The sequence below is a fragment of the Oncorhynchus nerka genome, linkage group LG9a (genome assembly GCF_034236695.1).
Source record: "Oncorhynchus nerka isolate Pitt River linkage group LG9a, Oner_Uvic_2.0, whole genome shotgun sequence".
In the NCBI taxonomy this organism is placed as follows: Eukaryota; Metazoa; Chordata; class Actinopteri; order Salmoniformes; family Salmonidae; genus Oncorhynchus; species Oncorhynchus nerka.
In genome coordinates, this window is record NC_088404.1 from 62,642,497 (window position 1) to 63,219,212 (window position 576,716).

The window sequence follows — 576,716 nt, forward strand, 5'->3', positions numbered from 1 at the left end:
AGTCCTCTTCTGGCTGTGCCGGGTGGAGATTATAACAGAACATGGCCAAAATGTTCAAATGTTCATAAATGACCAGCATGGTCAAATAATAATAATCACAGGCAGAACAGTTGAAACTGGAGCAGCAGCACGGCCAGATGGACTGGGGACAGCAAGGAGTTATCATGCCCGATAGTCCTGAGGCATGGTCCTAGGGCTCAGGTCCTCCGAGAGAGAGAAAGAAAGAGAGACAGAGAGAATTAGAGAGAGCATACTTAAATCGCCCAACATCAGTGCCCGACCTCACTAATGCTCTCGTGGCTGAATGGAAGCAAGTCCTTGCAGCAATGTTTCAACATCTACTGGAAAGCCTTCCCAGAAGAGTGGAGACTGTTATAGCAGCAAAGGGGGGGGGGGGGGCATCTCCATAGGAATAAGATGTTCGATGATCAGGTGTCCACATACTTTTTGTAATGTAGTATCTATCTGTCTGTCTGTCCGTCCATCCATCCATCCAGCTATCCATCTCTCTATCTACGTATCTATCTATCTATCTATCTACATCTACCTATATATTTTTGGCCATGTAGTGTATATAGTGTATGTATTCCAATAAGGCCTAGATGAGGGACGAATATATAAGCATTTAATTTACTTCCTGGTTTTTGTTGTAAGATTATTGGTAAATCTACTGTGAGAGGGAATTACGCTTTGTGGAATAACCTCTTTTCATTGGCCAAATACAAAGATGGACTGATGAGAGGTCAGTGGTTACATTTTTAGGGCAAACCCTTGCCCTATTGTCCCCTGTTTGGGCAGACTGGATTGCCTTCCCAGTTTATGGGCAACACTGATAACCGCTGGGAAAAAACATGATAAGAATGTAGCCTACTTATCCCTGATGGTTAACAATAACATATCCTGACATAATTGTAAACATTATTATTACTCTCTCTCCCTCTGTGAAAGGAATAAGTATATTTCATGATTTCATATGTCAAGAAATCAGAACCCACCAGCTTATGGGCTACACTGATAACCTCTGGAAAAAAAACATCACAAGAATGTAACCTACTTATTACCAAGACACACAAGCAAAGAAATGGTCATATAGACAGACAGACAGAGAGACAGAGAAAGAGACAAACACTGACATAGATAGATGCGTGCACACCACCCACCTCTTCTGAGTATATTACTTGCTAATGTCCAGTCCCTAGTTAACAAAGTCGACGAAATTAGGGCAAGAGTTGCTTTCCAAAGAGATATACGGGATTGTAACATGCTTTGTTTCACGGAGACATGGCTAGCTGGGGACATGCTGTCGGAGTCTGTACAGCCAATGGGATTTTCAGTGCATCGAGCCAACAGGAACAAACATCTCTCTGGTAAGAAGGGGGTTTATGTTTAATGATTAATGACTCAAGGTGTAATTGTTACAACATACAAGAACTCAAGTCCTTTTGTTCACCTGACCTAGAATTTATCACAATCAAATGCCGACCATATTGTCTCCCAAGAGAACTCTCCTCAGTCACAGCCATGTACCAAGACGGCCATCAAGGAACTTCACTGGACTTAATGCGAACTGGAAACCATATATCCTGAGGCTGCATTTATTGTAACTGTGGATTTTAACAAAGCTAATCTGAAAACAAGGCTACCTAAATTCTATCAGCATATCGATTGCAGTACACGAGCGAGTAACACACTGCTACTCTAACTTCCACAATGCATACAAGGCCCTCCCCTGCCCTCCTTTTGGCAAATCTGACCATGACTCCATCTTATTGCTCCCCTCCTATAGGCAGAAACTAAAACAGGAAGCACCTGTGCTTAGGTCTATCCAACGCTGGTCTGATCAATCGGATTCCACACTTCAAGATTGCTTCGATCACGTGGACTGGGATATGTTCCGGGTGGCCTCAGACAATAACATTGACGTATAGGCTGAGTCTGTGAGTGAGTTTATAAGGAAGTGTTTAGGAGATGTTGTAACCACTGTGACTATTAAAACCTTCCCTAACCATAAACTGTGTATTGATGGCAGCATTCTCGCAAAACTGAAAGCACATACAACCACCGCATATAATCATGGCAAGGCGACTGGAAACATGACCGAATACAAACAGTGTAGTTATTCCTCCGTAAGGCAATCAAATCGCAAAGCGTCAGTATAGAGACAAAGTGGAGTTGCAATTCAACGGCTCAAACACAAGACATATGTGGCAGGGTCTACAGAAAATCACGTATTGCAAAAAGATAACCAGGCCCATCGCGGACATCGACGTCTTGCTCCCAGACAAATTAAACAACTTCTTTGCTCACTTTGAGGACAACACAGTGCCACTGACACGGCCAGCTACCAAAGACTGTGGGCTCTTCTTCTCCGTGGCAGACGTGAGTAAAACATTTAAACGTGTTAACCCTCGCAAGGCTGCCGGCCCAGATGTCATCCCTAACCACGTCCTCCGGCAATGCTCATACCAGCTGGCTGGTGTGTTTACGGACATATTCAATCAAACCCTATCCCAGTCTGCTGTCCCCACATGCTTCAAGTTGGCCTCCATTGTTCCTGTTCCCAAGAAAGCTAAGGTAACGGAACTAAATGACTATTGCCCTGTAGCACTCACTTCTGTCATCATGAAGTGCTTTGAGAGACTACTCAAGCATCATATCACCTCCACCTTACCTGTTACCCTAGACCTACTCCAATTTGCTTACCACCCCAATAAGTCCACAGACGATGCAATCGCCATCACACTGCACACTGCCCTATCCCATCTGGACAAGAGGAATACCTATGTAAGAATGCTGTTCATTGACTACAGCTCAGCATTCAACATAATAGTACCCTTCAAACTCATCATTAAGCTGTGCAACTGGGTCCTGGACTTCCTGACGGGCATCCAGGTCGTGAAGGTAGGGAAACAACATCCGCTGACCCTCAAAACTGGGGACCCACAAGGGTGCGTTCTCAGCCCTCTCCCATACTCCCTGTTCACCCACAACTGCGTGGCCATGCACGACTCCAACTCAATCATTAAGTTTGCAGACGACACTACAGTGGTATTCTTGATAACCAACAACGACGAGACAGCCTACAGGGAGGAGGTGAGGGCGATGTCAGGACAATAACCTCACTCAATGTCAGCAAAACAAAAGAGATGATCGTGGACTTCAGGAAACAGCAAAGGGAGCATCCCTCTATCCACATCGACGGGACAGCAGTGGAGAAGGTGGAAAGTTTTAAGTTCCTCTGTGTACATATCCCTGACAAACTGAAATGGTCCACGCACACAGACAGTGTGGTGTAGAAGGCGCAACAGTGCTTCTTCAACCTCAGGAGGCTGAAAAAATGTGGCTTGTCACCAAAAACCCTCACTAACTTCTACAGGTGCGAGAGCATCGTGTCGGGTTGTATCACCGTTGTATGGCGACTGCACCGCTCACTCGCAGGGCTCTCCAGAGGGTGGTACGGTCTGCACAACACATCACCGGGGGCATTTCAAGGCATTTCAAGGTCCTGGAGTGGCCTAGCCAGTCTCCAGATCTCAACCCCATAGAAAATATTTGTGTTGCCCAGCAACAGCCCCAAAACATCACTGCTCTAGAGGAGATCTGCATGGAGGAATGGGCCAAAATACCAGCAACCGTGTGTGAAAACCTTGTGAAGACTTACAGAAAACGTTTGACCTCTGTCATTGCCAACAAAGGGTATATAACAAAGTATAACTTTTGTTATTGACCAAATACTTATTTTCCACCATAATTTGCAAATAAATCCATAAAAAATCCTACAATGTGATTTTCTGGATTTTTGTCTGTCATAGTTGAAGTGTACCCATGATGAAAATTACAGGCCTCTCTCATCTTTTTAATTGGGAGAACTTGCACAATTGGTGGCTGACTAAATACTTTTTTGCCCCACTGTGTATATAGTATACTGTATCCTTCACTATCAATTCTTTACCATTTATTGTACGTTAGCCACTCTGTCACTGCTCATCCATATATTTTATACTTGTGTATATATATTCTCATCCCATTCCTTTACCAGATTGTGTGTATTAGGTTTTGTTGTGGAATTAGTTAGATATTAGGTTTTGTTGTGGAATTGTTAGATATTACCGGTTAGATACTGCTGCACTGTAAGATCTAGAAGCATAATCCTTTTGCTACACTCGTAACAACATCTGCTATTTGATTTGATAGATTTGTTATGCTTCACCCCTATGTATCATTGTGATCATTTTCTGTTTAGGATCTACTGTAGAATTATAGAACACCTCGGGGCAAATGAACTGCCCAGTGTACATAGTTCTGAAAACAGCGCAAACACATTAGGCCTTCAAACCCTACCACACAATCAGTTGTAATGATAGTATTGACGAAATTATTTACACTATTTGAAACGGGTTTCAAAGTCTGTATGCTCAGTTTCCTGTTACATTTCAAGTGGGTATTTTTGTTCTGACCAAAAGGCGGCACTCAAGGGCGCATCTTGGAGTGTCTATCTCCAAAGCAGCATCACCTGTGAGCGTGGACTGTCTTGCCTTGCCTTGCCTTGGACGGTGTATTATGACTTTTGGACAGGACACGCTACTTACTTTGGACGCCACATCACGGGGTAGGATTTACATGCAATAGACCTGACCCGATTTAAAACCACATTAAAAAAATAAGCTGATAGTCGAGCTATGTAGAACTGTTTTCCATGCTAGATAACGAGTCACTACAATATTTACCATTCTCATCATTGGGAAAAGACGACGACGTCTAATGGCCAATGTCGTCATCCCACCTCCCACGAGCGCAGGCTCCGGTTGGATACCGGACCTGTCGATCACGGGCTCTCCCAAGTTCGGTTGCCCAGCAGCGTTTCTGATGCCCAATTTTATGGACGAAGAGGAGTAGTCTCAAAAACCAGATCATAGGCAACAGCCGAAGCGTTTAAAAATTGTGGAAGACTAGAAGAGGAGTATATAGATAACATGGGCAAGGGAGAATAGCCTCTGCCTGTGCTTTACTAGGGTATAGCATTTCTTTAATATTATGTATTATTATTTATAATATTATAAATATCTCCATATTCTGCGACACCTTGCATTGAGCAAGGGTTCATTTCGACATGATGCGCCATGTAAGGGCAGAGGAGGACGATGTTATTACGGTGTAATAACGAAGAAGAGCTCACTAATGGACTAACACTGCTAGCCAGTGCATCGCAGATAGCAACATTGTAGCGTTCATCCATACTGCATCTCTCCTGAATGTGGATGTTATTTTTTTCGCGAGAGCTTGCGTTTCGCTTGCACCGGGAACGCTGACAAGGGTTGGGACCTGTTCGGGAGCATTTTGGTCAAATGCAGCGACTGAGAGAGCAGCAGTACCGACGACCGGGGCACGTGAAGGTGCACATGGACCTCTGAGAGGAATCCCGTGGATCTCGAAACGAACCGGCACATTTAACGTTTCATGTTTAGTCTAGGCCTCCTCCTCTCACCTGGCACCCAGCGCGCTGTTCTGTTCTCAACGCAGGTGTTTTGTTGATAGCGTTTTATATTTCTCAACTGGGTCTTTAAATGAGCCAGAATAGGTTATGAGGATGATGCCAGCTGATATCGAATCACTTCTCTGGGGAATATAGGAAATCGGTCCATCTGATCCATTATCATTAGCCAAATGACTTCTCCAGATTACGGTTTCATCAGTGTTTAACGATTAGGAACGGAACGCGTGGAGTTTAGATATGACAGTTGGTTATTACGGAGTAAGGTGGATCAGGCCATTTCTACAGTGCCACATAATAAACAGAGAGCACACGAGAGCAACCCTATAATGCTACGTACGACGCGCGGGTGTTGATTTGGATAGATCAAACCCTCTAGTCTATTTGGAAATGCGCATGTACAATCTAGAACTGTGACTCGCTCTGTTTAGTGTTTACTATGTCATGGAAACTCACTGCACGCTGTCGTGGGAGCGAAAGTAGTAGGATACTTATTTAGCCGTGAATTGGCAGCCTTTAGAATAGAAACACGTCTATTTTACAATTGTACGTTTTCTGATTTTTTCTGTGGAAAGCCGCTCAGCTGTGCCCTCGAATTCGCCTTAATCTGGGGCATGATCCTCGTGTGAGAAATCGTTGAAATAATCAGCGTCTGGGTGTCAACGAGGCTAGAGCGAATAGGAGATTTGGCTAGATTATCGCTGGACTGCTATTTTGTTCCCTTGGTCGAACACTGACCGAACCGTGGCTTCTGATCTGCCGCCTTTTCCCTGCCCAAACTGCCACCGCAGAGCGCCTGGAATGCGACTTGGGGACCCTTTCTTCGTTTTTTCTAGGAGTTTGTCTCCGTGGACAACGGTTCTCTTGCAGAGTAAGAACGCAAATAATAGCTCATTTACAATTGATAAAGTTAGTCTATAGCAATGATATGAAGCGAGTCTGGAGCGCTATTTTACGGTCAAATTTGGAGCATCAGAGAATGCGTTTTTTTCATTTAGAACTCAACTAAATTCACTGTTGGCTTTAGTGTCGGACAATGGATACACCACGGATGGACTAGGGGACTACACCTCGATCTCATCCAAGGAGTACCGGTTAGACACGATTACTTCAGTAACCTACTCCTCCAGAACCGCGGACGGTTAGTTCGGTTAACGAGCATCAGGCATTCTCCCCATTCTGCAGCCGGTAAACGGATGATGTTTGAGCGAGGATGCTGCGCTTCCCCGTGAAGAAAATTCGGAAGCAGTTCAAACTCCTTCTGCTGCTTGTGCTGCTCACCTTTGCCGTGTGGTTCACCTACCTACACATCAATCAAGGCAAAGCTATCAAACTCCACTTCAACTACGGCAAAGGTATGATGCATTTAAAAATGCCTTTCATGTGTGATGTTGTGTTTTTGAGTGAAGTGGTAAGTGAAGTCATGTTTCACAGGGTTTGGCTTTTTATGAACTTTGTCCAATGTGAATTGGAAATATGTATTTTTGATTTATAAACAATATCCAGTGCTGCTGGTGTTGTGACTTCTGTGGTTGTTTTTCCCTAATATCCTGGTTGCTTGGTTGTTTGTCACTTAGTGTTGAAGAAGTATCATTTTGCAGGAGTAGAAATAGTAGCGAGAACAACATCTCCTCAATAATGACCAATACACAGTCAAATCGCAAGAGATAATTCAACTCGTATAGGGTCAAATGTAACATTATTTGGGGGTTTAATATGGTCCCACCCCCATTTTGTGTTAACACTACTCTGGTCACGGCATGGATATTTTGGGAGTTAAAACTACACTAGGCCTAAATGGAGTAAATATCAAACTGACAGAGTTGCTTAATTTAATACACTGACCTGCCATTTTATTATTTTCAGTGTTGCTTTTAATCAACTTCCTTGCCATTTTACACTTTTCTGTGTTGTTCTGAATTAACAATCAACTCCAGCAGAGTTCACGTCTCTTTCAATTTACTTCCTTCGAGTTAATAGGGTGTAAAGTCTTATTTTAATATTTCTTAATGTTTTACATTGTGGTCGTTTGCAATGTGATATCCAATGTCTATTAGATTCAACTTGCAGGAAAACATGCAGCACTTTTATACAGCCCACAACGTGCAATTAGAATGCCTGTCAGAGTAGGGAAGAAATACAGTACATGGAGACCACCTACACCAGTGGCGGGTTTCGGTATAGGCGACATGGGCAGACGCCCAGGGCGGCACCTTGCCGGGGCTGGCACGGGGCGCCCACACAAAAAACAATCAGGATGGTAACATTTGCACGATCGGTTTTCTATATCTTATTTGCACGTCACGTCAATGATATTATGTCACTGTGTGGGACTATGGGTCAATTAACCTCATCGGAGTGGGCGCCCTGATTCTAGTCTGTGAGCGAGGCAGGCTACCGCCTGGGAAGGTCTCCCACTCAGAGGTACGAGATGGGAAGGGGGGCGGGGGGGTAGGGGGGGGGTAGGTTGATCTCAGGTCTCCCCACTGGAAGCCCGAGGTAGGGGTAGTGGGGGAGTCTATCAAATAGCGCACCTCTAACTTTGTACAGTACTAATGCAATTAGTCAAATCAGTCACACTACGAAATGCCCAGGGAGCCATACAAGCTAGAACCACCACCCGACCTACACCATGTAAACTGGAACAACTATCTCACTAATGGTTGCTATAAATCCAACCACTTACAGATTGGATTACTTTCTTATCTTTGTGTAGCATCAATGGACATGCGAAAACCCAGATATTGAAACCAACAATAAAAAACATTCAACCTGCAGCATGCTGGGATATACAGTTTTTACAATGAGGCCCCTCCCAGCCTCACTGAATACAAAGTATTCTGGATGGAGTGAAAAATACTCCGTCCCAATCAACTCACAGTTATCAACACTAACTCCAGGGAGCGTATCACTCTCTTGAGGGTTAAGATAACTCCCAGTAGAGTCAATTTAACCCTAACACTGTGATTTGAACTATCCTTGATTTACTGTGTACCTTTCCTCTCTCTCCAACCTCACCTATGGGCCCTGGTCAAAAGTAGTGCACTAAATAGGGGAATATAGTGCCATTTGGGACGCATCATGGCTGCGTAGCGAGGCCAAGCCAAAGTGCAATGTGCTGCAGCCAGGTCGAAATAAGAGGCTGTAGTCTCATTAATAATGAACAGGCGGATCATGGAAGCGGCTACAGAGGTCATGCCAATCACATGGGAAAATGTGGGAAAAACACCACAAACTCTTTTTCAGTCACCCAACTATAAATCTAAATCCAATGACAGGGTTCAAATTGTTGTTGATTTCAAGTTGAGTTCACGTTAGTTGGCAACTTGATCTAATGTAAATCAAAACGACATGTTGAACTCACATCTGTACCCAGTGGAAACCGCTGGGTTCTTAAAAGGCTTGTCACAGCTGTGTACTTTGCTTTTGGTGGCTTGACATGTTCCTTGTGAATGATGTAAAGTGACACCTTGTGATTATTGAGTTCTTGACATGTGTGTAACCCCCGTATTGGTATAGGCTAAGTGCAGTGGAGACCCTTTCCTTCTGATGTTCTCTGGCTGAGCGAGGCTTTTTCCCTGCGCTAGAGCCTACTGATGATGACAGGGCTGCGAGTGTGTGTGTGTGTGTGTGTGTATGTCGCGTGTGTTTGAAAGGTGTTGCCCCAGCTTGTTGCTGCCTTACTGAAGGTGAGTGGGCTTTAGTTAAATGACAGGGGTTGGAGGGGCTTAAATTGTTCAAACAGATTTTGCATTATTGCTATACTTACAGTGCCATATTCACAACACTTGACTTTTTTCAAATGTTGTTGTGTTACAGCCTGAATTTAGATTTTGTGTCACTGGGTTACACACAATACCCGATAATGTCAAAGTGGAATTATGTTTTTAGAAACAATGTGAAATGTCTTCAGTCTAAGTATTCAACCCCTTTGTTTTGGCAAGCTTAAACAAGTCGGGACAAAAAATGTGCTTAACAAGTCACATAATAAGTTGAATGGACTCACTCTGTGAGAAATAAGTGTTTAACATGATTTTTGAATTACTACTTAATCTCTGTACAACACACGTACAATTATCTTTAAGTTCCCTCAGTGGAGCAGTGAATTTTAAACATAGATACAACCACAAAGACCAGGGAAGTTTTCCAATGCCTCGCAACGAAAGGCACCTATTGGTAGATGGGTAAAAAAAAGCAGACACTGAATATCCTTTTGATCATGTTGTAATTATCAATACAGCCAGTCACTACAAGGATATAGGCGTCCATCCTAACTCAGTTGCCAGAGAGGGAAAAAAACGCTCAGGGATTTCACCATGACGCCAATGGTGACTTTAAAACAGCTACAGAGTTTAATCGCTGTGATAGGAGAAAACTGAGGATCAGGGCCTAAAGTGAACACCCGCCACCCACCAAATGCGGGTAGATTTTGGTAATGGCGGGTAAGAATGTCTAACTCACCAGCCACGTTGGCGGGTGGTCACACACAGGGCTCTACAATGCAAGCATTTCTTACAAATAGTCAAAAGTCAAGTGTGAGCCATGTGTGAGTAGTGATTTATAGCAAGATAAATGCTGCAGTAGATGTTTTCAAATGATTTCTACCGTTTTGCTTCATATCTGGTGATGCACAAAGAAATAGGACTGCTACTGTTATAGCTATCCCACCTCGCGCAGCAACACTGCCTGCTGGGGGACTTTGTTCACTGTGAATGAAATGTTGAAAGATTTGTTTTTGGAAGCAATGCGCACAGGCATAAAAGTTGGTCTAACTACTGAAGTGAGATATTATCCTCATGTTTCTTGGATATTTACATTATTTTGCTCAAAAGTTAGGTTGTTTTTAAATGTTTGAATTCGTTTCCACTGCTAGCGAAGAGAAGAGATGTCGTCGCCCTCTACTAGTGAGATTCTCACAGACACCTGTGAAGACTGGAATGGCCACGTTACCAAGGTAACCTTAAAGAGGCAGCTGAACATTTGTCTCTGTGATATTTTGGTTTAATGACTCAGGTCTAAAAATACATAAATAATACATTCCTTGTATTAGAAACATTACTTAACATGCATTTTTGTGTTTTTTTTGTGTAGTTAATGCAGCAAAAAATATTTTGGCAGGTAAAAAAAATATGAGTGTCTGGTAGATTATTATTTTTTTTTTATCTACATGCCACAGTGGCTGGTAGACAAAGTTAGTTTTAGGCCCTGTTGAGGCTGGATCAACAACATTGTAGTTACTCCACAATAATAACATAAATGACAGAGTGAAAAGAAAGAAGCCTGTACAAAATAAAATATTCCAAAACATGCATCCTCTTTGCAATAAGGCACTAAAGCAAAATTGCAAAAAAAATTGCCAAAGAAATTAATGTCTTGAATTCAAAAGTGAGTACAAAAGAGAGTACCACTCTTCATGTTTTCAAGCATGGTGGTGGTTGCGCCATGTTATGGGTATGTGTGTCATTGTCAAGGACTAGGGAATAGAGTTAAGTACAGGCAACATCCTGGAGGAAAACCTGGTTCAGTCTGCTTTTCCTACAGAAACAAATTCACCTTTCAGCAGGACAATAACATAAAACATAGGGCCAAATATACACTGGAATTGCTTACCAAGACGACATTGAATGTTCCTGAGTGGCTTAGTTAAAAATGTGATTTAAATCGACTTGAAAATCTATGGCAAGACTTAAAGATAGCTCTCTAGCAATGATCAATAACCAGCTTGAAGAATTTTCTAAGAATAATATGCAAATATTGTACAATCCAGGTATGCCAAGCTCTTAGAGACTTACCCAGAAAGACTCACAGGTGTAATCATTGCCAAAGGTGATTCTAATATGTATGGACTCAGGCGGGTGAACATTTTTTCTTCCAATTTGACATGATAGAGTATTTTGTATAGCACGTTGACAAAAAAATGACAATGAAATATTAGTCCTATCTTGTAACACAACAAAATGTGGAAAAAGTCAAGAGATGTCAATACTTTCTGAAAGCACTGTACATTAGTGTGTCTGAAACACACACACACACACACACACACACACACACGGAAATGATGGGTTGTGCTTTTTGAGTTTGTTGGTAATTTTTTCTCTCTCCGTGCTTGTGTTAAGTCCATTATTAACCTGGGACAATTCTAGCTGGAAAGCACACGTTGAGGTAAACCCCCATTTCTGCTTGTGCCTTAGATTCATTTTGGCTAAACAAATCAAATTTACTCATACAGTGCCCCCTACCCAGCTATGCCAAACAACTGTTACCAAGTCAACTTCAAATTGAAAATGGAGTTGAAAATTTCTAACGTAATTATCCAGGGTGGTCAGGTTTCTTCTCATTATCCTACATTAAATACGGAATTGGGATTACATTTTTAAAATTTTTGTATTTAACCTTTATTTACGGATAGAATAGGGCAATTCCAGCCTTACGGATGTGACATTAGTGCACAAAATCACAAACTATGCTGACCAAAAATATAAACGCAACATGCAACAAAATGCAAAAATGTAAACGATTTTACTGAGTTACAGTTTTATATAAGGAAATCAGTCAATTGAAATGAATAAATTAGGCCCTAATCTATGGATTTCACATGACTGGACAGGGGCGCAGCAATAGGTGGGCCTCGGAGGACATAGGCCTACCCACTTGAGAGCCAGGTCCATCCAACCAATCAGAATGAGTTTTCCCCCACAAAAAGGCTTTATTACAGACAGAAATACACCTCAGCTTTTTTGGGAAACTGAACTTATTCGTGAAACTCTGTAAGTTTGTGAGTCTTAAGGTAAAACATGGATATCCATTTAGAAGGAAAAGCTTGGCTCAAAACAAAAACGATAATTTTGAAAAGACTGTCATTTTCATTACTACTTTAGAGAGGAAAAATGACCGTTATGGATGTTACTCCCTCCATTATGGATGTCTAAAACACAGAAACAAATCTTTTCATCATTCAATCTAAACAACACTACTGCCATGTTTGAGAAATGCATTTCTGCGTATATTTTCTATGATATCACGTTTTTCAAGATATCGACAATTGCTTCTCTAAAAGTCTAAAGAATACGTCTCAGAACAAGCACACAAAATGTGGTGAAATTACATACTTCTGAAGCTAAGTTGGTTGCGTTTACACAGGCAGCATCAGTTATGATATGTTTTCCACTAATTGGTCTTTTGACCAATCAGATCAGCTCTGAAAAAGATCTAATGTGAAAAGATCTGATCTGATTGGTCAAAACACAAATTAATGGAAAAATATCAGAATTGGGCTGCCTGTGTAAACACAGCTCATATGAACCATCACATTCACAACTGTTATGGATGTCACAAATATCACAACACTGAAAAGGGATATTGACAATATAAAAAGAGAAACCAATTATAGACTATATTAAACCTTGATGAAATCAAATGTTATTTGTCAGATGCGCCGAATATGACCTTACAATGAAATGCTTACTTACAAGCCCTTAACCAACAATGCAGTTTGAAGAAAGATAAGTGTTAAGTTAAAAATAACAAATAGTTAAAGAGCAGCAGTAAAATAACAGCAGCGAGGCTATATACAGGGTGTACCGGTACTGAGTCAATGTGCGGGGGCACAGGTTAGAAAAGTTAGCTCTGCAGGTTAAGATGCATGTTTTACAAAAACGTTTCCTAAAATACTGTACGTACGTAATGGATTTTACATTGCTACTCCCCTGAAAGACACTACCCAAGGGCCCCCCAGGCCTGAGCTTTCGCTACCTCCACAAGACCATTGGGAATTCCATTAAGTCCTGAAGTGACCCAGCTACTCACCAGAACTACATCACTCCAGGTCCCCCTGGCTGAAACCTACGTTGTATTTACCAGAGCGTTGGGATCGCCACTCCCCCCCCGAGGTGGCCCAGCTGCTCTCCTGACCGACATCCATCTAGGCCCACCCAGGCAAGCCCCCAGAGCAGCCTAGCTCACCAGCAGATCATCACAATTCCGCAGTGCACAGTCCACAACACCAAGGTCTGCACCCCCTTCATCCAGAGTCTCGACTAGCCATAGATAAGGAGGCTTCTGCTTCAGTTGTGGAGCTACAGCCAGCTGCTGACACGGGGCCTGTTCTGGCTGCCGTTGTTCTGGCTGGCTGCCGTTGTTCTGGCTGCCATCCTCTATTCCCTGTGACGATCCCCTATTGGTCGAGGCAGATGCTCGTCTGCCCGAGGTTTGACCGTCTGCTACCCTGGAACCTTAAGCCACGTCTCCACCCCTGCCAGCTTCTGGCACAGACTCCTGCTCCCCCGGTAGGCTCCAAGTTTCCGGATATACCAGACCCTTAGTCTCTGGCCCTAGTTGCAGGCTCACACTTCTGGCTTAGGCCCCTGGACTGCTGTCTTAGTACTAGGACCTCAGTCCAGAGTCCCCTGCACTAGCAGCCTCTAAGTATCCTACCCAGCTAGGCCCTACATTCATTTGCAGGTCTGCAGTCTCCTGCCCTTCTCAGATCACAGCCCCTGCCTTAGTTGGTAGGCAGTTGCCTAGTCTGCCAGGTTTAGAGCCTCCTGCCCTACTAGGCCATAAGTTAGCTGCCCCATTTGCGGGTCTGCAGTCTCCTGCCCTGCTCAGATCGCAGCCCCCTGCCTTAGTTGGTAGGCAGTTGCCTAACCCGCCAGACTTAGATCCTCCTGCCCCGCTAGGCCACAAGATACCTATGCTAGGCTCTCAGTCCTTAGCCCTCTTCGGCTCTCAGTCCATAGCACTAGGTCTGCTGTCTCCAGCACTAGTCGGCCCTTTGTCCCTTCCCCAGGTGGGTAATCAGGCTCCTGCCTGGCTGGGCTCAGAGTTACCTTTCCTCTAGTAGGCCCAAAGCTCTATTGCTCTCCTAGCACTTAATTGTTTTCCCTGTCAGTTCCAGCACCATTTTCCCTGTCAGCTCCAGAGTCAGTTTCCCTGTCAGGTCCAGAGTCAGTTTCAGTTTCCCTGTCAGGTCCAGAGTCAGTTTCCCTCTCAGGCCCAGAGTCAGTATCCCTGTAAGTTCCAGAGTCAGTTTCCCTGCCAGGCACAGAGTCATTCTCTCTATCAGGTCCAGAATCGTTCTCACTGTCAGGCCCAATGTTACCAGCACCAGACTCCCAGCCTTCAAGCGTCCTAGGTGCACTGTCCCCAGACCTAGTCGACCTTCAGTCTCCTGCTCTGCCAGGCTTTAGGTTCTGTGCCCGACTAGGTCTGTGATCTCTGCCCTCAGTTGGTCCACAGCCACCCCTCCTAGTGCTACAAGCTAAATCTCCTGCACTAGTTCCTGGCCCTGGGTTTCATGTCCTGTTCAGCCCTGAGTTATCTGTCTTTCTAGGTCTGCAGTCCTTGCTGCTAGCCAGTTCACAATCCCCAGTTTCAGCCGGTGCCCAGCCGCCTGTCCTAAACTCCCAAGTTCCCTTCTCAGGTAGGTTCTCAGTCTCCTCTAACACCTGGCCTGCAGTCTTCGGTCATATTTTTAGGTTGTATGTTTCCTGCCCTGCTAGGCCCTCAGCCCACTGACCTGGGGGACCCACTGTTCTCTGACCCAGGGGGCCTGCTGTCTCCAGTTCTAGGGGGCAGCCCACCTCCCGCAATGGAAGACCCTCCAGCCCTTGCACCTGGGGAATCACCTGACCTCGTCTCTGGGGACCAGTTGGCCCCTGCGTTTGAATCCCTGATGAGCCTCATCCAGGTGTCCCCACTTGCTCCAACATGGGAGCCATCGCCGTCAGTAGTGGTGAGAGAGTCACCAACCCCAGCAGAAGCCAGCGAGCTGTCAACAACAGCTGTGGCAGGCTTGCCACATTCCTCTGCCGTATGATCCTCTGCCACACCTTAGCGTTCTATGGCGCAGCCCAGAACTGTCCCTCCCTCATGGGGTGGCCCCTAAGCCTCTTACATGCACTGGAGCCGGCATCCTACTAGCCCCCATGGTCCTCTAAGAAACACCCGCAACCAGCTACCCTTCTACGGCCAGATGCACACAAGGACCCCAGCTAGTCTGGTCCCTTCACTGCTCTGCCCCTCTGTCCTGCCAGATAGGACTAGGCTCTTCCAGGACTAACCCCCCTATTGAGGCCTTTCAGGATGTGTGGATTTCCAACAGAAAATCCAGGGGCAGCTGTAAAAAAAAGTCTGACCCTCTCAATCTGATTGGCCTTTAGGTCTGTCGATCACCTGCCTATTCCAACCAATCAGGACGCTTGGAGACACTCCAGGGCCCTGACACCTTACGTTAGTGAGTGTTTACATGCTGTCGCAAGAAGAAGGAAGTGCACTAAATAGCGTAGAGGACGGGGAAGGATCAAGGCAGAAGTGGATGCCAAGTCTGAATCGAGTAAAGTTGAATATGATGAATGGAAAACTATAGTGTCCAAGAATAAAACAAAAAGGGAAATTGCCAAAAATTGTAATGGATGGTGAGTGTAGGTCAGATAAGGATTTGTTTCCTGTTGGGATTAGTTTTTTGAATAAGGACATTTATCTGAGAAACCCATTTGAGGTATCGAAGGAGGTGAAGTATGTGTAGGGAAAAGTGGAATCAATCAGATTGACCAGGAGTGGGCTTGTTCTGGTTAATTGTGTTTCTGAAGAGCAAAAGAAGGAGGCTTTGGGAACCACAAGATTTCAAAATTCTGAATTATAATACTTTGAACTGCGAAGTAGAGCACGGGGGTGTCGATAATGGTAGATATTGAATACTTCAAGAGAATCCAACCTGAACTGCCTGGTGAATGGAGAAAAGGAGGAAAATCAGCCAGTTCTTTTGTTTTTTGATAAAGATCACATCCCTACGCATGTAAAGTTAGGTTATGTAAAGTATGCAGTAAGTGCATTTGTCCACAAGCCACTACAATGCAATAACTGTAAAGGATGTTGCAAATGTTTGCAGACAGTATGAGTATATTGAAGATCGAATTGAAGAATGTCTGTGTTGCAGCTGTGGTGGGGATCATAATTGAGAACACAAGTGACGCTAGTGTTGATGATAGGGTAGTGGATACACCCCAGCCATTAGTAAATATTTGTCAACCAAGAAAACCAGACACGCTTTGTGTGAAAAAGGTGGATTTTGTGGTGTTTATTGCAACGGTTATTAAGTGTCCCCCAAAAAAATTGCATTGTGATTTTAACAGAAGCAGCGTGAATTGTGTTAGTGTTTTTTGGTAGTTAGTATGAATTTGTTCATCCACAACATATTTAGTTTTTGGGAATGTTTGACTATCCACTACACTAAGTGGCGGAAATACACTTTGAGTGTAGTCTGCCAATAAACCTCAAAGAAGAAGAAGAAGACAGACTGTTCACATGCCGTTTTCCAATGTGTGTGTCCATTAAAATAAGTAATTGTTGGAAATGCTACTGGGATAAGTTTGAGTATAATATTAGTGAGTGAAGGTTATCGTGTAATGTAACTGTGTAGATAAGTTTGTAAGTAAGAAGTTTCAAGTGTTGTTTGCTAGCTCTGAGCTAATTCTAGAATTGTCTGTTAGTGCGTACTCTTAGTTATTCCTTAGTCCAAGGACCTTACATGTTCTGTTTAAAGGGAGAATTGGCTATGGAAGACAAAACAGCCAAATACTCCATCGAAATGTGAATTGTTTTTCAATTGCGGTACAGTTCTGTCACATCCTGACCTTAGTTCTTTTTTTCTGTGTTTGCACCATACGGGACTGTTTCGATTTTCATTTCTTTCCTGCACTTTGTTCTTTTTTTTTTCTCGTTGTTCCGAGTTATTAAAGTTATCATGGACACGTACCATGCTGCATTTTGGTCCGATCCTTTTCATTCCTCATCAGAAGAAGAAGACAATCGTTACAAGTTCTAGAAACATAAATCCCTCTTACTTTCATATCACATCAAAGTAATTTAACAAATTCAAAATACACACTTCCTGTCAACTGTTTCAACCGGTTTTAACACAGTTGCAGCTGACAGTATTTTTCAGTGACAATCTGTCTTCCGTTTACACACTGGATGCAGAGAGCTAATTAGCACGTAAACAAGTGCTGTAACATTGAAATATGGCTGTGTGTGAACCCTAACCCTCTAAAAGGTATGTATCAATTTAAGCTTTTGTTTTTTGTGATTTCTCACTGATATGAAAGACAAGGTCCTTATGCTTCCAAAACCGTACCGCAAACGATGTGTTTAAATGCTCTGACTGAACATTGCTGCTTTTAACAAAACTCCCCCTACAGAAGACGCCTTTGTCCAATGACTCTTGTGTAATGTAATGGAACTGAAAGTCAATATCAAGGATTTGTGTACTCTGTACATGAGATCTAATTTAGTTCATATTGTTATATATTGCTACAGGTGTGTTTTAAGTGCAACTAGCCTACTCACTACTATTTTATTAGCAATGTTTATCTCAAGCTGAGCACCATCTTTTGATGGACCCTTGGTGATTTAAGATTTATTTCAAAGTGGTCTCACGAGCCAAACCCTTTATCAATAGACTTGATTACTTGCCGAATACATTGGGTATGACAAGAAAACTGCCTTCATTGAGAGGCTATGCTTAGTTTTTAATCAAATTAAACAAAATGAGGAAAAAAACATTAGTTTATGTGTCTAAAGGTTTACGGGCACAAAAAGCACATCTTTCTTGTGCCATGTGCATGTGGCTGCTGTGCGTCACATCTGGATAGGCTGCGCTTCCGCTGTAAAACCATAACCAACCGCAAGCGAACTCATTTGTGATTATTGTGTCGAGACAGGTAAATTACCAATACTGGCACTAGGGTTTGAAAATAGAAACGCGTTAAAAGGTCAAATTTGCAAACAATCCTGTGTTTGACAATTGCGCTGGCTTAACGCCAGCCGAAAATAGAGCCCATTGATCGTTTCACTCGATCAAAATAATAAGTGGAGTAAATGCTTGCGTTCCTATCACATTTTTCATCACGTCTTCAAGCATTTGATGTAGTATGAGCCAGGGTTGTCACGGTACCAGTATCCCGATACTACAATGCTGATACTTTCCCATGGCAAAAAGAAAAAGAAGAAGCAGACTCCACTGTATAGTCCTGTAGAAACCTGCATGTATAATAGTGTGTGCTTTTGCTTAAAAAAAACTAAAACAAATGTGACAACATATGGGTGACAACAAAAGGTTTGTTTGTTTCCAACAAGTTTGCCTCATGGTTTGCCATAATATCGATAGTATTGTGACAACCCTAGTATAATGGATAAGTCACCGCTATTCACCATTAATTGTAATGCGATCTTATCATTTCTCAGAGCTACAGTATATGTGAGTAGTTCCTTATTTAGCCTGGACCATGATCACACGGAGAGTGTATACTGCACACACTGATGTTATCTCCTAGCATGTTTTGCACAGATCAGTCCCTGTGTGCTGCTGTGTATGGTTTACAACTTGCCTACGTATTATGGCATTCGAAAAGTATTCAGACCCCTTGACTTTTTCCACATTTTATTAAGTTAAAGCCTTATTCTAAAATGGATTAAATAAATAGGAATCCTCATTAATCTACACACAATACCCCATAATGACAATACAAAAACAGGTATTTAGAAATGTTTACAAATGCATTAAAAATAAAAACAGAAGTACCTTATTTACATAAGTATTCAGACCCTTTGCTATGGGACTCGAAATTGAGCTCAGGTACATCCTATTTCCATTGATCGTCCTTGAGATGTTTCTACAACTTGATTGGAGTCGACCTGTGGTAAATTCAATTGACTGGACATGATTTGGAAAGGCACGTGTCTATATAAGGTCCCACAGTTGACAGTGCATGTCAGAGCAAAATATCAAGCCATGACGACAAAGGAATTGTCCATAGAGGTCTGAGACAGGATTGTGTCGAGGCACACATCTGGGGAAGGGTACCAAAAAGTTTGAATGCCAAGCGTCACGTCTGGAGGAAATTTAGCTCCATCCCTACGGTGAAGCATGGTGGTAGCAGCATCATGCTGTGGGGATGTTTTTCAGGGACAGGGACTGGGAATCTAGTCAGGATCGAGGGAAAGATGAACGGAGCTACTGTAAGTACAGAGAGATCCTTGATGAAAACTTGCTCCAGAGCGCTCAGGACCTCCAACTGGGGCGAAGTTTCACCATCCAACAGGACAACGACCCTAAGCACACAGCCAAGACAACGCAGGAGTGTTTTCAGGACAAGTCTCTGAAAGTCCTTGAGTGGCCCAGCCAGAGCCCGGTCTTGAACCCGATCTAATATCTCTGGAGAGACCTGAAAATAGCTGTGTAACAATGCTCCCATCCAACCTGACAGAGCTTGAGAGGATCTGCAGAGAATAATGGGAGGAACTCCAAGTACAGGTGTGCCAAGCCTGTAGCATCATACCCAAGAAGACTTGAATACTTATGTAAATGTGATATTTAAGTTTTTTTATTTTTAATACATTTGCAAAAATGTCTAAAAACCTGTTTTTGCTTTGTCATAATGGTGTATTGTGTGTAGATTGATTAGATTATTATTATTTTTTAAATCAATTTTAGAATAAGGCTGTAACGTAACAAAAATGTAGAAAAAGGGTCTGAGTCCTTTCTGTGAGTGTTTGCATGCAGGCAAGCAGGCAGGGAGAAACACAGGGAGGCAAGCACACACGCAAGCACACACGCAGACACACGTGCACGCACACACGCTCGCAAGCAAGCACGCAGGCCGACACACATGTGCACAGATTCCTGCTTTAAAAGCACTCACTCATGTACTGTGGTGGTAGCTTAGGCAGTTATAGACTGATTGATGGTGGTTTTGTATCAGCCTCTGGTTGCTCGAGAACAACTGAACTCCGAACAACTTGTGTGTGTGGTTGTATTGTGAGTAAAATCATATGATACGGACTGGACAAATGAGGTGAAACATGATTTCCGTTTTTTTGGGGGGGAGCAAAGTCACTTTGGTTTGGTTGAAGTTCGTGGAGTCGGTGGATTTTGGAACAGAGTTTATTTAATCTGAATTTGAATGAGGAAGAGTGTTGGTCGGCAGGCAGCGGTGCATTTTAGATGAGGGACATGTCAGCCAGCAGCACAACAGACACCCTGTTCCCCATCAACAGGTCCATTGAGGGGCTGGATGGGGGAGGATGGAGGATGGAGCTGGGCCGGCTGAGAGAGATGTCTGGGGAATAGAGAGCTCTTTTGATTGACCACAATCGCACACACATGCGTGCGTACACAGACGGGAATATGCCCACCACACACACACACACTTGCACAGTTGTGTAGTGGTTTTTCCTGTGTTATACACACTCTCACCACTCGACCAGCTTGACATCACACCTCTAGGGGACAGGAAGGCAGTAACAGGAAGTCCCAGAAGTCCGGACAGATTGGCTGCTGGTTTGCCCAGGGAGACGACATATGGAAGAGGGCGTAGTGTTATAGAATGCCCAAACATTCCTTAGCTGAACCAGACCCCCTGATTGGAGGAAAAGCATTGTGAATCTGGATTCTAGAACTAGTAGAGAACATGTTCATTTTCGTCATGAGACAAAGCAGGCTCATGTTCAAAAGTGCACACCGTGGAAAACCGTTTTGCAATAAATAAAAAAAAATACATTTACAGCATACTGGAGTGTCATGAAAACAGTATTTGGCAGTGAAACACAATGGTGGTGCAGGTGAAAACTGAAGCAGATATGACTGGCTTAGTCCATGTAATGTGTATACACACACACACACACACACACACACACACACACACACACACACACACACACACACACACACACACACACAGAGATCTCTAATGAGTTGTATCTGCATTGTTGTTCTCTTGCCTCGTCAATACCCACAGGCCTCTCTGCTGTCATGGCAACCATGCACTCCGATGTCACCTCTCTAAATTTAGCCGTGGCGGTTGTCACGGTCGTACACACTTAAATTCTCTTGCTAACACATGCTAACACACACACACACATGATAACACATGTTGACACACAAACACTAGTACACACACTAACACACACTTACACGCATGCACGCTAACACACACAGACGCTAACACGCTGCATTATTCATTATTTCTGTTGCTGCTATTGTGCTTTAGCAACAATTGTCTGTAGACTCTGAACTGCTAATCTCACTCTCCAAACCAATTTCAATGTTTCCATGTGGTACTATTGTTATGTGTTACCAGAAACCACAGTGCTACGATAGACGAGCCATTTCCAACTCATGTACAGTGTACAAACTCATGTACTTTCATTTGAAAATCTGAAAGATGTTCAAGGCAAGCCAGGTTAAATTATACTACTCTGAAGGGAGCAGTTTGTGATTTGTAAGTGTGTTAGCCAATGCCAAACGCAAGTCACAAGTGAACCCAGTTGGTCGGTTTAGTTGAACAGATTGCAGATCATTTAGAAATGCAGCGAGATTCCAACCATACATGAACAGGTGCTACAACACTGCCTGGAAAACGCCCTCCATTCACCTGTTATGGTATCAAAAACGCCCTCATTTGTTGTATAATTTAGTCATGTTGGAACTGGGCCATGTCAGTTTCTAAAAGAAAGCAGAATGGCAAATTTGATAGTATTTCTTTAGAGGTGTGGGCAGAATGTTTTAATCTTTTGCAATGACTTTTTCAAACAAAAAATGGATAGCGAATGCCGAACACTATATCTACTGTAGGATACTGAAAAAAAAGGAAAGTAGGCTACATACAGTAGTAGGCTACTTCAAAGTAAAATATCAGCTGTCTGCATGTTTACCTGTTAAATTCGACTGTAGGTGATGTTATAAACTGTGCCACCTATGGGATTACGTACAGCAAAACTTGAAATACCTAGCCTATCTATTTATCAGGGTGCCTACAGTTTCTATAGTAAAGAAAGCATAGGCCTCTCCAACCCAGTTAAATGTAAAATGTCTCATTTTTTGTGCAATTCTTGGAAGAAAACCACATCTGCTGACAATAAGTGTTTGAGCACCTTATATTTTTTTCTCCATCATGGAGCCTGTGCACATTCTAGGTTAACTATCGTTGACGAACCAAGTAAAAATATTTTATCAGACATATGAGGGTGGTGGGCATTCAATGGGAGGATCGTAGTATAAATACATAGTTGTTGTATACATTACTTATATAGTGTATGTGGGCTGATCAGACATCTAACAAAAAACACATAACAAAGCAAATTACGTCTTTGTACCTTGCCTTTTCAAGGTTTCTTAGCCCCAACTCCTCTCCTAATTTAAGATTTAAAAAAAGGAGTGGACTCATACATTGTACATACATTTGAAAAAAGACTGTCACGATCGTTATAATGAGTGGACCAAGATGCAGCGTGGTTGGTTCCATCCTCTTTATTAGGTAGTGAAACTCAAAGAACAAAAACAATAAAGCGAACAAACAAACCGTGAAACTCAGAGTAGTGCTCGCAGGCAACTATACCTAGACAAGATCCCACAAAGCACAATGGGGAAATGGCTACCTAAATATGATCCCCAATCAGAGACAACGATAAACAGCTGCCTCTGATTGGGAACCATACCGGTCCAACATAGATATATAATTCACCTAGATAAACCACCGTAGTCACTGTCAGGCACCAACCAACATAGAGAATAAACAGCTCTCTATGGTCAGGACGTGACAAAGACTACCACTTAAGTACTGTGGTTGATTTGTATTACCTAATAATGAAAGTGGCTGGTCAGTGGGCCCTCAAAGAGAATGAAATGTGATGATTATAAATATCATTAAAATTCCTCACCTTTTCTTTCCGTGATGGCTTCATATTGTCAAAGTAGCCATAGGCTACAAAAAATGACAGTGCGCATATCTCATTTTGTTGGACATAGTAGCCTAGTAAATAGAAAGGTACACCCTTTTTCCTTATATCCGAGCGCATGGACCAAGAAGGCCGTTTTCTAATATTGAATCGTACCTTACATGGTGAAAAACACACATTGATTTCATTGTATATCTCACCAGGGGCAAATCTGGTGTTTTTAGATTTAAGCTATATTAGATCAAATCCAGACAGGAACTATTATTTTATCAGGTGACCTCAATTTTGATCTGTTTCAGGAAACTAGGCATATGTCACGGGTCACTACTTCACAGGGGAGCCGTTTGAACGTAAACTTTTTTTTAAATTATCAAAATGCGTTTTTTTTGTCAGAAATGCCCACTTCACCTCTAGGCACTCTTTCTCAACAGTAGATTACTTTTTTACTCTGGGTATCAGCTTTCAGTTTATGTACATGATGGGGTGCTCCTCCCCATTGTGTACCTGGGACAGTCCCGTGTCGCATGCGTCGGTCTGGACCAACATCGGTACCTGGAAATCGGGCGTATCGAGAATCGGATGGGAGAACAGCACTTCCTTCAGGCACCTGAATGCCGCTTCAGTCTCACCCGTCCATTTCACTGTTTTCGGGAGGCGGGCCCTGGTTAGATAGGTCAGGGGGAATAAGCAGGCTGTTGTATCCTGCCAGTCCCAGGAAGGACTTAACCTGTGTCTTGGTGCGTGGCACGGGTCAGTTACGTACCGTGTGGACCTTCCTCAAAACCACAGGTACTCCACCTCCTCGAACCCTAGCTTGCATTTTTGGGGTTTGCTGTCAACCCAGCTTGCCTGAGCGTGTCCAGCACCGCCTGGAGGCGTGGCAGACGCTCTTCCCAACCCTGGCTGTGAATAATGATATCATCCAATTAACTTGCTAGGTACTGTTGGTGGGGTCAGAGGACTCAGTCCATCAGGCGCTGGAATGTGGGAGGGGGCTCCATAAGCCATTCGGTGTTGAAAACGTACTCTTCTACCTGGAGGAGGCTGCCAAAGGTACCTGTGAATATCCTTTAGTCAGGTCAACTGTGCTGATGTACCAGGCCTTTCCCAATTGGCCGATGAGCTCGTCCACCCTCAGCATGGGGTAGGTTTGGGAACCAACACAATGGGGCTGCATTATGCGCTGTGGGACTCTTCGATGACCCCCATCCTCAGCATAGCCTCCACTTCCTGCTTCTTGGCTTTCCTCGGGATCCGATATGGCCTCTTTTGTACCGTTTCCCTGGAGAACACTGCCATATTCTGATCGACAAGCTGGGCCCGGGTCGAGGTCCTAATTGCTCGCGACCACCACTGGTACCATTGGCGTCCTGGGTCCTGACCATAACATGGCCAAAACTGTCCTCTCGTGCCACATCTTCAATAGGTTCAAGTGGTAAATCTGCTGGGGCTGCCGTACGCGGTATTTGACGGATCCCAGCTTCGCTATCACCTCGTACGGCCCGAGCCATGTTGCCAGGAATTTACTTTCGGCCGTGGGGATTAAGACCAGCACCTTGTCTCCCACCTTGAATTCTCGGTGCTGTGTTCCCTGATTGCAGACCTGAGCTTGAGCGCGTTGGGCCTTCTCAATATGTTCCCTTACCACTGGCCATATGGCTATCATCCGTTCCGTCATCGTCTCCACGTGTTCTACCATGCTGCGTAACGGGGTCGGTTGAGCTTCCCACACTTCCTTGGCGAGGTCCACTAAGCCGCGTGGCCCCCTCCCATAGAGGAGATCGAAAGGGGAAAACCCGGTGGATGACTGGGGCACTTCTCAGACAGAGAACATTAGGTGGAATAGTAGCTCATCCCAGTTCTCTCCGTCCTGCTCGATGACCTTCCGCAGCATTTGTTTGAGCGTTTTATTGAACCGCTCAATGAGCCCATTCGTCTGCAGGTGAAAGACAGAGATCCGGATCTGCTTGATCTGCAGGAGAGCACACAAATCTTTCATTAGGCGGGACATGAACTCGGTAGCTTGGTCAGTCAGGATGACCGCCCTGCTAAATAGGTAGAACAGCTCCCGGGTGATTCCCTTAAACACCGCCTGCTATCACATATTATGCATGATAGAAAACATAAAGCAAAACTGATTTAAGATGTCTTTTGTACATAATCGATCTAGCCTATACTCCAAAATTAAACACGTTTGAGTGTGGACTGTATTATTATGCATACTGGATGGACTGGTTACCTTATGTTACCCTCCATGATTGTTGGAGAGAACATATACTGTAGGTGGTGATATAGTAGGTGATGCTTTTAGTTAATTTATTGTGTAGGGCGGCTTACAGTTAGCCTACAATTAGTGAATTTGTATTTGGTTTTGAATAGCCTAGTAATAGGGATTGAAAAAAAATATTTTCATAATTAATTGGGTGACACATTACCTACCAGTAGCTTTAACTACAGTATGTATACATCAGTATATATCTCAACACCATGTGTTTCCATCTCCTCCTGTCTCTCCTTTATTTACTTCTCGAGCGTGCAGGCTGTCAACAGTTTGGTGAAATACCTTTTGTTGCGAAAACATGTTACTAGCAATGTTCCCGAACAGATTTTACTTGATTTCCCAAATGAAGCACTCGGTAGCTGCTGGAACAGGGTTGGAGAGCCCATGGCATACAGAGTTTGGGCGGAATATCCCGTAGGGCAGCGAGAGCATGCTCCTTAAACAGTGGTTGATGCTTGGAGGGAAGAGTGTTCTTATATTTATTTCCCAGCTGACCACATTAAGCACATGCTATGCTATAAAACCAAAGAAGTCTACAGAACAGACCGGCGGGAAAGTGCGCGGCCTCCATTCGCTATGCATTCATATGACGGCTTTTCCCCCCTGTCCCTGTTCTTGCCCATTTGATAATGGGCCGTTCTAAATCGAAACTAATTTGACATATTAGTAAAGACAAGATTAAGTTGAGAGTAGTCTGATGGGTGAACATACTTATTGAGAGAACAGATGTGCAGTCTGAAGCAAGGAACAGTGCAAGCTTTTTTAACTACTCTCTCAAATGGCCTATGCACCATGCAGCCCATATATGTTTCATTTCTTAGACATTCTTATGGTTGTATCATTAACAACTAAAGTTGCCAAATAACTCTAAATCTAGCATATCACCTGTTTCCAATGATCACTTTTACGTTCAACATAGCCACTTCCTATGCACACTCACTCTTTAATGGGGAAAATATTCTTTCTATTTTTGTCATCTATGTTAACCTCATAGTCCGACCCATCCCGGATCCGGTATCGTGACTACGGCTCAAGCTCATTAGCATAACGCACAATGCGAAAAAATATTCCTAAAAATATTTAACCTCCACACATTAACAAGTAAAATAGCTCAAATGAAACAAGTTGTTTATCTACCCAGCAAGTCAGATTTCTAAAATGTTTTACGGCGAAAACATAGCACATATTTATATTAGATCACCACCGAAACAAAAGGCAAGCGGCGGCCATTTTGTCCCAGAAAAAATAAAATTTAAAAGTAGGATTAAAAAATAAATAATTCACTAACCTTTTGAAAATCTTCATCAGATGACAGTAATATTACATGTTACACAGTACATGTAATTTTTTTTCAATAATATGCTATATAATATCCATAAATCTCGGTTGACGACATTTAAAAAAAAAACATGCTACTCAAATGTCAGGAGAAATGATGATAGCTCCGACAGATAACGTCAGATAACAAGCAATAAACATGACTAAATATACATGTTCTACATATATTTACAAAGATACACTTCTTCTTAATGCAACCGCTGTATTACATTTATTTTTAACGTTACAGACATCGTTCACTTGGCTATACTAGGAGTCGGCGCTCAGATATTAGCAGTACGTTTGGAGTCCACAGAAACCCAAAATAACCACATAAATATTCCCTTACCTTTGATGTTCTTTCATCAGAAGACGTAGAAGGAGTCATACTTACCCAATAAATCGTTTGGTTTCACGTTGCGTGTCCCTGTATTAGCATATGCTAACTGCTTCAGCTGAAATGCATTAAAAATGACTTCTGGTCCAGCACTCTTGCGCACCAAAACAATTTACATATTATATGTCGATTAAACTGGTCAAACGATGTGCAAAATCGAGCTTTATGCTGTTGTTAGCATGTAGAACAAAGGACAGCCCAAAAGACAAACCGGCTTCAAATGCTGCAAGTTGGAAAAAGACGTACTCCAAATCGGCCACGCGCAATAGAGTGCCCGGTTTTGAGAGGGACACACGCAATTTCGCGCGCCAAAGGTGCAGGGCTCGTGCGATTCTCACAGTGAACGCGCCATTTGAAAGCAGACATCGCGCTGAACTGATAGAGACTGTTCCTGGATCCGTAGCTGCCTGGGAAGGGTGTTGGCGATGACGTCAAAGTAGACTTTTCTATTGTTGACAGAGTGTTTGGGAGAATGGCTCTCCAGACATAATTTAAACATAATAATTTAAACGGTTTTAAACGGTTTTAGAAACTTTAGAGTGTTTTCTATTCAATAATAATGTTTATATGCATATATTAGCAATTTTGGGAAAAAATATTTTCAGTTTACTATGGGTACGCACTTTCTCCAACAGGGGCAGTATAGAGCGAGGTTAAAACCTCTTGATACTAGCCATCCCGGATCCGGGATCGTGAATACAGCCTCAAGCTCATTACCATAACGCAACGTTAACTATTCATGAAAATCGCAAATGAAATTAAATTAATATGCTAACTCTCAAGCTTAGCCTTTTGTTAACAACACTGTCATCTCAGATTTTCAAAATATGCTTCTCAACCATAGCAAAACAAGCATTTGTGTAACAGTATTGATAGCTAGCGTAGCATTTAGCGTTAGCATCCGCAGGCAACATTTTCACAAAAACCAGAAAAACATTCAAATAAATAATTTACCTTTGAAGAACTTCGGATGTTTTCAATGAGGAGACTCTCAGTTAGATAGCAAATGTTCAGTTTTTCCTGAAAGATTATTTGTTTAGGAGAAATCGCTCCGTTTGGTGCGTCACGTTCGGCTACCAAAAAAAAAAAGAAAATTCAGTCATCAAAACGCCAAACTTTTTTCCAAATTAACTCTATAATATCGACTGAAACATGGTAAACGTTGTTTAGAATCAATCCTCAACGTGTTTTTCACATATCTCTTCGATGATATATCGTTCGTGGAAGTGTGTGTTCTCCTCTGAATCTCAATGGAAAATGTCTCCAGTTGAAGATTACGCACCAATTAAGACAAAGGACACCGGGCGGACCCCTGGCAAATGTAGTCTCTTATGGCCAATCTTCCAATGATATGCCTACAAATACGTCACAATGCTGCAGACACCTTGGGCAAACGGCAGAAAGCTTAGGCTCGTTCATGGCACATTCACAGCCATATTAGGAGACAATGGAAAACAGAGCCTCAAAAATTCTGCTCATTTCTGTTTGAAGTTTCATCTTGGTTTCGCCTGTAGCATGAGTTCTGTGGCACTCACAGATAATATCTTTGCAGTTTTGGAAAGTCAGAGTGTTTTCTTTCCAAAGCTGCCAATTATATGCATAGTCGAGCATCTTTTCGTGACAAAATATTGCGCTTAAAACGGGCACGTTTTTTTATCCAATAATGAAATACTGCCCCTAGAGTCAAATTATATTATTTTTACTATACAATCATATAAATCATATGAAATATAACAATGGCACAGGACTTATAAGCATATTGTCAGCTAAATGAACAAGCCTACAGCCTATGGCATGGAGCATAGTCAAGATAATATAGTGCAACGGAGACGCTGGGAGTCAAGAAGCGCAAGGGGTGGGTTTAATAATACAATAACCATAGACTGGTACAAACCATGCATCACATCTGGACATGAAACACATAACCAATACTCTCTGGGGAATGGAACTAAGGGAGTGACAGATATAGGGTAGGTAATCAGTGAAGTGATGGAGTCCAGGTGTGTCTCATGATGAGGCGCAGCTGCGCGTAATAATGGTGGCAGGTGTGCGTAATGATGGTAGTCAGAACCAGTGATTAGGAAACCGGTGATGTCTAGCTCTGGAAAGGGGAAGCCGACATAGACATGGCACATAGGCCTACAGACAGCCAACTCATATTCTGTTCTTCTGAAATACATGTTCTTCATATCATAATGTTTCTTGACTAACATAAATAATTGATGTATTGTGATGGTGTATATTACATTTATTTATTAGATTTTTTAAAATGTAGCTGTTCCAAAGGCGTGCATCAGTGGCTTTAAACTTAGAGGTCTGGAGATGCTAAAAATGTTTATGTTAATTAACGTTCAATTACTGTGAGACCGGCAGTCTTTTGCAAAATGTTATGACCGCCACAGCCCTAGGTGTGTGCGCGTATTATGAATTAGCAGCGTGGAAGTTTTCCCAAAGTTTGGTGTATCTAACTGTCTATAATATAAGAAAATTGTAGGTACATCATTGGCTTTAATTTGGCAGAAATGTGCACGTGAGAGCGGTAAATTGTGAACTTAATCAAAACTGTTGCACCCACAAACTTATTCAGTCCGAATGGATCAAAGTCTAATGGTCACCTTATGGACACTGTAGTCTTGTTTTAATCCGAGGTCTATAATTTGAGCTAGGTTTGGGCAACAACAAAAAAATGTCTGCTGGCCCTAATGCTAATGACCCTGTCAAAAATCTGGTAAAGTGGTTCTTGGTAACGGCCGGATGGATCACGATGAGCAGCGGGAAGAGTGTTGTGTACAGTGGTTCCTCCTTTAAAAGTTGCGAGCTTACACCGCTGGAGTTAGAGGTATCCAGCGTCATGGCTTCATTATTCCAGACCCCCGCAAGAGGGAGTTAGAGCACTCATACATATGGGTACCAAGGTTTTCATATGACCAATCATATCGAGTGGTTCCAATGACGAATTTGACGTGAGCCATCCGTTGCTGGTGACTTTCTTCAGCAAAGGTAGCTGACAAAACATTATGGTGGAAGCAAATGTAAGTAATTATAACATCATAACGAGTCAAGCAAATATTGTACAATTGAGAGGAATATGTTAGTTAATGTAGAGACAAACGATTGTGCATATTTTTTGTCTAAAGTTAATTTACGAAAATCGGTATTTAGCAAGTTAGCTGACAAGCTAATATTAGCCAGCTAGCTAGCTTGTGTTATGACATGAGTATGAAATTGTAATTTGTGTTGTTTAATGTTTAGGGTTTCCTGAGAAAACCAGCAAACCAGGCTGTCGTCTTGTGTAACAGTGGATGTAAGGAATCTAGCTGGCTGAAGAATTTGCTGCAAATTGAATGTACAATTGTGTTAGCTTGCCTTGCTTATATTTGTCATGCAATGCAGCTGAAGTAACATAACTATCTAACTATTTATTTGCTTATTGTGTAGTGGAGGATAAATATAACTGTATGCCTATGGATGTGTAGCTAGCTACAGTATGTAGCCCATCTGTGCATGGACCTTAAAACGTTTGAATATTAGTTCAGAACCTATGAACCTCAGCTATCATAGTTGTTGTATCGACTTCAAGTCTGAATGGCATTAATGATGCCTATGGACAGAGTAGAATAGAATAACTTTATTGTGCCAAGGATGCAAGTCCTATATGCATGTACTGTGGTTATTACCACGCATGAGATCCCCACATTGTAGCCTGTACGTTGAATATATGTACTGTGTATGAAAAAACATTATTTTTCAGTCATATCCAATACCAGGTGTATCAAACTCCATACTTTGAATAATGCTCTGTCTGCATGCATGTATTACAATTATACACTTCAACAGTGTTGACCACTCCTGCTCCTGGGAGATCAATCATTACACATTGTAACTATGCAATAGACTAGAAACATGATTTAAGTAAAGGCTGATTTGTAATTCATATATACAGAAGAAGAAAAAACAGTACACTACACTTCCTATGCATATCTAACTCCCTTCATCTGCATTAACCTGAGGACACAGGATAGGTGTAGTGCTTTAATGAGACACTTAATTTCAACCAGTGGAGAATGTGAAATGCTTTATTGAAAGTTCATTATCCAGGTGTTATAAATACATAATACATGCATTATAGATATTATAGTTGTAATATTATATTATAAATACTAGTTCAATCTGTACTTCAATGCACACATGGTGTGCATTATAAAAAAGAGAAAGAAAGAGGAGGTGGGGAAAGAGGTGTAGAAGACAGAAAAGGAAAGAGGTAAAACAGAGGATCAGGGAAGACAGCATATGATTAATGAATTACAGTGCTGCCCTAATATTCTCTCAGTTCATCACAATTACATAGTGTCTCTAGCGGTGTCTCCTAACCAGCCTTGGGCTCCCAGTCAGCCCGAAGGTTATCTTAAGAACTGGTGAGGTGGCGATGACGGGACTGGCTTCGTCTCTCACATCAAAACATCTCTGCAGACGAGAGACAGATGGATAGAGAGAGAGCATGATTAAGCTTTTTTAAATGTATTCTAACATGGTCAGTCATCATAATAAATAGGAAGTGAAATGCAAAACTGACCTTGGATCATTAACTCTGGGACTACTACATCTCTATTTATATTTCAATGTAAAGCATCTCTTTAATAATAATTCCTGTTGAGCCGACCAAGTGACCTCTCACCTATGATCATGCTGTGTCCTCTTTGTCAGCCAGTTCAGATGCGGGAGGGGTTCACCAACACAGCTGATATAACTGTGTGTGTGTAGTCTCCCCTGGTGTCCACACTAAGTGGCTACAGAGTACTTTATGCTTTAAAACAGACACATGAGGACAAACAATAGAAGATAATGTCATTATTAGACTTTTACATTACCAGATCACAAATTAATACATAAATACCACAGAAAGCTTGATGATGACTTGATCATTTGAATCAGTGTAGTGCTAAGGCAACAGCTGGTGAGGTGTCAGGTTTGCCCCTGTACTTAAAGGGGGATTATTCCAACTCTCCGTGTAATGCTGCAGATCTGCCCGCAGATGAGGTAGGAACACATTTCCCACACAGAAGCGGTGGATAGAATTCGACAGGTCAAGGTAGCCTTCGTCCTCCAAACTGTGCAGCAAGTTGTAGTACTGACATGTCACAGCACTCCAAACATCTCTCCATAAGCGTTCCACCTTAACAGAGAGAAATAAAAGGTTTTGTGGGGGAGGACCCTAATCTCTGTGGTCCTGTGGTCTTCCTCCATCAATAATGAACACTGAGGTGGGTCCGCGGTTATAGAAATGCAAGTTGTGTGTACCTCTGTGATTGGTTACTGACTGTATGTGATGCAGACACCTATCTGAGTATACCGGAAACATTTAAATATAGAGGGCGTTGTGTCTCACCACTTGGTTATTGCAAGGCTAACCCCCAGGGAAATCATGACTTGGCAGCAACAGGGGCTTGATAGTCCAGTTCATGTGGTGTAAATCTGAAAATGAGTAGCTGACATCTTACATTTTTTAAAATTAATGCATGTGAGACAGGTTTAATGTACAACAAGACAGGCAGAGAGGAAGAGAGAAAAATAACACAGAACAGTTTAATTACTTCTGGTTATGGACACTTTTGCCAGCAATAAAGCCTCCACTGCCTGTTCCTCAGACAGTGAACATACATCTGGCAATATCTACATTTTTGACCCTTTGATCAGATCGCACTCGGAAAGTAAAGAACATAGCTTATTTTTTGTAGATATGAAAACAATAACTGAGATATGACTGTTCAATCTGAAGCAGCAGATGTCATTTTCAGGATATGTCAATACAGCACAGAAAGCTGAACACCAGACTGGTATTGTGGTTGTTCATTAGGTGAAGGGAAATATGCTAAATGCATACAAAAGAATATTACTTACCTTCCTTGAAAATCCATCAATACCGCCAAAGATGACAATGTTATATCTTGTAAAAAAGCATTGGAATTAAAAGTGAAATGTTTAACCTATTAACCTGCTTCATTATTTATCTATTACCAGTTGATGAAGAACAACTACACTTTCACACATAAATTAAAATGTGTCTACGAATAAGTAAGAATAAAAAAGTTTAAATAACTTCTTATATTTGATGGAGACATTATACATCTTAGTACACAGCTCTTAGCCATTTCCTTCTGCAGGATGAAGGCATACACCACAGCAATGTCATTGAAATAATAGAAAAATGTCTTGTACCATTTCATGGTCTTGTGGAGAACATTGTAGTATCCTATCAGCGCATATGACAGATCCACACCTCCCATGCTCTTGTTGTAATGGGGAAATTTTTTGTGGTCCATGCCCCGGCACGGTCCTTCACATGCCTGACGACGTATCTATCTATTTCCTCTATAATTTGGGTTAAATCTGTATACCTAGACTTTGTTTGAGCTTTTCCTGATTTATTCGCCATATTTTAAATATATAAACTTTTTGAAAATGCTATTGAATATGTACTGCTATGCGTAACACCCGTGGCTCCGTCAAGTAGGATTTGCAATGGTGAATGAACCTCTTTTACGCCAGAGTTTACGACAAAGGCTGGTCTTCAAACGTATAACCATTACATATTGCCGTTTACCTCAGCTCATTGGCTATCTTCCAAGCTAGATTTCAAGATGATCATTGGGCCAAAATACAGTCAATCAACGATAGACCGGTCCTACCATTGGTGCGCAATGATGTCATTGATTGGTGTCTTCAAATCGGTTTGTTTCGGTCAATATGTCCCGGGAAAAGAACCATCAAGTATGGTTGTGTTAGTGACAACCAGAGGATTGCAATGAAACCAACCAATGCTGGATAAACGTTTGTTTAGTGTGTGTAATTACCACGAACACATCTTCCAAAGTTGAATGAGACGGAAATCATGACGCAAGCGGTTTACAAATGTTTCGTGATAGGCTATAAAAATTGATTTTATCAAACAAAACGAACATTCGCTGTGTAGTTAGGACACTTGGCATTGCCACCAGAGGAAGATCTTCAATGGTAAGCAATTTATTTTATTGTTATTTCTGACTTTCATGACGCTAATGCTTGTTTGGAAAATGCTAGTAATACTTGTGTGTGCGTGGCGCCGTCCTCAGAAAATAGCATGTTTGCTTTCACAGTAACGGCTTTTTGAAATCTGACACAGCGGATGGATTAATAAGACATTTATCTTTTAAACGATGTAAGATACATGTATTGTCAGTCAACACTGACAGCATTTATGCCCTACATTCAAACATCAAACATCAAAAAGACAAAGACATCACACATGCTATTATGCATTGCATTTCTAAAGACAGGCTACTAATTAGCACTGGTAAAAAGGAAGGTTTCAAGAGGCTTATCATTTTAATTGACCCCAGGTACGTGCTCCTTGGCTGCAAACATGGAACAATTTTCCTTAAAGTATAATTTTATGTGTAGCTCACATAATTAAAAATAAAGGTTAAAAATGTAACCTTTATTTAACTAGGCAAGTCAGTTAAGAACAACTTCTTATTTACCATGACGGCCTATCGGGGAACAGTGGGGTTACTGCCTTGTTCAGGGGTAGAACAACAGATTTGTATCTTTTCAGCTCGGGGATTCAATCTAGCACCTTTTGGTTATTGGCCCAACGCTCTAACCACCAAGCTACCTGTCTAGTGGTTTGTTCAGGCATTAGGTATTCTTGAGTCTGAAGCAGATATGCACCTTTTAAACATTATTTGATTATCGTGATCATTATCGTTATCGGATGAAAAAATATATATTGATATCGTGATAATTGATTTGTCATATCGCCCAGCACTAGGATTGAGGTCAAGACTTTGTGATGGCCACTCCAATACCTTGACTTTGTTGTCCTTAAGCCATTTTGCCACAACTTTGGAAGTATGCTTGGGGTCATTGTCCAGTTTGCGACCAAGCTTTAACTTCCTGACTGATGTCTTGAGATGTTGTTTCAATATATCCACAGAATTTTCCGTCCTCATGATGCCATCTATTTTGTGAAGCGCACCAGTCCCTCCTGCAGCAAAGCACCCTCACAACATGATGCTGCCACCCCCGTGCTTCACGGTTGGGATGGTGTTCTTCGGCTTCAAGTCTAACCTTTTTTCCTCAAATCATAACAATGGTCATTATGGCCAAACAGTTCTTACTGAACTTAGTGTATGTAAACTTCTGACCCACTGGAATTGTGATACAGTGAATTATAAGTGAAATAGTCTGTAAACAATTGTTGGAAAAATTACTTGTGTAATGCACAAAGTAGATGTCCTAACCGACTTGCTAAAACTATAGTTTGTTAACAAGAAATTTGTGGAGTGTTTGAAAACCGAGTTTTAATGACATTGACCTAAGTGTATGTAAACTTCCGACTTCAACTGTATGTATCTATGTAATATTGTAGAATGTTATGAACCGACACTGAATCGTAGGAGCTAACTACTAGCTATGTAGAAGTTGGACGGAAGAACACCCAGTGCTGCTTACCTGAGATGCCATCATCACACAGTCCTTCGTGGGTATCCGCTATGACTTCCTTTGTGTTGGAACGAAAGGCTGAACAGTATTGGTTGTAGCCAAACTGACACTCAAAAAATGTGCCAAAATGGAGGGTGGTTGATAGCGTAATTACATTTGAGTTTTGTTGTCAAATACATTTTTTGTTCTCTAAAAAGTTGTTGGGATAAAATGCATAAAAAATATTTGATTGCAAAAAATGTTTTACTTTGAAGCCTCGTTTTTGCTTTCAGAACAATCATTTTTGATTGAAAATTTAAAAAGTTGCTTTCAAGATCAATTATTTTTGATTGAATAGAAAAAGATTTTGCTTTTGACAAAAAGGCACAAATGTACCTCCATAGCATATAGCAATTTGCCTGTGAATGACCTGATCTTCATACAAATTTGCTATGCAGAATTCTTGACGCACAACTGAAGGTGCTGACATATCCTGTCAGCACGCCCACAAGCGAATTACGCAGGCGGAGAATGGCGTGTGGAAGAGGGCGAGGAATGCAACTATTTTTATTGCAAGTTGGGGAGGGGGGCTAATAGCTGAATAATCGACTATTCAACCTTTACTAAAGAATAGTCTAATAGCCGAGCTAGGTGTGAAAAAATAAACTCCTATCACAGACCAGATTTGCCCTAACGACCAAGGGGGAGTTAGAGCACAGATTATGCTTTTGGGTCCCATAGCACTACTGTGTCTCTAACTGACAATGAATGGGCAATATAAACCAAATAATAAACTGATAATTGTGCACGACTTCAAATGAAACAAACAGTGAGCAGGTTTCTAACCCTCAACCTTCTTGCCCGAAGCCCAGCTTGCTATCGACTGTGCACCAAAAGCATGCTCAAGCCGCAGAGTGGATAGAGTGCATCCTCGCGGTAGCTTGCTATTCAATGTAATAAAGTAATGACTTTTCAAATTATGTTGGCTGACAATTTGTTAGCTACGCTGTCCTTATGAACCACATAGCATATCATTACAGCAATTTGTACCGGTATGTTAGCTATCTATCTAACATTAGTAGTTATACATCAATCTTGCCAGTATATTAACTATAGGCTATCTAACTAGCCAATCTTTATTGACTTGATTACTCCCGTCATTCTTAGTTTAGCTAAATGGTATAGTCGTTGTGCGTTCTTAATGGACATTCGGGTGCTTTCGTAAATTCGCTCTTGCTATCTACTCTGAGCACTCTCATCTGAGTGCAGAATAATGAATTTACAAGTGCTCAACACCCGTTGGATATGGCCAGTGTCAGTAAAGGTCGGCAAAAAAGCATAATTCTATTGTTTCCAGCAGCACAGTTACAGTCACTAATGCTCTGGTTAACACAAAAACTACCTAACCAGCTCTGCTAGGGCAAGTAAAATGGTCAGAGTGGTCTCATTCTCGGAATAGAAACAGCATATATTAATCAAATAAATTAAGCCCAATTTCTTAAAATCAATCCCATATACTATGATATTACAAAAAAGGTTTTTACATTATCTGGTAATGCCAATATGGAAGACTATCAAATACTGCAGCAGCCCGCAAGGTGTGCTGCAGTATGACACAACTTTTAAAGGAGCAACCACTGTACCTCCAAGTTGATTTGCGAATTTTCATTGACATTGGTGTCATTGGCTTACATATGATGGTAGGGAGATTTTAATTTAACATTGAGCTTCAACCAGTGCATACTATAGTTGCGCCAACCAGCACAACACAATTTTAGTGTTTTAGGAACCTATCTCTTGTCATATCCCCACAATGTTCCCAAAACCTAAAGAAATGGTTTAGGAACTTTTAAAGAAGATACAAATGTGTTCTGGGAACATTCTTGTAACATCAGTTGAATGTTTTCTGCACCCTAAAATAAACATTTTATAATCTTCCGCACAACTGGACAGTATATCTTTTGTGATAACCCCACAATGTTCCCACCAGACCTAATGAAACGTTCTGGCAAACATTAAAGGACAGACGAAATGTGTTCTGGGAACATTCTTGCAACATCAGGAGAATGTTTTATGCAAACACTGTATAATCATCAGCACGACTGGACAGCTTTTGTGTTATGCCAACAGTTTCCGCAACCTAACAAACTTAAACAGAACCAATTTTGGTTTGCTGGGAACATTTGAGTGAATGTTAGGAAAACATTCCAACGATATTTCATTTTAAACTTGGAATGTTTTTGGGATGTTATCATACTAATATTAGATAAAACCCTACCTAGAACTTAACTTCTTACGTTTTCTTAAGTTTTTATGCTACCGAATGATGTTAACACTGTCCTGACACGTCAAGGAATAGAAGTAGATGGGGTACTTGATTGACCTTCAGGAGAATGTAATTGTCACTCACAGCATGGACAAGAGCATGGACAAGAGCATGGACAAAAGCATGGACAAGAGCATGGACAACAGCATGGACAACAGCATGGACAAGAGCCAGAAAGTTACCAGCCCTCTGGTGGCATTTTCTAAACGATGCAAAATATGGGAATCTTAGCTAATGTTTTGGGAATGTTCCTGGTTTGCTGGGTAGTTTATTTGTGTGTGTTATAGATTGTATTTTGTGACAAGAAACCGTAATGCAACAGGTGACAGATGGGTAAAAAAATGGCCTTTTCAAACGAAAATGTCCAGTTATGTGCACCAGCCTCGGTCAAATCGGTCATCAATGCAGTGATGTGAAAGTGCGTATCATATTAGTAATGCATGCACATCTCAAGTGAGGATTCAACCCAACATTTTATTTTTAACTTTGTAGCGGGTGGTGGTCAGTTCCCTGAATACATAGGTGTCGTATAACCAACTTGAGTAATATTTATAATGGTTGTAAAATGTAAATCGCTCCCCCACAGTACACCCTGAGTTTTATCTCTGTGGAGGCCGGCCCCTCACTTCCCTGTATGTAACAGTAGGTGTTATGTCCATATTGATTCTAGAATTTATTGTGGATGCAAAGTACCCCTGCTTCCCCTCCCCTCAAGTAGGCTGCCTCCCTATAGTAGTGCACTACTTGTACTACTGTAGGGTCCCCTATAGGGCTCTGTTCAAAATACATACATGATGTCCCACTAATAGGGTGCCATTTGGGACTCAACCATAGTCTGCCAGTACATTTGGCTGGACATCTCATCCAGTATATCGACTGTGTGGGAAAAACAGATGAAGACTGAGGGGATTGATGGGAGCAAGCTGAGGGGGGGCCAAAAAAACTGAAACTCAGAGTGTTTTAACCATGGGGCTAATGCAATTTGTGTTGGCCTGCCTAACAAGCCACCTTCAAGGTACTAACTAATGCCTACGCAAATTAGGGTAGTTGGACACCTGCCATGGCTCTCCTGATGGGGGCTGTGTGTGTGTTGCCGTGTGTCCCTGTGTATCCCTGTGTGTGTGTGCATGTGTTACATGGTTGAAGAGTTACTTATACAAAAGAACACAGTGTTATTCAATGGAAGCTTCTCTAACATTAGATTTGTACAGTGTGGTGTCCATCAGGGCAGTTGCCTTGTGCTGTTACTGTTCTTCATATATATAAGCTATACAGTATATATATATCTTAAAATAAGCTAAAATATCTTCCAATATCTTTCCACACACTGCATGTCAGCAAAGAAAGACCTAGCAAAGCTGTAGCTGGCTCAAAACAGAGCAGCACAACCTGTCCTTAACTGCACACACACAACTAACGTACACAGCATGCATGCTCCTTCCTGGTTTATGCTTAAAGAGAGTTTGAGTACTTCTCTTTTAGTCATAAGAAACATTTGTGTGTTGAAAATTCCTAACCACTTGTATAATCTATTTGCATAGACTTCAAACAGACATACAGTGTAACAGCTTTCTTCCTGGGAAGGAGAGGAGGACCAAAACGCAGCGTGGTTGAAGTTCATGGTTCTTTAATAAGAGACACTTAACATTAACAAACTACAAAACAATAAACGTGGCAAAACCGAAACAGCCCTATCTGGTGCAGAAAACACAAAGACAGGAAACAACCTAGTAACCCTAGTAACCCTAACAAAGGGCCCCACTGGACTGAGGGGCAGCTCGGGACTGAGGGGCAGCTCGGGACTGAGGTAGCTCATGACTGAGGGTTAGCTCAGGCTGGTTGACGGCTCTGGCAGCTTCTGGCTGAATGGCGGCTCTGGCAGATCCTTGCTGAATGGCGGCTCTGGCAGATCCTGGCTGAATGGCGGCTCTGGTAGATCCTGACTGACTGGCAGCTCTTGGCTGAATGGCAGCTCTGGCAGATCCTGGCTGAATGGCAGATCCTGGCTGAATGGCGGCTCTGGCGGATCCTGGCTGAATGGCGGCTCTGGAGGATCCTGGCTGAATGGCGGCTCTGGAGGATCCTGGCTGAATGGCGGCTCTGGAGGATCCTGGCTGACTGGCGGCTCTGGCGGCTCCCTGCAGACTGGCGGCTCTGGCAGCTTCCCTGCAGACTGGCGGCTCTGGCGGCTCCCTGCAGACTGGCGGCTCTGGCGGCTCCCTGCAGACTGGCGGCTCTCTGCAGACTGGCGGCTCTGGCAGCTCTGGACAGACGGGAGACTCTGACAGCGCTGGACAGGCGAGGCGCACTGTAGGCCTGGTGCGTGGTGCCGGCATTGGTGGTACTGGGCCGAGGACACGCACCTCAGGGTGCTGCAGACTGAGTGCGGGGAGCTGCCATGGGAGGGCTGGTGCATTGAGGTGGTACTGGATAGACCGGACCGTGCAGGCGCACTGGAGCTCTTGAGCACCGAGCCTGCCCAACCTTACCTGGTTGAATGCTCCCGGTCGCCCTGCCAGTGCGGCGAGGTGGAATAGCCCGCACTGGACTGTGCAGGCGAACCAGGGACACCAAGCGCAAGCTGGTGCCATGTACGCCGGCCCAAGGAGACGCACTGGAGACCAGATGCGTAGAGCCGGCTTCATGGCACCTTGCTCGATGCCCACTCTAGCCCGGCCAATCCGAGGAGCTGGTATGTACCGCACCGGGCTATGCACCCGCACTGGGGACACCGTGCGCTCCACAGCATAACACGGTGCCTGACCGGTCTCTCTCGCCCTCCGGTAAGCACAGGAAGTTGGCGCAGGTCTCCTACCTGGCTTCCCCACACTTCCTGTGTGCGCCCCCCCAATAACTTTTTGGGGCTGACTCTCAGGCTTCCATCCACGCCGCCGTGCTGCCTCCTCATACCAGCGCCTCTCCGCCTTCGCTGCCTCCAGCTCTTCCTTGGGGCGGCGATAATCTCCTGTGCACAGGGTCCTTTCCCGTCTAGGATCTCCTCCCAAATCCAGGAGTCCTGTGATGCTGGCCGCTGCCTGTCACCACGCCGCTTGGTCCTGTTGTGGTGGGTGGTTCTGTAACGGCTTTCTTCCTGGGAAGGAGAGGAGGACCAAAACGCAGCGTTGTTGAAGTTCATGGGTCTTTAATAAGAGACACTTAACATGATCGAACTACAAAACAATAAACGTGGCAAAACCGAAACAGCCCTATCTGGTGCAGAAAACACAAAGACAGGAAACAACCACCCACAAAACCCAACACAAAACAGGCTACCTAAATATGGTTCCCAATCAGAGACAATGACTAACACCTGTCTCTGATTGAGAACCATATCAGGCCAAACATAGAAATACACAAACTAGACATACAACATAGAATGCCCACCCAGCTCACGTCCTGACCAACACTAAAACAAGGAAAACACAAAAGAACTATGGTCAGAACGTGACATACAGCACATACCCCACCAGACACGCCACTATCTTCACCGTTCTTCACCGTTTCTACCCAAACGTTTCTACCCAAACCAAAAATTGATTTATATAGAGCCATGTCATTGTGGAATGCTCTGCCACCGGAGGTTACTCAGGGAAAATGCAACATTAGCTTGTATCACAGTCCCTCTTTCTTTTTCTTTCTTTCTTTTTAAAAATTATTTTTACCCCCTTTTTCGTAGTATCCAATTGTTAGTAGTTACTGTCTTGTCTCATCGCTACAACTCCCGTACGGGCTCAGGAGAGATGAAGGTCGAGAGCCATGCATCCTCCGAAACACAACCCAACCAAGCCGCACTGCTTCTTAACACAGCGCGCATCCAGCCCGCAAGCCAACCGCACCAATGTGTCGGAGGAAACACTGTGCACCTGGCGACCTGGTCAGCGTGCACTGCGCCCGGACCGCCACAGGAGTCACTCGAGTCACTCAAGGATATCCCTACCGGCCAAACCCTCCCTAACCCGGACGACGCTAGGCCAATTGTGCGTCGGCCCATGGACCTCCCGGTAGCGGCCGGCTGCGACAGAGCCTGGGCTCAAACCCAGAGTCTCAGGTGGCACAGCTAGCACTGCGATGCAGTGCCTTACATTTACATTTACATTTAAGTCATTTAGCAGACGCTCTTATCCAGAGCGACTTACAAATTGGTGCGTTCACCTTAAGACATCCAGTGGAACAGCCACTTTACAATAGTGCATCTAAATCTTTTAAGGGGGGTGAGAAGGATTACTTTATCCTATCCTAGGTATTCCTGAAAGAGGTGGGGTTTCAGGTGTCTCCGGAAGGTGGTGATTGACTCCGCTGTCCTGGCGTCGTGAGGGAGTTTGTTCCACCATTGGGGGGCCAGAGCAGCGAACAGTTTTGACTGGGCTACGCGGGAACTGTACTTCCTCAGTGGTAGGGAGGCGAGCAGGCCAGAGGTGGATGAACGCAGTGCCCTTGTTTGGGTGTAGGGCCTGATCAGAGCCTGGAGGTACTGAGGTGCCGTTCCCCTCACAGCTCCGTAGGCAAGCACCATGGTCTTGTAGCGGATTCGAGCTTCAACTGGAAGCCAGTGGAGAGAGCGGAGGAGCGGGGTGACGTGAGAGAACTTGGGAAGGTTGAACACCAGACGGGCTGCGGCGTTCTGGATGAGTTGTAGGGGTTTAATGGCACAGGCAGGGAGCCCAGCCAACAGCGAGTTGCAGTAATCCAGACGGGAGATGACAAGTGCCTGGATTAGGACCTGCGCCGCTTCCTGTGTGAGGCAGGGTCGTACTCTGCGGATGTTGTAGAGCATGAACCTACAAGAACGGGCCACCGCCTTGATGTTAGTTGAGAACGACAGGGTGTTGTCCAGGATCACGCCAAGGTTCTTAGCGCTCTGGGAGGAGGACACAATGGAGTTGTCAACCGTGATGGCGAGATCATGGAACGGGCAGTCCTTCCCCGGGAGGAAGAGCAGCTCCGTCTTGCCGAGGTTCAGCTTGAGGTGGTGATCCGTCATCCACACTGATATGTCTGCCAGACATGCAGAGATGCGATTCGCCACCTGGTCATCAGAAGGGGGAAAGGAGAAGATTAATTGTGTGTCGTCTGCATAGCAATGATAGGAGAGACCATGTGAGGTTATGACAGAGCCAAGTGACTTGGTGTATAGCGAGAATAGGAGAGGGCCTAGAACAGAGCCCTGGGGACGCCAGTGGTGAGAGCGCGTGGTGAGGAGACAGATTCTCGCCACGCCACCTGGTAGGAGCGACCTGTCAGTTAGGACGCAATCCAAGCGTGGGCCGCGCCGGAGATGCCCAACTCGGAGAGGGTGGAGAGGAGGATCTGATGGTTCACAGTATCGAAGGCAGCCGATAGGTCTAGAAGGATGAGAGCAGAGGAGAGAGAGTTAGCTTTAGCAGTGCGGAGGGCCTCCGTGATACAGAGAAGAGCAGTCTCAGTTGAATGACTAGTCTTGAAACCTGACTGATTTGGATTAAGAAGGTCATTCTGAGAGAGATAGCGGGAGAGCTGGCCAAGGACGGCACGTTCAAGAGTTTTGGAGAGAAAAGAAAGAAGGGATACTGGTCTGTAGTTGTTGACATCGGAGGGATCGAGTGTAGGTTTTTTCAGAAGGGGTGCAACTCTCGCTCTCTTGAAGACAGAAGGGACGTAGCCAGCGGTCAGGGATGAGTTGATGAGCGAGGTGAGGTAAGGAAGAAGGTCTCCGGAAATGGTCTGGAGAAGAGAGGAGGGAATAGGGTCAAGCGGGCAGGTTGTTGGGCGGCCGGCCGTCACAAGACGCGAGATTTCATCTGGAGAGAGAGGGGAGAAAGAGGTCAGAGCACAGGGTAGGGCAGTGTGAGCAGAACCAGCGGTGTCGTTTGACTTAGCAAACGGGGATCGGATGTCGTCAACCTTCTTTTCAAAATGGTTGACGAAGTCATCTGCAGAGAGGGAGGAGGGGGGAGGGGGAGGAGGATTCAGGAGGGAGGAGAAGGTGGCAAAGAGCTTCCTAGGGTTAGAGGCAGATGCTTGGACTTTAGAGTGGTAGAAAGTGGCTTTAGCAGCAGAGACAGAAGAGGAAAATGTAGAGAGGAGGGAGTGAAAGGATGCCAGGTCCGCAGGGAGGCGAGTTTTCCTCCATTTCCGCTCGGCTGCCCGGAGCCCTGTTCTGTGAGCTCGCAATGAGTCGTCGAGCCACGGAGCAGGAGGGGAGGACCGAGCCGGCCTGGAGGATAGGGGACATAGAGAATCAAAGGATGCAGAAAGGGAGGAGAGGAGGGTTGAGGAGGCAGAATCAGGAGATAGGTTGGAGAAGGTTTGAGCAGAGGGAAGAGATGATAGGATGGAAGAGGAGAGAGTAGCTGGGGAGAGAGAGCGAAGATTGGGACGGCGCGATACCATCCGAGTAGGGGCAGTGTGGGAAGTGTTGGATGAGAGCATGAGGGAAAAGGATACAAGGTAGTGGTCGGAGACTTGGAGGGGAGTTGCAGTGAGGTTAGTGGAAGAACAGCATCTAGTAAAGATGAGGTCGAGCGTATTGCCTGCCTTGTGAGTAGGGGGGAAGGTGAGAGGGTGAGGTCAAAAGAGGAGAGGAGTGGAAAGAAGGAGGCAGAGAGGAATGAGTCAAAGGTAGACGTGGGGAGGTTAAAGTCGCCCAGAACTGTGAGAGGTGAGCCGTCCTCAGGAAAGGAGCTTATCAAGGCATCAAGCTCATTGATGAACTCTCCGAGGGAACCTGGAGGGCGATAAATGATAAGGATGTTAAGCTTGAAAGGGCTGGTAACTGTGACATCATGGAATTCAAAGGAGGCGATAGACAGATGGGTAAGGGGAGAAAGAGAGAATGACCACTTGGGAGAGATGAGGATCCCAGTGCCACCACCCCGCTGACCAGAAGCTCTCGGGGTGTGCGAGAACACGTGGGCGGACGAAGAGAGAGCAGTAGGAGTAGCAGTGTTATCTGTGGTGATCCATGTTTCCGTCAGTGCCAAGAAGTCGAGGGACTGGAGGGAGGCATAGGCTGAGATGAACTCTGCCTTGTTGGCCGCAGATCGGCAGTTCCAGAGGCTACCGGAGACCTGGAAATCCACGTGGGTCGTGCGCGCTGGGACCACCAGATTAGAGTGGCCGCGGCCACGCGGTGTGGAGCGTTTGTATGGTCTGTGCAGAGAGGAGAGAACAGGGATAGACAGACACATAGTTGAAGGCTACAGAAGAGGCTACGCTAATGCAAAGGAGATTGGAATGACAAGTGGACTACACGTCTCGAATGTTCAGAAAGTTAAGCTTACGTAGCAGGAATCTTATTGACTAAAATAATTCAAATGATACAGTACTGCTGAAGTAGGCTAGCTGGCAGTGGCTGCGTTGTTGTTGTTCTATCTCTCTATAGTGCTGTTTCTTGTATTATGGTCTCTTGTTTCTTTAGAGGTTTCACTTTGTTGTCCTTTTTCTTTTCCTTTTTCTTCTGTCCTTATTTTGTCTTCCTTTCTTCTGTTAACTAGATATTTTTTGTTGTTATTCTTTGTAAGCTAGCTAGCTTCTTCCAGGAGAGTCCCTAGCAACTGCTTAGCAACAAGTAAACAATTCAGCTAGCAATTCAGCTAGCTAAGATAACTGTACAATTTTATGAAAAATAGTTACTTCTTCAAAAGCCTGTCTTTTTGGTTTGTTCCTTGTTTTGTCTTCTATTGAGTCTTGCAGTTTTCTCTTGATTTTTTCGATGTACTTCACTCTAAAAAACCATTTAAATCTCAATATATACAGGAGCTCATTTTTCAGCAGCTGCTCAATTTGGAACTCCGGAACACACCTTAGACCACTATGCCACCCAGGAGGCCCCCACAGTACCTCTTTCTAAAGATATAATTTAAGTGTACTGATATAATAATATGAATATGTATATATGAATTGTGTGTGAATAGTATTTAATTTAATTTAAATTTTATGTAATAGTTTCTCATGTTGTTCTTGTCTATAACTGTCTGGTACTTTAATGTGGACCCCAGGAAGATTAGCTGCTGCATGTGAAATTGCTAATTGCTCTCTCATTTTCGTTGTCTCACTTTGAATTGTTCAGAACTGGTGAAGGAAGGGGATGGAAAAAGGGAGGAAGCAAGAAGGAAGAGAGAGACTATGAAATGACGGAGGAAAGGGATAGCGAGAAAATTGTGGAGAGCATAGGGGGAGATGATGGAAGCCTAAAACACTACGTATTTATACCTTAAACATACCAGGGCCCATGGCCTCAGCAACTAGGGGTATTGCATGTGCTGCATCACCCACTGAAAAATCTATATACATTTAAAAAAATATATGTATATTTTTTATAAGCTATACAGTATATACATATATACTCTGGCGGCTCCCTGCAGACTGGCGGCTCTGGCGGCTTCCCTGCAGACTGGCGGCTCTGGCGGCTCCCTGCAGACTGGCGGCTCTGGCGGCTCCCTGCAGACTGGCGGCTCTCTGCAGACTGGCGGCTCTATATATATATATTTTTTTTTTGTTGCTACATTTGTGCCTTTAATAATCCTGTATTAACGGACCGATATAGCCGTCTGCAGCAACATTGCAGGCAACCCCCCCCAAATTTTTTTTTTATTGGTAGTCTCCCCTGGTTCTGTGTGTTTTGGTGCCTAATGAAGGCGACCCAGGTAGATATGAGGAGGGATACACAGTACCCAGCTCAAACATCAGGGGTAATCACATGGCAATCATAGTGTTTAACCGTGCCATCAACTCCTAATGAATCCCAATTTACTCAGCAGAGGGTTTCCTAACCATCCAGTTATAAGCCTACAAATTGGACCATTTAGTGAGAATGAAAGAGCAGGAGAAGGAGAGAGAGAGACACTGACAGACAGACATAGATAGACAGACAGACTAACAGATAGATGGACAAGCAGGCTGACTGGCTGGTTAGCAGAGAGACAGTGGGACTGGACTGAGACAGACAGGATCTTCACTCCTGATAAGATCTATCATGGGTTTCCCAGTAGCTCTGCTCAATGCGGCTCTCCTTACACAGCCCAAATACTCCTTGCAGTAAGAGTGCAGCTCAGTATCGGCCCTGGTGTAACCTTACAGTAAGTGATCCAGACCTAGCAGGGTTTCAATCAATCATCAAAGAGCGAGCCGTGTTGGAGTTCTCCAACTGCTCCATGAATCAGCCTTTGTAGTGGTGGTTATTGGGAAAGGTCACCTTTCCAAAGAGTCGTGTCGCCTTTCGGTAGGCACTTGCGTGATGAAGCGATGAGGGAGGGGGAGGAGAACTGAAGACATGAGAGGGATAGTGATAGTCAGCGATAGTGTTTTTTAAACATGGGAAGGTTGGTTTGGCTGGTGTCAGTGTAACGCTGTTGTGTCTCTTGTAAACATTGAAAAAGAGGAAGAAGGAAATTGGCTAGATAATGATTAGACCCCCCTGAGATGAAAGCTTTATCTCATTCACTAATCTCTCTCTCTCTTTTTTCTCTATCTCTCTTTCTCTCACTCATTTTTTTCTTTGCCTACGTATTTCTCACTGTTTCTCTCTCACTGCCTCTCTCTTTGCCCATCTCTCATTACATAGGCCCGAATCACCTTTATTTGCCAAGCACATTTACATATACTCCGAATTTTCCTTGATGACATGGGGCTGCTAGTGATATACAACATTTAGAGACATAATACAGACCGAGGAGTTCAAAAAGTTTACATACAGTACCAGTCAAAAGTTTGGACACACCTACTCATTCAAAGGTTTATCTATATTTTTTGTATTTTATACGTTGTAGAATAATAGTGACGACATCAAAACTATGAATTAACACATCGAATTATGTAGTAACCCAAAAAGTGTTATATTTGCGATTCTTCAAAGTTGCCACCCTTTGCCTTGATGACAGCTTTGCACACTCTTGGCATTCTCTCAACTAATTTCATGAGGAAGTCACCTGGAATGCATTTCAATTAACAGGTGTGACTTGTTAAAAGTTAATTTGTGGGAATTTCTTTCCTTCTTAATGCATATGAGACAATCAGTTATGTTGTAACAAGGTAGGGGTGGTATACAGAAGATAGCCCTATTTGGTAAAAGACCAAGTCCATATTATGGCAAGAACAGCTCAAATAAGCAAAGAGAAACGACAGTCCACCATTACTTTAAGACATGAAGGTCAGTCAAAAAACCATTGAGCGCTATGATGAAACTGGATCTCATGAGGACCGCCACATGAATGGAAGACCCAGAGATACCTCTGCAGCAGAGGATATGTTAATTAGAGTTGCCAACCTCAGAAATTGCAGCCTAAATAAATGCTTCACAGATTTCAAGTGACAGACACACCTCAACATCAACTGTTCAGAGGAGACTGCATTCAGGCCTTCATGGTCTAATTGCTTCAAAGAAACCACTATTAAAGGACACCAATAAGAGGAAGAGACTTTTTTGGGCCAAGAAACATGAGCAATGGACATTAGCCCGGTGGAAATCTGTCCTTTGGTCTGATGAGTCCAAATTTCCAAATTTTTGGTTCCAACCCCCAGTTCTTTGTGAGACGCAGAGTAGGTGAACAGATAATCTCCGCATGTGTTGTTCCAACCATGAAGCACACAGAGTAGGTGAACAGATAATCTCCGCATGTGTTGTTCCAACCATGAAGCACACAGAGTAGGTGAACAGATAATCTCCGCATGTGTTGTACCAACCATGAAGCATGGAGGAGGAGGTGTCTACTTGGAAGAATCTCAAATATATAATATATTTTGATTTGTTTAACACTTTTTTGGTTACTGCATGATTCCATATGTGTTATTTCATGGTTTTGATGTCTTCACTATTATTCTACAATGTAGAAAATAGTCAAAATAAAGAAAAACCCTGGAATAAGTAAAAAATCTTGCGTATCTTAATTTCCACAATTAACATATAATAAGCGTAATAATTTAGGCAGTGTCACAGCTGCTCCTGCTCTCCCTCCCTGGCACTCGACGGCGCCAGGTTGCCCTGCATTACACACTCCTGCCACTATCATTACGCACACCTGCTTCCCTCGTCATGCGCATCATCGATCATTTGGACTCACCTGGACTCAATCACCTGTGTTATTTCCTTCGCTATTTCTGTCCGTCCCCCAGCTCTGTTCCCCGCTTCCGCAGTAATGTTCATTTATTATTGTTACCTTGTTCTGACGCTGTTCCTGTCCTGTTCCATGTCTCTGCTATATTACATGTTTAACCTCTTCAGTCGACCCTCTACTTTTTTGAAAATTTTGTTAAAAATCGCGCAACATTTCAGCGCCCTGCTACTCATGCCAGGAATATAGTACGTTCATATGGTTAGAATGTGTGGATAGGAAACCCTCGGACGTTTTTAAAACTGGTTAAATCACGACTGTGGCTATTACATAACGTGCGTTACATCGGAAAGCGCAGGAAAACCTGATCACAGAAAATGGAAATAAATATCCTTGCGCCACTTCCAGCAATTGTTAACAGTGAGCCGAATTAGATAAGACCGAGCATTCAACTCCCACAGCATCCCCATGTTGTCTAGAGTCTTGTGAATTGAATCATCTTTGATTCTTGGTTGAACCGAAAGAGGGGCACGACTTACCTCCGGTCTCCGCCCAGATCATTCCGGAAGAGCTCTCTCCTGAAATTTTTTCCAAGACGACAGCTAATGATATTTACATCGCCTACGGATGATTTTTATCGCTTATTAACGTTTACTAATACCTAAAGTAGCATTACAAACGTATTTCGAAGTGTTTTGTGAAAGTTTATCGTCTACTTTTTGAATTTTAAAAAATGACGTTACGTTGTGAAATCGCTGTTTTTTTCGTTTATCACACAGTCTACATATAACGATATCTTGGCTTTATATGGCCCGATTTAATCGAAATAAAGACTCAATAGTGTTTATGGGACATCTAGGAGTGCCAACAAAGAAGATGGTGAAAGGTAATGACTGTTTTCTATTTTATTGTGCGGTTTGTGTAACGCCGAAATGCTAATTATTTTGTTTACGTCCCCTGCTGTGCTTTTCTGTTGTAGTGTATTGGTGCATGCTATCAGATAATAGCTTCTCATGCTGTCGCCGAAAAGCATTTTAAAAATCGGACTTGTTGCCTGGATTCACAACGAGTGTAGCTTTAATTTGATACCCTGCATGTGTATTTTAATGAACTTTTGAGTTTTAACTAATACTATTAGCATTTAGCGTAGCGCATTTGCATTTCCAGAGCTCTAGTTGGGACGCAAGCGTCCCAAGTAGAGGCAAGAGGTTAACTCCCTATACCTGCTTCTCATCTCCAGCGCTGGTCCTTACAGGCAGTTCATGCAAAGGATTGTTACCTATAACCAGGATTGCCATTACAAAAATTACATTTTTGGCAAGCAAATATTATTTTAGCAAACAGTTTTTGTGATTCATCCTGTATTGTCCCTAACATAACTTTCCCATAGCAACAGATATGGGTTACATACACACACATACACACTCCCTACCCTTCCCCACAAACAACCACAAGCTCAAATGTTCAACAGTTGTTCCATCCCCAAGCCCAACTCAAGAAAGTACTTGATGTGCAAAACATAAACAGTTGTAGCTGTTTGAGAAGGCATGCAAAATTGAGCAAGAATGGGGAGATTTGACTAACCAATGTCAAGTCCTAGCTGATGGATCTCAGATACACCCCTTTCCCCTGAAACACAGACACGCTGGTCCCCCGTTGTGACCATTTTCCCAATATCTCAGTGCAGTCATATCATTCATTATTTTGTGCCAACAGGGCCACAATAATTTGCCCCCTCTCTGATTGTCTGTGTGTGACCCGCTCCCCATGGGTTGCTGCAGCTAGTGTTGCCAGCACTGCCACTACCAGGTTGGGGGTACCCCACTGGAATCCCCACTGGCTCGGTACAAGGTCGTCAAGGTTCTCATTAGCAGATTTGAGAAATTCCTTGTATATTATGCTCTCCCATCCGGGGACTTTGTAGGACCAACCCTGCCAGGCAGGCTCAGAATCTTGAGGTGGCGGTGCTGCTTTAGTGGGTCTCTGACCGAATGTATCTTTCTGTCTTGGCTGCGTATAGGCTACTTGCAGTAGGACTATAAAGCAGATAAGAACTTCTCCTTAATGTATGGGTCACTCAGGTGGGTGTCTAGAATATAGGGTTGGGGCCTCTTCATGATAGGACAATAAATAAACTATATATACAAATTATTTAAAAATATATGTCCCATATCTGCACAAAAGTGAACACTCTTCTCTGTCACAACTCCTGCTTTCCCTTTTCACTCCCTTAACCTTCCCAAACACAAAGACACACCACCACCTTCCATTACAATGAACCATGCACATACCCAGATATCGTACCTTCAATGTCCTCTGTTTGCTGTCTTTTTATCACTACCATGTTGATTCCAACCTCATTTTTGAGTGCTTTCGTGTTCCATTTCCTTATATTTATAACGACCCAGGTTTATAAGCGCTTGAGCAGGCTTTTGCGGCATGGTCGATAGCGCGCCGGACCTCGGGCTAGAAGGTCGAGGGTTCGAGACCTGCTCCCTGCCTGTTTCATTACATTAAAAAGCATGCTCGTGCGGCTTATAAACCAAGGGTCGTTATAATACTATAAATAGAAAGTCGAATACTAATTATTTTATATCATCCCTATCTTGATTGGTATAGCGCATTTGTAGTTTATTTCTTTATCAATTGTTGTATTTGATTATTTTCCTGTTTTTGAATTACAATACCTACCATGTATAGTGTTAGGTGTTCCATTATTCGACTCCTCTATGGGAACTTTGTAAAATGTATAATAGCCATGGAGTAGTCTTGGTGTCTCGGAGCAATTGGTTATCAATATGTAGTTCATTGACTACAAGAGCAACACTTTTCCCTTTTAATCTATTCATCTTGAAGAGTGGGTACAGAACTTTGCGCCGTTCTGCAATTTCCTTTGGGAACTGATCATTCATGCCTATTTTGTGCCAGCGAGTCTTTACGCAGGCATTTAACCATTCTTTTTATCTTCAAAGAATGCAAATTTGGCAACGATTGGGCTCTCATATCACAATTTCAGGATCTTCACCCTCTTTTTCTTTGATACCAGTCTTTATTTCAAGTAAGGCTTCTCTCAGAAACATGTTCTCCTTTTTAAAGTTATTTAACGTCTATTTCCATTGTATTGACTGCACTTTTTTAACTTGTTTGTTTCTTTCTCCATTGTCGCAGCTTTTTTGTCACTCCTCTCGAGGCTCGCCTTCAACTCCTTTATATCTTTACTGACTTGTTCAAGTATGCCCAGTTTATCATTTATCAACTTCAGCAAGTCGGTTTATACACTTACCATTCCCGGTGGTGAAAACAATAAATTGTCTGTGTTCGTCGAGGAGTCTCGTTTTCTTTTGGGGATTGGTTCTCCATGCTTACTCTCCGACATGTTTGGGTTTGTATTGTTTTAAAAAAAAAATGGTCAATAAATTTCTCTTGCCTCATAATTTGTTTTCTGTTGTTACCCAGATTGAAGGTTATTACCCACGAGTACGTGGAGTGAAGTGCTAATATTTAGTCAAAATTAAAGATATTGAATATTACGTTTTTTTTAAATCTTGAGGCATTCTGCACCTCCGTGTTCAGTCTGCCATGACACCGCTAACTGGGCTCTTTGGTCTTCCTTTGTTTTCTCTTTGAATGCTCTGTCCTGGGGGTTGATTAGGGCATGGGGACGATGTTTCTGGTGAAACCGAAAGACTTTGTCTCAATCCCAATAGCCCCCCATTAGCCCTCCCCCTCGTTTCGAGTGTCCCTCGTTGGGGGATTGGCACTTGAAAAAGGAGCAACTTTGTGGTAGGTGGAGATAAGTAACCCTAGGGAATGGGACATCTCTACATCACTCGTGCACATCAGAAGCCGCCAACAGAAACCAGTCAATTCCTTGACAACGAGCAATATGTTTTTCACACTTGTACTGGCGGCAGTAATAGCTTTCTTTATGCTTCTAATGCAACAAAAACAGACTTATCATATGAGTGTAACGGATGTGAAATAGCTAGCTAGTTAGCGGTGGTGCGCGCTAATAGCGGTTCAATCGGTGACGTCACTTGCTCTGAGACCTTGAAGTAGTGGTTCCCCTTGCTCTGCAAGAGCCGCAGCTTTTGTGGAGCGATGGGTAACGATGCTTCGTGGGTGACTGTTGTTGATGTGTGCAGAGGGTCCCTGGTTCGAGCCCGGGTTTGGGCGAGTGCACAGTCTAAAGTTATACTGTTACATGAGCAACGCAGCAACACTACAATGTGCCCGTAACGTACCTGCATCGTCTGACTGTGGTTGAATGTGGAGTCGTGAAACAGGACTTTCATTCCAAAATAGCAGCTTGACGTGCCAGTCGCATTTCTTTCACTCAGGTATTTTCTGCAATTAATTGTGGTAGTAGCCCTTCGCTATTTATAATGGAACATTTTTGGATTGCGTAAACAATAACTGTAATTGTGTGATGGTGGAGACGTGGGGCTGTGTTTCAAACAAGAAACTGCAAGTGTGCTCCAAAAAGTTACAGTTGAAAGCTCTTTCCTTTAGTCATAAGTGCATTGAAATTACTTAGGAACAGTGCACAGTTTTGGAGAGCTCTGTGGCCACTTGGTAACACCAGTTAGACCTCACAGTGAACCCTTATAATATATTTGTTCTTATCTTACACATACTCCAAAATATAAATGGATATTTGTATTATGTTACTGAATGTATCCAGAGTATTTTCAGATTTAGTTATTGACAAATTCTGTGAAAAGTACAGTAAATGTAAAATGCAACAGTGTGATGTCTGGATTCAGTCTTGTGTCAGATGAACTGTTGTGTCCTCAACGTTGGTCTGATCATATCACCTCCACCTTACCTGACACCCTAGATACCCATTGCAATTTCCATACTGCCACAATAGCTTCACGGATGATGCAATCGCCATCACACTGCACACTGCCCTATCCCATCTGGACAAGATGAATACCTATGTAGGAATGCTGTTCATTGCTACAGCTCAGCCTTCTACACCATAGTACCCTCCAAGCTCATCATTAAGCTTGGGACCCTGGGTCTGAACTAGAGGTTGACCGATTATGATTTTTCAACGCCGTTACCGATTATTGGAGGACCGATTAATAATGACAATTACAACAATACTGAATTAACACTTATTTTAACTTAATATAAAAACATGAATAAAATTTAGCCTCAAATAAATAATGAAACATGTTCAATTTGGTTTAATTAATGCAAAAACAAAGTGTTGGAGAAGAAAGTAATATGTGCCATGTAAAAATGTGTGCCATGTAAAATATGGGCCATGTAAAAAAGTTAACGTTTAAGTTCCTTGCTCAGAACATGAGAACATATGAAAGTTGGTGGTTCCTTTTAACATGAGACTTCAATATTCCAAGGTAAGAGGTTTTAGGTTGTAGTTAATATAGTATTTATAGGACTATTTCTCTCTATACCATTTGTATTTCATGTACCTTTGACTATTGGATGTTCTTATAGGCACTATAGTATTGCCAGTGTAACAGTATAGCTTCCGCCCCCCTTCTCGACCCTACCTGGGCTCGAACCAGGAACACATCGACAACAGCCACACTCGAAACATCGTTACCCATCGCTCCACAAAAGCCGCGCTTGCAGCGCAAGGGGAATAACTACTACAAATCTAAAAGCGAGTGACGTTTGAAACAGTATTAGCACACACCCAGCTAACTAGCTAGCCTTTTCACATTGGTTACATTGGTTAATAAACAGGCCATTAGACTGTTAAATAGCCATCACTAGCTAGCCTCCACCCAGTACCCTGCCCTGAACTGTCACTAGCCGGCCAAAACCCAGGTACTGCCCTATGTACATGGACATGGAACACTGGTCTTTTTAATAATATTTATGTACTGTTTTACCCATTTCAAATGTATGTACTGTATTCTAGTCAAGGCCAACCTATTCAATTATTATTGTTCATGTACTATTCTATTCACGTATTCTTCAGATACTACATGTTTTAGCTACATACTGTCCATCATTTCTATACATCCCATCACATATATATATATTTATACTCGCAGGATCGCGCAAAACAGAGGGGAGGGCTAAGGAAGGGTATTGGGATTGAGCCTTTCTTTTTCTCTGAGGGCTGTCAAACACATCTTCTACCAATTTTTTATGACCAGTTATGGAAAAAAGAAAGATTGGCACGCTATTCTCTATATAGTGCACTACTTGAGCTCTGATGAAAAGTAGTGCACTATGTAGGGAATATGGTGCCATTTAGGACAAACTTAAGATATCAGGGAGGGGAAAAAATGTCTTTGTTTTCTGTTGGGCTTTGAGTGTAGGGAACCAAGTCGCTGTATGTACTGTGAATTTTAACATCAGCTGGGATTTTTTTCTATAATCGACTAGATTGTTTTAATATTCACTGTGGCATCCTTTTTATGCGATCCAGTCTAGCAGCTTTCATCAGAACATTTCCATCAGTTCAACTGCAGTTCAGAATCTCGAAAGTTAACTGACATGTTGCACAGACTCTTACCCAGTTGGCCCAACTGGTTGCTTCATCATAACATTTTGTGACTTGGTGTAAAGGTTGTGTACTTCTTGTACAGGGACGTTTTGTTAACCCTAAAAGCACCAACATATTTCGACCCCTAAAAGAAGGGCATTTCCATCGCGAAGACCCATGAGAACCCACATGTGTAGTTCATAGGAGCATATCAAATTGGGTGTCAAATGGAATCTAAGAGTCTATATTTCTTGGAAGTGAAGGTATACATACATTTCCAACCATTCATCTGAAAAATTTGGCATAAGTAAAGGCTGTGATTTCTGGATAAACAGGTGGAAAAGGGGTCTTAGAAAAGGGGTCTTAGAAAAGTCAGAAATACATCAAAACACAATAATTTTTAGAGAAATTGTTTACCTTCTGTAAGTTTAAGAAATATTGCCCTGTGCCTTGTAATTACGTAACTGAATTGGCTACAATCTAAGTTTGAACCATTGTTTTGTGCTTTGAAAATCCATTACCAAAAACCGACATATCGTTCAAGGTCCAATGCAGCCATTTTTATCTCAATACTAAATAATTTCTGGGTAAGAATGAAGTACCTTACTGTGATTTTTTTCAATGAAAATTGTATATTTAAAAAAAAAAAAAAACCTTGGCAAAGAGCAATTTCTCAAGCAATAATTTTGCTAGGACTGTGTGGGAGTGGTCTGAGTGGAGAGGGAAAAAACGAAAACTAGCTCTTATTGGCAGAGTTTGTAACTCTCTTTCTTATTGTTCAATTAATTAATTTACCACCCGGTGATGTCACCAGGGAGGCCAAAATTCCATACCACCAAAAAATGCTGAAATTTTAGGTGGTCTTTTCTAAAATATCCTACAAGGGCATTATCATAATTTTCACAGTTTCGCTGTATTATTCCAACTGCATAGTGTTGAAATATATACAGTATATTTAAAACACAGGTAAATCACATTTTCTACATTTCTCTCCCTCATGAGGATATACATTTTGGTTTATGAATTATTAAGTGATTAAAACGTTTAATTCTGTTACCAAATCTGTAACAGAATTACTGAAAAATCCATACCAGAATGACTGGAACTGAAGTGGGAAATCATAGTGGTCACGAACCACAGTTGGGTCACCTGCTGTTGTCCTCTCTTCTACTAGCATTACTGTTATATTCAGCTCATAACAGTTGTCTTTCTCTTTCTGTTGTCTGGTGGTCAAAGCGAGGGTGTGAAAACAGTCTGGACACAACCCCTCCCTCTCTCTGCTTCTCTCTTCTCTCTCTCTCTAGTTAATGTTACCTCTCCCGGCTCTTACTGACACCTACCCATGAGCCCTCTCTCTTTCCATTTACTGTAACCAGCATCCTCACCCACTGAGCACCGACTGACAACGGACGTCCATGGACTTTGAACAATTGTTGAAATTTGGTCAGTTCGCCCTGGCCTTGATGTTAACGTCCACAGACTTCGTTTCTTGGGCTGGTCCGGACCGGCCTTGATTTGACCCAAATCTGAACCAATCATAGACTTCTATGTTTCACAAGTTTGGACAGCACAGTAAGTAAATGTAGAGTACAGTACAGTATAGTATATCATACTAGAGTACAATATAATGTACTGTACTTTACTGAACTATATGTTACTGTACTAAACTATCCTTTACTGTGCTCTACTGTGCTGAACTGTGATGTTGAAACTTGTGAAACGTAGACGTCTGATTGTTTAAGATTTGGTCCGGTCCGGACCAACCACACTTGGTCTTATTTTGGGGTGGAGCTCATTGGAATAATAGCCCGTGTGTAGAATAGTAGCCAAATATGCAAAGGATTATATTGCATATTTCTACTTTTGTGTATACATCACCATTAAGAGAATGAATTTCATATACATAATTATGCATTTCTGTGTAGTGCAGATCAGGGACCCGTAGAATTGCCCTCAGTCAGTTCAACACCTTTTATAAACTAGTCAATACTTACTGTTTGCCCAGACTGTTCCATATGAAAATGCATCCAATCCCGGAATGCTCTCATTCATATGGTCTGGGAGTGCCCTGAGGTATCCCAATTCTGGAGATTTTCTCCCGGGACCTGATTGATCTTCCGGCGCCGACAGAGATGGCCGCCTCGCTTCGCGTTCCTAGGAAACTATGCAGTTTTTAGTTTTTTTACGTGTTATTTCTTACATTAGTACCCCAGGTCATCTTAGGTTTCATTACATACAGTCGAGAAGAACTACTGAACATAAGAGCAGCGTCAACTCACCATCAGTACGACCAAGAATATGACTTTCGCGAAGCGGATCCTGTGTTCTGCCTTTCACCCAGGACGCTGGTCCGACCAATCTAATTCCACACTCTGGAAGACTGCTTCCATCACGTGGACTGGGATATGTTTCGTATTGCGTCAGACAACAACCTTGACGAATACGCTGATTCGGTGAGCGAGTTCATTAGAACGTGCGTTGAAGATGTCGTTCCCATAGCAACGATTAAAACATTCCCAAACCAGAAACCGTGGATTGATGGTGGATTGATGGCAGCATTCGCGTGAAACTGAAAGCCCGAACCACTGCTTTTAATCAGGGCAAGGTGACCGGAAACATGACCGAATACAAACAGTGTAACTATTCCCTCCGCAAGGCAATCAAACAAGCTAAGCGTCAGTATAGAGACAAAGTAGAATCTCAATTCAACGGCTCAGACACAAGAGGTATGTGGCAGGGTCTACAGTCAATCACGGATTACAAAAAGAAAACCAGCCCAGTCACGGACCAGGATGTCTTGCTCCCAGGCAGACTAAATAACTTTTTTGCCCGCTTTGAGGACAATACAGTGCCACTGACACGGCCCGCAACTAAAACATGCGGACTCTCCTTCACTGCAGCCGACGTGAGGAAAACATTTAAACGTGTCAACCCTCGCAAGGCTGCAGGCCCAGACGGCATCCCCAGCCGCGCCCTCAGAGCATGCGCAGACCAGCTGGCTGGTGTGTTTACGGACATATTCAATCAATCCCTATCCCAGTCTGTTGTTCCCACATGCTTCAAGAGGGCCACCATTGTTCCTGTTCCCAAGAAAGCTAAGGTAACTGAGTTAAACGACTACCGCCCCGTAGCACTCACTTCCGTCATCATGAAGTGCTTTGAGAGACTAGTCAAGGACCATATCACCTCCACCCTACCTGACACCCTAGACCCACTCCAATTTGCTTACCGCCCAAATAGGTTCACAGACGATGCAATCTCAACCGCACTGCACACTGCCCTAACCCATCTGGACAAGAGGAATACCTATGTGAGAATGCTGTTCATCGACTACAGCTCAGCATTTAACACCATAGTGCCCTCCAAGCTCGTCATCAAGCTCGAGACCCTGGGTCTCGACCCCGCCCTGTGCAACTGGGTACTGGACTTCCTGACGGGCCGCCCCCCAGGTGGTGAGGGTAGGCAACAACATTTCCACCCCGCTGATCCTCAACACTGGGGCCCCACAAGGGTGCGTTCTGAGCCCTCTCCTGTACTCCCTGTTCACCCACGACTGCGTGGCCACGCACGCCTCCAACTCAATCATCAAGTTTGCGGACGACACAACAGTGGTAGGCTTGATTACCAACAACGACGAGACGGCCTACAGGGAGGAGGTGAGGGCCCTCGGAGTGTGGTGTCAGGAAAATAACCTCACACTCAACGTCAACAAAACTAAGGAGATGATTGTGGACTTCAGGCAACAGCAGAGGGAACACCCCCCTATCCACATTGATGGAACAGTAGTGGAGAGGGTAGTAAGTTTTAAGTTCCTCGGCGTACACATCACAGACAAATTGAATTGGTCCACCCACACAGACAGCATCGTGAAGAAGGCGCAGCAGCGCCTCTTCAACCTCAGGAGGCTGAAGAAATTCGGCTTGTCACCAAAAGCACTCACAAACTTCTACAGATGCACAATCGAGAGCATCCCGTCGGGCTGTATCACCGCCTGGTACGGCAACTGCTCCGCCCACAACCGTAAGGCTCTCCAGAGGCTCTCCAGAGGGTAGTGAGGTCTGCACAACGCATCACCGGGGGCAAACTACCTGCCCTCCAGGACACCTACACCACCCGATGTCACAGGAAGGCCATAAAGATCATCAAGTACAACAACCACCCGAGCCACTGCCTGTTCACCCCGCTATCATCCAGAAGGCGAGGTCAGTACAGGTGCATCAAAGCTGGGACCGAGAGACTGAAAAACAGCTTCTATCTCAAGGCAATCAGACTGTTAAACAGCCACCACTAACATTGAGTGGCTGCTGCCAACACACTGACTCAACTCCAGCCACTTTAATACTGGGAATTGATGGGACATTATGGAAAATATATCACTAGCCACTTTAAACAATGCTACCTAATATAATGTTTACATACCCTACATTATTCATCTCATATGTATATGTATATACTGTACTCTATATCATCTACTGCATCTTTATGTAATACATGTATCACTAGCCACTTTAACTATGCCACTTTGTTTACACACTCATCTCATATGTATATACTGCACTCAATACCATCTACTGTATCTTGCCTTTGCCGCTCTGTACCATCACTACTAATATATCTTTATGTACATATTCTTTATCCCCTTACACTTGTGTCTATAAGGTAGTAGTTTTGGAATTGTTAGCTAGATTACTTGTTGGTTATTACTGCATTGTCGGAACTAGAAGCACAATTATTTCGCTACACTCGCATTAACATCTGCTAACCATGTGTATGTGACAAATAACATTTGATTTGATTTGATGTATAGTCTGGGAGTGCCCTGAGGTATCCCAATTCTGGAGACTTTCTCCCGGGACCTTCATTCATATGGTCTGGGAGTGCCCTGAGGTATCCTCATTCTGGAGACTAGTCTCCAATATGTTCCAATATGTTCCACTGTTTTCTTCACAATTCTCTCACCGCAGATTATACTCCTCAATGACACATCCAAATTGGATTTTTGCAGGAAAAGCGATTATGGTTGCCTGTCAATGGAAACCTCCCCATTCACTGTCTAAACATGAATTGTTCCTTTCTTTTATTGACCTAGCTCAATTAGAGCTTTCGGTGGTGCAAAAAGCCCTAACATTCACTATTGGAGTTCTGTGGGGCTTAAGATGAAATCATACCTTTAATTACCTTGAGTACCTGTAGCGGTCCTGTGGGTGGTTGGGTGGGTACACTTTACACTTTCTTTTCTGCATCTTATTGAATTTTGCTGCTCGGCCGTCTATGAAAGCGGTCTGAATACTTATGTAAATGGCATATTTCGTGTTTTAAAATTCGTAATAAATGTGCAAACATTTCTAAAAACTTGTTTTTGCTTTGTCATTATGGGGTGTGTATACATTGATTAGGGGAAAAAAACTATTTAATACATTTTAGAATACAATTTCTTTGGAAAAAGTAAAGGGGTCTGAATACTTTCCAAATGCACTGTATGCTTAAATCATTGGAATCATTTTTGTGTGCTCTAGAAAACAATATATACTTTGTTTTCTCCACATTCAATACTCATTCCAGGTCAATAAAGGTTGTCTGTAAAACAATGAAAGCAGACTGTAGTTCAGACAGAACCTGATCAACAATGGGGGCAGTAGAATTAACAACAGTATCGTCCACATACAGGTGCAGGGTCCAATTATTTCCCTACAAACCAATATTTTTTTTATGTATACAGTAAAAAGTTCTGGACCCAGAACTGACCCCTGTTGGACACCATTCGTTATATATAGAAAACTGGATATAACATTGAGTTCTATCACACACATTGAGTTCTATCTGTCAAGTAGCTTTTAAACCAGTTACACGCAGCCTGGTCTAGGTCAGTTGAGGAATAAATCTGAATTATCAGTGAGTGATCAACAGTATTGAAGGCCTTTGACAGGTCTATGAAGAGGGCAGCACACTGTTGCCTGTTATCCAAACAGTTAACTACGTAATTTATAACAAGGGATGCAGCAGAGACAGTTCTATGACCTGGTCTATGGCCAGACTGATGAACATTCAGGATACAAACCATAAATATGAAAGATCTTAGCTGAGAACTAATCACAGATTCTAATATTTTTAGACAAGAGAGTTTTGCAATAGGGCGATAGTTATCTAGGTCACAAGGGTCACCATTTTTGTGAAGGGGGAGTACATGTATTTGGGGAGTTTCTCCCATGCTCCACGCTCTGGAGCAGGTTTTCCTCAAGGATCTCTCTGTACTTTGCTCTGTTCATCGTTCCTTCGTTCCTGACTAGTCTCCCAGTCCCTGCCGCTGAAAAACATCCCCACAGCTTGATGCTGCCACCACCATGCTTCACCATAGGGATGGTGCCAGGTTTCCTCCAGATGTGACGCTTGGCATTTATGCCAAAGAGCTCAATCTTGGTTTCATCAGACCAGAGAATCTAGTTTCTCATGGTCTGAGAGTCCTTTAGGTGCATTTTGGCAACCTCCAAGTGGGCTGTCATGTGCCTTTTACTGAGGAGTGATTTTTGTCTGGCCACTCTCCCATAAAGGCCTTGGTGGAGTGCTGCAGAGATGGTTGTCCTTCTGGAAGGTTCTCTCATATCCACAGAGGAACTCTGGATCTCTGTCAAAATGACCATCGGGTTCTTGGTCACCTCCCTGGAAGATGGAAGATGATTGGTAGTTCAAAACTTCTTCCATTTAAGAATGATAGAGGCCACTGTGTTCTTGGAGACCTTGAATGCTGCAGATAATTTTTGGTACCCTTCCCCAGATCTCTGTCTCAACACAATCCTGTCTCGGAGCTCTACGGACAATTCCGTCAACCTCATGGCTTGGTTTTTGCTCTGGCATGCACTGTCAAGTGTGGGACCTTATATAGACAGGTGTGTGCCTATCCAAATCATGTCCATTCCATTGAATTTACTACAAGTGGACTCCAGTCAAGTTGTAGAAACATCTCAAGAATGATCAATGGAAACAGGATACGCCTGAGCTCAATTTCGAGTCTCATAGCAAAGGGTCTGAATACTTATGTAAATACATTATTTCTGTTTTTTTATTATGATAATTTTGCAAAAAAATCTAAAAAAACTTTTTCAATTTGTCATTATCGGTTATTGTGTGTAGATTGATGAGGACATTCTTTTTATTTAATCCATTTTAGAATAAGGCTCTAATATATCAAAATTGGGAAAAAGTCAAAGGGTCTGAATACTTTCCGAATGCACTGTATGTACCTTGGATGGTGCCCACATTGATCGTGACCCTGCTGACAAATATCTGTGCATTTGGATACATGATAAGCTCTCTTTGAAAAAGCATATTGATGAGTTAACTAAGAAGTTCAGAGTTAAAATGTGCTTTACCAATAGACATAAGCCATGCATCTCACTAAACAGTAGAATGCAGATCATTCAGTCAATGTTCCTTCCTGTCCTAGACTATGGCGACATCATCTACGTGATGCAGTTGGTCATAGTGCACTTAATTTTTCTCACAGGTGACAGGTTTTGCACTAATCACTGCTTGCTCTATCAGAAAGTAGAATGGCCCTCTGCTACCTCACATATTTCATTCATTTTTAAAGCCCTTTTGCAAAAACTCTCACAGTACCTGACATCTTTATGGCAAGCCTAATAAGTTCAGGAGCAAACATTTGCTCAAAACGTCATGTAATAAGTTGCATGGACTCACTCTGTGTGCAATAATAGTGTTTAATATGATTTTTTAATGACTACCCCACACACCTCTGTACCCCACACATACAGTGGGGCAAAAAGTATTTAGTCAGCCACCAATTGTGCATGTTCTCCCACTTAAAAAGATGAGAGAGGCCTCTAAATGGCTGACTAAATACTTTTTTGCCCTACTGTACAATTATCTGTAAAGTCCCTCAGTTGAGCAGTGAATTTCAAACACAGAGGGAGGGTTTCCAAGAAGGGCACCTATTGGTAGATTTTTTTTAAAGTAAAGCAATCCTGCAAAAACTGTGGCAAAACAATTCGCTTTTTGTCCTGAATACAGTGTTACAGTATATTTGTGTTTTATTTTTCATGAATATGTTTTACACTTGGACATATTTTGACTAATAATGACAATTAAATCAATTTTAATCCCACTTTGTAACACAACAAAATGTGTAAAAGGTCAAGGGGTGGGTCTATACTTTCTGAAGGCATTTTATGGACAGTGGTGGAAAAAGTACCCAATTGTCATACTTGAGTTAAAGTATAGATACTAATAGAAAGTTATTCAAGTAAAAGTGAATGTCACCCAGTTTAAAAAAAATATATTTGACCTTTATTTAACCAGGTAGGCAAGTTGAGAACAAGTTCTCATTTACAATTGCGACCTGGCCAAGATAAAGCAAAGCAGTTTGACAGATACAACGACACAGAGTTACACATGGAGTAAAACAAACATACAGTCAGTTAAACACTTAGTTAAATACTACTTGAGTAAAAGTCTAACACGTATTTGGTTTAAAATATACTTAAGTATCAAAAGTAAAAGTATAAATAATCATTCATTATGTATTGCAAAGCAGACGGCACACATTTCTTGTTTTTAAACTGTATTATTTACAAAAGATGCATGTGTTTAGTGAGTCCGCCAGATCATATCTTGATATGATATCTTGTTGTCAGGGAAAATGTATGGAGTAAAATATTTTCTTTAGAAATGTAGTGAAGTAAAAGTTGTCAAAAATATAAGTAGTAAAGTAAAGTACAGATACCCCACAAAACGACTTAAATAGTACTTTAAAGTATTTTTACTTAATACACCACTGTGTATGGAACCATCTTCAGAGATCCCTAAAAATGAATGCATTGGTGCCTTTCGGGCAGTTCAGAGTGTTGCTTGACTACCTCTTCGCTGAGAAATTAGATAGTTTTTCATAAATGTGTTTTATTACATTTTTTGTATTCTCTTTTTTTCTATTACATTTTTCTGGTGTATTTCTGGTGTCTCAATAGGACTTCCTGCTAAAATAACTAAGTGATAATGCACGAGAAGCCAGTGTTTGGAGGATATATTTGCACGGGTGTTGTTAGGCCTGAGACTAACACCGACTTCGAGGGCATTATCACTTTTTTACAACGTGTTACCAACATATTCTAATAATGATTGACATATTTTCATTAAATCCTTTATGTTGATAAATGTGTTCATACCATTTTATCCTTCCACTAGATATTGTCCTGACACAAATCTAGGGTTGCTACCCAAGCTGCCGTTCGTTGTTCTATTGGTTCAGTTGCCAGAGACTCTACCCAGTTGTTAAGTCTTTTTGTTCTGTATCTATGGACGCAACCCAGTCGTTTCATCTAAATGTTCTATTTCTATATGTTCTTATCCCTTTTGCTTACAGTCACTTCAAACAGTGCAGCCAGAATAACAGAAAAGTAGCTGCATTTGCATTTGTTTATGCTCTTTTCTAGTGACATTTATTTGGATATATTCATAAGAATGAGCTAATGATCAGCGATTTCACCTGGCAGAGAAAATGTGCGCATTCATCAGGACGCTGTTGTTCAGAGGAGCTAGCCAACAACACAGCTAACACAAGGAGGGCCAAGCACGCCCCCATTCTCATCGACGGGGCTGTAGTGGAGCAGGTTGAGAGCTTCAAGTTCCTTGGTGTCCACATCACTAACAAACTGTCATGGATGCAGATGAATGCGTGCGTATCTGTGTCCGCTCAAAAAGGTTATCGCATATGGGTAGCATTTCATTCTTATCATCTATCTGCTGTAGTCGCATCTAGCTATGGTAATGTAACACCACATAGATGTTTTCTGGCCTTTAATTGGGTGTAGTGAATAGGACTAGGGTGAAGTTGCCCCTATAGACACTGATCTTGAGTCAATTAGGATTGGGGGGAGGAGTAGCTGATTCTAGATCTGTACTAGGGGAAACTTCCCCCCAGAGCTAGTGAATAGTAGCCTGTCTGATGCGACCAACGTGGTACAGGAGGACATCGAGTTCGGTAGTAGCCAGACTAAGTGTATAGGTGTGTGAGTTGGAGAACTCTATTCTAGACTGTATATTGTATCCGTATGTCACAGTCAGTTTATTTCTTATTCTTATTTCTTTTTCTCCCTTCTTATTGTTCCCTTCCTTTTTTTGTTTATCCATATTCACAGTAAGTCGTATCAAATACTCAAGCTCTCTCCTTTGCTCTATTTTTTCTTATACATTTTTCTCCCTCTCTCTCATTCCCTCTTTTCCCCTCCCTTTCTCTTTCCCCCAACTTCTCTTTCATACTTTCCCTGCCCATATATCTCTCTCAGTCAAGCTCTCTCCTTTCTTCTATCACTGTCCTCTTTTTGTTGTCTCTATTTCCCTCTCTCCTTCCCTCCCTCCTTACTTCCTTCTCCTCGCTCTCTGTTTCTGATCTCCCTGTGCAATTTGACAATTTTGAGTTCTGTTCCGTCTCTCTTTCTGGGTTAGGTTTCATCTGGCCTGCTATTCACTCTCTCTCTCTCTTGGTTTATCTCAGTCTCTCTTTCTATCGTCCTGGGTTTCTGTCCGTTTCCTTAGAGCTCTTAAAGCTCTCGTATTCTTTCTCTCTCTCTCTTTCATTCATTCATGCTCAGTCATATTTCCGAGGAAGCTCTGCTCTGCTGCCTAATCAGCACAGCCAGTGTCTTAGCACCTGTGTGTGTTGCACACACACACACACACACACACACACACACACACACACACACACACACACACACACACACACACACACACACACACACACACACACACACACACACACACACGCCGAGGAGAGATCAGTCTGTTTAATTTATTTTATACTGTCTATAAAGCGCCGACAGGGAGGAGAAAATAACAGAGCAATTATAGTATAATTTATGTCAAACCTGCCGTGTGATATTGCATGATAACACTTTCTCTGAAGTAAGCATTACCAAAGTCATGACAGTGGAGATTCCACTTGTGGTTTAATTCGTATATGATTCATGCTAAACATTGAGTTACACAAGCTCATTTAAGTTTCGATTAAACACAGAAATGAGACTGAATAACTGTGGTTTCTCCTGTCGTACGTTCAGTGAACAGCTTCACCCGACATCTCTTTTCCAGGTGCTTTGGTGGTAATTCTGTCAGACACCTGCAGTGGCCTGTGGGAACGGCTGAGTGAGAAACCTGAAGGACGAGAGAAGGAGGGTGTTGGATACATATGTACTGTCACTGTGAATTAGGAGGGATATCATGTTGGAGACAAATCATAAGTGTGTGTGTGCTAGAGTGAGATTGTGTGAAATAGTGACTTGTGAGAGTGTGTGTGTGGGTGTGACTCTGCGTGAGAAAGAGATCATATGTGTGTGTGTGAGTGAGTAATATAAATGACAGTGGAGACACCTAAAACGGGCATCAGTACAGCTCTCTACCTCCACACTCTCTCTCCCGTTAGCAGTCTGAATCACTCAGCCACTCAGCGTTAGTTGCCAAGTGTGTGACACTATGCCCCTACATACACACACACACCTCTGCACCTACCTCTGTGAGTGAGATACATGTGCCAGCCCTCACTGCCCCATCGTCAAAGCTGTGCGGACACTGCCGTGAGTCGAGCTGACATCAGTTACACTCCGGCTAAAAATGGCAGTCACCTGTCCAGCCCCCCGAAAACCACTCGCATTGTTTGTGCTCGACTGAGCATCTCTCCGAATCCTCGGATATACTACATGCATGCGTGGCCAATTGGAGGAGACGCAGGAGCAACTCCAGCGATTTCTTCAGGTCAGGGGAAAACGCAACCCCTTTCTGAGAGCCTTTTCCTCCCTTCAGACAACACAGCCTTGGATCTCACCAAGCAGAATGCTGCTGCTTTAGGGAGCCTCAGCTCACCGAGAACTGTGTCTTCGCAAGCTTTCGCTATCTGTTTACCCCTAGTAAGATCTATTAATGATTAAATGTTCTTACAACTCTTTATGGATACATTTTGCTTGTTGACTTACTCAGCTAAGGACCAGTTCATAGCGTCTTCACATCAGGGTTGGAGTCAATTCAATAAAAATGTTGTCAATTCTGGAAGTTAATTGAAAAAAAGGGAAAATAAAGTTTAATTCCAGAATTGACACCAACCCTGGTTCACATGTAATTTACACTAAATTGATAATGTCAGCAAAATATGCTGAAATATGCACTGAACATCTGTGGCCGGTTGCACCAGTTGGGCGTAAAAAAGTTGGTCTTAAATGCTAATCAGTCGTTGCTACGTCCGACTTTGTGATCCAAGTTTACACCTGTTGCACCAACCAAAAACAAGATTAGTCGTAGCAGGGTCCGGCGTGAGCAATGTACCTTCATGAGATTAGACGCCTCATAATGATGGTTGCTAGGCAGCGCCCGTTACTAAGCTGTTACCATGCTTGTGGCAGGTCTGAACTTTGTCAGGCATGTACATCGCTCATCACTTCGCATAGCCCACCACTATGCATGCACGTTTTCTCAACCACAACTGGATGGATCCATAAAGAATTACTGTGGGAATAAATATCACTGAATGATGAAAATATTGAAATAAAAGGCTAATGCAATTCAAGGTATTTAATTAACAATTTAAAATGGTTGCTTAATGAAACTTACAGTCATTCAACTGTTATAATAAATGTAAAGCAATAGCCATGTGCAGTTTAGATGATCATTTCAGTACCGTTTTGAGTGTTTGAGACAAGCATGGACTCGTCTTGATAAATCAATCAATGTCAGATTTTTGTTTTAACTGAATCTTCGTTTGGATATTAGGCTGGGAATTATTAATTAATTAATTGTTAAGGTGAGTGTTCATGATCATTAGTCTAGTTTGCTCATCTATTAGCAGGACTGATAACATTTTGCTAGCATGGTAGGCTATGTAATTTAGTTTTTCTCGGATTTGAGTTTTACTTGAATAGTTTTAATTTAGCCTAAAAAGTTTATTATTTTATTATTAATTCACACATTTAGGCAACTCCAAAATGAAGCAGAGGTTGTAAAATATGAACATGAAACGTGCATGCTTTTGAAAATATAGATTGCTATTATTTTCTATGAATATCATGATGAAGATCATCCCAATTTAACACCCTATGCCTGCTCCCCACTACAGTGGCTTGCGAAAGTATTCACCCCCTTGGCATTTGTCCTATTTTGTTGCCTTACAACCTGGAATGAACATAGAGTTTTTTGGGGTTTGTATCATTTGATTTACACAACATGCCTATCACTTTGAAGATGTAAAATATGTTTAATTGTGAAACAAACTTGAAATAAGACTAAAAAACAGAAAACTTGAGCGTGCATAACTATTCACCCCCACCCCCCCAAAGTCAATACTTTGTAGACCCACCTTTTGCAGCAATTACAGCTGCAAGTCTCTTTTGGTATGTCTCTATAAGCTTGGCACATCTAGCCACTGGGATTTTTGCCCGTTATTTAAGGCAAAACTGCTCCAGCTCCTTCAAGTTGGATGGGTTCTGCTGGTATACAGCAATCTTTAAGTCATTCCACATATTTTCAATTGGATTGAGGTCTGGGTTTTGACTAGGCCATTCCAAGACATTTACATTTTTCCACTTAAACCACTTGAGTGTTGCTTTAGCAGTATTCTTAGGGTCATTGTCCTGCTGGAAGGTGAACCTCTGTCCGAGTCTCAAATCTCTGGAAGACTGAAACAGGTTTCCCTCAAGAATTTCCCTGTATTTAGCACCATCCATTATTTCTTCAATTCTGACCAGTTTCCCAGTCCCTGCCGATGGAAAAACATCCCCACAGCATGATGGTTTTCTCAGGGTGAGGAGAGGTGTTGGGTTTGCGCCAGACATAGCATTTTCCTTGATGGCCAGAGTACCTTCTTCCATATGTTTGGGGATTCTCCCACATGCCTTTTGGCAAACACCAAACATGTTTGCTTATTTTTTTCTTTAAGCAATGGCTTTTTTCTAGCCACTCTTTTGTAAAGCCCAGTTCTATGGAGTGTACGGCTTAAAGTAGTACTATGGACAGATACTCCAATCACCTATGTGGAGCTTTGCAGCTCCTTCAGGGTTATCTTTGGTCTCTTTGTTGCCTCTCTGATTAATGCCCTCCTTGCCTGGTCCGTGAGTTTTGGTGGGCGGCCCTCTCTTTGCAGTTTTATTGTGGTGCCATATTCTTTCCACTTTTTAATAATGTATTTAATGGAGCTCTGTGGGATGTTCAAAGTTTCTGATCATTTTTTATAACCCAACTCTGATCTGTATTTCTCCACAACTTTATCATTGACCTGTTTGGAGAGCTCCTTGGTCTTCATGGTGTCACTTGCTTGGTGGTGCCACTGCCTTAGGTCCGGCGTAGAGCGCATTTTACGTCGGACGTAGAGTTACAACCAATTTACGACCAACTGGTGCCCTTAACGATTTTAAGTACCCCAGTTCGCTCATTTACCCCTTAGAGAAGGGGTGTCAAACTCATTCTACGGAGGGCTGAGTGTCTGCGTGTTTTTGCTTTTTCCTTTCAATTAAGACCGAGACAACCATGTGAGGGGAGTTCCTTACTAATTAGTGACCTTAATTCACCAATCAAGTAAATGGTGGAGCAAAAACCCGCAGACACTCTTATCCCTACGTGGAATGAGTTTGACACGTGCCTTAAAGCATGTGTTCCCCAGGTGGTAGTATCCCATGCAGTTTGTCAATCACCTAGAACACAGTAACTGTCTACATCTCTGTTCCTTCCTCTTCCTCTAACACAGTCCCTGTGATGTTCTTGTTCTGCTGCTGTTTTCTCCGTGTGTAAAAGTCGTTGTTGAATTTATTGAGATGTCTAGGCGGATTGAGGTGTCATCGCGTGTTGCCATGGTTCTCAGGCTGACGTCATCTTTTGCCCGTGGTGGCAGGCAAGTGCGTCGTGCTACCGCCCGCCACCCGTTGCCTTCTCCCCCTCGCAGCAAGGCAGGCAGGGAAAGGAGGCGTCGAGACGTATTCAAGCCCCGCCAAGTCATTGCTTAATTAGATGGTTCTTGTACTTTGTGTGTGTGTGTTGGTGTGTATGTCTCTGTGTGTCTGTGTTGGTGTGTCTGTCTCTCTCTCTGTGTCTGTGAGGTGTGTTTGTGTGAATGTTACAGAATAATTCATGGTTAAGTGTTCTTCTCAACAATTCTTCTTTCGCTTGACTGTCAGTGAGTTGGCTTTGTTTATTTAGTCAGTCACTCACACATCAAAGAGGAAACCAGGCCAGCTGTGATTTACAACCTGATTGCAATATTTTTTGGACAACCAAGAAATGTATTGGTGAAATATATTACTCATGCATTGAACTGCATCCATCCATTCTGCCAACAATTCCTTACGGGACCTTATGGAACCATGGACCGCACCTGCGGAAACTGGACAACAGGGAGAAGCAGAGGAGCTACCTATCATAGACTTCTCCCAGCTGACGCTTGACATACCACCTACGCCACCTCCAGTGGTAGAAACAACTAGCTGGTATGATTGAGTAGAATAAGCCAACAGTAACACGGAAGCAGCAATGTGAGAGTCAGTAGTGCATGAGCTTAAAGGGTAATAATAGGAAGCTTCCGTTTAACACACAGGCCTAAGGTTACGTAGGTCTACAGCACCAGTGGGAACTTCCCCTGTAAAAAGGTATATAAAGAGAACAGAGATCATAAGGCAGTATGATCCTCACTAACATATGAAACAGACTTCATATGGAGAATCATCATAGGTAAATTTGCTATTGCACTATACGCTTTTTGATAGAGTAAAACAATATTTTGAGAACCGGATAATTGTGCTTAAGTACTTATTGGGTCATACTCTGAAGAATCTGGTTGAATCTTGTGAACCCGACTGAGTCTCCGAAAAACAGAGGTCTAACCACCTCTTGATCACACAGGCAAAGCGGGCGTTCGCATTTTTGACACCAGAAACCAGATGTGATTAGCAATTCAAGGAAAAATAGCCAAGTACCAGTTACAATATATTGAGTCCATACACAGAGTTGGAAGTGTATAGAGATACTGGAATTCGGAATCTAGCGTCATAGCTGCGAGAGTACCGATTACGGGAAAGTGACCAAGGGGCTGAGCATTTAAGGTAATTGAACTATTTTTGCTATTTAGTCAATATTGTTAGAAGTGTTAACGCATTTAAAGTTTTGTAATATTATCTGGCATAGCTTAAAGCATTAAGGATTGATTGAGCATTATTGTTGTATTGAGAAACTGTATAACCATTGAATTGTAATGATGTGTATAAGACAAAAAACAGAGTGACTTAACTAACCTCCAGACGAGCTTCAATGCCATACAACTCTCCTTCCGTGGCCTCCAACTGCTCTTAAACGCAAATAAAACTAAATGCATGCTTTTCAACCGATCATTGCCCTCATCTGCCCGCCCTCCAGCATCACCTCTCTGGACGGCTCTGACTTAGAATACGTGGATAACTACAAATACCTAGGTGTCTGGCTAGACTGTAAACTCTCCTTCCAGACTCACATTAACCATCTCCAATCAAAAATTTAATCCAGAATCGGCTTCCTATTTCGCAACAAAGCTTCCTTCACTCATGCTGCCAAACATACCCTCGTAAAAGTGACCATCCTACCGATCCATGACTTCGCCGATGTCATCTATAAAACAGCCTCCAACACTCTACTCAGCAAACTGGATGTAGTCTATCACAGTGCCATCCGTTTTGTCACCAAAGCCCCATATACTACCCACCACTGCGACCTGTACGCTCTCGTTGGCTGGCCCTTGCTTCATACTCGTTGCCAAACCCACTGGCTACAGGTTATCTACAAGTCTCTGCTAGGTAAAGCCCCACCCTATCTCAGCTCGCTGGTCACCATAGCAGCACCCACTCGTAGCACACGCTCCAGCAGGTATATCTCACTGGTCACCCCCAAAGCCAATTCCTCCTTTGGTCGCCTTTCCTTCCAGTTATCTGCTGCCACTGACTGGAACGAACTGCAAAAATCACTGAAGCTGGAGATTCCCATCTCCCTCACAAGCTGTAAGAACCAGCTGTCAGAGCAGCTCACAGATCACTGCACCTGTTCATAGCCCATCTGTATACAGCCCATCTATCTACCTCATTCCCATACTGTATTTATTTATTTAGCTCCTTTTGCACCACAGTATGTCTACTTGCACATCCATCTTTTGCACATCTACCATTCCAGTGTTTAATTGCCAAATTGTAATGACTTCGCCACCATGGCTTATTTATTGCCTTAAACTCCCTTAATTTACCTTATTTGCACTCAGTGTATATAGACTTTGTTTTCTTTTTTTCTACTGTATTATTGACTGTATGTTTTGTTCATTTCATGTGTAACTCTGTGTTGTTGTATGTGTCGAACTGCTATGCTTTATCTTGGCCAGGTCGCAGTTGCAAATGAGAACTTGTTCTCAACTAGCTTACCTGGTTAAATAAAGGTGAAATAAAATAAAAGGTGAAACAGTTTTGTAAAGAGGAATGGTCCAAAATTCTTCCTGACTGTTGCGCAGGCCTGATCCGCAACTACAGAAAACGTTTGGTTATTGCTGCCAAAGGAGGGTCAACCAGTTATTAAATCCAGGGGTTCACATACTTTTCCCACCCTGCACTGTGAATGTTTACACAGTGTGTTCAATAAAGACATGAAAACTGTATAATTGTTTGTGTTATTAGTTTAAGCAGACTGTGTTTGTCTTATCGTTGTGACCTAGATGAAGATCAGATCACATTTTATGACCACTTTATGCAGAAATCCAGGTATTTCTAAAGGGTTCACATACTTTTTCTTGCCACTGTATGCACGCTAACACACACACTTTACACACACGTACATTATAATGTTGTATTTTTGTTTTATTGTGGTATTATACATTTTGTGTTGTAAATTGGTAGTGGTGTATGACATACAGTTTTTTAATGTAATTGCCTTAATCTTGTTTGGACCCCAGGCCTTGGCAGCAGCTAATGTCATTCCTTAATAAATACAAATATCGGGAATATGGTGCCATTTTGGATGCAGCCTTCAGCCCTATTCGCATGTTTTCCACCACAATATTTCCCTTCAATACACTGTGTTGAACAGGGAAAAGACTTGCAGAGAATTCCCAATCTCGAAATCCCATTTCATGATTCAAAATTCCCTTTACGTACACGCTCACTTAGCAGAGGGGAACGGCATCATAGAGGGATATGTGCACTGACATGAATGTTTACCCGTATTAGAGGCCTGGTATTCATTGGTTGCTGTACCGAGTTGCCTGAGGCCTGAACAGATTAACAATAATGCTTTTTTTTATTTCTTGGGTGAGTAGACAGCCTTTAGCTTAATGGGCTAAAGCAGTCTAAGGAGTTCGGTCTGATCTGAGGTGGCAGGCTTCAATAATAGCTTATAGCATTACTGTAGATAGAGTACACAGAGTTTGGCAAGCTAGATTCCATTGGAACTACAGCTATCATGACAATAACATTTTAGATTGTATTGATTATCAGTGAAATGTAACATGTAACTTTGTGTTGGTGCAATTTTCCATTCTCTCTCTCACATTCACCAATCGCTCCCCAAATGCCCTTGGTTCCCTCTTTGCTCCATTCTTTAGCTGTGTACTCGGACATGTTGGCGTCCATTCACAAGCACACAAGCGTGATATCGAATCACACAAAGAGCTCTGGTCATGTCCCTGCAGCGTTGTGCCCCACTGTGTTGGGTGGGACAGGGGCATAGAGAGAGAGGGAGAGGGAGAGAGGAGAGGATGGAAAAACACTCATGTCCACATGGTTGATGTAACTCTGTTTGCACATTCTTCTACTCTTCCTTTTGTCATCGCTGTAACACTTCTGGTTGTTATTAGATGCATGTAGGTCATTTCCATGTCAAAAAAGGACCCATGAGCACCAGTATGTGAAGTTCATAGGAGCATGTCAAATTAGAGGACAAATGAATGCTGAGTTTATTTATTTATAAATTAAAGCATAAATAGATTTTTCATCCATTTGCCATCCTAAAAAAAATGGAATAAGCAAAGGCAGCAAAAGCAGATTGAAAAGAGTCTTCGAAAACTTGTGCCAGAAAAAGTCTTATAAGGTATTAAAAATACATCAAAACACAATAATGTTGTGTTAATAATAAGACCGCTGCCAACTAATATCAACACTTACGGTATATTTAGTTTTAGAGACATTGTTCTGCCCTCTGTAAGTTTAAGAAGCATTGCCTTGTGCCTTAAGATTATGTGACCAAATGCCCACATATCTTTAAGATAGTTTCTAATTTCAAGTAAATGTAGACCATATTTATTCATTATAGTGTTTTTACTGATATACATTTTGTTTAGGAATCGTTAACGGAATGTCTGCAATTGAATTTGCTACAACAGGAAATCACAGTATTCACAAACCAGAGTTTGGTTCACAATTTTGGGCAGCACAGTACAGTACAGTAAAGAAGTACAGCACAGTAGAGTACAGTGCAGTAAAGAAAAGTACAGTACACAGTACACAGTACACAGTCATGCGCACTAGAGTTGAGTACACTATATTGTACTGTATTATACTGTACTGAACTATAAATCTTCTCTACTGTACTTTACAATCATAGACATCTATGTTTCGAAAGCCTGGACATCAAAATACAGCACAGTAGAGCTCACTAAAGTAGAGTAGAGTACAATACAGTAAGCACAGCACAGAACAGTAGAGTTCAGTAGTACAGTACAGTAAAGTAGAGTTCAGTATTGTAGAGTATAGTATAGCACAGAACAAGTACAGTAGAGCTCACTAAAGTAGAGTAGAGTACAATACAGTAAAGCACAGCACAGAACAGTAGAGTTCAGTAGTACAGTACAGTAAAGTAGAGTTCAGTGTTGTAGAGTATAGTATAGCACAGAACAAGTAGAGTAGAGTACAGTGGAGATACAGCTTCAGATTTGGTCCGGTTCGGACCAACCACATTTGGTTTTGTTTGGGGGCAGAGCTCATTAATATAATAACCAGTGTGTAAAATAATACCCAACTATGCAAAGGAGGACAATGCATAATTCTACCTGTTGTGTACCTATTTAGGATACATCGCCATGAAGAGAATGACGTTACCGGGTGTAAATCCACTCCACTTACTGTAGTTGAATAAGTCAAAGTGTCATGTCATAGTCGACACCCCATTTCTTTCTGCAGACATCGTTGAATCTTATTTCGGAGCAGATATTTAAGAGTTTTTGGAAAACGTGGACACTTAAAACTCTGAGGGAGCTTTTAAAGAGATCCCATTACCAAACAGTTCCTCCGGTAAATGTGTTTTTGTGAAAATGTCAGTGAAAATGGTTAAAAGTAGTCATTGTGCATGGTTGTGTGTGCATAGTCATTGTGTGTGCATAGTCATTGTGTGAGTTGTATGGTTTGATAAACTTATACCACAGTTGCCAAAGAAAACAATACTAAGAACACATTTACCGGTAGAAAAAAATATATATATGTTGATATTTTAGGAAAGATAATTCAGACTTTCTCATATTTTGGTTACTAAAGATGCCACCCAGTCGTTTGTTTGATTATTTATGGACACGACCCAGTTGTTCGTTCTTCATGTTCCGTTGCCATGCTTGCTGGAAATGTTCTTATCCTTTGCTTGTTAGCTAGCTACGGCTATCAAAGTCACAACCTCTACAGCCAGAATAACAACAAAGTAGCTGTATTCTATTGACATTCATTTAGATACATCCATAACAATGAGCTGTTGATTCATGATTTTGCCTGGCATAGCTAGAAAAGTCTGCCTTCTCGTCAGGACAATTGTCAACACTGACTGTTAATTATGAGGAGATTGCATTGCATATCAAACACTAGGCTACTAAACTGTTTATTGCCAGCAAACCTGCCAAAATGACAATAATAATAATACCCGTTGCTGAAAACAGCTGGTCCAACTAGAATTTGATAGCATATTGGCAGGTTTGAAAGCATATTCATGTTCATCACTCACCACGTTAGATCATAATCAGATGCAAAATAATAATTTGGACCTGCGTTGACAATGTATTCAATTTAATTTTGTGTAGTTGTCTGTTTAGCATTCTGTAACTTTGCAGCAAGTACGCATGTGTGTAGGCGCATATTGCATCATGATTGCAAGGTGTCCCGTTATCTTTTCCAACTGTTATCTACTTTTAATGTCCATTCTATAATGCCCTTCTAGTCAATCAGAAACAAGTATTAAAACTTGTCTTCATAGAATAATATTCTGTCATATTTATTTGAATAATAGATAAATATCAAGTATTTCTATGAAAATGCCTTTACTGCAAGTCTTACCAGTACCATACACATCTTCTGATAAAGAACAAGCTCTTGTACTGTCGCAGGTAAATGCATTATACAAAATGAACACAGGTCTCATTAACATAATCTTATAGTAGTTGTGGCAATACAAACAGCTAGTGACAACATTAGTGTTGGGGTTAATTGACTAACAGGCTTGGGGTGGTATATTGATCTGATTCTGTTTAATCTGGCACCTCAGTTAGGTTAATGACTGGGTCAGTCAAAACACAGACCTCAACTGCAGCCTGAGGCTTCCTGAACCAAATACATAGACCTGGGTCGTATTCATTAGAGCACAACGTAGCAAAAATGTTTGCAATGGAAAAGGAAAACTTGCATTTCATAATGGACAAGTTCAGGTAGTCCCTCCCTTCTTCAGGGCATTTTCTTCAATTTGGTGTTCAATGAATATGACACTGCTGGTTTGCCAGTATGTGTTGTATCCAGCCCTTTTCTCCACACCTATATACAGTATCAGTCAAAAGTTTGGACAAGCCTACTCATTCCATTTTTTTATAATAGTGAAGATATCAAAACTATGGAATAGCACATGTGGAATCATGTAGTAACCAAAAAAGTGTTAACCACTTGAACCTCTGGGGGCAGTATTTCATTTTTGGATGAAAAACGTTCCCGTTTTAAACAAGATATTTTGTCACGAAAAGATGCTCGACTATGCATGTAATTGACAGCTTTGGAAAGAAAACACTCTGACGTTTCCAAAACTGCAAAGATATTGTCTGTGAGTGCCACAGAACTAATGCTACAGGCGAAACCAAGATGAAACTTCAAACAGGAAGTGAGCCAGATTTTTGAGGCGCTGTGTTCCAATGTCTCCTTATATGGCTGTGAATGCGCCAGGAACGAGCCTACACTTTCGGTCGTTTCCCCAAGGTGTCTGCAGCATTGTGACGTATTTGTAGGCATATCATTGGAAGATTGACCATAAGAGACTACATTTACCAGGTGTCCGCCTGGTGTCCTCCGTCGAAATTGGAGCGTAATCTCCAGCTGCATGTATTTTTCCATGTGATTCAGAGGAGAAACCAAACTGCCACGAATGACTTATCATCGAATAGATATGTGAAAAACACCTTGAGAATTGATTCTAAACAACGTTTGCCATGTTTCTGTCGATTATATGGAGTTAATTTGGAAAAAAGTTTGGCATTTTGATGACTGAATTTTCGGGTTTTTTTCTTAGCCAAACGTGATGAACAAAACGGAGCGATTTCTCCTACACAAATAATATTTTTGGAAAAACTGAACATTTGCTATCTGAGAGTCTCCTCAATTGAAAACATCCGAAGTTCTTCAAAGGTAAATTATTTTATTTGAATGCTTTTCTTGTTTTTGTGAAAATGTTGCCTGCTGAATGCTAGGCTTAATGCTATGCTAGCTATCAATACTCTTACACAAATGCTTGTTTTGCTATGGTTGAAAAGCATATTTTGAAAATCTGAGATGACAGTGTTGTTAACAAAAGGCTAAGCTTGAGAGCTAATATATTTATTTCATTTCATTTGCGATTTTCATGAATAGTTAACGTTGCGTTATGGTAATGAGCTTGAGGCTATAATTACGATCCCAGATACGGGATTGCTCGTCGCAACAGGTTAAACATACAGTGGGGAGAACTAGTATTTGATACACTGTCGATTATTGCATGACATAAGTATTTGATACATCAGAAAAGCAGAACATAATATTTCGGCAGTGTATCAAATACTTACTCTCCTCACTGTATATAATATTTGAGATTCTTCAATGTAGCCACCCTTTTCCTTGATGACAGATTTGCACACTCTTGGCATTCTCTCAACCAGCTTCATGAGGTATGGAATGCATGTCAATTAATTTGTGGAATTTCTTTCCTTCTTAATGCGTTTGTATCAATCAGTTATGTTGTGACAAGGTAGGGGTGGTATACAGAAGATAGCCCTATTTGGTAAAAAACCAAGTCCATATTATGGCAACACCAGCTCAAATAAGCAAAGAGAAATGACAGTCCATCATTACTATAAGAAAATTGGTTAGAGCCAGTCTCCGAAAGGTTACTGGATTGAATCCCCAAGCTGACAAGGTAAAACAAATCTGTTGTTCTGCCCCTGAACAAGGCAGTTAACCCACTGTTCCCTGTTAGGCCATCATTGTAAATAAGAATTTGTTCTTACCTGACTTGCCTAGTTAAATATATATTTTTTAATGCATAACATTACATGAACTTTGTGCAGTCGCAAAAACCATCAAGTGCTATGATGAAACTGGCTCTCATGAGGACTGCCACAGGAAAGGAAGACCCAGAGTTACCTCTGCTGCAGAGTATGAGCCTCAGAAATCGGCAATTACAGTGGTTCGTCCTTTAAAAGTTGCGCCGCAGCTTGTATGGTGCCACATAATTCAATGGAACGTTATTTAAGTGTGAATCACTGGTACCATTAATGCTAGTTAGTGCTAATTTGACCACCAGTGGGCAGCTTTGAGAAGCATTTGATATAGTTCAATAGTGGCTGTACTGGAGAATGCAGGCACGCAAGAGACCGGAGTTCAATTCCCCGATGGGGAGGAAGGAGTAGGCTGTCCTTGTAAATAATATTTTTTTCTTAACTGATTCCATGTGTGTTATTTCATAGTTGTGTCTTCACTATTATTCTACAATGTAGAAAATAGTAAAAATAAAGAAAAAATCCTGGAATGAGTAGGTGTGTCTAAAATGTTGACTGGTACTTTCTTAATTAATTAGATTAATATTATGGTGTTTCTTTTACAATAAAAACTAAAAACCCTCTGGGGTTCCGTCAGGATGGTACGAAAAATATGGCCCTGTACAACGTGACAGTCGGGCGTACAGTACTGGGCTATTTAGCTAAAGAATTACTGTGTCGTGCGGGCCCGTGGGAGACCGGGGTTCAATTCCCTGACGGGAAGGAAGGAGTAGGCTGTCCTTGTAAATAAGAATTTGTTCTTAACTGACTTGCCTAGTTAAATAAAGGTTACACTAAGAGCATAACATTTATACACCCTAGTTTTCTAATTCTAGTCTAACCAATACCCAAATCTCTTGATTTGTCAAGACCAGTCCCCATGCTTGTCTCAGAGCAGCGCAAAACGGTGCTAAAGTAGTTGTAGGCTATTGCTTCAAATCCTATTGCTTCTAACTTCAATATGCTCTTTAAATAAGTAAGATCTACACCACTTTTAACAGCACCTTACTCATGGTAGGCCTCACAGTAGGCCTACAGTATATCGAAATATATGACATGACTCTCTGCCAAAAATTACATATAGAGGATTGGAGGATATTTCTGTAATTCAGTGATATTTATTTCCATAGTATTTCATTATGGATCCATAACTAAATAAAATCGGCATTATTATTTATCATTATTTTATTAACGAAAGCATAAAGATGCCATTACTAGTTACATTGTTTTAGTTTGAACGTGCAGACTGGCACTAAGTACAGAACATCAGGAATGTTTCCCTAGTAAACGCCATTATTTGTGCAATGCCCCTCGAAGTGTTGCCAGTGTGGCGGGGTGGGGATCCACTCCCCCTCCCCCTTCCTCTTCCTCCACAGTTCCCACTGTGAAGTATGGCAGAGGTGTGATTATGTGGGGGTGCTTTGCTGGTGACACTGTCTGTGATTTATTTAGAATTCAAGGCACACTTAACCAGCATGGCTACCACAGCATTCTGCAGCGATACGCCATTAGTGGGACTATCGTTTGTTTTTCAACAGGGGAATGACCTAAGCTGTGTTTCAGGGTTATTTGACCAAAAAGGAGAGTGATGGAGTGCTGCATCAGATGACCTGGCCTCCAAAATCACCCAACCTTACCCCATGAGAGATGGTTTTGAATTAAAAGCAGCCAACAAGTGCTCAGAATATGTGGGAACTCCTTCAAGTCTGGAAAAGCATTCCAGGTGACTACCTCATGAAGCTGGTTGAGAGAATGCCAAGAGTGTGCAAAGCTGTCATAAAGGGAAAGGGTGGCTGCTTTGAAGAATCTCAAATGTAAAATATATTTTGATTTGTTTAACACTTTTTTGGTTACTATATAATTCCATATGTGTTATTTCATAGTTTTAATGTCTCCACTATTATTCTACAATGTAGAAAATAGTAAAAATAAAAACCCTTGAATGAGTAGGCGTGTCCAAACTTTTGACTGGAACTGTATTCCTATCACACTTTCTCTTTACCAGGTTAAGGTTAAGGGGCAGATCACCCTAAACTGAAAGTTGTTCCAATGTTTTCAAAACTCCATAGTACACAGCCGTCTGTTGTGTAGATCCTGCTAAAAGCATTATGAGGGTTCAATCCCAAATTAATTGGAAAGATTGGGATAGTCTAATTTCCGGCTAAATCCATCTAATTAGATGTTTTTAATATTTACCATTAATTTCATTTATGATTTGAGGCCTGAATATTTCTCCTGACACATACATTGCATCCCAAATGGCACGCTTATGTCAGTAGGCGAGACCCAAATGCAGACACAGGAGACAGATGTTTGGAGTTTAAGATGTTTAATAAATCCAAAGGGAATAGGCAAGAGAATGGTCGCGGACAGGTAAAAGAGAGACCGGGGTTCAGATCAGGGGCCATAGGGTTCTGGTCAAAAGTAGTGCACTGTGTAGTGAATAGGATGCGATTTGGAAAGCATAAGTCATATAGTTGGAACTCTCTATTAACTGACTAATGGTTTGGAATATAATCTCATACCTACTTTAGATGGCATTGGACATGTGCAAATATCTGACAAACTTAGATTTTGGGCTGATCTATCCTTTCAAAGCTTGATCCTCATTGACTGGGTTGCCATATTGCCTCGGTGGCCATATGTATCAAGCGTCTCAGAGTAGGAGTGGTGATTTAGGATCAGGGCACGTGTTCATAAAATGTTTCAGAGTAGAAGTGCTGATCTTAGGATCAGGTCCCCCAAGTCTATGTAACTTTTGTATTCTGATCTTAGATCAGCACTTCTTCTCTGAGAAGCTGTATGAATATGGAGCTAGGTTCCCCTGTCCATGTAACCCTATTCATTGTGATCTAAAAGGCTAAATTAATCCTAAATCAGCTCTCCTACTCTGAGACCCAGGGCCTTTCTTGCTTTCCGTCTTTCACTCCTCGTAACCAGATCTCTACTGGCTAGGTTCCCAGGGTTCCTTGTCTTGAAGGTCGACTTGACCGAAACGTCAACAAATAATTGATAAAAGGAGAAAATGTGTTACCTAGTGGGAGTTCATTTCCATATCTTGATGGCTTGAAGGGATCCCCACTGTCACCACAGATGGTTAGCCAGGACAGTCACACTGTCCCTGCATCCCATTGGCTCCCTACTGGTTCTTTTAATGCCAGAAATCAATAGGGAGTTGTTTCCGGGCCTTTTTTTGGGAGGCACTGGTGCCACTGTGCAAATCAATGGCTTTGAACTCAGATGAACAGCGATTCATCCGGGGCCTAACAGTTAATGAAATTCTTCTCTCTAGAGAGGCGCAGAGGGCAAAACTCTCAACCTCTTTAATGCAGAACAAAATTGTGATTTAGCCTTTAAAAAAGTTAAGAAAGTTGGTTGCATTGACCTGACCATTGGTAAAGGAAAGAGGGTTAGAGGAGATAGAGGAGGGACATGGTTGTTTGGTTGAGAACGGGATTAGGGGTAGAGGAGGAGATGGCGTCTCATTCTCATTTTATCACTAGTTAAACAGTGTGAGGTAGATTAGCCTGAGGAGAGGGCAAGAGGAAGGGGCAATCTTTACATAGAACACACACAGAAATGTTTAATTAAGCAATGATGAATGCTGAGGGTCACAGGGTCAGCAGGTGGGAATCTCTCTTGTTTTGTCCTTTTTTTCTATCCATCCCGAATAGTGGGGGAAGATACTGCACCAGTCAAAAGTTTGGGCACACCTACTCATTCAATGGTTTTGCTTTATTTTTACTATTTTCTACAGTAGTGAATAGTGAAGTCAGCAAAACTACGAAATAACGTATATGGAATCAGGTAGTAACAAAACAGTGTTAAACAAATCAAAATATATACAATATTTTAGATTCTTAAAAATAGCCAACCTACTTTGAAGGCAGCTTTGCACACACTTGGTATTCTCTCAACCAACTTCACCTGGAATGCTTTTCCAACAGTCTTGAAGGAATTCCCACATATGCTGAGCACTTGTTGGCTGCTTTTCCTTCACTCTGCGGTCCAACTCATCCCGAACCATCTCAATTGGGTTGAAGTCGGGTAATTGTGGAGGCCAGGTCTTCTGATGCAGAACACCATCACTCCCCTTCTTGGTGAAATAGCCCTTTACACAGCCTGGCGGTGTGTTGGGTCATTGTCCTGTTGAAAAACAAATGATAGTCCCACTAAGCACAAACCAGATGGCATGGCGTATCAAAGAAAAATGCTGTGGTAGCCATGCTGGTTAAGTGTGCCTTAAATTCTAAATAAATCACAGACAGTGTCACCAGCAAAGCACCCCCACACCATCACACCTCCTCCTTCATGCTTCACATTGGGAACCACACATGTGGAGATTATCCGTTCACCTACTCTGCGTCTCACAAAGACATGGCAGTTGGAACCAAAAATCTCCAATTTGGACTCCAGACCAAAGGACAAATTTCCACCAGTCTAATGTCCATGGACCATGCAAGTCTCTTCCTCTTATTGGTGTCCTTCAGTAGTGGTTTCTTTGCAGCAATTCGACCATGAAGGCCTGATTCACACAGTCTCCTCTGAACAGTTGATGTTGTGATGTGTCTGTTACTTGAACTCTGTGAAGCATTTATTTGGGTTGCAATTTCTGAGGCTGGTAACTCTAATGAACTTATCCTCTGCAGCAGAAGTAACTATGGGTCTTCCATTCCTGTGGTGGTCCTCATGAGAGCCAGTTTTATCATAGCTTGATGGTTTTTGCGACTGCACTTGATGAAACTTTCAAAGTTCTTGAAATTTTCCAGATTGATTGACCTTCATGTCTTAAAGTGATGATGGACTGTCATTACTCTTTGCTTATTTGAGCTGTTCTTGCCATGATATGGACTTGGTCTTTCACCAAATAGGGCTATCTTCTGTATACCACCCCTACCTTGTCACAACACAACTGATTGGCTCAAACGCATTAAGAAGGAAATAAATTCCACAAATTCCCTTTTAAGAAGGCACACCACACCTCATAGTCCGACCCATCCCGGATCCGGTATCGTGACTACTGCCTCAAAAGCTCATTACCATAACGCAACGTTAACGATTTCTAAAAATCGCAAATGAAATGAAATAAATATGCCTGCTCTCAAGCTTAGCCTTTTCTTAACAACACTGTCATCTCAGATTTTCAAAATATGCTTTTGAACCATAGAAAATCAATCATTTGTGTAAGAGTGTTGATGGCTAGCTTAGCATTTAGCGTAGCACGCAACATATTCACAAAAACCAGCAAAGGAATAAAATAAAATAATTTACCTTTGAAGAACTTCAGATGTTTCAATGAGGAGACTCTCAGTTACATAGAAGATTCTTTGTGTAGGACAAATCGCTCCGTTTTGTAACTACACATTTGGCTACCGAAACGAACCGAAAATTCGGTCACCAAAACGTCAAACTTTTTTCCGAATTAACTCCATAATATCGACCGAAACATGGCCAACGTTGTTTGAATCAATCCTCAAGGTGTTTTGTCAAATATCTCTTCATTGATATGCCGTTCGTGGAAGCATGGTTTTTCTCAAAACCCCCATGGAAAAATACCAGCAGCTGAGTTTTGCGCACCAATTTCAACGCAGGACACCGTGCCGACACTTGGCAAATGTAGTCTCTTATGGTCAATCTTCCAATGATATGCCTGCAAATACGTCACAATGCTCCAGACCCCTTGGGGAAACGATAGAAAGGGTAGGCTCATTCCTGTCGCATTCACAGCCATATAAGGAGATAATGCAAAACGTAGCCTCAGAAATCCTGCTCATTTCCTGGGTGCAGAAACATCTTGGTTTTCCCTGAAGCTTTTGTTCTAGGGCACTCACAGTGAAAATCTTTGCAGTTCTGGAAACGTCAGAGTGTTTTCTTTCCAAAGCTATCAATTCCATGCATAGTCGAGCATCTTTTCGTGACAAAATATTGCGCTTAAAACGGGCACGTCTTTTTATCCAAAAATGAAATACTGCCCCTAGAGTCTTAAGAGGTTAATTGAAATGTATTCCAGGTGACTTCCTCATGAAGCTGGTTGAGAGAATCCCAAAAGTGTGCAAAACTGTTATCAAGGCAAAGGGTGGCTATTTGAAGAATGTCAAATATAAAATATATTTTGATTTGTTTAACACTTTTTTGTTTACTACCTGATTCCATGTGTATTTCATAATTCTGACGCCTTCACTAATATTCTACAATGTAGAAAATAGGTAATATAAAGAAAAACCCTTAAATGACTGTCCAGACTTTTGACCTGTAGTGTACACACACACACACACACACACACACACACACACACACACACACACACACACACACACACACACACACAGTGTGCAGGACGTGCAGGAAGGGTGACTTATATTGGCATAAGTGTACAGTCACAGTGCAGTTGGCAGCATTGGTAACAGGTTATATACTGTACATACGTACAGGAGAATAAAGAAGAAATTAGAATACATATCAAAGTAGGGAAAGGGTAGTCAGTTGCACAACTGAATGCATTCAACCGAAACGTGTCTTCCGTGTTTAACCCAAACCCTCTTAATCAGAGAGGTGCTGCCTTAATTAACCTCCACAGCACCTAAGGAGCAGCTGTTGTTGGGGGTTAACTGCCTTGCTCAAGGGTAGGCAAAAGATTTCTACACCTTGCCGGCTCAGGGATTCAAACCAGCAACCTTTTGGTTACTGGCCCAACGCTCTTAACCACTAAGCAGATGTTGTATGCTTTAGCAATGAAGAATGTTTACACTGTGAAGTAATGTGCATGGTTTCCATTAGACGGAAATTGCTGGCTTTTGGCCCCCCCCCATACTTAATTGTTATAAACCTACATGTTTTACTTCATATTAGGAGGCATGTCTTACCTTGCTTCAAAGTGGCTTTTTTGCTAAATCCGACCATGGAAACGCGGAGGCAATGATTTTATAAAGACTTCATAAGCAGTGAGGGAGTTTTAAGTTTGCGGAAACTTACAATTTATCCCTCCATTTCTACCAATCTTCATGCCATTTAAGATTTTCATATGCAGATTTTCGTGGAACAGTTTCATTTGAATAATACAGTTTTCGTTGTCATTGTCACGTGGTTAATCATACAAATCATACGAATTAAAATGCCCCAAAAAATCTAAAAGTTAAAATTCAACTAATGTGAGAGCACCTGTATCATACATTGATACACCGTGAACCATTGGCAGATAAATAAACGAGTGCATGGAACACATAGCCTATAGGCCAATGTAGCAGTAGGCCTATAACTTCCATTGTCAAGTAAAAATACATCAAGCTGACAAATAATAACTGTCTTGACTTGAGCTATCGCTATAGTGAAGTGCAACATTGTATCAAATCAATCAACTGTGTCAGGCCCGCTAGCGAACTTGCAACATCTTATCAACTAGCCCGTTCCCATGCCAGTGAGCTCAAGACAGACAGCTGTTTTTGCCCAATGGAAAAGTGTTCATATATTTTATGATGTTTCCACTGCATAGTGCATTTGGAAATTATTCAGACCCATTGACTTTTTCCAAATTTTGTTACGTTACAGCCTTATTCTAAAATTGATTAAATATCACATTTACACATTTACACTCTCTACTGTTGAAGCACCTTTGGCAGCGATTGCAGCCTCAAGTTTTCTTGGGTATGACGCTACAAGCTTGGCACACCTGTATTTGGGGAGTTTCTCCCATTCTTCTCTGCTGATCCTCTCAAGCTCTGTTAGGTTGGATGGGGAGGGTCACTGCACAGCTAATTTCAGGTCTCTCCAGAGATCTTTGATCGGGCTCTGGCTGGGCCACTCAAGGACATTCAGAGACTTGTCCCGAAACCATTCCTGTGTTGTCTTGGCTGTGTGCTTAGGGTCATTGTCCTGTTGGAAGGTGAACCTTTACCCCAGTCTGAGGTCCTGAGTGCTCTGGAGCAGGTTTTCATCAAGGATCTCTTTGTATTTATTTATCTTCCCTCAATCCTGACTAGTCTCCCAGTCCCTGCCGCTGATAATCCTCCCCACAGCATGATGCAGCCACCACCATGCTTCACCGTAGGGATGGTGCCAAAGAGTTCATTCTCTGTTTCATCAAACCAGATAACCTTGTTTCTCATGGTCTGAGTCCTTTATGTGCCTTTTGGCAAACTCCAAGCAGGCTGTCATGTGCCTTTTAATGAGGAGTGGCTTCTGTCTGGCCACTCTACCTTAAAGGCTTGATTGGTGGGGTGCTCAGTTTGACCGGCAGCCAGCGCTAGGAAGAGTCTTGATGGTTCCAAACTTCTTCTATTTATGAATGATGGAGGCCACTCTGTTCTTGGGTACCTTCAATGCTGCATAACAAACCTGTCTCTGAGCTCTACGGACAATTCCTTTGACCTCCTGGCTTGGTTTTTGCTCTGACATGCACTGTCAACTGAGGGACCTTATATAGACAGGTGTGTGCCTTCCCAAATCATGTCTGATCAATAGAATTTACCACAGGTGGACTCCAATCAAGTTGTAGAAACATCAAGGATGATCAATGGAAACAGGATGCACCTGAGATCAATTTCAATACCTTAAATAAATAAGGTATTTTTGACAACAGTGGTTGTCGAGAGTGCAACAGGTCAGCACCTCAGGAGTAAATGTCAGTTGGCTTTTCATAGCCGATCATTCAGAGTATCTCTACCGCTCCTGCTGTCTCTAGAGAGTTGAAAACAGCAGGTCTGGGACAGGTAGCATGTCAGTTGAATAGGTCAGCGTTCCATAGCCGCAGGCAGAACAGTTGAAACTGGAGCAGCAGAACGGCTAGGTGGACAACAAGGAGTCACCATGCCAGGTAGTCCTGAGGCATGAGAGAAGAGAGAGAGAGAGAGAGAGAGAGAGAGAGAGAGAGAGAGAGAGACGGACAGGAAGATCACTTCAGTGACGCACCCCTCCTAGGGACGGCATGGAAGAGCACCAGTAAGCCAGTGACTCAGCCCCTGTATTAGGGTTAGAGGCAGAGAATCCCAGTGGAAAGAGGGGAACCGGCCAGGCAGAGACAGCAAAGTAGTTCTATGCCTGCTCAGGCGGGTGCACTCCCTCAACAACAGGACAGAGAAACCAGACACATACTCATTGCTCACATGGTGCACTCCAAACAAATGACAATGAAAACATTGACAAAACTCATAAATGATGGTTATGAAATATAGCAACATTTGTTTCTCATAAGTGTAGCAGGTTGTGAACTCTGCAAACAACATTTCCACTCTGAGAATGAGAACGGTAAATGACTGAAATTAACACATACATACAGTAACAGAAATTAATGTAACCAAATGACGCGAATTCATGGCACATTTACTACTGGTGCTTCGGCATCACTGTGCCTTCTTCAGGGTAATGTGATGAATACTTAAACCAGGTTATGTAGACAAACAGTGCAATTAGTGCAACCAATGGCAACAGTGAAGTGTGTGTCATAATGATTAAGTTAATTAGAACGAATGAGTGAAACTGTTAAAAAACAATAGTTTATGGCATATTAAATATATTAGGCTATTGTTATCATATGGAAACATCACTAAATATTGTACATCATATTAGCATCAACATACATGATTGTTTAATTAAATTTCACATATTTCATTGTTTTGTATTTCATTTCATATTTGTCGCATGTAGTATTGTGGTTCAACCTTAATGTATAATGAGCATCATCAACAGGGGGAACATATTAGGTGTACGCTAATGATGCCGAAACGTTGGTAAGCACCCAATAAATTACTGGGAGTTTATACATGGAGTGTGCGACTTTCTTTGTTTTGATAGTTTATAGTTTATTCGCCGTTAGTCAGCACCTCCACGCCAACACATTTTTCTGAGTGTGCGCCAGCTCATGTTTTTTAATCTACTATTATCTCTCACTGACAACACCGCAATAAATCAACTCCCTTGCCAACATGGGAACTTAACCAAATTCAAACGATGCTCAATGGAGCCTTTTTGAATACAGCCAACAACAACGAGACAACATTTTAGTAACAGTGTCTCTATTTGTTCTTTTTAAAGAATTCCAAGACTGTTCATTCAAGAAAACTAGAACCCACCTGTACATCGTCACTTTGAGTATGTTAGAAACGGAGTTATCCCACACGGACTACGTTGGCAAAAATAGCCTTCACTTGGCCAACACACTGAAGAGTTGTGTGAACGATGGTGTGCTATAGTTAATATATGTTCATTGGACCTGATGATTCTGATCATCAAATACCTGGATTTATGGATTATCAAAAAGAATGATGCATTACACACAGACTTATACACAAAGCCCACAGACCGCAATACCCTGCTATGTGCAGATTGTATGCATCCCCTTCCCCTCAAGAACCGTCTACCATATAGCCAGTTATGCAGGACTAAACGAATCTGTGGTCACCAGACAGATTTTGAGAGCAATGCAAAACAAACGACAGATAAATCCAAACTGAGAGGCTACAAGCACAAACTCTTGATGCTGCAATGATGAAAATATCTCAAAAAGCAAGAGAGGAATTACTAAAAACTCAGCCTAAGAAGAAAAACAACGCAACCGTCTTTTGCACTAAGTACACCAAGGGTTCGGAGAAAATGAAAGCAATCCTGAAAAAGCACTGGCATATTCTGCAATCAGACAAAAATTGCACAACTCTTCAAGGAACTCCCACTGGTGTTCTATATGCGTGGTCGCAATATTGGAGATACCTTGGTGAGACCTGACCTGCCCCCTGAGCCCACTCAGACACTCTTGACACCTATGCCAAATGGGAACTACAAATGTGGCTCATGCGCACAGTGCAATATCACTATTATTTATTTATTTCACTTTTATTTAACCAGGAAGGGCTCATTGAGATTAAAATCTATTTTTCAAGAGCACCCTGGCCAAGATAGGCAGCACCAAGTCATTACAAAAAAATGACAGACAGACAACATGAAAAACTACAAGTAATCTAGTAAAAACCATTGAATTCACAAGAGCAGCAAATTAAAAACATTGATAGGTCAGGGAATCAGCCTCAAAATCATTCATCAGTGATTTAAAAACACCAATCGGGACAAGTTCTTCCAGTTTAAAAGTATTTTGTTAGCAGTATAAAGTCCAGCGAACGAAGAGTACCCACCACATTTCTGAACAATAAAAATGCACAAATAAAAAGGTAGTAAACCCAAAATGGCTTTGTAAATAAAAGTATACCAGTGACTGAGCCTACGAGTGACTAGAGAAGGCCAGCCAACCCTGGTATAGAAAGTGCAGTGGTGCGTAAGGGTTTAGCAGTTTAAAATAAATCTCAAAGTGCCATGGTAAAGAGTGTCAATTGATCTCAAACACTGAGCGGAAACATTCATATATATATATATATATATAGCCTAGTAAAGGCATAAATGTAGCTGATACTAGCCTCCTTCTGGCTTCAAAATAAAAACAGGCCTTATTCCTAAAATAAAATCCCAATTTCAGCTGAAATTTTCTTTGTAAATTGTTGAATATGCAATTTAAAAGAGAGGCCGTCATCAATTAAAATTCCAAGATATTTATGAGGTTACAACCTCAATCTCCTTGCCCTGACAGGTAGTAATAGGTGAAAGGTTCAGAGGTCTATTTCCTGCATTAGAAAACACCATTAGTTTAGTTTTGTCAGTATTGAGGATAAGCTTCAATTGACACAAGGTATGTTGAACAGTATAAAAAGCAGTTTGCATGTTCTGGAAAGCTATAAAAACATCCTTCTTCAGACACCCACATACAGGTCGAAAAATCCCTGTTAGAAGTATCATCTCATGCAAGACCAAGGGAGTAATCTATCTCATCACCTGTTCATGTGGAAAAGCTTACAAAGGGAGAATTACTAGATATCCTATCTAAAAACATTGACCCCTAGTGGTCTAAATATTGACTTTGATCTCAGGCCCTTCTTATGAACAATTGTTTATTTTATGAACAAGTCTTATAAATGGATATATTCTTTCTAGAGCCTATCGTACAACGCATTGATGATGCTCATTATGCATTAAGGTTGAACCAAAAGATAGACAAATATGAAATGAATTACGAAATAATTAAATATGTGAAATTTAATTGAACAATAATGTATGTTGATGCTAATATTATGTACAATATTCAATGATGTTTCCATATAATAACAATAGGCTAATATATTTAATATGCCATAAACTATAGTTGCTTTTAACAGTTTCACTAATTTGTTCTAATTAACTTAATTATTATGACACACACTTCACTATTGTCATTGGTTGCACTAATTTCACTGTTTTTCTACATAACCTGGTTCAAGTATTCATGACATTACCCTGAAGAAGGCACAGTGATGCCGAAACGTTGGTTAATACACATTAAATTACTGGTAGTTTATGTGGAGTGTGTGACTTTATTTTGATAGTTTGTAGTTTATTCGCCGTTAGTCAGCACCTCCACACAATTTACATGTACTACTGGTGACATATGTAATGGGGAATTGATCAAAATATACAATCATTGGGCAAACAATTCAACATTTAAAAATATACTCAACATATTTTTGAGTGTGTCCTAGCCTTGTCTGAATCCTGGCTTAGGAAGGCTACCAAAAAACCTGAAATGTCCATCCCTAACTATAACATTTTCCAACTAGATAGAACTGCCAAAGGGGGTGGAGTTGCAATCTACTGCCGAGATAGCTTGTCTTACGATCCAGGTCTGTGCCCAAACAATTTGAATTTGCATCCTACAGCACAAACTCCAAAAAGTTCTGGGACACTGTAAAGTCCATGGATAATAAGAGCACCTCCTTCAAGCTACCTACTGCAATGAGGCTAGGAAACACTGTCACCACCGATAAATCCACAATAATTGAGAATTTCAATAAGCATTTTTCTACGGCTGGCCATGCTTTCCACCTGGCCACCCCTACCCTGGTCAACAGCCCTGTACCCCCCACAGCAACTTGCCCAAGCCTCCCCATTCTCCTTCACCCAAATCCAGATAGCTGATGTTCTGAAAGAGCTGCAAAATCTGGAACCCTACAAATCAGCAGGGCTAGACAATCTGGACCCTCTCTTTCTAAAATGATCAGCCCGAAATTGTTGCAACCCCTATTACTAGCTTGTTCAATCTCTCTTTCGTATCGTCTGAGATCCCCAAAGATTGGAAAGCTGCCGCGATCATCCCCCTCTTCAAAGGGGGAGACACTCTAGACCCAAACTGCTACATACCTATATCTATCCTACCCTGTCTTTCTAAGGTCTTTGAAATCCAAGTTAACAAACAGATCACCGACCATTTTGAATCCCACCGTTCCTTCTCTGCTTTGCAATCTGGTTTCCGAGCTGGTCATGAGTGCACCTCAGCCACGCTCAAGGTCCTAAATGATGTCATAATCGCCATCGACAAGAAACAATACTGTGCAGCTGTATTCATCGACCTGGCCAAGGCTTTCGACTCTGTCAATCACCGTATCCTTATCGGCAGACTCAACAGCCTTGGTTTCTCAAATGACTGCCTCGCCTGGTTCACCAACTACTTCTCAGACAGAGTTCAGTGTGTCAAATCGGAGGGCCTGTTGTCCGGACCTCTGGCAGTCTCTATGGGTGTGCCACAGGGTTCATTTCTCCGGCAGACTCTTTTCTCTGTATACATCAATGATGTCGCTCTTGCTGCTGGTGATTCTCTGGTCCACCTCTACGCAGGCGACACCATTCTTTATACTTCTGGCCCTTCTTTGGGTACTGTGTTAACTAACCTCCAGACGAGCTTCAATGCCATACAACTCTCCTTCCGTGGCCTCCAACTGCTCTTAAATGCAAGTAAAATTAAATGCATGCTCTTCTACCGATCACTGCCTGCACCCACCCGCCCGTCCAACATCACTACTCTGGATGGTTCGGACTTAGAATATGTGGACAACTACAAATACCTAGGTGTCTGGTTAGACTGTAAACTGTCCTTCCAAACTCAAATTAAGCATCTCCAATCCAAAATTAAATCTAGAATCGGCTTCCTATTTCGCAACAAAGCACCCTTTACTCATGCTGCCAAACATACCCTCGTAAAACTGACCATCCTGCCGATCCTTGACTTCTGCGATGTAATTTACAAAATAGCCTCCAACACTCTACTCAGCAAATTGGATGCAGTCTATCACAGTGCCATCCGTTTTGTCACCAAACCTCCATATACTACCCACCACTGTGACCTGTATGCTCTCGCTGGCTGGCCCTCGCTTCATATACATCACCAAACCCACTGACTCCAGGTCATCTATAAGTTCTTGCTAGGTAAATCCCTGCCTTAACTTAGCTCACTGGTCACCATAGCAGCACCCACCCACAGCACGCGCTCCATCATCTATATTTCACTAGTCACCCTGTCGTGGAAATTCAGTACTGAGAGAGACTTGGTCTTGGTCATTTCTTCAAACAATCATCTTTATTTAATATCGATTAAATATTGCAATAATGAGACAGCCAGCCCACCAGTCTTGACTGACTGTTAGGCTGAGAGTCTAGCCTTTACAGACGATGCACAGTTTTTGTATAGCTGATACCAAGATTGCTTAGTCAGTCACCTATAACCTTCCCATAAGCCACCTTGGTTATCTACACAGGATGGTATTTTACTTAGTTTCCCAGATGCCAGGAAGATGAGACAATGAGGCATTGTTCTTAACTCTTCCAGGCTATCTCTATCTCGAGTCACACACCACATCTTGTCTATAGAATGCTAGCTTTTAGGTTTTTATCACCAACACAAATCAATTGTCAGCTTCAAAGTATCTCTAGTAGAACCCATGTCCTCAACACACAGAGCCGCCTGCTGCCAATGAATGGAACGAATTGCAAAAATCACTGAACCTGGAGACCCATATCTCCCTCCCTAATGAGAACTTGTTCTCAACTAGCCTACCTAGCCACCTTTAAAAAAAGGTGAAATACATTTAAAAAAATTAAATGGCGGCGAGCTTTACACCGCTCCAGCCGACACTTGGCATTGCACGTTGTGGTCTTAGGCTTGTGTGTGGCTGCTCGGCCTTGGAAACAAATTTTATGAAGCTCTTGATGAAAAGTTATTGTGATGCTTCCTGAGAAAATTTGGAACTCAGTAGTGAGTGTTGCAACCGAGGACAAACTATTTTTTACATGCTTTGCGCTTCAGCACTCGCCAGTTCCGTTCTGTGAGCTTGTGTGGCCTACCCCTTCGATGCTGAGCTGTTGAACCTAGACGTTTCCACTTCACAACACCAGCAGCTCTAGCAGGGCACAGATTTGACAAACTAACTTGTTGGAAAGCTGGCACCCTATGACGGTGCCACATTGAAAGTCACTGAGCTCTTCAATACTGCCTATGTTTGTCTATGGAGATTGCATGGCGGTGTACTCGATTTTATAAACCTGTCAGCAATGTGTGTGGCTGAAATAGCCGAATCCAGTCATTTGAAGGGGTGTCCACACACTTTTGTATGTATAGTGTACCTTTCATACACACAGAGAGCTCTACAGAACCATAGAAACAGTCCCTTATGTACTACTATGTACTATAACACAAATATCATGTTTGTATTTACCACTGAAAATGAATACATGAAGGTTTAATACTGTATATGCACACACACACACACACACACACACACACACACACACACACACACACACACACACACACACACACACACACACACACACATACAGAGTCACACGCACACACAGACAGTCACACACACCTGTTTGAAACCAAAATAGAAAATGTATTTTCATTTGAAGTAATTGTATAGAATGAACACAGCTTTATAAACTGCCCCCCTGGACTGCAATGCTCCTTGTATCCTCTCCTCTCACTGGTGGATTTGATTACATGCCCAGAGCAGTCTTGGTTTTTCCTACTCTGTTGTTGTCTCCTGTTTACCATGCATTAATACAGATTTGGTTGTGTTCCCCTTGGCTGGGTAAGTATAGTGAGCAATGGTGCATCCTCCCTCTTTCTGTAACCTTGAAGACTGATGTGAGCCATAGTGGGCCGTCTCTCTTTCTGTGACCCTAGTTTGATTCAGCCTATGACACTAGTTTGATTCAGCCTAGTTTTCTAGTGTAGTGAGGAATAGTATGCCCTCTCTCTTTCTTTGACTCTTGACAGCCCAGTGATCTGGAGGGTTTGGTGTAGTGAGTAATAGTGCATTCTCGTTCTTTCTGTGACCCTTGAATTGCCCCATGAAATGTTTCGATGAGTTTGGTGTTGTGAGCAGTAGTTCTCCCATTTCTTTTTCTATAACGCTTGTCTTGACCTAAAGTGTGCTTTTAGGGAATATGCTCTTTCTCTCCAAACCCAGAGTAGTCTCCATTTTCCTCTTCCCCTCTCTTCAGTCTCTCCTTCATCTCCCTTCTTCAGGTCACACCTTTTCCTCTTTCTCTGCCTCTCTTCTTCACCTGCCTCTTTTCTCTTTCACCACATCCCTCCTTCTCTCCTTCTCCCTCCAGTTTTTACCCTCTCACTCACTCTTGCTCACCATCCTTCTCATCTTGCCTTCTAATCCAGTTTCGGTTCTTTCCTTCTAATATTCCTCTCCAAACAAGGAGTAGTCTTTCCCCTTTCCCTGTCTGTGTATTAGGCTGACGAAATAGAGTGCTAATGAAAGAGAGTAGCACTAGGCAAACAAGAGGTCCACTAGGTCTTATAGTGTGTGTGTGTGTGTGTGTGTGTGTGTGTGTGTGTGTGTGTGTGTGTGTGTGTGTGTGTGTGTGTGTGTGTGTGTGTGTGCTTGATGGATGTGCATGTGTGTGTGAGACAGACAGAGAGCCTAGTCAGTCTGACTAGTCTGACTCTGTTCTCTACTGTTCTCTCCTGTCCTTCGTTTGCCTATTTTTCTCTCCTTTACCCTCCACTATATCTATCTCCTGTTCAGCCAGGTCACCCGTGATACAAGTCAGTATTCGACATCCATCCATGTCTGAGGACGTCGGCAGATAACGTGGAAGCCACTAGGGGCAATATTGAGCACTGTTACCTTCAAGTAGGTTTCGGTTTTGCTAGGGCCTTGTGGACAGGGATGGCAGATGGCTGTAATTATCTGCCTCCAAAGGTTTTGGAAGATATTTTTGAATCCCAAAGCGACCCTTAGATTCAAGTTGTCTTTTTGATATCTTAATTTTTTGAGACTTTGGGGGCTCTTTTAAACTCTTCCCCATTCTTGATATTGCCATTTATGCATGCATACATGTTTTCACCTGGCACCCCACCGCCCCCTTTTCTCTATCTCTTTCTATGTTCTGTTTGAAATGTGAAAATACTGCTGACTGTTTGCCTTTAACCTGGTGCTCACAGACACGGTGAACATTGGGGACTCCAATGGAGGTAGTTGTTGCTAGAGGCAACAGTTTGAAATGTGAAAATACTGCTGCTTTGCCTTTACCTGGTGCTCCGGTCAGCCCCGTTGCCCACAGCGAACGTTTCCCCACATTAAACCTGTTACGGATTTTTTGGTAATTCTGTTTTCAATTTGGTAACAGAAATACGAATTTGAATCACATTTTTAATTCAACAAAATTGATATCAGTAAAATCACTATTACTCATTGGTAGGTCGACCAATACTTTCATTATCCTCTCTCCTCATGAGGGAGAGAAATTAGAACATGTCTTGAAGATTTGTGGGGTTTTGGTAACGTAAGAAGAACGTAAACAATTTCTCCAAAACAAAATAAGTGTTGATGTTAGTTGGCAGGGGTCTTTACATCGCAGCGTGATTGGAAACTAACAAAATAACAAAACGAACGTGAAGCTATGACACACGAGTGCTGACATGCAACTACACATAGACAATAACCCACGAAATACCCAAGGAATATGGCTACCTAAATATGGTCCCCAATCAGAGACAACGATAAACAGCTGCCTCTGATTGGGAACCAATCTCGGCAACCATAGACATATAAACACCTAGATATACAAAAACCCCTAGATGATACAAAAACTGCACAAACCACCCTCGTCACACCCTGACCTAACCAAAATAATAAAGAAAATAAAGATAACTAAGGTCAGGGTGTGACAACGTCAACATTATTGTGACTGGGCACCCTCGCTGCGGGCCCCGGACTGGGCACCCTCGTTGCAGGTCCCGGACTGGGCACCCTCATTGCGGGCCCCGGACTGGGCACCCTCGTTGCGGGCCCCGAACTGGGGACCTCCATTCCATTCTCCGGTATCCCTCCTCGTACTGCTCAATTGAATCCCAGGCGGGCTCTAGCACTTTCTCTGGGTCGACCGACCACCTCGCTACCTCCTCCCAGGTTGTCTCATACTCCTGGCCACGCTGCTCGGTCCTTTTGTGGTGGGTAGTTCTGTCACGGCCGTTGCTGGAAGAAATCCAAGGTGCAGCGTGGTGAGCGTACATTTTCTTTTATTTAAAATGAAATACAAAACATAGAAAATAGAACATAGAATGCCCACCCAACATCACACCCTGACCTAACCAAATAGAGAAATAAAACGGCTCTCTAAGGTCAGGGCGTGACACACTCACCATCAAATCATTGGGCATATCAGTCAAAAAATTATTTGTCAGCTCAATATGCTCTCACCATTCTACTCGACTTTTCTCTTCTTCTCTTCTGTCTCCTATGTCCTCCTCTCTTCTGTCTCCTATGTCCTCATCTCTTCTGTCTCCTATGTCCTCCTCTCTTCCCCTTGATCCTGTTGGCCTCGTTGGTAGAGAGAAGAGCCACCCTGTGGTAGGCAGGAGACTTCCACAGCATGCATATATACATCTATAAATATTTACGCTTGAGTTTATTCAAAGATAACAGTCTTGGTGAGCTTGAAACAAACACTACAGAAGCTATGGGAAGGTGCTGTGCACACTACAGGGAAGGGAGATCGCTCAAGATTGACTTGGATGATGTAGGAAAATGCCTTCGAAATCAACCGCTAGGGGTAACAGTGAGCGCTACTACCATCAAGTAGGCTTGACTCCGGATCCGAAGGCCACGTGAGCCTGACAGCTGCTGTCCAAAGGTGAAGAGAGGAATCAGACACACACGCACACACACACCCATCAGTTAGTGTGTGTGTCTGTGTGCATGGCCAGACACTTATGTGTGTCATTGAGAATATAATTTATGGGCTTGCTTATGCTGTATGGTTTTGTTTTGGAGCCAAGCATACATTGCTTGCCTTTCTGTGTGTGTGTTTGTGTCTGTGTATCTGTGTGTCTGTGTGTTAGGAATAATATATTTTGTGTGGAAAATGCTGAACCCAAAGATATGGCGAACGACTGCTGTATTTAAAGGTTTAGTAATAGACGAACAATAGGCAGGCATATGCATATGGGGAGGCAGATTTTAAAGGGCCTTCAGTTGAATTACAGCCATCGACCTTAGCCCCAGGAATGTCACTTAGGACCATAAATGCTGTCTAAGTGCTGTTTTATGGTGACCCTTATCCTCAGAGAGTGTTTAAAATGCAGCTAGAATTTAGAAACGATCAGTCTGTGTCTGTGTGTGTGTGTGTGTGTGTGTGTGTGTGTGTGTGTGTGTGTGTGTGTGTGTGTGTGTGTGTGTGTGTGTGTGCGCAGGTGTGCGTGCGTGTGTGTGTGAGAGAGGTGTGTGTGTGGGTGCTTTTGTATCTGCTTCACGTTCTCGCCTGATCTTGTTACTCTACCTCTCTCTCATTTCTAATTCCCCATTCAATCCGTCGATCAATCCATCATCCTCGACACTTCCACACATTTCTTTATCCGCTTCGTTTGGAGAATACATCAATGAATGATTTAATCCGAGCAGGAATACATAAATGGGTAAACAGACAGATGAAACAAAATGCTAACTATTGCAGCATGCATAAATTAAAAGAGCAAGATAGTTTCTCTGAACCTTAGTTGGCCTGTTACCGTTGTGTCCTTATAAACTGCTTCAGTGTCTGTTTTTATACAGTAATACTGGTGTAGGCAGGGTGAGGGTAGACAAACCTGGTCTGGAATCAAGTGTTCAATCATTGCATGCAATGTAGCATAGCAGTTAGATATTACATTCATAGAATCTATGAAGCACAGTAGAATAGCGGACTGTGCCTGTATTACCATGCGGGTAATATTTGGTTGAGAAGTTGATCAATGAGATTTCAAACTTTATTCACCCAACCAGAAGTGTGGGAGTTAAACAATGTGTTATCGCTGTGCTTCCAAGTAGGGGTGTGAACGTTTAAACAAAGTTGTGATGCTTAACGTTAAGAAAAATCCCCACTTTATATAAATCACATTTTAGTTATCACAAATGATATTGTTTTCTGTGTACATTATAGGCTATAAAGGGAAGATGTGTAATTAAAATAAAACCAGAGAGAAAGAGGCAAACTTTAGGCTACTTGGTAAAGTCATGCAAGACAAGACATTGCGAGATGCAGATTGCCAAAACATATGAGCAGTTTTCTGCCTCTCACTCCCTCACACTGGCCTGCCTACTCTGTCTCTTTGCTAATGATGCATGTGTGTGTTCAGTCTTCGTTCTGTTGCATGTGGAATAGCCTAGTCTAATTCATGGCACCAATGCCGGTCTTGTGAGCATGGGGCAGCCTACTCTTCGTTTTTGCCTCATATGAAATACAATAGGCTACCGGTAACCTGTATCGATTTACGCTTTTCAGACATAAAGGAATCTTGCCTCTTGAAAGCGCCTCGTACTATAGCATATTTGTCTTGTCTGTTAGGGTAGGCTAAAAATTCACACCACGAAACCTTCTCGGGTGATATGAACAGAGATAGAGATTTTACTTGTCTGGACTAAAATCCATCACTAGGCAACCAGAACTGTCAATCAAATAACTGGAGCAGCTTGCCTGCTGTATGCACGCAGACCACTCTCTCCTAAATACTGTGACTTACCAACACATTTAGTCAGTGTTGTGTTCAAGACCACCTAAAGCGAGTCCGATTCAAGACCAAGACCGGATCAAATCGTGTCCTGAGTCAAGACCAAGACCAGAAAAATCCATTTCAAGACCATGATTGTAATTTTGTCTAATCACCACCATAATACGAGTTCAAAATGTCCAGTATTTCTGTGTTCATATTTCAGACCAACATATGTTATGTACATATCTACCTCAATTACCTCGTATCCCTGCACAGCAAGTCAATACTCAATGTATATATAGCCAAGTTATCGTTACTCATTGTATATTTATTATTACATGTTATCACTTTTCTATTATTTCTCCATTTTCTCTCTCTCTGCGTTGTTGGGATCGGCCCATTATTAAGCATTTCACTGTTAGTCTACACCTGTTTATGAAGCATGTGACAAATACAATTTGATTTGATTTGTGTAGAGCACAGGACAGTACAATACAATACATTACTTAAGCAATAAGGCACAAACGGTTGTTTGGCCCGACGCAATAGCTTTTATAAAACTGTTACCAACATATTTAAATAACAATGACATATTTGCATTCAAATGTAAAGTCAATTCATACAATTTCATTCTTACACCAGAAGATATAGTTCTTTTGGTCATGTTGCTACAGACGCGACCCAGTTGTATAGTTGCTATACAAAGGGACCGGTTGTCCGTTCCAAACAAAATGGTTGCTATGCAGGCTAACATTCTTGTCACTTGCTAGCGACCTAGCCAACATATTACACACTGAACCTGGAATGACAGTACAATAGCTGCATTTTCATTTAAAAAAAAAAAAATAATTTATATTGGCATTTACTTGGATATGTCCATGAAAATGACGTTGATGCGTGATTTCAACTGGCTCAGAAAAAGTGTTCTCATCTAGGTACTAGAGAAATGAAAATTCAAAGTGACACATTGAGTACGGTGACATGCACACAATAATGAGATTCTTGTGGATAGTCAGATTAATATAACAGTTTGATAAAAACGTTTACATCTTTTGCAAGAAGAACGATTTCCCTAATAAGCCTGTCGACAGGCTACCTGATGGCACTCTGATAAATGCAGAAAATCACCAATTAAAATAAACATTCTACCATTTTATTTTTGGGAAGCATATTTGATTCTGAGTTCGGACATATGAAGGTTTTATGTGGAAGCTGTTAAGGTGTTTACTCAGAAAACCAGGTGTTTTAATCGGCGTCAGCTTTCTTTTATGGCGATTAAGATAGGCAGAGTAAGGTGTTTACAGGACTATTGCATAATCTGCAAACTGCCATAGTCAGTTTAATATAGAATTATTACTGTGCATGTAAACACACTACATTTTCCGAGGTCGGACAAGCAGACAGCAAGGAAACCCCGCTGAACACTGAATGAAAAAACAACAAAAGAGAATCAACGAAACCGAAACAGTTCTGTCTGGTACAAAATACAAAAACAGAAATCAACTACCCACAAACACAGGTGGGAACAGGCTACCTAAGTATGGTTCTCAATCAGAGGCAACGATTGACAGCGGCCTCTGATTGGGAACCATACCAGGTCAAACACATAGAAATACAACACAGAGAGCAAAACCTAGAATGCCCACCCCAACTCACGCCCTGACCAAACCAAAATAGAGACATAAAAAAGGAACTAAGGTCTGGATGTGACAGATTATGCTTTGTGGATGGGGGGAAAGACAGTGCTGCGCTGAGACAAGCATGGGGACCGGTCTTGATTAATCAATGAGATTTTTATTTTCACTGAATCTCCGTTTGGGTATTGGTTAGACTACAATTAGGGTGTGGAAATGTTAGGATTATTTTGCTCTTACTGTAGTACTGTAGCCTACTCCCAACCAGTCATGTCATACAGTGCCATTATGGGCTATTAGCAGGACAATAAGTAGGGCAGGGGGAGAATTGTATCGTCAAATGTATTTCTTAGGTAGGTTGGCTGTATCACAACCGGCCGTGGTTGGGAGTCCCATAGGGCCGCACACAATTGGCCCAGTGTCGTCGAGGTTTGGCCGGTGTAGGTGGTCATTGTAAATAAGAATTTGTTCTTAGCTGACTTGTCTAGTTAAATAAAAGTTCAATAAAAATAATGTTGCAATTTTGTTTTGTGTTTTGTTTGGTAAATGGTAAAACATGGTAAAACACAATTTGCAGATCTCACTTAAGACTTTTCAGCAAAACTCTAAACACATTCTCATTCTCAAAACACATTCTGCACTCTAATGCCCATGTCATCCATACTGGTAAACACAAGTGGCAACAATCAAATACAAATAGAGAACATATGTAATTGATTGAACACAACCACTCAAAATTGATTTAACCTGTTTCAAATGATGCGACACAACCAATATAAGCCAGTTCAGAGAGCAAACAGATTGTTGAAGGTGGGAAGGAGAAAGTTTGAGAATGGATACTGTAGTACAGTGCATTGTAGGCTGTATACTGTACAATGGACATTGTGCTTTCCATTTATTAACAGTACTGACTGCTGAATAGATTTTGACCCATTTGCGACCAAGCTTTATCTTCCTGACTGATGTCCTGAGATGTTGCTTCAATATATCCACATAATTGTCCTTTCTCATGATTCCATCTATTTTGTGAAGTGCACCAGTCCCTCCTGCAGCAAAGCACCCCCACAACATGATGCTGCCACCCCCGTGCTTCACAGTTGGGATGGTGTTCTTCGGCTTGCAAGCCTCCCCCTTTTTCCTCCAAACATAACGATGGTCATTATGGCCAAACAGTTATATTTTTGTTTCATCAGACCAGAGGACATTTCTCCAAAAAGTACGATCTTTGTCCCCATGTGCAGTTGCAAACCTTAGTCTGGCTTTTTTATGGCAGTTTGGAGCAGTGGCTTCTTCCTTGCTGATTGGCCTTTAAGGTTATGACGATATAGGATTAGTTTTACTGTGGATATAGATAATTTTGTACCTGTTTCATCCTGCATCTTCACAAGGTCCTTTGCTGTTGTTCTGATATTGATTTGTACTTTTCGCGGTAAAGTACGTTCATCTCTAGGAGACAGAACGCATCTCCTTCCTGAGCGGTATGACGGCTGCGTGGTCCCATGATGTTTATACTTGTGTACTATTGCTTGTACAGATGAATGTGGTACCTTCAGGCATTTGGAAATTGCTCCCAAGGATGAACCAGACTTGTGGAGGTCTACACATTTTTTTCTGAGGTCTTGGCTGATTTCTTTTGATTTTTCCATGATGTCAAGCAAAGAGGCACTGAGTTTGAAGGTAGGCCTTGAAATACATCCACAGGTACACCTCCAATTGACACAGATGATGTCAATTAGCCTTTCAGAAGCTTCCAAAGCCATGACATACTTTTCTGGGATTTTCCAAGCTGTTTAAAGGCACAGTCAACTTTCTGTATGTAAACTTCTGACCCACTGGAATTGTGATACAGTGTGTGAAATATATGTGAAATTATCTGTCTGTAAACAATTATTGGAAAAATGACTTGTGTCATGCACAAAGTAGATGTCCTAACCGACTTGCCAAAACTATAGTTTGTTAGCAATAAATTTGTGGATTGGTTGAAAAATGTGTTTTACTAACTCCAACCTAAGTGTATGTAAACTTCCGACTTCAACTGTATGTTACCCATTGGCAATGTTATCAGATACCACACCACTGTCCCCATAAAAAGCTGTCAGTTTAATAGAGATATCTTCTGCATCTGAAGTAAACGGTGTCGAACGGTTTGACCTACAAACTATTATGACCCCTCTATGGAAAGATGAGACTCTCACAAACACAATGTTTTACCTTTTGCTCTATGACCCACACAAGCATCTTGGGACTCGTCTGAAGTCGGTACAGCATTCCAGGTGAAGCTGGTTGAGAGAATGCCAAGAGTGTGCAAAGCTGTCATCAAGGTGGCTATTTGAAGAATCTGTTTAACACTTTTTTGATAACTACATGATTCCGTATGTGTTGTTTCATAGTTATGATGTCTTCACTATTATTATACAGTGTAGAAAATAGTAAAAATAAAGAAAAACCCTTGAATGATTTAGGTGTGTCTAAACCTTTGACTGGTACTGTGCAGGCCTCACAAGACTTGTCTGAAGGGCTCCTGGTATCAGATGAAAAGATTTATGGAAATACAGTATACTGTGCCTTCGGAAAGTATTTAGACCGCTTTGTTATGCTACAGCCTTATTCTAAAGGCTATATATTAGATATTTTTCCCCCTCATCAATCTACACACAATAACCCATAATGACAAAGCAAAAACAGGTTTTTAGAAAGTTTTGCTCATTTATAAAAAAATATATATATCATACTTACATATTATGTAAATATGATAGACCCTTGACTAGTACTTTCTTGAAGCACCTTTGCCAGTGATTACGGATTTGAGTCTTCTTGGGTATGACGATACAAGGTTGGCACACCTGTATTTAGGGAGTTTCTCCCATTCTTCTCTGCAGATCCTCTCAAGCTCTGTCAGGTTGTATGGGGAGCGTCGCTGCACAGCTATTTTCAGGCCTTTCCAGAGATGTTTGATCATGTTCAAGTCTGGGCTCTGGCTGGGCCACTCAAGGACATTCAGAGACTTGTCCCGAAGCCACTCCTGCGTTGTCTTGGCTGTGTGCTTAGGGTCATTGTCCTGTTGGAAGGTGAACCTTCGCCCCAGCCTGAGGTACTTTGTACTTTGTACTTTGCTCCGTTCATCTTTCCTCCGATCCTGACTAGTCTTCCAGTCCCTGCCGCTGAAAAACATCCCCACAGCTTGATGCTGCCACCACCATGCTTCACCGTAGGGATGGTGCCAGGTTTCCTCCAGATGTGACGCTTGGCATTCAGACCAAAGAGTTCAATCTTGGTTTCATCAGACCAGAGAATCTAGTTTCTCATGGTCTGAGAGTCCTTTAGGTGCCTTTTGGTCAACTCCAAGCGGGCTGTCATGTGCCTTTTACTGAGGAGTGTCTTCCGTCTGGCCACTCTACCATAAAGGCCTGATTGGTGGAGTGCCGCAGAGATGGTTGTCCTTCTGGAAGGTTCTCCCATCTCCACAGAGGAACTCTGGAGCTCATTATGGCCGTTATGGCCGTTATGGCCGTGCGTCCAGCTCTAGGAAGAGTCTTGGTGGTTCCAATCTTCTTCCATTTAAGAATTATGGAGAATTATGGAGGCCACTGTGTTCTTGGAGACCTTCGATGCTGCATATATTTTTTGGTACCCTTTCCCATATCTGTGCCTCAACACAATCCTATGTTGGTTTTTGCTCTGACATGCATTGTCAACTGTGGTAGCCTATGTGTGACTTAAGGCCTTGATTCGGGTCTTATGTAGCAACATTTGAAATTGTGTTTTTTAGATTGGATAAAAGTGGAGACACAGAGCTTCAAAATGTTATATCATACACTGCATTTGAGGAACAATGGGTAAGTAGTTCTGCTTTGAAAGTTCATAAACTTGTAACCTCCCTTTTGAGGAAATGGCCTTTGAATGTTTTGGTACCTACTGGAGAGCTCATCTTTGTTCAGTATCATTCACACCCTCTTAAGCTTTAGCCCCCACCCAAGCTCTGACCATTTTACTCGCCCTAGCAAAGCTGGTTAGGCTGTTTTCATGTTATCCAGAGCATTGGTGACTGTAACTGTGCTGCTGGCAACAATCAAATTACTTACTTGCCGACGTTTACTGACACCAGCCATATTCAACGGCTGTTGAGCGTTCGTAAATATATCATTTATTCTGAGCTCACTCTGAAACCAACGTCTTTTTTGACAAGACATGTAACTAGCTAGCGAGCTAAACAATGAACCATAATCCCAACTCATGATGTTACTACCTTGCATGAATCTGCAGCTAGCTAACCAACCAGGTTCAATGTTAGCTAGCTAACATTAGGCTATAACTAGCCATGCAAATGGCTCTGAGATACAAATAATAAGATCATGCACATAACGTTAGCTAGTGAGCCAGCCAGCTAATGTTAGCTATCTAACAGTATACTTTAACTTAAAATTAAACCTCTTTCTGTCAAAATCAGAAATGTGTAATATCTGAAAATGTAGCTAGCTCGACTATCTTACCTGTATACATAATGGATGGATGCGTCTCCTGTCAGATTCCATGGTTGCCCTTAGTTTGAAGATGTAATCTGGAGACAGGTGTTTTCCTCATCTCTTTAGCTATCATACTCAAATTACACTGATTTTAAAACTCGGTTCTCCTGAAAGTGGAGAGCAACACTTATGTAGTTTTACTATGCAATATATTAAAATAAAAAAGCTGTGTTAGACAGGACTATCTAGACATACTTACCAGATCAAATAGACAGACACGTGCTACATGGCAGAACAATCCAAACTCATCTCTTGGCATGTCCAGCCCACTCATTTGCTCAGCCAATCATTGCCAACGGGAAGGTTGCTCACTTTTTCGGTGGCTAAACCAACTAGGCTCATGATTTAACAATTTTATTCGCATTTACAGATGGCATACAAGTTTGTATGTTCGAGAAAGCATTTCTGCCAAAAAATGCATTTAGATTTTAAAAAAAGTTTACGTTCAAACGTAGTGACTCACAACATACGCATTTACCTCTGGGTCTCCATTACACCTTGCTGCACACCAAAACATGTGATTCGTGATTAGAGTGTATTCATGGACATAAGGCCTTATTCCCACACTTCTTGGCCTTTAGCAGAAGTTTCTTTTGGAAGACTGTTTGAAAGAAATATCTGACTGACCATTCAACGTTTGTAAATAACACATTAATCATGTATTCTTGATACTAGGTCAGAAAGCAGTGTGTACAATTTCTGATACCATATAAATAGTCTTGTTAGGTTGGATTCTGCAGTACTAATCTTCCAGTGTATGCCACACAATGAGTTCATGATGGTTGTCAGAGAAGAGCTCCCTCATCATCTTTCGACTAGATGGGGAACTGTCAGTTGTGACCCCACCCATGTCCAACCGCTCTGTCAGGGCCAGCTTGAAGCCAATTACCTGCATCGCTACAGAGCAGGATGCCTCCGTAACCTGTAACAGGCAAAGTAAAACAGAATTACAACCAGTCACCAGGTGTGATAACACAACATGTCATTGACCGTCATACTATAAACTGTATTCATTGTACTGTACCTGGATCAGTTCGCTCTGCACATTCTCGTTGGTGTCATCAGGAAATAGGTGGTGTATTTGCCGCTATAGTAAGAGAGTAGAATAGAGAGTAGTACTTTATTGATCCCAACTTGGGAAATTGTTTTACCACTTAGCATCACTATAAAAAATGACAAAGACAAGACCCGAATCAATGAAAGCACATGATAAGAAACACATACTAACACACATAAGAAGGCACCTGCACACTAAATAGCAATAAAAAGATAGAGGACTGGACTGTCGCTGCGTGCATCCCCAGATAGCTGCACTTCAACACAATTGTCCTCCTGATCCAGGAACAGTCTTGACAAAATAGCCAATCTTCATTCCCCATACACTGCATTTATGACTGGAAAAATTTAGGAATTTTGAATGCCATAGAAGGTGGAGTTGCCAAACCAAGAATTTCTAGCCTACTACCAACAATAACAACAAGACACAGACCATGTTTATGCCTAGCTCCAGTATATTTATTAGCTCATCATGGAGTCATGGAAATATTTAGCAAAGGTGACTTACACCAGTTCCTGGTGATGAGCTTGATGTTGATGCGGCTGGAGATGTTGATGGGATCGGTATCCGTGAAGAAACATATAGTCACGGTAGTTAGTTAGCTAAAACTAGGTAACGGTTAGATACGGTCTGGTAGGCTGTAGCTAACGTAACCTAACGTTAGCTTGCAAGGTTACAAATCACATCGCCGTGTAGCAGCTGGCAAATTACATTGTTTGCTTTGGAATGTCTAGCCAGCGTATTATGAAAGCTAGCTAGTTAGATTTTGATTTAGATAAACAAATGTACTGTCGTTCGCTAGCTAGTTAGTTAGCTACGTTACCTAAGCTCAACTTATTATCTGCTGCGCTGAAGTTGGCTGATTGGATGCCTTCCTCTTTGTTGTGAATAGCATCACTTTTCAACGTTCGACGACCTGGCAAACCCCATCAGTTAAAGCTTCAGGTCTGTTTCCAATTCCTCTGTCTGAAACTGCTGGCTACAAACATGGACATTTGGATATTTTCCCCCGGGAATATTCACATCATAGGCACCAGTATTTGTTGCCGCCAGCCACTGTCGGCACTGAGGAATACCTCCGGCAGGTAACCAAAGAAATGCTACTCCAACAGCCTGTGCTTGCATGTAGTTTGGACGTCCAGGTACTGTGCACCACACCATGGCTAAACTTTACAGCTGTTGTCAATAAAACATAAATAGTTATTTGCAATCTGATGTTTTGTGAACAAGTGGCTAACGTTGGTTATAGTTGGGAGGTGTGTTGGATAGTACAGTAGTGAGCTACCTGTTGATGCCCATTCTCTACTGGATCCACCTCCAACGTGGTGGTATTACGTCCTGGAATCCCTATGAATTCTGGATATTTTGGTTTACTTACAACCAGGAAATGTAGATGGCCTGTTTCTATTAGTGAGATGCGGAAACGCTTGAATTTGCGTGCAGTGAAGAAATTCTAAATTGTTATGTTTATGTTAATAACATATTAATGTACATATACAGTGAAATATAAGCAGTGAAATTTCCCTTTAAGGTTACGATTGGGGGAGGGGAAGCTGATCCCAGATCTGTACATAGTGGAAACTTTGTCTTAGAGCGGTGGGTGGATGGTAGACTGAGACAAAGTGATCCATTTGAATTTGTCACTTCGTCTCAGGAATGATGACACGCTGTGGGGATGGAAGGCGACACTGGTCTTGTTGGACTGCCCAGTCAAACTGCCTGATCATAAATAGCTGGTATGGTGTGGGAGGAAGGAAATTTGTCATCAGGCAATCTATTAGGCCTACCCTACTCCACAGCCAGACCCCGATTCTCCAATGAGATGGGAATTTATCACTGCAGAGCTATAGGACAAGGCTATTATTGTTCCTGTCTTTCTCCCTCCTCCATCCTCCTCCCTCGCTTTCTCATTACTCCTCTCCAAGTTCCTCTCCTCTGCCTCCCTCCCGTGCTTGTAACAGATCTCCTTCCCTTCCTCCTTCTCCTCCTCTTCTTTTCGCATTCCTCTCCTTCATTGCCTACATCCTTCCTCTTTGTCCATCTCCCTACTTCACAAATTCCCTCTTCTTTCTTCCTATTTTTTCTTCATCCTTCTTCACTTTGCTTGTTCTCCCTCCCTCCCCTGCTCCTCCTGCCCCTATATCCTCCTCTTTTCTTCACCCCCTTTTCTTGTTCGGTTCTATTGTCTTGTTCTCTTCTCTCTTTTTTCATCCTCTCCTCTTCCTTCCTTCCCCCGGCTCACACCTGATCCTATCAGATACTTAATTACTGTTGGTGGTGATTGTAATCAGATATGCACGCAGGATAATCACTACCTTGGGAATGTAAGGAGCAGCCGTAATCACACACTAATCGCTGCCACCATGTCTGGTAGTGGGAGAGGGAGAAAGCGAGTGAAAAGGATGTAACAGTAAATGCAGGGATAGAGGGAAAAGAGAGAGACATTTCACAGTATTTTTTCAACATCATAGTTTGGAAATATATATAAAACAAAGGTTAATCAAATTTTTGACTTTTAAGGGATAGAAGGAAAATATAGAGAAAAGGAAGTAGTGGTAAATTAAGGGATAGAGGGAAAAGGGAGAAAAGGAGAGAAAATAAAGTAATAGTTAATAAAAGGATAGAGGGAAAAGAGATAAAAAAAGGAAGTAACAGTAAACTATAAGAATATAGGGAGGTATTGGGTGTGTCCTCTCCAGACAATCCTCATCACACAAATCTGATAGCAGGGGAGAGCGAAAATGGATGGTGGCAGGTCCAGACTATACCCTCATCAGATACGCACACACCTCTCCTGTCATCTTCTGACACGGTGTCAGACTGAAACAAAAAGACACCTTGCTTTCTTTGTCTCTGTTCTGTGGATGTTCTTTCCTCCTCTTTCTCCATCTATTTTCTGCTTATCCCTTTTTGTCCTTGATTGGTGTAGGAGTCCTGATGCGTCTGATGTTGTTGTTGTTGTTGTTCGTGAAACATAGGCATCAGTGCAAGCAGAAGGTCATGGTCAAGGTTTCATCTCCATAGTTGCCTACATGGTTGAATGTTCTTTTTCTCCACACATGATAGGAAATTGTATTGACTGTATCAGTATCGGTATTGATTGACTACCAGGGTTTGAGTTAAACCCTTAAGGTTGATGTCCGCGCCCCCACGGAAATCTAATTATGATAATTAAAAAATCCCCATAAAAATCTGTTATTTTAAGCTAGAGATATGTTTTTTTTGTTGCATTGGATGCGTCTCCATCCACCACATTCGTCTATGTCGCAGTTCCACATCTGTGGTGAAAGGTGACAGAGCTAGAGCAATGTTTGTCATACAATGAGACATCCCGAAAATAAATCTTCTCACAAAATCGTCTGTAGCGTCCAAACGATTTGGCCATCTACAAACCCCTCTGTGGAAAGATGAGCCTCTCAATAACACAATGGGGTTCTCCATTTTGCTTTACGACCCTCACAAGCGCCAGGGAACTCGTCTGATGTCGGTACCGCAGATCTGCCATCTTCTGTCTGTAGCGTTGGAACAGTTATGGGTACACACTAATATAACCCCACCATTGAAAGGTGAGTCTCACGAACAAGTACATTTCAGTTGTTTTGCTCTAGGACACCCACCTCAAAAGACTTGCCTCAAAAGACTCGTCTGAAGGCAGTATATTATGGAAGTACTTTTGTGCCAAAAAAGGGGTTAAATATGTGTAAAATATAAACACAACATGTAAGCGTTGGTCCATACGCTTTTTTCTCTAAAATGTTTTCCACAAACTTGTGTACATGCCTGTTAGTCAGCCTTTCTCCTTTGCCAAGAACATCCATCCACCTGACAGGTGTGGCATATCAAGAAACTGATTAAACATTATGATCATTACACAGGTGCACCTTGTGCTGAGGACTGTAAAAGGCCACTCTAAAATGTGAAGTTTTGTCACACAACAAAATGCCACAGATGTCTCAAGTTTTATGGGAGCGTGCAATTGGCATGCTGACTGCAGGAATGTCCAACAGGGCTGTTGCCAGATATTTAAATGTTATTTTCTCGACCATAAACCACCTCCAACCTCGTTTTAGAAAATTTGGCAGTATGCCCAACCGGCCTTACGACCGCAGACCACATATAACCATTCCAGCCCAGGACCTCCAAATCCGGCTTCTTCACTTGCGGAGGGGAGGGGAGGTGCTGAGGAGTATTTCTGTCTGTAATAAAGCCCTTTGTGGGGAAAAACTCATTCTGAATGCCTGGGCCTGGCTCCCCAGTGGTTGGACTCGCCCCCCCAATGGCTGCGCCCCGGCCCAATCATGTGAAATCCATAGATTAGGACCTAATCTATCTCTCTCAAATATAGGACAGCCACTTCAAAACATACTTCCTTTTGTCACATTTTTTGACTACCTGTTTTTACAAATGTTTTATATACGCTAGATGACTGACAGGGGGCGCTGTTTTGTGTGGGGGCTGACGCTAATGAGGATGGGGGCTCGGAGAACATATTACCTCTCTGCGCACGCTCTAATTCCTTCCCCAGTGACACAGAGACTGTGGTTTGTACTAGTTCTGTGTCGGCAGCACAGGAAAGCTTATCTTTTTTGCTGTGATTAGAGTGGCCGCTCCTGTGTGTCGGAGGCAGCTGTGGGATCGTTCAGAAGGGTGTGTGTGTTTGTATGATTGCACAGGGAGGCATGATTAACCTCCTACAGATGGATTAGGACAGCTGACACACATCAAATGTTGATTTTACTGAACACAGGCATTGGAATGACCTACAGTTGAAGTCGGAAGTTTGCATACACTTAGGTCAAAGTCATTAAAACTCGTTTTTCAACCACTCCACAAATTTCTTGTTAACAAATTATAGTTTTAGCAAATCGGTTAGGACATCTACTTTGTGCATGACACAAGTAATTTTTCCAACAATTGTTTACAGACAGATTATTTCACTTATAATTCACTGTATCACAATTCAAGTGGGTCAGAAGTTTACATACACTAAGTTGACTGTGCCTGTAAACAGCTTGGAAAATTCCAGAAAATGATGTCATGGCTTTAGAAGCTTCTGATAGGCTAATCGACATCATTTGAGTCAATTGGAGATGTACCTGTAGATGTATTTCAAGGCCTTACCGTCAAACTCAGTGCCTCTATGCTTGACATCATGGGAAAATCAAAAGAAAACATCCAAGACCTCGATTTTTTTTTTATACCTCCACAAGTCTGTTTCATCCTTGGGAGCAATTTCCAAATGCCTGAAGGTACCACGTTCATCTGTACAAACAATAGTATGCAAGTATAAACACCATGGGACCACGCAGCTGTCATACCGCCCAGGCAGGAGACAGGTTTGCAACTGCACATGGGGACAAAGATCATACTTTTTTGTGAGAAATGTCCTCTGGTCTGATGAAACAAAAATATAACTGTTTGGCCATAATGACCATCGTTATGTTTGGAGGAAAAAGGGGGAGGCTTGCAAGCCGAAGAACAGCATCCCAACCGTGAAGCACACGGGTGGTAGCATCATGTTGTGGAGGTGCTTTGCTGCAGGAGGGACTGGTGCACTTCACAAAATAGATGGCAATAATGAGAAAGGAAAATTGCGTGGATATATTGAAGCAACATCTCAAGACATTCAGGAAGTTAAAGCTTGGTCGCAAATGGGTCTTCCAAATGGACAATGACCCCAAGCATACTTCCAAAGTTGTGACAACATGGCTTAAGGACAACAAAGTCAAGGTATTGGAGTGGCCGTCACAAAGCCCTGACCTCAATCCTGTAGAAAATGTGTGGGCAGAACTGAAAAGGCGTGTTTGAGCAAGGAGGCCTACAAACCTGACTCAGTTACACCAGCTCTGTCAGGAGGAATGGACCAAAATTCAACCAACTTATTGTGGGAAGCTCTTGGAAGGCTACCCAAAACGTTTGACCCAAGTTAAACAATTTAAAGGCAATGCTACCAAATACTAATTGTAACTAAATACTAACTAAATACTAAAGACATGGAATTCTTACTAGGATTAAATGTCAGGAATTGTGAAAAACTGAGTTTAACCTTTCTAGCGCAGGCGTTCCGCTAGCAGAGCCCCTCGACAACATTCTGCTGAAAAGTGCGCAAAATTCAATACAGCAAATGAAAAATAAAAATGTTAATCTACCCATCGTTTCTGATTTCAAAAATGATTTACAGCGAAAGCACAACATATGATTATGTTAGGTCATAGCCAAGTCAAAAAAACACACAGCCATTTTTCCAGCCAAAGATAGGAGTCACAAAATGCAGAAATATCTTTAAATTAATCACTAACCTTTGATGATCTTCATCAGACGACACTCATAGGACATCATGTTACACAATATATGTGTGTTTTGTTCGATAATGTGCATATTTATATCCCAAAATCTCAGTTTACATTGGCACGTTACATGCAGTAATGTTTTGATTCCAAAACATCCGGTGATTTTGCAGAAATACTCATAATAAACATTGATAAAAGATACAAGTGTTATTCACAGAATTAAAGATAGACTTCTCCTTAATGCAACCGCTGTGTCAGATTTTAAAAAACTTTACGGAAAAAGCATTATCTGAGAACGGCGCTCAGACCCTAAAACAGCCAGAGGATTATCCGCCATTTTGGAGTCAACAAAGTTAGAAATAACACCATAAATATTCACTTACCTGATGATCTTAATCAGAAGGCACTCCCAGGAATCCCAGTTCGACAATAAATGACTGAGTTGTTCCATTAAGTTCCATAAAGACCATCATTTATGTCCAAATATCCACTTGTTGTTAGCATGTTCAGCCCAGTAATCCATCTTCATGAGGTGCAGGCACTTCGTCCAGACAAGAACTCGAGGAGTTCCGTTACAGTCCTTTAGAAACATGTCAAACGATATATGGAATCAATCTTTAGGATGTTTTTAACCTCTCTAGGGTATGTGGGACGCTAGCGTCCCATCTGGCCAACATCCAGTGAGGTTGCAGAGCGCCAAATTCAATTACAGAAATGCTCATTTTAAAAATTCAGAAAACAAAACATTTTCCATAGGTTTAAAGATTAACTTCTTGTTAAACCAACCACAGTGTCATATTTATAAAATGCTTTTCGGCAAAAGCATACCTAGCCCAGAACATACCTAGCCCAGAACATAGTCCAGTTGATAAATTATTACAAACAGTAACCATCCAAGCAGAAGCGTTACAAAACTCAGAAATAGAGATAAAATTAATCCCTTACCTTTGATTATCTTCATATGGTGGTAATCAGAAGACATTCATTTACTCAATAAATGTTCCTTTTGTTCGATGAAGTCTCGTTATATCCAAAAACCTCTGTTTTGTTAGCGCGTTTTCTTCAGTAATCCACAGGCTCAAATAATCCAAATTGTATCCGTAAAGTTCATAGAAACATGTCAAACGATGTTTATATTCGATCCTCAGGTTGTTTTTTAGCCTAAATGATCTATAATATTTCAACCAGACAATAACGTTGTCAATATAAAAGGTAAACAAGAAATGCACATGCGCCTGAAAAAACTGCGTCACGTTAGGGTCCACTCGTTCAGAATGGTCTTACTCCCTCATTTGTAAGAGTACAAGCCTGAAACGATTTCTAAAGACTGTTGACATCTAGTGGAAGGCATAGGAACTGCAAATGGAGTCCTAAGTCAATGGATACTGTAATGCCATGCCATTAAATAGAAAACTACAAAACCAAAAACTTCCTGAATGGATTTTTCTCAGGTTTTCGCCTGCTAAATCAGTTCTGTTATACTCACAGACACTATTCTAACAGTTTTGGAAACTTTAGAGTGTTTTCTATCCAAAAGTTATATGCATATCATATCTTCTGGGCCCGAGTAGCAGGCCGTTTAATTTGGGCATGCTTTTCATCCAAAATTCCGAATGCTGCCCCCTACCCTAGAGAGGTTAACATAAAACATCAATAATGTTCCAACCGGAGAATTCCTTTGTCTGAAGAAAAGCACTGGAACGAGAGGTAACTCTGTCGGGAGCACGCGTCATGAGACCAAGGCACTCTGCCAGGCCACTGACTCAAAGAGGCCCCTCCTTTATAGTAGAATCCTCATTCAAGTTTCTAAAGACGGTTGACATCTAGTGGAAGCCGTAGGAAGTGCAACTTTATCCATATCTCAATGTGTATTCGGTAGGCCACTTTTTGAAAAACTACAAACCTCAGATGTCCCACTTCCTGGTTGGATTTTTCTCAGGTTTTTCGCCTGCCATATGAGTTCTGTTATACTCACAGACATTCAAACAGTTTTAGAAACTTCAGAGTGTTTTCTATCCAATACTAATAATAATATGCACATATTAGCATCTGGGACAGAGTAGAAGGCAGTTCACTCTGGGCACGCTATTCATCCAAATGTGAAAATGCTGCCCCCTATTCCAAAAAGGTTAAATGTATTTGGCTAAGGTGTATGTGAACTTCCGACTTCAACTGTATCCCTCTACTCTGTACCTCACTCTCTCTCTCTCTTAGATACACACATGTTTCGGTACTGTATAGATACACATAAAGGTAGATACACCCATAACATCATAATTTCCTGCTTTGGCTTGCTACACTTTTCTGCCCATGGGGCTTTACTGTGCCACGCTCATGTCACACATTTACACACACGCAGACACACATGTACACACAGACACATTTTCCCCACTCCTGCCTTTTTTCACTGTAGATGTACAGTATCAGTCAAAAGTTTGGGCACACCTAATCATTCCAGAGTTTTTCTTTAAGTTTTACTATTTTCTACATTGTATAATATTGAAGACATCAAAACTATGAAATAACACATATGTAATCATGTAGTAACCGAAAAAGTGATAAACAAATCAAAATATATTTTATATTTGAGATTCCTCAAAGTAGCCACCCTTTGCCTTGAATACATTTTTGCAGCTTTGCAGACTCTTGATTACATATGTGGGGATATGCTGGGATAGGAGCCGTGCCCTCTCAGCGCTCAGGTACACCACCGAAGCTCCGCCCCTGTGCCTTCTTCTCGAAGAAGCTCAGCCCGACGGAGCGAAACTATGACGTAGGGTACCGGGAGCTGTTGGCTGTCATAAAGGCTCTGAAGGTGTGGAGACATTGACTGGAGGGGGCTAAACACCCTTTTCTCATCTGGACTGACCACCTCAATCTGGAGTACATCGGGCAGCGAGGCAAGGTGGGCCATGTTTTTCTCCCGTTTTGTGTTCACCTTTCCTACAGACCAGGCTCCCAGAATGTTAAAGTCAGAAGCATTGTCCCAGCTGTATGACACAGAGGAGCGGCCCATGGATCCCACTCCCTTACTCCCGGCCTCCTGCCTGGTGGCGCTGGTAGTGTGGGAGCTAGACGCGGACATTGTGCAGGCGTTACGTGCAGAGCCCGCTCCCGTCCAGTGTCCCGCTGGGCATCTGTACGTCCCGTCTGCTGTCCGTAACCGGTTGATCTATTGGGCCCACACGTCACTCTGCTCTGGTCATCCTGGGATCGGTCGGACAGTGCGCAGTTTGAGCAGGAGGTCCTGGTGGCCTACCTTGGCTAAGGACGTGAGAGTTTATGTTTCCTCCTGCTCGGTGTGCGCCCAGTGTAAGGCTCCTAGGCACCTGCACAGAGGGAAGCTACCCCTCTTACCCATTCCACAACGGCCTTGGTCGCACCTGTCGGTGGATTTTCTTACCGATCTCCCCACCTCACAGGGTAACACCACGATCCTGGTCGTTGTGGATCGGTTCTCTAAGTCCTGTCACCTCCTCCCTCTGCCTCCTCCCTACGACCCTAAAGACTGCGGAGGCCTTGTTTATGCACGTCTTACGGCACTACGGGATGCCTGAGGATATAGTGTCTGATCGAGGTCCCCTGTCCACGTCTAGGGTCTGGAAGGAGTTCATGGAACATCTGGGGGTCTCGATCAGCCTTACTTTGGGGTTTCACCCCGACAGTAATGGGCAGGTGGAGAGAGTAAACCAGGATGTGGGCAGGTTTCTGCGGTCTTATTGGAGGTGTTGGACCCTTCAATGCTGCAAGAGTTTCACCGTCTTCATCCAGATCGCCCTGCGCCTCGCCCTCCGGGTCATCCCCGAGTCCGGTGTCGGCACGCAACTGTCACAACTTCCGCCGAAGTTGGTTCCTCTCCTTTGTTCGGGCGGCGTCACCGGTCTTCTAGCCATCATCGTTCCACTTTTCATTTTCCATTTGTTTTGTCTTGTCTTCCCACACACCTGGTTTCAATTCCATCATTACATTTAGTGTATTTAACCCTCTGTTCCCCCCATGTCCTTGTCCGGAATTGTTTATTGTGAGATCTTGTGCACATTTATCTGGTGTGTGACGGGTTTTGTACCCATTTGATTGTTTGTTCTGATTCCGGTGGTTTTTATTATGCTCTGTTGTAAATACACAGTTTTTGCTCTCCTGCGCCTGACTTCTCTGCCGTCAGTACACACTCCTTACAGCAGCTCAGCAGCTCAGTGACCCATGATGTAACGTGGTTCTGTAACAGCTTTCTTCTGTGGACGAAGGAGAGGAACAAAGCGCAGCGTGGTTAGTGTTCATCATATTTAAAAAAGACGATAAACGTGAACACTACAAAATACAAAACAACAAATGTGAAGAAAACGAAACAGTTCTCTCTGGTGCAGACACACGAAGACAGAAGACAACCACCCACAAAACCCAACACAAAACAGGCTACCTAAATAAGGTTCCCAATCAGAGACAATGACTAACACCTGCCTCTGATTGAGAACCATATCAGGCCAAACATAGAAACGGAAAAACTAGACATACAACATAGAATGCCCACTCAGCTCACGTCCTGACCAACACTAAAACAAAGAAAACACAAAATAACTATGGTCAGAACGTGACAAGTTCAATAATCAAAATTGTTATTTTTTAAACTCAAGGTGCCGATTCTCGATTCTTTCTGCAGACATCTTTGAATCTTAATTCAGGGCAGAGTTTTTGGAAAATGTGGTCACATAAAAACTGAGGGAGATTTTACTGTAATTCTGAGTCAAAATGTAATTCCATTAGAATTGCCCTTTATAGTAGCTGTGTTTGTGTGGCATGGGCCATGGGCTGGGAGTTTGGGGGCTGTGTCATGTGTGCGGAGGTACAAACATCCCTCTGTGTGGTACACACAAACTCAAACACATTCATGCTCATATACGCACACACACCTCTGTGTAAAAGTCAGGGGCGGACAGACATTCATTCAGCCTATGCGTTTGGAGGTGGGCCCAGACACAAGTCCCCTCACATCTACCCCCCCCCCCCCCTCGAACAAAGTCTACATTCATCACAACCCCCCTAACGCAACCTGCTGGACCTAAAGCTATGGAAGTGCACCTCCCTTTTTCTTCCAGCCTCCCCATTGTCACAAACAAACTCATTTTCTCCCACTCGCCAGCTCGCTCTCTGCTTTGTTTGTCGAGCATGTGTGTATGTGTTTCTGTATACATCCGCCTGAAGCCCTCTATCAAATCAAAACAAAAAAACAATTAGAAATGAACACAAAACATTGCACTCAAAAATTTCAAAAAGATATAGCCATTTCAAATGTTACATTATCAGCTGTGTACAGTGTTTTAACAATCTCACTTTCTCTCATGTCCTGTTTTATTGAGCATGATGGGAATGTTTTCCTTTCGCTCCCGCCCATTGCTCTGGCAACCAAGCCCTGAGGCCGAGGAGGGCCCTAGAAAGGCAAACAGACACTCAAGCTAGCTAATGTGGATGGTTAAACCTCTATGCTACCTACCCGGTGGGGATTCGTTACGCTAGGGTGGTATGATGAGAAATGTATTGACCGTAGTAGCGCTACCAGCAAAACACACACACACACACACACACACACACACACACACACACACACACACACACACACACACACACACACACACACACACACACACACACACACACACACGCAGGGTGTGTAGAAAAGGACAGGCTTTTATTTTTAGATTTCCCTATGCACCCCTAGTTTGTCCCCTTAATTAGAATGCCCAACAGTTCATCAGTCAATCACCCCTAACTTTCGACATTCTTTTTAGCCTGCGCATTGTAAATTCTGCATCCAGCCAGTGAGTTGTGGTTGTATTCATTTGTATTTCATTCAACCTTTATTTAATTTGGCAAGTAAGTTAAGAACAAATTATTATTTACCCCGCCACCTGCGGGGACGGGAGCTGAGATTTAAAGAAAATAGGACAAAACACATCACGACGAGGCAACACAACACAAAAATAGACCTAAGACAACATAGCATGGTAGCAACACAACATGATAATAACATGGTAGCAACACAAAACATGGTATAAACACTATTGCGCACAGACAACAGCACGAAGGGCAAGAAGATGGATACAACAATACATCACGCAAAGCAACCACAACTATCAGTAAGAGTGTCCATGATTGAATCTTTGAATGAAGAGATTCTCACGCTGTTATAAAGGATTTGGAGACAGGTGCAGGAATACATAATAGTGGTTTTTAATATACCCAAAACAAACACGTATACAAAACACTGGGATGTACCCAAACAAAAGAGTGAGGGAAAACATCGTAGAACGACACGGGACGAGATCCGTAATACACAAAAGCTGAAACAATGCATAGGTACTCACACGACCAACGGACATGGGAACAGTAACTGACAAGAACAATGGGGAACAGAGGGCACATACAGTGGGGCAAAAAAGTATTTAGTCAGCCACCAATTGTGCAAGTTCTCCCACTTAAAAAGATGAGAGAGGCCTGTAATTTTCATCATAAGTACACTTCAACTATGACAGACAAAATTAGAAAAAGAAATCCAGAAAATCACATTGTCTGATTTTTTATGAATTTATTTGCAAATTATGGTGGAAAATAAGTATTTGGTCACCTACAAACAAGCAAGATTTCTGGCTCTCACAGACCTGTAACTTCTTCTTTAAGAGGCTCCTCTGTCCTCCACTCGTTACCTGTATTAATGGCACCTGTTTGAACTTGTTATCAGTATAAAAGACACCTGTCCACAATCTCAAACAGTCACACTCCAAACTCCACTATGGCCAAGACCAAAGAGCTGTCAAAGGACACCAGAAACAGAATTGTAGACCTGCACCAGGCTGGGAAGACTGATATATGCTGAGAGAAGGACAGTGTACTGTCTAGCCCAGGGATGGGCAATTCCAGTCCTCGAGGGCCTGATTGGTGCCACAGTTTTTCCCCAGCCCCAGGTAACACACCTGACTCCAATAATCACCTAATCATGATCTTCAGTTTAGAATGCAATTTGATTAATCAGCTGTGTTTGCTAGAGATGGAATTAAAAGTGTGACACCAATCAGGCCCTCGAGGACTGGATTTGCCCACCCCTGGTCAAGCCATACTCCCAAGTCAAAGTCTAAACCCTCAAAGGTAGTAATCACACCTGTGGGGAGAGGGGCATTCTCCTTATCAAATCACATTACTTTTGCTTTAGAGCTGTTCATAACAAGGTTAAGGGCAGAAAAAGCTGGTTGGACACTAAGAAAGCTTTGTTGTAGAGCGTTTAACACAATATCCGGGCAGGGGCCAGAAGAGTATAAGACTTTATCATCTGCATATAAATGGATGAGAGAGCTTCCTACTGCCTGAGCTATGTTGGTGTTGCAAATTTAGAAGAGCGTGGGGCCTAGGATCGAGCCTTGGGGTACTCCCTTGGTGACAGGCTGTGGCTGAGACAGCAGATGTTCTGACTTTACACACTGCACTCTTTGAGAGAGGTAGTTAGTAAACCAGGCCAAAGACCCCTCAGAGAAACCAATACTCCTTAGCCGGCCCACAATAATGGAATGGTCTACCATATCAAAAACGTTGGCCAAGTTAATAAAAATAGCATAACAACATTGCTAGAATCAAGAGCAATGGTGACATCATTGAGGACCTTTAAGGTTGCAGTGACACATTCATATCCTGAGTGGAAACCAGATTGCATACCAAAGAGAATACTATAGACATCAAGAAAGTCAGTCAGTTGATTGTTTACAAGTTTTTCCAACACCTTTGATAAACAGGGCAAAATAGAAATAGGCCAATAACAGTTATGATCAGCTTGATCAGCTTAAAATCAGTTTAAAATAAAGGACAAACTGTGGCTGCCTTCCACGCAATGGGAACCTTCCCAGAGAGGAGAGACAGGTTAAAAAGGTCAGAGAAAGGCTTGACGATGATAGGGGCAGCAACTTTAAAGAAGAAAGGGTCTAAACCATTTGACACAGATGTTTTTTTGGGGTCAAGTTTAAGGAGCTTCTTTAGCACCTCGGACTCAGTGACTGCCTGCAGGGGGAAACTTTGTCGCGGGGCAGGGAAAAAGAGGGAGGAGTATCGGGGCTAGTCACATTAGAAAAGGGTGGGGGATGAGGAAATGTTGAGGCAAGGAGCAAGGAGGCATGGCTGAGTCAAATAGGAATCCTGACTTAATGAAGTGTTTATTAAAGAGCTCGGTGACGACAGAGAATGGACAGTTTATAATTTACTGTCAATGTATGCATACTAGAACTGTATTTTGTTGCAGTGTATAGACTGATGCTGTATTCTGCTATTGTAATTCAAGTTCTCTTATACTGCCTATTAAATAATAGAAGCCTATTACGTACAATATATACAGTACCAGTCAAAGGTTTTGACAAACCTACTCATTCGAGGGTTTATTCTTTATTCTTGACTCTTTTATACATTGTATAATAATAGTGAAGACTTCAAAACTATGAAATAGCATATATGGAATATATAGTGTTACTGTAATTTAATTATTCCAATGTATTTTCATTAATTGAATTCCCTTAATCTATTTTATGAGAATTTGTAAGATTCTTGTTTGCATAAAATAGACGGAGACCAGTCTTATCAATAATAGGTAACAGAATTTATTCTCGGAGCGCGCTGCCACGTTACCACGAGCAACAGTTTATATACAATAACATGACGTCATTTCATTGCTTCTAGAATGAATCCCCTCCTCCCGACCTCGAATTAAGTGAGTTAAAAAGTTCATTCCAACTCACTAACACACAACATAACTGAATTAACTTTTGACTCCTCACCATTATCGATCACCACTTAGCTGACAGTTCTAATTAACAGAAAACCTAGGAATGCACTCACTGCCTTATCTAAAACACCCCAGAGCTCAGTTTCGTTGGTTCAACCATAGGTTAACGACCCTACCTGCTTACTTAATCCACAACCCATTCCTCCCTGCCTAGTTGGAATGGTGTTCATTAACTTTAATTACTCCTTGTCCGTGTCACACAATCCCTTCTTATGAACTCATATTGTTAAACAGATATAATAAAACAGAGTATAAGTTTACTTAGTTGCAGTTCTATTTAAAATGAGGATATTGTTTCGTCATTTATTCATAATATTCCTAACAATAGTCACCAAAACAGTGTTAAACAAACAGATTATTGAAAGTAGCCACGCCTTGATGACAGCTTGCACACTCTTGGCATGCTCTCAACCAGCTTCATGAGGTAGTCACCTGGAATGCATTTCAATTAACAGGTGTGCCTTTTTAAAAGTTAATTTGTGGAATTTCGTTCCTTCTTAATGCATTTGAGCCAATCAGTTGTGTTGTAACAAGGTAGGGGTGGTATTTAGAAGATGGCCCTATTTGGTAAAAGACCAAGTCCATATTATGGCAAGAACAACTCAAATAAGCAAAAAAACGACAGTCTATCGTTACTTTAAATTTCAAGAACTTTTAACGTTTCTTCAAGTGCAGTCGCAAAAACCTTCAAGCGCTAAGATGAAACTGGCTCTCAAAGATGAAACTGGCTCTCATGAGCACCGTCACAGGAAAGGAAGACCCAGAGTCACCTCTGTTGCAGAGGATAATTTCATTAGAGTTAACTGCACCTCAGAAATGGCAGAGTTCAAGTAACAGACACATCTCAACATCAACTGTTCAGAGGAGACTGCATGAATCAGGACTTTATGGTCGAATTGCTGTAAAGAAACAACTACTAAAGGACACCAATAAGAAGAAGAGGCTTGCTTGGGCCAAGAAACACGAGCAATAGACATTAGACAGGTGGAAATCTGTCCTTTGGTTTGATGAATCCACATTTGCGATTTTTGGTTCCAACCACTGTGTCTTTGTGAGACGCAGAGTAGTGAAAGCATTATCTCCTCATGTGTGGTTCCCACTGTGCAGCATGGAGGAGAAGGTGTGATGGTGTGGGGTGCTTTGCTGGTGACACGGTCAGTGATTTATTTAGAATTCAAGGCTCTCTAAACCAGCATGGCTACCACAGCATTCTGCAGTGATACGCCATCCCATCTGGTTTGCGCTTAGTGGGACTATCATTTGTTTTTCAACAGGACAATGACCCAACCCACCTCTAGGCTGTGTAAGGGCTATTTGACCAAGGATGAGAGTGATGGAGTGCTGCATCAGATGATCTCCCAACCTCAACCCAATTGAGATGGTTTGGGATGAGTTGGACGGCAGAGTGAATGAAAAGCAGCCAACAACTGCTCAGCATAAGTGGGAAGTCCTTCAAGACTTTGGAAAAAGTATACCAGGTGAAGCTGGTTGAGAGAATGCCAAGAGTCCTTAAGGCAAAGGATATCTACTTGAAGAATATAAAATATATTTTGATTTGTTTAACACTTTTTTTGTTACTACATGATTCCATATGTGTTATTTCATAGTTTTGATTTCTTCACTATTATTCTACAATGTAGACAATAGTACAAAATAAAGAAAAACCATTGAGTATGTGTTTTTCCAAACTATTGGCAGGTACTGTACATAATACAATGCAAAATACAATACAAAATGCATACATGTCTGTGTGTCTTTTTACTGACCCCGTTGTACCATAAGGTGTTCTTTTTTTATCTGCTTTTATTGCTAGCTTGAGTTAACTGGGTGTGTTTTCCCAGCCTCTGTTCTGTACCTCGGTAACATCGACACCTCGCACAAAGACAATAGAGTTGCAGTCAGCTTTGAGCCAGGGGAGATTGACATGCATGTCATTGACATATGCCCTCTGTGTACATCTAAGTGCAGTACATGCTGCTCAGATTTGGACCAACTGCAAGTTGTCTATGTCCTTATTTTCCGCACCCGACCACACAACTGCACAGTAATCCAAGTCCTTATTGGATAGGTAACTGTTGATCCATGAATAGACAGAAGTTTTTTCAGTTGCTGACAGGTGCTGACAGGTGTATAAAATCGAGCACTCTCCATAGAAAACATTGGCAGTAGAATGGCCTTTTTGAAGAGCTCTGTGACTTTCAATGTGGCACTATCATAGGATGCCAACTTTCCAAAAAGTCAGTTCGTCAAATATCTGCCCCGGTCAACTGTAGGTGCTGTTATTGTGAAGTGGAATTGTCTTGGAGCAACAATGGCACAGCCAAAAAAAGTGATAGGCCACTCAAGCTCACAGAATGGGACCGCCGAGTGCTGAAGCACATAAAAACGGTCTGTCCTCGGTTGCAACACTCACTACCAAGTTTCAAACTGCCTCTGGAAGCAACGTCAGCACAATAACGGTTCTTCGGGAGCTTCATGAAATGGAAATGGCCGAGCAGCCACACACAAGTCTAAGATCACCATGCGGACTGCCAAGCATCGGTGGAGTGGCGTAAAGCTCGCCGCCAGTGGACTACAGAGCAGTGGAAACGTGTTCTCTGGAGTGATGAATCCTGCTTCACCATCTGGCAGTCGGTCAGACAAATCTGGCTTTAGCGGATGCCAGGAGAACGCTACCTGCCCGAATGCATAGTGTCAACTGTAAAGTTTGGTGGAGGAGGAATAATGGTCTGGGGCTGTTTTAGTTCCAGTGAAGGGAAATCTTAATGCTACAGCATACAATGACATTTTAAATGTTTCTGTGCTTCCAAATGTGTGGCAATAGTTTGGGGAAGGCCCATTCCTTTTTTCAGCATGACAATGCCCCTGTGCACAAAGCGAGATCCATACAGAAATGGTTTATTGAGATCGGTGTGTAAGAACTTGGCTGGCCTGCACAACCCCATTGAACACCTTTGGGATGAATTGGAAGGCTAAATGCGAGCCAGGCCTAATCGCCCATCATCAGTGCCCGACCTCACTAATGCTCTTGTGGCTGAATGGAAGCAAGTCCCCGCAGCAATGTTCCAACTTCTAGTGGAAAGCCTTCCCAGAAGAGTGGAGCAGCAGGGGGGAACCAACTCCATATTAATGCCTATCATTTTTTAACAAGATTTTTGATGAGCAGGCTTCCACTTACTTCTGTGATGTAGTGTAAGTAAGAAAGGGAGAGATGACGAAGCCAACTTTTAGAAATGGAGTGATAATCAATGTGTGAGGCATTGATAAATAGAGATAGACAGAGGGCTCTATTTTAACAAACCTAACGCAATGGCAAATCTCATCGCTGGCGGTAGCGCTATAGGTCTGGGTATGTCAGAAATAGTTTTTCTGATTTTACAGTAGAAATAATGGGCACAGTGGTGCAAAAGGCCTGGGTTTTGATGAATACATACGTCGTAGGTGTGTCAAAGCTTGACACCTCCCTGGCCAATCAGAACATGTTCCATGGCTAAATATATGGTTGTTTCAAGTTGTGTATATACAGCTTTTTATGTATTGCGTTGTCATCAACTCCAATTCAAAGGTTTGTCCATGATAAATGAAACGCCAACTTGTTATAAATAGGCCATGTCTAAATACAGTTACAGGCACCATAATCGCTCCCCATGGGAATATAATATTCAGGCAATGTAGAATATGGACAGTTTTACACACATCCAAACTTTTCACAGGAGCTGGACAAAGATCCTATGCCCGAATGCATAGTTACAACTGTAAAGTTTGGAAGAGAAATAATGGTCTGGGGCTGTTATTCATGGTTCGGGCTAGGCCCCTTAGTTCCAGTAAAGGAACACAGCATACAATGACATTCTAGACAATTCTGTGCTTCCAACTTTGTGGCAACAGTTTGGGGGAGGCCCTTTCCTGTTCAGCATGACAATGACCCGGTGCACAAAGTGAGGTCCATACATAAATGGTTTGTCAAGACCGGTGTGGAAGAACTTGACTGAACTGCACAAAGCCCTGACCTCAACCCCATCGAACACATATGGAATGAATTGGAATGCCCCACTACGAGACAGGCCTAATCGCCCAACATTAGTGCCCGACCTCACTAATGCTCTTGTGGCAGCAAGTCCAAAATCTAGTGGAGTGAAGGCTGTTATTGCAGCAAAGGGGAAACCAACTCCATATTAATGCCCATAATTTTTAGAATGAGATATTTGACGAGCTGTTGTCCACGTAGTGTATGTGAAAAAAAATTTAAGCTCAAGACGGTACTCTCAGTAGAGAATTTATAATGTAGGTTAACTTGCATAAACTCAATTCTATGATAATATGAGTGAGATATCTCACTTTATGGTGATTTGCTCAGGAAGTACCAATCAGCGTCTGTTGGAGACATACAGGTCGGGTGTCGAATGAGGTGAGCCCTTCTCCTCTTCACAAGACTCCACTCGCCTCGCCTTTGGTCATTCACAAGCATGCCTAGCTTCCTTGCGCTCTTGCAAGCAGGGAAAAGTGGTGAGATATGTCACTCATATTATCAAAACACCCCTCAAGAGGCCCCAACACTGAGGAAGTATGTGCTGATGAAAGTGCAGTGACAGTCGGTAAAGCCATAGTGCAAATCTCCTGTTAAAGGAGATGCCCTTGAAAAGCGCCCAAGTGGTGTCAGCCCTCTGGTGGAATAAGCCCATCTGGCCTGCAACCCTTTGCTTTCCAATATACCAGTTGATGAGAGAGGGGCCTTCCTTGCAGGGAGGCGCCCAAGAAACAAAGAGGTTGTTTCTAGCTCTTGTGCAATACTCTCACTCTATCCAAGTAAAATACAAAAGCGCATACCGGATACAAGCAGAGGAAAAGCTTCTGTCCTGTTTCACAGGGAGAGTGACAGCTGAGAAACCACAAGCTCTATGGTGAAGCAAAGCAGTTGCTGCTGAAAGTGGGGTCAGGTAACAAAGGTGGCATCAAAGGTGGGGTCAGGTAACAAGGTTCCTACGAGATCCTTGTGCAACTGGAGGCACAAATGGCTCGCTCACTCCTTTTACGATGCATTCTATGGCCGAATGAATCGATTTAAAGGATGAAAAAAAGTTGCATGAAAAGACATGCCCTCTGCTCTGTTACTTGCGCAGGCTGCACACATTTCATCAGTATCTCATTCACAATTTGACAAGCACTTGATGATATTCTCACCCATCAGACTATTCACAATGTAATCTGGTCTTTAAATATAGCCTACTAATATATGTGTGGAATATTTTGTTATTTAGAATGTCCCACCAAAAAATCGCTAATGGAATAGCGCTTCCCACGGTTACATTTTTAATATGCCAGGTAGGCAACAACCGGTTGTAAAGTGGATTAATGTGCTTCATTTGAAGAATTGAGCATTACATATAGAGCATGAGAAAGCTGGGTTCCTCTTTTCAATAGAGTCCAGTCAAAACTCTGTTTTCACAAGCAATTGCATGACTGGGCTTATAAGAACACGTTTCACTAGGTTCTGAAGGCTATGGGCTAATCCAACACTGTTCCAGGGGTCTAATCCAACCCTGTTCCAGGGGTCCTAGGGCTATATGTTACACTTAGAGCTATCTAGCCACTTTTGGTGTGATACAAACCGTATCAAAACATATAGGGCTATGTGCTAGGCTACATGATGCATGCGACTACGATTTGATAATGTTGCCAAAAAATGCATGTACTCTTTTTATATTAGAATGCTCATGCCTACTCATTCAAGGGTTTTTCTTTATTTTTGCTATTGTTTACATTGTAGAATAATAGTGAAAACATCAACACGATGAAATAACACATGGAATCATGTAGTAACCAAAAACAAACAACCAAACAACAAATCAACATATATTTTAGATTTTAGATTCTTCAAAGTAGCCACCCTTTGCATTGATGGCAGCTTTTCACACTCTTGGCATTCTCTCAACCAGCTTCACCTGGAATGCTTTTCTAACATGCTTGAAGGATTGTTTGCTGCTTTTGCTTCACTCTATGGTCCAACTCATCCCAAACCATCTCAATTGGGATGAGGTCGGGTGATTGCGGAGGCAAGGTCATCTGATTCTTCTTATTCTTCTTATTGGTACAACAATTTGACCATGATGGCCTGATTCACACGGTCTCCTGTGAACAGTTGATGTTGAGATGTGAAGCATTTATTAGGGCTGCAATTTCTGAGGCTGGTAACTGTAATGAACATATCGTCTACAGCAGAGGTAACTCTGGGTCTTTCATTCCTGTGGCGGTCCTCATGAGAACCAGTTTCATCATAGCGCTTGATGTTTTTTTGTGACTGCACTTGAAGAAACTTTCAAAGTTCTTGAAATTTTATAGATTGACTGACCTTCATGTCTTAAAGTAATGATGGACTGTCATTTCTCTTTGCTTATTTGAGCTGTTCTTATAAATGTTTTATACATTTGCCCCCCCAAAAATCTAAAAACCAGTTTACGCTTCGTCATTATGGGGCATTGTGTGTACAAATCTATTTTAGAATAAGTATCAAAATGTGGAAAAGGTCAAGGGGTCTAAATACTTTCCGAAGGCACATTTACAGTAGCTCTTTGCTTAGGCCGCTACTTGGCCACAATGGCAACTATAGAACATGTTATGGGTATTTGGTATTTTATTAGGATCCCCATTAGCTGCTGAAAAAGCAGCAGTTACTCTTCCTGGGTTCCACACAAAACATGAAACATAATACCGCCACAGGAGTTGCTGGTGCGTGATGGGACAAGGATATCCCTACCGGCCAAGATGGTGGAAGAGCGGTTTCTTCACCCTCCATGTCATTTTCAAAGTCGAGGAGACCCAACGGGATGAATCCCATCATTGTCTCCCATCATTGTCTTAGCTTGCCATCCCCTGACATCAAGTTGTCAGACAGTAGAATAGAATCGAGGCTATCCATAATATTCTACCTTCCCCCGCAATCATAGAACCGCAAACACAAGAACGTGGTGGTTACATTTACATTTACATTTAAGTCATTTAGCAGACGCTCTTATCCAGAGCGACTTACAGATTGGTGCATTCACCTTATGACATCCAGTGGAACAGCCACTTTACAATAGTGCATCTAAATCTTTTAAGGGGGGGTGAGAAGGATTACTTTATCCTATCCTAGGTATTCCTTAAAGAGGTGGAGTTTCAGGTGTCTCCGGAAGGTGGTGATTGACTCCGCTGTCCTGGCGTCGTGAGGGAGTTTGTTCCACCATTGGGGGGCCAGAGCAGCGAACAGTTTTGACTGGGCTGAGCGGGAACTGTACTTCCTCAGTGGTAGGGAGGCGAGCAGGCCAGAGGTGGATGAACGCAGTGCCCTTGTTTGGGTGTAGGGCCTGATCAGAGCCTGGAGGTACTGAGGTGCCGTTCCCCTCACAGCTCCGTAGGCAAGCACCATGGTCTTGTAGCGGATGCGAGCTTCAACTGGAAGCCAGTGGAGAGAGCGGAGGAGCGGGGTGACGTGAGAGAACTTGGGAAGGTTGAACACCAGACGGGCTGCGGCGTTCTGGATGAGTTGTAGGGGTTTAATGGCACAGGCAGGGAGCCCAGCCAACAGCGAGTTGCAGTAATCAAGACGGGAGATGACAAGTGCCTGGATTAGGACCTGCGCCGCTTCCTGTGTGAGGCAGGGTCGTACTCTGCGGATGTTGTAGAGCATGAACCTACAGGAACGGGCCACCGCCTTGATGTTATTTGAGAACGACAGGGTGTTGTCCAGGATCACGCCAAGGTTCTTAGCGCTCTGGGAGGAGGACACAATGGAGTTGTCAACCGTGATGGCGAGATCATGGAACGGGCAGTCCTTCCCCGGGAGGAAGAGCAGCTCCGTCTTGCCGAGGTTCAGCTTGAGGTGGTGATCCGTCATCCACACTGATATGTCTGCCAGACATGCAGAGATGCGATTCGCCACCTGGTCATCAGAAGGGGGAAAGGAGAAGATTAATTGTGTGTCGTCTGCATAGCAATGATAGGAGAGACCATGTGAGGTTATGACAGAGCCAAGTGACTTGGTGTATAGCGAGAATAGGAGAGGGCCTAGAACAGAGCCCTGGGGGACACCAGTGGTGAGAGCACGTGGTGAGGAGACAGATTCTCGCCACGCCACCTGGTAGGAGCGACCTGTCAGGTAGGACGCAATCCAAGCGTGGGCCGCGCCGGAGATGCCCAACTCGGAGAGGGTGGAGAGGAGGATCTGATGGTTCACAGTATCGAAGGCAGCCGATAGGTCTAGAAGGATGAGAGCAGAGGAGAGAGAGTTAGCTTTAGCAGTGCGGAGCGCCTCCGTGATACAGAGAAGAGCAGTCTCAGTTGAATGACTAGTCTTGAAACCTGACTGATTTGGATCAAGAAGGTCATTCTGAGAGAGATAGCGGGAGAGCTGGCCAAGGACGGCACGTTCAAGAGTTTTGGAGAGAAAAGAAAGAAGGGATACTGGTCTGTAGTTGTTGACATCGGAGGGATCGAGTGTAGGTTTTTTCAGAAGGGGTGCAACTCTCGCTCTCTTGAAGACGGAAGGGACGTAGCCAGCGGTCAGGGATGAGTTGATGAGCGAGGTGAGGTAAGGGAGAAGGTCTCCGGAAATGGTCTGGAGAAGAGAGGAGGGGATAGGGTCAAGCGGGCAGGTTGTTGGGCGGCCGGCCGTCACAAGACGCGATATTTCATCTGGAGAGAGGGGAGAAAGAGGTCAGAGCACAGGGTAGGGCAGTGTGAGCAGAACCAGCGGTGTCGTTTGACTTAGCAAACGAGGATCGGATGTCGTCGACCTTCTTTTCAAAATGGTTGACGAAGTCATCTGCAGAGAGGGAGGAGGGGGAGGATTCAGGAGGGAGGAGAAGGTGGCAAAGAGCTTCCTAGGGTTAGAGGCAGAAGCTTGGAATTTAGAGTGGTAGAAAGTGGCTTTAGCAGCAGAGACAGAAGAGGAAAATGTAGAGAGGAGGGAGTGAAAGGATGCCAGGTCCGCAGGGAGGCAAGTTTTCCTCCATTTCCGCTCGGCTGCCCGGAGCCCTGTTCTGTGAGCTCGCAATGAGTCGTTGAGCCACGGAGCAGGAGGGGAGGACCGAGCCGGCCTGGAGGATAGGGGACATAGAGAATCAAAGGATGCAGAAAGGGAGGAGAGGAGGGTTGAGGAGGCAGAATCAGGAGATAGGTTGGAGAAGGTTTGAGCAGAGGGAAGAGATGATAGGATGGAAGAGGAGAGAGTAGCGGGGAGAGAGAGCGAAGGTTGGGACGGCGCGATACCATCCGAGTAGGGGCAGTGTGGGAAGTGTTGGATGAGAGCGAGAGGGAAAAGGATACAAGGTAGTGGTCGGAGACTTGGAGGGGAGTTGCAATGAGGTTAGTGGAAGAACAGCATCTAGTAAAGATGAGGTCGAGCGTATTGCCTGCCTTGTGAGTAGGGGGAAGGTGAGAGGGTGAGGTCAAAAGAGGAGAGGAGTGGAAAGAAGGAGGCAGAGAGGAATGAGTCAAAGGTAGACGTGGGGAGGTTAAAGTCGCCCAGAACTGTGAGAGGTGAGCCGTCCTCAGGAAAGGAGCTTATCAAGGCATCAAGCTCATTGATGAACTCTCCGAGGGAACCTGGAGGGCGATAAATGATAAGGATGTTAAGCTTGAAAGGGCTGGTAACTGTGACAGCATGGAATTCAAAGGAGGCGATAGACAGATGGGTAAGGGGAGAAAGAGAGAATGACCACTTGGGAGAGATGAGGATCCCGGTGCCACCACCCCGCTGACCAGAAGCTCTCGGGTGTGCGAGAACACGTGGGCGGACGAAGAGAGAGCAGTAGGAGTAGCAGTGTTATCTGTGGTGATCCATGTTTCCGTCAGTGCCAAGAAGTCGAGGGACTGGAGGGAGGCATAGGCTGAGATGAACTCTGCCTTGTTGGCCGCAGATCGGCAGTTCCAGAGGCTACCGGAGACCTGGAACTCCACGTGGGTCGTGCGCGCTGGGACCACCAGATTAGGTGGCCGCGGCCACGCGGTGTGGAGCGTTTGTATGGTCTGTGCAGAGAGGAGAGAACAGGGATAGACAGACACATAGTTGACAGGCTACAGAAGAGGCTACGCTAATGCAAAGGAGATTGGAATGACAAGTGGACTACACGTCTCGAATGTTCAGAAAGTTAAGCTTACGTAGCAAGAATCTTATTGACTAAAATGATTAAAATGATACAGTACTGCTGAAGTAGGCTAGCTGGCAGTGGCTGCGTTGTTGACTTTGTAGGCTAGCTGGCAGTGGCTACAGTGCTGCTATTCGGGGGCTAGCTGGCTAGCTAGCAGTGTTGATTACGTTACGTTGCGTTAAAAGAACGACAATAGCTGGCTAGCTAACCTAGAAAATCGCTCTAGACTACACAATTATCTTTGATACAAAGACGGCTATGTAGCTAGCTACGATCAAACAAGTCAAACCGTTGTACTGTAATGAAATGAAATGAAAATGTGATACTACCTGTGGTTCCAGTGCCTGGCTTGGTTCGCCTTGGGAAGGGGCAGCAGTGGCTATAATATTAGTAGGGCTTGATCATATGCGGTGGTGTAAAGTACTTAATAAGTTAAAATACTTTAAAGTACTACTTAAGTCGTTTTTGGTTTATATTTTTTGACAACTTTTACTTTTACTTCACTACATTCCTAAATAAAAGAATGTACTTTTTACTCCATACATTATACCTGACACCCAAAAGTACTTGTTACATTTTGACAGGAAAATGGTCCAATTCACACACTTATCAAGAGAACATCCCTGGTCATCCCAACTGCCTCTGATCTGGCGGACTCACTAAACAAAAATGCTTTGTTTGTAAATTATTGTCAGGGCGTTGTAGTGTGCCCCTGGTTATCCGTAATAAAAAAATAATAATAAAAAAGTAATTGTGCTGTCTGTTTTGCATAATATAAGGAATTTGAAATGATGAATTATTTTACTTTTGATTCTTAATTACATTTGAGCAATTCCATTTATTTTTGATTCTTAAGTATATTTAAAACCAAATACTTTTAGACTTTTTCTCAAGTAATATTTTACTGGGTGACTTTCACTTTTACTTGAGTCATTTTCTTTTAAGGTATCAAAAATATGACTTTTGAGTACTTTTTCCACCAGTGATGATATGAAGGCACCTGCTGTTGAGCTAGCTAGTCAGAAGCCTTGCGGCTCATTCCAGCTAGGGTGAGCACCGTGTGAATGCTAAACCGTAAAGCTAAAGATTCGTTAGCTAGCTAGCAGATGCCTCTTGGCCAAGATGTGCTGTAGCTAGCCGAAGTGAACTGCGTGCGGGCAGTTCCCGAGACCTTAGAGCCATGAGGCAACCAGTCAGTCGAATTAACACAAACTAGTAAAAATAGGTGAAAATAAGACGAGAGAAGGGATCCAGCAATATTACTGTTTCAAGTAGTGATGCTGGTGTGGTTAGCTAGCTTCCCAGCTAGTTTGCCAAGTCAATAAAGCCTTCCTAAAGCCTTCCTGTGAAGGCTCACCAAGTCAATAAAGCTAGCCTGTGATGCTAGCTACCAACTGGAGACTGAAGAGGAGAAAATGAATTGTACTCGAAGCAAAACGTTCCTATCGGTCAGTACTCTTTCCTTTCTATCAAACACTATTGACAGGAGCTGGGGTCCTACGTCCGGAAGCGTCAACCTCGTGGTTCGCCAGAGAACAGTTCAGTAGAAAGACAGAATCTAGTAGTGCTGAGGAGAGCTTCAGGAGTTAGAGAGAACTCTTCACAAGGATGTCTCCAACAGACGCTCCGATTAGTACTTCCGTTAGAGAATCCAGCTGAGCGAATCCCCATAAAGTGAGATATTGAGATGATATATTTGAAATGGAACCCCTTTATTGATAGGTTACTTGGCTGATGCATGGCCAGGATAAAAAAGACACACCTATGTTAAGCTGCTAAACCAGCCTTGATTTAGGGGAGGGGAGGCTGTGCTTGATTTTTAATCAAATTAATCTAAATGAGGGAAAATCTATATTTTTTTATGTTTCTAAATTTGAGGTTCACTGGCACAAAAGACACATCTCATTCCATGGGCACTGTGCATCACTGCTGGATAGGCAGCACTTCCGCTCTCAAAATCCATGCCATAACCAACTGCCTTACTGCTAAGACCAGCTTTTGGTTGGTTTAAATATCCCAACCAGCGTTTCCTGAAATTGTCACTTTGGCACAAGTTTTTAAGCACACACCTAAGATATTGCCACACCTCCCACCTCAGCGCAACGGAGCACATATAGAACAGGTAAATTACCAATCCTGGCGCAAGGGTTAGAAAATTATAGAGCGCTGGCTTTAACAGGTCAATATTGCCAACGAGCATGCATTTGACTAATTGTGCAGATTTAATAGCAGACAAAAATAGAGCCCAGAGAGGGACATGGAGGAGGGAAGACACAGAGAGATGACAACAGACAAAGAGAGAGAGAGGAATGACAGACATAGTTATGAAGAGCCAGAAAGATGGAAAGAGTACACAGAGAGCTGAGACAGGAAAACGGACGGTAACACGAAACAAATAAAGAACAAAAGTTGGATAGAGCGGGTAAGGAGGAGTAGCAGTAGAGTGCATAGTTGGAAAAGGAGGGTTAATATTAGGCTCATGCAGCCACAATAAGATGAGTCTTTTTAACCTTGTCATATATTAGCCAAGTCACACTAAAGGCCAAAGTTTTTGCACTTTTCACACTACCAGAATCAACTTTTTTTGAGAGAGAGTTTTGAGAATCCGAGAGGAGGAAAGAATGGGCAGAGCGGACTGCTATAGCCCACTGCCTGGCTCCCAGCCTCTGTACCCCTGACCTAGATTACAGCATATAATTAAACAGATCTCTACAGCATTTCTACTTTAATCTGCACTGATCTGAAAGAACGGACTATGTTGTTTTGTTTTCACCTCTCAGGTCCTGAGAGGAGACGAGGGAGGAAGAGTTTCTTTCTACAAAACACTGTCCATGTCCACAATTCAGTCTCTTTTGCTCTCTCTCTCACACACACACACACACACACACACACACACACACACACACACACACACACACACACACACACACACACACACACACACACACACACACACACACACACTGTCTCGTTCATTAAGTGTGGTGAGGCGGCCCACCTCGGGCTCTGCTGGGATGGGCAATTGGGGTTGGCTAATTATAGCAAATAAACTGCACTGATCTGTGCAATTAACATGCAGTAATCGAGCCCAGTGCTGCTGTGACACTGATTAATAGCCCAGTAGTCTGAGTGTGCTGCCCTTTTGCTCAGCCTCACTCCACAGCCTTCAATAACGAAGAGAAGGGGGACGGAGGAGGATGCTCTGGTAATAGACATTGATGTTGAGTAGCCGATGTCAAGACGTCAAGTCACAGGTGATAGGCTCATAACTAGTCACATGTGCTTTCTCTCCCTGAAGTTGTCATCTAATAAGTGTATAAGTTTGTGCTTGGAAATGTCGCTTTGTCTTGAGAGTTGATACTTATAATATAGCAACCTCACATAGCAGACCTGGTACTGTAGGCTATCGAGATTCACTGCTGTGTGTGGGTGAGAGAGAAAGAGATGGAGAGAGAGATGGGGAGATTATTCTTTCCCTCCTCTTCTCTGATATTAGCCATTCTCTCTGATGGTCAGCTCTCTCCAAGGTGCATTGCCTGTGGCAAAATAGTTTTCATTCCTTTTTGCGCATCTCTTCATTTTCTCTTTTTCTTCCTCTCTCTTTCCTCTATTCCACAGCTCCTGTTTGTAAAAGCTCAGGGCTTGTTTCTGCACCATATGTCTTTTATATCTTTATTACACCGAGTGCAATATTCAGCAAGTTTCGGGAGCACTGTCAGAGCACAGTTAAAGCACAGTCAGCCGCATAGTCAGAGCACAGTTAAAGCACAGTCAGCAGCATAGTCAGAGCACAGTTACAGCACAGTCAGAGCACAGTTAAAGCACAGTCAGAGCACAGTTAAAGCACAGTCAGCAGCATAGTCAGAGCACAGTTAAAGCACGGTTAGGAGCACAGTCAGAGAACAGTTAAAGCACAGTCAGGAGCATAGTCAGAGCACAGTCAGAGCACAGTTAAAGCACAGTCAGCAGCATAGTCAGAGCACAGTTAAAGCATAGTCAGGAGCAAAGTCAGAGCACAGTTCAAGCACAGTCAGGAGCACAGTCAGAGCACAGTTAAAGCACAGTCAGCAGTATAGTCAGAGCACAGTCGGCAGCATAGTCAGGCACAGTCAGCAGCATAGTCAGAGCACAGTCAGCCGCATAGTCAGAGCACAGTCAGTAGCACAGTCAGCAGCATAGTCAGAGCACAGTCAGGAGCACAGTCAGCAGCATAGTCAGAGCACAGTCAGGAGCACAGTCAGCAGCATAGTCAGACCATAGTCAGAGGACAGTAAGAAGCACAGTCAGCAGCATAGTCAGAGTACAGTCAGCAGCATAGTCAGAGCACAGTCAGAGCACAGTTAAAGCACAGTCAGCAGCATAGTCAGAGCACAGTCAGGAGCACAGTCAGGAGCATAGTCAGAGCACAGTCAGGAGCACAGTCAGGAGCACAGTCAGGAGCACAGTCAGGAGCATAGTCAGGAGCATAGTCATCAGCATAATCAGAGCACCGTCAGGAGCACAGTCAGCAGCATAGTCAGAGCACAGTCAGAGCACAGTTAAAGCACAGTCAGCAGCATAGTCAGAGCACAGTCAGGAGCACAGTCAGAGCACAGTCAGGAGCACAGTCAGGAGCATAGTCAGAGCACAGTCAGCAGCATAGTCAGAGCACAGTCAGGAGCACAGTCAGGAGCACAGTCAGTGTTACCTCTGACAGTTTTCCCAATGCGAGGAGACAAACCGTGTCAATAACTTCCTCTATGGTAGTCCCTCGCTATCCCAACTTCTGATTCCTTGTCTAACTCCCTGTCTCTCCCTATCTCTCTCGCTAACAGCTTGTATCTCCCGGTCTCTTCTTCTCATAACCTATAGTTGTGGCCATTAAAAATTTAGGTTGTGTGCAACACAACACTTTTGCATATTCAATCAGTAGTTGGTCACAAAAACCTATACCGTGGAGCAGGACTCTTAAAAATAAGGTTTTAATGTCCACAACTGTATTGCTCCATATTTAACCTGTTTCCCATTTTTTCTAGACCCTTGCCTCAGTACCTCAAACTTCCCTCTCTCTTTTTCACTTACCCATCCTTTCTTGTATTTGCTCTCAATTCTCCACTTTCTCTCCCCACCTCTCGCTCAACCACCCCTTCTCGTCTCTCTTTGTGCTCTAGTAATGCTACACCTCTTTGATTTGTATTCTGTTGTCTTCCCCTTTCTATCGACTACTGTCTGTAACTGATGACTGTCTGGGGCAGATTTGCAGTGTAACTTTAGCCCGGCTGTTTGTCAATGTCTGTGAAAGGCTGGACAAGGAAGATGGTAACCCGAGCCTCATAGGGATGCAAGTAACCCGAGCCTCGTAGGGATGCAAGTAACCCGAACCTCATAGGGTTGCTAGTAAGCTAAGACTAATTTCAGTAAGGGCCAGCAAACGGAATATTATCGTTGATAAAAGGCAGCTGTGCCAAATACTTAAACGTTTCCCATATACTCAATCCTTGTTTGAATCTCTTCGGGGTATGCCCTTATCAACTGTTGATAAGACTTTTGTTTTTGTGGTTCTTAATACTTTCTGTCATCGACTTTGCCCTAAAACCCCTCTCTAAAGAACTCACTATCTCTGTCCCGTAGAGGACAAAGCTCTGTCTCTCTTATCTCCATACCAACCAGCCTTGGTGTTTTTAGAACCGTGGGACAGGAACAGATTAGGCTGTCTGGAACTGCAGTGTGTAATATCGGAGTGCTTTTTTATTCTGCCCTTGGTTCCCATGGTGATGGGCCTGCTGGTGTAGCACACACTCGATTGGCTCCCATTAACCTGCCGGTCGGACTTTAATGATTTCATTAGAATCGTCATGGTGGGGCGTAGCATGGCGAGGAGGGGAGGCCCAGTCGCAGGAGAGGGACTGGGTCAGCCACTTCTCTCTCAGCAATTATCTGGGAGCTAGCGGTTCGACTTGTCCCCTGCCCCGTTATGTCATCAGCCATGATCACGCTTGCACTATCCCACTGGATACAGATGTCCGTTCAACATCTAGTTTTAATTTACATTTGGTTGAGTTGTCAAGTCACTTGAATTCAATGTGAAAGCAACAAAACATTTCACCATGTCATTGGATTTTGGTTCAAATGTGAAATGCCCTTATGTTGATGACTTTTTGCATATCCTATCAGGTTTCCATGTTGAGTCAACATCATCACATATATTTTGGGGTGAAATGATGTGAAAACAACGTTGATTCAACCAGTTCTTGCCCAGTGGGATAGTGCTACTTGGAAAATGAATTTTCTTTAGGGCTGTTGTATTTATACAGATCCAAATCCTAATTTGTGATACGAGCATATCCCTCACATTTTTTTATGGACATAAATTATTAATACAAAACTCCAAGTAGCCTGTGTCGTGTTTCTCAAGGATTCAGCCTGTGTGGATTAAAGTTTGGATGTGAGTGTCCTTGTTTTATGGAGCTGTGCATATCTTGGTTTGGATTAAACCAGTTTAAACTAGTTAGTCTGTGGAATCCCATTCCGGTTGCTTTTTCTCTCATTGTGGGATTTGTCCCACAAACCTCTGCATCCTCCCCGTCGGGGAGCCTGTCCTAGCATTATTCACGACTCAAGTCTTAATTTAACTCCACTACTTTCCCAGATAACTAGATACGGTACCGCTCTTTGGAACACGGAGACAGTTCTCACTCCAGGTCCCTGAGGGAGTGTCGATTATGATGTTAGAAGAGAATGTTCCTCTGAAAATGATCAGAATGCATTTATCCAAATGAAAATGTTGTTAAATGTACTGTAGGCGGAAAGCGTTCCACTTGCGTCACATTTCACCCGTCAAGGAACATCCCTCTGCAGTTTTGGGAATGAGGCCGGGCTGTTTGTGTAACTTTTGTGATGGAACGCTTCCGGAACATTCCAACACACAAAACTGGATGCACAGATGTTAGATCTAAATGTTGGAGCAACGTTCTTCCAACCTGGTCCTGGAGCCCACCCAGTACTAACCCACCTGATGCAACCAATCAAGGGCTTGATGATTCATTCATTAGTTCAATCCGTGTGTTAAGTAGCACGAGGCTGGAATAAAGACCTGGACACAGTGGATCCTCTCCTTTCATCCCTCCCTTTCCTTGGAGAGACAATGCCCCTCATATTTTGCAATCATGTTATTCCATCCCAAAGGATTTTACTAATCCGGTCAAACCGACAACCCAATTCTTTACTGGTTCTTGTTTCGGTACGGATGATGCTCTTAATCTCTCATCTCTATTTATGGAAGTTGTTAAGTAAAGCTCAGTTTGGGCACGTACTGTACAGTGCAGTCCAATGATTAATTCCTTCAGTAAATCAAACACTTAGCATCACCAGCCTCTGTGTGAATGCTTGAGAATGGGGCAAGGTCTTTGAATCCCAAAGCTTCGGCTGCTGCATGGTGGATTTTAGGATTACAAGCCCTATCTGTTGTTCACCTTCTCTTTCTGCAGTCTCAGATATTATCTGAAGTATACATTTGCTTCGCATCAAGAAGTTTTGGGAGATCTGTGTGTCAGAGTCTTCGTTCACTCATACATATTTGAAGATCAGGGTTTGGTTACATAAGGGAGGTGGATGAGAAATGCACCTCTATAGTTTGTTCTTTGTTAATGTATGCTGTAGTTCATTAACTATGAACTTTATCCTTGAAGTCACTTTGGAGTACAAAGCCTTATGTTCAATATGTATCAGTTTACAAGTCCTTGTAATACATTATTTATGTAATCTACAGATGTTTTGTAAGAATTTTCAACAAGATATTACAAAACCCTGGTGTTTTGCATCTAAAGGTCAATGTGCCGTATACAGTGCCTTCGGAAAGTATCCAGACTTTTTTCCACATTTTGTTACGTTACAGCCTTATTCTAAAATTTATTAAATAAACAAAAATCCTCAGGCATCTACACACAATAACCCATAATGACAAAGCGAAAACATGTTTACATTTTTTTGGTGCAACTTTATTAAATATAAAAAATAGATACCTTATTCACATAAATATTCAGACCCTTTTCTATGAGACTCGAAATTGAGCTCAGGTCCATCCTGTTTCTCTTGATAATACTTGAAATGTTCATACAACCTGATTGGAGTCCAGCTGTGGTAAATTCAATTGATTGGATATGATTTGGAATGGCACATAAGGTCCCACAGTTGACAGTGCATGTCAGATAAAAAACCAAGCCATGAGGTCGAAGGAATTGTCCGTAGAGCTCCGAGACAGGGTTGTGTCTAGGCACAGATCTAGGGAAGGGTACCAAAACATTTCTGCTGCATTGAAGGTCCACAAGAACACAGTGGCCTCCATCATTTTTAAATGGAAGAAGTTTAGAATTTGTCAAAAGGCAGCTAAAGACTCTCAGAACATGAGAAAAAAGATTATCTGGTCTGATGAAACCAAGCCTGAATGCCAAGGGTGCGTGCCCAGATTTATATATACACTACCATTCAAAAGATGGGGGTTTGGGGGGGTAATGCAAATAGTCTGTTTAGCCATTTGATTAGCTGTTTAAGAGTCTTATGGCTTGGGGTAGAAGCTGTTAAGAGCCTTTTGGACCTGGACTTGGCGCTCCCGTAGCACTTGCCGTGCGGTACCGTTTGCCATAGTCATAGAACAGTCTATGACTAGGGTGGCTGGCATTTTTTACCATTTTTAGGGCCTTCCTCCTGGTATAGAGGTCCTGGATGGCAGGAAGCTTGGCCCTAGTGATGTATTGGGCCATACGCACTACCCTCTGTAGTGCCTTGTGGTCTGAGGCCGAGCAGTTGCCACACGAGGCAGTGATGCAACCACTCAGGATGCTCTCGCAGCTGTAGACCTTTTTGAGGATCTGAGGACCCATGCCAAATTCAGTCTCCTGAGGGTGAATAGGCTTTGTCGTACCCTCTTCACGACTGTCTTGGTGTGTTTGGACCATAATAGTTTGTTGGTGATGTGGATACCAAGGAACTTGAAGCTCTCAACCTGCTCCACTACAGCCCTTTGGTGGGAATGGGGGCGTGTTCTGTCCTCCTCTTCCTGTAGTTCACAATCATCTCCTTTGTCTTGATCACTTTGAGGGAGAGGTTGTTATCCTGGCACCACATGGCCAGGTCTCTGACCTCCTCCCTATAGGCTGTCTCATCGTTGTCGGTGATCAGGCTGTTGTGTCGTCGGCACACTTAATGATGGTGTAGGAGTCGTGACTGACCATGCAGTTATGAGTGAACAGGGAGTACAGGAGGGGACTGAGCACGCACCCCTAAGGGGCCCCCGTGTTGAAGGTCAGTGTGGCAGATGTGTTGTTACCTACCCTTACCACCCTTACCACCTGGGGATGGCCCGTCAGGAAGTCCAGGATCCAGTTGCAGAGGGAGGTGTTTAGTCCCAGGGTTCTTAGCTTACTGATGAGCTTTGAGGGCACTATAGTGTTGAACACTGAGCTGCAGTCAAAGAATAGCATTCTCACATAGGTGTTCCCTTTGTCCAGGTAGGAAAGGACAGTGTGCAGATCAATAGAGATCTGTGGATCTTTTGGGGCGGGCGGTATGCAAATTGAGTGGGTCTAGGGTTTCTGTGATAACGGTGTTGACGTGAGCCATGATCGGCCTTTCAATGCGCTTCACGGCTACAGGCAGGTTACCTTTGTGTTCTTGTGCAATAGAGATCTGTGGATCTTTTGGGGTGGAATGCAAATTGGAGTGGGTCTAGGGTTTCTGGGATAATGGTGTTGACGTGAGCCATGACCAACCTTTCAAAGCACTTCATGACTACAGGCAGGTTACCTTTGTGTTCTTGGGCACAGGGACTATGGTGGTCTGCTTGAAACATGTTGGTATTACAGACTCAGTCAGGGACAGGTTGAAAATATTAGTGAAGACACTTGCCAGTTGGTCAGCGCATGCTTGAAGAACACGTACTGGTAATCCGTCTGACCATGCGGCCTTGTGAATGTTGACCTGTTTAAAGTTCTTACTCACATCGGCTACGGAGAGCATTATCACACAGTCATTCAGAACAGCTGATGCTCTCATGCATGCTTCAGTGTTGCTTGCCTCGAAGTGAGCATAGAAGTAATTTAGCTCGTCTGGTAGGCTCGTGTCACTGGGCAGCTCACGGCTGTGCTTTCTTTTGTAGTCTTTAATAGTTTGCAAGCCCTGCCACATTCGAAGAGCGTAGGAGCCGGTGTAGTACGTTCAATCTTAGTCCTGTATTAACGGTTTGCCTGTTTGATGGTTCGTCGGATGGGATTTCTTATAAGCTTCAGTGCCTTAGACCGCTGCGCCACTCGGGAGCCCAAAGGGTTTTGCCCAGTACGGGTAGGTATGTCTTGTCTGTTTAATGAACAAAATAATGAACTATTGATTTCATTCATTTGGATGTAACATAATGAAACTCAAACTATGCTATTCTATTATTTTGAAAATACATTTTATTTTATTAGTGTTATAAATTCATAGTGGATTTTAGTTCTGATGGTGTATAGCCACTGGATTTATTAAAATGGACTCCCACCCACATCTGCACATGACTACTACCACTCTTAACCGGCATGCGCATGGGAGGTATAAAAAGTATATGCAGGCAAGAATGTGGTAAAAAAGAAAAATACCAAGAATCCTAAGTGAAATCTCTCTCTCTCTCTCTCTCTCTCTCTCTCTCTCTCTCTCTAATGCAAGAAAGGATGGGTGAGTCGTAATACACTCTTCCCCCCCACTCCATCTCTCCTCCCTGGTGCTCAGGCGTCCCTACATAAACCCCAGTCAGCCACTCATTCAGTGTTTAGAGGACGTATTGGAAAACCATTACCTCAATTTATGCTTTATGGCTGCTTTCTCTCCACGCATGCTCCCATTTAATCACTGCCGCGCCTTCTGCTAGCTCACACACTCAGCCAGTGTGTGTTTTTGTTTGTGTGAAAGAGAAATACAATATTTTGTATTTTGCACACAGCATTTAGGAATTATTTTATTGCTACTGAGTAAGTGTGATAAGAGTTTGAGTATATGTGCATTTGTGTGTGTGTGTGTGTGTGTACGTGCATGCATACGTGTGTGTGTATATATGAGTGTGTGTGTGAGTGTGCCAATCTACTCTGTGTGCAGTGATGAGCCACTTTCACAGTAATTGCATTGTGGGACCACAAAAAGTTATCCTCAGATTTTTATGATGGAGTCGATGACCCAGGCGCCATCCTTTTATTATACCCCTCTCCAAACCTTGGCAATGTTATGCATTTCTGAACAGGCACCTGAATAAGACCCTATATAGTGCAATACAAATAAAAGGAGATTGAACTGAATAGGATATAGATGGCATTTTATGTGAACTCCACCTGAAGATATAGTGAAACACATTGAGGCCTGTCCAGTAACTGGTATCTGCAAATAACTAAAGCCTTCATATAGTGTTAAAAACCCTGTTACTGATTGGAATTGAATTGGGTCCGTACTCCATCTTCCATTGTGTTTGTCTGGTGTTTTTTTTTCAGGAAGAATGGAGAGATGGGGATCATAATGGTTCCCCTGTGATATGGTGACACACGCACAAACACAAACATACACACAAACAAATAATAATGCACCTTTCAAAGGTATCAGAAATGCATCAAAACACAATGATGTTGACGTAAGGACCCGTGCCAACTAATATCAACACTTATATTTAGTTTTGGAGCAACTTCTGTAAGTTTAAAAAATATTGACTTGTGCCTTATAATAATTAATAGAGGTAATGGTAGACCTACCAATGAGTGATTTTACTGATATACATTTTGTTTCTTCATTATTAAGTGATTATTGGTTTCGTTACCAAATTGGTAATGGTATTAACAAGAAATCAAATAGAATTACTAAAATTGAATGGCTAAAATGGGAAATTATAATATTCACAAACCACAATTGGGTCACCTGCTACGGTCCTCGCATCCACTGGCATATTGTTATGTTCAGCTCATAACTATATTATTTGTCTTTGTGTTGTCTGCTAGTCAAACCAAGAGTGTTAACAGCCTGAGTCTGGAAAACACTCCCTCTTCCCCCTCCCCCGAGTCTCTCTCTCGCTACCTCTATCTCTCGCTCTCCAGTTATTGCCACCTCTACCAGCTCTTACTGACACCTACCCATGAGCCTCCTCTCTTTCCATTTACTGTAGCATCATCTTCACCCACTGAGCACCGAATGACTCCGGACGTCCAAATTTGGTCAGTCCACCCTGGCCTTGATGTTAACGTCCACAGACGGACCGGACTGGACCAAATCTGTACCTATCATAGACATACACTACCGTTCAAAAGTAATTTAGAAATCTCCTCGTTTTCGAAAGAAAAGCACATTTTTGCCCATTAAAATCAAATCAAATCAAAGTTTATTTGTCACGTGCGCCGAATACAACAGGTATTACAGCGAAATGCTTACTTACAGGCTCGAGCCAATAGTGCAAAAAAGTGCAAAAAAGGTATTAGGTGAACAATAGGTAGGTAAAGAAATAAAACAGCAGTAAAAATAATATGGCTGGTGTCAGTAAACGTCGGCAAAAAAGCGTAAATAATTTTGTTTCCAGGAGCAAAGTTACAGTCACCAACGCTCTGGTTAACACGAAAACTGTCTAACCAGCTCTGCTAGAGTGGTCTCATTTGTGTCTGGAAGTAGCTAGCAAGCTAGCCAACGTTAGCTTGGGTGTTTGACTGTCGTTGTAAGGCCAGAACGCTCAAATCAACCCTACTCCTCGGCCCCGAACGTCCAGTGTGTGCTCCGAGTGTGAAACTGACAATCTGACAACTCTCTGAATTTATGAGCGTCACATTGTACAGCGCCATATTTTCTGTTCCATCCTGACGGAAACCCAGAGGGTTTTTCATTTTTCATGGAATAGAAACACAATAATATTAATCAAATGAATTAAGCAAGTACCAGTCAAAAGTTTGGACACACCTACTCATTCCACAATATTTCTTTATTTTTACTATTTTCTACATTGTATATTTTCTACAGAATAATAGTGAAGATATCACAACTATGAAATAACATCGGTCTCCCGCGTGCCCCACATTCTGTAGTACAAACATGGCCTGCTCTCCCTTATGTAAGGAATTAGTCACTTTCCCATGTTTACTACAGTATGTATTGTAGCCTAATAAACAAAACACATTTTGTTAATAAAATAATGATAAAACAAATACTCAAATTTTAAATTGCAGATGATGATTTAGATATGGATCCATAACAAATTACTATGGGAATAAATATCACTGATTTACAGAAAATTGGAACAAAATTCTCATGAAGACAAGCAATTTAGAATCCTCCGATCCTGTACGCTACTCCCGACCGTCACTTTGTACAGCTCCATATTTTCCATTCCATCCTAACTGAAACCCTGAGGGTTTAATAAAAAAAAAAAAAATATTAATCAAATTAATTAAGCCAAATTTCTTAAAGTCAATCCCATATACTATGTTATTACAAAAAAGGTTTTAAATTCTCTAGTTATGACAATACAGAATATTATCAAATGCTTCTCAAATATGCCCTCTGGTGGTCAAACTAGCAATAACTTGCAGTAACAGAAAAAATGGCTGACAATTTAATGACGTGCCACAGAATTTTGCGGCAGCACGCAAGGTGTGCCGCAGCATGACACAACTTTTAAAGGAGCAACCACTGTATGTAGACTACGTATGCCATTTTTAGATTGATGTAGTTCTGTCCTTGAACTGTTCTTGTCTATTAATCTTCCGTATTATGTCATTATCCTATTATGGCTGCTGTCCCTGTACAGGGATCAACATCAGCGGAAATTTCAGAGTGACAACTAATAGTACTCAATTAAAGCTACACTCGTTGTGAATCTAGCCAACATGTCAGACTTTTAAAATGCTTTTCGGCGAAAGCATGAGAAGCTATTATCTGATAGCATGCAACCCCCGAAATACCCAAAGGGGACGTAAACAAAATAATTAGCGTAGCCGGCGCTACACAAAACGCAGAAATAAAATATAAAACATTCATTACCTTTGACGAGCTTCTTTGTTGGCACTCCTATATGTCCCATAAACATCACATTTGGGTCTTTTTTCGATTAAATCCATCCATGTATACCCAAAATGTCCATTTATGAAGCCCGTCTGATCCAGGAAAAAACTGCTTTCCAAAATGCAACGTCATTTTTTTAAATAAAAAAGTTGCCTATAAACTTTGACAAAACACTTCAAACTACTTTTGTAATCCAACTTTAGGTATTAGTAAACGTTAATAATCGATCAAATTGATCACGGGGCGATCTGTATTCAATAGCAGCAAGTCTTGAAATCATGGTCCATATTCTCCCTTTCATAACTTCCTCCGGTGTACTCGACGACAGGAAGTGCCTATTTCTCATTTCACCAAGGATAAACTTCAACCCAATTGCCAAGACCGGCGACATCGTGTGGAAGCTGTAGGAACTGTAAACTGGACACTATCTATTTTCCCTTGCCATAGACAATACAGAGACTGGCGGAGGGATATTTTTGTTGTGTTTTTTGTGAACAGTTTTCCTTGGGATTTTGCCTCCTACACACGTTCTGTTATAGTCACAGACATGAACCCCAGGAAGAGTAGCTGCTACTTTCGCAAAAGCTAATGAGGATCCTAATAAAATACCAAGTATAGTACATTACAATACTGTACAGTGAGTAGAGCACTGTAGAGTATAGTACAATACGGTACAGTATGTTGTATGGTACTCTATTGTACTGAATTATACGCTACTTTACTCTACTGCACTTTATTGAACTTTGCTGTGCTGCACTGTGATGTCCAAAGTTGTGAAACATGAGGAGAATGACATTCATGTCCATATCTCACAGTGCCAGGTCATAGATGACACACGGTTCTTTCTGCAGACATCTTTGAATCTTAATTCGGACGTGATATTTTGTTTTTGGAAAACAGTGTCGCATAAAAACCTGAGGGAGATTTTACTATAATTCGGTCACCAAAGTTTGCATCTGCACAGTTCTTCCACTAGATACGTTTTTTTGTAAAAGTTTTAGTGGAAATTGTTGAAAGTAGTTATTGTGCATAGAGTATTGTTAGTTACACTTTGAAGTAAATAGTTTTATTTGGCATACATTTTAAAGAAAGAAAACGGTGTCAAAGTATAATTCCGTTACCGTAGACTTGCCCTGGGTTTAAATCCTGGTCTCCCTTGGCCAACCCAGCAGTCATCATCACACCAAAAAGCTCCCGTAATTCATCTGCAGCATGACAGAGGCCCAGCCTTCTCTGTTCCTCACAAGATAAACCTCTCCTTCTCTCCCTCTTTTTGTCCCTATTTTTTATTTCTCTCTTTCCCTCCTTTTTCTTTCTCTTCCTCAGCTGGCTGCTGTTTCTCTCTCTCTCACTTATTGTGTAAGATATTTGACATTATATTTGATGAGGATGGCACCAATGTAACGGCGTTCTTCGTTTGTGGAAAGAGAGTCGGACCAAAATGCAGCGTGTTGGTTACTCATGACTTAAATGAATGAAATGCGGTACATGAAATAACTCAGAATACAAAACAACAAACAGAACGTGAAACTAATTACAGCCTATCTGGTGACTACAACACAGAGACAGGAACAAACACCCACGAAATACCAAGCGAAACTCAGGCTGCCTAAATACGGTTCCCAATCAGAGACAACGAAAGCACCTGACTCTAATTGAGAATCGCCTCAGGCAGCCAAGCCTATACCACACCCCTAATCAGCCGCAATCCCAAATAATACAAACCCCAATACGAAACATCACATATAAACCCATGTCACACCCTGGCCTACCCAAACATATGACAAAAACACAAAATACAATGACCAAGGCGTGACAACCAATGGTAATGACTACTGATGACGAATGTTATACTGACGATGATGATGGTGGTGGTGGTGATGATGATGACAATGATAATAATGACACTGCTAACGACAGAGAGGATGATGTAATGATGGGGATGATTATGATGATGAGGATGATAATCATGATGATACTACTAATTACAATGATGTTGCTGCCAAAGATGATGGCAATGATGATGATGTTGATGATGAAGGCTCTCCCTCTGACCCTGCTGTCTCTGTGTTGCTTCCAGATGGGGAGAGGCAGTTGGAGGGGACAGACGCCAGCCGGAAGAGGGACGCTCGCTCCTCAGCCGGCCACCACAAGACAGAGGACACCAGCGACAGTCACGAGGACGATGCTCGGGTGAGTCCATGACTCTCTCTCTACTCTCACTCTCCGTTTTTTTCTATATCATATATTTTTTACCTCTCTCATTTACTGTACATAGTCTGTTGAGGTGACATAGGGTCATAATATTTGGGTATGGTTAGCTGTTTTTGGTGCCTTGTAAGGAGAGGGACTGAGTACGGGCTTTGGCCAACGTGTAGGTGTTTTCCGTCCACTTCCGTCATTTCAGATTTGAACTCCATAGCCTCAACTTGCTAGCTAGCTATAGCACCCAATATCTGCTGTTGGTTTTCGAGATGGCTGTACATATAGTGGACAACATGCCTTTCTCTCGTTCTCCCTCTCTCTTTCTCTTGTTTGTTCTTATTCCTCTTACTCTCAGTCTTAGAATAGTAGTCAAATGCCCTGTGGGCAGTCTGTTAGTTATGAATAAGATACTATAACTCCTATTGCTGAGCTCTAGGCTGACTATTACATCAGATCCTCTTCATCATAGATCACCATGTACAATGCACATACTCTTTCGACTCATTACATTACACTGCTGATGCTGTTTATTATCTATCCTGTTGCCTACTCACTTTACCCCTACTTATATGTATATACACACTACCGTTCAAAAGTTTGGGGTCACTTAGAAATGTCCTCGTTTTTGAAAGAAAAGCACATTTTTTTGTCGATTAAAATCAAATCAAATTAATCAGAAATATAGTGTAGACTTTGTTAATGTTGTAAATGACTATTGTAGTTGTTAACAGCAGATTTTTTATGGAATATCTACATAGGCGTACAGAGGCCCATTATCATCAACCATCACTCCTGTGTTCCAATGGCATGTTGTGTTAGCTAATTCAAGTTCCTAATTTTAAAAGGCTAATTGATCATTAGAAAACCCTCTCGCAATTATGTTAGCACAGCTGAAAACTGTTGTGCTAGTTAAAGAAGCAATAAAACAGACTTTCTTTAGACTAGTTGATTATCTGTAGCATCAGCATTTGTGGGTTTGATTACAGGCTCAAAATGGCCAGAAATAAATACCTTTCTTCTGAACCTCGTTAGTCTTTTCTTGTTCTGAGAAATGAAGGCTATTCCATGCGCGAAATTGCCAAGAAAATGAAGATATGGTACAACGCTGTGTACTTCTCCCTTCACAGAACAGCACAAACTGTCTCTAACCAGAATAGAAAGAGGAGTGAGAGGCCCCGGTACACAACTGAGCAAGAGGACAAGTACATTAGAGTGTCTAGTTTGAGAAACAGACCCCTCTCAAGTCCTCAACAAATTGACAAAAATAATGCCAAATGTCTGCAAGGCTGTAATTGCTGCAAATGATTTAATTATTTGATTATTTGACGAAAGCAAAGTTTGAAGGACACAATTATTATTTCAATTAAAAATCTTTATTTATAACCTTGTCAACTTCTTGACTATATTGCCTATTAATTTTGCAACTCATTTCATGTGTTTTCATGGAAAACAAGGACATTTCGAAGTGACCCCAAATTTTTGAACGGGAGTGTATCTACCTCAATTACCTTGTACCTCTCTCTGCACATCGACTCGGTAGAGGTACCCTGTGTATATAGCCAAGTTATTGTTACTCATTTGTGTATTTATTCCTCTTGTTATTATTTTTTCTATATTTCACTGTTAGTTTACACCTGTTTTTTACGAAAGCATGTGACAAATACAATTTGATTTGATTTGACACACCCCATCTCTCCTCTCTGTCTCAAACACTACATCTCGCTCTCCCTATCTCTTTCTTAAAACTGTAATAGTCTGAGCCCCTCAAAAAGTATAGTGTTGACATGTTTAGGGAGCGACTTGGTAAAGTTGACTAATCACCTGTGCTGACTAGTGTGAGCATTGATGGACCCTGGGAGGCTTTCAAGAGTAGGTTCCTCTGGACAAATCTTCTGGATTGTTAACACTGTGGGTCCCATTAGACAAGTTAGAGTAAAGCAGAGATCCAACCCTTGGTTTAATCATGAAATCACTGAAGCCATTGAATCAAGGAACAAGGCCTTTAAGAAATATATCCTTGTCTCGTCGCGCACTAGCGACTCCTGTGGCGGGCTGGGTGCAGTGCACGTCGACCAAGTCACTAGGTGTACGGTGTTTCCTCCATCACATTGGTGCGGCTGGCTTCCGGGTTGGATGTGCATTGTGTCAAGAAGCAGTGCGGCTTGGTTGGGTTGTGTTTCGGAGGACGCATGGCTCTCGACCTTCGCCTCTCCCGAGTCTGTGTGGGAGTTGCAGCGATGAGACAAGACAGTAACTACTACCAATTGAATACCACGAAATTGGGGAGAAAAAAAAGGGTAATTTTTGAATATAAAAAAATAAAAATATATATTTTTAAAACTCTCTCGATCAAGGTACATTTCCAAAGGATATGAAAATGGCCAGTCAATCCTTTGCACCAGAAGGGGAGTAAGACCGTCCCTGGGAACTACAGGCCAGTCTCTATCCTCAGTGTCATGACCAAGATATTGGAGAGAGTGTTTCATGTGCAGCTCTGAGTATGTAAACAAACAATCTCATGTTTGAATTTCAGTCAGGGTTCAGAAAATCATAATCTACTGACTCATGCCCCCTATACTTAAATTACCACAATTGATGAATATTATCAGCGCCAACTCACCATCAGTACGACCGAATATGTTTTTCTTCCAAGAGCGATTATAATCACATCCGTATTCTGCCTTCAACAGTAGCTAAGGAAGGAGATTGATAATAGTAACTTATGTGGAATTGTGCTGCTTGACCTCCAGAAGGCTTTTGATACAGTTAATCGTGCAATCCTACTTGCCAAGCTAGAGGCTCTGGGATTGGGCAGTACCACTCTTGAATGGGCTAAATCCTACTTGTTGGTTGGGAACAAGTGGTTCATGTAAATTATTTGCCTTCCAGAGGCTAAACCCATAAGCTGTGGCGTGCTATGAAGGATGCTTGCTCATGTCACTTGTTTCTTTATGGAGATGACTCTGCACTTCTGTTGTCTCAAAAAAAAAAAAACATACTGGAGAGTATAATGAGTGCAGAGCTCACTAACATCAATGCATGGCTCATAGACAACAAGCTATCTCTGCACCTCAGCAAAACAGAAGCAATTATGTTCGGGTACAAAATGAAAGTAAGTCCAAAAGGGTACAGCTACCAAGAGAAGTACTCACAGACCCAAAACAACAGTTAATTTCTTGGGATGTACACTAGATGGAAAACTACTGGAAGGGGTGTACACTAGATGGTTTAGTTCATTGTCTAGCTAGCTAGATAGTTATTGTCATGAACTGAAGTTCGATTTCAGTAGAACAACAAGTGGCTAAATCAATCTAGTCATTGTTTGTTTTCAGGCTAGTTGCATTGGTGCTAGCTAGGTACCAAGCTAAAGCTAGCTCGACCAAAAGCTGCTAAAAACATCTATTTTATTTCACGAGGCAAGTCAGTTAAGAACAAATTCTTATTTACAATGACGGCCTACCGGGAAACAGCAGGTGTACTGCCTTGTTCAGGGGTAGAACGACAGGTTTTTACCTTATCAGCTCAGTGATTCGATCCAGGAACCTTTCAGGTATTGGCCCAATGCTCTAACCACTAGGCTACCTGCCGCCCCTACCTGTATCAAATCAAGTCACATGCTTCGTAACAACAGGTGTGGACTAACAGCGAAATTAAATACTTACGGCCCTTATCAACAATGCAGAGAGATAGAAAATAGATAATAGAAAGTAAAACACGTAATAATAAAAGTAATAATAGATACACAATGAGTAATGATAACTTGGCTATATACATATGGAGTACCAGTACTGAGTCAATGAGTAATGATAACTTGGCTATATACAAGGGGTTCCTCTACCGAGTCGATGTGCAGGGGTACGAGGTAATCACAATATCAAAGATATTTGAGTGACTGTCATTCTGCATACTGAAGTCAGCGTAGTAGGGAGACAACTTAGCTCTAGTTTCCAAACTGTCGTCAATGTAGATTATATAAAAAAAAGTTTTACAGCTTTGGCAGTGCTACTAACCATAGTGGTGGGGCTTGGCTTGAGGATGCAAATTCAGCACACACAACATTTTAAAATATAATTTTGTTATTTAACGCGTCAAATTATGTTAAATAGTGTTATTTGACTTTTTTTTTTTACAAGCAAAGACCCAAACAATGTTCCATAGCTAACATGGTTGTGTGCATAGATTTAGAAGCATAACAGGGAAAGGTACTTTTTTATATTCAGGAGCCTCTGAGTGGAATGGTCTGCCTCTGTCTGTTAAAATTTATTCCCAGTCTGAGTAGCTTTAAAAGGAAGGTCAAAGCCTGGTTAATAGATAGTGTGCATCTGTGAACAATCCCTCCTAGCCGTTGATGATGACCAAATAGCATCTCTTTGTGTATAGTATGTACATATATGTTATTGTGTTTTTATATGACTAAATAAACCAAATTGACTTGCCATTTTAGCTTCTGTTTTTTTATCCTACCACATATGGGTCTATAAATAATGGAGCCGATGTGTGACATTGGGAACAACATTTCAAAATGGTTTGAATCAAAAATAAAAAAGATTTGTATGCAGTTCCACATGTGTACTTAGAGGAATATATGCAAATTGGCCCATAACTCTACCTACAGTGCCTTCAGAAAGTATTCACAACCCTTGACTTTTTCCAAATTATGTTGTGTTACAGCCTGAAATGTAAATGGATTAAATATAGATGTTTTTGTCACTGGCCTAAACACTCCTTAATGTGAAAGTATAATTATGTGTTTAGAATTTTTACAAATTAATTGAAAATGAACAGCTGAAATGTCATCAAATCAAATTGTTTTGGTCACATACACATGGTTAGCAGATGTTATTGTGAGTGTAGCGAAATGCTTGTGCTTCTAGTTCCGACATAGCAGTAATCTAACAATTCCCCAACAACTACCTAATACACACAAATCTAAGTAAAGGAATGGAATATGAATATATACATATAAATATATGGGTGAGCAATGACAGACCGGCATAGGCAAGATGCAATAGATGGTATAAAATACAGTATATACATATGAGATAAGTAATGTAAGATATGTAAACATTAGTAGAGTGGCATTATTAATGTGACTAGTGATCCATTTATTAGTGGCCAAGGATTTCAAGTCTGTATGTAGGCAGCAGCCTCACTGTGTTAGTGATGGCTGTTTAACAGTCTGGTGGCCTTAAGATAGAAGTTATTTTTCAGTCTCTCGGTCCCAGCTTTGATGCACCTGTACTGACCTTCTGGATGGTAGCGGGGTGAACATGGCTCGGGTGGTTGTTGTCCTTGATGATCTTTTTGGCCTTCCTGTGACATTGGGTGTTGTAGGTATCCTAGAGGGTAGATAGTTTGCCATCTGTGATGCGTTGTGAGACCGCACCACCCTCTGGAGAGCCCTCCGGTTATGGGTGGTGCAGTTGCCATTCCAGGCGGTGATGCAGCCTGACAGGATGCTCTCAATTGTGCATCTGTAAAAGTTTGTGAGGGTGTTAGGTGACAAGCCAAATTTCTTCAGCCTCCTGAGGTTGAAGAGGCGTTGTTGCGCCTTCTCTACCACACTGTCTGTATGGGTGATCCATTTCAGTTTGTACACCTTCTCCACTGCTGTCCCATCGATGTGGATAAAGGGGTGCTCCCTCTGCTGTTTCCTGAAGTCCATGATCATCTCCTTTGTTTTGTTGACATTGAGTGAGGTTGTTTTCCTGACACCACACTCTGAGTGCCCTCACCTCCTCCCTATAGGCGGTCTCATCATTGTTGGTAATCAAGCATACTACTGTTGTGTCGTCTGCAAACTTGATGATTGAGTTGGAGGCATGCATCGCCACGCAGTCATGGGTGAACAGGGAGCACAGGAGAGGGCTGAGCACGCACCCTTGTGGGGCCCCAGTGTTGAGGATCTGTGAAGTGGAGATGTTGTTTTCTACCTTCACCACTTGGGGGTGCCCCAATCCAGGACCCAATTACACAGGGCGGGGTACTATGGTGTTGAAATCTGTAGTCAATGAGTCAATAAGTATTCAACCCATTTGTTATGGAAAGCCTAAATAAGTAAAAATGTGCTTAAAAAGTAACGTAATAAGTTGCTTGGACTCACTCTGTGTGCAATAATAGTGTTTAACATTATTTTTGAATGCCTACCTCACACCCTACACATACAATTATCTGTAAGGACCCTCAGTCGAGCAGTGAATTTAAAAAACAGATTCTACTGCAAAGAAATTAACTTAGTGTCCAGAATATGAAGTGTTATGTTTGGGGCAAATGCAATACAACACATTACTGAGTACCACTATCCATATTTTCAAGCATAGTGGTGGCTGCATTACAGTATGTTGTGCGTATGCTTGTATTAGTTAAGGACTGGGAGTTTTTCAGGATAAAAAGGAAAGTAATGGAGCTAAGCACATACAAAATCCTAGAGGAAAACCTGGTTCAATCTGCTTTGAACCAAATACCTTTCAGCAGGCCAAATCTACAGTGGAGATGCTTACCAAAAATACACTGAAAGTTCCTGAGTGCCCGAGGTACAGTTTTGACAAATCAGCTTGAAAATCTATGGCAAAAAAAAAATCTATGGTTCTCAATTAGAGGCAGCTGTTTATCGTTGTCTCTGATTTGGGAACCATATTTAGGCAGCCATCTTCTTTGGGTATTTTGTGTATTATTGTCTATGTGATGTTGCATGTTGGCACGGTCGTCTTGTTATTTTGTTTGGTTAGTGTACTTTGTGTTTTTTCGTCTTTCATTAAAAAATGTATTCACATCACGCTGCGCTTTGGTCTCCTCACTATGACGATCGTGACAGTTGATGTCTTCAATGTTATTCTACAATGTAGAAGATAGTAAAACTTAATATAAACCCTTGAATGAGTAGGTGTGTCCAAACCTTTGACTGATTCTGTATATATTTGAAACATTTTATTTATCCTTACTGCTATCAGCCCATAGAAACACATTGAGTAACAGATTCACTACATGGAACAACAGATAGTCCCCCCCAAAAAAACATGCTGACTGCAGGAATGTCCAACAGAGCTGTTGCCAGATAATTGAGTTTTCAATTATCGACAGTAAGCCACTTCCATCTTTGTTTTATATAATTTGGCAGGTCATCCAACCGGCCTCACAATTGTTGAGCACTTGTAGCCACGCCACCCCAAGACCTCCACATCCGGCTTCTTTACCTGTGGGATTGTCTGAGGAGGGGGAGGATGCTGAGGAATATTTCTGTCTGTAATAAATCCCTTTTTTGGGGAAAAACTATTCATGATTGGCTGGGCAGTCTACTTCCGGCGCCGACAGAGATGGCCGCCTCGCTTCGCGTTCCTAGGAAACTATGCAGTTTTTTGTTTTTTATTTCTTACATTAGTACCCCATGTCATCTTAGGTTTCATTACATACAGTCGAGAAGAACTACTGAATATAAGAGCAGCGTCAACTCACCATCAGTACGACCAAGAATATGACTTTCGCGAAGCGGATCCTGCGTTCTGCCTTTCACCCAGGACAACGGAATGGATCCCAGCCGGCGACCCTGGGTCTCGACCCCGCCCTGTGCAACTGGGTACTGGAATTCCTGACGGGCCGCCCCCAGGTGGTGAGGGTAGGCAACAACTTCTCCACCCCGCTGATCCTCAACACTGGGGCCCCACAAGGGTGCGTTCTGAGCCCTCTCCTGTACTCCCTGTTCACCCACGACTGCGTGGCCACGCACGCCTCCAACTCAATCATCAAGTTCGCGGACGACACAACAGTGGTAGGCTTGATTACCAACAACGACGAGACGGCCTACAGGGAGGAGGTGAGGGCCCTCGGAGTGTGGTGTCAGGAAAATAACCTCACACTCAACGTCAACAAAACTAAGGAGATGATTGTGGACTTCAGGAAACAGCAGAGGGAACACCCCCCTATCCACATCGATGGAACAGTAGTGGCGAGGGTAGCAAGTTAAGTTCCTCGGCGTACACATCACAGACAAACTGAATTGGTCCACCCACACAGACAGCATCGTGAAGAAGGCGCAGCAGCGCCTCTTCAACCTCAGGAGGCTGAAGAAATTTGGCTTGTCACCAAAAGCACTCAAACTTCTACAGTTGCACAATCGAGAGCATCCTGGCGGGCTGTATCACCGCCTGGTACAGCAACTGCTCTGCCCACAACCGTAAGGCTCTCCAGAGGGTAGTGAGACTACCTGCCCTCCAGGACACCTACACCTCCCGATGTTACAGGAAGGCCATAAAGATCATCAAGGACAACAACCACCCGAGCCACTGCCTGTTCACCCCGCTATCATCCAGAAGGCGAGGTCAGTACAGGTGCATCAAAGCTGGGACCGAGAGACTGAAAAACAGCTTCTATCTCAAGGCCATCAGACTGTTAAACAGCCACCACTAACATTGAGTGGCTGCTGCCAACACACTGACTCAACTCCAGCCACTTTAATAATGGGAAATGTAAAATATATCACTAGCCACTTTAAACAATGCTACCTAATATAATGTTTACATACCCTACATTATTCATCTCATATGTATACATTTACATTTAAGTCATTTAGCAGACGCTCTTATCCAGAGCGACTTACAGATTGGATACGTATATACTGTACTCTATATCATACTGCATCTTTATGTAATACATGTATCACTAGCCACTTTAACTATGCCACTTTGTTTACATACTCATCTCATATGTATATACTGTACTCGATACCATCTACTGTATCTTGCCTATGCCGCTCTGTACCATCACTCATTCATATATCTTTATGTACATATTCTTTATCCCCCTACACTTGTGTGTATAAGACAGTAGTTTTGGAATTGTTAGTTAGATTACTTGTTGGTTATTATTATTATTTGCTAACCATGTGTATGTGACAAATAAAATTTGATTTGATTTGGGCCTAGCTCCCCAGTGGGTGGGCCTATGCCCTGCATGGCACACCCATGTCTGTGCCCCTGCCGAGTCATGTGAAATCCATAGATTAGGGACACATTTCAATTGACTGATTTCCTTCTATGAACTGTAACTCTGTCAAATCTTTGAAATGGTTCCATGTAGGGTTTATGTTTTTGTTCATTATATTATGCATAATTATTGAAAAACTACGTTAATGACAGGATCATTTAGGTTTTAATTATCACATGTAAAGGTGACTCTTTCAGTTGTGCCCGTGTAAACCGTTTTCACCTCAAAACATAAGGAGACAAAATGTTGCATTTCTGAGATCTCTATACAGAAAAACGTCTGACAGTTCGATCCAGGATTCTTGCAGGGTTCTTACAAGTGTAATGTCTAATTCAACTGCCTAATGCTTGATATATAATATAACAACAATTTACCCTGCCATAAATGCAAGGACAAAAAAAGTTATGTTTTATGTCACATGATTTTGGACAAATCTGTCAACCTTGAAAAAGGTTTAATTAAATATATGTTTTAAATTAACTTGTGAATTTGATTGAATATACAACAGCTGTGATGATGGCACATTGTCTTCCTAATGTAATCCCACCCCTTCACTTTTTCCACATTCTGTTGTTACAAAGTGGGATTAAAGTGGATTTAATGATTTAGTCTGTAACGTCAAAGTGAATAAAAAAATTATACATATCAGTAACTCCCCATCCCGGGTCCGGGAGCGTAATCAATGACTGACACTAATTATTATAACGCAACGGACATAAATATTCCTAGAAAATATTCCTATTCATGAAAATCACAAGTGAAATATATTGAGACACAGCTTAGCCTTTTGTTAATCACCCTGTCATCTCAGATTTTCAAAATATGCTTTCCAGCCAAAGCTAGACAAGCATTTGTGTAAGTTTATCGATAGCCTAGCATAGCATTTTGTCCAGCTAGCAGCAGGTAACTTGGTCACGGAAATCAGAATAGCAATCAAATTAAATCGTTTACCTTTGATGAGCTTCAGATGTTTTCACTCACGAGACTCCCAGTTAGATAGCCAATGTTCCTTTTTTACAAAAATATTATTTTTGTAGGCAAAATAGCTCCGTTTGTTCTTCACGTTTAGCTGAGAAATCGCCTGGAAATTGCAGTCAAGAAAACGCCGAAAAATATTCCAAATTAGCTCCATAATATCGACAGAAACATGGCAAACGTTGTTTATAATCAATCCTCAAGGTGTTTTTCAAATATCTATTCGATAATATATCCACCGGGACAATTGGTTTTTCATTAGGACAGATTGGAATAATGGCTACCTTTGTATTTTACGCGAGAATCACTCTGAGAGCCATCAGGTGACCACTTGCGCAATGTAGCCGCTTAAGGGTATTCTTCAACATAAATGCGTAAAACCACGTCACAATGCTGTAGACACCTTGGGGAATACGGAGAAAAAGTAATCTGGTTGATAGCCCATTCACTGCTCAATAAGGACGCATTGGAACGCAGCGCTTTCAAAACATGAGGCACTTCCGGATTGGATTTTTCTCAGGCTTTCGTCTGCAATATCAGTTCTGTTATACTCAGACAATATTTTTACAGTTTTGGAAACTTTAGAGTGTTTTCTATCCTAAGCTGTCAATTATATGCATATTCTGGCATCTTGTCCTGACAAAATATCCCGTTTACTATGGGAATGTTATTTTTCCAAAAATGAAAATACTGCCCCCTAGTCACAAAAGGTTATTAAATGGAAAATAAACAAATATATCCTGATTAGATAAGTATTCAACCCCATGAGTCAATACATGTCAGAATCACCTTTGGCAGCAATTACAGCTGTGAGTCTTTCTGGGTAATGTGTCAAGCTCGGTCCTCTGACAAGGAGAAGTAGTAGGAAGGATCGGAGGACCAATGCGCAGCGTTGTAGGTGTTCATATTGTATTTAATACAAATACTTGAACAAAAACAAACAGTCCTGAATGTTGCAGCAAAACACAGAACAGAAAATAATCACCCACAACTCAAGGGTGAAAACAGGCTACCTAAGTATGGTTCTCAATCAGGGACAACGATTGACAGCTGCCTCTGATTGAGAACCATACCAGGCCAAACACAGAAATCCCAAATCATTGAAAAAAGAACATAGACTGCCCACCCCAACTCACGCCCTGACCATTCTAAAACAAAGACAAAACAAGGGAACTAAGGTCAGAACGTGACATCCAGTGTATATTTGGCCTGTTTTGGGTTATTGTCCTGCTGAAAGGTAAATGTGTCTCTCAGTGTCTGTTGAAAGCTAACTGAACCATGTTTTCCTCCTGGATTTTGACTGTGCTTCGATCTATTCCATTGATTTTTATCCTAAAAAAATCTCCCTTTTCCTTAATCATAGCTTGATGCAGCCATCACCATTCCTGAAAATATGAAAAAGAGTGGTACTTGGTGACGTATTGGTTGGATTTTCCCCAAACACTTTGAATTATGCACAGGCTTCCTTCTTGTCATTTATGCTAGTATTTTTGAGTAACTACAACGTTGTTGAACCATCCTCAGTTATGTCCTATCACAGCCATTCAATTCTGTTACTGTTTTAAAATCACCATTGGCCTCATGGTGAAATCGCTGATCGGTTTTCTTCCTCTCCGACAACTTATTCAGGAAGGGCACCTGTATCTTTGTAGTGACTAGGTGTATTGACACACCATCCAAAGTGTAACATTAATAACTGCACCATGATCAAAGGGATATTCAATGTCTGTTGTTTTTTACCCATCTACCAATATACAGTGGGGAGAACAAGTATTTGATACACTGCCAATTTTGCAGGTTTTCCTACTTATGTAGATGTAGAGGTCTGTAATTTTTATCATAGGTACACTTCAACTGTGAGAGATGGAATCTAAAACAAAAATCCAGAAAATCACATTGTATTTAACCCTCTGCTTCCCCCATGTTTTTGTGCGTGATAGTTTCAATGTTCATTTCGGTTGATGATGGCTGGTTTTTCGACGGGTGCTGTTTTTCACCCGTGCGTAATATTCACCGTTTGTATTTGGTCAAGTGTACTTGTTTACCTTGTGCCTTTATTTTTGAGTAAAGTACGTTGCTCACTCATTTTGCTCTCCTGCGCCTGACTTCATGCACCAGCTACTTTTCTCTCTCTCTCTCTCTCTCTCTCTCTCTCTCTCTCTCTCTCTCTCTCTCTCTCTCTCTCTCATGCATTAATGCAGAATGATGCTGTGGTGGATTTACATACCATACACGTTATATCATGAGTCTGTGATGAAGCACACAGCCTACACCTCCCTTTGGGTATCTATGCACCTCTCAGGTTTCTCACTCGGGGCAGGTAGAGCTCATTAGCTCAGTGGAGTGACTGACTGATGTGCCTCTATAGCCTTAGGCTCCATACAGAGGTACTACTACTTTATCCACTTCTGAGAGCTCTCTTGTATCAAGTATCACACCTACCTTACGTCAGCTCTTTCTCACTCCCTCTGTCTCTCCCCTCCTTCTTTCTTTTTTTCTCTCTCTCCCTTCTACTTCTTTCTTTTTCTCTCTCTCTCTCAATTCAATGCAATGTGCTTTATTGGCATGACGTAACAATGTACATATTGCCAAAGCTTATTTTGGATATTTACAATATAAAAATGAGAATCAAAATTGTCAACGGGACAACAGTAACAACAATAACCAAGTGATAAAATAACCATACATTCAACAATAACAATAAGCATACAGTAGAGTACATGTGCAGGTTGATTGGTCTGTCAGACACTGTCGCTCAACTTATGGCAGGCAGCAATGTAGTGCGCTGCCAACCCACAGCTCTCTGCGTCCTACCCCAAAAGGATGGGTAGCCTATCCTCATTAGAGAGGTCTTTGAAAGCTTGAATAAGAGTTTCAAATTTGGGAAAATGACACTCTCTAATTGTTTTATATTTTTGACATTTTGTCAGGAAATGCAGCTCCGTCTCAGGTTCTGCTGTTGTGCAGTGGTTGCACAGCCTTTCCTCTACAGGGAGCCAGGTTTTCCTGTGTCTACCCTTCTCAATGGCAAGGCTGTGCTCACTGAGCCTGTACTTTGTCAAGGTTTTTCTAAGGTTTTGATCAGTAACCATGGTCAAATATTTAGCCACGGTGTACTGTCGATTTAGGGCCAGATCTCTCTCTCTCTCTCTCTCTCTCTCTCTCTCTCTCTCTCTCTCTCTCTCTCTCTCTCTCTCTCTCAATTATTCGTTTTTTTTCAATCCAATACACTTTATTGACATGGCAAGTTAAATTCATTTATTTTCAAAGTACACATATAACAACAATGATTGATCTAACAGTAATAATCATAATAATAGTAGTAGTAGTGGTGATGATATTAACATTAACAGCAATTACAACAACAATATTGAGGAGAAGAGTAAAGAAGAAAAGTAATAGTAGCAGGATACTTTTAACATGACTGAAAAGCCACATGGCTTGGTATGAAAGCCAAAACAAAACAAACTTACATACTACTGTTACATTGTATTTTTCACTGGATGTCGCTCAGGTTGTGGCAGGATGCCACATAATTGGCTGCCAAAACTGCACATTTTGGTTTTTCACCCAATAAATATATATTTTTTCTTCAAATGTTATAGTTTCAAATTCTTTGTAATGAATGCTAATTTTGTGAAAGAAAGATTATCTTAGGTCTGAGTATTTTTAACAGTGTAATTGGAAATGCAGCTCTCTCTCTCTCTCCTCTCAAATCCTCTCTAACTCTCTCTTCTCCTCTCCCTCCTTCTCTGCCTCTCCCTCTCCATCAGAATTGTACAGGAATGATTATGGTCAATGATGATGATGGTGGATGATGCTGATAATGATGGTGTCATCACCACAGTCTTGGGTGAAAGTTCTAATGTCTAATACACCTTGCTACCTCTCAGAAAGACTGGAGTCTGCTCAACTGCTTTTCTTCACTCATGTTTTCCATCTGAAATGTTTCCTTTCTCCCTATCCGACCTCTCTCCTCATCGCTCTCAGACAATTGGACGTGTCATAAAACCGCTATGCCATCTGGGAAGGCGCCGCTCCACATCTCACCGCTCTCTCATCTCTCTTCTCTCTCTCTCTCTCTCCCTCCCCTTTTCATTTTCATCTCTAACTAATGCTCTCATGAAGTTTGCTGTTCACCCAAGTACAGGGAATGTCATCAGGACTCAGCAATCACGAGTCCAGATCTTAATTGTCGTGAAACAGTTCCGCTCTGTTCTCTGTATACCTTCCTATAACCACTTATTTTTGATGTACCACCAAGTAGAGGGGGGCTTCAGTCTTTTGCCATGGTAAAAAAAAATATATATATATATATATGTAAAAGGGTGATTCTGAATGTTAAAACCGCATTCAGTGTCTATTTCACAAGTTACCACTGGCTAAATCAAATCAAATCAAATAGTATTGGTCACATACACATATTTAGCAGATGTTATTGCGGCTGTAGTGAAATGCTTGTGTTCCTAGCTCCAACAGTGCAGTAGTATCTAACAATTCACAACAATGCACACATCTAAAAGTAAAAGAATGGAATTAAGATAAATTAGGATGACCAATGTTGGAGTGGCACTGACTAAAATACAGTAGAATAGAATACTATATATACATAAGAGATGAGTAAAGCAGTATGTAAATATTATTAAAGTGACTATTGTTCCATTATTAAAGTGACCAGTGATTCCTTGTCTGTATATAGGGAAGAAAATATATGGTGTTAAAAAGCCTATTTACTCTGTTCCATCTGACTGCACCATCCACTGTCTCATCAGCCCAGCCATTCAATTTATAAACTTGATCTCCACCATAAAAAGCATCTAGACATTATCTCCCATTTCTTTAAGACTAGCATTTGGTTTTCAACAGCGGATATTTGTATAAATCTTGCTGTCTGCTCCTCCGAAATTTACACATTTTTATTCAAATTTGAAATTCGATCCCGTCTCCAGCTGACCGATAATAATGAATGTGTTGGGATATATACAAAGAAATGTCAATAGAAAACATGTACAACGAAACAAAATACAGCTAGTTTGCTCTCTTTCCAGCTTCAGTTTGAAGTGATTGTGTTAGCTGTGTTGTTGGCTAGTTCCTCTAAACAACAGTGTCCTGATGAGAGAGCACATTTTCTATGCCAGGCGAAATCGAGCATCATTAGCACATTGTTATGGATGTATCTAAATAAATGTCACTAGAAAACAGCTTAAACAAATGCAAATGCAGCTACTTTGCTGTTATTGTGGCTGCACTGTTTGAAGTGACTGTACAGTGAGTTAACCGTAGTTGGCTAGCTAGCAAGCAAGGGATAAGAATGTTGACAGCCAGTATGGCAATAGAACATTTCGAACGAACAACTGGGTCGCGTCCATAGATACAGAACAAAAAGACTTAACAACTGTGTCACCTCTCTGGCAACCGAACCAATAGAACGATCGAGCAGCCGGCTTACCTTAGATTTGTGTCAAAATCGAAATAACATTTTTCATTAACATTTGTAAATAATTGGAATATGTTTGTAACCCGTTGAATACAAGTGACAATGCCCTCGAAGCTGACTTTTGGAGGATATATTGGCACGGTTTGCCACCCGTTCCAATGTATCCTCCAAACATCAGCTTCGAGGGCATTGTCACTTAACTATGTTTCTATCTGCTCTGAGTAGATATCCGAGATTGGTTCTTGGTAGTGTAGCTCACAAACAATTTTGTGCTTTGACCTTGACCTTGAAAGCCAATGTTTCTGAGCTTCCATTAGGGAAACACTGCACTGTATTAATGTTCATTCATTGTAATCAATAAATATTGTACATTACAGTATTGCGATACATCTCTTGACCCCTGCTTGTAATTGACGTCTGGCGTCACAGACATAATCCATAGATAAAAGTCAGACTTCTGAAATCATGGACATAAGTCATAAATGGAAGTCACACACTACAGGAGTCACAGACGGAGGTCACAGACGGAGGTCACAGACGGAGATCACAGACGGAGGTCACAGACGGAGATCACAGATGGAGGTCACAGACGACGCAAGTCAGAGATGGAGGTCACAGACGACGGAAGTCAGAGACAGAGGTCACAGACGGAGGTCACAGACGACAGAAGTCAGAGACGGAGGTCACAGACGACGGAAGTCCTAGACTACTGAAGTCTGACATAAATCACAGACTACCACTTCACACACCTGAAGTTGCAGACATAAGTCAAAATGTGTAAATCACAGACTACTGAGGTTACTGACAAAGTCACATACTACTAGGGTCACAGACAGAAGTCACAAATGGAAATCACGTACCGTTAAAGTCATATACTGAGGTGTCATACTATTGAGTGGGAACAGTTCATGAGCTAGGGCACATGGTTTAAATAGAAGTGAAAATTACGTCATTTGATGCCTGGGCTCACATCTAGCACAGGGGAATAGTGACTGAGGGACTGTAGTAAAGGAGAGAGAAAATTATACACTCACTTCCTAAAATCAATTTAACTCAAAGCTTTTGGAAATACGCTTGAAGTGATAAGTACTGGAGGAGTGGAAGGTTTTTCTCTAAGAGTTTTTCTCTATTCTAAACCTGACTTTTTTTATACTGTTCTTCTATGTTGCAATCAAGTAGAGTTTTCAGCACGACTCATACAGTACGCTTTAACTGAAGACATCCTTCACTACTGTACTTAACATACTTTACAGTATGTGCTGTATATACTGTATGAGTCTAATGCATTTAAGTGCACTGAATTACATGAATTTAGATGAGTAAAACACCATAACCAGCTGAGACATAAAAGCAATGTTCCCCGTGTAGAGTACATTACACCAAACCAACAGCAATGATTTATTATTGTGTACATCTTCCTTTGCAAGAGGACAAAGGTCATTCTGATTCATGCATTTTACTGTATATCACTCTGTTCTATTTGGAGACATCACGATTAAGAGTGCACATGTAGGAGGCATTATGTACTCCGTGGGGATGTGTCTGTGCGTGTGAGTGTGTGTATGTCTATATACTGTGTGTGTGCATGCATATGTGTGTGCATATGTGTGTGCATATTTGTGTGTGTGTGTGTGTGTGGTATGTGTGCATGCGTAAGTTAGTGCGTGTGTGTGTGTGTGTGTGTGTGTGTGTGTGTGTGTGAGAAGCAGTCACATTTAACTAGGAGGGATGCGTGAGTGTGTGTAAGTGTGTGCGTGTGCATGCGTGCTGTGCGTCAGTGAGGTTTACCCTTAGGACTCAAGCTCTGCTGAACAACTGCAGGCTCATCTCTCCCATCTATTATTAACACACCCATTTACCAGCTCTTTGTTCTAGCTACACTTCATCTTGGTGTGTGCATGTGTTTGTGCCTGCGTTAGTGCGTGCGTGTGTTTGGATGTGTGTGTGTGCATGTGTGTGTTTCTGAGGAAAGCACACACACATGCACACTGATGAACTTTTGTTACCCCCCTATTCTAAGTTTCTTATTCAGTCAAGTGAACAAGAAAACAATATTCAATCAATAACAGGGGAAACAACGCATCATTTATTCTTACACACGTTGCCATAAGAAAGGAAGAATGCTTCATCCTTACCTCTACCAATGTGTGGAATGATCCAGATCCAGACTTTTAAAAAAGGCTTCTAATATAACAATAGAATAGTGGGGAGGCTTATGCTGCCTACAAATGCTCCTATGAATATTGTATTTCCCATTTGTGAAGTCGTAAATACAACACAATTGTGCTCAAGTGCTTTTGAAGTTGGAACGATTCTTCAGCCAATGAGGATTTAGCTATTTGGATGAGCTAGCTAACATTGCTAAAAACAAGTTAGCTAGCTTGCTAATATTGAAATTATGTTCTAACTAGCTACATTACCCACACTGTAAAAATGTGATATTGTCAAAAATGTACTCAAAACAGTGATGGGTCAGTGACGAACATGAAATCAGATTTTCCCACTTGTAATTCTAGCTCGGAGGGTCATGCAGGCGGTTATCTCTGAACCTGAATTTCCACATTTCTGACTGCACTTGAAGGCAACACACAGTGATGAGTCAACACTGTCATGAATATGTTGGTTAGAGAGTGGCTCATGCATTCCAAAGGATTCTTCTTAAGAACTGATTTCAATTAATTGGAGGGGTCTTAAACTGTACATACCAGACACTTTCTAAGAACAGATATTCTGATCGGACATTCCGATTAGTTAGAGAGCGTCTGACGCATTCCAAGGGACATTGTTTTTAGGAAAGGACATTCTAATTGGTTTGAGTAACCAGTGACACAAGTTAACCCAACATTCTTTTTAGTTGGTGCACACTGATCTCATAGGCTAGACGTAGCAGAACTCCCAAATCAGTACGATATGTTACGTTTGTTAGGGTTACATAAGACAGACGATTACATAAGGCAAATATGAAAGAACGGTGGTTGGTTAGGGTGGATGGCTGGACATATAACACGAACGTAGCAACTTTGAAGTACTTACTACTTTTTAGCTACATTGCAACTACCTAGCATGTTAGCTAACTCCTAACCCAAACCTTAACCCCTAACCCCAGCCCATAGCCACCTAGCTAATGGTAGTGTTAGCCATCAAGCCACCTAACTAACATTAACAACAACAAATTGGAATTCGTAACATATTATACCTATTGAAAATTGGTAACATATTGTACGAATTGCAATTCATAAAATATCATAAAAATGGTAATTCGTGGCATATCATATCATACAAAAACCAGCTTCAATCCCATCTGTCTTCCAATCAGCTGTACAACGTTTTTCAGTCTGGCTTCCGGCCCTTGCACAGTGCTGAAACGTCTCTGGTGAAAGTTACCAATGACCTACTAGTGACTGAAGAATCTGGATCACCTAACCTCCTCCTCCTCCTAGATCTCAGTGCTGCTTTTGAAACTGTTGACCACAACATCCTCCTGGGGCATCTCCGAGAGCACACTGCAGTTTCTGGAACTGCTCTAAACTGGTTCTCCTCCTACCTCTCCAATAGGAAGCAGTACATCACGATTGGAGAGTCAAGATCAGAGGAGTCCACAATCACATTGCGGTGTCCCACAAGGGTCAGTGCTGGGCCCTGTTATGTTCCTAATCTACATGCTCCCTCTCGGCCAAATCATCAGAGACTATAACATCAACTTCCACTGCTGCGCTGGCAATACCCAAGTATATATTAACACCAAACCAGACACCATATCAGCGCTAGCAAAACTTGACAGCTGCCTAGATGACATCAGGGCATGGATGAAAGCAAACTTCCTTCAGCTGAACAGCAGCAAGACTGAGGCTATGCTTGTTGGGACACACAAGCAGGTCATCTGCTCTACCATTGACAGTCAAGCCTAAGGTCAATCATGGTGGTGGCACCATCATGCTGTGTGAATTTAACAAAATGTGGAAAAAGCCAAGGAGTCAGAATACTTTCCGAATGCACTGTATATTTTTTTGCCAATGTAGAGTTTTGAGATAACACAAATGAAAAACGCTATACAAATTTTATGTGTTATTATTCAATTGTAATTTGTAACATATCATACGAAATGGATGATGGACATCCACAAACTAATACATACCATACCAAACTCAACATATCATACTAATTTGAGTGTCCCAGTTTTTTGTTTACTGTGCCACGTCTAGTCCAGGTTGGTTGGAGAATGGCTGATGCATGTTTATTCCTACCACCTCTCTTACCATTCCAATATACGTTTGTCAAAACCGTCAATTCCTATTGGTACTATAGTGACTCATTCAATTTTATAGGTATTATTTTGGTTTGAGAGTGATCAGTGCCTTCCCATGGGCCTTAGAAAAGTCATTTAATAGAAAAGTCATTTCTTAAAAAGTTCACAGGGTTCTTCGGGCTGGCATAGGAGAAACCTTTGAAGAACCCCTTTTGGTTCCAGGTATAACCCTATTGGGTTCCATGTAAAACCCTTTCCAACAAGAGTTCTACATGGAACCCAAAGGGTTCTACCTGGAACCAAAAAGGGTTCTCCTATGGGGACAGCCAAAGAACCCTTTTGGATCCCTTTTTTTAATGTGTGTACGCTTCCTTCCTTCCTTCCCTGTCATCTCCTTACTCCTCCCCAATCTTCCCTACCGCCTCTCTCCCATTTTCCCTTTACTCAAAATGTCATACTCCCTCCCCTGTCATCGTCCTCTCCCCTCATCCCTCTCCTCCCCCCAGTCTCTCATCAGGTATGTGTGATGAGGTGCAGCCTCATGGGACAGATCTGCCACATTCCCTGGGAGAGAAAGGCACACAGTCACTTTGTCTCATCCATATTCATAACACACACAAAACTGACACAACACACACACACACACACACACACACACACAGCTTAGTGGATCTTTAAGTAGTGTAGTGTGTCAGTTAGGGCCACCTGGAAAGTCCCTAGGAAGGGGTGAAAGGGTCAGGGGGATAGTAAAGTCACTCCTGGGGATGGAATTTAATTGCAACAAGGGAGATCGTCAGATAACCTAGTTGTAAAGTAAATGATAATTTTTCCAGTTACACTCTGGGTTTTGAGGCAATGCAAAGCCGTTAAAACCTTAGCTATGATTTTAGGAGGGAGATAAAGGTGCATTTTCTCGCGGTGGAGGACGACCCATTTCCCAGGTTCTCAGGCGTGTGATAGAAGTAGAGAAGTGTGTAATTATTTGTGCTACAGAAATTACTCAAAGGAACATCCCTTCTTCTTCTCTCCCTCTTTTCTCCTCCCTCTCCCCACTCCTCCCCACTCTCTCCTCTAAACACAAGTAAAAGCTTTTAGAACAGGAGAGCACTTTAGCGTGGGTCTTTTAACTGCTTCCCAAATGGTACCCTATTCCCTACATAGTGCACAACTTTTGAACAGAGCCCTATGGGGCTTGTTTCAAAGTAGTGCATTAAATAGGGATTAGGGTGCCATTTGGTATGCAACCTTAGTAAAAGCTAATATCCATTGGGATGCAGAATTAGTAAAAGCTCATTTCCATACTCTCACCTACCCTTTAGACATTGGTAACACCATCTCTCATGTCTTTCTCCCTATATATCCAAATGCCCTCTTACTTAGACATAGGTAACGCCTTCCATCCACCCTCTCAACTTCCATCCACCCTCTCTACCAATTCAAGACATAGGTAACAGCATTTGTCCTTTCGTTCACCCTCCCTCCACTAGTCTTTCTCTGTTCTCACCTCGTTACCTACATTATACATGGGTAACACCAGCCCTCATATCCTCGCCCTTCCCTTAGACATGTAGCCTAATGTCCTTTCTCTGACCCTAACTCTCCCATTCACAGTTAACATAATTTATCCATTCTCTCACCCTATTTATACCTCCATTAGATACAGGTAACACCACCTGTCCACCCTCTAAGCCCTACCTCTTTTAGAAGTACTGTAGGTACAGTAACACCTCCTCTCACCCTACTGTACTTCACTAAATACACATCTCCTTTCCACCTACATGATTTGGATATCGAGCCCAATGTCCTCACTTTCAGACTCAGGTAACACTGTATTTAAGAGAAAGAAGAATAGAGAAAGTGCATAAGCGAGATAAGTAGAGGAAGGAAAGGAAACAAAGAGAGGAAGCCTCTCAAGACTATTGGAACACAGCACAACGCTCTAATAGTGGCAACGGGGCGGTATAATGACACAGAGAGGCCCCAGTAAATAAGGTCACGGCGAGCCACAGATTTACAACACGCTCCCGTTTGAAGCCGATTTTAATCATACTGGCGGGATTACAGCCGCTCGTAAAGCCAAGCAGTCAGCCTCATTGTTAACCTCCGATTGCTTTCAGAGCAGTAAATATGGCCGTCGAGGCCTTGCCAGATGCTTTATGGGAGAAGGGGGCGGAGCCCGCCACGTCCAGCGCCCATCCTTGGCGTGATGGATAACAGAGAGGATGGAGCAGCTAGTAAATAAACGTATGGTTCCCAGACAGAACGCAGACGGAATAGACTGACTGGACTGGGTGGAGTTCACAATGGCTTCCATTGATGTGGAGATCTGGGTCCTAAGCTCCACCTTTTTAGGTCCTTTAATCTGTGATAGAATACAATGCACAGTTACACTTTGCAATTTGCTAGGTGATTCAACACAAACCGAACACAAGAAAACAAAAACATCAGCTTACTTTTGTTCCTACCCCCAGGACATTAGCTAACTTATGTTCCTACACCTTTCCCACAAACTAATGAAATGTTAACAGAGCATTCACAATGCTGGTTTGTGGATTTATTAATGTCTTATTGGTTTATTTATGTCGAGCTATTACAGCGGTGGCCTAAACTTGACCTAAATGTCTGAATGAAAGGAATGAATGAACAAGTGCCTCCATATAGAGCTGGGTTTTGTTATCGATCAGCTGATTGGCTTGTTGGTTAAGTGGATGTAGATCTCCCATGAGGCATTTGGCACAGAGGTTCTACAGTACATAGTCTAGCCTTGAGTGTGTGTGTGACACAGGGTTTGCTTTGTGTCAATTTTCCACAAGTGTGTCATCAAGCCCATTTAGGGCTCTGGGTTTGTTCAGTCTTCTGTGATTTGAAGTAAAGCACTTGTTCAGTTGCCAAGGCAAGGCTAGAAGCTATTATAGCCAGTCCATTCCCCGTTTTGGCTAAATGATATAACATGTATTTAAAATGGGACTTTCCTCAAGTGTTCCTTCAGCCAACACCTCATTTGGCTGGCTTTCGTTCCAGTTCTCTGCTGCCTGTGACTGGAACGAATTGCAAAAATCGCAAAAGTTGGAGACTTTTATCTCCCTCACCAACTTCAAACATCTGCTATCTGAGCAGCTAACCGATCGCTGCCGCTGTCTATCGGTAAATAGCCCACCCATTTTTACCTACCTCATCCCCATACTGTTTTTATTTATTTTATTTTCTGCTCTTTTGCACACCAATATCTCTACCTGTACATGACCATCTGATCATTTATCACTCCAGTGTTAATCTGCAAAATTGTAATTATTCGCCTACCTCCTCATGCCTTTTGCACACAATGTATATAGACTCTCCTTTTTTCTACTGTGTTATTGACTTGTTAATTGTTTACTCCATGTGTAACTCTGTGTTGTCTGTTCACACTGCTATGCTTTATCTTGGCCAGGTCGCAGTTGCAAATGAGAACTTGTTCTCAACTAGCCTACCTGGTTAAATAAAGGTGAAAAAAATAAATAAATGTAAAAGCCACGCAACCAGAATAGGGCTCAGGGTCCATCTAGACGTCTGTGATTTAGATTCAGTATAACAGTGATTTTGAGGCACCCTGGACTTGTTTAAAAAAAGCACAAGGCTGTACCGGTAGAGCTATTGTACCGCTGGGTCTTCCTACCTCTGGTTTATGGAGGTGTTAGTGAGACTGTCAAATCCCTCCCCAGGCAGTTCTAAAGATTACTTCTCCATATTAAATACAAAACCGTAAGTAGGTGAGCTCTCCTCATAGACAGAAAGGGACAGAAAGACAAAGAGAGGGTGTGGGAGAGAGTTGATAAACATTTCTTCTCCATATGACAAACGCACAACACCGTCAGTAGGTGAGCTCTCCTCAGAGACAGAGAGGGAGTGAGAGTGGGAGAGCGGAGGAGAGTGACTGAAAGAGAGATGGACAGAAAGACATGGCGAGAGAGTGAGGAAGATAATGAGAGAGGGTTGAAGATGTATCATCCATATTAAATATGACAACTTCAGTCTATGCAAAGACATAGATGTAGATAGAGTGGGATAGTGAGTGAAAGAGAGATGGAGCTACAGATGCAGGGAGAGAAAGAGTTGATAAAGATTTCCACTTCATATTACACGGAACACAAAGATTCATGTAACATGTAAAGTGTTGGTCTCATGTTTCATGAGCCGAAATTAAAGATCCCAGACATTTTTTAAATGCACTAAAAAGCGTATTTCTCTCAAATGTTGTGCTTAAATTAGCTTACATCCCTGTTAGGGACAATTTCTCCTTTGCCAAGATAATCCATCCAGCTGACAGGTGTGGCATATCAAAAAGCTGATTAATCAGCATGATCATTACACAGGTGCACCTTGTGCTGGGGACAGTAAAAGGCCACTCTAAAATGTGAAGTTTTGTCACCCAACACAATGCCACAAATGTCCCAAATTTTGAGGGAGAATGCTGACTGCAGTCATGTCCACCAGAGCTTTTGCCAAATAATTTTAGGTTTAGAGAAATTGGCAGTACGTCCAACTGGCCTCACAATCGCAGACCACGTGTATGGTCTCTTGTCGGCGAGCGTTTTGCTGATGTCAACGTTGTGAACAGAGTACCCCATGGTGGCAGTGGAGTTATGGTATGGGCAGACATAAGCTACAGACAACGAACACAATGGCATTTTATCAATTGCAATTTGAATGCACAGAGATACCGTGACGAGATCCTGAGTCCATTCATCTGCCGCCATCACCTCATGTTTCAGCATAGTAATTCAAGCCCCATCTCGCAAGGATCTGTACACAATCCCTGGAAACTGAAAATGTCCCAGTTCTTCCATGGCCTGCATACTCACCAGCCATGTCACCCATTGAGCATGTTTGGGATTCTCTGGATCAACGTGTATGACAGCATGGTTCAGTTCCCACCAATATCCAGCAACTTCGCACAGTCATTGAAGAGGAGTGGGACAACAGTCTACAGGCCACAATCCACAGCCTAATCAACTGTATGCGAAGGAGTTATGTCGCACTGCATGAGGCAAACGGTGGTCAGTCCAGGTACTGACTGGTTTTCTGATGGTGTCTGTGATGCATATCTGTATACCCAGTCATGTTAAATCCATAGATTGGGGCCTAATTAATTTTATTTCAATTGACTGATTTCCTTATATGTTGCGTTTATTTGTGACCCGATTCAGGAAACTAGGCGTATATCGCAGGTCATGACTTCACAAGAGAGCCTTTTGAACTTTTTACATTTATTTTTTATCAAAATACATTTTTGGGGGCAGAAATGCCATCTCGAGCATGTGAACTTTCATGTGCCTTAATATCAAACTTGTATGTCATCTGTAAATACGAATAAAATTGTTAAATTACGGGCCTAGTTGGTTTAACCACAGAGAAAGGGAGCAACCTTCCCGCTAACCATGATTGGCTGAGATAATGAGTGGGCTGGACATGCCGAGAGATGAGTTCGGATAGGCCTTTCTACTGCAGTATTTTTTAAAGATATAATGTTAGCCATGGAGAACTGCAAATATATTGCTACTGCTCTCAATAACATTGCTGCCCTGAATTTATCAGGCGCTATTGACAAAGGTGAGAAAAAGTTGTGATGGACTTCTTTCTGAACGAGGAATGCTGGCTCTCTCACTCTGAAATTAACATGTTTTGAAATTAGTGGAACACAACGGGCCAAACAAGCTGTGCAAACTAAATGGAAACAACACAGGAACTCTTATAAAAGGGATTGCAGTCTGCCATGAAGCTTTCATCCATGTATACAGGTAAGAATCCAGCTACAGATATTATACATTTCTAATTTAGGCAGAAAGCAGTTTTCATTGCAAGCTAATGCTTGCTGTTAGCTAGCCAGTTGGAGTTCGATGGCTGGCTTGCTAGCTAATGTTTAACCTATTTGGTTAACTTTAGCCTGCTATGACAAACGGTTTGTATTGCTAGTAATGTTACTCTATGGATTAGGATTATAGTTCATTTCTTAGCTAGCTAACGTTAACGTGACCTGTCTAAACAAAAGATCCCAAGTTAAAGCTTGCTGTTAGCTAGTTAACTTTAGCTGAGGTTAGATGGCTGGCTTGCTAGCTAACATTAACGTATGTGTATGACACGTGTGTAATGTTAGTGATGTTTTCTCAGAATGCCATTTTGCATTGCTAGTTATAGCCTAATATTAGCTAGCTAACTAGCTAACATTGAACCTATTGGTTAACTCTAGCTATGACGATCGCTTTGTACTGCTAGTTAAAGCTTGCTGTTAGATGGCCGGCTAGCTACAGTAGCTAACATTACCTGTATGAACTGTGTGTAGTGATGTTCTCAGAATGCCATTTCGCATGTATTGCATAATAATGCTAAAATATTTCTATCTGGAATTTCTTTCAGCTTCAATCAGTAGAACACACCTGACTCTAAGCCACCAGCCATACAGTCATCAAAAAGAGAGCTAGCAAGCAAAGGCAGCAGCGCAGTCATCGACTACAAGCACCATTTCTTCACCAACGACCGAGTTGAAAAAACAGCTGTGGACCTGAATTGTGATAACTGCAGTGGCCAAAACAAGAACAAGTTTGTGCTCTGGTATTGTGCCTGGTGGACCACCAGAATCTGGACCTTCACTTCCTGATCACAGACCACACCAAGTTTGCCCCCGACTGGTGCTTCGGCCTCATCAAGCAGTGCTTCAAAAAGAGTGAACACTGAGATTGCTGGTGTTGTGAAGGACAGCACTGTGACAGGGGTCAACATCCCACAGCTGGTTGGACTGGAGGATGGAACAGTGCCGGTGGAAAGCCATGGCTGGCAACAACACCTTACTCTGTACTCCAGGCCTCTGCCACAGATCAAGCAGTATCAGCACTTCAGGTAAAAAAAATAATTTTTAAATCATTGTATGAGGTTACTCTTATCTAAACCTGGGAGGTGAATTGATGTTGTGGAGGGTTGTAATGTTTTCAGATGTTTGTTGTTGTTGTTATTCTCTGTTTTACAGCTTCGTTGCTCTGGAGCCTGGTGTTGTCGCCAAGGAGTGTTCGGACTGTTGGGACCAGGTTTCAGCTGCTGCGCAACGCTGACATCCTTCCTCCCATAGATGGTCTGCCTGTAAAAGCACCACCTGGACTGGACACAGCTAGACAAACTCTATTTTTGACAAGATCAGGGAGTTTTGCGATGAAGAGACTATGGACATCACATGCCCTGTACCAAAGTCAAGGACAGGACAGAAGCAGGCTCCCTGCTTGGGAATATAGATTCCCTTTGTTCATGCGTGGTTTGTACGGACCAGACATGAGCTCTATCTGTAGTGCCTCTATTCACATGACTCTCTCCTAACACACACGCCATATGTTGCTGATACTATTGTTTACCCTGCTGCTCAGCCACTTTACCTCTGATTGTATGTATTTAATTACCTCGTCTGTCACTGATATTGATATTGTTTTTTTTACATACTGTATATTTGATCTATATTGACACTATCTATTTATGATATTGCTACTATGCAAGTAACCATTTGGCTGTATCATTTACACCTTCTGTAGAGACCATCCACTTAGCAAGACTTAGCAAAATATTGATATATAAAATCAATATTGATGTGTGGTCGTAACATGATTTTATGGCATACCACAATAATATCTTGTGACTGTATCCAGTGTCCACCACATAAATATATGGAGCATGCATCAGTTTATGTACTGTAAAAAAAACTCACTCAGGTTGTAAGGCCTTAATTTAGGTATGGAATACTATGTGATAAGTGCGTGTGTAACAGTATATAAAGTATGCTACTGTAGTGCTGTGAAGGTATTTGGGCAGTGGTATAAAGTACTTCTGTAAAAATACTTTAAAGTATTACTTAAGTAGTTTTTTGTGGTATCTGTACATTACTTTCCTATTTATACTTTCCTACCCTATTGAACTTTTACTTCGCTACATTCGTAAGGAAAATAATGTACTTTTTACTCCATACATTTTCATTGACACCCAAAAGTACTTGTTACATTTTGACAGGAAAATTGTCCAATTCACACACTAATCAAGAGAGCATCCCTGGTCATCCCTGCGGCGTCTGATCTGGCAGACTCACTAAACACAAATGCTTTGTTTGTAAATTATGTCTGAGTGTTGGAGTGTGCCCCTGGCTCTCCGTCAAGAAAAATTATGAAATTGTGCAATCTGATTTGCTTAATATAAGGAATTTGAAATGGTTTATATTTCAACTTTTACTTTTGATACTTAAGTACATTGTGCCCCTGGCTATCCGTCAAATAATTTTTAAAAAAATCGAATTTTAAGCGTCATCTAATATTTATTAAATATTTGTATCTGTTTACCTGGAATGTTTCCTTATTGTAGGCTACTACCACTTTTAGTCTTTTAGTCTGGCTTAAGAGGGTGGGAACAATGCTGAATGGGTGTAGACAAAGGAGAGCTCTCTAGTTGGTACCAAAACATTCTAAAGCCCTTTTCTCAAAAGTGAGATTACAAGTTAATCAACTTTCAAAGCAGAAATACTTTCCCATTATTCCTCAACTGTAGTGTATGACATTCCATTTAGTAGCTCTGACTCTCTATTTTTATCCAACGTAAAAAAACAAAAAAAACAATTCCAAATGTTGCTACCTAAGACCGAATCCAGGTGGTGAGTCACATTTGTGTTCAGTATAGATACACCAAAGTGTCTAAAGGTTCCCTGGAGGGCTTCCTGAACACGTTCTTAGCCCCACTCGCCACATCTGTAGGTCTGGCTCTCAATCTATTAAAAACAAGTGTTATAAAGCCCAGCTGAAGGTCTACAACAACAATGTTGGGTTTTTGTAAGATCCATTCAAAAAGTGGAGCATCAGAATGCTAGTGTGCTGTTTTATCTTGGCTGTGGGATGCATAACTGACAAAGGATAAATCAAATGGAGAAAAGGAATAGCCACCATTTTGCAAGACACAAAAAAAATATGTAGGGCATTCTTCATGGCATTATTATTAGTTAGAATTCTAACTTCTAGAAATACAGCCAATACTATTATGACCGCTCCATACACATCCAATACTAATTTGACTGCTCCATACAGTATATAAATCAATTCGCCACAGACACAACTCTGGCTGTTGTTGTGTGGTCAGTAAAGCTGGCCCTCAAGTATTTCACAGGCCAGTGTTGGTCCACACTGTCCACACACAGCCCTGGTGTGAGTCTGGATGTTCCTAAATACATCAGGCATGGCTACAGGGGCCTGTCCTTACATCCACACCTCACCACCAGGGGCTATTTCTGGGACAGCAGGAATCCTCTTTACTCTCATACTAACACGTTTTCCGCCAACTTTACAATTTCGTCAACCTTTTCCGCTTTTTCCTTATATCTGAACGTTTTTGCCAGTATCAAAGCTGAAACGGTTATTTCCGCCTGCCGACCTACAGTGGTTCTTCCTTTAAAAGTTACAAGCTTATGCTGCGACCGTTAGTGGTATGGTATGGTTCCCAATCGTTGTCTCTGATTGGGGATCATATTTAGGCAGCCTTTTCCCACTGAGTTTTTGTGGGATCTTGTTTTTGTGTAGTGCATGTGAGCACTGCATTGACTTCACGTTTCGTTTGTTCTGTATTGTTTTGGTGAGTTTAATTTATTAAACATGTGGAACTCTATGCACGCTGCGCCTTGGTCCATTTATTCTTTAGACGATCGTGACATTAATCCACCAGAAAAGACAGAAGTAAGGAACTTGTCTGTCGGCACTGCATTAAAGACCAAAATTGGTTGAAGAAAATTGTGATAAATAAAAATCTAGGTTGCTGGCCAATATTAAAAACAGTCAAATGCATTTGTGAATTCAATCGCTTTATTGATTAATTATTTAAGGCTCCTTTCTCTTCTCTGTGCTGGATATATTTTAAGAATAAAGTAGGCTAATAAAGGTGGCTTACTGGCATACCCAAAGTCATTGTTATAATAGGATTTGAAGCAATAGCCTACCCGCGTGTGGTCGACTATTTCAGCTATTTCTGCACTGAGACAAGCATGAGGACTGGTCTTGATAAATCAATTAGATTTTTAGTTTCACTGAATCTCCATGTGGGTATTGATAAACCTACAATTAGGATGTGGAGATGCTAGGATTATTTTGCTCTTCACTTGCAGTCACTTAGTAGCCTACTCCCAACCGGTCACGTTGTACAGCGCCAACTTTTGAAAGCAAGTCAACGCTTCCCCCCCCCCCCATGTTAACAAAACTTTTTATCGCTTTTTTATTCTCCTATTTTCTTCTCGCCACCTTTCCCTCAGCTATACATCCATGGCTCTTCCTATAACATCTGTCTCCATCTAATCCTTGTTTAGTGTTACTGAATCAGGTGCTGTCTGTCAGATATATACTTTTTTGTTTTTCTTGGAATAGAAACACCATCATTGTAATCAAATGAATTAAGCTACATTTCTTAAAATCAATCCTATATACTATGTTCTTAAAAAAAAGCTTTTTAAATTCTCTAGTACAGCCAATATTAATTAACAGTCAAAAGCTTCTCAATGATGCCCTCTGGTGGTCAAACTAGCACTAACTAGCATTAATGGCAGCAATGGCTGACACTTAAATAACGTGCCATAGAATTCTGCAGCAGCTGGCAAACTGTGCTGCAGTATGACGCAACTTTTAAAGGAAGAACCACTGAAGTAATACTTTCTGTAAACTTCTGCCTACAGCATAGTATGAAATGTAGCCGTAATGTTGAGGCAGCATTGGCACACACTACACTTTTAAGCTGTTTATGATTGCTAGGCAGTGCCAGTTAACCATCCTCGTGCCAGTCCTAAACGTTGCTAGACATGTCACTTCTCCCATCTCTTCACATATCCCACCACTAAGCATGCATGCAATGTTTTCTTTACCACAACTGGGTGGGTCAATAAAGTATTACTTCGGGAATAAATATCACTGAATATTGGAATAAAGTAGGCTTATGCAATTAAAGGCATGTCTGAAATTGTTGCTTCCTCAAACTCTCAAAGTTATCCAATCGTTGTAGTAAATTTTAATCAGTAGCCTATCCACATGTAGTCAACTAGATGATCATTTCAGAACCATTTGGATTGGGACAGCGCCATTGCAATGCTTTGAGACAAGCGTCTGACCTTGTCTTGATAAATCAATCAATGTCAGATTTTTGTTTTCACTGAATCTCCGCAGCCTACAATTATATGGGGGAAATGTTAGCTAAGTTGAGGTGAGTGCTGCTCTTGTCTAGTTGGCTCATTTATTAGAACATTTTGGCAGCATTTTATGTAGTTTAAAACCTCTTGGCGCACCGATCCATTTAGCGGGATCATTTTTGTCAACATGCTGAATTGCAGAGAGCCAAATTCAAATTAAATTACTAAAAATATTAAATGTTCATTAAATCACAAGTGCAATATACTAAAACACAGCTTAGCTTGTTGTTAATCTGACACCTGGCAAGTAAAAAAAAAAGCTTTACAGTGAAAGCAAACCAAGCGTTTATGTTAGGACAGCTCTCTCAGCAGACAAAACATTACAAACAGCTAGCAGCAAAGAAGATTGGTCACGAAAGTCAGAAAAGCAATAAGATTAATCGCTTACCTTTGATGATCTTAGGATGTTTGCACTCACGAGACTCCCAGTTACACAATAAATGTTTGTTTTGTTCGATAAAGATTATTTTTATAACCAAATGGTTGGCGCATTTTGTTGTTTGTTGTTGTTGAGTAATCCACAGGCAGGTCACGACGGGCAGACGAAAATTCCAAATAGTATCCGTAAAGTTCGTAGAAACATGTCAAACGTTTTTTATGATCAATCCTCAGGTTGTTTTTACAAGAAATAATCGATAATATTTCAACCAGGCGGCAGCCTTTTCAAAAGGAGAGAGAGAGAAAAGGTCTGCTCCAAGCTGCTCGCGCATGCAAAACTCTGGGGACACAGCCATCCACCGACGCGATGTGATCATTCTCGACTCATTTTTCAGAATAAAAACCTGAAACTATGTCTAAAGACTGTTCACACCTTGTGGAAGCTATAGGGAAATGAATTTAGTTGATATACCTTTAAATGGTGGACAGGCTTGCAATTATTTCAAAATAACAGCATTTCCTGGTTGGATTTTCCTCAGGTTTTCGCCTGCAATATCAGTTCTGTTATACTCACAGACAGTATTTTGACAGTTCTGGAAACTTTAGAGTGTTTTCTATCCTAATCTGCCAATTATATGCATATTCTAGCTTCTGGGCCTGATAAATAGGCAGTTTCATTTGGGTACGTTATTCATCCAAACATCGAAGCCCCCTAGTCTTAAGAGGTTATTAACAAGTGGATTATTTTGCTCTTCATTCAAAGTCACTAGTAGCCTAGTCCTACTCCCGACCAAAAGCCTGTGACTTCACTGACTTGTCTCAATCAATGTGCTTTTGTTCAACTGAATCTCCATCTGTGTAGGCTATTTGGTTAATTGGTTTCTGGCTGGGCAAATAAGTGGAGGTGGTATAGCTCGAGACTCAGATGCTTTTGAAAATCAAATTGGTTTTAATTGATTTCATTTATTTGGATTTTATTTTTGATGGTGTATATTCAATGGATTTATCAAAATAGATGCCCATCGGCACACCACTACTACCACTCGTCATCGGTATGCTAGCATGCACACGGGAGGTGCAGTTGAAGTTGGAGGTTTACATACACCTTAGCCAAATACATTTAAACTCAGTTTTTCACAATTCCTGACATTTAATCATAGTAAAAATTCCCTGTAAATTAGGATCAACACTTTATTTTAAGAATGTGAAATGTCAGCATAAATGTAGAGATAATGATATATTTCAGCTTTTATTTCTTTCATCACGTTCCCAGTGGGTCAGAAGTTTCCATAAACTAAATTAATATTTGGTAACATTGCTTGGGTCAAACGTTTTGGTTAGCCTTCCACCAAGCTTCCCACAATAAGTTGGGTGAATTTTGGCCCATTCCTCCTGACAGAGCTGGTGTAACTGAGTCAGGATTGTAGGCCTTCTTGCTCGCACACACTTTTTCAGTTCTGCCTACACATTTTCTATAGGATTGAGGTCAGGGCTTTGTGATGGCCACTCCAATACCTTGACTTTGTTGTCCTGAAGCCATTTTGTCACAACTTTGGAAGTATGCTTGGGGTCATTGTCCATTTGGAAGACCCATTTGCGACCAGGCTTTAACTTCCTGACTGATATATTGAGATGTTGCTTCAATATATCCACCTAATTTTCCGTTCTCAATGTGCCATCTATTTTGTGAAGTGCACCAGTCCCTCCTGCAGCAAAGCACCCCCACAACATGATGCTGCTACCCCTGTGCTTCACAGTTGGGATGGTGTTTTTCAGCTTGCAAGCTTCCCCTTTTTTCCTCCAAACTTAATGATAGTCATTATGGCCAAACAGTTCTATTTTTGTTTCATCAGACCAGAGGACATTTCTCCAAAAAGTACGATCTTTGTCCCCATGTGCAGTTACAAACGGTAGTCTGGCTTTTTTTATGGTGGTTTTGGAGCAGTGGCTTCTTCCTTGCTGAGCTGCCTTTCAGGTTATGTCGTTATAGGACTTGTTTTACTGTGGATATTGATACTTTTGTACCTGTCTCCTCCAGCATCTTCACAAGGTCCTTTGCTGTTGTTCAGGGATTTATTTGCACTTTTCGCACCAAAATATGTTCAGAACACGTCTCCTTCCTGAGCGTTATGACAGCTGCGTGGTCCCATGGTGTTTATACTTGCATACTGTTGTTTGTACAGATGAATGTGGTACCTTCAGGCATTTGTAAATTGCTCCCAATGATGAACCAGACTTGTGGAGGTCTCACATTTTTGGGGTAGGAATTTCCTGAATTATTTTTATTTCCCCATGATGTCAAGCAAAGAGGCACTGAGTTTGAAGGTAGGCCTTGAAATACATCCATAGGTACACCTCCAATTGACTCAAATTATGTCAATTAGCCTATCAGAAGCTTCTAAAGCCATGACATAATTTTCTGGAATTTTCCAAGCTGTTTAAAGGCACAGTCAACTTAGTGTACGTAAACTTCTGACCCACTGGAATTGTGATACAGTAAATTATAAGTTAAATAATCTGTCTGTAAACAATTGTTGGAAAAATTACTTGTGTCATTCACAAAGTAGATGTCCTAACCGACTTGCCAAAACTATAGTTTGTTAACAAGACATTTGTGGAGTGAAAAACAAGTTTTGTCAACAAGTCAACAAGTTTAACTCCAACCTAAGTGTATGTAAACTTCCAACTTCAACTGTAATTGTAGGCAAGAATGTGGAAAAAATGGGCCTGTTTGTGAGGGGGTGATATAAACAATATGCCAAAAAATTACAGCTAAAATATCGTAAACCCTATGTGAACGCAGGATTTTTGAGACGAATCAGAGAGAGGGAGAGAGACCTGCCTACACAATGGTGTCTGTGCCTCTCATCCTAACTCCTAGCCAGGGTTGGGTAGGTTACTTTCTAAATATAATCTGTTACAGTTACTAGTTAGTTACCTGTCCAAAAATTGTAATCAGTATCTTAACTTTTAGATCCCCAAACTCAGTAATGTAATTTGATTACTTTAATTTTGGATTACTTTCCCTTAATAGTCAATAGAAGAAGACAAAAAGGGTCCATCAAACACATCTGGTGTGTCATCATAGTGGTCTCTGACTTGGTCAGACTCGCTCAGGGGGAACAAACTTAAACTTGCGCCTTTTTTCAATGCTGAATTGAACTCATGGATACCGTTTTTAGCAGCTTCCTTCAAACTGCACAGTGACATACACATGGTATCAACCAGTTCAGTTCATCTGACTCTGGGGAAGTAGAAAAAGGGCCCGATGTTTTCCTTTAATGCCGTCGTGAAACAGTTGTGGACTTATTGACGCAGTCGTGAAATCCCTTTGTAGTGTTGATTAACGTTTACACTCGTGGGAATTGGTCTATATGGATAGGGATAAATTGAAATGTTTCTTACAGAATAAATCTGAAAGCATAATGCATAACCATGGTACCAATTGAAAGGGAACAGTTTAGAGATAATGGGAAAATGATTAGACCAAAGGTGAGGAGGACACAACAGTTCATCTGACACAAGACTGAATATATGACTAAAATATGACTGATTTTATGTGCCTTTTACATTTACTGTACTTTTTGCCTCGTTTGTTGATAAATACATCTGAAAATACTCTGGATACGTTCAGTAACATGATAAGAATATTCCTGGAAAATGTGGGGTAGGTGCAACATGAAAAAATAATTACAAGGGTTTGAGTGTTATCTCCAATTGGCCACACATCTCACTGAAGTGTGCACGGTTCCTAAGTCACTTTTTAATGCACTTTATGACTCAAATAATAGTCTTTAACTATAAGGGGCTTTTTTGAGCTCTCTTAGCTGTGCCGTTGAGGAACTAGAGCAAGAACACTTGGACTTGTTGTATTTGGATCCCTGCGTCCCCGCCATCACACAATTACTGTTGTTGTTTACGCAATCCAAAAAACGGTCCATTATAAATCACAACCTGGGTCAGGTGGGTATACGGTTGTTCTATTGCCAACAGTGTTGGGCTTTCACAATGCAATTCAGGGAAACCAATCATCATTTTGATGCGCATAGAAAGGAGTCATGAGTGCATTTAGGTGCGTGTAAGACAGAACATAGGCTCATTCCGTTCAGAACAACCCAGGGTATGACGCCACGTCATCTTGTAACTGTACATCAAACAAATCAAATCCAATCAAATTTTATTTGTCACATACACATGGTTAGCAGATGTTAATGCGAGTGTAGCGAAATGCTTGTGCTTCTAGTTCCGACAATGCAGTGATAACCAACAAGTAATCTAACTAACAATTCCAAAACTACTCTCTTATACACAGTGTAAGGGGATAAAGAATATGTACATAAGGATATATGAATGAGTGATGGTACAGAGCAGCATACAGTAGATGGTATCGAGTACAGTATATACATATGAGATGAGTATGTAGACAAAGTAAACAAAGTGGCATAGTTAAAGTGGCTAGTGATACATGTATTACATAAGGATGCAGTCGATGATGTAGAGTACAGTATATACGTATGCATATGAGATGAATAATGTAGGGTAAGTAACATTATATAAGGTAGCATTGTTTAAAGTGGCTAGTGATATATTTACATCATTTCCCATCAATTCCCATTATTAAAGTGGCTGGAGTTGGGTCAGTGTCAATGACAGTGTGTTGGCAACAGCCACTCAATGTTAGTGGTGGCTGTTTAACAGTCTGATGGCCTTGAGATAGAAGCTGTTTTTCAGTCTCTCGGTCCCAGCTTTGATGCACCTGTACTGACCTCGCCTTCTGGATGATAGCGGGGTGAACAGGCAGTGGTTCGGGTGGTTGATGTCCTTGATGATCTTTATGGCCTTCCTGTAACATCGGGTGGTGTAGGTGTCCTGGAGGGCAGGTAGTTTGCCCCCGGTGATGCGTTGTGCAGACATCACTACCCTCTGGAGAGCCTTACGGTTGAGGGCGGAGCAGTTGCCGTACCAGGCGGTGATACAGCCCGCCAGGATGCTCTCGATTGTGCATCTGTAGAAGTTTGTGAGTGCTTTTGGTGACAAGCCGAATTTCTTCAGCCTCCTGAGGTTGAAGAGGCGCTGCTGCGCCTTCTTCACGACGCTGTCAGTGTGAGTGGACCAATTCAGTTTGTCTGTGATGTGTATGCCGAGGAACTTAAAACTTGATACCCTCTCCACTACTGTTCCATCGATGTGGATAGGGGGGTTTTCCCTCTGCTGTTTCCTGAAGTCCACAATCATCTCCTTAGTTTTGTTGACGTTGAGTGTGAGGTTATTTTCCTGACACCACACTCCGAGGGCCCTCACCTCCTCCCTGTAGGCCGTCTCGTCGTTGTTGGTAATCAAGCCTACCACTGTTGTGTCGTCCGCAAACTTGATGATTGAGTTGGAGGCGTGCGTGGCCACGCAGTCGTGGGTGAACAGGGAGTACAGGAGAGGGCTCAGAACGCACCCTTGTGGGGCCCCCGTGTTGAGGATCAGCGGGGAGGAGATGTTGTTGCCTACCCTCACCACCTGGGGGCGGCCCGTCAGGAAGTCCAGTGCCCAGTTGCACAGGGCGGGGTCGAGACCCAGGGTCTCGAGCTTGATGACGAGCTTGGAGTGTACTATGGTGTTGAATGCCGAGCTGTAGTCGATGAACAGCATTCTCACATAGGTATTCCTCTTGTCCAGGTGGGTTAGGGCAGTGTGCAGTGTGGTTGAGATTGCATCGTCTGTGGACCTATTTGGGCGGTAAGCAAATTGGAGTGGGTCTAGGGTGTCAGGTAGGGTGGAGGTGATATGGTCCTTGACTAGTCTCTCAAAGCACTTCATGATGACGGAAGTGAGTGCTACGGGGCGGTAGTCGTTTAGCTCAGTTACCTTAGCTTTCTTGGGAACAGGAACAATGGTGGCCCTCTTGAAGCATGTGGGAACAGCAGACTGGTATAGGGATTGATTGAATATGTCCGTAAACACACCGGCCAGCTGGTCTGCGCATGCTCTGAGGGCGCGGCTGGGGATGCCGTCTGGGCTTGCAGCCTTGCGAGGGTTAACACGTTTAAATGTCTTACTCACCTCGGCTGCAGTGAAGGAGAGACTGCATGTTTTCGTTGCAGTCCGTGTCAGTGGCACTGTATTGTCCTCAAAGCGGGCAAAAAAGTTATTTAGTCTGCCTGGGAGCAAGACATCCTGGTCCGTGACTGGGCTGGGTTTCTTCTTGTAGTCCGTGATTGACTGTAGACCCTGCCACATGCCTCTTGTGTCTGAGCCGTTGAATTGGGATTGTACTTTGTCTCTGTACTGACGCTTAGCTTGTTTAATAGCCTTGCGGAGGGAATAGCTGCACTGTTTGTATTCGGTCATGTTGCCAGACACCTTGCCCTGATTAAAAGCAGTGGTTCGCGCTTTCAGTTTCACGCGAATGCTGCCATCAATCCACGGTTTCTGGTTAGGGAATGTTTTTATCGTTGCTATGGGAACGACATCTTCAACGCACGTTCTAATGAACTCGCACACCGAATCAGCGTATTCGTCAATATTTTTATCTGACGCAATACGAAACATGTCCCAGTCCACGTGATGGAAGCAGTCTTGGAGTGTGGAGTCAGCTTGGTCTGACCAGCGTTGGACAGACCTCAGCGTGGGAGCCTCTTGTTTCAGTTTCTGCCTGTAGGCAGGGATCAACAAAATGGAGTCGTGGTCAGCTTTTCCGAAAGGGGGGCGGGGCAGGGCCTTATATGCGTCGCGGAAGTTAGAGTAACAGTGATCCAAGGTTTTACCACCCCTGGTTGCGCAATCGATATGCTGATAAAATTTAGGGAGTCTTGTTTTCAGATTAGCTTTGTTAAAATCCCCAGCTACAATGAATGCAGCCTCCGGATAAATGGTTTCCAGTTTGCAAAGAGTTAAATAAAGTTCGTTCAGAGCCATCGACGTGTCTGCTTGGGGGGGATATATACGGCTGTGATTATAATCGAAGAGAAATCTCTTGGAAGATAATGCGGTCTACATTTGATTGTGAGGAATTCTAAATCAGGTGAACAGAAGGATTTGAGTTCCTGTATGTTTCCTTCATCACACCATGTCTCGTTAGTCATGAGGCATACGCCCCCGCCACTCTTCTTACCAGAAAGATGTTTGTTTCTGTCCGCGCGATGCGTGGAGAAACCCGTTGGCTGCACCGCATCGGATAGCGTCTTCCCAGTAAGCCATGTTTCCGTGAAGCAGAGAACGTTGCAGTCTCTGATGTCCCTCTGGAATGCTACCCTTGCTCGGATTTCATCAACCTTGTTGTCAAGAGACTGGACATTGGCAAGAAGAATGCTGGGGAGTGGTGCGCGATGTGCCCTTTTTCAGAGTCTGCCCAGAAGACCGCTACGTTTCCCTCTTTTTCGGAAAACATATTCTTGGTCGTACTGATGGTGAGTTGACGCTGATCTTATATTCAGTAGTTCTTCTCGACTGTATGTAATGAAACCTAAGATGACCTGGGGTACTAATGTAAGAAATAACACGTAAAAAAACAAAAAACTGCATAGTTTCCTAGGAACGCGAAGCGAGGCGGCCATCTCTGTCGGCGCCGTAATAGGCAGTGATGTCAGTCATTTTATACGTTAGGCGTTAATCAGCCAAATCTGACATTTTTCAACCCGTATACTACGAGTGTAAAGTGTTAAGTCGTGCAGCTACTTTGTACTGTTGTGAAGCCGTTCTGCACTATTCGTGCAGTTACAGTGAGCTCCAAAAGTATTGGGACTGTTGGCGCTGTACTCCAGCATTTTGGATTTGAAATGACACAATGAGGTTAAAGTACAGACTGTCAGCTTTAATTTGAGGGTATTTTCATATCGGGTGAACCGTTTACCGCACTTTTTGTACATAGTCACCCCCATTTTGTGGACCTAAAGTATTGGGACAAATTCACTTATACTGTATGTGTATTAAAGTAGTAAAAATGTAAACATTTAGTTCCATATTCCTAGCATGCAATGACTACATTAAGCTTGTGCCTGTACAAACGTGTTGGATGCATTTGCTGTTTGTTTTGGTGTTTCAGATGATTTTGTGTCTAATAGAAATTAATGGTAAATAATGTATTGTATCATTTTGGAGTCACTTTTATTGTAAATAAGAATATAATATGGTTCTAAACACTTCTACATTAATGTGGATGTTACCATGATTAGGGATAATCCTGAATGAATTGTGAATAATGATGAGTGAGAAAGTTACAGACACACAATATCATACCCCAAAGACATGCTATCCTCTCACCTTTACAATAACGGGAGGTTAGTATTTTTTGGGAGGGTATGATATTTATGCCTCTAACTTTCTCACTCATCATTATTCACGATTCATTTATCCCTAATCATGGTAGCATCCACATTAATGTTGAAGTGATTAGAAACATATTCTATTCTTATTTACAATAAAAGTGACTCCAAAATAACATACATTATTACATTATTTACCATTATTTACCAATAATCTGAAACACAACCAAAACAAACAGCAAATGCAAAATACCCTCAAATTAAAGCTCACAGTGTCACGTTCTGACCTTAGTTCTTTTGTTATGTCTTTCTTTTAGTATGGTCAGGGCATGAGTTGGGTGTGTTGTCTATGTTCCTTTTTCTATGTGGTGTTTTTGTGTTTGGCCTGATATGGTTCTCAATCAGAGGCAGGTGTCGTTAGTTGTCTCTGATTGAGAATCATACCTAGGTAGCCTTTTCCTACCTGTGTGGTGTGGGTGATTGTTTTCTGTTGAGTGTTTGGAGCTGCACCAGACAGAACTCTTTCGGTTTTGTTCGTTCACTTTGTTGTTTTTGTTCAGGGTTCATTTACTTTATTAAAAAGATGGACACTTACCACGCTGCGCATTGGTCCTCACCTTCTTCCACCACTAACGACCGTTACACACAGTCTGCCCTTTAACCTGATAATCATTGTACAATGTCAAATCCAAAGTTCTAGAGTACAGAGCCAAAACAACAACAAAACTGGTCACTGTCCCAATACTTTGGGAGCTCACCTGTTCCTGTAGCAGTGGTGCAATTCTGAACACCCTTGTATGTACATTTGGACAGCGGGGAGTGTCTTGAACTCAGGGGCCCTGGACCCCCCCCTCACAAGAATTAAGCATCCACAGAGGGCCAGATCACAGTGCGAGAGATACTCAGGGTATACTGAGGGTACTCAGCAGGGAGGGAAACAATAAAAGCGTTCTTCCCTGATAATACCAGTAAGTCTGCTCTGTATCTCCTGTTTCTCTATGGGAGGGTTAGAGGGGGATTCGAGTGGGTGTAGTAAGAGCAGGTGCTGCTGCTCTTGCGCTTGGACAAAGAGAACGTGGTAAAGAAAAAAAAACATCTCTATGTTATTTCCTCTTCTCTACAAACACCCTCCTCTACCAGAGAGATTCAAACAGAGGAATGAGGCCCTACCAATAAAACAAAACAAAACAAAAAGTGTGTTTTTTCACACTCAGGCTCCATCTCCTCTCCCTAATCTCCTATGTCTGAAGCATTTACCTCAAAAGACTAAAGGAGTTAACGAGACATTTGGCAACCTAGCAGCGTGGACGGCTTGAATGCTATGAATTATGAATGCGAAGAGTGAAGTCTCTGGATTTGTGTTTTATTTTTTTCATAGCTTTTTATTCTCTTTAATGTCCTGTATTCACGTGAAAGAGCTGTGCATTCACTGTGGTTCCCGTGGGAGCACCTCCTACTTTGGCTTTCATCATCATGGCTGTTTGTCTGGATCACAGAAAGAGAGGCTGTGCTATATCTCTTTAGACACTGAGGGGGTTTTATGTTTCATTTTTGGTTTCTTTTTTAGAATGTGTATGTCTATTTCTCCCAGGTATTTCTATAGGTGTGAGCAGCAGAGTGGCTCCTATAGAATACTTTCTTTAAAAAAATCTGTGATGAGCAAGGAACATTACAATCTATACCACAACTATACCAAGGCAACATTCTAGTCAGCTTATTACTATTATTACACAAGACCCCAGATTTTCGAGAAGAAAATAAATATACCTACGCTCTCTGCTCCTCTTAAGGTTTCTTGTTGTTTGTCACTTGCTCTGTAAGGGGTTCAGTTCCACTTTGAAACAAATGCATTTTTGGTTGGTTGATTGAGTCGGATGGTTTGCTCCATTATTAACCTCTGGCACCTTCTATTGGCCTGTATGATGTCTGGGAGCTGGTCAAACCACCTTATACATTTTAATTTCATTGATTAATGGGTAAAGGTCAGGGCCTGGCACTAGCACACTCTCTCTCTCTCTCTCTCTCTCTCTCTCTCTCTCTCTCTCTCTCTCTCTCTCTCCTGTCCACTGTCTCTCTCCACTCCCTCCCTCTCACCCTCTCGCACTTCCTCCCACCCTGTCTTCCCCTCCCTCTCCACCTGTCCGTCTTCCTTCATCTCTGTGTAGTCCATAATGTAGTTTCTCCTGTTGATAAAATGCCTGTGGGCCGCACTTGTCATTGATCAGGCTTGATTGATCTCCTCACTGAGCCATTGTTGCCTGCACCCCCAACCCATCCTGGAGCCCCTCACCCCAGAGAACGCTCCAGTGTCCAATGACAGCGAGCTTTACACCACTCCAGCCGACGGTTGGCATTGCGCATGGTGATCTTAGGCTTGTGTTCGGGCCATGGAGACCCATTTCATGAAGCACCCGAAGAAACAGTTATTGTGCTGACGTTGCTTCCAGAGGCAGTTTGGAACTAGTTAGTGAGTGTTGCAATCGAGGACAGATGATTTTTACGTGCTTCAACACTCGACGGTCCAGTTTTGTGTGCTTGTGTGGCCTACCACATCGCGGCTGGCCCGCTGTCGCTCCTAGACATTTCCATTTCACAATAAAAGCACTTTATAGCAGGACAGAGATTTGACGAACTGACTTGTTGGAAAGGTGGCATTCTATGCCACGTTGAAAGTCACAGATCTGTAGTGTATCTCGGTTGTGATGGGATCGGACGACAAATGAAAAATCTATATTTTTAGATGGACACAGAGATATACATTGATTATTTGTGTGTGTGTGTGTGTGTGTGTGTGTGTGTGTGTGTGTGTGTATGTGTGTGTGCTCATGTGCATGTCTGAGAGACTATTTGGATAACAGTCCCAATAAAGAGAAACGGATAAGATTTTATCCCTCCTATTATTTCCCCACTGGGCACTTATGCCAATTTGACGCTGGTTCAAAGTCATTTAATTGAAATGGCGTGGAAACAACGTTGATTCAACGAGTGTGTGCCCAGTGGACCGTCTTCTTTCTCTCCTTTTTCCTATCCCTCTCTCCATTGATCCATGTGTTCCTTGGACTGATTCAACTTATAAACAGATCCACTCCACTCTCCATGACTACAGTAGCGCCACACATCAAGTCAGTCAAGCGGTTTATTCTTTTTGCCAGGTTTTTGATTCCTTTAAGCTTCCTTCTGGATTTATTCTGTCGTTAGACAAGCATTCGGCTTGATTTTCCTCACATGAGGTAGTAGGAGTCCATGATTATTGACGTTCCGGGTCGATACAGCAGGCTTGGAGGCGTGGGATGCATCCCAAAATGGTACCCAATTCCTTATGTAGTACACTTCTGTTGACCAGGGCTTTTGGCCAGGACCCATAGGGCTTTGTCCAAAGTAGTGCATATACATGGAATAGGGTGCCATTTGAGAAGCAGGCATGGCCTGGACTACTGTGACCCTTCTCAGTCTGGAGAGAGATGTGCATTTTGGATTGACAGGGGTGATGCTATGTGTTTATTGCAGTGGGTGCTTCAATATTTTGTGGGAGCATGGAAGCGTGTGCGGGAGTGTGTGTGGGAGTGAGAGAGAGGGAACTGATGCTAGCGTCATGTCAACTAATCAAAACGGTGACTGGCGACTAATCCATGTTCACCCAGGCCAACAAGACCAGCACAGAGACCAGCACTCGCAGGCCAGTCAAACAATCACCACACACAGGACCGATCCCAGCTGTGTACCTTCAGACAATCATTAAGATAAAAAGTTATCTCGTGAGAGATAGGACACATTTTTGTCAACCAAAATGAAGTGCAGAAGGTGATAGTAAAAAATAGCTCTGGTCTTATACAGTGAATGCATGCAGGGTGTTTTTGCACTGTTGGATAATGCATGATCACACACGCACACTGTAAGAGAAGCCCCTGATGAAACATTACAGTTTCAAGTGGAGCGTCGGTTTAGAAGTCGCCTGACAGCAGCTCAGTGACAGGTCTGGGATTAGTTTACCGAACCATAACCCTAACCTTAAACATTAAAGTAAGAGACTTAAGACCTTGGATCAGTGTGTACTTGGAAGCTGGCACTTTTCAAAGTCATCAAGTGGCAACTGTGGTTGGCATATCGATAGGGTGTGTCTGTGAACCAAATGACACCTTATTCCCTACATAGTACACTACTTTAGTAGGTGGGGCCTGGTCAAAGGTATTGCACTATCTAGGGAATAGTGTGCAATTTGGAACGTTGGTAGAGTATGGCTCTCAACACTATGGTGGCCTGACAGGGACATTAAGCACCAAGCTGCAGGTGCATTTTTAATTACTCTCGGTCTGTTGTTGTCATGGAGATGAAGGAGGTGAGGGATGTTTGCAGATGGCTGCTCACAGCACATTGCGAGAGGGGGAGAAGGACAGAGAGAGAGACAGAGAGAGAGAAAAAAGAGAGAGAGCGAAAGAGCGAGACCATACAGGCCCATACCCAATACACTACCATTGTGTGTGTATGCATGCACTGTAGGAGTGTATATTTAGATTTTTCTAGGTCTTTGAAGTGTTATTTTATGTATTTATAAGAACGGGATGAATAAAAGAGAGAGACTGAGACAGGAAGGCAGACATACTGGAAGGCAGACAGACAGGAAGGCAGGCAGACAGACCGGCAGATAGACAAACAAGTGGGCGGACAGACAGACAAAGGGGGCAGATTTGATAATGTCAGTGACATGTCCTACAGTGTGTGTGGAGGAGGGAGTAGTGACTGACACGTGAAGTGATCAAGACACAGTGAGAAAGTGAAAGAAATGCAGAGACAAAGAGATACAGTGGGGCAAAAAAGTATTTAGTCAGCCACCAATTGTGCAAGTTCTCCCAATCTTGCAAAAACAAATTAACATGATTCAATGAAAGAAAATTTGCAGTATATAAAGTTTCAATTTTTGTTCAAGCAATAGTAAAATAAGTTTCACTTTTTATAAACCACAGTCTTACACACCCACAGTAGATATTACAGAGAGAGAGAGAGGACCCATGAGAGGTACACTTCAACTATGACAGACAAAATGAGGGGATAAAATCCAGAAAATCACATTGTAGGAGTTTTAATGAATTTATTTGCAAATTATGGTGGAAAACATAATAATGAAAACCGAAACAGCCCTATCTGGTGCAAACACAAAGACAGGAACAATCACCCACAAAACACTCAAAGAATATGGCTGCTTAAATATGGTTCCCAATCAGAGACAACGATAAACACCTGCCTCTGATTGAGAACCACTCCAGACAGCCATAGACTTTGCTAGATACCCCCACTAAGCCACACACCCAATACCTAACAAAACCCCAAGACAAAACACACCACAATAAACCCATGTCACACCCCGGCCTGACCAAATAAATAAAGACAAACACAATATACTTTGACCAGGGCGTGACAGGGATAAAGAATATGTACATAAAGATATATGAATGGGTGATGGTACAGAGCGGCATAAGCAAGATACAGTAGATGGTGTTGAGTGCAGTATATACATATGAGATGAGTATGTAAACAAAGTGGCATAGTTAAAGTGGCTAGTGATGCATGTGTTACATAAAGATGCAGTAGATGATATAGAGTACAGTATATACATATGCATATGAGATGAATAATGTAGGGTATGTAAACATTATATTAGGTAGCATTGTTTAACCTCTTAAGTCGACCCTCTACTTTTTTGAACATTCTGTTAAAAATCGCGCAACATTTCAGCGCCCTGCTACTCATGCCAGGAATATAGTATATGCATTTGCTTAGTCTGTGTGGATAGAAAACACTCAGACATTATATTAGACGTTTAAAAACTGGTTAAATCACTGCTGTGGCTTTACCAGAACGGCATTTACATCGAAAAGCACAGGAAAAACTGATCACTGAAAATGGGAAAATATATCCATGCGCTACTTTAACCCATTGATAAACGTGAACCACAATTAATTGACTGAGGTTGCAGTACCTACAGCTTCCACACGGTGTCTAGAGTCTTGTCATTTCCCTTCGAGTTTTTTCTTGGTCAAACACATACAGGACACCGTATCTCCTCCGGTCTAGGACCGGATATTTTCGTTGAGTTTCTAGTCGGACATTTTTCCAGACGGACAGCTAATGATCTTTACATCGCCTCCTGATGAATTTTATCGCTTATTAACGTTTACTAATACCTAAAGTTGCATTACAAACGTATTTCGAAGTGTTTTGTGAAAGTTTATCGTCGACTTTTTGAATTTTAAAAAAATGACGTTACGTTTTGAAACAATGTTTTTCGTTTATCACACAGTCTACATATAACGATATCTAGGCTTTATATGGACCGATTTAATCGAAATAAAGACCCAAATAGTGTTTATGGGACATCTAGGAGTGCCAACAAAGAAGATGGTGAAAGGTAATGAATGTTTTCTATTTTATTGTGCGGTTTGTGTAACGCCAAAATGCTAATTATTTTGTTTACGTCCCCTGTGGGTCTTTTGGGGTGTTGCATGCTATCAGATAATAGCTTCTCATGCTTTCGCCGAAAAGCATTTTAAAAATCTGACTTGTTGCCTGGATTCACAACGAGTGTAGCTTTAATTCGATACCCTGCATGTGTATTTTAATGAACTTTTGAGTTTTAACTAATACTATTAGCATTTAGCGAAGCGCATTTGCATTTCCAGAGCTCTAGTTGGGACGCAAGCGTCCCGAGTAGAAGCAACAGGTTAAAGTGGCTAGTGATATATTTTACATCATTTCCCATCAATTCCCATTATTAAAGTGGCTGGAGTTAAGTCAGTGTGTTGGCAGCAGCCACTCAATGTTAGTGGTGGCTGTTTAACAGTCTGATGGCCTTGAGATAGAAGCTGTTTTTCAGTCTCTCGGTCCCAGCTTTGATGCACCTGTAATGACCTCGCCTTCTGGATGATAGCGGGGTGAACAGGCAGTAGCTCGGGTGGTTGTTGTCCTTGATGATCTTTATGGCCTTCCTGTGACATCGGGTGGTGTAGGTGTCCTGGAGGGCAGGTAGTTTGCCCCCGGTGATGCGTTGTGCAGACCTCACTACCCTCTGGAGAGCCTTACGGTTGTGGGCGGAGCAGTTGCCGTACCAGGCGGTGATACAGCCCGACAGGATGCTCTCGATTGTGCATCTGTAGAAGTTTGTGAGTGCTTTTGGTGACAAGCCGAATTCCTTCAGCCTCCTGAGGTTGAAGAGGCGCTGCTGCGCCTTCTTCACAATGCTGTCTGTGTGGGTGGACCAATTCAGTTTGTCTGTGATGTGTACGCCGAGGAACTTAAAACTTACTACCCTCTCCACTACTGTTCCATCGATGTGGATAGGGGGGTGTTCCCTCTGCTGTTTCCTGAAGTCCACAATCATCTCCTTAGTTTTGTTGACGTTGAGTGTGAGGTTATTTTCCTGACACCACACTCCGAGGGCCCTCACCTCCTCCCTGTAGGCCGTCTCGTCGTTGTTGGTAATCAAGCCTACCACTGTTGTGTCGTCCGCAAACTTGATGATTGAGTTGGAGGCGTGCGTGGCCACGCAGTCGTGGGTGAACAGGGAGTACAGGAGAGGGCTCAGAACGCACCCTTGTGGGGCCCCAGTGTTGAGGATCAGCGGGGTGGAAATGTTGTTGCCTACCCTCACCACCTGGGGGCGGCCCGTCAGGAAGTCCAGTACCCAGTTGCACAGGGCGGGGTCGAGACCCAGGGTCTCGAGCTTGATGACGAGCTTGGAGGGCACTATGGTGTTAAATGCCGAGCTGTAGTCGATGAACAGCATTCTCACATAGGTATTCCTCTTGTCCAGATGGGTTAGGGTAGTGTGCAGTGTGGTTGAGATTGCATCGTCTGTGGACCTATTTGGGCGGTAAGCAAATTGGAGTGGGTCTAGGGTGTCAGGTAGGGTGGAGGTGATATGGTCCTTGACTAGTCTCTCAAAGCACTTCATGATGACGGAAGTGAGTGATAGTCGTTAGTCGTAGTCGTTTGGCTCAGTTACCTTAGCTTTCTTGGGAACAGGAACAATGGTGGCCCTCTTGAAGCATGTGGGAACAACAGACTGGGATAGGGATTGATTGAATATGTCCGTAAACACACCAGCCAGCTGGTCTGCGCATGCTCTGAGGGCGCGGCTGGGGATGCCGTCTGGGCCTGCAGCCTTGCGAGAGTTGACACGTTTGAATGTTTTCCTCACGTCGGCTGCAGTGAAGGAGAGTCCGCATGTTTTAGTTGCGGGCCGTGTCAGTGGCACTGTATTGTCCTCAAAGCGGGCAAAAAAGTTATTTAGTCTGCCTGGGAGCAAGACATCCTGGCCCGTGATGTGGCTGGTTTTCGTTTTGTAATCCGTGATTGACTGTAGACCCTGCCACATACCTCTTGTGTCTGAGCCGTTGAATTGAGATTCTACTTTGTCTCTATACTGACGCTTAGCTTGTTTGATTGCCTTGCGGAGGGAATAGTTACACTGTTTGTATTCGGTCATGTTTCCGGTCACCTTGCCCTGATTAAAAGCAGTGCCATCAATCCACGGTTTCTGGTTTGGGAATGTTTTAATCGTTGCTATGCGAACGACATCTTCAACGCACGTTCTAATGAACTCGCTCACCGAATCAGCGTATTCGTCAATGTTGTTGTCTGACGCAATACGAAACATATCCCAGTCCACGTGATGGAAGCAGTCTTGGAGTGTGGAATCAGATTGGTCGGACCAGCGTTGAACAGACCTCAGCGCGGGAGCTTCTTGTTTTAGTTTCTGTCTGTAGGCAGGGATCAACAAAATGGAGTGGTGGTCTGTGTCTAGGACTGTTGCGGTGACCATATTACCGCCACACCGGCAGTCATGAGTCATGAAGGCAGTCAAATTCCTCTTGACCGTTTAGTCAAGGTAATTAGGCTTCTCCAAGCTCTGATGCTGCTGATGGTCAGTAGTGGCCTAACAAACTTGCTAACTACCTCATACTCAGCACTCCATGGTCCCTCTAATCACTATGACATCAATGCAAATGTAATCGAAAATCTAATCAAACACTTCATGAAAGGCCATGAGATTTTAAATGTTGCACAACATTTCTACAGGCTATGCAATTGCACTTGAACACAGAGGGATGGCCTCTATTAACTTCTTGCGTCGAGCCATCCCGGATCCGGGATCGTGAATACAGCCTCAAGCTCATTACCATAACGCAACGTTAACTATTCATGAAAATCGCAAATGAAATGAAATTAATCTATTTGCTCTCAAGCTTAGCCTTTTGTTAACAACACTGTCATCTCAGATTTTCAAAATATGCTTCTCAACCATAGCTAAACAAGCATTTGTGTAACAGTATTGATAGCCTAGCATAGTATTATGCCTCTCTTTCACCATGCAAGATTTTCCACAAAAACCAGAAAATAATTCAAATGAAATCATTTACCTTTGAAGAACTTCAGATGTTTTCAATGAGGAGACTCTGTTAGATAGCAAATGTTCCGTTTTTACAAAAAATATTATTTGTGTCGACTAATTGCTCCATTTTGTTCATCACGTTTGGGTAAGGAAAAAAAAAATATATATATTAAGTCTATATATTAAGTATATATTAAGTATATATATATTTTAAAAAATTCCAAATTAACTCCATAATATCGACAGAAACATGGCAAACCGATGTTTAGAATCAATCCTCAAGGTGTTTTTCACATATCTATCAACGATAAAATCCATCGTGGCAGTTTACTTTCTCTTCTGAAGAAATGGAACGTGCATGGACCTACAGATTACGCACACAGGACACCGGGCGGGACACCAGGTAAATGTAGTCTCTTATGGTCAATCTTCCAATGATATGCCTACAAACACGTCACAATGCTGCAGACACCTCGGGGAATAGACAGAAAGCGCAGGCTCATTCCTGGCGCATTCACAGCCATATAAGGAGACATTGGAACACAGCGCCTTCAGAATCTGGGGCATTTCCTGTATGAAACTTCATCTTGGTTTCGCCTGTAGCATTAGTTCTGGGGCACTCACAGATAATATCTTTGCAGTTTTGAAGACGTCAGAGTTTTGTCTTTCCAAGGCTGTCAATTCCATACATAGTCGAGCATCTTTTCGTGACAAAATATTGCGCTTAAAACGGGCACGTCTTTTTATCCAATAATGACATAGCGCCCCCATAGGTTGAAGAGGAGGATCCCATCAGCTTTCTATATGCTAGGCATACTATATTCATTTCTCAACTTTTCTAATATTAAGCACATTGCTTCTCTTTACAACAGGAGTATAGCCTACCTGGCTGGCATGAAAATAAAGCGTCCTCCATTCGCTATTTAAGTGTATAGATTACATGTATTTTTTACCCTTCCACTGTTTCGAGACAGGTGCATGATAATGGTCCATTCTAAATCAAAACAAATTTCACACATATATTTAGTATTTGTATAGACAAGATTTAATCAAGAATAGTCTAATGTGTGACACTATTAGCCTATCAATTGTGAATGATATATTAGCACTAGGGAATGATCCCCAGCATAAGGCAAGAAACAACATTTGGGTTTGTGGCCAGATAACTTCTTAAAATGAAGCACATTAATCCACATTACAAGGGGTGTAGAGCCTGACTGGCATACATAAGCAACGCATTTCGAGTTTCAAGTTTGGGGAATATAAAATGCATAATCACATTTGCGGTCACTTTTGATAATGGTGTTTCCCCGTTAATGGAACATTTGTGCTTATAGCCTACTGCCGAGTGCACATTGCTGCGCTTAAATTGTGAAGAAATAGCCTAATAGATTTTTTTTTTTTTTTGCGTCAGCCACATTGAGTAAAAAAAACATGTTTTGATGCTAGTTGTTTAGGATCTATAGCATTCCACAACTGTCCCAGACTATGTTTGGAATATTTATTTCTCGCACAGAATAGGTCAACTTTTGTACTATGGGGGATAGTAGATTGACATAGGCCAGTGCTTTTTCTGTTATTTAGGCCTACTCATCTTGTTGGCTAAAGAAAAGTAAATGTGGATAGTTCTTCCAATATCTTCAATATGCACCTTGGAATTGGATAAGGACGCATGCAGTTGCTTCCCCGATGTTTTCTGTCTTCACTTGTAGCCTGTCAGAAAGACCCGATCGCGTGATGGAGAGCCATGTGAGTGAGAGGTGCTTTGGAGCAAGCAGCACTCAGGGAGAAGGGCACAACACAGCACTCTGGGCCAAGGGCACAACGGCCACTTGCAGCAAAAGGCCTGGATTTTTTTAGGGTGCATTACAGCCACATAAAGGGGATGCCACTGTGAAATTCGAGGCATTATCAAATGCTTGTCAAAATGATGTAGTGTGTACAGCCTGCGCAAAAAAACCAAAGCAGAGCTCATGCCTTTCAAGCAACTTTTTTTCAAATCATCATTAGAGGTGCATCATGCAGCCTTACAATGTATTAAAAATCAAAACATATAGCACAACATTTGTAGAACAACTAAAGTTACAATAGTCACTCTAAATTAAGCATATAGGAAGGAGTACCTATTTCTTTATTAACTTCTTGACGCTACCCATCCCTTGAGCAGGATAATTGTCATCAGCAACCGCTGAATAGCATGGAGCCTCAGTCAAATAACATTACTAAAACTATTCATATTCATGAAATCACAAGTGCAATATTGCAAAACACAGCTTAGCCTTTTGTTAATCCACCTGTTGTCTCATATTTTGAAATTATGCTTTACAGCGAAAGCAATCCAAGCTTTTGTGTAAGTTTATCGATAGCATAGCATAACATTATGTACACTAAGCATTAAGTAGCTAGGTCACGAAAATCAGAAAAGCAATCAAATTAATCGTTTACCTTTGATGATCTTCGGATGTTTTCACTCACGAGACTCCCAGTTACACAACACATGTTCCTTTTGTTCCATAAAGATTATTTTTATATCCAAAATACCTCTGTTTGTTTGGCGCATTATGTTCAGAAATCCACAGGAAAGAGCGGTCACGACAACGCAGACAAATTCCAAATAATATCCGTAATGTCCACAGAAACATGTCAAACATTTTTTTATAATCAATCCTCAGCTTGTTTTTAAAATATATAATCGATAATATATCAACCGCAAATGTCTTTCACAGTAGGAGAGGGAAAAACAATAGCTGTCCAAATTCTGTTGCGCGAGCAAAACTCATGTGACCACTTGACGCGATGTTATCGTTCTGGCTAATTTTAAAAAATAAAAGCCTGAGACTATGTCTGAAGACTGTTGACACCTTGAGGAAGCGATAGGAAAATGAATCTGGTTGATATCCCTTTAAATGGAGCAATGGGAGGCTATGGAACATGGAGTTTTCAAAATAGAAGCCACTTCCTGGTTTGATTTTCTCAGTGTTTCGCCGGCAATATCAGTTCTGTTATACTCACAGACAATAGTTTGACAGTTTTGGAAACTTTAGAGTGTTTTCTATCCTAATCTGTCAATTATATGCATATTCTAGCATCTGGTCCTGAGAAATAGGCTGTTTACTTTGGGAACGTTATTTTTCCAAACATAAAAATAGTGCCCCCTAGCTTCAAGAGTTAACCGGCGCTCAACACTGTACAACAATGTACACTCGCCAACCAGAAGCCATGGATTACAGGCAACATCTGCACTGAGCTAAATGTTAGAGCTGCCGCTTTCATGTAGCGGGACTCTAACTTGGACGCTTATAAGAAATTCTGCTATCCCTCAGATGAACCATCAAACAGGCAAAGCGTCAATACAGGACTAAGATTGAATCCTACTACACCGGCTCTGATGCTTGTCGGATGTGGCAGGGCTTGCAGACTATTATGGACTACAATGGGGAGCACATCCACGAGCTGCCCATTGACACGAGCCTACCAGACGAGCTAAATTACTTAAATTAGCGCTTCGAAGCAAGCAACACTGAAGCATGCATTAGAGGACCACCTGTTCCAGACGAATGTGTGATCACGCTCTCCGTAACCGATATGAGTAAGACCTTTAAATAAGCCAACATTCACAAAACCGCAGGGCCAGACTGGTTACCAGGATGTGTACTCAAAGTATGCACTGACCAACTGGTTAGTGTCTTCACTGACATTTTCAACCTGTCCCTTGACTGAATGTGTAATACCTACATGTTTTAAGCAGCCCACCATAGTCCATGTGCCCAAGAACGCCAAGGTAACATGCCTAAATGACCCGTAGCACTCACGTCTGTAGCCATGAAGTGTTTTGAAAGGCTGGTCATGGCTCACATCAACACCATCATTCCAGAAACCCTAGACCCACTCCAATAAACATACCACCCTAACAGATCCACAGATGAGGCAATCTCTATTGCACTCCACACTGCCCTTGCCCACCTGAAAAAAGCAACACCTACAGTGGGGAGAACAAGTATTTGATACACTCCCGATTTTGCAGGTTTCCCTACTTACAAAGCATGAAGAGGTCTGTAATTGTTATCATAGGTACACGGAATCTAAAAAAATCCAGAAAATCACATTGTATGATTTTTAAGTAATTAATTTAGCATTTTATTGCATGACACCTACAACATCGTTTTATAGAATTTGGCAGTGTGTACAACCGGCCTCACAACTGCAGACCACATGTAACCACGCCAGCCCAGAACCTCCACATCCGGCTTCTTCACCTGTGGGATCATCTGATACCAACCACCTGGACAGCTGATGAAACTGTGTTTGCACAAGCAAAGCATTTCTGTCAGAAACCGACACAGGGAACCTTATCTGCGTGCTCGCCGTCCTCACCAGGGTCTAGACCTGACTGCAGTTCGGCATCGTGACCGACTTCAGTATGCAAATGCTCTACTTTGATGGCCACTGGCACGCTGGGTAAGTTGTGTTCTTCACGGATGAATCCCGGTTTTATCTCCACCCAGCAGATGGCAGACGTATGGCGTCATGTGGGTGAGCGGTTTGCTGATGCCAAAGTGTGCCCAATGGTGGCAGTAGGGGTATGGTATGGGCAGGCATAAGCTACGTACAATGAACACGATTGCATTTTTTCAATAGCAATTTCGATGCACAGAGATACCGTGACGAGATCCCGAGGACCATTGTCATACCATTCATCCGCCACCATCACCAGATGTTTCAGCAAGATAATGCATGGCCCCCTGAAAATGTCCCAGTTCTTCCATGGCCTGCATATTCACCAGACATGTCACCCATTGAGCATGTTTGGAATGATCTGGATCGACGTGTACGACAGAGTGTTCCAGTTCCTGCCAATATCCAGCAACTTTGCTTAGCCATTGAAGAGGAGTGGGAAAACATTCCACAGGCCACAATCAACAGCCTGATCAACTCTATGTGAAGATGTGTCACGCTGCATGAGGCAAATGGTGGTCACACCAGATACTGACTGGTTTTCTGATCCACACCCCTAACGTTTTTTAACGTATCTGTGACCAACAGAAACATATCTGTATTTCCAGTCATGTGAAATATATAGTTCAGGGCCTAATCCATTGATTGTTTTCCTTATATGAACTGTATCTCAGTAAAACTGTTGAAATTGTTGCATGTTGTGTTTAAACTTTTGTTCAGTGTAAAATCATCCAAGCACATAAAATACAAAATACAGCACTCTGCTGAAGTAAAATAATAGGCTATAACCATGCTAGGTAGCATCTGTACACTGGAAGGCAAAGGGCTAACATAACTAGCAATGCATAACACAATTATGACAACAGAGCATCATGAGTGCATAACTGTTCTAATAAAATGTGCTAAATGAAATTAAACACTTCCTGCTTCCTGCTTATACTGCTAGTACCACAAAAGGTAACATTAACTATGCAATAAATAAAGAGGTCAGCAGATGGCGCTAAATCTCAAATTGCATACATACCCCAAATGAGAGGCAGAACAGTAATATTAAGTAAAATTTAAAGATGCACTATGAGGAAATAGCTCCGCCATTTCCTGGTTGCTAAAATTCTAATAGTTTGCCTATTTTCAGTTTATCTGACAAAACAAGCAGTCATTGTGTAGCGAATCGTTGTATCATCTAAACCGCTGTGAAATACATGTTCTATAACCATAAATATTGTATTTTCAGCTGTTTGAAGCTAGTGTACAAAACCGAAAGTAAAAGACGCAAAAACAAAACTGAAGAACAGGAAGCATAGAAATAGCACACATACTGTATCTACCGCTTCTTAGACTTGCTAAGTGAATTTTGTCGGGTCACCCAAAAAGTGACATATTGTTGCTTTAAATATCACATTTTCTAAATGTTCTTGAAATGTTCTGAGGACCGCCAAGACAAGGTAAAACAAGGTGACAAAGCCGACAAGGTGACAAATCTGCCCATGTGCTCTTGAGCAAGGAACTTAACCCTAATTTGCTCCAGGGGCGCCATACTCTATGGCTGACCCTTTAAAATAACACATTTCACTGCACCTATCCGGTGTGTTCTGTGCACCCTCATACAAACATTATCTGAATGTCTGCACATCTGGCCAATTTTTGTGTTTTGTCATATCCCCACAATCTAAAGAAACATTCTGGGGGCCTTTTAAAGAACAGGTGAAATGTGTTCTGGGAATGTTCTTGTAAAATCAGGTGAATTCTTTTTTTCCTAAAAAAACATTGTAGAGTCATCCACACAACGGGACCGTTTTTTGTTGTTTTGGGAACATATCTTTCCCACCAGACTGTTTTCACAGCCAGGCTCAATAGTATTCCCACAACCAGGCTCAATACTGTTCCCACAAACAGGCTCAATACTGTTCACACAAACAGGCTCAATACTGTTCCCACAAACAGGCTCAGGGTATGTATTCTTCAAACATGTCAGGGAGTGCCATCCTCCTGCATCTCACACCTGCCTGTGGTTATTGAAGTCTGCCTGCTTGGACCCATGGGCTGAGGTAAACTCTATCAAGGATGGAGTGTCATGCACTCCGCCCCTCCTGCTACCCGACTGCAGCTGTCCATAACCTGTAATACATTACATAGATTGAAAGGACTTCATCACCCACTGGAGACTTGAATACTGAACCTGTGCATGTCAGTGCTGTGCTTGTCAGTGTGTGGATAGACAGCCAAACCCTTAGATTTCCCCAAATAGACATTCTAGTTGCCATTCTAGAATGCCATTCTAGTTCTGGTCAGACAGCTGAAGTTGTACTCTACACACAATTTATTTGTATTTGCTACACAAGGTTTAGCCTACATATAGAACTGAATTAGCTGACCATCTTGAGACTGTGTCAGTCGGGAGGGGAGAAGTCCTCAATTTAAAAATGCTGTTCTCCCCATAGCAAAGCTAGTTTAGCTTACCTCGCTGTACTCACTACTGCCCTTTGTTGTGATTGAATGGAAAAAAACACACCCAAGAAACACCCAAATCAAACCACCCCCCCAGTACAACACTCGTTTTTTTCTTCAGTTATGGCCGCTAGCATTTTTTATGAACATTGATGAAAAACAAGGCCAAATCAAGTGCAATCGGCCTTTAAGGTTTGGGATTGGGTTAAAAAAAAGAGTGTCTACCGCTGGGATTGAACAAACAACCTTTACGTCTATCCGCCAACCACCGTCCACAACACCCTAGCAAAACCAAAGCCTACTCGATGGTAGTAGCGCTCAATGTTGCCCCTAGTGGACATGTTTGAAGCTATTTACTAACGTCCTCAAGACATGGACATATGACAACTTTCAGAGTCAATCTGCAACGATCTGCCTGGTCCTCAGCTCACACACAACTCATCATACAATGTGTGTGTGTGTGTGTGTGTGTGTGTGTGTGTGTGTGTGTGTGTGTGTGTGTGTGTGTGTGTGTGTTTTGCTAGTTGTAATACCAGGGCTTTGGCTCCAGCTGCCAGTGTCTTTACATTCATCTGTGCTGTTCCATTCTTTTGATGAGAATCCTTTTCACTGACATGGAATATTATCGAGTGTGTTTGATTGTGTGCGTGTTTATGTGCAAATGTGTGTGTGCGTCCTAGTTTATACGCTTATGTAAGTGTCTATACGTGAGTGTGTGTGTGTGTGTTTGTTTGTTTGTTTGATGTGTGTATGTGCATGTGTACTCAGAGTTGGCACCACAGGTCCCAGAGTGGTGGGGCATTTTCTTTTCTGGGACCCATAGTTTTTTCTGATCTGGTAACCTAACCAGGTTCAACTCTGGACCTTATACGGTATGACATGATTATTCAGTCTGATTTTTTTTTAAATATTGGCTATGATGGAATCAGAGTTTTTTCTAATCCACATGGTTTTAAAAATCTCCTGGAACAACACCTGGCCTCGGGGAGGATGAAAACCCTGTCAAACTCTCAGCTATTGTGTTTATTAATTAATTCCAGTTAATATATTTGGATTGAAAAAGTATAGGTAGCCTAGTCAACCCCAGTTTGAATATACACCAAATTTGTGACTCGTTTCAGGAAACTAGGCAGATGTAGCGCATCACTACTTCACAGGAGAGCCATTTGAACTTTTATTTATTTATTTATTTATGCATTGTTTTGTGGCAGAAATGCATTCTGGAACGTGAACTTTCCTGTCCCTTAATAACAAACTTGTTTGGCCTCCACTTTTGTACACTTGCTGCTACTCGCTGCTTGTTTGTTACCTATGCATGGTCACTTCGCCCCCACCTACATGTACAGATAACCTCAACTAGCCTGTACCCCTGCACACTGACTCGGTACCGGTGCCCCCTTATATATAGCTTCGTTATTCTTATTGTGTTACTTTTTATTATTACTTTTTATTTTAGTCTACTTGGTAAATATTTTCTTCTTCTTGAACTGCACTGTTGGTTAAGGGCTTGTAAGTAAGCATTTCACAGTAAAGTTTACACGTATGTGACAAAGTTTTAAAAAATTCATTTGAAATTACAAGCCTAGTTGGTTTAACCACAGAAAAAGCTGGCAACCTTCCCGCTAGCCATGATTGGCTGAGATAATGATTGGGCTGGACATGCCGAGAGATGAGTTTGGATTGGTCTGCCATGTAGCACGCTTCTGTCTATAATATGAGGTGGTCAGTATGTGTAGGTCATCTTTTCTAACGCAGATTTTTTGAAAGATATCACGTAGTAGAACTGCATAAGTGTTGCTCTCCACTTTCTGGAGGACAAAGTTTGGAAATCAGTGGAATTAGAGTATGATAGCTAGTTGGAGAAAATTCTGGCGTTTGATTGCAAATATACAGACGGAGTCGAAAAGAGAACAGACTGTTGTAAAACACCTGTCTCTTGATTACATCTTCAAACTAAGGGCAACCATGGCATCTGTGACAGAGAGGGAGAAGTGTCCATCCATGTATACGGGTAAGAGAGTCTAGCTAGCTACATTTTCAGATATTACACGTTTCAAATTTTTTCAGAAAGTCATTTTCAAGTTAAAGTGTACTGTTAGCTAGCTAGCTAACGTTACATGTATGATCTCAGTACCATTTGCATTGCTAGTTATAGCCTAGCCTAGAACCTGGTTGGTTAGCTACCTGCAGATTCATGCAGGGTAGTATCGTTATGAGTTGGGATTATGGTTCATTATTTAGCTAGCCACTTAAATGTCTAAACAAAAGACTACGTTATGCAAGTAACTATTTCAATAGAATGTTTATGATGTCACTCTGACAACTGTCGATAGATGTAGCTGGTAAATTCACTCTGGCTATCTACTTCGATTTCAGAGGACTCTCGTCTTGCAAACGCTCCACACCTGTTGAATATGGCCGGTATCAGCAAACTTTGGCAATTAATTAAATTGTTGCCAGCAGCATAGTTGCAGGCATCAACGCACTGGAAAACATAAAAACAGCCTAACCAGCTCTGCTAGGGTGAGTAAAATGGTGAAAGTGAGCTGTTCTCTCATTTGTGTCTGGAAGTAGCTAGCAAGAATGGCAACATTAGCCAGTTAGCTTGGGTGCTTGACTGCTGTTGTTAGGTCAGAACGCTCGGATCAACCCTACTTTTCAGCCAGAGCGTCCAGTGTGTGCTCTGAATGATCCGAGAGCGAAGCGCTCTGAATTTACGAACGGCCAATCCGACAAACACCCAGAGCACACTCCAGATAAAATGTACCAACACACCTGTAGTATTAGCCCACCTTTAGTCTTGAAATCTTTGGTTGTTTAGTACATAGCCTCACATCTGAATCCTTAAAGAGATGTGTGGGGCTAAAACTTACAAGGGTGTGAACGATGCTGAATGGGTGTAGACAAAGAATAGCCCTCCAGTGAATACCAAAAAATTCAAGGGCCATTTTCTCAAAACTGAGGTGGAGGTTAGAGGAGTTCAACCCCAGCCAGAGGCTCTGGAGTAGCTAATTGTGTTTCCATGTAATTAATCTGCTACTCCCGGCCTATATTTCATTCATTCATAATTTAGCCTCTTTAATATATTCACTGTAATAACCTTCTACAGTATTAGTACAGTGTGGTGTTCTTTGGTTATACAGTTGATCTGTCTTTCTCTGCAGGCTAAATACTTGTTTTTTGTTTGTGTGTTTTTGTGTGTGTGTGCACCATAAGTTATAGCTGAGTTGACCTGGAGTGACCAGCATGGGTGGAGAGAGGCTGATTGATTAATAGCTAATATTACCCTTTGAGATCCACCCATTCTCATTCGGGTTTGAGACACAGGCATTCATAACACACACACACACACACACACACACACACACACACACACACACACACACGCACACGCACACACACAGAAACACACACAGAAATATTTGTTCACATTTTCTTTACTTTAACCTTTATTTAACTAGGCAAGTCGGTTAGGAACAAATTCTTAATTACAATGAGGACCTACCCCCCCGGCCAAACCTTCCCCTAACCCAGGCGATGCTGGGCCAATTGTGCGCCGTCCTATGTGACTTAAATACACATATCAGGCAGGAACGCACACACACAGTCACACTCCTCTCCCTCTCCCTCTCCCTCTCCCTCTCTCTCTCTCTCTCTCTCTCTCTCTCTCAACCCCCCACACACTTCTCTCTCTATACACACACACAACACACACACACAACTGTATTTGATCATTAACCATATATAAGCCACTGATGAGGCCTGAGCTGAGCAGTTAGCAGCAGGCAACCTAGGGCAACCAGAGGAGATTGACAGCTCAGTTTCCCGGCAGGTCTAAATCACAGCCAATCGGAGCTAATCAGAGAGGACACAACGGTTTCTGACACTGATGACGAACTAAACTATGTCCTCTCTACCTCTCCTTCCTTCCTTCTGTTCTTTCTTTCTTTCTCTTTCTTTCTTTCATTCTTTCTTTCCTTCTTTCCTTCTTTCTTTCTTTCTTCCTTCCTTTCTTTCTTTCTTTCGCTTTCGTTCTTCCTTCTCTCCCACTTATCCTCCTTACATCACCACATTCTCAGACTGTATGAAATATCTGGGTCGTGTTCATCAGGCAGCAAAAGGAAGAAAATGGACTGATACAGCGATGGATTACCTGGACTTGTCCAATAAGAAACACTAATTTTCGTCTTAATTTATTTTCAATTGCATTACCTAATAAACAAGACCCAGCTGGTGTTCAGTATGCAGGTTACAGGACAGGGGAGATACAGGCAGTGTCCCAAATGGCAACCCATTCCCTATATATTTTCCTATGTGTTATTGACTGTACGTTTGTGTATGTGTAACTCTGTGTTGCTGTTTTTGTCACACTTCTTTCCTTTGTCTTGGCCAGGTAGCAGTTGTAAATGAGAACTTGTTCTCAACTGGCCTACCTGGTTAAATAAAGGTGAAATAAAAAAATTAAGCCTTAGCCCCACCCATCTCTTTAAGGATTGAGCCAACCGTTCTGTTCTAACTGTCCAGATAGTTCCAGACATCTAAAAGATAGAGAACAGCTCACTGAACATTACTCTTCCTATCGCTCAATCTGTAGCTTCGCTTTCAGAGCGCACACTGGACGCTCTGGCCAATAAGTATTGTTGTTCCGAAAGCTCTGACCTCACATCTACAGTCAAGTACCCAAGCTAACTGACTTACATTGGCTAGTTTCTTCCAGACACATAATTAGAGAACACCCCACTCTGAACATTTGACTCGCCCTAGCAGAGCTGGTTAGACTGTTTCCATGTTATCCAGAGCGTTGGTGACTGGAACTGTGCTGCTGGCAACAATTGAATTACACTGGACATATTCAACGGGTGTGAAGCGTTCAAAAATGTATCAGTTATTCTGCGCTCTGGCACACTAAGACGAAATGTAGCTCGATAGCTAGCTAGATAAATACGAATCCCAACGCATTACGTAACGTTAGTTAGCGAGTCAGCCAGCTAACGTTAGCTAGCTAGCTAACATTACACTTTAACTTGAATTGAAACTTGAGTGGAGTATTTTGTTAAGACATGTAGCTAGCTAGCTAAACAATGGACCATAATCAGAACTCATGACGTTACTACCCTGCATGAATCTGCACGTAGTTAACCAACCAGGTTTTATGGCTATAACTAGTCAAGCAAATGTGTCTGAGATACGAAGAATAAGATCATACACATAACGTTAGCAAGCAACCCAGACAGCTAACGTTAGCTAGCTAAAAGTACATTTGAAATTAAACCACTTTCTGTCAAAATTAGAAACGTGTAATAACTGAAAATCTTACCAGTATACATCATAGTTCGTCTCCTGTCTGATGCCATGCATGGTTGCCTTAGTTTGACGATGTAATCCAGACGGGTGTTTTCTCCATGTCCTTAGCTATCATACTCGAATTCCACTGATTTCAAAACTCGGTCCTGAAAGAAAGTGGAGACACAACGTTAGCTAGCGAGCCAGCCAGCTAAAGTTAGCTAGCTAACAGTACACTTTAACTTGACATTAGGTTTATGCAGTTTTACTACGCGATACATAAAAAAAAGTCAGTGTTCAACACGATTACCTAGACATACTGACTAGCTCCAATAGTCAGACGTGGTAGACCAATCTCAGTTCACTGGTCACGATGGCAACACCCATCCATAGCACACGCTCCAGCAGGTGTATCTCACTGATCATCCCTAAAGCCAACACCTCATTTGGCCGCCTTTCGTTCCAGTACTCTGCTGCCTGTGACTGGAACGAACTGCAAAAATCGCTGAAGTTGGAGACTTTTATCTCCCTCACCAACTTCAAACATCAGCTATCCGAGCAGCTAACCGATCGCTGCAGCTGTACATAGTCTATTGGTAAATAGCCCACCCATTTTCACCTACCTCATCCCCATACTGTTTTTATTTATTTACTTTTCTGCTCTTTTGCACACCAATATCTCTACCTGTACATGACCATCTGATCATTTATCACCCCAGTGTTAATCTGCAAAATTGTATTATTCGCCTACCTCCTCATGCCTTTTGCACACATTGTATATAGACTGCCCATTTTTTTTCTACTGTATTATTGACTTGTTAATTGTTTATTCCATGTGTAACTCTGTGTTGTCTGTTCACACTGCTATGCTTTATCTTGGCCAGGTCGCAGTTGCAAATGAGAACTTGTTCTCAACTAGCCTACCTGGTTAAATAAAGGTGAAATAAAAAAAAATAAAAAAAAAAAAAAATTCAAACTCATCTCTCGGCATGTCCAGTCCACTCACTATCCCAGCCATTCATGGCTAGCGGGAAGGTTGCTCACTTTTTCTGTGGCTGAACCAACTAGGCTTGTAATTTAACAATTGTATTTGTATTTACAGATGGCATACAAGTTTTATTTTAAAGCACATGAAAGTTCACATGTTCAAGAAAGCATTTCTGCCAAAAAACACATTTTGATAAAAACATTTGTTTTACAATCAAACAGCTCTTCTGTGAAGTCGTGACTTGTGACATACGCCTAGTTTCGTGACTCGGGTCACGTATAGTGCACTACTTTTGACAAGAGCCCTATGGGCCCTGGTCAAAAATAGTGTACTAAATAAGAAATGGGGTGCCGTTTGTGACACAGTCCGAGAGAAAGCTGTGTTTCTGTGAATGCTTCCATCGATCTCTAGAGGATTCACTCCAGATATACTCACCTTTGGCTTTAAACGGGAGATATTGACCAAGTCCCAAGGATGACAGTTCAATAGTTCTCCCTTAAAGACGTACTTGCATGTATATCCTTTGTACACACACACACAGACACAAAACATGCACCCCTTTTATCATATGAATCATGTTGCAATCAAGTTCTCCAGATGAAATCTCGCGTCTTGTGACGGCCGGCCGCCCAACAACCTGCCCGCTTGACCCTATTCCCTCCTCTCTTCTCCAGACCATTTCCGGAGACCTTCTCCCTTACCTCACCTCGCTCATCAACTCATCCCTGACCGCTGGCTACGTCCCTTCTGTCTTCAAGAGAGCGAGAGTTGCACCCCTTCTGAAAAAACCTACACTCGATCCCTCCGATGTCAACAACTACAGACCACTATCCCTTCTTTCTTTTCTCTCCAAAACTCTTGAACGTGCCGTCCTTGGCCAGCTCTCCCGCTATCTCTCTCAGAATGACCTTCTTGATCCAAATCAGTCAGGTTTCAAGACTAGTCATTCAACTGAGACTGCTCTTCTCTGTATCACGGAGGCCCTCCGCACTGCTAAAGCTAACTCTCTCTCCTCTGCTCTCATCCTTCTAGACCTATCGGCTGCCTTCGATACTGTGAACCATCAGATCCTCCTCTCCACCCTCTCCGAGTTGGGCATCTCCGGCGCGGCCCACGCTTGGATTGCGTCCTACCTGACAGGTCGCTCCTACCAGGTGGCGTGGCGAGAATCTGTCTCCTCAACACGCGCTCTCACCACTGGCGTCCCCCAGGGCTCTGTTCTAGGCCCTCTCCTATTCTCGCTATACACCAAGTCACTTGGCTCTGTCATAACCTCACATGGTCTCTCCTATCATTGCTATGCAGACGACACACAATTAATCTTCTCCTTTCCCCCTTCTGATGACCAGGTGGCGAATCGCATCTCTGCATGTCTGGCAGACATATCAGTGTGGATGACGGATCACCACCTCAAGCTGAACCTCGGCAAGACGGAGCTGCTCTTCCTCCCGGGAAGGACTGCCCATTCCATGATCTCGCCATCACGGTTGACAACTCCATTGTGTCCTCCTCCCAGAGCGCTAAGAACCTTGGCGTGATCCTGGACAACACCCTGTCGTTCTCAACTAACATCAAGGCGGTGGCCCGTTCTTGTAGGTTCATGCTCTACAACATCCGCAGAGTACGACCCTGCCTCACACAGGAAGCAGCGCAGGTCCTAATCCAGGCACTTGTCATCTCCGTCTGGATTACTGCAACTCGCTGTTGGCTGGGCTCCCTGCCTGTGCCATTAAACCCTACAACTCATCCAGAACGCCGCAGCCCGTCTGGTGTTCAACCTTCCCAAGTTCTCTCACGTCACCCCGCTCCTCTGCTCTCTCCACTGGCTTCCAGTTGAAGCTCGCATCCGCTACAAGACCATGGTGCTTGCCTACGGAGCTGTGAGGGGAACGGCACCTCAGTACCTCCAGGCTCTGATCAGGCCCTACACCCAAACAAGGGCACTGCGTTCATCCACCTCTGGCCTGCTCGCCTCCCTACCACTGAGGAAGTACAGTTCCCGCGCAGCCCAGTCAAAACTGTTCGCTGCTCTGGCCCCCCAATGGTGGAACAAACTCCCTCACGACGCCAGGACAGCGGAGTCAATCACCACCTTCCGGAGACACCTGAAACCCCACCTCTTTCAGGAATACCTAGGATAAAGTAATCCTTCTCACCCCCCCCCCTTAAAATATTTAGATGCACTATTGTAAAGTGGCTGTTCCACTGGATGTCTTAAGGTGAACGCACCAATTTGTAAGTCGCTCTGGATAAGAGTGTCTGCTAAATGACTTAAATGTAATGTAAATGTAAGTCGCTAATTGCTCTTACTTCTCTTCTCTTCTTTCCCTTCTCTCTCCCTCTTTTCCTCCCTTCTCTCTCCCTTGCCCTTCTCTCCCTGCAATGCTTGTACTCACACAAACAAACACAAACACACACAACACACACACACACACACACACACACACACACACACACACACACACACACACACACACACAATCCATAGTGTCTGATTGTCTCACCCCTCATTCTTACTGCTGGCTCATTTATCTTTCAGCAAATGAATCAGAGCCTCTCTATCAGAAGTTTTATCGACTCCAGCTCACTCGTCGTTTGTTAGCTCTCTCCCTCTTCCCCTCTACCTCTCCCTTTTTAGCATCTCTCTCATCTCTCCATCTCTCTATTTCTCTCTTTCTTGCTGTCCTGTCGACGAGTATGAATAATGCAGGAGAAGAGACCAAAACCTCTTCTCTTGGCTTCTAGGTTTTGGTCTGTCACGGTATCGATAGTGTTATGGGCTTCTTTCATCTGAAAACTGCATGTATGATCTTTCACCATGTTAGCCTGCTAGCCCTTTACATGAATTTGACTTGTGTTTCTTGAGCTCTGTGACTTCACACATCATAGATGACCATTGAGACAATGGCAAAGTCAAGCACATAGGACTACAGATGATGATATACTGTAGATTGGTTTGGGTTTAGCCTTCCTTGCAGTGGTATAGTATTCTGGCTTTCACATTGAGAAGTGAAACATGTAGTTATTACATAGCCTCATATTCGAGTATATAACGTACTGTAGATTTATTGTAATGTAGGTGGTTCTGGAGGGATACCAGACTGTGAAGTTCAATGCACTGAATCATTTAGTATTGCTGCTCTTTTTCACACTTGGCAACTTTTGATATTAGAATTAAATATAATTTTTCTCTCAGAAGTGCACTATACAGTGCATTCGGAAAGTATTCAGACCCCTTTATTTTCTCCAAATGTTGTTATGTTACAGCCTTATTCTAAAATTGATGAAATTGTATTTTTTCCTCAATAATCTACACACAATACCCCACAATGACAAAGTAAAAACAGGTTATAGAAATGTTTGAAATTAAAAAACAGAAATATCACATTTACATAAGTATTCAGACCCTTTACTCAGTACTTTGTTGAAGTACTTTTGGCAGTGATTCCAGTCTCAATTCTTCTTGGGTATGACGCTACATGCTTGGCACACCTGCATTTGGGGAGTTAATCCCATTCTTCTTTGCAGATCCTTTCAAGCTCTGTCAGGTTGGATGGGGCGCTCTGGAGCTGGTTTTCATCAAGGATCTCGCTATTATTTGCTCTGTTCATCGTTCCCTCAATACTGACTAGTCTCCCAGTCCCTGAAAAACATCCCCACAGCAAGACGCTGCCACCACCATGATTCACCGTAGGGATGGTGCCATGTTTCGTCCAGACGTGACGCTTGGCATTCAGGCCAAAGAGTTCAATCTTGGTTTCATTGGACCACAGAATATTGAGAGTCCTTTAGGTGCCTTTTGGCAAACTCCAAGCAGGCTGTCATGTGACTTTTACTGAGGAGTTGCTTCCGCCTGGCCACTCTACCATAAAGGCCTGATTGGTGGAGTTCTGCAGAGATGGTTGTCCTTCTGGAAGGTTCTCCCATCTCCACAGAGGAATTCTGAAGCTCTTTCAGAGTGACAGTTGTGTTCTTGGACACCTCCCTGACCAAGGCCCTTCTTTCACGATTGCTCAGTTTGGCCTTGCAGCCAGCTCTAGGAAGGGTCTTTGGGGTTCCAAACTTCTTCCATTGAAGAATGATGGATGGCACTGTGTTCTTGGGGACCTTCAATGCTGCAGCAATTTTTTTGGTACTCTTCCCCAGATCTGTGCCTGTCTCTGAGCTTTACAGACAATTGCGTTGACCTGATTGCTTAGTTATTGCACTGAAATGCACTTTCAACTGTGGGACCTTATGTAGACAGGTGTGTGCCTTTCCAAATCATGTCCAATCAATTGAATTTACCACAGGTGGACTCCAATCAAGTTCTAGAAACACCTCATGGATACTCAATGGAAACAGCATGTACCTGAGCTCAATTTCAAGTCTCATAGGAAAGGGTCTGAATACTTTTGTAAATAAGCTATTTTTGTTTTTTATTTTTAATAATTGTCATTATGGGGTATTTTTATTTTTTATTTTTTATTTCACCTTTATTTAACCAGGTAGGCTAGTTGAGAACAAGTTCTCATTTGCAACTGCGACCTGGCCAAGATAAAGCACAGCAGCATGAACAGATAACACAGAGTTACACATGGAGTAAACAATTAACAAGTCAATAACACAGTAGAAAAAAAAGAGAGTCTATATACATTGTGTGCAAAAGGCATGAGGAGGTAGGCGAATAATTACAATTTAGCAGATTAACACTGGAGTGATAAATGATCAGATGGTCATGTACAGGTAGAGATATTGGTGTGCAAAAGAGCAGAAAAGTAAATATATAAAAACAGTATGGGGATGAGGTAGGTAAAATTGGGTGGGCTATTTACCGATAGACTATGTACAGCTGCAGCGATCAGTTAGCTGCTCAGATATGTTTGAAGTTGGTGAGGGAGATAAAAGTCTCCAACTTCAGCGATTTTTGCAATTTGTTCCAGTCACAGGCAGCAGAGAACTGGAACGAAAGGCGACCAAATGAGGTGTTGGCTTTAGGGATAATCAGTGAGATACACCTGCTGGAGCGCGTGCTACGGGTGGGTGTTGCCATCGTGACCAGTGAACTGAGATATGGCAGAGCTTTACCTAGCATGGACTTGTAGATGACCTGGAGCCAGTGGGTCTGGCGACGAATATGTAGCGAGGGCCAGCCCACTAGAGCATACAGGTCGCAGTGGTGGGTGGTATAAGGTGCTTTAGTGACAAAACGGATGGCACTGTGATAAACTGCATCCAGTTTGCTGAGTAGAGTGTTGGAAGCTATTTTGTAGATGACATCGCCGAAGTCGAGGATCGGTAGTATAGTCAGTTTTACTAGGGTAAGTTTGGCGGCGTGAGTGAAGGAGGCTTTGTTGCGGAATAGAAAGCCGACTCTAGATTTGATTTTCGATTGGAGATGTTTGATATGAGTCTGGAAGGTAGAGTTTACAGTCTAGCCAGACACCTAGGTACTTAAAGATGTCCACATATTCAAGGTCGGAACCATCCAGGGTGGTGATGCTAGTCGGGCGTGCGGGTGCAGGCAGCGAACGGTTGAAAAGCATGCATTTGGTTTTACTAGCGTTTAAGAGCAGTTGGAGGCCACGGAAGGAGTGTTGGATGGCATTGAAGCTCGTTTGGAGGTTAGATAGCACAGTGTCCAAGGACGGGATGGAAGTATATGGTCTGAATACTTTCCAAAATGCATTGTATATCCAAAAGTATCTGGACAGCCCTTCAGATTCGTGGATTTGGTTATTTCAGCCACACCCGTTGCTGACAGATGTTTTAAATTGAGCACACGGCCATGCAATCTCCATAGACAGACATTGGCAGTATAATGGGCTTACTAAAGAGCTCAGTGACTTTCAATGTGGCACTGTCATAGTATGCCACCTTTCCAAATAGTCAGTTCATCAGATTTAAACGTCTAGGAGCAACAACAGCTCAGCCGCGAAGTGGTAGGCCACACAAGCTCACAGAATGGGACCGCTGTGTGCTGGAGCACGTTGTGCGTAAAAATAGTCTGTCCTTGGTTGCAACACTCACTACCGAGTTCCAAACTGCCTCTGGAAGCAACGTCAGCACAAGAACTGTTCGTAGGGAGCTTCATGAAATGGGTTTCCATGGCCGAGCAGCCACAAACAAGCCGTAAGATTACCATGCACAATGCCAAGCGTCGGCTGGAGTGGTGTAAAGCTCACCGACATTGGACACTGGAGCAGTGGAAACTCATTCTCTGGAGTGATGAATCATACATCACCTTTTGGAATTCCAACAGACACATCTGGGTTTGGCAGATGCTAGGAGGAGAATGCTACCTGCCACAATGTATAGTGCCAACTGTAAAGTTTGGTGGATGAGGAATAATAATCTGGTCTCCTTAGTTCCAGTGAAGGAAAATCTTAACGCTACACCATCCAATGACATTCTAGACAATTCTGTGCTACCGACTTTGTGGCAACAGTTTGGGGAAGGTCCTTTCCTGTTTCAGCATGACAATGACCCCATGCACAAAGTGAGGTTCATACAGAAATAGTTTGTCAAGATTGGTGTGGAAGAACTTCACTGGCCTGCACAGAGCCCAGACCTAAATCCCATCGAACAGCTTTGGGATGACCTCACTAATGCCCTTGTGGCTGAATGGAAACAAGTCCCCACATCAATGTTCCAAGCAGCAGAGGACTCAATATTAATGCCCATGATTTTGGAATGAGATGTTTGATGAGCAGATGCCCACATACTTTTTGTCAGGTAGTGAATGTTGTTTTCAAGATATCTTTGTCTGGGCCATCTAACCCCCAACTTGAGAGTAGTGTGTGTGTTTCACATATTCTTTTGTTTTAAGATTAGGACTGTGGTAGGGAATGTTCAAACCATTGAAATGTTATTGGCAGAATGAGGTTCCCATTCAAGTCAATGCCATGTGCTGGATGGAGCCATTAGGAGTAAAATTAGGATGAGATATAAATGTGTTCCCATAAGTTTTCCACTTAAATTGTTGCAGTCTGAAGCACTGTGTCCCATCTAGTAATTATATTTATATGGCTGTTGTTTAGGGAAGGTGGTAAAGTGACCACTGAGGGCTGAATCTCTGAATTACCTGAAATATGCTGATATTGTGACTATTTTAGTAAAAACCTCCAAATGACATTGATGCATGACGGGCTCTATTTTCGTCTGGCGTTAAGCCAGCACAATTGTCAGCACAATTGTCAGACGCGCTCTCTGTGGCAATTTGGACCTGTTAAAGCCAGCGCTCTACTATTTTCCAACCCTTGCACTAGGATTCGTAATGGACCTGTGGCAATATCTCAAATCAAATCAAATCAAATGTATTTATATAGCCCTTCGTACATCAGGTGATATCTCAAAGTGCTGTACAGAAACCCAGCCTAAAACCCAAAACAGCAAGCAATGCAAGTGTAGAAGCACGGTGGCTAGGAAAAACTCCCTAGAAAGGCCAAATATCTGAGGTGTGTCCTAAAGTTCCAAATGAATGCAGCGCTGGTGTGGGTATTTAAGACAAATCAAAAGCTGGTCTTAGAGTTAAGGCAGTTGGTTATGGCATGGATTTTGAGTGCGGAGGTGGAGCCTATCCAGCCGTGACACACTGTGCCAATGGAACGAGAGATGTGCCTTGAACCTCGTATTTAGATACATAAGAAAATATTTAATTTAATAGGTTAATTTGATTTCAAACCAAGCATAGCCTACCGTCCCCTCCCCTAAATCAAGGCTGGTTTAGCAGCTTCACATAGGTGTGTCTTTTTTATCCTGGCCATGCATCAGCCAAGTAAACCTATCAATAAAAGAGTTTTTTTGTCTACTGAAAGTGCCTTAAAAATTTTGGGAGATTTTTACCCCACTGCTTTTTCATGATTCACAATTCAAATACCTGCATACATCTTGTTCAGGTATCCATCCCCATTTTCAAAGAGTGCCCCTCGTCCAATTTCAAAAAACATGCTTCTCCAAATGTATTGAAATTATTCAGTCCTCCTATAATGCCATATCAACGGTAGATGTATCTTGTTTATTGAGATATTGTGCCTCACACATAGGCAATGATAGACTTTACAGGAGCCTAGTAATTTGTGTAGATGTGCGAATGTTATGCGTAAAGACATTTAGGCCTATGTGTGCACATTGCCTTATGCTCATTGAACAATAGATGCGAAATAAAGAAAAAAGGAAAACCTTCCTAATATTGAGTCACCCTTTTATCCTCAGAACAGACTCAGTTCGTCGGGGCATGGACTCTACAAGGTTGTCCAAAGCGTTCCACAGGGATGCTGGCCCATGTTGACTCCAATGCTTTGCACAGTTGTGTCAAGGATGTCCTTTGGGTGATGGAATGGAAACGGTTGAGCGTGAAAAACCCAGAAGCGTTGCAGTTCTTGACACATTCAAACCGGTGCACCTGGTACATACTACTATACCCCTTTCAAAGACACTTAAATATTTTGTCCTGCACATTCATACTCTGAATGGCACACATACACAATCCATGTCTCAACTGTCTCAAGGCTTAAAATCTTCCTGCACTGGGATTACATTCTGCATCATCCCTAACAGTTAGGGATGATGCAGAATGTAATCCCAGTGCAGGAACATCAATCAGCGGAAATTTCAGAGCGCCACCTATAGTTTTCGATAAAACTCAAACTTTCATTAAAACACACATGCAAGGTACTGAATTAAAGCTACACTCGTTGTGAATCTAGCCACCAAGTCAGATTTGTAAAATGCTTTTCGGCAAAAGCATGAGAAGCTATTATCTGATAGCATGCACCCCCCAAAATACCGGAACGTCACCTAAACAACAGATTTTGCGGTAGCCGGCGCTACCCAAAACGCAGAAATAAAATATAAAACATTCATTACCTTTGACGAGCTTCTTTGTTGGCACTCCTATATGTCCCATAAACATCACAATTGGGTCTTTTTCCCGATTAAATCCGTCATTGTATACCCAAAATGTCATTTGCTGGAGACCGGTCTGATCCAGGAAAATGCCCCTTTACAAGACGCAACGTCACTTTTTAAAATTACAAAAGTTCCCTGTAAACCTTTACAAATCACTTCAAACTACTTTTCTAAACCAACTTTAGGTATTAATAAACGTTAATAATCTATAAAATTGATCACGGGGCGATCTGTATTCGATAGCAGCAAGTCTTGAAATCATCGTCCATGTTTTCAATTTCACAACATCCTGTGGTGAGCCCCAAGAAAGGAAGTGCCTATACGTCATCTAACCAAGGATAAAGCAGCCAAAAAATGCCAGTACTGGCGACATCGTGTGGAAGCTGTAGGCATTGTAATGGGGGCCTCGTTTTTTGTCTGTCGCCTTAGACAATACATTGACTGGCGGATGAATATTTTTTTTGTGTTTTTGGAGAACAGTTTTCCCTGGGATTTTTACTCCTAAACACGTTCTGTTATAGCCACAGACACGATTTAACTAGTTTTAGGGACTTCAGAGTGTTTTCTATACACACATACTTATCATATGGATATACTATATTCCTGGCATGAGTAGCAGGACTTTGAAATGTTGCGCGATTTTTTACAAAAAGCTGCGAAAATTCGCATCATCCCTAACAGGTCCTGTCGCCTCGCCTTAATTCACGCTGATTGAAGTGGATTTTCCAACTGACATCATTAAGGGATCATAGCTTTCATCTGGATTCAACTGTTCAGTCTATGTCATGAAAAGAGCAGTGGCACCTAATGTTTAGTACACTCACTTTATATTCGAGCGTGCAAACTTACGTGCATATGCACACACCCCCACACAAAGACACGCACACACACACACACACACACACACACAGACAGACAGACAGACAGACAAAGGCACGCACAGACAGACAGACAGACAGACAGACAGACAGACAGACAGACAGACAGACAGACAGACAGACAGACAGACAGACAGACAAAGACACGCACAGACAGACAGCCAGACAGCCAGACACACAGACACACAGAGAGAGAGCCAATTAGTGTGAAAATGTCTCTAATGAATATGAGTTACAGACAGTTACAAGTCCCGTTAGACTTGTCTCCGTCAATGTGGGAACAAAAAGGTAATTTCTGCGTTGATATGGGAATGTTTTAGCGACGCATGTTCGTGTCGACAGACCCTCTGTTTCCATGGTGAGAGTGTAGATTAGTGAAAATCCACTTCCTCTGAGGATGACAGAGAATTATTGTAGTGGAATATTACCATACTACCAACTGACTCCACTATCATGTGAATGCTAGAGGCCCATAATCATATCTAATGAATCTAGCTAAGGTAGGGAGCCTTGCGCCACTTCTCGGAATACTATAAGATGCACGTGTTTAGGTGTACTGTTATGCAAATATTAAGAGGCAAAGGAACAAGGAGATAATATCTTGCAATCAGTGTCCTAGAATTAAATGATTGAGTTAACCTTAACTCAGAGCTGCATAGTTAAGAGGCCAAGCATATATTGCTATGTGTATTGTTAATAACATTTGCCATAAGACAATACACCAAACAATAATTCAAGGAATATTACTCAGAAATGTAAGGACTACGGTTCGTTTCCATTTAAAAGTAGTCAAATTTATTACAGTTATGCAATAAGAATACAATTATCAAATGGTACATACCAGAAATCTTCAAAAAAATGTTTTACAAATTACTAAAAATCCCCACTACCAATTACCAATGACTCCTTGATCAAAGTTTAAATTCAGGTTTTATTCTTCCATGAGAGCCTGTGTAAATTTAAGGGCCAGCCATGCTGCCCTGTTCTGAGCCAATTGTAATTTTCCTAAGTACCTCTTTGTAGCACTTGACAAAACGACTGGACAGAAGTCCAGGTGCGACAAAACTAGGGCCTCTAGGACCTGCTTTGTTGATAGTGTTGTTAAGAAAGCAGAGCAGCATTTTATCATGGACAAACCTCTTCCCAACTTAGCTACTGTTGCGTCAATATATTTTTTCCATGACAGTTTACAATCCAGGGTTAGTCCAAGCAGTTTACTCTCCTCAACTTGCTAAATGTCCATATCCATTGCAATATTTAGTTGCGGTTTAGGGTTTAGTGAAGGATTTGTCCAAATTACAATGCTTTTATATTTTTTTTATATTTAGGACTATCTTATTTCTTGCCACCCATTCTGAAACTCAGTTGCTGTGGTAGCTGACCTGTATAGTGTTGAGTTATCAGCATACATAGACACACAGGTTTTAGTCAGAGCCAATGGCATTAGTAAAGATTGAATAAAGTAAGGGGCTTAGACAGCTGCCCTGTGGAATGCCTGACTCGACCTGGATTATGTTGATGTTGGAGTGGCTTCCATTACAGAACACCCTCTATGTTCTGTTAGACAGGTAACTCTCGATCCACAATATATCAGGGTATGTAAAGCTTTAACACATGCATTTTTCCAGCAGCAGATTATGATCGATAATTTCAAAAGCTGCACTGAAGTCTAAAAAAACAGCCACCACAATCTTTTTATTATTAATTTATCTTAGCCAAACATCAGTCATTTGTGTAAGTGCTGTACATGTTGAATGTTCTTTCCTGTAAATGTGCTGAAAATCTGTTGTTCATTTGTTTACTCTGAAATAGCATTGTATCAAATTCCAAGCGGGCTGTCATGTGCCTTTTACTAAGAAGTGGCTTCCGTCTGCCCACTCTAACATAAATGCCTGATTGGTGGAGTGCTGCAGAGATGGTTGTCCTTCTGGAAGGTTCTCCCATCTCCACAGAGGAGCTCTGTCAGAGTGACCGTTGGGTCTTTTTCCCCTCCCTGACCAAGGCCTTTCTCCCCCATTGCTCAGTTTGGCCGGGTGGCTTGGTAGTTCCATTAAAGAGTGATGGAGGCCACTGTGTTCTTGGGTTCAATGCTGCAGAATATTTTTGGTACTCTTCCCCACATCTGTGCCTCCATAAAATCGTGTCTTGGAGCTCTATGGACAATTCCGTCGACCTCATGGCTTGGTTTTTGCTCTGACATGCGTTCTCAACTGTGGGACATTTACATTACATTACATTTAAGTCATTTAGCAGACGCTCTTATCCAGAGCGACTTACAAATTGGTGCATTCACCTTATGACATCCAGTGGAACAGTAGTGCATCTAAATCTTTTAAGGGGGGGTGAGAGGGATTACTTTATCCTATCCTAGGTATTCCTTAAAGAGGTGGGGTTTCAGGTGTCTCCGGAAGGTGGTGATTGACTCCGCTGTCCTGGCGTCGTGAGGGAGTTTGTTCCACCATTGGGGGGCCAGAGCAGCGAACAGTTTTGACTGGGCTGAGCGGGAACTGTACTTCCTCAGTGGTAGGGAGGCGAGCAGGCCAGAGGTGGATGAACGCAGTGCCCTTGTTTGGGTGTAGGGCCTGATCAGAGCCTGGAGGTACTGAGGTGCCGTTCCCCTCACAGCTCCGTAGGCAAGCACCATGGTCTTGTAGCGGATGCGAGCTTCAACTGGAAGCCAGTGGAGAGAGCGGAGGAGCGGGGTGACGTGAGAGAACTTGGGAAGGTTGAACACCAGACGGGCTGCGGCGTTCTGGATGAGTTGTAGGGGTTTAATGCCACAGGCAGGAGCCCAGCCAACAGCGAGTTGCAGTAATCCAGACGGGAGATGACAAGTGCCTGGATTAGGACCTGCGCCGCTTCCTGTGTGAGGCAGGGTCGTACTCTGCGGATGTTGTAGAGCATGAACCTACAGGAACGGGCCACCGCCTTGATGTTAGTTGAGAACGACAGGGTGTTGTCCAGGATCACGCCAAGGTTCTTAGCGCTCTGGGAGGAGGACACAATGGAGTTGTCAACCGTGATGGCGAGATCATGGAACGGGCAGTCCTTCCCCGGGAGGAAGAGCAGCTCCGTCTTGCCGAGGTTCAGCTTGAGGTGGTGATCCGTCATCCACACTGATATGTCTGCCAGACATGCAGAGATGCGATTCGCCACCTGGTCATCAGAAGGGGGAAAGGAGAAGATTAATTGTGTGTCGTCTGCATAGCAATGATAGGAGAGACCATGTGAGGTTATGACAGAGCCAAGTGACTTGGTGTATAGCGAGAATAGGAGAGGGCCTAGAACAGAGCCCTGGGGGACACCAGTGGTGAGAGCACGTGGTGTGGAGACGGATTCTCGCCACGCCACCTGGTAGGAGCGACCTGTCAGGTAGGACGCAATCCAAGCGTGGGCCGCGCCGGAGATGCCCAACTCGGAGAGGGTGGAGAGGAGGATCTGATGGTTCACAGTATCGAAGGCAGCCGATAGGTCTAGAAGGATGAGAGCAGAGGAGAGAGAGTTAGCTTTAGCAGTGCGGAGCGCCTCCGTGATACAGAGAAGAGCAGTCTCAGTTGAATGACTAGTCTTGAAACCTGACTGATTTGGATCAAGAAGGTCATTCTGAGAGAGATAGCGGGAGAGCTGGCCAAGGACGGCACGTTCAAGAGTTTTGGAGAGAAAAGAAAGAAGGGATACTGGTCTGTAGTTGTTGACATCGGAGGGATCGAGTGTAGGTTTTTTCAGAAGGGGTGCAAGTCTCGCTCTCTTGAAGACGGAAGGGACGTAGCCAGCGGTCAGGGATGAGTTGATGAGCGAGGTGAGGTAAGGGAGAAGGTCTCCGGAAATGGTCTGGAGAAGAGAGGGGATAGGGTCAAGCGGGCAGGTTGTTGGGCGGCCGGCCGTCACAAGACGCGAGATTTCGTCTGGAGAGAGGGGAGAAAGAGGTCAGAGCACAGGGTAGGGCAGTGTGAGCAGAACCAGCGGTGTCGTTTGACTTAGCAAACGAGGATCGGATGTCGTCGACCTTCTTTTCAAAATGGTTGACGAAGTCATCTGCAGAGAGGGAGGAGGGGGGGAGGGGGAGGAGGATTCAGGAGGGAGGAGAAGGTGGCAAAGAGCTTCCTAGGGTTAGAGGCAGATGCTTGGAATTTAGAGTGGTAGAAAGTGGCTTTAGCAGCAGAGAGAGAAGAGGAAAATGTAGAGAGGAGGGAGTGAAAGGATGCCAGGTCCGCAGGGAGGCGAGTTTTCCTCCATTTCCGCTCGGCTGCCAGGAGCCCTGTTCTCAACTGTGGGACATTTACATTACATTACATTTAAGTCATTTAGCAGACCTTGGGACCTTATATGGACATGTATGTGCCTTTCCAAATCATGTCCAATCAATTGAATTTACCACAGGTGGACTCCAATCAAGTTCTAGAAACACCTCATGGATACTCAATGGAAACAGCATGTACCTGAGTTCAATTTCAAGTCTCATAGGAAAGGGTCTGAATACTTTTGTAAATAAGCTATTTTTGTTTTTTATTTTTAATAATAGTCATTATGGGGTATTGTGGTCTGAATACTTTCCAAAATGCATTGTATATCCAAAAGTATCTGGACAGCCCTTCAGATTCGTGGATGTGGCTATTTCAGCCACACCCGTTGCTGACAGATGTTTTAAATTGAGCACACAGCCATGCAATCTCCATAGACAGACATTGGCAGTATAATGGACTTACTAAAGAGCTCAGTGACTTTCAATGTGGCACTGTCATTTCCAAATAGTCAGTTCATCAGATTTCTGCCATGCCGGAGCTGCCCCGGTCAACTGTAAGTGCTCTTATTGTGGAAGTGGAAACGTCTAGTTGTAGATACATCTAAAGGATGATTATTGGAAACCTCAACTCAATTTCGAGTCTCATAGCAAAGGGCCTGAATACTTATGTAAATAAGGTTTTTATGTTTTGTAGTTTTAATATATTTTCAAACATTAAAAAAAAAGTGTTTTCGCTTCATCATTATGTGGTATTGTGTGTAGATTGCTTAGTTTTTAAAATTGTATTTAATATATTTTATTCAATACATCTGTTACGTAACAAAATGTGGAAAAGGTCAAGGGGTCTGAATACTTTCCGAAAGCTCTGTCAATGGATGTTCTGTTACTAGCAAGTTATCTATTTCATGAACCTTGTTCCTTAAGCTACGCACAGCATGAGTTAGTGGCGCAACAGTCTAAGACACTGCATCTCAGTGCAGGAGGCATACCTGCAGTCTCTGGTTTGAATCCAGGCTGCATCACATCTGGCCATGATTGGGAGTCCCATCGGGGGGCAAACATTTGGCCCAGTGTTGTCCGGGGTAGGCCGTCATTGTAAATAAGAATTTGTTCTTAACTAATGTGGGCAATTTTTTTTTGTACTTTTCAAGAATTCTCCATGGTTTTTATTGCTTTACTGGGAGGCATATCTGAGGTAGACATGACAGTGATATTCATATTTGAGCTGAGAGTGCAGAGTGAGCTGCACACGGTGGACTTCCTACTAGTGCAATCCACCTCAATGCTAACAGTATAACTGCATACAATAGATGTGGGATCAGCAGAGGCATTCGGGGCAGTTATAGGGACTTACGTTAGATTACAAGGTTATTAGGTTATTATTATTAGGTTATTTGTTTATTAGGTTACTTTATGACTGCCAAAGACCCTGGGACAATGTACATTTGCAGCAGCATTAAAACAACTCAGCGACACTATGGTAGGGATTATCTGAGCAGGGCTTGGGTCACTGATCATTAATTGTCACAACATAGCCTTTAAATGTGCTAACAGGGTCCAGGAGCCAAGATGATTTGGATGGACTCTGTCATTCCTGTAGAGCAGCGGTATTCAACTCTTACCTTACAAGGTCCAGAGTTTGCCGGTTTTCTGATCTACCTGATAATTAATTGCACACATCTGGTGTCCCAGGTCTAAATCAGTCCCTGATTAGAGAGGAGCAATAAACACATTTAATGGAACTGGCTTCAAGGTCCAAAGTTGAGTTTGAAGGCTGTAGAGCATCTTTTGTTTCCTAAATGTTTCAAAGTTATCTTTAAAGGTTATGTAAAAAGAGCTACAGTAGTCTTTTAGCCAGGTGTATAATGCCAGTAGCCTGCTGAATCTTTCACAGCAGAGACCCAGCAATGGTACCGGGTCTTTTTGGAATCTTTCAGAGCTAGAATCAGTTCTTCAAAGTCAATTTTCAGCAGTTCCAAGCTGGTGAAATGGCTGATGGCGTCTGGGCATTATTTCGCCTCGAGTGGTTTAGAAGACCAGAGCAGAGAAACGGCCAGTCGGCTGTAGAGAGAGGTGCCGAACACTCCCACCAGGCCAAAGCGGCGTCCAGTTTTGGAGTAGAAGAGAAAGAGAAAATAGGTGGGCGTGGATTCCTCAGTAGCTTGTGTAAATGTTCTACTTGTTTGCTATGAGTAGCCACTTCGACCTTGTAGCAAGCAAACAGTTGCTACATTGATCAGTCCAGACGGATCACCTTGTCCCGGAATAGAGCAAAAATCAACACAGCTCCTGCAGCATTGAACACTGTCATTAGTGACCTCCATTTGAAATTACAGGCTAGCTAGGATAGCATGTCTCTTCTTGACAGGAATTCACAAAAAGTTTGCTATGAGCTACAGTGGGTTCACAAATACATCCCGCACCCCACCTCTCAAAAAAAGATCTGCAAGTGAAATGGCAAACACACAAGCAACACACACCAGTACGGCAAATAGAAGGAAAGAGGATGACTTACTCACTGTATTGGTCCTAGCTGCACATGCACTATACGAGCGGGAGATGACCAACTCGCAAGTTGGTTCTGTAGAAACAAGCAGTAAAATGCAGGGCAGAGAGCCAAAACATTGTCAGCAAGTTAGGGAGAGACAGGTAGCAGGAGCATTCACTAACCAATGAGCAGCGTGAATTACAAGCGTGAATGAGCAGTCCTGGTGATAGCCCACAGATGGCGAGCCATCAATACAATGTTCGGTCTCGGTGACAGCAAGTCGCTCGACGCATCTTCACCACTGGCCTTAATCATCATTCACATTTGTTCACTCTCTATTTTTTGACGACAAGGGGTTGTCAGAATGTGTCTTGATAAATGACAGTAGATACAGTAGATAACTGGTTAATTTGACACCAAAAATCGACCAAACTATTTCTCAAAATGACTGTAGCTGGCTAATTAATTTGATCATGCTTTGTGAAACACCCAGTTTTATCCTGTTTTAGTTGATACAACATGTTGCCCTGTCACCTACAGTAGAACCTGACAAACATCATCAGGGGGAAACAATAAAATTGTCCATGATTCTTTTATCCTACCAGATCTGCGATGAGAAGGTTCTATCTAGTCTATCCCTCTGTCCTTCAACTCCTGTTGGATGTAGTTTTCCGGTTTATCAGGTCCCAGGCTCCTATGACTGTTATTATTATTTATTTTCAAGTTAATTACAATTCATTTTTTGCTTAAGCTCTATCTGACAGCAGATATAGTCAAGTCTAGGTTCCCATCTTCAAACCTAGAGTCACGTGCGGGAGTAAGCCGTCTGGCGAGAGAGACTCATTGGAAGGAGACTAGAGCGCAGCCCCAGAAGTTCTGACTTACTCTGTTCTGTTATATTTTTATGCTCGGGGAAGTTCCACCTCATAGTAAATAACTGGCAACACAATCCAAGCACTGCTCACAAGGCCCCTGCGCCCACAGAGGCGGAGCTGCCACTGCTGGCAGTGACCGAGGGGCAGAGTAGTAACTGAACAGATTGTTTTGAATAATATATTTTTGAAACAGAAAAATGTGCACATTTACCACACCTTGAGCATTTAGAACATAATCCATCAATTATAATATATATATATATATATATATATATATATATATATATATATATATATATATATATATATATAATTAGTTAATAAAAGTATGTTAACGTTTTTTTTACCAATCACTTTTTTGGGGGGGACCAATCACAAGTGGGGCACCACCTCTGCTGGGTAAGAGCTGGGGGAATGAATATGAATAACACAGCATTTTTCTCGCTTTCCCTCTCTCTTCCTCTCTCGTACACATATTTAGCAGATGTTATCACGGGTGGAGTGAAATGCTTTTGTTCCTAGCTCCAACAGTGCAGTAATACCTAACAATACAAAACAATACACGCAAATCCACAAACTAAATAAAACATTGAATTAAGAAATATAGAAATATTAGAATGAGCAATGTCAAATTTTATTGAATCAATTTAGAATAAGGCTGTAATGTAACAACATTTGGAAAAAGTCAAGGGGTCTGAAAACTTTCCAAATTCACTGTATATCCCTTTTTACATATGTTGTTACGTTACAGCCTTATTCTGAAATTGATTACATTTTTCAAAAATCCTCATCAATCTACACACAATACCCCATAATGACAAAGCTTTTAGAAATGTTTGCAAATGTATTAAACTTAAAAACCTTACCTTAGTTATATAAGTATTCTGTTCCACCTCTGGTAAATACAATTGACTGGACATGATATGAAAGGCACACAACTGTCTAAAGTCGAAGGTGCATGTCAGAACAAAAACCAAGCCATGAAGTTGAAGGAATTGTTTGTAGAGCTCAGAGACAGGATTGTGTTGAGGCACAGATCTGGGGAAGTGTACCAAAAAATGTCTTCAGCATTGAAGGTCCCCAGTTTGGCCACCGAAGCCACTCCTCAGTAAAATGCACATGACAGCCCGCTTGGAGTTTGCCAAAAGGCACCTAAAGGCCTCTCAGACCATGAGAAACAAGATTCTCTGGTCTGATGAAACCAAAATTGAACTCTTTTGCCTCAATGCCAAGCGTCACGTCTGGAGGAAACCTGGCACCATCCCTACGGTGAAGCATGTTGGTGGCAGCATCATGCTGTGGGAATGTTTTTCAGCGGCAGGGAGTACAGAGAGACCCTTGATGAAAACATGCTCCAGAGCGCTCAGGACCTCAGACTGGGACTAACGTTCACCTTTGAATAGGGCAATGACCCTAAGTATACAGTCAAGACAACGCAGGAATGGCTTCGGGGAAGTCTCTGAATGTCCTTGAGTGGCACAGCCAGAGCCCGACTTGAGCCCTATCGAACATCTCTTGAGAGACCTGAAAATAGCTGTACAGCGTCGCTCCCCATCCAACCTGACAGCGCTTGAGAGGATCTGCAGAGAAAAGTGGGAGAAACTCCCCAAATACAGGTGTACCAAGCTTGTAGCGTCATACCCAAGAAGAAACAAGGGTGTAATCACTGCCCAAGGTGCTTCAACAAAGTACTGACTAAAGGTTCTGAATACTCATGTAAATGTAATATTTCATTTTATTTATTTTTTAAATGTAAGAAAAACTGTCATTATGGAGTATTGTCTGTAGATTGATGAGGGGAAAAACAATTGAATCAATTTTAGAACAAGGCTGAAACGTAACATAATGTGGAAAAAGTCAAGGTGTCTGAATAATTAGATTGTGTGTATGGACGTAATGAGCAGTATATACATATGAAGTCGGTAAAACAGTATGTAAACATTATTAAAGTGACAATGACTACATTACCAGTCACAAGTTTGAACACACCTACTCATTCCAGGGTTTTCCTTTATTTTTACTATTTTCAACATTGTAGAACAATGGTGATGACATCAAAACTATGAAATAATACATATGGAATCATGTATTAACCAAAAAGTGTTTAACAACACAAAATATATTTTATATTTGAGATTCTTCAAAGTAGCCACCCTTTGCCTTGATGACAGCTTTGCACACTCTTTGCATTCTCTCAACCAGCTTCATGAGGTAGTCACCTGGAAGATTGAGCTGTAGTCAATGAACAGCATTTTTACATAGGTATTCCTCTTGTCCAGATGTCATAGTGCAGTGTGCAGTGCAATTGCGATTGTGATTGCACCACCATCGGTGGATCTGTTGGGGCGGTATACAAATTGAAGTGGGTGTCGGTTAAGGGGGAGGTGATATGATCCTTAACTAGCCTCTCAAAGCACTTCATCATGACAAAAGTGAGAGCTATGGGGCAATAGTCATCTTCACTTTCTTGGGTACAGAAACAATGGTGGACAGACCTGTGATTACTGTATGCCTCGCTGTATGTCTCTCTCAAATGTCAATATGCCTTGTATACTGTTGTTCAGGTTCGTTATTATTGTTCTAGTTTACAATGGAGCCCCTAGTTCCACTCTTCATACCCCTGATACCTCCTTTGTCCCACCTCCCACACATAAGGTGACCTCACCCATTTACAACCAGCATGTCCAGAGATACAACCTCTCTTATCATCACCCAGTGCCTGGGCTTACCTCCGCTGTACCCGCACCCCACCATACCCCTGTCTGCGCATTATGCCCTGAATATATTCTATCATGCCCAGAAATCTGCTCCTTTTATTCTTTGTCCCCAACGCTCTAGGCGACCAGTTTTGATAGCCTTTAGCCGCACCCTCATACTACTCCTCCTCTGTTCCGCGGGTGATGTGGAGGTAAACCCAGGCCCTGCATGTCCCCAGGCACACTCATTTGTTGACTTCTGTGATCGAAAGAGCCTTGGTTTCATGCATGTCAACATCAGAAGCCTCCTCTCTAAGTTTGTTTTACTCACTGCTTTAGCACACTCTGCTAACCCTGATGTCCTTGCCGTGTCTGAATCCTGGCTCAGGAAGGCCACCAAAAATTCTGAGATTTCCATACCCAACTATAACATTTTCCGTCAAGATAGAACTGCCAAAGGGGGAGGAGTTGCAGTCTACTGCAGAGATAGCCTGCAAAGTAATGTCATATTTTCCAGGTCCATACCCAAACAGTTCGAACTACTAATTTTAAAAATTACTCTCTCCAGAAATAAGTCTCTCACTGTTGCCGCCTTCTACCGACCCCCCTCAGCTCCCAGCTGTGCCCTGGACACCATTTGTGAATTGATCGCCCCCCATCCAGCTTCAGAGTTTGTTCTGTTAGGTGACCTAAATTGGGATATGCTTAACACCCCGGCAGGCCTACAATCTAAGCTAGATGCCCTCAATCTCACACAAATCATCAAGGAACCCACCAGGTACAACCCTAAATCTGTAAACAAGGGCACCCTCATAGACGTCATCCTGACCAACTGGCCCTCCAAATACACCTCCGCTGTCTTCAACCAGGATCTCAGCGATCACTGCCTCATTGCCTGTATCCGCTATGGATCCGCAGTCAAACGACCACCCCTCATCACTGTCAAACACTCCCTAAAACACTTCTGTGAGCAGGCCTCTCTAATCGACCTGGCCCGGGTATCCTGGAAGGACATTGACCTCATCCCGTCAGTTGAGGATGCCTGGTCATTCTTTAAAAGTAACTTCCTCACCATTTTAGATAAGCATGCTCCGTTCAAAAAATGCAGAACTAAGAACAGATATAGCCCTTGGTTCACTCCAGACCTGACTGCCCTCGACCAGCACAAAAACATCCTGTGGTGGACTGCAATAGCATCGAATAGTCCCCGCGATATGCAACTGTTCAGGGAAGTCAGGAACCAATACCAGTCAGGAACCAGTCAGTCAGGAAAGCTAAGGCCAGCTTCTTCAGGCAGAAATTTGCATCCTGTAGCTCCAAATCCAAAAAGTTCTGGGACACTGTGAAGTCCATGGAGAACAAGAGCACCTCCTCCCAGCTGCCCACTGCACTGAGGCTAGGTAACACGGTAAATCCATGATTATCGAAAACTTCAACAAGCATTTCTCAACGGCTGGCCATGCCTTCCGCCTGGCTACTCCAATCTCGGCCAACAAACAGCAATCTGTTTCCGAGCCGGTCACGGGTGCACCTCAGCCACGCTCAAGGTACTAAACGATATCATAACCGCCATCGATAAAAGACAGTACTGTGCAGCCGTCTTCATCGACCTTGCCAAGGCTTTCGACTCTGTCAATCACCATATTATTATCGGCAGACTCAGTAGCCTCGGTTTTTCTGATGACTGCCTTGCCTGGTTCACCAACTACTTTGCAGACAGAGTTCAGTGTGTCAAATCGGAGGGCATGCTGTCCGGTCCTCTGGCAGTCTCTATGGGGGTGCCACAGGGTTCAATTCTCGGGCCGACTCTTTTGTCTGTATATATCAATGATGTTGCTCTTGCTGCGGGCGATTCCCTGATCCACCTCTACGCAGACGACACCATTCTGTATACTTCCGGCCCGTCCTTGGACACTGTACTATCTAACCTCCAAACGAGCTTCAATGCCATACAACACTCCTTCCGTGGCCTCCAACTGCTCTTAAACGCTAGTAAAACCAAATGCATGCTTTTCAACTGTTCGCTGCCTGCACCCGCACGCCCGACTAGCATCACCACCCTGGATGGTTCCGACCTTGAATATGTGGACATCTATAAGTACCTAGGTGTCTGGCTAGACTGTAAAACTCTCCTTCCAGACTCATATCAAACATCTCCAATCGAAAATCAAATCTAGAGTCGGCTTTCTATTCTGCAACAAAGTCTCCTTCACACACGCCGCCAAACTTACCCTAGTAAAACTGACTATCCTACCGATCCTCGACTTCGGCGATGTTATCTACAAAATAGCTTCCAACACTCTACTCAGAAAACTGGATGCAGTTTATCACAGTGCCATCCGTTTTGTCACTAAAGCACCTTATACCACCCACCACTGCGACCTGTATGCTCTAGTCGGCTGGCCCTCGCTACATATTCGTCGCCAGACCCACTGGCTCCAGGTCATCTACAAGTCCATGCTAGGTAAAGCTCGGCCTTATCTCAGTTCACTGGTCATGATGGCAACACCCACCCGTAGCACGCGCTCCAGCAGTTGTATCTCACTGATCATCCCTAAAGCCAACACCTCATTTGGCCGCCTTTCGTTCCAGTTCTCTGCTGCCTGTGACTGGAACGAATTTCAAAAATCGCTGAAGTTGGAGACTTTTATCTCCCTCACCAACTTCAAACATCTGCTATCTGAGCAGCTAACCGATCGCTGCAGCTGTACATAGTCTATCGGTAAATAGCCCACCCATTTTTACCTACCTCATCCCCATACTGTTTTTATTTATTTACTTTTCTGCTCTTTTGCACACCTATATCTCTACCTGTACATGACCATCTGATCATTTATCACTCCAGTGTTAATCTGTAAAATTGTAATTATTTGCATACCTCCTCATGCCTTTTGCACACAATGTATATAGACTCTTTTTTTTCTTTTTTCTAATGTGTTATTGACTTGTTAATTGTTTACTCCATGTGTAACTCTGTGTTATCTGTTCACACTGCTATGCTTTATCTTGGCCAGGTCGCAGTTGCAAATGAGAACTTGTTCTCAACTAGCCTACCTGGTTAAAGAAAGGTGAAATATATTTTTTTTAAAGACTGGGATAAGGAGAGATTGAATATGTCCGTAAACAGTCCAGCCAGCTGGTCTGAACATGCTCTGACGACGTGGCTAGGGATGCTGTCTGGACCGGCAGCCCTGTGAAGGTTAACACGCTTAAATGTCTTACTCAAGTTGGCCACAGAGAACGAGCGCTCACAGTCCCCTCTCTCTCTCTCTCTCTGTCTCATTCTCTCGTTCTCTTCCAAGCACTTTGAAAAACATAATGAGTTCCACTCGCTGTGGCTTCTACTGTTTTCCCTGTTAACAATTGAGGTCCATAAAAGTCAACATTCCAAGTACCGCAATTTGTACTCATCACATTTTTCCCTTTCTGTACACAATTACTTTTTATATTTATTTTGTGTTAGCCTCTTTCTAGCAATCTTCAATTGTGCTATCTTCTAATGTGTTTATTTATTCTGCGGTGTAGTTATATCTTTCCGTTAACAGATGTATCAACAGGATGATTTGAATCAGAGTAGTACTTTTATTTTGAGTAGTGTAGGTAGGTTTTTACCCAAATTCCCACAGAACATGTTGTCATACAGGTTTGCTTGCCTTGTTATAAAACCTTCCCTTTCGACAGGTGAAAAAAAAAACATTTAAAACCAACCTGAAGAACCATGACTTTACAACCTGATATTGCAGTGAATTCAAGGGCTAGCCCAGACTGGGATTTGAACCCTGGTCCAATGATTGACTACTAGCTGTTATCCAAACCTCCAGAGGTTGCTATGTGTTGCTATGTGCCACAGCATTATATTATATTATATTATATTATGGAGTATATAGCTGTGTAATAAAGTATTTCCATCATAGAAATAGAATCAATGGATTCTATGGTTTGCATGCAATTCTACCATCATATCATCGAATGGAGAGCATCATTGCTCTAATTTATAACATTGGGTGGCATGGGACATCATGCACTAGAGTAGTACGGTTGTATCATACAGTAATATTGCCTTAGGGAGTTGTGAGCTCACAAGAGTAGTATCTAATTGAGATAATTAACATAGTTATAATTAGCATAGTGTCATGCTGAGGGTCAGGTTTATTTGCCTTCTTTGTAGGAATTTGCCTTACAATTCTTGAGGTCCTTAACAGAACAGTGACAATGGCAAAGATGGGCAGATAGGATCACAGACAGATAGATGAATCCATGACATAACAAAGCCATAAAACGTATAATATATATATATATAAATGTATGTAACCTTTTTTTAACTATGCAAGTCAGTTAAGAAAAAACTCTCATTTACAATGACGGCCTACACCGGCCAAACCCGGACGACGCTGGGCCAATTGTGCGCCGCCCTATGGGACTCCCAATCACGGCTGGTTGTGATACAGCCTGGATTCAAACCAGGGTGTCTGTAGTGATGCCTCAAGCACTGCGATGCAGTGCCTTAGACCGCTGCGCCACTCCTCAACAAAATGAGATTACAAACACAGTGAATTAATAAATGAGTGGTTGAATGGATGAATTAATTAATGAATGAACAAAATAATGAAAATGTATTTATTTACATGTCAAGTCGCCTTAAGCATTCACACACTGGTCCTAGTATTCTGGCCATTTTCTCATTTTCATATCTTACCCCCATATTTCATTGAACCATAGCCAGAGGTAGGTCTCTGATCTGTTCTTAATATTACCTGGCTAAGGCTATTGCAGCCGAAACAGTATCTGCGTTATAATGTAGGTTAAATGACAGTGCTTGTGAGCAGCATATGCCGTTTGTTGTTGAGCACTGGTGTGACACACATACACAATTGTTTTCGGGGACAGTACATTGGGTTAACCAACATGACCTTTGAGTCAGTTGAAATGTGGATCCATAGAGACATATACAGGTAACTGCCAAAATAAAGGAAACACTTGAGTAAATGAGGGATGCAAAGTATATTGAAAGCAGGTGCTTCCACACAAGTGTAGTTCCTGAGTTAATTAAGCAATTAATATCCCATCATGCTTAGGGTCATGTATAAAAATCCACAGTTGCCCAATATTTTGGCTACCATGGCTAGAAGAATGGAGATCACACTGCATCAAATACCCTAGTTTTCAGACTCCTAATTATCATCACACCTCTGAAGACTCTAGCCACTTCCATGCCAGTCGGAAGACCTTAAGTGTTTTATCTCTGAACACTCAAAAGTTGGTTTCTCCGCCGACTGTAGGATATGGGGAACATGGGGTGTTAATAACAACACTTGGTGGAAATTCAAGATCCTGAATGCCAATGTATCCAGCCTGAGACGTGCCATTCATTTATCCTGACACTCACACTTCACAATTGTTACACTCTCCTCAAAAGTGCAATACAAAATTTTAAAAAATTAAAAACAATATCAGGGAATGTATTAAAAAAATTAGTTTAAAGAGGAGGGTAATGTTTGAAAATATATGCACATAATAAGAACATACGGTATAGACCACACCTGTCAAACTCATTCCACTGAGGGCCGAGTGTCTCCGGGTTTTCACTCTTCCCTTGTACTCCGTTGATGAAATAAAGTCAATAATTAGTAAGGAACTCCCATCATCTGGTTGCTATGTCTTCATTGAAAGGAAAAACAAAAAACCTGCAGACACTAGGACCTCCATGTAATGAGCTTGCCACCCCTGGAATAGACTATGAAATGTGCAGCTTATATAAAAAACAATAACTAGCAGCATCAATGATGCATGTGTGTGTGTGTGCATGTGCGTGCATGTGCGTGTGCAGTGGTGTAAAGTACTTAAGTCAAAATCATTTAAAGTACTACTTAAGTAGTTTTTTGGGGTATCTAAACTTTTACTTTTACTTCACTACATTCCTAAAGAAAATATTGTACTTTTTACTCCGTACATTTTACCTGACACACAAAAGTACTCCTTACATTTTGAATGCTTAGCAGGACAGGAAAATGGCCAATTCACGCACGTATCAAAAGAGCCTCCCTGGCATCTTTACTGCCTCCGATGTGACAGATCCACTAAACACAAATGCTTTGTTTGTAAATGATGTAAGTAATGAATTACTTAAAAATCATACAGTGGTGATTTTCAGGATGTTTGTTTTAGATTCCGTCTCTCACAGTTGAAGTGTACCTATGATAAAAAAAAATACAGACCTCTACATGCTTTGTAAGTAGGAAAACCTGCAAAATCGGAAGTGTATCAAATACTTGTTCTCCCCACTGTATATAATGGGACCCATGTCATCCAAAAAGTTTTACTTTAGACTTTTGTCCATGGAACATTCTTCCAAGAGTCTTGATGATCATCCGGGTGCTTCCAGGCGTTTTTTGGCAAACTTGAGCCAACTTTTTGGATGACATGGGTCCCATTACGCCTGGTGAAAACCAAACACTGCATTCCACAGTAACAACCTCATACCAACGGTCAAGCATGGTGGTGGTAGTGTGATGGTTTGGGGATGCTTTGCTGCCTCAGGACCTGGATGACTTGCCTTAACAGAAGGAACCAAATTCTGCTCTGTATCAGATAATTCTACAGGAGAATGTCAGGCCATCCGTCTGTGAGCTGAAGCGTAGCTGGGTCGTGCTGCAAGACAATGATTCAAAATACACAATCAAGTCTATATGAAAATGGTTAAAAAGCAACAAATTTGAAGTTAGTCAAAGTCCAGACCTAATCGTAATTGAGATGTGGCAGGACTTGAAACGAGCAGTTCATGCTTGAAAACCCGCAAATGTTGCTGACTTAAAGCAGTTCTACATGCAAGGGTAGGACAGAATTCCTCCACAGTGATGTGAGAGACTGATCAACAACTTCAGGAAGCATTTGGTTGCAGTCATTGCAGCTAAAGGTGGCACAACCTGTTATTGAGTGTAAGGGGAATTACTTTTTTCACCCAAGGAAATTGAGTGTTGCATAACTTGTTAATTAAATAAAGAAAATAAGTAGATCTATTTTTTGTTATTTGTAAACTCAGATTCCCTTTATCTAATATTAGGTTTTAGTTGAAGATCTAATAACATTCAGTATCAAAAATATGCAAAATTAGAGAAAATCAGAAAGCATTATTATATTATTATAAAACCTCATACGTGTCTATAAAAGTCATAAAGCATTATACCTACAGGCTTTAAGTGTTACCCATAGAAATATAATCATTAGAATAGGCATCCCCATTCACGTCAATTGGCCTGTAATGATGTGATTCTGTTTCTTTGGTGTAACTGACTTTTCTTTGTAAGAACAGTGCAGGTGCCAGGGGTGAATCAATCCATAGCAGCCTCAGATAGTTTGCTTGGCACTCAGGGAGTGTAATCAGTGATTAAGAGTGTTTCCTTTCCCCGTGCCAGTCTGGCGAGATCCCACGATGCCCAGAGGCTGTTTTTAGAGGTTACTTCTCCCTCGCGTCTCTTTGGCTCTCTATCCCTTTATCTTTTTCCCTCAATCGCTCTCTGTCAGTCTGTCTGTCTTTTGGATTGTCTATATGTCTGTTTTTGTTTCCCTTTCTCTCTCTCTCTTACTCCCTCTCTCTCTCTGCTCCTCAGGTGTCTCTGTGCTTATGGAAAGGAGCTGACTGTGCAAGAATATAACAGTATTATTGTACATCCTGGAGTTATTGTATGCCAATTAGGAATGGCTGCTTGAGAGTCTATACCTTATCCTGCTGCCTCTCGCTTCTTGACCAGGGACGTGTTCATTAGGCAACAAATGGAAGAAAGCGGACTGAAACAGGGAGAGACTTTCCAACAAGAAACACATTTTCCGCTGCAAAACACTCTAAACTGTTTTCCGTTGCATGCCCTAATGAACATGACCCTGGTCTCCCTTGAAAAATACACTGCCTCTCTCAATGGGACTTCCAGGTTTAAAAGTAAAATAGAAGGGGGACAATGAGACATAGAGTGAGCACATGGACACACAGAAAGAGAGTTGATATTGTTGACCCGTGTCACTCAAGTTGTTTGGATGACTCTTTGTATGAGTGGGTTTAGACTAGGGCTTGTGTCCTACCCTTACAGCAACAACAAAAAAAACACTAAAAAAACTATGTGGTTTTTCAGACACTTGTATGACCACACGTTTGAACAAATAACAAATCAAATTTCTGAAAATCAATGCATGCAAAATGCTCATAAGATGTCCAGAGATGCCTCAGCACATTTTAAAAGAAAAATATATATTTTTTTGGGGGGGAGTATAGTCACTTGAAATGTGCGAAACATAACCTACATGACCAAATGTATGTGAACACCTGCTTGTCAAACATCTCATTCCAAAATCATGGGCATTAATATGGAGTTGGTACCCCTTTTTCTGCTCTAACAGCCTCCACTCTTCTGGGAAGGCTTTCACCAGATGTTGGAACATTGCTGCGGGGACTTGGGCGATTAGGCCTGGCTCATAGTCAGTATTCCAATTCATCCCAAAGGTGTTTGATGGGGTTGAAGTCAGGGCTCTGTGCAGGCCCGTCAAGTTCTTCCACACCGAACTCGACAAACAATTTATGTATGGACCTCACTTTCTGCATTGGGGCATTGTTAGACTGAAACAGGAAAGGGCCTTCCCCAAACTGTTGCCACAAAGTTGTAAGCACAGAATCGTCTAGAATGTTAAGGTTTTCCTTCACTGAAACTAAGGGAACTGGCCTGAACCATGACAAACAGCCCCAGACTATTAGTCCTCATCCACCAAACTTTACAGTTGGCAGTATGCATTCCTGGCATCTGCCAAACCCAAAATTTGTGTACTGGGCCTTTATTATTCCTGTATGAGCGGACAAAAATAGTCATCAGCAATGCAGGAAAACAAATGATCTTAGCAACCCCACACCTAAACATCTCCACATGGCAATGCGTAGCAACGTCCTTCCCTGACATTTCCTAAATATCTGTATTATATGTTGCTGAGTTGTCAGACTTTTAAAATCAAATCACAAGCAGTGACGTATGTAGATGCCATTGACCTTTTTTCTTTTACAGATATTACTACATTAAGGCCAAGACAAATTATAAGTAAGGCTTTGGAAGCCAGGCGGTAATTTGTCTCTCTCCTCAATAATTCTGCACATGACTTCACGATTGAATTTGAATGAACTGAATAATGAGAATGAAGAGAGGAGGGTGAAGAGGGTATTTTAATTTAGAACAATAGTGTAAGAATTGTGGCAGCAGTGAATCTGGCTCTTCCCGGGAAATAGCTCACACCTGGGAAAAAGACACCTCCTTTTCGTTTCTACTTGATCAGAAGAAGCTGTAACTGGACGATATTACTCACTATAACTCTAGTATTAATAAAATCTACAAATAAAAAGTATCAAATGTATTACACTGTAATGTTTTTATTGTAAGATACATTAAAATAAGTAACGCCTACGTGTTGCAGTATGCCTTTGTAGAATAATGCAAAAGAGCCCTTGACTCAATATGTTTTTATAACTTTTAATGAACGTACACTGAGCAAAAATATACATGTAAAGTGTTGGTGTCACGACTTCCGCCGAAGTTGGTGCCTCTCCTTGTTCTGGCGGCGTTTGGCGGTCGAAGTCACCGACCTTCTAGTCATCGCTGATCCACTTTTAATTTTCCATTGTTTCTGTCTTGTCTTCCATCACACCTGGTTCCAATTCCATTAATTATATGTTTGTTTGTTCCCCCCCCCCCCCCCATGTCCTTGTCGGTAATTGTTTCTTGTAGTGCTTATGCAACGGTATGCTGGTATTTATCGGGTTTTGTTTGACCCATTTATTGTATTGTGCTGTTGACGGTGGTTTATGGATATTAAACGACACCGTTGTAAATCGGTGTTTGCTCTCCTGCGCCTGTTTTCGCTCTCCTGCGCCTGACTTCTCTGCTGCCAGTACGAACCTCACTACAGTTGATCCCATGTTTCACGAGCTGATATAGAATAACCCAGAAATGTTCCATACACACAAAAGGCATATTCCTCTCAAATATTATGCATAAATTTGTTTAAATTCCTGTAAATCTCCATCCACCTGACAGATGTAGCATATCGAAAAGCTGATTAAACAGCATGATCATTACATAGGTGCACCTTGTTGGGACAATAAAAGGCCACACTAAAATGTGCAGTTTTGTCACACAACACAATGCCATAAACAGTACCAGTCAAAGTTTGGACACACCTGCTCATTTATTTTTTATTTGTACTATTTCCTACATTGTAGAATAATAGTGAAAATGTCAAAACTATGAAATAATACATATGCAATCATGTAGTAACCAAAATATATTTTGTATTTAAGATTCTTAAAAGTGTTCATCCTTTGCCTTGATGACAGCTTTGCACACTCTTGGCATTCTCTCATCCAGCTTCATGAGGTAGTCACCTGGAATGCATTTAAATTAACAGGTGTGCCTTGTTAAAAGTTAATTTGTGGAATTTCTTTCCTTCTTAATACGATTCAGCCAATCAGTTGTGGTGTGACAAGGTAGGGGTGGTATACAGAAGATACCCCTATTTGGTAAAAGTCCAAGTCCATAATATGGCAAGAAGAGCTCAAATAACCAAAATAAACAACAGTCCATCATTACTTTTAAGAGATGAAAGTCAGTCTATGCGGAAAATGTCAAGACCTTTGAAAGTTTCTTCAAGTGCAGTTTCAAAAACCATCAAGCGCTATAATGAAACTGGGTCTCATGAGGACCGCCACAGGAAAGGAAAACCAGCCTCAGAAGTTGCTGCCCAAATAAATGCTTCACAGAGTTCAAGTAACAGACACATCTCAACATCGACTGTTCAGAGGAGACTGTGTGAATCAGGCCTTCATGGTCGAATTGCTGCAAAGAAACCACTACTAAAGGACACCAATAAGAAGAAGAGACTTGCTTGGCCAAGAAACACGAGCAATAGACATTAGACCGGTGGAAATCTGTCCTTTGGCCTGATGAGTGCAAGTGTGAGATTGGTTCCAACCGCTGTGTCTTTTTGAGACGCAGAGTAGGTGAACTGATGATCTCTGCATGTATGAATCCCACCGTGAAGCATGGAGGAGAAGGTGTGATGGTGTGGGGTGCTTTACTGGTGACACTGTCAGTGATTTATTTAGAATTCAAAGCACACTTAACCAGCATGGCTACCACAGTATTATGCAGCAGTACGTGCCATCCCATCTGGTTTACTCTTAGTAGGACTGTCATTTGTTTTTCAGCAGGACAATGACCCAACACACCTCCAGGCTGTGTAAGGGCTATTTGACCAAGAAGGAGAGTGAGGAAGTGCGGCATCAGATGATTTGGTCTCCACAATCAGCCAACCTCAACCGAATTGAGAGCGTTTGGGATGAGTTGGACCGCAGAGTGAAGGATAAGCAGCCAACAAGTGCTCAGCATATGTGGGAACTCCTTCAAGACTGTTGGAAAAGCAATGCTCATGGCTGGCAAAAGCAAGGCTGGTTGAGGGAATGCCAAGTGTGTGCAAAGCTGTCATCAAGGCAAAGGGTGGCTACTTTGAAGAACCTAATAACTCAAATATATTTAGATTTGTTTAACACTTTTTGGGTTAATACATGATTCCATGTGTTATTTCATAGTTTTGATGTCTTCACTATTATTCTACAATGTAGAAAAAAGTAAAAATTAAGAAAAACCCCTGAATGAGTAGGTTTGTCCAAACTTTTGACTGGTAGTGTATGTCTCAAGTTTTGAGGAGTGTGCATTTGGAATGTCCACCAGAGCTGTTGTGAGAGACTTGAATGTTCATTTGTGTACCATAAGCTGCCTCTAACTTCGTTTTAGAGAATTTGTCAGCACGTCCAACCTGCATCTCATTCCGCAGACCATGTGTAACCACGCCAGCCCAGCACCTCCACATTTGGCTTTTTCACCTGCGCGATTGTCTTAGACCAACCACCCGGACAGCTGATGAAACTGTGGGTTTTCTCAACCGAAGAATTTCTGCACAAACTGTCAGAAACCGTCTCAGGGAAGCTCATCTGCGTGCTCGTTGTCCTTACCAGTGTCTTGATCTGCCTGCAGTTCGGCGTCGTAACTAACTTCAGTGGGCAAATGCTTGCCTTTGATGGCCACTGGCACGCTGGAGAAGTGTGCTCTTTACAGATGAATCCCGGTTTCAACTGTACCAGGCAGATGGTGTCATGTGGGCAAGCGGTTTGCTGATGTCTAAGTTGTGAACAGAGTGCCCCATGGTGGTGGTTGGGTAATGGTATGGGCAGGCATAAGTTATGGATAACGAACACAATAAAAAAAAATATATGGCAATTTGAACGCACAGGGATACCGTGACAAGATCGTGAGGCCCATTGTCATTCCATTCATCCACCTCATGTTCCAGCAAGATAATGTTTTGCATTTCTGTATTCCCAGTTGTGTGAAATCCATATAGGGCCTGATGAATTGATTTACATTGACTGATTTCCTCATATGAACTATAAAATCTTGAAATCTTTGAAATTCTCGAAAATTGTGTTCAGGGTATTTTCATGAATATTTCCATTTCTTTATGCAATATTTTCACAAATATTTATTAATGCAATGTAACCTTTACAAGTGTTTATTAACTGTGTACTGTGTGGCTCAGTGTGTAGAGCATGGTGCTTGCAACTCCAGAGGTATGGGTTCTATTCCCATGGAGGACAAGTACAAGAATGTGTGCACTCAGTACTGTAAGTTGCTCTGGATAAGAGTGTCTGCTAAATGACAAAAATGTATTCATTAAACATTGGTGCTTCAATTAAAATTGTATTTGTCACACGCTATGAAAACAACAGTGAAACGCTTACTAATGGTCCATTTCTAACAATGCAGTTAAAAAATAAAGATAGAAATAGTCACATGAGGAATATAACATGGCTATATGCAGGGAGTACCAGTAAGCAGCAGGATAGACACTGAACTGTGTGGTCAGTATGTGTGTTGTTTGTGTTGGGGTGTCAGTGTAAGTATGTGTTGATAGAGTCCACTGTGTGTGGATAGAGTGTGCAAGATAATTAGAAAAATGCAGGTAGCCATTTTGATGATCTATTTACCGTAGTAGCCTTGTTTACCAGTCTTATGGTTTATTCGGCTTCCCATTAGATTTAGCAGAAGTAGCATCTTCACTTTCTGGGGTCCACAAAAGACACACAACATTACAAGTAACAAAATACTGATATACGGATAGACAATGACAGTCACACAAATAGACAAGGACAGTCACACAAATAGTTCTACAGCTTGGGAGTAGAAGCTGACCAGGATCCTGTCGGTTCCAGACATGGGACACTGGTACTACTTGCCATTCAGATGGTGGAGTTTTTTGGGCCTTCCTCTGACACCGTCTGGAATAGAGGTCCCGGATTGCAGGGACCTCGCTCTCAGTGATGTACTGGGTATTACTCACCACCTTTTGTAGGGTCATGCGGTCAGGTATCTTGCAGTTGCCATATCAAGTGGTGATGCAGCCAGTCAAGATGCTCTCAATGGCATAGCTGTAGACATTTTTGAGAATGCGAGGGCCTATGCCAAATCTTTTCAGCCTTCCGAGGGGGAAGATTCGCTGTTGTGCTGTCTTTACAAATGTGTGGACCATGTTAATTCCTTAGTGATGTGGACAGAAAGGAACTTGAAGCTCTCGAACTTGAGACTCCAATAGCACTCTATCGATGTGGATGGGGGCGTGCTCACCCCTGTTTCTTGTAGTCCACGATCAGCTCCTTTGTCTTGCTGAAGTTGAGGGAGAGGTTGTTGTCCTGGCACCGCACTGCCCGGTCTCTGACCTACTCCCTATAGGATGCCTCATCGTCGTAGGTGATCAGTCCTACCACCGCTGTTTCATCAGCAAACTTGATGATAGTGTTGGAGTCATGCACGGCCACGCAGTCGTGGGTTAAAAGGGAGTACAGGAGGGGACCTAGCACACACACCTGAGGGGCCCCCTTGTTGATGGTCAACATAACAGATGTGTTGTAGCCTTCCCTCACTGCCTGGGTTTGGCATGTCAGAAAGTCCAGGATCCTGTTGGAGATGGATGTGTTCAGTCCCAGGGTTCTGAGCTTGGTGAGGAGCTTGGCGGGTACTATGGTTTTGAACGCTCTAGTGTACAGAAATGAAAAGCATTCTTACATAGGTATTCCTGTTTGTCCAGGTGGGTGAGGCCATCTGTGTATCAGTTGGGGTGGTATGAGAATTGGAGTGGGTCCAGGGTGTCTGGGATGATGGTGTTGATGTGTGCATTGACCAGCCTTTCAAAGCACTGCATGGCTATACAGTGCATTCGGAAGTTATTCAGACCATTTGATTTTTTCCACATTTTGTTACGTTACAGCCATATTCTAAAATGTATAAAATTATTTTTTCCCTCTTCAATCTACACACAAACCTACATAATGACGTAGTGAAAATCGTTTTTTAGAAATGTGTGCAAATGAATTAAAAAATATAAAAAAACAGAAACACCTTATTTACATAAGTATTCAGACAATTTTCTTTGAAAATGAGCTCAGGTGCATCCTGTTTCCATTGATCATCCTTGAGATGTTTCTACAACTTGACTGGAGTCCACCTGTGGTAAATTCAATTGATTAGACATGCTTTGGAAAGGCACACACCTGTCTATATAAGGTCCCACAGTTGACAGTGCATGTCAGAGAAAAATCCAAGTCATGAGGTCAAATTAATTGTCCGTAGAGCTCCTAGACAGGATTGTGTCGAGGCACAGATTGGAGTTTGCCAAAAGGCACCTAAAATACTCTCAGACCATGAGAAACAAGATTATCTGGTCTGATGAGACCAGTATTGAACTCTGCCCTGAATTCCAAGCATCACATCGGCAGGAAACCTGGCACCATCCCTGCGGTGAAGCATGGTGGTGGCAGCATCATGCTGTGGGGATGTTTTTCAGCAGCAGGGACTGGGAGACTATTCAGGATCTAGGGAAAGATGAACGGAGGAAAGTACAGAAAGATCCTTGATGAAAACCTGCTCCAGAGCATTTAGGACCTCAGACTGGGATGATGATTCACCTTCTAACAGGACAATGACCCTAAGCACACAGCCAAGACAATGCATGAGTGGTTTTGGGACAAGTCTCTAGATTTCCTTGAGTGGCCCAGTCCGAGCCCGGACTTGAACCCTATCGAACATCTCTGGAGACCTGAAACTAGCTGTGCAGTGACTCTCCCCATTAATACAGGTAATGAGTGGAGGACAGAGGAGCCTCTTAAAGAAGAAGTTACAGGTCTGTGTGAGCCAGAAATCTTGCTTGTTTGTAGGTGACCAAATACTTAATTTTCCACCATAATTTGCAAATAAATTCATAAAAAATCCTACAATGTGATTTTCTGGATTTTCTTTCTCTCATTTTGTCTGTCATAGTTGAAGTGTACCTATGATGACAATTACAAGCCTCTCATCTTTTTAAGTGGGAGAACTTGCACAATTGGTGGCTGACTAAATACTTTTTTGCCGCACTGTATATCAATGCAACACCATGGAGGATTACATTATGAAGTAAAAATTGTATGGCCTGGGTGCACATTGTGTTTTTTCCCGTAGCATTACACAGCTGATTTAAATAACCAACTCACCATCAAGCTTTGATTCTTTTCATCAGCTGTGTAGTGCTAGGGCAAAATGTGCACCCAGGGGGACCCCAGGACCCTAGTTTGGGAGTCCCTGGCTAAGTAACCTTTTTAGAGAATGGCATCACAGAATGAGCAATGCTACTGCAACATGTTAACACCGCCTTTTGACAAGTGAGGAGAATAACACTATTTCACCCCCACATGTGAACTTGTAATTCCACATGTGAATGTTTCTCACATGTAAAACTGCCAATTCGATTCAAATTTCGAAAACACAATTTTCACATGTGAATCTCCCTTTTGTAAGGGTACACTTGGTGGTCAGCTCTAAAGCATAACAATTTCTCCACCGGCACCTTGGGATACATGCTATTGTATCATTTCTTTCTGTTTTTTTTATTGAACACCCATCAGTGAGAATGACAGAATGGAAAGTGAGAGGGAGAACGTGTCAGAAGGCAGTAAGTGAGATTCAAACCCATGCCAACATGCGTGCCGGAGGCTGCAGCCCAAACTCCTAGACCACCCAGGCCACATGCTACCGTATCAATTATTCCATGCCGGTTATTAACTTGAGCATTGTCGCTGGGTCGCTAGATTTGAAACTATGATTTGTGGACTCTCTCTCCTTGCTCCCTCCCTACTGCTCTCTCTTTATCTATTTCTCCCCCTCCCCCTTTAATCTCTCCCTCCTTGCTCTCTCCCGCCGTCTCCCTCCCTCTCCCCCTTTGCTCTCTCTTTCTGCTCTCTCAGACTGGGGCGTGTTTGTGCTTAACGGGGGGAATTAATTAAGATGATTGGTATTCAAGGGCTGTGGTTCCAGCTGTTTCTCTGGGCTGGGATCAACAGGGTCGTTATTCCTCACTCGTTTCAAAAGAGGCTGAGGGGAAGAGAGGGAAGAAATGGAAGACAGGGAGAGAGGAAATATATGGATGAGAGGATTCTGGTTAAATTGTTTACACACAAATCCTATCACATTGAAAAGTCTGGGTTGTGTTCATAAGGCACCAACTGGAAGAAAGCAGACTGAAACAGGGAGAGTCTTCCTGGATTTGTCCAATTAGAAGTGCTAACTTTAGTTTTCCGTTGCAAAAAGATAGACACATTTCATCTTTACATAATTTTCCTGACACCCTGGGTTCTACTTTATGGCTTACACTTTTATGGTAACGGATGTAGAAAGTAATTTAAGATGCATTCCCCTACCATAAGCTCTTAAAATAGTCGATCGTTTATCATATTCTCCGATTTAAAGTCAACACGGTAATGTAAACGTTGAATAAATCACCAGTCTAGTCAGTATTTGATTGATATTCCATGACGACTTTCAATACCATCATGCTTAATGCATGAGGCTATCTGATGGGCTCTTCAGGCATAAACCTTGTCTGTGTGCCAAATGACACCCTATTTCCTACATAATGACACCCTATTTCCTACATAGTGCGCTACTTTGACCAGATCCCTATGGGCCCTGGTCAAAAGTGGGGAATAGGGCGCCATCTGGGACGCACACCTTCATTAAAAGTGAAATGTGATAACACAAGATAAAATAGATTGAGATATACATTTATGTTTGAAAATAATGACTGATTTCAAACAGGGTAAACATTCACAGAATACATAGTAGTATCATCCATGGTCATCGAGAGGGTCAACACAGCAGATGCTGAAAGTAAAGATGTGCGATATAAGAAAAACATAATTCTGCATTCTCAGGTCAATTGCAGAACTGTTTTCATGTGTACTTTAATTCATATTTAATGGGCATAATTCTGTTGCAGTGTCAGTACTTTGACTCTCCTTGGAAGCATTGAGACTTTTTTTTATTTGGATGCAATCACAACTGTGTTTAGAAGACTAACCTCATTGACAGGAAAATACTCCCCCCTCCCTCCCCTCCCTTCCTGTCTGACCCACCAGCCTAACTGGGGTCTGTTCAGTAAGTTTGTGTGTTCTGAAACGTTCAACTGAAAAGGAAACGGTGCTGTACGACCAGTTGAACAATGGGGAGGGTTGTGGGTTAGGGAACACTGTCAGCGTGGCCACTGTCGTTTAAATGTGTCACTCCTTGCTTCAAACTACAACTTGCCACACCCACCAAATGGGAGCAAATGTACCTGAAAGTCCGTTCAAGAATGTTTTGTTCAATACAAATCGTTCCGGAATGTAGCATTCAAACATTCAAGCGAACTGAACGTCCCACTGTGTTCCAATTCTCTAACCTTCTCCAGAAGTGTGCACTCATTTTCTCCCCCTCATGCATTTCAAATCATTGGATTGGTGCAAGCATGGCTGGAGGGAGTTTCCACCATATTCCTAACACCAACTCTACTCCTTTTAATTTGTAAGAGGGCACACTTCCGGTGAAGGGTAGAGAATTACAATGTAGAAACGATATACTACCCTCTCTCTCTCCTCCCCTGCTCCATTTACCCTGAAAGGGAAGCTTACATCTCTCTCCTTGATGGTTCCTTCATAATCACTCCCTTATTCCACAATGAAGAGTTGTTCAGAGAAGCCTATGCATGCGCATGCATGCATGTTTGCTCATTTTGTGTGTGCAAACCCTCTTCCCTCCCCTTTTGTTTCATTCTGTTGGAAGTAAAAAATGTAATCAAAAGTTCGGCACCAAACTTTTCACTTCTTTTTTTTTTGTGTGTGATTTTCTCCGTTTTCTCATACTGCTCAAGCTTTCGTGACAAGGCCATTGTTCTTCTCTTGTTTTGCGTGTGAGGCAGGCGCCTGTTTAAATAGATCCATCTCTCCGGGGCTGTACCTTTCTCTCTCCAACATCCCCGGCAAATAGAGGAGGCTTGTTTAACAGCACTCCGACTCACACTCACTCTCTCTCCTCAGGGATCTGAGCGTCATTCCTTTTTTTGTTGCCTGCTTAGCTACTCCTGTGGGCTGCCTTCTTACAACAACATTACCATTTAACGTGCTTTTTACCAGAGCTGCCGAGAAAAGAGCCACGGTATTCCGTCCGGAGCATTCTGAGTAGTAGTGTAAATCCCAGATCAGGGGAAGGACTTCAGGGGTCCTAGGAAGTGGTTTGTTGGACAATAGGGCGGATGGCAGGAGTATGTCAGAGATTAGGCTTTAGGAAGTCAAATGCGGGACAAGGGCATGAATAGTGAAAGGAGATTCCACTGGCAATTTAATTGTGGTCCGCAGGCTTAGCCCTGGCAAAGCGAGTACTGGTGAGGGAGTGTGTATGCGTGTATGGGCGGGGGTGCTTGAGTGTGTGTGTGTTCATGCACATGTGTGTGTGTGTACGCCTATCTGCGCACGTCTGTTACTCCACTAAGTACATAAAAGCACCACTACAGCTCCTACCAATGCAAAATGAAACAGCGAGCCATGCTGCCAGAGTGTAATTGAGATGTTGAGATATTACTAAACGTCAGCATTGCATAATGCACAGTATGTTTTAAAAAGGCATAGCTTCATGAATTAAAGATAGATGACTGTGGGGTGATATGGAATTTGACCCAAATGGCACCCTATTCCCTACTAGTGTTGCAAGGTATACCGGAACCTTTGTACTTTTTTGATACAAGAACATGAAAAACAGTTCGGTACTAGAATTCGTATCGCTTTCGCTACTTCTTTGACATGTCTCACATCAACTGGTTGAGAGAGGATCAAGTTTGTATAGCTCCGCAGCCGATGTATCCTTAGAGCGTGAGTGCACCGTGCCTGCTCTGTCCCTGCTCCACTTACTCATTGCTAACTCTAGCCTGAGGGACCACTGCGCTCACTGGGAGTCTGGACTGCCTCACCACTTATGCTGCACAGAAGTTAATAACACACTTAAATAATGCAACACAGCATGTAGCAATCTTGAAACACTTCATTACTGTTCGCAGAACAATGTCCTATAGAGGCTAGAACACTTTACAATGCAAGAAGATACCGGTAGCGTCCAGCTTTGTTGCCTAACTTTCCTTGTTATCTTAGAGCTGAAGCTAACATCAATTCCATACCCTAGTACAGGCATGGGCAATTATTATTGTCCATGGAGGGCTACAGTAGAATATATTTTTGCCATCGCGGGCCAGAATCATGGTACAGTATTATACATCATGTGTATGACTGTGTTGACAGATTTATCTACCGTGAATTTATCTACTTATTTTACTTTTTTAAATGCACAGAAATAAACCACATCCATGTTCTCCTTTTGGTAGGTATTTTCATTATTAAACATGCAATGAACTACACAGAGGGAAGAGTATTCTGTGCATTCAGCACCACGGACAGAACTCTTGTTAATGGTTATGCACAAAAACACAAGAAAGAGAACCAGCTTAACATTACATTTAAAATACTCAATCAGTGTGAGGAGTGAAGTCTCTGATGGGCATTGACTAGATCAGGGAAGTCAGGTATATTTTCTGACGTCGCTATGCCCAGGATTGCTGAGAGGTGAGAGTCAGTAAGAGATGACCTGTGCCTTGACTTGTTGTATTTCATCACTGAAAATGTCTGTTCTCATACATAGGTTGACCCTAACAGTACAAACATCTTCTGAGCATGACTCCTACATCTGATGTGCAAAAAGGTCCTTCCCTTGTAGTTTGGAATTCTGTTCCTTCTTGAGGGCCATGATGTCCATCAGCCAGCCATTCTTTATCTTGCAGTTGAGGGAAATCCACATATTTTCCTTTCATTTGCAAAAACTCAGCAATCTCCGACTTCAGGTCCCACACACTTTTAAGCACCTTCCCCAAACTCAACCATCTCACGTTTGTGTGGTAGGGGAGATCTGCATGACCCGACTCTGTCTCTTCCAACTGTGAGACAAACTACCCGTGGTTTAAAGATTTTGCTCTTATGAAGTTTACCAGCTACTTGATCTTGTAACCTTTTCAAAAAGCCAGTCCCAGTCCCAGCTTTGCCACACACTTATTAACCTCCTCCAATAAATCTTTCCCTGTGGTTGTGCTCTTCATTGACTGCACCTGAAGCAAGCTCCTCTGTAATTTCAAAGTCTGGAGTTATGCCTCGTAAGAATATCAACAACTGCTCTCATCCAGGGCCAAGGAGAAATAGGTGAAATCCTTTGTCTTGTCTTTCAACTGTTGTTCCATATTCTCTGCGATGTCCTCAACACGCCGTGTCACTGTTCGTCTTGATAGGGAATTATTTTCAAACAGCTCTTTCTTTTTGGGGCAAAGTATTGCTGCAGAGTCAATTAAACATTCTTTAATGAATTTTCCCTCAGCGAATGGCTTGCTATGTTTAGCAATTTTGTGGGACAGTACATAGCTAGCTCTCACAGTTCTGTCGTTTGCTGAATGCAGTTTTTGTAACGGCTTTCTTCCTGGGAAGGAGAGGAGGACCAAAATGCAGCGTGGTTATTTCGAAACATCTTTAATGAAAGATGAAAAACCGTGAACACTATACAAAATAAGAAACCGTGGAAAACCGAAACAGTCCTAACTAGTGCAAAACACAGAGACAGGAACAATCACCCACAAGATACCTAAAGAATATGGCTGCCTAAATATGGTTCCCAATCAGAGACAACGATAAACACCTGCCTCTGATTGAGAACCACTCCAGGCAACCATAGACTTACCTAGAACACTCAACTGAACACAACCCCATAGACTACAAAAACCCCTAGACAAAACAAGACACATAAATCACCCATGTCACACCCTGGCCTAACCAACATAATAAAGAAAACACAGAATACTAAGGCCAGGGCGTGACAGTTTTGTGAAAAGTCCTTGCTGCTTTAGCAAATGAGATAGCAACTCTTTCAATGCACTTTCCCTTTGCTCAGAAGACATATTCCTATATTTCTCTACATGCTTCGCCTGGAAGTGTCGGGACAAGTTGTAGTCTTTCAAGTTAGCGATGCTCTCTTTTCACAATAAGCACACAGCTTTCCCTGATACCTCAATAAATAAATATTTAGATTTCCACTCTTGCTAGAACACTCAAAATTCATTGTCTTCTTTCCTTTTCTTTGAAATCTTTGGAAAACTCATTTTTGCGCAATTTCTAGCTAGCTACTATTTCTAACTGTGATGTGTGTGTCAGCTTGTCAGTCACTGTCTGTCCTGTGCAGTTGTTATTTATACGTGCCTTCAAAATAAATGTCCCACAAGCGGTGGGAGTTAAATCATTACACAAAGGTGATTATTCATTGGGCTTTTAATTTGAATAACAAATACGTTTTTCAAAACTTTACCATCGCAAATTCTTTATGTGATCTGAGCATGATTCCGCAGGCCGTATTGAATCAGGTCGCGAGCCGTATATGCCCCCCGGGCCGGCCTTTACCCAGGCCTGCCCCAGTACCTTGTTTGTGAACCATAACCATAAACCAAAAGACTGCTGATTTGAACGCTGATTGTCACCAAAAAACGTTATTAATTCCCATTGTCTCTACTTCCCGTCGTCTCCCCCGCCTCATGTCTCTCCCAGTCAAGATCATAAAGTATTTTCTTAAACCTCAAACTCAATTTGTGTGTGAATGAAGTCATGGGTCTTTTTTACATTTTTATAATATGTTTATTATTTTCCAATAAAAAAATAAATAAAAAAAGACAGCGATACATTGACAATTTAGAGGACATTTACATTTACATTTAAGTCATTTAGCAGACGCTCTTATCCAGAGCGACTTACAAATTGGTGCTTTCACCTTATGACATCCAGTGGAACAGCCACTTTACAATAGTGCATCTAGGTCTTTTAAGGGGGAGGGGGAGAAGGATTACCATCCTAGGTATTCCTTAAAGAGGTGGGGTTTCAGGTGTCTCCGGAAGGTGGTGATTGACTCCGCTGTCCTGGCGTCGTGAGGGAGTTTGTTCCACCATTGGGGGCCAGAGCAGCGAACAGTTTTGACTGGGCTGAGCGGGAACTGTACTTCCTCAGTGGTAGGGAGGCGAGCAGGCCAGAGGTGGATGAACGCAGTGCCCTTGTTTGGGTGTAGGGCCTGATCAGAGCCTGGAGGTAGTGAGGTGCCGTTCCCTCCAGCCCGTAGGCAAGCACCATGGTCTTGTAGCGGATGCGAGCTTCAACTGGAAGCCAGTGGAGAGAGCGGAGGAGCCGTGAGAGAACTTGGGAAGGTTGAACACCAGACGGGCTGCAGCGTTCTGGATGAGTTGTAGGGGTTTAATGGCACAGGCAGGGAGCCCAGCCAGCAGCGAGTTGCAGTAATCCAGACGGGAGATGACAAGTGCCTGGATTAGGACCTGCGCCGCTTCCTGTGTGAGGCAGGGTCACTCTGCGGATGTTGTAGAGCATGAACCTACAGGAACGGGCCACCGCCTTGATGTTATTTGAGAACGACAGGGTGTTGTCCAGGATTGTTCTTAGCGCTCTGGGACGAGGACACAATGGAGTTGTCAACCGTGATGGCGAGATCATGGAACGGGCAGTCCTTCCCCGGGAGGAAGAGCAGCTCCGTCTTGCCGAGGTTCAGCTTGAGGTGATGATCCGTCATCCACACTGATATGTCTGCCAGACATGCAGAGATGCGATTCGCCACCTGGTCGTCAGAAGGGGGAAAGGAGAAGATTAATTGTGTGTCGTCTGCATAGCAATGATAGGAGAGACCATGTGAGGTTTGACAGAGCCAAGTGACTTGGTGTAGAGCGAGAATAGGAGAGGGCCTAGAACAGAGCCCTGGGGACACCAGTGGTGAGAGCACGTGGTGAGGAGATTGATTCTCGCCACGCCACCTGGTAGGAGCGACCTGTCAGGTAGGACGCAATCCAAGCGTGGGCCGCGCCGGAGATGCCCAACTCGGAGAGGGTGGAGAGGAGGATCTGATGGTTCACAGTATCGATAGGTCTAGAAGGATGAGAGCAGAGGAGAGAGAAGCTTTAGTGCGGGAGCGCTCCGTGATACAGAGAAGAGCAGTCTCAGTTGAATGACTAGTCTTGAAACCTGACTGATTTGGATCAAGAAGGTCATTCTGAGAGAGATAGCGGGAGAGCTGGCCAAGGACGGCACGTTCAAGAGTTTTGGAGAGAAAAGAAAGAAGGGATACTGGTCTGTAGTTGTTGACATCGGAGGGATCGAGTGTAGGTTTTTTCAGAAGGGGTGCAACTCGCTCTCTTGAAGACGGGAGGGACGTAGCCAGCGGTCAGGGATGAGTTGATGAGCGAGGTGAGGTAAGGGAGAAGGTCACCGGAGATGGTCTGGAGAAGAGAGGAGGGGATAGGGTCAAGCGGGCAGGTTGTTAGCCGTCACAACGAGATGTCATCTGGGAGAGAGGGGAGAAAGAGGTCAGAGCACAGGGTAGGGCAGTGTGAGCAGAACCAGCGGTGTCGTTTGACTTAGCAAACGAGGATCGGATGTCGTCGACCTTCTTTTCAAAATGGTTGACGAAGTCATCTGCAGAGGGGAGGAGGGGGAGGGGGAGGAGGATTCAAGAGGGAGGAGAAGGTGGCAAAGAGCTTCCTAGGGTTAGAGGCAGATGCTTGGAATTTAGAGTGGTAGAAAGTGGCTTTAGCAGCAGAGACAGAGGAGGAAAATGTAGAGAGGAGGGTGAAAGGATGCCAGGTCTGCAGGGGAGGCGTAGTTTTCCTCCATTTCCGCCGGCTGCCCGGAGCCCTGTTCTGTGAGCTCGCAATGAGTCGTCGAGCCACGGAGCGGGAGGGGAGGACCGAGCCGGCCTGGAGGATAGGGGACATAGAGAGTCAAAGGATGCAGAAAGGGAGGAGAGGAGGGTTGAGGAGGCAGAATCAGGAGATAGGTTGGAGAAGGTTTGAGCAGAGGGAAGAGATGATAGGATGGAAGAGGAGAGATAGCGGGGAGAGAGAGCGAAGGTTGGGACGGCGCGATACCATCCGAGTAGGGCAGTGTGGGAAGTGTTGATGAGAGCGAGAGGGAAAAGGATACAAGGTAGTGGTCGGAGACTTGGAGGGGAGTTGCAATGAGGTTAGTGGAGGAACAGCATCTAGTAAAGATGAGGTCGAGCATTGCCTGCCTTGTGAGTAGGGGGAAGGTGAGAGGGTGAGGTCAAAGAGGAGAGGAGTGGAAAGAAGGAGGCAGAGAGGAATGAGTCCGTGGGGAGGTTAAAGTCGCCCAGAACTGTGAGAGGTGAGCCGTCCTCAGGAAAGGAGCTTATCAAGGCATCAAGCTCATTGATGAACTCTCCGAGGAACCTGGAGGGCGATAAATGATAAGGATGTTAAGCTTGAAAGGGCTGGTAACTGTGACAGCATGGAATTCAAAGGAGGCGATAGACAGATGGGTAAGGGGAGAAAGAGAGAATGACCACTTGGGAGAGATGAGGATCCCGGTGCCACCACCCCGCTGACCAGAAGCTCTCGGGGTGTGCGAGAGCACGTGGGCGGACGAAGAGAGAGCAGTAGGAGTAGCGGTGTTGTCTGTGGTGATCCATGTTTCCGTCAGAGCCAAGAAGTCGAGGGACTGGAGGGAGACATAGGCTGAGATGAACTCTGCCTTGTTGGCCGCAGATCGGCAGTTCCAGAGGCTACCGGAGACCTGGAACTCCACGTGGGTCGTGCGCGCTGGGACCACCAGATTAGGGTGGCTGCGGCCATGCGGTGTGGAGCGTTTGTATGGTCTGTGCAGAGAGGAGAGAACAGGGATAGACAAAACAAAACTTAACTCACACATACACAAAATAAAACTAAACCCTATTAGGTGCCACATGTATAAGAAGACAGCATATAGTCATTACAAGCAGTGTAATTAAGCCAAAAATAAATATTGAGTGGAGTACAGCACAGAGTAGCAACAGATCATCACAAGATCATCAGTTATGAAGCGGGACTAGACCATTTATCCAGTATCGGCTGCCATATTTTGTAAAACATTGGACTTCTATTGGAGGTATTGTATCGAATCTTCTCCATATGTATTACATTCCCTAAATCCTGTAACCACATTTCAAAGGTAGGTACAGTCTCCAATTTCCAAAATTGCGATATGAGCCTTTTCGCTAATAGAGTACAAAGAGAGACAGCCTTCCCTTCCTGGTTATTTCCAACAACTGTACCAAACAGAGCGATCAATGGTTCTGGGGCTATAACTCTATCGAATGCTTTAGATAAGTCATAAAAAAATGAGAGCCCAGTAAGCATGTAACTTAGGACAAGTCCAAAATAAGTGGGTCAACGTCCCCTCATCCTGATTGCACCTCTCACACAGTGGTGAGGTGTCCGGGAATATTTTATGCAGTTTCACTTTTGAGTAATGTAACCTATGTATCACCTTAAACTGCACAAGGTTGTGTCTGGCATTCACTGACCTGTCGTTTATATTCCTGAGAGTTTCTACCCAGTCCTCATCTGAGATTTCTGAACCAAGTTCTTGTTCCCAAGCCCTTTTAATAGTGTCTGTGTATACCTCTACGTGGTCTAGAGACTGACCCTGTTGGATGGGGTTTGACAAGGATCAGGCTATCTAATGTAGGATTATTTAGCTTAATGCCATGGAGGTATCTGGAAAAATATGTTGTTGGCATGTTAAACTCAGCTAACTGACCATCAATGTATAAGTTCCCAATTGTTGTGAGCCCCTCGCTCCACTGTGAAAGAAAACATATCATCCAATGCAGGGTGGAAGCATGATTCGGGCAAATCGGTCTGTCATTGAACAGTCGTGCCCAAAAGTTTTGAGAATGACACTAATATTAATTTTCACAAAGTCTGCTGCCTCGGTTTGTATGATGGTAATTTGCCTATACTCCAGAATGTTATGGAGAGTGATCATTGCAAAGTCCCTCTTTGCCATGCAAATGAACTGAATCCCCAAAACACATTTTCACTGCATTTCAGCCCTGCCACAAAAAGACCAGCTGACATCATGTCAGTGATTCTCTCGTTAACACAGGTGTGAATGTTAACAAGGACAAGGCTGGAGATCACTCTGTCATGTTGATTGAGTTCAAATAACAGACTGGAAGCTTCAAAAGGAGGGTGGTGCTTGGAATCATTGTTCTTCCTCTGTCAATCATGGTTACCTGCAAGGAAACACTTGCCGTCATCATTGCTTTGCACAAAAAGGGCTTCACAGGCAAGGATATTGCTGCCAGTAAGATAGCACCTAAATCAACCATTTATCGGATTATCAAGAACTTCAAGGAGAGCGGTTCAATTGTTGTGAAGAAGGCTTCAGGGCACCCAAGAAAGTCCAGCAAGCGCCAGGACCGTCTCCTAAAGTTGATTCAGCTGCGGGATCGGGGCACCACCAGTACAGAGCTTGCTGAGGAATGGCAGCAGGCAGGTGTGAGTGCATCTGCACAGTGAGGTGAAGACTTTTGGAGGATGGCCAGGTGTCAAGAAGGGCAGCAAAGAAGCCACTTCTCTTCAGGAAAAACATCAGGGACAGACTGATATTCCGCAAAAGGTACAGGGATTGGACTGCTGAGAACTGGGGTAAAGTCATTTGCTCTGATGAATCCTCTTTCCGATTGTTTGGGGCATCCGGAAAAAAGCTTGTCCGGAGAAGACAAGGTGAGCGCTACCATCAATCCTGTGTCATGCCAACAGTATAGCATCCTGAGACCATTCATGTGTGGGGTTGCTTCTCAGCCAAGGGAGTGGGCTCACTCCCAATTTTGCCTAAGAACACAGCCATGAATAAAGAATGTCTTCTGGAGAAGACAAGGTGAGCGCTACCATCAGTCCTGTGTCATGCCAACAGTAAAGCATCCTGAGACCATTCATGTGTGGGGTTGCTTCTCAGCCAAAGGAGTGGGCTCACTCACAATTTTGCCGAAGAAAACAGCCATGAATAAAGAATGGTACCAACACATCCTCCAAAAGCAACTTCTCCCAACCATCCAAGAACAATTTGGTGACGGACAATGCCTTTTCCAGCATGATGGAGCACCTTGCCATAAGGCAAAAGTGATTACTAAGTGGCTCGGGGAACAAAACATTGATATTTTGGGTCTATGGCCATGAAATTCCCAGACCTTAATCCCATTGAGAACTTGTGGTCATTCGTCAGAAGCGGGTGGACAAAAAAACAACCCACAAGTTCTGACAAACTCCAAACATTGATTATGCAAGAATGGGCTGCCATCAGTCAGGATGTGTGGGCCAGAAGTTAATTGACAGCATGCCAGGGCGGATTGCAGAGGTCTTGAAAAAGAAGGGCCAACACTGCAAATGTTGACTCTTTTCATCAACTTCATGTAATTGTCAATAAAAGCCTTTGACACTTACGAAATGCTTTTAATTTTACTTCAGTATTCCATAGTAACATCTGACAAAGTATTTAAAGACACTGAAGCAGCAAACTTTGTTGAAATTAATATTTGTCATTCTCAAAACTTTTAGCCTGTATAACTTTTAACTGTATTACAGTCGGTATGTTAAGAAAATATCTAATTTGTTTCCAGATCCTAAGAGTATGACAAATGACTGATTTAGAGTCATAAGTGGCTTTCTTCACATATGCTGGACTATTAACAAGTGCAGGGAGTGAGGAACGTTGGCAGGAAGCTTGCTCAATCAAAAGCCATGAAGGCATATCATTCAGTCACATCCCAGGTAAACTTTCCTTCCAGAAAGACACAATGTCCAGATTGGCAGCCCAATAATACAGTTTAAAGTGAGGAAGGCCAAAACGCCCCTCTATCTTGTACTTGCATAGAGGCTTCTTTGAAATTATGGCTTCCTTGTTATCCCATAAAAATTGAATTACTATTGAATCCAGTTTCTTAAAATAGCTTTGTGGTATTAAATTCAGGAGACATTGGAAGAGGTAAAGAAACCTGGGTAGGACAACCATTTTAATAGTTTTTATATGACCAACCAAGGAGATAGGCAGAGTTTTCCAAAAATCGATATTTTCTTTAAGCTGATACATTTTCATTCCCCATACGCTTTCAATAGCTGATCAAGTTTTCTTTTTGCAGAAATTGCATATCACAGACCATATCACAGACCGTGATATTTGGCATCAATTCGCTTTTTTACCAGTTTATCTTGTAGCCAGAGAATGATCTGAATGTATTTATCAGGTTAAGGGGGGAATAGAAGTTTTAGGCTTGGATAAAAACAAAAGAACCTTGTCCGCCTATAGGGAAATTCCGTGCTGCATGTCTTTTATTTTAAACTGAGCTATATCGGCACATGCACGAATGAGAGTAGCAAGGGGTTTCATGGCTATAGCGAAGAGACGAGGCAGCCCTTGAACAGGCGGCATGACTGCGACATTTCCTGATTGGTTACCACGGACAGCATTGGGTGTGCATAAATAATTCTTATCCAATTAATAAATTCCTTTCCAAACCTGAAATGCTCCAGAACCGACATCATATACTTCCACTCAATCTGATGCAATTACCACTGCCTCAACGTAATGATCATGATACATTACGTTGAAAAGGCGTCTCAAATTGTAGTATATATGTCGAACCGGGATAAAACCTGTCTGGTCAGGGTGTATGATGTCAGGGATATATGTTTTCAATCGGTTTGCCAATATTTTTGTCAACACCTATGGGGAGTAACGACATTGGGCGATAAGACGGCATCTCAATGGAATCTATGTATTTTACAAGATCAGCGCTATTGTACCCTGATACAGTGTTTGCGGGAGTTTGGCATTGTCTTTGGAATGTTTAAACATTCGCAACATAAGTGGAGCTAGACTGGCGCAGTGCTTCTTATATAATTCTACTACATATCCATCGTGCCCAGGGGCCTTGCTGTTTGGAAATTGTGCTATCGCCGTGTGAATTTCCTCTAAAGTTATCCCAGCATCGAGAGCAGTAGCTGCCCCTCTGTCTAGTTTAGAAAGTTCACATTCAGCGAGAAAGCGTGCCCTAGTTTGTGGATCAGCAGCATCGCATTTTGATTGATATAACTCTGAGTAAAACTGCACAATGCATTTATTAATATCCTGTGGTTCTGTTACTACTTGACCCTTCTCGTCTTATATTTTGTGAATAGCTCTAGATGCCTGTACATGCCTTAGCTGTCTTGCTAATAATTTATGTGGTTTGTCACCCAGTTCAAAATAACTTTGTAATGACTAGCAAGTAAAGAGCCCTCTCGTTTCAAAAGGATGGTATTGTATTCATATTTCAACTTTGTGATCTTCTCAAGGACTGCATTCGAGGAATTCGTCCTAAAAACATTCTCCTGTTCCCCTAAATCTGATTCAGTTTCTCTCAGCTTAGTATTGGCCCGTTTCTTCCTCTCTGATGTATAAGAAATGATGTAACCTCTAATCACAGCCTTTAGAGATTCCCAAAGGGTGGAGTCGTCAACATCCACCGTGTCGTTAGCTCCAAGGAAAAAGGCAATCTGCTCCTTCAAATACTGACAAAAGGTCTCATCTTTCAACGAGTATGCGTCTAAGCGCCACGGATGCCAACCTGTAGACATACAACTCTCACGTTAGGGGGTGAGTGGTGCTAAAACATGATAGGCTAAACAATGCTATATAAGCCATAACATCTCACCCATCATGTAAGTCCCAATTTCTGATCTTTTGATCAAAAAGACACATTCAAACACAGTTCTGGCCTGTATTTGGCCATTTTGCCGGTTGACACAGCCGTTCTCTATCCTCAGCCAGGGAGTTTGCTTGACAAGAACAGATCGGCCTCTTTTGGGTTGTCAAACGTATGTGTTGATCCCTCGACTGTCACCTTAAACCGGGCTGGGAAGAGGAATTTCTTGCGTAACTCATCATACTCTTTGCGTTGGTTCCTCACCGCCTAAGTAAGATCTGGGTAGAAAAACACCCTGGTTCCGTTGTAGTTAAGGGGGAACTTTTGACTAGCCAGCTTGAGGATAAGATCCCTGGTTTGGGGTTAGTGCAGCCTTGCGATAAATGGCCTTGGTGGCGCGCCCTTGGCCGGCTTCGTTGCCTGTGATCTGTGTGCGTGGTCGATCAGGATGGCCATTTTGAAGTGTTCACTCCCCAGCAATACAGTTATCAGCTCCTAGACAAATTCAGTGGTTTTCCCTTTCTCAGTGTCCTCCTGGATCCCAAATATTTGGATGCTCTGGCGTCTTGAAAGCGACTCGAGCATTTCCAATCGGGCTTTCGGGGTTTTATTGTCATTTTTGAACATTGTGTATTGTTTCTCTATGTCCTGGCCTGGCCTTGTGATCGACTGCTCAACCTCAAAGTCCCAATACTCCTTGAGATATCAAAATCAAAAAAAAAAAAAAAAAATCGATATCAGCCAACCTTGTGTCCACCTTCTTGCTTAGTGAGTTTATAGCAGCCAGTAGGTAACTTTGAGTAGGTTATGTGTGGAACTCTTGGGAGCTAGCATCTTCAGCTAACTCCTCATGGGTCGGTGATGTTGAAACTGGTTCATTGTCTATCTCATTCAAATTATCTTGTTTAGCGACCCCTTTTTTGGTGCCTTTTCTCTTTCATATTGCCAGACAATGTTTGAAGTTATAGGCTGTGAGAGGTTAAGATAAATATGAATTTGTTTCAAAATTGAGCAGAGCTCAAGCAAAGCACGTCTACTTCATTGCACCCTCTAGCGCCTCAGAAGTCATGGGTCTTAAAGAGACAGTGCACACTTTTATAAAAAGAAGAGATGGCTTTTTCTATGCAAATAGTGTTGGTCAGTACAATAAAAAAATTCCCAGATGGAAGGGAAACAGATTGTCTGTACTCCAATGAAATCAGCCAAAACAAGCTCAATAACTCAATGCATGCAGAAACTCCTGTTGAATATGCATTTACCTGTATTGTGAATAGGCCTAGGCTACAGTACATCTTGATTTACCCAGTTTATCACCAGACTAGAGATTTACCATTCAAATGAATGATTACCATTATGTTATGTAGTTAAACATTTGTTTTAAAAAAAGTAAATGAAATCAAATTGATTGTATGATTATATAATTGATTTTCTCGAATGTATGCATATTTATTTTTTATTTTGTATGATATTGAACTCAAAAATATGTCTAGATCAACTGCTATTCTGTGACTTTGGCCAATACACCTTTTTTTGCTGTGGTATCGTTTTGGTATCGAGTATCGTGATGGTATCGCGTATCGCAATACTTAACCTTGTATTGGTATTGAAGTCAAAATTCTGGTATCGTGACAACACTATTCCCTACTCTACATTATGCAGTGCACTACTTTTGATCAGGGCACATGAGCCTTTCTTGCTGCAGCTTTCTAGTCCCCTAATTGTGGTATCAGTTTCCATTCAATTGGCGACAGATTTTCATGGGAATGTTTTCAAAATTGTCCTTCCAGAGATGTGTTTCCATCAAATTGAATTGTTGCAGCTAAATGGCTGTGCGTGATGAAGTAGTGCACATAAAAATACGATTTTGTTAAATTCCCATGTACCTCAAAATTCAAAAGGCACATCCGAGCAATCTTTTTTGCAGGTGCATGTAACAGTTGAACAAGACGGAGGAAAAAGGAAACCGCACACTGCTCTTGATAGTATCACTAATCTTTAATAAGCTTACGTATCGGCCTCACGGCCTTCGTCAGAGCTTTTGTACCGAAAAAAAAGTTAAATGGGTGTCCATCGCATTTTCAACTCTACTGATGGTTTTCTCACAAAAATTTTACGTTATTTAGCGAGTGGGCACACTCTGGTATTGGCACGTGTGCTCTAGCCAACAGCGCGCATCCGATTATTTTTATTTGTCAAATGATAGCCGAGCATCGATGATTCAGTCACCAGAATAAGACCCCCAATATTTATTTGGAAAGGAGCATCAAGTTCATCACTTTGCACTTTCACCACTGTTAGTAATTAGATATGTAGATGGGTGAGCCGGTCAAGGATCGATTCAGACTAAGTGGTAAATTTTATGACAAGTAAACAGTTTATTCAGAGGGAAAATATGTAGTACAGCGCAATTACGGCTCTTCCGTTAGTTCGTGTTGGAACAGCAGGAAAGAGAGCGTAAACAGTCAGCACAGCTCTTATATACGTCACAGAAAGTAGGTTGACCCTAGGAAGATCGGATCTCCGGATTGGTTCAGCTGGTTGTAGTCTGTAGTCTTCCGCCATTGGCTCAGTTGTCTGTCCGTCATCGTAGGATCTTCTTCGGGCACACAGTGTTCGGTTAAAAAAGGGAGATTATGTGTGTAATGTGGGAGCTATCCTGTAGGGGACCCCACAGGCTTTACTGTGAGTTGTAGCCATGTAATTAGCAGTAAGTTAGTCACCTGCATACGAAATAGCAATTCCTTACACCACCCGGTGAAGTTCATCATGACTTATTTAATCTGTAGCCTAATAAACTACATGCTTCCCGATGAGTCGTAGTGGGATGACCACATGTCAGCACGTGTCTCCAAGTTTACTTCGATATGAGGTAAATATATCCATATTTGCGCATACATTTTCCTCTGACATTTCTGGCGTGATTAATTTTACCGACACAAAAGATCCCACCTTGTCTTGCGTGTTCCACTGACATTTCTCGCATAATTAATTTTACAGACACAAATGATCCCAGCGTATTTCCTAGTGTATTTGGTTATATCGACATTTGGAAAGTTTATTGAAAAATGTTCTGTTTCCATCAGGCCTGTCCTGAAAATTTTATGGACTTTACTCGCGTAAAAAGATTGGATGGAAACCTGGTTAGTGATACATTTTTTACCTGACAATTATTTTGGGTGCTAGGGTCTGGAAGTCTGCTCATGTGCTGCTATGGTCTGGAAGTCTGCTCATGTGCTGCTAGGGTCTGGAAGTCTGCTCATGTGCTGCTAGGGTCTGGAAGTCTGCTCATGTGCTGCTAGGGTCTGGAAGTCAGCTCATGTGCTGCTAGGATCTGGAAGTCTGCTCATGTGCTGCTAGGGTCTGGAAGTCTGCTCATGTGCTGCTAGGGTCTGGAAGTCTGCTCATGTGCTGTTGGGGACTGGAAGTCTGCTCATGTGCTGCTAGGGTCTGGAAGTCTGCTCATGTGCTCCCTCTCCACAAAGATGGTGACCCCTCTAACTTGATTAATATTCACTTGACCTCAGTCTGTTTTCATATCTGCTGCTTCTTTGGGGATACATTACATTGTAAATTGCATGGACAAAAATCAATCTTTCAGAAAGCATATTGATGAGTAAGTTAAGAAGTTAGGAATTAAAATGGACTTCCTTTATCGGAATAGGGCATGCCCTTCGTTAAATAGCAGAAAACAAATAATTCAGTCGACATTCATACCGGTTATAGATTATGGTGATATTGTTTATATGAATGCAGCTGCCACTGTGTTTGGACACAGTTTATCATAACAAACTACACTTTATTATTGGCGACAGGTTCTGTACACATCATTGCTTTCGTTTTCAGAAAGTAGTCTGGCCCTCTTTGAAGTCTTGTAGATCAATGCATTGCACTCTTTTTGTTTTTGAAGCCCTCTTGAATAAACTTCTGCTGTACCTTACATCAGGGGTTCACAAACTTTTCCACTCATACCCCCCTTCCAGCATTGGCGAACATCCTGCGACCCCCCCCCTGCCCGTGTGCATGCGCGCACATGCCACATTTATTTCTATGGGCACAAGCACTGTTCATGACACACACTGTTCACACCCCTCTTGTTGGCATCCCCACAGTTTGGGAACCTGTGCCTAACTTCATTGTTAACCTATAGACATACAAACTACCAAGGATGGCTAACTCTGAAGATCCCTTCGATATCCAATGAATTACTTAAATCTGCTTTTAGTTCTTTTGCACCGCACTTGTGAAATCATTTCCTAAACTCTCTAAAATTAGAAGAGTTGGTGCCTGTAGAACAATTCAGATGGCTGATAGAATTATTTTTTACTGAAGAATGTGTCTGTTTTATAGGATTTTGTTTCGCATCTTGTGTATTGATGTGAGTGTACAAAACATTAGTAGCACCTGCTCTTTCCATGACCTAGACATACCAGGTGAACCCTGGTGAAAGCTATGATCCCTTATTACTCCTACTTCCGGGTTGGAGCGAGCGGTCGCATCCGCACTCGGTCCGCAGGTAGTATTACATTTCATTACATTTCATTATAGTACAACGGTTTGATTTGTCTAATCTTAGCAATTTCTTCTTAGCTAGCTACATAGCCGGCTTTGTATCATAGATAATTGCGTAATTATCGTATTTCGTCGTCCTAACGCAGTCTACACTGCTATCTGCCCTGCAGCTAGCCAGCTAGCTAACGTCCACCGTCTACCGATTAGCAGCACAACTATTACACTCAACTGAACGACTTGATTAGTGTAGTGTTAGCTAGCTACATAGTTGTCTTTGCTGTCTTCGTATCCAAGATAATTGTGTAGTTTAGAGTGTGTAGTTTTAGAGTGATTATCTTAATTTACCGAGGTTAGTTAGCCAGCTATTTGTCGTCCTTAACGTAGGAGACACTGCTAGCTAGCCAACAGCTAGCCAACGTCTACCGAACAGAACTTCCGCACTCAACAACCCGGTCGCATTTCGCCGCTCCACAGGTAGTATCACATTTTTCATTTCATTTCATTACAGTACAACGGCTTGATTTGTTTGATCGTAGCTAGCTACATAGCTAGCTACATAGCCGTCTTTGTATCAAAGATAATTGTGTAGTCTAGAGCGATTTCCTAGGTTAGCTAGCCAGCTATTGTCGTTCTTTTAACGCAACGTAACGTAATCAACACTGCTAGCTAGCCAGCTAGCCCCGAATAGCAGCACAGTAGAAACTATTACACTCAACGGAACGACTTGATTAGTGTAGTGTCAACAACGCAGCCACTGCCAGCTAGCCTACATAGTCAACAACGCAGCCTCTGCCAGCTAGCCTACTTCAGCAGTACTGTATCATTTTAATCATTTTAGTCAATAAGATTCTTGCTACGTAAGCTTAACTTTCTGAACACTCGAGACGTGTAGTCCACTTGTCATTCCAATCTCCTTTGCATTAGCGTAGCCTCTTGTGTAGCCTGTCAACTATGTGTCTGTCTATCCCTGTTCTCTCCTCTCTGCACAGACCATACAAACGCTCCACACCGCGTGGCCGCGGCCACCCTAATCTGGTGGTCCCAGCGCACACGACCCACGTGGAGTTCCAGGTCTCCGGTAGCCTCTGGAACTGCCGATCTGCGGCCAACAAGGCAGAGTTCATCTCAGCCTATGCTTCCTTCCAGTCCCTCGACTTCTTGGCACTGACGGAAACATGGATCACCACAGACAACACTGCTACTCCTACTGCTCTCTCTTCGTCTGCCCACGTGTTCTCGCACACCCCGAGAGCTTCTGGTCAGCGGGGTGGTGGCACCGGGATCCTCATCTCTCCCAAGTGGTCATTCTCTCTTTCTCCCCTTACCCATCTGTCTATCGCCTCCTTTGAATTCCATGCTGTCACAGTTACCAGCCCTTTCAAGCTTAACATCCTTATCATTCATCGCCCTCCAGGTTCCCTTGGAGAGTTCATCAATGAGCTTGATGCCTTGATAAGCTCCTTTCCTGAGGACGGCTCACCTCTCACAGTTCTGGGCGACTTTAACCTCCCCACGTCTACCTTTGACTCATTCCTCTCTGCCTCCTTCTTTCCCTCCTCTCCTCTTTTGACCTCACCCTCTCACCTTCCCCCCTACTCACAAGGCAGGAAATACGCTCGACCTCATCTTTACTAGATGCTGTTCTTCCACTAACCTCATTGCAACTCCCCTCCAAGTCTCCGACCACTACCTTGTATCCTTTTCCCTCTCGCTCTCATCCAACACTTCCCACACTGCCCCTACTCGGATGGTATCGCGCCGTCCCAACCTTCGCTCTCTCTCCCCCGCTACTCTCTCTCCTCTTCCATCCTATCATCTCTTCCCTCTGCTCAAACCTTCTCCAACCTATCTCCTGATTCTGCCTCCTCAACCCTCCTCTCCTCCCTTTCTGCATCCTTTGACTCTCTATGTCCCCTATCCTCCAGGCCGGCTCGGTCCTCCCCTCCCGCTCCGTGGCTCGACGACTCATTGCGAGCTCACAGAACAGGGCTCCGGGCAGCCGAGCGGAAATGGAGGAAAACTCGCCTCCCTGCGGACCTGGCATCCTTTCACTCCCTCCTCTCTACATTTTCCTCTTCTCTCTCTGCTGCTAAAGCCACTTTCTACCACTCTAAATTCCAAGCATCTGCCTCTAACCCTAGGAAGCTCTTTGCCACCTTCTCCTCCCTCCTGAATCCCCCTCCTCCCTCTCTGCAGATGACTTCGTCAACCATTTTGAAAAGAAGGTCGACGACATCCGATCCTCGTTTGCTAAGTCAAACGACCCCGCTGGTTCTGCTCACACTGCCCTACCCTGTGCTCTGACCTCTTTCTCCCCTCTCTCTCCAGATGAAATCTCGCGTCTTGTGACGGCCGGCCGCCCAACAACCTGCCCGCTTGACCCTATCCCCTCCTCTCTTCTCCAGACCATTTCCGGAGACCTTCTCCCTTACCTCACCTCGCTCATCAACTCATCCCTGACCGCTGGCTACGTCCCTTCCGTCTTCAAGAGAGCGAGAGTTGCACCCCTTCTGAAAAAACCTACACTCGATCCCTCCGATGTCAACAACTACAGACCAGTATCCCTTCTTTCTTTTCTCTCCAAAACTCTTGAACGTGCCGTCCTTGGCCAGCTCTCCCGCTATCTCTCTCAGAATGACCTTCTTGATCCATATCAGTCAGGTTTCAAGACTAGTCATTCAACTGAGACTGCTCTTCTCTGTATCACGGAGGCGCTCCGCACTGCTAAAGCTAACTCTCTCTCCTCTGCTCTCATCCTTCTAGACCTATCGGCTGCCTTCGATACTGTGAACCATCAGATCCTCCTCTCCACCCTCTCCGAGTTGGGCATCTCCGGCGCGGCCCACGCTTGGATTGCGTCCTACCTGACAGGTCGCTCCTACCAGGTGGCGTGGCGAGAATCCGTCTCCACACCACGTGCTCTCACCACTGGTGTCCCCCAGGGCTCTGTTCTAGGCCCTCTCCTATTCTCGCTATACACCAAGTCACTTGGCTCTGTCATAACCTCACATGGTCTCTCCTATCATTGCTATGCAGACGACACACAATTAATCTTCTCCTTTCCCCCTTCTGATGACCAGGTGGCGAATCGCATCTCTGCATGTCTGGCAGACATATCAGTGTGGATGACGGATCACCACCTCAAGCTGAACCTCGGCAAGACGGAGCTGCTCTTCCTCCCGGGGAAGGACTGCCCGTTCCATGATCTCGCCATCACGGTTGACAACTCCATTGTGTCCTCCTCCCATAGCGCTAAGAACCTTGGCGTGATCCTGGACAACACCCTGTCGTTCTCAACTAACATCAAGGCGGTGGCCCGTTCCTGTAGGTTCATGCTCTACAACATCCGCAGAGTACGACCCTGCCTCACACAGGAAGCGGTCCTATTCCAGGCACTTGTCATCTCCCGTCTGGATTACTGCAACTCGCTGTTGGCTGGGCTCCCTGCCTGTGCCATTAAACCCCTACAACTCATCCAGAACGCCGCAGCCCGTCTGGTGTTCAACCTTCCCAAGTTCTCTCACGTCACCCCGCTCCTCCGCTCTCTCCACTGGCTTCCAGTTGAAGCTCGCATCCGCTACAAGACCATGGTGCTTGCCTACGGAGCTGTGAGGGGAACGGCACCTCAGTACCTCCAGGCTCTGATCAGGCCCTACACCCAAACAAGGGCACTGCGTTCATCCACCTCTGGCCTGCTCGCCTCCCTACCACTGAGGAAGTACAGTTCCCGCTCAGCCCAGTCAAAACTGTTCGCTGCTCTGGCCCCCCAATGGTGGAACAAACTCCCTCACGACGCCAGGACAGCGGAGTCAATCACTACCTTCCGGAGACACCTGAAACCCCACCTCGTTAAGGAATACCTAGGATAGGATAAAGTAATCCTTCTCACCCCCCTTAAAAGATTTAGATGCACTACTGTTCCACTGGATGTCATAAGGTGAATGCACCAATTTGTAAGTCGCTCTGGATAAGAGCGTCTGCTAAATGACTTAAATGTAAATGTAAATGTTATTTATGTAATTTGTTAAACCCACTTCAATCCGTGTAGATGAAGGGGAGGAGACAGTTTAAATAAGGATTTTTAAGCTTGAGACATGGATTGGTTATGTACAAGGCATTCGGAAAGTATTCAAACCCCTTGACTTTTTTCCACATTTTATTAAGTTACAGCCTATTCTAAAATTGATTAAATGTTTTTTTTCTTCCCTTCATCAATCTACACACAATACCCCTTAATGACAAAGCAAAAACAGGTTTTTAGACATTTTTGCAACAAACAAAAAAATACAAAAAAAACCTGAAACATCACATATAAAGTATTCAGAACCTTTACTCAGTACTTTGTTGAAGCACTGTTGGCAGCGATTAGAGCCTTGAGTCTTCTTGGGTATGAAGCTACACGCTTGGCACACCTGTATTTGTTGAGTTTCTCCCATTCTTCTCTGCAGATCCTCTCAAGTACTCTCAAGCTGCACAGCTATTTTCAGGTCTCTCCAGAGATGTTCGATGGGGTTCAAGTCCGGGCTCTGGCTGGGCCACTCACAGACATTCAGATACTTGTCCCGAAGCCACTACTGTGTTGTCTTGGCTGTGTGCTTAGATTCGTTGTCCTGTTGGAAGGTGAACCTTCACCCCAGTCTGAGGGCCTGAGTGCTCTGGAGCAGGTTATCATCAAGGATCTCTCTGTTCTTTGCTCCGTTCATCTTTCTCTTGATCTTGACTAGTATCCCAGTCCCTGAAAAATGTCCCCATAGCATGATATTGCCACCAACATGCTTTAACATAGGGATGGTGCCAAGTTTCCTCCAGACGTGATGCTTGGCATTCAGGCCAAAGAGTCCAATCTTGGTTTCATCAGACCAGATCATCTTTTTTCTCATTGTCTGAGTCCTTTAGGTGCTTTTTGGCACTCTCCAAGCGGGCTGTCACATGCCTTTTACTGAGGAGTGGCTTCCGTCTGGCCACTCTACCATAAAGGCCTGATTGGTGGAGTGCTGCATGGATGGTTGTCCTTCTGGAAGGTTCTCCCATCTCCACAGAGGAACTATGGAGCTCTGTCAGAGTAACGATCGGGTTCTTGCTCACCTCTCTGACCAAGGCCCTTCTCCCCCGATTTCTCAGTTTGGCTGGGCAGCCAGTTCTAGGAAGTGTCTTGGTGGATCCAAACTTTTCGTCCATTTAAGAATCATGGAGTTCACTGTGTTCTTAGCGACCTTCAATGCTGCAGAATGTTTTCGTACCCTTCCCCAGATCTGTGCCTCAACACAATTCTGTCTCGGAGCTCTACGGACAATTCCTTCGACCTCATGGCTTGGTTTTTGCTCTGACATGCACTGACAACTGTGGGACCTTATATAGACAGGTGTGTGCCTTTCCAAATCATGTCAAATCAATTGAATTTGCCATTGGTGGAATCCAATCGAGTTGTAGAAACATGTAAAGGATGATCAATGGGAACCGGATGGACCTGAACTCAATTTCGAGTCTCATAGCAATGAGTCTGAATATTTTATGTAGATAACGTATTTCAGTTTTTATTTTCCCTTTGTCATTATGGGGTATTGTGTGTAGATTGATGAGGAAAACAAATATTTAATCAAATTTAGTATAAGGTTGTAACATACAAAATGTGGAAAAAGTCAAGGGGTCTGAATACGTTACGAATTCAGCGTATGCCATTCAGAGGGTGAATGGGCAAGATAAATTATTTAAGTGACTTTGAACGGGGTATGGCAGTAGGTGCTAGGCACACTGGTTTGAGTGCATGAAGAACTGCAAAGCTGCTGGATTTTTCATGCTCAACAGTTTTCCATGTGTATCAAGAATTGTCCACCACCCAAACGACAGCCAGCCAACTTGACAAACTGTGGCAAGAATTGGAGTCAACATGGGCCAGCGTCCTGTAGATCAGTTTCAACACCTTGTTGAGTCCATGCCCCGACAAATTGAAGCTGTTCTAAGAAACTCAATATTAGGAAGCTGTTCTAATGTTTTCAACACTCAGTGAACATCATTTGTCAAGACACACATAGCAGCAGCACTCAGAAGTGAAGGACAGAGAAATTGGTATAAAAAGCTTTCCCCTCAATATTTTGTATTGAACTAAATCAAAAGGGGTTCCAGCTCAATATTAGGATGGTGTTTCTAATGTTTTGTTCACTCAGTTGATGTGTATAGTGTTAGATTCTAAACGAACAGTGTAAAAACTCAAATGGATGACTTGGAAAAGCTCAAACCAAGTTTATTCACCCACTGGGTCAAACACCTGCAAAGACAAATGCATGTTTACACAAGCACATACGGTACCAGTCAAAAGTGGACACATCTACTCATTCAAGGGTTTAACTTTATTTGTACTATTTTCTACATTGTAGAATTATAGTGAAGACATCAAAACTATGAAATAACACATATGGAATCAGCTAGTCACCAAAAAAGTGTTAAACAAATCAAAATATATTTTAGATTCTTCAAAGTGTTCATCCTTTCCCTTGGCATTCTCTCAACCAGCTAGATGAGGAATGCTGTTCCAACAGTCTTGAAGGAGTTCCAACATATGCTGAACACTTGTTGGCTGCTTTTCCTTCGCTCAGTGGTCCAATTCATCCCAAACCATCTCAATTGGCTGTGACTGTGGAGGCCAGGTCATCTGATGCAGCACTCCATCACTCTCCTTACACAGCCTGTAAGTGTGTTGGGTCATTGACCAGTTGAAAAACAAATGATAGTCCCAATAAGTGCAAACCAGATGGGATGGTGTATCACTGCAGAATGTTGTGGTAGTCATGCTGGTAAAGTGTGCCTTGAATTCTGTATAAATCAAACACAGTGTCACCAGCAAAGCACCCCCACACCATCACACCTCCTCCTCCATGCTTCACGGTGGGAACCACACATGCAGAGATCATCCATTCACCTACTCTGCATCTCACAAACGGCGGCAGGTAGCCTGGTGATTAGAGCGTTAGACTAGTAACTGAAAGTTTGCAAGATCAAATCCCTGAGCTGACAAGGTAAAAAAAACTGTCGTTCTGCCTCTGAACAAGGCAGTTTAACCCACTGATCGTAAGCTGTCATTGAAAATAAGAATTTGTTCTTTACTGACTTGCCTAGTTAAATAAAGATAAAATTACAGAAGACGTGGTGGTTGGTGGTTGGAAACAAAATCTCAAATTTGGACTCATCAGACCAAAGGACAGATTTCCACTGATCTAATGACCATTTCGTGTGTTTCTTTGCCCAAGCTAGTCTCTTCTTATTATTGAGGTCTTTTAGTAGTGGTTTCTTTGCAGCAATTTGACCATGAAGGCCTGATTCACGCAGTTTCCTCTGACCAGTTGATGTTGAGATATGTCTGTTATTTGGGCTGCAATCTGAGGTGCAGTTAACTCTAATGAACTTATCCTCTGCAGCAGAGGTAACCTGGGTCTTCCTTTCCTTTGGCCGTCCTCTTGAGAGCCAGTTTCATCATAACTCTTGATGGTTTCTGCGACTGCATTTGAAGTTCTTGAAATGGTCCGTGTTGACTGACCTTCACGTCTTAAAGTAATGATGTACTGTTCTGTCAATTCTCTTTGCTTATTTGACATGTTCTTGCCATAATATTGACTTGGTCTTTTACTAAATAGGGCTTACTTCTGTATACCCCCCCCCCCCCCTAGCCTTGTCACAACACAACTGATTGGCTCAGACACATTAAAAAGGAAAGAAATTCCACAAATTAATTTTTAACAGGGCACACCTGTTAATTGAAATGAATTCCAGGTGACTACCTCATGAAGCTGATTTAGAGAATGCCAAGAGTGTGCAAAGCTGTCATCAAGGCAAAGGATGAACACTTTTAAGAATCTAATATCTAAAATATATTTTTATTTGTTTAACACTTTTTTGGCTACTACATGATTCTATATGTGTTATTTCATAGTTTTGATATTTTCACTTTAATTTACAATGTAGAAAATAGTAAAAATAAAGAAACCCTTGAATGAGTAGGTGTGTCCAAACTTTTGACTGGTGCTGTATATTTATACCCTCCTACTAGGTAGAGTCAAGTCCTTGCACATGTAGACAGCCAATACATCTCTGTTGCTAGTCATGGCCTTAATTTGTTCCTCTCACTTGTGTAGTCATGGCCCCGCCTCCTGCTAGAATATTTGTGTGCATGTAAGTATATATGTGTTCCATGTCACTTCATCTGACCTGACATCAGGCCAAATTCCTCACTCCTCCCTTATCCACGGCTGTCCTACCTTACCAGACGGTTGCCCTTTGCCTCCCTCCATAGGATCCATGAGATTTAAGAATAACATGTTTGACAGAATGTAAATGTTTTGCCTCTCCCCCATTTTCTCACTCAGTAACTTTCCATACACCTAGTTCTTATCCACCCTCCATTGACCCCAACATATACAATCATTATACATGTCAAGTAATCAATAAGTTATTGTAAGGTAACATGAATAAGTGTATTTCAAGATAAAATACAACAATAGTGTATATTGGTGTGTATTGATGTGTATGTCTGATACACGGATCATCTGTATAAAAAAAAAGACATTGGTCTCAGCATGACTCCCTGTCAAATTAAAGGTTAAAGAAATAGGGCTCTGTTCAAAAGTAATGCACTCTATAGGGAATAGGGTGCCATTTGGGACACATCCATGACTGGCGCAGCAGTCTAAGGCACTGCATCTCAGTGCAGTAGATGTACCTGGTTTGAATCCAGGCTGTATCACATCTGGCTGTGATTGGGAGTCCCACAATTGGCCAAGCATCATCTGGATTTAGCCGGAGTTGGCCACCATTGTAAATAAGAATTTGTTCTAAACGTCTTAAGGATCTGACCCTTTAAAAATGTGTTTTACCTAAAATGACATACCCAAATCTAACTGCCTGTAGCTCAGGACCTGGAGCAAGGATGTGCATATTCTTGAGACCATTTGAAAGGAAATACTTTAAATTTGTGGAAATGTGAAATTAATGTAGGAGAATATAACACATTAGATCTGGTAAAAGATGCAAGAGAAAGGCCATAATGCATTATTCCAGCCCAGGCACAATTTAGATTTTGGCCACTAGATGGCAGCAGTGTATGTGCAAAGTTTAGACTGATCCAATGAACCATTGAACCTGTTCAAAACTTTGTATCAATACTGCCCAAATGTGCCTAATTGCTTTATTAATACATTATCAAGTTCATAATTGTGCACTCTGCTCAAACAATAGCATGGTTTTCTTTCACTGTAATAGCTCATGTAAATTGGACAGTTCAGTTAGATTAACAAGAATGTAATGATATGTCTATGTCATGGGATTTTTGTTTGTTACTTACAACCTCATGCTAATCACATTAGCCTACGTTAGCTCAACCATCCCGCGTGGGGGACACCGATCTGGTTAAATACAGGTTAAATAAGAAATATAAAAATGTTGTTTCTGTTGATGTGGTCACAGGAGGCTAGAACTGTGGATGGATGGATAACTGGATAAATTAGCTATTTATGTGCACTGCAAGTGATTTCACATTTCTATTGTTGCACTTTTTGATTTATACACTGAAAGAGTAACGGTACAATCTTTCCCTTTACCCCTCTCTCATATTCTCATCTGCTTTTTCATCCTGTAATGTGCATATTTTTCCCTCTTCCTCTTTACCATAATCCATCTTTCATCTAGACCTGTACTTCCTTCAATTTCTAGGTCCTTTGGATGCTTTTTCTTTCTCTCTCTTTTCTCCATAACTGTCATCCCTGTCTCAACCCCCACTGACCATGTTCTCTGTCCTTCTCCAGGAGGATGAGTCCAATGCTGTTGGAGCTGACCCCAGAGACCATGCCCACATCAGGAAGTTTCTCAGCCAGCGCCACAAGAAGTTGCCATGGAAACCTGAGGTAAGTTCACAGGATAGGATTTAGTGATTGGTCTCTCTGAAGTATATTTGAATCCGCTCTGAGACCAGGTCCCTTATAGAATCAGGTGCCGCCTACCCCAGTGATATACATTTTTATGATCTAAATGTAAACAAAAATGATCAAAAATCTGTCTCCCTCTCTTAGTATCTGAGAAACTTATCTGAGGCCCTGGCTAGAATAACAAACATGGCATGAATCCTCTTAAAGACTTGGCTAAGCCACACACCTGGATTGAAGTGACCCCAAACTTTTGAACAGTAGTGTATATACAGTGCATTTGGAAAGTTTTCAGACACCTTCCCTTTTTCCACATTTAGTTATGTTACTGCATTATTCTAAACAAATCTAATCGCTGTACCCATAATGACGAAGCGAAAACAGGTGTTTTGAAATTGTTGCAAATATATATACTGTATATATACATGCTCGACTCTTCTTGGGTATGACATAGTTTTTCCCATTCTTCTCTGCAAATCCTGTTGTGGAATATTTGAATTCAGTGAGAGAGACTTTGTCATTTCTTCAAACATTCATCTTTATTTAATATTGATTAATTATTGCAATAACGAAGCTGGTCGATCCCACACTCTGAAGTGTGATGCCAAGAGCTCAAAGAGCAGAACAGAGCCACAGTATTTTATAGTTAAGACACATGCTCCTGAATACATGACAAAACAACATATGTCTGGAATAGGTCAAAAGGTTAGGATTTGTATGTGAGAAAGGAGTATTCCCCAGCCAGATAGCATTTATTGTGAAGACTGTTCCAATTTTAAAGAATCCAGGGTTTGCCCCCTAAGACAAGGTTCCTCCCATCAGCCATCCACACGAGAGACATCTCCTCCCTGGTACCTCAAAGTACACAAACACCAACTCATTATATGGAATGCAGGCTGTAGGTTTTATCACCAAGCCATCAATAATCAATTGCCAGCACTGAGCCCCAGAGGCCCAACTCAGTCCCACAGACACAGACGAGAGAGTACTCATCAAACCTTATTTGATGCATAAACAGTATGTGAACAAAAACATAATCTTGTCATTTTACTACCATAATCCTCTCAAGCTTTGTCAGATTGGATGGGAAGCGTTTCTACACAGCTATTTTCAGGTCTCTCCAGAGACGTTCGATCGGGTTCAAGTCCAGGCTGGCTGGGCCACTCAAGGACATTCAGAGACTGCCGAAGCCACTCCTTTGTTGTCTTGGCTGTGTGCTAGGGTCGTTGTTCTATTGGAAGGTATGATGCTGCCACAGCATGATGCTGCCACCACCGTGCTTCACTGTAGGGATGGTACCAGGATGGTACCAGGTTTCCTCCAGGTGCTCAGCATTCAGGCCAAAGAGTTCAATATTGGTTTCATCAGACCAGAGAATCTTGCTTCTCATGGACTGAGAGTCCTTTAGGTGCCTTTTGGCAAACTCCAAGCGGGCTGTCATGTGCCTTTTACTGGGTAGTGGCTTCCGTCTGGTTACTACCATGAAGGCCTGATTGGTGGAGTGGTTCAGAGATGGTTGTCCATCTGGAAGATTCTCCCATCTCCACAGGGGAACTCTAGAGCTCTATCAGAGTGACCATTGGGTTCTTGGTCACCTCCCTGACCAAGGCCCTTCTCACCGGTTTGCTTAGTTTGGCCGGGCGGCCAGCTCTAGGAAGAGTCTTGGTGGTTCCAAACTTCTTCCATTTAAGAATGATTGAGGGCACTATGTTCTTGGGGAACTTCAAAGCTGCAGACATGTTATGGTATCCTTCCCCAGAGCTGTGCCTCGAAACAATTCTGTCTCCGAGCTCTTCGGACAATTCCTTCGACATCATGTCTTGGTTTTTGCTCTGAAATGCACTGTAAACTGTGGGACCTTATATAGACAGGTGTGTGCCTTTCCAAATCATGTCCAATCAATGGATATTACCACAGGTGGACTCCAATCAAATTGTAGAAACATCTCAAGGATGATCAATGGAAACAGGATGAACCTGAGTTCATTTTCGAGTCTCATAGCAAAGGGTCTGAATACTTATTTAAATACATTTTCTTTTTTTAATAAATTGGCAAAAATTTGTAAAAACCTGTTTTCGCTTTGTCAGTATGTGGTATTGCGTGTAGATTGCTGAGGATTTAAAAAATATATATATAATCCATTGTACAATAAAGCTGTAATGTAACATCATTTGGGAAAAGTCAATAGGTCTGAATACTTTCCAAAGGCACTGTACCCTTTGAAAAAATGATTTTATTCAAGAAAATGAATCACAAGTAATTCTAGATCAGCAAATAATTGCTACTATAGGTGTTTTTTACACTGTAATTCAAGAGAAGATGTTTTCTCTCCGTGTTTTCCTTTTCTGTGGGCCCTGGTCAAAATAGGAAATAGGGTTTGCAGACTTAAACTGTCACTTCCTCACATTAGAGCCTGAGTAGTGAAAACATACTCTCCATCTATTGTGCATTAGCTTGTGGATGAGAACGTTTCTCCAAAACCATTTTCACCTTCTAAAATGTCACCTTTAGACCAGAGCACTAGAAGGTACTCTAATTTCCAAGCTGTAAGCAGTTCAGACACGCACGGACACACACGGACACGCATATACACACTTATACGCAAACACACACACGCACGCACGCACGCACACACACACAGACATACATCTAACTGCTATAACAATAGGGAATAGAAGGCAGGCCAATTAAGCAGAGAAAGTGTGATAAGAAGAGCCATGCTCCATGTGTAACCTGCTCAGCACAGTGTAATGAACTCTGTCCGCGGAGGCCCTGTGTGTCTCAGAGGACCTAATGCAAAGCACATCTGTGAACTGGTCAAGGCAACCGACCAATTTAGCCTTTATTATTTCAATGGCTCTCTGGCTCTTTAGTGTCAGTTTTGTGCATGTTTGTGTGTGTGTGTGTGTGTGTGTGTGTGTGTGTGTGTGTGTGTGTGTGTGTGTGTGTGTGTGTGTGTGTGTGTGTGTGTGTCAGACAAGGACATTCAAGGGTGTGTGATGGAATGTACTTAAGCAAGTCTCCAGGTCTCAGAAAGTTTACTCATCACGTGATCCACCTTCACTACCCTTTGATCAAGACACACATCAACACCCTACTTCCTCCACAAAAGACAACAATTAAAATATGCCAGGATGCAGTGTGTTCTATACAGTACGGGGAGACACTGTAAAATATGTATAGTTATTCCACCCATGTTCTCCTAGGCTATTCATTCTTCAGTTATTCCACTATTGTTCCCTCAGGGTATCCAAAATAGTGTTCAGCATGCAGAAGTGAGTCCACAGGACAGGGACCCAGAACCATTGGGTGTAGAACAGGCATATGGACACAGCTATGGACTTAGAGTGTTACTGACCATTCGGAATTATGTGTATGGTCCCACCTCATGAGTAAACATAGGATGAGTCAGGGCCACCAAGAAGAAAAAAAACATGTGACGAGCTGGCATTTCCCCCCCATCACTTTTGAATCAGGTGGGGCAACGTCTCACCCCTTTTGATTTAGTTTAATACCAAAATATTGAGGCAAAATCTTTAAAAAGAGGGGTAAAGTGCCGTTTTTTTATACCAATTTGCCTCATGATTTGTCAACTCACACACAATGTCCTTCACTTCTGAGTGCTGCTGCAGGCTCTATGTGTGTCTTTAGGAATGATGTACACTGAGTGTTCAAAACGTTAGGAACACCTTCCTAATATTGAGTTGCACCCCCTTTTGCCCTTAGAACAGCTTCAATTTGTCGGGGCATGGACTCTACAAGGTTTCGAAAGCATTCCACAGTTAGGCTGGCCCATGATGACTCCAATGTGTCCCACAATTATGTCAAGTTGGCTGGATGTCCTTTGGGTAGTGGACTGTTCTTAATAACACAGTAAACTGTTGAGCGTTAAAAAAAACAGCAGCATTGCAATTCTTGACAGACTCAAACCTCAAACCTGATTCCATACATCATTCAAAGGCACTTAAATATTTTGCCTTGCTCATTCACTCTCTGAATTGCACACATACACAATTACATTTGAGTAATTTAGCAGATGCTCTTATCTTGAGCGACATACAGTAGTGAGTGCATACATCTGTCATACTTTTTCATATGGGTTCCCCTTCGGGAATCAAACCCACAACCCTGGCGTTGCAAGCACCATCTACACTGATTACAGTGGATTTAACAGGTGACATTAATGAGGAATCATAGCGTTCACCTGGATTCACCTGGTCAGTCTATGTCGTGGAAAGAGCAGGTGTTCCTAATGTGTTCCTAATCAGATTCACGGAACTCCACCCCCACCTCTGTGTCATGATTTTTTTTTAACTATCCCATGTGGCTGTACTTCTCATCCTGGGACTGTCCCATTTCTCAGACCCTTTTCAGGTGTCCCAACTTTTCTTTCTACAAAAAAGGTAATTTTGTCAGCATGACGCATCAATTAATTTAGGCTACAAGAATGTAGACCCAGTGACAATAGCCGAATGTCATAACATTGGTGTTTTGCAACCGATGGTTCTCTTTCCATTCATCCATTGGCGTGAGTGCACAGTGCACTGTTTGGATGCTGGACTTATTTTGGATTGCACAAAAATGCTGAGGTAGTCTACTTTTTGAAGGTATGTATTTGACAATAAGATGAAAACATCATGATTGTGTTCATGCCAGTTTAAAAGGAAACATTTTTTTTTTAATTACATCTTTACTATTATGCCCATAATAAATAGAAAATGCCAGTGCATGCACACATAGGCCCCACTAAAAAAATTAAGGCCCCAGAATGTCACGGTGTAATGTGCACTCTGGCCCGGAAACCCAACTTGTATTTTTACTTAAGTACTTTACACATTTGCTGCTGTTCAATTATCTAATATAGCTAATATAGCAACTATTGAATTTGAAGCAGGGGAATTTCTATCAGAACCAAAATTAATCAATCAAAGATTCAGTAGTGGAAAAAGTACCCATTTGTTATACTTTAGCAAATGTGAATATACCTTAATAGAAAATTACTCAAGTAAGTGTGAAAGTCACCCAGTAAAACACTATTTGAGTAAAAGTCTAAAAGTATTTGGAAAAAGTAAAAAGTAAATGTAATTGAAAATTATACTATCATTTCAAAATGCTTATATTAAGCACACCAGGAAACACAATTGAATTTTTTATTTTATTTACAGATAGCCAGGGGCACACTACAACACGCAGACATAATTTACAAATTAAGATTTTGTGTTTAGTGAGTCCTTCAGATCAGAGGCAGTAGGGATGCCCAGTGATGTTATTTTAATAAGTTTGTGAATTGCACCATTTTTCTGTCCTGCTAAGCATTCGATACGTAACGAGTACTTTTGGGTGTCACCAACTTTTACTTTGAGTTCACCACATTCCAATAGAAAATAATGTACTTTTTAATCCATACATTTTCCCTGACCCCCAAAAGTACTCCCTACATTTTGACAGGAAACAAATGATAGATGATTGTCCCACTAAGCCCAAACCAGATGGGATGGCATATCGCTGCAGAATGCTGTGGTAGCCATGCAGGTTAAGTGTGCCTTGAATTCTAAATAAATCACAGACAGTGTCACCAGCAAAGCACCCCCACACAATTACACCACCTCCTCCATGCTTCACGGTGGGAAATAAACACGTGGAGATCATTCGTTCACTCACACCGCGTTTCACAAGGACACGGTGGTTGGAACCAAACATCTCCAATTTGGACACCAGACCAGTTTTAAGAAAATACCTACAGAAAAAAAGTTATGAGATAATAAAAACAAATAATTAAGGAGCAGCAGTAAATAATAATAGCGGGGCTATATACCGTACACGGGGTACCGGTTCAGAGTCAATGTTCGGTTGCACCGGTGTCGAGGTAATTGAGGTAATTATGTACATGCAGGTAGGGTTATTAAAATGACTATGCATAGATAATAACAAAGAGTAGCAAATAGTCTGGGTAGCTATTTGATGAAGCTGTTCGGGAGTCTTATGGCTTGGGGTAGAAGCTGTTTTAGAAGCCTCTTGGACCTAGACTTGGCGCTCCGGTACTGCTTGCCATGCGGTAACATATTTTTATTGGTGTCCTTTAATAATGATTTCTTTTGCAGCAATTCGACCATGAAGGCCTGATTCACACAGTCTCCTCTGAACAGTTGATGTTGAGATGTGTCTGTTACTTGAACTCTGTGAAGCATTTATTTGGGCTGCAATTTCTGAGGCTGGTAACTCTAATGAACTTATCCTCTGCAGCAGAGGTAACTCTGGGTCTTCCTTTCCTGTAGTGGTCCTCATGAGAGCCAGTTTCATCACAGCGCTTGATGGTTTTTGCAACTGCACATGAAGAAACTTTCAGATTTCTTGACATTTTCCAGTATTGACTGATCTTCATGACTTAAAGTGATGATGGACTGTCATTTCTCTTTGCTTATTTGAGCCGTTCTTGGCATGATATGGACTTGGTATTTTACCAAATAGGTCTACCCCCCCCCCCACCTTGTCACAACGTAACCGATTGGCTCAAGTACATTAAAAAGGACAGAAATTCCAGGAATGTACTTTTAACAAGGCACACCTGTTAATTGAAATGCATATATTTTTATTTGTTTATAACAGTTTTTGGGTTACTACATGATTCCATATGTGTTATGTATAGTTTTGATGTCTTCACTATTATTCTACAATCTAGAAAATAGTCAAAATAAAGAAAAACCCTTGAAGAGTAAGTGTTCTAAAACCTTTGACCGGTAGTGTATCTCAATCACTCCAAAATTCTTTGAAACTCGTAGGTACATTCAGCTTCATCTCAAGTTATAAAATGAATCTAACCAAATCAGCCCTATTGCCTTTCAAGATCCCGACGGAGGACTCCATCTCTACCTATGGAATCCCAATAGTTTCCCACTTTATATAATTGGAAGTAGATATATTTTCTTTCTTAGATAAAAAGCACTGCCAGAAACTTGAACAGAAAACTCAAATCAATTAAATCTTGGTTAGAGTGCCAGAGGTTCAAAAATAAACATATCCAGGTGTTAGAATGGCCAAGTCAAAGTCCAGACCTGAATCCAATCGAGAATCTGTGGAAAGAACTGAAAACTGCTGTTCACAAATGCTCTCCATCCAATCTCACTGAGCTCGAGCTGTTTTGCAAGGAGGAATGGGAAAAAATGTCAGTCTCTCGATGTGCAAAACTGATAGAGACATACCCCAAGCGACTTACAGCTGTAATCGCAGCAAAAGGTGGCGCTACAAAGTATTAATTTAAGGGGGCTGAATAATTTTGCACGCCCAATTTTTCAGTTTTTGATTTGTTAAAAAAGTTTGAAATATCCAATAAATGTCGTTCCTCTTCATGATTGTGTCCCACTTGTTGTTGATTCTTCACAAAAAAATACAGTTTTATATCTTTATGTTTGAAGCCTGAAATGTGGCAAAAGGTCGCAAAGTTCAAGGGGGCCGAATACTTTCGCAAGGCAATGTATATGGCAAGGTAATCGATCCCGGATAAGATTAACAAATAAGCGTAGAGGGAAAGACGTAACTTTTTAAAAACTAAGCCTTTCGTGAACTAACACTTTTTTCCCTCTTACTAGCTCTGACTTTACTGATAGCTACTTTCTTGAGAAAACATATACTTACAATGATTGTGATATGGGGTTGTCCCACATAGCTATCTTAAGACGAATTTCCTAACTGTAATTCACTCTGGATAAGAGTGTCTACTAAATGACTAAAATGTCAAATGTATAAAAAAAGAGGCATAGTACATTCTTTGTGCATATCATCCATCTCTGTCTGGCTGAGGCCTTAGCTGTGGTCTTATTAGCCCTTTTCTCCAGGCACCACTGTGCCATGTTGGGTTCCCAGGTGCCAGGACAGAGGTCTGAGGGGCACCAGGCTGGCACTGTCAGTGGCACACCATCAGACACACAGAACCAGACTGCTTCCATATGCCAACTGTCACACAGCAGGGGTTGCTGAACACACACACATTCCGACACACTTACAGACATGCACAAACAAGCATACACACACAGATGCATATATACACACGCACATGCACACACACACACACACACACACACACACACACACACACACACACACACACACACACACACACACACACAAACACAGCTGTCGGTTACCAATAATGAGTTGCCCTCTGCCTTGACATTGGCCGAGTAGTTAGGTTCCTTTCTACCACTAATTATGACATGAGAGTGCCTCCAGACCTGTCAAAGTAGCCCAGAGCTGACTTTGCATTAGCATATCAAATAGAGGCAACTCTATAATGTGTGATAAGCAGACCTATACCATTATGTAAATGATAGTATGCTGGCACTCTAACCAAGATTTAAAATATATTCTGGACCACTGAAGTCCTAGGCATGTAAAACTGAAATGCTGGAAGAGGTGGGTAGAGTACTGAAATCTGTACTTAAGTAAAAGTACTTACTTAGATTGTAATTTAATCAAGTAAAAGTAGCCCTCTTAAGAAACAACTTACAGTTTTTTTCGATTGCTAAACGACAGTGGGCACAACTGGAGTCACATGTGCAAAACTCTAACTACAGTCTGCACTACCAACAGTCACCTGAGCTAAACAGTTCACATCACCTGCAAAACTCATTCCAAGCAACACAACTCTTAACACATGGCTCAAAACACGCTCAGTGCAGCCAAACACTATGCACAACCCTCAATGAGATAACACACACTGTCACTCAGAACACACTGAGAGTAAAAACACTAGCATCAAACACCAATACAGAAAATATAAACTTTTCATCTTTACAGTTTGAACAATTTCAGTGACTTCATACAAAGTAATATTTTCTTCAAAGAAAAGAGTGACATTCTTTCACATGATTTATTAACATTTTTAGAACATAACAATTCTTTAAGGTAAATGAAAATTAGCAGTTTGCTTCAATAGTCTGTAGTAATTTACGGAATTACAGTAATGAGAAAAAAAAGGTAGAAACTAAAAGTACATACTGTAATTCGAACAAATAATTGAGGGGCTAATCCTGCCTCTCTCTATCTAGCATCAGGCCACAGGTTTTCTTCAACATCACATCTAATGTTTTCTCTTGCCATGCACCTGGGGAAGAACCTTCTGGAGTGCCTTATCCATCCCTGGCAGTCCTCTGGATTCGTGTCCTCACATCCGGCACGCATGGCTTCCAAAAGAGACATTTGGTCATGTGACCAAACACTTTCCACCTCCAGGCAGAGAAAAACTCCTCTATTGGGTTGAGGAAGGGTGAATATGCAGGCAGGTACAAAACCATAAATCTGTGATGTGCTGCAAACCAATCTGTGACAGCTGCAGAGTGGTGAAAAGCAACGTTATCGCAAACTATGATAAAAACTTGGGGGTTTCTTACTGGCTCTCCCTGTTCTGCTGGCACTAGCTGAGCATAGAGCTGTTCTAGGAAAGCTATAAGCCTTTCTGTGTTGTATGGGCCAATGAGTGGTGTGTTGAGAAGCAAACCATCATTGGCCATTGCAGCACACATGGTGATATTTCCCCCCCTTTGGCCTGGAACCTCCACAGTGGCCCTTTGACCTATAACATTCCTTCCTCTGCGCCGTGTTTTGGCAAGGTTAAATCCAGCTTCATCGATAAATACAAATGAATGTGGTCTTTCCAGTGCTTCCACCTCCATTACTCTCTGAAAAACAGTAAGTGCACAGTTTTACTGTAGAAATGCTAGTGTTTTTTTTTACTATAAATATTTTGTATAGCTGTGTACATAACCTCAGACGTCTTACCTGGACATATTGGTATCTTTGCTCTTTTACCCATTCACTGTTTCTCTCAAACGGTACAGTGTATAACTGTTTCATTGTAACTTGGTGTTTCTTTAGGACTCGAGCAATAGTTGTTGTGCTGACAGAATTAACATTTTCAAATATATTATTATCAGCCAGCACTCTATCTTGAATCTCCCACAGTTTTATTGCATTGTTGACAACAACCATGTCAACAATAGCATTTTCCTGCGCATCTGAAAATATTTTTCCTCTTCCCCCTGTTGGGTGCAGCCTTTGGGTCCTGTTGTAAAAATATATTTTACAGTCAAACTTACTGTAATATATATCTGTGTAAATATTCTATAATTGCAATACAAAATAGATTCCTGTAATGTTTTCATTTACTGTAAGGATGTAACTCTCACCTGTTTGCATGATGGAAAATTCGCATTACAGATGCCACTGTGGATCTTTGCAGATTGGGTTGCACCCTGAACCCTGCCTCTCTCAATGAGAGACCATGGTTCACGACATGGTCTATAAGTGTAGCCCTTATTTCATTTGAAATAACAGCTCTTTGTCTCCTTTGTGTTCCTCCACGCATCCATCCTCTCCCTGCCACCCTACTCCCTCCACGAACCCATCTTCCTTGTTCCATTTCCAAAATGAGTCTTTCTGAGCTTTACCTATATATACTGTAATATGTGTGTGTGTTCACTAACAAGTCTAAAACAAGACACCTGCTTAGCCTTTCAGCTGAAATTGCAATCAGCAGTGTTTGAAAGGCACAAGGCTGAAATCTATTCCGTTTTGAATGTGTGGTTCACAGTTTTGACAGCAGTGTGTTAGCATTTGAACAAAGTGCTGTAAATCCACAGTGTTGTGCAGGTTGTGGTTAAAGTCATGGGATAAGTGTATAGAGTTTTGAAAACTGTGTTCAAGCAATGAAAAACGAACTAGAGTTTGGTCCACATGAACTGCTGCTGTGCAGACTGTAGTTAGAGTTTGGTCCACATGAACTGCTGCTGTGCAGACTGTAGTTAGAGTTTTGCACATGTGACTCCAGTTGTGTCCACTGTCGTTTAGCAATCGAAAAAAAACTGTAAATAAGAGTAATAAAGTATCCGGTCAGAAAATTGCTTAAGTACTACTTACAAATATAGTTTTATAATTGTTTTACAAACAAAAATAGCAACTACTTACAGTAGTGCAATTGATTTGACATGAATTTATTATGTAAGCCTGCCAGCACCATGACCAGCACCACTTGTTGACTGTGCACCTCAGAGAGAAACAGAGTATTTTGACAGAAAAAAATAAAAAACTATTCACAAAATAGCATTTATGTGTAGTTGCCCTTTAATTAAATTCCGCACCTAGCAAGAGCCCCATTGTGGTTTGCTAGCAGTGTTTCAGTAGCCTACTGCAGGCTACAATGTACAGTGACGCACATATGATGGCAAGTTTGCAGTCAACATTTAAAATTCATAACTGAATATCACATAGCAAAAATTGAACAAAGACTTCAGACTATACTTTTTAAGTACCTGGTTTGCATACCTATTGCTGCCTTAGCATTTACTGGTAGATATCATGAGTTGAAATGTATTTCCCTTTGACTTTTACCAAAATGTTTTGTTTTACAGCCTGAATTTAAAAGATTTTGTGTCACTGGCCTACACACAATACCCCATCATGTCAAAGTGGAATTATGTTTTTCAAAATGTTTACAAATTCATAAAAAAAGAAAAAGCTAAAATGTCACTAAGTATTCAAACCCTTTGTTATGGCAAGCCTTTTTAAATGTATTCAATTTCTATTTAATGAGGCAAGTCAGTTAAGAACACATTCTTATTTACAATGATGGCCTAGGAACAGTGTGTTAACTGCCTTGTTCAGGGGCAGAACGACAGATTTATACCTTGTCAGCTCGGGATTCAATCTAGAAACCTTTCGGTTACAGGTCCAACACTCTAACCACTAGGCTACCTGCCTAAATAAGTTCAGGAGTAAAAAATGTGCTTAACAAGTCACATAATAAGTTGCATGAACTCTGTGTGCAATAATAGTGTTGAACATGATTTTTGAATGACTACCCACACCCCACACATACAATTATCTGTAAGGTCCCTCAGTCGAGCAGTGAGTTTCAAGCACAGATTAAAACAGATCAGAAAAGTATGTGTTCTTGACCAGGAGTCAGGAGTGCGTTGGACTGGAGTGGGTAGGGGCAGGGTTGAGTGAATCTAGCTGGAGTGACTACCAGCAAACCGGGTATACATTCCCAAAACATTAGCTAAGAATCCCGTTAAGTTAACATCTAAAATTAGGATGATAACATCCCAAAAACACGAAAATGACGTTTTTGCTAACATTATTATTATTTTTTTTACATGATCCATGTTCTCCTCACAGTCAGTAACATGCTGTGCACAACGTCTAGAACAACCGCCACAGAACATTGCCCAAAAGTTCTCGGTAGGTTACCAGGTAATGTAATAATATCAGTAATGTTTTCCCAGCAAACCAAAATAGTTTGTGACATTTCGCAGAACATTCGTTAGGTTGTGGCAAATGTTCTCATATAACACAAAAACTGTCCAGTCGTGCTGATTATTATACAATGTTTGGATAAAACATGCAGGATTATGTTTATTGTCATGTGTCGTGGAGGCAGTATTGATCTGTTCTGGGAATTCTGTCCGGTCTCTGTGAGTCTATGGCAGCCAAGCTGGAAGAGCTGGCTGTTATTTATAGGGCTGTGATTGGTGGGCCAGTGAAGAAGTTATTGCAGGCCATTACTCTGACAGAGAGACTCAGGGGGAAGACAAAGAGACAAATTACAGCAGGCCTGTCAGAGAGGCATACAGAGTGACGGGAGGAGGAGTAGGAAAAAGAATAAGAGGAAGATGAAGAGTATGGGGGTAAGGAAGAGGAGTGAAACAGCTCCCTCTCGTCTTTCTCTCCCGACCCTCCCTCTCTTTCTCCCTTATCCACACTCTCTCTTTCTGTCCACCCCATCTCTCTCTATCTTGTATACAAATCCATAGGAGGCAGATAGTTAGGATGCCATGTGGTTGGTTAGTTTTCTGTGCCTCAACCTGTCTCCCGTTGGTGCTCTGTAGACAGGCAGTTGTGGGACTAGAGACAATAGAGGAGCAGTCACAAAGTTCTTGTTAACAAACTATAGTTTTGGCAAGTCGGTTAGGACATCGACTTTGTGCATGACACAAGTAATTTTTCCAACAATTGTTTACAAACAGATTATTTCACTTATAACTCACTGTATCACACTTCCAGTGGGCCAGAAGTTTACATACACTAAATTGACTGTGCCTTTTAACAGCTTGGAAAATTCCAGAAAATTATGTCATGGCCTTAGAAGCTTCTGATCTGCTAATTGACAACATTTGAGTCAACTGGAGGTGTACCTGTGAATGTATTTCAAGGCCTACCTTCAAACTCAGTGCCTCTTTGCTTGACATCATGGGAAAATCAAAAGAAATCAGCCAAGACCTCAGAAAAAAATTGTAGACCTCCACAAGTCTGGTTCATCCTTGGGAGCAATTTCCAAACGGCTGAAGTTACCATGTTCATCTGTACAAACAATAGTACAAGTATAAACACCATGGGACCACGCAGCCGTCATACCGCTCAGGAAGGAGACACGTTCTGTCTCCTAGAGATGAACGTACTTTGGTGTGAAAAGTGCAAATCAATCACAGAGCAACAGCAAAGGACCTTGTGAAGATGCTGGAGGAAACGGGTACAAAAGTATCTATATCCACACTAAAACGAGTCCTATATCTACATAACCTGAAACGCCTATCAGCAAGGAGGAAGCCACTGCTCCAAAACCGTCATAAAAAAGCCGGACTATGGTTTGCAACTGCACATGGGGACAAAGATTGTACTTTTTGGAGAAATGTCCTCTGGTGTGATGAAACAAAAATAGAACTGTTCGGCCATAATGACCATTGTTATGTTTGGAGGAAAAAGGGGGATGCTTGCAAGCCAAAGATCACCATCCCAACCGTGAAGCACAGGGGTGGCAGCATCATGTTGTGGGGGTGCTTTGCTGCAGGAGGGACTGGTGTACTTCACAAAATAGATGGCATCATGAGGCAGGAAAATTATGTGGGTATATTGAAGCAACATCTCAAGACATCAGTCAGGAAGTTAAAGCTTGGTCGCAAATGGGTCTTCCAAATGGACAATGACCCCAAGCATACTTCCAAAGTTGTGGCAAAGTGGCTTCAGGACAACAAATGGAAATGTGATGAAAGAAATAAAAGCTGAAATAAATAATTCTCTTTTCTATTATTCTGACATTTCACATTCTTAAAATAAAGTGGTGATCCTAAATGACCTAAAACAGGGAATTTTTACTTGGATTTAAATGTCAGGAATTGTGAAAAACTGAGTTTAAATGTATTTGGCTAAGGTGTATGTAAACTTCCGACTTCAACTGTACATAGGATTTATATATGTTATGTCTTCTATGAATGGTGAGTGGAAGAGTCAAGCGCTGAGAGCGGGTAATTCCGTACGTGGATATTTTATTCCAAAGACAGCGGAGACACGGACATGCAAAACACAAGGGCGCATGAAACAACCTGTCCAAAATACACAGGACTAAAACTGTCTGGAAAAATAGAGATCACACTAATACACCAACACCAATAAACAGAAAACAAGCCAGCACAATACCCAGCGGGCCTAGTTCCCTTAAATAGCCTACAAACAGGTGTAACCAATTAGACCCAATTAACAGAAACAAAAGGAAAGGGAATCGCCGAGCGCTGAGCGCCGCCCAAATAGGAATTGGCACCATCTTCGGCGGGATTCGTGACAGTAGCCCCCACCCCTGACGCGCGGCACCCGCAGCGCGCCGACCCCGGCCTCGAGGACGACCCGGAGGACGAGGCGCGGCGCGATCCGTGTGGAGGCGGTGGAAATCCCTCAAGAGGGAAGGATCTAAAATGTCCCTCCCCGGTACCCAGCACCTCTCCTCCAGACCGTACCCCTCCCAGTCCACAAGGTACTGCAGGCCCCTCACCCAGCATCTCGAGTCCAGAATAGCTCGTACTGTGTACGCCGGGGGCCCCTCGATGTCCAGAGGGGGCGGAGGGACCTCCGGTGCCTCACCTTCTTGTAGGGGACCAGCTACCACCGGCCTGAGGAGAGACACATGAAACGAGGGGTTAATGCGATAGTAAGAGGGAAGTTGCAATCTATAACACACCTCGTTTATCCTCCTCAGGACTTTAAATGTCCCCACACACTGCGGCCCCAGCTTCCCGGCAGGGCAGGCGGAGGGACAGGTTTCGGGTCGAGAGCCAGACCCTGTCCCCTGGTGCGAACACAGGGGCCTCACTGCGGTGGCGGTCAGCGTTTCTTTTCTGTTGTTCACTGGCCTGCCTGAGAGAATCTTGGACTGCCCGCCAGGTCTCTCTAGAGCGCTGTACCCACTCCTCCACCGCAGGAGCTTCGGTCTGACTCTGATGCCACTGAGCCACGACCGGCTGGTAGCCCAGGACGCATTCAAATGGCGACATGTTCGTGGATGAGTAACGAAGTGAGTTCTGGGCCAATTCTGCCCACGGGACGTACCTCGCCCATTCTCCTGGCCGGTCCTGGCAATACGACCTCAGAAACCAAACCCACTTCCTGGTTTACTCTCTCCACCTGCCCATTACTTTCTGGGTGATAACCAGAGGTAAGGCTGAGACCCTCAGACGCTCCATAAACGCCCTCCAAACCCGGGACGTGAACTGGGGACCTCAATCCGATACAATGTCCTCTGGAACCCCGTAGTGCCGGAAGACGTGGGTAAATAGAGCCTCAGCAGTCTGTAGGGCCGTAGGGAGATCAGGCAATGGGAGGAGACGGCAGGACTTAGAGAACCGATCCACAACGACCAGAACGGTAGTGTTCCCCTGAGATGGGGGAAGATCAGTAAGGAAATCTACCGAGAGATGAGACCATGGCCGTTGTGGAACCGGGAGGGGTTATAACTTCCCTCTAGGCAGATGCCTAGGAGCCTTACTCTGAGCGCATACCGTACAGGAAGAGACATAGAGCTTCACATCCTTAGTAAGGTGGGCCACCAGTATTTCCCCCTAAGATCCCGCACTGTCCTATCAATCCCCGGATGACCCAAAGAAGGTAGTGTGTGAGCCCACCGAATCAATTTATCACGGACACCAAGCGACACGTACCTAAGACCGGTCGGACACTGTGAAGGCGCAGGTTCAATCCTCAACGGAAAGGGAATCGATGGCAGCTAATAGGCCGGCGACGACGACCGCCGAGCGCCGCCCGAACAGGAAGAGGCACCATCTTCGGCGGGATTCGTGAAAATATCAATCCAAAGACAAATGGCACCTTATTCCCTTAATAGTACATTACTTTTTAACAGAGTCCTATTGGCCCTGATCAAAAGTAGTGCACTATATAGGGAATAGGGTGCCATTTGGGATGCACAACACTCTTTCAGCAGCCACACGAGTCAGGCTTCAGAGTCAAACTTAGTCTACTGAATGACATCTAGATGCGCTAGGCTATATCCTCAAGAACACTTGACTTTACAGTACACAGTCATCTCAGTGCCTTTAATACAGTTATATAAACCAAAGCATGACAAACAGCATGTAATTATAAGGAGTGGTAGATTATCAATCATAGACAGTGTCATGTAAAGGGTCAATGTTGACAATGGAAATGTTGACAATAAACAACATACAGGTAGTTATAGTTTATTTTGATTTATATTGGGAGACCATAGTGAGTCATGTAATGGCTGATTAGTCTTAAAGGGACATTACACTCCAAACGTGTAATTTATTAATTTATGGCATCATACTTAGTTGTTCTTCTCTCCGTGTGAAAAGTCTCCCTGCTGCAGGAAAATATGGAAGCACTAGTTTTGTGCATTTGGATGATGACTCCCATAAGATTATTAGGCCAGTATACAATAGTACAATCTATGGAATCCATGCCAGGGTCTTCAGTAGAAATTCATAGGGAGAGGACCACTGCACTAATCTAAAATATATCACTCCAGACATGCAGCGTGGTGTCATAGATTAGACGTGACATAGTAAATATAAATCCTGGACACTCAAATTAGTATAATATGTTATGTTTGGTGTTGAAATGTTTGGACGACACAACTACTCATTCAAGTGTTTTTCTTTATTTTTCCTATTTCTAAATTGTAGAATAATAGTGAAGACATCAAAACTACAAATAACAATATGTGTTAAACAACTAAAATATTGTTCAAAGTAGCCACCCTTTGCCTTGGATGACAGTTTTGCACACTATTGGCATTCTCTCAACCAGCTTAATGAGGTAGTCACCTGGAATGCATTTCAATTACCAGGTTAATTTGTCGAATTCCTTAACTTCTTATTGCATTTGAGCCAATCAGTTGTGTTGTGACAAGGTAGGGGTGGTATACATAACATATCCCTATTTAGTAAATGACCAAGTCCATATTATGGCAAGAACAGCTCAAATAAGCAGAGAGAAACAACAGTCCATAATTTCTTTAAGACATGAAGGTCAGTCAATCCAGAAAATTTCAAGAACTTTGAAAGTTTCATCAAGTGCAGTCGCAAAACCATCAAGCGCTATGATGAAACTGGCTCTCATGAGGACCGCCACAGGAATGAAAGACCCAGAGTTACCTCTGCTGCAGAGGACACATTCTTCAGAGTTAACTGAAACTCAGATTGAAGCCCAAATAAATGCTACACATATTGGTAAAAGATAATACAAAAGGAAAAACCAACCCTTCTTTTATTTTTTGTACCATCATATTTGTTATGCAACAGAAATGCAATGCCATAATATATTATTCCAGCCCAGGAGCAATTTAGTATATGTGCACATTTTTAGACTGATCCAATGAACCATTGCGTTTCTGTTAAAAATGTTGTATCAAGACTACCTAAATGTGCCTAATTGGTTTATTAATAACTTTTCATGTTCAAAATTGTGCACTCTCCTCAAACAGTAGCATGGTATTATGTCACTGTAATAGCTACTGTAAATTGGACAGTGCAGTTAGATTAACAAGGATTTAAGCTTTCTGACAATATCAGATATGTCTATGTCTTGGGAAATGTTATTGTTACTTACAACCTCATGCTAATCACATTAGCCTATGTTAGCTCAACCGTCCCGTGGAAGGGACACCGATCCCGAAGTTTTAACTACACCTCAGATTGCAGCCCAAATAACAGACACATCTCAACATCAACAGTTCAGAGGAGACTACGTGAATCAGGCCTTCATGGTCAAATTGCTGCAAAGAAACCACTACTAAAGGACACCAATAATAAGAAGAGACCTGTCTGGGCCAAGAAAGATGAGCAATGGACATTAGACGGGAGGAAATCTGTCCTTTGGTCTGATGAGTCCAAATTTGAGATTTTTGTTCCAACTGCTGTGTCTTGGTGAGACGCAGAGTAGGTGAACGGATGATCTCTGTGTGGTTCCCATCGTGAAGCATGGAGGAGGAGGTGTGATGGTGTGGGTGTGCTTTGTTGGTGACACTGTCAGTGATTTCATTAGAATTAAAGGAACACTTAAAGCCAGCATGGCTACCACAGAATTTTGCAGCGATACACCATCCCATCTGGTTTAGTGGGACTATCATTTGTTTTTCAACAGGACAATGACACAAAACACACTTCAGGCTGTGTAAGGGCTATTTGACCAAGAAGGAGAGTGATGGAGTGCTGCAACAGATGACCTGGCCACAATCACCTGACCTCAACCCAATTGTGATGGTTTGGGATGAGTTGGACCGCAGAGTGAAGGAAAAGCAGCCAACAAGTCCTCAGTATATATGGGATCTCCTTCAAGACTGTTGGAAAAAGCGTTCCTCATGAAGCTGGTTGCGAGATTGCCAAGAGTGTGCGAATCTGTCAACAAGGTAAAGGGTGGCAACTTTGAATAATCTAAAATCTAAAATATATTTAGATTTGTTTAATACTTTTCTGGGTTACTACATGATTCCATATGTGTTATTTCATAGTTTTGATGTCTTCACTATTATTCCACAACGTAGAAAATAGTAAAAATAAAGAAAAACCCTTGAATGAGTAGGTGAGTCCAAACGTTTTACTGGTACTGCATATATACAGTGCATTCGGAAAGTATTCAGACCCCTTGACTTTTTCCACATTGTGTTTCCTTTCAGCCTTATTCTAAAATGGATTAAATTGTTTTTTTCCTTCGTCAATCTACATACAGTACCCCAGAATGACGAAGCAAAAATGTCATTATTTAGGGAGTTTCTCCTATTCTTCTCTACAGATCCTCTCAAGCGCTGTCTGCTTGGATGGGGAGCATCGCTGCACAGCTATTTTCAGGTCTCTCCAGAGATATTCCATCGGGTTCAAGTCCGGGCTCAGGCTGGGCCACTCAAGGCCATTCAGATACTTGTCTTGAAGCCACCCCTAGGTTGGGTGTTTTTCCTAGCCACCGTGCTTCTACATCTGCATTGCTTGCTGTCTGGGGTTTTAGGCTGGGTTTCTGTATTGCACTTTGTGACATCGGCTGATGTAAAAAGGGCTTTAGAAATCAATTTGTTTTATTGTCTTGGCTGTGTGCTTAGGGTTGTTGTCCTGTTGGAAGGTGAACCTTCACCCCAGTCTGAAGTCCTGAGCACTCTGGAGCAGGTTTTCATCAAAGATCTTTCTCTACATTTCTCCGTTTATCTTTCCCTCCATCGTGACTAGTCTCACGGTCCCTACCGCTGAAAAAATCCCTACAGCATGATGCTGCCACCACCATGCTTCACCGTAGGGATGGTGCCAGGTTTCCTCCAGACGTGACGCTTGGCATTCACGTCAAATAGTTTATTCTTTGTTTCATCAGACCAGAGAATCTTGTTTCTCATGGTCTGAGAGTCCTTTTGGTGCCTTTTTGCGAACTCCAAGTGGGCTGCCATGTGCCTTTTACTGAGGAGTGACTTCCTTCTGGCCACTCTACCACAAAAGCTTTATTGATTGATGGAGTGCTGCAGAGATGGTTGTCCTTCTGGAAAGCTCTCCCATCTCCACAGAGGAACTCTGGAGCTCTTTCAGAGTGATTCTGTGTAGATTAATGAGGAAATTGTTTTTTTAAATCCATTTTAGAATACGGCTGTAACGTAAGAAAATGTGGAAAAAGGGAAGGGGTCTGAATACTTTCCCGAATGCACAGTAGATATATACTTTGTTTTGCATGTTATATTGCCATTAATACGTGTCAGATATCAGTTTGCGAACAATGTCAAATTAATAAAGTTATTTAAGCCACATACAAACAAGGTTCCTTTTTTACTTTCTTGAGTAAGGCAGCTCCAAAATGCAGGTGTTTCAGCCCAGCTCGGTGCTTTCTGTGATGGTGGGTCAGCCAGCTGAATATATATATAGAGTAGGGGTTGGTAATGCTCTGTAGTTGTGCCGTGATTGGCTCAGTGTTCTGTCATTCATGGGGACACTACGACACCGCAAAATCTACAGGGAGAACTTCAAGCCCTTTGGGTGCTGCCATAGAGTTACATTAGAAGTGCCCATCCAAGAATGCTCAAGGTCATTGGCCACAGATAAAATGTCAAATAATGTTATATCTACCATAGCTTTAATTGGTTTTGTCATGTCAACATCATACTTTCAAAATCTTAGCAAGCAAGCTAGAAAGCACTCATTGTTATGAATCAAGTCAACAATCTACTGGAAAATCCTTTTCAATCCTTGTCATATGAAGAGAAATTAGAGATAAAACATATTGGTGGTCATCGGCTATTGGACATAAACATTACACAAGTTGGAAATCGCAAATTCAACAATGAGTGGCTTGTAAGTAATCAGTGGCTAACTGCAAGCATTGCAAAGCAATCACTAGCCTGCTATTCAGTGGAGTGGGTGTGGTCCAACTCTGGGTTTAAACATTCACATACAACACAGTGGGCCAGAAAAGGTTGAATACATTGGCCATGCTTTCTCTTCTTCTTGTTGGTGTCCTTTAGTAGTGGATTCTCTGCGGCAGTTCGACCATGAAGGCCTGATTCACGCAGTCGCCTCTGAACAGTTGATGTTGAGACGTGTCTGTTACTTGAACTCTGTAAAGCATTTATTTGGGCTTCAATTTCTGAGGCTGGTAACTCTAATAAATGTTATCCTCTGCAGCAGAGGTAACTCTGGGTTTTCCTTTCCCGTGGCGGTCCTCATGAGATCCAGTTTCATCACAGCGCTTGATGGTTTTGCGACTGCACTTGATGAATGTCTTAAATGTCTTAAAGTAATGATGGACTGTTTGCTTCTCTTTGCTTATTTGAGCTGTTCTTGCCATAATAAGGCCTTGGTCTTTTACCAAATAGAGCTATCTTCTGTATACCTTCTACCTTGTCACAACACAACTGATTGGCTCAAACACATTAAAAAGGAAAGAAATTCCACAAATTAACTTTTAAGAAGGCACACTTCTTAATTGAAATGCATTCCAGGTGACTACCTCATGAAACTGGTTGAGAGAAAGTCAACATTGTGCAAAGCTGTCATCAAGACACAGGGTGGCTATTTGAAGAATCTCATAAAAAATATATTTAGATTTGTTTAACACCTTTTTGGTTACTACATGACAACATATGTGTTATTTCATAGTTTTGATGTTTTCACTATTATTCTACAATGTAGAAAATAGTAACAAAAAAGTGTCCAAACATTTGACAGGTACTCTACATCACAGAAGACTGAAATATAACACAGCAGTTTGACATAGAAAGACCAGATTTCCAGCTGTTTAAAAAAAAGAAAGAATAACATTCCACCCATGGGGTCTCTAGTCATTTGATTGCAGGAAAGGGCTATGGCAAAAATTAAATTAGGGTGGGTGATTGGGTGGGTGTATAACACGAACGTCTAGCAACACGAACGTCTAGGTTCGAAGGTTGGGAGTTCAAAAAACGGACAACTTGAAAATGTTAGCTAATTAGCAGTTTTCAACTACTTTTTAGCTACTTTGCAACTACATATCATGTTAGCTAACCCTGCCCCTAACCTTTTAACCAAACTCCCTAACCCTTTAAACTAACTCCTAACCCTAACTGCTACATTCTTTATAAAATGGGTTCCAAAAAGCATTTTTTGGCTTTCCCAATAGGTGAACCCTTTTTGGTTCCAGGTAGAACACTTTTAGGTTCTATATAGCAACTTTTTTTCTAAGAGTGTAGCCTTGCTTAAATTAGCAAGCTAGCTATTGTTAGCCACCTAGCTAGAATTCGTAACAGATTATACATTAACCCTCCTGCTGTGTTCCGGTCAAATTGGACCGATTTACAAGTTTTCTCTCTGAAAAATGTAGTTAATTTAATCTCATTGTCATAAGGTTCCATGACTTTGTCCACACAGGGCATCTGAACACACAAAACACATTTGGATGATTTTCATAACATTTTGGGTGTTTTATTTAACTGCTGTGGTGTTCCCGGTCAAAAATGACCGGTCATTAAAAATGAATGGGTGAGACTACAATTAGTGTATAAAATTGAGTTCAGGCACATGCCCATTCATTTCGATGGACACACTTCCTCTCCCATACCCCCACATGCATGTACTGTATGTTTGAACACACACACACACACACACACACACACACACACACACACACACCTCACTCCCCTTCTTGGCTTCCATGGCAACCCCCAAGATAACCTTTCCCCAATAGCAATTGTCATTCTTACAAACAATCACAACATTGTTTCAATAATATATAAACTCAGCAAAAAAAGAAACGTCCCTTTTTCAGGACCCTTTCTTTCAAAGATAATTCGTAAAAATCCAAATAACTTCACAGATCTTCATTGTAAAGGGTTTAAACACTGTTTTCCATGCTTCCCATGCTTGTTGAATGAACCATAAACAATTGATGAACATGCACCTGTGGAACGGTCGTTATAACACAGCTTACACACGGTATGCATTTAAGGTCACATTTATGAAAACTTAGGACACTAAAGAGGCCTTTCTACTGACTCTGAAAAACATCAAAAGAAAGATGCCCAAGGTCCCTGCTCATCTGCGTGAAAGTGCCTTAGGCATGCTGCAAGGAGGCATGAGGACTGCAGATTTGGCCAGGGCAATAAATTGCAATGTCCGTACTGTGAGACCCCTAAGACAGCGCTACATGGAGACAGAACGGACAGCTGATCGTCCTCACAGTGGCAGACCACGTGTAACAACATCTGCACAGGATCGGTATCAGCCGAACATCCCACCTGCGGGACAAGTACAGGATGACAACAACAACTGTCCAAGTTACACCAGGAACGCACAATCCCTCCATCAGTGCTCAGACTGTCCGCAATCTGCTGAGAGAGGCTGGACTGAGGGCTTGTAGACCTGTTGTAAGGCAGGTCTTCACCAGACATCACCAGCAACAATGTCGCCTATGGTCACAAACCCACCGTCGTTGGACCAGACAGGACTGGCAAAAAGTGCCCTTCACTGACGAGTCAGGGTTTTGTCTCACCAGGGGTGATGGTCGGATTCACGTTTTTCGTCGAAGGAATGAGCGTTACACCGAGGCCTGTACTCTGGAGCGGGATCGATTTGGAGGTGGAGGGCCCGTCATGGTCTGGGGCATTGTGTCACAGCATCATTTGACTGAGCTTGTTGTCAATGCAGGCAATCTCAATGCCGTGCGTTACAGGGAAGACATCCTCTTCCCTCATGTGGTACCCTTCCTGCAGGCTCATCCTGACATGACCCTCCAGCATATGACAGTGTCACCAGCCATGCTGCTAGTTCTGTGCGGGATTTTCCGCATGACAGGAATGCCATGGCCAGCAAAGAGCCCGGTGGAAGAGTGGGGTAACGTCTCACAGTAAGAACTGGCAAATCTGGTGCAGTCCATGAGGAGGAGATGCATTGCAGTACTTAATGCAGCTGGTGGCCACACCAGATACCGACTGTTACTTTTGATTTTGACTCCCCCCCTTTGTTCAGGGACACATTATTCCATTTCTGTTAGTCACATGTCTTTGGAACTTGTTCCGTTTATGTCTCAGTTGTTGAATCTTATGTTCATAGAAATATTTACACATGTTAAGTTTTCTGAAAATAAACGCAGTTGACAGTGAGAGGACGTTTATTTTTTTGCTCAGTTTAGAGCTTTTCTCGCAGCTCTGGTATATAAAGTTTTTAAGGCCTTGCTCACAACATTGTAGCAGCACAATGACCAAACAACATTCTGTATGTGAGGCTCTTGATCATATCTTGGATCTTGACACTGGTGAGGAGGAGAGAGTCCTTGTTAAACTTTGACACAAAGTAGTCTGTGATAAATAGCACAATATGTTTTATCTGAGTATTTGTTATAGTCAAAATAATCCATACATTATGCTTTTTTTTTTTACTCAAAAACTAGTTCTATGAACTCAGGTCAGTGAGGCCTGCAGGCCATAAATAGCAAATACAAGTTCAAAAATTGTAATGTTCACAAGAATTTAAGTTGATAAAAGATCTAACATTATTATGGATTTATAATCAGCTATATTGGGGCGGATATTTTGGACCGGGAACACAGAATTAATTAACATGAAACGAGCACAACAAGAGGGTTAAGCAAATTCGTAACATATAATATGCATTTTACTTCGTAACATATCATGCAAAATGGATGATGGACATCCACAAATTAATACATACCATATGAAACGTAACATATCATACGAAATAGAGGTCTCGGATTTACGTACAGAATAATACGAAATGCTCTGAGACCAGGTTGAGACATTGAGTCAAATGGGGTGACAGGTAGCCTAGCGGTTAGAGAGGCGAGCCAGCAACCGGAGTTGCCAGTTTGAATCATGGGTCCGACAACAAAAATCTGCCGTGAAGTGAGCTGGCAACTGGAGTGTTGCTGGTATCAAATCATTGATGCCTGCCATTGTGCCCTTGAGCAAGACACTTACTCCCCCACAATAACTGCTTTTGGGGTGCCCAGTGTGGCAGCCACCCACATCTCTCCAAAAACCTGTATATTTATGTATGTGTATGCACTGGAAATCGCACATTATTGAGGTGTATCATTGTATTGAGTCACACTACTGTAATACTTTATCCACTGCCACAGGGATTGTGGTATTAGCTATACACTGATGGGCTGTTGTTGGGAACATTGCGTCTCAGTTTCTTCCTCCCAAGGGGATTTTCAATGTCAGCCGGTGTGACTGGCTCGTCAGCTGGAGCGACACTCAGTCATTTGTCAGTGCCAAGCCAACTGGCAAGCTGAGGCTTCCCACAATGTAAGAGCAACATTCCCAGAAAGATGTTTGTGTCCCGTAGGAGATGGGCTGCTGTATTCTGGTGCTGATAACAGAATGGAGAGGAGACGTTGGTTTTGAAAAGCTCTTTATTTAACCGTTATTAATAACCTGTCTTTCTCTCTTTCGCTCTCTCTTTCACTCTCTCTCTTTCATGCTCTCTCGCTCTCTCCATCTCTCTCTCCCTCTCTACCTCTGTCTTTCTTCTAGACATACAGTATATGCCGAATCCATAGGAAGAGCCTTCAAATATTCCTCTCTTTTCTCTAAATCCACACCAGGCATAGTGTGTGTGTGTTTGTGCGTGAGCTGCTGTGAGAGGAATGTAGCTCAGAGCTATATATAGGACATATCCTGGAGGGATGACTGAAGTGAGAGAGAGAGGGAGGGAGGGATAGAAAAAGAGAGAGGGGATATAGATGGGGATATAGTCAGCGGAAAAGAGAGAGATGGAAAAGACAGAGAGAGGAAAGAGAAATGGAGAGGGAGGGAGGGATGGAAGAGACAGAGAAAAGAGTGACAGTGGTAGAGAGATGGGGAAGCATCATAGTATCTACGGACAGACAGAGATAAGCACACTCATCCCATCATGGTATGCATGTGTAGCAGTATTGCTTCCGTCCCTCTCCCCACCCCGAACCAGGGACCCTCTGCACACATCAACAACAGCCAACCTCGAAGCATCGTTACCCATCACTCCACAAAAGCCCTTGCAGGGCAAGGGGAACAACTACTTCAAGGTCTCAGAGTGAGTGACGTCACCAATTGAAACGCACCACCGCTAACTAGCTAGCCATTTCACATGGGTTACATTCACCCCCCTTTTGACCTCCTCCTTTTCCGCAGCAACCAGTGATCTGGGTCACGGCACCAATGTAGCAGTATTGCTTCCGTCCCTCTCCTCGCCCCTACCTGGGCTCCTCTGCACACATCAACAACAGCCACCCTCGAAGCATCGTTAACCATCACTCCACAAAAGCCACACCCTTGCAGAGCAAGGGGAACAACTACTTCAAGGTCTCAGAGCGAGTGACGTCACCAATTGAAACGCTATTAGTACGCACCACAGCTACCTAGCTAGCCATTTCACATCAGTTACACTCACAACCTGTTTGACCTCCTCCTTTTCCGCAGCAACCAGTGATCTGGGTCACGGCACCAATGTAGCAGTATTTCTTCCGTCCCTCTCCTCACCCCTACCTGGGCTCGAACCAGGGACCCTCTACACACATAGACAACAGCCACCCTCGAAGCATCGTTACCCATCACTCCACAAAATCCGCTTCCCTTGCAGAGCAAGGGGAACAACTACTTCAAGTGACGTCACCGATTGAAACGCTATTAGTGCGCACCACTGCTAACTAGCTAGCCATTTCACATCGGTTACACGTGAAAGCATAGCAGAAATAGAGTCCGGATGTGTCCCAAATGGAACCCTATTCCCTATGAATGCACTATGTAGGGAATATGGTGCCATTTGGGATGTAACCTCAAGGTGGGATCTGCTATAGGAATACCTCTCTCTACACATGGTACTGGAGATAGCAGACATGATGGGCTCAAAATGTTACAATTTAGATTTGTCAGTAGAAAATCACATACAGTATGTGGTTCTGTGTAGCTTAGCTGGTAAGAACATGGTGCTAGCAATGACAAGCTTGCGTTCAATTCCCGCAAGATTCACATGTGAAAAAAATAATACACTTTTGGATAATGTGGCATAATATAATGTTTTTTTTTTTTTGCCATCTTTGCCCGAGATGGCATAGCAGTTCAGACGTCTTTTGTCCTCGTCTTGTCGTGTCGTGTATATATATATATTTACAACTTTTTTCACATACATTTTATTTTTATTTTCCATCAACTCATCTTCAATACACTCTCCTGCAACCTGCCTCACCAATTGATATGTATAAATACGTATTATTTACCTCAAATCTGCAATCCTCCAAGAAGCTAGCCAGAAGCTAGCCAGAAACTCCAAGAAGCTAGCCAGAAGCAAGCCAGGAGCTAGCCAGAAGCTAATCAGAAGCTAGTTAGCTTCTTTACTGGCAACTCGTTAGTATTCAGCTAACCACGGTTTGTGGTCATCAGCTATCCTTTAACTCGAAAATCTATCGCCAGTTTTGTACGGGGCAGCGCGGCTCGGAACGGAACATACCGGACCGATTTTTCTCTCCATGTCCCTGGATTTCAACTGCTCTCTGGACATTCACTCCCGGATCTCACAGCTAGCTGGCTGCTATCCGTGTGTCTATCTGCTTTCGTCGATTCCGGAGCAAACATCAATTACTCCGGAGCTAGCCAGCTCCGTCAATCACTCCTGAACTCCGTCAATCACTCCTGGGCTGCAGTCACCTATCCGGACCCGTTTTACTGCCTACGCGGAGCCCCACCGGGCCTTCACAACTGGACTGCCGACGTTATCTACCCGAAGGAGATCCGGCTGGCTCCTCCGTCGCGACGTTACCTGAACGCCCATCTGCGGCCTGCTAACCGTTAGCTGTCTTACCGGCTGCTCTCAGAATAGACAATCGGACAATTTATTTATTTTTATTATAATTATGTTTCTTCTTGGGCCTCTATAACTATATCTATTGTTTTTATTTTTTTGTTGTTGTGTGATTTGGACTAATCCCCTCTACAACACGGAACTCCACTAATCTACTGACGGAACGCAAGAGGTGGCTAACAACAGACCTCCATCCTATGCTAGCTTGCTACCGATGTCCTGGCTAGCTGTCTAAATCGCCGTGACCCCCAAACCAACCTCTCCACTCCCTGGACCCTTTTGATCACTCGACTAAGGATGCCTCTCCTTAATGTCAATATGTCTTGTCCATTGCTGTTCTGGTTAGTGTTTATTGGCTTATTTCACTGTAGAGCCTCTAGTCCTGCTCACTATACCTTATCCAACTTATTAGTTCCACCACCCACACATGCAATGACATCTCCTGGTTTCAATGATGTTTCTAGAGACAATATCTCTCTCTTCATCACTCAATACCTAGGTTTACCTCCACTGTATTCACATCCTACCATACCTTTGTCTGTACATTATACCTTGATGCTATTTTATCGCCCCCAGAAACCTCCTTTTACTCTCTGTTCCAGACGTTCTAGACGACCAATTCTTATTGCTTTTAGCCGTACCCTTATTCTTCTCCTCCTATGTTCCTCTGGCGATGTAGAGGTGAATCCAGGCCCTGCAGTGCCTAGCTCCACTCCTATTCCCCAGGCGCTCTCTTTTGATGACTTCTGTAACCGTAATAGCCTTGGTTTCATGCATGTTAACATTAGAAGCCTCCTCCCTAAGTTTGTTCTTTTCACTCTTTAGCACACTCTGCCAACCCGGATGTTCTAGCTGTGTCTGAATCCTGGCTTAGGAAGACCACCAAAAATTCAGAAATTTTAATTCCAAACTACAACATTTTCAGACAAGATAGAACTGCCAAAGGGGCGGTGTTGCAATCTACTGCAAAGATAGCCTGCAGAGTTCTGTCCTACTATCCAGGTCTGTACCCAAACAATTTGAACTTCTACTTTTAAAAATCCACCTCTCTAAAAACAAGTCTCTCACCGTTGCCGCCTGCTATAGACCACCCTCTGCCCCCAGCTGTGCTCTGGACACCATATGTGAACTGATTGCCCCCATCTATCTTCAGAGCTCGTGCTGCTAGGCGACCTAAACTGGAACATGCTTAACACCCCAGCCATCCTACAATCTAAACTTGATGCCCTCAATCTCACACAAATTATCAATGAACCTACCAGGTACCCCCCCAAAGCCTTAAACACGGGCACCCTCATAGATATCATCCTAACCAACTTCCCCTGGATAAAGTAATCCCTCTCACCCCCCTTAAAATATTTAGATGCACTACTGTTCCACTGGATGTCATAAGGTGAATGCACCAATTTGTAAGTCGCTCTGGATAAGAGCGTCTGCTAAATGACTTAAATGTAAATGTAAATACACCTCTGCTGTCTTCAACCAAGATCTCAGCGATCACTGCCTCATTGCCTGCATCCGTAATGGGTCAGCGGTCAAACGACCTCCACTCATCACTGTAAAACGCTCCCTGAAACACTTCAGCGAGCAGGCCTTTCTAATCGACCTGGCCGGGGTGTCCTGGAAGGATATTGATCTCATCCCGTCAGTAGAGGATGCCTGGATATTTTTTTAAATGCCTTCCTAACAATCTTAAATAAACATGCCCCATTCAAGAAAATTAGAACCAGGAACAGATATAGCCCTTGGTTCTCCCCAGACCTGACTGCCCTTAACCAACACAAAAACATCCTATGGCGTTCTGCATTAGCATCGAACAGCCCCCGTGATATGCAGCTGTTCAGGGAAGTTAGAAACCGTTATACACAGGCAGTTAGAAAAGCCAAGGCTAGCTTTTTCAAGCAGAAATTTGCTTCCTGCAACACTAACTCTAAAAAGTTCTGGGACACTGTAAAGTCCATGGAGAATAAGAACACCTCCTCCCAGCTGCCCACTGCACTGAAGATAGGAAACACTGTCACCACTGATAAATCCACCATAATTGAGAATTTCAATAAGCATTTTTCTACGGCTGGCCATGCTTTCCACCTGGCAACTCCTACCCCGGTCAACAGCACTGCACCCCCAACAGCAACTCGCCCAAGCCTTCCCCATTTCTCCTTCTCCCAAATCCATTCAGCTGAAGTTCTGAAAGAGCTGAAAAATCTGGACCCCTACAAATCAGCCGGGCTAGACAATCTGGACCCTTTCTTTCTAAAATTATCTGCCGAAATTGTTGCCACCCCTATTACTAGCCTGTTCAACCTCTCTTTCGTGTCATCTGAGATTCCCAAAGATTGGAAAGCAGCTGCGGTCATCCCCCTCTTCAAAGGGGGACACTCTTGACCCAAACTGCTACAGACCTATATCTATCCTACCATGCCTTTCTAAGGTCTTCGAAAGCCAAGTCAACAAACAGATTACCGACCATTTCGAATCTCACCATACCTTCTCTGCTATGCAATCTGGTTTCAGAGCTGGTCATGGGTGCACCTCAGCCACACTCAAGGTCCTAAACGATATCTTAACCGCCATCGATAAGAAACATTACTGTGCAGCCGTATTCATTGATCTGGCCAAGGCTTTCGACTCTGTCAACCACCACATCCTCATCGGCAGACTCGACAGCCTTGGTTTCTCAAATGATTGCCTCGCCTGGTTCACCAACTACTTCTCTGATAGAGTTCAGTGTGTCAAATCGGAGGGTCTGCTGTCCGGACCTCTGGCAGTCTCTATGGGGGTGCCACAGGGTTCAATTCTTGGACCGACTCTCTTCTCTGTATACATCAATGAGGTCGCTCTTGCTGCTGGTGAGTCTCTGATCCACCTCTACGCAGATGACACCATTCTGTATACTTCCGGCCCTTCTTTGGACACTGTGTTAACAACCCTCCAGGCAAGCTTCAATGCCATACAACTCTCCTTCCGTGGCCTCCAATACAAGTAAAACTAAATGCATGCTCTTCAACCGATCGCTACCTGCACCTACCCGCCTGTCCAACATCACTACTCTGGACGGCTCTGACTTAGAATACGTGGACAACTACAAATACTTAGGTGTCTGGTTAGACTGTAAACTCTCCTTCCAGACCCATATCAAACATCTCCAATCCAAAGTTAAATCTAGAATTGGCTTCCTATTTCGCAACAAAGCATCCTTCACTCATGCTGCCAAACATACCCTTGTAAAATTGACCATCCTACCAATCCTCGACTTTGGCGATGTCATTTACAAAATAGCCTCCAATACCCTACTCAACAAATTGGATGCAGTCTATCACAGTGCAATCCGTTTTGTCACCAAAGCCCCATATACTACCCACCATTGCGACCTGTACGCTCTCGTTGGCTGGCCTCGCTTCATACTCGTCGCCAAACCCACTGGCTCCATGTCATCTACAAGACCCTGCTAGGTAAAGTCCCCCTTATCTCAGCTCGCTGGTCACCATAGCATCTCCCACCTGTAGCACACGCTCCAGCAGGTATATCTCTCTAGTCACCCCCAAAACCAATTCTTTCTTTGGCCGCCTCTCCTTCCAGTTCTCTGCTGCCAATGACTGGAACGAACTACAAAAATCTCTTAAATTGGAAACACTTATCTCCCTCACTAGCTTTAAGCACCAACTGTCAGAGCAGCTCTTACAGATTACTGCACCTGTACATAGCCCACCTATAATTTAGCCCAAACAACTACCTCTTTCCCAACTGTATTTAATTTATTTATTTATTTTGCTCCTTTGCACCCCATTATTTTTATTTCTACTTTGCACATTCTTCCATTGCAAAACTACCATTCCAGTGTTTTACTTGCTATATAGTATTTACTTTGCCACCATGGCCTTTTTTGCCTTTACATCCCTTCTCACCTAATTTGCTCACATTGTATATAGACTTGTTTTTTTACTGTATTATTGACTGTATGTTTGTTTTACTCCTGTGTAACTCTGTGTCGTTGTATGTGTCGAACTGCTTTGCTTTATCTTGGCCAGGTCGCAATTGTAAATGAGAACTTGTTCTCAACTTGCTTACCTGGTTAAATAAAGGTAAAATAAAATTAAAATAAATAAATATTAACAAATGTGACTTCTGAATCATGTGTCAAGTCACTCTATCCAGGACACACTGCTGGGCTACTCAAACGCACTTCTGAAAGTGCAGTCTGAAATCCGCTTTCTGTACCAATTGAACTATATATTGACCTTGAGTAAAGAACATGTCTGTTTCCCAATAATGTATGACAGATCCTTGAGTGACTCTGATACTGGTCAAAATACATCATTCTTTCTCTCTCTCTCCTCCCATTTTTGCCTCCCTCCATTGTTTACTACTTTTAGTAAACAAGTACACAGTGTGTGACCAGAAAAGCTATACTGTAAGTATTCTATAGTGTTTTAGCATCCCAAAACGTATTACTATCTCCTTTAGCCTCCGCAGAATTGCATTGGATTTAATGTAATTGCTGTAGATAAAGTGAATAGTGGCTTATTCATGTTTTGTCAGGCAGGGTAAAAAATACAGCCTAAAAAAGGATTTATTTTAAAAAGCAATAGGAAATGTATTAAAAGCTTTGCATGGTACATATTTACACTGGGACATCCTGGTATCAGCTAAGTCCCTTACCTCCCTCCTCATCCTCTCCCAGCCCTGTCCAATCCCTCTCTCCACCACTCCATCCTTATCTCCAATCCCTGTCCCCCTCTCTACCACACTCACCTCTCTCTACTATTTTCTCTCTCTCTTTCCTTTCTCTCTCTCGATCGCTCGCTCTCTCACACACACACACACACACACACACACACACACACACACACACACACACACACACACACACACACACACACACACACAGTAAAGGACTAGAGTGCAGCAGATTTGTAAACAAATCACTTATGCTTTATTCATGATTCATAATCACTGCTTGGCTGTTATCGTGCAGGGTGGCTAGAATACAGCGCCTGTACAGAAATGAGTAGGACCCCGGTCAGGCCGTCCATGAGAATGCCTGTGTGACACTAATCAAACGTGACTTTTACCATCAACAGCAGCAGTCGCCATGGGCAGGAATGTGGAATCAGAAAGGGATGCTTACCCTTCCGTTTGGCCTCTCTAACCTTTCTTGTTTGTTGGTTTTGTTTGATTCTTTTTCTTTTTCGCCGTGCAGAGTAGGGTTATCAATCTAGGTTTAGTTTAGCCTTGCATGGAGGGATGTCACCTTCACTGAGAGCTGAAGTAACTGCTCCCCCTGAAACATAAAGGCATTTTTTTCTGGATACAGATTAAGCCTAGTTTTACACTAATAAGCACTTTCAATGGTGAGTCCAAGTCAGTAGACTAAATATGTGTTTTGGAAACTGGTCCTGTACATGAACAGTTTATAAATGCAGTTCACTTGTGATACTATCTGTAACTTGGCGAGTGTAGGTGGAAATATGGTATTAAATCCTGGGGGCGAATTACAACGTGTAACAGAGGTTGTTCGGTGAATATCCCAAGCATCGTGAATTAGAGACTTGAAGACTCACATTAGCTCCCCATATTGTACAGATAACTCTGATTTTAAAGTCCTGTGCCAACCCATCTCTGGTGAATATCAGTTGTAAATGAAACAATGTGATTATTGAAAATTCTGCCCTGCTTGATCTTCTGTCTGACGAGAGACACGGGATTTAGTGGCTGCCGTCAAAAACAGAGTTAGACGGCTGTGTGTTTTAAGTGTCAGGTTTTATTAGCCGTATGAACGGGATACACATGGTATATATACCGTCCAACTAAATGCTTACCGGAAAGTTCCTTCTCCACAATGCAACAACAATAAGAAATAAGAAAAGATAAGACTGCAAACAAAGTAAATGGCTCAGGAGAATAGAATATACATTTTTACATACGTAAGCATAAAACAGCAAGGCACAATTTATAGTCCAATATTTACATGTGTATTGGGGAAGGGGGGATTGGGGGAGCAAGTGTTTAAATTGTGCAGTATTTAGAAATCATAATAATATTCTTCTAGCAGCGTTTGTGTGTGCGTGTGTGTGTGTGTGTATATGCGTGTGGGGTGTGTGTGTGTGTGGGGGGGGGAGGGGGTGTACAGCATGTCTGTGTGGGTGTGTGTGCATGTGTGCTAAGGTGTGTAGAATCAGAGCAGGTGGTTCAGTCCAGTTCAAGTGTTCAGCAGTCTGATGACTTGTAAATAGGACCTGTTTCTGAGCCTGTTGTATTTTTTATTCCGTTCAGGCTTCCTTCTTTTCACTCTGTCAATTAGGTTAGTATTTTGGAGTAACTACAATGTTGTTGATCCATCCTCAGTTCTCTCCAATCACAGCCATAAAATTCTGTAACTGTTTTAAATTCCCCATTTGTCACGTTCTGATCTTAGTTCTTTTATTATGTCTTTGTTTTAGTATGGTCAGGGCGTGAGTTGGGTGGGTTGCCTATGTTCTTTTTTCTATTGATTTGGGATTGCTGTGTTCGGCCTGGCATGGTTCTCAATCAAGAGGCAGCTGTCAATCGTTGTCCCTGATTGAGAATCATACCTAGGGATCCTGGTTTCACTTTTGAGTTGTAGGTGTTTATTTTCCGTGTCAGTGTTTGTTTCCACACGGAGCTGTTTCGGTTTTGTTTTGTCACGTCGTTTATTTTTTTGTTCAGTGTTCTTATTAAAAACCAAGATGAACACTTACCACGCTGCGTGTTGGTCCGATCCTTGCTACTCCTCCTCAGAAGAGGAAGAGGAGAGCCGTTACAGAAACACCCACCACCAAAGGACCAAGCAGCGTGGTAACGGGCAGCAGCAGCAGCGGTCGAAATTGCAAGACTCCTGGACATGGGAGGAGATTTTGGACGGCAAGGGACCCTTGGCACAGGCTGGGGAATATCGCCGCCCCAAGGCTGAGCTGGAGGCAGAGAAAGCCGAGAGGCGGTGGTATGAGGAGGCAGCACGGCAGCGCGGCTGGAAGCCCGAGAGGCAGCCCAACTCCCCGTGCTTACCGTGGAGAGAGAGGGATCGGCAGGCACCGTGTTATGCCGTGGGGCGCACGTGCATAGCCCGGTGCAGTACATAGCAGCGCCTTGTATCGGCCGGGCTAGAGTGGGCATCGAACCAGGTGCCATGAAGCCGGCTCAGCGCATCTGGTCTCCAGTGCGTCTCCTCGGGCCGGGGAACATGACACCAGCCTTATGCATGGTGTCCCCGGTTCGCCAGCACAGCCCAGTGCGGGCTCTTTCACCTCGCCGCACTGGCCTGGCTACGGGGAGCATTCATCCAGGTAAGGTTGGGCAGGTTCGATGCTCAAGAGCTCCAGTGCGCCTCCACGGTCCGGTCTGTCCAGTGCCGCCTCCACGCACCAGCCCTCCGATGGCAGCCCCACGCATCAGGCTGTCTCTCCGTCTCCTCCCTACAGGTGCTCCCGCCTGCCCAGTGCTGCCAGAGTCTCCCGCCTGTCCGGCGCAGCCGGAATCTCCCGCCTGTCCGGCGCTGCCGGAGCCGCCAGTCAGCCAGGAGCTGCCGGGGCCACCAGTCAGCCAGGAACTGCCGGAATCGCCCTTCACTCTGGAGCTGCCGGAGTCTCCTGTCCATTCGGGACCCGTGGCTTGGGTCCCCAGTCCGAGGTCGGCGGTGAGGGTCGCCGCGTTATAGAGGCCACGGAGGCGGGTAGAGAGGCGGAGAAGGACTATGGTGGAGTGGGGTCCACGTCCCGCGCCAGAGCCGCCACCGCGGACAAACACCCACCCAGACCCTTCCCCTATAGGTTTAGGTTTTGCGGCCGGAGTCTGCACCTTTGGGGGGGGTACTGTCACGTTCTGACCTTAGTTATTTTATTATGTCTTTGTTTTAGTATGGTCAGAGTGTGAGTTGGGTGGGTTGTCTATGTTATTTTTTCTATTGATTTGGGATTGCTGTGTTCGGCCAGGTATGGTTCTCAATCAGAGACAGCTGTCAATCGTTGTCCCTGATTGAGAATCATACTTAGGGATCCTGGTTTTACTTTTGAGTTGTGGGTGTTTATTTTCCGGGTCGGGGTTTCTTTCCACACGGAACTGTTTCGGTTGTTTTTTGTCACGTTGTTGTTTATTGTTTTGTTCAGTGTTCTTATTAAAAACCAAGATGATCACTTACCACGCTGCGTATTGGTCCGATCCTTGCTACTCCTCCTCAGAAGAGGAAGAGGAGAGCCTTTACACCATTGGCCTCATGGTGAAATGTGGTTTGCTTCCTCTTTGGCAACTGAGTTAGGAAGGACACCTGCATCTTTTTAATGACTGGGTGTATTGATACACCATCCAAAATATAATTACTAACTTCACCATGCTCAAATGGATATTCAATATCTGCTTTTTACCCATCTGCCAATAGGGTAAAAAATGTTCTTTGTGGTTGAATCTGTGTTTGAAATTCACTGCTCGACTGAGGGACCTTACAGATAATTGTGACCGACCGGCACGATTCAGTTGTTATGTAGCAAAATTTGTGTTTTTACATTGGATAAAAGTAGAGACTCGGGGCTAGAAAATGGTACAGTATCAGTAAAAAGTTTGGACACGCCTACTCATTCAAGGGTTTTTCTTTATTTTTACTATTTTCTACGTTGTGGAATAATAGTGAAGACATCAAAACTATGAAATAACACATATAGAATCATGTAGTAACCAAAAAACTGTTAAACAAATCAAAATATATTTTATAATTGAGATTCTTCAAAGTAGCCACCCTTTGCCTTGATGACCGCTTTGCACACTCTTGGCATTCTCTCAACCAGCTCCATGAGGTAGTCACCTGGAATGCATTTCAATTAACAGGTGTGCCTTGTTAAAAGTTCATTTGTATCATTGTTCCCACCCATTCAGATGATGAAAAATATTGTCCCAAAGTCCATTTGTTTGATGTTCTGTAGTTTTGGGCTGTAAACTCTTCCTAAGGCACACAGACAATCCATTCTCTCACACTAGAGACCAGAAAGGAGTTGGGCTGCTGTCTTCTTATTTACAATATCCCAGTATCAGTATCCCTTCTTTCTTTTCTCTCCAAAACTCTTGAACGTGCCGTCCTTGGCCAGCTCTCCCGCTATCTCTCTCAGAATGACCTTCTTGATCCAAATCAGTCAGGTTTCAAGACTAGTCATTCAACTGAGACTGCTCTTCTCTGTATCACGGAGGCCCTCCGCACTGCTAAAGCTAACTCTCTCTCCTCTGCTCTCATCCTTCTAGACCTATCGGCTGCCTTCGATACTGTGAACCATCAGATCCTCCTCTCCACCCTCTCCGAGTTGGGCATCTCCGGCGCGGCCCACGCTTGGATTGCGTCCTTGGATCTCCTCACCACGCGCTCTCACCACTGGCGTCCCCCAGGGCTCTGTTCTAGGCCCTCTCCTATTCTCGCTATACACCAAGTCACTTGGCTCTGTCATAACCTCACATGGTCTCTCCTATCATTGCTATGCAGACGACACACAATTAATCTTCTCCTTTCCCCCTTCTGATGACCAGGTGGCGAATCGCATCTCTGCATGTCTGGCAGACATATCAGTGTGGATGACGGATCACCACCTCAAGCTGAACCTCGGCAAGACGGAGCTGCTCTTCCTCCCGGGGAAGGACTGCCCATTCCATGATCTCGCCATCACGGTTGACAACTCCATTGTGTCCTCCTCCCAGAGCGCTAAGAACCTTGGCGTGATCCTGGACAACACCCTGTCGTTCTCAACTAACATCAAGGCGGTGGCCCGTTCCTGTAGGTTCATGCTCTACAACATCCGCAGAGTACGACCCTGCCTCACACAGGAAGCAGCGCAGGTCCTAATCCAGGCACTTGTCATCTCCCGTCTGGATTACTGCAACTCGCTGTTGGCTGGGCTCCCTGCCTGTGCCATTAAACCCCTACAACTCATCCAGAACGCCGCTGCCCGTCTGGTGTTCAACCTTCCCAAGTTCTCTCACGTCACCCCGCTCCTCCGCTCTCTCCACTGGCTTCCAATTGAAGCTCGCATCCGCTACAAGACCATGGTGCTTGCCTACGGAGCTGTGAGGGGAACGGCACCTCAGTACCTCCAGGCTCTGATCAGGCCCTACACCCAAACAAGGGCACTGCGTTCATCCACCTCTGGCCTGCTCGCCTCCCTACCACTGAGGAAGTACAGTTCCCGCGCAGCCCAGTCAAAACTGTTCGCTGCTCTGGCCCCCCAATGGTGGAACAAACTCCCTCACAACGCCAGGACAGCGGAGTCAATCACCACCTTCCGGAGACACCTGAAACCCCACCTCTTTCAGGAATACCTAGGATAGGATAAAGTAATCCTTCTCACCTCCCCCCCTTAAAAGATTTAGATGCACTATTGTAAAGTGGCTGTTCCACTGGATGTCTTAAGGTGAACGCACCAATTTGTAAGTCACTCTGGATAAGAGCGTCTGCTAAATGACTTAAATGTAAATGTACAATGGGCGTGAGGTCATAACCTCCACCCATCAAACTCTCTATACCTCTCCCGCTCTGCGGGAGGGAGAGATATCTCTGTAGAACTGTGATCCACTGTAACCTGACCCTCACAGGCCAGTCATGACATCTGTCTGTCTGTGTGTGCATACGTGCGCTCATGTTAGTGTATGTCTGTGCGTCTGTGTGAGTGTGCATGGGCGTGTGTCTCTGAATGTGTGCATTTGTGTGTGTGTTTGTGCGTGAACGGATGTGTGTCTGTACATATCCAGGCTGTATCATATCCGGCTGTGATTGGGAGTCCCATGGGGCGTCGCACAATTGGCCCAGTGTCGTCCGGGTCTGGCCAGGGTAGGCCGTCATTGTAAATAAGAATTTGTTCGTAACTGACTTGCCTAGTTAAATAAAGGTTAAATAAAAATAAAAATAAATATGCATGCTTGTGTATGTCCGTTTCTGCATCTGTCTGTGTGTGTGTGTGTGTGTGTGTGTGTGTGTGTGTGTGTGTGTGTGTGTGTGTGTGTGTGTGTTTTGGGGTATGCTTCACCACCCCCTGCTGTTTACCCATAGGCTGCAATGTATGCGAGGGACTCAAACCAGTCACCCTTAGTTTCCCTTTATGTTCTGATGACACACAAACCTTCTGAGTCTGTTATGTCTTCTGATGTGTGTGCTCCAAACTCTTTGTCCTCAGAGCGTCCTCTGTTTCCCCCCATGCAGCTGAGCTAATGCAGACAGATGTCAAACTCTGGGGCTGGTCTTTTTCTGCCGAGCTGTCTTAGACACACAATGTTCAGGCTCAGCTCTGAGTTCCTCTTATTTTGTCAGTGTCAAATGCTCTGATGCCCGTCCCTGAGGGAAATGGAGGGGATCACTATGCTAGAATCCATGGTATTATAGATTGGTAGAAATAACAGTAATGGCTTGATCATCACACCATTTGTGCTACTCAGTTGTAGTGTTTTGAGTAAGGTTAGAGTTATTAGGTTATTAGGTCAGTTGTTATGAAGTGATGAACAGAAAGTGAACCTATGTGGCTTAGTTGGTAAGAGTGTGATGCCAGCCATGCCAATGCTGCTCGTTCAGTTCCCTAAAGAATCACACACACACACACTGAAAACATATGCACTCACTGTACTATAAGTCCGGATAAAAATGTCTGTTAAGTGACAGTACAGTATTGTTATTATATATTTTAATGAGTCCCTTCTCTCTGGTCTCTCTCTCTCTCCACAGTTCAAAGGGCAGGCCAACCTCCATGTGTTTGAGGACTGGTGTGGCTCGTCTGTAGCCCAGCTCCGGAAGAACCTGCACTTCCCTCTATATCCCCATGTGAGTATACTGAGAGAGCTCTGTCTGTTTGTCCGTCCGTCTGTCTGCCTTCTCTATGTCTGTCCGTTCGTCCGTCAGACATGTTCAGGTCTTCATCTTATGGTTTGTACACGTCTATCATTCCAGACGAGAACTACGGTGAAGAAGCTGGCTGTGGCTCCAAAATGGAAGAACTACGGCCTCCGAATATTTGGTTTCATTCATCCATACAGAGATGGTGAGAAACCACTAATCATACTTTCTACTTACACCCTAGAGGTTGAGTTCCATTAGATTAAATGCCCTTGGGTGGAGTTGCCTATAAATGACCAACCAAGTGCCCAACACTACACCAAGTGCCCTACCAACTGACTCAATTCAACTTGGGCTAAATGCCATCCACTAATGAGACCTTTGACAAGTACCCCTAGTAGAACCCTATCAGAGGTTCTCAGACCCTCTCAAGGGCTATTGCAAAAGGTTAGATGGATAACCTCCATAGTATCAGTTAAAGGGACATTTCACTCGTAAGTAAACATTGACATTTTCCAACCTCGAAAGTAGTCTAATGTCAAGATGAAACCATGTCCAATGACATCAGTTGTATAAATCCAGCTATATGCCTCCATTCCAAATGAATGGAAAATATGTTTTTCCAAAAACAAGAAATTAGACAGTGCTTATCTTTTCCATTCATTTGAGATTGAGGCGTACAGCTGGATCTACACTATCGATCTACACTATTGATGTCGTGGGACACGGTTTCATCTTGACATTACTTTACTTTCCGTTTCTGAGTGAAATGTCCCTTTAAGAGTCACCCAACACACACCATAACCCCCATAATATCAAACCACTGTGGTGGAATTATTGTAATCAAAAGGAGAGACTTTTAGATTTCTTCAGAACAATCAAACTTTATTATTTAATTACTGCAATAATGGAGCTGGTCAGTAATCACCCCTGGAGGTGATCACTGAGAACTCAACCAGCTGGTTTGAGCCACAGCATTTTATAGCCAAGTCCATTCATGACAAACAACAGATGTATGCAATGGGTCACAATGGTACTAATAATTCACAGCCAACCATATCTGCTGTAAATACTGTCCTCATTGTGTAGAAACCAGGGTCTGTCCCTGAGCCATCTCTCCCTGGTACCTTACAGTCAGTCACACAGACACTAATCATGCTATGGAATGCGGTCTTTATCACCAATCCATCGTAAATCCACTGTCAGTGTTAAATCTCCCAGAGGCCCACTTTCAATTCACACAAACACAATAGAGTTATAATAATCCTCTACTCTGTTGCATAAAACAACCATTTGATGCAATAACAGTATTATAACATAATATTGTAATTTCTCCACCCGATCACACTTATCACTCAGTCTATGTGGTTTTTGACCATTCCTGTCTTGGCCTCTGAGCTTTAACTCCAGGGCAGAAGCATACTGTGTACTTGTGCCGCTGCTACTCCGTTGCCACACACACACACACACACTCTTTCTCTTAGTGAGGTCAGCTGTATAAATATAGCTACAGAACCAGGCCCCAAATCCCCATACAGCAACTGTTATATAGAGTTATATAGAGAGTTACTGAAGGCTGTGGCCTGGCTCTAGGTATGGACTGGGGACACTGTGTCTGTCAGTCCTGCCTCAGTAACGCACATCTTGTACACACACACACACACACACACACACACACCCTAACCATTTTGACTGTATTTCTATTTCCCAGGTGATTTCCAGTTTTCGGTGTCGTCAGATGATAACTCTGAGTTCTGGGTGAGTCCTGACGAGAGCCCTCTCAATGCCAGACTACTGGTCTACGTTGGACAGGTAAGGACTGCACCAAACACAAACTATTCTATTCTATTATTTTCTTTCGATTATGTTTCATTTAGTTTCTATTCGCCCTTAAAGGGATAGTTTTCCAGATTAAGATTAGGGTAAAACACTGAACAATATCCCTTTAAAATATACCAGTACTATGGTACTATCACAGTAGTAGGGATATAGGATACTTTGCGTGTCAACGTTGTGATTTATGAGGGTGGCGTTTATGGGGTTTTTATGAGAGGGGCGTGACGGGATATAGCATGTATAATATGGGTTTATTACCATTTGTTTTTTGATTCTTTAATCTAGTTGTTTTTATCTAGTGATCAAGGCACACATGTGTGTGTATGTATGTGTATGTACACTGATTGTATAAAACATTATGAATGACAGACTGGCCAGGAGAATCCAGGTGAAAGCGATGATCCCTTATTGATGTCACTTGTTAAATCCACTTCAATCAGTGTAGATGAAGGGGAGGAGACAGGTTAAAGAAGGCTTTTAAAGCATTAATACAATTGAGACATGGATTGTGTATGTGTGCCTTTCAGAAGGTGAATGAGCAAGACAAAAGATTTAAGTGCCTTTGAACGGGGTATGGTCATTACTTAATTTGAGCCGGATCAGAACAGGGTCCGGTACCTCTCAGTTTTGGACAGTTTCGTTCCGGAACATATTTGCCAGGATCTGGTACATCTTGTGACATGAAACATTATTTTTCACTGTTTGTATTTTTTGTTGTTGTAAACATTTGAATAAAAGCATTCACAGTTAATTCAAGTTGACTCCTCTGTAATTCTCCTGGCTGCACCCTCAAAAACATAATGTAAAAAAACAGTGCCTGATATTCTAAGAATTGATTTGTGTTGGGCTGGCCTGGGTTCATGGTTTGCACAACATTGTAGTCTTATATTGATAATGGCGCCGGAGGGGATGGCTGCTATTTAACGGGCTCCTAACCAACTGTGCTATGTTGTTTATTTTCCGCATTGTTTGTAACTTATTTTGTACATAATGTTGCATCTACCATCTCTTATGACTGAAAAGAGTTTCTGAAAATCAGAACAGCGATTACTCACCTCAAACTGGACGAAGATTTTTGAATGAGTCTGACACGAAGGTTATACTGCTTTGACGAGTCCAGGTCCAAATCCCTGTCATACGCGTGAAGAAAAGACAGAGAAAAGGTGGATGAGGGTGGAGTGCCTTTTGAGAATTTGTGGGCAAATAGGTAAACCACCACTACCCTCCATATTATTGACAAACATTAATTGGAAAATAAACGGGACGATTTACGATTAAGACTACCCTACCAACGAGACATTAAAAACTGTTCTATCTTATGTTTCACCGAGACATGGCTAAACGACAACATGGATAATATAGAGCAGGCCGGGTTTTTCCTGCCGATGCAGGACAGAGACAGAGACAGGACAGGACAGAGCAGCTACGTCTGGTAAGACGAAGGGCGGGGGTGTGTGTCTAACAGTCAATAACTGCTGGTGCGCGATGTCTAGAATTAAAGAAGTCTTGAGTTATTGCTCGCCTGAGGTGGAATAACTCATGATAAGCTGTAGACCATACTATCTACCAAGAGAGTTCTCATCTATATTATTTGTAGCCGTTTCACTATTCACTACAAACCGATGCTGGCACTAAGACCGCACTCAACGAGCTGTATAAGGCCATGTGCAATCAAAAAAATGCTCATCCACAAGCGCCACTCCTAGTGGACTTGGGCCTTTAATGCAGGCAAACTTAAATCCATTTTACCTCATTTCTACCAGCATGTCACATGTGCAACCAGAGGGAAAAAAACTCTAGACCACCTTTCCTCCACACACAGACACTCTTACAAATCTCTCCCTCGCCCTCCATTTGGCAAATCTGACCACAATTCTATCCTCTTGATTCTTGCTTATAACATAAACTAAAGCAGGTGACTTGCCAGTGACTTGCTCAAGTACCAGTAACTTGCTCAATACGGAAGTGGTCAGATGACGCGGATGTTACGCTACAGGACTGTTTTGCTAGCACAGACTGGAATACCTTTTGGGATTCATCCAATGGCATTAAGGAGTATACCACCTCAGCAACCGTCTTCATCAGTAAGTGCATCGACGACTTTGTCCCCACAGTGACCATACGTACATATCCCAACCAGAAGCCAGAAGGCAACATCCACAATGAGCTAAAGGATAGAGAGTCCCGCTTTCAAGTCCGGACGCTTAGAAGAACTCCCACCATTCCCTCAGGAGAACCATCAAACAGGCAAAGAGTTAATACAGGAATAAGATTGAATCCTACTACACCAGCTCTGACGCTCATCGGAGGTGGCAGTGCTTGCAAACTATTAAGGACTACAAAGGGAAACCCAGCCGCGAGCTGCCCAGTGACGGGAGCATACCGAACGAGCTAATAAATAGCATTTTATGCTCGCATCAAGGCAAGCAGCACTGCATGAGAGCACCAGCTGTTCTGGATGACTGTGTGATCACGCTCTCCGTTGCCGATGTGAGCAAGATCTTTAAACAGGTCAACATTCACAAAGCCGCAGGGCCAGAAGGATTACCAGAACGTGTTCTCAAAGCATGCACGGACCAACTGGCAACTGTCATCGCTGACATTTTCATACTTTCCCGGAACGAGTCTGTAATTTCTACATGTTTCAAACAGACCAACATAGTCCCTGTGCCTAAGAAAGCAAAAGTAACATGCCTACACGATTAGCGCCCTGTAGCACTCATGTCGGTAGCCATGAAGTGCTTTAAAATGGCTCACATCAACACCACCATGCCGGAAACCCTAGACCCACTCCAATTCGCATACCACAGATCCAAATATGACACAATCTAAATTACACACCACACTGCCCTTTCCTACCTGGACAAAAGGAACACCTATGTGAGAAAGCTGTTCATTGACTACAGCTCAGTGTTCAACACTATAGTGCCCACAAAGCTCATCAGTAAGCTAAGGACCCTGTGTTTGTAAAATTAGTATTAAAATGACTGAACAAATCATTTTAAATGGAACTGTAACTAAGTAAACTTATACTCTGTTTTATTATATCTGATTAACAATATGAGTTCGTAAGAAGGGATTGTGTGACACGGACAAGGAGTAATTAAAGTTAATGAACACCATTCCAACTAGGAAGAAACTAATGTGTTGGGGACTGAGTAAACAAATAAGGTTGTTAGCCTATGGTTGACCCTACAGAAACTTAGCTCTGGGGTTTTTAGATAAGACAGTGAGTGCATTCCTAAGTTTTCTGTTAATTACAACTGTCAGTTCAATGGTGATCGATAATGTTGAGGGGTCAAAAGTTATCTGGGAGTGTGTTAGTAAGTTAGAATGAACTTTTCACCTCACTTTGTCCCGGTCAAGAGGAGGGGATTCTGTTAAAGCAATGAAATGACGTCATGATCTGTATATAAACTGCTGCTCGTGATTAAGTGGGAGCGCGCGCCGAGAATAAATTCGATGACCTATTATTGAAAGACTGGTCTGCGTCTATTTTATGCAAACAAGAAATCTTAGAAATTCTCATAAAATAGATTAAGGGCTTTCAATTGATGAAAGCACATTGGCATAATTACACTAACACCCTGGGACTAAACACCTCCCTCTGCTACTGGATCCTGGACTTCCTAACAGGCCGCCCCCCAGGTGGTAAGAGTAGGCAACAACACATCTGCCACACTGATCCTCAACACTGGGGCCCCTCAGGGGTGCATGCTTAGTCCACTCCTGTACTCCCTGTTCACCCATGACTGCATGGCCAAGCACAACTCCAACACCATCATTAAGTTTTCTGACGACACAACAGTGTTAGGCCTGATCACTGACAACGATGAGACAGCCTATAGGGAGGAGGTCAGAGAACTGGCAGTGTGGTGCCAGGACAAAAACCTCTCCCTCAGTGTGAGCAAGACAAAGGAGCTGATCATGGACTATAGGAAAAGGAGGGCTGAAACAGGCTCCCATTAACATCGACGGGGCTGTAGTGGAGCAGGTTCAGAGTTTCAAGTTCCTTGATGTCCCCATCACCAACAAACTATAATGGTCCAAACACACCAAGACAGTTGTGAAGAGGGCACGACACCACCTTTTCCTCCTCAGGAGACTAATAATTTTTGGCATGGGTCCCCAGATTCTCAAAAAATTCTATAGCTGCATCCTGACCGGTTGCATCACTGCCTGGTATGGTAACTGCTCAGCATCTGACCGTAAGGCGCTACAGCGGGTAGTGTGTATGCCCCAAGTTTCCTGCCATCCAAGACCTATATAGGCGGTGTCAGAGGAAGGCCCAAAAAATTGTCAAAGACTCCAGTCTCCCAAGTCATAGACTGTTCTCTCTGCTACCGCAAGGCAAGTGGTATCGGAGCATCAAGTCTAGGTCCAAAAGACTCCTTAACAGCTTCTACCCCCAAGCCATAAGACTGCTGAACAATTAATCAAATGGCCACCCGGACTATTTACATTTATATAGACCGATGCGTGGCCATTGCTGTGGTGAAAGAGAGAAGCCACCTGCATTTCTCACAGAACTAGAATGAGATTCACTTTAAGTGGTCTTTCTCCATATCCCTGCTCTGAGCATGAAACTCCCATCTTTCCAGCGTTGTACTTAATAATTTATTTTCTTATAGAATCATAGTCGTGGGAAGGGTGCTGGAGGTGCCGCAACACCCCTGATAAATCGAAATACATTTGCCAAAGTTATAGAATTACTGCTGTCATCCAAAACAGGCCTTTCACGATATTTCAAATACAATTGCGGGAAAACACAGATCATGCTGAAAAGAGAATAATAATCTGTCTGTGGGCTACCAAGTTATCAACTTCCAAATAGACCTTTTGAGCTAACATCATTGTTTTACAAAGTAAGAGAGAGATAAGCTTTTGTCATGAGCGCATTGGCCATGGCTGGTGAGTGGCCTGCGCCTCATTGGGTGAGTCAGTGAAACTGGAAAGCTTTTTTAGGACTATAATTTCCTCCTCATATTGTACAATATGTGGGTCTCCACACACCTAGGCCTAGGCTATTGATGGATTCAAAACAGTGTCATTTTTATTGATCTCAGATTTTCAGTATAGCCTGTCATTTCGATCATTTGTAAGCTATTAATAAATATTCTGCTGAAGTCTCCAGTCATCTAAAATTATGTAGAAGGAAAATGTTTTTCCAGACCATAGGCTATTAAACATTTTCCCCATGTGTGCAATTTCTGGAAGTGCCTCTCTCTGCTTTACTGTTCTATGCCAGTACGCAAAAGCGATGATAATGCATGAAATGCTTTATTATAAGGGATTTTTCTTTCATGTGTTCCGGTACCTCTGAGCCCCCCAGGTCACCCACCTCTCTGGCTTTTTGTTCTGTATTTTTCCACCTCCCAATTGACAAATTAAGCACATGGTATGGTAGTATGTGCCAGGCACACCAGTTTGTGTCAAGAACTGCAACGCTGCTGGGTTTCTGAAGCGCAACAGTTTTCCATGGGCATCAAAAATGGTCTACCACCCGAAGGACATCCAACCAACTTGACACAACTGCCATTGAAGTCAACATTGGTCTTCAACATCGTCTTGTTTAGTTTATGTGCATGTGAGAGGGAGGAGCAGGAAGGAAAGGCAGAGGGGTAGAGTTGTGTGTGAGTGTTGTGGGGCCCACTTAGTTGTTTTGTGGTTCTCGTCAACTCCTTCACAACCCCATGCTAGACCGGCAGGGCAATTACATTTTACAATACATCCACTTCACGTGTGATAGGATGTAGTAGTTTGTGTGTGTGTGTGTGTGTGTGTGTGTGTGTGTGTGTGTGTGTGTGTGTGTGTGTGTGTGTGTGTGTGTGTGTGTGCAGGTGGCTGTCAATCGGGTGGTGTTGGCAGAGCATGGTGATTACTAACATCATGTCTGTGTAGAATTATACATGTACTCTATCCAGTGGATAACAAGTGGTGTGCCCTCAAATAGTCTTAAACTGCACTTTACCTTCAAGGAAATAGTGTAAAAATTAATGAAAATACAAGTTTTAAAGGGGGGTGAGTTGAAATGATTCAATAGAATATGTATTATAAAGTGTTTGTTTTTTTACATGATCACATAATGTATTTATTCATCCACATAAGATTATGCTTTTTGGTACTAGTACGCTCTCAAAATCTTGACTAAGTAAATTATTGCATTCATAAGAGTGTGCAAAGCTCTAGCGCATATGAAGTCAGAAGTTTACATACACCTTAGCCAAATCCTTGGAAGCATTTTCCAAATGCCTGAAGGTGCCACGTTCATCTGTACAAACAATAGTACGCAAGTATAAACACCATGGGACCACGCAGCCGTCATACCGGTCAGGAAGGAGACACCTTCTGTCTCCTAGAGACTAAGCTTAAGGGCTAAGTGCCACAAACAAAGTTAACTTCCCACACTGAAAGGAGGGAAAGGGCTACCTAAGTATGGTTCCCAATTAGAGACAACGATAGACAGCTGTCCCTGATTGAGAACCATACCCGGCCAAAACATAGAAATACAAAATCATAGAAAACAAAAGCATAGAAGGCCCACCCCAAATCACAACCTGACCAAACCAAATAGAGACATAAAAATTATGTCTAAGGTCAGGGCGTGACAGTACTTTGGTGCGAAACGTGCAAATCAATCTCAGAACAACAGCAAAGGACCTTGTGAAGATGCTGGAGGAAACAGGTACAAAAGTATCTATATCCACAGTAAAATGTGTCCTATATCGGCATAACCAGATGACCTCCTATACCACCATAAAAAAGCCAGACTACGGTTTGAAACTGCACATGGGGACAAAGATCGTACTTTTTGGAGAAGTGTCCTCTGGTCTGATGAAACAAAAATATAATTGATTGGAGGAAATAGGAGGAGGCTTGCAAGCCAAAGAACACCATCCCAACCGTGAAGCACGGGAGTGGCAGCATCATGTTGTGGGGGTGCTTTGCTGCAGGAGAGACTGGTGCACTTCAGAAAATACTTGGCATCATAAGGCAGGAAAATTATGTGGGTATACTGAAGCAACATCTCAAGACATAAGTCAGGAAGTTAAAACTTGGTCGCAAATGGGTCTTCCAAATGGACAATGACCTCAAGCACACCATACTTCCAAAGTTGTGGCAAAATGGCTTAAGGACAACAAAGTCAATGTATTGGAGTGGCCATTACAAAGCCCTGACCTCAATCCTATTGAAAAGTTGTGGGCAGAACTGAAAAAGCGTGTGCGTGCAAGGAGGCCTACAAACCTGACTCAGTTACACCAGCTCTGTCAGGAGGAATGGGCCAAAATTCACCCAACTTATTGTGGGAAGCTCGTGGAAGGCTACCAAAAATGTTTGACCCAAGTTAAACATTTTGAAGGCAATGCTACCAAATACTAATTGAGTGTATGTAAACTTCTGGCCCACTGGGAATGTGATGAAAGAAATAAAAGCTGAAATAAATCATTCTCTCTACTATTATTCAGAAATGTCACATTCTTAAAATAAAGTGGTGGTCCTAACTGACCAAATACAGGGAATTTTTACTTGGATTAAATGTCAGGAATTGTGAAAACCTGAGTTTAAATGTATTTGGCTATGGTGTATGTAAATTTCCGACTTCAACTGTATGTGAACAATTTATGAATACGTGCAATTAGGGTAGTGTACTTACAGGTTCTTTGCAACATTGAAAATATTATTGGACCAGTATTTGTTGATAATTTAAGATCTCTTACACTTATGAATACTGTATGTAATATGTCAAATATTAGTAGACTAAATGTGGGTAACACTTTATTTGGATAGTCTCTAGATGCTACAGACTATCTGTAACATTTCAACTAACTGCATTCTTTTTTTTCACTGCATAGTGTACAGACTCTATAAACAGGGTCCTTATAGGATCACAATTGCTTTGCAGCGTGTTCAGGATTTATTTCAGCGAGTCAGGATACCATTTGAATAAACTAGATATCCTAAATAGTGTTGTGTTTGCATTGGCTAAAACAGGCTATACAACACTAACTAGGCCAGCCAGTAGTACTTGTAGGTTTCATTCAGGATAGAGGTTCCCTCTGAGCAGGGGGGACATCAAATAGAAAAAAATGCCATAAATCCAACACAGTTCTACACAATACAGTGTGTACAGGGCAACGTCCATGAATGTATGGTGGCGTTAGCCATTAAGGAAGCGTCAAACTGGAAGCATCAAACGGGTTATGCCATTGAATAATCCACATTGAACATGACAAAATACTAATTTCTAATGTGTTCTTTGGTGATTTGATTTGTTGTTTATATCGCTTCTAAAACTGAACATGGAATGGAATGTATTTGATAGAAGAATCTCTCCGGCTTGTGCACGCTAGGCTAAGTAGAAAACAAGATAACCAACTTTGGCTCAAAATGTGATTACTTCCTGTAGCTTAGAACATCACAATTTTCCATTGACGTTAATCTTCAATCCGCACGGGATAATTACAGGAAGTCGCTGGTTGAGTCTCTTGGTAGACTAGCATCTCTGATTCAAGTTTCTCCGGCGATAAAGTTATCCATTTTCCATGACAGAAAGATATGTGATGAACAGAGTTGAAAGGATTCTAAATACTACGTCAGACTCATAGTGTTCTAAAATATACAATCTGAATGTTTTGTTTGCCTTATAGTGTGTCTTATGATACCGCTCCACCCCTTTGTTTAGGCTAAGCCAATGACTGTATATATGAAAGCTACTGGCTACAATGGCGTTCTATGAAACCTGAACACTCGTCACGCTATGTAACTAACATTATAACAATAACTACACATTCTAGCTATAACAATAATAGAAATAATCAATACAAATACGCAATGTTTCTACTTACAAGTAATGTCCAGCAGCAATAAGGCCATCTCTTACCTGCTCGAATGTGTCTGCCACCAAAGCAAGTCCATGTGCTGCACAACAGCTAGGCATGTTGAGGTCCAAGCATGGACAGCGCTGGCTTTGGATATGTGACTCAAATACTATCAGGATAGACTGAAGGTGATGCTGTTAAATGACAAAGACTTATACAATTGTTTACCAGATCGATACAAAAGCGCAGTGGGCTAGTAGGTCATGTGTTCCTTGCATACAAGCTGTGTACAACACTGTGTTTTCTGAGAGGCACGCGCTAATTCACTACAAAGAGAGGGCCACGCATACATGCTATAGTGATACTTCAACCGAATAGGACAAGTTATACATCTTGGGAAAGCTGAAAGACTAAACCAAATGTGCATAGGTGCTGCGCAAAACATTTGTGCATCTTTTCCAGAAATCAATTTCTGTGTAGCCAAAACATCAACACATTAGTATTAGCCATTTTGCACTATGCGAATGAGGAAATATTTTCTAGCACATCTGAAATGATTATCATATCAAATGTTATTTTTCACATGAGCCGAATACAACAGGTGTACGTACACCTTACAGTGAAATGCTTACCTACAAGCCCTTAACCAACAATACAGTTTTAAGAAAAAATAAGTGTTCAAGTTTTTACTAAATAAACTGAAGAAACAATAAATACAAATAAAAATGAAAAAAATAAGAAAATAGAAAAATAACAGATAATAAAAGGGCAACCATAAAATAAAAGGGCAACCATAAAATAACAGTAATGAGGCTATATACAGGGGGTACCGGTACAAATTCAATGTGTGGGGGCATCGGTTAGTCCAGGTAATGTACGTAATTGTCAAAGGAATTTAATAATTCCTATATGGGTTCATTAACCAATTCAATTAAAATCACTCAGTCTGTTTCTAAGAATTTGTAAGATCCTTATTTGTATAAAATAGACAGAGACCAGTCAATCAAAATTAGCCAATAGCATTTATTCTCAAGAGCGCGCTGATCCTAGAACCATGTACAACAGCTTATATTTCACATATGACGTCATAGGTTTTAAAATGTCCTTCCTCCTCTCGACCAGGACAAAGCAGGTTCAAAAGTTCATTCCAACTCACTGGCGCACATACATGACACACAATATATCTGGATTAACTCCTGAAGTCTCACCATAATTGTTTACCACTTTAGCAGACAGTTCCAGATGCGGAAAACCTGGAGGGGCTCTCGCTGTCTTATTTGATCACCACATAGTTATAGTTGAGTCGGTTCAAACATAGGTTAATGACCCGCTTTGCTTACTTAAGACACACACACACACATTCCTTCCTACACAATGGTTATAATTTCCAATTATTCCTTATCCATGCTACATAACCTCTTTCTTAGGAACTAACATTATTAATCAGATATTGTAAAACAGGGTAATTTAATTAATTACAGTTCTATTTAAATGTAAATATTGTTTAGTCATTATTCATAAAATTCCTAACAGTAATATGTACATGTCTGTAGAGGTAAAGTGGCTATGCATAGATAATAAACAGAGAGTGGCTTATTGGTGGTTTATTGGGAAATGTATTGTTGTCATCGAACCGGATGTACATGGGTTTCAAAGGCTGACATGTGAGCAGGGATAATATATAATATTGATTTTTTTAATTCAAGTTTTGAAGTGGGTCATTTTGTTTGTGTATTGAAAAAGGAGTTGTCAGAGTTGAGGTTCTCACTTTTGACATGTGAGGAAGACTGAGTAGGGGCTGGTGATTTATGCCCCTGCTGACAGCTGACGATTTATGGCCCTGTGTTGGAGGGGAGAAATGCTGATAAAGATCTCAACTGGTGATTTGGCTGGCTGAGAGCCCGGATTTTCGTGGTAAAAAAAAAAGTTGATTAATTACTAAATTATAAACAACATTAATTAAATCCCACCCATGGGTCCACTAGAAGGTGCTTTTTGGTCATTCAACTGCAGGATAATGAATCAATGGGTATATATCATTCATTTCTAAGTAGCAAATAAGAATTCTAGCTTTAAATCACACAATTGATTGTTCAAGCGCTTACACCAAATCTAGCACGTCACTTTACTTACTTCGCTCACTTTGAACAATGCCAGCCATCTGTTTCAGATTCAGCAATCATTGGTTTGGCTATGTCAGAAAGGTGTTTTTGGGACCACATTGTGTCTATTGTCCTGCTAATAGCCTCCAGGGCTGAAAGACAAGTTCCTTACGTTTTTCCCCTTGCACTTGCCTCTTCCTTTTTTGCGGTAATGCTGCAATTATTTGGTTGTAATTTTGGGTAGAGCAGACATTTCCATATATTTGTGTTAGCTGCATGTGTGACATAACTCCACCAGTCCTATTTATGATATAATTTACAAAGATTATACCTTTTTTTTTAAATGTTATCAAAAAATAAAGTTTTTAACCACAATATTTGATGGAGTAATTGATCTGTCTTTTCTGGTGTATTAAACTGAAATTGCAACCAAACTGGCTGGGTAAAAAAATTATGATATTTTGTAGATGATTTCGTTTTCAAATACCTGAAAATTGGCTGTTGTAATCTGAGAACAAAGGGAAAAGGCCATTCTTGAATATGGGGTGAGACATTCTTACTAATTTGCTAGAGAACCAGTTTGGATTTAAGTGCAACTTTCGTATATGACTGATGCCTGTAGTGAGAGATCTAATGCTTTAATATTTAATCATTTCTACCCTCCGAATTTTAGATTCATTATATAAATAGGCCCATGTGCACCTTCATCAGATGAACTGAAACATGTTGCCTAAAGCGATTTAATTCATGAATGCATTTGAATGTTTTTAATATTGTGATAGTAAAGAGCAAAATAATCCTAACATTTCCAAATAAAAATCTGATTGATTTATCAAGACCAGTCCCCATGCTATGTCATTCAGTGAAATGTATTCCCATGGTAATTCGTGATGGATCCATTCATATATTTAAAGTCTCTAAACTCGGCAAGAGTATTGTCCTGCTGATAGTTGAAGTAAACATCTGCATTTTGAAAGTATTTTTATCATTATTTCATTAACGAAAGCATAAAGATGTTGATGAAGAAATACTGTACAGTATATGCTTTACCCGACATTTTGCGGTTGCCTGATGTTAGAGTACTTAATACTTTGCAAGTTGGGGGGATTTTTTTCACACCTAGCTGAACTATCCTTTTGTTAAGAGTCTACTGTCCAGCTAATAGCCCATCATGGAAATGATGTTTGCACCCATAGGTTTTAGGCCTGCAGTAGGTTATAATAATCCATGCCTTCTGGGTATGTTTAAATGTCCAAAGGTATGGGTGGAGTTAGAATTTTGGCTGTCAGAAGTTTTTAAATCAATGTCAGCCTTTAAATGCTTTATTATCCAAATGTTTCAAGTGCGTGTGGGCGATGGAGAGAATGCATTTGACTTTTTTTATATTAGAGCTTTCAGGAGGAACAGAAAATTGGGTGTCAATTCATTAACCATGTGCCATGGAATCGGTACATCGGACATTTCTTCCCAACTATTTTGCAATCTATATGGCATAGCTGTATTTGTTGTGGTCCTCTATGGACTGTAACGAAACTTTTTGACATTTCGTCTGCTCCTAGTGAACGCGCTTCGTGAGTTTGGATTTGTTTACAAAACGCGCTAACATAAGTAGCTATTTCGACATAAATGATGGACATTATCGAACAAAACAAACATTTATTGTGGAACTGGGATTCCTGGGAGTGCATTCTGATGAAGATCATCAAAGGTAAGTGAATATTTATAATGTTATTTCTGACTTCTGTTGACTGCACAATATGGCGGATATCTTTTTGGCTTGTTTGGTCTCTAGGAGCCGTACTCAGATTATTGCATGGTTTGCTTTTTCTGTAAAGCTTTTTTGAAATCTGAGACAGTGGTTGCATTATGGAGAAGTGTATCTAAAGTTCCATGCATAACACTTGTATTTTCATCAACATTTATTATGAGAATTTCTGTAAATTGATGTGGCTCTCTGCAAAATCACTGTATGTTTTTTACTGAACATAACACGTCATAACGTGAGTTTTTTTATATAAATATGAACTTTATCGAACAAAACATACATGTATTGTGTAACATGAAGTCCTATGAGTGTCATCTGATGAAGATCATCAAAGGTTAGTGATTAATTCTATCTCTACTTCGGATTTTTGTGGCTCCTCTCTTTGGCTGGAAAAATGGCTGTGTTTTTCTGTGACTTGGCTCTGACCTAACGTAATTGTTTGTGGTGCTTTCGCCGTAAAGCCTATTTGAAATCAAACACTGTGGTGGGATTAGCAAGAAGTGTATCTTTAAAATGGTGTGAAATACTTCTATGTTTGCGGAATTTTAATTATGGGATTTCTGTTGTTTTGAATTTGGTGCCCTCACTGGCTGTTGTCATATCGATCCCGTTAGCGGGATCTCAGCCCTAAGAAGTTGTTAAATGAATCTGGTTTATATTTTAATTTTTTATTCATAAATTTTTATTTTCTTTAACCATTTTTGTTCTTTAATGCAAGGGCCGACAGACAAGTTCCTTACTTTTTTCCCCTTCCACTTGGTAAAGGTTCCAATTGATAAAGTCTAATTTCTGCCCTCCAAATTCCTCTTCATTTTATAAAAATAGGCCCTTTTAATTTTGTCTGGCTTGCCATTACAAATAAAATTGAATATTTCTTGCTCATATATTTTAAACAGGTGTAGGCAAAACCATAAGGAAATAGGTAAACTGATGTGACTAAAGAGTTAATCAGGGGGATTTTTCCACAAATAGACAGGTGTTTTACTTTCCATGGTAGAAGATCTTATCTATTACAATTTATTGGAGTGAGATCATTTCTTTCTTTCGGGATATGTATATGTGTATTTCCACACCCCTGTCAGTCCATTTTATTGGTAACTACATGGTAATGTAAAATGTTTATTTTTTTGTGATCCAAAACGTAATATAGTAATACTTGAACACACACAACATGAGCAGATTAACTTGTTCAAAACAGTCAAAATATTATTTATTAAAGACTAGAAGAAATAATGTTGGTACTTATTTATTTTGATCCAAAGCTATTAATTAGTGAATAATCCACTAATAATTGGTATGACACGGCTCTCGGAACTCATTAAGAGGCGGCTTCTAAATGAAAATAATTGCAGATCAATAAAATGTCCTTGTACTGTAGATCTAATAAAATTGAGAGGATTGGAGGATTCTAAATGAATATCTAAGGGGCACTTTTCGTTAGGGCAAATCTGGTCTGTGAGAATATCTAGGGGGCTTTTATATCATTATAATGCAGGGTTTAATAATAATAATAATAATCGTTGGATAACAGATCAGCTCTCGGAACTCATTAAGAGGTGGCGTCTGTCTTCAATATACTTTAAATGCTTTATTATCCAAATGTTTAAAGTGCGTGTGGGCCACAGAGAGAAACAAAATGGTGCAGGTTGAGGCCATGTGGCTGTGAGTGATGTGGGCGCTGGAGAGAAAATAAATGAGTAAAAAATAAAATAAGGAAAAATAAAGCTTGCAACACGCATCTGATTATTCAATATGAATAGGATTTATTTACATTTACAGTTTACATTCTTTCATTGTAACCACAATGTCAAAAATAATTGAACACACACAATGAGCAGATTAACTTGGTCAAAACAGTCAAAACATTTATTTATTAAAGACTATCAGACTGAAAACACCTCCATTAATTTACAAAAAGAGAGTCAATTTGTGCCACAGTTTAGACTACCAATAGATCAGAGTTCTAACTCCCCCTTGTGATAGTGTGGTGCAATGACAGAATGCCACAATCTACCACTAATGGTCATGGCATAAACTCAAAACTTTTAAAGGAAGAACCACTGTACCCAAGAAGACTCAAGGCTGTAATCGCTGACAAAGATGCTTCAATAAAGTACTAAGTAAAGGGTCTGAATAGTTATGTAAATGTGATATTTCTGTTTTTTTTATTTCAAATACATTTGCTAAAAATTATATTGTATTGTGTGTAGATTGATGAGGAAAAAAAATATTTGATACATTTTACAATAAGGCTGTAACGTAACAAAATGTGGAAAAAGTCAAGGGGTCTGAATACTTTCCAAATGCACTGTAAAATGGTAACAACACAACCATATCTTTCCAGGAGACATAGGAGGAGACAGGAGACATATATTCTGCAAGAGGTCCAAACACTTGGTGGTTAAGGTCTACGAGCCCTACACCACTTCCAGCAGTCTTATCCAACTGGCCTTACACCACAGACAGGACAAGACCATTCGCCACAAGCACTCTGCTTCCACAGCCCAGCATGCCTAACACCATTGCCAGTGTACTGAAGCTGTATAAAGGATATCAATCTCCTAAAAATGTGTCTGCCTTTATGCATTCACAGAATATATTTATATAATCTCTACAGGGCTCTGTAGCATCAAACAGATGTTAAATATTCAGATATATCCAAATAATGTTTATTTGTCAATCTAAAATACAGGGGAGTGTACAATATTTAAGGCTAACTCAAAAAGGTAACTGGGTATTCAACAAGAATGTTATATTGTAAAAGTAACATGCCCCCCAAAAATCAGAATGAACAGTACATTTTAGTGTGTCTATAAGGTGTAGTGAAGTACAGAGAACTGTAGCTACAGATTTTGACAGATAATGTGATTGAACCAAAGATTTTTGGTGTCCATTACTGGGAGTTACAGAATAGGTACTGTTTCGTGTAGCACAGCCTAAGCTTGGAGATGCTGTCTTTGTCCTTGATTCCTCAAAACAGGAGTCTCAAAATGTCCATGTCCAGTTAGTTGCAAGGCATCCGTTTGAATAAATTAAAATAAACAATTGTTTTGCTCAATGAAGTAATCCAACAATATACGGGGTGGCAGGTAGCCTGACGGGTAGGAACGTTAGGATAGTAAACAAAAGGTTGCTGGAGCGAATCCCTGAGCTGACAAGGTAAAAATCTGTTGTCCTGCCCCTGAGCAAGGCAGCTAACCCACTCTTCCCTGGGTGCTGATGATGTCGATTAAGGCAGCCCCCCTCACCTCTCTGATTCAGAGAGGTGCAGAAGACACATTTTAGTTGTACAGCTGACTAGGTAGCCCCTTTTAAATTGTTCTGTCATTGATCGAGACAAGTGAGCGTCCACCCCAAAGTGCCGCATGTCATGATGACAGACACCTGTCTCGATCAATGAGAGAAGACAGGAAATATACAAGATGGCGGCGTACACATTGTTGGATTACTTCATGGAGCAAATAAAGTATTTATTTTAATAACTGAGTGTTTTCTAAATACAAACTGGTCCCCTGCAACTGGACACAGACATTTTATGAAATTCATGTTTCTACGAATCAAGACTGCATCACCAAGTTAAGGTTGGTCAAAAATGATATGCTACACCAAGCAGTACCTTTCCTTTAACTCAGAGTAATGGATATCAAATTTCTTTGCATAAATAACATTATCTGGTTTAATAATTTGCAGCTAAGAGAACTTGTGATCAACAGATGATGGGGGAGGTGGTCATGATGAAAGTACCATTCCAAAGAAACGTACAGTAAGTTCAGGAAACACTTTTATAGCTGTGGGAGGTGTATTTCCAAAATCAAACTGCCATTCATCTCCTCTTGAGTCATCTTCTGCTTGAAATGCAGCATAATGTCCAATCCATTGAGAAGGATACAGTTCACAGTATACAGTTCTGCTACAATGACATACGCAGGCCAAGGAATTATTTTTCTCTCCAAGAATCCACTTCAGAAAGAAGCCCAGGCATCACACGGTATTGTATGTAAGACAAAAATATATAATAAATTATACTCTAAATTATACATTGCACAGTTTGAACGACAGTTGAAATATGCCAGCATATCTCCATGTGTGTAGACTAGTTGAACATACATACATGTGCATAGGCACAGAGAATACATTTAGAACAATATCTAGCCTAATAGAAAGAAATGTGGCATAACCCTCAACCTTTGCACAGTGACCAGACCGTACAAATGTACCTAGGTAGGTAGGTAAGGTAGGTAGGTAGGTAGGGTTAGCTACAGCCGTATCTGACAGGCATACTTAGGCCAATATTTTTCATAGTAAAACCACCTTATCAGTTTAATATATTTACAGCCGTTAGATTGTTGCATTATTGTTTCTCCTCACTGTTAGCTAGTAAACTTTGCTAGCTAGCTTCCTGGATAGCCAATAATTGCTTTTTACAACTGTTTGGAAATCTATGCCTATAATTTTGTGATTTTGAAATGCATCCACGGTCATAATCATAACCAATGTCAACGCTCATCAATGATGTTACATAGCTAGCTAGTAAAATTATTTAAAGTTGCTGATGTTACACATTTGCTAAAAAGTTACAATGGGAGGCCTGGCGCATAGTAACAAGTTAGCAGGTGCCAGGTTAACTAGCTAGCCAACTTCAGTCATGTGCTAACATTTGCTAGTAAACCTAGCTTTAGATGGCTGGTTGTAATGTTATAGCTTGCTGTTTAGTAGCCATATTTAGTAGCCATATCTATCTCTGTGTGTCTGTGTGTGCCTGCGTTAATTATTTCTGTGTGTTTCTGTGTATTTCTCTGTGTGTGTTCCTGTCAGACCAAAACAGCAGCCCAGAAATAAGCTCTCTCTCTCTCTCTGTGTACGAACTAAGAAGGGGGGGATCAGTTACCACACCACAAAATGTGCCCTCCCCTGCTTCCAAACCAGAGAGAATGCCAACACTAACAATTAAAGCTGAGCCCGCTGTGATCCTGGCCTTATTCTTTCATTACGGATCAGCAACAGCAGGGTTCTAGTTAGTTTCCTCGGCTGGTTGAGGAAATTAATGGGCTGGGATGCGACTGTGGGGCAGAGAGGAGGCGCTGGGGAGCCTCATGAGTCCGGCATCTCGTAGAGGCTCCTGGCAGGCAGTCTCTCTCGATCTCTCATTTCTCATCTGTTTAATCTCATCCTTTCTTTTTCACTTCTCTTTTACATTTAAATAGAAAACAAAAGCACTGATTATTGTGCTTTTACATTTAAATAGAAAACATGGCTCAAATCTATACACATTATCTCTGCTTCCTGTTTTTATTTTTATTGAACCATTATTTAAATGGGAACACACTCTCATTTACAGTAACGGCCTGGGGAATAGTTACAGAGGAGAGAAGATGAATGAGCCAATTGTAAACTGGGGATGATTAGGTGCCATGAGGGCCAGACTGGAAATTTAGTCAGGACACTAGTGTTAACACCCCTACTCTTACAATAAGTGTCATGGGAACTTTAGTGACCACAGAGAGTCAGGACACCCATTGAACGTCCCATCCGAAGGATGGCACCCTACACAGGGCAATGTCCCCAATCACTGCCCTGGGGCATAGGGATATTATTTTTTTAGGCCAGAGGAAAGGGTGCCTCCTACTGGCCCTCCAACACCACTTCCAGCAGCATCTGGTCTACTTCCGGGTTGGAGCGAGCCGGTCGCATCCGCGCTTCGGTCTGCAGGTTGTATAACTTTTTCATTACATTTCATTATAGTACAACGGTCTGATTTGTCTAATCTTAGCAATTTCTTCTTAGCTAGCTACATAGTCGTCGTTGTATCAAAGATAATTGCGTAATTATCGTATTTCGTCGTCTCCTATCTGCCCAACACGTTCACCGTCTACCGTAGCACTGTAGTAACTATCACACTCAACTGAACGACTTGATTAGTGTAGTGTTAGCTAGCTACATAGTTGTCTTTGCTGTCTTCGTATCCAAGATAATTGTGTAGTTTAGAGTGTGGAGTCTTAGAGTGATAATTGCGTTATTATCGTATTTCGTCGTCCTCCTATCTGCCTAGCAGCTAGCCAGCTAGCATACGTTCACCGGCTACCGTAGCACTGTAGTAACTATCACACTCAACTGAACGACTTGATTAGTGTAGTATTAGCTAGCTACATACTTGTCTTTGCTGTCTTCGTATCCAAGATAATTGTGTAGTTAGAGTGTGTAGTCTTAGAGTGATTATCTTAATTTACCGAGGTTAGCTAGCCAGCTATTTTGTCGTCCTTAACGTAGGAGACACTCCTAGCTAGCCAATAGCCAGCCAACGTCTACTGAATAGAACTTTCGCATTCCGGTCGATTCCGCTCGCTCTACAGGTAGTATCACATTTTCATTTCATTTCATTACAGTCCCAACGGTGTGATTTGTTTGATCGTAGCTAGCTACATAGCTAGCTACATAGCCGTCTTTGTTTCAAAGATAATTGTGTAGTCTAGAGCGATTTTCTAGGTTAGCTAGCCAGCTATTGTCGTTCTCCTAACGCAACGTAACGTAACCAACACTGCTAGCTAGCCAGCTAGCCCTCGAAAAGCAGCATTGTAGAAACTTCACACTCAACGGAACGACTTGATTAGGGTAGTGTCAACAACGCAGCTAGCCTACCTCAGCAGTACTGTATCATTTTAATCATTTTAGTCAATTAGATTCTTGCTACGTAAGCTTAACTTTCTGAACATTCGAGACGTGTAGTCCACTTGTCATTCCAATCTCCTCTGCATTAGCGTAGCCTCTTCTCTAGCCTGTTAACTATGTGTCTGTCTATCCCTGTTCTCTCCTCTCTGCACAGACCATACAAACGCTCCACACCGCATGGCCGCGGCCACCCTAATCTGGTGGTCCCAGCGCGCACGACCCACGTGGAGTTCCAGGTCTCCGGTAGCCTCTGGAACTGCCGATCTGCGGCCAACAAGGCAGAGTTCATCTCAGCCTATGCCTCCCTCCAGTCCTCGACTTCTTGGCTCTGACGGAAACATGGATCACCACAGACAACACCGCTACTCCTACTGCTCTCTCTTCGTCCGCCCACGTGCTCTCGCACACCCCGAGAGCTTCTGGTCAGCGGGGTGGTGGCACCGGGATCCTCATCTCTCCCAAGTGGTCATTCTCTTTCTCCCCTTACCCATCTGTCTATCGCCTCCTTTGAATTCCATGCTGTCACAGTTACCAGCCCTTTCAAGCTTAACATCCTTATCATTTATCGCCCTCCAGGTTCCTCGGAGAGTTCATCAATGAGCTTGATGCCTTGATAAGCTCCTTTCCTGAGGACGGCTCACCTCTCACAGTTCTGGGCGACTTTAACCTCCCCACGTGTACCTTTGACTCATTCCTCTCTGCCTCCTTCTTTCCACTCCTCTCCTCTTTTGACCTCACCCTCTCACCTTCCCCCTACTCACAAGGCAGGCAATACGCTCGACCTCATCTTTACTAGATGCTGTTCCTCCACTAACCTCATTGCAACTCCCCTCCAAGTCTCCGACCACTACCTTGTATCCTTTTCCCTCTCGCTCTCATCCAACACTTCCCACACTGCCCCTACTCGGATGGTATCGCGCCGTCCCAACCTTCGCTCTCTCTCCCCGCTACTCTCTCCTCTTCCATCCTATCATCTCTTCCCTCTGCTCAAACCTTCTCCAACCTATCTCCTGATTCTGCCTCCTCAACCCTCCTCTCCTCCCTTTCTGCATCCTTTGACTCTCTATGTCCCCTATCCTCCAGGCCGGCTCGGTCCTCCCCCTCCCCGCTCCGTGGCTCGACGACTCATTGCGAGCTCACAGAACAGGGCTCCGGGCAGCCGAGCGGAAATGGAGGAAAACTCGCCTCCCTGCGGACCTGGCATCCTTTCACTCCCTCCTCTCTACATTTTCCTCCTCTGTCTCTGCTGCTAAAGCCACTTTCTACCACTCTAAATTCCAAGCATCTGCCTCTAACCCTAGGAAGCTCTTTGCCACCTTCTCCTCCCTCTTGAATCCTCCTCCCCCCTCCTCCCCTCTCTGCAGATGACTTCATCAACCATTTTGAAAAGAAGGTCGACGACATCCGATCCTCGTTTGCTAAGTCAAACGACACCGCTGGTTCTGCTCACACTGCCCTACCCTGTGCTCTGACCTCTTTCTCCCCTCTCTCTCCAGATGACATCTCGCGTCTTGTGACGGCCGGCCGCCCAACAACCTGCCCGCTTGACCCTATCCCCTCCTCTCTTCTCCAGACCATCTCCGGTGACCTTCTCCCTTACCTCACCTCGCTCATCAACTCATCCCTGACCGCTGGCTACGTCCCTCCCGTCTTCAAGAGAGCGAGAGTTGCACCCCTTCTGAAAAAACCTACACTCGATCCCTCCGATGTCAACAACTACAGACCAGTATCCCTTCTTTCTTTTCTCTCCAAAACTCTTGAACGTGCCGTCCTTGGCCAGCTCTCCCGCTATCTCTCTCAGAATGACCTTCTTGATCCAAATCAGTCAGGTTTCAAGAATAGTCATTCAACTGAGACTGCTCTTCTCTGTATCACGGAGGCGCTCCGCACTGCTAAAGCTAACTCTCTCTCCTCTGCTCTCATCCTTCTAGACCTATCGGCTGCCTTCGATACTGTGAACCTTCAGATCCTCCTCTCCACCCTCTCCGAGTTGGGCATCTCCGGCGCGGCCCACGCTTGGATTGCGTCCTACCTGACAGGTCGCTCCTACCAGGTGGCGTGGCGAGAATCCGTCTCCTCACCACGTGCTCTCACCACTGGTGTCCCCCAGGCTCTGTTCTAGGCCCTCTCCTATTCTCGCTATACACCAAGTCACTTGGCTCTGTCATAACCTCACATGGTCTCTCCTATCATTGCTATGCAGACGACACACAATTAATCTTCTCCTTTCCCCTTCTGACGACCAGGTGGCGAATCGCATCTCTGCATGTCTGGCAGACATATCAGTGTGGATGACGGATCATCACCTCAAGCTGAACCTCGGCAAGACGGAGCTGCTCTTCCTCCCGGGGAAGGACTGCCCGTTCCATGATCTCGCCATCACGGTTGACAACTCCATTGTGTCCTCGTCCCAGAGCGCTAAGAACCTTGGCGTGATCCTGGACAACACCCTGTCGTTCTCAAATAACATCAAGGCGGTGGCCCGTTCCTGTAGGTTCATGCTCTACAACATCCGCAGAGTACGACCCTGCCTCACACAGGAAGCGGCGCAGGTCCTAATCCAGGCACTTGTCATCTCCCGTCTGGATTACTGCAACTCGCTGTTGGCTGGGCTCCCTGCCTGTGCCATTAAACCCCTACAACTCATCCAGAACGCCGCAGCCCGTCTGGTGTTCAACCTTCCCAAGTTCTCTCACGTCACCCCGCTCCTCCGCTCTCTCCACTGGCTTCCAGTTGAAGCTCGCATCCGCTACAAGACCATGGTGCTTGCCTACGGAGCTGTGAGGGGAACGGCACCTCAGTACCTCCAGGCTCTGATCAGGCCCTACACCCAAACAAGGGCACTGCGTTCATCCACCTCTGGCCTGCTCGCCTCCCTACCACTGAGGAAGTACAGTTCCCGCTCAGCCCAGTCAAAACTGTTCGCTGCTCTGGCCCCCCAATGGTGGAACAAACTCCCTCACGACGCCAGGACAGCGGAGTCAATCACCACCTTCCGGAGACACCTGAAACCCCACCTCTTTAAGGAATACCTAGGATAGGATAAAGTAATCCTTCTCACCCCCCTCCCCTTAAAAGACCTAGATGCACTATTGTAAAGTGGCTGTTCCACTGGATGTCATAAGGTGAAAGCACCAATTTGTAAGTCGCTCTGGATAAGAGCGTCTGCTAAATGACTTAAATGTAAATGTAAATGTCTCCCCCAGTATATGTAATACGACAGTTGATGATAGTGTTGTTGTTGATGTTGTTAAAATGATATATTTTTGGATGTAATGTATTTCCATTTTGTTTTAGTCAGTATTTGTATTGTGGCTGTGTAATTGACCTCACCTGCCCTGCGACTACAGGGGCAAATTAGCTTTGGCTAACCTCGGCACAATTATTTTTTCTACATTTACATGGATGTTGCATTATTGTAATATTGATGTTGATTAATGTGCATTGTCCCCTTTAAATAAAACAAATCATTTTGTCAGTATTCTGGAGGAAGAAGTGATCCCCTGTGGTTTTCTCTCCTATTCTCCATCACACTCCCTCTCTTATTTGGCTCCCGAGTGGCGAAGGGGTCCAAGGCACAGCATCTCAGTTTGAAACCAGGTTGTATCACAACCGACTGTGATTGGGAGTCTCATAGGGCAGTGCCCGATTGGCCCAGCGTCGTGGCCAATGTAGGCCATCATTGTAAATAAGATTTTGATCCTAACTGACTTGCCTAGTTAAATAAAGGTTAAATAAAAAAATAGATGCGTCTCTCAACCATGCAGCATACAGTAAGAGCTAAAGGTGAGGGAAGCTGGGAGGGAGGGAATGGGCTCTTAGCTCATATACTACTATTTAATGACATGCTATTTTATAAGAGTGCTAGTATGAGTTGGTGGAGAGGATTGCAAAAAAACATGCTGTAACTGCTATTGTGAATATTATGCTATTGCTATAACAATTGTATAACAGATCTACTGCTAGTAGTGACAGCATACCGGTTTATATGGAGTGAATGGGGTCCCAATAACAAATGCATGCATAGAAAAGTATTTTTGATATGAACCAGTTCACTGTCCTCCAAACGTGGCCCGAAAACATTCTCATATCCCTCCAGTTTGTTCTTCCGTTAATTTACCTTGGTTGTACCAGTGGCACAATTCTTCATCCTCTGCCCTGTAATGAAGTTTTTCATTCACGATGCCAAGACTGGTGATCAGGTTTAAGCCATCAAGGACACAGACAGAGGTGTGGGCCCTAGTCAAAAGTAGTGCACTATATAGGAATTAGAGTTCCATTTGGAATGCAGTGAGTGAATGCTTGAGAGGAGCTTAAGAGAGCTCTGCTTTGAATAATACAACTTCATTCCTCCATCACTGTGTGTGTGTGTGTGTGTGTGTGTGTGTGTGTGTGTGTGTGTGTGTGTGTGTGTGTGTGTGTGTGTGTGTGTGTAATGATACAACACAACTGTGGGAATCATTTGAGTCAACATGGGCCAGCATCCCTGTGGAAGGCTTTAATGCCCCGACAAATTGAGGCTGTTCTGAGGGCAAAGGAGGGGTGGGAGGGGGGGGGGGCATGCGTCCCGCGGGCCACCAGTTACCCATCCCTGATATACAGTGGGGAGAACAAGTATTTGATACACTGCCGATTTTACAGGTTTTCCTACTTACAAAGCATGTAGAGGTCTGTCATTTTTATCATAGGTACACTTCAACTGTGAGAGACAGAATCTAAAACAAAAATCCAGAAAATCACGTTGTATGATTTTTAAGTAATTCACTTGCATTTTTTTGCATGACATAAGTATTTGATCACCTACCAACCAGTAAGAATTCCGGCTCTCACAGACCTGTTAGTTTTTCTTTAAGAAGCCTGGGATGGGCTACAGGACAATAGGCAAGCAGCTTGGTGAGAAGGCAACAGCTGTTGGTGCAATTATTAGAAAATGGAAGAAGTTCAAGATGACGTTCAATCACCCTCGGTCTGGGGCTCCATGCAAGATCTCACCTCGTGGGGCATCAATGATCATGAGGAATGTGAGGGATCAACCCAGAGCTATACGGCAGGACCTGGTCAATGACCTGAAGAGAGCTGGGACCACAGTCTCAAAGAAAACCATTAGTAACACACTACACCGTGAAGAAGATAGCATATGATTAATGAATTACAGTGCTACCCTAATATTTTCTCAGTCCATCACAATTACATAGTGTCTCTTGCGGTGTCTCCTAACCAGCCTTGGGCTCCCAGTCAGCCCAAAGGTTATCTTAAGAGCGGGTAAGGTGGCGATGACGGGACTGGCTTCCTCTCTAACATCAAAACATACCTGCAGACGAGAGACAGAAGGATAGAGAGAGAGCATGATTAAGCTTTGTTTTTTAAAATTCTAACACAGTTATTCTTTAGCTAAGTACCCCGGAACTGTACTGCCGACCATCACGTTGTACAGCACCATATTTTCCATTCCATCCTAAGAGAAACCCAGAAGGTTTTTCATTTTTCATGGAATAGAAACACCATAAAATTAATCAAATTACCAGTCGAAAGTTTGGACACACCTACTCATTCCAGGATTTGTCTATATTTTTACTATTTTCTACATTGTAGAATAATAGTGAAGACATCACAACTATGAAATAACATATATGGAATCAGTTAAGAACAAATTCGTATTTACAAGGACAGCCTACTCCTTCCTCCCAGTCGGACAATTGAACCCCGGTCTCCCGCAAGCTTGCAATATGGAAGACTATCGAATGGTTCTCAAAGATGCCCTCTGGTGGTCAAACTAGCACTAACTTGTATTAACAGAAAAAATGTCTGACAATTAAATGACGTACCACAGAATGCTGCGGCAGTCCTCAAGGTGTGCCGCAGTATGATGCAACTTTTAAAGGAGGAACCACTGATTGAAGTGGATTTAACAAGTGACATCAAAAAAGGTTTATAGCTTTTACCTGGATTCACCTGGTCAGTCTATGTCATGGAAAGATGAGTGGTTCTTAATGCTTTGTATACTCAATGTACAACCAAGTATATTATGTTCATGTTTTTATGCTTGCTCTATCATTTTCTTCTTTAGTTTTTGTACACCTCTCTTTCCTCTCCCTTGCTCTACCTCTACATATCTTTCCTTCCTTCCTCTCTGTCTCTCTCTCTCCCTCTATCTTTTTTTCTGCCTTTCTCTCCTCCCCGTCTCCCACACTCTTCTAAATCTTTCTCTCCTGTATGTTACAGCTGGGGACTGAGTGGACTGCTCCAGGGGAGTTCAGCAAGTTCAGGTCCCAGTCCTCAAAGTCTGTGCAGTAAGTACCTGTGACAACACACACATGCACACACACAGAGTGATACACAGAAAAGTGGAAAGCAGCATAGTTTTCACCAACAATTTGTTGCATCTGATGCAGGCCATGCAGAGTGAACTTGGAAGTCTAAGCTGTCAACAATAACAGCCCAAACAATAACAACACCAAACATAGCTAATCAGGACAATGAGCCTCCTCAATTCAATTACATTTCAATTTAAGGGGCTTTATTGGAATGGGAATCATATATTTACATTAAACAAAGCAAGTGAAATAGATAAACAAAAGTGAAATAAACAATACAAAATGAACAATAAAAATTACACTCACGAAAGTTCAAAAATAATAAAGACATTTCAAATGCCATATTATGTCTATATACAGTGTTGTAACAATGTGCAAATAAGGTACACAATGTAAAATAAATAAAGATAAATATGGGTTGTATTTACAATGGTGTTTGTTCTTCAATGGTTGCCCTTTTCTGAGTCTGTACACAGTCAAAGCTCCCCTTAATTTTGGATCAGTCACAGTGGTCAGGTATTCTGCCACTGTGTACTCTCTGTTTAGGGTGAAATAGAATTCTAGTTTGCTCAGTTTTATTGGTTAATTCTTTCCAGTTTGTCAAGTAATTATCTTTTTGTTTTCTCGTGATTTGGTTGTGTCTAATTGTGTTGCCGTCCTGGGGCTCTGCGGGGCCTGTTTGTGTTTCTGAACAGAGCCCCAGGACCAGCTTGCTAAGGGGACTCTCCTCCAGGTTCATATGTCTGTAGGTGATGGCTTTGTAATGGAAGGGTTGGGAATCGCTTTTAGGTGGTTGTAGAATTTAACGTCTCTTTTCTGGATTTTGATCTTTCTCTGGGATCAGCCTAATTCTCCTCTGAATGCATTATTTGGGGTTTTGCGTTGTATACGGAGAACATTTTTACAGAGTTCTGCATGCAGTATTTTTAGCCAGATCCTAATTTGTATGTCAACTTTTATGTTCCTTTTAATGGCGTAGAAGAAGGTTTGTGGAAGTTACCTGTGGCGCTGATGTTTAGGCCGCAGTATGTATAGTTTTTTGTGTGCTCTAGGGCACCGGTGTGTATTTGTGGTCCTGCCAACTGGTCCTTTTTCGGAACATCATTATTTTTGTCTCACTGAGATTTACTGTCAGGGCCCAGGTCTGACAGAAACTCTGCAGAGATCTAGATGCTGCTGTAGGCCCTCCTTGATTGGGGACCAAAGCACCAGATCATCAGCAAACAGTAGACATTTGACTTGAGATTTTAGTAGAGTGAGGCCGAGTGCTGCAGACTGTTGCAGTGCCATCGCAATTAGTAGATAAATATGTTGAGGACGATGGGGCTTAAGCTGCATCCATGTCTCTCCCCACAGCCCTGTGGAAAAAAATGGGTGTTTTTTGTCAATTTTAACCACACACTTGTTTGTGTACATACATTTTATAATGTCGGATGTTTTCCCAAAACACAACATTCCATCAATTTGTATAGCAGACCCTCATGACAAATTGAGTCAAAAGCTTTTTTGAAATCAACAAAGCATGAAAAGACTTTGCATGTGACTGACCAGCTCAAATTGGTCTTATGTAGCAACATTTGAAATGGTTCTTTACATTTGTTAAAAGTAGAGACTCAGAGCTAGAAAATGGTATATCATACACTGCAGGTTTGAGGAATAATGGGAAAGTAATTCTGCTTTGAAAGTTGATATACATGAAAAACTAACTTTTGAGAAAAGGGCCTTAGAATGTTTTGGTACCTACTGGAGAGCTTTTCTTTGTCTACACCCATTCAGCATTGTTCACACCCTCTTAAGCCAGCCCCCCATGTGAGGTCATGTTCTAAACAGTGAATAGTGTAGTAAAGATTAATACTAAAAGTGGTAAAAGTAGTAGCCAACAAAATGGAAAAAATCCAGGTAAGCAAAGTGTCCAGATAAAAATAATTTATAAATATTAGATGGCGCTTACCCAGATACACTTGTCTAAATTGATGGGTCATGTGAAAGAAATGCTATAACCCCCAGCCCTAACCAGTGGTGGAATAAGTACTAAATTGTCATACTTGAGTAAAAGTAAAGATACCTTAATAGAAAATGACTCAAGTAAAAGTAAAAGTCACCCAGTAAAATAGTACTTGAGTAAACATCTAAAAGTATTTGGTTTAAAAAATACTTAAGTATCAAAAGTAAATGAAATGACTAAAATGTACTTAAATTCGGAGTCAGGTGTTGTTGCCAGCCATGCCTTTCCACCAGCACTGTTCCATCCAGTCCAACCAGCTGTGGGATGTTGACCCCCGTCACAGTGCTGTCCTTCACAACACCAGCAATCTCAGACAAAGTGTTCACTCTGGTCTTTCTTGAGGGCTGCTTGATGAGGACGAAGCACAGGTCGGGGGCAAACTTGGTGTGGCCTGTGATCAGGAAGTGAAGGTCCAGACTGTGGTGGAGCTTGTGCATTGTCCGCCAGGCACAGTACCAGAGCACAAACGTATCGTTTTGGCAACCTCAGTGATCACAATTCATGTCCACACGTGTTTCCCCAACTCCGTAGTTGGTGAAGAAATGGTGCATGTAGTTGATGACTGCACTGCTGCCTTCGCTGGATGACATGCCTTCAATCAATCAGAAGGATAGTATACCTGCAAACAACAAAATAACATCAAGATAAATTACGATTAATTGTCTCACCCCTGTAAATCTGTCTTTGCACAGCTCAGTGAAGTGTATTTGCCTGCCTCCCTTATATATATATATACTGTAAGAAAAGGCCATATTTCAGACTGGCCAATAAAAAGAAAAGATTAAGATGGGCAAAATAATACAGACACTGGATAGAGGAAGATTGGAAAAAAGTGTTATTTATTAAAATCTAAGTTTGAGGTGTTCGGATCACAAAAGAACATTCGGGAGATGCAGAAAAAACAAAAAGATGCTGGAGGAGTTCTTGACACCATCTGTCAAGCATGGTGGAGGCAAAGTGATGTTCTGTGGGTGCTTAGGTGGTGGTAAAATGGGAGATTTGTGCAGGGTATCAAATCAAATCAAATGTATTTATACTAGCCCTTCTTACATCAGCTGATATCTCAAAGTGCTGTACAGATACCCAGCCTAAAATCCCAAACAGCCATCAATGCAGGTGTGGAAGCACGGGGGCTAGGAAAAACTCCCTACAAAGGCCAAAACCTAGGAAGAAACCTAGAGAGGAACCAGGCTGTAAGGGGTGGCCAGTCCTCTTCTGGCTGTGCTGGGTGGAGATTATAACAGAACATGACCAAGATGTTCAAATGTTCATAAATGACCAGCATGGTCAAATAATAATAATCACAGTAGTTGTCGAGGGTGTAGCAAGTCCCCACCTCAGGAGTAAATGTCAGTTGGCTTTTCATAGCCGATCATTAAGAGTATCTCTACCGCTCCTGCTGTCTCTAGGGAGTTGAAAACAGCAGGTCTGGGACAGGTAGCACATCCGGTGAACAGGTCAGGGTTCCATAGCCGGAGGCAGAACAGTTGAACCTGGAGCAGCAGTACGGCCAGGTGGACTGGGGAAAGCAAGGAGTCATCATGCCAGGTGGTCCTAGGGCTCAGGTCCTCAGAGAAAAAGAAAGAGAGAAAGAGAGAATTAGAGAGAGCATACTTAAATTCACACAGGACACCGGATAAGACAGGAGAAGTACTCCAGATATAACAAACTGACCCTAGCCCCCCGACACAAACTACTGAGGCATAATTACTGGAGGCTGAGACATCTGTAATGCATCCTGATGAGACAACTGCAGGTATTGACTGGCTGGCAGTTAGCAAACATCTTCTGGTAAACAGACCACTCACTCTGAACAAACAGGAGATGCTGCTCTTGCTTCTTCAGCTTCTGGTAGATTGTCAGATATGAAGACCTGATAGTTGTTCCTCTGGCAATGCCAGCACAGGTCTGTCCTGGGCTTAGTGCTTGTGATGTGGGGCAGAAGTTTTCTCCACAGACTCCTGAAGGAAGACTACACGTAACTCTGGAAAATATAGAAATAATGTGAGATCAATAAAAGTTGTGCCAATCATGTCAATTAAATATTCAAAATGTGTTTATGCTTAACATGCCAAGTGGTGTGATAGATTCCTTGTAAAGACACTACACTGCTGCTTTCGTCACATGGGATGGCAGCAGCTTTCCACCAAAGTGTTTGTGTCCTGGGTGGTGCCCTGGTAGTACTATCACATTATCTTCTGCGTAGTTGTTGAAGTTCACCACTCGCTGCAGGTCCTCATGCTTCAGGTGTAACCTTTGTTTACTTGGGCCATCTCTCTTTTTGATGGGAGGCATTAGACCATTCACCTTGTATGACTGGTGGAGGAGAGTCAGGCGTGTTCTACTGATGCTGAAAGACAAATTCCAGATACTAACGTTACACACACTTCATACACGTAGGTCAACTTCTTCCGGGACAACAACACTGTTGATTGCCGTTTCTTCCCCATCACTGTCATCAGAAGACTACAATGTCTTTTTCTGTGAAAATGTTTTTACCCCAATCAGGGATTTCCTCATCGTCTGATTCATTTTCAGAGTCAGCATGGCACGATTGTCCTCCAGAAAGTAGTCCATCACAACTTTTTCCCACTGACCTTTGTAGCACCTGAAAAATTAAAGGCAGCAATGTTATTGATACCAGTAGCAACATATTTGCAGTTCTCAATGGTTAACGTTATATCTTTCGGAAATTCTGGAATTTGTGGTCTGTATATTTTATCAGTTCATTTAGGATACCATCAACACCATAGGCCTTTTTGGCTTGGAGGGTTTCTATTTTGTCCTGTAGTTCATTCAATGTAATTGGAGAATCTAGTGGGTTCTGGTAGTCTTTAATAGTTTATTCTAAGATTTGCATTTGATCCTGTATATGTTTCTGCTGTTTTTTCTTTGTTAGAGGGCCAAAAAGATTGGAGAAGTGGTTTATCCATACATCTCCATGTTGGATAGATAACTCTTTGTGTTGTTGTTCGTTTAGTGTGTTCGAATTTTCCCAGAAGTAGTTTGATTCTATGTATTCTTCAATTACATTGAGCTGATTTCTGACGTGTTGTTCCTTATTGTCCATAGTGTATTTCTGTATTGCGTTTGGGATTTACCATAGTGAAGGCGTAGGCTCAGGTTTACTGGGTCTCTATATTTTTGGTTGGATAGGTTTCTAAATTCCTTTCTTAGGTTTTTGCATTCTTCATCAAACCATTTGTCATTGTTCATTTTCTTAGGTTGTCTGCTTGCAATGTGTAAATTTGAAAGGGAAGCAGAGAGGTCAAATATACTGTTTAGGTTTTCTACTTCCAAGTTTACAGCTTCACTATTACTGTGAAACATTTTGTCCAGGATGTTGTCTAAAAGGGATTGAATTTGTTGTTGCCTAATTGTTATTTGGTAGGTTTCTACACTACTTTATTTCCATCTATAGCATTTCTTAATATTATTCATTTCCTTTGGCTTTGATGCCTCATGATTGGGTATTGCTCTGTTCAAGTAGACTGTGATTTTGCTGTCAACTGATATGGGTGTCAGTGGGCTGACTGTGAACGCTCTGAGAGACTCTGGGTTGAGGTCAACGATAAAATAGTCTACAGTACTACTGCTAAGAGATGAGGTATAGGTGTACCTACCGTAGGAGTCCCCTCAAAGTCTGCCAATGACTGTACATGACCCAGCATGCAACAGAGCTGCAGGAGTTGTGAACCATTGTTGTTGTTTATGTTGTCATAGTTGTGCCTATGGGGGAGGGAATGCGTTCACCTCCAGGTAGGTTTGTCCCCCTGTATGCTGAGCGTGTCAGGTTATTTTCCAGTTCTGGCATGTAGGTCGCCACAGACTAGTACATGTTCCTGGGCCTGGAAATGATTGATTTCACAATCTAGGATGGTATGGGGATTCTAGTGGGTGGATATAGGTATCACACAGGAGGACATTTGTCTCTGTTGAGATCATTTCCTTCTTAATTTCTAGCCAAATGAAAACATTCCTGTTTTGATTACTTTAATCGGGTGAGTCAGGTCTGCTCTCTACCAAATTGTCATACCCCCTGTGTCCTTTCCCTGTTTCACACTCAGTAGTTTGGTGGATGGGACTACCAGCTCTCCGTAACCTGGAGTGCAACCAGTGGGTCCATCTCCTCTATACCATGTTTCTTGAAGGATGATAATGTCTGTATTTCAGATTTCTTTGGTGAAGTACAGGTTGCTCTTTAGGCAAAAGGCAGATATTTTTGTTTTACCTTTATTTAACTAGGCATGTCAGTTAAGAACAAATTCTTATTCACAATGATGTTCTACGAACAGTGGGTTAACTGCCTTGTTCAGGGGCAGAATTACATATTTGTACCTTGTCAGCTTGGGGATTTGATCTAGCAACCTTTCAGTTATTGGCCCAACACTCTAACCACAAGGCTACCTGCCGCCCCATATAACCTCAGGCCTTGGATATTCCAGGATGAGATAGTGAAAGTGTCCAATATTGTTAGTCGTGTGGTTGGGCCTCAGACCAGTAAGTGTGATCAGAGTCTGCTGAGCATGCCATTGGCTTGGTCTAGTGTAATAGTGGGAGTTGGGCCTGTTTGCCTGCTCACGGCCTGGGTTTATGTGTGACTTTGAGGCCCTCTTTGCTGGAGTGAGGGGTGTGGACATGGTTGATTTGGAGGGGGGGGTTGAATGTGGCTGGTGGTGCTGTGGTCTGGATGTAGGTCCTCTCGGCGTGGGTCATCTATGTGTAGGTCCGGGGGGTAGGTGGGTCCCGCAGGTCTGGAAGAGTGTCTCGCTGGTCTGGATGGGGTGTCTGATGATCTGTTGCTCCTGTGTGAGGTGGTAGGGCTGCGGTTGAGGGCGATGTCCTTTAGGGTCCTGGCGAAGGTGGGCACTGCGTCTTGTATGGGTGGACCTGGTCATAAAGGTAAAGGCTGTTCTTGTCCAGGGTGGAGTGGTGGGCCAGGTAAACATTTGGTTTTGAGGCACAGTCATGGGAAAAACTTGCATTTACCCACTGTATGGTAGAAAAAAACATTTGTGCGTTGGGGGAAGTAGCATGATATTTTTCAATCACTCCCTTGACTGCTATGGCCACCCTTTCCTGCTGTTCTCTCAGGTCATTTGTGCCTGTGGCTGGGTGACCCCACTTGGTCTACAGCCAAAAGGTCTAGGGTGCACTGGGTGTTTGGACACCAGAGTTTAGCGACTGTGTGTTTAGGGAACGTTTTTTTGGGGGGTCCATTAGGAGTACAATCTGGCTTGTGTATGTCCTCAGTGGGTGTGTGTGTGGGGGGGGGGGGGGGGGGTTCTCAGAGGGGGTGAGATCCCCTGGGCTTGGGCTTTTTCATTTATCTTTCCTGCTGTGATGTCGAGGCTATGGTCAGGATCTGAGGTGGGCTGTTCTGCTGGCTTCTCTGCAGGGGTGGCCAGCTCTCTAAAGGGTTGTTCTCTGTCACATGTCATCTTTCTCACCTTCTCCTTCAGCACTCTCACCTCCTCTAGTGCTCTGTTCTTTTCCTGCCGCTGGGCCTTCTTCTTCTGCTCCTGCTCTTTCTCCTGTTGAAGTTGTCTCAGCCCAGTCCAGAGTGCAGGAATGTCTCTCTCCCCCTCTAGCTCTCCGGGTCTGGTTGAGGGGGTGGTGTTGTGCTGGACTGTTGTCTTGGTCTGTGCTGACTGGAGTGTGTTCACCTGCTGTTCCAGCTCCACCTGCCTTACCTCCATCTGCGTTCATTTATCCTTCATTTCAGTGAGGGAGTAGTGCTCTGCGCTGGGAGGTTCTTTCCGCATGGGGTTGTTCGTCTGTGGGGTTGTTTAATGAAGAGGTCTGGTCTGACTCGCTTGGGGTGGGGGAGTCTTTCTCAAGAGAGAGCTTCTCTAGTTTTCAATTTTGGGAAAGTCCAACAAACCGTTTGGGGTTGCCCAGCACCAATACTGTTCCAGACTTGTACAGGTTGACATTGGCAGACTGAGTTCTTGTTGTCTAGTATCCTGAGTTTCCAACCAAGTACTTTCTCTTTCTCATTTGAGTTCTGATCTCAAGCTATACTAATGAGGAGGAACATAGGCTTATTATAAAGCATGATACTTACCAAATACTGTTTTTTTTCTGTTAATCAATGGGTAGTGTGTTGATATGCAACTGTGCCATACCATGGGATGGTCTGTGCGGAAGATTAAGTTGCTTACGCTCCCATTTTTGTAGCAGTCAGCAAAACATGTCTATGGGTTGTCCATGAGGAGCTTATTTTGTACTCTTTCCATGCCTTCTAGGTTTTTACATCCAAGTGGTACTTTATTGTAATGACCTCTGCACAGAGGGAGGCCAGTGAGCGGGGGCTTCAAAATCCTCTGCATTTGGGTGGGGAAGGCTGTGGAACTCTCCTGTCCTTGTTGGGCTCAAGGGCTTTGATACCTCTCACTTCACACCTCCGTGCTAATTGAAATTCTAGCTGGATCTGTTCTGTTTTAGCAAGCTTGGTAGTCTTAATTTAGCATTCAGTCCTTATAAAGTAAAAAATATTATTATAATGTATTTTTCTTCATGGCTTTAAAAGTAGCTTCAGACTAAACATTACTCACTCAGTTCCAGGTTGGATGTTTTTTTCAGGTTTCTGTTGTGATTCTTTTGCTGATCTACTGTATGGTTTGCCAGAGAATTTTCTGTATAGTCCTTGGGAATAAGAGTCATTAGTAGCAGGAAGCTTTCCAGGTAATTTTGTCCAAAATCAGGTTGTAGGTCTGGAGTTTAGATTTTTCAGTGAAGGTTATGTTGTGGAAGGTAGTAAGTATCCTGTTCCTGTGGAAAAATCCAAGTTTATCTAACTCTAAATCTATCTTTTTGTAAAAAAAAAAATGCTGAAACATTCAGGAGCTCGTCTACTCTTGACCTCTCGCTTTCTCTACTTCTGTTCTTATTGTTTCCTTTGAAGAGGCCCCTCTGTCCATAACACTTTCCATAACACTCACAGAAGTGCCTTTCAGTGTTCCCTGTGTCAAGTAGCCTTCTGTCAGTCACCCTATTCCCTTTATAGTGCATTACTTTTGACCAGGGCCCATATGGCACAAAGTAGTGCACTATATAGGGAATAAGGTGCCATTTGGGACATAGTTTCTGACTCTGGTGGCCTACTACATTAAATTGTCTCTGTTGAAAGAGGATCTACTTGAGTGGCTTTTTAAAAAGATGGCTATAGGACACAGCACTGTGTTGGAGTGCTGACTGGACACTTGATAGCAGTGTGTGTGTGTGTGTTGTGTGTGGGGGGTTGTGTGGGTTTGTTTGTGTGTTGTGTGTGTGTGTGTGTGTGTGTGTGTGTGTGTGTGTGTGTGTGTGTGTGTGTGTGTGTGTGTGTGTGTGTGTGTGAGAGACGGAGAGTGTGAGTGTTTATGCAGACTCTCATAGGGAGCAAGTGAGAGAGGCAATTTCCTCAATCAAAGTTTGTACCGAAAGATGTAGCCTATTGAATATCCTATCATTATAGAATATGCGTAAAATGCATCCTCCAATTTCAATGTCTGCCTATGCCCACACATATTGTCTCAATAAAATGTTATATTTTTATTTTTTTACCTCAACCTATGCATACTTAATATAAAAATAGGCAATCATCATTGTCAATTGTGAATGACAAATATTCACGATTTAACGGTTTAACTGCATCTGCATGCCAGTCATTTGATTGATCTCAGTCAGTTTCATGGGAATAGCCTATGCATTTCCATGTTCTTGAATTACTGTTTCGTGAGATGAATTAGAGCAGATGGTGCTTATTAGCCTTTCTTGTATATTGTTTCAATCAAATCAAAATCAAATAAAATTGTATTGGTCCCATACACATATATAGCAGATGTTATCGCAGATGTAGTGAAATGCTTATGTTCCTAGGTCCAACAGTGCAGTAAAACCTAGCATAGGTCTATATCCTACCTTTGTTGCGCAATCTGTTGAGTTTTGGTGCATTCATTTTTTTTAAGGGGACTATTCAGCTATTCAGCTTCAGCTAACCATCCTACAGTCTCATTAGAAATTAGGTGTTTTTGGGGTAACAGTAAAGTTATAGAACTACTATGCTATGGTATTTGGGTTCTGTTATGTAAAATCCTAATTCATCATTATGTGATCTTGCCAGACATTGATTCAGCTTTGATTTAACTTTACTAAATGAGCACCATTATAAGAAGTGATAATCTTATATTTGTAATACTAATAATAAGTGATGAATAGCACAATTAGGTGTAGGCAACAGATCATGATGAGTTTTATTTTAAACGATTGGAGCACCAGGGTCGTGCAACGATGTTAAACAAGTTGAAGCAACTTGTGGTGCTGAAGGACAGCTGAATGTTATCTCTGCCATTTGGCCTGTTCAGGAAAAAACAAACACTAATTTGCAGAATAGCCTAAAAGGCCTACGACTACATGGTATTTGTAGGCTAATATACAATGCATGCTAATATACAGTGCATTCGGAAAGTATTCAGACCCATTCCCATTTTATGTTACAGCCTTATTCTAAAAGTGATTAAATAAATACATTTCCTCATCAATCTACACGCAATACTCCATATTAATAACAAAGCAAAAACAGTTGAATAGATTTTTGCAAATGTATTACAATTTTTTAAAGAAATACCTTATTCACAGAAGTATTCAGAAACTTTGCAATGAGACTCGAAATTGAGCTCAGGTGCATCCTATTTCCATTGAACTTCCTTGATGTTTCTACAACTTGATTGGAGTCCGCTTGTGGAAAATTCAATTGACTGGACATGATTTGGAAAGGCACACGTATATAAGGTCCCACAGTTGACAGTGCATGTCAGAGCAAAAACTGAGCCATGAGGTCGAAGGAATTGTAAGTAGAGCTCCAAGACAGTGTTGTGTTGAGGCAGAGATCTGGGGAAGGGTACCAAAACATTTCTGCAGAAGAACCTTCCAGAAGGACAACCATCTCTGCAGCACTCCACCAATCAGGACTTTATAGTAGAGTGGCCAGACAGAGGCCATTTCTCACTAAAAGGCACATGACAGCCAACTTGGAGTTTATCAAAAGGCACCTGAAGGACTCTCAGACCATGAGAAACAATATTCTGTGGTCCGATGAAACCAAAATTGAACTCTTTGGCCTGAATGCCAAGAGTCATGTCTGGAGGAAACCTGGTACCATACCTATGGTGAATCATGGTGGTGGCAGCATCATGCTTTGGGGATGTTTTTCAGCTGTAAGGACTGGGGAACTAGTCAGGATTGAGGGAAAGATGAACGGAGCAAAGTACAGAGAGATCCTTGATGAAAACCTGCTCCAGAGCGCTCAAAGACTCACCTTCCAACAGGACAACGACTCTAAGCACACAGCCAATACAACGCAGGAGTGGCTTCGGGACAAGTCTCTGAATGTCCTTGAGTGGCCCAGCGAGAGCCCGGACTTGAATCCGATCTAACACCTCTGGAGGGAACTGAAAATAGCCGTGCAGCGTCACTTCCCATCCAACCTGACAGAGCTTGAGAGGATCTGCAGAGAAGAATGGAAGAAACTCAACCAAATGCAGGTGTGCCAAGCTTGTAGCGTCATACCCAAAATGACTGGAGGCTGTAATCGCTGCAAAAGGTGCTTCAACAAAGTAAAGGGTCTGAATACTTACAGTGGGGCAAAAAAAGTATTTAGTCAGCCAGCAATTGTGCAAGTTCTCCCACTTAAAAAGATGAGAGAGGCCTGTAATTTTCATCATAGGTAGACTTCACCTATGACAGACAAAATAAGAAGAGAAAAAAAATCCAGAAAATCACATTGTAGGATTTTTTATGAATTTATTTGCAAATTATGGTGGAAAATAAGTATTTGGTCAATAACAAAAGTTTATCTCAATACTTTGTTATATACCCTTTGTTGGCAATGACAGAGGTCAAATGTTTTATGTAAGTCTTCACAAGGTTTTCACACACTGTTGCTGGTATGGAAATGGAGGAAAACTCGCCTCCCTGCGGACCTGGCATCCTTTCACTCCCTCCTCTCTACATTTTCCTCTTCTGTCTCTGCTGCTAAAGCCACTTTCTACCACTCTAAATTCCAAGCATCTGCCTCTAACCCTAGGAAGCTCTTTGCCACCTTCTCCTCCCTCCTGAATCCTCCTCCCCCTCCCCCCCCCTCCTCCCTCTCTGCAGATGACTTCGTCAACCATTTTGAAAGAAGGTCGACGACATCCGATCCTCGTTTGCTAAGTCAAACGACACCGCTGGTTCTGCTCACACTGCCCTACCCTGTGCTCTGACCTCTTTCTCCCCTCTCTCTCCAGATGAAATCTCACGTCTTGTGACGGCCGGCCGCCCAACAACCTGCCCGCTTGACCCTATTCCCTCCTCTCTTCTCCAGACCATTTCCGGAGACCTTCTCCCTTACCTCACCTCGCTCATCAACTCATCCCTGACCGCTGGCTACGTCCCTTCTGTCTTCAAGAGAGCGAGAGTTGCACCCCTTCTGAAAAACCTACACTCGATCCCTCCGATGTCAACAACTACAGACCAGTATCCCTTCTTTCTTTTCTCTCCAAAACTCTTGAACGTGCCGTCCTTGGCCAGCTCTCCCGCTATCTCTCTCAGAATGACCTTCTTGATCCAAATCAGTCAGGTTTCAAGACTAGTCATTCAACTGAGACTGCTCTTCTCTGTATCACGGAGGCCCTCCGCACTGCTAAAGCTAACTCTCTCTCCTCTGCTCTCATCCTTCTAGACCTATCGGCTGCCTTCGATACTGTGAACCATCAGATCCTCCTCTCCAAATTGGGCATCTCCGGCGCGGCCCACGCTTGGATTGCATCCTACCTGACAGGTCGCTCCTACCAGGTGGCGTGGCGAGAATCTGTCTCCTCACCACGCGCTCTCACCACTGGCGTCCCCCAGGGCTCTGTTCTAGGCCCTCTCCTATTCTCGCTATACACCAAGTCACTTGGCTCTGTCATAACCTCACATGGTCTCTCCTATCATTGCTATGCAGACGACACACAATTAATCTTCTCCTTTCCCCTTCTGATGACCAGGTGGCGAATCGCATCTCTGCATGTCTGGCAGACATATCAGTGTGGATGACGGATCACCACCTCAAGCTGAACCTCGGCAAGACGGAGCTGCTCTTCCTCCCGGGGAAGGACTGCCCATTCCATGATCTCGCCATCACGGTTGACAACTCCATTGTGTCCTCCTCCCAGAGCGCTAAGAACCTTGGCGTGATCCTGGACAACACCCTGTCGTTCTCAACTAACATCAAGGCGGTGGCCCGTTCTTGTAGGTTCATGCTCTACAACATCCGCAGAGTACGACCCTGCCTCACACAGGAAGCAGCGCAGGTCCTAATCCAGGCACTTGTCATCTCCCGTCTGGATTACTGCAACTCGCTGTTGGCTGGGCTCCCTGCCTGTGCCATTAAACCCCTACAACTCATCCAGAACGCCGCAGCCCGTCTGGTGTTCAACCTTCCCAAGTTCTCTCACGTCACCCCGCTCCTCCGCTCTCTCCACTGGCTTCCAGTTGAAGCTCGCATCCGCTACAAGACCATGGTGCTTGCCTACGGAGCTGTGAGGGGAACGGCACCTCAGTACCTCCAGGCTCTGATCAGGCCCTACACCCAAACAAGGGCACTGCGTTCATCCACCTCTGGCCTGCTCGCCTCCTTACCACTGAGGAAGTACAGTTCCTGCGCAGCCCAGTCAAAACTGTTCGCTGCTCTGGCCCCCAATGGTGGAACAAACTCCCTCACGACGCCAGGACAGCGGAGTCAATCACCACCTTCCGGAGACACCTGAAACCCCACCTCTTTCAGGAATACCTAGGATAGGATAAAGTAATCCTTCTCACCCCCCTTAAAATATTTAGATGCACTATTGTAAAGTGGCTGTTCCACTGGATGTCTTAAGGTGAACGCACCAATTTGTAAGTCGCTCTGGATAAGAGCGTCTGCTAAATGACTTAAATGTAAATGTAAATGTAAATGTATTTTGGCCCATTCCTCCATGCAGATCTCCTCTAGAGCAGTGATGTTTTGGGGCTGTTGCTGGGCAACACAGACTTTCCACTCCCTTCGAAGATTTTCTATGGGGTTGAGATCTGGAGACTCCAGGACCTTGAAATGCTTCTTAGGAAGCCACTCCTTCGTTCCCCGGGCGGTGTGTTTGGGATCATTGTCATGCTGAAAGACCCAGACACGTTTCATCTTCAATGCCCTTGCTGATGGAAGGAGGTTTTCACTCAAAATCTCACGATTCATGGCCCCATTCATTCTTTCCTTTACACGGATCAGTCGTCCTGGTCACTTTGCAGAAAAACAGCCCCAAAGCATAATGTTTCCACCCCCATGCTTCACAGTAGGTATGGTGTTCTTTGGATGCAACTCAGCATTCTTTGTCCTCCAAACAAGACGAGTTGAGTTTTTAACACAAATTTCTATTTTGGTTTCATCTGACCATATGACATTCTCCCAATCTTCTTCTGGATCATCCAAATGCTCTCTAGCAAACTTCAGACGGGCCTGGACATGTACTGGCTTAAGCAGGGGGACACGTCTGGCACTGCAGGATTTGAATCCCTGGCAGCATAGTGTGTTACTGATGGTAGGCTTTGTTACTTTGGTCCCAGCTCTCTGCAGGTCATCCACTAGGTCTCGCCGTGTGGTTCTGGGATTTTTGCTCACACTTTCTAGTGCTTTGGGGCTGTTTTTCTGCAAAGTGACCAGGACGACTGATCCGTGTAAAGGAAAGAATGAATGGGGCCATGAATCGTGAGATTTTGAGTGAAAACCTCCTTCCATCAGCAAGGGCATTGAAGATGAAACGTGTCTGGGTCTTTGTGATCATTTTGACCCCCCGGGGTGAGATCTTGCGTGGAGCCCCAGATCGAGGTAGATTATCAGTGGTCTTGTATGTCTTCCATTTCCTAATAATTGCTCCCACAGTTGATTTCTTCAAACCAAGCTGCTTACCTATTGCAGATTCAGTCTTCCCAGCCTGGTGCAGGTCTACAATTTTGTTTCTGGTGTCCTTTGACAGCTCTTTGGTCTTGGCCATAGTGGAGTTTGGAGTGTGACTGTTTGAGGTTGTGGACAGGTGTCTTTTATACTGATAGCAAGTTCAAACAGGTGCCATTAATACAGGTAACGAGTGGAGGACAGAGGAGCCTCTTAAAGAAAAAGTTACAGGTCTGTGAGAGCCAGAAATCTTGCTTGTTTGTAGGTGACCAAATACTTATTTTCCACCATAATTTGCAAATAAATTCATTAAAAATCTTACAATGTGATTTTCTGGATTTTGTTTCTCATTTTGTCTGTCATAGTTGAAGTGTACCTATGATGGAAATTACAGGCCTCTCTCATCTTTTTAAGTGGGAGAACTTGCACAATTGGTGGCTGACTAAATACTTTTTGCCCCACTGTATGTAAATGTCGAATTTCAGTTTAACATTTTTACTAGATTGCAAAAATTTCTAAAGCCCTTTTTTTGCTTGCTCATTTGGGGGTATTGTGTGTAGATTGATGAGGGAAATTTGTTTTAATCAATTTTAGAATAATGCTGTCACGTACCAAAATGTAGAAAAAGGTGTGTAAATACTTTCCGAATGCACTGTAAATACAAATATATAGTTTGATCTCATTGCACTGTTTGCGAGGAGAGCTTTATTTATGAATATGCATTTCATTGTATTGTGTAGCTGTACTACACTGTATCATAAATAAACTTTGATTTGATTATCTTCAACACGTTTACAATTACCCGATTACATATTAAGAAAACAGAGGTGAACTATCAGTTCAAATAAATTGTCCAAATAGGTCTACTGAACATAAATCATCAGCCTACTACGCAGAATTGCAGGAAATTTGTTTTAAAACAGCCTTAAAAATCAAGAATTTGGTGTGTTGTATTCATGCATCTCAATAAAATATAACCTAAATGCATTTTTACCTCCAACTTGGCCCAATTCACATGTCCAATTTCCCACCCTGACATACCAAAGTAGAATGGGCTTTGTGTCTTATCCAATAGCCAATAGCTAAATATCCCAAGCAGGGCTACAGCAGGAGTCAAGTTCCTTGGGCTTTGCGGTGGCCACTCTGGTTTGGGTGTCCTTGGCAGGAACAGTGTCACCTTAACCAAGTAGTCACATATCGTTCACATATCATTGAGTTCAAATTTATCAAAGGAGGCTTGCCACCACCAGAGAGAAGACAGGGTTGAAACCAGCATTTACCTCTAGGCTGCTATACATATTTGTTTTTTCATTCCATCGTTTTTCAAGGAATTTTTGTGGTAATGAAATTAATTCATTTAAAATTGACTAGAAATAGTTTTAACAGCATCGTGTATTTTCAAATTTAAAAAAGTGTCATGCTCAGGCAGCACTACACGCCTGGGTGTTGGGGATCGTGTTTGTTTGTGTATGAGTGACAGAGTGAGTTTGTGCAGACTCTCATGTTTTTTATTTATTTTTATTAGGCAAGTCAGTTAAGAACAAATTCTTATTTTCAATGACGGCCTAGGAACAGTGGGTTAACTGCCTGTTCAGGGGCAGAATGACAGATTTGTACCTAGTCAGCTCGGGGATTCGAACTTGCAACCTTTACGGTTACTAGTCCAATGCTCTAACCACTAGGCTACCCTGCCGCCCCATGTTTCTGTCTCTGTATTATTTATATGACACTTGAAGTGTAATATGGGATCTAGTTTAAGACTTCCCTTTGCCCTTCCTCTACCTTCTCTCCTTTTCCACTGTTCTTCCTCTCTTCCTCCCCTCTCCTCACTCCTCTTCAACCCTTCTTCCTCTACTCCACCCTCCTCCTCCATCCTTTCTAAAAATGCCTTTTTATACACTGAGGCACATAGAGCTGTAACTGTTGCATAGCTTGTCACACACACACTAGGGCTATTACGGTGGCCTTATTACCGCAACACCGGCGGTCACCAGTAATGGTGGCAGTCCAAATCCACGTGACCATTTAGTCACTGTCTGCTGATGGTCATTAGTAGTCTACCAAACTTGCTAACTGCCTCGTACTCAGCACTCTATTGTCCCTCTAATCACTCTGACATCAATGCAAATGTGATCGAAAATCGAATCAAACACTTCATTACATCCCATGAGCTCATGTTGTGCTACATTTCTATGGGCTATGCAATTGCGTAAGAAATCAGAGTTTTGATGGCCTCTTAAAAAAAGGAGGATCCAATCAATTTGATATAGGCTAGGCCTGCTATACAGTGCCTTGCGAAAGTATTCGGCCCCCTTGAACTTTGCAACCTTTTGCCACATTACAGGCTTCAAACATAAAGATATAAAACTGTATTTTTTTGTGAAGAATCAACAACAAGTGGGACAATGATCCAAAACATAAAGCAAAATCTACAATGGAATGGTTCAAAAATAAACATATCCAGGTGTTAGAATGGCCAAGTCAAAGTCCAGACCTGAATCCAATCGAGAATCTGTGGAAAGAACTGAAAACTGCTGTTCACAAATGCTCTCCATCCAACCTCACTGAGCTCGAGCTGTTTTGCAAGGAGGAATGGGAAAAAATGTCAGTCTCTCGATGTGCAAAACTGATAGAGACATACCCCAAGCGACTTACAGCTGTATTCGCAGCAAAAGGTGGCGCTACAAAGTATTAACTTTAAAGGGGCTGAATAATTTTGCACGCCCAATTTTTCAGTTTTTGATTTGTTAAAAAAAGTTTGAAATATCCAATAAATGTTGTTCCACTTCATGATTGTGTCCCACTTGTTGTTGATTCTTCACAAAAAAAACAGTTTTATATCTTTATGTTTGAAGCCTGAAATGTGGCAAAAGGTCGCAAAGTTCAAGGGGGCCGAATACTTTCGCAAGGCACTGTATTTATTTATCAACTTTCTTAATATTAAGCACATTGCTTAGCTTTACAACAAGAGTGTAGCATACCTGGCTGGCATGAAAATGAACCACGGGAAAAGCGTCCTCCATTTGATATTTAAGTGCAGAGATGCTATTTAAGTGCATTTTCTCCCCCCCCATACCCATGTTCCGAAACTGGTGCATGATAATGGTCCATTCTAAATCAAAACTAATTTCACACATATATTATTTAGGATATATGTAAAGACAACATGAAATTAAGAATAGTCTGATTGATGACAATATGTGACTCGTTTCAGGAAACTAGGCATCTTTTGGGCTCCTGAGTGGCGCAGTGGTCTAAGGCACTGCTTCTCAGTGCTAGAGGCATCACTACAGCTCCTGGTTCGATTCCAGTCTGTATCACAACCGGCTGTGATTGGGAGTCCTATAGGTTGGCGCACAATTGGCCCAGCTTTTACTGGGGTAGGCCGTCATTGTAAATAAGATTTTGTTCTTAACCTCTCTGGGATATGTGGGACGGTAGCGTCCCACCTGGCCAACATCCAGTGAAAATGCAGAGCGCCAAATTCAAATAAATTATTATTATTAAAATTAAACTTTGATGAAATCACACATTCAACATACCAAATTAAAGCTACATTTGTTTTGAATCCAGCCAATGTGTCAGATTTGAAAAATGCTTTACCGCGAAAGCAAACGATGCTATTATCTAAGGATAACACCCCAGTAAACAAAGAGAGAAAAGCATATTTCAACCCTGCAGGCACGACACAAAACACAGAAATATGCCTTACCTTTGACGAGCTTCTTCTGTTGGCACTCCAATATGTCCCATAAACATCACAAATGGTCATTTTGTTTGATTAATTCCGTCGATATATATCCAAAATGTCAATTTATTTGGCCCGTTTGATCCAGAAAAACACCGGTTCCAACTACAAAATATCTCAAAAGTTACTTGTAAGCATTGTCCAAACATTTCAAACTACTTTTGTGATAAAACTTTTAACGTAAATAATCAATACAACTGAAGACGGGATAAACAGCGTTCAATACAGGATAATAACAGTGTAGCAAGCATTTCTGGTAACGCCTCTCTATCTGACAGTACACTTCAAGTTAACCTCGTTCTGGATGGCTGTACTTCTTCATTACACAAAGGAAAAACCTCAACCAATTTCTAAAGACTGTTGACATCCAGTTGAAGCGATGGGAACTGCAAGCCCCTGCCTTAGAATTCTAGATTCCCAATGAAAGCCCATTGAAAAGATGGTGACCTCAAAAAAACACATCCTGGATGGTTTGTCCTCGGGGTTTCGACTGCCAAATAAGTGCTGTTATACTCAGACATCATTCAAACAGTTTTAGAAACTTCAGTGTTTTCTATCCAAATCTACTAATAATATGCATATCCTGGCTTCTGAGCCTGAGTAGCAGGCCGTTTACTTTGGACACGCTTTTCATCCTGACGTGAAAATACTGCCCCATGTCCCAAAGAAGTTAACTGACTTGTCTAGTTGAATTAAAAAATAATATAAATGTTGTGTGTCACTACTTTAAAAAAAATCCAAATACGTTTTTATTGGAACATGTGAACTTTCATGTGCCTAATAACAAACTTGTATGCCATCTGTAAATACGAATAAAATTGTTAAATTACAAGCCTAGTTGGTTTAGCCATGGAAAAAGTAAGAAACCTTCCCGCTAGCCATGATTGGCTGAGATAATAAGTGGTCTGAACATGCCGAGAGATGAGTTCAGATTGGTCTGCCGTGTAGCACACGTCTGTCTACAATAGGAGTATGTGTAGGTAATCCTTTCTAATGCAGCTTTTTCTAAAGATATCATGTAGTAGAACTGTGTAAGTGTTGCTGTCCGCTTTCTGGAGGACCGAGTTTTGAAATCAGTGGAATTAGAGTATGATAGCTAAGGAGATGGAGAAATGTGCCGTTTGATTGCAAATATGCAGACAGATTTGAAAGAGAACACTGTTGTATAAAACACCTAACTCCAGATTACATTTTCAAACTAAGGGCAACCATGGCATCTGTGACAGAGAGGGAGAAGCGTCCATAGATAGTGTAGCTAGCCACATTTTCCGATATTACACATTTCTAATTTAGTCAAAAAGTAGTTTTCATTTCAAGTTAAAGTGTACTGTTAGCTAGGTAGCTAACATTAGTTGGCTGGCTAGCTAACGTTATGTGTATGATATGTGTAGCATTCGTATCTCAGAGCCATTTGCGTTGCTTGTAATAGCCTAATGTTAGCTAGCTTACATTGAACCTGGTTGGTTTGCTACCTGCAGATTCATGCAGGGTAGTAACGTTATAAATTTGGATGATGGTACATTGTTTAGCTAGCTAGCTACATGTCTAAACGATCGTTGCAAAATAAATGTAGAAATCCATGTTATTCAATTATTGCACCCACACTGCTTACGCGACAACGACAACGAGCGTCTGCGATGCCAAGGTCTAAAATATAACTCCTTTCTATTGCTTACGCAGATCACGCTGCAAGTCCTGCCTCTCCCATCTCCTCTTTGGTTTATAGGAGCAGGCACCCACGTGCCATCGTGGTAAAACTATGTAAGTTTAGATTCGATCACCATATAAGTTGAAAGATGAAAATGCCTGGAAGGAGGAGAGATGACTAGAAATTATTTGGTTGGCCGTTTTATGTGTGGATTAATTGTCGGAGTAGAGGACCTTGTGCATTTCAGGTATAATAACAACTCAATGTTTATATCCCAGGACAAATTAGCTAACAACAGCAAGCTAGCTAAATAGGACAAATTAGCTAGCAAGTGCAAGCTAACTACCTAAATTGCCATACATGTTTAATGCTTTTCGATCTGTCCCCAAATTAATATAATTGGTTCAGAGTTTGTTTTGATATTTTAACCTGAGTGGCGTGATTGCGTTTGGTGTAGAGGGACAAAATACATTTATGCAAGACAGCGTACGATGGCGCACGCGCGCAGCCGGTTTGGGTTCTGTGTAACTGACAAATTTACGAATGCTCAACACCAATTGAATGTGGCCGGTGCCAGTAAACATTGGCAAAAACACATAATTAAAGTGTTGCCAGCAGCACAGTTGCAGTCACCAACACTCAGGATAACATGAAAACAGCCTAACCAGCTCTGCTAGGGCGATTAAAATGGTCGGAGTGAGCTCTCATTTGTGTCTGGAAGTAGCTAGCCAGTTAGCTTAGGTGCTTGACTGCTGTTGTTAGGTCAGAATGCTCGGATCAACCCTACTTTCCGGCCAGAGCGTTCAGTGTGCATTTTGAACACTTCTGAAATCTGGAAAATAAATGCAGCAAGCCAAGTTCTGTGACTACGCGTGACGATGTGAAGCTAACTGGACTTGAAAGGATGCTATGCACTGTTTTGTTTTCCATACACAAAAAGCTACAAACACAGGAATGCACGCTGCGGCCAAAGGTTTCACACGGTGAGTCATTTGCTTTACTTAGCTAACGCTAGATATTAACAGGATATATTTGACCATTATTTGTGTGTGGCATAGTTTTGGATAATTTCTAGTGTTAGGATTCTTATCCCTATCCGAATTGTGCAACAACACGCCTCTTGCCAGGCACCATGTTTTCAGGTTAGCTAACTAACCAATAGACAAGCTAGTTAGCTTTCTAACCCACACCTTGTAATACAAAACATTGAAGGATATCGGTTTGATATGTGTGGATGGAAATATGGCTTTGAAAAATAAATCATCTTCTCAATCTAACCATGCTTTTTGGCAGTATGTAACTATACCACCTAGCTAGCTTATTGGAGAGCAGCTACAGGCCACAAAGTTATCTGGTGCACAAAATGGCAGAGCTCTGAGTGCAGTGCTGCCTGCCTACATTGTAGCACTGCCAGCATTGCAGTAAGGGAATTGAATTGCACATTTAGAGTAGTGAAACATTCGATTACAAACCAATTCTGAATTGGATGCTTACGTTCTAATGAAAGGTTTATTTTCTGAAGTGGACGTAAATAACTTTTAATTTTATTTGATCCATTTTATTTTGCCAAATTAAATCTGTATGAACAGTTATGGGGGCAACATACTTTTACATGTAGACTACTTAACATTTAAGCTTACTGTATGTTAAGAATAGTAACACTCCTAACATTGACACTTTCTCTCTTCAGGCCATACTGAATGATTATGGTGCTCATCTAGGCTTCATGCTACCAATTAAAGGTAAGCTTTGTATTAAATATCTGGAGATACACAAAATAATGCTCTGTTGTTGTGACAGATTTTTCAAAAGGGTTGTACAAGGTTGTGACTAGATAGACTATAGCTACAACGGGAAGTGAGTTTTCGTGGCAGGTTAGGAGAGCATTTTAGCTAACCCTAAACGTTTTCCTAACCTTAACCTAATTCCCCTAACCTGCTATGTTAATATTCCTAACCTGCAGTGTAAGTTCTGCTACAAAAAAAGTCACTTCCGGTCATAGCTGTTATAATGTGTATGCTGGGAGTCGGGAAGCAAGGACAGGGAGTGCAAATCGAATAATAAATAAAATATGGAAGAAACACGACTAGCGTACATGAAACACCTGAGGAATAAATCAAGGGGAGTGACAGATATAGGGGAGGTAATCAGGAAGGTGATGGAGTCCAGGTGAATCTCATGAGGTGCAGGTACGCGTAACGATGGTGGCAGGTGTGCATAATAATGAGACAACTGGCTAAGTTGAGCGCCAGAGAGGGGGAGTAAACGTGACAGCTGTATTCCACCTAGTCAAAACTGTTGTACAGGGGAGAATATCAATAGCATTTTCTTGATTCCTCACATCCTCTCTCCACACTCTTTCTCAAGAGGTCCCTCCATTCTGACCTTATCTAATGGGTTTTGATCCAATATAAATAGAAAGGGAGAATGTCCAATCACCTTAATACTGCTCCCAAATAGGCCTGTTTATGAACATTAATCGGAACCATTTTACAGATAAGATTGCATTCACACATCTCCAGTAGTTGCATTGCAAGCATGCCATGGACGTTGTCACCATAAAACCAGGAAGGGAACCATTCTAATAAGTTTGGTTGTTGTAACATTTTACGAAAAAACAAGCAATCAGTTAAAAAATAATAACAATAAAAACATGTAAAATGTAATGATATCATAATATAGCCAGGATAAAAAGGGCTTGGGTTTTGAACATATGAAATGGAAAACAACACATTTTTACAGGTTTCATTGTAACGACGTTCGTCTGTTGAAGAAAGAGAGTCGGACCGAAATGCAGCGTGTAGGTTACTCATGACTTTAATGAAAGAATGCGTACATGAAATAACTCAATAACATACAAAGCAAAACAACAAACGGAACGTGAAACTAATTACAGCCTATCTGGTGACTATAACACAGAGACAGGACAATCACCCACGAAATACAACGCGAACTCAAGCTACCTAAATACGGTTCCCAATCAGAGACAAAGAGAAGCACCTGACTCTCATTGAGAACCGCCTCAGGCAGCCAAACCTATACCACACCCCTAATCAGCCGCAATCCCAAATAATACAAACCCCAATACGAAACACAACATATATACCCATGTCACACCCTGGCCTACCCAAACTATACCAAAAACACAAAATATAATGACCAAGGCGTGACATTCATACCATTTCTAAATACAAGGTTCACGGTATTCACTGAGGATCTACTCTCACCTTTTATGATGGGAATGGACACGTAGCCTACATCATGAATAGGGTTTTATGCACGTCCAAAACGGGACCTGCATGGCTAAAATAATGGGGGCCTACCTATGCATAGATAAAAAAGGGAATGTCGGCTCACAGTTACCTCTTTCAACCTGATATTTTAATTTCTTTATATATATATTTTATTTTAATTTACCCATATTTTACCAGGTAAATTGACAGAACATATTCTCATTTATAGCAACAACCTGGGGAATAGTTACAGGGGAGAGGAGGGGGGATGAATAAGCCTATTGTAAACTGTGGATGATTAGGTGACTGTGATTGTTTGAAGGCCAGATTGGGATTGAGATTTGTTTCCAAACGGTCTCGGGAGCCAAACTCTTTATCGACAGTATTGACTAGAGGTCGGCCGATTCATCGGAATGGACGATTAATTAGGGCCGATTTCAAGTTGTCATAACAATCGGCAATCGATATTTTTGGGCGCAGATTTAAAAAAATATATATATATACAGTCCCTTGCGAAAGTATTCGCCCCCTTGAACTTTGCGACCTTTTGCCACATTTCAGGCTTCAAACATAAAGATATAAAACTGTTTTTTTTTGTGAAGAATCAACAACAAGTGGGACACAATCATGAAGTGGAACGACATTTATTGAATATTTCAAACTTTTTTAACAAATCAAAAACTGACAAATTGGGCGTGCAAAATTATTCAGCCCCTTTACTTTCAGTGCAGCAAACTCTCTCCAGAAGTTCAGTGAGGATCTCTGAATGATCCAATGTTGACCTAAATGACTAATGATGATAAATACAATCCACCTGTGTGTAATCAAGTCTCCGTATAAATGCACCTGCACTGTGATAGTCTCAGAGGTCCGTTAAAAGCGCAGAGAGCATCATGAAGAACAAGGAACACACCAGGCAGGTCCGAGATACTGTTGTGAAGAAGTTTAAAGCCGGATTTGGATACAAAAAGATTTCCCAGGCTTTAAACATCCCAAGGAGCACTGTGCAAGCGATAATATTGAAATGGAAGGAGTATCAGACCACTGCAAATCTACCAAGACCTGGCCGTCCCTCTAAACTTTCAGCTCATACAAGGAGAAGACTGATCAGAGATGCAGCCAAGAGGCCCATGATCACTCTGGATGAACTGCAGAGATCTACAGCTGAGGTGGGAGACTCTGTCCATAGGACAACAATCAGTTGTATGTTGCACAAATCTGGCCTTTATGGAAGAGTGGCAAGAAGAAAGACATTTTTTAAAGATATCCATAAAAAGTGTTGTTTAAAGTTTGCCACAAGCCACCTGGGAAACACACCAAACATGTGGAAGAAGGTGCTCTGGTCAGATGAAACCAGAATTGAACTTTTTGGCAACAATGCAAAACGTTATGTTTGGCGTAAAAGCAACACAGCTCATCACCCTGAACACACCATCAACACTGTCAAACATGGTGGTGGCAGCATCATGGTTTGGGCCTGCTTTTCTTCAGCAAGGACAGGGAAGATGGTTAAAATTGATGGGAAGATGGATGGAGCCAAATACAGGACCATTCTGGAAGAAAACCTGATGGAGTCTGCAAAGACCTGAGACTGGGACAGAGATTTGTCTTCCAACAAGACAATAATCCAAAACATAAAGCAAAATCTACAATGGAATGGGAAAAAATTTCAGTCTCTCGATGTGCAAAACTGATAGAGACATACCCCAAGCGACTTACAGCTGTAATCGCAGCAAAAGGTGGCGCTACAAAGTATTAACTTAAGGGGGCTGAATAATTTTGCACGCCTAATTTTTCAGTTTTTGATTTGTTAAAAAAAGTTTGAAATATCCAATAAATGTTGTTCCACTTCATGATTACGTCCCACTTGTTGTTGATTCTTCACAAAAAAATACAATTTTATATCTTTATGTTTGAAGCCTGAAATGTGGCAAAAGGTCGCAAAGTTCAAGGGGGCCGAATACTTTCGCAAGGCACTGTATATATATATTTATACCTTTATTTAACTAGGCAAGTCAGTTAAGAACGTATTCTTATTTTCAATGACGGCCTAGGATCGGTGGGTTAACTGCCTCATTCAGGGGCAGAATGACAGATATTCACCATGTCAGCTCGGGGGATCCAATCTTGCAACCTTACAGTTAACTAGTCCAACGCAATAAAGACCTGCCTCTCTCTCGTTGCACTCCACAAGGAGACTGTTACGCGAATGCAGTAAGCCAAGGTAAGTTGCTAGCTAGCATTAAACGTATCTTATAAAAAAAAATCAATCATAATCACTAGTTAACTACACATGGTTTATGATATTACTAGATATTATCTAGTGTATCCTGCGTTGCATATAATCTGACTGAGCATACAAGTATCTAAGTATCTGACTGAGCGGTGGTAGGCAGAAGCAGGCGCGTAAACATTCATTCAAACAGCACTTTGGTGCGTTTTGCCAGCAGCTCTTCGTTGTGCGTCAAGCATTGCGCTGCTTATGACTTCAAGCCTATCAACTCCCGAGATGAGGTTGGTGTAACCAAGTGAAATGGCTAGCTAGTTAGCACACGCTAATAGCGTTTCAAACGCCACTCACTCTGAGCCTTCTAGTAGTTGTTCCCCTTGCTCTGCATGGGTATTGCTGCTTCGATGGTGGCTGTTGTTGTTGTGTTGCTAGTTTGAGCCCAGGGAGGAGCGAGGAGAGGGACGGAAGCTATACAAGAACATAAGAACATCCAATAGTCAAAGGTTAATGAAATAGAAATGGTATAGAGGGAAATAGTCCTATAATTCCTAAAATAACTACAACCTAAAACTTCTTACCTCTTACCATATTGAAGACTCATGTTAAAAGGAACCACCAACTTTCATATGTTCTGAGCAAGGAACTGAAATATTAACTTTCTTACATAGCACATACTGCACTTTTACTTTCTTCTCCAACACTTTGTTTTGCATTTTTTAAACCAAATTGAACATGTTTCATTATTTACTTGAGGCTAAATTTATTTTATTGATGTATTATATTAAGTTAAAATAAGTGTTCATTCAGTATTGTTGTAATTGTCATTATTACAAATAAATAAATAAATACAAAAATTGGCTGATTAATCGGTACCGGCTTTTTTGGTCCTTCAATAATCGGTATCGTTATCGGCGTTGAAAAATCATAATCGGTCGACCTCTAGTATTGACTACTTCGCAATTGCATTGGGCAGACAAAAAACAGTGTCTATGCTTGATTTTTTTATCAAATAAAATGATATGGGGAAAAAACATTTGGGCAGTGTGCGTCACAGCTGAATAGGCTGTGTTTCTGCTGTCTACATTCATGCCATAACCAACTGTGTTACTACTAAAACCAGCTTTTGGTTGTTCTTAAATATCCCTATCAGCGCTTTGGACCTCAAATATTTCCACTCCGCCCATCTGAGCGCATGCAAGTTGATATCAAATAGGTACATTTCTGGACCTGGTGTTAGGGCTGGAAAAGGCCAGTGTGCCAGTTCACACTAGCACCACCTTAACGCCACCCGAAAATAGAGCCCTAAACATAAAAATGTTTCTCTGGTGGATAATTTTAATTTTTTTATTGTTGATGTACCAGGTTAGATTAGTAAGTCTGTCATAAAATGTATTTATCATTATTTATCCTTTTAGGAAGTACATGATGTCAACAGGGCATACCACTGTTCTCAGTGCTCATCCTGTGTTGCTACGTGAAGAAGTTTAGGATTTTTCAAAACATGCAAGGTAGGTTTCTGGTTACTGTTGATTATTGTGCCAATTCCCAATTAACTCACCTAGTCCCTATCCACCTGTGGCTATCTGGTGTTAACTTTATCCAGCAAACCATCGGTCAGGGTGGATATATTGTTCTATAACATGTCTATTTAGTATTCTCATCTCAAGTGGATTTGTGGATTTCAGGTGGAGGATTCTGATGAGCCAGAGCTTGGTGACGCACCTGTAGCCCTACTTACAATCGTCAGTGACGGCGCCAAAAAGAAAGTCCACTACAATCCGGTCAAGATTTCCGTTATCTTGTAGAGTGAAGTTGTGGTGACCGACAGTGGGATTCAGAGGGAGGATAGACCATATTTTGTATTTTCTATGTCCTCTCTCCTCCTTCTCAAAACCCATTGGAGGACACGAGGAAACAAGGAGAGAGGATGCAGGGAATTGAGGAAATGCAACTGAAATTATACCAATTAATATTGGCTGTGTTAATATTACACAGATTACATGCAGGCCTGTGTAGAATAATGGGAGAAGCATGCCACCAATATGTTTTATTCTGCACAAATCTATTGTCTTGGTGACCACTGACCTTTTACTGCGGGGATCAATTTTACTCTTTAGAAATGTTAATTTTTACTGATTCGTTGATATATAGTTACTTTGTTCCAAGCATGTTGTCCATTGTTTGTAAAACGTGGCAGTTAGATAGTCCTACCACTGACTAAAATTATTTTGGGGCTTACATACAGTTGACGTTGGAAGTTAACATACAACCTTAGCCAAGATTTTCACAATTCCTGACATTTAATCCCAGTAAAAATTGCCTGTTTTAGGTCCGTTAGGATCACCTCTTTATTTTAAGAATATGAAATGTCAGAATAATAGCAGAGAGAATGATTTATATCAGCTTTTATTTATTTCATCACATTTCCAGTGGGTCAGAAGTTTACATACACTCAATTAGTATTTGGTAGCATTGCCTTTAAATTGTTTAACTTGGGTCAAACGTTTCAGGTAGCCTTCCACAAGCTTCCCACAATAACTTGGGTGAATTTCCACCCATTCCTCCTGACAGAGCTGGTGAAACTGAGTCAGGTTTGTAGGCCTCCTTGCTCACAGACACTTTTTCAATTCTGCCCATACATTTTCTACAGGATTGAGTTTAGGGCTTTGTGATGGCCATTTCAATAGCTTGAATTTGGTTTCCGTCAGCCATTTTGCCACAACTTTGGAAGTATGCTTGAGGTCATTGTCCATTTGGAAGACCCATTTGCGACCAAGCTTTAACTTCCTGACTAATGTCTTGAGATGTTGCTTCAATATATCCACATACTTTTCCTCCCTCATGATGCCATCTATTTTGTGAAGTGCACAAGTCCTTCCTGCAGCAAAGCACCCCCACAACATGTTGCTGCCAACCCCGTGCTTCACGGTTGGTATGGTCTTCTTCGGCTTGCAAGCGTCCCCCTTTTTCCTCCAAACATAATGAGGGTCATTGTGGCCACACAGTTCTATTGTTTCATCAGACCAGAGGACATTTCTCCAAAAGGTACGACCTTTGTCCCCATGTGCAGTTGCAAACCGTAGTCTGGCTTTCTTTAATGACGATTTTGGAGCAGTGGCTTATTCCTTGCTGAGCTGCCTTTCGGGTTATGTCGATATAGGACACGTTTTACTGTGGATATAGATACTTTTGTACCTGTTTCCTCCAGCATCTTCACAAGGTCCTTTGCTTTGTTCTGGGATTGATTTGCACTTTTCGCATCAAAGTATGTTCATCTCTAGGAGACAGAACGTATCTCCTTCCTGAGCGGTATGACGGCTGCGTGGTCCCATGGTATTTATACTTGCGTACTATTGTTTGTACAGATGAACGTGGTACCTTCATGCATTTGGAAATTGCTCTCAAGGATGAACCAGACTTGTGGAGGTCACAAAAAAGAAATTCTGAGGTCTTGGCTGAATTATTTGGATTTTCCCATGATGTCAAGCAAAGAGGCACTGAGTTTGAAGTTTTGCCTTGAAATACGTGAACAGGTACACATCCAATTGATTCAAATGATGTTAGTTAGCCTATCAGAAGCGTCTAAAGCCATGACATAACTTTCTGGAATTTTCCAAGCTGTTTAAAGGCATAGTCAACTTAGTGTATGTAAACTTCTGATCCACTGGAATTGTGATACAGTGAATTGTAAGTGAAATAATTTGTCTGTAAACAGTTGTTGTAAAAATTGCTTGTGTCATGCACAAAGTAGATGTCCTATCCGACTTGCAAAAACTGTAGTTTGTTAACATTTGTGGAGTGGTTGAAAAATGAGTTTTAATGACTCCAACCTGAGTGTATGTAAACTTCCGACTTCAGCTGTATGTAAAAAAATACCCTTGAATGAGTAGGTGTGTCCAAACTTTTGACTGGTACTGTACATATATCGCTCGTGCATCTGAATCGTTTAGAGTAGCTGTCTTTCTTTGACTCCACTCCCTCTCACACTATTCTCAGGTGTGCAGCCCTTGTGTTTATATCTTACAGATGACCTCTCTATTTTCTCTAAGCATGATTGTTGAACACACAGGTGGGATTCTATATCGCCAGCCAACCAAACATCTACCCTGTAGGGAGAGATTTCATTAAAGCACTGCATGGTTTTGTCGGACGGATCTATACCCCTCCCACGCACACACATACAAGTGCATACACAAACGCGCACACACACACACACACACACATCATTGTTAATGTTCCTGCCATATTCTGCCTGCACGGTTGGTTTACCCTGTTGTTGTCATGTTACTGCCAGATATGGTGTCGTTTTTCAAGCAGGGAGTTAAAACGGAAAATCTTTCCGCCCCCTCGTCTGTCTGTCTGTCTGTCTGTCTGTCTGTCTGTCTGTCTGTCTGTCTGTCTGTCTGTCTGTCTGTCTGTCTGTCTGTCTGTCTGTCTGTCTGTCTGTCTGTCTGTCTGTCTGTCTGTCTGTGTCTGTGTGTCTGCTGTCTGTCTGTCTACTGCTGAGCTAACAAGGTCTGCCTTCAGAGACAGCAGACACAGATACCATAATGTGTTCCTGTTGTGAGTGTGTCAGTGTGACAGAGCTGTTAATGTGTGAGAAGGGTGTGTATGTTCTGTTTGCATTCCTGTAAGATTGGATGGACTGACATGTTTTTGATTGTATCTGTGTCTAATGTCACACATGCAGCTAACAATAATATATGGAAATGTCTGCCCTACTCAAAATTACAACCAACTAATTGCAGCATTACCTCAAAAATGGAAGAGTCAAGTGAAAGGGGGAGAAAGTAAGGAATTGTCTGTCAGCCCTGCATTAAAGACCGACGTTGGCTAAAGAAAATTGCGATAAATAGAAACGTATACCAGTTTAATTTAAGAAGCAAAAAATTGACAGCTGTGCCATACAGATTGCAAAATAGTTGATAATAGATTTTCTATATACCGATTCCATGGCAAATGATTTCGGGACTGATACACAAAACAACGCTGGATTAAAAACGTAGAGTTTTTCTATTTAAATTATTATACAAAATTCTTGTATAATACCAATAGAATGCTACATATACACACACACACACACAGTGGTGGGGGGTATTTGATCCCCTGCTGATTATGTACGTTTGCCCGCTGACAAAGAAATAATCAGTCTATAATTTTGAGGGTAGGTTTATTTCAACAGCCAGAAAAATGCATGTCAAAAATGTTATAAATTGATTTGCATTTTAATGAGGGAAAAAAGTATTTGACCCCACTGCAAAACATGACTTCGTACTTGGTGGCAAAACCCTTGTTGGCAATCAGAAATCAGAGGTCAGACGTTTATTGTAGTTAGACACCAGGTTTGCACACATCTCAGGATGGATTTTGTCCCACTCCTCTTTGCAGATCTTCTCCAAGTCATTAAGGTTTTGAGGCTGACGTTTGGCAACTCGAACCTTCAGCTCCCTCCACTGATTTTCTATGGGATTAAGGTCTGGAGACTGCCTAGGCCTCTCCAGGACCTTAATGTGCTTCTTATTGAGCCACTCCTTTGTTGCCTTGGCCGTGTGTTTTGGGTCATTGTCATGCTGGAATACCCATCCACGACCCCTTTTCAATGCCCTGGCTGAGGGAAGGAGGCTCTCACCCAAGATTTGACGGTACATGGCCCCGTCCATCATCCCTTTGATGCAGTGAAGTTGTCCTGTCCCCTTAGCAGAAAAACACCCCCAAAGCATAATGTTTCCACCTCCATGTTTGACGGATGGTGTTCTTGGGGTCATAGGCAGCATTCCTCCTCCAAACACGGCGAGTTGATGCCAAAGAGCTCCATTTTGGTCTCATCTGACCACAACACTTTCACCCAGTTGTCCTCTGAATCATTGATGTTCATTGGCAAACTTCAGATGGGCATGTATATGTGCTTTCTTGAGCAGGGGGACCTTGCGGGCGCTGCAGGATTTTAGTCCTTCAAGGCATAATGTGTTACCAATTGTTTTCTTGGGGACTGGTCCCAGCTGCCTTGAGATCATTGTCAAGATCCTCCCGTGTAGTTCTGGGCTGATTCCTCACCGTTCTCATGATCATTGCAACTCCACGAGGTGAGATCTTGCATGGAGCCCCAGGCCGAAGGAGATTGGCAGTTATTTTATTATTGACAGTTATTTTGTGTTTCTTCCATTTCTACCATTTGCGAATAATCGCACCAACTGTTGTCACCTTCAAATCAACTCAAATCAAATCAAAATCAAATTTTATTTGTCACATACACATGGTTAGCAGATGTTAATGCGAGTGTAGCGAAATGCTTGTGCTTCTAGTTCCGACAATGCAGTGATAACCAACAAGTAATCTAACTAACAATTCTAAAACTACTGTCTTATACACAGTGTAAGGGGATAAAGAATATGTACATAAGGATATATGAGTGAGTGATGGTACAGAGCAGCATACAGTAGATGGTATCGAGTACAGTATATACATATGAGATGAGTATGTAGACAAAGTAAACAAAGTGGCATAGTTAAAGTGGCTAGTGATACATGTATTACATAAGGATGCAGTCGATGATGTAGAGTACAGTATATACGTATGCATATGAGATGAATAATGTAGGGTAAGTAACATTATATAAGGTAGCATTGTTTAAAGTGGCTAGTGATATATTTACATCATTTCCCATCAATTCCCATTATTAAAGTGGCTGGAGTTGGGACCTTCTCACCAAGCTACTTGCCGATGGTCTTGTAGCCCATTCCAGCCTTGTGTAGGTCTACAATCTTGTCCCTGACATCCTCTTTGGTCTATGCCATGGTGGAGAGTTTGGAATCTGATTGATTGTTTCTGTGGACAGGTGTTTTTTATACAGGTAACAAACTGAGATTAGGAGCACTCCTAATCTCAGCTCGTTACCTGTATAAAAGACACCTGGGAGCCAGCAATCTTTCTGATTGAGAGGGGGTCAAATACTTATTTCCCTCATTAAAATGCAAATAAATTTATAACATTTTTGATATATGGACGAGTGATAAATGGCAGATATGTGAGAGCAGAACTAATAAACGGGCTCTGCCCGATCACTAAAATGGCCACCCCTGTCAGAACTACAGATCACAAAATGGCCGACCGTCAAAACTACAAGTCCCAGAAGCAAGGGGAACCCTCAGAAGGTGGAGCCGACCCACAGATAAAGGGTCAAGAAAAACCAGGAAGAGAGAGAGAGAGTGCTGGAAGGATCTATGAACAATAGAGAAAGAGACCATAGAGATTGGCTGGATTTACCATGTATGAGCTGGATTGTTTTGGATTTACCTGTTGGCGTTTGGACCTACCGAGAACCCGATTCGTGTACCGAACCCTGCTATCCTTGACCTCGCCTACGGCCTGGGTGGACCAGGACGGAGAAACAAACACACAGGTACTGTCCTGTTCGAAAGAACTCTCATTCTTGGGTGATTTGGTGACAGTTTACCACTTAATTTGTGACAAACGCTCCTAACCTTGAAGAGGTTTAAATATATATATATATACATTGCTTTAAAAAAAAGGTAACACTAAAATACATCCTAGATCTGAATGAATGAAATATTCTTATTAAATTATTTTATCTTTACATTTATCAACCCATGGAGGTCTGGATTTGGAGTCACACTCAAATTTAAAGTGGAAAACCACACTACAGGCTGATCCAACTTTGATGTAATGTCCTTAAAACAAGTCAAAATGAGGCTCCGTGTGTGTGGCCTCCACGTGCCTGTATGATCTCCCTACAACACCTGGGCATGCTCCTGATGAGGTGGCGGATGGTCTCCTGAGGGATCTCCTCCCAGACCTGGACTAAAGCATCCGCCAACTCCAGGACAGTCTGTGGTGCAACGTGGCGTTGGTGGATGGAGCGAGACATGATGTCCCAGATGTGCTCAATTGGATTCAGGTCTGGGGAACGGGCGGGCCAGTCCATATCATCAATGCCTTCCTCTTGCAGGAACTGCTGACACACTCCAGCCACATAAGGCCTAGCATTGTCTTGCATTAGGAAGAACCCAGGGCCAACCACACCAGCATATGGTCTCACAAGGGGTCTGAGGATCTCATCTCGGCAGTCAGGCTACCTCTGGCGAGCACATGGAGGGCTGTGCAGCTCCCCAAAGAAATGCCACCCCACACCATGACAGACCCATCACCAACATCATGCTGGAGGATGTTGCAGGCAGCAGAACGTTCTCCACGGCGTCTCCAGACTCTGTCACGTCTGTCACATGCTCAGTGTGAACCTGCTTTCATCTGTGAAGAGCACAGGGCGCCAGTGGCGAATTTGCCAATCTTGGTGTTCTCTGGCAAATGCCAAACATCCTGCACGGTGTTGGGCTGTAAGCACAACCCCCACCTGTGGTTGTCTGGCCCATATACCACCCTCATGGAGTCTGTTTTTGACCGTTTGAGCAGACACATGCACATTTGTGGCCTGCTGGAGGTCATTTTGCAGGGCTCTGGCAGTGCTCCTCCTTGCACAAAGGCGGAGGTTGCGGTCCTGCTGCTGGGTTGTTGCCCTTCTACGGCCTCCTCCACGGCTCCTGATGTACTGGCCTGTCTCCTGGTAGCGCCTCCATGCTCTGGACACTACGCTGACAGACACAGCAAACCTTCTTGCCACAGCTTGCATTGATGTGCCATCCTGGATGAGCTGCACTTCCTGAGCCACTTGTGTGGGTTGTAGACTCCGTCTCATGCTACCACTAGAGTGAAAGCACCGCCAGCATTCAAAAGGGACCAAAACATCAGCCAGGAAGCATAGGAACTGAGAAGTGGTCTGTGGTCACCACCTGCAGAAACACTACGTTATTGGGGGTGTCTTGCTAAATGCCTATAATTTCCACCTGTCTATTCCATTTGCACAACAGCATGTGAAATTTATTGTCAATCAGTGTTGCTTCCTAAGTGGACAGTTTGATTTCACAGAAATGTGATTGGCTTGGAGTTACATTGTGTTGTTTAAGTGTTCCCTTTATTTTTTTGAGCGGTGTGTATATATATATATATATATATATTATAGGGGATACAACCATTCCTGGTCTGCAAATTTCGCTGTGAAGAGACTATTTGGCACTATCCATGTACAGTACCAGTCAAATGTTTGGAAATAGCCACCCTTTGCCTTGATAACATCTTTGCACACTCTTGGCATTCCCTCAGCTAGCTTCACCTGGAATGCTTTTCCAACAGTCTTGAAGGGGTTCCCACATATGCTGAGCACTTGTTGGCTGCTTTTCCTTCAGTCTGTGTTCAAACTCATCCCAAACCATCTCAATTCGTTTGAGGTCAGGTGACTGTGGTCATCTGATGCAGCACTCCATCACTCTCCTTCTTGGCTCAAATAGCCCTTAAACAACCTGGATGTGTGTTGGGTCATTGTCGAGTAGAAAAACAAATGATAGTCCCACTAAGCGCAAACCAGATGGGATGGCATATCTCTGCAGAATGCTGTGGTATCCATGCTGGTTAACCTCTACTGACTCCCCATCCCGCATGCGGGAGTGTAATCATCGCCTGACCCTAATTAGCATAACGCAACGGACATAAATATCCCTAGAAATATTCCTATTCATGAAAATCACAAATGAAATATATTGAGACACAGCTTAGCCTTTTGTTAATCACCCTGTCATCTCAGATTTTCAAAATATGCTTTACAGCCAAAGCTAGACAAGCATTTGTGTAAGTTTATCGATAGCCTAGCATAGCATTATGCCTTGCTAGCAGCAGACAACCTTGTCACGGAAATCAGAAAAGCAATCAAACTAAATAATTTACCTTTGATGAGCTTCGGATGTTTTCACTCACAAGACTCTCAGTTAGATAGCCAAAGTTCATTTTTTTTCCCAAAATATTATTTTTGTAGGTGAAATAGCTCCGTTTGTTCTTCACGTTTGGCTGAGAAATCGCCCGGAAATTGTGGTCACCGCAACGCCGAAAAATATTCCAAATTAGCTCCATAATATCGACAGAAACATGGCAAACGTTGTTTATAATCAATCCTCAAGGTGTTTTTCTAATATCTATTCGATAATATATCCGTCGGGACAATTCGTTTTTCAGTAGGACCGATTGGAGTAATGGCTAAATCTGTATTTTACGCGAGAATCTCTCTCGGAGCCACCATGTGACCACTTACGCAATGTAGCCGCCTACGGCTATTCTTCAACATAAATGCGTAAAACTACGTCACAATGCTGTAGACACCTTGGGGAATACGTAGAAAGCGTAAGCTCGTTGATGACACATTCACAGCTCAATAGGGACTCATTGGAACACAGCGTTTTCAAAACCTGGGGCACTTCCGGATTGGATTTTTCTCAGGCTTTCGCCTGCAACATCAGTTCTGTTATACTCACAGACAATATCTTTACAGTTTTGGAAACGTTAGTGTTTTCTATCCAAAGCTTTCAATTATATGCATATTCTAGCATCTTGTCCTGACAAAATATCCTGTTTTAAAACGGGAACGTTTTTTTTCCAAAAATGAAAATAATGCCCCTAGAGTCGCAACAGGTTTTAATGTTGACATTTTTTAAAATATATTTTTTATATTGATATAGGGCAGGACTAAAAACTGTATTTTTACCTGGAGTTATTACTAACTGTAGGCTACTACTTTCACCACTGTCACTTGCATTCAGTTTAGCACAAGGCCGTAGACAGACGCATGTCCCCATGTGATTCCTTAAAGAGATGGGTGGGTGCTAAGGCTTAAGAGGGTGTGAAGGATGCTGAATGGGCGTTAACAAAGAACAGCTCTCTGGCAAGTTAAAAAGTTTGAAAGGCTTTTACTCAAAACTGGGTATACAAGATTATCAACTTTTAAAGCCGCATAGCTTTCCCATAGCTTTCTCCAACTGTATGATATACCATTAAGAAGAGTCTGGGCTTTTATACAATGTAAAAAAAAAAGGTAATAACGTATATTCTACATAAGCCCCCAAAGACAAATTGTGTAAAAAATGTTTTGCCATAGTTACACCAAACTAGTAAGAAGTGATGTAGTATATTGCTCAATGTTATACACATTTTTGTGACCTGACTTAAAAAAATGTTTTGTCACAGATGAGGCAGAAATGTTCAGCTGCCCCTTTAAGGGTGGGAGGTAACCGTGACAACGAGGTCACCCAAGCTGCTCTAATCATTGTGACAGTGTAGCTAGTGGTCAATGTGCCTTTGCTAGCACCCTTACAAAAATGTACTAAGGTGCTACTATGGTACTTTCACTTATACCATAGTATATAGTCTGAATCATGGAAATGTAGCATGGTTTTTGATTTTAGTCTTGAAGTATAATTACCATGGTATTGCATCTTTTATACCATGGTAAAGTATAAGTATGATAATTGTGCATTACAATGGCAGTACGTTGGTTGGTATTATGTTACTGTCAAAAAGTAGTAATACGTTCTATATTAATAGTACATTTTTTTTGCTCATGTTTGGGTTCCCTGTGTTTCCATCCAAAAATGTGTGAGAATGTGAAATATATGGTAGTCTTTGGCATTTTGTAATGATTGATTTATAGTCAAGGGGTGTTATGCTTGCCGCGGCCTGCAGAGGGAGCCTTGTGCTAGCCAAACCTTATCTTTACAGTGAGCGAGTTCTAAAACAGAGGATATGAAACACCAAGTTAAGTGGAGTGTAATGATATTATTGTTGTAATTTTTTACAAGGTTTTGATAGTTTAATTAATTTATAAAAGTCAGTTAGCATAGAAGCTAAAGTAGGCTAACATTAGCTCCAGGCAGCAGGTAGCCTGAAGAGCACAGCGCCAGTAACAGAAAGGTCGATATTTCGAATCTCAGAACTGACTAGTTGAAAAATATGTCGATGTGCCCTTGAGCAAGGCACTTAACCTTAATTGCACCTTCAAGTTTGAGTTTCAATTTAATTGTCGCGAATGGTTTTACAGCAAAGGAGTATAAAAAACAACATTGAACATATAAAATCCACATGGATCACAATAAGACAGTTATAGTGAATACAATGATCTAGCTAGCACATCAAGTCATAGGGCTGACAACAATCAATACAAATATATACAGAGAACGACAGCAGCAGAACAAAAATACAGCAAGCCAAAGTTGCTTAAAATAATTATTAATCAGTAAAGTGCTCTGTACATTTTACATGCTGACCAGACCGGACACATCAAGTGTGCGAGCATTGCAAAATAAATGTACACATTTGTTATTCAATCATTGCACCCACACTGCTCCTGCGCGACAGGGAGCGTCTGCATGGCCAGGTGCTAAAATAGAAGTTGGTTCTATTTGTGACGCTCAACGCACTGCAAGTCCTCCCTCTCAAAACTCCTCATTGGTTTTTAGGAGTATATACCCACGTGGGTGATTGAAAGATGAACTTACATCCACACTCCAGTCAGTTGTAGTAATGCACTGTAAAGTTGGTTGCCAACCGCCATATAAAGTCCAAATAAGAAAAAGAAGCCTGAAGGAAGGAGGAGAGATGAGGAGAGATGAGGAGAAACATATTTGGTTTACCGTTTTATCTGTGGATTAATTGTCAGAGTAGAGGACCTTGTGCATTTCAGGTAAAATAACAACCCAATGTTTATTTCCCAGGACAAATTAGCTAAAATTGCCATACATGTTTAACGCTTTTCGACCTGTCCCCAAATGAATATAATTGGTCCCGAGTTTGTTTTGATATTTGCGTGTCCCGATCGTGTCTGGTGAAGGGGTACAAAATCAACATGCGTCTCGTTAACAACATATCTTCAATGTGCTGACAAAAACAAACAAACATCTTAAGCTCTGGTTAAGAGCATCTGCTAAATGACTAAAATGTAAATGTAGGCTATCCTAGTCATGGCGACAGAGGACTCCAACAAATAGAAATATTGTAATTTGTTGAGGTTAGGGATATGTTGAGAATGACACGATGAAAATGTATTTATGAGATAAGATGATAATTAATAGCTTTTTACAAATTCTTTTAGAGTTTTTTGGCTATTTAGAAATGTAGAATAGTAGCATTGTCAGTTGTAAATAATGTATATAGCCAAGAAGCTTTAGTAGACTTTCGAATAAATTAGACCAACATTTATGCCTGTGCGCAGCGCTTCTAAAAGTTCATGTTCAACACTTGAAACACAGTGTGCAGAGCTCCCCAGCCAGGCACTGTTGCTGCGCATTGCACAAGGTAGGATATATATTATAGTATTCATAGTTCTTTGTATGATTAGCTACCCGCTGTGAAACAAAACAAAATAAACACTTTGCTATAAATGTGGTCATTCTTGACTTGCTTTTATTAGGGATATGTTGAGAATGACATGATGCAAATGCCATGGTATTTTCCTGCCATGAAAGAGTAGGACAATGAAAAAAAATACCATGGTAGTATCATGTTTTTTTGGTCATTACCATGATATTTTCCTGCCACGGTAGTGACCAAAAAAACATCATAGTACATCATGTTATTTGCATCATGTCATTCTCAACATATCCCTAACAAAAGCAAGTTACAATGAGTCCTCTATCGCCATGACTATGACAGGCTATGTTATATTCATGTGTAAACATACTGAATTATAATTGGATGCATTTTACCGCCGTATCATACTTTGCTGTGATTGGTTAAGACCACCCAAATGGTTAGGTCATGGTCAGTTGATCATGGTTTGAGATACGTGAACATAAAAGTTATAGCTAGCTAATAAAGAGTTACGTTAAGAAATATCCTGTAGTACTGCATTTTATTCTTTTGTACAAAGCGTGCAAAACAAGACAGACTAGCTTGACTGGAGCTAACGTTAGCCGACGTTAGCTTCTATGCTCATTTTTTTTATAAATAAATTAAACTATCAATTCAAAACGTCATAAAAATTACAACAATAATATCCATTACACTCCACTTAACTTGGTGTTTCAATATCATCTGCTTTATAACTCGTTCACCGTAAAGATAAGGTTTAAAATAATTTGGCTAGCGTGAGTCTCCTTTCTGCGGGCCGCGGCAAAGCACAACACTTCTTGACCATAAATAAATCCTTACAAAATGCCAAAGACTAGGCTACCATATATCTCACATTCTCCCACATTTTTGGTTGGCAACAAAGGGAACCCAAACGTCATAGAAAAATAATGAAAATATCATTACACTCCTCTTAACTTGGTGTTTCATATCCTCATCTTTATAACTTGCTCACCGTGATGATAAGGTTTAAAATAATTAGTTTTATATGGTGCTTCTCTCTTCCGTTTTAAGTTGGCTCTCTCATTAGGTGTGCACAACTCCAGGATTTTTGGAGTCGAATCTGACTCCGACTTCTGATGTTGAAGTCGAAGGAGTCGACTCTTGCTCTGAAACGGCTGCGTGTAGCCTACACGTACACACTATCTCATTTCATTTTTTACAAACTGTCCCCTATAATTCTTATGCCGGAAGCCTGGATTGAAGTATTTTATTCTGGGCATGAAGATATTTCAACGTCATGTTTAGCCGATAATAGGTTACACTTATAACTCATGCTTGGCTGCCAAATGTATAGGTGTCCTCATAATATTTAAATTGGAAGAAGTGTGATCATAATCATTATTTTAGTGATCCACGGTAAACGTGCCTCCTAATAAAAATGCCTACCATCCTGCTGATTTGAGCTGCTGAACAGTATTTGCACTTGAGCGTTTATGAATGAGAAAGTGAACCAAAAGTTTACCTCAGTGTGGAATCAAGGATGCCCTGCTTTGTGATTTATTGCCTTGAAATCAACAGCCAGGGTTTCATTAAATAATCTATACACAATCATTTGTATTGCACATTTAGACATAATTAAACTTACACATTTGGGTCCTGAGTGGCGCAGTGGTCAAAAGCACTGGATCGCAGTGCTCAGGTGCCACTACAGCCTGGAGTTCGATCCAAGGCTGTGTCACAGCCTGCCGTAACTGGGAGCCCGATAGGACGATGGACAATTGGTCTAGCACCATCCGGGGAAAGGGAGTGTTTGGCCAGGGGGCATTCCTTGGCTCATTGTGATTTAGCGACTCATTATGGCAGGACCGGGAGCCTGCAAGCTGACTTTAGTCATCAGTCAAACGGTGTTTCCACCGACAACATTTGGTGTGGCTGACTTCTGGAATACGCGACCAGTGTGATAAGAGGCCAGGCAAATCATATTTTGGAGGCCATTGGAGAGTTGCAGTGATGAGCCAAGGTCATAATTCGGGTAGAAAATGGGATTAAAACATATGCTTGTGGCCATACCACCCTGTCTGATCTTGCTAGCTAAGCAGGGTCAGGCCTGGTTAGTACTTGGATGGGAGACCATCTGGGAATAGCAGATGCTGTAAGCTACATCACTATGAAAGATGTGTGTGTTCAGTCTTTGCTCTGATGTGTGTAGAATAGCTTAAGGTAGACTACTCATTGATAGCCCCTACTTTAGTGAACTTGCGAAACATTGCAAGCCAAGAAATTATGAGATATAGGCTATAGGCTACGAAATTCATGCTCAGAGAAGCACAGTGCAAAGATATATTTCTAAGATAGCTGCTGGGATGATGTAAATACAACTAGGTTGCGTAACAACTTCAATGGATATTCCAACCCTGAGCCTCGGCCTGCTCTGATCTTGCTGATCAAAAAAATGTTTTGTGTGCTGCTTAACCAATGACTGCGGTGTGTAGGGCTACAGCGGCAGTTCAGGAGGAGAGTCAAAGGTTTCTTCCATTCTGTTCAGTTTTAGAAGGAGAGTGCGAATAAGAGGACCGGAGGTCAACTTCGATAGCTTGCTACTACTATAGTTGATTTTATTAAAAATAATATGTTTCTTGCCCATGATGTATTTCTCAGAGTTATTGAGAGTTATTGACCTCACAATAAGCCAGATTCGAGTGACTTAGACTGTGGTGCTGAAACTTGGAGCAGCAGCCTTGGAGCAATCAATCCACAATTAATCGGAAAGGAACCCTCGTGCTGAAAGTAGGAACATTTGTGTTGGAGCCTCTATCTTCCTATTTAAGAAATAAGAGGCAGGCTTACCTGTTTGACAGACGAAATGAGGCTATAGGCTGCTATATCCAGAGATTTGTCGGTCAATTCCTCCACCCACCATGCCTACCTTTATTAAAGAAAATGTAAAAAAAAAAATGCACAGCTCTACCCCTTGTTAGCATAAGATTTTGAAGAAAATTAAACCAATTATATAAAGTGATCTATAACAGCGCCTTGGTCCGCTATGCTTTATGCTAGAAACAATCTGTAATAAACCCAGGAAAGACATGACTCCTATGCACATGGGGATGTCATTGTTTCATGACATTCAGAGGCTGACTTTGCTTGGGAAATAATCCAATTCTGTAAAGTTGCATGAAATGTTAATAAAAAGCAATTTTTCTCAGACTTGCAAATACGATGACATATTCTTGCAATGCCTTTACTATTAAGGAGATCTTTCCACCCTTACTCTTGTCCACAATTGTCTGCGAACCCAGAACTTTCTGGCCCGCAGCCCTGTGCACTATCAAAATCCCTGCGTTGCCATGTAATGTTTACAGGATGAAGACCAGTTTCTAAAACTGCATATCTAAGGCTCTGGTCTGTCTAAGAAGTGAGGGGAAACAGTAGACCTGTTTTCTGCTCTGTTTTTAATTATTATTTGTGTATAGGGGAGGATCACTTTTTTTTAAGCGTTCAGGGAGGGTTTAGGTCAAATATATTTTGCTGAAGGGAGGGCCCATTTTCATTTCAGAGTGGTCCGTTTTTCTCCATGTAATCCTTATTATTAATAACTAACTCCTTTACTGACAAACTAGCATCATCAATAGTAGCATAATGCCTCTGACTTTATCAGAAACTCATATATACCCATAATGGTATATAAATTGGATGACTTTCCCGGAAATATTTGTATCGGTTTTTATTCAACAGATAAAGCACCGATATTATATACATAGACTGAACAAATAAATACGTGTGCTCGTTTGTGGTAATTCTTTGAATTTTTCAATGGTTTCTTGAAGAGAGTGGTATGTGCTACTCATTGACCATTACTCAGCCCTAAGTCACGACGTGAGAGAGGACGCATAGTGGTTTGATGGTGAGTAGCTTGCCACCGCCAGCGACAGCGTAAATAATCAAAAGTACACTTCACCAAGCAAGCAACCCTGTCCTCATCACATTCTCACGTAGTTAACGTTAGCTGGCTAGCTAGCCAGCAAGGTAGTTAACCAAGCTAGCTAGCTGGCAATCTGAGTTATTTAAGTGTGAACACTGGGCTCATCCTTGAAACTAAAATAACACTGTTACTGTCTGGGCTTATTATGTTAGTTAGTTTTCCAAACTATGCAATCCGCAAGACAGTTGGCATAGATCTACCATTCAAGCCATGTGCTTGCATTAATTGTTTGCTAGATTGTTGGCTAGCTAGCTAGCTAAATTAGAACGTTTGTGACTAAAACCAGTGTGGCATTTTCCTGCATGAACGGTTTGTCATCAGCGCATGCCATTTGCAGTTGAAATATATAGCCAATACATTTAGTTTTGAATAACAGTGTAATTTACATTATGGTTTCAGTAAGAAAACACTGTCGTAATGAACAGCTAGCGTATTGTAGTTATTACAAACTATCATTGCAAGGTTGACAAAGTGGTTTATTTACATGACCTTTACTGTTGTAAAGCACTGTAGTGAATCTACTCAATATATATGCTGATGCTAACACCTTGTGGTGATATTACGAACTGCACGTTACTGCATTTCAATGCATAGGTTGTTAACCTGCGAGCAGAGCACAAAGTTGATTTAATTCAGCCCTTCTTGGTTATTAGTGTGCTTGTGGTGCATCAGCACGAACACATCTGCATTCTTATTCAATGCCATAGATAGACAAATCTTTATGTAGTGAGCAGCATGTGTGTTTGCACTTGCACATGCCAATATGCATGAATCCACTAAATTCACACTAGCCTCCTTTACCCTCAGACCTATCTCTATCCATTCAAGGTAATTGGGTTCATGCAGAATTTGAATAAAGCTGTAGCCTGAAAGCCCGAATGAGGCTTTGAGTGAAACTCTGCTTTCCTCCCCTCAGGCATGTTACTGTAGCATCTGTTTAACAGAATGATGAGAAAGAGGTTAGCGGAGAACGAGGCTTCGCCGAGTGTATTAACTGTATAATTTGAAATGGAGATGACATTGAGGCAAAAGTGAAACACTGTGAAAGACTATAAAACAGCCATGAATTATCTGATTGGAGCTTATGCATTTTAATATGACAGCAGCGCTGTCAGCTAAGGGTTTGGCTTAGAGGAGGACAGGAACAATCAGAGGAGAGGATTCTGAACATTCTAAGATTATCTAAAGGGATATAGTTTTTCTTTAATGATCAGTGTAGGTTATTTTAAATGATTCAATGAAGATCCATGAAAGGTCATTACCGGTACATACATGTCTCTCTCTATCTCTCTTTCTCACTCCCTCTCTCTCTAACACATAAGCACACAAACACCCACCCGACACCTCCGCCGACAGCTCGAGGTCAGGAGGAATGGAGAAAATGTCAGCCCCTTTCTGCAGTTCAACAGAAAGCCGCTCCTCCTGGACCAAATGCCAGCTGTGACATCAAACACAACCTGGATCTGATCTCAGACGTGCCTTTTTCCCCAACCCAAATGGCAAAGATCACCGCCTGCCATTTTAATATCGATCAGCACCTCTCAGGGTGAAACAGTCATTGAGGGAGTCACTTCCAATCCCATGCATACAGAACCACGTGCGCATGGACACAAGCATACACACACACACAAGCAGACATGGAGGCACACGCGCCCTCAACTGACTCAAAAAATAAAATGTCTGTTAAGTAAAAATGTCTGTTTGATTTCTCGTTAGTGAGGGGGGTTTGTAGTAAGGTTATAGGAGAGTTGAGAGAGAGGAGACAAGGCAGGTGATCTATCACTAGAGCAGGCTCAGACAGGAGTTATGTGAAATGTCAGACAGCACCTGTGTGTGTGGGTGGCAGAGTGAGTCAGACACCTCAACCACCAGCTCACCAAACATAGACAGGAAATTAAATGTTTCCTTGGAAAATAGAAAACCACTCTTTTCGCTGTTATTTAGGATAATTTATTACACACACACACACAAACAGTTCAGAGTATGTTAATTTATCTAGGGTTGGCAGGTAGCCTAGTGGTTAGAGCATTGGACTAGTAACCGAAAGGTTGCTAGATCAAATCCCCGAGCCCACAAAGTACAAATTCTGCCCCTGAACAAGGCAGTTAACTCACTGTTCCTAGGCTGTCAAACCGGACACCAGCCTTAATGAGGTTTGTTTGTATTGCGTTGTGTTACGCTGGTGTTGTATATGTTCAAACCGGACACCAGTCTTAAGTAGGAATGAGGTATGATTGCATTGTGTTACATTTGTATTGTATTGTTGCTGTATTTGGTGGTTTAGTTTCACGAGAGCACTTTAATGTATACATTGTCACAGCATTGCAGAAACGTTCTATTCATGAGGGACTCCGGAGTGACCGTATACTGTATCTCACTGACACGCGCGCACACACACACACAGGCAAGACACACACAGAGACAGACAGACAAATACGTTCAAAGACAAGAATGACTGGCATAGATGGGTTGGTTGTTCAGCAACAAAGCTGACGCATGCACAACTATGGGTCAAAACAGACAGGGTTGGCTTGGATTTTTGACAACATGTAAACTATATTCTCTAATATTGAAAACATAAATATATATGCACAATGAGCACTTGCCTCTTAAATACCTTGTTACAGTTGTTGGTTAGCTACAGTAGTAGCTAGTGAATTATTCAGTCAAAACACCTCAAAGCAAGACATGACATCAAGAATATGATACAATTAGCTGAAAAGAGCCACCTACGATTCCCTACATGGCAGGTTTTTGTCATTGTTGTTTGCTAACTGGCCATCCAGATGCAACATGGCAATGTCATCGTCCCCCTCCAATGAACGTCATTCTCTGTCCATGTGATTGCGATTACCAGGAACAGATACACGTCTGCAAATGTTCACACACACGGGTAATGCCACTTATATGTGTGCATGCATACACATGCACAAGCATGCACACGTACATAGTGCCTTCAGAAAGTATTCATACCCCTAAACTTATTGTATATTTTGTGTTACAGCCTGAATTCATGTAATTTTTTTATCTCACCCATCTACACAGAATACCCCATAATGACAAAGTGGAAACATGTTTTTGGAACACAACTTTGCTACGACGCTCCAAATTGAGCTCAGGCGCATCACATTTTCTTTGATCATCCTTGAGACGTCACTACAACTTGATAGAAGTCCACCTGTGGCCAGTTAAATTGTTTGGACGTGATTTCGAAAAGAAACACAGCTGTCTATATAAGGTGCGAGAGTGCATGCCAGAGCAAAAACTATACCACGAAGTCCAAGAAACTGTCCGTAGATCTCTTCAGATTGTGATGAGGCATACAGCTGGGGAGGTGACCAAGAACCCAATTACCACTCTGACAGAACTACAAAGTTCCTTGACTGATATGGGATAACCTGCCAGAAGAACACCAGTCTTTACAGTGAAGAGGAGACTCCGGGATGCAGGCATTCTAGGCAGTGTTCCTCTGTCCAGTGTCTGTGTTCTTTTGCCCATCTTTAATCTCCGCCTTATCTCAGCTCACTGGTCACGATAACAACACCCACCCGTAGCATGCGCTCCATGTGTAACTCTGTGTTGTTGTTTGTGTCGCACTGCTTTGCTTTATCTTGAACAGGTCGCAGTTGTAAATGAGAACTTACCTGGTTAAATAAAGGTGAAATAAATTTAAAAAATCATGTTTAATACAATTTTTTATTGGTCAGTCTGACATATGGCTTTTTCTTTGCACGTATGCCTAGAAGGCCAGCATTCCGGAGTTGCCTCTTCACTGTTGACGTTGAGACTGGTGTTTTGCGGTTACTATTTAATGAAGCTGCCAGTTGAGGACTTGTGAGGCATCAGTTTCTCAAACTAGACACTCTAATGTACTTGTCCTCTTAATAAGTTGTGCACCGGGGCCTCCCACTCCTCTTTATATCCTGGTTAGGGCCAGTTTGCGCTGTTTTGTGAAGAGAGTAGTACACAGCGTTGTATGAGATCTTCAGTTTCTTGGCAATTTCTCGAATGAAATAGTCTTAATTTCTCAGAACAAGAATAGACTGAGTTTCAGAAGAAAGTGCTTTGTTTCTGGCCATTTTGAGCTTGTAATCGAACCCACAAATGTTGATGCTCCAGATAGTCAACTAGTCTAAAGAAGGCCAGGTTTATTGCTTATTTAATCAGAACAACAGTTTCCAGCTGAGCTAACATAATTGAAAAAGGGTTTTCTAATGATCAATTAGCCTTTTAAAATGAAAAACTTTGATTATGGTTGCTGATAATGGGCCTCTGTACGCCTATGTAGATATTCCATTAAAAATCTGATGTTTCCAGCTATAATAGTCATTTACAACATTAACAATGTCTACACTGTATTTCTGATCAATTTGAAGTTATTTTAATGGACAAAAAATGTGATTTCCTTTTAAAAACAAGGACATTTCTAAGTGACCTTAAACTTTTGAATGGTCGTGTATATTTTGGGATTGGAAGTGACACACACAATTACATTGATGGAAGCTACAATCTATCTGCAATATTAAAGTTGATCTACCCCCCAAAAATGACAAAATAATAAGTAAAAAAATGATAATAAAAAAAATAGCAACATATGGCTCAGCCTGTCAGTGCGGATGCTGCCAGATCATGGTCAGGGATGATCAACTTTAATATTGCAGATAGATTGTAGCATCCATCAATGTAATTGTGTGTGTTGTAGAAGGATGATACAGCACAAAGTCCCAGCGGATGGTGGCTGTATTACACCCAGTCAGACGTTTCTGTCTGTCTGGATGGTGATGTGTCACTTATTCTTATGAAGGACTTGGCAGATTTTTAAAAAATAATAATTTTATTTCACCTTTATTTAACCAGGTAGGCTAGTTGAGAACAAGTTCTCATTTGCAATTGCGTCCTGGCCAAGATAAAGCAAAGCAGTTCGATACATACAACAACACAGAGATTCTCATGGGATAAAAAAACATAGTCAATAATACAGTATAAAAATCTATATACAGCATGTGCAAATAAGGTTGGATGAGAGAGGTAAAGGCAATAAATAGGCCATGGTGACGAAGTAATTACAATATAGCACTTAAACACTGGAATGGTAGGGTAGAAGATGAATGTGAAAGTAGAGATACTGGGGTACAAAGGAGCAAGATGAATAAATAAATACAGTATGTGAATGAGGTAAATTGTATGGGATGTTTACAGATGAGCTATGTACAGGTGCAGTGATCTGTGAGCTGCTTTGACAGCTGGTGCTTAAAGCTGGTGCTTAAAGCTAGCTTCAGATATTTTTGCAGTTTGTTCCAGTTACTTGAAGGAGAGGCGGACAAAGGAAGAATTGGCTTTGGGGGTGACCAGTGAGATACAGTGCCTTGCGAAAGTATTCGGCCCCCTTGAACTTTGCGACCTTTTGCCACATTTCAGGCTTCAAACATAAAGATATAAAACTGTATTTTTTGTGAAGAATCAACACCAAGTGGGACACAATCATGAAGTGGAACGACATTTATTGGATATTTCAAACTTTTTTTTAACAAATCAAAAACTGAAAAATTATTCAGCCTCTTTACTTTCAGTGCAGCAAACTCTCTCCAGAAGTTCAGTGAGGATCTCTGAATGATCCAATGTTGACCTAAATGACTAATGATGATAAATACAATCCACCTGTGTGTAATCAAGTCTCCGTATAAATGCACCTGCACTGTGATAGTCTCAGAGGTCCGTTAAAAGCACAGAGAGCATCATGAAGAACAAGGAACACACCAGGCAGGTCCGAGATACTGTTGTGAAGAAGTTTAAAGCCGGATTTGGATACAAAAAGATTTCCCAAGCTTTAAACATCCCAAGGAGCACTGTGCAAGTGATAATATTGAAATGGAAGGAGTATCAGACCACTGGAAATCTACCAAGACCTGGCCGTCCCTCTAAACTTTCAGCTCATACAAGGAGAAGACTGATCAGAGATGCAGCCAAGAGGCCCATGATCACTCTGAATGAACTGCAGAGATCTACAGCTGAGGTGGGAGACTCTGTCCATAGGACAACAATCAGTTGTATATTGCACAAATCTGGCCTTTATGGAAGAGTGGCAAGAAGGAAGCCATTTCTTAAAGATATCCATAAAAAGTGTCATTTAAAGTTTGCCACAAGCCACCTGGGAGACACACCAAACATGTGGAAGAAGGTGCTCTGGTCAGATGAAACCAAAATTGAACTTTTTGGCAACAATGCAAAACGTTATGTTTGGCGTAAAAGCAACACAGCTCATCACCCTGAACACACCATCCCCACTGTCAAACATGGTGGTGGCAGCATCATGGTTTGGGCCTGCTTTTCTTCAGCAGGGACAGGGAAGATGGTTAAAATTGATGGGAAGATGGATGGAGCCAAATACAGGACCATTCTGGAAGAAAACCTGATGGAGTCTGCAATAGACCTGAGACTGGGACGGAGATTTGTCTTCCAACAAGAAAATGCTCCAAAACATAAAGCAAAATCTACAATGGAATGGTTCAAAAATAAACATATCCAGGTGTTAGAATGGTCAAAGTCCAGACCTGAATCCAATCGAGAATCTGTGGAAAGAACTGAAAACTGCTGTTCACAAATGCTCTCCATCCAACCTCACTGAGCTCGAGCTGTTTTGCAAGGAGGAATGGGAAAAAATGTCAGTCTCTCGATGTGCAAAACTGATAGACACCCCAAGCGACTTACAGCTGTAATCGCAGCAAAAGGTGGCGCTACAAAGTATTAACTTAAGGGGGCTGAATAATTTTGCACGCCCAATTTTTCAGTTTTTGATTCGTTAAAAAAGTTTTAAAAAATATCCAATAAATGTCGTTCCACTTCATGATTGTGTCCCACTTGTTGATTCTTCACAAAAAAATAAAGATATAAAACTGTATGTTTGAAGCCTGAAATGTGGCAAAAGGTCGCAAAGTTCAAGGGGGCCGAATACTTTCGCAAGGCACTGTATACTTGCTGGAGTGCGTGCTATGGGTGGGTGCTGTTATGGTGACGAGTGAGCTGAGATAAGGCGGGACTTTACCTATCAGTAGATGACCTGGAGCCAGTGGGTTTGGTGACGGTTATGAAGCGAGGGCCAGCCAACGAGAGCACACAGGTCGCAGTGGTGGGTAGTGTATATGGTGCTTTGGTGACAAAACGGAGGCTATTTTGTAAATGACATCGCCAAAGTCGAGGATTAGTAGGATGGTCAGTTTTACGTGGGTATGTTTGGCAGCATGAGTGAAGGATGCTTTGTTGCCAAATAGGAAGCCGATTCTAGATCTAATTTTTGATTGGAGATGTTTATTAATGTGAGTCTGGAAGGGGAGTTTACAGTCTAACCAGACAACTAGGTATTTGTAGTTGTCCACATATTCTAAGTCAGAACCGTCCAGAGTAGTGATGCTGGACGGGCGGGCAGGTGTGGGCAGCAAACGGTTGAAGAGCATGCATTTCGTTTTACTTGCTTTTAAGAGCTGTTGGAGGCCACGGAAGGAGAGTTGTATGGCAATGAAGCTCATCTGGAGGTTTGTTAACACAGTGTCCAAAGAAGGGCCAGAAGTATACAGAATGGTGTCGTCTGTGTAGAGGTGGATCAAAGAATCACCTGCAGCGAGAGCGACATCCTTGATGTATACAGAGAAGAGAGTCGGCCCGAGAATTGAACCATGTGGCACCCCCATAGAGACTGCCAGAGGTCCGGACAACAGGCAGATGAGCTAACTCAACCAGTCAGCAGCCGGTAAACCAGTTAATGACAATCAATAATGGTGAGGTTAATGTAAGAACTAGAATACACCCTACAGTAATTACTATCACTACCGATGGTAAAGTTCTTACATTTTGATTATACGACCGGGGCTCGAATCGAAGCCTGGAAAATGTAACTTCATAAATACAGTGAGATTTTGTTTCAATGGAGGATTAAAGTACTATCAAAGTAATTTATGTTTTTTTACTTTGCAGAGCAGACTGGCTGCTTACCGCCAGTTCACCCTATGAGCACAAGGGAAACTTGGAAGAGGTGTACGACGCATCATCCCTTCGTGTGTGGTCTCTTCTATTAGGCTCGCATACCCAGATTCAAGTGGCATCTACATAGGGTTTGAGCCACAGGAGATTAGTGGCACCTTAATTGGAGAGGACGGGCTGGTGGTAAAGGCTGGAGTGGAATTGGTTGAATGGTTTCAAATAGATCAAACTATTTTGGTTTCCATGTGTTTGATGCCATTTCATTTGCTCTGTTCCTTCCTTTATTATGAGCCATCCTCCCCTCAGCAGCCTCCACTGCTTTGAGCGTTAATAAAACAAGTCAATTGGATCTAGCCTCTACTACCAAATACAATGACTATACATGGAGTTTGTTTTACCTCCCGAGTGGTGCAGTGGTCTAAGGCACTGCATCTCAATGCAAGAGGTGTGACTACTGTCCCTAGTTCAAATCCAAGCTCTATCACATCTGGCTGTGATTGGAAGTCCCATAGAGGGTGCACAATTGGCCTGGCATTGTCCGGGTTTGGCTGGGGTAGGACGTCATTGTAAATAAGAATCTGTTCTTAACTGACTTGCTTAGTTAAATTAAGGTTACATTTAAAAAACAAAATTGTGCATTATGTAAAAACACGTTATGTCAAAAAGCTAGACAATCTTACCTGCTCAAATTATTAATAACATTCCCATACATTTTGTATATTATAATTCTAAGACAAGGTTTCTAAAAATATTATACGTTCGCTTAGTCGACTATAACAACAGGTTCAAGTGTAACCAGAGAAACTAGCTTGGAAGATAAAACTGCTTTGAACACGCACCACTGGCCTGGTTGCTAGAGTGGTGACTTCATCTAGTTTAGGCTACTATCTAGTGGAAAGCAATGGTAACTACACTGAGCAGCTAGTTGAAGATCTTAATTAAGACACTCAAGTTGTCACTTTGTTTGACAAAAAGCATACATTGCAAAGGTAAGTAGTGCAGAAATGCGGTCAGATATTCAGCAGGAACCAGAAGGTTTGGGTGCATAAGTGTTGATATTTATTTACAGTCTTCAAGTACTGGTATCCAGTAAAGATATTTACAAAGACAAACTGGATTAATAGACTTACCGGTGATTAAAAAAAGAAAAAACTGAGCCTCAAGCAGGCTTGCCCTGTTTTACCTTAGCTAGCTAGACAGGTTGGGGCTCACCAGGCTAAAGCAGCATCCTCAGTCAATTTTCCAAAACAGGGCCTTCCTGGAACGTACCATAAATCATTATAACACTCAACACTGGCTAATACACACACATGTAATTATGTAAAAGTACCACATAACATAATAGCGATCGAGACTTCTATACTGTGATTCCCTCTGTGGACGGGTGTATCTTTGGATTCAAACTTAAATGGCCTGCTCCTTCTCCATTTTCTGAACCCTAGCCCGCTCCCCCAAAGTGACTGCTTTTCTTTATCTTCAGGCACTCAGGAGGGTCTGCTGGGATGGTCCTACAACAAGATAGCAGATGAGCTCCCATCTAACCGACCTTCCCCATCCATACTGTTGAACAGTGGGCTATGTGCATACTATATAATATGTGATGGCTGTTTAATGATATTATGGATATTGCCAAGTTCCACTTTTTATCTTTGTGGGTCATTGTGATGCATAACACATGTATCTAAGGTGGAACTAACAAAACCAGGTAGCTAGCTAGTAACACTTGTTGACAGCTAATGTTACTGGCTAACATTAGCCGCTGCAGGCTAAAACAAATCTATTTCAGCATAACTAGCTAAGTTTACCTTCACTGACTCGCACCGCATCCTCCGTTCATTCCTTGACACTGAAGTCACTGATGCTGTCGATGATGGTCGGTCCTTAACCCTCGAAGTTGAAGATGTAGGGGAAAATGGAGGGTTTCAATGTGTAACTTATTTCCATTCAGAAACTTCCGCTTGCGACATCAAAAGTGCCCTTCGAAATGAAGTCGTCCTCTGCGAAGTGCTTGCTGCAGACCCTGCCTTGAGCTGGCACATCCTTCAGGACCTGGAGCCACTTTTTCCCATCATTGTGGGTCCCTGTGTAGCCGATGATTGTTTACACAAGGATTGTTTTTGTAGCAATTAGTACAGCCTGGAACTATATTTCACTTTTGAATTACTTGTTGCAATCTTCGTTGTGCGCTGCTCACTCTTCTATTCACTCTCCGCGGTCACACAAGGGGGGTGCCACCGAGAAATTTGTGGCCTGGTATTTTATCCAAAACTCAATACCACAGACAATTTGGTCACTCCTACCAATGATGCTTTAGTGTCAGACATTACTATGGCAATTTAAGATGGCGCTGAGCATAGGTCAATAGAATACTAGTATTAAGAGCTAATGATGTGTAGCAGCCAGTACCGGGGCGTTCCTCTCTATCTCACCCAGCATATTTTGGCCAAATAGATGAGATGTGTTTTTGATTAGTCTCATCACAAGGTGGGGCCAGTATGTTTGCATCTGCCTGTGTGTGTTTTAGTGAGCATACTGTTTATTGGGACTACACACAGGACAATATCAGGGCTCACGATTGGCACTGCGGTCTAAGGCACTGCATCTCAGTACTAGCCGGAAAGTAGAGCATTGCAGAAGTCTAACCTAGAAGTGACAAAAGCATGGATTAATTTTTCTACATTTTTGGACAGAAAGTGTCTGATTTTTTTAAATGTTACGCAGATGGAAAAAAGCTGTCATTGAAACAGTCTTGATATGTTCGTCAAAAGAGTGATCAGGGTCCAGAGTAACGCCGAGGTCCTTCACAGAACTTGTCGTGTAGACCAAATTTGGTTTTCCAATCTGTCGAAAAGAATGTGGTGATCGATGGTATCAAAGCAGTCTAGGAGCACGAGGACAGATGCAGAGCCTCGGTCTGACGCCATTAAAAGATCATTTACCACCTTCACAAGTGCAGTCTCAGTGCTATGATGGGGTTTAAAACAAGACTGAAGCATTTTGTGTATATTGTTTGTCTTCAGGTAAGGCAGTGAGTTGCTGGACAACAGCTTTTTCTCAAATGTTTGAGAGGAATGGGAGATTCGATATATCCGATTTAGTTTTTATATTTTCTGGGTCAAGGTTTGGCTTTTTCAAGAGAGGCTTTATTACTGCCACTTTTAGTGAGTTTGGTACACATCCGGTGGATAGAGAGCAGTTTATTATGTTCAACATAGGAGGGCCAAGCACTGGAAGCAGCTCTTTCAGTAGTTTAGTTGGAATAGGGTCCAGTATGCAGCTTGAAGGTTTAGAGGCCATGATTATTTTCATCAGTGTCAAGAGATATAGTACTATATTCTTGAGTGTCTCCCTTGATCCTTGGTCCTGGCAGAGTTGTGCAGACTCAGGACAACTGAGCTTTGGAGGACTACGCAGATTTAAAGAGGAGTCCATAATTTGCTTTCTAATGATCATGATCTTTTCCTCAAAGAAGTTCATGAATTTATCACTGCTGAAGTGAAAGCCATCCTCTCTTGGGGAATGCTGCTGTTTTAGTTAGCTTTGCGACAGTATCAAAAATGCATGTTGGATGGTTCTTATTTTCCTCAATGAAGTTGGAAAAATAGGATGATCGAGCAGCAGTGAGGGCTCTTCGATACTGCACGGTACGGTCTTTCCAAGCTTGTCGGAACACTTCTATTTTGGCGTAGCTCCATTTCTGTTCCAGATTTCTGGAAGCTTGCTTCATAGCTCGGGTATTTCCTGTATACAAGGGAGCTAGTTTCTTATGACAACTGTTTTTGTTTTTAGGGGTGCGTCTGCATCTAGGGTATTGCGCAAGGTTAAATTGGGTTCCTCAGTTAGGTGGTTAACTTATTTTTGTCCTTGGGTAGGCGAGGGGGGGAGTCTGGAAGGGCATCTAGGAATCTTTGAGTTGTCCTAGAATTTATAGCACGGCTTCTGATGATCCTTGGTTGGGGTCTGAGCAGATTATTTGTTGCGATTGCAAACTTAATAAAATAGTGGACTGATAGTCCAGGATTATGAGGAAAAACATTAAGATTCACAACATTTATTCCACGGCACAAAACTAGGTCTAGAGTATGACTGTGGCAGTGAGTAGGTCCGGAGACATGTTGTACAAAACCCACTGAGTCGATGATGGCTCCGAAAGCCTTTTGGAGTGGGTCTGTGGACTTTTCCATGTGAATATTAAAGTCACCAAAAATGTTAATATTATCTGCCATGACTACAAGGTCTGATAGGAATTCAGGGAACTCAGTGAGGAATTCTGTATATGACCCAGGAGGCCTGTAAACAGTAGCTATAAAAAGTGATTGAGTAGGCTGCATAGATTTCATTATTTATTTATTTTTGTAAATTGACATTTGCTATCGTAAATAATAGCAACACCTCCGCCTTTGCGGGATGCATGGTGGATATGGTCGCTAGTGTAACCAGGAGGTTAGGCCTCATTTATCACAGGAAATTCATCAGGTTTAAGGCATGTTTCAGTCAGGCCAATCACATCAAGATTATGATCAGTGATTAGTTCATTGACTATAACTGACTTGGAAGTGAGGGATCTAACATTAAGTAGCCCTATTTTGAGATGTGCGGTAACACAATCTCTTTCAATAATGGCAGGAATGGAAGAGGTCTTTATTCCAGTGAGATTGCTAGAGCGAACACCGCCATGTTTAGTTTTGTCCAACCTAGGTCGAGGCACAGACATGGTCTCAATGGGGATAGCTGAGCTGACTACACTGAGTGTGCTAGTGGCAGACTCCACTAAGCTGGCAGGCTGGCTAACAGCCTGGTGCCTGGCCTGCACCTTATCTCAATGTGGAGCTTGGGGAGTTAGAGCCCTGTCTATGTTTGTAGATAAGATGAGAGCACCCCTCCAGCTAGGATGGAGTCCGTCACTCCTCAACAGGCCAGGCTTGGTCCTGTTTGTGGGTGAGTCCCAGAAAGAGGGCCAATTATCTACAAATTCTATCTTTTGGGAGGGGCAGAAAACAGTTTTCAACCAGTGATAGAGTTGTGACACTCTGCTGTGGAACTCATTCCCCCCCCCCCTTAACTGGGAGGGGGCCAGAGGCAATTACTCAATGCCGACACATCTTTCTAGCTGATTTACACGCTGAAGCAATCTTGGTGACCTCTGACTGTTTCATCCTAACATCCTTGGTGCTGACGTGGATAACAATATCCCTATACTCTCTACACTCGCCAGTTTGGCTTTAGCCAGCACCATCTTCAGATTAGCCTTAACATCGGTAGCCCTGCCCCCGGGTAAACAGTGTATGATCGCTGGATGATTCGTTTTAAGTCTAATACTGCGGGTAATGGAGTCACCAATGACTAGGGTTTTCAATTTGTCAGAGCTAATGGTGGGAGGCGTCGGCATCTCAGACCCCGCAAAAGGAGGAGTAGAGAGTAGAGTAGAGACTCCCGACTCGCTGCTTAATGGGGAGAACTGGTTGAATGTTTCTGTCAGCTGAATGAGCGACACCGGTTGAGCATTCCTACAGCATTTCCTTCCAGAAACCATGAGAAAATTGTCCAACTGCGGGGACTGAGCGAGGGGATTTATACTACTGTATGTACTTACTAGTTGCACAGATGCTGTTTCATCCTTTCCTACACTTAAATTACCCTTGCCTAACGATTGCGTCTGAAACTGGGCTTGTACCACAGCTATCCTCGCCATAAGGCGATCGTTCTCCTGTATATTATGAGTACAGCTACTGCAATTAGAAGGCATCATGTTAATGTTACTACTTAGCTTCAGCTGGTGGAGGTCCTGACGAACCACGTCCAGATAAAGCGTCCGGTGTGAAAAAGTTGAATAAAAAATTCAAGCAAGGGAAAAAAATAAATGCATAAACGGTAATTAAAAAGTAAAAACAGTCAAATTGGCAGGTAGCAAAGTAAGGTTAGCAAACAAAACACACAGCAGCACGCAAACAAGTCCACAAGTTGTGACCGGAAATTCTAAGTGTATGTAAACTTCCGACTTGACTTGTAAGTAGTCTTGGGTTCCTCAGCATTAACATTCACTGTAGCCTCAATTTCCAGCTTTCCAGCTCAATCTCCTCGCAGCTCATGAGGTGGAAAAATAACATCTGGCAAATGTTTTAAATCCTAATTGTAATTTAACATTTTCTCCCTCTCCCCTCTCGCTCTCTCTACCTCTCTCTAGCCTTATCTCATCCAGACGGTACTACTTTGAGATCCTTCACAAGCAGGATGACAAGGGGTCAGACCACGTGGAGGTTGGGGTAAGTCCATACAACTTTATTCATTTATGGGGGGCTAGGCTACTAGCTGAAGTTGTACGAAACTACTGAACTAGACCCTGTGTAAGTGCACTCTAAACTCACTCAATACTGGGTCTCTGTCCCTCTCTCTCACCCTTCCCCCCCCTCCCTCTCTCTCTTGCTGTCTATTTACATTTCAATTTAAGGGCTTTATTGGCATAGGAAACATATGTTAACATTGCCAAAGCAAGTGAAGTAGATAATAAACAAAATCCCTTCCCACTGCATGCAGACAGGTGGGCAGGGTACAGGGAGGGAACAGGCTACGTTTGAAGTGGAGGAATGCTGAGAGAGCGAGAGACAGAGAGATGCTCATGTCATACGTTCACACATTGTTGTTGCCTCGGTCTGGAGCCAAGTTGAGTTGCTTATTCACTCCTGAGTTCACTAATATTCCATCTAATATTTCTGGAAAATTTGGGGAAAGTTACCAGAATTTTGCAACCCTAGTTAGGACTTTGAGTATAACTATTGCATCTGTCCCTCTAACTCTCTTTCTCTCCTTTTCCCCCTCTCACATTTTCACTCCTACAGTTGTTTTGCAAACTAAATGTTCACTCTTTATGTAATGGAGAGAGCTAACTTAAGGGTAAAGTTTCAGAAAGTACTCCACACACCTGGTGTGTGTGTGTGTGTGTGTGTGTGTGTGTGTGTGTGTGTGTGTGACTGGGTAAGCTGGGCTCTTGATAATACATGGTGTGGTGTGGTCTCTGATAATGTGCTTTATTATCTCACATTGGATTCATTTTTCCCCCCAAACTATCCAGAGGGACTATCCCTGCCACTCTTCATCTCCCTCTCTCTACATACATATACTGTATGGATGTATTTCTCTATCTCTTCTCTCATCTCCCACCCTCACCCTCTCTCCTACTCTATCTCTCTATTTCATGCCTCCTCTCTCTCTCCCTCACCCTCACACCCTCTCTCTCTCTCTTACCATTCCTATACAGTAACACTGTCTGTCTATTCTGGGATGCTCCACTGCCTACTTCCAGAGACATAGACCTAAGTGGGCTGTATTGTCAAATCAAATGTATTCGTCACATGCTTTGTAAACAAAAGGTATAGATTAACATTGAAATGCTTACTTACGGGTAATTTTCCAACTATGTATAGTCAAAGATAAAGATAACAAATACAATGAAACACAAATAGTGACAAGGAATAAATACACAGTGAATAATGAATAAAAATAATCAGTAAAAATATCATGGCTATATACAGGGAGTACCAGTACCGAGTTGATGTGCAGGTATAGGAGGTAATTGAGGTAGCTACAGTGCATCTAGAAGATACAGTGCATTCGGAAAGTATTCAGACCCCTTCCCTTTCTACATTATGTTAAGTTACAGCCTTATTCTAAAATGGATTAAATAAAAACATTTTCTCATCAATCTACACACAATACCCCTTAATAACAAAACAAAAAAACATTTTTTAAAATTTAAAACAGAAGTACCTTATTTACATAAGTATTAAGTTCCCTTTGCTGTGAGACTCAAAATTGACTCTGTTGTGTAGCGGAGAGGGCTGGTGGTTTCTTCTCCTTCATGCCGACTCAATGTTTCCATTGATCATCCTTGAGATGTTTCTACAACTGGATTGGAGACCACCTGTGGCAAATTCAATTGATTGGACATGATTTGGAAAGTCGCACTCCTGTTTATATAAGGTCCCACAGTTGACAGTGCATGCCAGAGCAAAAATCAAGCCATGAGGTCGAAGGAATTGTCAGTAGACCTCAGAGACAGGTTTGTGTCGAGGCACAGATCTGGGGAAGGGTACCAAAACATTTCTGCAGCATTGAAGGTCCACAGTGGACTCCATCATTCTTAAATGGAAGTAGTTTGGAACCACCAAGACTCTTCCTAGAGCTGGCCAAACTGAGCAATCGGGAGAGAAGGGTCTGTCAGCTCTGTCAGAGCTCCAGAGTTCCTCTGTGGAGATGGGAGAACATTCCAGAAGGACAACCAATCAGGCCTTTATGGTAGAGTGGAAACCTGGCACCGTCCCTGTGGTAATTCATGGTGGTGGTAGCATCATCCTGTGGTGATGTTTTTCAGCGGCAGGGACTGGGAGACTAGTCAGGATCAAGGAAAGATGTACAGAGCAAAGTACAGTTAGATCCTTAATGTAAACCTGTTCCAGAGCACTCAGGACTCAGACTGGGGGCGAAGGTTCACCTTCCAACAGGACAACTACCCTACGCACACTGCCAAGACAACGCAGCAGTGGCTTCGGGACAAGTCTCTGAATTTCTTTGAGTGGCCCAGCCAGAGCCCAGACTTGAACCGGATCAAACATCTCTTGCAGTGGCTATTTTAGCATGTAATTCTTGGTGGGGCAAAAAAAGAAAGTGGGATACATGCCAGCAAAGCCACTACACAACACTATACAATATATTAATTGCACTATAATGGTGACAAACAGTGCCCACAAAATGTTAGGGCCTACATAAAGCCATCCCAACATCTTACCACTGCTATACCTAGCTTTAAGTGGAGCCTTGTCAGCCTCATTTACTGTCTTTTAAAAACATAGCTGATACGTCTGACTTGCTTAAACAAATGTGGTTTCTCATGAAATGTACAAACTATGGCATAAGGGGATGACAAGCGGATAAGAGGCAATCCATAATTTTGATTAAGACATTAATTAGCAAGCCAGACTGGACATTGTCAATATAACTATTTGTTTCGCACTTTTGAAATGTACAGCGACAGAATTCAGAACATGGGCCGTTCTTACAGTGTTCTGCCTGTGAAAATAGCTGTGCAGCGACGCTCCCCATCCAACCTGACAGAGCTTGAGAGGATCTGCAGAGAAGCATGGGAGAAACTCCCCAAATACAGTTGTGCCAAGCTTGTCGCATCATACCCAAGAAGACTCAAGGCTGTAATCGCTGCCAAAGGTGCTTCAACAAGGTATTGAGTAAAGCCTCTGAATACTTACATTTTGTATTTTTAATACACTGTATTTTTAAACACTGAAGCCACTCAGGGGTGTGTGCTCAGTCCCCTCCTGTACTCCCTGTCCAACCACGACTGCAACGCCATCATTAAGTTTGCAGATGACACAACAGTGGTAGGCCTGATCACCGACAACAAGACAACCTATGGGAAGGAGGTCAGAGACCTGGCCAGTTGCTGCCAGAATAACAACCTATCCCTCAACGTAACCAAGACTAAGGAGATGATTGTGGACTACAGGAAAAGGAGGACCGAGCACACCCCCATTCTCATCGACGGGGCAGTAGTGGAGCAAGTTGAGAGCTTCAAGCTCCTTGGTGTCTACATCACCAACAAACTAGAATGGTCCAAACATACCAAGACAGTCGTGAAGAGGGTACAACCAAGCCTATTTCCCCTCAGGAAACTAAAAAGATTTGGCATGGGTCCTCAGATCCTCAAAAGGTTCCACAGCTGCAACATCGAGAGCATCCTGACTGCTTTTATCACTGGTATGCCTGGTATGGGAACTGCTCGGCCTCCGACCGCATGGCACTACAGAGGGTAGTGCGTACGGCCCAGTACATCACTGGGGCTAAGCTGCCTGCCATATTGGACCTCTACATCAGGCGGTGTCAGAGGAAGGCCCTAAAAATGGTCAAAGACCCCAGCCACCCTAGTCATAAACTGTTCTCTCTACTACTGCTGCATGGCAAGTGGTGCCGGAGTGCCAAGTCTAGGACCAAAGCCGCACTGCTTCTTAACACAGCGCATATCCAACCCGGAAACCAGCCGCACCAATGTGTTGGAGGAAACACTGTGCACCTGGCGACCTTGTGCACTGCGCCCGGCCAGCCACAAGAGTCGCTGGTGCGTGATGAAACAAGGATATTCCTACCGGCAAAGCCCTCCCTAACCTGGACGAAGCTAGGCCAATTGTGTGTCACCCCACGGACCTCCCGGTCGCGGCCGGTTACGACAGAGCCTGGGCGGGAACACAGGGTCTCTGGTGGCACAGCTGGCACTGCAGTACAGCGCCCTCAACCACTGCGCCACCCGGGAGGTCCTTAAGTATAACTTTTGACTGACGCCTTAAATGAGAGACTGGCAAGAACAGCGGGAACATTTCCCTAGTCAGCACAATTATTGGTGCAATGCACCTTTAGTGTTGCTCTGTGTTACCCAGTGGGGTGAGGTGTGCAACCCCCCATTCCCCCTCCTCCCTTACCCATGGGCTAGGTCAGTCTTCTGTGCGTGGCCATCCCGTGCCCCCTGCCCTTGTTCCTTGAACTTCGCGCGCCCACCACTGTTTCAGTGGATACAGCTGGAGAACTGCAAGGCAATCCCATTGTGCGTCACTCTGGAGCCATGACCAATATGACCAATATATATTGTCCTGCTAATAACAGGGTTAATAATATATCTGTGACAATATCCACGGTGCTTTTTTATCATTCTAAATGTATAATAATAATAATAGCTTTGTTTACAATATAACAATATTTTGGAGATTATTTAGTTTTCAAATAATGTAAAATAAGCGAGAAAAGGCCATTCTTGAACATGGTGTGAGACATTGTTACTAATTTGTAAATAATGCCAGTTTGTTATTTTGAATTTATTTATTTATGTTTTTAGAGGGAGAGAAACCAAAAACTACAGTCATCTCAGTCTCCCAGTTGAGGCTGGCTAAGGTTTTGAACCAGCATCTGTGCCAACACAGTTGCACTGTGATGCAGTGTTTTAGACCACTACACCATTCATGTACTGTACAACATGACTGGTCGGGAGTAGACTACACTACAGTAAGAACACATTTCCTTTAGAATAAAAACCTTAGTTTTAGTAAGTAATACTGAAGTCGTGCACAATTATCAGTTTCTATTTAGGTTTATGTCACCCATTCATTGTCACTATGAGACAGTAGCGCCTTGGGATCCAAAAGCATAATCAGCTCTCTAACTCCCCCTTGCGCTGGTCTGGAGCAATGAAGTAGTGACGCAGGGTACCGTACTAAACCACAAATTACCTCTAAATCCTGCAGCATAATCACAAAACTTTTAGTGGAGCGTCCACTGTATCTAGGTAGGCTAACAGAGGCTGCAGTGCATGTGTTTTCTCAGTAGCAGCCTGCCTACCTGTTGGCTCTTGGTCATTGTAGCCTATCCTTCTCCTTTAACTTTTAATTTTGTCATTTTAATTCCATCTTCCATTGATTAGATATCTCATAACTTTTGCCTCACATGGAGCGAGGCTCTGTTACTGTTACTATTGCTGCTTTAATGACTTATGATTGGCCAACATCGAGCTACATGCGCCACGCTCCACTCTTGTGAAAAGCAAGAGCTGAAGTCGCATACGGATCTGTATGGGCCATTCCCGACAAGTCAGTTAAAATTATAAATACCCGAGATCCATGACAATCATGTCAGATCTGATCCAGACCCGTGAAATTATTTAGAATTCTGGATCTGGACACACTTGGGTACCAGATTGGGTCTCAGGTATTCAGGTACAGGTGGATCCATGAAGACCTCTAACCAGGATGCGTACTCGGAGCACGCGCTGACCAGTTGGCCAGTGTCTTCACTGACATTTTTAACCTATCCCTGACCCGGCCTGTAATAAATACCAACTTGTTTCAAGCAGACCATAGTCCCTGTGCCCAAAGAATGCCAAGGTAACCTGACTAAATTATTATTGCCCCGTAGCACGCACATCTATAGCCATGAAATGTTTTGAAAGGCTAGTCATGGCCTACATCAACACCATCATCCCAGACACCCTTGACCCACTAAAATTTGCATACCGCCCCAACAGATCCACATATGATGCAATCTTTATTGTGCTCCACACTGCCCTCACCCACCTTGACAAAAGGAATACCTATGCAAAAATGCTATTCATTGACTACAGATCAGCATTCAACACCATCTTCCCCTCCTAGCTTATCACCAAGCTCAGGACCCTGTGACTGAACACCTCCCTCTGCAACTGGGTCCTGGACTTCCTGACAAGTCACCCCCAGGTGATGATGGTAGGCAACAATACATCTGCCACGCTGACCAACACGGGGGCCCCTCAGAGGTGTGTGATTAGCCCCTCCTGTACTCCCTGTTCACCCATGACATGACTGCATGACCACCATCATCAAGTTTGCTGACAACACAACAGTGGTAGGACTGATCACCCATGACGATGACCTCGTCCTCAATGTCAGCAAGACAAATGAGTTGATCATGGACTACAGGAAACAGATGGGCGAGCACGCCCCCATCCACATTGATGGGGCTGTAGTGGAGCTTGTCGAGAGCTTCAAGTTCCTTGGTGTCCACATCACTAAGGAATTAACATGGTCACACACACACCCACACGGTTGTGAAGAGGGCACAGCAGTGCCTCTTCCCCCTCAGGAAGGTGAAAATAATTGGCATGGGCCCTCAGATCCTCAAAAAGTTATACAGTTGCACCATTGAGAGTATCTTGACTGGCAGCATCACCACTTGGTTTGCCAACTGCAAAGGCACCTGCAACAATTACGACCGGATACTTTTAGAAAGAGAGGGTCCAGCCTAGCCCAGCTGATTTTTAGGGATCCAGATTTTGCAGCTCTTTCAGAACATCAGCTGTCTGTATTTGGGTGAAGGAGAGGTGTGTGTGTGGGGGGGGGGGCTTGGGCAAGTTGCTGCAGGGGGTGAAGAGCTGTTGGCCGGGGTAGGGGTAGCCAGGTGGAAAGCATGGCCAGACGTTGAAATTATAGATTATCGTAGGTTTACCGGTGTTGACAGTGTTTCCTAGTCTCAACCTGCTACCAGTTGCACTATCTTATTCTCCATGGCCTTTACAGTGTCCCAAAACTTTTTGCAATTAGTGCTACAGGATGCAAATTTCTGTTTGAAAAAGCTAGCCTTAGCTTTCCTAATGGACTGTGGTGTTCCTGACTTCCCTGAAAAGTGTGACTGTTTGAGGTTGTTGACAGGTGTCTTTTATACTGATAACAAGTTCAAACAGGTGCCATTAATACAGGTAACAAGTGGAGGACAGAGGAGCCTCTTAAAGAAGAAGTTACAGGTCTGTGAGAGCCAGAAATCTTGCTTGTTTGTAGGTGACCAAATACTTATTTTCCACCATAATTTGCAAATAAATTCATTAAAAATCTTACAATGTGATTTTCTGGATTTTGTTTCTCATTTTGTCTGTCATAGTTGAAGTGTACCTATGATGAAAATTACAGGCCTCTCATATTTTTAAGTGGGAGAACTTGCACAATTGGTGGCTGGCTAAATACTTTTTTGCCCCACTGTAGAAGGGGGGGCAATCGATTCACATATGGTGTCCAGGGCACAGCTGGGGGTTGAGGGGATTCTATAAAAAGCAGCAACGGTGAGAGACTTGTTTCTGGAAAGGTGGATTTTTAAAAGTAGAAGCTCGAATTGTTTGGGCACAAACCTGGATAGTAAGCCTGCAGAGTTCTGTCAATCTCTGCAGTAAATTGCAACTTCGCCCCCTTTGGCAGTTCTATCTTGTCGGAAAATGTTGTAGTTGGGGATGAGATTTCAGGATATTTGGTGGCCTTCCTAAGCCAGGATTCAGACACGGTTAGGACATCAGGGTAGGCAGAGTGTGCTAAAGCAGTGAATAAAACCAACTTGGGTGGAGGCATCTGATGTTAACCTTTCTCGCCCAGGGGTTCCGCTAGAAGAACACCCACAACATTCTGCTGAAAAGGCAGTGCGCGAAATTCAAAATAATTTTTTTGAAATATGTAACTTTCACACATTAACAAGTCCAATACAGCAAATGATAAAAAGATAAACATGTTATACATGTATTGTGTGTTTTGTTCGATAATGTGCATATATATATATATATATATATATAAATCTGTTTACATTGGCGCGTTACGTGCAGTAATGTTTTGATTCCAAAACATCCGGTGATTTTGCAGAAATAATCACAACAAACATTGATAAAAGATGCAAGTGTTATTCACAGAATTAAAGACAAACTTATTCTCTATGCAACCTCTGTGTCAGATTTTTTAAAAAAACTTTACGTAAAAAGAATAATCTGAGAACGGCGCTCAGAACCCAAAATAGCCAAAGAAATAGCCGCCATTTTGGCATCAACAGAAGCTACAAGAAACACTATAAATATTTACTTACCTTTGAGTTTCATTGTCTGAAGAAAAGCATTGGAACGAGAGCATACTCTCTCGTGACCGCGCGTAATGAGACCGAGGCTTTCTGCAGACCACTCAGTAAAAGAGCTCCTATGAGCCCCTCCTTTATAGTAGAATCCTAAAACCAGAATCTAAAGACGGTGACATCTTGTGGAAGCCCTAGGAAGTGCATGCACATCCATAACTAACATGGATTTCAATTGGCACTGTTTTGAAAATCGATTTCTCACTTCCTGTTTGGATTTCTTCTCAGGTTTTTGTCAGCCATATGAGTTCTGTTATACTCACAGACATAATTCAAACAGTTTCAGAAACGTCAGAGTGTTTTCTATCCAATAGTAATAATAATATGCATATATTACCATCTGGGACAGAGTAGGAGGCAGTTCAGTTTGGGCACGCAATTCATCCAAAATGAAAATGCTGCCCCCTATCCCTAACAGGTTTTAACATGCATTAAGGCTTTTACGGTTACAGAAGTCAACAAATGAGAGCGCCTGGGGAATAGGAGTGGTGCTGGGGGCTGCAGGGCCTAGGTTAACCTGTCATTTACCAGAGGAACAGAGGTGGAGTAGGATAAGGGTAAAGTAGGATAAGGGTAAAGGCTATAAGAACTGATCGTCTAGAGAGTAAAATGAGCAGATTTCTGGGCGTGGAAGAATAGATTCAAGGCATAATGTACAGACAAGTGTAAGATGTGAGTACAGTGGAGGTAAACCTAGGCATTGAGTGACAATGAGATAGGTTTGGTCTCTAAAGGCACCAGTAAGCCAGGTGAGGTCACCACATGTGTTGGGGGTGGGACAAAAGGGCTATCTAAGGCATATTGGGTAGTACTGGGGGCTCTACAGTGAAATAAGACAATAATAACTAACCAAAACAGCAATAGACAAGGCATATTGACATTCGGGAGAGGCATGTGTCGCAGAGTGATCATAGGGTCCAATGAGTAGCAATAGGGGAGTCAGGGAGCCGTTCAGTTGTCGCTACTACGCTAGGAGAGCTGGAGACACGGCCATTCAGACAGCTAGCGGGCCGGGGCTAGCAGATGGGCCTTCGGCAACGGAGAGCCTGTTGAAACCACCTCGGACGATTATATCGGCAGACCAGTCGTGATAAATCGGCGGGGCTCCGTGTCGACAGTAAAGAGTCCAGGCCAATTGGCAAAAGAGGTATTGTAGCCCAAGAATTAGCTGGTGGACCTCTATGGCTAGCAGGGAGTTGGTCCTAGCTCGAGGCTAGCTCAAGGCTAACTGGTGCTTGCTTCAGGACAGAGACGTTGGCCAGGAGTAGCCACTCGGATTGCAGCTAGCTAGCTGCGATGACCCGGTGTAAAGCTTCAGAGCTTGCGGTAGGAATCCGGAGATGTGGTAGAGAAAAAGCAGTCCGATATGCTCTGGGTTGATATCGCTCTGTGCAGATTGGCAATTACTGACCGAGCTGAAGCTGGCTGGTGTCCGAGTTAGCCACTGCTAGCGGCCTTCACCGTTAACTGACTAGTAGCTAGTTAGCTGGCTAGCTTCTGATGGGGGTTCCGGTTCTAAAGTATAAAAATAGCAGATCCTTACAGCATTGGGTGAGGCAGGTTGCAGGACAGTATATTCAGTCCGTAGATAGAAAGTGAGATTAAAATTTACACTAAATATATATGAAAACAAAATGAGGAAAACTATATTTACAACGGACAGGAGAAGAGAAAACACACGTCTGACTGCTACGCCATCTTGGAACGCCACGGTCTATGGCAATGGCGGTCCATTTGTTTGCCGATGTAGTCTCGTCAGGTTGCTCCCAAGCCGCCGCTTCCACTTTCGAGTCCAGGGGATTAGGGCCTGGTCCGGAGTAAACTGAACGTCCAGAGCTGCCTACTTGCTGAAGTAAAAATGTGTATCCAGACAGACAGACGTATATGAGACATTGAGTTGGGCCCATCATCCACACGCCATCTCTGCTGCCCAGGTTGTCATGGAAATTGGAAACTGAACTGAACTGAGATGGAACTCTGAGATGGCTGGTGATGATGACATTCTGTGGTGGTTTCATTGTAATGTTTGGAGAGAAGCAACAGAGCGAGAGACAGCATGCGCATGTATGCCTGTGTCAGTGTACGTGTGTGCATGCATGCAAGCGTATACAGTATGTGCATGTGCTCATGCATATGTGCGTGTATGTGAGTGCCCAACTCCACTCGGACACTGACATTTGTACCGTCCTAACACACAGCTGGCCTTGCTTTATGTGGAGACAAAGAGCGACTGAACAGACTTGTCTAAGAAAGGGAGAGAAGAGGAGGAGAAGGAGAGGGGATGGAAAGTAGAGGAAGGGAGAACATGGGGGAAGAGAGGAGGGAGAGGGGGTGAGGAGAAGAGAAGAGGAGAAAGAGAAAGTGAGAGGAGAGGAAAATGTGAACTTTCAACTTTATTTGAAAAGATGGATAGAGGGAGGGAGACAGCAAGTAAACGAGAAATCAATGGATCTATGGTTGTCTTTTCTTTCCACTTCATGGTATTTCTGAGTAAGACTATATAAGCTTTATATCATCATCATCAGTGTCATAAAGACGGCAGCCATTATTTTGAAGAACCTGATTATATCTATAGTAGCAAGGTCATATGGGCACCCGTCTCCATTCTCCTCTGAAATGTGTCCTAAATGGCACACAATACCCTATATTTAATGTACTACTTTTAACCAAGGACAAAAGTAGTGCACTACATAGGGACTAGGATGGAGGGTGCCATTTGGGACGTAACTTGAGACTGCACAGAGAATAGGAAACTAACCCCAGAGGCTGTAAAAGTCGGTTTGAACTGCATAGAAAAGACACGCTGCAAATCGTGTGTGTGTGTGTGTGTGTATATATATTGCTGTTTGTGTATATATATTGCTGTGTGTGTATATATAGCTGTGTGTGTGAGAGAGCTATCTTACTGGTTACACTGGCTTAGCAAGGCCCCTGTGCTGGATTTAATAGCGGAATTAATTTCACACTTTGACAGAAACAGCAGATTTACCGTGACTAGGCCGCCGCAGCCGCATTAGCCAATGGGCGCAATAAATCGCAGTGGCCAAGACACTGATTTATAAAGGAAAAGATCAAAACGGATTCACACTCGTCTTTATACTGAAGTGCCCACGATACCATGGCTAAAGGTATGATATCCCTCTGGGGAGCTGTAGATCAGCTGAGATGTTTTGTTAGCATTACCCTGAAACTAATGCTATGCGCAACTTTTGCCCATGTGGGTACCCTTGAGGGGGCCCCCTAAATGGACAGAAATATTGTGCAGAAATGACCTTATTGGATAGAAATGTACAGTCCTCCCCACCCGCATGAGAAAAAGTATAGTACAGTACAGTGCCATTTAAGATGAGGGAGAATGAGTTTTTTTCATAAGCATGTCCTTATTTCTATTACAGCATATTGGATGACAATTGGTTCATTCATCCCCCCCTCCTCTCCCCTGTAACTATTCCCCAGGTTTTAATCAGTTATTTGGTGACGTGATTATATTTAGTATTGTTTTACCTAAAAAGTATAACTTTTTAAATATTTTACAAATTACATTTTTATGAAATTCACTGAGGAGGAGCCTCCACTGCCTAAAACAATGGATCTGTGTGATTTCATGAGATAAGAAATGTGTATATGAACCACACAGCTAACATTCACACCAACATTTTACAAAAAAATGTGCAACTAAACGTCCATGTGGATCTTTAAAAGAGAGCGAATAAAAAGAGAGAATAAAATACTCCCTTTTTCACTCTGTCATTTAGGTTAGAATTATGGAATAAATAAAATCAAGCTTTATTTATACAGCACATTTCAGACATGAAATGCAATGCAATGTGCTTTACAGGAAAACAAAACAAATGAATAATGAAAATAAAAAATATTAAATATTTACTACACCACAAACGTAAGATAAAAAAATGAAGAATGACACAAACTGAACAACTTAAAAGCACCCTAAGGAAAAGCAAAGCTAAAAGATGTGTTTTAAGATCTCTTTTAAATATGTCCTCAGTTTCGGCCCCCGCAGGTTCTCTGGCAGGCTATTCCAGAGGCTGGGGGCATAATAACTGAAGGCTGTCTCTCCATGCCTCTTGGTGCTAGGCTATGGGATAATTAAAAGGCTAGTGCCAGAGGACCTGAGGGACCTACTGGGTACTTAACTTAAAACCCTGTCTGACCTGTATCGGGGTGCACAATCATGGATTGATTTAAAAACCAATAAAATAATATTTCAATTCATTCTAAAACTCACAGGCATCCAGTGCTTAAAACTGGTGCAATATGTGCTCTTTCAATTTCAAAGGTTTTACTGAGTTATTGTTCATATTTTTTAAATATATTTTTTATTTCACCTTTATTTAACCAGGTAGGCAAGTTTAGAACAAGTTCTCATTTACAATTGCGACCTGGCCAAGATAAAGCAAAGCAGTTCGACACGTAGAACAACACAGAGTTACACATGGAGTAAAACACACACACAGTCAATAATACAGTAGAAAATATGTCTATATACAATGTGAGCAAGTGAGGTGAGATAAGTGAGGTAAAGGCAAAAAATGCAATGGTGGCGAAGTAAATACAATATAGCAAGTTAAACACTGGCATGGTTGATTTGCAGTGGAAGAATGTGCAAAGTAGAGAGAAATAATGGGGTGCAAAGGAGCAAAATAAATAAATACAGTAGGGAAAGAGGTAGTTGTTTGTGCTAAATTATAGATGGGCTATGTACAGGTGCAGTAATCTATGAGCTGCTCTGACAGCTGGTGCTTATAGCTAGTGAGGGAGATAAGTGTTTCCAGTTTCAGTTCGTTCCAGTCATTGGCAGCAAAGAACTGGAAGGAGAGGCGGCCAAAGAATTGGTTTTGGGGGTGACCAGAGAGATATACCTGCTGGAGCGCGTGCTACAGGTGGGTGCTGCTATGGTGACCAGCGAGCTGAGATAAGGGGGGACTTAACTAGCAGGGTCTTGTAGGTGACCTGGAGCCAGTGGGTTAGGCGACGAGTATGAAGCGAGGGCCAGCCAAGAGAGCGTGCAGGTCCCAGTGGTGGGTAGAATATGGGGCTTTGGTCACAAAACGGATTGCACTGTGATAGACTGCATCCAATTTATTGAGTAGGGTATTGGAGGCTATTTTGTAAATGACATCGCCAAAGTCGAGGATTGGTAGGATGGTCAGTTTTACAAGAGTATGTTTGGCAGCATGAGTGAAGGATGCTTTGTTTGCTAAATAGGAAGCTAATTCTAGATTTAACTTTGGATTGGAGATGTTTGATGTGAGGCTGGAAGGAGTTTACAGTCTAACCAGACACCTAGGTATTTGTAGTTGTCTACATATTCTAAGTCAGAACCGTCCAGACTAGTGATGTTGGACAGGCGGGCAGGTGCAGGCAGCGATCGGTTGAAGAGCGTGCATTTAGTTTTACTTGTAATTGGAGGACACGGAAGGAGAGTTTTATGGCATTGAAGCTCACCTGGAGGATTGTTAATAACACAGTGTCCAAAAAGGGCCAGAAGTATACAGAATAGTGTCGTCTGCGTAGAGGTGGATCAGAGACTCACCAGCAGCAAGAGCGACATCATTGCTGTATACAGAGAAGAGAGTCGGTCCAAGAATTGAACCCTGTGGCACCCCCATGGAGACTGCCAGAGGCCCGGACAACAGACCCTCCAATTTGATACACTAAACTCTATCAGAGAAGTCGTTGGTGAACCAGGCGAGGCAATCATTTGAGAAACCAAGGCTGTCGAGTCTGCCAATGAGGATGTGGTGATTGACAGAGTCGAAAACCTTGGCCAGGTCAATGAATACGGCTGCACAGTATTGTTTCTTATCTTATATTGTCACGGATCCCTCCGGAACTTTCATTACGCACACCTGTCCCATATTCCCACTAATTAGTACTTGTAGAAGTGTGCCCTTTTGGTTTCCATTGGGCTGTCGATTTTTGTTACAATGTCCGTTGGTGCGTGTGAGTACCTGTGCTGTGTGTTTTGGCTTTCATGCCATTGTTGAGTACGCAGATTAATACGGGTCTAGTCCTGTGTGATAATCATTGTGTGCTAGTGATATTTATTTGAGGTACTCCTCTCTCTTTTGTTTGGGTTTCAACCCTGTGTGTTGAATAGTGTTTGGTGTTCGTCCCCGTGGCCTTACATGGCATTCCGTAATTTGGGGTATAATTTTAAAAAAAACTTTCGCATTCCTGCGCCTGTCTCTCGACTCTTCATACCAATGTGACAGAATAATGGACCATTGAGGGAGAAAGCGGGAATGGCCCGTCCGATGACGCTACGACTAGTCCGTCCGGCGCCGCCGCAACGGGTCCATCCGACACAACTTCAGAAGCCACAACCGGTCCATCCGACAACACTGCTACTGGTCCGTTCGATGCCGCCACAACTCGACAGCAGAAACTGGCCCATCCGACGACGCACTTTCGGCAGCTCGGGTCCTGATTGACCCGCACTACGTTACTGTGATCGTCCTCGAGACCGATTTTGCTGCGTTTGGGGGGGTATTTGTATATATGTGCCCTTTTGTTCACCATGGTGCTATCTATTATTGTTACAATGTCATGTGTGTACCTGTGTTGTTTTGGCTTTCTTGCCACTTGTATTGTGCAGATGATTATGGGTCTCATCCCGTGTGTTAATCATTGTGGTCCCCGTTTATTTATTCGAGGTACTCCGTTCCTCTTTTGTTTGGGTTACAACCCTGTGTTTTGTATATGTGTTTGTTTGGTCTTCGTTCCCATGCCTTTACATGCATTCCTTCGCCTGTCTCCCGATCCCTTTAAATAAACGTGACATTTAATCAGTCAATTTAAATGAATTCATTAGGCCCTAATCTATGGATTTCACATGACTGGGAATACAGATATGCACCTGTTGGTCACAGATACCTTAAAAAAAAGTAGGGGCGTGGATCAGAAAACCAGTCAATATCTGGTGTGACCACCATTTGCCTCATGCAGCGCGACACATCTCCTTTGCATTGAGTTGATCAGGCTGTTGATTGTGGCCTGTGGAATGTTGTCGTATTCCTCTTTAATGGCTAAGCAAAGTTGCTGGATATTGGCGGGAACAGGAGCACGTTGTCGTACATGTACAGTTGAAGTCGGAGGTTTACATACACGTAGGTTATAGTCATTAAAACTTGTTTTTCAACCACTCCACAAATGTCTTGTTAACAAACTATCGTTTTGGCAAGTTGGTTAGGTCATCTACCTTGTGCATGACACAAGTAATTTTATCCAACAATAGTTTACAGATTATTTCACTATCTCACAATTCTAGTGGGTCAGAAGTTTACATACACTAAGCTGACTGTGCCTTTAAACAGCTTGGAAAATTCCAGAAAATAAAGTCATGGCTTTAGAAGCTTCTGATAGGCTAATTGACATAATTTGAGTCAATTGGAGGTGTACCTGTGGATTTATTTCAAATCCTACCTTCAAACTCAGTGCCTCTATGCTTGACATCATGGGAAAATCAAAGGAAGTCATCCAATAACTCAGAAAAAAATGTAGACCTCCACGAGTCTGGTTCATCCTAGGGAGCAATTTACAAATGCCTGAAGGTACCATGTTCATCTGTAGAAACAATACTACGCAGGTATTAACACCAGGGGACCACTCAGCCATCATACCACTCAGGAAGGAGATACGTTCTGTCTCCTAGAGATGAACTTACTTTGGTGCGAGAAGTGCAAATCAATCCCAGAACAACAGCATAGGACCTTGTGAAGATGCTGGAGGAAGCAGGTACAAAAGTATCTATATCCACAGTAAAATGAGCCATAAATCGACAAACTGAAAGGCCGCTCAGCAAGGAAGAAGCCACTGCACCAAAACCGCCATAAAAAAGCCAGATTACGGTTTGCAACTGTACATGGGGACAAAGATTGTACCTTTTGGATAAATGTCCTCTGGTCTGATGAAACAAAAATAGAACTGTTTGGCCATAATGACCATCATTATGTTTGGAGGAAAAAGGGGGATGCTTGCAAGCCGAAGAACACCATCCCAACTGTAAAGCACGGGGGTGGCAGCATCATGTTGTGGGAGTGCTTTGCTGCAGGAGGGACTGGTGCACTTCACAAAATAGATGGCATCATGAGGTAGGAATTATGTGGATATATTGAAGCAACATCTCAAGGCATCAGTCAGGAAGTTGAAGCTTGGTCGCAAATGGGTCTTCCAAATGGACAATGACCCCAAGCATTCTTCCAAAGTTGTGGCAAAATGGCTTAAGGACAACAAAGTCAAGGTATTGGAGTGGCCATCACAAAGTCCTGACCTCAATCCTATAGAACATTTGTGGGCAGAACTGAAAAAGCATGCGCGAGCAAGGAGGCCTATAAACCTGACTCAGTTACACCAGGTATGTCAGGAGGAATGGGCCAAAATTCACCCAACTTATTGTGGGAAGCTTGTGGAAGGCTACCCAAGTTAAACAATTTAAAGGCAATGCTACCAAATACTAATTGAGTGTATGTTAACTTCTGACCCACTAGGAATGTGATGAAAGAAATAAAAGCTGAAATAAATCATTCTCTCTCACCATAAAGTGGTGATCCTAACTGACCTAAAACAGGGAATGTTTACTATGATTAAATTCAGGAATTAAATTCAGGAATTGTGAAAAACATATGACTATAGATATATATATATGGATTACATAAATTGGAAACAGATAAAAATATAAGAGTAGGATAGACCATCAACATTAGTTTCCATTCAAACAACATGTCAGGTAAATTGCCACGGAATTGTCAACCACTTAAATCGCCCTTAGTCTGCTCCGTGTCAGAAAAGTCACAAATCCGGCCACTTAAAGGACCACAAAAGAGCTCTAGAACATTCTGCGATGTTCTAGAGCGGCAGGGTAGGCTAGTGGTTAGAGCGTTGGACTAGTAACCGGAAGTAACCAGAAGGTTGCAAGTTCAAACTCCCAAGCTGACAAGGTCATTCTGCCCTTGAGCAGGGAGTTAACCCACTGTTCCTAGGCCATCATTGAAAATAAGAATTTGTTCTTAACTGACTTGCCTAGTTAAATAAAGGTTAAAAATAATATATATTAAAAAAAATTAACAACAGCGGCAACTTACTTTGTTTACGCGTCTCATGCACATGTGGGAAAACACAGTTCAGACCCGGGTAATACATATACGTTTGAGAGTATATCAGTACATGGGCAGAGTGTGGGGTGCATGGGGACAGTCTGATTGGCTGAAGGCACGAGCTGGAGGTGATCAATATCTTTCACGTGAGGGGGGAGTTATTCTACACAGCGCTTGCCAGACATAAACAACACACATGCTGAAAATTAGTGCCACAGCAGGGGCATTCTGTAACAGTAGGACTAATATACCAACTAGAGGGCAAAATTGTCTTGAAAATGTTGGCTGCAATCAAGACTAAAAGATAACCTCGACATCCACGTTAGCTAACAGTACACTTAAAATGAAAATAATTTGTAAAAATTAGAAACATGTAATATCTGAAAATGTAGCTAGCTAGACTATCTTGAAATGGGTACTTGCATGGTGGAATCTATTGTTAAGATATGTAGCTAGCTAGCTAAACAATTAACCATAATCTTTAGAACATTCGTTCTTCACAACGGGTAAATGAAGGTTTGGTTTTGATTTGGCAATGTACGTTTGCCCACTAACATGACCTGCCCAGCAGCCCGACTTAATTTTTTTGGGGTGGATCGCAACCAACTGACAGGTGCATACACGGTCACCTACTGTACTGGAGTGTGAGGCCAGTCACAACCTACTACATTGAACAAAACTCAACATTTAATGTTCTGGTTCTATGATTCATGAGCTGAAATAAAACATCCACAAAAATCTTATTTCTCTCAAATGTTGTGCACAAATTTGTTTATATCCCTATTAGTGAGCATTTTATCACTTGCCAAGATAATCCATCCACCTGACAGCTGTGACATATCAAGAAGCTGATTAAACAGCATGATCATTACACAGGTGCACCTTGTGCTGGTGACAATAAAAACCCACTAAAATTTTGTCACACGACACAATGCCACATATGTTTCAAGTTTTGAGGGATCGTGCAATTGACATGCTAACAGCAGGAATGTCCACCTGAGCTGTTGCTAGTTAATATAATTTAAATTATTTACCATAAGCCGCCTCCAACGTCGTTTCAGAGAATTTGGCAGTACATCAAACTAGCTTCACATCCGCAGACCACGTGTAACCATAATTAAAATTTCTCGAACATACATGTATTTTATAGCATTTTAAAGGTAATATTTTTGTTAATCCCACCAAAGTGTCTGATTTCAAATAGGCTTTACAGCGAAAGCACCACGAACGATTATGTTAGGTCACCACCAAGCCAAAGAAAAACTCAGCCATTTTTCCAGCCAAAGAGAGGAGTCACAAAAAGGATAAATAGAGATAAAATTAATCACTAACCTGATCTTCATCAGATGACACTCATAGGACTTCATGTTACACAATGTTTTGTTTGATGAAGTTCATATTAATATAAAAAAATCTGAGTTTGCATTGGCGCGTTACGTTCACTAGTTCCAAAAACATCCAGTGATTTTGCATTGCCACATCGATTCAACAGAAATACTCATCATAAATGTAGATGATAATACAAGCTATACACATGGAATTATAGATATACCTCTCCTTAATGCAACCGCTGTGTCAGATTTCCCAAAAACTTTATGGAAAAAGCAAACCATGCAATAATCTGAGAAATTATCAAATTAGCCACCATGTTGTAGTCAAGATAAACCAGAAATCACATTATAAATATTCCCTTACCTTTGATGATCTTCATCAGAATGCACTCCCAGGATTGGCAGTTCCACAATAAATGCTTGATTTGTTCGATAATGTCCGTTATTTATGTCCAAGTAGCTACTTTAGTTAGCACGTTATGTACACTTATCCAAACGCTCGTGCATTACTTCGGACAAAAACGCCAAAAAGTTATATTACAGGTCGAAGAAACATTTCAAACTAAGTATAGAATTAATCATTAGGATGTTTTTATCATAAATCTTCAATAAAGTTCAAACTGGAGAAATCCTTTGTGTCTAGAGGAGCAATGGAACGCAGGGCGATATCATGTGGAATGCGAGTGACCAGGAAATGGCTCTCTGCCAGTAACCTGACTCATTCAGCTCTTATTCAGTCCCCAGAAAACAGTAGAAGCCTCATTCAAGTTTATAAAGACGGTTGACATCTAGTGGAAGCCCTAGGAAGTGCAACTTCATTCATATCCCACTGTCAATTCAATAGGGCCTGAAAATTGACCAACCTCAGATTTCTCACTTCCTGTTTGGATTTCTTCTCAGGTTTTCGCCTGCCATATGAGTTCTATTATACTCACAGACATCATTCAAACACTTTTAGAAACATCAGAGTGTTTTCATCCAATACTAATAATACTATACATATATTAGCAACTGAGACTGAGGAGCAGGCCATTTACTCTGGGTACCTCTGGGCACCTTTCATCCAAGCTACTCAATACTGCCCCTGCAGCCATAAGAAGTTAAATAGTGTCTTGTAGTCTTCCATTGTTCCCCCATAGTAGTTGTAACATCTGTCTTGTGTTGCTGTCCACTCTGCCAGAGGGCTCTCACTATTTACAGCTCTGCCAATTACAGATTTCAGTCAGGTGTGTGTGTGTGTGTGTGTGTGTGTGTGTGTGTGTGTGGAGTAAGTACAGTAAATCTCTCCACTCTGACCTCACTGAGTAAACTGTCTGCCTGGTATTTTCCACTGGACTGTCCTTTTCCATTCAATGTCCTGGTGAAAGAACTAGAAACATTTCTGCTTGTTTTTACTCGTTACTTGTTTTTACTCATTTTTTGTTGTTGTTTTTACTCTGACCTTTTCTGATTAGGAGAGAAGGAGTAGAGCTTTTTCAGAAGTAGTTAGGAGGTGAGGAAAATAGGGAGAGAAGAATGGGGAGGGATTTGAGATCGTGAAAAAGAAGACTGTAAGGTTAGAGGTGAAAGCAGACCTGGGTTCAAGTACTATTTAGGGTATTTCAATTACCTTTATAAACATTTGGAAGTAAGTATTTCGATTTTTAAAAGACAAGTAGTTTAAAAAAAACAATATTATATCCCTATATGTCACAGTGCGTATTGGGGCTGAAAGACTGAGACTGTTGGCCGCCTGCTCCATTTTGATGTCCGATTCGTCCTTTTTATTATTTCCCCCAACTATATTGATTTTCTTTCCTTTCTGTTGATCTTGCAGTGCCAGTTAGCAGTACTCAGGTTCTCCCGTCAAGCTGTGTCAGAGCACACACAGACAAACACATGCAGACGTACACATGCACACACATCGACGCTTGTGTATGCACGCACATGCAGACACACAGACACACTTTCTCCTGAGTCCTCATATTTATATTTTCTCCACCATAACTCTTCAACATCTACATGTATTATCAAGGATAATCTTCTAGATGTTAGAATGCCATTACTTTTTTTGCTGTCATTGCTATTTAATTGAACCCTAGTCCTTTTTCAAATCTAAATGTTTACGCCTTTTCAGCAAGACACAATGAAAAGTATGTAGCACATTTCACGTGCTTGCTCGGTGCGGTGGTGTGTGTCTCCTGGGCTGTTCTGACAGTGTTGGGGTGCCAGTTTCCATTGATCCCTGAGAGGACAGGCAGAGTCGACCTTGAGAAGAGACAATGGCAGCATGCTAAAACCTCATACATGCCCTGCTGTGCTGTCTTTCTGCACGGTGTGTGTGTGCGTGTGCATGTGTTCGAGTGTGAGCAAAGAGAGAGAGTGTGATTTGTGTGTGTGTGATTTGTGTGTGTGTGTGTGTGTGTGTGTGTTTGGTGCATCACAAAGAGTAGAGGAAAAGATACACCAAAGGGTAGTAGGCACTTGAACAGTGCTTAGTTGTACACACTTTAGCAGAGGTTCTATGCATCATGTGTGTTGTTTGTAAGCGGGAGTATGCACTAACACATATTGCCCTAAGTCTATTGCAGTATGATGGTGTTACTGGACCTGTGTTCCAAAACATAGAGATGTCAAGCAGTGTCAGAGTGGCATAGACTAAGATACAGTAGAATAGAATACAGTATATACAAATGAGATGAGTAAAGCAAAATATTTCAACATTATTAAAGTGACTAGTGTGAGGACAGACAACTAGTGTTCCATTATTAAAGTGGCCAGTGATTTATAGTCTATGTATACAGGGCAGCAGCCTCTAATGTGCTAGATGGCTATTTAAAAGTCTGACGGCCTTGAGATATAAGCTGTTTTTCAGTCTCTTGGTCCCAGCTTTGATGCACCTGTACTGACCTCACCTTCTGGATGGTAGTGGGGTGAACAGGCAGTGGCTCGGGTGGTTGTTGTCGTTGATGATTTTTTTGGCCTTCCTGTGACATTGGGTACTGTAGGTGTCCTGGAGGGCAGGTAGTTTGCCCCCGGTGGTGGGGAGGTTGAGTCCTGAGGTTGCGGGTCCTGAGTTGTCGTACCAGGCGGTGATAAAGCCCGACAGGATGCTCTCAATTGTGCATCTGTAAAGGTTTGTGGGAGGTTTTCGGCGCCAAGACAAATTTCTTCAGCCTCCTGAGCCTTGCTGTCTGTATGGGTGGAGCATTTTAGTTTGCCAGTAATGTGTATGCCGAAGAACTTGAAGCTTTCCACCTTCTCCACTATGGTCCCGTCGATGTGGATAGGGGGGTGCTCCATCTGCTATTTCCTGATGTCCACGATCAGCTCCTTTGTTTTGTTGACGTTGTGTGATTTTCCTGGCACCACACTCCCAGGGCCCTCACCACCTCCCTGTAGGCTTTCTCGTCATTGTTGGTAATAAGGCCTACTACTGTTGTGTCATCTGCAAACTTGATGATTGAGTTGGAGGTGTGCATGGCCACGCAGCCATGGGTGAACAGGGAGAACAGGAGGGGGATGAGCAGGCATCCTTTGTGGGGCCCCAGTTTAAAAAATAGATATATATTTCACCTTTATTTAACCAGGTAAGCTGGTTGAGAACAAGTTCTCATTTACAACTGCGTCCTGCCCAAGATAAAGCAAAGCAGTGCGACACAAACAACACAGAGTTACATGTGGGATGAACAAAAGTACAGTCAATAACAGTAGAAAAATCTATATAAAGTGTGTGCAAATGGAGTAAGGAGTTAAGGCAATAAATAGGCCATAGTAGCGAAGTAATTACAATTTTGCAAATAAACACTGGAGTGATAGATGAGCATGTGTAAGTAGAACTACTGGTGTGCAAAACAGCAAAAAAGTAAATAAAAACAATATGGGGATGAGGTAGGTAGTTGGGCTATTTAGAGTTGTGTACAGCTGCAGCGATCGGTAAGCTGCTCAGATAGCTGAGCAGATATGCTCTAGACAGCTAGCAGATGGGCCATCAGGGGACATTGTGACAGAGGAGCCTGTTGAAACCCCCTCGGGTGGATTACGTCGGTAGACCAGTCGTGATGGATCGGCAGTAAAAGGAGTCCAGGCCAATTCTCAAAATAGGTATTGTAGCCCAAAGAGTGGCTGATGGACCTCTTCAGCCAGCTGGGAGATGGGCCTAGCACTAGGATAGTTCCAGGCTAACTGATGCTTGCTTATTTTGTTGAAGGCTGATCTATAGTCAATGAACAGCATTCTTACATAAGTATTCCTCTTGTCCAGATGGGAAAGGGCAGTGTGCAGTGCGATGGCGATTGCATCGTCTGTGGATCTATTGGGGCGGTAAGCAAATTGAAGTGGGTCTAGGGTGTCAAGTAAGGTAGAGGTGATATGATCCTTGACTAGTCTCTCAAAGCACTTCATGATGACAGAAGTGAGTGCTATGTGGCGATAGTCATTTAGTTCAGTTACCTTAGCTTTCTTGGGTACAGGCACAATGGTGGCCATCTTGAAGCATGTGGGGACAGAAGACTGGGATAGGCAGAGATTGAATATGTCCGTAAACACTCCAGCCAGCTGGTCTGCACATGCGCAAGGGTTAACACACTTAAATGACTTACTCACGTCGGCTACGGAGAAGGAGAGCCCACAGTCCTTGGTAGCGGGCCACATCGGTGGCACTGTGTTATCCTCAAGGTGGGCATAGAAAGTGTTTGGCTTGTCTGGAAGTAAGACGTCAGTGTCCGCGACGTGGCTGGTTTTCACTTTGTAGTCCGTGGTTGTCTGTAGACCCTGCCACATACCTATTGTGTCTGAGCCATTGAATTGCGACTCCACTTTGTCTCTATACTGACATTTTGATGGTTTGATTGCCTTACAGAGGGAACTACACTTTTTGTATTCGGCCATATTCCCAGTCACCTTACAATGGTTAAATGCGGTGGTTCGCGCTTTCACATCTATCCACTGTTTCTTGTTAGGGTAGGTTTTAATAGTTACAGTGGGTACAACATCTCCTATACACTTCCTGATAAACTCTGTCACCATATCAGTGTATTCATCAATGTTATTCTCGGAGGCTACCCAGAACATATCCCAGTCTGCGGAATCAAAACAATATTGAAGCGTGGATTCCAAATGGTGTGACCAGCGTTGAATAATCCTTAGCACGGGTACTTCCTGTTTGAGTTTCTGTCTGTCGGAAGGGGGGAGCAACATTGAGTTGTGATCAAATTTGCCTAAGGGAGGGCGGGGAATGGCCTTTTACGCATCCCGGAAGTTGGAGTACCAGTGGTTGGAGTACCACATTGACTGTGTTACCAGCCCGAGTACTACAGTCAATGTGTTGATAGAACTTTGGTAGCGTTTTCCTCAAATTTGCTTTGTTAAAATCCCCTGCTAGAATAAATGAGGCCTCAGGATATGTGGTTTCCAGTTTACATAAAGTCCAGTGAAGTTCGTTGAGGGCCGTCGTGGTATCGGCTTGAGGTGGAATATACACGGCTGTGACTATAACCAAAGAGAATTGTCTTGGGAGGTAATACGGTCGGCATTTGATTGTGAGGTATTCTAGGTCGGGTGAACAAAAGGACTTGAGTTTCTGTATGTTATCACAATCACACCATGAGTAGTTAATCATAAAACATACACCCCCGCCCTTCTTCTTCCCGGAAGGGTTATTTATTCCTATTTATTCCTTTCTGCGGAGAACCCGACTGGCTGTACGACTCAGACAGTATATCCCGAGAGAGCCATGTTTCTGTGAAACAGAGTATGTTACAATCCCTGTTGTCTCTCTGGAAGGAAATCCTCTCCCTGAGCGAGTCAACTTTATTATCCAGAGACTGAACATTAGCGAGTAATATACTCGGAAGTGGTGGGTGGTGTGTGCGCCTCCAGAGTCGGACTAGAAGTCCACTCCAAATACCTCTTCTCCACCTGCAGTGTTTTGGATCAGCCATTGGAATCAGTTCAATTGCCCTGAGGGGTACGAACAAAGGATCCGATTTGGGAAAGTCGTATTCCTGGTCGTAATGCTGGTAATTTTGGTGAGTTTCCGTCTCTGATATCCAAAAGTTCTTCCCGGCTGTATGTAATAACAAAAAATACATTCTGGGCTCATAATGTAAGAAATAACACTGAAAAAAGCTAAATACTGCAAAGTTGTCTAGGGGCTAGAAGCACGGCTGCCCTATCTATCGGCGCCATTTTTCATCTGTATGTAGATACGGTTATACAATATATGCTGTTGACCAAGCTATGTTAGAGCTGCAATCTGACTTTGCAGAAATCCCTTGTTGATTTAAAACTCTTTAGATGGGCTACACATATACTGATTGGATGGTTCTCTCATCCAGCAGATCCCCACCTATAAATATCTGGGTATTTGGATGGATAAAGTAAAAAAATATATATTTAAAGAGGCCTTTAAAAAACGTAGTAATATTGAAATAGATCTTGCCTCTTTCTAAAAAGCAGGAAGCAGATTGTGCAATCAACTTCTCCTGCCAGTTTTGGACTATGGTGAAACCATTTGGGGCGGCAGGGTAGCCTAGTGGTTAGACTGTTGGACTATTAACTGAAAGGTTGCAAGTTCAAATCCCTGAGCTGACAAGGTACAAATCTGTCGTTCTACCCCTGAACAGGCAGTTAACCCACTGTTCCTAGGCCGTCATTGAAAATAAGAATTTGTTCTTAACTGACTTGCCTAGTTAAATAAAGGTAAAATAAGTAAATAAGGTTTAATACTCATCCCTGTATCAGAAGGTCAGCTGGTCCTCACTAACATCTTGTTGATCACTTCATTACTCCCTTTTTGTTTACAGAGCTCTGCAGGAAAAATCTTCCAACCCACTGTTACAATGTAAAATATGAGACACCAAAACCATTCACAGGGATGGATAACTCTCAAGGTTCTACTCGTCCATACCAGGTAGATCTGCTTTCAGCTTTCTTGGAATCGTCTGCAAAACTCCTTGCATCTTGATTCCCTGGTGCCGTCAGAGCAGTTTAAGACTGTAGTATAAGATGGGTATAATGAGAGTTCCTGTTTTTACTGTTTTTACTATTGTTGAACCTTTATTTAACTAGGCAAGTCAGTTAAGAACACATTTTTATTCACAATGACGGCCTACACCGGCCAAACCCGGATGACGCTGGGCCGATTGTGCTCCTCCCTATGGGACTCCCAATCACTGCCAGTGGTGATACAGCCTAGATTCTAACCACGGTGTCTGTAGTGATGCCTCAAGCACTGAGATGTAGTGCGTTGCATGCTGACCACACCGCTCTTGTTGCTTATATAAATGTAAACATACATGTTGTTCTATTCTTGCACCCACACTGCTGGCGCGCCCCAATGAGCGTCTGCGTTGCCAAGCGCAAAAAATAAGTCTGTTCTATTCGTGATGCTGAACTCGGTGCAAGTCCTGCCTCTCCCATCTCCTCATTGGTTTATAGAAGCAGATACCCACGTGCCATCTCCTCGTTAGCTATACCCACCTGGGTGATTAAAAGATGAACTGAGTTCGGTCGGTCATCGTGGTAACTGAAAGTTAGATGCCAATCGCCATGTAATGTCCAAAGAAGAAAAAGGCCTGGAAGGAGGAGAGATGACTAGAAATTATTCTGTTGACCGTTTTATGTGTCGATTCATTGTCGGAGTACATGACCTTGTGCATTTCAGGTAAAATAACAACTTAACGTTTAGATCCCAGGACAAATTAGCTGGCAACAGCAAGCTAGCTAAATAGGAGAAGTTAGCTAGCAACTGCAAGCTAGCTAGCTAAATTGCCATAAATGTTAAATGCTTTTTGACCTGTCCCCAAATTAATATAATTGGTTCAGAGTTTGTTTTGTTATTTTAGCCTGCGTGTCGTGATCTCGTTTGGTGTGGGGGGACAAAATCTATTTGCGCATGATGCCGTACGCGCACGGCGTGTTTGGGTACGGTGTTAGACCGCTGCGCCACTCGGGAGCCCAAAACCCCTGTTGTTTTGATTGAAAGAAGAGATTGTTGTGGTTGTAATGTTGAAAGTTGTAACTATTTGTTTATATATATATTTGTTTATTTGTATCTTTGTTAGTGATTTTTGCTCTATTGCTGTGGTCAGGGCAGCTTAAAAAATGAGCCCCTGGTCTCAAAGGGTTTCCCCTGACGACATAAAAGTTATACAAATGTATTAAATAAATGTAGAAAATGACGTGCCTCCCATGAATACACTGCTGGTAACCAGTAGTGACTTGGTGAATTCAGAATCTCTTTAAAATGATTGTAGCCTGTCTCTCTCTCTGTTTGTGTCCCAAATGACTCCTTATTCCCTATATAATGCATGACCTTTTACCAAATAGAAATATATAGGGAATAGGGTACCATTTGGGACGCAAGTCTCTGTTTGTGCTGCTGCAAGCACTCTGCATATTACCCAAGCACAGGATTCACACGCCAGCCAAGCACTCTCCTTGCTTGCTCTACTTTGTCTCCTCATTTTGGTCTGCCTCTTTCTCCCACTGCTGTACTTATTCTCTCTTTTGTTGCTCCCGCATTCTTAAGCCCTCTTTATCTTTCTGTGTCTATCGATACTTCTGTCTGGTTTTCTATCCTTTCTGTTTCTCTGTGACTCCTCTGCGTCCATCTCTGTCTCTCCTCTGCATCTCTCCGTCTTTCTGGTAATGGTAGACCTCTGGGCATAGTGGCGCTTGAAGTTTGAGGGTAATTTTATGTTTGTTTTTTATTTTTTATGGTCACATATGCCGGGTGGGTGTTGTTTTTACAGTGCCAGCCATAGTGGTACGGCACCCCTTGAGCAAATTAGGGTTAAGTGCCTTGAACAGATTTTGACATAGTCGGCTCGGGTATTCGAACCAGCAACATTTCGCCCCTGTTCTGAGATAAGACAGAGGTTCAGACTTTCCTCCCCTTCTCTCCTCTCCTCTCATCCCCTCTTCTCCTTTTTCTCTTCTCCTCCCCTCCCCTGAATCCATCTTTACATAAGTACTACTGAGTGTGAAAATGAACAGGGCAAATCTTGTATTATGTCTGAATCCCAAATTGCACCCATTTCCTATATAGTGCACTACTTTTTACCAGGCGCCTTTGCAATGCCATTTTGGACGCAGCCTATGACACATGAAGTTAAATTGTACGTTCCAGCAGTCTGTCTCACCTGCTCTCTCTCTCTCTCCTCTCTTTCAGTGGCGTCCATTCCTGCCAGGTCTGAAGTATGAGGTCATCGATTCTGCCTACATTTCCCTCTACACAGGTAAGCTGGGTTTGTTGTTCTTTGGTTGGCTCTGGCCGTAATGCTCTGGCTAGAAGCTCCCCTTAGGCACATATCTACCCAATGGCGAAGGAATGAGTCTTGCTGCTTTCATTGTAGTTTTGGTACACACACACACACACACATACACACACACACACACTGTTCCCTGGGGTTGATTAGGGTGATAGAGGTAGATTGGAGCACAGATGCTATTCCAGGCTGCACTGCCCTGTTGTTCCACAGCAGACAGGAAGGCAGACCTAAGGAACAAAGTGCAGTCCCTTCGCTCTGGACCAATGGACTAGACATACTATATCAGGAAGTATTGTGTTTCGTGGTTGTGTCCATCATTTTGTAACAACCTTAACCCAACCTTGCAAGAGGATTGGAGCTCTGGCATAATGGCTCATGTGATGGAATGACAGTCACTGGTTCCGGGTTTTCGAATCCCAGTCTGGGCTACCCCCAAATGGCTGCCATATTGTTGATGTCATTCACCCTGCCTTTCATAAACATATGAGGATCAAGTTCAAGTAAATCAAAAATGTAAGAACACATTTTGGACACAGGGAAACACAACACTGACCCCTTTCTTACCATAGAGACCAGGGTGACCACCATAGACATAAACACAGGAGAATTGCTTGACAACATTACGTATAATCTCTATGGTGATGTGATGGAGGGACAGAGAGATGGCAAGAATCTAAGCCATGATCTATTCAATGAGTTTACTCTCAGTTTCCATTTCTTTATCTTTCTTTTCTTTCCACCATCCTTTCATTTCTACACTGCTGTAATTTTGGGACATACTGGAGGAATGGACTTAAATCTCTCGTAAACATTCAATAAATTAATCGAAACATGGCCTACGTCCCAAAAGGCACCCTCTTCCCTATATAGAGCACTACTATTGACCAGAGCCCTATTGGCCCTAGACAAAATTTGTGCACGATACGGGGAATAGGGTGACATTTGGGACGCAGACATAGATTCATGGAATCTTTTGCATCACAATTTTCCAAAATATTCTCTAACATGGACACACACAACTACAGTTTTTCACCCATGGTTAAGTTTGACTAACTTAGACAGAAACACAGCTACTTTCCATTCCATCACATTTTTCCAATGTCTTACAATTTGGTTTGATTTGAAGAGGAATATGTATTGGTTGCGTACACATGTTTTGCAGATATTATCACTTATGTTCCTAGCTCCAACAGTGAGGTACTACTAACTCTACAAAACTATACACACAAATCCCACAAAAATATAAAGAAAGGAATTAAGAAATATAAAAATATTAGGACGAGCAATGTCAGAGTGCAGAAAATAAATATACAGTGCATTTGGAAAGTATTCAGACCCCTTAACATTTTCCACATTTTGTTACATTATAGCCTTGTTCTTAAATGGATTAAAAGTAATTTTTCCCTCATCAATCTACACACAATAGCCCATAATGACAAAGCAAAAACTGGTTTGTAGAAATTGTAGCAAATGTAATAAAAAAAAAAACGAAAACACATTTACATAAGTATTCAGACCCTTTAGTCAGTAGTTGTTGAAACACTATTTGCAGCGATTACAGCCTCGAGTCATCTTAAGTATGACGCTACAAGCTTGGCACACCTGCAAAGCTATTTTCAGGTCTCTCCAGAGATGTTCGATCGGGTTCAAGTCCAGGCGCTGGCTGGGCCACTCAAGGACATTCAGAGACTTGTCCCGAAGCCACTCCTGCGTCGTCTTGGCTGTGTGCTTGGGGTAGATGTCCTGTTGGAAGGTGAATCTTCACTCCAGTCTGAGGTCCTGAGGAGCAGGTTTTCATCAAGGATCTCTCTGTACTTTGCTCTGTTCATCTTTGCCTCGATCCTGACTAGTCTCCAAGTCCCTGCCGCTGAAAAACATACCCACAGCATTATGCTGCCACCACCATGCTTCACCGTAGGAATGGTGCCAGGTTTCCACCAGATATGATGCTTATCATTCAGGCCAAAGATAGTGACGCCTGTAGTGACGCCACACTGCAATGCAGTGTGCTCTACGGCACAATTGTCTGTAGAGCTCTGAGACAGGATTGTGTCGAGGCACAGATCTGGGGAAGGGTACCAAAAAATGTCTGTGGCATTGAAGGTCCCTAAGAACACAGTGGCCTCCATCATTCTTAAATGGAAGAAGTTTGGAAGAACCAAAAATCTTCCTAGATCTGGCCGTCCGGCCAAACCGAGCAATCGGGGGTGAAGGGCCTTGGTCAGGGAGGTAATCAAGAACTCGATGGTCACCCAGACAGAGCTCCAGAGTTCCTCTGTAGAGATGGAAGAACATTCCAGGAGGACAATCATCTCTGCAGCGTTCCACCAATCAGGGCTTTATGGTGGAGTGGCCAGACGGAAGCCACTCCTGAGTGAAAGGCACATGACAGCCCACTTGGAGTTTGCCAAAAGACTGTCACACCATGAGAAATAAGATTCTCTGGTCTGATGAAACCAAGATTGAAATCTTAGGCCTGAATGCCAAGCTTCACGTCTGGAGGAAACCTGGCATCATTCCTATGGTGAAGCAAGGAAAAAATGAATGGAGCAGTCAATGAGATACTTAATGAAAACCTGCTCCAGAGCGCTCAGGCTGGGTGGGGTAAGGCTCTCCTTCCAACAGGACAACAACCCAAGACAAGACAGGAGTGGCTTCGGAACAAGTCTTTGAATGTTGCAGCCAGAGCCCCAACTTGAACACGATCTAACATCTCTGGAGAGACCTGAATTTTACTGTGCAGCAACGCCCCCCATCCAACCTGGCAGACCTTACGAGGATCTGCAGGGAAGAATGTGAGAAACTCCCCAAATACAGGTATGCCAAGCTTGTAGCGTCATACCCAAGAAGACTCGATGCCGTTATTGCTGCGAAATGTGCTTTTTGAGTAAAGGGGCTGAATACTTACGTAAATGTGACATTTACGATATATATATATATATATAACATTTCTAAAAACCTGCTTTTGCTTTTTAATTATGGGATATTGTGTGTAGTTTAATGAGGAAAAAAATGTTTCAATCAATTTTAGAATAAGGCTGAAACAAAGAAAAATGTGGAAATAGTCAAGTATACACGGCCGTGGCGATGAATGAAGAGAATTATCTTTGGAGGTAATGCTGTCGGCATTTGATAGTGAGTTATTCCATATTGGGAGAACAATTTGACCTGAGTTCCTGTAAGTTACCACAATCACATCATGAAACGTATACCTGCCTTTCTTTTTCCCAGAGAGTTATTTCTTCCTGTCACCATGATGTACAGAGAACCCTGCTGGCTGTATGGATGGGGACAGTATATCTGGAGAGAGCCATGATTCCCCTGAAACAGAGTATGTTACAGTCCCTTGGCCCCCTTAGATCATCGAGTGTCACAATGGATGTCCAAAGATTTCCAATAGCTCTATGAATACTTTAATTTTAACACATTTAAAACTCAACACCCCATCTCAAAACACTTTATTCTAGCGTTGTAATGGAAGGTTGATGAATCTATGACCTCATGATCATTAACGATAATTAACTTCTTATGGCTGCAGGGGCACTATTGAGTAGCTTGGATGAAAGGTGCCCAGAGTAAACGGCCTGCTCCTCAGTCTCAGTTGCTAATATATGCATAGTATTAGTATTTGATAGAAAACACTCTGAAGTTTCTGAAACTGTTTGAATGATGTCTGTGAGTACAGCAGAACTCATATGGCAAGCAATAACCTGAGAAGAAATCCAAACAGGAAGTGAGAAATCTGAGGTTGGTATATTTTCTAACCATTCCCTATTGAAATCCCATTGCGATATGAATGAAGATTCACTTCCTAGAGCTTCCAATATATGTCAACCGTCTATAGAAATTTGAATGAGGCTTCTACTGTGTTGTGGGACTGAATAAGAGCAGAATTAGCCATGTGTCTGGCAGTCAGCCATTTCCTGGTCACGTGCATTCCACATGATATCCACTTGCGTTCCGTTCCTCCTCAAGACAAAAATTCTCCGGTTGGAACTTTATGACTTTAAGATTTATGGTAAAAACATCCTAGTGATTGATTCTGTACTTAGTTTGAAATGTTTCTTCGACCTGTAATATAACTTTTTGAAGATTTTGTCAGAAAAAATGGTCGAGCAGCACCAGCGTTTGGATAGGTGTAGCTAATTGGACATAAATAACGGACATTATCGAACAAATCAAGTATTTATTGTGGACCTGGGATTCCTGGGAGTGCATTCTGATGAAGATCATCAAAGGTAAGGGAATATTTAGCATGTAATTTATGGTTTATGTTGACTACAACATGGCGGCTAATTTGACTTGATTGTTATGAGCGCCGTCTCAGGTTTGCCTTTTCCGTAATAAAAAATAAAAAATCTGATACAGCGGTTGCATTAAGGACAGGTATATCTATAATTCCATGTGTATTATCATCTACATTTAAGTATTTCTGTTGAATCGATGTGGCTATGCAAAATCACTCGATGTTTATGGAACTAGTGAATGTAACGCGCCAATGTAAACTCCGATTTTTTGACATAAATATGAACTTTATCAAACAAAACATACATGTATTATGTAACATGAAGTCCTATGAGTGTCATCTGATGAAGATCATCAAAGGTTAGTGATTAATTTTATCTCTATTTGTGCTTTTTGTGACTCCTCTCTTTGGCTGGGAAAATGCCTGTTTTTATTGTGGTTTGGTGGTGACCTAACATAATCATTTGTGGTGCTTTCGCTGAAAAGCATATTTGAAATCGGACACTGTGGTGGGATTAACAACAAGACTACCTTTAAAATGGTATAAGATACATGTATGTTTGACAAATTTTAATTATGAGATTTCTGTTGTTTTGAATTTGGTGCCCAGCACTTTCACTGGCTATTGTCATATCATCCCGTTAACGGGATTGCAGCCCAAAGAGGTTTTAACAAGTTCCGTATTACTGGGTCTCAGATGCAGATTGTTGCCTAGCTGTCATGACCTGACCTTAGAGAGCCTTTTTATTTCCCTATTTGATTAAGTGTGGGGTGAGATTTGTGTGGGCATTCTAGTTTTTATATTCCTTTGTTGGCCGGATATGGTTCCCAATCAGAGGCAGCTGTCTATCGTTACTTAGGCAGCCTTTTTTCACCTTTAGTTTGTTGGGATCTTGTTTGTGTGTAGTTGCTTTCTGCACTGCATGTAGCTTTACGTTTGTTTTTGTGTTTTGTTGTTTTTTCGGTGTCATTTAAAATAAAGACAAATATACGCCTACCACGCTGCACCTTGGTCCAATCCATCTTTAACCTGTTGCTCCTACCCTCTACTTTTTTGAACATTTTGTTAAAAATCGCGCAACATTTCAGCGCCCTGCTACTCATGCCAGGAATATAGTACGTTCATATGGTTAGAATGTGTGGATAGGAAACACTCGGACGTTTTTAAAACTGGTTAAATCACGACTGTGGCTATAACATAACGTGCGTTACATCGGAAAGCGCAGGAAAACCTGATCACAGAAAATGGAAATAAATATCCTTGCGCCACTTCCAGCAATTGTTCACAGTGAGCCGAATTAGATAAGACCGAAGGATTCAACTCCCACAGCATCCCCATGTTGTCTAGAGTCTTGTGAATTGAATCATCTTTGATTCTTGGTTGAACCGAATCAGGGGAACCACTTACCTCCAGTCTCCGCCCAGATCATTTGGAAGAGCTCTCTCGTGAAATTTTTTCCAAGACGACAGCTAATGATTTTTACATCGCCTCCTGATGATTTTTATCGCTTATTAACGTTTACTAATACCTAAAGTAGCATTACAAACGTATTTCGAAGTGTTTTGTGAAAGTTTATCGTCTACTTTTTGAATTTTAAAAAATGACGTTACGTTGTGAAATCGCTGTTTTTTTCGTTTATCACACAGTCTACATATAACGATATCTTGGCTTTATATGGCCCGATTTAATCGAAATAAAGACCCAATAGTGTTTATGGGACATCTAGGAGTGCCAACAAAGAAGATGGTGAAAGGTAATGACTGTTTTCTATTTTATTGTGCGGTTTGTGTAACGCCGAAATGCTAATTATTTTGTTTACGTCCCCTGCTGTGCTTTTGTGTTGTAGTGTATTGGTGCATGCTATCAGATAATAGCTTCTCATGCTGTCGCCGAAAAGCATTTTAAAAATCTGACTTGTTGCCTGGATTCACAACGAGTGTAGCTTTAATTCGATACCCTGCATGTGTATTTTAATGAACGTTTGAGTTTTAACTAATACTATTAGCATTTAGCGTAGTGCATTTGCATTTCCAGAGCTCTAGTTGGGACGCAAGCGTCCCAAGTAGAAGCAAGAGGTTAAATGAACGTGACACTAGCAACAGTTCACTTGGCAACCATGATGTCAGAGGCTGGCATCCTGTTAACCCTCTCCATTCTGACCGCTCCATCAAATAAGTGATAAGGGAGGAGTGCGTGTGCGCGTGTCGTTGGTGCAAACTTAATGAAGTGCCCTACAGGTTTTTTCCACTTATACCTCACTGCTTCTTCTTGGATCAGGAAGGGCCCAGCTGTTACAGTATGCAGCACAAACACACACTGAAGTAACTCTCTGGCTCTGAAACTGATCCTCTCAACTCAATGTGAACTCTCTTGCCAATCCTTGCTCATCCAGCTCTATTCCTCAGTCCAAAATCCTCCAAACACACACACACACTCTTTGAACCTGCCCTTATAGCAGGTGGTGCCAAGAGCAGGTGAACCAAGCAGGAGGTGGGGGAACACCTGCCAGCTTTTTGCATTGATTCATTTATTTAATAAAGCTAATCCTTTACCAACAGCTACTCTTCCTTGGGTCTCTCTCTCTGTCACACACACACACATCTTCTCTTACTTTCTCCACCGGGAAAATGCTTCATACAGTACCACTCTGCTTTACCCACAATCCCATTTGGGATTAAAAAGACGACTTGGGCTGCCCTGTTAATTTTAAGCATTCCTCATCTCAGGCCTTGCTACTGACACTCTATAAATCACTGGCACTCACTCCTTCCTGCACATCATTGATTGGTGTAATTATACCCACTTGTCTCACCTCTTTTCTTCTCCTCTCGTCCATCTCTCCTTTCCTTTCCTCATCTTGCATCTCCTTTCCTTGCCTCTTCTCGTCTCTTCTCTTCTCGTCAACCCAACACCTAGTCGAGATCCAAGGTTGCTATAATGACAATACCCAGTGATGTAATGGGAAATCGGGATAAGACAAACTACCACTGAATATAAACAAAAGAGTATTACATTTGTAGAACTGTATTGTTTGCAGTTTGATTGCATTTTAATGTAGACCTACTAGGTAGGTCACGGAGAGATGTTCATATTGAAACATATCTTCTTCTTTTGTAAAGTTCTTAATTTGTTTGCTAAGATTAAGATTTTCTCAGGGGATCCCAGATGGGGCCCCGATCCCAAGTATGGGAACCAATGTAATAACCTCTCTCCCTGCTTGCTTCCTCTCTCTGTGTCTCTTCTGCATGCATTGCAGCCTGCCTCGCCCTCGTCACTCTCTGTTTCACTAGTACTCTCTGTAAAGCAACGTTATGATTAGAATTGAGTAGCTTATATTTTGCTCCTGCTGAGGTCAAGCTCCGTTTATCGCTCGCTTCTTACTTCATCCTTCTAGCCAGCCAACTAGCTAGCTGGCTAACACTTGCCAGAGCCATTTAACGTTACTGCAATAGTAATAGAAGTCTCTGCGGCAGCTAGCCAACTGACTGACGGACTGACATATCTACAGTATAAGCGACTATAACATCAAGTTAATATTTACACAAAGATGAATTTGGAACGGTTGGCCTTGAACTTCCGTGGCTTCAATGAGAGAGGGCAGTTGCTACAAACATCCCCCCTCCCCAAAAAAACTTGACTCTTGTAGAATGAGTGCACAACTGGTTATTAAAGTTAATTTAGTTGCTAATGACAACCTGCAGTATCCCGGCCGGCCTTCAACTTGAGTTACTCAATGAGAGGAGGCAGCACTGAGCTAGACTTCAACGTCACAACCTGGAGTAGCTCGAACTGCGCATGTTAAATCTCCATGAGATATCTTAACCGACTTCATTTGTCTTCAATGCGCTATTGAGTCTTCCCATAGGAATGAATGGTGTCACGTGACCAATGGCTTTGTATATTCATGTACAGTGGCAAGAAAAAGTATGTGAACCTTTTGGAAATACCTAGATTTCTACATGAATTTGTCATAAAATTTGATCTGATCTTCATCTAGGTCACAACAATAGACAAACAGTCTGCTTAAACTAATAACACACAAACAATTATACATTTTCATGTCTTTATTTGACACACGGTGTAAACAATCATAGTGCAGGGTGGGAAAAGTATGTGAACCCTTTGATTTAATAACTGGTTTACCCTCCTTTGGCAACAATAACCTCAACCAAACATGTTCTGTAGTTGCGGATCAGACCTGCACAACGGTCAGAAAGAATTTTGGACCATTCCTCTTTACAAAACTGTTTCACTTCAGCAAAAATCTTGGGATGTCTGGTGTGAACTGCTCTCTTGAGGTCATGCCATAGCATTTCCATCTGGTTGAGGTCAGGACTGACTGGGCCACTCCAGAAGTAGTATTTTCTTCTGTTGAAGCCATTCTGTTGTTGATTTACTTCTGTGTTTTGGGTCGTTGTCCTGTTGCATCACCCAACATCTTTTGAGCTTCAATTGGCGGACAGCCTAACATTCTCCTGCAAAATGTCTTGATAAACTTGGGAATTCATTTTTCCATCGATGATAGCAAGCTGTCCAGGCCCTGAGGCAGCAAAGCAGCCCGAAACCATGATGCTCCCTCCACCATGCTTTAGTGTTGGGATGAGGTTTTGATGTTGGTGTGCTGTGCCTTTTTTTTACACACACAGTGTTGTGTGTTCCTTCCAAATAACTCAACTGTAGTTTCATCTGACCACAGAATATTTTTCCAGTAGTGCTGTGGAACATCCAGGTGCACTTTTGCAAACTTCAGATGTGAAGCAGTGGCTTCTTCAGTGGTGTCCTCCCATGAACACCATTCTTGTTTAGTGTTTTATGTATCGTAGACTCGTCAACAGAGATGTTAGCATGTTCTTTAGCTGGCACTAGGATTCTTCTTAACCTCATTGAGCATTCTGCGCCGTGCTCTTACAGTCATCTTTGCAGGACAGTAGCAACAGTGCTGAACTTTCTCCATTTATAGACCATTTTGTCTTACCGTGGACTGATGAACATCAAGGCTTTTAGAGATACTTCTGTAACCCTTTCCAGCTTTATGCAAGTCAACAATTTGCATAAAATTGCAATGCAAATTTGCATAACAACTCTCTCCACTGGCTTCCAGTTGAAGCTCGCATCCGCTACAAGACCATGGTGCTTGCCTACGGAGCTGTGAGGGGAACGGCACCTCAGTACCTCCAGGCTCTGATCAGGCCCTACACCCAAACAAGGGCACTGCGTTCATCCACCTCTGGCCTGCTCGCCTCCCTACCACTGAGGAAGTACAGTTCCCGCGCAGCCCAGTCAAAACTGTTCGCTGCTCTGGCCCCCCAATGGTGGAACAAACTCCCTCACGACGCCAGGACAGCGGAGTCAATCACCACCTTCCGGAGACACCTGAAACCCCACCTCTTTCAGGAATACCTAGGATAGGATAAAGTAATCCTTCTCACCCTCCCCCCCCTTAAAAGATTTAGATGCACTATTGTAAAGTGGCTGTTCCACTGGATGTCTTAAGGTGAATGCACCAATTTGTAAGTCGCTCTGGATAAGAGCGTCTGCTAAATGACTTAAATGTAATGTAAATGTAACAATTCTTAATCTTAGGTCTTCAGAGATCTATTTTGTTCGAGGCATGATTCACATCAGACAATGCTTCTTGTGGATAGCAAACTCAAATTGTGTGTGTTTTTTATAGGGCAAGGCACATCTCCAATCTCGTCGCACAGGGATGTGAACAAATTTCCGCACAAAATTTGAGGGAAATATGATTTTTGTGCTTATGGAACATTTCTGGGATCTTTTATTTCAGCTCATGAAACATGGAACCAGTACTTTACGTTATGTTGTGTTTAGATTTTTTTTATTGGCATAATTCAATGTGGCAAAACTTAATCTTGGAGAAGTCTTTAGCCTAGAGGTTCACATCCTTTTTGCAATCTACACTGTGAATGTTTAAATTATGTATTCAATATATAAAATGCAATATTTTGTGTTATTTGTTTTAGTACACTATATTTGTCTATTGTTGTGACTTAGATGAAGATCAGATCACATTTGATGACCAATTTATGCAGAAATCCAGGTAATTCCAAAGGGTTCACATACTTTATCTTGCCACTGTATACTGTCATTGGTTTGTAGACACGGCAGGCAGTCGCGGTCGTTAAAAAAAAGGCCTTATGTCCAGCGTCTCCCAAATCCACTAGTCTGTCAGCTGCGTCTCTAGTTGCTTACTTGTATAGCCACTTGCCTTTGGTTTGCGGAGTCCGACTCCGAGCTGGCTTAGTTCATTTCACGTCTCACTGGCTCTTGGCCATAATTTATCATTATCATTATCAAATGTGATTTTTTTGGGGCAGCTATATATATCCATAAATTGCGGCCCCAAATCTGCAACATATTCAAACAGTTTGGGGTAGAGCAGGGGTTTCCAACATTTTGTTGCAACCTAAAAAAAAATAATGAGGTACTAATATACACCCTGCATATTTTGGCATTATGTATAAGGCGAATGTCTAGCAACCCAAAGGACATTTTTGCATTTTTGCTAATTGCCAATTTTTCAACCACTTCTACTTTTGATCTACTTTGCAACTTAGCATTTTAGCTAACCCTTCTCCTAACGCTAACCGTAACACTTTTAGCCAAGCCTTCCCCTAACCTTAACCTTTTAACCTAACCTTAACCTTTACCTCAGCCCTAACCTCACGTTAGCATTATGCACCTAGCCACCTAGTTAACGTTACTCACAACAAATTAGAACATATTATACGTTTTGCAAATTTGTAAGATGTTGTACATTTTGCAAATTTGTAACTTATCATACGAATTGTAATTTGGAACATATCATACTTAATGGATGATGGACATCCACCAATGAATACATACCATACGAAATGTAACACATCACACTGAATGGAGAGTCTCAGATTTACGTACAGAAAAATACATAATGCTCTGAGACCAGGTCACCCAGCCAGGACTGTTACTTTTGTAACTGATGTGATTTAGCCGATTTAAGTTGGGAAAATAGATAGCAAAAATGCAGAATGGTGTTAAATGCCTGTAAATCTTGGGGCTGAAAATTATTTCACATATTTAATATTACTACTGATTATTTCTCACTATCTACTTGCAAGCTACTCATTGACAGCCCGTGAGCTACCAGACATGCAGTTTCCTGCTCAAGTGCAACCTTTGGCAGGCTGATGGAAGGCTACTCAGAGTCAGAATCTGCTCTACAGCGAATCAGACATGCCCGTGCTCATCATGGTTCTTACAGGCACATTTAAATTACACAATACATTTGCTTGTGGTGCGCAGCTCAAATGATTTGTAACAACGCCATTGAACCAACGCCACTGGACACAGCTAAAAATAATAGATAAACAATTTTATTTTGCAGGTGGCTTTTCATTTTAAACACCAGTGGTGCAACTAGTGCTTTCTATCTGCACGGAATCAAAACAGTGGTGCGTACGAGCGAAGCAAAAATTGCAATCTGTTGATCATTATATAATACGGACATATCTATTTGAGTACAGACTAGCTTAAAACATTACAAATCATTTGCACCCCTATTTTGAAAGTGGGGGTGGAGCTGCTCCTTTTGCTCTATTGCTCAGGTGCCTATGTACGTCCCTCCCTATCCCTCTCTTTTGCTCTCAACCCCACTTTCTCACTCTCCCTTTCTCCATTTTGCTCTCAACCCCGCTTTCTCACTCTCCCCCTCTCTCTCTCTCTGTCCTAGATGAATCCAGTCTGAAGATGAACAGTGTGGACCACATCCCTCAGACCCTGGCCAGTCACAGTAGACCAGTAGAGGAACAGTCACAAGAGCACAGTCACTTCAGCAGCCAGCACGGAGCAGACATGCTCAAACCAGACCCCCGAGACACTTTCTATAGCAGTAAGTATATAGTATAGCAGCAGGCAGCCATGCACATCTCTCTCTACCAGTCTTTTTCTCTCTTAATCTTACCCTATTTTTCCTTTTTCAAGAACCTCCATCATGCCTCTACTCCAGTATCCATATATAGCATAACACTTACAATGAAGCAATATATATATATATATTTTTAAACATTTTAGTCTATTATCCAGAGCGACTTACAGTTAGTTCATCTTAAGATAGCTAGGTGGGACAACCACATATCACAAGCATCGTATGTACACTTTTACTCAATGAAGTAGCTATCAGCAATGTCAGAGATGGAAATGGGGGGTGATTGAAGTGATGGTTCAGAAAAGTATTTCTAGAGTATGCATTCTAGTATGTTCCACTGGATGTCATAAGGTGAATGCACCAATTTGTAAGTCGCTCTGGATAAGAGTGTCTGCTAAATGACTTAAATGTAATGTAAAGTATAGACAGTGGAACTCAGTTTCTATCTTATCTCTCTCTCTCTCTCTCTTCCTCTCCTCCATCCTTCTCTCTAGCCCCTATGATCCAGGCATCTCGTCTGGAGAACGTGCTGCCAGCCTGTCTCTACTCCCCTACCTACGTCGTCAAAGACTTCCCCATAGCCAGATACCAGGGCCTACAGTTTGTAAGTCAGCCCTCCAGTTCTGTGTGTGTATGCATAAGTGCGTGCCTGCGTGCGTTCCTGTGTGCATGTGCGTGTGGGTGTCCGCATGTCCACCTATTTAGGGGGTACTTACCCATCAAGGCATTTTGTAAGTAACCCCTCATGGGAGGGAAGACAGACGGTCACACATTGTGCGCGTTTCTGTGTGTGGGCATGTCTGTGGGTGTGAGTATTCCCTGTGAAACATGCTAGAAACATGAGAACTTGAAACATGATATGAATGTGTGTGTGTTTGTTTGTGAGAGAGTGTGTGTGTGTGTGTGTGTGTGTGTGTGTGTGTGTGTGTGTGTGATTGTGGATCCATGCATTTTTATATGCACACACACTTGTGTGGGGTCATTAGGCTGCATCCCAAATGGCACATACTCCCTACATTGTGCACTACCTTTGACCAGAGTCCTATTGGGAATAGCGGGTCATTTGGGATGCTGCCGTGCCCTATCACCTGTTTAGAGCAGCACACATCAAGGACTTACACTTCATATTCAAATGACCTCAGCCTAGAACAAAGCAGAGAGGATTCGGTCTTACGTGGCAAAATTTAAATGGTGTTTTTTATATTGGATAAAATTAGAGACTCAGAGCTAGAAAATGGTATATCATACACTACAGTTGAGGAACAATGGGAAAGTAATTCTGCTTTGAAAGTTGATAAACTTGTAACCTCACTTTTGAGAAAATGGCTCTTGAATGTTTTGGTACCTACTGGAGTGCTCTTCTTTGTCTACACCCATTCAGCATCGTTCACACCCTTTTAAGCTTTAGCCCCACACATTTCTTCAAGGATTCACATGTGAGACTATGTACTAAACAACCAAATATTTCAAGACATTTAAAGCTGGCTTAAACTACAGGTGTGTTCGTCAATTTAATCTGGAATGCCAGAGTGTGCTCTGGGCGTTCGTAAACTCAGAGCATTGTCAGATTGTCCGTTCGTAAATTCAGAGTATTTCACCCTTGGAGCTCTGGACGAAAAGTAGGGTTGATCTGAGCGTTCTGCCCTAAAAACAGCAGTCAAGCACCCAGGCTAAATGGCTAACGTTGGCTAGGTTGCTAGTTACTTCCAGACAAATGAGAGAACAACTCACTCTGACCATTTCACTCGCTCTATCAGAGCTAGTTACACTGTTTTTATGTTGTCCAGAGCTTTGGTGACTGCAACTGTCCTGCTGCCAAGAATTGAATTACGCTTTTTTGCCAATGTTCACTGACACCGGCCATATTCAACGGGTGTTGAGCGTTTGTAAATTAGTCAGTTATTCTGCGCTCTGGCACACTCAGACGAATTAACTAGCTACGTCTATCGACAGTTGTCGCAGTGACATCATAAACATTTTATTAAAATAGTTACTTGCATAGTGGAGTCTTTTGTTCAGACATGTAGCTAGTTAGCTAAACAATGAACCATAATCCCAACTGATAGCGTTACTACCCTGCATGAATCTTCAGGTAGTTAACCAACCAAGTTCAATGTTAGCTAGCTAACATTAGGCTATAACAAGCAACGCAAATGGCTCTGAGATATGAATAATATTACTACACAGATCATACATGTAACGTTAGCTTGCTTGCCAGCCAGCTAAAGTTAGCTAGCTAGCTAGTACACTTTAACCTGAAAAGAAAACAACTTTCTGACAAAATTTGAAATGTGTAATATCTGAAAATGTTCTCTCTTACTCTCTTTTACCTGTATTCATGGGTGGATGCTTCTCCCTCTCTGTCATGGATGCCATTGTTGCCCAGTTTGAAGATGTATTTCGGAGACAGGTGTGTTAGACAACAGCCTTCTTGCATATTTACGATAAAACGCCAGCATTTTCTCCATCTCCCTAGCTATCATACTCTAATTCCAATGATTTCAAAACTCGGTCCTCCAGAAAGTGGAGAGCAACACTTTTGCAGTTATACTACGTGATATCTTTTTTTTAAACGTGTTAGAAAGGATTACCTACACATACTGACCAGCTCTTATTATAGACAAATCAAATCAAATTTATTTATATAGTCCTTCGTACATCAGATGATATCTCAAAGTGCTGTACAGAAACCCAGCCTAAAACCCCAAACAGCAAGCAATGCGGGTGTAGAAGCACGGTGGCTAGGAAAAACTCCCTAGAAAGGCCAAAACCTAGGAAGAAACCTAGAGAGGAACCAGGCTATGTGGGGTGGCCAGGCCTCTTCTGGCTGTGCCGGGTGGAGATTATAACAGAACATGGCCAAGATGTTCAAATGTTCATAAATGACCAGCATGGTCCAATAATAATAAGGCAGAACAGTTGAAACTGGAGCAGCAGCACGGCCAGGTGGACTGGGGACAGCAAGGAGTCATCATGTCAGGTAGTCCTGGGGCATGGTCCTAGGGCTCAGATCCTCCGAGAGAGAGAAAGAAAGAATTAGAGAACGCACACTTAGATTCACACAGGACACCGAATAGGACAGGAGAAGTACTCCAGATATAACAAACTGACCCTAGCCCCCCGACACATAAACTACTGTAGCATAAATACTGGAGGCTGAGACAGGAGGGGTCAGGAGACACTGTGGCCCCATCCAAGGACACCCCCGGACAGGGCCAAACAGGAAGGATATAACCCCACCCACTTTGCCAAAGCACAGCCCCCACACCACTAGAGGGATATTTTCAACCACCAACTTACCATCCTGAGACAAGGCTGAGTATAGCCCACAACGATCTCCGCCATGGCACAACCCAAGGGGGGGCGCCAACCCAGACAGGACGACCATAGACAGAAGCCCGCTACATGGCAGACCAATCCGAACTCATCTCTTGGCATTTCCAGCCCACTCATTATCTCAGCCAATCATGGCTAGCGGGAAGGTTCCTTCCTTTTTCCATGGCTATACCAACTAGGCTCGTAATGTAAATGTTTTATTCGTATTTACAGATGGTATACATGTTTGTTATTAAGGCACATGAAAGTTCATGAAGGCATTTCTGCCAAAAAACGCATAAAAAAAGAAAAAATACGTTTACATTCAAATGGCACTCCTGTGAAGTAGTGACGCGCAACATACGCCAAGTTTCCTGAAACGAGTCACATATGAAAATGCAAACGCATTCATCATTGTCCGTCTTTGTCTGTCAAAGGTTCAACTAATCTCTACTTTTTCAGAAAGGTTGCATGCAAGGTGGATATACTGTGCATTTTTTTCTGACAATCCTCTTCATTGTCCATCAGCCATCAAAGGATGACACCCTTTAAAAAAACATTGTCTCAATCCGTAATTTCCACACACAAAATCTCTGTGTGGCCGTACCCTTACTCACTGCACACAATGAATTCAACGAACAGCACACAGGGGCTGAGATGGAGAGAGAGAGAGGGAGGGGGTCATCAGAGGACGCAGCTAAACAGTATTCTCTCCTACACTTGGTTTGTTTTTACACAAAATGTTTATATGAAATAGTTTCTCGAACAAAGTTGAATGTCTGAAAGCTAAGAATTCTATGATGCATTTAGCCACATTCATGTTCTGGCCATCTCTGAAACACACTTAGATAATTAGTTTGATGATGCAATATTAGCTATACATGGCTAAAGAATATATAGTAAAGATAGAAATGCAAATGGAGGAGGTGTTGCTAAGTATGTCCAGAGTCATATTCCATGCCAGATGAAGTAGAAGTAATATGGCTACAGGTTCATCTCCCTCAGCTAAAGACTATTCGCGTAGGAAGTTGGTATAGACCACTGCATGCTTGAAGTCATTATTTGGAGTAAATGTGTGAAATGCTGGATATTATACAGCGGGTGGGTCTAATCCTGTATGCTGATTGGTGAAAACTGCATTCCAGCCGGTGTCTATATTCCACAAGTTACCAACGGCTAAATGTATGACATTATGCCTTTTTACTCTGTTCCATCTGACTGCGCAATCCACTGTCTAATCAGCCCTGACAAGCAATTTATAAACTTGATCTCCACTATAAAAACCATCTAGACATTATCTCACTTTTCTTTTAGACTAACATTTAGTTTTCAACAGTAGAAATTTGTATGACCCTTGCTGTCTGTCTCTCTGACATTTGATCTCCAGCTGTCCCATAGTAACGAACGTATCGGGAGGAGAGAGACAGACAGGCAGAATTTCTCAGCCAGTCAAAGTCATGAATCAGCTGGCATAATTTTTATGGCTATATAGAAAAAAATGTCAATTGAAAAAAGGTCAAACGAAATGAAGTGCAGCTAGTTTGCAGTCTTTCCAGTTTCAGTTTGAAGTCATTATGTTAGCTGTGCTGTTGGCTAGCTCCTCTGAACAACAGTGTCCAGATGAGTAAGCACATTTTCTATGCCGGCAAAATGACACCTCATTAGCTCATTGTTATGAATGTATCCAAATAAATGTCACTAGAAAACAGCTTAAACAAATGGGGCTTCTTGACTGTTATTCTGGCTGCACTTCTTGACATGACTCTAAGTTAGTATCCGTTTACTAGCTAGCAAACAAGGGATATGAATGTTGCAAGCCAGTATGGCAATGGAACATTTAGAACGAATGACTGGGACGCGTCCATAGATACAGAACAAAAGACCAAACGACTGGGTCACGTCCCTGGCAAACAAACCAAACCTGAAAGAACGAACGACCATGTCAAGAGGTGAGTGTAGCTGGTGCATCGAAGTCAGGCGCAGGAGAGCAGAGATGAGTGGACAAAGCACTTTACTAAGGCAATCATATGCACAAAACGGAACTGCATCACAAAACAAATGCCCAATGAACCAGTGAAGCAACACAAAGTACAAAAAACACAAGTACAAAGTACAGGCTGCCACAAAGCACGGTAATACAATTAACCCGGCGCAAACCAGCCGGAAGCATGCCAACCTCAACAATAAACAATTACGCACACAGACACGGGAGGAACAGAAGGTTAAATACACGACATGTAATGATGGAATGAATACCCGGTGTGTGGGAAAACAAGACAAAACAAATGGAGAATGAAAGGTGGATCGGCGATGGCTAGAAAACCTGTGATGCCGAACGCCGCCCGAACAAGGAGAGGGTCCGACTTCGGCGGAAGTCGTGACAGACCAGCCAGCTTGGGAAGCAACCATAGATTTGCGTCGAGACTATATCTTGTGGAAGGATGAAATTATATGAATAAATTCATTAAAATAAAATAAAATAATGAAATCATTATTTGAATATGTTGGTAACCCATTTAAAAGTGATGATGCATTCGAAGCCAGTGTTTGGACTTAATCTTGGGCCTAACAACACCCGTCCCAATATATCCTCCAAACACCGGTTTCTTGGGCATTATCACTTAAATGTCTGTGATATCAACAGAGAGGTACATTTTCTGGGTGACCTAAATATTGACTGGTTGTCATCAAGCTGTCCACTAAAAAAGAAGCTGTAACCAATGCCTGCAATCTGGTTCAACCTACCAGGGTATTTACAAACAGAACAGGAACTAAATCATCCACCTTTATTGATCACATCTTTATTAATGCTGCAGAGATCTGCTCTAAATTAGTATCCACATCCATCGGATGTAGTGATCATAATATAATAGCCATATCCAGAGAGAACTCAGTTCCAAAGATTGGACCTAATATTGTGTATAAATGATCATACAAGAGGTTTTGCGATGATTCCTATGTTGAAGATGTGAAAAATATTTGTTGGTCTGATGTGTTTTATGAGGAATAACCCGATGCCGGACTTGAAGAATTCATGAAACTATCATGACACAAGGTGAGACCCAGATGCAGACACAGGAGGCAGATGGTTGGAGTCTTACAATATGTATTAATCCAATAGGGTAAGGCAAGAGAACGGTCGTGGACAGGCAAAAGGGTCAAATCCAGTTCAGAGTCCAAAAGGGAAGGCAAAATCAAGGTCAGGACAGGCAGGATGATCAGGCAGGCAGAAAAGTATTCCCGAGTCAGGCAGGGTTCAAAACCAGGAAGACTATCGAAAAGAGAATAGCAGAAGGAGTATGGGGAAAAACCCGCTGATTTACTTGACTAACATACACGACAAACTGGCACAGAGATTAAGCGACACCTGGAGGGGGTGGAGAATAATGACACCTGGAGGGGGTGAATCACAAGGACAGGCGTGACAGAAACTGCTTCTTTCTGTTACTGATAGGCATACGCCCATCAGGAAACTGACTGTCAAAACCTCCAAATCCCCATAGATGGATGTGAGGGAATAGGCAAATGGAATAGCAAATATGTCTGACAACATAGCAGACTGGCAAACATACAGTAAATTGAGAAATCACTTAACTACACCAAACAAAAATAAAAATGAACTATATTATGGAACAAAATAAATTATAAAAATAATTATAGTAAAAAGCTCTGGAGTACTTTAAATGAAATTCTAGTCAAAAAAGCAAACTCGGCTCTATCCTTCATTGACGCAGATGGCTTGTTCATAACAAAACCTTTTGATATTACCAACCACTTTAATAACTTTTTTGCTGACAAGATTAGCAAAATTAGGCATGACATGCAAACAACAAATGCTGAGCCTTCGTATTAATGCATAATGGACTAAATAAGGAAAGACGAGCACTGTAGTTTTTTTTGCTTTCTATATATAAGGACATACTACCTGGTACCGACAACCTGGATGGTAAAATGCTGAGGTTGGTAGCGAAATCATTGTGACTCCTGTTTGCCACATCTTCAATTTAAGCCTAGTAGATGGTATGTGCCCTCAGACATGGAGGAGGCAAAGGTCATTCCGCTACCCAAGAATAGCAAAGCACCCTTTAATGGTTCAAACAGCCGACCAATCAGCCTGTTACGTGCTTAGCAACCTTTTGGGAAAAAAGTTGTTTTGAAAGTGGTTCGCAAAGAAGGGCATCTAATTGGAAGATGGGTAATAAAAAGCAGACATTGAATATCCCTTTGAGCATGGCAAAGTTGTTAATTACACTTTGGATTTGTATATCAATACACCCAGTCACTATAAAGATAGAGACGCCCTTCCTAACTCAGTTGCCGAAGAGGAAGGAAACCACTCAGGGATTTCACCATGAGGCCAATAAGGATTTAAACAGTTAGAGTTTAATGGCTGTGATAGGAGATAACTGAGGATGGATCAACAACATTGTAGTTACTCCACAATGCTAACATAAATGACAGAGTGAAAAGAAGGAAGCCTGTTCAAAATAAAAAATATTCCAAAACATGCATCCTGTTTTCAATAAGGCACTAAAGTAATACTGCACAAAACTTGGTAACGAAATTCACTTTTTGTCCTGAATACAAAGCGTTATGTTTGATACAAATCCACCACAACACATCACCGAGTACAACTCTCCATATTATCAAGCATGGTGGTGGCTGCATCAAGTTAGGGGTATGCTTGTCATCTGCAGGGACTAGGGAGTTTTTTTTTAGGAAATATACTAAGTAGAGCTAGGCACAGGCAAATCCTAGAGGAAAACTTGTTTCAGTCTGCTTTCCTACAGACATTGGGGAAAAAATGAACCTTTCAGCAGAACAATTACCTAAAACACAAGGCCAAATATATTGAATGTTCCTGAGAGGCCTAGTTACAGTTTGACTTAAATCGGCTTCAAAATCTATGGCAAGACTTGAAAATGGCTCTCTAGCAATGATCAACAACCAACTTGACAGAACTTTAAGATTTCTTTAAAGAATAATGGCCAATCCAGGTGTGCAAAGCTTTTAGGTCCAGATTCCAAAATGAAACTAAATGGAACGCAAATCCCTTTTTATGTGCTTTTCTTTCTGTGTGTATTCTGACCTTGAATTTAAGCATGAGAATAGTTGTGTTGTGTCTTTACTATGGTTAAATAAGATGACATGCTATTTTCAAATCAATTACCTAACGTTTAATTACTTGATTAAATTAATCAGGCAATAACTAACTCATTAGGAATCTGGGGCACCACGGAAGCTATCTCCCAAATCCAATCTTAAAGATCTTTTATATCAATAGCAGTCAATCATTAATTATTCTTTACCTTCTATCAGACTCATCTTAACATCATAAAATTATTGGTTATCTACACGAATCCTAGTATAAATGATGAATCAGCAATATACAAATTTGCTTAATTAACTAAATAATCACAGAAATATATAACAAACCAACTGTAAATATTGGTTACTAACAATAGATAGAAAAGTCCCTAGTGGGCTAAGCTGATATGACAGCCTGGTAGACAAAAGGAAGGGGTGGGACTGAGAAAGAGCGGGAAAGACAAATGGATTCACTACACACAGTCTATAATTATATTAATTGAAATGCTAATCCTTTGCACATGAGAATAATTGCAATGTATATATATTTACGCCTGTGTGTCATTGTTGTCTTCTCTGTTGGAATCCTTGATCGTCCTGTAGGGTTCATCAGAGTCTCTGGTTAGTTCATCAGAGTCTCTGGTTAACTTTCATTGAAGTTACAAAGTCTTTTGTGGTTGTAGGTGGTTAGAATGTATACTTCAGAGTACCATTCAGAATGTTCCACGATCTACACCCAGAAAGGGCCACGTCATGACAATAGCATGCTATTCACCCTCTATTCATTTGAGGTGGACCATGCATATATGAAGGTGTGGCGGAGGTGTGTCTACAGATTACACCGTATTCTGACTTTGATTTAATCCACAATAATTCCACCACCGTTACGTGCGAGGAAACCATGAATAAGGACTAGCAAACCTACTGGTTTCAATTGGAAAAAGCATTTACTTAGTAATCCGTTTGGAGAAGGCGATTGTAAATACACACAGCAATTGTTGTAGATGATTTCTTATGAAACCAGCCATATGGAAGACATGTATTGCAGCCCTTCTTCCACAGTGAAATAGGATATGAGTAGCTGCGCCGTTATTCAGAATTGTAATTGTGTGCCCTCATGATTTGAATGAATGAAGTTTGGAGACCTAAACTGGAGGCTTCTGTGGGGATGAACCTGCCGAGTTGATGTATACGCTTTAGAATGTTTTTATTATATACCTGGGCTTTTCTCCATTTTATTTTATCATTTTTATCATGTTAAATATTAGCCGCTTTCGGGAGCCACCGTCAGTAATACCCACATACATTTATTTTTGCATCATTCCATTCTGTTTATCTTTCTCTCTTCTGTCATGTCCTGGTAAATTGTTCCTGAGGGTCACTAGCATTAGTGGATCATATTAGGCTAACGTTGTGCAATAATTAAGGACATGTAGCCTATTTGAATCATTATGGAAATCAGACCACACATTGCAGGCTACACCTGGAGCCTGGCGCATGGTTCACGACAACTGGACCGTTGTCATACAGTTCCATGATTAGAGAGATTATTGTTCAACCCTTACTGTACATTTTTTTCCACCTCCCAACATTTAATGGATTGAACTTGAATATGACAACTTTCAGGATGAATCAAACCACTGTTTTTTTTATTCATCAATATCTAGTATTTTGTGCATTTGAAAATAAAAATGTTAATACTTTCCTAACCCTAAAATGTGTCAAAATAATTTACAAGTATTTATTAAATCTACCAGTTGGTAATGAAACAGAGACTAATTTGCATAGAGTGCTTTCTTTTTTTCACATTGAACCTTTATTTAACTAGGCAAGTCAGTTAAAAGAACAAATTCTTATTTACAATGACAGCCTAGGAACAGTGGGTTAACTGCCTTGTTTAGGGGCAGCGCTACAGATTTTTACCTTATCAGCTCAGGGATTCGATCTAGCAACCATTGGCCCAATGCTCTAACCACTAGGCTACCTGCCGTTTTCATTGATCCATATGTTCAGAATCTATTCTCTCAATTTATTCTATTGACTCTGTCGACTAAATTATAATTAAAGGTGCACCACCATATGTAAAGGGATGGTTTAAGATGAATGTACTGAAAGCCCCATTGAATGAAAAGTCCACAAGAAAATCTGTTGGCTATCAAGTGGGAGAGTTTTCAGCGGTTGAATGATTTTTATTTAGAGTATGCAAGGTAACCACACCTGCAGTGCGCGTTACGCGACTGAATAAGGAAAGTCTGAATACCAAATACTGAGTAGTGCATAGGAAGGCGTGCGTAGAAAAGGCATAAATTCCTAAATTGGGATCGGCCCCTTAGAGACTTACCCAGAAAGACTCACAGCTGGAAGGTGATTCTTAACATGTATTGACTCTGAGGGTTGACTACTTATCTAATCAAGATATATTCAAGTGTATTTTCCATTATTACAATTTATTTTATTCAAATGTTTCTTTCACATTACAGAGTATTTTTTTGTAGATCGTTGGCAAAAAAATTCAGTTAAATCCATTTGGATCCCACTTTGTAACACAACAAAATGTGGAAAAAGTCAAGGCGCGTAAATACACTGCTCAAAAAAATAAACGGAACACTTAAACAACACACTGTAACTCCAAGTCAATCACACTTCTGTGAAATCAAACTGTCCACTTAGGAAGCAACACTGATTGACAATAAATTTCACATGCTGTTGTGCAAATGGAATAGACAGGTGGAAATTATAGGCATTTAGCAAGACACCCCCAATAAAGGAGTGGTTCTGCAGGTGGTGACCAGACCACTTCTCAGTTCCTATACTTCCTGGCTGATGTTTTGGTCACTTTTGAATGCTGGCGGTGCTTTCACTCTAGTGGTAGCATGAGACGGATTCTACAACCCACACAAGTGGCTCAGGTAGTGCAGCTCATCCAGGATGGGACATCAATGCGAGCTGTGGCAAGAAGGTTTGCTGTGTCTGTCAGCGTAGTGTGCAGAGCATGGAGGCGCTACCAGGAGACAGGCCAGTACATCAGGAGACGTGGAGGAGGCCGTAGGAGGGCAACAAGCCAGCAGCAGTACCGCTACCTCCGCCTTTGTGCAAGGAGGAGCAGGAGGAGCACTGCCAGAGCCCTGCAAAATGACCTCCAGCAGGCCACAAATGTGCATGTGTCTGCTCAAACGGTCAGAAACAGACTCCATGAGGGTGGTATGAGGGCCCGACGTCCACAAGTGGGGGTTGGGCGTACAGCCCAACACCGTGCAGGACATTTGGCGTTTGCCAGAGAACACCAAGATTGGCAAATTCGCCACTGGTGCCCTGTGTTCTTCATAGATGAAAGCAGGTTCACACTGAGCACATGTGACAGACGTGACAGAGTCTGGAGACGCCGTGGAGAAAGTTCTACTGCCTGCAACAACCTCCAGCATGACCGGTTTGGCGGTGGGTAGTCATGGTGTGGGGTGGCATTTCTTTGGGGGGCCGCACAGCCTTCCATGTGCTCGCCAGAGGTAGCCTGACTGCCATTAGGTACCGAGATGAGATCCTCAGACCCCTTGTGAGACCATATGCTGGTGCGGTTGGCCCTGGGTTCCGCCTAATGCAAGACAATGCTAGACCTCATGTGGCTTGAGTGTGTCAGCAGTTCCTGCAAGAGGAAGGCATTGATGCTATGGACTGGCCCGCCCGTTCCCCAGACCTGAATCCAATTGAGCACATCTGGGACATCATGTCTCGCTCCATGCCCCAACGCCACATTGCACCACAGACTGTCCAGGACTTGGCGGATGCTTTAGTCCAGGTCTGGGAGGAGATCCCTCAGGAGACCATCCGCCACCTCATCAGGAGCATGCCCAGGCGTTGTAGAGAGGTCATACAGGCACGTGGAGGCCACACACACGACTGAGCCTAATTTTGACTTGTTTTAAGGTCATTACATCAAAGTTGGATCAGCCTGTTGTGTGGTTTTCCACTTTAATTTTGAGTGTGACTCCAAATCCAAATTTGATTTCCATTGATCCTTTTTGTGTGATTTTGTTGTCAGCACATTCAACTATGTAAAAAAAAAATATTTAATAAGAATATTTCATTCATTCAGATCTAAGATGTGTTATTTTAGTGTTCCCTTTATTTTTTTGAGCAGTGTACTTTCTGAAGGCACTGTAGCGATATTCTTTATTCTCTCTGTTTTCATTTCACAAAGCAAGCTAGCTATATATCAATGAATTATTTTAATTAACCTTTATTTTTTACATTCCAAGTTGGTATAGCAGTGCAGACGTGTTTGTCTCGGTCCCATGTAAATGTTGTCCTTTTTCGTAGTTTTTTAAATATATTTAAATATATTTCAATCTCTTTTTCCATTTTTAAATTAAATATACCTTCCGGCAACCCGCCTCACAGAATGTGATATGGATCTACTATTTATTTTTTAGACCTTATAGCTAGAACCTCCATCAGCAGCTAGCCATCAGATGCTAACCGGCTAATTAGCTACAAGCTATTTAGTCATTGTTAGCCGCTGCTAGCGGCCTTTACCTCTAGCTCAGACACCAGACGCTTTTACCCTGGATAATACCCGCCAGTCTGCACAACACGATATCAACCCTGAGTATATCGGACTACTTTTCTCCACCATTACTCCAGATCATCACAGCTAGCTAGCTGCTACCGAGTGGCCCAGCCCCGAAGCTAGCCTTTGAGCCAGGCCCATCTCCCAGCCTGCTCAGTGGACCATATGATCACTCAGCTACACAGCTGATGCCTCCCGGACTCTTCACTAGCGCTACTAGAAGCCACTACATCCCCGGATTCCTGCCGTAAGCTCTGGACCTTTGCATCGGATCATCACAACCAGCTAGCTGCTACCGAGTGACTATAGTGGCTAACGCCCTTGCCCCGAAGCTAGCACCAGTTAGCCTTGAGCCAGGCGCATCTCCCGGGTAGCAAACAAAATTACGAAATTACTCCAGCTACAATACCTCTTTTGCCAATTGGCCTGTAGCCTTTGTCGACACAGCGCCCCACCAATCCAATTGTCTGTCCAACACTCTACTCAGTAAATTGGATGCAGTCTATCACAGTGCCATCCGTTTTTTCACCAAAACCGCATATACCACCCACCACTGCGACCTGTATGCTCTCGTTGGCTGGCCCTCGCTACATATCCGTCGCCAGACCCACTGGCTCCAGATCATCTATAAGTCTTTGCTAGGTCACTGGTCACCATAACCATAACAACACCCACCCGTAGCACGCGCTCCAACAGGTATATCTCACTGGTCATCCCCAAAGCCAACACCTGCTTTGGCCGCCTTTCCTTCCAGTTTTCTGCTGCCAATGACTGGAACGAATTGCAAAAATCGCTGAAGCTGGAGACTTATATTTCCCTCACTAACTTTAAGCATCAGCTATCTGAGCAGCTTTTCTATCACTGCAGCTGTACATAGTTCATCTATAAATAGCCCATCCAACAATGTACCTCATCCCCAAATTGTTTTTATTTACTTTTTTTGCTCTTTTGCACACCAGTATTTCTACTTGCACATCCTCATCTGCACATCTATCACTCCAGTGTTAATTTGCTAAATTGTAATTACTTCGCTACTATGGCCTATTTATTGCCTTACCTCCTTACTCCATTTCCACACACTGTGTATAGATTTTTCTATTGTGTTATTGACTGTACTTTTGTTTTTCCCATGTGTAACTCTATGTTGTTGTTTTTGTTGCACTGCTTTGCTTTATATTGGCCAGGTCGCAGTTGTAAATGAGAACTTGTTCTCAACTAGCCTACATGATTAAATAAATAACAAATATATATATTTTAACAGGGTGTCATAATGAGCCCTACACAATACAAAACACACATCAATATAAAAACTCAATAAAATACTTAATTTCAAAACATGATCATAAAAAACAAACACAATCTTCACTTAGCACATTCCCCACTGTTTATAATTCCCTAAATGGCAACAGGTATTTAAGCCTGAGCCTCCCCTGCAACACATTTCAAATCTGTGGAGGATACAAACCAAACAGAAATACCTTATTTACATAAGTATGCAGACCCTTTGCTATGAAACTTGAAATTGAGCTCAGGTGCATCCTGTTTCCATTGATTATCCTTGAGATGTGGTAAATTAAACGGATTCAACATGATTTGGAAAGGCACACACCTCGAAGGAATTGTCCGTAGAGCTCGGTGACAGGATTGTGTCGAGGCACAAGATCTGGGGAAAGGTCCCAAAATATTTATGCAGCATTGAAGTTCCCCAAGAACTCAGTCCATCATTCTTAAATGGTAGAAGTTTGGAACCACCAAGACTCTTCCTAGAGCTGGCCGTCCGGCCAAACTGAGCAATCGGGGGAGAAGGGTCTTGGTCAGGGAGGTGACGAAGAACCCGATGGTCACTCTGACAGAGCTCCAGAGTTCCTCTGTGAAGATGGGAGAACCTTCCAGAAGGACAACCATCACTGCAGCACTCCACCAATCAGGCCTTTATGGTAGAGTGGCCAGACAGAAGCCACTCGTCAGTAAAAGGCACATGACATAAAGGACTCTCAGATCATGAGAAACAATATTCTCTGGTCTGATGAAACCAAGGTTGAACTCTTTGGCATTCCACGTCTGGAAGAAACCTGGCACCATCCCTACGGTGAAGTATGGTGGTGGAAGCGTCATGCTGTGGGGATGTTTTTCAGCGGCAGGGACTTGGAGACTAGTCAGGATTGAGATGCTCAGGATCTCAGACTGGGGTGAAGGTTCACCTTCCAATAGTACAAAGACCATAAGCACACAGCCAAGACAACACAGGAGTTGCTTTGGGGACAATTCGCTGAATGTCCTTAAGTGGCGCAGCCAGAGCCCTGACTTGAACCCGATTGATCATCTCTGGAGAGACCGAAAATAGCTGTGCAGCGATGCTCTCCGTCCATCTTGACAGAGCTTGAGAGAATTGCCGGAGCGCCAAGTCTAGGACCAAAAGGCATTACGTACACCGGAACTGACCATTTGGTAAATGGTAAAAAGCCTGAGTAAACTATCTTCATTTAGCCACCATGTTTGCTATAGCCAAAGATGATCTATTATATTGCTCAGCTCAGTCGCGACTCTCAAACGCTGCATGTGTTTCTGATTCATAAACAATGCCATGCTGGTGGGTGCTACCATTCATATTTAACCCAGCCCTGAAACATAGATGAAAAAAAATGTCCACGTCATTTCAGAGGGAAAGACACCTCATTGGCACAAATGTTCACGAAGCGGGCAGTTCGGTATTGTCACTTCATGCCCAAATATATCATACTTTGACAAAGACTATGACTTATTGACTTACATTGTTGTGGAAATTCATGGGTAAGCTCTTGCCATCATTTTTCAGCTAGAAAAAATGGATATCTACTGGTTTGAGTGTTTAAAACTCATCTTCTTCCTCTTCTGTATTGATGACAGCGCTGAACAAACTTCTAGGGTTCTCTTTTGGTCAAAGTGTGTTATTACACCAAAATATTATTAACAGATAAATATCATAATTTTTGAGGAAGGAATACCAGGGTCATATTCATTAGGCACCAAACGGATAAAAACAGACTGAAACAGTAAGGGGCTACCCTGGACTTTCCTTTTCCTTTGCAAAACCTTTTCCTTAATGAACAGGACCCTGCACTTGATCAGTATTTATCCATACATGTTATTAGCACTGTATCTATTAGTTCTGTCTTTATTCACTGACTTGTCCCTGTTTGTCTCTCCCTCAGGTGTACCTGTCCTTCATTTATCCCAATGACTTTACACGTCTGACACACATGGAGAGAGAGAACAAGTGTTTCTACAGGGAGTCGCCCATCTACTTGGAGAAGTAAGTTCGGTTGGCTATTTTCCACATACAGTTGATTATTATATTGTAATTCACAGATGGAAGCAGAGCAGAGAAATATGCCTGCGCCACCACTTGGTTTGGAAGGATGAAGATGGACAAATGTAACCACTCTCAAAAGCATAGGTGGAGAGATACAAACATAAAAATGTATAAAACAGAAAAGAAAGAAGAGCGAAAGAGAAACACTTAGTTGGGGTATTGTTAGACTTCTGTGTATATGTGTGTGCTAACTGTCTCTCTCGCTCTCGTGCTCTCTCTCTGACAGGTTTGGCTTCTACAAGTACATGAAGATAGACGAGGAGGACGATGATAGACCCTTCTTCTTCCCTAACCCAGACGGTAAGTACACACACCCACTGACACACAGATACACATATACATACACAACACACATACACACACACACCCTTTAACGATTAACTTTCTCTGTTGCCACAGATTTCCCGGAAGAGGAGGAAGGGGTGGACCCGGAAGATGAGGCCGAGATCGTAGGTACCCAATCACCAAATAGGACCGCGCCGCCTAGCCTATCCATCCACACCTCCAGACCCACTCTTGGAGAAAGAGAGGGGGAGGAGGAGAACAGTATTGTGGTCCGTAGAGAGAAAAAACAATTCCTCAAGAGTGATGGACAGACAGACAGAGAGTGGGACAAGGACGGGCCGAGGAGAAGAGGGGGACAGACCTCCAGGAGGGGACTTCTAGAGAGACCCGAGGCAGAGAGCGAGGAGCTGCACCCGCAGTCGGACAACGTGGTCCACGGTCGCTCCCTCTCCTGGATCAGGACGGGTCCCTCTGAGCTAGGACCCGGGGGCCCGGCAGGAAGGGAGGAGGAGGAGGGGGTGCAGGAGAGGAGACCCCTCCCAAACTGAGTAAGTCGTCCCTGCTCTTCCCCCAGAAGACCTCTCTCTCGGCCCTTGCCAGCCGTGCCAAGAAGATCCTTAGTAACTCCGCCCCCGGCAACAACGCCGCCAACGCCCATCTCCATGATAACGCTGCCCGTAACCATGGTAATGACAAAAACGCTGCCGCCGCCGCCGGCAACAACAACAATAGGGAAAAGAAGGATGAAAACAAGATCTACATCACCAGGCCGCGGCCGGTCAAAGAAAGGGAGCGAGAGAAGGAGGAGAGGAGGGCGGAGAGGGAGAGGGGCAGGGGTCCGGGGTCGCGTCATCCGAGAGAGGTCTTTCCTGGGGTGTTTCTGTACCAGAGTGGAAAGACCACCAGACTGGTCAACCTCCAGAGCACTCGATCCAGGGGGAGAGGGGGAGCGGGGAGCAGGGGGCTTGTCACTGCCCCCCAACTCTGGCCCAAACCCCCACTAAGAGACGGCAAAGCTCCCCCACGTGGCACTAATGCTAGTGTTAGCAGACAAGGCGCAGTTCACCAGGCAGCCAGCAGGGTGGCGGTAGTGAGGCTCCGAGACAGAGAGAGGAGGAGAGTTAGAGGAGGGGGAAGGGAGCCCCACATCCCCTCAGAAAGAGAGGCTGCCGCAGACGCCACCTTACCCAGTAAAAGAGGCACCCCATTGCCCCAGCACCTCCAGCCCCCGCCACCTCATTCACCCACTCCCCCCAACTCTTTGGAGAATCCCCAAACTATCGAGAGCAGGGTTGAAAGCAGGCTAGAAACCAGGGTCACCTCATACCTCAAAACCTCTGAGATCACTGAGTCACAGCAAAAGCAACCCGGCCCAGACCAAGAACCCTCAGAACCCGACCCTGATCCAATCCGCTCGAACGCTGACCCAGACCCAGAACCAGAGGAGGGTGGGGTGTCCGACTACAGTTACGAGGCTGAAGAGGCGCGTCCAGGCTGGGCTGAGGTTTGTTGTGATTTAACTGCTTCTGATTGTATTGAATTGAGCCAGACCGATATATCGGTTGATGTTGACCTTTACCAACATATCTAATCGGCCTTTAAACCACCCATAGTATTTACATAGAGGAGAGTAGGGTATGTTGACCGGGACAAGAATTCAGCCCTGGCATTTTATCCCCACCAGCACACATCACTGCATGCCCCGCCAAGTCACCGCCTCCCCCACTCCCCATCCCCAAACATAAATCCTACACCCTGACCCTACACACACACCCTACATAGACACAGGCGTTAGGGCTGTACAGTATAGCGTTTCTTAACCGTTTCGGTACAAGTGACTGGCGAGACATGGTCCTCCTCTTCTTTTTTTAACCAACTCATGTTTAAAACAAGGTTGTGGCTGCAAATCAGACTTTTTGGGGGACTTTTACGCACAGAGAACAGGCTGCTCAGCCGAATGGTGCTTGTTTAATAAAGTTGGATCATGTTGAATCAATGTCTCACATAATAATCACAGTATTCTACATAATGGAACCAAATATATCCACACCACCGCATTCAATCGTGAATGATAATTCCTCAAGTTTTGCCCATCAACCATTTCATCTCAATCAGTTTCATGGGGATATGCATTTAGATCTTGAGTTATATAGTGTTGTTTCGAAGTAGCCTACAGTGTTGTTTTTTGACTGATGTGCAGAGAGAATTTTAGAGCAGATGTTGTTAACTGTAAAATAGCCTACCTGTGTATTTTGCCTAGTGGCACGAGCTGTTGAGTTTTGGCCACGAGAAAAATGCACTGGTGTTTTTGTCTTACAGTAACGTTATACTAAAGAACCTGAAAAGTTGGATCCGCAGCCACTTCCTTAAAACAAATACAATATGTAAAAACACCACTGGAAATACAACCCACCACTGTAACTGTGGCTCTGCTCTAGACATTTTGTTTGCCTCCCTTTTGTGCTGTCTATCTGTCTCCGCATCTTCTCTGCTGTCACTGTGCTTCTTCTAGTTGTCTGTCTGTCTGCCTGCCTGCTTAAGCCTTATACTGTACATTATAAAAGATAATGACTTAGGCTATATTTAAGCAATAAGGCCCGAGGAGGTGTGGTATATGGACAATATAACACGGCTAAGGACTGTTCTTATGCACGGCGCAATGTGGAGGGCCTGGATACAGCCATGGTATATTGGCCATATACCAAAAACCCCTGAGGTGCCTTATTGCTATTATAAACTGGTTACCAATGTAATTAGAGCAGTAAAAATACATTTCGCTATACCCGTGGTTCAGTATATGGTCTGATATACAGTGGGGCAAAAAAAGTATTTAGTCAGCCACCAATTGTGCAAGTTCTCCCACCTAAAAAAATGAGAGAGGCCTGTAATTTTCACCATAGGTACACTTCAACTATGACAGACAAAATTAGAAAAAAAATCTAGAAAATCACATTTAGGATTTTTAATGAATTTATTTGCAAATTATGGTGGAAAATAAGTATTTGGTCAATAACAAAAGTTAATCTCAATACTGTTGGCAATGACAGAGATCAAACGTTTTCTGTAAGTCTTCACAAGGTTTTCACACACTGTTGCTGGTATTTTGGCCCATTCCTCCATGCAGATCTCCTCTAGAGCAGTGATGTTTTGGGGCTGTTGCTGGGCAACACGGATTTTCAACACCCTCCAAAGATTTTCTATGGGGTTGAGATCTGGAGACTGGCTAGGCCACTCCAGAACCTTGAAATGCTTCTTACGAAGCCACTCTTTCGTTGCCCGGGCGGTGTGTTTGGGATCATTGTCATGCTGAAAGACCCAGCCACGTTTCATCTTCAATGCCCTTGCTGATGGAAGGAAGATTTCACTCAAAATCTCACGATACATGGCCCCATTCATTCTTTCCTTTACATGGATCAGTCGTCCTGGACCCTTTGCAGAAAAACAGCCCCAAAGCATGATGTTTCCACCCCCATGCTTCACAGTAGGTATGGTGTTCTTTGGATGCAACTCAGCATTCTTTGTCCTTCAAACACGACGAGTTGAGTTTTTACCAAAAAGTTCTATTGTGGATTCATCTGACCATATGACATTCTCCCAATCTTCTTCTGGATCATCCAAATGCTCTCTAGCAAACTTCAGACGGGCCTGGACATGTACTGGCTTAAGCAGGGGGACACGTCTGGCACTGCAGGATTTGAGTCCCTGGCGGCGTAGTGTGTTACTGATGGTAGGCTTTGTTACTTTGGTCCCAGCTCTTTGCAGGTCATTCACTAGGTCCCTCCGTGTGGTTCTGGGATTTTTGCTCACCGTTCTTGTGATCATTTTGACCCCATGGGGTGAGATCTTGCGTGGAGCCCCAGATCGAGGGAGATTATCAGTGGTTTTGTATATCTTCCATTTCCTAATAATTGCTCCCACAGTTGATTTCTTCAAACCAAGCTGCTTACCTATTGCAGATTCAGTCTTCCCAGCCTGGTGCAGGTCTACAATTTTGTTTCTGGTGTCCTTTGACAGCTCTTTGGTCTTGGCCATAGTGGAGTTTGGAGTGTGACTATTTGAGGTTGTGGACAGGTGTCTTTTATACTGATAACAAGTTCAAACAGGTGCCATTAATACAGGTAACGAGTGGAGGACAGAGGAGTCTCTTAAAGAAGAAGTTACAGGTCTGTGAGAGCCAGAAATGTTGATTGTTTGTAGGTGACTAAATACTTATTTTCCACCATAATTTGCACAAAAATAAATAAATAAATAAAATATTTTCTAATTTTGTCTGTCATAGTTGAAGTGTACCTATGATGAAAATTACAGGCCTCTCTTATCTTTTTAAGTGGGAGAACAATTGGTGGCTGACTAAATACTTTTTTGCCCCACTGTACCACAGCTGTCAGCCAATCAGCATTCAGGGCTTGAACCATCCAGTTTATAATACAAATTAGTGCCTGTCACACCCTAAGTGTTAATTACAGGGCTCCAGACATTTTCCGCTGGTGTCACTGGACCCACTAACTTTTACATTTGGTAGCACCAGCCCCTGGCCAAATAAAGTACTTCATGTAATAAATAGACTTCGGAGGTATTCAATATATTTATATATATATATATATATATATATATATATATATATATATATATATATATATATTATTATTATTATTTTTTTCTTACACGTCCAAGCAGGGAGGTATTTTTCAAGATCCAGTGATTGTCATTCATTTTGGGTTGACAATTAAGACTGTAATTGCTATATTTTACTGTCAAAATCGGACTCCTTTCCTGATTTTTTTGGTTCAATAGAGATGAATTACATACATCTTCATGTGTACAAACTAATATCATAGGTAGTGTTTAGAGTTTTTGGAGGATATATTGGCACAGGTGTTAGGCCCGCGCTGACAATCCATGCCAATGTATCCCTCCAAACACCGGCTTCGAGGGCATTATCACTGTTATGCAACGGGTTACCAACATATTAAAATAATGATTTAAATATTTTAATTAAAAACATTATTTTTATGGATTTATTCATACTATTTCATCCTTCCACAAGATGGAGTGGTTTGTTCTATTGGTTTGGTTGCCAGTCGTTTGTTCTAAATGTTCCATTGACATACTGGCTGGCGATGTTCTTATCCCTTGCTTGCTACTCTGGAACAGAGTAAATAGTCATTTCAACGTCATAGATTTAGCTGGTGGTAACTTGTGGAATAGACTCCTGCTGGAATGCGCCTCAACAGGATCGGTGTGATGGTTGAGCTTGCGTAGGCTAATGTGATTAGCATGAGGTTGTAAGTATCAAGAACATTTCCCAGGACAAAGACATATCTGATATTGGCAGAAAGCTTAAATTCTTGTTATTCTATCTGCACTGTCCAATTTTCAGTATCTATTACAGTGAAATAATATCATGCTATTGTTTGAGGAAAGTGCACAGTTATGAACTTGAAAATGTATTAATAAACCAATTAGGATTGACTTCCGGGTTGGAGCGAGCGGTCGCATCTGCACTCGGTCCGCAGGTAGTATTACATTTCATTACATTTCATTATAGTACAACGGTTTGATTTGTCTAATCTTAGCAATTTCTTCTTAGCTAGCTACATAGCCGTCTTTGTATCATAGATAATTGCGTAATTATCGTATTTCGTCGTCCTAACGCAGTCTACACTGCCCTGCAGCTAGCCAGCTAGCTAACGTCCACCGTTAGCTAGTCCACCGTCTACCGATTAGCAGCACAACTATTACACTCAACTGAACGACTTGATTAGTGTAGTGTTAGCTAGCTACATAGTTGTCTTTGCTGTCTTCGTACCCAAGATAATTGTGTAGTTTAGAGTGTGTAGTTTTATGTCGTCCTTAACATAGGAGACTCTGCTAGCTAGCCAACAGCTAGCCAACGTCTACCGAACAGAACTTCTGCACTCAACAATCCGGTCGCATTTCGCTTCGCTCCACAGGTAGTATCACATTTTTCATTTCATTTCATTACAGTACAACGGCTTGATTTGTTTGATCGTAGCTAGCTACATAGCTGTCTTTGTATCAAAGATAATTGTGTAGTCTAGAGCGATTTTAGGTTAGCTAGCCAGCTATTGTGGGTCTTTTAACGCAACGTAACGTAATCAACACTGCTAGCTAGCCAGCTAGCCCCGAATAGCAGCACAGTAGAAACTATTACACTCAACGGAACGACTTGATTAGTGTAGTGTCAACAACGCAGCCAATGCCAGCTAGCCTACATAGTCAACAACGCAGCCTCTGCCAGCTAGCCTACTTCAGCAGTACTGTATCATTTTAATCATTTTAGTCAATAAGATTCTTGCTACGTAATTTAACTTTCTGAACACTCGTGACGTGTAGTCCACTTGTCATTCCAATCTCCTTTGCATTAGCGTAGCCTCTTGTGTAGCCTGTCAACTATGTGTCTGTCTATCCCTGTTCTCTCCTCTCTGCACAGACCATACAAACGCTCCACACCGCGTGGCCGCGGCCACCCTAATCTGGTGGTCCCAGCGCGCACGACCCACGTGGAGTTCCAGGTCTCCGGTAGCCTCTGGAACTGCCGATCTGCGGCCAACAAGGCAGAGTTCATCTCCGCCTATGTCTCCCTCCAGTCCCTCGACTTCTTGGCACTGACGGAAACATGGATCACCACAGACAACACTGCTACTCCTACTGCTCTCTCTTCGTCTGCCCACGTGTTCTCGCACACCCCGAGATCTTCTGGTCAGCGGGGTGGTGGCACCGGGATCCTCATCTCTCCCAAGTGGTCATTCTCTCCTTCTCCCCTTACCCATCTGTCTATCGCCTCCTTTGAATTCCATGCTGTCACAGTTACCAGCCCTTTCAAGCTTAACATCCTTATCATTTATCGCCCTCCAGGTTCCGTCGGAGAGTTCATCAATGAGCTTGATGCCTTGATAAGCTCCTTTCCTGAGGACGGCTCACCTCTCACAGTTCTGGGCGACTTTAACCTCCCCACGCCTACCTTTGACTCATTCCTCTCTGCCTCCTTCTTTCCACTCCTCTCCTCTTTTGACCTCACCCTCTCACCTTCCCCCCTACTCACAAGGCAGGAAATACGCTCGACCTCATCTTTACTAGATGCTGTTCTTCCACTAACCTCGTTGCAACTCCCCTCCAAGTCTCCGACCACTACCTTGTATCCTTTTCCCTCTCGCTCTCATCCAACACTTCCCACACTGCCCCTACTCGGATGGTATCGCGCCGTCCCAACCTTCGCTCTCTCTCCCCCGCTACTCTCTCCTCTTCCATCCTATCATCTCTTCCCTCTGCTCAAACCTTCTCCAACCTATCTCCTGATTCTGCCTCCTCAACCCTCCTCTCCTCCCTTTCTGCATCCTTTGACTCTCTATGTCCCCTATCCTCCAGGCCGGCTCGGTCCTCCCCTCCCGCTCCGTGGCTCGACGACTCATTGCGAGCTCACAGAACAGGGCTCCGGGCAGCCGAGCGGAAATGGAGGAAAAATCGCCTCCCTGCGGACCTGACATCCTTTCACTCCCTCCTCTCTACATTTTCCTCTTTCTCTCTGCTGCTAAAGCCACTTTCTACCACTCTAAATTCCAAGCATCTGCCTCTAACCCTAGGAAGCTCTTTGCAACCTTCTCCTCCCTCCTGAATCCTCCTCCCCCTCCCCCTCCTCCCTCTCTGCAGATGACTTCGTCAACCATTTTGAAAAGAAGGTCGACGACATCCGATCCTCGTTTGCTAAGTCAAACGACACCGCTGGTTCTGCTCACACTGCCCTACCCTGTGCTCTGACCTCTTTCTCCCCTCTCTCTCCAGATGAAATCTTGCGTCTTGTGACGGCCGGCCGCCCAACAACCTGCCCGCTTGACCCTATCCCCTCCTCTCTTCTCCAGACCATTTCCGGAGACCTTCTCCCTTACCTCACCTCGCTCATCAACTCATCCCTGACCGCTGGCTACGTCCCTTCCGTCTTCAAAGAGCGAGAGTTGCACCCCTTCTGAAAAAACCTACACTCGATCCCTCCGATGTCAACAACTACAGACCAGTATCCCTTCTTTCTTTTCTCTCCAAAACTCTTGAACGTGCCGTCCTTGGCCAGCTCTCCCGCTATCTCTCTCAGAATGACCTTCTTGATCCAAATCAGTCAGGTTTCAAGACTAGTCATTCAACTGAGACTGCTCTTCTCTGTATCACGGAGGCCCTCCGCACTGCTAAAGCTAACTCTCTCTCCTCTGCTCTCATCCTTCTAGACCTATCGGCTGCCTTCGATACTGTGAACCATCAGATCCTCCTCTCCACCCTCTCCGAGTTGGGCATCTCCGGCGCGGCCCACGCTTGGATTGCGTCCTACCTGACAGGTCGCTCCTACCAGGTGGCGTGGCGAGAATCCGTCTCCACACCACGTGCTCTCACCACTGGTGTCCCCAGGGCTCTGTTCCAGGCCCTCTCCTATTCTCGCTATACACCAAGTCACTTGGCTCTGTCATAACCTCACATGGTCTCTCCTATCATTGCTATGCAGACGACACACAATTAATCTTCTCCTTTCCCCCTTCTGATGACCAGGTGGCGAATCGCATCTCTGCATGTCTGGCAGACATATCCGTGTGGATGACGGATCACCACCTCAAGCTGAACCTCGGCAAGACGGAGCTGCTCTTCCTCCCGGGGAAGGACTGCCCGTTCCATGATCTCGCCATCACGGTTGACAACTCCATTGTGTCCTCCTCCCAGAGCGCTAAGAACCTTGGCGTGATCCTGGACAACACCCTGTCGTTCTCAACTAACATCAAGGCGGTGGCCCGTTCCTGTAGGTTCATGCTCTACAACATCCGCAGAGTCTTGACCCTGCCTCACACAGGAAGCGGCGCAGGTCTAATCCAGGCACTTGTCATCTCCCGTCTGGATTACTGCAACTCGCTGTTGGCTGGGCTCCCTGCCTGTGCCATTAAACCCCTACAACTCATCCAGAACGCCGCAGCCCGTCTGGTGTTCAACCTTCCCAAGTTCTCTCACGTCACCCCGCTCCTCCGCTCCCTCCACTGGCTTCCAGTTGAAGCTCGCATCCGCTACAAGACCATGGTGCTTGCCTACGGAGCTGTGAGGGGAACGGCACCTCAGTACCTCCAGGCTCTGATCAGGCCCTACACCCAAACAAGGGCACTGCGTTCATCCACCTCTGGCCTGCTCGCCTCCCTACCACTGAGGAAGTACAGTTCCCGCTCAGCCCAGTCAAAACTGTTCGCTGCTCTGGCCCCCCAATGGTGGAACAAACTCCCTCACGACGCCAGGACAGCGGAGTCAATCACCACCTTCCGGAGACACCTGAAACCCCACCTCTTTAAGGAATACCTAGGATAGGATAAAGTAATCCCTCTCACCCCCCCTCCCCCTGAAAAGATTTAGATGCACTACTGTTCCACTGGAGGTCATAAGGTGAATGCACCAATTTGTAAGTCGCTCTGGATAAGAGCGTCTGCTAAATGACTTAAATGTAATGTTAAATGTAGGCACATCTGGGCAGTCTTGATACAAAGTTTTGAACATAAATGCAATGGTTCATTGGATCAGTCTATAACATTGCACATACACTGCTGCCATCTAGTGTTAAAAATCTAAATTGCGCCTGGGGTGAATAATATTATTTCCTTTCTCTTACATTTCAAAGATGAATTATCTTTTACCAGATCTAATGTGTTATATTCTCCTACATTAATTTAACATTTCCACAAACTTCAAAGTGTTTATTTTCAAGTGGTATAAGGAATATGTATATCCTTGCTTCAGGTCCTGAGCTACAGGCAGTTAGATTTGGGTCTGTCATTTTATGCGAAAATCTTTAAAAAGGGGCGAATCCTTAAGAGGGTCGCCAATCAGCATTCAGGAGTAGACCTATATGGCTATGCTCTCGCAATGGCTGGTGCGCATTTCGCGCGCGTGCCACTCCAACATCACAAGGCCATATCAAATATATTGGTTGTAAAATAGTTGTTATTGAGCTGAATATTGAGAGTTGAGAAATACAAATTATACATACAGAAAGACAAGGCCCTCGTCTCTTCGACAGGGACAAGGGATGAAGCTTCCAAAGCCGTTTTTTTCAGCAACTGCATCTTAAAATGTTATACGTTCAGAACACATTTTTCGAGCGGATGGGGGAAGAGGACAGTGACTTGCTCATTACAGTAGCAGGCCCCAGCGAAACAGGCACAGGTGCACATACTTTCATGAACGGAATCATGAGGATAATACACTTTACTATTTGGTCAAAACATGGTTTTAGAGGCCAAAAAATAGAGTGCTTTGATTGAGGTAACGATGTAGAATGTGCTTATTCTACATTTATAGGCACCCTTTCCATTTTGTAAAGATCCATGATCTTGGCTGTTTAACTGATGACAAAGTTGGAGCAGGTCTCTTTTGCTGATGCCACGTTTGACTTTGAATGTGAGTTTGTGTGACCTCAGCTCAGCCTATAAGCAAGCTTAAGCCATCTTGGTAGGGGGGCGGCCGTTGCCCACTAATCAGCCATTATAGATTAGTATAACAGAGAAATTGCATAAAAATCTTAACAGGCCCATGGGCTGCTGGCCATGTCACCATTTGTATTTGTATAAAGAAAATTGTGTGTTCGTGTGTCGATTTTGACCAGCCCACCCAACTAAAAAAACTGTCCAGCCCACCCAACTAAAAAAACTGTCCAGCCCACCCAACTAAAAAATTGTCCAGTCATCTGGCATTTGCCAGAATTGCCAGATGGCTAATCCACCCCTCAAGGGAAATGTAGAATTATTTCTAACAAATATATCAACATATATTTCAGGATGTTGTGCATCCCCGAAAATAATCTGTTTCTCCAAAAAAAGTGGTCTCTTGGTACAATTTACCCTGGGTAAGTGGGTAAGTAGGGTAAGTTGAGCATAGGGACAGGGTAAATTGAGCTGCCTTGGGGTAAGTTGGTGTGTATCCTGTGACAGTAGGTGATGGTGCTGTGTTTAGTTTAAGGAATAAGGGTGTGGTATATTGCATATCTTAAATGTATGCCTACATTCCGATATAGAGCTCTATGTTCAATATCACTTACCCTTCCATTTCTTGACCACTTGTCTTGGACAGGGTTGTTGTTTCTATGTGCCAATTTGTAGGCCATGAAACTGCTCCTTTTAGATTCTTGATATGTTTATCAAGCTCAGACTCCATGTCATCAGAGAAGACCTTGTGTGCCTCTGCCCATCTATCATAGCCTCTCTTTCACGCAGGTACATGTTTGTTTAATTTTACGTTAAATGTACCTCTTCAGTGTCATTCAGTCTATTTTTTTCATCCCTTTGCTACGGTTCAAATGGACTTCTACCCTTCTCTCACTTCCTTGTCTGCTCTCTCAAGAACCTCACGGGGGGCTAGACTCCTGCTTATTTTACGTTTGTATGCACGGGGCATGATGATGACTGCTCTGGAACAATAAAAATACACTATCTTGAGTTCATATCCATGACGCATTGCCAAAATACTATGCATAGCATGCATAAAACGGACAGGATTTAATCCTAATTTGTATGGGGTGTGGTGACCATGGGCTCAGTTTACCCCATGGTCATGTGCTCAACCTACGCCAAGGCAAACATTATGACTATATTAGCCCACACAGCTATAATGATGCATTTTCATGCTAGGTTTAGGACCACATTGTAGCTTATAGACACCCCAACTGATGTACAAAACTTAAAACGATCTACTTTGGTTTAGATACAAGCATCATGAAACCTATAACACAATATATTAATTTGACTTTGTGAAAATAATTTTTGGGGACCTAACTTGCTTACCACTTTTCCACATGGTCTCTTCCTTCAGACTCCATGGAATGATGACCTCTTCCTAAATATTTGGTCACATGATTCATTTTGTGTATGGTTTCCTCGAAACAAGGCTCAATTTACCCCACTCTTCCCTACAATAAACAACACGTCATGCTAATCTAATCAGTTCATTGTAATAATGTTTATTTTTCAAATGTAAGAAATCAGCATTCAAAGTATCTTTGTAGAGCTGTTTTTCATTTGAAATTCAATTTGTGCAGAACACGTCTATATTTCATCCCTTGTCTAAAATAACAACAAAATAACTTTCAAAAAATTGGAGTCAGACACAAAAAATGGCAAAGCCTATCGCTCAGGCTCTAATGTTGAATGATTTTATTGTTCATTTGCCCAGGGACTGTCTACCTATATCTGGTACAATGCATAAAACATGTATGTTTTAAGTGTTGAAACTGTCAAATAAACATAATTATGAATAAATAGGAGAGCATCAACTGGCAGAGAACGTTTTCAGTCAACCCCATGGACTTTGAGCTGCTGCGTTCCGACTGGAATGACCTGCGCTGCAACGTGTCTGGGAACCTGCAGCTGGCCGAGAGCGAGGTGGTGGATGTGCTGGCACAGTACATGGAGAAGCTCAACGAGCGCAACGGAGGGTTAGTGTGTGATTGTGCCAGACCTGAGTTCAGATACTATATGAAAACTTTTAGTGTTTGCCTTATCCTGCCTGGAGTACTAGATGGGCGAGGTTTACAGTGTTGTAACTTTTTTGTTGGGTCAATTGCCCCAGAAAACCTCAATCAAGCCCAGTTAAAGTATTTGAACTCTGTGTGTGTGTGTGTGTGTGTGTGCATGTGTTTTTGGGGATGGAAGCAATGCAGTGAAGTTGCATGTTTGTTTTACTAAACACACCCTCCCCTTTCTCCCCCAGTATTTACACCCTTTTGCGGATCATCAATGTGGAGAAGAGGCGGGACTCAGCCCGGGGAAACCGCTACCTGGTGGAACTGGAGCTGATGGAGCGCGGTCGGAACGTGGTGCGCCTCTCGGAATACATCTACCTTCTCCTCCACCGTGGCCGGTTGGGAGGAGACAGCCTGGAGAACACGGAGTTCATCCCCGCCTCGGCCCCTGCTGGGTCCCCACCTGGTCTCATCCTCAGCACCCCCGCACCCCCAACCTCCACACACACCCCTGCCCAGCCCGGGGCCACCCCGTGGGGCACGGCCTACGCCAACCCCCTGCTGTGCCAGCCGGTCATGCTGCAGTGGCGGAAGGATGTGATGGTGCATTTTGTGGTGCCAGGTAGGTACCAGGCGCCTCGCGTGTGCACCAGTTTTCACGCAAAAGTTGGCATTTATTTATTTTTCACTTGACGTAAGAATGTGCTCACCTCCCCGCAAACTTTAGACCATGTGTAAGCACATTTTCTAATGGTTGAAATATTATATTGCAAGCTGGAAAGTAAGTATTTTGTGCAAATGGTATGATATGATGAAAAGCTTACTCATAAAAAACTAAAAACAGGAAAACATATTAACAAGAATGCAACCATTTGCCATTAGGGATAGTCTAAAATAATTAGACATAAGAAGCTTATAATTAGACAAAGGAATCTTTTTCCTATTTTTTTTTTCATACCCATTGCAGAATATATTCTCCACCTTTTCTGACTGGTTCATATTCCCAAAGGGGCCAATACAACAAATTACCATGTGCATCTCTCATTTAATTGGACCAAGTAGCCTAGTAAATAGATGTATTTAAAGTTTTGCAACATCATAGGCAGTGCAAACTTTTACATTTAAGTAGGTCTATGTATCAAGGTTCATGTTTTTATTGTCATGTGCACAAGTAGCCTACAGTGAAATGCTTTTCGTGCTTGATTTTTCCCAACAATGCAGTAATGAATATCAGTAGTACTATAAAAAAAATACATTTAAAAGTAAAGTAGAACAAAAACACACAATAAATAACTGTAACTACTGCATTTGTTTGAGTAGCCTGCCCTTAATAGGCAGAATCTACTGCACATCCAAAGCTGAGTAGCCTGCCCTACAACGTTTCAGAATTTAACAGTAACAGTAACTTACAGTGCATTCGGAAAGTATTCAGACACCCATTACTTTTTCCACATTTTGTTACATTACAGCCTTATTCTAAAATGTTTGTTTTTTTAAATGTTCCTCATCAATCTACACACAATACCCGATAATGAAAAATCAAAAGCAGGTTTTTTAGAAATGCACTGTCAACTGTCAACTGTGGGACTTTATATAGACAGGTGTGGGCCTTTCCAAATTATGTCCAAACAATTGAATTTACCACAGGTGGACTCCAATAAAGTTGTTGCAACATCTCAAGAATGATCAAAGGAAACAGGATGCACCTGAGCTCAATTTTGAGTCTCATAGCAAAGGGTCTGAATTCTTATGTAAATAATGTATTTCTGTTTTCTAAAAATATATTTTTTCTTTGTCATTATGGGTTATTGTGTGTAAATTGAAGAAGAAAAAATATGTATTTAATACATTTTAGAATAAGGCTGTAACGTAACAAAATGTGGGAAAAGTCAAGGGGTCTGAATACTTTCCCAATGCACTGTATGTAAAATATTTGACAGCATGGGCAGGCTACAGTATTGCTGTGTGATAAGAGTGCATACTCATTGCCTTTTTAATCTCTGCGCCTATGCCAAGGCAGGATATTTAAACCCAGTCTATTGATAAACTAAATATTGTACAACAATTTGTCTTTTGCATGCCGTGGCGTAATGCCAACAGTTATTGTCACCATAAAATGTGAATGGAGGCATTTTCCAGGCGGAGTTTTAATTCTTGTTAACGCGTGCACCGTTTTGACAGGTCTGAGTTTTATAACGGTTAACATGGCATGCGACAAGTTTATGAATCTCAGTATTTCTGTACGTGCGTAGACTTTTCAGAAAAACGAGCACGCAGAAATGTTGTGTGCAATTTATTACGGTTATAAATGAGGCCCCAGTACTGGAGGGTTGACCTCTCGTTGGGTCACTAGTCCCTTCTCCAACAGTAGTGTTTCTCAAACCATTCCTCAAGGACTCCCACACGTTTCACCATTTTCGTTGTAGCCCTGGAAAGTGTGCTAGCTCTGGAATAGATAAACTACATGGAATGGCAGGGGAGAGGTTTGGAAAATACAGCAGACACTCTTGTAGATCTGGGATCTTGGGAATTGACTGATTTAGGTAAATGTTGTGTTATAAACACAATTTTTCCCTTCCTCAATTCAATAATCTTTATTGGCATGGAAAGTTAAAGCACTTACCACTCTCTCTGTGTGTCTCTAGTGAAGAACCAGGCTCGCTGGGTGCAGCAGTTCATCACAGACATGGAGGAGCTGCACCGTCAGACTAAGGACGACAACTTCAGCATCATCATTGTCGACTTCGAGAGCACCGACATGGACGTGGAGCAGGCCCTCCGAGAGAGCACTGTGCCTAGGTGCGTGTGTGTGTGTTTGTCTCAGAATTCATCCGTAGCTCCATATGAGTGCATTTGAATTACTACAGGAATTGAATTGATTCAGGAATTTATGAACAGTCCTATGGAGCAATTCTAAATGACACACACACATATTGGATATGTAATTGGACCAAACTCTGGAGTTGACTGATGTGATTGTTTGTGTGTTTTGTCAGGTATGAGTACTTGAGAAGAGAAGGGAACTTTGAGCGCTCAGCGGGACTACAGATCGGAGTGGACACTATCGAGGTGAGCGATAGCGGTCCTTCAGGAAGGGAAAGAAAATTCATATACAGCCAATACATTTGCAAATTCCCTGATTGAGGTGACACACATGCACACTCAGTAGAGAGCAGGCTGAACGTTTTACTCTTACAATGACACATGCCATGACCATACTAACCATACAATTTCACATTGACAGGATGAGTAATATAAAAAGCTGCATCACAATTTATATCCTAACTCTCTTTTTTAATACAGTGAGATAGTCACGGTATATGCTCTGATATCGTGAGGGGCCGTATTCGGAGCTCCCTTTAAATGATTATGGTTAGCTTCGGACTCTGAAGACTGGCAGAGGTCAAGAGGTCTCCGATGCTCCCACGAGAGTCACGCACACAAACTGTCCAGTTCTCTGTGACCCCATAGCCTGACAGATTGATAGACAGGCAGACAGACATGTATTCAATGGGGTTCTCTTTCTGTTTGTGCGACAGGGATTTGCGCAGACATTTATCTGTCATTGGAGTGTCAAAGCTGTCACATAGACTTTCTCTATTTCTCTTTCCCTCTCCCGCTTACTACCCTCCCCTCTATCTCTCTCTCTCCGTTCTCTCTCTTTCTCCCAACTCTCTCTTTCTTGTTTTTTTTTGTTTCTCTCTCGCTCTCTTTCTCTGTGCGACAGGGATTTGGGCAGACAGTTATGTATCATTGGAGTGTCATGACTTTCACGTAGACTTTCTCTTTCGCTCTTGCTCTCTCTCTCTCTCTCTCTCTCTCTCTCTCTCTCTCTCTCAATGATTTGGGTAAACAGTTATCTGTCATTTGAGTGTCAAGCCTGTCACATGAGGAAGACTGGGGTGTCACTCACAGTTGAATGACTGTGGGTGTTTTATATCAAAGCCTTTCACACACATACAGACACACGAGTGCATGCTTCGCACACGCACACACACACACATAGACGCACACACACACACACACACACACACACACACACACACACACACACACACAGTAGAGTAGAGCATTTAGATTGACTGTTTTTGGGTGGCGTTTGAGTTTGTGGGACTGAGTATGTTGGGAGTCTGTAACCATGATTGTGTGTACTTTTTAGTTTTGATTACACCGTATTTATGTGTATGTGTGTTTTACAGGACAACCACAGTATAGCGTTCCTGTGTGACCTTCACATCCACTTCCCCCTCAACATCCTGGAGAGCATCAGGAAGCACTGTGTAGAGGGACGTCTGGCCTTTGCCCCTATCGTCATGAGACTGGGCTGTGGCAGCTCCCCGCTAGAGCCTGATGGTAATACACACATGATAGACACACACACACATCACGCACACGGCATGCACACACATGCACACATATCTCGCACGCAGCAGGCCCACACATATACACACACACCATGTTTCGAATTTACTTTCCCTCTGCAGGCTACTGGGAGGTGAATGGCTTTGGGCTGTTTGGGATTTATAAGTCGGACTTTGATAAGATCGGAGGGATGAACACAGAGGAGTTTAAAGACCGCTGGGGAGGAGAGGACTGGGAACTACTGGACAGGTAAACTGGCAACCCTCACCATTGCAAACACAACACCCTCTGCTTTCGAACCCTCTTTCCCCCCCTTTCTGGGCTCTTTCTCAATTGTCTTAAAATGATGTATTCTCTTCTTCTTCATTGCACTGATTTGAAAGAGCTGACCAGATGGAAACCAGCCTAATGTTGAGCTTCCACCACATTGTTTTCACCTGTTAAGTATTTTACACTCATTGGAGGCGACAAGAAAAGGAGTGATTTTTATAGCAACCGCTGGCTCCTAACCTGATTGTTCCTCTCTTCCCTCCTTCAAGGGTACTACAGAACGGTCTCGAGGTGGAGAGGCTGAGACTGAGGAACTTCTTCCACTACTACCACTCCAAAAGGGGCATGTGGAATGCTCAGAACAAGAAAACCCCCAAGGGAGGGGGTTAGCTAACGCCCCCCCCCCATGGGCCTGGAGGACCCAAAACACATGGCCTATACCTGCAGCTCCACTGTGTGTGAGGAGAGACCCTGAATAAGCTTACTTACTGCCTGACTTTGCCTTTTTTAGATAGGCACTTTTCAGGGATGCCCATCCCTGCTTCTCTGAGGAACATCTTTTCCCTGAGGATGTTTTTTCCGTCAATGGAGGACATTGAGGGGGAAAACCGAGGGAATCTGTTTTTTATGTTGGTGTTGACGTCTACCCGGATAGACTTGACCTTTCGCCTCACTAACAGAACTCAATGTAGAGGCGATGTCTTTTTCTTTTTTGGTGCAATGTTACCTGACAGACTAAAAAATGTTGTTTATTTGTGTTTTGTTCAGAGGAAGCATATTTTATTTTCTAGCGAGACATTTGTAAAGACAACCTAAGATTTTCTACAAAAACATCCATGTGAGGAGATGTCTGAGGAACGTTAGAAGGACTTTGTGTTGATGACAGTATGTTTATTTGTTTGTGTTCAGGTACGTGCGAACAGTAGTCGTTCCGGAAACGTGTTCCGTCACTCGGGTGTCAAATTTCAGATATTAGTACTGCAACAACATGTCTGGGTGTTGAAAGTAACAGTGTGTAGTGGGTCTACCTGATGTGCTTCTTCATATAAACCTAACCGGGGTGCTTCATATGTACTATAGAGGCCTATGATGCGGTATGTGCAGCTTTCCCAAATATCCTGCTTATTTACTCCTGATTACGGATATCTTTTAACATCTTCCAACCTGGGAATTTTGGGAAAGTTAACCCTAAATTGTTGCATATTAAATATAAGCTCTGTTATGTGTACAGTTCTATGGGAGGAGGACACAGACACTGGACCGTATGGAGTGGGGGATCCACAGTGAGGCATCAGATTTATCAAAGTGCTTTGCAAAACGTACTTCGTTTCACAGTCTATCCTGCTTTCTTTTGGTCTGTCTTTCTCTCTCTTTTTTTGTTTTTATTTTCTTATCTATTGCTCTCTTTCTCTACAAACTCTCTCTCTCTCTCTCTCGCTTTCGCTATCTCTCTCTGTTGCTCTCTTTTCTGTTATTGACATGGATTCCTTGTATCTTTGCTAACATTGTGCGTTGCCTCGCTGCTGTTTTGTTGGAAGAATTTTAGGGGAGAGTGGAGTAAGTTGAGTCAAAGGGGTAAGTTGAGCCACCCTTGTTTCTAGGAAACCATACACCAAATTAATAATTTGACCTAACATTTAGGAAGAGGTCATCACTTCATGGAGTCTAAGAAGGAAGAAACCACATCGAAAATTGTGGTAAGCAATTAGGCCAAAAAAAAATTGTTTTCACCATGAATGAATTCATTGTGTTAGAGTTTTCATGATGCTTGTATTTAAACCAATGTAGATCATTTTAAGATTGTTAAATCATTTGGGGTCTATATACGCTTCAATATGAGGTCCTAAACCTAGCTTGAAAGTGCATCATTGTAGCTGTGTGGGCTAATATAGTCAAAATGTTTACTTTGGGGTAAGTTCAGCCATTGGCAAATTGAAGTGTTTTCTTCCCAGCCATAATTCAAGGCATTATCACTGGGATATGAGGTAACAACAGGGCCTGGCCTATGTTAAATTTGTTTTTTTTTTAAGTACAACGTGTCTGTTAGGTGTTAAAAGATGCTTAAAATTATTTAAAGGCAGAAAAGTGATTGTGTTGAATTGTGTTTGGGAAATAAAGATAGACATACTTTTAAAAATGGATTAGTAATATTTAAATCATTGCAAAAATGTGTAGGTGGCCTAACTTACCCTGTCCTGTGGCTCAACTTGCCCGATACCTGGGGTAAGTTGTGCCAAGAGACCACTTTTTTTGGACAAGCTATGTTTTCATAACTGTAATGTTTGCATGAATTCTGCTTATTTCCAGGATTACACAACATCCTGAAATGTATGTAGATATCTTTGTTAGAAAGAATGCTATATTTTCCTTCACGGAGTGATGCAGAATGTAAAGAAAGGCTCAACTTACCCCACTCTCCCCTTACTATTTACAGATGATATTGTGCTGTGTTCATGGTCAGGCTAGCCAACACTAATGAATTACTTGACTTATTACTTGATACATTTTATTAAAATATTCCAGGTTGATCTACTACTATCCCCTACAGAGGTATTTCAGAAAACAGATGCCTACCTATCTCAGGTCACAGTGATGAGTGGGTTGAATAAAGGCACTAATATTGGGTTTGGGTGTACTATTATTTCTCTCAGACACTGAATCGGCACATGGTTTATCCCCTGATCGCTCGTTGATCCTGCTGATGGTACGCTCCATTCCCCAGAGTTCTCTGAAAAACTCTCAGATATAACTGGAACGAACCAAGAAGTGCACTGGGAAGGGAACAGTGAACAGAGTTTGAAACCTTTTATTTTTTATATTTTTTTTACATTCATGCTTTAAGGCCTGTGATGTTTTAAACATATGCTGAAACTTGGTTAATCAAAGTATGACTGGGTTTCGGGATGAAGCTTCAAATTTCTTTAGCTACATAAGAATACTAAACAGAGAAACGCACACAGAGACAGAAGGAGTTACTCAGAGCACTGGAGCTCTTCCCTGAAGATGTGGATCTACATAAAGTCAAACAGATTTTATTTGAGTGAGATTTGGTAGTGCAAGGCCATTTTACAATGTGTGCCTTTTATCCTGGGTTTGGTGGGAGTCTATAGTTTAGGTAGTGAAGAGGGGAGAAGCAGGGGAATCAAGAGAATACCAGGGGCTTTTTCAGAAGTGTCAGAAGTGTCAGATAGAAATACATTTTGTAGAGCAAAAAGGATGTCCTGTCAGGTAGAATGATGGAATCGTGTCAGTTCTGTACATTACTTTTCTATCTGGAACGTTCTATAAATGTTACATCCTACTCAAAAAGCTTGATACACTGAACAAACAAGTTCCAGGATACAGAGAGAATGAGAGAGAGAGGGGGAGAAAGAACGAGGGATTGTGAGAGAGAGAGAAAAAGAGGGGGGGGTATAAAAGCTATAGAAACTGTGAGGACCAGGGTGGTCTGTGGTTGGGTGGGGGGGGTGGGGGTCTTTGGCCTAAAGGGTATGTGAGGTGTGATGGAGAGACACTGGCAGCTTCTGCTGTGTAACAGGAAGCCACCTGCTCCCATCAGAATGACTGGAGGCCAATGTGTTTACTTACCCAGTACTTATTGTGATGGAATGGACTGGAAGGCTTCAAGAAGGTCATATATGGGCGTTAGCTTGCTAATGATTGGTTATTGACTATGATAGTTAAAATCCCTCTTATTTGCCCCTTCCTCTTCTCCCCCTCTAAAGAAAGGTCTACTGTACATCATTTAGCATAGACACAGGACTATTTAAAAATGAAACATGAAAATATATACATATATAAGTTAAAAACAGGAATATACATTCCAAGGTAATTTCTGTGAAATTGTTTTGTAGAGAAAAAAGTTTTAAGAATGTATTGTATTTTAATTTTAATCCGTTTTGGTTTGTTTTTGCAAATAAAATGTTATGCTAAAGTCTCCACATTGTTGGGATGTTTCTCTCGACCTCTTAAGGATGCTCAGACACAGATGGGAGTTCCTATTGCAGTCTGGTCAAAACCTGCCTACAAGAACAGCTGTGGCTCTTAAAGCGACAATCTGGAATTCATATTTCAGCAAAATGGCAGCCCTGCCACTTGTTTTGGTTATATACTTAAATAATTACCACTTGTTTTGGTTATATACTTAAATAATGAATAAGTACGTATCAACAATTGAAATGACCATTTAACAGATTATCAGATAGTAAACGATGACAATATTGTTCCATAAGTGAACACTAAGGGGCGCTATATCTACACACTTATTTTGGAAGGTAAAGAATATCAAATGTAGTTGGAAAGACATTGCAGTAGATTACAACTTGGTCCCCCCAAAAAGGTTTTACCCATGTCCCTCTAAAGAGGGTTGTGAGAGCATTTGCATTGATCAAATAATGGCACACACACACACGGGATATCTGTGTGACTGTATACATACACACACACACACACACACACACACACACACACACACACACAGAGTCATGTTTAACTAACCTTGTGGACACACACAATTGTTTCCCATTCAAAATCCTATTTTATTTAACCCCTAATCCTAACCCTAACCTTTATCCCAAAATCTAACCTTAACCCTAACTCCTAAACCTGACCTTTAACCCCTAACTCTCATTCTAACTCTAACACAAATTATACCCTTAACCCTAAACCCCCTAGAAATAGCCTTTTTCCTTGAGGGAACTAGCAAAATGTCCCCAGTTGGTCAAAATGTCTTAGTTTACTAGTATTGTGGGGACTTCTGGTTACCACAAGTATAGTTAAACACGTGCACACACACAAACACACAGGAGATCGTTGTGACTGTATGTGTTTCATCAGCCTGGCCATTAAAAGCTCAATGTAATTACCCCTCACAGTGACTGGTACAGGACGAGGCATGCCCCGCCTTCTGCACTATCACAGCCTCTCCCATCCTCTCCTAGGCTTCATACAAATCGAACAGATTAAACATGCCAATAACACATTATGCAACATCTTCTCTGTTGAAGTAACTCTCACCTCCTCTCTCACACCAGATCCTATGCCTGAAACAAACATACATTTCAGTCAATTAGCAGATGCTCTTATCCAGAGCAACTTACTGTGTATTGAACTAAAGCAGGTGGATTAACGACATATCACAAACATGGTAATAACACAATGTATAAATATCAACATTTATCAGATACACACCCATTTATTCAAACCAATATGTTATAGAACTATAGTTATGTTTTGAACACATTACCACTCACCTCTGCCTCATTCGCCCACTTTTTACCAGTTACAACCAATTTATCATTAAGCTTTTAAACTGTTCATAAACATGATTACAGTATTATTACTACTTTTAAGATTGTGGTTTATATTCCTATTCTTAAACCTCTTAAAATATCATGCAAAATGTAGATTTCCACCTAAATAGACATACCCAAAAGTTATCATTTTTTCATGAGATGTCCATAAACAATAACTAGTAGTGCTGCATAGTTCTATAAATAGTTACTCAAGTGTACTCACTTTTGAAGACACAAGCTCAAGTACATAGTAGAAATTCTGTGGAAATATCTTTTTACTATTCAACAAAAGTGAGGTAATAGGACTTGAAATGACTGAAATGCTTAGTAACAATCAAATTACAAACCACATACTATAAGATTTCATCTTACTGTAAAACAAATATGATCATATTTAGTGACAGTACATATTTGGTCCAATTTCATAGAACTGACGACAGAGCATTTTCTGCCAAGCGAACTCTGAGTGATGCAGACACAGCATTCAAATTGCTGCAGACTTCAACTTTACGCACACAGTGATTTCATCCTTCTGTGGCCAAGAGAAAGTGGTTGTGTTTCAATTCTATGAAATGATTTAGTATTTTTTTCATGTTAAGAGCTCTTAATCAGGGTGGGAATGTCAAAGCGAGATGAAACCACAACTGCTGGAATCTCTAGACTGTCCGCTTTCATATGCGATCCCCCAGACTGGACTCAGAGAGAGAGCAAACCAATTATTTGTCTGGATTGGCCAGAAAATGTGACACTTCACTCCCTATGTAAACGTGGTGTGTGAAACCTGACACTTCAAGCCACTTCGGCTGACAGAGTAGTAGCAGAAAACAGGTGGAGCTTTATGGTACTATAAGGCACTGGACCCTACAATGTTCAGAGAGTGCTTTGTACACCAAAATGTCAGCCGGAACGGGTCAAGAACCCCTCAAAGTGCCTCATATATGGGACTTAACCTGGACCCTGTTCCACTAGCGGAACCCCTCGCCAACAGCCAATGAAATTGCAGGGCGCCAAATTCAATCAACAGAAATCTCATAATTCAAATTTCTCAAACATACAAGTAATAGACACCATTTAAAAAATTCTCGTTAATCCAACCAGTGTCCGATTTCAAAAAAGCTTTTCGGCGAAAGCAGAACATATCTTTATGTTAGGTCAGCACCTTTTCACAGAAAGCCATACAGCCATTTTCCAACCAGGGAGAAGTCACAAAAAGCAGAAATAGAGATAAAATGAATCACTAACCTTTGATATTCTTCATCAGATGACACTCCCAGGACAACATGTTACACAATACATGTATGTTGTGTTCGATCAAGTTCATATTCATATCTAAAAACCTCAGTTTACATTTGGCTTTACCTCCAAAACATCCTGTGAATTTGCACAGAGCCACATCAATTTACAGAAATACTCATAATAAACATTGATAAAATATACATGTGTTATTCACAGAATTAAAGATATACTTCTCCTTAATGTACGGCGCTCAGAGACCAAACCATCCCAAAAAGATATCCGCCATGTTGGAGTCAACAGAAGTCAGAAATAGCATTATAAATATTTACTTATCTTTGATGATCTTCATCAGAATGCACTCCCAGGAATCCCAGTTCCACAATAAATGTTTGATTTGTTCCATAAAGTCCATAATTTATGTCCAAATTACTCCTTTTGGTTCGCACGTTCAGTACACAATCTAAACTCACAACGCGCGGGCAGGTCCAGGCAAAAGTTCAGATGAAAAGTCATATTACAGTTCGTAGAAACATGTCAAACGATGTATAGAATCAATCTTTAGGATGTTTTTTATCATAAATCTTCAATAATGTCCCAACTGGAGAATTCCTTTGTCTGTAGAAAATCAATGGTAACTTTCACATGAACGCGCGACACGAGCTCGTGGCTCTATGCCAGACCTTTGACTCATTCCCCTCTCATTAGGCCCCACTTCACAGTAGAAGCATCAAACAAGGTTCTAAAGACTGTTGACATCTAGTGGAAGCCTTAGGAAGTGCAAAATGACAACACAGACACTGTGTATTCGATAGGCCAAGAGTTGAAAAACTAAAAACCTCAGATTTCCCACTTCCTGGTTGGATGTTTCTCAGATTTTCACCTGCCATATGAGTTCTGTTAAACTCACAGACATCATTCAAACAGTTTTAGAAACTTCAGAGTGTTTTCTATCCATATCTACTAATAATATGCATATATTACCAACTGGGACTGAGTAGCAGGCAGTTTACTCTGGGCACGCTTTTCATCCAATGTGAAAATGCTGCCCCCTAGCCCAAACAGGTTAACATCTAAGAGGTAAATGGTCCTGTTTACTATTTGGGAGATCCAATGACATCGGGGAACATTACATTTAAGTCTAAATGTATTTCACTTCATGCCAGTGTATTTCTAGCCTGGTCCCAGATCTGTTTATACTTGCCAACTCCTGGTCATTTAATGCCAAAGACAGCACAAACAGATCTGGGACCAGTATAGTGTATTTCACCCTTGATCTAGAAAGACCAATGCAGAGAGAAAGAAATATACTCAAAATGTCAGTTTTACTGACAACTTCCTCATCAGAGCTGAAATGCTATTACAGTTTTTTCCAACTGCTTACACACAAAATCTTTTCATGTCACACAATTTTTGAAACCTCTCACTCAAAGTGCAAAACTACACACCAAATGTGAAAAACCATAAGCTATTTCTCAGCCTTTGACTTTTTTCAAAATACTACACACAATTCTCAACCTAAAACACAAAAATCTAACAGGAAGTGACTTGCTATCCTTTTCCAAACACAACCAATCAAAATGCTACACTTATTCACCAGGTCACACACACACTCCTCACATGTGCAAACACTAATAGCTTAACTGATCACTAACCAATCACTGCTTTACTGTAGTATAGGCCTATAAATAGGTCAAAGGTCAGATTACCTGTAGTGAACAATGGATGCCAACAATGGACAGAGAGTAGGAGGGAGAGGAAGAGGACGAGGGCAAAGAAGAGAAGGAAGGAGAGGCATCTCTAAAGAGATTAGGGCTAAATTTGTTGATCATGTGCTCAACCACGGTTTGACCATGAGAGAGGCTGGACTGAGAGTCCAGCCCAATTTGAGTCGATTTACAGTGGCGTCCATAATTCGAACCTTCAGAAATGAGAACAGGTATGCAACTATCTAATGACTATTTTAGCATTACAGTAATGTACTGTAAAATACGTATGACTTCATAGTATTGCATAAACATTTGTGACTCTAAGCCATCCATTTACTGCACTGCACTGAATGAATGAGGTTGGTTATCATATTGTACTACATGTTTTTGTATATTGTTTACAGTTCCTATGCTGAACACATACTGTGCTTGAATTCTGTACAGAGTGGAAAGGCAAAGACATCATGGAGGACGAGGACGCTTGTTTACAGATGTACAAGAGACTGCAATTATAAATATGGTCTATGTGGGGACATAGAGGTTGCCTCTGTCCAAGGTTGGATACGCCATGCTAGGAGATTCTTCCCTCGATGTTTGGCAAGAGAAAACCTATCTTGTGATTTGGACGAAGTATCGTGGCCAGACTCAGGCCGGAGAAGAGATGAAGCGTAGCTTAGCACTGGTGACTGCCCCCCCCTACCAATTCCTGTACTGCCCCCTTGGGACGCCACACACACAATTGTGTTCTTTACTGTATTCCAAAGAATATACTTTCGGTTTACATATGTTGGTGGATTTGTTGTATGCTACTGTATACAACAGTAATGTTTGGCCTAATAAATATGTTCTGTTTCTACATTGCATTGGTGTTTACAGTTTACTTGTTACCCCTCTCAGCCGATTACTTTCACTGTAGAACATTGCATTGAAATGTACATATAAGCCTATGAAAGACCAAAGAGCTTTAGATTTAGAACAACAGTGTTTACATGGTATATCCAAAAATGTAGTATTATGAAAGCAGTGTTTGCCATTTGATGCAAATGCTTCATTCTGACATGTGTTTTATGGCATTTTGAATGCAGTGTTGTTACATTTTGAAGATGTGAGGCATTTTGCATTTTGTGTGTGCAGTTTTGGGAATTGTGTGTAGAGTTTTGAAAAAAAGGAGACAGTTTTGAAAACTTGTGTAAGTAGTTGGTAAAAACTGTAAAATAATCTAATCATTCACAGATTGTGTTTTGAATCTGATTCCCCATGTGTCATTCTGCAAAGAGTGACTTGGCCTGATGCTCAACTGGTTCGAGTTCATTAGGCACCAAACAGACGAAACAGATTGAAACAGGGAGAGACTACCGGACTTGTCCAATAAGAAATGCTCATTTTCGTTTTCCGTTGCTAAACATTTTCCATTGTTTGCTCTAGTGAACACAACCCTGATGCTCAACTGTACTTGCCCTGAACTGAAAACACAGTGCACAGCCCTGTGAGGTAAGTGCGTTTCTTTACCAATAGGCTGCATGAGGCAAGTGCTAACCTCCTCTGATCTTCTCAACTCCTAGTGGTCTGTGATCTCATCATCAGCCTGGCTAGGGTTTGGCTTGACTAACCACCACATGACTCTCACTCCCTGTGTGTGTGTGTGTGTGTGTGTGTGTGTGTGTGTGTGTGTGTGTGTGTGTGTGTGTGTGTGTGTGTGTGTGTGTGAGGGACCACGAAGTACGTGAGGATGAAGTGTGTGTGTGTGAGGGGCCACGAAGTACGTGAGGATGAACGGGGGTGGTTAGCATTTTTCAAACACCTAAAATGGCTTTTTCCTGCAATCTAGAGCCATGATCAATATGCTTCAATATGCTAAGTGCGTTTCTTTACCAATAGGCTGCATGAGGCAAGTGCTAACCCCCTCTGATCTTCTCAACTCCTAGTGGTCTGTGATCTCATCATCAGCCTGGCTAGGGTTTGGCTTGACTAACCACCACATGACTCTCACTCCCTGTGTGTGTGTGTGTGTGTGTGTGTGTGTGTGCGTGCGTGCGTGCGTGCGTGCGTGCGTGCGTGCGTGCGTGCGTGCGTGCGTGGCCACGAAGTACGTGAGGATGAAAGGGGGTGGTTAGCATTTTTCAAACACCTAAAATGGCTTTTTCCTGCAATCTAGAGCCATGATCAATATGCTTCATTCTATGTAAAAAAAACATTTATATTTTTCTGCATAGGTCATCTAAGCATACCTCTTTACCTGTTCAATTTTAATTTTGAATGAGGATGTCATCCTGACCATTCTAAATCATACATCTGAATATACTGCACTAACATGCCTAGGTTATTACATCCAAATTACAACACAGTACATGGAATCATAACACACATAATCAATACAGGCACATTTCATGGCATCGATATTAATACACAAATATCATGGTATTATCATAAAGTGCCAGATTGAATTTAAATCAAGTATTTTTCTGATATATAATCATAACTCTTGAGCAGTCTGTATCCTCCTGACAGGGGGTTATTTTTTTAAAGAAACAAAATATGCGTCTCTGCATCTCTGCTAAATCTGGGTACAACATTTCAAAGGAATGTGAGTGGTATTCAGTACATGTTGCTTGCTTTTCTAAAGTTTAGCAACCTTGCCAGCAGGCATGCCAACTAAGAGAGTTAAACAAGATACTCTGATAGCCTCAAATGGCTTGGTAGCTGGTTATAAGATTGCGATATTTGGAACTTATCTAGCTGGCTAGCTAAAGCCAAATTCGTAAAATTGTTAGGTGGCTAGTATAACAGAGAAACAACAAAACAATTTTGTTTTATTTGCTCATCAAGAAGGAATTAATAGGCTACATAGCTTGATAAACATACTATACCTCCTGCGAGTCCAGCCCATCAAAGGCAGCTAAAATCAAATCAAACGCGGTGAGTGTCAATCTACACTGTCTCTCCTCCTCCACTGATGATATTGTATGTGCATTGCGTGCGTGTTGGTGTTTGTAGGTGTGAATGTACAGTGGGTAGAACAAGTATTTGATACACTGCCGATTTTGCAGGTTTTCCTACTTACAAAGCATGTATAGGTCTGTAATTTTTATCATAGGTACACTTCAACTGTGAGAGACGGAATCTAAAACAAAAATCCAGAAAATCACATTGTATGATTTTTAAGTAAGTAATTTGCATTTTATTGCATGACATAAGTATTTGATACATCAGAAAAGCAGAACTTAATATTTGGTACAGAAACCTTTGTTTGCAATTACAGAGATCATACGTTTCATCCGTGGAGATGGGAGAATCTTCCAGAAGGACAACCATAGGAGAAACTCCCCGAATACAGGTGTGCCAAGCTTGTAGCGTCGTACCTAAGGCTGTAATTGCTGCCAAAGGTGCATCAACAAAGTAAAGGGTCTGAATATTCACAATACCAGTCAAAAGTCTGGACACACCTACTCATTTAATTTTTTTGCAATTTTCTACATTGTAGAATAGTAGTGGAGACATCAAAACTATGAAATAACACTTATAGAATCATGTAGTAACCAAAAAAGGTTAAACAAATAAAAATATATTTCATATTTGAGATTCTTCAAAGTAGTCGCTACTTTCAGGAATAAAATAAATAAATAAATAATAATAATATATATATATATTGATTTGTTTAACAATTCTTTGCTTACTACATGATTACATATTTGTTATTTCATAGTTTTGATGTCTTCACTATTATTCTACAATGTAGAAAATTGCAAAAAAATTAAAAACCCTTGAATGAGTGGACGTGTCCAAACTTTTGACTGGTACTGTATTTAAATGTGATATTTCAGTTTTTTATATTGAATTATTCGGCAAAATGTCTAAAAACCTGTTTTGCTTTGTCATTATGGGTTTTTGTGTGTAGATTGATGGGGGGGGGGGGGGGGGAGAGACAAATGAATCAATTTTAGAATAAGGCTGTAAGGTAACAAAATGTGGAAAAAGTGAATGGGTCTGAATACTTTCCGAGGCACTGTATGAATGGTATTAAGGCACTCTGAGCAGTCAAGGATGACTGTTAACATTCTAAAATCGAACACATCTTTTTTACATATGTTTTATTCTACCTTTATTCAATCAGGAAGTCCTATTGAGGTAAGAAGACCTGTCTCGTGGGAGACCTTTCCTTTCCTTGTAATCCTTGATATCATTTAAATGCAATTTCAATCAGGCCTAAAACCTTGTTCATTTAAAGATAGGCCTATTTGAAAAATTAAGTACCCTTCTTGCCAAAGGGATTTGCAAATTCGGTTTATATTGAAGGCTGAAGGAACTGCTAACATAATATTTTGCCAGCTAGCCAACACCCCCAAGAAGACTGCAAAGTGAAATAACTGAGGTGTGCAGGTTTGTATTCGTTCAGGCTTTAGCCAGTAAACTAACCAGCAGTGAAAAGAGTCATCATTAAACAATTGAGGATTTATTTAGTCAAGAAAAGTAACCTGGTTAGGGAATTACTGACCATTTGAATTTATTGACTCTCAGAATTCCTTATGATGAATTACCCCTCAGGCAGCAGAATGACATCAACTTCCATTATATCATTATAATATGCAGTGTGTCACGTCCTGACCTTAGTTCCTGTTTTATGTCTCTATTTTGGTTTGCTCAGGGCGTGAGTTGGGTTGGGCATTCTATGTTGTGTTCTATATTTTGTACTTCTATGTGTTTGGCCTGGTATGGTTCCCAATCAGATACAGCTGTCAATCATTGTCTCGGGCAACGAAGGAGTGGCTTTGTAAGAAGCATTTCAAGGTCCTGGATTGGTCTAGCCAGTCTCCAGATCTCAACCCCATAGAAAATCTTTGGAGGGAGTTGAAAGTCTGTGTTGCCCAGCAACAGCCCCAAAACATCACTGCTCTAGAGGAGATCTGCATGGAGGAATGGGCCAAAATACCAGCAACAGTGTGTGAAAACCTTGTGAAGACTTACAGAAAACGTTTGACCTCTGTCATTGCCAACAAAGGGTATATAACAAAGTATTGAGATAAACTTTTGTTATTTACCAAATACTTATTTTCCACCATAATTTGCAAATAAATTCATAAAAAATCCTACAATGTGATTTTCTGGATTTTTTTTCTCATTTGGTCTGTCATAGTTGAAGTGTACCTATGATGAAAATTACAGGCCTCTCTCATTTTTTTAGGTGGGAGAACTTGCACAATTGGTGGCTGACTAAATACTTTTTTTGCCCCACTGTATAACAGGTGGGGGTCAAAACAGGTGGGGCTCTGCTCCAACTGCCCTGAATAACAAGTCGCCACTGATAATATGAAATCATAAACGGTTCTGAGAGTTTTGTATATTATACAGAGGCTTTGTAAGAAATTATCATTTCAATGGTAACATCTAATGCCATATTGAGGTACGTAACAAATTATTTTTGTGGCACAAAAGTGTTCTCATATAGTTCTGTTTTGGTGTTCATCCTAAGTATGCTTTCTTCAGTTTAATATTTAAAAAAACATGTAAAACAAATTCATTGTTGGTAGTTGCCGAGTGGCTAAGTAGTTTAACTTGTAGCCGAAAGGTGGCCGGTTCGATTCCCTGGCAAGGCAAATTGATCTGGCAAGTGGAGGGCTGCTTGGTTCTTATTCTCAAGACATTCCCCTATCGTTGGGCCCTTGAATAGGTTCTTAAACCCACAACATGCTATCCATCCAGGGGAGCTGAACTGTAGCTTGACCTAGCCTGGGCAGCTGACCCTCCAGCAATTAAGGTGCCAGCACCTGTGATCTCCACTATCAGCCTTTGGACAGCTCATGTCCCCTGGGGACCGGTTCGTACATAAAACAACATTCTCTTCAAGCTGCAAAGGCTTCGATTTCCTCCTTACCTAGATTTAATGGCGAGAAGGCTGAAAAAAAGGGAAAATAAGTGTACTTTCTTTATGAAACACCATTTTCCACCACCATGCTAAGAGTGGCTAATACCTAGGAATGATACCTCCTTTACGCCTGCTATTTTATGTTAGTTTACCTCTGGCCCATATATTGTGATGTGTTACCCAAAGGTAAATGTACTGTATAACAATCGCTGATTGGATCTCAGAATTCTGTCGGCTGCTGATTGGTGTTTGGGAATTTCCAGGCGTGTATCCCAGCCCCTCGTCTACGTCTGTGCGGCAGTAGTCTGTTTCTGGTGGGGCACTAGGCTCGCTGCAAGCGATGATAGACGATTTCCTTATTTTAAAACCTTCCAAAACCCTTTCATTTCTCAACGGATTTGCAGTTTCTGGTTTCCGTTGATGGACTACCGAATTAACAGATGTTTGCAGGGATTGGAATAATTCGACTACCATTTTGGGAGTCCCGGGGAGAGGGGAGTCCGAGAGAAAAGTTTATATCACTGCGCGACAGGCACTATATGGAGAGAGGGGGTGAGCGTACAGTATGGTTTCATTTTCCATACCATCTATGACTTATGAAAGGATTTAGGTATCTTTAAAACATAGAAATTACAGAATATAATTCTGATAAATGCCATGTTTAGCGTTACGATCAAATGAACATGTATGGACACGCATGAAAAGAGTTTTGCGTAAACCAGTAGAACCAGATTGCGTGTGAGTTTCGACTGGAGTCGTATACTACAGTCACTCCGAGGTAAACCATTAAATTCCCCAAAAGTTTCTTCACAACTTCATCCTTGTTATATAAAATACCTATCTAACTATGGCGGGGATGAGCAATGCCCACATGAAGACCCTGGAGGACCTGACTCTAGACTCGGGCTACGGGGCAGGGGACTCCTGCAAGTCCCTGAGCCTCTCGTCCTCCAAGTCCAACTCACAGCCGTTCGTGACGGCTCCGCATCGGGGCAACTGGTGGTACTACTCCGGCTCCATGAACAGTCGCAACAACAGCTGGGACACGGTCAACACGGTGCTGCCCGAGGATCCCGAGGACATCTTCTCCAAGTGTCCCCGTTTACCGGAGCTCGAGGAGTTCCCTTGGACCGAAGACGAGGTGGGAAAGATACTGCGTAAAGTAGCCGGGAACGTTACCAGTGCCAGTGCGTTTCCGGTGCCGACATTATCCAATGAGGCAGTCCGGAGGCTGTCCACGCTCCTTCGCCGAGCCCTCATCCGCATTTCGAGGGAGGCTCAGCGGCTGAGCGTCATGCACTGCCGTTGCACTCGCTTCGAGGTGCAGAGCGCCATGAGGCTGGTGCTGAGCTGGGCTCTGGCCGAACAATGCATATCGGCCACGGTCAAGGCCATCTCCATGTACAGTATGAGCGCCGGGGAGCTCCTGAGGAAGGGCAAATCTGCCCGTTGCGGCCTCTCCTTCTCCGTGGGAAGATTCTTTCGATGGATGGTGGACACCCGCATCTCGGTGCGCATCCACGAGTATGCGGCTATCTGTCTTACCGCCTGCATGGAGGCGCTGGTGGAGGAGGCAGGCGCCCGGGTAATGATGGCCGAGCGAGGGCACTCCAGGGTGGACACCGCGTCAGGCTGTGCCCCGGTGTCGGTCGAAGCTCTGGAGGGGGTGGTGAACAATGATGCGGAGCTGTGGGGGGTCCTGCAGCACTATGAGCATCTCATCTGCGGCAAGAACGCCAATGGTAAGAACATTTCTATCACTTCAAGGCAAGAGGGGTTTGTCAAAGTACCCAAAAGGTAGACCAGCTAATGTGGAATGAATGTTGGAAGCACTATAAAATGCATGAAAGTGTGCTCAAATTATATACTTCTAAATTAAGTTGCTGCTGCAACTGAAGTTGTTGCTGCCAGGCCCAGCTCTCTGTTTCCCCACCACCAAGCACCTCTCTTGACGGTGGAGTGAGTAATGTAAGAAAAAGTACATTTCCTGCAATTCTACACTTTGAGCGTGGTGAGTAGCAATTTTTGCGAAATTTAAACAGGTCTTCTGCGTCTCTACACATATTGCAATGGGGTGGAGAGAACATTTAATAATTTTATAACACATTTCATGTACTTGTACTTATTTTGCCATGACTTATGCCATGTTAATTATATTTGAGTGAGAGTGACTAACAAAATCATTGGGGGCCCCGAGGAGGTCAGGGGCCCTGGGCACGTGCCCTGTGTGGCTAGTCAGTATTTGGTGATAATAACTGTCTCGACTAATTTATCAATCTAAAAATGGTTAGCTGACATGGCTAATTGAGTGACTGTCACTAGGCAGATTTCCATTGACCCCAGTTTTATTAGACATAAATAAATTCATTAAAAATCCTACAATGTGATTTTTCTGGATATTGTACCTATGATGAAAATTACAGGCCTCTCTCATCTTTTTAAGTAGGAGAACTTGTACAATTGGTGGCTGACTAAATCCCCTTTCCCCACTATGTATGTATGTATGTATGTATGTATGTATGTATGTATGTATGTATGTATGTATGTATGTATGTATGTATGTATGTATGTAATACCAGTCAAAAGTTTGGACACACCTACTCATTCATTGTTTTTTTCTATATTGTAAAATAATAATGAAGACATCAAAACTCTGAAATAACACATATGGAATCATGTAGTAACCAAAAAAGTGTTTAAAAAAATAAAATAATAATTTACATTTTAGATTCTTCAAAGTAGCCACCCTTTGCCTTGATGACAGCTTTGCACACTCTTGGCATTCTCTCAACCAGTTTCACCTGGAATGCATTTCCAACAGTCTTGAAGGAGTTCCCACATATGCTGAGCATTTGTCTGATTTTCCTTCACTTTGCGTTCCAACTCATCCCAAACCATCTCAATTGGGTTGAGGTTGGGTGATTGTGGAGTCCAGGTCATCTAATGCAACAGTCCATCACTCTCCTTCTTGGTCAAATAGCCCTTACACCATCATGGAGGTGTGTTCGGTCATTGTCCTGTTGAAAAACAAATGATAATCCAACTACGCGCAAACCAGATGGGATGGCATATCGCTGCAGAATGCTGTCACCGACAGTGTCACCAGCAAAGCGCCGCCATACCTCCTCCTCTATGCGTCACAGTGGGAACCACACATGCGGAGATCATCCGTTTACCTACCCTGTCTCACAAAGACACAGCGGTTGGAACCAAAAATCTCTAATTTGGACTCCTCAGACCAAAGGATGGATTTCCACCTGTCTAATGTCCATTGCTCTTGTTTCTTGGCCTACGCAAGTCTCTTCTTCTTATTGGTGTCCTTTTAGTAGTGGTTTCTTTGCAGCAATTTGACCACGAAGGCCTGAGTTACTAAGTCTCCTCTGAACAGTTTATGTTGAGATGTCTGTTACTTTTATTTGGGCTGCAATATGAGGTGTAGTTATCTTCTGCAGCAGAGGTAAATCTGGGACCTTCCTTTCCTGTGGTGGTCCTCATGAGAGCCAGTTTCATCATAGTGCTTGATGGTTTTTGTGACTGCACTTGAAGAATCTTTCAAAGTTCTTGAAATGTATGTCTTAAAGTAACAATGGACTGTCGTTTCTCTTTGCTTATTTGAGCTGTTCTTGGCATAATATGGACTTTGTCTTTTACCAAATAGGGCTATCTTTTGTATAACACCCCTACCATGTCACAGTACAACTGATTGGCTCAAACACATTCAAAAGGAAAGAAATTCCACAAATGTACTTTTAACAAGGCACACCTGTTAATTGAAATGCATTCCAGGTGACTACCTCATGAAGATGGTTGATAGAATGCCAAGAGTGTACAAAGCTGTTGCTTATACCTGGAGCCGGCCCTGGCTGCTGCAATTGAAGTTGGTTTGTGTGTGTGTGTGCACAAGCATGTGTGCATGAATCTGGACAGGAGAACATTCATTCATTGAAAGTGCAGTCAAACTCTCACCTCAGTTAAGAGCACCAGTGAGCAACACTTACATGCCCCTTTCCCCTTCCCACTCACTCATGTCTACATGTGATGGAAAAGGTGTAATGCTCAAACCTGTGGTAGGATACAATGGGTCTGCTTTGTTTGAGAAAGCTTGAGATGTGTGAGAAGGCTTTAGATGTGTCCAAAGTGATTTCACTTGTCAGGATGGGGGAAAGCAGTACAATTTGCATTTGAAATCTTAACATAGGATTTTTTTTCCTCACTTAACAAGTCATGTTTTTTATGACAATTTTTTTTTTTGAAGTATGGGAATAGAATAGTCACTGTCAAAGTGACTGTTTCATTTTGCATTTTACATTTTGTTCATTTAGTAGACACTCATCCAGAGTGACTTAATCAGACTCCATTCTGCAAGTACCATACCCACATCACCAATTTGTCTCCATCAGACTTGTATTTCAGTTTATGTCCATCTTTTTTCTAGAACTGATTTATGATCAGTGTAACAGGAAGTACAAATGTTGCCCCCTGTAGGACTGTTTATTCGATCTTATTAGAGATCAGTGTTTAAGCAAACCATTTAATCATTTATGGACTGTTTTATTTTTTGTATTAACATTTTAATGGCAGAGTGCAGTGAAACTTGATTATCCTGTCTTTTATATATATTTCCACACTGAGGTTGGAATAATACTGACATTTTGAAAATTAAACTAATGCTAAGAGCAGTTTGAAAAGGCTCCCTGTTTTGGTGGGATGGAGTTTTGGCCTGCCTAGTGACATCACCAGGTGGTTAATTAGTTAATGGTTAAATCCATTTGAATTCAATAGCTTTTTGACAGCACCACTTTTGATTTCCCATAGCAATGGGTCTGAATACTGTAAATGTAAATAAACGATTTCTGTTTTTTAATTTGTAAAACATTTGTAATACTGCTGGTGCATGTAGATAACACTAGAGGGGAAACATACAAGGTCCAATTCCTCATTAAGCCTTTGGGGTGTACAGTTTTTAAGTAGACGACTTTGGACTTCACATTGGAGAAGACGCTCATTGGTTATTGCGGCATCTGTGGCTTGAGAAAGCACCACCCGCCTATCATTCAAGCCTGAGTGCAAACCCTCATACTGGCTTTCTAAGCAATTAGATGAAAATATTTTAATTCAATTGAAATTTCGATGGTGTACAAGCTCAATTTCAGTGGTCTGAAGGGATAGATAGGTCCATTCTATTGAAATTAGACCCACCCTGTTTTTAAGAGCATGTTGTGTCTCAATCGATGGCGGGCACAACACTAAAACCTTAGAGGTAGGGTCTAGGCTACAACATATAGATAATTTACATTTAAAGGTTTAAAAAAATATGATTTAAAAATATATATTTTTTATTAAAAAAGTATAATATTTTGACAACCTCGTTTGTAAGCTTTTCAATTATATCAAACTCAATCATTTATATTTTCCAGTGAATGAAGTTTTGCAAAATGGGTCAACTTGGGTCAATCTGCTGAATGTTTTGGCATTCACGTTCAAAAAGTAACTTTCTTGCCACCTCTTCCACGGACAGCATCCCTTTTGTTGAAATCAAAAGGAATGCTGTCAAAACGTGATTTAATTTAAATGGATTTACCCTAATAGACCGATAAGAAAAGTTATCTGCCAATAACAGCTTGTTTGCAGTTTCTCCTCCCCACACTGACCACTCCCAGACAGTCCTAGTGAAATTCTTGCTTGAGAAATTGCTCTTTGCCGAGAAGCTATTTTTGTTTCTTTTGACCATTTTAATTGAAAAACAATCACAGTAAGGTGATTTTAAAATTATTTGATGTTGAGATAAAAACATCTGCATTGGACCTTTTTAATATCTGATTGGTGATCAGTGTTTGTGTGTGAAATTCATGTTATCCCTGCAGGGCTGTTTATTATTAGGCCTTATTGGAGATCAGTGTTAGAGCAGGAAGCAGACAGTCGTTTGAAAAACACTTATGTTTGTGCTACTAAGTCAACTTCCTTCTCTCCAGCTGTCTGCTCTGCTCCTCTACTCTCTACCCTCATCCCCTTTATCTCACCCATCCCCTTCTCACTCTCCCTCCCTTCCTACCCTCTTCTCTCCTCTCTTATCCGTCTCTCATCCCTCTCTCTGCCGTCTCCTCGCTCATCCCTATCCCATACCGCCAGTAAACTCATTGATCTAAGTCTGGTCTGGTGTTTGATCACCAGTGTTTGACCACTAATGTTGGACCAGTGTTGGGACATTGTAATGAGGTTTTGTTTGTGGCAGTCCGCCGTTCTCCAGAGCAGGGCTCTTTTCACAGCCACACAATAGCCCTTTGTTTCTGTGAGCCTCCGCAGAGAAAACAAATACTATCACAGACACACACACACACACACACTGACATAGGCATGAACACACACACGCAGACGTATGCATGAGGAAACGGGTGCACGCACACACACAACCACAGCAGTGCTGGACCAAACAGCTGCCAATACAACTTCCAGTATTGTTTTTTCTGTTTGTAGTGAATAGGGATCCGTTTGACTGAGCCTATTGATGAAAGCAGGTCAGGGGTTAGACACCACACTCAGCAGCACAGTGGCAGAGTTCCGCCTAGCTGGGACTGGAGCCAACAGCCATTGTGGTACAAGCAGTGATCATTATGATGATGGTCCTGTGCTCCTGATATGGTCTTTGGATAACATTCAGATAAACGGTATGTATTATTACAATGATGATTGGTAGTCTTTGCCATTGAAAGTCAGGATCAATGACCATCACTGATGATGATGATTACAGTGGTATTTGTCGACTCCATTGTGACACTGCATTGTCAGGCTAGGCAGTTAAGAGACTCGGTCAGGATCGAACGGCACTTAACACAGCATGGCCAATGTATATCTTACAGACACACACAGCAGGAACCACAGTCAGTGGTTTAATCAAAGTCTGTCATGTTTGCTCCAGTTACCTCAGCAAGTGTTAAAAGTCAACGTTTTTCAGAACATCAATGGTGACAATCTCAGGGATTTTTCTGCCAGTGTAATCCTTAAGTAGGCCGCCTACTGCATTGTAAAGTGTGTGTACATACAAATACAAAAACAGACACACCTCTCCCACCTTACCCCAATCCCCGGCCCATCTCATCACCCCTTCTCTGCTTTCAGGCAGGGTCCTTGATTTTATTTATTATTATTTTCCTGTGTCATGCAGCAGCCTTATGTGTCATTGAAATATACCGCCCAGACAGGCAGACGGGTACACACACACACACACACACACACACACACACACACACACACACACACACACACACACACACACACACACACACACACACACACACGTGTTCTGCCATAGATTGCTGGTTTGGCTGCTCTGTAATAGTTGTCCATTTGCACTATTTGATTCCATTGCTAGATGATATGGCATCCCAATGTGATCAATTTTATTGCTATTATCACAAGCAAAATGGGATGAGTAAGCCTTTCCTCCCATTATAATTGGGATCGATGTGTCTGGTACATTTTAGTGTGTGTGTGTGTGTGCACAGGAGTATTGATTTATGGAAAATGGAGCGTTGATCTAGATGAGTGGCGAGGTTGGTTGCATTGTTGGATGGAATTAAATCAAATTTTATGGGCCACATACAACAGGACTTGACTGTGACACACTTTACTGTGAAATGCTTACTTATGAGCACCATTTCCAAACAATGCAGAGGTAAGAAAATGATCACAAATAATTGAAACAATTAACACAATAAATAACAATTGCGAGTGCATTCGGAAAGTATTCAGATCCCTTGACTTTTCCCACATTTTGTTAAGTTACAGCCTTATTTCTAAAATGGATTAAATAAACAATTTTCCTTATCAATCTACACACAATACCCCATAATGACAAGGCGAAAAACAGGATTGTAGACATTTTTGCAAATCTATTACAAATAAAAAACAGATACCTTGTTTACATAAGTATTCAGACCTTTTGCTATGAGACTTGAAATTTAGCTCAGGTGCATCTTGTTTCCATGGATCATCCTTGATGTTTTTACAACTTGATTGGAGTCCACCTGTGGTAGATTCAATTGATTTGACACGATTGGAAAGGCACACACCTGTCAATATAAGATCCCACAGTTGACAGTGCATGTCAGAGCAAAAACCAACCACTCTCCTAGAGTGTGCGGCTCTCCTTCATTTTTTAAGTGTTCTACTACGCTAGCCAGCACCTTGCCTAAATAGATGTGCGTTTCTTTCGCCTCTAGAGCAAAAATCAAGCCACGAGGTCAAAGGAATTGTCCTTTGAGCTCCGAAACAGGATTATGTGTAACGGCAGATTTCCTCCTCTTCGTCTAAAGAGGAGGTGTAGCAGGGATCGGACCAAAACGCAGCGTGGTAAGTGTCCTTATCGTTTATTATAAAACAAACTGAACATTAAGAACTACAAAACAATAAATGTGAGAACATGAACGAAAACCAAACCGAAACAGTTCCGTGTGGTGACAAACACAGACACAGAAACAAACACCCACAAACCAACAGTGAAACCCAGGCTACCTAAGTATGATTCTCAATCAGAGACAACTAACGACACCTGCCTCTGAGAACCATACTAGGCCGAACACAGAAATAGAAAAACATAGAAAAACAAAACATAGACTGCCCACCACAACTCACGCCCTGACCATACTAAATAAAGAGAAAACAAAGGAAAATAAAGGTCAGAACGTGACATTATGTCGAGGCACAGATCAGGGGAAGGGTACCAAAAAATCCCTGCAGCTTGAAGGACCCATAGAACACAGTGGCCTCTGTCATTTTTAAATGGAAGAAGTTTGGAACCACCAAGACTCTTCCTGGAGCTGGCCCCCGGGCCAAACTGAGCAATTTCTTGGTCAGGAAGGTGATAAAGAACCCGAAGGACAACCATCTCTGCAGCGTACCACCAATCAGGCCTTTATGGTAGAGTGGCCAGATGGAAGCCACTCCTCAGTTAAAGACGCATGAGTTTGCCAAAAGGCACCTAAAGACTCTCAGACCATGAGAAACAAGATTCTCTCGTCTGATGAAACCAAGATTGAACTCTTTGGCCTGAATGTCAAGCGTGATGTCTGCAGGAAACCTGGCACCATCCCTATAGTGAAGCATGATGTTGGCCTCAGACTGGGGCGAAGGTTTGCCTTCCAACAGGACAATGACCCTAAGCACACAGCCAAGAGAACACAGGAGGACCTTGAGTGGTCCCGCCAGAGCCCGGACTTGAACCAGATCGAACATATCTGGAGAAAATAGCTGTGCAGCGACACTTCCCATCTAACCTGACAGCTTGGGAGGATCTGCAGAGAAGATTGGGAGAAACTCCCCAAATACAGGTATGCCAAGCTTGCGGCATCATACCCAAGAAGACTCAAGGCTGTAATCGCTGCCAAAGGTGTTTCAAATGAGTACTAACTAAAGGGTCTGAATACTTATGTAGATGGGTATTTCTGTTAGAAATGTTTGCAAATGTAAAAAAAAAATATTGAGAACCGGTTTTTGTTTTTTCATTATTGGTTATACTGAGTAGATTGATTAGGGGGGAAAACTATTTAATCCATTTGAGAGTAAGGCTGTAACACAATACTTTCCGAAGGCATTGTCAAGAGGCACTTGCAGTTTGTCCAATACAACCCTTGACTGATTTCACATTTTTGTTGTGTTACAGCCTGAATTCAAAATGACATTGAAAACATGTTTTTTAAAACTTTTTTTGAATTTGAAATATTGAATTTACATAAGCATTCACAACCTTGAGTCAATACATGTTAGAATAACCTTTGGCAGCATTTTTAGCTGTGGGTCTTTCTAGGTAAGTATCTAAGAACTTTGCACACCTTGATTGTAGAATATTTGCACACAATTTTTAACGTCTTCAAGCTCTGTGAAGTTGATCATTGCTGTACAGCTATTTTCAAGATTTAAGTTGAAGTAAAAAATGTAACTCGGCCACTGAGGAATATTCAATGTCATCTTGGTAAGCAACTCCAGTGTATATTTGGCCTCCTGTTTTAGGTTACTGTCCTGCTGGAAGGTGAATATGTCTCCCAGTGTCTGCTGGAAAGAAGAATTTAACAGGTTTTCCTCTAGGATTCTGCCTGTACTTAGCGCTGTTCCGTTTCTGTTTATTCTAAAAAAAACTCCCTAGTTCTTGCCGATGACAAGCAACTTATAACGTAATCCAGCCACTATCATGCTTGAAAATATAAAGAGTGGTACTCAGTGATGTTTTGTGTTGGATTTTCCCCAAACATAACGCTTTTTGTTCAGGATTTAAAAGTTAATTTCTTTGCCACATTTTTTGCAGTTTTACTTTCGTGCCTTATTGTAAACATGATGCATTTTTTGTAAGATATTTTTTGTGGAGTAACTACAATGTTGTCGATCCATTCTCAGTTTTCTCCTATGACTGCCATTCAATTCTGTAACTGTTTTAAAGACACCATTTTCTTCCTGTCTGGCAACTGAGTTAAGTAGGACGCCTGTATCTTTGTAGTGACTGGGTGTATTGATACACCATCCAAAGTGTGATAAATAACTTCACCATGCTCTAAGGTATATTCAAAAAACAAACAATAGGTGCCCTTCTTTGCGAGTCTTTGGAAAACCACCCTGGTCTTTGCGGTTTGAAATTCACTGCTCGACTGAGGGACCTTGCAATTATCTGTACGTGTGGGGTACAGAGAGGATGTAGTCATTCAAAAATCATGTTCAACACTATTATTGCACAGAGACTGAGTCCATGCAACTTCTTATGTGACTTATTTTAAGCACATTTTTACTCCTGAACTTACTTAGGCTTGCCATAACAAAGGAGTATAATAATTATTGACATTTTCCTTTGTAAGAATGAAAAACATAATTCCACTTTGACATTATGGGGTATTGTGTGTTGGCCAGTGACACAAAATCAAAATTTTATCCATTTGAAATGGTCTGTAACCCAACAAAATGTGAGGTGTGAATGTTTTCTGAAGGCACTGTAAATATTATGTTTGAGGCATATGTTTGTGCCTGGTGAATACATACAGTATATTGCACACCAGGCATTAACATGGCTTTTAGTTTGGCCCTCAATATTTGGGAGTAGGGTGAAGTTGCACCTAGACGCTAATCTTGGGTCAGTTTTGCATTTTCCCTGCTAATGGGTAAGGTTAAGATTGAGGGGAAGCTGATATGTGGTCTGTTACTATGGGACAATTTCTCCCCCAGAGCCAATATTTGTGCAGATTAATTTAGGCTAACTTTATGAACGGTCTCACCAAACCAGTGTGTACAGAGTTAAAATTGTAAGTGATGTAGCTTTAGTGGGTAATAAGGGTTATTCCTGCAGTTCTCTCTCTTTCTATCTGTGCGTGTCCTTCTATGGTAGGGTTGGACAATATCCAGATTTTTATACCATCATACCTTTTCTGTATCATACCAGGGTATACGGTATTACCGAATGTGCACACAAGGGGCGCTATTTAGAAAAAATATTATTATACATATTATTATACATATTATTATTATTATTTTTTGACCCACAAAACCATTTAGGCAACAGGGATCTTGATCCAGGAGGGGATTGAGTGTCTCTGCTGTATCCACAAGAAGAAAGATCGAGATCTAGACACTAGCAAGTTAGCAAACCAAATGCATAGCTGGAGCCCTGAGTTGGAAATAATTTATTTGACACATCTTAGATTTCTATAGTTAGTTATAAGCAGTGGCTTCGCACACTCACCTGCCTCTCCCCCCATATTTAATCTTTTTTTTTTTACTGTATTGAAAATTATACTGTCGGTATTTCCAAATAGAAGCACATAAAAAGGTACACATTAGAGGTCGACCGATTTATTATTTTTCAACGCCGATACTGATTATTGGAGGACCAAAAAAAGCCGATACCGATTATTTGTAATAATGACAATTACAACAATACTGAATGAACACTTATTTTAACTTAATATAATACATCAATAAAATCAATTTAGCCTCAAATAAATAATGAAACATGTTCAATTTGGTTTACATAATGCTAAAACAAAGTGTTGGAGAAGAAAGTAAAAGTGCAATATGTGCCATGGGAAACAGCTAACGTCTAAGTTCCTTGCTCAGAACATGAGAACATATGAAAGCTGGTGATTCCTTTTAACATGAGACCTCAATATTCCAAGGTAAGAGGTTTTAGGTTGTAGTTAATATAGTATTTATAGGACTATTTTTCTCTATACCATTTGTATTTCATACACCTTTGACTATTGGATGTTCTTATAGGCACTTTAGTATTGCCAGTGTAACAGTATAGCTTCCATCCCTCTCCTCGCCCCTACCTGGGGAACCCATCGACAACAGTCACCCTCGAAGCAGCGTTACCCATGCAGAGCAAGGGGAACAACCACTCCAAGTCTCAGAGCGAGTGACGTTTGAAACAATATTAGCGCGCACTCCGCTAACTAGCTAGCCATTTCAAATCGGTTACACCAGCCCAATCTCGGGAGTTGATAGACTTGAAGTCATAAACAGCTGCTGGCAAAACGCACGAAAGTGCTGTTTGAATGAATGATTACGAGCCTGCTGCTGCCTACCATCGTTCAGTCAGACTGCTCTATCAAATCATAGACTTAATTAACATAATACCACGCAGAAATATGAGCATTTGGTCATTAATATGGTCGAATCCTGAAACTATCATTTTGAAAACAAAATGTTTATTATTTCAGTGAAATACGGAACCGTTCGGTATTTTATCTAACGGGAGGCATCCATAAGTCTAAATATTCCTGTTACATTGCACAACCTTCAATGTTATGTCATAATTACGTAAAATTCTGGCAAATTTGTTCGCAACGAGCCAGGCGGCCCAAACTGTTGCATATACCCTGACTCTGCGTGCAATGAACGCAAGAGAAGTGAAACAATTTCACCTGGTAAATATTGCCTGCTAACCTGGATTTCTTTTAGCTAAATATGCAGTTTAAAAAATATATACTTCTGTGTATTGATTTTAAGAACGGCATTGGTGTTTATGGTTAGGTACAGTCGGTGCAACGATTGTGCTTTTTTAGAAAATGCGCTTTTGTTAAATCATCCCCCTGCATTGCATCGATTATATGCAACGCAGGACACGCTAGATAAACTAGTAATATCATCAACCATGTGTAGTTAACTAGTGATTATGATTGATTGTTTTTCATAAGATACGTTTAATGCTAGCTAGCAACTTACCTTGGCTTCTACTGCATTCGCGTAACAGGCAGGCTCCTCGTGGAGTGCAATGAGAGGCAGGTGGTTAGAGCGTTGGACTAGTTAACTGTAAGGTTGCAAGATTGAATCCCCGAGCTGACAAGGTAAAAATCTGTCTTTCTGCCCCTGAACAAGGCAGTTAACCCACCATTCCTAGGCCGTCATTGAAAATAAGAATGTGTTCCTAACTGACTTGCCTAGTTAAATAAAGGAGTAAAAAAATGTTTTTTAAATCTGCAAAATCGGTGTCAAAAAATACTGATTTCCGATTGTTATGAAAATTTGAAATCGGCCCTAATTAATCGGCCATACCGATTAATCGGTCGACCTCTAGTACACATAGTCGATATCACTGTATACTTGCTTCCTGTCAGATCTCAGTTGTGAAACACTGGCCCAAAGGTTCAGGGAGTCGTGTGTGTGTGTAATCAACTGTGTTTTTTGAGAGCCACAAGCAGAAAGTGAACAGGGGATTTTGATTCAACGACAAAGTCAACCATTATTTAACCCAGTCTATTAGTTGAGAATCTATTCCCTCTACTTGTCTAAAATGTTAATTATTTGTCGAAGCAGCCCATTGTTGTAGACTTCACTAAATAAACTTTCGTAAACTCTCTCATATTCCACTCTCTAGCTGAACCCTCCCATTGCCCTCTGATGTTATTTGGGATGCGTGCCAAATGGCACCGTATTCTCCAGTGTAAAATGTTTGACAAGGGCCCATAGATACAGGGATAATTTGGGGCGCAGAGGTTATCTTACTCTTCGTTTCCTTCTGATGCTATCCAGCAGTTTAGTTTAATCTCATCTCACGCCAGTCTCTTCCCATTAAATAACGACTCCATGACTCACTCTGAATACGGTTTACACTACAGGACAACTAATGCTGGAGAACTAGGGAGCGAGAGAGAGGCGGAGAGAGGGAGGTAGGGAAAGAGGGGGGAGAGAGTGAGCGATAGGCCAGAGGGGGAGAGAGAAAAGACAAAGGGTTTTGGGCAGAGACGCAGTGAGAGAAATACTTTTGATGCTTTCTATTGAGACATTCCCACTTACTTAAAAACACAACACTCCCCGTGAAACATCCCCCCTCCTTAAAATATAGAGTAGTGGAGAGAGAGAGAGAGAGACCCAAGACAGAGATAATAACAATTGCATGCTGTTTTGCTTACTTTATGTGAATGGAAAACTGGAAGGCATAGTGTCCCATTTCTAGAGAGTTCTTCTGCGGCAGCAGTTTAAGACAGGTTCAACACAGACACGCACGCACACGCACGTTCAGGATCCAATGCTAATGGCTAATGTGAGAAGCAGAGGGTCTGGATTGGAATCTGGCTGGCTGGTTGGATTTTTCCTGGATGTCATTATGGTTCAACTGAGAGTTTAGTACTGGGTATCCCATAACCTCCGTGTAGAGGCTGGATGGGAGACAGGGCTGCCACCGAGACACCTGTGTAGGGAGGGAGGGAGAAGAGGGAGACAGAAGAGAAAGACATATGTGCCTGTATATGCTTGCCAAGAGACAGTTCCTGCAATGGGAGGACCATACTCACCAAAAACAAAATGCACAACTCATATTTTTTCCACATCCTTTTCCCTATCAGCCCCCTCACTCCCAGATGAAGCCCACTCAAAAGTCCATCTGTAGGATGTGATGGAGTAAGTAATTGTATGTATTTCCTCTCAGGGGTCACAGGGTTAGGGGTCATCTTGGAATTGGTAGTGTCATGAGCCTGTCGGCACACGCCGTTCGGTCTTGGCCCTCCTTACCCACAACTACCAGAGACCTCTTTGTCCCCCGCCCCCTCTCGCATGCCGCCGGTCACCATGGCATCGCCAGCCAGACAGGAAATCAGGGGCAGCATGGGAAGAATGCCAACAATGATTTACACAATCCTAGGTTGGAAGTTTGAACGAGTTCTAAGCAGAGTGAGCACGAGAGAAAAGGCTCTGTCCTCACTGCTTAGAGGGGATGGAAAGAGGAGGGAAGAGGGATGTAAGAGGGAAAAGAAAGAGAGATTTTTAAATTTATTTTACCTTTATTTAACTAGGCAAGTCAGTTAAGAACAAATTCTTATTTTCAATGACGGCCTAGGAACAGTGGGTTAACTGCCTGTTATGCTGCTTTTTGTAAAGCTTTAGCCGTTTGTTCCTTATGCTCGTGTGCCATTAATTTTGTGCTTTCAGAGTGAAAGAGAAATAAAAATATGGGTTCAGTTCTTTACATATACCAGGTGGAACCTCATCCACCCCTTCATACGTCTCCTCTGTATGAGTACTGTTGTTCTAAGAGAGCCCCGTTTTTCCCTATAAGCACACACAGCTTTCCTGTCAAACAAGCTGTTATGTAACATATTGAAACCATTTCATTCGTTTTTTTTTTTAATTCTGAGAATTGTATTTATGTTTTAAGTGCCTCATCACATTCTGCTTTTAGGACTAGCTTTAGATGGAGGGTGGACACTTGAATGTGAACCGGATAGCACCTAAAAGGTTGTTAGCTCTTTATAATGGAACAACCTAAATGAGGTATACTCAAATCTGGACTTTGAGTCCAGCTCCACTGTTGATGTTTATTATTGCCCTCTAATCAGGGACTGATTTAAACCTTGGGCACTGGATGTGTGCAATGAACCACCAGAAATAAATTGCAATCCAATGTGTAGCTGGACTTGAGGTCCAGATTTGAGTTTGACTGACGTAGATTATTCAAATAAGGCAACTCAAGCATTTGTACCCTTACTAGAGGTCGACCGATTAATCGGAATGGCCGAGGTATTAGGTATTTTTGGGTGCCGATTTCCAATTATTTTGTTTATTTTTTTAAATATATATTTTTAATACCTTTTATTTAACTAGGCAAGTCAGTTAAGAACACATTCTTATTTTCAATGACTGCCTAGGAACTGGGGGTTAACTGCCTTGTTCAGGGGCAGAACGACAGATTTTCACCTTGTCAGCTCAGGGTTTCAATCTTCCAACTGCACAGTTAACTAGTCCAATGCCCTAACCATTCCACTCCACCAGTAATCTGCCTGTTACGCGAATGCAGTAGGAGCCAAGGTAAATTGCTAGCTAGCATTAAACGTATCGTATAAAAAACAATCAATCATAATCACTAGTTATAACTACTAATCCAGTTTAGCAGGCAATATTAACCAGGTGAAATTGTGTTATTTCTCTTGCGTTCATTGCACGCAGAGTCAGGGAATATGCAAGTTTGGGCTGCCTGGCTCATTGCGAACTAATTTGCCAGGATTTTACGTAATTATGACATACATTGAAGGTTGTGCAATGTAACACGAATATTTTGACTTAGGGATGCCACCCGTTAGATAAAATACCGAACGGTTCCGTATTTCACGGAAATAATAAACGTTTTGTTTTCAAAATGATAGTTTCCGTATTCGATCATATTAATGACCAAAGGCTTGTGTTTCTGTGTGTTATTATGTTATAATTAAGTCTGATTTGATAGAGCAGTCTGACTGAGCAGCAGCAGGCCCGTAATCATTCATTCAAACAGCACTTTCGTGGGTTTTGCCAGCAGCTCTTCGCAAGCACAGCGCTGTTTTTGACTGGCTGGTGTAACCAATGTGAAATGGCTAGCTAGTTAGCTGGGTGTGCGCTAATATTGTTTCAAACGTCACTCGCTTTTAGATTTGGAGTAGTTATTCCCCTTGCGCTGCAAGGGCCGCGGCTTTTGTGGAGCGATGGGTAACGATGCTTCGAGTGTGGCTGTTGTCGATGTGTTCCTGGTTCGAGCCCAGGTAGGGGCGAGGAGGGGGACGGAAGCTATACTGTTACACTGGCAATACTATAGTGCCTATAAGAACATCCAATAGTCAAAGGTATATGAAATACAAATAGTATGGAGAGAAATAGTCCTATAAATACTATATTAACTACAACCTAAAACCTCTTACCCTGGAATATTGAAGTCTCATGTGAAAAGGAACCACCAACTTTCATATGTTCTCATGTTCTGAGCAAGGAACTGAAAAGTTAGCCTTTTTACATGGCACATATTTTACATGGCACATTTTTACATGGCACATATTACTTTCTTCTCCAACACTTTGTTTTTGCATTATTTAAACCAAATTGAACATGTTTTATTATTTATTTGAGGCTAAATTGATTTTTATTTATGTTTTATATTAAGTTAAAATAAGTGTTAATTCAGTATTGTTGTAATTGCCATTATTACAAATTAAAAAATTAAAAAATCGGCCGAGTAATCGGTATTGTCTTTTTTGGTCCTCCAATAATCTGTATCGGTATCGGCGTTGAAAAATCATAATCGGTCGACCTCTAACCCTTACGGCAGGGGTTTCGCGCATGTCTTCATGATTTTCTTCAAAAGTAACACATTTATTTAATTTAATACATATCCATACAAGTCTTTCTTTATACCCCATGTTGACCTTCCCATTTGCTGCATTATGAACAATTAATGCCAACCATCACAGTTCTAATTGCTGATGGACATAATCTTATTTGTTTGCGTGTCAGTGTGTGTGTGTGTGTGTGTGTGTGTGTGCGTTTTTGAAAGTGTGTGTGTGTGCCTAAACCAAACCCCAGCCAGTTACTACTGTCAATAGGGGCCCATTTTGTGGATGGCATGGCTGTAATATTTTATTACAACTCAGACCACAGAGTGGGAAAGAGGAGAAAGGGAGAGTAGTGTAGAGAGTGCGATAGGAGGAAAGAGGGCTGTGTGCTATATAAGGCAAAGCCATCATCTACAGAGAGATGAACCTGGAGAGTCCCCTAAGCAAGTTGGTCCTGGGGCTCTGTTCACAAACACAAACAGACCCCACAGAGCCCAAGGACAGCAACACAATTAGACCCAACCAAATCATGAGGAAAACAAAAAGATAATTATTTGACACATTGGAAAGAATTAACAAAAAACTGAGCAAACTAGAATGATATTTGGCCCTAAACCGAGAGTACACAGTAGCAGAATACCTTACCAATGTGACTGACCCTAACTTAAAGAAATCTTTGACTATGTACTGACTCAGTAAGCATATTCTTGCTATTGAGAAAGGCCGCCGTAGGCAGACCTGGCTCTCAAGAGAAGACAGGCTATGTTGCACACTGCCCACAAAATGAGGTGGAAACTGAGGTGCACTTCCTAACCTCCTGCCAAATGTATGACCATATTAGAGACACAAATTTCCCTCAGATTACACAGATCCACAAAGAATTTGAAAACAAACCCAATTTGGATAAACTCCCATATCTACTGGGTGAAATACCACAGTGTGCCATTACAGCAGCAATATTTGTGACCTGTTGCCACAGGAAAAGGTCAACCACTGAAGAACAATCAACATTGTAAATACAACTCATATTAATGTTTATTTATTTTCCCTTTTGTACTTTAACTCTCTCCACTGGCTTCCAGTTGAAGCTCGCATCCGCTACAAGACCATGGTGCTTGCCTACGGAGCTGTGAGGGGAACGGCACCTCAGTACCTCCAGGCTCTGATCAGGCCCTACACCCAAACAAGGGCACTGCGTTCATCCACCTCTAGCCTGCTCGCCTCCCTACCACTGAGGAAGTACAGTTCCCGCTCAGCCCAGTCAAAACTGTTCGCTGCTCTGGCCCCCCAATGGTGGAACAAACTCCCTCACGACGCCAGGACAGCGGAGTCAATCACCACCTTCCGGAGACACCTGAAACCCCACCTCTTTAAGGAATACCTAGGATAGGATAAAGTAATCCTTCTCACCCCCCTTAAAATATTTAGATGCACTATTGTAAAGTGGCTGTTCCACTGGATGTCATAATGTGAATGCACCAATTTGTAAGTCGCTCTGGATAAGAGCGTCTGCTAAATGACTTAAATGTAATGTAATGTTAACTATTTGTACATCATTACAACACTATATATAGACATAATATGACATTTGAAAAGTCTTTATTCTTTTGGAACTTCTGAGTGTAATGTTTACTGTTCATTTTGTATTGTATTTTTTTTTTTAATTTTATTTTACCTTTATTTAACTAGGCAAGTCAGTAAGAACAAATTCTTATTTTCAATGACGGCCTAGGAAACAGTGGGTTAACTGCCTGTTCAGGGGCAGAACAACAGATTTGTACCTTGTCAGCTTGAACTTGCAACCTTCCGGTTACTAGTCCAACGCTCTAACCACTAGGCTACCCTGCCGCCCCCTGTACCATGCAGGGATAGCCTGCAGAGTTTTGTCTTACTATCCAGGTCTGTGCCTGAACACTTTGAGCTTCTACTTTTAAAAATCTACCTCTCCAGAAACAAGTATCTTATCGTTGCTGCTTGCTATAGACCACCTTCTGCCCCTAGCGGTGCCCTGGACACCATATGCGAATTGATTGCCTCCCGTCTATCTTCAGAGCTCGTGCTGTTAGGTGACCTAAACTGGGACATGCTACAATCTAAGCTTGATGCCCTCAATCTCACACACATTTGTCAGGACCTGGTTAAGAACTCGGGTCTCCAGTGTGAGAAACAGTCACTTAGCAAACTGAGCCACTAATAGTCGGCAGAACCCAGAAGATGAGGCAGACACAGCAGTACTTGAGACAGTGTTTTAATAAGGTAAAAAGGAAAGTTCTTCAGGCAAAAATATAAATCCACAACATCAAAAGTAATTCCAAGAGAAAGAGGTCATCTTCCAAGTAAAAAGGTAAATCCACAAGGTGGGAGGTACAGCAGGAAAAAACCTAAAAAGATAATCAAAAATAAATAAACGAGAACAAAAACAGAGTACCACGAGTGTCCAACTGGAGCAACAAATGTTCACAGCATTGCTGGGGCTGGGTGCTAACATTCAACCACAGAGCAAAGAACTGAGGAAAACTAAGGGTTTAAATACATTCAAGGGAAATGAGGCACAGGTGCAAATAATAACTGGAAACAAGGGAAAACAAAAGGGTCAAAAAGCACAATGGGGGCATCTAGTGGCCAAAACCGGAACAATCCTGGCCAAATCCTGACACAAATTATCAATAAACTCACCAGGTAAAACCCCAAATCCCATAAACAAATACACCTCTGCTCTCTTCAATCAGGATATCAGCGATCACCTCCTCATTGCCTGTGTCCGTAATGGGTCTGCGGTCAAGCGACCACCCCGCATCACTCTCTAACGCTCCCTAAAACACTTCAGCGAACAGGCCTTTCTAATCAACCTGGCCCGGGTATCCTGGAATGATATTGACTTCATGCCGTCAGTTGGGGATTCCTGGTTGTTCTTTAAATGTGCTTTCCTCACCATCTTAAATAATCATGCCCCATTCAAAAATTGTAGATCCTGGTACAGTTATAGCCCTTGGTTCCTTCCAAACCTAACTGCCCTTGACCAGCACAAAAACATCCTGTGGCGTAATGCATTAGCATTGAATAGCCCCCGTGATATGCAACTTTTCAGGGAAGTTAGGACAAATTAACACAGGCAGTTAGGAAAGAAAAGGCTAGCTTTTTCAAATAGAAATCTGCATCCTGTAGCACTAACTCCAAAAAGTTCTGGGACACTGTAAAGTCCATGGAGAATAAGAGCACCTCCTCCCAGCTACCCACTGCACTGAGGCTAGGAAACACTGTCACCACCAATAAATCCTCAATAATTGAGAATTTCAAGAAGCATTTTTCTACGGCTGGCCAAGATTTTCACCTGGCTAACCCTACCCCGGTCAAGAGCAACCCCTCACTACAACTTGCCCAAGCCTACCCATTTGGCCTTCACCCAAATCCAGATAGCTGATATTCTGAAAGAGCCGCAAAATCTGGACCCCTACAAATCAGCAGGGCTAGACAATCTGGACCCTCTCTTCCTAAAATTGTTGCAACCCCTATTACTAGCTTGTTCAATCTCTCTTTCGTATCGTCTGAGATCCCCAAAGATTGGAAAGCTGCCGCGATCATCCCCCTCTTCAAAGGGGGAGACACTCTAGACCCAAACTGCTACATACCTATATCTATCCTACCCTGCCTTTCCAAGGTCTTCGAAAGCCAAGTTAACAAACAGATTACTGACCATTTTGAATCCCACTGTACCTTCTCCGCTATGATATCTGGTTTCCGAGCTGGTCATGGGTTGCACCTCAGCCACGCTCAAGGTCCTAAATGTCATCATAACCACCATCGATAAGAGACAATACTGTGCAGCTGTATTCATCGACCTGGCCAAGGCTTTCAACTCTGTCAATCATCACATTCTTATTGGCAGACTCAACAGCCTTGGTTTCTCAAATGACTGCCTCGCCTGTTTCACCAACTACTTCTCAGACAGAGTTCAGTGTATCCAATCGGAGGGCCTGTTGTCCGGACCTCTAGCAGTCTCTGTGGGGGTGCCACAGGGTTCAATCCTCGGGCTGACTCTTTTCTCTGTATACATCAATGATGTCGCTCTTGCTGCTGGTGATTCTCTGATCCACCTCTCTATGCCGACAACACCATTCTGTATACTTATCCAGCATCACTTGTCCAGCATCACTACTCTGGACGGTTCTGACATAGCTAGGTATTTGTAGTTGTCCACATGTTCTGTCTGGTTAGACTGTAAACTCTCCTTCCAGACTCACATTAAGCGTCTCCAATCCAAAATTATTTCGCAACAAAGCATCCTTCACTCATGCTGCCAAACATACCCTAGTAAAACTGACTATTCTACCGATCCTTGACTTCGGCGATGTCATTTACAAAATAGCCTCCGACACTCTACTCAGCAAATTGGATGCAGTCTATATACTATATACTACCCACCACTGCGACCTGTATGCTCTCGTTGGCTGGCCCTCGCTTCATATCCGTCGCCAAACCCACTGGCTCCAGGTCATCTATAAGTCGTTACTAGGTAAAGCCCCGCCTTATCTCAGCTCACTGGTCACCATAGCAGCACCCACCCACAGCACACACTCCAACAGGTATATTTCACTGGTCACTCTCAAAGCCAATTCCTCCTTCGCCCGCCTTTCCTTCCAGTTCTCTGCTGCCAATGACTGGAATGAACTGCAAAAATCACTGAAACTCATATCTCCCTCACTAGCTTTAACCTCATAGTCCTCTAGGGGCATTATTTCATTTTTGGATAAAAAGACGTGCCCGTTTTAAGCGCAATATTTTGTCACGAAAAGATGCTCGACTATGCATGGAATTGATAGCTTTGGAAAGAAAACACTCTGACGTTTCCAGAACTGCAAAGATTTTCACTGTGAGTGCCCTAGAACAAAACCTTCAGGCAAAACCAAGATGTTTCAGCAACCAGGAAATGAACAGGATTTCCGAAGGTACGTTTTCCATGATCTCCTTATATGGCTGTGAATGCGCCAGGAATGAGCCTGCACTTTCTGTCGTTTCCCCAAGGTGTCTGCAGCATTGTGACGTATTTGCAGGCATATCATTGGAAGATTGACCATAAGAGACTACAATTGCCAAGTGTCCGCACGGTGTCCTGCGTGGAAATTGGTGCGCAAAACTCAGCTACTGGTATTTTTCCATGCGATTCTGTGAAGAAAGCATGCTTCCACGAACGGCATTTCAATGAAGAGATATATGACAAAACACCTTGAGGATTGATTCAAACAACGTTTGCCATGTTTCAGTCGATATTATGGAGTTAATTCGGAAAAAAGTTTGACGTGTAGGTGACTGAATTTTCGGTTAGTTTCGGTAGCCAAATGCATAGTAACAAAACGGAGCGATTTGTCCTACACAAAGAATCTTTCAGGAAAAACTGGACATCTGCTATGTAACTGAGAGTCTCCTCATTGAAACATCTGAAGTTCTTCAAAGGTAAATTATTTTATTTGATTCCTTTGCTGGTTTTTGTGAATATGTTGCGTGCTAAATGCTACGCTAAATGCTAAGCTAGCTATCAACACTCTTACACAAATGATTGATTTTCTCTGGTTCAAAAGCATATTTTGAAAATCTGAGATGACAGTGTTGTTAAGAAAAGGATAAGCTTGAGAGCAGGCATATTTATTTCATTTCATTTGCGATTTTTAGAAATCGCTAACGTTGCGTTATGGTAATGAGCTTGAGCCTGTAGTCAGGAACCCGCATGCGGGGTGGGGCGGACTATGAAGTTAAGCACCAGCTGTCAGAGCAGTTCACAGATCACTACACCTGTACATAACTAATCTGTAAATAGCCAATCCAACTACCTCATCCCCATATTGTTATTTATTTTGCTCCTCAGCACCGCTACTTGCACACTCATCTTCTGCATATCTATCACCCCAGTGTTTAATTTGCCATACTGTAATAATTTCGCCACTATGGCCTATTTATTGCCTCACCCCCCCCCTTATCCAACCTCATTTGCACACACTGTGTATAGGCTTTCTCTATTGTATTATTGACTGTATGTCTGTTTATTCCATGTGTAACTCTGTTGTTGTTTGTGTCACAATGCTTTGCTTTATCTTGGCCAGGTCGCAGTTGTAGATGAGAACTTGTTCTCAACCAGCCTACCTGGTTAAATAAAGGTTAAATAACAAAAATAGTTTTTTACTTTTGTATATTATCTACTTCACTTGCTTGGAAATGTTGACATATGTTTCCCATGCCAATAAAACCCTTGAATTTAATTCATTTAATTTAAACTATTTATTGGCACTATTCAACCTTTCTATAATAGCTCAATAAGAGAGGAAGAGCGAGAGAGTGAAAGGGGAAGGGAGAGGATGATGGAAGGTAATGTGCTGTAGGAGAGAGGTGGAGAGAGGGGAATGTGCTGTAAAAGAAAGAGCGAGGGCTGTGTGCTGTATGAGAGAGGGAGAAAAGAGGGAGTGTGCTGTATAAGTCAGAGGGAGAGGGGAGAGCGAGAGGGGAGTGTGCTGTATAAGTGGAGACAGATCTGCGTGTCTAGGGGATTTACACTAATTGCTCCTCGCTGTGCTCTCTGATGAAATCTCTGAGTCTGTTCGGACAGAGCAGGGACACAGGGATGGATGGAGAGATAGTAGAAAGAGAGGTTTGGCAGGAGAGAGGGATCACAATCACCCCACCCGCTACTTCAACCCTGTCTATTAGGTAGCCTTCACTGACTGGGATGTGGAGCAAGCAACAACCACAATGCTTTTTTTGAATTGTGTGTGTGTGTGTGTGTGTGTGTGTGTGTGTGTGTGCTCGTGCATGCTAGCACGGGTGTATTTATTTGTGGGTGTGTAATGACAAAATACAATTTTTCTCACCAACCAGTGGCGGAGAAAACCAAAAAGCACCCTGGTTTCTTTTTGATGGGGAGAGGGATGTCTTTCTCTCTCTTCTTTCAAGCCTAAAGTATTTTTTTGTAAATGGTCAGAATGAGTGGGCTTTTGTGATTAGTATCAGTGACCTGTTTGTCTGGTCAGAGCAGAAGTGTGTGTGGAGCTCAATGCCCGAGCCTAGATATACTACACTGGAAATGCTAACACATGCACACACCCGCTGGTAAAGCAAATGCACACTCATTTGTAGCCTCTCTGTTAGCTATTCACACTGCTCTCAGAATACCACAGAACGAGGAGAATATAAGTAATTTCGTCACGTTAAATTTGCTAAAGGGCCACATGAAAAGTTAGTGACTTGAATGGTTATAATTGGAGACCTAGGGAAGAGTGAGCAAATAGCATCCCCTGAACAAATAGCATCAGAAAAAGCCAACGTTCTTTCCTCCATGACGGGAATACATGCGAGTGTACAAGGCATAGTGTTGCTGGAGTGTGTACGTTTTTTTGTGTGAGAGTGCGCATGTGCAAAGAGTACAAGTAAGCAAGTTCTCGGCAGGACATTATTAGTCTATTGGCAGGAAAATATGAATAACAGAGTTTGGCATTGATGGGCTTAGACTCTGCCCCCACGTGAGCCCTGTCAAACGTGTGCCGGCCACACACACACACACACCTGCAGTCATTTAGTGCCACTCCAAAAAATAGGATTTCTGACGAGACAAGCCTTTAAAGGGATATTCAAGCCCATGGATACCATTTGTATGTATCTGTGTGCAGTTTCAAGGAAGTTGCTAAACTAGCTTTAGTGCAATGACTGGAAGTCTATGGGAACAGCCGTGACATATTTAATTATGTTATATTATGCTAATTTCCCTGTGGTGGACATAACGTGTTAATACATTACACAGACCAATGTTTTCACCACACATGAATTACAGGAAATATATAAGATGTTAGTATTAAAGTATATGGTCATCACAAGCTCATAAAATGGATTGCTTAAAACAAATCAATATCTTTGGTTTAGTACTAGTGTTTCTGTCATACGTGCCAGTCTGTATGGGGTCTTAGAGCACATCTGTCATTTTCAGACCATGGTGGCTAGAAAGAAATTAGGCAGTCCTCGTATGAATTAGTGGATTTTAGGGTTAAGCTACCATTCAAATGAAAGCCAACCCCTGTCACTATTTAGAAACATATGTGAGGTGGTGATTTGTTGAAATTATCCAGTCAAAAAAGTATTGTTTTCTTTTCATTATTGGCCATCTACCGGAGAAAAGTTGCTAAATGTGACTTGTTTCAGTAAACTAGGCGTATGTTGCGGGTCACTACTTCACGAGAGCCATTTGAACGTAAAGTTTTTTAAATTTTTTATTAAAATGCATTTTTGGGCAGAAATGTAAACTTTGATGTGCCTTAATAACAGACTTGTATGCCATCTGTAAGTACAAATAAAATTGTTAAAATACGAGCCTATTTGGTTAAGCCACAGAAAAAGTCAGCAACCTTCCCGCTAGCCATGATTGGCTGAGATAATGAGTGGGCTCGACATGTCGAGAGATGAGTTTGGATTGGTCTGTCATATAGCAAGCTTCTGTCTATTTGAGCTGGTCAGTATGTGTAGGTAATCCTGTCTTTTTTAAATGTATAGTGTAGTAGAACTGCATAAGTGTTGCTTTCCACTTTATGGAGGACTGACTTTTGAAATCAGTGGAATTAGAGTATGATCGCGAAGGAGATGGAGAAAACACCTGTCTCCGGATTACATCTTCAAACTAAGGACAACCATGGCATCCGTGACAGGGAGAATGGTCCATCCATGATGTATACGGTTAAGATTTACACATTTATAATTTTGACAGAAAATAGTTTTCATTGCAAGATAAAGTGTACTGTTAGCTAGCTAATTAACGTTAGCTGGCTGGCTCGTTAGCTAACATTACGTGTATGACATTATTTGTATTTCAGAGCCATTTGCTTTGCCTAATGCTAGCTAACATTGCACCTGGTTGGTTAGCTACCTGCAGGGTAGTAAAGTCACGAGTTGGGATTATGTTTGTTAAGATTATGTCTTAATAAAATACTCCACTATGCAAGTAACCATTTCAATAGAATGTCACTGCGACAACTGTCGATAGACGTAGCTAGTAAATTCACTCTGGCTATCTACTCCGATTTCAGAGCACTCTCGTCTGAGTGTGCCAGAGTGCAGAATAACTGACACATTTATGAATGCTCAACACCTGTTGAACATGGCCGGTGTCAGTAAACGTTGGCAAAAAAAACGTAAATTATTGCCAGCAGCACAGTTGCAGTCACCAACGCTCTGGATAACATAAAAACAGCCTAACCAGCTCTGCTAGGGCGAGTAAAATGTTCAGTGAGGTGTTCTCTCATTTGTGTCTGGAAGTAGCTAGAAAGCTAGCCAACGTTAGTCAGTTACATTGGGTGCATGGCTGTTGTTGTTAGGACAGAAAGCTCGGACTAACCCTTAAAGAGATGGTTGGGGCTAAAGTGTGTGTGAACAATACTGAATGGGTGTAGACAAAGAAGAGCACTCCAGTAGGTACCAAAACATTTAAAGGCCATTTTCTCAAAAGTGAGGTTACAAGTTTATCAACTTTCAAAGCAGAATTACTTTCCCATTGTTCCTCAAATGCAGTGTATGATATACCCTTTTGTAGCTCTGTGTCTCTGCTTTCATCCAATGTAAAAAAACACTATTTCAAATTGTGCTACATAAGACCGAATTAAGGCTGATTCGCAGTGACATAGTCACAAATGACTCGGACAGGTTGTCATCTATCTACAGATATATATGTAGAAATCCCAAATTCATTGAGGTTTGTCTGTTAGAAGAGCGCAAATGGTACATGTCGCCACTGTTATTGTCCCAGTTCCATTGATTTCAATAAAATATCGATGTGAGTGATTCATTTGCAGGCACTATTGATTACAGTAGAACAAGCTAATCAATTCCAGTCTTGAGTGACCGCTTGACAGATGTTGGTGCTTGTGCAGTTTATAAGCTACAAATTTATACTGAACGAAAATATAAATGAACTTGCAACAATTTTGGTTATTTGTAGCGTATTCCTGCCCATACCATAAACCTACCGCAACCATGGGGCACTCTGTTCACAATGTGGACATCAGCACACCGCTCATCCACATGACGCCATACGCATGGTCTGCGGTTGTGAGGCTGGTTGGACATACTGCCAAATTGTCTAAAACGATGTTGCATCCACACGACCCAATACGCATGGTCTGCAGTTGTGAGGCTGGTTGGACGTACTGCCAAATTGTCTAAAACGATGTTGGAGGCAGCTTATGGTAGAGAAATTAACATTATCTGGCAACAGCTCTGGTGGACATTCCTGCAAACAGCATGCCAATTGCACGCTCCCTCAAAACTTAAGACATCTGTGGCATTGTGTTATGTGACAAAACTGCACATTTTAGTGGCCTTTTATTGTCTCCAGCACAAGGTGCACTTGTGTAATGATCATGCTGTTTAATTAGCTTCTTGATATGACACACCTGTCAGGTAGATGGTTTGTCTTGGCAAAGGAGAAATGTTCACTAACAGAGAAATAAGCTTTTTGTGCGTATGGAACATTTCTGGGATTTCTTATTTCAGCTCATGAAACATGGTACCAACCCTTTACATGTTGTATTAATATATTCTGTTCAGTGGAGCAACATACTGTACAAGTAATCTGAACAGACGTGTGGCATGTGTAGGGAGTAACTTGTATGTATTCTTCAAAATATCACAACTTATTTATTTGATTATGAATTTGGACTGCTGTTTTGACACTGGGCCATAAAAAAAAAATACTTGACAGGAAGCAGCAACACTATCATTTTCAATGTATGTTTTAGGAATATAAATAATACTTTTAACATTATTGCTCAACAGAATTCTACTTTATCAGGTAAAAGCTACTGAATGAGCCCAAGCACGTGCTATGAGTTATTGATTTTGATATGAGTGAATTTGTGAAAATATGTCCTGACTATCATTACCGTATGTAGGGCATGGAGGTTTGCTTCTCTCTGAATTCCTCTGCTTTTCCTCTCTCCCTCTTCTCTTTCTATCTCTGTGTCTGGGGCACGTTTGAAAGTGTCTGTGTGTGTAAGTGTGGTCAATTAGGTAGCTGACCTGGATTTAGCGTCTCTCTCTCTCTCTCTCTCTCTCTCTCCCCTCTGTTGCTTTCTCGTTCTGCCTCCGAAACACGTTTCATCCTCCTAACCTCCATTCCTCCATGCCAGGTCTGACAACAGATGTGTGTTCATCCCTATCTTTAGCACAACCTCTTCTCTCTTAAACCTCTACCTCAAGGAGTCTCTTCCTATCCTCTATCTTATATTTTTCTCCCATAAAACCCCACATCCTTTCCTCCTTTTTATTTTCATCGACCATGTCTTTCTTCCTTGCTTCTATTATGTTGATTCCTGTCTTTCTAACCAGTAACACACTGATTGCTGAAATGCTGAAACACTGAAACGTGGTCATTAGGGCACCCAAAAGAAAACATTTCAATGTTTTGCAAAAAAACAAACAATTAAATAATTGTTTCTTTTTGGAGAAGTACAGGTAGTCCCTCCCTGTTTTCAGTCCATTTTCATCTGTTTGAAGGCTATTGAACATGACCCTTTTCTACTTCAAAACAGCACCTTCTTTGTGGTGGTTGTCTGGTTGAAGGGACAGAAATAACCACAGCGTACTGAGCTAGTCTAGCACCACGGGGCAGCACATGTAACTGGAATTCCCCAGTGGTTAGAGTGAAATGTTTGGAACCCAGGCCATATGGAACACACATGTAGCACTACAGACTTTGTTAGGGTGGAATGACTATGGTTGCATTTTTAAAATCTCGTCAGCACATTGGGTTTTCATGGGGCGTGGTGTTTCCAGGCGATGTGTGTGTGTGTGTTAGTGTTTGTTTGTCAGTCATTTTTCCACATGCCAATGTGTTGTCACTTGAAATGCCAGCGGAGCCTCATCCATATACAATGGACAGGACAGTACAGGGTTGTCCCCTAGTCAATGAAGCTGCTAGTCCAGGCTTGCATGCGGCATTGCAGTTAATTAAGCATTAAGGCTTGATATAGCTCGGACGTATTGTTTTAATAGATTTACCAATTTAATAATGCTGGAAATGTTGTTACACTGTGCGCTACATCCATATAAATCCAAAGCATTTGTTGCATCGAACAGTCACATCTTTCATTCAGGTCAGAGATGTCCTTAGCCTGGTTCCCGTTCCACATTTAGATGTGTATAATGTGTTTAGTTGTTAATAGTTTGGGGACAGGAATATCGACAGCTAGCATGGCCATTGGCCACCAACTGTCCCCCATTGCAACCGGTGAATTCTTCACTGAGCCCCGATTTAGTCTAATTTTCTCCCCAAAACACTGAGGTTTGTGTGTAGAGGGGTGGCTGGGATTGTCACACGTGTTGCTTGACTACACACACTTAAGGCTTTGGTGATAAGGACAAGGCACTTGTGTGTGAGTGTGAAAGAGAGACCGATCCCCAAGTGTCTCTAAATTTGTCAGTCTGCGTTTTCCCCGCGTCTTCTTCAGAAGTTCCCTGTGACTGTGTGCGACTTTGTGAGTGTGTGTCTGTGTTTATGCAAATGTCTTTGTAGGCCTATTGGAATGCGTTTGTTGCCTTGTAGTGTTCCTCCTTTTCTTGCACATCTGCTGTATCCCTCTCTGTCTCCCCCATTCATCTCTTCGTCTGTGTGTGTGTTGTGTGGGCCATCTGTGTGTCTGTGCTGTGGTCCAGTTAGAAAGAGAGTCAATGCCAATGGAGCAGGCCAAGTTTCCTTTAGTCTCAAATAGAAAGAGATGACCACTGATTGAAGGAAGAGGATGACGCACGGTGAATCTGTTTATGACATCATCATCCCGAGACGGATGAATAAAGACTATTGTTTTATTATGCTAATTGAATTAAAAATGTTGCACTATTTCTGTCACGTGCAGAATGTGCATAGGGGTTAACTAGGGACTCTGGGGATGGTGAAACGCTACTCGGAATGTGTGTGTGTGTCGTAGAAGAAGGGGGAGACAGCAGAGGAAGTCACTCAGACAGTAGTTAAACAAAGCAGTTCCTAAAAAGTGTGTAGCCCTCCACTCTGTCACATTCTCTGAAACACAACTTTACTTTCTGCTCCTATCACTAAGCACGGGCGTAACTTCCAATAGGGCCTGGGGGGGACATGTCCCCTCACACACATTAACAATTAAAAATGTTGTCCTCTTCAATTTTGTCTATTGCTATATCATCATATTAAAGGAAAACATTTTATTCATAGAAGCCATATGCAATAAGAGTGTGGAAATACTGGAAACAAGCTTTGAATGGCAAAGCTAATGTTGTCTAAGCTTGGGTGGTATACCCTATATACCATATACTGGGGTATTTGGAAAAAGCCACAGGATGTTTTTTGAATATCGCCATACTGCATTTTTTTTTGTAAAATTTTTATTGCTCCTTTTTAAGTAAATACCTGTAGTCAACTTGTGCAATATTATTGGAGATAAAGAACATTTTCGTTCTTCATTTCACCTGTCACATTATTATGTATCTTACGGTAGTCGCCAGTCACATGTGGTGTTTGTTTACAAGCACACAACGATGAGAGACCGGAGCCTTGTGAGCCACTTACTGGGATGAGGCATGCATCATAATTACAGTATTGAATTCACAACTAAATGTTGGCCAGCTAGAGATCTTATAACTATTAAGTTAACTGTCTAAAATCTGCTAAATCCTCTGCAGTTGTGCATTTGGTTTGCTAATTTAGTAGCTAGTTTACTATCTAGCTAAGTGGTTAGCTTCTTCCAAAATCAAGATTTGCTTGGTAACAGCAGAGAATCCCCTTCTGTAATTAAGATCCTTGCTAGCTATATTAGTTTTGTGTGTGCAGCAAATTGTGAGTAGAATTTTTGAGTTACATTTATACTTGTTTAGTTTAGCTCAGAAACTGTACAAAATGTTCGCAATGCGCTCGTTTGCATTTAGTTAGCATTTTCGATGAGGATTCCTTAGTACTTGTTAGCATTTTGTTTGCATTCTGGTACGTTTTTTGGACTTTGAATATTAGTACTTTTCACATAAATACCTGCAGTCAACTTGTGCACTAATAAATAAAGCATATCACATTCATAATTTTGCCCGTTGCCCGTTTCATTATGATGCTTACTGATACTAGTTTCCCAAAACAGCAGTTTGAGCCAGTCGTGTGTGTTTGTTTACAAAGAAGCACAACGAGCAAAATCAGAGCTTCGTAAGGTGAGTCATCTCTGCAGCGCAACTTAAGTGAGGTTATCAAGTTACACTTGTATGAAATTCACTACTAATGTTTGCCAACTATATATCTTAGAACTATTAAGTTAACTATCTAAGATGTTCCAAATAAATTCTCTCCAGCTGGGTTTTGCTAACTTGCTAAGTGGTTAATGTTAGCTTGCAAGATCAAGCTTCTTGGTAACAGCAGCAGAGACAATCCCCTCCTCGATTAAGATGATATCGGTTTTGGCCTCACGACTGGTGCAGCGGTCTAAGGCACTGCATCGCAGTGTTGCGGCGTCACTACAGCCTGGGGTTCGATCCCAGGTTGTGTCATTACCGACCGTGACCGGGAGTCCCATAGGGTGGCGCACAATTGGCCCAGCGTCGTCCGCGTTAGGGGGGTTTGGCCAGGGGGGAGCTTTACTTGGCTCATCGTGCTCTAGCGACTCCTTGTGGCGAGCCGTGCGCCTTCAGGCTGACTTCAGTTGAACAGTGTTTCCTCTGACACATTGGTGCAGCTGGCTTCCGGGTTAACCCCCCCTCACCCCGAAAAAGACTGTTGGTTTTGTGCATGCTGCGAACTGCGTTTTTGAGATACTTGCATAACTTTATGAGCTGGGTCGTCTTTCCTAGTTGTAAATGTTTGCATGCACTAGTTAGCATTTACCTATCATCCCCTACAATAATTCCATAGTACTTTTTAGCATTTTGTTAGAATTCTGGTAAGTGATGATTTTGGGGATTTTTTTCACATTTGAAGAAAATATATGCTGCCCCTTGTGTGCACTACCAGTAATACCGTAAATCCCAGGATGGCACAGGCACGGTATGGAAATCTGGATACTGCCCAACCATAATGTTGTCCCCCCCACATTTCAAATAAAAGTTACGCCCTGACCTACAAGTGTGACAAACAGGCCTTCTCCTGTAACACCTTACTAAAAGTCTTAATTCACTATGTAAGTTCCACACTGGCTCTTTCACAGTACCATGTACAGTATGTGTCTGTCCCAAATGGCACCCTATCCCCTATATGGGGCTCCCGAGTTGCATCTCAGTGCTAGAGGCTTTACTACAGACCCTGGTTCGATTCCAGGCTGTATCACAACCAGCTGTGATTGGGAGTCCCATTGGGTGGTGCACAATTGGCCCAGCGTCGTCCGGGTTAGGATTTGGCCGGGGTAGGCCGCCATTGTAAATAAGAATTTGTTCTTAACTGACTTGCTTAGTTAAATAAAGGTAAAAAAGATATATATATTAGTGCACTACTCTTGACCAGGACCCAAAGGGTGATATATATGATGCACACATACTGCATGTGGTAGATTTTAAAGCACCGTAACAGAAGCATGTAACATACGTTTTCAACATATGTTTTCATTTTTGCTCGCATTGTTTTACGTTAGGCAACACAGTTTACGGCCGATGCACATCTGTGTAAGTATTAAAGCCCTACTGCTTATGTTATATCCTTCTGTTATGGTGCTTTAAAATGAGCCTCAAAGGCAGCGTGATACTTGATAAATATAGGCTATGTCCCAAATTAGACCCTATTACTGTACCTATATAGTGCACATTTTTATTGGAGCACTATGGGACCTGGTCAAAAGTAGTACACTACATAGGGAATATGGTGCAATAGTTAAATGTATATTATGAGCCCTGCCACAAACTCACTAAGACAGAGGTCACTGAATAGGAAGTAGTGGCGGTGGAGGGGTCGCCATACCTTTTGACCGTTAACTGAGTGGCCCAACAAGTCTCGCTTTGTCTGTGACTCATTTAGTGGCCTGGTTTACCAGGAAAAACTTTTCCTAGTGAAGTAGCCTACAGAGGGATCCTTTCAGCAGCCTTGTAACGGTTTAGGGGTGTGTTTGGGGCGATGGAGAGGTGGAGGGGGCAGAGAGGGGTGGAGGGAATGCACACTATGACTGCAGGCTTCAAGACTAGCGGATCGTAAATAGCCTAGTTCCCATCCGGAACAGTTTGAGCATATATTATGAGGACATTGACTTTTTGTTCGTTTTGTTTTTTTCGGCTGTCCATGCCACAAAATATTTCCTTGAGGAAATCGAAAACAACATTCCTTCGTCTGTGATTGGTCAATAGTAGGGATTCTTCAATGAAGTGTTTGTTGTCATTCGATTATAGACAACTCATTTTCATGCACTTTTTTTTTCACCTGAGAAATACTGCACCAAACATCTTAGTTAGATGTGAAATTGCGCTACCAAGATCTTCTCAGCAAATTGTCAAAATGAATGACAGATTTATTGAGTTATCTTAGATTACTCCAGACTCCGAGGAAGTGTATAGTGGCTACAGCGTCTCAAGATGGGCAAACAGTATTATTGACGCTTTTCTCAAAATATTTCAATCGAATGTCTTTTAAGGGAGTATTTGGTCCTCCAATAATCGGTATCGGTGTTGAAAAAAATCATAATCGGTCAACCTCTAATTAAAATATATTTTTAAGTAGTTTCTGTCTCAGATCTGTATTCAAATAGTTCCCCCGGAAAAATGGTTAGTTTCCACACTGCATAGTTAACTATAGTTATCCTAGGTCTGACACACACACACATAGGGTCGAAGCTCAGACGGATATCTGGCAGACAGAGAGACAGACAGAGGTGGAGAAGAATTTGTTCTCGCCCTCTGCATGGTGCCTACAGTGCTTTGATTAGGACTAGGTGTGAGAGTGGATATTTATCACCTTATGGTGTGTGTCCGTGTTAGTGTTTCTGTGTGACTTTTGGTGTGTGTGTGTGTGTGTGTGGGGGGGGGGCCCCTCATGCATAGCTATCACATCCAGTCTTCTGCTGTTCCCGGAGACAAACTTTGAGGAGGCCTCTTCTTATCCCAACCCTATGGAATTTAGAATTCCTCCCTTGAGTTCCATCATTCCCGCACATCCCTTGTTCCACCATCATTGAATCCCTCTCAACGCTACTCCTTTGGTTCCGCAAGCCAGTCTTGAAATGCCATCATTACATTTACATTTAAGTCATTTAGCAGACGCTCTTATCCAGAGCGACTTACAAATCATAATTTCCCGGAGTGGAGCAGGCCAATTGCCGTGTGTGTTTGTGTGTGTGTGTGTGTGTGTGTGTATGTTTATCATAATAACAGATGGACAGCATGCCATAGCATAGATTCTCTTCCCCCAGGGTTTAGAATAGATCAAGGCTCTGTAACGTCCCAATCCGACCAAGTTCTCCAAACGGCAAACATTTTCCAAATGTTTACAAGCATCCAACAGGCCTTTTACAAAGTCTGTACTACAGCATGCTAAGTGAGAGGTTAAGCTATCTACTTTACCAGTTGGGATAATTATTATAATATATATATTTTTTAAACTAGGCAAGTCAGTTGAGAACAAATTCTTATTTTACAATGAATGCCTTCACCGGCCAAACCCTAGCCTGTATGGTCCAATTGTGCGCCGCTCTTTGGGACTCCCAATCATGGCCGCTTGTGATACAGCCCGGGATCGAACCAGGGTCTGTAGTGATGCCTCTAGTACTGAGATGCAGTACCTTAGACTGCTGCACCACTCGGGAGTAGACAGTATATGTTAGTGCTAATGCAATTTGCATGGGGTTGGACTCTTGGCAACACGTTGATCACTGCTTACTGCTACCAAGTGTGCAGAGTTGTCAAAGAACATCTATCTCGCTCACTGTCGAGGGAAGTAGCAGGGAGAGGGGGGATTTTGGATGAAATGTAAGCCATGCTAATAAAGTAATTTTAATTTGAGATGAGAAAGTGAGAGAGGGAGATCAAGCAAAACTTCAACTCAACCTGCTGTCTGTACGCCACATCCCATAATTACCCTATGATCGCCATGGAGATGTGTAGTTAGATACAGTGAGGTCAAGTACTATGTATGACCTGGCTAGCGCGTGTGGGTAGCAGGCTGCGCTGGTCTGAAAAACCAATCAGTGTGTGTGTGTGTTGAACAGTGTGTGTGCTCGTGAGTGTGTGTTTATCTCTCTAACTCTTTCTCTCTCTCTCTTGCTCTACTTCTCTTATACCCCTCTTTCTTTCCTTCTTTCTTCTCCACCCTCTCTCATGGCCCACATCTAACCACACTGGCTCAGAGTGCTGCTCTCCAACTCGTGGGAAAATACAGAGGCGAGAGTGGAGATTAAGGCTTTCACAGGACTAGTATGGGGAAGACATTATTAAAGATGGATAGGAACTGTGTAGAATGGGAAGCTAATCTTTGGGTATCACATGGTACAGTATTCTCTCCTTTTCTCAAGGTGCTTTATTGGCATGATAGATTTCAATTTTTTTTCCTCTCCCATCCTCCTATCACCAAGGAATGCCTGGCTGTGATGTTGAGGCAGGTTGTCTGTCGTCCAATGGTCTGATGTTCTCAATCTCCTTTCTTTCTCTATTCCGCTATCTTCCTTGGAGTGAATCGTAGCCAATTGTCACCTTACATTTTACAGAACTACATCGCCCACCCACGCACGCACACACACACATGTGCTCCATTCCTTCATGATCACTTTGTCCTAGGCCTTGGTTAAACTAGGCCTCTGGTAGAATTATTTTTGAAATTGAGGGTGGAAATAGGAATGGGTGTTGGCCCTAGCCTGTTCAGCCCAAAGCGTCTGTGTCTGTGTGGGTGCGTGTGCCTACCTGTGTGCGTGTGTCTGTGTCTGTGTGTGCACGTTAGGGGAGACTCTGGGCAGCCCAAACCTTAACCCTCACCACTTGGTCTGGAGCTGAGAGAGCTGTCCCATGAGCCTCAGCTTCTGTCTAGCCCTCAGCGGATGTGGGAATTCCCCAAAAGGGGAGCAGGGGCTAGCGTTGGGAGTGACCAGACGTGGGGTGAGGTGAAAGGCAGATTGGAGAAAGAGCAGGGAGATTGGCAGCGCTAACAGTACCATGTTTCGGTTGGTGAGAAAGTGTGAGAATATAACTTCAATGGTAACAAGCGAGTTACATGAGTTGTGTTCATTTGGGCACATAATGGAAGAAAAAAAATCTAAACGGTTTGCAACAGAACTTGAAAATGTACGTTTCTTAATTGCCAATTCCACGTAACTGGTAACACGACACTGGTGATTAATCTGAGAACTGTGTGCTATAGGTCCACTGTGGATCTACTTAGTAAATCATGACTAGAGAGCCTTCTGAGAGGTGCTAGCCACATCCTGACCACACAAGTTATGTTTCCAGAACAGTCATCCATGTCCTCTACCCAACAAAGCCCTAAAAGGATACTCGAGGGTGGGGGAGGAAAGGGCGGAAAGTGGGGTGGGTGGGAGAGGGTCTGGGAGCTAGGTGGCTATTTTTACACACACAGGCCCTGTGTAAACAGCAGATTTGGTGTTGCATCCCAAATGGCACTGTATTCCCTATATAGTACACTACTTTTGACTGGAGCCCTATGGGTGCCATTTGGGACGCTGACTTGGGGTGACAAATATGTTTGGCAGCATCTTTTCATTCTACTACTCCCTAAAGAGGGATGTCTGAGAGCTGTTACAATGTTGGTCAACCCCCTCTTCTCTTCTCTTAGAAATACTTCAAAGCACAAAAATGTTGAATACCTTTGCCAACTACTATCAACATGTATTTTTAATATTGCATAAATTATTTGCGTTCTGTAAGTTTAAAAAATATTCCCTATTGTCTTGTCATTCTGTTACAAAAACCTTTGTCTTTAAGATATTTTCTAATTTCTCTCCATGAGGAGGGAGGATAATGAAAAATCACAGAAGTAACAAAGGTAGACCTACCAATTAGTTATATTTTTTACTGATAATAATGTTGTTTTATGATTTATTAAGTGATTGAAATATGTAATTCTGTTATGGAATCTGTAACAGAATGGCTGAAAAATCTGTAACAGAATAATTGCAATTGAATTGGCTAAAATGGGAAAGTATAGTAGTCACAAACCACAGTTGGGTCATCTGTCCCTGTCCTCCCTCCCGCTGGCATACTGTTATTTTCAGCTCATAATTGTGATAACAGTCTGGACAACGTCTCCCTGTGTCTCAGCATGTCACCTGTGCAAATAGAGGCGACACAACCCTTGATCAACTTTACTCCACACACAGAAATGAAAAACTCTGTCCTCCTGATTCCTACTTACAAGCCAAAAATCTAACTGGAAGTACCAGTGAGGTGCTCAATACAGAAGTGGTCCGATGAAGTGGATGCTAAGCTACAGGACTGTTACGCATTGACTCACACTGATGTAAAAAAGTGTGTGTGTGTGTGTATGTACAGTGGGGAGAAATTTGATACACTGCTGATTTTGCAGGTTTTCCTACTTACAAAGCATGTAGAGGTCTGTAATTTTTATCATAGGTACACTTCAACTGTGAGAGAAGGAATCTAAAATCTCCTTTCTTTCCACAAATTTCTTGTTAACAAACTTGTTTTGGCAAGTCAATCATAGAACAACAGCAAAGGATCTTGTGAAGATGCTGGAGGAAACCGGTAGCAAATTATCTATATCCACAGTAAAATGAGTCTTATATCGACATAACCTGAAAAGCCGCTCAGCAAGGAAGAAGCCACCGTTCCAAAACCGCCTTAAATATGCCAGACTACGGTTTGCAACTGCATATGGGGACAAAGATCGTACTTTTTGGAGAAATGTCCTCTGGTCTGATGAAACAAAAATAGAACTGTTTGGCCATACTGACCATCATTATGTTTGGAGGAAGAAGGGGAACGCTTGCAAGCCAAAGAACACCATCCCAACTGTGAAACACAGGGGTGGCAGCATCATGTTGTGGGGGTGCTTTGCTGCAGGAGGGACTGGTGAACCTCACAAAATAAATGGCATCATGAGGCAGGGAAATTATGTGGATATATTGAAGCGACATCTCAAGACATCAGTCAGGAAGTTAAAGCTTGGTCGCAAATGGTTCTTCCAATTGGACAATGACCCCAAGCATACTTCCAAAGCTGTGGTAAAATGGCTTAAGGACAACAAAGTCAAGGTATTGGAGTGGCCATCACAAAGCCCTGGCCTCAATCCTATAGAAAATGTGTGGGCAGAACAGATAAAGCGTGTGCGAGCAAGGTGGCCTACAAACCTGACTCAGTTACACCAGCTCTGTCAGGAGGAATGGGCCAAAATTCACCCAACTTATTGCGGGAAGCTTGTAGAGATACCAGGGTGCAAAAGAGCAAGAGTGTAAGTAATAATATGGGGATGAGGTAGTTGGGTGTGCTATTTACATATTAGCTGTGTTATTTACAGATTGGCTGTGTACAGGTACAGTGCTGTTCTGACAGCTGATGCTTAAAGTTAGAGAGGGAGATATAAGACTCCAGCTTCAGTGATTTTTGCAATTCGTTCCACTCATTGGCAGCAGAGAACTGGAATGAAAGGCAGCCAAAGGAAGTGTTTGCTTTGGATGACCAGTGCAATATACCTGCTGGAGTGTGTGCTACGCGTGGGTGTTGCTATGGTGAGCTGAGGTAAGGCAGGGCTTTACCTAGCAAAGAGTTATAGATGACCTGGAGCTAGTGGGTTTGGTGATGGATATGTAGTGATGGCCAGCCAACGAGAGCATACAGGTCGCAGTGGTGGGTAGTATATGGGCTTTGGTGACAAAACGGATGGCACTGTGATCGACTACTTCCAGTTTTCTGAGTAGTGTTGGGGGCTATTTTGTAAATGATATCGCCGAAGTCGAGGATCGGTAGGATAGTCAGATTTATGAGGGTATGTTTGGCAGCATGAGTGAAGGGGGCTTTGTTGCGAAATAGGAAGCCGATTCTAGATTTAATTTTGGATTGGAGATGCTTGATGTGAGTCTGGAAGGAGAGTTTACAGTCTAACCAGACAGCTAGTTATTTGTAGTTGTCCACATATTCTAGGTCAGAACTGTCCAGAGTAGTGATGCTAGTTGGGCGGGAGGGTGCGGGCAGCATTCGTTTGAAGAGCATGCACTTAGTTTTTACTAGCATTGAAAAGCAGTTGGAGGCCACGGAAGGAGTGTTGTATGGCATTGAAGCTCATTTGGAGTTTTGTTAGCACAGTGTCCAAAGAAGGGCCAGATGTATACAGAATGGTGTCGTCTGCGTAGAGGTGGATCAGGGAATCACCCGCAGTAAGAGCGGCAGCATTGATATATACAGAGAAAAGAGTCAGCCCGAGAATTGAACCCTGTGGCACCCCCATAGAGACTGCCAGAGGTCCGGACAACAGGCCCTCCGATTTGACACACCGAACTCTCTGAGAAGTAGTTGGTGAACCAGGCGAGGCAGTCATTTGAGAAGCCAAGGCTATTGAGTCTGCCGATAAGGATACGGTGATTCACAGAGTCGAAAGCCTTGGCCAGGTCGATGAAGACGGCTGCACAGTACTGTCTTTTATCAATGGCGGTTATGATATTGTTTAGGACCTTGAGTGTGGCTGAGGTGCACCCATGACCAGCTCGGAAACCAGATTGCATAGTGGAGAAGGTACGGTGGGATTCGAAGAGTTGCTTGCAAACGCAGGAAAGTGCTGTTTGAATGAATGCTTATGAGCCTGCTGCTGCCTACCACAGCTCAGTCAGACTGCTCTATCAAATATCAAATCATAGGCTTAATTATAATATAATAAACACACAGAAATACGAGCCTTAGGTCATTGAAATGGTCAAGTCCGGAAACTATAATTTCAAAAACAAAATGTTTATTCTTTCAGTGAAATACGGAACCATCCGTATTTTGTCGAAAGCGCGGCAACCCTATCACGGAACGCAAACCGGCTGCCATCGTCAAAACAAACTCTGAACCAATGACATTAATTTAGGGACAGGTCGAAAAGCATTAAACATTTATGGCAATTTAGCTAGTTCGCTTGCACTTGCTAGCTAATTTGTCCTATTTAGCTAGCTTGCGGTTGCTAGCTAATTTGTCCTGGGATATAAACATTGAGATGTTATTTTACCTGAAATGCACAAGGTCCTCTACTCCGACAATTAATCCACACATAAAACAGCTCCTTTCCATCCAGGACCTCTATACCAAATGAAGGCCCTAAAATTATCAGACTCCAGCCACCCAAGTCATAGACTGTTCTCTCTTCTACCGCATAGCAAGCGGTACCAATGCACCAAGTCTGGAACTAACAGGAACCTGAATAGCTTCTACCCCAAAGGCATACGACTGCTAAATAGTTAATCAAATAGCTACCTGGACTATCTGCCTTGGCCCTCCTTTGCACTGACTCTTTTGACTCATCACCAATGTTCCCTCACATGTTTTCGGAACTGAGCAAATTTCCGGTCTGCTGAGCGAAACTTGAATATTGTGAAAATGTTTCCGAGTGTTTACTGTGAAAAGTGAGGCTTTACCTGCTTTAAGCTACAGTTTTAAGTGGCCAAGTAGGCTACTGTGGCTATTTGATCATATCGTAAGCCTACCAGAGTGGCCTACCATCAAAAACAATGGAAGAAAATGCATCCCATAACATTTAGCTGTTCTATCATTCAGCCTACAGTAGCAGCAAATGTGTGGTGTTCAATGTTGGCCTACATTCCATGAGACTTTTGAAAAAAAAACATGCAGGGCTTCACATGAACCTGTTTATCCACTTGTCCTTCAGACAAGGAGGTGACTGAACATTTTGTTGCTTGATGCAAGAAACCACTATACAAAATACAATTTATTATTATTCCCATTCCATTATTACAAAGAATCAGACAAATTATGCTACTCTTTCCCTATTGGCTACTTAGCTTATTCAAGACCGTCTCAAAATACAACACTGCCCCTTTAAGACATAAAAAAACATCTTTACCTGAGCTATAACTTGGCTAATAACTCACTAACGAGCAAGGAATATGAACAAATGTGCACAAGCGCATCTACTCACGACTGCTCATGCTGACCAGTTCAAAGTGAATGGCACAGATCCATGTTTGGTAATAGCTATTTGCATATAGGCCTACTGCAGCTCTGATTGGTTTTGGTGCACAGGTCTGTGTGCCCGAGTCATGCATGTCAATGCAATAGAATCATACTCCAATGAGTGCTGCCTGCAAGCATGCGTAGTTCATTTTGTTTCGGTATGCTACATTGAAAGGGGATACTATTGCGTTGATTTGAGCACAATTCCCACAGCGAAGCGGAATGTTGATAGTGTTAACTAAAGGGGAAAACGAGAAAGTTGAGTGAAGTTCAACCTCGTGCTTCTCTGCGCGCGCTGATATTTCATCTGTGCAGCAGTCGGAGGGGAGCTGTGGGCCGCAGGAACATTGCTCACCACATATGCTGCTGCTACTGCTTATCGTCCATCTTGTTGCCTAGTCACTTTCTCTCTACCCATATGTACATATCTACCTCAATTACCTCGTACTCCTGCACATCTACTCGGTAGAGGTACCCTGTGTACAGTATATAGCCAAGTTTAACACTCATTGTGTTTTTTCCCCTCATGTCATTATCTTTCTATTTTTTTCTATTTTCCTCTCTGCATTGTTGGGAAGGGCCCATAAGTAAGAATTTCACTGTTAGTCTACACTTGTTGTTCACGAAGCATGTGATAAATAACATTTGATTCGATTTTTTTCTCTCCAGTTAATGTCACCTCTCACGGGCTCTCACGGACCCCTACCCATGAGCCCTCTCTCTTTTCATTTATTGTAACCACCGTCCTCACCCATTGAGCATTCGAATACTAGCCAATGTATGGCACAATACCCAAACACGCAGAGGAGGATATTGCATTCTTCTACCTTTGTGTACTTCTTCTACCTTTGTGTATTCACAATGAATACATCACATCCATAATTATGCATTTCTGTTAATACAGATCAGAGACCCATGATGTCATTCTGTTAGCGTTATTCTGTTATGTAAGGGATAAACGATGACGTTCTGTACATGACCAAATAATGTACAAATACAATTTGATTACCTTAATGGGTGACGCAGCGTAGTTCATTTTTCCATGATAATATACAGAACAGAGGATCAGTTTGATATTTATGGATGTGAACCAGTTGTTCTGTGCCATTCTCGCTGGCAACGCTCTTATCCGTTGCTTGCTAGCCAGCTAGCCACGGTTAACACAATTATGAAGTCTGCAACCAGAATAACAGCAAAGTACTGTTTTCTATGGACATTTAATTTGGATACGTCCATAACGATGAGCTGATAATGCCCGATTTTTGCCTGGCATAGATAGAAAAGTCTGTCTTGTCGTCAGGACTTTCGTCAACACTGATTGTTAATTATGAAGAGATTGCATGGGATATCAAACACGAGGCTAGAATATGACAACCAAAATGAAAATGATCAGTGTCTGAAAACAGCTGGTCAAACTAGAAACATGTGGGAGGAGTTGACAGTTTTAGCGGTGGAGGGAACCGGAGAAGTTCATGTTCATCACTCACCAAGTTGGTCATCAGATGCACCCCCCTCCCAAAATATGTTTCCTCGTTGGACCTGGTTTCCAATGTTTCCAATTTCAGTTTGTGTAGTTGCTGGTTTAGCTTTCTGTAACTTTGTTGGAAGTAGCATGTGTAGGCGCATATTGTGTCAGGATTGCAAGGTGTCCCGATGGCTTTTCCAACTGTCCCGTTATCTGGTGTTAATGTCCATTCTAGAATTCCCTTCTAGCCAATTAGACACGAGTATTCAACAATGCTGTGGTATAACAAGTGTTAATCCACTTAATTTACTGTAGTTCAGTACCCAAAATAATAGATTATTTTTCAAAGTCAGGGTATCATATCATAGCTGACAACCCATTCTTTCTGCAAACAACTTTGCATCTTAATTCAGAGTAGATATTTAATAATAGTTTTTGGAAAACTTGGTGACAAAAAAACTGAGGGATAATTTGCTGTAATTCTGTTACGGAACTTTACACCTGCACTGTTCTTCAAGTATATGTTTTTGTAAAGTATTGGTGATTTTTTTTTTAAGTACTCCTTGCGCAGATAGTTGTATGGTTTGTTTAACTTGCAACCAATAGTTTTTGTTTGGCATACATTTTAGAGTGAAAAATCCGTTTTCATAATTCTGTTACTGTGCTATTGCACTTAGCTAGATAATCCATAATGGAATCATAGATTTGACAGGGACATGACTTAGAAGTCATGTTGAATCGCTCTTCAGACTCTGACTGAAGTTTAGGATAGAAGGAGAAGGGATGGAAGACTATCTGTCTCTGTTATTTATTAGATGCTGTCCACCGCAGGACTTTGGATTCATTTCTGAAAACGGACTTATTTGGTTACGTTCTGGGCAAGCCTTCTCCGACAGGCATCACAGCTTGTTAAAACACTGTCCGTGTTCGTGTGTGTTAAAGAAAGCAGTCTGTCAGCTATTATTTAGCCATTATGGCTCTGGGAAGAGCTGAGAGGTTGTCAGTCAGATCAAGTGGGCTGACTTGGCTTTAGACTTTATAGCCTTTAAACAGAAGGAAATGCACACACATATGCACGCGCACACACACACACACACACACATGGCCCTCGTTGGGAAACAGTAAAAAGGCAAATGGACTTTGGCAGGTACATCACTAGTGATACTGAGAGTGCTGTTTTGTTCAAGTTCTCTGGTTTTCGAGTTAGGAAAGGAGAGGCGAGGGGAGGTGAGGGCAGGGAGGGGAAGGGACTGAAGTCATATAAACATGAATAGTTGCCCCATATGGCCTGCAATGCTAAATATTGCAACCCTTAGAGTTGGTGTAGATGTATTGTGAGACGTGAGGAGTTACATTGTTGCCTTTGAGTCACACTACTCGGCACCTGCACTGTTACAGCTGTGTTCACAGAGGCTATAGTCATAGTGATGCAGGTACCCCCCTCTAAACGCACACAAACACACATCTCCCCCTGTGTTTGAATTGTTGGCACAATTGGGCGCTGGAATGCCTGAACAGGTGCCCCCTGGAGATACACACACACACACACACACACACACACACACACACACACACACACACACACACACACACACACGCTGTGTGTGCACATGTTTAGAATTCCTGTCAGAAGCCCAGGTGCCTCTCATTCTGACTGGTAGTTGTAAAGTGAGACAACTTAACTGTGTTTACCTTGGACCACGTGGTAAATATCTGTCCTTAGCAGATGATTGCAGATCAAATGCACACGCACACAAACAGACATTCACTGGCCTATGTGATAAATATCTGCTTTAGCAGCTGATTTCAGATTAAATGTACACACATACAAACACACACAGACATTCACTGGCCGTGTTCCCTACTACTTACTTAAACTGCATACTGTGTACTAATCGTACTACGTACTATTTAGCACGTACTGTTCAGTAAAAAGTATGCAGTATGCCACGGCCAAAACGTACTACTTTTGGTGCGTTCAAGACAACTGGCAATTCGAAAACAAAATGAGCTCAGACTGGGAAAAATCATGATGTTGGTGATCTTAAGGTTAGAGATGTGACAGCTCTAGGAAGCATTTGGAACAACATTTGGAGTAAACTTAAGTATACCGTAGTCCTACGCATGTATCAATTGAAGAGTCACCTGAATGAAGCTTGAGAGGAATAGGAGATGCACTAGAGGAATGCAGCGTTGAGGCAGAGGGCTCGTAATAAAGGACGACTGGCTAATAGTCTGAACTGTGTGTGGTGAGCTTTCTGGCGCCCGGAACTGCTGAGGCATCACCCAAATGGGTGCCATACATTGTGAAGGAGAAGTCCAGTGGCTACACGACTCAGGCTGGTTCCCAGACTTTTTACCCATTTTGTTATGTTACAGCCATATTCTAAAATGTGTTCAAATTATTATGTTTTTCTCATCAATCTACACACAATACCCCGTAATGACAAAGTGAAAACAGGTTTTTAGAAAACTGAAAAACTGAAAAATCACATTTACTGAAGTATTCAGACCCACTCGCCCACACAGCTCCAGCTTTGTGCGATTGCAACATTTCTGGGATCTTTTATTTCAGATCATTAAACATGGGACCAACACTACATGTTGCATTTATATTTTTACTCAATGTATAACACGTTCTATTTTCGCATACTGAGAATGTGTCATTCGTGATTGCGTTGTTTCCTACCATTCGTTGATTTCGGTTGTGTTGATCAGCTCTCGTTGAAGCCAAAATGATTATGACCTCCGGGCATTGAAATTATACTCGAATTCCAAAAATCCACATACTATTGAACTTATTTTTTTGTTTAATCCAACTGCCTAATATTTAGGACTCAAGTATCGGTATTTGGACAAGGCCAGTCCCTCTGTGGGATGTCCGGCTCTGAGTAACAGAGCCATCTGTGTTGTCTTTATTATGTCATTCTGATAATACATAGATACAATTATCACCCATCCCTCTACTTCATTTTGGAAAGTTGGCTGTTTCAGGATGTGGTCTGTGTGCGTGGGTGTGTGCATGGATGTGGGTGCGCGAGTGTGTGTCTGTGTGTTTCGAGTCCGCATAGGAATGAAGAGTAAACTGGCCGCTGTCTACAGTAAAAGTACTGGCCAACAGACAGACCGAGACATTGATCTGTGTTCCCACTCCCTCTTACAATCTATTGACAGATAGAGCAGTAGTGTCCCTTTTGTAAAACCATTAGCCTTTTTGAAGCCCTGACTCTCAACTGAATTGAATCTGCAATCATCTGCAAAGGACAGTAAACATAGTTAAGATGTCTCACTTTACCACTACCAGTCAGAATGACAGAATGACACCTGGGCTTCTGACAGGAAATATTAACATGTGCACACATTGTGTGTGTGTGCGTGTCTTTCTATCCGAGGGGCACCTGTGGTACAGATTTGGTCTGGTCCAGACAAACCAAATGTGGTCTTGTTTGGGGTCGGGGCTCTTTCGAATAATAGCCAGTCTGTAGAATAATACCCAAACATGCAAAGGAGGATAATACATATATTCAAGAAAACATCATCATGAAGAGAACGACATTCATAATTATGCTTTTCTAGATCAGGGCCCCATGATGTTATTCTGTTACCATCATTATGTTACTGGGTGCTAATCCACTTCATTTACTGTAGTTTAATAACCCAAGAGACTTATTTTAAATCAAGGTGTCTGTCTCATCATAAGTGACATCCCATTCTTTCTGCAGATGTCTTTGAATCTTAATTCAGAGTAGATACAGTGGTGCAAAAAAGTATTTAGTCAGCCACCAATTGTGCAAGTTCTCCCACTTAAAAAGATGAGAGGCCTGTAATTTTCATCATAGGTACACTTCAACAATGACAGACAAAATGAGAAAAAATATCCAGAAAATCACATTGTAGGATTTCTAATTAATTTATTTGCAAATTATGGTGGAAAATAAGTATTTGGTCAATAACAAAAGTTTATCTCAATACTTTGTTATACACCCTTTGTTGGCAATGACAGAGGTCAAATGCTTTCTGTAAGTCTTCACAAGGTTTTCACACACTGTTGCTGGTATTTTGGCCCATTTCTCCATGCAGATCTCCTCTAGAGCAGTGATGTTTTGGGGCTGTTGCTGGGCAACACGGACTTTCTACTCCCTCCAAAGATTTTCTATGGGGTTGAGATCTGGAGACTGGCTAGGCCACTCCAGGAACTTGAAATGCTTCTTACGAAGCCACTCCTTCGTTGCCCGGGCAGTGTGTTTGGGATCATTGTCATGCTGAAAGACCCAGCCACGTTTCATCTTCAATGCCCTTGCTGATGGTAGGCTTTGTTCATGGTAGGTCATTCACTAGGTCCCCCCGTGTGGTTCTGGGATTTTTGCTCACCGTTCTTGTGATCATTTTGACCCCACAGGGTGAGATCTTGCATGGATCCCCAGATCGAGGGAGATGATCAGTGGTCTTGTATGTCTTCCATTTCCTAATAATTGCTCCCACAGTTGATTTCTTCAGACCAAGCTGCTTACCTATTGCAGATTCAGTCTTCCTAGCCTGGTGCAGGTCTACAATTTTGTTTCTGGTGTCCTTTGACAGCTCTTTGGTCTTGGCCATAGTGGAGTTTGGGGTGTGACTGTTTGAGGTTGTGGACAGGTGTCTTTTATACTGATAACAAGTTCAAACAGATGCCATTAATACAGGTAACGAGTGAAGGACAGAGGAGCCTCTTAAAGAAGAAGTTACAGGTCTGTGAGAGCCAGAAATCTTGCTTGTTTGTAGGTGACCAAACACTTATTTTCCACCATAATTTGCAAATAAATTCATTAAAAGTCCTACAATGTGATTTTCTGGATTTTTTCTCTCTCATTTTGTCTGTCATAGTTGAAGTGTACCTATGATGAAAATTACAGGCCTCTCTCATATTTTTAAGTGGGAGAACTTGCACAATTGGTGGCTGACTAAATACTTTTTTGCCCCACTGTATTTGAGTTTTTGAAAACGTGGTCACATAATAAACTGAAGGAGATTTTACTGTCATTCTGTTACCAAACTTGACATGTTTTCGTTCAATTTTTTGTGGAAATTGTTAAAAGTAGGTTTTGTGCGTAGATATGTATGGTGTGTTTAACCAACAATGTTTTTTTTTTGACATACTTTTAAAGTAAAAAATGTGAGTCATTTTGCTACCATGGAATTGCCCAGTGGTGGTTTAGTACAGTCCTCCTTAGGCATGACATACAAACACAGTCCCTATGTTAGGGGAACACAGGGCCATGCACAATCATTGTCTTTTAATGCTTGCATGTGTGTGGGCACATACAGTGCATTCGGAAAGTATTCAGACCCCTTGACCTCTTCCACATTTTGTTGCGTTACAGCTTTATTCCAAAATGTATTCAATTATTACGTTTTCCTCATCAATCTAGACACAATACCCCATAATGACGAAGCAAAAACTGTTTTTTGTTGTTAAAGATAAAAATACGAAATATCACATTTACATAAGTATTCAGACCCTTTACACAGTAGTTTGTTGAAGCATCTTTGGCAGCAATTACAGCCTTGAGTCTTCTTGGGTATGACATTACAATCTTGGCACACCTGTATTTGGGGAGTTTCTCCCATTCTTCTTTGCAGATCCTTTCAAGCTCTGTTAAGTTTGCTGGGGAGCATTGCTGCACAGCTATTTTCAGGTCTCTGCAGAGATGTTCGATCGGGTTCAAGTCCGGGCTCTGGCTGGGCCACTCAAGGGCTTTCAGGGACTTGTCCCGAAGCCACTCCTGCATTGTCTTGGCTTTGTGCTTAGAGTCGTTGTCCTGTTGGAAGGTGAACCTTCGCCCCAGTTTGAGTTTCTATGCGCTCTGGAGCAGGTTTTCATCAAGGATCTCTCTGTACTTTGCTCTGTTCATCTTTCCCTTCATCCTGACTAGTCTCCCAGTCCCTGCTCCTGAAAAACATCCCATTTACATTTACATTTAAGTCATTTAGCAGACGCTCTTATCCAGAGCGACTTACAAATTGGTGCGTTCACCTTATGACATCCAGTGGAACAGCCACTTTACAATAGTGCATCTAAATATTTTAAGGGGTGGGGGGGGTGAGAAGGATTACTTTATCCTATCCTAGGTATTCCTTAAAGAGGTGGGGTTTCAGGTGTCTCCGGAAGGTGGTGATTGACTCCGCTGTCCTGGCGTCGTGAGGGAGTTTGTTCCACCATTGGGGGGCCAGAGCAGCGAACAGTTTTGACTGGGCTGAGCGGGAACTGTACTTCCTCAGTGGTAGGGAGGCGAGCAGGCCAGAGGTGGATGAACGCAGTGCCCTTGTTTGGGTGTAGGGCCTGATCAGAGCCTGGAGGTACTGAGGTGCCGTTCCCCTCACAGCTCCGTAGGCAAGCACCATGGTCTTGTAGCGGATGCGAGCTTCAACTGGAAGCCAGTGGAGGGAGCGGAGGAGCGGGGTGACGTGAGAGAACTTGGGAAGGTTGAACACCAGACGGGCTGCGGCGTTCTGGATGAGTTGTAGGGGTTTAATGGCACAGGCAGGGAGCCCAGCCAACAGCGAGTTGCAGTAATCCAGACGGGGAGATGACAAGTGCCTGGATTAGGACCTGCGCCGCTTCCTGTGTGAGGCAGGGTCGTACTCTGCGGATGTTGTAGAGCATGAACCTACAGGAACGGGCCACCGCCTTGATGTTAGTTGAGAACGACAGGGTGTTGTCCAGGATCACGCCAAGGTTCTTAGCGCTCTGGGAGGAGGACACAATGGAGTTGTCAACCGTGATGGCGAGATCATGGAACGGGCAGTCCTTCCCGGGAGGAAGAGCAGCTCCGTCTTGCCGAGGTTCAGCTTGAGGTGGTGATCCGTCATCCACACTGATATGTCTGCCAGACATGCAGAGATGTGATTCGCCACCTGGTCATCAGAAGGGGGAAAGGAGAAGATTAATTGTGTGTCGTCTGCATAGCAATGATAGGAGAGACCATGTGAGGTTATGACAGAGCCAAGTGACTTGGTGTATAGCGAGAATAGGAGAGGGCCTAGAACAGAGCCCTGGGGGACGCCAGTGGTGAGAGCGCGTGGTGAGGAGACAGATTCTCGCCACGCCACCTGGTAGGAGCGACCTGTCAGGTAGGACGCAATCCAAGCGTGGGCCGCGCCGGAGATGCCCAACTCGGAGAGGGTGGAGAGGAGGATCTGATGGTTCACAGTATCGAAGGCAGCCGATAGGTCTAGAAGGATGAGAGCAGAGGAGAGAGAGTTAGCTTTAGCAGTGCGGAGCGCCTCCGTGATACAGAGAAGAGCAGTCTCAGTTGAATGACTAGTCTTGAAACCTGACTGATTTGGATCAAGAACGGCATGATGCTGCCACCACCATGCTTCACCGTAGGGATGGTGCCAGGTTTCCTCCAGACGTAATGTTTGGCATTCAGGCCAAAGAGTTCAATCTTGGTTTCATCAGACCAGATCATTTTGTTTCACATGGTCTGAGAGTCATGTGCCTTTTACTGAGGAGTGGTTTCCGTCTGGTCTGGCCACTCTACCATAAAGGCCTGATTTGGTGGTGTCCTTCCGGAAGATTATCCCATCTCCACAGAGGAACTCTGGAGCTCTTTCAGAGTGACCATTGCATTCTTGGTCACCTCCCTGACCAAGGCCCCCCTCCGATTGCTCAGTTTATCCGGGCAGCCAGCTCTAGGGTGAATCTTGGTGGTTTCAAACTTCTTCCATTGAAGAAGGATGGAGGCAATTGTGTTTGGTATCCTCCCCCAGATCTGTGCCTCGACACAATCCTGTCTCGGAGCTCAAGGGACAATTCCTTCGACCTCATGCCTTGGTTTTTGCTCTGACGTGCACTGTCAGCTGTGGGACCTTATCTAGACAGGTGTGAATTTACCACAGGTGGATTATTAGCACTATAAACATCTCAAGGATGATCAATGGAAACAGGATGTACCTGAGCCCAGTTTCGAGTCTCATATCAAAGGGTCTGAATACTTATGTAAATAAGGTTGTTTACACTTTGTGGGGAATTGAGTGTATTATTATTATTATCTATTATTTAATACATTTTAGATTAAGGCTGTAATGTAACAAAATGTGGAAAAAGTCAAGGGTCTTGAATCCTTTCTGAATGTGCTGTATATCACAGGTGTGTCTGTGCCCCATAATTTACTTCGGTCTACGCTATTGCTATGTGGTATGTGTTGGAGGGTGGTCCTCCAAATGTATATTAGGCTAACAAATCATTAGTTAAATTTCACCATTCCACTGGGCACAGCCGTTATTTGAATGACTAGTTTTGATTTACATTTGGTTGAGTTGTCAACTAATGTGAATTCAACGTGTTGATTGGATTCAGGTTAGGAGTATGGTGAAAAAACTATTGAATGTATGGAACATTTCTGTGACAATTTATTTCAGCTCATGAAACATGGGACCAACACTTTACAATGTTGCATTTATATTTCTGTTCATTATATATCTGTTTGGGCTTTTTGAGGTTAATTTGATATTGACAAATGATTTGTAATTATGTTCCAGCCCCCCGACCATCGGCTGAATCTAGTTGATGATCCTTGCTGTAGGCTGTCGTTGTTGGTAATCAGACCTACCGCTGTTTGGTCATCAGCAAACTTGATGATTTGCATATCTTCACCACTTGGGTTTGGCCCGTCAGGAAGTCCAGGACCCAGTTGCACAGGGAGGGGTTCAGACCCAAGGCCCTGATCTTAGTGATGAACTTGGAGGGCACTATGTTTTTGAAGGCTGAGCTGTAGTCGATGAACAGCATTCTTACATAGGTATTTCTCTTGTCCAGGTGGGATAGGGCAGTGTGTAGTGCAATTGTGATTTGTTCATGCGTTGGTTCATGCTTTCAGTTTTGCGTGAATGTTGCCATATATCCACGTTTTTCGTTTTGGATAAGTTCTAATCATCGCAGTGGGAACAACATCCTCTATGCACTTTCTGATGAACCCAGTCACCGAGTCAGTGTATACTTAGTTACTATTCTGAGGCGACCCAGAAACATTTCCCAGTCCGCCTGATCAAAACAATCTTGAAGCATAGATTCCGATTTGTCAGACTGACGTTGAACAGCCCTTACCATGGGGGCTTCCTGCTTCAGTTTCACCCTATAGGTGGGGATGAGCAGAATGGAGGTGTGATCTGATTTGCCGAAGGGAGGTCGGGGGAAGGCCTTATAGCTGTCCCGGAAGGAAATTATCCAGGGTCCGTGTTGCATGGGTAGCACAGGAGATGTTGATAGAATTTTCTCAGATTTCCTTTATTAAAGTCCCCAGCTACAATAAATGCAGCCTCAGGATTTGCAGTTTCCAATTTGCACGTAGTTCAGTATGTTCCTTGAGAGGTGTCGCTGTGTTGGCTTGGTGGGGAATATACACGGCGATGACGATTACCGAAGAAAATTCTCTCTGGAGGTTATTTTTTTATTTCACCTTTATTTAACCAGGTAAGCTAGTTGAGAACAAGTTCTCATTTACAACTGCGACCTGGCCACTATAAAGCAAAGCAGTGCGACACAAACAACAACACAAAGTTACACATATAATTAACAAGTGTACAGTCAATAACGCAATAGAAAAAAAAGAACATCTATATACAGTGTGTGCAATTGGCTTGAGGAGGTAAGGCAATAAATAGGCCATGGTAGCGAAGTAGTTAAAGTTAAATTAACACTGGAGTGATAGATGAGCAGATGATGATGTGCAAGTAGAAATACTGGTGTGCAAAAGAGCAGAAAAGTAAATAAAAACAATATGGGGATGAGGTAGGTAGATAGTTTGGGTGGGCTATTTACAGATGGGCTATGTACAGCTGCAGCAATCGGTTAGCTGCTCAGATAGCTGATGTTTAAAGTTAGTGAGGGAAATATAAGTCTCCAGCTTCAGTGATTTTTGCAATTTGTTCCAGTCATTGGCTAGTGGTTAGAGCGTTGGACTAGTAACCGGAAGGTTGCGAGTTCAAACCCCCGAGCTGACAAGGTACACATCTGTCGTTCTGCCCCTGAACAGGCAGTTAACCCACTGTTCCCAGGCCGTCATTGAAAATAAGAATGTGTTCTTAACTGACTTGCCTGGTTAAATAAAGGTAAAATAAAAATAACTGGAAGGTAAGGCGACCAAACGAGGTATACCTGCTGGAGCGCATGCTACGGGTGGGTGTTGTTATCGTGACCAGTGAGCTGAGAAAAGGCAGAGCTTTACCTAGCATATACTTATAGATGACCTGGAGCCAGTAGGTCGGGTGACGAATATGTAGCGAGGGCCAGCTGACTAGAGCATACAGGTCGCAGTGGTGGGTGGTATATGGGGCTTTTGTGACAAAACGGATGGCACTGTCACAAAACTGCATCCAGTTTGCTGAGTAGAGTATTGGAAGCTATTTTGTAAATGACATCGCCGAAGTCGAGGATCGTTAGGATAGTCAGTTTTTTGTTTGGTGGCATGAGTGTAGGAGGCTTTGTTGCAAAATAGGAAGCCGACTCTAGATGTAATTTTGGATTGGAGATGTTTAATGTGAGTCTCGAAGGAGAGTTTACAGTCTTGCCAGACACCTAGGTATTTGTAGTTGTCCACATAAGTCAGAATTGTCCAGAGTAGTGATGCTAGTCGGGTGGGCAGCGAACGGTTGAAAAGCATGCATTTAGATTTACTAGCGTTTTAAGAACAGTTGGAGGCCACGGAAGAAGTGCTGTATGGCGTTGAAGCTTGTTTGGAGGTTAGTTAACACAGTGTCCAAAGAAGGGGCAGATGTATACAGAATGGTGTTTTTCATTTTACCTTTATTTAACTAGGCAAGTCAGTTAAGAACAAATTCTTATTTTCAATGACGGCCTAGGAACAGTGGGTTAACTGCCTTGTTCAGGGATAGAACGACAGATTTGTACCTTGTCAGCTCAGGGGTTTGAACTTGCAACCTTCCGGTTACTAGTCCAATGCTCTAACCACCTAGGCTACCCTGTCGTCAGGGAATCACCCGCAGTAAGAGCGACCTCATTGATATATACAGAGAAAAGAGTCGGCCCGAGAATTGAACCATGTGGCACCCCCATAGAGACTGCCAGAGGTCCGGACAACAGGCCCTCCGATTTGACACACTGAACTCTATCTGAGAAGTAGTTGGTGCACCAGGCGACCAAGGCTGTTCAGTCTGCCGATAAGATTGCGGTGATTGACAGAGTCGAAAGCCTTGGCCAGGTTGATGAAGACTGCTGCACAGTGCGGTCTTTTGTCGATGGCGGTTATGATATCGTTTAGTACCTTGAGTGTGGCTGAGGTGCACCCGTGACCAGCTTGGAAACCAGATTGCACAGCGGAGAAGGTTTGGGGGTGATTCGAGATGGTCAGTGATCTTTTTATTTACTTGGCTTTCGAAGACTTTATAAAGGCAGGGCAGGATGGATATAGGTCTATAGCAGTTTGGTCTAGAGTGTCACCCCCTTTGAAAAGGGGGATGACCGCAGCAGCTTTCCAGTCTTTAGGAATCTCGGACGATACGAAAGAGAGGTTGAACAGACTGGTAATAGTGGTTCCAACAATGGTGGCGGATAATTTTAAAAAGAGAGGGTCCAGATTGTCTAGCCCAGCTGATTTGTAGGTGTCCAGGTTTTGCAGCTCTTTCAGAACATTTGCTATCTGGATTTGGGTGAAGGAGAAGCTGGGGAGGCTTGGGTAAGTAGCTGCAGGGGGTGTGGAGCTGTTGGCCGTGGTTGGGGTAGCCAGAAGGAAATCATTGCCAGCCGTAGAGAAATGCTTATTGAAATTCTCGATGGTGTGGTCTTTTTCCCTGAGAGTTCTTTCTTCCTGTCTGCCAATGGACTGAGATACTCACTGGCTGAATTGACAGGTACAATATATTCAGAGAGAGACATGATTCCTTTAAACAGAATATATTACAGTCCCTGATGTCTCTCTGGAAAGAGATCCTCGCCCTGAGCTCATCTACTTTATTGTCCAGGGACTGAAAGTTAACAAGTAATATACTCGGAAGCAGTGTATAGTGTGCACGTTGCCTGAGTCTGACTAGTGCCCCACTTCTTCCTCTTCTCCTAGGTCGTCGTTTTGTGCAGCCCCCGGGATGAATAGAGCTGCCTCGGGAAGTTCAAACAATGGATCCGGGTCAGGGAAAACACATTTCTGCTGAGTAACGCAAATCTAATATCCAAAAGTTTAATTCCGGCTGTAGGTTGTAATACACTAAATGTTCTGAGCAAAATATTGTAAGAAATTCCACCAAAAAAATGAAATATTGCAAAGCTGGCTAGGAGTTGGAAACCGTGAAATGTTGAATGCATTAACCCAGTCCCTCTGAATCAGAGGTGCGGGCGGGCTGCCTTAATTGACAAAAGTACCTGTGACGTCTATTGATGTCAGTTCACAATGTCTCTTGGTTAGGAAGATGCTGTCTGAAGACTGGTAATTGGTGTTATTCCCTTGGTCCCTTGTTGTGTGTGTGTGTGTGTAGCAGTAAATTGTGAGTCACAAACTGCACTAGTGGAAGGAAGTCACATAGTTGAAGTGATAATGGAACACACACTTCCAGCCAGTAGACAGACAGAGTTGTCTTTTCTCAGAGTTATTTCCATCTTTCTCAGCCTCCTCATCCCAAGATCTAAAAAGGTGTCAAATGTGTTGGAGAGAATCTGACTCAGTGAAGGCTTTGCCAGGCCTGAAGTCCTCTGACTGTGTACCACAGGTCCGTGTACTTATTATCCATCTCAGCTGTGGTGGGTCATCCAAGACACACATGGATGACTAAATGAAACAATCTGTGTAGTTCTTATTTGTGCTTTGTCCAGGGCACTCCTCAGTGTCACTCGTTATGACTGAATTGAAAGACACTTGTTCTCAGGGGAGAGGGGTCACTGTTCATTTTCAAACAGGCAAATAAAACATTCACCCCTTGATATGTTCCAGCCAATGAGCTACATCCTTTTACGATGGCCAGAGAGAGGCCAAGGGGCTTGAGGGAGATGCCACTAAAGGGATTTGTTCTTCTCACAGTGAAAAATAAAGAACTTAGGTCTTATGTGGCAAGCATCAGAGTAGGAGTGCTGATTTTAGGATAAGTTTTGCCTTTTCGATCACAATGAATATGATCGCCTGGACAGGTGTTGCCTGATCCTAGGTCAGCACTTTTCAACTAAACGGAATCACTTTTTCTTGTTTTTCCATCCTGGGGGGAATTTTGATATTTTTATTTGTCAAACACTCTCTTGGCAATATTTTTCAGTGACGACATCGTTCCAATAATAAAAAGTTGATTTAATTAAGACTAGGCGGACTGGGTGTGTTTGAGTTCAAATGTGTATGTGTGTTGGGCGGTGGGGTACTGTGTGTGAGCACATGAATGCGTGAACCTACATGCGTGTCAGTGTATCTGTATATCATTAGGGAAAACAAAAACAGCCTAGTGTGTCTCCACGCCAACTCCAGTCTCCAGTGCAATGTCGGGGACACATATAAAATGTAAAAGCCTCCTATCCAATAGCAGCCTGTGTTACTATCCACCCCTGTCTCCCAGACCTGACTTCAGTGTGTGTATGTGTAATGTGTAGTGGTGTTACGTTTCAAAACAAGGAACGTCGAAGGAGATTGAGAAGACCCCAGGCTCGACAGTGAGGCTGGAATGTAAAACATAAAGAGGGAAACGACAGAGGGGGAGGGCAGGGGAGAAAACAAGAGAAGGTTGAGAGAGAGCCAGCCCGTGTCCAAAATCTGGGTTGCCTACTACTTTCTTAAACTGCATACTGTGTGCTAATCGCACTACGTTTAGTAAAAAGTATGCCACGGCCAAAACATACTACTTTTGCAAGACAACTGGGGATTAGGTCAAATTTAGACTTGGGAAAAATTGTGATCTTCAGGTCGGAGAAGTCAGAGCTCTAGAAAGATGCCAGAGTTTCTGACTTGTAATTCCGAGAATTCCCTGTTATCTTGAACACAGTTACGGCTTAATATTTATTTATCTGTTATTTTACCAGGTAAATTGACTGAGAACACGTTCCCATTTGCAGCAACGACCTGGGGAATAGTTACAGCGGAGAGTAGGGGGATGAATGAGCCAATTGTAAACTGGGGATTATTAGGTGACCGTGATGGTTTGAGGGCAAGATTGGGAATTTATCCAGGACACCAAGGTTAACACCCCTACTCTTACAATAAGTACCATGGGATCTTTAATGACCTCAGAGTCAGGACACCCGTTTAACGTCCCATCCAAAAGACAGCACCCTACATAGGGCAGTGTCCCCAATCACTGCCCTGGGGCATTGGGATATTTTTTTAGACCAGAGGAAATAGTGCCTACTGGCCCTCCAACACCACTTCCAGCAGCATCTGGTCTCCCATCCAGGAACTGACCAGGACCGACCCTGCTTAGCTACAGAAGCAAGCCGGCAGTGGTGGTATGCAGCTGGCAGAATGATTATATGAACTACAAATGATCGTCTGTAGCCCCACCGTGTGACCTTTCATGTAGTTTTTTGGGGCTAACGTTAGCTAAGTAGCTAGCTACCTGAAGTTTGAGAGGAATAGGAGATGCAGTTTAGGAATGCAGTGCTGAGGCAGAGGGCTCGTAATAAGGATGACTGGATAATAGTCTGGACTGTGTGTGGTGAGCTTTCTGGCTCCCGGAACTGCTGAGGCATCACCCAAATGGGTGCCATACATTGTGAAGGAGAGGTCCAGTGAGGCTGGTTCCCAGAGAAGCTAGCCCTCTACAACATCATCACCAGACTCCATCTTCATCAACCATCTCACTGACCACCTTCCTCTGATCAAGCCATGAACTGTCCCTCGCCATCTTTAGAGGATGACTTGGCCTCTATTGGTTGACTTAGCCAACTATAGCTATAACTCATGATGTATTGCTTGTTTTTGTTTTTGGCTTTTGATGCGCTTTGAGATTGTTATGAAATTATTAATAATTGTTATTATACCAAAGATGCTTTATTTAGTTTAATAGAGCAAAACACTCTGTCGAAGGCCTACTTTGGGCTGACCTCAAAAAGTCGACTGGTCTATTGTTTGGTTGATAGGCTTTAGATGTTTTTTACAGTACCAGTCAAAAGTTTGGATACCTACTCATTCCAGAGTTTTTCTACATTGTAGAACAACAGTGTAGACATAAACTATGAAATACCACATGGAATCATGTAGTAACCAAAAAGTGTTGACGCTACCCATCCCGTTAGCGGGATCATTTTCGTCAGCAACCGCTGAATAGCATAATGCCACAGTCGAATAATATTACAAAAAAATATTCATATTCATGAAATTACAAGTGCAATATTGCGAAACACAGCTTAGCCTTTTGTTAATCCACCTGTCATCTCAGATTTTGAAATTGTGCTTTACAGCGAAAGCAATCCAAGCGTTTGTGTAAGTTTATCGATAGCATGTCAAAACATTATGTACACTAAGCATTAAGTAGCTATGTCACGAAAATCAGAAAAGCAATCAAATTAATTGTTTACCTTTGATGATCTTCGGATGTTTTCACTCACAGGACAGTTACACAGTTACACCCAGTTACACAACAAATCTTCCTTTTGTTCCATAAAGATTATTTTTATACCCAAAATTCCGCCGTTTGTTTGTCGCGTTATGTTCAGAAATCCACAGGAAAGAGCGGTCAAGACAAAACAGACGTATATTCCAAATAACATCCATAATGTCCACAGAAACATGTCAAACGTTTTTTATAATCAAACCTCAGGTTGTTTTTAAAATATATATTCGATAATATATCAACTGGGTGTGTAGGTTTTTCAATAACACCGGGAGAAACAATAGCCTCTTTACTCTGTAGCGCAAAACTCACTCTGAGAGCCCCCACCTAGCCACGTACCTAAAGTGGTCTTTCATGCTCATTTTTCAAAATAAAAGCCTGAAACTATGTCTAAAGACTGACACCTTAAAAAGATGAGAGAGGCCTGTAATTTTCATCATAGGTACACTTCAACTATGGCAGACAAAATGAGAAAAAAATCCAGAAAATCACATTGTAGGATTTTTAATGAATGTATTTGCAAATTATGGTGTAAAATGAGGATTTATTTATCAACTCAAAATTAAAGTGGAAAACCACACTACAGGCTGATCCAACTTTGATGTAATGTCCTTAAAACAAGTCAAAATGAGGCATAGTAGTGTGTGAGGCCTCCACGTGCCTGTATGACCTCCCTACAACGTCTGGGCATGCTCCTGATGTGGCGGTGGATGGTCTCCTGAGGGATCTCCTCCCAGACCTGGACTAAAGCATCCGCCAACTCCTGGACAGTCTGTGGTGCAACGTGGCGTTAGTGGATGGAGCGAGACATGATGTCCCAGATGTGCTCAATTGGATTCAGGTCTGGGGAACGGGCTGGCCAGTCCATAGCATCAATGCCTTCCTCTTGCCAGAACTGCTGACACACTCCAGCCACATGAGGTCTAGCATTGTCTTGCATTAGGAGGAACCCAGGGCCAACCGCACCAGCAAATGGTCTCACAAGGGGTCTGAGGATCTCATCTCGGTACCTAATGGCAGTCAGGCTACCTATGGCGAGCACATGGAGGGCTGTGCGGCCCCCCAAAGAAATGCCACCCCACCGCCAAACCGGTCATGCTGGAGGATGTTGCAGGCAGCACAACGTTCTCCACGGCGTCTCCAGACTCTGTCACATCTGTCACGTGCTCAGTGTGAACCTGCTTTCATCTGTGAAGAGCACAGTGCGCCAGTGGCGAATTTGCCAATCTTGGTGTTCTCTGGCAAATGCCAAACGTCCTGCACGGTGTTGGGCTGTAAGTACAACCCCCACCTGTGCACGTCGGGCCCTCATACCACCCTCATGGAGTCTGTTTCTGACCGTTTGAGCAGACTCATACACATTTGTGGCCTGCTGGAGGTCATTTTTCAGGGCTCTGGCAGTGCTCCTCCATGCACAAAGGCGGAGGTAGCGGTTCTGCTGCTGGGTTGTTGCCCTCCTACAGCCTCCTCCATGTCTCCTGATGTACTGGCCTGTCTCCTGGTACCGCCTCCATTCTCAATTTTTTTGAGCAATGTGTATATATATATATATATATATATATATATATATATATATATATATATATATATACATATAAATCACACAGGTATAAATATACACACACACAAATGTGTCCACATTTATTGTTTCATAACTTCATTGTGTGAATTGTTTGCTTTGATTGTTAGTGTATGTCAATTCCCCATATATCAGCATTATTACATTTTCTGTTAATTCCTATAATTTCTAATATACTGTGTTTGCTTGGTCACGTTAATTTCTGTTAATGCATTCAATATATTATTATTCCAGTCTTTTACTCTTCTCATTGTCGGAGTGGACACATTGTTTGAGGAGCACACAACCTATGCAATACTTGTGAGAAACAAGTGTTGGTTTATTTCATTCCATTTACGAGGTTTTGTCAATTCAATTGAGTTATTGTCTTTTGTTTGGAGCGTTCCTGTCAATGTTGAGTAAGGATGCACACCTAATTATGCTTAGAAGTAGGCCTATAGGCTACCTGGCCGGCGTGCAAATGTAGGAATATACATGTGCCCATTTGGGGATCTGATAGTATTTCTGAATGGCTTAAGAACAAATTCTTATTTACAATGACAGCCTACAGCAGCCAAACCCGGACAGCGCTGGGCCAATTGTGCGCCACTCTATGGGACTCCCAATCACGGCCGGTTGTGATACAGCCTGGATTCAAACCAGATGCAGTGCGTTAGACCGCTGTGCCACTCTGGAGCCCCGAGTTATGGTATGGGCAGGCATAAACAACTTATAGATGGCAATTTGAATGCACAGAGTTACCGTGACGAGATCCTGAGGCCCATTGTCGTGCCATTCAACCACCGCCATCACCTCATGTTTCAGCATGATAACGCACAGCCCCATGTCGCAAGGATCTGTACACAATTCCTGGAAGCTGAAAATGTCTCAGTTCTTCCATGGCCTGCATATTCACCCATTGAGCTGTTTGGGATGCTCTGGATTGACGTGTACAACATCGTGTTCCAGTTCCCAACAATATCCAGAAACTTCGCACAGCCATTGAAGAGGATTGAGACAACATTCCACAGGCCACAATCAACAGCCTGAGTAACTCTATTCGAACAAGATGTGTCGTGCTGCATGAGGCAAATGGTGGTCACACCAGATACTGACTGGTTTTCTGATTCACGCCACTACTTAAAAAAAATGTTACTAAGAGATGCATATCTGTATTCCCATTCATGTGAAATCCATAGATTAGGGCCTAATTAATTAATTGAAATTAACTGATTTCCTTATATGAGCAGTAACTTTGAAAATGTTGCATTTATATTTTTGTTCAGTGTAGTTTGAGGGGGAAGAACAACATTATAATATCCTGTTCTTTCTAACCATTATATTTTACATACAAACAAACGGGTCTGTAAACTCTAATAGATTACATCATAATAGGTCAGAACACTTAAGATAGTGTTGTAAAAAGTCCCTCCGGTTTTATCTGTCTTACCATTGTTTGAGGGTGAGGGAGGGGAGATTTTTTAAGTGAACTGAATCTCTGTTCCCATCACCTCTCAACCCCAGCCCTGATAAAAACACATTCCTGGGGACTAATTGGTCTGTGTTTGCTGAACTGTTGTGTCTACAGTGGCGAGCGTGTATGTATGTATGTAGTGTGTGTGTGTGTGTGTGTGTGTGTGTGTGTGTGTGTGTGTGTGTGTGGTTTGTTCCCACCTATGCCCGTAGGCGTGAGTATCACAACCCCTAAGGACAAATTCCTAACAAGGGTTTTCAAAACACACACACACTGGAGTGAACACCTGCCTCGCCCCCATAACAACCTAACAACCTCTTCATTCATCACAGTGCAGAGGGATTAGATAAAACAGGGAGCGTAGGCTTCAAAGCCACTTCCACTCTCCAGAAAGAGCTCTGATTCTGGGCCATGAGGCTGGGTCTCTCCTCCTGCAGAAGCTGGAGAACCACACAATGACACAGTGTTTGATTGGACTGATATTTTGAGTCTATTACCCATTCCTTTGGATCCCACACACACACACATACACACACACACACACCCTGTCCCTGCCTAAGATCTCTACAAAAGGGCATTTAGAAAGGTCCAGAGGGACAAAGGACCATTTAACATATGGGTCTCCAACCTTTTCTAGCATGAGAGCTATTCACTTTTTCCTAGCTTTCAAATAGTTATTCTTAATTTCTCCCCTCCCAAACTCTTCCCCAGGTCTTAATGTATAATAGAAAGTAGTTCACTATGTTCTGTCAATTAGATTTTGTTCTCCCAAATTCTGTTTTATATTTTGAGAGGAAGTGTATACCGTAAGTGTATGTAACAGTCACAATACACTGGAAGAGGGGGGATGCGAGTTTTGATAGCTAGACCTCTTCAAATAAACAACAAAACAAATTGGAAGATGGCAAAGAGAGAAGCTTCTACGGTGGTGTTCAAAGTGGCTAGCTAGTTTTTGTTCTTAAAATAATCACCACTATTTCATCGGAATGTTATGTCTTAGAAAACTGATCTGCAGCCTTCTGCCTGCCGTGCCTTTAGCTAGCTACATCCTTTAGTTGGCTAACGTAAACAATTGACCTTATTTTATAGCGCCCCAAAAACTTAAGCACAATTTCTCCTCTTTCCAACAGAATCAATTACATTACCCCAACGCTGCCCGTTTCTGCATAATTCAAGAAGACAATGATCCTCGTCGGGTCTTTTCTAAAAATGGTGGGTGGGGAAGCAAAACTAATGCGTGATAGTGAGAAGGAGAGATGTTGTGTGGAAAAATTGCTTTTTTTCACTCGATCTGTCCAACTTATCACCTTATCGACTCTAAAATGTAAATAAAACACTATAAAGAGTTTATATAATGTGTCATTACATACCTATTTGAAGGTTTGTGTCGAAGTTGAATCAGGTTTTTAGGGCGGTGCTAAAGTGATCTTAGAAGTTAACAGCTGCTTTGAGAATGATGATCGCATGCAACGATGATGCAAAAAATGACTATGTATCTCCCCCTTACCCCCGTCACTGTCCATTTCTTGTTTTTAAAGGATGAGAAAAGTGCTACACCTGGTGGAGAGAGATTGTAAGACAGAAATAGTTGCTTTATGCGTGCTGTACGTTACGACAGATATAGAGCCATTACCATGTCGATCAACGCTTGAATAGAGACCTAGTTCACACCCCCGATTTTGAAGTCAACACAGTCGCTACAATCCCATTTGTTTTCTTTGTAGCCTCGTTTGAATGTTGCGGTTGCGCACATTTGTACGGAATGGGGTGAGTTTATGTTACTTGCTTGTTGTTGAGTGACTTCATACTTAAAATTAGCCTAGTTAGCTAGCTAGGTACTTGTTGTAAATACCAAGGCTTGTGTTCAAACTGTTACAGGGTCTGATGACAATACCAGGCATTTCATTCAGTGGCAAACATGGCAGAAGAAATGACACAAAAAAAGGTTTTCAGTAAGGAATGTGGTTATAGTTAGCTCTCTTGCCACTACACTATACAGTGCCGCTAGTTACAGCTAACGTTACTAACCCGGTAGCTTACATTCCTATTTTCTTGGTCCCAACACTTCTCTTTTGTTCTAGTTTTCCTGATTTGTCACATCAGTTTATCTTAATTGAACTGATTGTAGAGTTTATGCTACCTGAATGGTTACAACCTGAATGGGTCTGGCTAATTTCATTGCACATAACCTGTTATGGCGAAGGTACTGGTAAGCTGCATTCATTACGGTTTCACCTTGGCATTCCAATTTGATAAAGTATGTGGCAGTATAGCTATCTTTGTTCTTAACTGACTTAAAAAAATAAATCTACAGACAGTTCACACAACTCTACTTTGCTCATGTTTTGGTTAATGTTGTACTTCATCTTATGTATTTGCAAGATCTACCTGGAGGTGCAGCTGTTACATGCATGGGTGAAAAAACAAGTGAAAGAACCAAGAGCAAAAATACACAGTACGCTACTGTATGTTATTTTGACATTTCTTACTGTGCTGTACTTGAAGTGGTAAGAGGTGATGGATTAGGTGCTGCAGGGGCTGCCACTCCATCACCCCAACGGTCATCATCTCCTCCCAGAAGGGTCCAGAGGTGGAGGCGAGAGAAGGTGACTGCCAGGGAAGCATGGCTTCTGGCCATTTTAGAGGCCATTATTACGTTTTTTTCATATATTTTGCATGCTATTCTACTATTTTTGATGAAGTCCCTTAACAGAAATCCACTTTTTAAAATTTTATTCTCATTAAAAAGTGTTTGTTTGTAGTAATGTGTTTTACTTTCAAAATTTCGACATTCAAAAAAAATAATAATAATAATAATAATAATCATAATAATAAAAAAAATATTTAAAAAATAAACCTGTACATTGTTCTTGCTAGTAGGCGAAGGGCTGTCCCTGACAAAAAAAAAATCTTTGTCAACCGAAAGTCATCTGCTATTTCAACCAGTCGATTGGTCAAATGTTTTAAACATGTCATTTTCAATATATTAATCTAATTTTATTTGTCACATGCACCGAATAAAACAGTGAAATGCTTACTTACAAACCCTTAACCAACAATGCAGTTTTAAGAAAATACCCCCCAAAAAGAAAGAGATAATTAACAAATAATTAAAAAGCAGCTGTAAATAACAATAGCGGGGCTATATACAGGGGGTACCGGTACAGAGTCAATGTGCCGGTGTCGAGGTAATTGAGGTAATATGTACATGTAATTAGAGTTATTAAAGTTACTATGCATAGATAATAACAGAGTAGCAGCAGCATAGAAGGGGGGGGGGCAATGCACATAGTCTGGGAAGCCATTTGATTAGATGTTCAGGAGTTTTATGGATTGGGGATAGAAGATGTTTAGAAGACTGTTGGATCTAGACTTGGAGCTCCGGTACCACTTTCTGTGCAGTAGCAGAGAGAACAGTCGATGACTAGGGTGGCAGGAGCCTTTGACAATTTTTAGGGCCTTCCTCTGACACCGCCTGATATTAAAGGTTCTGGATGGCAGGAAGCTTGGCCCCAATGATGTACTGGGCCGTACATACTACCCTCTGTAGTGCCTTTCGGTCAGAGGCCGAGCAGTTGCATTACCAGGCAGTGATGCAAACGGTCAGGATGCTCTCAATGGTGCAGCTATAGAACCTTTTGAGGTTCTGAGGAACCATGCCAAATCTTTTCAGTCTCCTGAGGGGGAATAGGTTTTGTTGTAACCTCTTCACGACTGTCTTGGTGTGCTTGGACCATGTAAGTTTGTTGTTGATGTGGACGCCAAGGAACTTGAAGCTATCAACCTGCTCCACTACGTCCCCATCGATGAGAATGGGGGCGTGCTCAGTCCTCCTTTTCCTGTAGTCCACAATCATCTCCTTAGTCTTGATCACGTTGAGGGAGAGGATGTTTTCCTTGCACCACACGGTCATGTCTCTGACCTCTTCCCTATATGACAACTTATCGTCGTCGGTGATCAGGCCTACCACTGTTGTGTCATCGGCAAAATTAATGACGGTGTTGAGTGAACATGGAGTACAGGAGGGGACTGAGCACTCACCCCTGAGGGTCCTTAACTTAGTGATGAGCTTTGAGGGCACTATGGTGTTGAACGCTGAGTTGTAGTCAATGAATAGCATTCTCACATAGCTGTTCCTGTTGTCCAGGTGTGAAAGGGCAGTGTGGAGTGCAATAGAGATTGCATCATCTGTGGATCTATTGGGGCGGTATGTACATTTGATTGGGTCTAGGATTTCTGGGATAATGGTATTGATGTGAGCTATGACCAGCCTTTCAAAGCCTTTCATGGATACAGATGTGAGTGCTACAGGTCAGTAGTCATTTAGGCAGGTTACCTTAGTGTTATTTGGCACAGGGACTATGGTGGTCTGCTTGAAACATGTTGGTATTACAGAGGTTGAAAATGTCAGTGAAGACCCTTTCCAATTGGTCAGCGCATGCTCGGAGTACACATCGGAAGTTTACATACACCTTAGCCAAATACATTTAAACTCAGTTTTTCACAATTCCTGACATTTTCATCCCAGTAAATATTCCCTGTTTTAGGTCAGTTAGGATCACCACTTTATTTTAAGTGTGAAATGTCAGAATAATAGTAGAGAGAATTATTTATTTCAGCTTTTATTTCTTTCATCACATTCCCAGTGGGCCAGAAGTTTACATACTCAATTATTATTTGGTAGCTTTGCCTTTAAATTGTTTAATTTTGGTCAAAAGTTTTGGGTAGCTTCCCACAATATGCTGGTTGAATTTTGGCCCATTCCTTCTTATAGAGATGGTGTAACTGAGTCAGGTTTGTAGGCCTCCTTGCTCGCACACGCTTTTTCAGTTGTGCCCACAAATGTTCTATAGGATTGAGGTCAGGGCTTTGTGATGGCCACTCCAAGACCTTGACTTTGTTGGCCTTAAGCCATTTTGCCACAACTTTGGAAGTATGCTTGGGGTCATTGTCCATTTGGAAGACCCATTTGCAACCAAGCTTTAACTTTCTGACTGATGTCTTGCTTCAATATATCCACCTAATTGTCCTACCTCATGATGCCATCAATTTTGTGAAGTGCACCAGTTCCTCCTGCAGCAAAGCACACAACATGATGCTGCTACCCCTGTGCTTCATGGTTGGGATGATGTTCTTCAGCTTGCAAGCCTTCCCCTATTTTCCTCCAAACATAACGCTGGTCATTATAGCCAGACAGTTCTATTTGTTTCATCAGACCAGAGGACATTTTTCCAAAAAATACAATCTTTGTCCCCATGTGCCGTGGCAAACCGTAGTCTGTCTTTTTTTATGGCGGTTTTGGAGCAGTGGCTTCTTCCTTGCTGAGCGGCCTTTCAGGTTATGTCGATATAGGACTCGTTTTACTGTGGATATAGATACTTTTGTACCCGTTTCTTCCAGCGTCTTCACAAGGTCCTTTGCTGTTGTTCTTGGATTGAATTGCACTTTTTGCAAAGTACGTTTATCTCTCGGAGACAGAACGCGTCTTCTTCCTGAGCGGAATGACGGCTGCGTGGTCCCATGGTGTTTATACTTGCTTACTATTGTTTGTACAGATGAACGTGGTACCTTCAGGTGTTTGGAAATTGCTCCCAAGGATGATCCAGACTTGTGGAGGTCTAAAAAAAAATTCTGGGGTCTTCGCTGTTTTCTTTTGATTTTCCCATGATGTCAAGCAAAGAGGCACAGAGTTTGAAGGTAGGCCTTGAAATACATCCACAGGTACAACTCCATTTGACTCAAATTATGTCAATTAGCCTAGCAGAAGCTTCTAAAGCCATTTTCGGGAACTTTCCAAGCTGTTTTAAAGGCACAGTCAACATAGTGTATGTTAACTTCAGACCCACTGAAAATGTGATACAGTGAATTATAAGTGAAATAATCTCTCTGTAAACAATAGTTGGAAAAATGACTTGTAATCATGCACAAAGTAGATGTCCTAACCGACTTGCCAGAACTATAGTTTGTTAACAAGACATTTGTGGAGTGGTTGAAAAACGAGTTTTAATGACTCCAACCTAAGTGTATGTAAACTTCCGACTTCGACTGTACGTACGTACGTGTATGTATACTCAGCAAAAAATAGAAACAATCTATTCACAATATTAAAGCTGATCCACCCCCTATAACAATATATATGTGGAGAGAAAAAAATACTCTAGCCCTGAAGCTTGCACTAGAGAACTTGCTACATTGTATAAAATATTTTGGGCCCTCAAGAGTTTCCTGTGCCAGTGTGTTCCGGACAGACACAGCTGTAGGCTATTTGCGCAAGGGATAAGAAGCGGTGTTTGACTTGGGCAGGAACTCACCAAGCTGAGTACCAGCACCTCACATTTTCTGCTACTTGAGCTCCTGTTCCTCTTATAGAATATTAGCTCAAAAGTACTGTGGAGCTCCTGCACCTACATATAAAACAGTACCAGCACACATAATAAGTACCAGAACCTATTTACTGCACTGATAAGAAGCAACCCGGTAGGCCTATTTTATGATGTTTTCATTGGATCAGAGGAATACATTTTTATCAAAAGAGAGAGAGCTAAAAAGTTTTTCAAATAGATTGAGGAACTACTGTTATTCTCAATGGATGTAAAAAACAGTCTTTGTTTGCTTGCTGTTTGAGGTGAAGAAAACATTACTTTGAGAAGCTCCACAGCTCATTAGTGGTGGTGCATTAACTGACTTGCCTAGTTAAATAAAGGTTTAATAAATGAAAAATAACCCCACCGCCAACACGGGGAGGCACTCGGTTCACAAAGTTGACCGAGCAAAGCAAACCACTCACCCACACGACGCCATACACTTGCCTAGTTAAATAAAGGTTCAATCAAATGAAATACACATGCTGTCTACCGCCTGCCCGGTACAGTTGGAACCAGGATTAACCCATGAAGAGCACACTTTTCCTGTGTGCCAGTGGCCATCGAAGGTGAGTATTTGCCCACTGAAGTCGGTTACAACGTAGAACTGCAGACAGGTCAAGACCCTGATGCTGACAGCGAGCCTGTAGATCAGATGAGGCTTCCTGAGGTGGTTTCTGACAGTTTGTGCAGAAATTCTTCGGTTTTGCAAACCCACAGTTTCATCAGCTGTCCGGGTGGCTGGTCTCAGACCAACCCACAGTTTCATCAGCTGTCCGGGTGGCTGGTCTCAGACCAACCCACAGTTTCATCAGCTGTCCGGGTGGCTGGTCTCAGACCAACCCACAGTTTCATCAGCTGTCCGGGTGGCTGGTCTCAGACCAACCCTCAGTTTCATCAGCTCTCCAGGTGGCTGGTCTCAGACCAACCCACAGTTTCATCAGCTGTCCGGGTGGCTGGTCTCAGACCAACCCACAGTTTCATCAGCTCTCCAGGTGGCTGGTCTCAGACCAACCCACAGTTTCATCAGCTCTCCAGGTGGCTGGTCTCAGACCAACCCACAGTTTCATCAGCTCTCCAGGTGGCTGGTCTCAGATGATCCCACAGGTGAAGGAGCCGGATGTGGAGGTCCTGGACTGATTACATGTGTTGTGAGGTCGGTTGGACGTACTGCCAAATTCTCTATAAAATAATATTGGAGGCGTCTTACTGTACAGAAATTAACATTCAATTCTCTGGTAACAACTCTGGTGGAAATTCCTGCAGTCAGCATGCCAATTGCACACTCCCTCAAAATTTAGGATTTTTTAAAATGTATTTTTTTTACTTAACCTTTATTTACTGGCCCAACGCTCTAACCACAAGGCTGCCTGCCGCCCCAAGACATCTGTGGCATTGTGTGACAAAACTGCACATTTTAGAGTGGCCTTTGATTGTCCAAAGCACATGGTTTACCTGTGTAATGATCATGCTGCTTAATCAGTTTCTTGGTATGCCACACCTATCAGGTGGCTGGATTATCTTGGCAAAAGAGAAATGCTCACTAACAGGGATGTAAACAAATGTGTGCACAACATTTGAGAGAATATATGATTTTTGTGCGTATGGATCATTTCTGGGATCTTTTATTTCAGCTCATAAAACATGGGACCTACATTTTATGTTTTGTTTACGTTTGAGATCAAGAAAATCTCCAGCTGTTTAGGGACAATTAGAGGCCTCGTCTTGTGATGTAGTATAGATTGAGATAAAAAGTATAAGACGTTTCTTATAATTGGGACACTTGTCTACCATCCATATTTCCTGGTCTCTTTTTTGACATCCTCTCTGCATCTCATCCAGCCTCCAAAGAATACCTCTGCACTCTAAACCTTACCCTCTGGCCAAGCTCCCCTCCCAGCTTTGTACAGAGTTGCAGAGGTTTTGGGGACTGGATTTGTGGAGTTGTCTCAGGCACTGCGGTGATGTTTAGCTGTGATTTGTAGCTGTGATCCCCACATGACGTTTGCAGGGTAACCTCAATGTGTGGCCACAACCGCCCCCCTCTCCTCCTCCTGTCTCCCATAGTACCCCAGCATATTCTACATATTCTTCATCCAGTAATCATTGCTATGCATGCAGCCTGATGTGCACACACACACACACACACAGACTCTCTTTTTCTTCCCCGCCCTATCTCGGTCCCAGTGTGAAATGGTCCATTTCGTGATGATGATGGTAGTGGTAGTGGCGGTATCGGGGATATGGCCTGGCTCGGCAGGGATGACGCAGGCTGGGGTTCAGTGGTGAAGGCGACCAGGGGTGGGATGTGGGAAAGGCCAGGAGTGTGGTGTGTGTGTGTGTGTGTGTGTGTGTGCAGTGCACATATGAGTGTGCACATAGGTTTGTATGCATGTAAGTGTGTGGGCCCTCTCCCTGTGTGCACATACACTCCTCCTTTTTCCTAAATGGACCAAAACACAGAGAGGTCACACTATAGGTCATGTATGCATCACTGCAGTCCAGTCCCATGTGTTAACTCACATTACTTCGGTATTTCAACATATGTTTGAGAGAAAGCGAGAGAGCTTAAGAAGGAACAAAAGAAAGAGAGAGCAAGGCAAACCAAAGAACGTCCCTGAGCCAGAGAGAAGTATTATTCCAGGGACTATATTAAGATTGTTAAAAATAGGGCACATCTACATTGTGATTATTTAGGATATTTTCAGGGAGCCAAAGAAAGGAAACGTCCACAATGTTATTCCTCTCGAGAGGATTCAATAAAGAGGAAAAGGAATTGTCAACAGTGTGCTTTATCTGGACAGATATAGTACTGTATTTTAAGAACACAGCATTTGTTTGAGCCGAAGACATCACATTGAGCTTTGAAGCCGTTCAGAACAGTCCCAGAGTGTCAAGTTTAAAATAACAGTTAAATAGTTTAAAAAATTACGAGTGTCGAAAGTGAATGTTGTGTTAACATTAAGTGACACTATCACTGTTCAATCATGGGCAGCAATCTCACGGTTTGTGAATAGGATCTCAAATATGCCTCCAGTAGTGTGGCTGTATACCATTCATCCATTTAATGAGTTTCTACCCTCACGATCTCTCTGAGAGCTGCATGAGAAGTCATGCCACGTGAGGGAGAGAGAGGTCTAGCTATAAGTATAGCTATACACACTCACACACACACACACGTCTATTAAAGTAATTACAACTCTATAGGATTTAGCCATGCTAACGTTAACAGGCATTGTAACGGATGAGTCTCTGAGGTCTGGGCTCAGCTGATTAATGCTCGTTATCTGGGGTTAATTAAACTGCCTGGATTGACAGGTTGAAGTGAGCTGAGCTTTTGTGTGTGTGTGTGTGTGTGTGTGTGAGAGAGAGAGATTTATCCTAATAATAATGAGAGAGAACCTAATGTCTGCCTTCATGAATGTGCTTTCTTTTAAGACAGTGTGTTTCTCTCCTCTGTAGTTTGTGGCCCCCCTCGCTTTGTGGCCCCCCTCGCTCTCACAATATGTCCACTTCCACTTTCCTTGAGGAAGTGAACTTATCATATCCCATATCACTAAATAGACCTAGTAGTCTAGACTTATGCTAGTCTCTTAGACACTCAGATACAAAACCTGTCTCTTTAAACATGATTTATACATCTGGTGGAAAAATACCATACCAGCTTGTCGTTTTCTACCGGTTTTGAAATACTGTTGGGAGTGGTGAGAGCGCTGTATGCATGTGTGTGTTTACATGCACAAATTCCTGCATTCTATTTTAACAAACCTAACCTAAGAAATATCGTTGCTATTTTCACAGCTGGAATTATGAGTGCAATAGCTGGTGGTGGCGCAAAAGGGCTTGGTTTTGATTAATAAACAAGTTGGAGGTGTGATGAGGGCTTGGCCACTCACTGGCCAATCAACATGTTCCTTGGCTTAGTACTGCATGCGTTTTTCTCAAGTTCTGTAGGTTTTCGATGTTCTTTGCGTTATCTCCCATAAAGTGTATTGTATGTGTGAGGCACATTCTAAATAAGTGAAATGTAGATTAGGCCTGCCGTTGATACTGCATTACAGGACTGAATAATTAATAGTCTTTGGTAAATGGATGAGGCACTCTTTGAAGATGGTGATTGATACTTGAATAAGTGAAATTAAGTGTGCAGGTAGGCATATGTATGTAAATATGTATGTAAATAAATCATTTAAACACATTTTCTTTTACTTTGCAAGGCCTGGATAAAAAAAGACAAGACACATTGCTTTTGAACCAGACTTAGTAGACTAGGCCTAGGGTAATGGTAGCCTATGGAGTGCTTAATATGAAATGGAAATCAACATCTGTTTTTTTTTTAAACAACAATATTTCTAAATAGAATGGTGTCAGAAGCATGATGTCATAAATCATTTATCCCATTCCATGGCACTGTGTGCACACGTAGGCCTAAAAATCTGCTGTTGATATGGCTTAATATGAGGACTGGATAGTTTGGAGGAGCGTCTTTGGTAATCTTTGAAAATGGGGATGGATAGCCTACTTTACCAAGGGAAATGAAGTATGCAGGTATGTGAATTGTGAATAATGAAAAGGCATGAGGGCAAAACCCCTCAGTAGATCATTTAAAACCACTTAATTCATAGGCTACTTGGCTAATTGCCAGCATAAACAGACACACCTATGAGATGGCTGCTAAACCAGCCTTGATTAAGTGTAGGCTATGCTTGGTTTTTAATCAAATCAAACGAAACTGGGCTACAATAGTTTTTTCATGTTTCTAAATACAATACTTTTTGTCTAAAAATGAGATTCAGCAGCACAAAAGGCACGTCTCTCTTCCATTGACACCATGCGTCATGACTGGACAGGCTGCGCTTCGGCTCTCAAAGTCCATGCCTTTGTCAACTGTGTTGCTGTTTTTTGTAGGTCTTAAAACTTCCCTTTAGCGCTGCGTGAAATGGTCACTTTAGCACTTGTTTTTAAGGACACCTCAAATATTGCCACCCCACCCACCTCCGCGCAAGCGAGCTGATGTTAGACAGGTAAATTGCCGAACCTGCCATTAGGGCTGGAAAATGCCAGTGCGCTAGTTTTTACATGACGAAAGTGCAAACTAACGTGCGTTTGACACTTGCATCTCCTTAGCACCAGCCGAAAATAGAGCCCCCTGTGTGTGTGATTGCATGTTTGCTGGTGTTCCATGTACGTATATTTGTGAACATGCGTGTGTGTGTGTGTATGTGTGCGCGTGACTCAGGAACCCGTTTGCGGACACGGCAGTATTTCCTCTCAATGGTTTTACTGGTCTTTTTAAATATTCAACTTTCTCTCTCTCTCTCATCCTATAAGCAGATTTTATGTTCTGATGATTGACTTGAGTCTTGGGCTACGTCCCAAATGGCTTCTTATTCCTTACAAAGTGTATTACTTTTGACAAGAGCACATGCTTAACACCCCGGCCATCCTATAATCTATGCTTGATGCCCTCAATCTCACACAAATGATCAATGAACCTACCAGGTACAACCCCAAATCCGTAAACACAGGCACCCTCATAGATATCATCCTAACCAACCTGCCCTCCAAATACACCTCTGCTGTCTTCAACCAGGATCTCAGCGATCACTGCCTCATTGCTTGTGTCCGTAATGGGTCTGCGGTCAAACGACTGCCCCTCACTGTCAAACGCTCCCTAAAACACTTCAGCGAACAGGCCTTTCTAATCGACCTGGCCGGGGTAGCCTGGAAGGATATTGACCTCATTCCATCAGTAGAAGATGCCTGGTTATTCTTTAAAAGTGCTTTCCTCACCATCTTAAATAAGCATGCCCCATTCAAAAAATGTAGAACCAGGAACAGATATAGCCCGTGGCTCACTACAAACCTGACTGCTCTTGACCAGCACAAAAACATCCTGTGGCATACGGCATTAGCATCAAATAGCCCCGGCGATATGAATATTTTCATGGAAGTTAGGAACCAATATACACAGACAGTTAGGAAAGCACAGGCTAGCTTTTTCAGAAATGTGCATCCTGCAGCACAAACTCCCAAAAGTTCTGGGACACTGTAAAGTCCATGGAGAATAAGGGCACCTCCTCCAGCTGCCCACTGCACTGAGGCTAGGAAACACTGTCACCACCGATAAATCCACGATAATTGAGAATTTCAATAAGCATTTTTCTACGGCTGGCCATCCTTACCGCCTGGCCACCCCTACCCTGGTCAACAGCCCTGCACCCCCCACACCTGCTACTTTCCCAAGCCTCCCACATTTCTTCTTCACCCAAATCCAGATAGTTGATGTTCTGAAAGAGCTGCAAAACCATCTTTCTAAAATTATCGGCCAACATTTTTTGCAACCCCTGTTACTAGCCTGTTCAACCTCTCTTTCGTATCGTCTGAGATCCCCAAAGATCCCTCAGTCACCCCCCTCTTCAAAGGGGGTGACACTCTAGACCCAAACTGCTACAGACCTATATTATCCTACCCTGCCCTGCCTTTCTAAGGTATTCAAAAGCCAAGTTAACAAACAGATCACCGACCAGTTTGTACCTTCTCCGCTATGCAATCTGGTTTCAGAGCTGGTCATGGGTGCACCTCTGCCACGCTCAAGGTCCTAATAGATATCATAACCGCCATCGATAAGAGATAATACTGGGCAGCTGTATTACCAAGGCTTTTGACTCAATCACATTCTTATCGGCAGACTCAACAGCCTTGGTTTCTCAAACGACTGCCTTGCCTGGTCCACCAACTATTTCTCAGACAGAGCTCAGTGTGTCAAATCGGAGGGCCTGTAGTCCGGTCCTCTGGCAGTCTCTATGGGGCTGCCACAGGGTTCAATTCTCGGGCCAACATCAATGATGTCGCTCTTGCTGCTGGTGATTCTCTGATCCACCTCTACGAAGACGACACCATTCTGTATACTTCTAGCCCTTCTTTGGAAACTGTGTTAACTTACCTCCAGACGAGCTTCAATGCCATACAACACTCCTTCCGTGGCCTCCAGCTGCTCTTAAATGCAAGTAAAACTAAATGCATGCTCTTCAACTGATCACTGCCTGCACCTGCCCGCCCGTCCAGCGTCACTACTCTGGACGGTTCTGACTTAGAATATGTGGACAACTACAAATACCTAGGTGTCTAGTTAGACTGTAAACTCTCCTTGCAGACTCGCATAAAGCATCTCCAATCCAAAATTAAATCTAGAATCGGCTTTCTGTTTCGCTGCAAAGCATCCTTCACTCATGCTGACAAACATACCCTCGTAAAACTGACTATCCTGCCGATCCTTGACTTCGGCGATGTCATTTACAAAATAGCCTCCGACAGTCTACTCATTTCACAGTGCTATCCATTTTGTCACCAAAGCCCCATATACTACCCACCACTACGACCTGTATGCTCTCGTTGGCTGGCCCTTGCTTCATATTCGTCGCCAAACCCACTGGCTTCAGGTCATCTATAAGTCTTTGCTAGGTAAGGCAGGGGCCTTATCTCAGCTCACTGGTCACCATAGCAGCACCCACCCGCAGCACACGCTCCAGCAGGTACAGTGGGGCAATAAAGTATTTAGTCAGCCACCAATTGTGCAAGTTCTCCCACTTAAAAAGATGAGAGAGGCCTGTAATTTTCATCACATGTACACTTCAACTATGACAGACAAATTGAGAAAAAAAAATCCAGAAAATCACATTGTAGGATTTTTAATGAATTTATTTGCAAATTATGGTGGAAAATAAGTATTTGGTCAATAACAAAAGTTTATCTCAATACTTTGTTATATACCCTTTGTTGGCAATGACAGAGGTCAAACGTTTTCTGTAAGTCTTCAAGGTTTTCACACACTGTTGCTGGTATTTTGGATCTCCTCTAGAGCAGTGATGTTTTGGGGCTGTTGCTGGGCAACACGGACTTTCAAACCCCTCCAAAGATTTTCTATGGAGTTGAGTTTTTATCAAAAAGTTATATTTTGGTTTAATCTGACCATATGACATTTTCCCAATCTTCTTCTGGATCATCCAAATGCTCTCTAGCAACTTCAGACGGGCCTGGACATGCTTAAGCAGGGGGACACGTCTGGCACTGCAGGATTTGAGTCCCTGGTGGCGTAGTGTATTTGTTACTTTGGTCCCAGCTCTCTGCAGGTCATTCACTAGGTCCCCCCGTGTGGTTCTGGGATTTTTGCTAACCGTTGTTGTGATCATTTTGACCCCACGGGGTGAGATCTTGCGTGGAGCCCCAGATCGAGGGAGATTATCAGTGGTCTTGTATGTCTTCCATTTCCTAATAATTGCTCCCACAGTTGATTTCTTCAAACCAAGCTGCTTACCTATTGCAGATTCAGTCTTCCCAGCCTGGTGCAGGTCTACAATTTTGTTTCTGGTGTCCTTTGACAGCTCTTTGGTCTTGGCCATAGTGGAGTTTGGAGTGTGACTGTTTGAGGTTGTGGACAGGTGTCTTTTATACTGATAACAAGTTCAAACAGGTGCCATTAGTACAGGTAACGAGTGGAGGACAGAGGAGCCTCTTAAAGAAGAAGTTACAGGTCTTTGAGAGCCAGAAATCTTGCTTGTTTGTAGGTGACAAATACTTATTTTCCACCATAATTTGCAAATAAATTCATTAAAAATCCTACAATGTGATTTACTGGATTTTTTTCTTCTCATTTTGTTTGCGATAGTTGAAGTGTACCTGTGATGAAAATTACAGGCCTCTCTCATCTTTTTAAGTGGGAGAACTTGCACAATTGGTGGCTGATTAAATTTTTTCCCCCCCACTGTATATCTCACTGGTCACCCCAAATCCAATTCCTCTTTTGGCCACCTTTCCTTCCAGCTGTCTGCTGCCAATGACTGAAACAAATTGCAAAAATCACTGAAGCTGGAGACTCATATCTCCCTCACTAACTTTAAGCACCAGCTGTCAGAGCAGCTCACAGATCACTGCACCTGTACATAGCCCATCTGTAAATAGCCCATCCAACTACCTTATCCCCATACTGTTATTTTTTTTGTTGCTCGTTTGCACCCCAGTGTCTCTACTTGCACATTCATCTTCTTTACATCTATCACTCCAGTGTTGAATTGCTAAATTGTAATTATTTTGCCACTTTGGCCTATTTATTGCCTTACCTCATTTGCATACACTGTATATTGACTAGCCTACCTGGTTAAATAAAGGTGAAATAAAATGTTTAAAAAATCAAAAATAGACTACAAAATGATTGCTCTATATAGGTGTCATTTGGGACACATCCTTGGAGAAGCTGCAGAAAAGAAAAAGAGAAAGGACATCAGCTTTAGAACTATTCAGGAGTTTTTTTTTAAATATAATGATCAGCAGATTTTTTCAGATCCTTCATCGACGTGCCTTCCAAGGTTCCAGTTTGATTGTCCAGTGTTCCGCATGCATGCCGGAAGCACATGGGAACTAGTGTTCCGCATGCAGGGTGACTGGCCAGAATTCCGCCTGCTGCCCAGTCACCCTGCATCTCCTGAGAAAGAGAGAGGCATCTGGAGAAAATAATAGAGGAGGAGATTATCTCCTTTATTTCTGCTCGGGGCCACGTTCATAAATCACAAACCTGCACGGATCATCTTTTCGTTCGGTCCTTCTCTTTTCCTTCGTTAGCCATTCCTCACTCCTCTCGATTCTTCTGGGCCTGCTCTGGTGCCAAAATAAAGGTTTTTCCCTGGGGCTCTGAGAAAAGAGGTCCAACACACACAGAGACAGGCGCCAGAGCCATAGATACAGTTGAACAAACTCACAGCCATGCATAATAGAGCCAGCCCCCTTTCTCAAACTGGACATTGAGGTCCGCAGAACTTTTAGGTTGTGTTCATTAGGGCCGGCAACGGAAACTAAAAATAAAAATGACTGTTTCTTATTAGTCAAGTCCAGGTTGTCCCTCCATGTTTCAGTCCATTTTGTTTCATTTAGTGCCTAATGAACATGACTCAAGTCAGTGGAACCTCTTGCCAATCAGTGTCATTCATTTTTTTGAATGCCACTGCAGAAGAGTCTAATCGCATCATGAATGATTTTGCTCTGGCAATGAGCAGGTAGAGCTAGCAGCCCTTATATCAATTGCCTAAACAATTACAGGTTCTGGAACATATCCTGGATCTAACCCAAACTGATGAACCTGAAAAAGCAGTTACTTAAACACTTTTAAAGACTGGATCTTTGTAGGCAGGAGGACAATGTGTTAAATTTGACCCATTTACCCATTTACCCTCTCTGTCACTCCTCAATTTTGCAATCTGCCAGTGGGAGCCAGGCATTGAAAGACTAGGTCTGCATCCCAAATGGCACTTTACTACTTTTACCAGGGCGAAAATGGAGTAAAGGGTACCATCTGGGAAAAAGCCTTGGGTGACATTTCAATATTATATTATACCAGGATACTATCTTTTCAACCAGGATTAGGGGCGGGAGGTAACCTAGTGTTTAGAGCGTTGGGCCAGTAACCGAAAGGTTGCTTGATCGAATCCCCAAGCTGACAAGGTACAAATCTGTCGTTCTGCCCCTGAACAAGGCAGTTAACCCACTGTTTCCCGGTAGGCTGTCAATGTAAATAAGAATCTGTTCTAAATGGCTTGCCTAGTTAAATAAGGTTAAATAAAAAATTGCAATAAAAATGCTTGATGTCTTTTACTATCATGTAGAATCAAATGAATTCTATGCGGTAAGGGTTATGTAACGACTTCACTCGATCATAATAACTTCATTGACATGTGGTGAGGAAATTGAATTGAAGGAGGGGACAAGGAATGTTCTTTCTCTTTTTCCAGTCTCTGTCTCTCTCTTACCCAGTCAGTCATTAAACTCTTAGTGGGTGTGGCTAGGTTTGAGTAACAGCTGCTCACCCGGCTTTGACCAAACAAGTGGTTACACACTCAGGAAGTGTTGGATTTCCATGACAACTATGCTTTCATCCCCTTACTAATTATGCTGATGCACACACTCTGTTTCTCACACACACACACAAGAGTGGACGTGGTTCCTAGACGGTCATTCTTAGGAGGAAATGCCAGTCATGTCCCTTAAAGAACCCATCTATCTCAGGCAGTGAAGGCAGTGTGTGTGCGTGTGTTTGCATGAGCGTGTGTCCATTGCATTTGGGAGCACTAGGAACACAATGGCAGGATAGGGGGTTGTTAGGGTTCAAATTTAGGTCAGGTGGTCTCTAACCCCGCACCCTACCACAGTGTAACACCGACTGTGGGTAGCTGACAGTGAGTGGTGACAGCAGGGCAACATCTTGGTATTTATGACCGAAACCAGACCCAGAGTGCACTGCTCCACCTGTTACCAACAGTAGCTAGCTAGGCCTAACCATGGAGATATAATTACTACAATGGACATCTCCATTCCAGTCAATGTTCTGTAATTCTATGTCTTTGGGCCTAAGATGCTTATGAATAAATAGAACACTGTCTTAAACTACCCTCTTATGACCAAACTTTCCATTTAAAAAAAACACAACTTTTTTCCAGATAAACTTCCCTCGAGAGTCACTAACTACCAAAGCTTGTTTTACTGCTGGTATTCCCCTGTGTACCCATTGCCTCATCTTTTCTAAAGTTCAGTATTTCACATGGCATGCATCCATAATGGCACCCTATTTCCTATATTGTGCACTACTTTTGACCAGGGCCCATGAAACTGGACTTGGAGCAAGTTTTGTCAGAACTGATTTGCCAATGCCTATTTTAATACATGTGTAATTCAAACCTGCTCTGTGCATGTCAGTAGTTGAGAGTAGGATTCAATTGAAAAATCTGACTGACTTTGTGTGTGTATGCCAGGGCAGGCCTCACATTCGTGTGTGTGCGCATGTTTATTTATCTTCAGCAGTATGGGTTATACAGCAGCGTTACAGGACCTCGTATATCGCCCAGTTTCAGCAGATGTCACTTGATTGATTTGTGATCCATTGGTGATTTAAAAACATCTCTCTCTCCTCCTCCCTCTCTCCCTCTTTCTCTTACCCCATAGGGGTGCTGTCCCTCCCGGCCCACTTCAGTCCTTACACAGAGGGCCAGGTTCAGCAGGGACAGGGCCAGGCTGGGGTGGAGAGCAGAGAGGACGCCTACGCCCAACTGGAGCTCCGCACCCTGGAGCAGTCCCTCCTGGCCACCTGCGTTGGCAGCATCTCCGAGCTCAGTAAGTGTGGGGAAAGTAGGGTGTGTGTGGTGGGCGTAGGGGGTTGTGTGTGTGTTTGTGTGTGTCATCTACGTGTGTGTGTATGTTTTCATTTCCTTCTATTCACGTGATGAGATTTCTTTGAAGTTTTACACAATGTTAAAACTCTATGTGAAAGTACTTTCTTTTTTCAGAAAAATTATCTCTCAGGGAATATAGTTCTCTCCAAAGCAAAAAAAAAATGCTTTATTCTATTATTTGGACACTTAATAAGAAACACTCAAACATCAAGTAGATCAAATAAAGGAATAATATAAATCCTTAACATTTCTAACATTTGCTTAACATTCCCTCTGCCTGCCTGTTAGCTCTAACTCGTTAGGACAATAACCAGATATGGGCATTCCTTGTGCCAGATCAACTGTTATTTTAGCCAGTCAAAGTGTGGGAAATGGAGAACAGTGATAATATAGACACATTTATCACTGACTCTAGATTAGGCCCATCATATCTCTGTACAGAATAAGAGGTCTACTGTACATGGATAGTCTCCAAGGATGGTGTAGTTTAAAGGCTTTCTTGTCATGTGGAATGAAATGGAAGGGATACAGTAGGCTTGGGCGGTGTACCGTATATACTGTATACCGGGATGTTTAAAAAAAAAGCCACGGGATGGTTTCTTTGAAGTTTTTCAATAAATGTGAATATTTGTAGCTACTTTTTAAGTTAACTTGTGCAATATGTTACGAGATAAAGCAGATTGTGTTCTTCATTTCAGCATTCAATAGTTTCACAGAACAGTAACGAGTTTATTTGTAAGTAGCACAACGGGGGAAAGTGGGAGTCTGTAGCGTTCTATACTGTATCTATCGGCGAGTTTCTGTTGTGCGTACCAAATTAAATTTGTATGCAATTCACTACTAAATGTTTGCCATCAGATCTTACAATGGCTTTCTGCCAGAAGTCAAAGAGCCTTAGATGAGTTATCTGTACATTTGCAATTTATTCCCGGTGCTTCCTACTAGCATTTTTTTTCTTCCCCCTCTGCTCCGTGTACACATGCTGCTCTTCCTTCAGAAAAGCATATATCACAAATTTGTTCATTTGCACAATTTGTCTCGTTCAATTTCACTTGTAAATGTCTACGCTCACCGAAAATTAAATTCGGTAGCTAATAGCTATGCTTGTATAACTTTATGAGCTGGATTATCCTGTCTTTGCAATCAGTTTATGTTTTTGGTCATTAGCATTTAGCTGTGATTTTGCTATTAGTTTGTGCTAGTTTTGTTAGCATTTTGGTAGTAGACCCAATGGGATTTGCTTGCATTTTTAGCGCCTCCTTGTGTGGTGTAAGGATAATACCGTAAATCCCGGGATGAGAGAACGACGGTATAACGATATGAAAGTCTGGATCCCGCCCACACCTAGGATACAGTGTTTGGATGTTGCTAACCTTCCCACATACTGTAAGAGGGGTCTGTCTTGCCTTTGTCTTTCTGTCCATCTTTTCTTTCTTTCTCTCTCTTTCTCTCTCCTTCTCTGGGAGGATATTCTCTCGGTCTCTCTGTTTTTCTATCTCTCTAAATGTTTGGTTTGTCTGAGTAAATTCAATTTCAAGGAATTAAAGTTCCTTGTTGAAAATTAGTAACACTTTTCATTCAGAATTTCATTGGACATTTCTGGAATGAAATCGAATTGAACGTTGCTCTTTGCATCCCTCTTATCAGAGATGGAAGGAAGCACAGGACCTCAGCGACATATTATTCAGTCTACATAGAGGAAGGAGTCTGTGTCTACTCCATTGTGATGACAACTGCGTTATCCTTGATAACAAAAGACATCTGGAGTTTGTCTCCTGGTTGTCCCACATCCCAACCCATCAAACCACATAGAAAATGCTCAGACTGGGATGGGCCCAATAATGAAACATTGGCTGCATTCCAAATGGCACGCTATTCCCTACACCAGTAATATTTGTTGCTTCAACATACAATAGTTTGTTAGCAGGCTGCTGTCAAGTCCAATACGGGGTACACGCAATGCCATCGGGGGTACGCCAAATAAAAATGTGATCCGTATAAAAAACTTTTTTTTCTATTTTCCAAACAGTCCATTTATATTTTCCAATGGGGCTTTACATTTGGGGGAGTTTTTTTTCTCGCCAGAGTAGCCTCATTTCACTCCCCAAAATAAAATTAAACCATCTAGTGTTCAGTGAAATGTCAATTTCACGGTAATTCCACTAACGGTCTGTATGTAACCAAACAAACATACCAAACAAACCAAACATGCTAGCATCAGTAATTCTGTATTTGTTGTTAGCCCAGCTAGCATGGACACTGACAGTTGTGATTCTGATGTAGCCGAAGAGCTACTGCCCCCTTACCTGGGAAAGCACCGAACAACAGACAGGGACGTTGGACCATCAAAGAGGCGCAAATATGATGAGAACTACATTGATTTGGGGTTCACTTATATTGGGAGTAGTGCCTTTCCTCAGCCACAGTGTGTTATATGTGCAAAAGTACTATCTCACAACTCGATGAAACTTTCACTCTTGCGCAGACATTTAGAAACAAAACATGGCAATTTGAAAAATAAGCCACAGGAGTTTTTTGAGTCAGAATTAAGACATCTTTTGAGTAGTTAGAAGCAACCGATACCATTATTAAGAAGGACACCAGGAGAGGATAGTGGACAGCTTTGTGACATCAAATGGACTTTGGTGGTCCATTTGCACAGCACTTACACAAATCACTGATGATTGGCTGAGAGAAATTGATGATAAAATGATTGTGGGGGCTGTCTTGTTAGACTTCAGTGCAGCTTTTGACATTATTGATTCTAGTCTGCTGCTGTGAAAACTGATGTGTTATGGCTTTACACCCCCTGCTATAATGTGGATAAAGAGTTAATTGTCTAACAGAACACAGGGTGTTCTTTAATGGAAGCCTATCATATACAATCCAGTTAGAATCAGGAATTCTCCAGGGTAGCTATTTAGGCCCCTTGCTTTTTTGTATTTTTTACTAATGACATGCCACTGACTTGGAGTAAAGCCAGAGTTTCTATGTATGCGGATGACTCAACACTATACACGTCAGCTACTACAGCGAATAAAATGACTGCAACACTCAACAAAGAGCTGCAGTTAGTTTCAGAGTGGGTGGCAAGGAATAAGTTAGCCCTAAATATATATATATATTTTTCTAAACCTTAACTAAATCTTGTAATAAATAATGTGGAAATTGAGCAATTTGAGATGACTAAACTGCTTGGAGTAACACTAGATTGTAAACTGTCAAGGTCAAAACATATTCATGCAGTAGTAGCTAAGATGGGGAGAAGTCTGACTATAATAAAGTGATGCTCTGCCTTCTTAACAACACTATCAACAAGTCAGGTCCTACAGGCCCTTGTTTTGGGTGCACCTTGACTATTGATCAGTCGTGTGGTCAGGTACCACAAAAAAGGACTTAGGAAAATTGCAATTGGTTCAGAACAGGGCCACACGGCTGGCCCTTAAATGTACACAGAGAGCTAATATTAATAATATGCATGTCAATCTCTCCTGGCTGAAAGTGGAGGAGAGATTGACTTTATCACTACTTTTATTCATGCATGTTGAATCCCCCGAGCTGTCTGTCAAAACTACTGGCACACAGCTCGGACACCCATGCATACCCCACAAGACATGCCACAAGAGGTCTCGTCACAGTCCCCTATGGGAGGCACACAGTACTACATAGAGCCGTGACTACATGGAACTCTATTCCACATCAAGTAACTGACGCAAGCAGTAAAATTAGATTTAAAAAACAGATTAAAAAAACACCTAAATGAACAATGGGGACTGTGAAGCAACACAAACTTTGGTACAGACACAGGCATACACACACACACACACACACACACACACACACACACACACGATAACATACGCACGATACAAACAAATGGATTTAGTACTGTAGATATGTGGTAGTGGTGGAGTAGGAGCCTGAGGGCACACAGTGTTTTGAATGTATTGTAATGTTTTAACATTGTATAAACTACCTTAATTTTGCTGGACCCCAGGAAGAGTAGCTGCTGAAGCATCCATCAAGAGTATCTTTGCTGCCAAGGGAATGCCTGACAGCTTGAAAGATGTATTTGACACTACAGTGAAAGTGGTGAACTTTCATAAAGCAAAGCCCCTGAACTCTCGTGTATTTTCTGCATTATGCAATGATATGTGCAGCGACCATGTAACACTTTTACAATGTACAGAAGAAGTGCGCTGGTTATCAAAGGGCAAAATATTGATACTTTTTTTGAGTTGAGAGACGAACTTAAAGTTTTCTTTACTGACCATAATTTTTACTTGTCTGACCTCTTGCTGATGACGAGTTTCTCACATGACTGGCCTATTTGTTTATGATTTTTTTGTGTGCAAATGAACTGAAGCTTACGGACAATGTCAAATGTGATATAGCGAAGCACCTGAGTGAGTTGGGTGCTCAATTACGCAGATACTTTCCTGAAACGGATGACACAAACAACTGGATTCGTTATCCCTTTCATGCCCTGCCTCCAGTCCACTTACCGATATCTGAACAAGAGAGCTTCATCGAAATTGCAACAAGCGGTTCTGTAAAAATTTAATTTAATCAGAAGCCACTGCCAGATTTCTGGATTGGGCTGCGCTCAGAGTATCCTGCCTTGGCAAATCGCGTTGTTAAGACACTGATGCCCTTTGCAACCATGTACCTACATTTGAAGTCGGAAGTTTACCTGCACTTAGGTTGGAATCATTAAAACTCGTTTTTCAACCACTCCACACATTTCTTGTTAACAAACTGCAGTTTTTTGCAAGTCGGTTAGGACATCTACTTTGTCCATGATGCAAGTCACTTTTACAACAATTGTTTACAGACAGATTATTTCACTTATAATTCACTGTATCACAATTCCAGTGGGTCTGAAGCTTACATACACTAAGTTGACTGTGCTTTTAAACAGCTTGGAAAATTCCAGAAAATGTCATGGCTTTAGAAGCTTCTGCTAGGCTAATTGACATCATTTGAGTCATTTGGAGGTGCACCTGCGGATGTATTTCAAGGCCTACCTTCAAACTCAGTGCCTCTTTGCTTGACATTATGAGAAAATCAAAAGATATCAGCCAAGACCCCAGAATTTTATTTTTTGACCTCCACAAGTCTGGTTCATCCTTGGGAGCAATTTCCAAAACCCTGAAGGTACCACGCTCATCTGTACAAACCATAGTACGCAAGTATATGGGACCACGCAGCCATCATACCACTCAGGAAGGAGATGCGTTCTGTCTCCTAGAGATTAACGTACTTTGGGTCGAAAAGTGCAAATCAATCCCATAACAACAGCAAAGGACCTTGTGAAGATGCTGGAGGAAACAGGTACAAAAGTATCTATATCCACAGGAAAATTAGTCCAATATCGATATAACCTGAAAGGCCGCTCAGTAAGGAAGAAGCCACTGCTCCAAAACCACCATTAAAAAAAGCCAGACTACGTTTTGCAACTGCATATGGGGACAAAGATCATACTTTTTGGAGAAATGTCCTCTGGTCTGATGAAACAAAAATAGAACTGTTTGGCCATAATGACCATCGTTATGTTTGGAGGAAAAAGGAGGAGGCTTGCAAGCCGAAGAACACCATCCCAACCGTGAAGCACCGGGGGGGGCTTTGCTGCAGGAGGGACGAGTGCACTTCACAAAATAGATGGCATTATGAGGTAGGAAGATTATGTGGAAATATTGACGCAACATCTCAAGATATCAGTCAGTCAGCTTGGTCACAAATGGGTATTCCAAATGGACAATGACCCCAAGCATACTTCCAAAAGTGTGGCAAAATGACTTAAGGACAACAAGGTCAAGGTATTGGAGTGGCCATCACAACGCCCTGACCTCAATCCTATAGAAAATTTGTGGTCAGAACTGAAAAAGCTTGTGCGAGCAAGAAGGCCTACAAACCTGACTCAGTTACACCAGCTCTGTCAGGAGGAATGGAACAAAATTCACCCAACTTATTGTGGGAAGCTTGTGGAAGGCTACCCAAGTTAAACAATTTTAAGGCAATGCTACCAAATACTAATTGAGTGTATGTAAACGTCTGACCCACTGGGAATGTGATGAAAGAAATAATGTTAATTTCAGTCTTACCTTGGCAAGTTTTATGTGACTATAATTGTTTAGTAACAGGTTATGGTGTGTTGTATGTCTGCCTTAGGCATTTCAGCACTTTACCTAAAGCAATTAAATATGACTGTATAGTGGTTTATAGGTATGCTACAACACACCATAACAAAGATCATGACTCAGTAATAAGGATGTGCTGCTTGTTGACAAAAACTTTAGAAATGCATCACACTGATGGTCATTATAATGCTCTTTGATCCTTGAGGAAAAGTTGACCAGAAATGATGATGCACTGTGTTGCTGTACATTATAAGTTATTATGATTATACTTGGATTGCATTAGTAGTATTGTTATATGGAATTATGGCTCTATATGATTATTACTCTGTCCTAGTGCATTACTATTATTCTTAATATTTACATGTGGTTGTTTATTTACCTGCGTTGAAGTCACTCTGGATAAAAGCGTCTGTTAAATGTCCAAAATGTAAATGTGAAAATGTAAGGTTGCAAAACATGCTGGGTATTATTCTAATAAGATCCTCTCCCCTAAAATTGTAATCTGAACTTGACATTTTCAGTCAACACTACTGTTATGTTGCTTCAGTTGATTTGACTTCTTGGTTGTCAATTTCTAACACGAAACCCAAACCGGCTGTGTGCGTGCGCAATCGTGCAGAGATGTATTTTGTCCCCCTACACCAAACGCAATCATGACACGCAGGTTAAAATATCAAAACAAACTCTGAACCAATTAGATTCATTTGGGGACAGGTCGAAAAGCATTAAACATGTATGGCAATTTAGCTGGCTAGCTTGCAGTTGCTAGCTAACTTGTCCTATTTAGCTAGCTTGATGTTGCAAGCTAATTTATCCTGGGATATAAACATGGAGTTGTTATTTTACCTGAAATGCACAAGGTCCTCTTCCAGTCATCTCTCCTCCTTCCAGGGTTTTTCTTCTCTTGACTTTATATTGCGATTGGCAACTTTCATAAATTAGGTGTATTACCGCCACCGACCTCATTCATCTTTCAGTCACCCAGGTGGGTATAACCAATGAGGAGATGGCACGTGGGTACCTGCTTCTATAAACTAATGAGGAGATGGGAGAGGCAGGACTTGCGGCGCGATCTGCGTCACAAATAGAACTGACTTCTATTTTAGCCCTGGGCAATGTAGATGCGCGCGAGCCGTGGGTGCAATAATTTAATAATATAGATTTCTCAATTTATTTTGTAACACTCGCGCACGCGACATGAGCTGTGTAGTCAGCCTGTAAGTTGGGTAAACACAGTTATTTGCTAACTCAATTTGATTTAATACCTCACCTCAACTTTAAAAAAATCTACAACAAATGTTGTTGATTTAGCTAGATAAAACGAGTGAATCTCTCTCTCTCATTTATATATATAGATGGACAGAGTCTTGAATTGTACACCTTTTGTTACATTACAGCCTTATTCTAAAATGGAATAAATAGTCTCCCCCCCATCAATCTACACACAATACCCCATAATCACAAAGCAAAATCAGGTTTTTGTCCCAAAGCCACTCCTGCGTTGTCTTGGCTGTGTGCTTAGGGTCGTTGTCCTGTTCGAAGGTGAACCTTTGCCCCAGTCTGAGGTCCTGAGTGCTCTGGAGTAGGTTTTCATCAAGGATCTCTCTGTGTTCTGCTCCGTTCATCTTTAGTTTCATCCTGACTAGTCTCCCGGTCCCTGCTGCTGAAAAAAATCCCCACAGCATGATGCTGCCTCCACCATGCTTCACTGTAGGGATGTTGCCAGGTTTTCTCCAGACATGATGCTTGGCATTCAGGCCAAAAGAGTTCAGTCTTGGTTTTATCAGACCAGAGAATGTTGTTTTTATGGTCTGAGAGTCCTTTAGATGACTTTTGGCAAACTTCAAGCAGGTCGTCATGTGCATTTTACGGAGGTGTGCCTTCCGTCTGGCCACTCTAACATAAAGGCCTTATAGCTGGAGTGCTGTAGAGATGCTTGTCCTTCTGGAAAGTTCTCCCATCTCCACAGAGGAACTCTGGAGCTCTGTTAGTGACCATCGGATTCTTGGTCACGTCCCTGACCAAGGTTCTTCTCCCCCGATTGCTCAGTTTGGCCGTGCGGACAGATCTAGGAAGAGTCTTGTTGGTTCCAAACTTCTTCCATTTAAGAAATATGGAGGCCACTGTGTTCCTCAGGACCTGCAATAACGAAGAAATGTTTTGGTACCCTGTGCCCCCTGTCTCGGAGCTCTACGGACAATTCCTTCGACCTCATGACTTGCTTTTTGCTCTGACATGCACTGTCAACTGTGGGACCTTGTATAGACAGGTGTGCACCTTTCCAAATCATGTCCAATCAATTGAATTTACCACAGGTGGACTCCAATCAAGGATGATCAATGGAAACAGGGTGCACCTGAGCTCAATTTCTAGTCTCATATTAAAGGGTCTGAATACTTATGAATTTTCTATTAAAATTTCTAAAAACCTGTTTTCACTTCGTCATTATGGGGAATTGTGTGTAATTTTTTTGTTTGTTTTTGAGTTAATTTTTTATAAATCATTTTAGAATAAGGCTGTAACATAATATTATGTGGAAATAGGAAAGGCGTCTGAATACTTTCAGAATTCACTGTATAGTGCACTACAGGCTCTGGTCCAAACTAGTGCACTACATAGAGAATAAAGTGCCCATTTGGAACATCCCTTTTCTCATATAGCTGGTGTCAGCAGAAAACCAGCTGAATCTGTGGAACCAGTGTGAGCTGTGAGGGAAAGCTAGAAGAACTGTTGAGTACTGTTGAGATATAAACTGAGGACATTGAGTTGTGATTTTTCCAGGCATTGGCAATTTCAAGGCGCTCTTGTCGTGAGGAAATCCAGGAAATGTGATACTGTGTGTGAAGGGCTCTCTCTGTTCGCGGTAAACGTCACACACACACATACTGTACTCTACTGTACCTGTTGAGGTTTGTTTAGAGTCAGGGCTGGCAGGGTTGAAAAGAGTCCATAGGGAGGGACAGGAATGGAAAGGTGGAAGAGAAGTAGAGGGATATAATGGGGAGGCGGGATAGAAGGCTGAGGCGTAAAGGTAGAAGATGGTGTAGGGTGTGTGTGTATAGAGGGAAGATTAGAGTGAGGGAGGGGTGGCAATGGAAAGGTAGAGGATGGGAGTGTGGAGGAAAGAAAGGACAGAGTGAGGGGGGAAGTGATGGAAAGGTGGAGGTGGGAGGATTGAGAGTGTAGGGGGGCTGAGGGTGAGGGAGGGATAGGTTTCCTCTTTCAAAACCTTCTGAACACTCTGCTGTTTGTCCCTACAAGACAAGGCTACGTTCATACACACACTGACGGTTAGTAAGGCATTTAGAAAAA

At 42.5% G+C, this 576,716-nt stretch overlaps 2 protein-coding genes and 1 long non-coding RNA gene across 4 annotated transcripts in view; all 3 read left to right on the plus strand.

The window, feature by feature from the left end:
* The first annotated feature begins 4,659 nt into the window (after positions 1 to 4,659).
* b4galnt4a (beta-1,4-N-acetyl-galactosaminyl transferase 4a) lies at positions 4,660 to 476,388 on the plus strand. The gene is given in 22 exon segments (XM_029668828.2): positions 4,660 to 6,846; positions 148,395 to 148,507; positions 274,947 to 275,045; positions 314,358 to 314,453; positions 314,580 to 314,670; positions 316,177 to 316,277; positions 341,876 to 341,943; positions 399,085 to 399,163; positions 426,962 to 427,028; positions 439,037 to 439,195; positions 439,726 to 439,835; positions 455,390 to 455,490; positions 455,777 to 455,850; positions 455,950 to 456,311; positions 456,314 to 457,339; positions 468,126 to 468,298; positions 468,574 to 468,947; positions 470,971 to 471,124; positions 471,322 to 471,394; positions 472,525 to 472,678; positions 472,810 to 472,936; positions 473,227 to 476,388. Coding segments are annotated over 22 exon segments (3,864 nt in total). The 5' UTR covers positions 4,660 to 6,704; the 3' UTR covers positions 473,348 to 476,388.
* LOC115134637 (uncharacterized) lies at positions 173,574 to 177,810 on the plus strand. 2 transcript variants are annotated; one of them, XR_003864348.2, is made up of 3 exons: positions 173,586 to 173,933; positions 174,550 to 175,029; positions 175,157 to 177,810. It is a non-coding gene; the product is annotated as an uncharacterized LOC115134637 (long non-coding RNA). The 2 variants fall into 2 exon arrangements; XR_003864347.2 differs by having other exon boundaries at positions 173,574 to 173,933; positions 174,550 to 177,810.
* Positions 476,389 to 487,367: 10,979 nt separating the features above from the next.
* Positions 487,368 to 576,716, plus strand: part of abtb2b (ankyrin repeat and BTB (POZ) domain containing 2b) — a 150,653-nt gene continuing 61,304 nt past the window's right edge. The window contains exons 1-2 of the mRNA XM_029668830.2: positions 487,368 to 488,795; positions 567,038 to 567,205. Coding sequence (XP_029524690.2) covers positions 487,901 to 488,795; positions 567,038 to 567,205 — 1,063 coding nt within the window. The 5' untranslated portion in view covers positions 487,368 to 487,900. The remainder of the gene's footprint in view (positions 488,796 to 567,037; positions 567,206 to 576,716) is intronic.